Here is a 510,341-nt window from a genome sequence, read left to right as displayed (position 1 = left end):
AGTTATACTTTCCTTTTTTATACATTAAAAGTAGGCAATACTTTAACATATCAAAGGAACATACAGGGAAAGGGGCAGTGTCAGAAGTCAAACAAACAGGACAGGGGGGTGCCATTTGGCATCCTAAAATCTGTTTCAATTTTCTCTGGTTGAATGGGTGTGAGGAATCACAGGCTTTAGTTTGCACCTAAGACAGTGGTCTTAGGTGCGAACAGAAAACCTTTCCCACGCATAGTCACTGTCCTGACCTTTTGACTCGGTCTTCCACACGTAGCACAGGCGTAGGCACAGAATCGACAGGCGAAGGCGTAGTCGAGGGACTGGCAGGGGTCGGAGTCCGGGAAGGCGTAGAAGTTGCGTCGGTGTGGATTCAGAAGGCAGAGGTGTAAACGAAGAGACAGGCTGGGGTCAGGATCCGAGAAAGCGTAAAACAGGCGAAGGTACAAAATCGAGTGGCTAAAGCGGTAGTCGGAAAAGCGGGGTCGAGGTCCAGGGGAGAAGTCGTAGTAAGGCAAAGGTGTAGTTAGTACGTAAGCTCCGGGAGAGAATCTCAATCGTGAGCAATGACCGGGGGGCAGATGAGGGTTTAAGCAGAGGACTGATTGACACGTGCACGTTTGGTACGGGGAGAGCTCGTAGGAATGCGGGAGCGCTTGCCTGCGTGAGGGAGATTCGTGACAAAACCAACAGAATCAACCTGAACTCACAGAAAAACAAGAATGCCCCCGAGACACCTGCACCCCCCCGGACAACTCTGGTATCAACACCCCCAAACCCATCCATACCAGCTAACAAGACTCAGAATCGGTGCAACCCTCCAACCTGGACCAAGAGCAGGATGGGACAAGAACCTGCACCACACTACGCACCCCTCATCCAGACCAGCAGGACAGCCAGACCACAGACAGCACCATCATGTAACCCCCCTGTTCATTCCAACAGAAAAGCCGAACTGACCCCCACCAGCATGGCGACGCTGCAGCTCTGGTCACACCAGCAGGCCCAATGGGCTCAGAGCTGGGGGACATACAGATGCAGCCATTCAAAATGCGTGGGCGATACCGCATTATTTTCCGGTACGCTGTACGCAGTCTACCGCAAGTTACGGGTAAATACTGCGAGTTACCGGTAAATACCACTAGTTACCGTAAATTCTCCTATAATATGACAAGCAAAATAATAGTATCCGGAATTTCGGCAAGCTGGAGCTAATAAAGCTCAACCTCTCATGTTTGAGCTGTGGCCATCAAAGTCTTTAACGAAGATATTACTAATAGTATTAATAATGAATGACCTTGGACAAGCTGTAAGTGTAAACTCAAAGTATTGCCCTGGTCAACATTCTTTTTTTCATTGACCGTCTTTGCAATCACGCATTTGTTTCCAATCATGTAAATTACAGTAATTTTTGAGAATCGATTCACCATGCCTTTCACATGCTCATAAAAGAGATTGATTTAGGAACATAAACATATTACTGTATGAAAACTGTACTGTATACAGTATGTATATGCATATTTAATGTCTTAACTGTGCCCGTTTAAGTATTGAATATTCAAATCTAATTTTACCACTGAAGGGAAATCTTAGTAGCTGAGCATAAAAAGAATAGGAGCATACTGCAACGCGTGTGAAGGCCATAAACAATATTAATTTTGGAAGATAAACATACAGTATATGGCTGGTCTCGGTACTTTAAAGAAAACATACACGAAACATGGTTTCATTATGACCAGAATCGGTCTTGAGATATTTTTAACTTGATTTACAGTATTTGAGAGGTATGTCTTAACACCGATACTACAGTACGTAAATACTGCTCACGTATATGTTTCTAGGTTTATATTACGCATTTCATACGGTCAAATTACTTTTGAGCAACTAATAAGAAGTGCGAAACGGTATGCCCAGGGCGTCTAAGTTTCGTTTTACTGGGACTCTGCTTTAACAATGTCGCCGTGGATTAATTAGAGATATCAAGTACATACAAGTCATTTTTTAAATGTTGTAGTTCGTCTTGTAAAAATGTTACGAGTACATCATCTATCAACAATTACACAGGTTCTGTTTCCATATTGCGGATTTTGGTTACGTAATATTATTTTCTAAATTTCATGTTGTGAATATATGATTTGGGCAAACAGAGCCGCAAAGAAGTACACTATGGGTTGTTTTTTTTTTTGCAGTTTTATCTAGAACAAGCGATGCTTAAACCTTTGTCTGATTCTTGTGAAACTATCCACATGACAGTTGCAGTACCTAGGAGTTGACTTCAGTGATGTCACTGATGGGATGTTTCTAAAAATCCATCCTCTGTAAAACGTCTTCTCTAGTTGTCCTGCATATGTATTCGTTAATGAAGCTGTGTGTTCTGAGCCTGGATCTCTACATTTCTGTATGAACCAGCTTAGAGGGCTAAAGACAGCTTGTGTTTAAATTGAGTGTAAGGCAATTTATGCTTCTAAAGTCATGGTCAGCATTTATTATTGTACTGTGCTGTAAACTTGTTCTGTGCCTAGTCACATTATTTTATAGCGTTTTTATAGCGTTATCAAATCCGGTGGCGCTGTGTGTTAGTTTCCTGACTCCCATGTCACATGGTCTGTGATTGAAACCTGTGAAACCGGTTTAATTCGTCACAGCCAGCACTCAGGCAGAGAGGGGGTTGTACTCTTAAAGTAGAAGAAGGCGAGATTTCCAGCGAAAGACACCTCCCCCTAATAATACACCCTCATACGATTCAAATTGTATTACAGCATTGTAATTACACATTGTAATTGTATTACACATTGTACACATGCTTAAAAGAGAAGAGAGAAAACGCAAGCCTTCTTCAGGTGTGAGGGTCTTCTGCTCAGAATGAAACGCTAAAATGTAATGTAGGCTCTGAATGGGTTCAATTATGATTTGGGCTTGATTAAGGTCGCTGCCTTTCATCTAAAACCCTACTTGAATCCTTCTAAACTAAAAATCAGTGTTAGTGAGTTCTAAATAAAGAGGTATCCAGGTAACAGTGAAACGGGCAGACAGTCTGGGGAGATCGCCCGTTTTCCATGTAAATAGTTCCCTGGTTCCGCACCCCTTGGTGTTTCTCTCGCTCTCTCTCGGGTCACCTGATCATTAGCTCGAAAGATTTCAGTGCTTTGTGTATATTCTAATGGTAGTGGGGGCAGGGTGTGTGGGAACAGGTTTGGTTGAAATTGCATTGGAGATCTATGTTCTTCACACCTGAAACATTTTCTCTGAAAGCATTTTCTTCGCAGTTTAACCGATCTTGTTACAGCATGTTACAGTTTACTATTATTAACCATATTAATTTTAAGTGCTTAATGCCATTTTTTGACCAGGCACGAATATTCTTAAGTCCATATCTTCGCAAGGGAATCAGTGCGAATTGCAATACTAATTAAATTAAAACTACTAACTACTAACTAATACTAGCTAATTAAAACAAACCAGAAACGTGTTGTTCTGTCTAATGACATTACAAGTGGAAAGATTACAGATTTTAATCGTCTTTAATTTTGTTACGTTATACATTTTAGAAACGTTTCATCCATACAAACACCACAAAACTATTTTCGATTGTATTTCTGAATATTATGTTACACTTAGTTCACTGTTTTAAATACATCTAATTAAGAAAGTTAGGTGTTAGCATAAACTATTAGCAATCAATAATATTAAATTTAGCACTGTAATAAGCTGTTGCACTTTCCCCCGCATCTTGTAAAAATATATTTTCATTGTTCAAATATACATTAAGTCTGACTATCATATAATAAGTTAAATACAAAACTAAAGAAAAAATAGGGTTAAATATAATTCAAAATATTTTGCTAACAATGTTTACTGTTAATGAATAATAAAATGTATTAACTAAGGAGTAGGATGGCACAGTTGTTAGTATGTTTTTTGTTTTGTTTCTTTTTCATAAATACAACAGTAGTACCTGATGTCTCAGTGGCTTTCAAAATTAAATTATGCATGCAAACCTGTGAACTAGAAAGATAACTAAGATATCCATCCATTTATAATGGTGGCAAAGTGGTTAGCATTGCTATCTTGCAGCACTGGGGTCCTAGGTTCAATTCCTGCCATCCTGTGTGTGTGGGGTTTACATGTTCTCTCTGGGTTACATGTTTTTTCTCCATATGTGTGATATGACTCCCTCTCGCACTCCAAAACATACTGGTAAGTTAATTGGTTTATGGGAAAACTGGCCCTGGTGTGTGTGTTTGTGTCTGTCTGTCCTGTGATGGACTGGCGCTATGTCCAGGGTGTATTCTGCCTTGTGTCCGTTGCTTACTGGGATAGGCTCCAAATCCTCTGTACTGGATAAAGAGATTAGAAATGGATGGAAGTAAAGGCACTGTGTGGATGGAACTATACACAGTGTTAGAAACCCACTATGAAATGGCAGCATCTCACTGAGAATAAAATATCTTATAGTGCTGGGTTAAGGAAACAGCCTTTCCACCTCTCTTGCACATCAGTATCCATTACTAGTTATTTAAACAAATTGCCTCTAATTATAAACATCTTAATATGCTGGCTCTGTGGATCCGCATCAGCTATGTTTGCCCATTCCTTCAATTCATGTGCATCCAACACACAGTTCAATGCCAGCAAGTACACATAATCTAAAATACAATCCTTATTTCAGTATCTATGTAAACATATAGTCTGTTAACTTCATCTTCATCAAAAGTATGCCTAACCCCATTAGGAAGTGTTCCTGTTATAAGTGTATTCCTCAGCTTTCCCCAAATTATCTTCCTCTTGCCAACATCTCTAGTCTTTTATCCTGCAATAACTCAGCCAACACTTAAATCTCCATAAGCTGCTTGTGTTAATTTCTTTAACTCACAAATATCATGTGTAGATACTGGCCATGTAATACTCTGCATTGTGGAATAATAGTTTATTTTAAAGGGAACTAGAGAAACTAAGAACTAGAGAAATCAAGAAAGGCTTTTTTTCTAGAATTAATAAATGCACATCCTGTTCACTGGGGAAATTAAATCCACACTGAGCAATCTTCGATATGTTCAGAATATGACAGCAAGAATCCTATCAGGAATGCATTATACCTGTTTTCAAGTCCTTGCACTGGTTACCTATCAGATTTCGAGTCAACTTCAAAATCCTTATCCTCCTTATATACTGTCCTACAACTGTTATTATTGATGACCGAATTATTGTACTTGACATGACTTCATTCAGCCTTTCCTGAACGTCTATGACAGGCAGAGAGAGTGCTGTTTCTGGTGCGATCTTTTGCAGCTGACATTTCACTGTTTTAAACGAACAAGAAATTAGATTGCTCATAAATCAGTTATTCTATATAAACACAGTGTAATTGCCCTCCGAAAATCCTCTTTTTCTTGTTCGTTTTAGAGACCTTGATCGAAACTGATTTTAGATGTCAGAAAGGATTTATTTTCTCTGTATTTCCTACATTGCTTTGTCGAGATTTTAACTTTATATCTAACTTTATATCTAGGCTCAGATTTCAACTATAAATCGTACAGTAATTAATAGCAGTAAATACTGATGTTTTGCGCCCTCTTACCACAAAAATATGTTTTGTAGTTGGGATTAACTTTATTTCGTACGCGTAGCTACTCCGATTCGGATATCGAACAGTTAAAGATGGCGGCAAATCAGACACCCAGAGAGAGGGGGGGGCGTCTTCTCGCCTCCATAACTAAAATGCCAAATAGGAGTGGCTTAAGCGACATACACAGTCGTGTAACTGACAGTTTGAGGTAGCCTATCGTGTAAATTTCGCTTTGTTGTTGATAGGTTAAGCTTTCGAAACTCTGCCCCAAAGTCATGTGACTGATTTTTCGCCCTGTTTCGTTGGTTAAACGCAATGATCACAAGCACCACCATGGTAACTGGGATGTGTAGTTTTTAATTCCATTTGAATTATAACCGTACGTACTGTCTTCATATTTGGCCAGGGCTTTAAAGAGAAGGCGCGCCAAAAAATTTCGGTGCCGTCGTCTCCATTTTAAAGGTACCCCCGTGCTGGAAGAATTTGACCTCGGAACGTTTGCCCAGCGTAGTTATAGTGGACATAAAAACAAGAGTTCGCTGGCATTATATCCTAGAAGACACAGACCGGCGCCAGACCGGTAAATGCTTGATGAACTAGGGATTGGACAGTTTCCAAGTGCTTGTACAATCGATGGAAATGTTCAAATAAACGTGCAAAAGAAATAAACAAAATAATCATTTATTTCTTTATCATATTGGCTAGCTAATGTCCTCTCTTTGCTAGTTAGTGGCTGTGTTTCTGCGTTGGGTAGCAATGGGTGACTGTTCTCAGGCGGAAGATGTAAACAGCTTAATTTTTGTGTTAAATAATTTTAAAAAATTAAAATTCATTCTATACAGCAATCACATATTTGGGTACCGTTTCATAAAACTTTCATGCTTAAAATGTTTAGGGAGAAATGGAAGACTGGTGTGTATTTTTTCTTTAAACTATCAAGAGCAGCCATACACAGTACAGTTTATGTACATACAGTAATGTTTATGTTCCTAAATTAATATCGTTTATGACCTTCAGATGCGTTATGCTCCTCTTCTTTTTATGCTCAGCTACTAAAATTTCCCTTTAGTGGTAAAATTCCATATAAATATTCAAAACTAAGCGGATTGAAACGTGCACAGTAAAGACATTAAATGATTAAATCTTTTCACTACCAACCAATGCACCACGAGTGCCCCTGTCGGTCATTTTGGCCAGCCAATCACTTACCGCGGTGCCCTGCGGGTTGGTTACTGTACCGCTGGTTTTTAACGCTCATTTTTAACCGGGGTAAAGTTAGCTTGAAGTTCGAAAACGATTTTGGCACGCCTGTAGCGCTTTCACGAAATCTCTTAGAGTTACAAAAACACTTGCTTTGTGTATAAAATACATTGTGGATGATTTCTCAGCCTTTACTTTCTCGGTTTTATGACATTTTTTTGACCAAGCACGAATATTCTTTTGTCCATATCTCCGCAATGGAAGCACAGAACGCCTTCAAACCAAAAGCATTTTAAAGACCACGACTTGTGGATATTTCCACAGCCTTTACATCAAACTATCGGTGAGCTAATTATCTTTTTTTAAACCTCCGGTTTTTCATCGATGCGTAATTACGCACGAACTGGAACCCGGGGGACCGCTGTGTGCACACGTTCACAAAGCGAGAAATACTGTTCAATACGGCTTCATGCGAAAAACCCGTATATGACCATAGGAAGCAGAACAGCGCGGTCTCCAATTACCCAGACTGTAAGCACGGGAATGTTTGATTTCTGAAACTCTTCCTTTACGTCCTGTTTTCATTCAGGTAAGGGTCAACTATATTCACAATACTACTGACAGCAGGAAGATTAAAATATTCTTTACTCAGCAGCTTATTAAAAACAGCTCCCATGATGTTCATACCGACTTTTTACACAGAACACTGACACAGCTTTGCATTCTGAATCTCTTTTTCTCATGCTTTTATTTAATATGGCACAATGCACTGGGATAGGGGTATTCTGTTCACAAACCAATAGCATTTAAACCACAGCACCCACAATGCTGCAAGTGTTTTGCACACTAAGCAGGTCCTCTGACTATTCCCAGCTTTGTTTTGGGTTATGGAACCTTTCTTTTTTTATGATTTTCTGAAGATAACACTACAGGTGACACACTGGGGTAGGTGGGTCTTCTTCATGGCTCAATAGCATTTCAAATACAGCACCCACACTGCTGAAACCAAGTGTTTTACACACCAGACAGGCCCCCGAACCTCATACAACCTTGCTGTGGCTGTGGCCCCTTTCTCTATTTTGTAATGATTTTCTGAAGATAACACTACAGGTAATATAGTGCCATAGGTGGGTAGTCTTCATGGCTCAATAGCATTTCAAATACAACAACCACACTGCTGAAACCAAGTGTTTTACACACCACACAGGTCCCCTAAACTTATACAACCTTTCTGTGGTTGTGGCCCCTTTATTTATTTTTTTAATAAGAATTTTAGTTTTTCAATATGGCACCATTAGACAGGCGGTACATGGGGATTGGGGGGTGCTATTCATGAGTCAATAGCTCTTCAAGCACAACAGCCACAGTGCTGCAACCAGGTGTTTTACACCAGACATTTCCCCTAACCTTATACAACCTCGCTTTGAGTTGTGGAACATTTCTTTATTTTTTAATGTTTTTTTTTACTGTAATCAAGTGTTGTGCTCACTAGGCAGGCCTCCTGACCTTTCACAGTCATGCTTTGTTGTGTGCAACTTTAATTATCTTTTTAGGATTTTTTGAATATGGCAACTTCCACCGAGACGGGTGGGGGGTGTGGGGGTGCTCTTCAATAGCTTTTTCATCTATACACACAAACGGATGTAGCCAAGACACTCAGAACCTGTCACGCAGGGGCTGACTGCTGAGGATAGGGATCCAATGCGGTGCCCTTGGTAGGGTTGGCGCAAGACGCAGGCGTAGTCGGAGTAAACAGGCAGGGGCCTGAGTCCAGGAAGGCGTAGTACAGGCGTAGGCACAGAATCGACAGGCGAAGGCGTAGTCGAGGGACTGGCAGGGGTCGGAGTCCGGGAAGGCGTAGAAGTTGCGTCGGTAGGCAGGATCCGAGAAAGCATAAAACAGGTGAAGGTACAAAATCGAGTGGCTAAAGCGGTTGTCGGAAAAGCGGGGTCGAGGTCCAGGGGAGAAGTCATAGTAAGGCAAAGGCGTAGTTAGTAGGTAAGCTCCGGGAGAAAATCTCAATCATGAGCAATGACCGGGGGACAAATGAGGGTTTAAGTAGAGGACTGATTGACATGTGCACGTTTGGTATGGGGAGAGCTCGAGGGAATGCGGGAGCGCTTGCCTGCGTGAGGGAGATTCATGACAGAACCAACAGAATCAACCTGAACTCACAGAAAAACAAGAATGCCCCCGAGACACCTGCACCCCCCCGGACCACTCTGGTATCAACACCCCCAAACCCATCCATACCAGCTAACAAGACTCAGAATCGGTGCAACCCTCCAACCTGGACCAAGAGCAGGATGGGACAAGAACCTGCACCACACTACGTACACAGGTTTGTATTTTTGGCTGAAGATGAAAATGTCTAACATAGATTGTTTTGGTTCTAGCAAACAATAAAAATAGTTGTTAAAATCCAAACACACATAATGAGATCACTCTCTGTCAGTATGTGTAACATTCTGGGTCTGGGCTCCTCTGTATTTGGGCTAAAGAGAGTTCAACAACATTATTAAATGCACTGACATCCTAATCTGAAAATATCCATTGTTTAGGGGAGACTTGACCACCCACTGTCCCCCTGGTATCGTGAAGCTCATTGTCCTTTAGCTTTCCAAAACCAGAATCACTTGGGACTCCGGGGGGATCGGTGTATGCAAATATGAATTCCTTATGCAAGAAATTGTATATGGTCAATATAGCGATCATATCTTATCAGCAGATGGTAATCTCCAAGGAACAAGTAATAGGTTTATTCCACGCTGAAAAATGATCAAATGATTGATGAACCCAAGTGATTTGAAAGAAATGTTAAACAACTCAAAGCGAGGTTGTATAAGGTTAGGGGAGCTGTCTGGTGTGTAAAACACCTGGTTGCAGCACTGTGGCTGTTGTGCTTGAAGAGCTATTGACTCGTGAAGAGCACGATGTACTATCCCCATGTACCGCCTGTCTAATGGTGCCATATTGAAAAACTCATAAAAAAAATAAAGAAAGGGGCCACAACCACAGCAAGGTTGTATAAGGTTCTGGGGGCTGTCTGGTGTGTAAAACACTTGGTTTCAGCAGTGTGGCTGTTGTATTTGAAATGCTATTGAGCCATGAAGTCGACCCACCTGTCCCAGTGTATTACCTGTAGTGTAATCTTCAGAAAATCATAAAAAATTAAAGAAAGGGGCCACAGCCACAGCAAGGTTGTACGAGGTTCGGGGGCCTGTCTGGTGTGTAAAACACTTGGTTTCAGTAGAGTGGGTGCTGTATTTGAAATGCTATTGAGCCATGAAGACGACCCACCTGTCCCAGTGTATTACCTGTAGTGTAATCTTCAGAAAATCATAAAAAATTAAAGAAAGGGGCCACAGCCACAGCAAGGTTGTATGAGGTTTGGGGGCCTGTCTGGTGTGAAAAACACTTGGTTTCAGCAGTGTGGGTGCTGTATTTGAAATGCTATTGAGCCATGAAGACGACCCACCTGTCCCAGTGTATTACCTGTAGTGTTATCTTCAGAAACTCATTACAAAATAAAGAAAGGGGCCACAGCCACAGCAAGGTTGTACGAGGTCCGGGGGCCTGTCTGCTGTGTAAAACACTTGGTTTCAGCAGAGTGGGTGCTGTGTTTGAAATGCTATTGAGCCATGAAGACGACCCACCCGTCCCAGTGTATTACCTGTAGTGTTATCTTCAGAAACTCATTACAAAATAAAGAAAGGGGCCACAGCCACAGCAAGGTTGTACGAGGTCCGGGGGCCTGTCTGGTGTGTAAAACACTTGGTTTCAGCAGAGTGGGTGCTGTATTTGAAATGCTATTGAGCCATGAAGACGACCCACCCATCCCAGTGTGTTACCTGTAGTGTTATCTTCAGAAAATCATAAAAAAATAAAGGTTCCATAACCCAAAACAGAGCTGGGAATAGTCAGATGACCTGCTTAGTGTGCAAAACACTTACCTGCAGCATTGTGGGTGCTGTGGTTCAAATGCTATTGGTTTGTGAACAGAATACCCCTATCCCAGTGCATTGTGTCACATTAAATAAAAGCAAGAGAAAAAGAGATTCAGAACACAAAGCTGTGTCAGTGTTCTGTGTAAAAAATCGGTTTGAACATCATGGGAGCTGTTTTTAATAAGCTGCTGAGTAAAGAATATTTTAATCTTCCTGCTGTCAGTAGTATTTTCAATATAGTTGACCCTTACCTGAATGAAAACAGGGCGTAAAGGAAGGGTTTCAGAAATCAAACAAAGCTTTATTCCCGTGCTTACAGTCTGGGTAATGGGAGACTGCGCTGTTCTGCTTCCTATGGTCATATACGGGTTTTTCGCATGAAGCCGTATTGAACAGTATTTCTCGCTTTGTGAACGTGTGCACACAGCGGTCCCCCGGGTTCCAGTTCGTGCGTAATTACGCATCGATGAAAAACCGGAGGTTTTAAAAAAGATAATTAGCTCACTGATAGTTTGATGTAAAGGGTGTGGAAATATCCACAAGTCGTGGTCTTTAAAATGCATTTGGTTTGACGGCGTTCTGTGCTTCCATCGCGAAGATATGGACAAAAGAATATTCGTGCTTGGTCAAAAAAATGTCATAAAAACGACAAAGTAAAGGCTGAGAAAGCATCCACAATGTATTTTATACACAAAACAAGCATTCTCGCAACTCTAAGAGGTTTCGTGAAAGCGCTACAGGCGTGCCAAAATCGTTTTCGAACTTCGAGCTAACTTTACCCCGGTGAGCACACTATGGGGGATTTCCGGTTATGTGAAATACCAGCAGTTTAATAAATAACGCATCTGATTTTGGATCATAAGATTGTAGGTTCGACTTCTACCTGGCTCGTGTAAATTTTATTCAAGCTCCTCAGTAATAGATGTCTATTATGTAATGAACCGCACCTGAAAGCAAACATTGGGTCTGTTTCCTTTGTTTTTCAGCATAAAATAGCAAATCGTTACAAAAAGTACCTGCTAATGTCCAATAGCGTTTTTTTTTTTTTCAAATTACATTTTCAGGCTTCAGACACTTTTTAATAAAACAAAAGTGTCCGGAAACTCCCTAACTTTTAGGTTTGCTTGAACCTGTATTAAAATAAGTTATTTGAAACTTCCGGGATTCCATTCTCTGATGTAGCTGTCTCTAAAGACGGATGTGATGTTTCGCAGATGTGAACTGTGCCTTCTCTCTTGTGTTTAAGGGTATTCGCTGTGTGAGATCCTAACTGTATGTCCAGTAGGGCTCTATTTTGTTTAGATTATCTATGTGGTGTACAGATAGAACTCAACTACATGGTGTGAATTCTGTGTTTAGGACGAGCAGAACCTGAAAAACGAAAAGCAGACCTCAATGTAATTTGAACATGCAGCCTTCTGATCTGGAGTCAGATATGCTACCTTTGCGCCATGGCTATCAGCACCTTTGAATTTCCCAAAGGAGACAAATCAACTTCACAAAAAAAAATCTCCTGTGAAGAGCGCCGCTCTTCCGAAGAGAGTCTCTTCATCCCAGACCACATTTTATTCTTCCTGCACAGCTCTTGTGCAGGTGTTGTTCTCAATTACAGATCCAGGAACACTGATTTTTTTTCCCTATTTTTTTAACTTAAGTACCCCATGGTGCAACCGTAGCACGTCTGACTCTAAATCCCCAAGTTCATTTTCAAAGTATATCGGAGTCAACTGATACTGATCAGGTTCTGCTGCTACTGAACCCGCAGTCTTCACCTTAAAGCTCAATTCCCCAAGCCTTTTGACCTTATATGTCCATCCCTTCTCGTCAAAACTCATATTTTCACAGAGTACCCTTCAGAAATCGCAGTATAGAATGAAAAAACTCCAGTAGATCTCGGCCGCTGTTGGTGATTTTCCTTTAAAAATAAATGAATCTCTGGAAATTTTACGGAGTATCACTTTCACTGAGACCGAGAAGTGTTAAGCTGTACATGAGTCTTTGTGGTTCGGTTGTTAACCAAAAGGGTGGTGGTTTGAGCCCTCCCAGGGACACTATGAGCCTTTTAATGTACACACCCGTCTCACTTTATCTCCATGGCCGGTCTTGTACCGCAATCAAATACAGAGCCCGCAGGGGGCAGTAAGCTTGCATATATAGCTCACTGTGTATATAATGAAGAAGTAGAGGTTAGTTTCTCATCTGCGCATTACAGAGCCTTACGCAACTCGTACTGTACCAACAGTTAGGGTTTGATCCCTGCACGGGCTATTAGTTGAAAAGCCATTGTAAATGACGTGTAAGAGATTTATAGATACTGTAGATCAGTGGTTCTCAAACTGTGGTACGCGTACCGGCAGTGGTACGTGGAGTGCCACCAGGTGGTACGCCAAATGACCCTGGAACTGTGTAGTGTGCACTGAAAAATCGGGATGGGTTTTCATATTTTGTATTTTAATACGTGTCAAATACGCAGCCTACGTACTACGATACAGTATGCGCTAATACTTCAGTGGACACAAGAGATACTCTGTAATTCTATACCACTCTATAGGAATGCGTGCTACGGATGCAAGTGACCAATTGTATTTAAAAAAAGCTACTGCATCTCCAGCAAATAGGGAGAACGAAGAATGTGCGTGATTTTGGAACTATGCCAACGTTCTAAACACAGCAATGCATAGAAATATGTGCTACGAACACCGGTAATCTTGTGAGCACACGAAAGCGTGATAACAGAAAAATATTTAAGAACTGTTCGAATTTGAGAAAAATACACCGAGCGTCTCTGTGTTTCGCTCCCATGCGCATGAAATAAAAACTTTAAATAAATACAGAAATAAAAACAGAAACGCGGAAAAATGCAAGCTTTCGGATTGCTTAAGCAGGTAAGCTACACTATTTTTGAAGAACCTTATTTACTGTTGGCAAAAGAGCTGACACGTATTATGTGTGGAGAAAAAGCTGCTAAACAGCTCGACCTGCTGCCCCCCTCCCCCTGAAAGACACAGTCATTCATAGAATTATTGAAATGAAGGATTATATCAAAAGTACACTGATAGAGCGCGTTAAGATGAGCAGATGTTTTTCACTGCAATTAGATGAGTCTGTAGTCGATTTGGCCAATTTGCTTGTTTACGTTAGATACGAGTTTGAGGGTATGTCCCATGAAGACTTTCTGTTCTGTAAACCGCTACCAACAGGAACTACAGGAGAGCACATATTTCAGCTTCTGAATGAATTTATCGAAGAGAATGGCCTCGACTTGATAAAATGCGTCTGAGTTTGTACAGACAGTGCTAGAGCAATGACAAGCCGACATAACGGTGCAGTTGCACGAATTAGAGAGGTTGCTCCAGAAATTAATGTACGCATTACAACATCCACCGCGAGACCTTTGCCGTCAAGAAAATGCCTGACGATTTAATATCTATTAGACTCTGTTGTGAATTGTATCAAGGCTTGAAAAATTAATTCACATCTCCTTTGCTCAACTAAATAGGCTCACCCCTCTCACTGAAATGGTGCTTTTTTATTAGTTGTTGTTAATGTTTTTTTTCTGTAAAATACTTTGAGAAGCCACCTTTAAAGGCGCTATATCAAATAAAGTTCATTATTATAATATTTATTATATGTATGTGTGAGTATGTGCACGTACACTCATGTTGGTCATTGAGAATTTCTGGGGTTCCTATGAGATGATGACTTGTAGGTGGTACTTGGATGCTTTGGTTGGATTAGGGGTGGTACTTGGTCCAAAAAGTTTGAGAACCACTGCTGTAGATACTTTATTGATCCCATGAGGGAAATTAATAAAGCTTATCCAGCTGGCTTTTATGTTTCACACTAAATTGCGATCTTGAAACCAAAATAATTAGAAATATGGAACACAACCGTTGTTCTCCAAGAAGGAAAGCTGTTTAACGCTGACGTCACTCCTTTTTATTTAACCCAGATTGTGAAGACAACTCCACCCTATCAAAGGTAAATGTTGCACAAAAGTTGGAAAGCACACTCTGAATCCATCTGTACTGTATATTTGATTCCGCGATCCGTTCAAGGCTGCTTGGTGCTTTTGCAAGCAAGTCATTTCAGGGAAGAAACTCACTTTAGAGAACTACTGGTGCATTTTCACTCATTGAATTTGATCTTTGTACTCTCTTTTCATTCTCAGCTATAATATTTCAAAATTACAGTTCGGATTTGTTGGAAAACTTCACAGGCATTATTAAGTTAGGACTGTACAATTGTATTTTAATATCTTGGTATATTTACCTTCATTTTAATATGGATTTAACCATAAATGTTGTACTTTTGTTGTACATTTTAACTGAGGACGCACGACGACTATTATACCTTGTGATACAGATGCAGCCATTCAAAATGAGCGGTAAAAACTCGTGGTACAGTAACCAACCCGCAGGGCACCATAGGGCACCGCAGGGCAAGTGATTGGCTGGCCAAAATGACCGACAGGGGCACTCGTGGTGCATTGGTTGGTAGTGAAAAGATTTAATCATTTAATGTCTTTACTGTGCACATTTCAATCTGCTTAGTTTTGAATATTTATATGGAATTTTACCACTAAAGGGAAATTTTAGTAGCTGAGCATAAAAAGAAGAGGCGCATAACACATCTGAAGGTCATAAACAATATTAATTTAGGAACATAAACATTACTGTATGTACATAAACTGTACTGTGTATGGCTGCTCTTGATAGTTTAAAGAAAAAATACACACCAGTCTTCCATTTCTCCCTAAACATCTTAAGCATGAAAGTTTTATGAAACGGTACCCAAATATGTGATTGCTGTATAGAATGAATTTTAATTTTTAAAAATTATTTAACACGAAAATTAAGCTGTTTACATCTTCCGCCTGAGAACAGTCACCCATTGCTACCCAACGCAGAAACACAGCCACTAACTAGCAAAGAGAGGACATTAGCTAGCCAATATGATAAAGAAATAAATGATTATTTTGTTTATTTCTTTTGCACGTTTATTTGAACATTTCCATCGATTGTACAAGTACTTGGAAACTGTCCAATCCCTAGTTCATCAAGCATTTACCGGTCTGGCGCCGGTCTGTGTCTTCTAGGATATAATGCCAGCGAACTCTTGTTTTTATGTCCACTATAACTACGCTGGGCAAACGTTCCGAGGTCAAATTCTTCCAGCACGGGGGTACCTTTAAAATGGAGACGACGGCACCGAAATTTTTTGGCGCGCCTTCTCTTTAAAGCCCTGGCCAAATATGAAGACAGTACGTACAGTTATAATTCAAATGGAATTAAAAACTACACATCCCAGTTACCATGGTGGTGCTTGTGATCATTGCGTTTAACCAACGAAACAGGGCGAAAAATCAGTCACATGACTTTGGGGCAGAGTTTCGAAAGCTTAACCTATCAGCAACAAAGCGAAATTTACACGATAGGCTACCTCAAACTGTCAGTTACACGACTGTGTATGTCGCTTAAGCCACTCCTATTTGGCATTTTAGTTATGGAGGCGAGAAGACGCCCCCCCCCCCCCTCTCTGGGTATCTGATTTGCCGCCATCTTTAACTGTTCGGTGTCCGAATCGGAGTAGCTACGCGTACGAAATAAAGTTAATCCCAACTACAAAACATATATTTTTGTGGTAAGAGGGTGCAAAACATCAGTATTTACTGCTATTAATTACTGTACGATTAATAGTTGAAATCTGAGCCTAGATATAAAGTTAGGTATAAAGTTAAAATCTCGACAAAGCAATGTAGGAAATACAGAGAAAATAAATCCTTTCTGACATCTAAAATCAGTTTGGATCAAGGTCTCTAAAACGAACAAGAAAAAGAGGATTTTCGGAGGGCAATTACACTGTGTTTATATAGAATAACTGATTTATGAGCAATCTAATTTCTTGTTCGTTTAAAACAGTGAAATGTCAGCTGCAAAAGATCGCACCAGAAACAGCACTCTCTCTGCCTGTCATAGACGTTCAGGAAAGGCTGAATGAAGTCATGTCAAGTACAATAATTCGGTCATCAATTATTGGACAGTATATAAGGAGGATAAGGATTTTGAAGTTGACTCGAAATCTGATAGGTAACCAGTGCAAGGACTTGAAAACAGGTGTAATGCATTCCTGATAGGATTCTTGCTGTCATATTCTGAACATATTGAAGATTGCTCAGTGTGGATTTAATTTCCCCAGTGAACAGGATGTGCATTTATTAATTCTAGAAAAAAAGCCTTTCTTGATTTCTCTAGTTCTTAGTTTCTCTAGTTCCATTTAAAATAAACTATTATTCCACAATGCAGAGTATTACATGGCCAGTATTTACAAATGATATTTGTGATTTAAAGAAATTAACACAAGCAGCTTTTGGAGATTTAAGTGTTGGCTGAGTTATTGCAGGATAAAAGACTAGAGATGTTGGCAAGAAGAAGATAATTTGGGGAAAGCTGAGGAATACACTTATAACAAGAAGACTTCCTAATGGGGTTAGGCATACTTTTAATGAAGATGATGAAGTTAACAGACTATATGTTTACATAGATACTGAAATAAGGATTTGTATTTTAGATTATGTGTAGTTGCTGGCATTGAACTGTGTGTTGGATGTACATGAATTGAAGGAATGGGCAAACATAGCTGATGCGGATCCACAGAGCCAGCATTTTAAGATGTTTATAATTAGAGGCAATTTGTTTAAATAACTAGGTATGGATACTGATGTGCAAGAGAGGTGGAAAGGCTGTTTCCTTAAACCAGCACTATAAAATATTTTATTCTCAGTGAGATGCTGCCATTTCATAGTGGGTTTCTAACACTGTGTATAGTTCCATCCACACAGTGCCTTTACTTCCATTTCTAATCTCTTTATCCAGTACAGAGGATTTGGAGCCTATCCCAGTAAGCAACGGACACAAGGCAGAATACACTCTGGACATAGCGCCAGTCCATCACAGGACAGACAGACACAAACACACACACACCAGGGCCAGTTTTCCCATAAACCAATTAACTTACCAGTATGTTTTGGAGTGCGAGAGGGAGTCATATCACACATATGGAGAAAAACCATGTAACCCAGAGAGAACATGTAAACCCCACACACACAGGATGGCAGGAATTGAACCTAGGACCCCAGTGCTGCATGAAAGCAATGCTAACCACTTCGCCACCATTATAAATGGATGGATATCTTAGTTATCTTTCTAGTTCACAGGTTTGCATGCATAATTTAATTTTGAAAGCCACTGAGACATCAGGTACTACTGTTGTATTTATGAAAAAGAAACAAAACAAAAAACATACTAACAACTGTGCCATCCTACTCCTTAGTTAATACATTTTATTATTCATTAACAGTAAACATTGTTAGCAAAATATTTTGAATTATATTTAACCCTATTTTTTCTTTAGTTTTGTATTTAACTTATTATATGATAGTCAGACTTAATGTATATTTGAACAATGAAAATATATTTTTACAAGATTTTACATTAAGCACTTAAAATTAATATGGTTAACAATAGTAAACTGTAACATGCTGTAACAAGATCAGTTAAACTGCGAAGAAAATGCTTTCAGAGAAAATGTTTCAGGTGTGAAGAACATAGATCTCCAATGCAATTTCAACCAAACCTGTTCCCACACACCCTGCCCCCACTACCATTAGAATATACACAAGGCACTGAAATCTTTCGAGCTAATGATCAGGTGACCCAAGAGAGAGCGAGAGAAACACCAAGGGGTGCGGAACCAGGGAACTATTTACATGGAAAACGGGCGATCTCCCCAGACTGTCCGCCCGTTTCACTGTTACCTGGATACCTCTTTATTTAGAACTCACTAACACTGATTTTTAGTTTAGAAGGATTCAAGTAGGGTTTTAGATGAAAGGCAGCGACCTTAATCAAGCCCAAATCATAACTGAACCCATTCAGAGCCTACATTACATTTTAGCGTTTCATTCTGACCAGAAGACCCTCACACCTGAAGAAGGGGGAGGTGTCTTTCGCTGGAAATCTCGCCTGCTTCTACTTTACGAGTACAACTCCCTCTCTGCCGGAGTGCTGGCTGTGACGAATTATACCGGTTTCACAGGTTTCAATCACAGACCATGTGACATGGGAGTCAGGAAACTAACACACAGCGCCACCGGATTTGATAATGCTATAAAAACGCTATAAAATAATGCGACTAGGCACAGAACAAGTTTACAGCACAGTACAATAATAAATGCTGACCATGACTTTAGAAGCATAAATTGCCTTACACTCAATTTAAACACAAGCTGTCTTTAGCCCTCTAAGCTGGTTCATACAGAAATGTAGAGATCCAGGCTCAGAACACACAGCTTCATTAGCAAATACATATGCATAAAACATACATAAAACTAGAGAAGACGTTTTACAGAGGATGGATTTTTAGAAACATCCCATCAGTGGCATCACTGAAATCAACTCCTAGGTACTGTAACTGTCATGTGGATAGTTTCACAAGAATCAGACAAAGGTTTAAGCATCGCTTGTTCTAGATAAAACTGCAAAAAAAAACCAACAACCCATAATGTACTTCTTTGCGGGTCTGTTTGCCCAAATCATATATTCACAATGTGAAATCTAGAAAATAATATCACGTAACCAAAATCCGCAATATGGAAACAGAACCTGTGTAATTGTTGATAGATGATGTACTCGTAACATTTTTTCAAGACGAACTACAACATTTAAAAAATGACTTGTATGTACTTGATATCTCTAATCAATCCACGGGTCCCAGCACAAAACGAAAGTAAAACGCATACCATTTTGCGCTTCTTATTAGTTGCTCAAAAGTAATTTGACCGTATGAAATGCATAATATAAACCTAGAAACATATACGTGAGCAGTACTTAAGCACTGTAGTATCGGTGTTCAGACATACCTCTCAAATACTGTAAATCAAGTTAAAAATATCTCAAGACCGATTCTGGTCATAATGAAACCATGTTTCCTGTATGTTTTCTTTAAAGTACTGAGACCAACCATATACTGTATGTTTATGTTCCAAAATTAATATCGTTTATGGCCTTCACACGCGTTGCAGTATGCTCCTATTCTTTTTATGCTCAGCTACTAAGATTTCCCTTCAGTGATAAAATTAGATATGAATATTCAATACGTAAACGGGCACAGTTAAGACATTAAATATACATATACATACTGTATACAGTACAGTTTTCATACAGTAATATGTTTATGTTCCTAAATCAATCTCTTTTATGAGCATGTGAAAGGCATGGTGAATCGATTCTCAAAAATTACTGTACTTTGCATGATTGGAAACAAATGCGTGATTGCGAAATGCTGTGGTGTTACTTTTACAAAGACGGTCAATGAAAAAAAGAATGTTGACCAGGGCAATACTTTGAGTTTACACTTACAGCTTGTCCAAGGTCATTCATTATTAGTACTATTAGTAATATCTTCGTTAAAGACTTTGATGGCCACAGCTCAAACATGAGAGGTTGAGCTTTATTAGCTCCACCTTGCGGAAATTCCGGATACTATTATTTTGCTTGTCGTATTATAGGAGAATTTACGGTAACTCGCGGTATTTACCGGTAGCTTGCGGTAGACTGCGTACAGCGTACCGCAAAATAATGCGGTATCGCCCACACATTTTGAATGGCTGCATCTGTACATGCAAGACATCTGTAAACGAAGATGTAATTACAGTCAAATTGGCAATTAACAGAAAACCACAATTGTATAATATTATTTCTCTATGTCGATGATCAGTTGAAGGATTTGAAGAAACAGCAGCGATAGCAGGTGATTTTGGTTTTGAACCCATCTTTACACCTCAATAATCCATTTGTCCTCGAAAAAAGAAAAGACAGGCATGTTTTGAGTCTCATAATGATCATCTTCTCGATCCAAAGAAACATATAAATTTGATTCCTTCCGTAGTATTTTGGATTTTCTTACGAAGATCTCATGAAGTATTGCCAGGATCTATATTTAGCTTTCGGTAGCGATAACACTGCTGATATTGATTGAGTAGAAATCTATGATGTATTGACAACTTTATCTGAAGCGAGAAGTCCTAGAACGCTGCCTATGAAGTGTTAGGATTCATACCAAGATATACTTTTTGTTTTCAACCCAAAATGCTGCTATTGCATTACACATTATATGAACATTACCAGTTTTGGTAGCTTCTCTGCATGATTTTTCAAAACTGAAACTAATTACAAAATTATTTAAGATCAACCATGACAAAAAATTATAAATCAGGACTAATATTAATATCAACTGATGTTACTACAGAAAAAAAATATTTAACTGAAATATTAATAAGACTATGCAAGCCTAAAAAGTAGAACAATTAAATTTATATAACTTTTTTTTTTTGAGAAATGGGCTCACACACCGGAAGACACTAACGTTTCTCTTCGTTAGAGTATGTGAATAACAGTTTAACCCAAAATGTTTGGAGTCCAGAGGGAGGACTTGCTCGCTGAATGATCTCTCAAGAAATCCCTGGTGAGATTCAACAGGTGTTTTCTTCAACAGCCACTAAAAGTCTGATGACCTTCTCTGGATTTCCTGAATATGACGTTCAATTAGTTCAAATCATTTGGTAGTTAACAGAACGAAATGCTTTGGAGGTACATTTAAAACAGCAGAGCAAGACTGTAGCACTTCGTGTGTGACTGAATTTAATTGTGTAAACCTGGCTCTCTATGAACAGGAGCAAAGAGTTTTCACTCAACAGAAGATTGCGATGAGAGCACAATAACATAAGACATCTGGAGATGCCAGGGAGTGAACTCAGGACTTCATCCATGAAAAGCACGCACTTTACCACTAAGCTACATCCCCTACGGCACAGATGTGTGATCAGGTAACACATCTCCTGAAACTTTCATTCGAGATAGGAAGCGTGCTCTTAAACACCAAAACACTCAAAAAGGAAGAAGCAGATCTCTGTACACAAGACGGTAGTGCGATATTAGAATTTCTGAGTTCTTGACGGATTCAAGCTCCTTCTCAGAGGTCTTTGCTCCCCAAATAACTTTGTATCTGAGGAAGAGCACCACGGAAAAAACCCAACTCAACAAGAGAGCGCGTTGGTTGCTCTTGCTCTTAATGCAAGGAGCTGTTTTTTTTTTTTCCTCGCAATAAGCATTATTAACCAGAAACAGCAGCACAGGTAGGTCGCATTTGTGATTATGTCACTTCTCTGCTTCAGCAAGGTCAATAAAAGACTCTGAAAGTAGTAAAGCAAAACTGAACTCAAAATCATATTAGGAATTCTGAGTGATATCTCCATACAGGTAATCCAATAAGAACGTTGAAATATTTGAATATCATCTCTCTGTATATTGCGCTGCTTTTTACCCAGAGTAAAACTATTGGATTGAAAGAATGCTAACCGCTGGGTTAAAATGTATAGTTGTTATTTGGAGAAATCTGTAAACTCGTGATCTTATATGTTTTAAAAGACAGCACAGGAAAAAACACACACACACAGGTACTAATACACGAGGATACATTTATTAATACATAGAATATGCATATAAACCTAACAGATCTTATCGAGAGGGTTATCAGAATACAAAAGGTATATATTCAGTCAGTTACAAAGAGTTACATATATCAAGAGGACATACGTTCAGTATATAATTCATTTAGACCGTTTCGTAAATGCACTTGGTTATAACTTCTACATTGGATACTCAAAACAAGTACATAACTCTTAGGAATTAAATTGATATTAACTGGTTGGAATAACAATTGAATTCTCGAGTTGTAATGCATTGAAGTTGAATACTCATCCAATCTCTGGGGATTCAGATCTCCTGCGGGCACAAAAAAAATGTTGTAGGCTGTTGCTATCCAATCCGCGCTCTCTGGCTAGGTGCCAGACTGTGCTGTGCAGCTTGCGACGGTGCGCTGCTGATGCTCACTGACCGGCTAGTTAGTGTTGGCTTTAACTAGCAAAGTTTGTGCACAGGAGAAAAGATGACTGTGGATCCCAGCAAGTCAGGAAAAGGACCGGTTTGTTCCCGATGAAGAGCTAGTTCTGAATAGTGATTCAGCTGTCCACAGTTCTGACCTGTTCACGAGGCCTGCTGCTGGTGCTAACCTCGGGTGGATCCTCTGGTTACTCTCTGCCAACCTCCGCTCTAGACTCTTAGAACAAAGGAAAGTTCTGGCACTCGGACACACTGGCCGTTCGGTTGGTGTCCAGGCTGAGTCTCAGGATGGTCAGGAGGCGCGCTGCGAGAATGTCCTGCCCTTGGGAGCCTTCTGCTCCTGGGCCGTCCTGCCCTGGAATTCTCCTTTGAATTCCCTTTAGAAAAGTCCACAGAACCCTCCCCAGAATCTTCCTGAATCTCTCAGGCTCTCTGTGTTGCCTGTTTTTACCTGGAGGAACTTCAGCTCATTGATTGGCTGAAAGTTCCATGGGCATCAGAGTCCCATGTGGGTTACTCGGCCCTACCAGTCCCTGATTGGTTGATCAAGGTGAGATATGAGTCACATACTCCTGACACTTAGGAATGCAGTCCAGATGTCCATCTGGCACTCCCTAGACAGATAGGCGCCAATGGATGACCATTGATCATGATAGCCAGGCTTAGCTAAGTGCATCCCCCTTTGGGAGCTGTCCTAGGAAACCTTATCAAAGGAAACCTTAAATCAGCCTGCATGAATAGTTTCTCTGTGGCTGCACCACAGAGATGAACAGAGCGATGAGGCCTAATTTGGGAAAGCTCAGAAACACTTAATTCTGCCTTATTAATAAGCCTCGCCGCTACACCGAGCTAATTGATAAAGCCCACCCAGTGGATACTCTAGCAGAACGTCAAAGAACATTCACCTTTGTACCCAAAGAAACCACAGGAACAACATCAGGAAGCACAATCAATTGCCCTTTTAAATCTTTCCTGTAAGGTATGCTATGTGAATTCATGAAGTTAATCCTCTGATCTCTTTTGAGCACAAACAAAGTATTTCTGATGGAGCGCTATGTTCAAAGATTTAATAAGCTTTACCCCTGCCAACGATTCGGCGTGAAGAATTAAAAGTTTCACAGACAAAAGCAGCTCAACACCACAGCCAATATTACAGTAAATGTACTTGCCGGTATACTATCATGTGCACTGCCAGAAAAGTGATCTCGGCAGACGTTGTTCCCTACATAAAGCTGAACGTGCCAAAGAGAATTTCTGTAGAGAAAACAAAATATTTTTTCTGCCTTGATGTTAAGCTGACAGCCTGTCTTTTAGAAAGTCTATCTCTAAACACCTACGCAGCCTAACAAAAAGCACTTTTACTGATCGTATTGCAGGTCTTAAAACATTAACATTTGGCAGCAGTGGGATTCAAACCCACACCCCCAGAGAGACTGGAGCCTAAATCCAGCGCCTTAGACCGCTCGGCCACGCTACCTTCCCATGCTTAGCTTCCTCACATTGCTGGCTTGGGAAATGCCGGGGGCTTCAGCTCTTGTCGTTGGATCTAATGATATCATGTGGAAGTGACTGCACCTTTATCTTCCGAGATGCTTTCAATAGCACAAACGCTACTTTCACCGGCACAACCAGCAATAACGAAGGAGGTGGGTTTCATCCTTTGTGCTGTTTATAGGGGTGCAACTCTACAGTGATCTACTGACTTGAAGAGCAAAAATCAAAATCCTCTGCTACTACAGTTGCTTTTTTCATAGTTTCTTCAAATCCTTCATTTGAACGTAGATTTTGAAGGATATTGATGATAATACCACATAAATTGTGGTTTTCTTATGATTGCCAATTTTTTTTCAAATACCAGCCTTTTTTACAGTTCCTTGCGTGTTTCACAAGGTATAATAGCCCTCCTCGCATCCTCAGCTAACATATTTTAAAATTACAATAGATTATACAGCATGCATGTTTACATTTATATTAAAATTAAAGTAAATATACAAGAATACATACAGTGCTAACCCAATAATTCTTGTCAGGTTCTCCAACAAATCTGCGTTGTTATATTAACATGTTTCAGCTGAGGGTGCAACAGGAGTATAAATTAATTTTCCCGCCAGCCATTCAAAGACCAAATTCCATGAGTGAACATTATTTTCTCAGAAGTTGCCGGCATTGGACTTTGCCGGTGGTGTTGAATTATGTCCACAACTGTTGTAGTAGTTCCTTCTTGAAATTCGACACATGCAAAGCATTCGTAATATCATAGGTGTTAAAGTTCGCTGAGTCTATTCGAGTCATGGTGTGTATCCCTGCCTATCACTGGAAGACGGGTAGCTTTTTTACACTCAGATTCCAATCTTCAATGCTTTGTGTGAGAGCTTACATAACTTTCAGTTTCTCACATTTTCTGACGACTGTTCCAAAGGGGCACCCTGTCAATTCCGAATACTTTTCAAAAATCTGCCTACATGTTTGATTATTGTCATTTCATTTCGAAAAAGTTCAATATTGATCATAATTAAAGAAAATAATGATCACGAACAAAAAAGGGATAAAGATGCGAGTCGATCTTGAATCACAGCTGGGTGACACGGGCTTCTGTTCTGATATGGTTGTACGAGAAACAGGAGGAATCGCCAATCTCCTATAGAACATGAGTTGAATCAGGAGTGAGACATTTCGTATACTCGTGCATATGTCAACGCCTGACCTACATCGTAAAACTAACATTAAGTTGTCAGAGATGTTCATTTATATACAAACAAGAGACCAAGTAATAATTCTACATTAGTTCAGGTGGGTAAACCTGAACTAACTAATAAACCTATTAATAATTCTACATTAACGTGTCCTACACTGATCAGACTAATTGACATGGTCTAATTCTGAGCCTGTGCAGTTCATGCTAATTACAACGACAGTTCTGAACCCTCATCACCGACCTGAGCACAAGTTCAGCTGTTCTCCAGTTTTGTTACGCATGGTTTTTCATTGCAATTGAGTTCAGAGCTGGAGCTGATCTCCAGACAGTACAGTGTTTTGGGTAAGTTGTCGAAATTCGCATGAGGCTGCAGACAACTTACCCAAAGTGTTTTCTATAGCTTTCAGGTGCAGTTCATTTATATAAAAGAATGTAAGTGGTATAAACGCAACAAGCCAGACGGCAGGCCAACCTATAATTTTCTGACGCGAGGCCTGACGCGTTATTCATTACGCCACTGACCCTGCTATTGCAGTACTAAAAAAAACACATTTTCTACATTTATGTCTGTTTAAAAATCACTCTAAAAAAGACAAAGGGTTTGTGTGTCGCGCTAAAAATCCTTCGGCTGAGACGTAAAACCGAGGTTCTGACTCTCTGTGATCATTCAGGAGAATGGTGGTGGTGGAGGGGAATCCCCATTACCTGTAAAGCGCATTGAGTGGAGTATCCAGAACAGTGCTATATAAGTGTAAGTGATGATGATTATTATTATTATTATTATAATGTAAAATGCAATCAAAAATAAAAAAATATCAAACTTTGATTCAAAATAGATTAATGTAAAAACTGATAAAGCTAATGCTTTTTTCAGGGCTATATCTACTTTTTTTTTTTAAAGCGAAGTCTGTCGCGATTGTGGAAGTTAGAGAATGTGTACCAGCGGGTGCCTTCATATAGCGAGCGCCAGTCTCACCTGTAGCTGCGAGAAGGTTAAAAGCACACAAGTGATCTGTCTTTCGTCAAAGCAATTGCCGGAGCAGTAAGACGCAGAGCACCATCTAGCAGCTGTAGGCGATGTTCGGGGAAGAATTAATTCTGTTTTTAGCACAGGGAGTGAGAATGAGCTCAGTCCGGCTCCCAGCAGAATCCATCCTGGTTTGGTTACTGTCAGACTGTGTGTCTGATGCTCTTGGGATCGCAACTTGAAAAAAAGAACAAAAACAATTGCTCACATCGTGTGAATTCCACGAGAGGAAGGGAAGATATCACTTTAAAGATTGTGTTTCTGCAACATTTCGTGCACAATACGCCGTATTTTACAAGAAAACAATGAGCCCTTTACACGCAGCCTGGGGTATTTTCCACTTTTATATTTTTGCCACTTTAATGATAATGATAATGTTTCTTTATTAGCCCTATACAATTTCTTGCATTAGGAATTTGTCTTTTCGCATACCTCAGCTTTTCTCCATGGAGACACAGATGGGGAGAGAGGCTTGGGGTCAGAGCAAAAGTCTGCCATTGTACGGCACCCCTGGAGCAGTTAGGGTTAAGGGCCATGCTCAGGGGCCCAACGGAGTAGGATTCCTCTGCCGGCCACGGGATTTGAACCAGCAACCTTCCAGTCACAAGCGCAGATCCTGAGCCACAGAGCCACCACTCCGCCCCTGTGCCCCTTTATATCGAACCTGTTATACTCCCAAAAGTGAACAGTAGCTTGTACTTTAAAAAATGTACAATTCACCGCTGGTATAAACAGATGTGTGCCTTGTTTGCCTTTGTAAGCATTTGTTTAAAAAATAAGTTCACAATATGTTAAAAACACAAAAAGCACAAACTTAATAATACAACGATACAAAATCAAAACCAAATCTTAAAGCCAATTAAGTACCTATCCTTTAAAAACAGAGAACACCATTATATCTACAATACAAACATGACATTTGTATCAACTTTTGAATTACTGTACAAAGCAGACAGAGTAGTCCCTGAATTCAAAGATCAGATCTTGGCCAAAACAAGACAATCAGACGTGAGCTGAATTCGGAACAAGAGCCTCTGCTTCGTCGTTTACTGAGCTTTTGATCAACGTCTGGGTGAATAAGATTGGCTATTTTAACTGTTTGATTGAAGTACACAAAAAGCACCTTTTTTCGAGCCGGAGTCGAACCAGTGACCTAAGGATTCCCCACTGTTTCTATTACAGTCCTCTGCTCTAATAACTTATCTATCGAACTGATAGCAAGTGTGACTCTCTGGCACGTACTGCTGAATGTAGTGAAATGTTCCGGGTGATTTCAATTCCAGTTCGACATCAAGTTTCCATTTACTTTCTTTAGTCTTGTTTACCTTGAATTTAAACAACGAACCAGGATTCTACTGTATAAACTTCCGGGGATATTACAAAATGATGGGGCATCAATCATTCCAGGTGGAAATTGACTCCTTTTTTTTCTCGAGGGATCATATTAAACATTTCATTAGGATCGAGAGGAGGATCACTATGAGACACAAAACAAACAGTTTCTTTCTGTCTTTATTAGAAAGTAGCGTTTGTGCTACATTAATATATTTTCGGAAATATAGAAGTTGTAAATTTTAAAATTTATATTTGAATCGAAATGTGGTTTTGAGTTAAATATTAGCGTGTTCATGTAATTAGTTTGTTTGTCATTACTATATATATATTGCCATGTTACTAGAATTTGTAACTGAAGTTGATTAGTTGTGTTTTATATGATGATTAGCCATTTGTTGATTACAATATTGTATATAATGTATAATTTGAACTATATATTTTTCAGGTGTGAATAATTGTATATTTTCAGAATAAATTTCTAAAACAAATCATTGGCTTTATTTATTAGTTTCTACACCTATAAAATCTGTCTTTGTTGTATAACAGACCTTTAACTATATATATATGTGTAATAGTCCTCTAAATTTATCCGTATAATAGAATTCCAGCCATTTACGTATAATGAACATATAACCATAGACATATAATTGACGTATAACGATAGACTTATATTAGAATTTCATTCTAGAGCAGTTACGGAGCACATTTATACATCTAAGGTATGCGTTTAATAGTTGTATATTCTACATCTTTCGCCCACTGGGATGTGCCGATTTTAATTTAACAAGATGCACATTTTCTAATGCAGCCTTCATTACAAGACAGTTTATTTCTTGAAAGCATGTTATGTAAAAAAGAGAAAAACTAAAATAAATGGATGACAATATTTCAAAGCTGAAGATTTTACTTTTGAAAAATTGACGTTTTATGTATGCAGATGCATTCGCTGGTTTTAGAACTTTGCTGTGCTTCCTGAGTCGTTTTCAGTGTTATAAACTGGGTGTGGAAGTAGCGATCACTTTGTAGAGCAGTTGATAGACTGGAGCTGTTCAGACTACTCTTGTTATTTCTCAAATGCTTCCATCATTTTTCTTTCACGCTAGGACGCGAGTGTATAGATGTGTTTGGTTTTCGTTTCACTGATTCTCATTGAAGATTTGGGAATTAACGACGAAAGAATTAGTTGCCTCGAAAAGCAGAAGGTTTAGTTCACAACGATCTTGAAGACAAGCCCATGTAGAGTAGCGTGTGATGATTTGTACTATGAAAGACCAAGAGCTCAAAGTGACGTCTGGGTTTACCGTTTAGACTTTTCATCTCGGGTGCACTTTTAGAAAGTAAAGATAGAGCAGGTGTGTTGAATCTATGACAGTGGCGCAGCAGAAGCATGCTGGGTCCATAACCCAGAGGTTGATAGTTTGAAGCCATCTTCTGCTATGTGATTGCGACAAAACTGAAGTCATGCTTATTGGTACCCCCCATCAACTTTGTAAAGCCAGTACTGTAACCCTATGGCTCTCTACTTGAGCTTCAATCAAAATTGAAAAACCTTGGGGTTATATCCGATTCTGGCTTAACATTTGACCCACATATTCAGCATACTGTCAAAAACATATTTTTTTCACCTTAGAAATATCGCAAGACTACGCCCTATGCTATCATTAACTGTGGCTGAAAAGCTGATCAACATATTTGTATTCTCTCGAATTGACTACTGCAATGCTCTACTCGCTGGGGTATCTAAATCTACTCTGAACAAACTGCAGTATGTCCAAAATTCAGCAGCCAGAATCCTGACCAGGTCTAGTGCATGTGTTCACATTACTCCTATCCTGGAGTCCTTGGACTGGCTTCCGGTCAAATTCCGCGTAGATTTTAAAATCCTCATGCTCACCTATAAGGCTCTACTCGCCCTACTCACCACCTCGCAACCTCCGCTCTTCAAATTCTGCCCTCCTTACTGTCCCACAAGCCCGTCTACGTTGTATAGGTGACAGGGCCTTCTCCTGTTTTGCCCCCAAGCTCTGGAACTCTTTGCCCAAGGATATTAGAGAGTCACCTTCTCTAAACTCCTTCAAATCCAGACTCAAAACCTTATTCTTCAGAAAAGCCTTTACTTAACTGGTTCCATTCTCCACCCCTCTGCTCTACTTAGTACCACCTTCCACAGTCTCCTCTATTGTTATTGTTGTATTGTTGTAATTGTAATTGTGTCTTATCTTGTGTATTCTTCTTATTTATTGTTGTTTTCTTATTTATTGTTATTGTCATCCTGTAATGCGCTTTGCGAAGCCACTTTTAAATTCGCTATATAAAATAAAGTTTATTATTATATTATTATTATTATGTATATTTCACTTTTTTATATCAACAGTATCCCAGTTAATTTTTTAGCCTCGAAAAGATGTTCAGACACAATAATAATAATAATAATAATAATAATAATAATAATAATAATAATAATAATAATAATAATTGCTTACACTTATATAGCGCTTTTCTGGACATTCCACTCAAAGCGCTTTACAGGTAATGGGGTCTCCCCTCCACCAGGACCAATGTGGATTCCTTTCCCTGATCCTGCTGGTGGAACTCAAGAGATCCAGGGATCCAGTCACTGTCTGGGATCTTTGCCCATCAGTCAAACACACAAAATCACAGGTAATAATAATAATAAACGTTATTTTATATAGCGCTTTTTAAGGTGGCTTCTCAAAGCTCTTTACAGAATGACAACAACAATAAATAAGAAGAATACACAAGATAAAACACAATTACAATATATAGAGGAGACCATTGATGGTGGTACTAAGAAAAGCAGAGTGGTGAAGAATGGAACCAGTTAAGTAAAAGCTTTTCTAAAGAAGAGGGTTTTGAGTCTGGATTCGAAGGAGTTTAGAGAAGGTGACTCTCTGATATCCTTGGGGAGAGAGTTCCAGAGCTTGGGGGCATAACAGGAGAAGGCCCTGTCACCCATAAAGTGAAGATGGGCTTGGAGGACAGTTAGGAGACCAGAATTAGAAGAGTGAAGGTTGCGAGGTGGGGAGTAGGGCGATAATAGTTCAGACAGGTACTGAGGTGCCAAGCCATGCAGAGCCTTATACAATAGGTGAGCATGAGGATTTTAAACTCCTTTTATTTCTCGAGGGATCATAAACATTTCATTAGTATCGAGAGGAGGATCACCATGAGACACAAAACAAACAGTTTCTTTCGGTCTTTATTAGAAAGTAGCGTTTGTGCTACATTAATAATATTTTCGTGGAAATAAAGAAGTTGTAAATTTTAAAAATTTATATTTGAATCGAAATGTGGTTTTGAGTTAAATATTAGTGTGTTCATGTAATTAGTTAGTAATTAATTAGTTTGTGTTTGTCATTACTATATATATTGCCATGTTACTAGAATTTGTAACTGAAGTTTACTAGTTGTGTTTTTTATGATGATTAGATATTTCAATACAATATTGTATATAATGTATATTGTATTATGTACAATTATATTGTATATAATGTATAATTTGAACTACATATTGTTCAGGTGTGAATAATTGTATATTTTAAGAATACATTTCTAAAACAAATCATTGGCTTTATTTACTAGTTTCTACACCTATAAAAATCTTTCTTTGATGTATAATAGACATCAAAGAAAGATGTCTATTATACATCAAAGATGAGCAGTGTGTGTCGTGTTCACAGCTGATAACTAGAAGATGTCTGGAAGAGGCAAAGGCAGAAAGGGACTCGGGAAAGGAGGCGCTAAGCGTCACCATAAGGTTCTCCGTGACAACATCCAGGGAATCACCAAGCCCGCCATCCGCCACCTGGCTCGCCGTGGGGGAGTGAAGCGTATCTCTGGGCTGATCTACGAGGAGACCCGCGGGGTGCTGAAGGTGTTCCTGGAGAACGTCATCCGCGACGCCGTCACCTACACCGAGCATGCCAAGAGGAAGACCGTCACCGCCATGGACGTGGTGTACGCGCTGAAGCGCCAGGGCCGCACCCTGTACGGCTTCGGAGGCTAAACAGGAGCGGAGCTTCACTACCGGACCCCGACGTATAAACCCAAGTGACCCAGTGACATTTGTCACTGCTGAGGTTGCTTTATGGGTCTATTTTCTATACTGTGCTGATCAATTGGAAATCAAATTGCAAAAAAGACCCGTTCCCACACCTAAGGTCAAATATTAGGAATCAAAACTGCTCAAGTGTATGGAAGCACACAGCTTTATCAAGACTTCCAAGTGCAAGATCTTTTTATTCATAAAAGACCCTATTTATGTTGTATGATAAATATTAATATTAATACAGAATCTTTTTTCACCAAATAAATGGGCTTTCTGACTTCAGAAAGCCTTCTAGACAAATACTAAAAGAGCAAAAATTCCATTTGGTAAATGAAATGAAAGCACATACCCTACCAAACCTTGAGTACAGGCCATTCAGGATGATAATACAAAACCATTTATAATTCAACAAATAAAACCTGTCAACTGGTAATCACCACTTATCATAAAAAAATAAGTAGCAATACACAGTAGGGGACTCTTGGGTGCAAGTTAAATCCATGCAAGAAGGGGTTTAGTGTTATATTTCCAAATCAGATATGCAAATGAGAGATCTGGCCCAGCCAATCTCAAAGCTCCCTTGGTCTGGAATGGAGCTGCTCTCCTCTTCTAGTTATTCACACTGGAGTTAGGTTACATATTAGCACATTTCATCTAACAGTTGCTCCAGAAACAAAAAACGTAAACAAATGACCTGGAATGTGACCACACCTATGAGAATGTAGTTCAACAGATAACTTGTAAACCTTGTCATAAGATTTTTTTTGTTCTACAAAATATACTTTATTCTGCAAAAAAAACATTTCAAAAGGAACATCTCACACATATTAACACTCCATGTAATAAAAAACAACGGCGGAACGGAGATTGATTGTCCGTTAACAATCATTGCAAGTGGGGGCGGATTTGTGCAATTAAGAGAGTCCCTCCAAACCTACCACTCGCTATTGTCCTTTAATCCCTGTATAGGGCCCAAAGTCCTTTCCAGTGCTCCCTCGCCGTGGGGAAACCCCATTTGGCGACGTGGCGCTTCATCCTCCTCCTGAGGTCCACCAGGATCCTCTCCTGCATCTCCCTCTCTCCCCACTTTATGTTGTGCTGGATGAGAGTGTTCCTCGCCTTCCACAGTCCTTGTTTTGTGAGGGACAACAGCAGCCCCCGCAGGTCCTGTGTCCCCTTGTCCAGTCCGGTGGGTGCCAGCCCCCAGCAGAATGTACTGGTAACTGAGCACCGCACCCGTTCCCAGGAGTTGCATAATGTTGTCCATTCTGCCCCACACCGCCTTGGCAAAGGGGCAGCTCCAGAACACGTGTTCCTGAGTCTCCTCGACAAAACACGTGTACCGGGGGCAATGCGGATTCCTGGAGTGTCTGTAGAGGACCATTCTGGTAGCCAGTTTCTTGTGTACAGCCATCCAGTTGAGGTCCTTCAGTTGGTTGTCAAGTTCTTTGGGCTGTGTCCTTTCCCTGGGAACCTGCAGCCTTTCGTCAGCGACCAAATGCCCCCTCACCTCTTTGTACAGGGCTCTGTGGTTGGTGCAGAGCTCTGGCTGTCTCGTGGCCTCGTACCTCCTGCTCCACTTGACAGCGTGGGTGTAGAACTCCGGTCGCATCTCTGCCTTGGGCCCAGTGTTTGACCACTGGACCAAGTGCCTCATTGGGACGGAGAGCCACAGCCTGACAAAGTACTGGTACTTGTGGCCGATGGGCTCCCACAGCGCCCGACAGAGCTTGCAGTAGACGATGCAGTTGAGTTTCAGGGGGAAATGTGGGACAGCTCGACCCCCTTCCTCGACTGGCTGACACATCCGGTTTCTCGTGATGTACTCATACTTGCCGCCCCAGACGAAGCCAAAGATCATCCCTTGCAGCGCTCGTCTGAGTCTGGCTGGCAGCGTGTACACCACCGCCAGGTAAACCAAAGCCGGCAGGATGTCTGCTTTCAACACCATCACTTTCCCTGTGTAGGACAGCGACCGCGTTTTCCACAGACCCAGCTTCGCATTCACCTTGGCGATCCTCTTGGTCCAGTTGTTGGTCTCGTTGTCCTGGCTCTGGAAGGAAACCCCCAGTATTTTGAGGGGCTCCGTGCAGAGCTCGAGACCCTCCGGCGCCGTCGTCCTGTGCTTCCAGGGCCCAAATAACTTCAGTTTGCTCTTTCAGCGGTTGAGTTTCGACCCCGAGGCTCTGGAGTATTGCTCCATGACCTGCAGGGCCCTCCTCAACCCCCTGTCCGACCTCAGGAACAGCATCGTGTCGCCGGCGTACTGGGAGATCTTCAGGGTTTCCCCCGCGCCTCCCGGTATCTCCAGGGTCCCGTCTCACTGTCTCTGCTAAGGGCTCTTGAAGAGCAGGGAGATGATGCCCTCCCTCATGGTGTCTCCATTTCCCCCGGCGGAAGATCTCCTACGCCACTTCCACCAGATCTGCCGCCAGGGTGTCCCAGAAGCAGGTGTAGAATTCCTTGGGGAGTCCGTCCGGCCCTGGCACCTTGCCATTCTCCATGGACAAGAGCACCGCCTTCAGCTCCTCGGCCGCGATCGGACCCTCCAAGTCCTCCCTCACCTCCTCCGGTACTCGTGCCTTCAGCTCCTCCAGAAAAGCATCGCCTGCCTCCACCTCCGTCTGCTTTTCTGAAAAGAGCTCCGTGTAGAAAGCGGTGGCCGCTTCTACCTTGTCGCTCTCGTCCAGCACTTCCTCTCCATCTCCCCTCTTTTTCTGGGCTCCTCGGACCTGATTGAGTTTGCGGAACCTCTCCTTCAGGTCCCGTGCCCGGGCTGAATTGAAGGCTCCTCCCCCGTTAGCCGAGCTGTACTCCTCCTCGAGTTGTCTCTGGAGTCGTGCAGCTTCCTTCCTCTCCCTGGCCGCCTTCCGTCTGCAGTACGTCTGCGCCAGGGTTCGGGTTCTGTCTTTCACCGACTCCCACCATTCCACCATGGAGCTGTAGCCGTCTCTCAGATCAACCCAGCTCGCGTAGTCTTTACGGAACAGTGCCTTGAAGTCATCTTCCTCCAGTATCTCCCGGTTCAGCTTCCAGTACCCACGACCGAATGCCGGCAGGTTGGTGTTAGCCACCACCGTCAAGCGCTCGTGGTTGGAATACCACTCCGGGGACACCGTCGCCAACTCCAGGGAGCAGGTTGTGTGCAGAAAGATGTAGTCCAGGCGGCTACACACTCCCCGGGAGTTTTTCCATGTCGTTCCGGCGTCGTTAGGGCGGCACCGTCTGAAACCGTCTACCAGGGAGAACTGCTTGAGTAGCGACTCCAGCTCTGCCGAGCTAGCGTCGCTCCCCTTCTCCCGGTCGACGTTGAAGTCCCCGCCAAGCACCACCTGTCTGTTGGTGGTGCAGCAGCTGGCCAGGTCAGCAAACACTTCCTTCAGGATAGAGGGTTCTGTTGGAGCATAGACGTTAATTGCTCTCAACTTCTGCCCCCTCCAGTCGATGTCTGCGACCAGGATCCGGCCCTGCACCACCGAGAAGGAGGAAACCAGCGTCATCTCTGGGTTTCCGAGGAGGATTCCCACTCCGGAAGAGTGGACCCCTCCTACGCTCCAGCATGATTCTCCCTTCGTCCATTCCCTGGTGAATGTCAGCTTGTCGCTTTCATCCTTCAGGTGGACCTTCTGTAAGAAACAAACTGAGAAAGACTTTGAGGCCAGATCATGAAAGACTCCCCGTCTTTTCAACGGGTCTATTAGCCCTCTCACGTTAGTTGTTAGAAAGGTAAGTTTCACAATCATGATTAAACAAGTGAAAGTTGAACCTCCTCTCTTTGTGCTTACAGTGGAAAACTTGGGAGTCTACATCTGGGCACTGTTTAGCCTAGATGTAACTCCTCTCGTTCGAGTCCTGGGGGGAATATGCTGGGCTCCCTCCAGGTCTCGCTGGGGACTGAAAGGTAAACATGCTGGAAAGGTCCAGTCCTTCCATCAGTCCCGGCTCCAGGGCGGCTTCAAAGTAATCCTCGTCTTCCTTGAGGATACTCTCCACCACCGCTTCGGGAAGGCTTTTTTCTTCCCTTTCTCCAGGAGTTTCGGGGACCTCCAGTTGCTCCTGGGCCTTGGGGGAGGGGGGCTCCACTTCCTGGGCTGCCTCTTCGTGTTGTTCATGGGCCTCAGGGGAGGGACTTCCTGGGCTGCCTGTTCCTGTTGTCCCTGGGCCTCGGGGGAGGGGGTTACCTCTTCCTGGGCTGCCTCCTCCTGTTGTCCGTGGGACTCGGGGGAAGGGGGTTCTGTTTCCTGGGCTGTCACTTCCAGTCATCTTTGGGCCTCGGGGGGGAGGGTTTCCATTTCCTGGGCTGCCTCCTCCGGTTGTTCCTGGGCCTCGGGGGAAGAAAGTTCCATTTCCTCTAGGACTAGGAAACGGTTCTCCCTTACCACTCTTTTCTTTTGTCCTTCCGAAGGTGGATCCGCCCTGCATCTCTTCTCCCGCTTTCTCTTTCCCTTCTTGCTGGGAGTTATTAGGGCCCTTTCTCCGGTCAGCCATTTTGTCCATCGTCCTGGCAGCCATCTTGTGGCACTGGTTCGGCTGGGGGTGTGGCCTCCGCAGTTTCGGTTCTCTGCGGGGGAGGTGCGGGTTCTTTGTTCTCACCTCTCTCCCTTTGTCTTGAGACCGGTTTCTGCCGGCCGGCTTCCACCACCTGCGCAAACGAAGGTTTGTTTACCTTGCATTGGTGAAGGAGGTGTCCCTCGACTAAGATCCTGTCCAAAGCCCTTTTCCTGTGCCTACAAAATGTAGTGACCTCACTGGTAGGGAAAAAACAGAATTGTGGGATAGCAGAACACCTGACGAGCGACAACCTGGCCTTGTTGAGGGATGTCTGTCTGTACTCAGAGGATCGCTCCCTCCCTCTGTGCATTTTAGGTGTAGACCTAGAAAAGGCCTTTGACCACCTAAACCGGCAGTACTTAACATCAGTACTTGAGCACATGAAGTTTGGCCCCATCATGAGAAAGTGGATTAACCTGCTGTACACAGGTAGCAACAGCAGAGTAATGGTTAATGGCAATAGATCACGCCCCTTTGAAGTCTGTTCAGGGGTGAGGCAGGGCTGCCCATTATCCCCCTTGTTATTCGTTTTGGCTATGGAGCCCTTAGCCTGTGCCTTGCGCCAGGATCAGGCCATTAATGGGATACCAGTGCCTGGAAGTGGGGGAGGAGAGGTAAAGACATCTCTATACATGGATGACGTCACCCTGCTCCTCTCTGACAATGCCTCAATTAGCAGAGCTCTGCAGTGCTGTGATCGTTTCTCTTTGGCTTCCTCTGCAAAAATTAACAAATCTAAGAGTGAGATTTTTTATCAGAACTGGAGGGAGCCAAAAGAAGGGCATGATCTCAGGCTGCAAGAGAAGAGAATTAAGGTCCTGGGGGTGTATTTTGGAGAAGAGATGGGAACAGTAAATTGGCAGAACAAATTGCCAATCTTAAACAAAAAACTGATGCAATGGAAGGACCGAGACCTCACCATGACAGGGAAGGTGCTGGTCATCAAAGCCGAGCTCTTGCCTGTCTTGAATTTTCTGGCTTCTACCTTCCCAATCCCACACCGTGTTGCGGCGGTGCTGAGGAGATTGATGTTTCAATTTCTATGGGGTGGGAAGCAGGAAAGACTCAGAAGGGAAATAATGTACAGGCCGCTACTCTCTACTCAAAGTCTGTCCCAGATATTGCTAAGAAGCTGCTGTGCATTTTCCTGGCCTCTGTGCTGAGAGGCTTTGTAACAGCACCTGCAGCGCATACCGGGACTTATTTTTCCAGGCTCTGGGTAGGTAGGGAGGTGTTCAGAGTGTGGGGTGTCAGACCCAAGCTGGATGTGCCACTCTCTGACATATGCCCTGCAATTTATATACCCTCCGAGATGTCAGCGTCCAAAAACTGGAAGATTTCGTTGCACCCCAGAACAATAGGCAGACCCCTGTGGGCATTTTAACATCAGCCCAAACAAGGAAGGTGTGGAAACACACATTCTCTAAGTTTCTGTGCAACATTCACAGAGATTTAGCCTGGAGTGTCGTCCACCAGTGCATACCGGTACGAACTTTCTTGTACCGTAGGGGCCTCACCCCCAGCCCTCGCTGCGTTAGGGTGGGCTGTGGCGAGGAGGAGACTGTGACCCATCTCCTGTGGTCCTGCTTTTTTGCTAAGGCCTTCTGGGCACAGTTTGAAGATTGGTTGCAAGCTCTCTCGCCCCAATTTACCCTGACTGCTGCTTTCGTTATATATGGCATCTCTCCTGTCAAACTTCCTCCTGATGTGTTTGACAGGATTTGGGCCGTGGTGAACAGTGGGAAAGACGCCCTTTGGAGAGTGAGGAACATGGGGCTGTTCAAAGACATCGAGGTCCCAGTCAAGGCAGCAGGTAGCCTGGCCCTGTTCATCACCCGAGAGAACTATTACCTCAGAGATCTGTGGAGAGAAGGGAGGGAGGAAGCAGAAAATCTGTGGGAAATAGAGGGCATAGGTCAATATCTCAAGAAACTGTGAGAAAATTTGACATGTTTAACTAAGAATGTGATTTGCACCAGAAAAAAGAAATTGTTGCTATGTAACTGGTACCGTGTCAAAATGTAATAAGATGTGATCATATATACTGTTTTAAGTATGTATATTAATGTAAAGCATTTGTGATACCCTGTATTTTATTGTGAAAAGGAAATAAAAGTTCTTAAAAATCGAAATTGGTTCACCCAGAGCGAGGCTCGGCCATTTCCTCCCAAAGCCTACGGTACCAACGGTGACCCCTGCTGGCCGAGAGAGCAAGAGCTTGCAGCACCTGGTATTCCCAGGCAGTCTCCCATCCAAGTACTAACCAGGCCCAAATCTGCTTAGCTTTCAAGATCAGACAAGATCAGGCACATTCAGGGTGGTGTGGCCACAAGCAAAAACCATGGCGCCTGACTCGCTACTTGAAGCTGTGTGTGGATGGGGCTCCGTGCACCCCGAGCGGGACTGAAGGATCGTTCGTGTGCAACTCTTTGGAAAGGAGCTACTTTCCAAATCGCATTGCGTACCTGGATGTTGGCGAATGTGCTCCCTTGTGTTGGCTTGTCCCTCACTGGAGGAGAACAAACAAATTGCTCGGAGGAGCACAAGGCAAGTCTTCACAAGACAAAAACCTCCAGTGCACAGCACTCAAAACATTTCTGGGCTGTCGCGTGTTTATTTCAGCACATAAAGCGCACCAGTCCAACACGTCGGCCGGGCGTGCGGCGCCTCCGCCCTCTTGTGGTCTTGCGGCGTCAGAGCAAGAGGCTCCTTCTCGCTGCCTTTCCGCTGTGCTGCAGAGCCCCGAGAGGGAACCTGGAGCGCACACTTTGTGGGGGGCGGGGGACCGCGTTCGCGCTCTGCCCCCAGTCTCTTGCGCGAGTACTAAATCTCACGGTGCCAGCCAGCGGCCAAGAGACAAGTACAATATCGCGGGACAGGGGGGCCTCTTCATTGATTGTAACATATGAGACGGGGATCAGGAGGAGACCCCGACTGATTGGTAAAGGGGAACACTAACACCAGAGTGACACCCCCGGCGTCTCTTTTTGAGAGACGCCCTGGGATTTCTTAATGGCCAAGGAGGGTCGGGACCTCGGTTTTATGCCTCCCCCAAAGGACGGCGCCTGTTTGTGCAGTAGAGTGTCGCCATCAGGATGCTGGGGCAAAGAAAGCCACACAGACCGCAGGGTGAGCACTCCCTACTGGTCCCAGTCACACCTCTTGCAGGAGCAGCAGCAACCTGAGCTTTTCCGGGGGGAATCTCCCATCCGGGTGCCGGCTAGGCTCACACCTGCTGGGCTGCCGTGGGTGAGCCCAGTCGAGAGTCGCAGGGTGAGATCTAGTCACCGGGCAGAAACGATACAAGCGAAGGATTACTCAGCTCCCAGCACTTGAAAAGACCGACAAATGACTCGTTCCCACCGGAGCTGAATGTACCTGCATGTGTCATGTCGTCTACTTCCCCCGCCCCGCTGTGTTTGCTGTATTGTCTTTGAAGCCGGCCCCCGAGACGAGACGGGCTGTTCCTGTGCCCCAATTAACACTTTACAGGTGCCATTTCCCGGCATTGTGGCCATTGTCGGTGGTCACACGCGATAAGATAAGGTGGAGGAGAGCGGGGCATGCCCAGCGCCAGACATTCAAGGAGGGGGCTGTGCAAGGTGAGGTGAGATGTGATGTTTCGCAGATGTGCAGTGTGCCTTTACGCTTGGCATGTTCAAGACTATTCGTTGCGTGAGCTCCTCACTGCGTGTCCTGTACTGTATTGTGATTTCGTCTTATCTACGAGGAGTACAGCGACTAGAACGCCTTGAACTTTTTTTAGGTATATAAAAGAAAACGCTAAAGCACATACAAAGTAACTAACATTTCCTATATGTAGGTTTTCTGATTATATCTCTACTTCACTTAAATTCCTTAGTGACAGGCGATTTCTTTCCGATATTTGTTCTGGCGCGGTTATTGATCCCATACTAAAGATTATTTTTATAAAGAACATGTCACCTACAAACTGGTATCGGGAAAGTTTTATAATATTACTTTTTAAATTTATCATAACCTACATGATTTCTTACCAGCGTGGAGCTCGAATTCACAACCCTGATATCAAGTGTTTGGTACTAATTGCGCCACAGAAAATGGAAATCTCTTATTCATATTAAATACTGCGGCTCCTGACCTTTTCTTCTCGTCAGAAAAGAGGTCGGTCTGGTCTCCAGATTATCAACTATAAGATCAGACCGTGCTCCTTTGTAAAGCAGTGTTGGTTCACATTGCTTATATGGGGCAACACATCAACTCGATGATCGCTCGCTATACACGCATGCCCCCCTTCACTGAAATAACATAGACGAAGGAAACTCTCTTGTCTTGGGCTGCTGTCACCCGGATTCAAAGCGCGGGTATTGCGGTCACAGCACAAAGTACTGACCACTATACCATCGCGGCGAGCTGGGACAGACTATCGTTAATTTTATTCAAATGCTCACAGTGTCTTTAATCTGATGGATTCATATACCGTGCTCATGAGAAAGTCACAAACCTGTCATCTACACACTGTTCCCAGAGCTGGATAGGTTATTCCAGATTCTACAGCTCTCTAGCAATACTGGAAATCAGGCTACAGAAATGGAGAAAATCTCTTCAAAATGTGGAAATATATTCCCGAGACGAGTCCTTTCTCAAAGGTCAACTCTGCTTGCATCACCCCTCCCCACATCACGCAGTGTAGCGGTTATATAACCTTCTATTAACACACCAAAGGGCTTCAGTGAGAAAGCGGGCAGAAACAAAGCGATTCTTTCATTTTTACGTTTTGCACGTTTTGTTTTATGTTGCTCTTTTCTACACTGAACTGATCATCGGTACATCACCGGGGTAAAGTTAGCTTGAAGTTCGAAAACGATTTTGGCACGCCTGTAGCGCTTTCACGAAATCTTTTAGAGTTACAAAAACACTTGCTTTGTGTATAAAATACATTGTGAATGCTTTCTCAGCCTTCACTTGGTCGTTTTTATTACATTTTTTTAACACGCTCGAATATTCTTTTGTCCATCTCTTCGCAATGGAAGCACAGAACGCCTTCAAACCAAATGCATTTTAAAGACCACAACTTGTGGATATTTCCACAGCCTCTACATCAAACTATCAGTGAGCTAATTATCTTTTTTTAAACCTCCGGTTTTTCCTTGATGTGTAATTACGCACTAACTGGAACCTGGGGGACCGCTGTGTGCACAAGTTCACAACGAAGTTCATGCGAAAAACCCATATATGACCATAGGAAGCAGAACAGTGCAGTCTCCAATTACCCAGACTGTAAGCACTGGAAAAAAGCTTTGTTTGATTTCTGAAACCCTTCCTTTATGTCCTGTTTTCATTCAGGTAAGGGTCAACTATATTCACAATACCACTGGCAGCAGGAAGATTTAAATATTATTTACTCAGCAGCTTATTAAAAACAGCTCCCATGATGTTCAAACCGACTTTTTACACAGAAGACTGACACAGCTTTGTGTTCTGAATCTCTTTTTCTTGTGCTTTTATTGAATGTGGCACAATGCACTGGGATAGGGGTATTCTGTTCACAAATCAACAGCATTTAAACCACAGCACCCACAATGCTGCAAGTAAGTGTTTTGCACACTACGCAGGTCCTCTGACTTTTCCCAGCTTTGTTTTGGGTTGTGGAACCTTTACTTTTTTATGCTTTTTTGAAGATAACACTACAGGTAATACACTGAGATAGGTTGGTCTTCTTCGTGGCTCAATAGCATTTCAAGTACAACAGCCACACTGCTGAAACCAAGTGTTTTACACACAAGATAGCCCCCCTAACCTTATACAACCTTGCTGTGGCTGTGGCCCCTTTCTTAATTTTGTAATGATTTTCTGAAGATAACACTTCAGGTAATACACTTGGATAGGTGGGTCATCTTCATGGCTCAATAGCATTTCGAATACGGATTGGGGCAGAGTGGTGGTTCTGTGGCTAAAGATCTGCACCTACTGGCTGGAAGGTTGCTGTTTCAAATCCTGCAGCCAGCAGAGGAATCCTACTCTATTGGGCTCCTGAGCAAGGCCCTTAACCCCAACTGCTCAAGGGGTGCTGTATAAATGGCTGACCCTGTGCTCTGACCCCAGGTCTCTCCCTGTCTGTGTGTCTCACGGAGAGCAAGCTGGGGTATGTGAAAAGATAATTCTTAATGCAAGAAATTGTAAAAGGTTAATAAAGTGATGTTATTATCTACAGCTCTGAGCTCAACTGCAACAAGAAGTTGTGCTGAACAAAGTCAGAGCCCAGCTGAACGTGTGCTCAGTGTGGTGCTCAGGATTCAGGAACATTGTTGTGATTCTAATTAGCACGAACTGCAGGGGCTCTGAGTCAGGGCATTTCAATTTATCTGATCAGTAAATTAAAATGCAGGACATGGTAAAATAGGATTATTACTGTGTCTCTGTCTCTTTTGTATATAACCGAATGTCCCTCACAGTTTAAAAGACCAGTACGGACGCACAGCTACTAATGCGATACTTATTGCAAATAGTCCCAGAACAAGCACGTCCAGCAGCTGCCGGGTTGAAGGTGAACATGTATCGTATTCTAATGGCTTCTATTTCCATTGATGAATGAGACAGATTCAAGAGGAGATCCTTCACACGATTAAGGTGTGATGTAGTCTGATGTAGAGTCTACATCTGCGTCAACAATACTATTATTGTAAGTCTTATACATTTTCAGGGGCTGCATCTGTAGGGCTTCCTCTAAGAGGATTTATTTGTACTTTAGCACACGATTACATTCACCCACACAACATATACTCTGAATGCCCAATGGCTCAATAACTATGTTTTCCCCTGAGAACCACCAGTGTACAGTCCCATCCCCTTAAAAAATATAACAAATATATTCAATTAAGAAATATGTTTAATGAACTGTGTAACACAGAGCTGGAAAGGTGAACCCAGGATGGCTGAGCAATTGATTAATTGGAGTGATCTTTTTCTAGGGGGAATAATTGCAAATGTTTGAATCTGATCATATTGAAAAGTTAAACAACAGACAATCTGTTCAGAAATGAAACCCTGTAAAAGATGTGCAAGTGTAGGTGAGGATGGCAGCGTGATTAAGGTGTGGGACTTATGCTCCAGTGAACAAATGTCTATGTGGGTTCAGGCCTGATTCTTGTAACAGTTCTGAAGTGACAGAATACTTTGAAGATTTACACTCTATTTAAATATGAACTTACTAAATTTCAGTTCTTTTCACTCCCTGGGATAACTGAACTCTCACTATTGCATACTGAAAGTTTTATATATACTTCATACTGAAGGTTTTATATAAACTTCATTATTAATAAAAGTGGTGTGACAGGAAAGCAAATTAAATATTACAATGATATTCCAAGCAACTGATGCGTAAATTCATTATGTCGTGACAACATTACTATAGAGGGTAATATATTTTAATGTGATCCAGTGTTCTGCTTAGTCTGCTTCTGAGTTTCTTAACCCATGCGAAGGGGTGGTTTCAGTCAGTCCTCTATTTCAGTAACCTCTAGAGGGCGCAGGTTTGGGTTCCTTGAAGTTAGATAGGTTTAGTAAGGAACTGCAGGCTGATTTATACGGCCTAGTTTGTTGTAGTCATAAGTTCAAGAAGTCTTTGAATTTAAGAAAAAAGACAGGTATGTGTTGTGTCTCATAGTGATCCTCTTCTCGATCCAAATGAAAGGTATAATATGGTCCCTCTAGAAAAAAATAAGAGTCAATTTCCGCCTGGAATGATTGATGACCCATCAAACATTTTGTAATATCCCCGGATGTTCATACAGTAGAATCCTGGTTCATGGCTTAAATATAAGGTAAACAAGACTAAGGAAACGAGTTGGAAACTTGATGTCGAACTGGGATTTAAATCACCTGGAGCATTACACTACATAGGGCAGTATGTGCCAGAAAGCACCCCCTGATACCCCTTATCAGAGCAGAGGACTGTAGTGGAAACAGTTGGGAATCCTTAGGTGGCTGGTTTGACTCTGGCTCGAAGGAAAGTGCTTTTTGCGTACTGTAATCAAAGAGTTTGAATAACTTTTACAGACGTTGATCAGAAGCTCAATAAACGAGGAAGCAGAGGCTTCTGTTCCGAATTCCCCTCATGTCTGATGGTCTTGTTTTGACCAAGATCAATCTTAATCAGTACAAGGGATTTTAACAAATCAGGGATGAGTTTCCCGAATGCATTGTAGTGCTAAGAACATCGTAAACTCAATCTTAAGATCGATCGTTAATTTACGAGGGTTTCCCAAAACCTATCATAACTAAAGTAGCACGTTAAATCCTTCGTAATCTAGGTGCTCCCCAACCCACTCGTTAATCACCAAGTGCTTCTTAAACTGGCTACCTTCTGAACCAACCTTAGCGGCAGAGATCTCCAGACAGAAATTTGGAAGACTAAACTTAATATTTGACTAGATTATATCAGCATTGTCATGCTGAAATGCAGTACTGCTTTATTTACTTAAATCATTGTGCTGTAGCGGTGGCTTGTATCTTTAGCCTATAGAGGCTACAATAGCAGAGGGTTATTGTTATTTGTGATTTAAAGGCCTTTATTTATATTTAAATTTTGAATACTGTTTTATGTTCTGTCATGATTGTTGACAGTTATGCTTATACCTTTTTGCTTTTAAATTTGATTGTAGGTCCTGTATGTGTTGCAAGACCATCTAATTTGCCAGGGTTGCCAGGGTTAGTAGTTCATTTTCCCAGATGTCATGTTAATTTGACCAATTAAAATGTAGTTCCAATAAATCCAGTAACTATATAAACAGCAGTATATTCTCTTGAAACACTGTGAATCTTAACAATGGCAGCACGTCAAAGAATTATTGCTTTAAATCAAAGATGCCTTCCAGGATGCACACGACGACCGCGCAGTCAAGCTGTGCGAATTAATGCAGCGCTTCGAACAAACTTCAATCCACTTAATCATTCCAATGAGGAGGCAATAATTGAAAAATACAGGTTGCCAAAAGCAGAAATATTGGCACTTCTCAGTCTAGTGGAGGAAGATCTTTCCAGACCAACCCGCCGAAACTACGCTTTAACCCCTCTGGTGCAGCTCTGGTGCTACTGGAGGATTCCAGCAGACTGTCGGAGATGCTAACAGACTCAGCAAGGCATCTGTTTGTAGGTGTGTGCATAAAGTCACCAGACTGCTTCTACGCCATGCAAGAACCTGCATCACATTTCCCTGCACCTCTGAAGCGCTGCATGAAACTAACATCGGGTTCCACAGAATCGGCCACATCCCCCACGTTGTGGGAGCAGTGGATGGTACACTGATACCCACTCATACTCCCAGCCTCTTGGAGCCTAGTAACACCTGCTGTAAAGGGTTCTCTGCATTGAACATACAGGTGATTTGGTGGTGGTGGATGGCTACTGGGTGATAGCTGGTATCCCCTTCGTTCATACCTGTTGACACCTGTAAGTAACCCCTAGATGGCGGCCGAAGAACAGTACAACACAGCCCATCAGAGAACCCGCAGTGTGGTGGAACACAGTATAGGTATATGGAAAATGTGCTTCCGCTGTCTTTATAAATTGTCGGGTGGCATCAGATTTTCACCTCAGTGGTGCTGTGCTGTGATAGTTGTGTGTGCAATGCTGCACAACATTGCTGTTAAAGCACGCGCATCCCTGCCCAATGATGATGAGGAAGAAGTGATGGAGTTTGGAAATGTCCAAATTCCTGATCTTACAGCACACACTTACAGGGTGTATACGAGGCTGGTGTGGAGGCTAGGCAGGCTATCATCACTACTGTTTTCATTGTTTTTTTCCCCTCAGTTCAGTTTCAGTTTTTTCCCTCAGTTTCCCTGTATATTTGAGAAAAAAACACATTTTGCATAGTCTGAAGGAGTGTGGAAATTCTTTATAAATTGAACATATATACACATTGGTAACTTGTTTATACATTGCCTCCAGGCGGTGTCCGAGTGCATAAAAAGAAAGTAAAGCAATGTATACATTAGGTTGCAAATAGATATAGAGGGCCGGTCATACTGTTCCCTCAATACCATCACATCAAGTTTTCTCTTCTTGTGTTCCGTTAGCTCTGTGTGGTGCCTTTCTCGCTGCTCCAAAAGCTCACGTTGGAGTTTGAGCTTTTCTCTCTTTAGTTGGAGACTCTCCTGTTTCAAGAGCTACTAGCTCTTGACTACAGACACAGGCATTTACCGCTGTCTGTGGTTCAGGAGGTGGCCGTCGACAGGGGCCTGTCTGAGATGGCCCAGGGTGGAATGTTCACTGGAACAGGGGGATGAATGCTGGGGTGAGGAAGCGTGGGGTAGTGATGGTGGAAACTCATTCCCACAGACATCTGTCCGTCCAGAAATTCCATCTGCAGCATCAGGCCTGAGGATTGCCAGGGCTCTTTCCTCCTCTGGGGAAAGAGCAATGTTGTCATCTGCCTGCCTCCAGTCTTGGCCCCCTCTCTCCTCAATTTTTCCACTTCTCTGTTTTCAATTTCATCTAAAAGAAGAGCAAGTTCTTCCTTAGAAAAATGAGGCTTTTCCTTTACGCCGTGTATCTGTCGTTTTTTGGGGGCGTCTGTCCTAGAAACAATAGGTGTCAGATTTTGTGCCTTTTTATACACATTTGCTTAATTGGTAATTAAATTATGTCATGTTTAGTTTTTATTACTTTTCACAGCTTTATTTAATCGTACTGAAGGACCAAAACCAGGGTGAGACGACTACCCAGAGAGACTACTGAGGCATCTGCTGGGGAACTGGAGAGCACAGCAGAGCACAGCAGACACAGCACAGCAGAGTAGAGCACAACAGAGCAGAGCAGTGAAAAGACAATGAAAGTGAAAAGAACAATGAGACAATGAAAGTGAAAAGACAATGAGAGTGAAAAGTCAATGCTCCATTGAAGTGGGGATCTGGCTTTAAATAAAGAAGTCAAGTAGTTAACTAGGGAAATAGTTAACTAGTTTCAGATATTTCCACTTCCACTATGCCGCCTCCCGTAGGATTACACCACCTGAAACACCACTACACCGCTCTGTCTGGTCTTTTTTATGAGGACTGCCCTCTTTCCATGCTCCTCAAGTCCCTCTTTGGCAAGTTGTGACTCAACGGAGGAGATAATTCTTTAGTCTGAACATTAATCCGCTGGTCATAAAAAGAGGGCATCAGAGGAGAGGACCACGATGTCCCATTCTCAGCTCCCGTGGGAATGCTGATCCCCCCTTAATGTCCGCTGCTCCCAGGAATGTGCCATCGTTCTAGCCACAACCAGTGATCCTGCTAGTGCAACATTCTCTCTGAAGAGAAGATAGATTTCTCCTGCAAACCAAGCTGTGAGGCTCTTTTTTTCCCCACAAAAGACATAAATTAGTTCAAAGCAATCTCTTGCCAGCTAGATATCGATTAAAAAACCGGCGACAGCTACCTTAACCCTGCTTTCTCACAACGCCGATCCCCATTCCACTTTCTGTTCGACTGCTTAGGTCTTTTTCTCTCTAACATGATTCTATCTCGGCAGAAGCCATCTCACCTACTTCTCTCCCAGTTCCCGTTCCGCCCGTTCTGCCTTCTGCAATACAAACGGCTCCTTCTACTGCTCTGACCTCCCCAATGCTGTCTTCTCCTGCTGCACCGCTCATGAGCTCTCTGGCTGATATCATCTCTAAACAAACCACTCATCTCCTTCGACCCCTTTCTTGTTCACGTCTGCATAAGATTGAAAGATCTTTCCCTTCAGCTCCTCCGCCTCTGGCTACAGAGCCTACCGTCTCCGATCTGCGTCTCCCTGTTGCTATATCGCTTTCCACGCTACCCCATAGCGGTTGCCTCAGGCTCCCTCATATCTTTGCTTCTCATCCATACCGCCAGATCCTTGAAGGTAAACACGTCAATCTCCAGATAGCCACCTGGGAACTGTTTTTTATCTCCGCTGTTATGACCCCCGGTGCCTAGATATAGGGGTGTAACATTAAGGATGGGTTTGGATGCAGGTGGTTTTCTGGTGAGGGACTTTGGATGTGTGACAACAAAAGGCTGGTGCAAAAGTGATTTCTTTTTTAAAAAGTGAATAAGTGAAGTGGTACGTATAAAGGACATAACCTGTGTGGTGCCAAAGGAAAGAAAATAACAAAACCACACAGATCTAGGTAACACAGTGAGGACAACCTAACTAACCCTAACTAACCCAAACAAACAAAAATAAAAGGATCTTCGGCATCTGACAAACACTGACAAACCAGAACCCAAATACACAAGTGGCACATACCCCTAACCTAGTGTGTCTAGACAGAAATCAACCCTACAAGTGCACAATGTAACTCGACAACCTTACCTATACTTTTGCCCTGGTATACAACAAGTTCACAGTTAACACTAGCATGACACAAGTGAACCAATTGCACAATTATGGGAAAACAGGTAATACCGAAGAAAATACAGACAAGATAAAAATAGGGTAACAAACGAGCACAAGCAAGGTAAAAAGGAAAGTAATAATTGTGGGCAAACACAGGTAATCAAAACCATCAAACAAAAACGAAGGCGAAGCTAACAACGAACAAACATGCACACTAGCGAGCAAATGTGAACACGAGCTGAAGCTAACCGAAGTTGAGCCGAAAGCAAGTTAACGGAGTCGACACTTCTTCAGGTATTTGAACTCTGAGGTCTGGTTGCTGATTGGCCGGGAGTTGATTGATGATGATGTCACAGCTGCAGTGAGGGTGTAGCAATGGACCAATACCGGAAGCAAAAAAATAACAAAACAAAAACATGGACACGCACGTAACATCCGCTTAGCGGACTGGGGCGATCGTGCTGTTCCTCTGAAATCCCATGATCCATGCCTCTTCGAAATCTTAATCTCGTTTCCCCTAGACTGGCACTTAAGGGTTTGTTTTATTTTCCTTCCCCTCTGCTGGGTGGTCAGGCTTACACATCGCCTTCCTGGCTGTTTCCTTCTCCTGTCGGTCTCTTTAGTTGTTATGCATTGGCACACTCTTTTATTTGTCCTCCAGGGTGAGGGGACCGAGGGTGTTGAGCCCGTCCTTTGGGAAGCAAGTGAAACCCATATCCCTGATCTCAGCACCACCTTGACCTCTCTTGGGGGAGATTCTCACAGTGCGAGTCCATGGTGATCTTTTGACCATGTTGTTCTCCACACAATTCTCACTCACTGATTCTCCTCCTCTCTTCCCTCTGTCAGAGCTCCCAGTTGTGAGGCAACACCTTTCAACAGAACTCTCAATGAGTCAAGGAAATCCTTGCTTGTCATTCTCCACCCCTGCAGCAGCACCTCAAACTGAGCAGTAAAATCAGGGGTCTTTCTCTTTTCTGTTTCTCACATCTCTCACACATCGGAGAGATTCATTCCCCGTCAATAGGCAGTGCCAGGCGTTTAGTTTCTCTCGTTCCCCTGAGAGATATTGCAAGTACCGTGGAGTATCGCACCACCAACAGGAATAGCTTATCAATGCATCAGTGCCCTAACAGGACTGTAACAATCTTTTAATGCTGTCACAGGTTCTGAAAATTCTGATGATACCTAGGATAGGGTAGCTATCTTTTGTTCCGATTTAATCATAACTAAGCCCGCTCACAATAGTGCAGAGAATACCACCTTGAAGTAAAGTAACAAATATCCTGATCCAGAATCAATATTCCTGTAAATATAGACATGTTAGAGGTGAAAAAAGCATAAAGGCAGCTCTAAAGATTAAACTGTCTAAATGATTGACTGGATGATTGACTTTCACCCCAATTTACAGTGTAAACAAAGATCGCGCTGGTCATAATTGTTATTTAATTGTGGAACCTTGGAAAGGGGCCCCTCCAGATCACAACTTGCACATGCACTACTCCCAACACAAGCCTATTTTTCCATTTCAAACAAAAAATAAATTAATCATATAACAAGTTATAGCCGTGTAAGCAATTATTTTTAAGCTAGCAAGAGTAATAGTTGTACCATATATATATATATATGAATTGACTGGCACCAATTGTTGATCAGTTACTCAGGGAATACAATGACAGGAATTTAATCAGAGATAAAAAAGAAATTGACTATAACATTTCTGTTATGATCTACCTGATAAGTTAACTCAATCTAATATAATTTATCACATTTATCTTCATGTTTAGTAAACACTCATCTACTGTCATGGACTGAGCTTGATTATATGTTTGATATAAGTTTAACTCACTAGATTATAATGTGAATATCAAAATCTCTCATCAAAGACCCTCTGGCCAGGAGTTTCTTGTGTCAGTCTAATGGTCTTGGGTGGTTGGAGAGAGAGAGAGAGACGGCTGACTGGGATAGTCAGGTGATGTCCATCGTCGTACTGCTGCCCTCAGTTGGGGAGAGAGAGAGAACATTATTTAGCTTAGCTGCTGAAGTTGGTGTCTCAGTTAGGAAAATTACATTTCACAAGAATTCTGCATACGGTGTCTTAGAAATCTCAGTTCACCCTGGTAGTAACATTGTTACTGAGCACACTCTGACAGTCAGGCAGTCAACAAAAATGTCCAACTGTTTTTATTTAATTAATCAAGCACATTTTCCAATTCGTTCACGAGACAAGTTTCCCTTGTGCAGAAACCAAAAATCTTGCACAGGATTCTGTTTCCATATGGACCCACTCTCTCTCAGCCTGGCTTCCTGAACGGAAGTTTCATTTTCTGAATCAGATACTGGTTGTAGACAAATGGTTGACTGTGTTTTCAGATTCTAAGTTTGGCTGAGAGAGCTGCTCCTTTTAAACCTGGACATCACGGTGAGGTCATCTCTTTCTCCATCTTGCTGGTTCCGCATTGGTTGGCTGTCTTTTGAATGATTGACCCCTGACCTCTGCCGCAGGGTCTTAGTCAAGATTGTCGTCTTCAGTCCAGATTAGGAGACGATGATGAAGAGCTTTTATCTTTACCACCAGGGACTCCCTTTACAATGTCCTGCTTTGTATTAAACACTCGGGATGCTGCTCGCGATCAAACAGGCCCCTTTCATCTGGATTCCTATTAACTTCACACAACGTTTTAATTAAGTAATGTATAATAAAGTATAAAAAGTTTAATTCAGTAATTCTTCATGTAATAATACTGCTTGCTGCTGCATCTGTGAGAAACCAGCAGCAGAGGGTTTTTTTTTAGCAGAAAGAATTCTAGCATTTAAGTGCAAATTGGAAATAATGCAAATAATGCATAAAAACTGCATACAAAGGAAACATCTTAACACAGCTGTTAAAACATACAGCTTTTCACTATATCTTTGCAAAGAATGTGGGCACATACCTGTACATTCTTTACAGTACAGAGACAACATCACTATTTTCGACAAGTCAAAATCTTAGTACGCAAAATTGATTAACTGAGTATTTTGTTAAACACTCCTCTTGTATTTTAAGTTACTTCCTCGTTCTGTGGCAGTATGTGAATTAAAGCAGAAACAATTTTTAAAGCACAGTGAAAAACCCACACAATTCCAATGCAGGTTTCACAGCGGGATTAAGGCGAACAGAAATAAGCTTGTTGAAAAGGTCGTGATTTTTTTACACTGAATTTTCCAAGAGGGATGTGTTGCTTTTGCTTCAGCTGTGCTCTTGCTCTTCTGCACCTTGAAAAGCCAAAGGAAACACATTCAGTAAAATGAACATTATAAATTAAACTGCTGTACCTCAGTGCTCAGCCGTGGTTACAACTTTCAGCTCAGCTTTTTTATTACAGAAATTCCTCACTGGCTGAAGCAGAACTGGTCCAACTTGGCACATCCACACCATTCCCTTCATTGCTGTAGCTAATCTGTAATTCATGAGGTATAACCCCCTCAGTTGCAGGCCAACTCCTACTAATCCACTTTGGGGAGAGCCAACCCACTGGCAATAAGATGAGCAGGCAAGTTCCCCCAAAAAGAACAAAGAGGAACCCCAAATCACCCAAACAGAATCAGTAGTAGAAGATGTGGATCTGGAGATAAGCGAGTAGAGGTTCACAGAGACTGATGTAGGATTGTATTTTGAACATATCACACATGCAGTGCAGACAGAAAGTTCACCCCTCTTGGATATTTTTATTTTAATAGTTCAATCAAATACGAATAAAAGGAGCCAATGGAAAAAAAGTTATATCATAGAGCATGTTAACTCACCTGGCAGAAGAAATAACACATTCCCCCAAAACGATTCTAAAAAAAGTGATGCTGATTTGAAACCCCGAGAAAAGAGTAAGTCAGTTCATCTGCGGTTTTGCAGGAACCAATGATGGAATAAATGGGGAAACATTGACAGATGTTTGATCAGATAGATGTGATCAGGCTGTGTTTTGGAATAACACTCATGGTGAATGAAAAGGACATATGATGCAGGTGACAGGATGCAAGTCAGCCAACAGCACGCAACACTATCAGAAGTGGCTAGCTTGAAACTGGTCCTCTGGGGTGGACAGTGGAAGACACTGCTGCAACCTGGAAGAGTAGCTTGATGAGGAAATTGGAACAGACCTATTGCTTGGTAATATTTGCTCAAAAGAGAGATGAGAATATACAGTATTTCAAATTAAATCACAGAAAGAAGAAGAAATATCAACTACACTCATGGATGGAAGCTGTAGAAGGGGGATAAGTAATGAGCCAACACAGCACCAGTTTGACACCAACCACGGGAGGGGGCAAAGTGTGCAGACCCAGAGCCAGGCAAGAGAGAGGAATGAGTAAACCAATCTAAAAACTGAAAGAAAGGCCATCATGCTCATGAGGGAAACTGATCGGGGAGGTGGAGCAGTTCAAAAGCTAGTTTGAGAATATCAGTTGGGGTGGAGAGATGAAGCAGCAGTCATTTCTGGGCACGTGATGCAGGGTTTATAGCGAACGTTTGGAGGAGGCACATAGAGCGGGTCACAGCTTCACCACAGAAATCATAGAGATCTGGAAAGTTGTGAGAAAAGTTGGGGTAGCTAGTAGGCGTATGGTAGGTTGGATAAATGGGAATCTAAAAGCGGAACAGATGAGGAAGGGGGTGTGTGGGAAATGAGGACTCCTACCAAGCTACATTGGACACCAGTGGGACAGGAATGAGAGAAGATACCTGCTGACTGTGGCATCAGGGACATCTAGGACCAAAAACTGGATTATGGTCAGGATGGCACTGAATGCATTTGAACTGAGCCAGATGGGATGCTGGGGACAGGTATATAAGAATAACTGGAAGACAGTGGAGAAGGTATAGGATCTAGACCTGGGGCTTGAATATGGTGGAAGTTGATTATTTTGAGCAGAAAAAAAAGATTTACTGGTTTTGGGATACATGGAGGAGGCCATCAAGGCTAGATGGACACATGGAATTAGAGAAGAGAGGTTCATAGTGCATCTATAGGTTCACAATATAGCAGCATAGTTCATGATGTCATATGGATGTCCTGGAGGACCAGGGGTGGTTTATCGTGGGTTTTGTTTCAGTTTGTTGGAGTTTGGCTGAAGTCCAGTTGTTGATATCAGGAAAAGTAATGGAGCATAGAGCAGAAGCACTACAGGTGCTACAGTATATCTGTAATTGACAAGAGCCAGGATCTGCAGCAGAAAGCGATAGAGATTGTTCGGGATTGTTTTATTGCATTGTAGAAGAAGAAACAACAGCAGATCTTTGATATGACAGGGATGTTTGAGAAGATGGATCTGGTGAGAAAGGTGAAAGAGAAGCATGTGATGGGGGCTGTGAAATGTCAGAGGGAAAACATGCAGAAACAGTCATGTTGTGAAGAACTGGAGGTCATCATCTGGGCATCAGATGGTCCATGGAAAAAGTGAAAATGTTTTAAATTTCGGAAATGATGTCAAAAAAATTCTAAGATAAGGCAGCTGTAATCCCTCCTGAATCTTCGCTGTGAACTCAATTCACCAAAGTGAAGCACTTGGGTTAGTTCAGCAATTAAGTATTAATTCAGGACTGGAATGTGACTTTTAGAGGAATGGAAGTTCCATGCCAAGGATGATTACTCCTGGAAAATTAGAACAAGGTCTGAAACTGTTTTATACTAAGCTTAAACAGGAAATAAAACTGACTTCTTGAGTGATTTGAGAAACTGTAGCTATTTCCTAAGGGGTTACAGCTGCTCCCTGCTGGCCTTGCTCAACGTGGAAGATCTATATTTCAGCCAGCGTAACTCAGGGGAACTTTGTACCTAAGGATCCTGGAGGTTCCTGCTTCTATTTTTAAAATAAAACAAAACTCTAACCTTCTTCAGGCAAAAGGGAGCGAAACCACACTGTTTCCGCACGAGTGTGCAATCTAGAAATTCCAGCGTTACCTTTTTTCTTGGATTTCATTCTTGCAAAAGTGACGGCAAAGATCATCCCGCTCAGACCACACACCATGAGTGTGGCGTACACTGGGTAAAAAGGGGAAGCTCTTGTGGAAGTATTAGCTGTCCCTGTGGAAATTAAAATGGCCATTATTAATCAAAAAGCTGATGTTCATGGAATGACTGCTCTCCCTGTTCAATCAATGGCTGCTAGTTTTCCTGTCACTGTGGTTTCAATATCCTTAAATACTCTTTTATAAAATACAGTATCTTTACCTTAGTGGCCTCCAGCCCTGGTTACAGTGCAGTGAAAATCGTGCTGTTCAAAGCTAGAGTTTAGACTCGTGTTCGTATCTTGTTAGTGGACTCTGAGAGCAACGTTCCAAGCCGTTCCTTTCCTGGTAATGCTGGCACAACGGATCTATGTAAATCTGCCCTTCCTCTTAGGATAAGGGCTGTTCATGTTCTTCTTCTTCTTCTCGAGGAAATATAAAAGTTACAGTGACCAGACACAGAACAGATCGATCTCTTAAGGATGTGAATTTAAAACACTGATCAAGTCCGAGAGAAGACAGCCTGTCTTCCTGGAACAGGATGGGAACTAGTGAGGCAAGAAAGAGTTACTTCGAATAGGCTGGGAACCAGAAAACTCACAGATGGTCACCGAAACAGATACAGAACTTTGGTTTTATTTAGGATTATACTTAATATGAGAATTCTTACAAAGAGCACTGGAATTTGTTAAACAAAGGGATATATTTGTGAATGTTTGGACATATCACTTGTTTGATTTGACTTAATTGAAAGAGCAGTGCTAAAAACATATCAAAAACATCCTATATTTAAAATCTTTTTTTTTTTTCATTCTTGAGGACCAGACCACCAAGAGCTAAACACAGTCCCAGATGCCTTCAGCTCAGAGGTCTCTCTGACGACTGTTCTTGGAAGAGAGCAGTGATGTTACTGAGGGCTGTCAGCTCAGTGACTATGAAGGAGACCAGTGAGGAATAAAGAGTCCTCTGGATCATGTCCTGTGGTCAGGGCTGCTGTGTGACTGACAGATCTGCACAGTGAGCTCACCTTGGGTTTGCTTCTGAGGCTTTTCTTCCTGGTGTGATGGTGTGATGAGAGTGTGGTTTTTCTTGGGGCCTATCAAGACAAGTTTTATTATTCAAAACATTTCAAAATAGTAACGGTGCAATAAAATTTTCCCCTGGCCTTTACCAGTCATGGCCTCCTAATAATCCCCATCTCTGAACTGGCTTCATCACTCTGCTCTCCTCCCCAGTGATAGCTGATGTGTGGGGAGCGTTCTGGCGCACTATGGCTGCCGTGGCATCATCCAGGTGGGGCTGGACACTGGTGGTGGTGGAGGGGAGTCCCCATTACCTGTAAAGCACTTTGAGTGGAGTGTCCAGAGTGTAGAATATGTAAAATATACATCTAAATGTTAAAGCATATAAAACCTTACTAGGTCTTCCATAATACATTCAATAATTCATGATTTATTTTTTATTGTTAAAGCTGTTTTAGAACAATTAATTATTTTTAAAGAGAATTACTGAATTTAAAATAGGTTACTGAATGACTCCAAAAAGAGAATGACTGGGTTAACTGATTGTGTTCCTTAGCTCAGGGCTGCAGTGTCTCTGACTGTTTTACACCCTGAACAGCTGAGGCTGCTTTCCTGAGGGGCTGGAGTGCTACTGTCAGCTTCTTTTCTAGGACCTTCAAAGATTCATGATCATATACAAAATCAAACTCACAGAAAATAGTTTATACTTTTGTTTGGATATAAATTGCTAAGAATTCTTTTGAAAGCTCATGACGAGACAATCACTGCAGAGCTGCTCAAGAGGAAGGCAGCATCACTCTTCCCTCTGTACCTGAGCAGTCATTCTGACCCCAAGGGGAGGAGGGACACTGCCACAGGGTGGAGTCGTGTTTGCGACAAGAGACAAAGTCCAGCCATTTGGGATCAGGGCTCAGCCTGGAGTTTGTATCTCTGATGGTGCCCTTGTCTCCACAGCCCAGCTGTTTACAGATCACTGCAACTGTGGTGTCTGTCATGCCGTTGGCACAGATGCTGCCCCAGGTGCCATTGTAGTACACTTCTGCCTGTCCTGAACATCCTGCAGACAGTCTCAGGAGAGTGTGATCTGTCAAGACAAGAGGGAACCAAATCCTGATGTTTAACTCAGCACTGGTAAGAAATGGCAAGTAAATACGTAACAATTAGAGGTTTATTCCATGCTGAAAAGAAACAACTGTTCCTTTGCAGCCTATGCATGCTGATGCAGCTACCTATTTGAACTACTAGCAAGTAAATATGAGCAGAAAATAGTCAGCGTTACTGTGCTCTTCCAGTCATAAATGACTCAGGTACTGTAGGTGTAACGAGGTGTAAGAGCCCAGCAGTTTCAAACAAGATGACAGCCTTGTCTAGACTATGTTTCCCAGAAAGCTTTGGAGGATTGAGCTTCTGGTCTTGGTCACCTGACCTGGAGCTGGACGACAATCGGTAAGGTATAAAAACCATGAAGCACAGGCTGTCTGAGGCACAGGTCCTCTGTGTTTCACCTTGGCAGCAGCTCACGGTGCTTTTCCCTGCACTGTTAAATAAAGAGCATGATTTTTTTTAACCTTACAGCTATTTAGGGTGAGTTGTCATGAATCATACATTTGACATATAGGTGACAGGAGTATATAGGCATGTTTATGTTCCAACCTGGACAGCGCAACACAACAAGACCTGGATGAGAGTACTACAGACTTCAGGGTTGTGACATTGATTGAATTAAATTCAGATCCCATTATAGGATCATTCTTATTGTTCTTGGCCCTTCAGCAGTAGCAGAAAAAGTAAAAGCAGAACACATTCAAGGACATCCAACATCAAGTGATTCCACGGGATCTCGGATCTGACCAAAATGAAAACTTTGAGGCACAAACTGAGAAAGGCAAAGACCAAGACAAAACAGGCAACAGGCCTTGCCGATGTTGTCAGTTGACAGTTGACAGTTCGGTCTTAGACTTCACTGGAGGACTGAGATCATGAGCTGTCCACACCATATTCTCAGTCACTAGTGGAGGAGAATTTGAGAAGCCACTACCTTCAGTGCCAGCATTGCTTTATCTGTTTACTGTCTATACATTTATCAGACTTTGTATTTAACATCACCATTATACCTGAAATGTTAAGGTAGAGAGACAATTACTCCAGACAAACTGCAGTGTTCATGTAGATGTGTTTGCTGGAGATTCCACGGAGCCCTGACTGTTTGTGTTTGGGTGGCAGAGCAGGACAGTCTTGAAAACACAGAGCAGCAGTCTTTTCAGCCTAATTGGGGAGTCAAGTGAGTAACAGAGGCTTCAACACACACAACAGATATGAGCCGTAAGGATACAAAATGGGGGCCAGTTTATACCTGATATTACAAAGGAAGGAACCACTGAAGACGGAAAACCTGTAAACACAAAGAGAGAGAGACATAGGTGTGTGAATTATGTGTGAGTGAAGCAGTTTAACAGCAGTAATGAAGAAGCAGTCCTGTTTTAACTGCACTGTGACAAAGTAAGTCCTTATACCTGGGGCCATTACAACGTACCTTTTGCAGGTAGATCCTTGCTGCTTTTCGAGTCTGTAAAACAAAGAAAGAGCTCAGTACCGTCCGCAGGTGTAATGTTTCACAAGTGGTGTGTCAGGTATGTGTGTAAACAGGCCAGTTCTTCATACAGGATACATAGGTCAAGCACATTCTTATGTCTTTTAGCACTAACAGTGACCTGAATAAAGATTGAAAACTAATTTGTATTCCTTACTATGTTTGTCTACCCAACTGAAGAAAATTCTACAGTAATCTAATATATAATATTTGTTATATATGTTTAAAATTAATCATTAACTATCATTAACTGGCAGTATGTAGAACCGGCAGTGTGTAACAGAGCACGTATTCAGTCAGTCATGAAGACTGTCACGCCCTCTGCAGCCAGAGGGAGCTCCTTCTCTGTCCTGTCTCTCATTTCCGGTTCTTTACTGTCCTTCCGGTGTTTCTCTCTCTCTAGGGCTATATATTTCTGGGTCTTTCATTCTGCCTGTGCTCAGCATTGACGTTCGGATGTGTTGAAACCCGCCTAGCACCAGGTTGCCCCACGTCCACTACATGAGGGCAATGGTTTCTATACGGCATTTCCTGAACAGCTGAGCCCAGGCTAACCCCCATCTCGCCGCTAAGCACAGGGTCTTTTCGCTCTCCTGTCATTCTACGGTTTGTCCTTTCCGACATCCGTGACAAAGACAATGTGCTGCTGTGTGTAAGCACATGATTTTTAAACACGATTCTCACCAGAGCAGATGACTCCTGCATCCTGTCCATGAGAGCACACTGCTCTGCCCCATGAAGAGACAGTGCAGTGTGAGAGACGACTCTCATTGCCCCGGCACTCAAACACATCAGCCCATACTGGTCCACTGCCCTGTCCAAACCTGGCCTGTCCTGGAGCTGCTACAGCCTCCCCACAGTCCAGCTGCTGGCAGAGAACACTGGCATCTCTCAGGTCCCAGTACAGGTCACACACTGTCCCCCAGTCCCTGAAGAGCCACTGTAACTCCACTCGGCCAGAGCAGGAATCTGAGCCATTAACCAGCCTGAACCCTGTGTATCCTGCAGATAGGAGAGAACTTCACCAGCATGACACCACAGCAGGCCACAAGAAATACAACAAATTGAAGGATAAACACAGTGAACAAAACTGCAAAATCTAGCACATAGTGATTGAGAAGCCAACCGCAAGCTTAGACTAAGAAAATACATTTTTTCATTTTGAAATACACTACAATCATCTCCATGAAGGACAGAGATGTGACTCTCTTACCTGTACAAGTCAGATGCACAGCTCTGCTCTGGGAGCAGCTCTGCTCTGGCCTGGCTGCAGTGGGGCAGTGCTTTAGCTTGGACTCTTGTCCTGTACACTGGAACTGCTCTGACCCGATTGGACCCAGGCCCTGTCCAAAATGATCCCCACTGTGTATAACTGAAGGAGCCCCACAGTCCAGCTCACGACAGACAACCTCTGCACCCTGCCAGTCAAAGTCAGAGTCGCACACTGAGGTCCAGGTGTTCTTGAGATTCACCTCCACTCTCCCGGAGCAGAGACTGTGTCCATTCACCAGCCTCACAAAACCTGCAATAGAGAACTACAGGCTGTCAGCCTGAAAACTTAATATCACATACTACAGTTCTCACAACACTGGACAAGATCAGGACTGTCACAGCCTGGCACTTCTGGAGCAGAACTGTCTGACCTGGGCACTGACAGACACTCTGGACAAGACCAGGACTGGCACAGCCTGGCACTGCTGGAGCAGGACTGTCTGACCTGGGCACTGACACACACTCTGGACAAGACCAGGACTGGCACAGCCTGGCACTGCTGGAGCAGGACTGTCTGACCTGGGCACTGACACACACTCTGCACAAGACCAGGACTGCCACAGCCTGGCACTTCTGGAGCAGGACTGTCTGACCTGGCACTGACAGACACTCTGCTTCAAGACCAGGCCAGTGTTGTGATTCTCCACATGACAGCAGATCTCAGAAAACAAACACAGTCATATGGATCATCTGGAGTGGAGCTCCAGCTACACGTCTCCGGGTCTGCAGTCAGAGCCCAGCTACACAACATTGCAAGAAAGTGCAGGACCTTTAAAGGCTCTTTAAAATGGGACAATTCTTAAACTTTAATTCCACATCATGAATGCAATTTAAAATTGCATATTTCTTGAATGAGCGCAACAGAACTGCTCCCTTTGGAATTCTTTATAAGCCTATTGCAAAGCCACAGAAATGACACAAATGAGACGCTGAGCTGGGTCTTGGGGCTCTTCCAGGTTCATCTGAACCAGTGTGACAATCACCCCACCACAGAGACCTGCTGAGGGGGCAGCTCTGAGTAGAGAATCACCTCCTGGGCCAGCTGATACTGAGGCAAAACAAACAAAGCCAGAGGGCGCTCCTACTCTGTCCTGTCCCTAGTTTCCTGCCTGCTGCCCTTCCGGTCACTCCCTTTCCCTTGGGCTATATATCTCCGGGTCTTGCACTCTTCCCTCCCTCAGCATTGACGTTCGGATGTCCTGAGACCTGCCTAGCACAAGGTCGCCCCACGTCCGCTACCTGAGGGCATAGGTTTCTATACGGCACTCCTGAACTCTTTGCACTAACGAGCCCGGGCTTTTTTCCCGTTCTGCCGCTACGCATATGGGTCTTTTTCCACTCTCCTGCTCTCCACGGTTAGTCCCTTTGGATGTCCGTGACAGGAATGTATCCGTGACAGGAAAGCAGAGAGGACTCCACTGGCCTCATAATAATCCCCATCTCTGAACTGGCTTCATCTGTCTGCTCTTCTCCCCACTGAGACCTGGTGTGTCCTGAGCAGTCTGGCACATCATCCAGGTGGGGGCTGCACATTGGTGGCGGTAGTTGGATTCCCCATTACCTGTAAAGGGCTCTGAGTGGAGTGTCCAGAAAAACGCTATATGAGTATAAGGAATTATTATTACAGCATATCCGTTTATTTGTTTAAATCACTTCTTCCAATGCAGGGTCACAGGAGAGCCAGAGCCTATCCCAACAAGCAACAAGAGCAAAGCAGGATTCACCCTGGACAGGAAGCTAAGTCCATCACAGGACAGACACACTCACACAATGACCACTGTTCCCAGAAGCCAGTTAACCCATCAGTCTGTGTTTGGACTTCGGGAGGAAACCTGAGCAGCCATACAGAACCCACTCAAACACAGAGAGACCATGGAAACTCCACACAGACAGCACCCCAGGAATTGAACCTGAGGCAGCAATGTTAACCACAGCACCAGCGGGCTGCTTTCAATTACTTAACAGTGCCAATAAAATCAACAACAGCATTTAAAGAAATATTTGATAAAATACTGTATAACATTCCTATAATCACAACTATGAATGTCCACTGTGGGTATTTTTTACATGATTATTTCTTTATTTATTCTGTCATTGAAGCATATTTTATGTCATACTGAAGTGTCATAATCACTGAAAAAATATTGTTTTTCATTTAGAAAGTAAGACAATGACAAATCACTATGAATTGCATTTAGCCTTTTCTGATCTAGATTTTCTATATACTTTAACATGCCATGTTCAGAATGTTACAACTCAGAAATGCAACAGTGAAGTGTTGTAATTACAAATGTACATAGTGTCGGGACATTGAGATGTTTTGGTAATGAGGAAAGAGGGACATGCCATGTTCACAGGGTCATATTTAAAAAACGGTACAGTAAAATGTCTTGTACTTTGGGATTATGAGGGCCTGTTCCATTGTGTCTCACACCTCAGTATCATAATTTTGAGATGTTTTCATAATCAAGATGGAGGGCCATAGCAATACAGCAGAAAGTGGATTACCAATGCATTCTCTCATGCCATGTTCAGAGGGTCATATTTAAAAAATGGTACAGTAAAATTTCCTAAAGTTCAGGATTTTGATATTCTGTTCCATTGTCTTTCACATCTCAGTGTCAGAATTTTGAGATGTTTTTATTACAAGGGGGTAAGTTCATAGCAATAAGCAGAAAGTGTGATCACCTTTTGCTCATCCTTGGTTAACCACATATTCTCATATGCCATGTTCTAAATGTCCCATTTAATTAGGCTATATTAAAAGTTCTCGTAAAATGCAAGATTTTAAGACTTTTTGTGATCAGAAGGCAAGGTCGTGGTAAATATGAAGAAAGTGCCAGTGTACTTATGTTTTGCCTTTTTCTTATTTACTCATTTTGTTTGTGTTATTGTGAGTTTTGAAAATTGGTTTTCGATTTTCTGAAATGTGTTTCATACAAAATTGCAATTTGGATAGTCACTACTTACATATTCCTCTTTACTGAGGATATGTACAATAATCCGTCCCTATTAGTACTTTTAAAATGACTGTAGAGGGCCATCTACAGGCGAAAGGAGGCATAACATCACAGCAGCAGCATTTAAGGTGGAAGAAGGCGACAACTTCAGCCTCGTTAATGCAATAGCATTAGGTGAGGTGGAAAAATATTTCTTGCTCTGAATCCTAACATTTTTATAGGAAGTGTTCTAGTACTTCTTGCCTCAAATAAAACTGCTAATACATCACTTATTTCTACTCCATCAATAGCAGCATTGTTATCGATACTGAGCCCTAAATGTAGGTCTTGTCATCATATAAAAAGTCGAAAGTAACGACTGCATTCACCTGAGAAAATTTCATTTGATGACAGTTAAAATTTTATCCAAAATACATCAGAAACAAATTTGCACATTTTTAGGGGGATCCAGAAGAGCATCATCATGAGACTCAAAACAGACCTGTTTTCTCTTCTTTCCAGGAGGAAGGATTGTTCAGATGCAAACACAGGTCCAAAATCAATGTACTCTCCTATTGCTGTTGCTTCTTCAAATCCTTCAACTGAACGTCGATATTGAGGGATGATATTGTACAAATTATTTTAAAGCAAATTTTCTTAAAATATGACCCTCTGTTAAAGTTGTCTTGGAAGTTTCGCAAGATATAATAGACCCCCTTGAGCATAAATGAATTCTCCCGGCAGACATCTGAAGATCAAAGTCCATGGCTGAATACGATTTCCTTGAATGTTGGTCATTATTGGCCATTCCTAGTGATATTGAATTACATACTCAATTATTTAACAAAAACAATCACATTTCCTGCAAATATCAAGTGGGTTAAGGATTTGCTAATAAATCAAATTAAGTAGAGATGAGGTTTACATCACAATAATGAGAAGTGTGTTCCTAGGTGGGTTCGAACCACTAATCTTTCAATTAACAAAGACTCACATGTGTCCCTTTTCTCCATTTGCAAGCTTCTGGTTAAAAAAAGAAAATAATGCTTCTGTCTTGCCAGCCTGTGATATTTGTTTTGCACTGATAAGCAAGATTTGTATTTCATCTTTCGCAAGCTGTATGAATTTCATGAAAAGCAAGTTGTTCCAGAAAAAAAATGAAAACTTGCATTAAACAAATTCAAGCAGCACATGATCATCCATAGTGATACATTTTGTAAGACAAGACAGGAAGAAAGGCACCCCTGCCTACTCAGGATCTTCTATTTAATAGGAAAACATGTTAACCAAATCAGCCAAGGTGCTTTCAGAGTATTAACATCATGTCTGAGTCAGTGATTGCAACTGACTATCGCTAGAGGACAGTTTATCATGAACAAATCAGCCTGCAAAATGACAGGGAAGAAACCGGCCTCCGTGATGCAGTATCGAGTTACACTAACCTTCTGGCCTACTGTTCTATGCTGCATTCTACTCTAGCAGGTAAGTATTGGTTTCCATGCGTGTAAGGTTTTTTTTTGTCAAATATTTTCAAGCATATTTTTGCTGTTGAAAATAAGCCTTGTGGTTTTCAGTGTTGTGATCCTTTTCCCTAAGTGTCACCCAAATTGATACATTGTACTTTGGCAATTCTTCAAACTATAGAGTTTAGAGGAGCTCAGTCGAATTAGTTTGCGTAGATAAAGTATTTATTTTCCTTGTAATCCTTTAAAACATATTACATTTTCAATATCTCAGTATCTTTTTTCCTCCTAATTGTCATCATTTTTTTTTCTGGCTTAATCTTGTAATCAAAGATTTCAGAATATTCCTTAAAAACTAGTAAAAGAAGTGGGACAGATTTGTGCACATTAAAAAAATATGAAAGGGTAGCAGGACACAGTAACCACCAAACATTTTTTAGATTATGAATGTGCCTGAAATGTTTCAGTAATTTAGAGGGTTCTGCCATTTTCGATGTTATACTGTTCCTATCTGATTTGTCAAATGTGTCATTTAAATCTCCCGTCACTACTATATCAGTCTGAAGGCCTTGCAGTAAAGATTGCAATTCATCCAAAAATGCCATGTTTCTCACTGGTGATACACACAAGGAAATTAATGGACATTTTCCCCCCAAATCAACCAATTTAAAATCAAATACCTCCCTCATCTGCAGGTGGAGAGAATAATGTCCGAATAAATACAGGTTTAAAAGTCAGGAGCATTGATAGTCCTATTTTTATATTATGCTAAAATGCTCCCAATATATTAAAAAAAGTTCTGTAAAATGCAAAAATAATTAAAATATTAAAACAAGGTTAAAAGAAATGATACACAGTTATAAAGCTCAGGAATGATCAATTTGAAGTTACAATCCACTTACAAAATGCCAAAATTGCAAGAATATGTAAAACAGGTGTATAAAATTGAAAAAAAAAAATAAAACAAGTTAAAAATAAATACTAAATACTTTTAAAATTCAGGAATGTGGTTGGTCAGATGCTTACAATGAGTGTTTCTGGTGTTTCGTGTGATTTAGCGAATTGAAAAAAATATTCAATATAAAAACGGCAACAGCTCGCATGAAAAAAAAGTTCGTAATGTAAGTATCTTTGTTGTAACAGCTGCGCCAGAACTAGTGTATTCATATACATCAGAAAAGTACCTGAACTTGACTGGTTTATATTTAGTTATGTGCATTGGGAACAAAAGGGAAACACATGGATTTTAGTAGGTTTTGGGAATCAGAAAATGTATTTTTACACGTTTATGCCTACGAGCAGAAATAACTTCCTGCTTTCAACGCTTTTATTGTTTCTGCTTGTAACCTCGAACAGAGAAACCCAGTACCGACTCAAGAAACACCCCGGAGTTTCTGTTTTTCTGAGATTTAAGAGGGATGTATTAAGACAGTAAAGAGTTTTTTTCCCCGCTGTAGAAGGCGGTGTGACGAGTCCGGAGGGAGGAGACGCGCATTCCACACGGGGAGCGCAGACCAATGAGTTTCACCTGCAGCTCGCCGAGTCCTGTCCTATATAACCGCTGAGCCCGGACACACTCTAGTCAGTGTTGGAGATGCACTATGTCGATAGTTTTTTTTTTTAAAGCAGAAGCCAGGAATTTTTCGCTATTATTATTGTTAGTGGATTATTGGAGTTAGTGGTTACTGTGCTTGACCGGCGTGAATAGCGCTTCTGTTTCTTTTCTGTGCTCAGACATTGCTGGGCAAAGCTTAAATTAAAACCTTTTTCTAAAACATTGAGTGTGAGTGGTAACAGGTGGAGGTTAAAGCCCAAATGAAGGGTTGTTTTGGATGAAAGCAGTCGATTGGGTCTGATCGAGCTCGTTACTGACCTCACTCACGCAAACTCCATACGCGGTATTCGGGACTACGTGCGGTAAAGAGAGTGCCACCTTGTGATATATTAAGAATACACATAACTATGGAAGCCCGTCTTGCCAGGGAGTGAAAAACAAACCGTGCTATGGTATCTCATATTTGTAACTTGGAAATTATCCCCGTTTAACTGTCTGTCCTTCTCTTATTGTAAGCGATTTGAGTTCTAGGGCTTGTACCCCCACCACTCCCAGTCTAGTTCGTGCCTCACTGTATGGGCTCGAACCCAGGTCTTGCCCACTAAGCTAAAGACCTTCGAGTTAAAAAAAAAAATTGTACCAGAATTGTTTTGGATAGGTTTGTGAAATGTTATTGTTAAATACATAACTCACCAGAGCTGTTTTTTAAACAAAATAAATAAAAAAGCAATAGGGCACTGCTGGAGTTAATAGACTGTGATGCAAATACAGGAACAACTAAGAGAGGAGGGACTAGTTCAGGAGCACAACCGGCCCTCCCCTGCCCAATTTCACAGCAGGCTCTGTTGTACCCCAATGTGAAATTCAGTATCTTGGAGTTCAGCTTTTGATTTGTTATACGTCAATTATACATCTATGATTATATGTTCATTATATATAAATGGTTGGAGTTCTATTATACATCAAAGAGATTTTATAGGCATAAAAACTAGTAAATCAAGCCAATGATTTAGTTTAGGAATTTGTTAATTTTCAGAATAATCAAACACACCTGAAAAATATGTAGTTCAAATTATACATGATATACAATATTGTAATCAACAAAGGCTAATTATAAAAAGACACAACTAAACTTTAGCTACAAATTCTTGTAACATGGCAATATATATATAGTAAAGACAAACACAAACTAATTACCTGAACATGCTAATATTTAAGTCAAAAACACATTTCAATTCAAATGTAAATTTTGAAACGTATAACTTCTATATTTCCAAGAAAATATGATTACAATGTGAAGTTAAGACCAATTTTTACTGTTCACCATTTGCAAAGCCCTCTCTAATTGTCCTAACAGTTAGAACCAGCAACTTATCATTTTCAGTGTCCAGACTTCCAGGCCCCCTGCCTTGCGTACGCAATCTTCAAACAAAGCATTGTGTGCTCCTTTATTTCTTTTTCTGTTGTTGTTGGGTGGGACTTCAGCACTGCAGCTAGGAGAAAATTTTATAATATTAGTACTCAAATAAATGATGATTAATCTCTTTTTGAATATAATCTCAAGAAAGAACCATTAAGGTTTACTAAGCTCAAAGCTTAATCAATGTATTAAGTTTAGCTTGCATCATAATAATGGACCAATAGTCTGTCCTAATTAAAGAGTACCCAAAGTTTGAAAGTACAACATAGAATAAGAGTACCTTTAATTGCTCTATAAAGATTTGTGTCTCCCAGGCCCCTCTTTTGTCATTGATCTTTCCAGTTTATGCCAGCGAAGTTGAATTCCATCATCAGTTCATTTGTCATTTGTCTGAAAACCAAATTCTCACTGAGCTTAGATGTTTTTCAAGTGAGTTTCCAGTCAATGTTTTTTTTACTCAAATATTTAGGATCAAATGTACTACTGTAATCCTTATACTTTAAAAGACAGTTTTGCAGCCTTACACCTTGCAAATTCAGTGGTTAGCACATAGGTATCTATAAACTAAATTTTGTGCATATTTTAACTTGATCAAAGTAAAAATGTAATGTAAAAACATCTTAAAAATCAATAAGCAATACCTTGACAACACTGTGAACACACTCCCTCTGACATCACTGCCACCTACTCTCCAAAGTTGGTTTATTTGGAAATAATATATTTGAAATAATATTATAAGCTTTTTTACTACTGGATCTTCATTAATCAACCTATCAGACATACACATTACCCATGACTACTCAATGGAACAAAAACATTTTTACATATTAACTGCACTTTTCTGCAGTATTTGCTCAGTCTTAGAATACAAAGTGACCATATTTCAAAGTTAAATTGTAGTAATGTTTTAGAACATAGAACATTATGTAAAACACTTTATTTTGACATTAAAAGATAAGTAATATTATACATTATAAACTAAAAATAAGAAAGTATGCCAGAGATGGATCCTATTAATCAGATGTAGGCTGTCAAATTTTGACCCATCTGTAACCTAGAATACTAGTGAATATTTTCTACACCACAGAGAGAATATACAGTAATATCATACCAGCAGCAAGGACTCACTCGTATGTACAGAACTCATCCATTGTGCTCAGCCTCTTGATGTGAAACTGGGAGTCCAACGGTTCTGTACACCTTCCCACACACCTCAGTTCATCTCTGATCTCCATCAATTTATAATCTTACAAATTTTAAGTTCCCACATTTGTAGTTGATTTTACGTGATCTTCACCTTCAAACTATTTTATGTGCCATTTATTGCTTATTAAAATACTATTTTTAATCAAAATAATATTAAGTAAGACCTGTAAGTAGTATAAAGCGACACCTTTCGTCAAACTTTTTGACAGGTACCATGCCCCCTTTTTCAGCCAATGGGAGGCCGTGGTGGGCGGATGTCCAGCCCCCTTTTCAACCAATGGTGTGTTGTTATGGTTGGCTGTCCCGCCCTCCACCCGAGCCAATGGTGTGTCATTGTGGAGCGGATGTCCCGCCTTCCCCCACGGAGCAGTCCTGAGCCTCAAGGTCCAAATACCCGCCACCGCATTCCCCTCGATTTATAAATAAGTGTTTGAAAGCGTGTATTAGCGACGAGGGTTGGAAGGCGATCATGTCTGCCGCGGGGTTGAGCGCGCTCTATTATAACCCTAAGGAAGCGGGGAGTTACGGCAGCGTGGGGAGTCTGTTGAGGGCCGTGACTTCCCCAGGTGTGAGCGCCAGCCGCGGCGGGTGTCAGACTAGTTGTCTGGCCAGCTGGCTTATACGCTGCACAAACCGGCACGTGTGAGCTTTAAGAGAAACAGGACGCTGGTACCCGAAATGGACCGGCAGTGGCAGGCCAACTTGGTGAACATGAGAGACTACAGTGGGTTCAACGATGGTTTCTGTTACATCTTATCACGTATAGACATGTTGTCTAAATATGCCTGGGCCGTGCCACTGAAAAGTCTGGAGGGGGCGTGACAAGCGCTTTCAGAAATATATTTCAAGAGGGTCGTACTCCTAAAAAGCTACAAACGGACGAGGGAAAAGAATTTCTTAACAGGACCTTCCAAAATTTTCTGAAATGTGAGAATATTGAATACTTCATTATGGCCAGCGATGTGAAGGTTAGAGTGATAGAGAGGTTTAACAGAACTATTAAAACTTGGATTTTTCCACAGCACGTTTCATTTCATGCATGAGCTGATCGATGTTGCAGTCGTACCCTCCAGGTAAGGTACATGTTCATATAGTCTCATGTCGAACAGAAAATCTTCATCTTGATCAAACGTGTTTAGCGTATGCGGATAGTGCAGCTCGACCAGACCCACTTCCCAGCTCCCGTCCAGGTCAATCGCCTTTGCCAGATGCTCTGTGATGCACGCGCTGGTGTTCTTTGGAAACATCTTTGAGGATGAATTACTGGCCAGCGTCACATAGAAACCATTGGGGTTCATTTTTCAGCACCTCTATATTTCTCTGACCTCGGAAGCCTTTACCCAACTATTGAATTTATCGCTCTGTCTGCGCCACTTTACCAAAATCTGTTTGTTTTTCTTACGCCCTCTGGCTGCTTTAATCTTTTGGATGCGATAGACGCTCTCAGAATTGGGGTTTATCTTCTGTAGCTCTTCTGCGTAGAAAGAGCCCTTAATGTCATCGCCTGCGTAGTCCTGCAGTTTGTAATAGGGTCTCAGAGCCGAGCTCCGCTCTTTGACAATGAAAATTTCATCTGTGAAGGTCTGTTCATACCCCTTCTCAAACATTCCCTTTTATTTTGGACACCTGCACATGATCACCTACATTAAATGAAAACTGTGACGGTTTTCGCTTAAAGTGTTCGCCATAGACGGTTCTCCACATCTCAAGGGAGTTATTGGTCGTAACAGAAGCCGGGGTTCGTTTAATAGTCATGTGGTAACTATGATTATAAAAGTAAATAAGATCAGACAGATCGATATATCGAAAGGTGTTTTTGTGTGTCAGGTACCTCACATTTTTGTTTTAATAGTTCGGTTAAACCTCTCTATCACCCTACTGCTCGGTGGGGGAAGGCGGGACATCTGCCCTATAACAACACCATTGGTTAAAAAGGGGGCAGGACATGGGGTTTTAAAGTTTTGACAGACGCTGCACACCACAGTGGGGCAGACTTGATTTTTTCAAATAGCTCTCGGTTACCAGCGTTGGCTAGCAAGGTGCACGGTACATTGATTTCAGCCATTGCCCCTGTGAACACATCCCAACCTTTTAGCTTCTTACCGGCCGCAACTGATTGCTGTTGTGTGAGAGCCCTGACAAGATCAATCATGTGAGAGCCCTCAACGGGTGCCCCCTTGTACACAAAATTTCCTTTTTAATTCCAGGCTATTAACAGTTGATTGCGTGCCATAGTCTTTAACAATATCTCGGCATTTCTCTGGAATCACTGAGACCCGCTGTCTAAAATATACCCAAAGTCAGCGTCGGTCGATGACGGCTGTTGTGGTGATGCGTGTGATAGATCGGCGGGTGCATTTTCGGGTAGTACAACAGTTAAAATCCCCTTTTCAGAAAACTCCTGGCGTACTAATGTCAAATACCGTTGTAACACCTGATTATATAATTTCACTTTTTCATATTCAGGCAGATACGAGTTCTGAAAAAAGTCTCTCTTTTAGTCATCCAACCTGCTGGTTGTTATTTTTCTCACATCGCTTTCGTTGCCGGACTGCTCTCGGAGTCGATCGAGCTGTTTCTGAGGTACAGGTACATTGTTTTTGGTCCATTATCGGTGTTGTAGAAGCCCCCGTAATCAATGGTACCGCAATACTCAACAGGGTCCCGATAAAACTGCCGGACTGGTTCACCAAGAGTCTTTCTTTTAAGAGAAAGACCCTTTTTACTCAGTCTTTAAAAGCTTATGCTTTCTCTTCAGGGTCCCAAACTGCTAAGCAGATAACAGTATGTTCCCTTTCAAGGTGTTCAAGGTGATTTTAGCTATTGCCTGTACAAGATCACCTGAAGCCCCACAGAGAGTAGGTTTCCGCTGACTGGGGCTGGCTTTCACCAGAAAATGTAAGAGTCAGGTTTCGCTGAACTCGTGAAGACATGTCGACGGACCGAATGTGTTTTTTTTTTTTTACTGAGTCTATGGTTGCAAGATCACTGACTTTTAATTTTTTTTTTTAAAATACATAAGCCATGGGTACATCTGGGGGGGAAAGACTTGTTCGCAAGCGATAGTCTTCTGGGGTGTCAGCATTTAAATCCACCAACAGGTAACCGAAAGGTTTTTTAGTAGCGTCATCGAACGCTTCCAAAAAATATTTGGCTTTACCGGGGTACATCTGCTGGGAAAGGGTTGTAATCTGTAGTTTATCTCTAGGGTTTTTAAACAGCACCATGTACTTTGTATCTAACACTACGGTTCTACTTTTCCGGCTTTGACAAAACACATTTTGGATGATATACATGATGCTGATGTTTCGGTGGTGTACGCATTTGGTGAAAGCTTTTTCTATCTCATTATTTTCACACGCAGACTCCATCAAATCATCAACTATAATCAAATTTACTCTACCCTGCGGCAGTAGCTGGTCGCCGGAAAACGACGTCGGTAGTCTTTCTATAAACTGAATGTATCGAAATTTCACAAGCAACTCAGCGTATAGAGGTTGCCAGCAGCTGTAACACCAGACTATGTTTTCGGGTTTACGAGTCATAACGGTATCACCGTTCTCCAAGAGCTGTTTTATAAAATAACTTTTACCGCAATTCGAGGGTCCGGACAAAATGCATGAAAAAGGGTGTTTTAACCTGACATCCATCGTGTTAATATCCGTAGGGCAACAATGTCAAATTTTCTTGCAGCACCCGCTTGTCGTACATCACCTTCTGGGTTTTCTTTAAGGTCCAGGTCTCAATGCGCCAATCCTTTTTAACACGCACGATCATCGGCTGTTGAATAGAAATGTGTTTAAATTCCCGGCACTCTGCATAAGGGTTAACGCCATAGTCAAAAACCAAGTCCCGCAGACTCTCAATGTTAACTTTTTCACAGATGTTCACATTGAGCGTAATGCCTTTTACCTTTAAACAGGCTTTCCCTCCAGGAGGTTTGTACCCGTACGACTTGGGTCCTGTTGATACAAACTCGGTGATGTGTTGTCCAGCAGCGATTTCGCTGTTCAGCTCACCCAAGTAGTCACCCAGCCCCGGATTCCACTCACCCTCCCGGCTCACAAAGATAATGGAATCTGTGTCGTGGTACAGACAGCAGCCTTGCAAAGCATTTAGCAGATTGTATAACTCCAAGCGGGCATAGGCGGTTTTAAAGCTAGCGATGAAAATGTTAGTGTTTGAATGGCCTGTATAGTGGTGTTTAGTGTGTTTCCACGTAACACAGGCTGTGTTTTCATCGATAAACTCACAGGCTGACACCTCATGATATGGCGTAAATAAGTACCTGAATAATTCATCGGGCTTTCTCACAATGGTGGTCTGTGGTAAATTGTCTCTTTGCCCATACTTGCCCCACAATCTGTTCAAGGCAATTTTTGAAAGCTGTCTTTTGGCCGGATTCTTTTTAATGTTGCCGGGGTCCAGCCAGACACCCTCTTTTTCATAATATTCGCTGATATATCTTTGTTGTTTCCCGACATCTGTACACCACTCTGAAAACCCCGAAGCTTCCTGTTTCCCTTTCAAATGCAGTTTGTTGTAGTTGGAAAAAAGATCGTGGGAGGCCTTTTCGAAATGTCAAATTTAGTAAATTTTACACGCTCTATACCCCAGATCTAAGGCCATCTGTAATTCCGGGGTGCACCAGACACCAGTCAAGACGCGATCTTCATCACTGTGCTCGCAGGGGGTGGTCTGTTTTGTTTCAGCACACGTACGACACAGTGTGAAAAACAGTTTTTTGTCAATTTTGGTTGGAAGAACTGGAAAGTACAAACGTCTGGGTGGGTAAACTTTCACCTTCGCTAAACCGAAATACCGTTTTAAATCTCCAACCCTGAGTGGGGTTGAACCACCAGCTCTCTGTTTAATAGCTGCACAGGGACACATTTTCACCATTCATATGTTTGTAGTTAAAGAAAATAAAATACTGGCATTTTCCTGCCAGCCGGCAGTTTTTCTTCTGAACTGACGAAGATTAATAAAGAACTTTATTTCATCTTTCGCAGGCTGTAATTTCCAGAAAAGGAAGTGAATACTTGTATTAAGCTAAATCAAGCCGACGGAGATGCACTGCAATTGTTTTTCTCCACTTTTAAGTGGAGAAAGTGGATAAGCAAGATTTGTATTTTATCTTTCGGAAGTTGTATGAATTTCTTGAAGTTCAGAAATAGCTTGTTCCAGAAAGGAAATGAACACTTGCTTCAAAGTAAATCAAGATGTACTGTATGTCTCTCTCGCTCTGTCTGCTCTTATCTGTTCACCTCTCTCCTCTTCTCTCTATCAGTCTGTGTAGAGTATCTGAAGGGAATGTAACACCACTTGGCAAAGAAGAAAAATTCTCAGAGGCAGAATAAAAAATCAATATTCTCCTGGTTCTCCTCTGTGAACTGGGCTCAGGGCTCACTGATCTGGCAGCTGTGGGCTCTGTTCCAGGTCAGAAGCAAGAAGTTTCTATTAACCCTTTCCAGGACCTCCATCCCTTCAGTATTACTGTCTTTACTGTATGTCAGCCTCCAAACATGTTTTATAAATATTTTATAACACAAGTGAGTGTGGAATTATCTTAGTATTTATGTAATAAACACCAGCAGTGACACTGTGATCAGTATATTGATTATCAGTAGCCAATGGTCTAAAGGTCATGTCTACAATAGTGACCAGTTGACCAGTCTGTAGCTCTGAGCAGTGGGACTCAGATCACACAGAAGACCTGTCTGTGTGTGATTCCACACCAGCCCTGGGATTCAGCTGCTCTCAGAAGTGTCTCACAGACAGTCTTATAAATTTACAATTAGATTAAGGCTTGTAACAGTTATACAGTTAATTTAAATCATCAGACCACCTATAGAAGTGAGAGCTGGGTGGAAATAAAACCAGTATACACATTTTAACCTCCAGAATCAGGAGTCTGATCTTCCTGGCTCTTATACTCTGAAGATTCGTGTAAAACCCTTAAAAGCGCTCATTTCAGGGACTCGTGCCTGTTCTCTGCTGCTCCACACGGGAACGCTTTGTAACGCATTAATCTGCGAGGTAAACTATTTTTTTCCTTTTTAATGAATTTCATTCCTTGTTTTGTCGCTCTCCTCCTTCTCCAACTGTTATGATTCGCTTCTCTTCACAGCCCGGTGTGTTTTCATTTAGAGATGTTATATCTGTAAGAAAAGCCACCCCAGGCCCCAGACAGGAGTCTCCTCCAGCGGAGACGCGCTCTGCTCTGTCAGAAAGAGCGCTGTGACGTCACAGACACCAGCCAGAGCGCCGGGATCAGAGAGCGAGACCGCAGGAGGTGCGCTGAGCGCACAGAGGAGTGTTATTGATCACTTATCTATCGACAACCAATTAATTCAACTGAAGAACCGTAGAATAAATGATTAACTTCACCGATTGGTGAGTACTGATTCTTTTCCAGGTCTTGACCCTGTTTTAAATATCTAGAAAACAGTCAATAAAGACTGTATCGATCAATTACCATAGTGCGTTTAATGTTAATAATGTTCAATCTGAAATTAAACAATGATTATTCATATTATTATTTAGGTAACTGTATCCTAGAGCTTAGAAAATTATATTCCAAGTTGATAAATGTATGTAAGTAACAGTTTAAATGCATTTTTTCTAGTGTTTATAAATCATAAGTATGGTAACCACGGCGATAGGCGCCACGTCACTGTGCACGTCTAGGTGTCTCGCCTTCGTCACAAAGAACGATGTGACGTCATGGGTAGCAACTAATTCTAATACTAGTGTATTCATGTTAATATTAGAGAGTACAACTGGTAGTTTTCATGTTAGTGTTCATGTGAGTATTAATGATGATAGCGATACTGATAGTTTTAGTTTTAATGTTCATATTCATGTTAATATTAATTATAATTATAGTGTTACTGTTAGAGTATTAACAGTAGTAGTAGTGTTTGTTTTAATGATAGCTTAACTGTTATTATAAGTAGTTTGTGTCAATGTTATTGATATTGTTATATGTATGTCTTAGTGATAGTGTTACTGTTGTAATATGAGGAGTTATTTGTGTTAATGTTAGTTATCATGTATCTGTAGATACCTGTGTATGTGGTGTCTGTGCATGTGTGTCTGTAAGTGTGTGGTGTTTGTTAATGTGTAAGCACGTGGGGTCTCTGAGTGTGTGGTGTCTATAAGTGTGTCTGTGAGTATTTGTAGCGTTTCTTTGTTTCTGTGAATGCATGTCTGTGAAAGTGTTTGTATGGTGTGTGTCTGTGAGTGTGTGGTGTCTGTCAGTGTGTAGTTGTATATTTGTAAGTGTATGTGTGGGTATGTAATAATAAGAAATTATTAAGAAAGTCTTTGTCTTTTAACTTAAGCGTTCAGGATCCAAGCCCGTGTGCGAACGGTTGTGTTTCTTGAATCTCTTGTAATCATCAAAAGTCGTTGTTTAGTCCTTCAGTTTTTTCTCGAGTTGTCCAATGGATATTTTATACAATCCATACTTTTCATGCTCTTTTGAATTTTCCTTCACTTATGGAAAACGTTCAAGGTGTTCTTGTAGCTGTGCTCCACATCTAGACGAGAGCACTTGCAACAGTACAGGACACGCAGTGAGGAGTTCGTGCAGCTTTCAGCTCAGTGTGGAGTGTAGAAGGAGGACTCGCTCGCTGAATGATCTCTCAAGAAATCCCTGGTGAGATTCAACAGGTGGCTTCTTCAACAGCCACGACAAGTCTGAAGACTTTCTCTGAATTTCCTGAATATAACGTTAAATTAGTTCAAATAATTTAGTAGTTAACACAACTAAATGCTTTGGAGGTATATTTAAAACAGCAGAGCAAGGCTTCAGGCACTTCGAGTAGGCATGAAATTAATTGTGTAAACCTGGATCTGTATAATCAAGAGTTCTCTTGTTCATAATATATTTTTATATTTGTTAATTGAATATATCAATTGAGTATATCTGTTATATTTTTGAATGGGATGGGACTGTACACTGGTGGTTCCCAGGGGAAAAAGTGGGTATTGAGCCATTGGACATTCAGAGATTATATGTTGTGTGGGCGAATGTAACCGTGTGCGAAAGTAAAAAAATCCTCTTAGATGAAGTGCTACAGATGCAGCCCCTGAAAGTGTATTCGACTTACCTGTATAGTACTGCTGACACAAATGCTGCACGCTTGGGTTCGTAACACAAGAACCAACATAAATTCAACAGGGAGCTTCTGTAGCTGAAAACACAGATGAAACTGCTTGGTAGAACATCAGACTTTTAATCTGAGGGTCCAGCGTTCAAGTCCCTGTTCGGGCGGTTGTGCTTTCCTTAAATCTATTGTGAATGTCATTATAAATCGTCTTGTATCTTTCACTCATCTAGCTTTACTGTGGTTATTTTAAATGTTCATCACTTGCATTTTCTTTAGTGTTTCCTTTCACAAACCGAAAATGTTCAAGACGATCTTGTCACTGCACTCCACGGAGATAATCTAAATGAAATCACAGTAGAGTACAAGACATGCAGTGAGGAGCTCACGCAGTGAATACTCTTGAATACGACAAGAGGAAAGGCACACTACACATCTACAGAACATCACGTCCGAGTTTATATTGACATCAGAGATTGGAAGCAAAGCAGTTTTTTTTTTAACAAAGGTTCATGGGAACCTGAATATCTTTGCGAGAAGTATTCACAATCACAAGTACGATTTGCACAGATCTACAGTCTGCAATTAAAATACGGTTTGTGCCTTTTAAAAAATACGCTATTCAAAATGTTTCTAAAACTGGAGAGATATGTTTCGGAATGCGTCTTCCTGTAAAAATAAAATATCTGCATGTATCTACGCTATACGCAAAGTCTGAAGCCTGCCCCACAGAAGAACTATATTCAGAGGGCAAAAGAATTGAATATTTCACCAAGTGAGAGGAAGCATCTTAGAAAAAGGAGGTGCAGTCACTTCTACACATCATAACACCACATAGTCAGACTAAAACTGCTGAAAAACTACTCTCAAGGGTAACCCGGCCAAGCGCTATAAGGAGCTGGATTAAAGCTCCAGTCTCTTCGGGGGCGTGAGTTGGAATCCCACTGCTGCCCAGTATCTCCTTGTTAAGAATAACGGTTTTGTTGTTGTTGCTTCCATGTGATTCAATCAGTTTCAGTAGAATTAATTTGAACAATCATATAATAATCATATTTGTTTTACTCCTCCTATATTGCAATTTGTGCACAAAGATTTAATTTATTTATTTTAAAAACGTGTTAGCCTTGATGGGAAAAACAAGTGACATGGGAGGTGCGGTGGCCATGTGGTAAGGTGTTGGTCTTGTAAACAAAAGATCACGCGTTTGAATCCCCTCCGTTCCTGTTTTGTTTACCAAGACTTTCCTTTATCTAAATCGTCAATTGTCTTGCAATGTAGAAATCTCTGTAATAACAAGAAAAGAACTGTCAGTAGTAGTTAATAATCCTTCGACAAAACAACGGGCACATTCAACACTCCAGCCTCCACTGCTTGTCAGGATGGCCGAGTGGTCTTAGGTGGCAGACTCAAGGACTCAATCATGTGTAGTGACAGTTTTATATTATTCACAACACAGATTTCCCTTCATGTTCATTAAGATGTGTAATTTGTATGTTGGTTGTATAAGAACAGTTTCTTCAAAAGTCCTGTCAATTAACAGTGGAGAGCTAGCCGACGTACGTCTTCATGAAAACTCTCTTTAAGGCGATTACAAGTGTCTTGAGCAAATCTGCAAAATTTTAAAAATAGTTTAGCTCAAGATGCAACGGGAGTATAAACGAATTCTCCCGCCCTCCATTCCAAGATAAAACTCCATGTGTGATTCTTATTTTCCTTGAAGTTAATGATGTTGGTCATTATTGGCAATTGCCCGGTGATATCAACTCAGGTACTCGGTTGTTACGTGCTATAATTCGATACATGCAAAGTATTTGTATTCCCACCAAGTCTCAAGAAGGTCAATCCCAGTGGGCAAAAGATGTAGAATAAACGTCTATTAAACACATACCTTAGACGTATAAATGTGGTCCGTAATTAGTCTAGAATGAAATTCTAATATATGTATATTGTTATACACCAATTATACATCTATGATTATATGTCCATTATACATAAATTGTTGGAGTTCTATTATACGGATAACTTTAGAGGATTATAATACATATATGGTTAAAGGTCTATTATACATCAAATATAGGTTTTATAGGCATCGAAATTAGTAAATCAAGCCAATAATTTGGTTTCGAAATTTATTCTGAAAATATACAATCATTCACTCCTGAAAAATATTGAGTTCAAATTATACATTATATACAATATTGTAATCAACATATGGCTAATCATCAAAAATAAAAAAACACAACTAGTAAACTTCAGCTACAAATTCTTGTAACATGGCAATATATTTACAAACACAAACTAACTACGTGAACATGCTAATATTTAACTCAAAACCACATTTTGATTCAAATATAAGTTTCAAAATTTACAACTTGTATAACTCCAAGAAAATATTATTACAATGTGAAGTTAAGACGATTTTTACTGTTCACCATTTGCAAAGCCCTGTCCAATTGTCCTAACAGTTAGGACCAGCAACTTATCATTTTCAGTGTCCAGACTTCCAGGCCCACTGCCTTGCATACACATTCTTCAAATAACGCTTTGTGTGCTCCTTTATTTATTTTTCTGTTGCTGTTGGGTGGGGTTTCAGCACCACAGCTAGGAAAAATGTTATAATATTAGTACTCAGATAAATGATGATTAATCTCTTCTTGAACATAATCTAAAAAAAGAACCATTAAGGTTTACTAAGCTCAAAGCTTAATCAATGTATTAAGTTTAGCTTGCATCATAGTAATTGAGCAATAAAGTCTGTCCTAATTAAAGAGTACCCAAAGTTTGAAAGTACAACATAGAATAAGAGTACCTTTAATTGCTCTAAAAAGATTTGTGTCTCCCAGGCACCTCTTTTGTCTTTGATCTTTCTGGTTTGTGCCAGCAAAGTTGAATTCCACCATCAGTTCATTTGTCTTAAGTCTGAAAACCAAATTATGACTGAGCTTAGACATTTCTCAAGCGAGTTTTCACTCATTGTTTATTTACTCAAATATTTAGTATCAAATGTACTACTGTAATCCTTATATTTTAAGAGACAATTTAGCAGTTTTACACCTTGCAAATTCAGTGGTTAACAAGGTATCTTTAAGCTAAATTTTGTTTATATTTTAACTTGATCAAAGTAAAAATGTAATGTAAAAACATTTAAAAAATCTATAAGCAATACCTTGACAACACTGTGAACACACTCTCTCTGACATCACTGTTGCCTACTCTCCAAAGTTGGTTTATCTGGAAATAATATTATATTAGAAATAATATTAGAAGTTATTTTTACTACTGGATCTTCACTAATCAACTAGTCAGACATACCCATTACACATTTTCACATTTTAACTCCACTTTTCTGCAGTATTTGCTTAGTCCTAGAATACAAAGTGGCCATATTTCAAAGTTCAAAAGTTGTAGTAATTTTTTAGAACATGAGGCTTTTTATAAAACACTTTATTTTGGCATTAAAAGATTAGCAAGATTATACATTATAAACTAAAAATAAGAATGTATGCCAGAGATGGATCCTATTAATCAGATGTAAGCTGATATAATATAATAATGACCTATCTGTAACTTAGAATACTAGTAGTGAATATTTTCTACACCACAGAGATAATATAATATCATACCAGTAGGTTTTGATTGTCCATGTTGTCAAGGACTCACTTGTATGTACAGGACTCTTCCATTGTGCTCAGCCTCTTGAAGTAGAATTGTGAGTTCACCAGTTCTGTACACTTTCCCGCATGCCTCAGTTCATCTCTGATCTCTATCAGGAGACCCAATACCCGAAACTCTGAAATCATTCACATTTTGTATCAGCATTTGTAAGGAATTAGGTCAGGAGTTTTTAACACTATTGTTATATTAGCATTACTGTAGTGTTGCTAATGTGCTACATGCAATTTATAATCTTAAAAATGTAAAATTCCCACATTTGTAGTTGATTTTGTGTGATCTTCACCTTCACACTATTTTATATGCCATTTATTTCTTATTAACGTACTATTTTTAATCAAAATAATATTAAGACCTGTATGTATTCAAATAGTATTATCATTATTTATACTTGCGCATCAAAAGACGATTGCTGAGAAAAACATGACAGTATTTAACCTAAATGGCAAACAACAAATATCAGCAATGCATTGTGGTATATAACCGGAAAAGATGCTGTGTTAGATATGTTTTCAATTTCAATTATATATGCATTTATTAATGTTATCAATATTATTACGGTTGCAATTTAACCATGGTGAGAATCCCTGCCTGTCATACAGGAGAGTGGGGTTTGATTCCTGACAGGGAGCTAAGGAGCTTTTTCTATGACCTGTTTACAATTTAAACTTTAGTGTGAGACACCTTTCTTCTACAGAAATCTATTTTTTTAAAAAGGAGATGAATTAGTTATAACAACACAAAACATCAAAGTGAAGTTGCTTTTCAGCAACTCCTTGGTTACATAGGAATTTAGTTTTTTTGACAGCAGGGTCATTTGCAAAATTAAACAAGGAATTGATTCACTCCTGTGGAATACTGTATAAAATTGAAGATGGGTTTGATATGGAAACAACTACACACATTTTAGTTTTTTTTTTCCAATTGTACTCCCATCAAAGTGACATAAGAAAAGTCGTTGTCAGAAGTGGGATATGAAAACAAGCCACCAGGGGAGACCGATGTAATAACTTCACCAGAAATATATTGAAAACAAATGGGCTGTCACTAAGGAAATTCATAGAGAAATACAGGTCCCACCATAAAACACCATAAGGAGTGCAAAACATGTTAAGTTATTTCTGTACTTCATCAGTGTTGGTAAAAGAGGGACTCAAGGACACAAAGATTCTAGTTTGGGAATCAGGCTGATAAAGGGAAGTGTGACTTTGGACACAGGGCATTGCAGAGAGGAACAAATGGCGCAACGAAACAAAACACCAAAACCCCAGATTGAACCAGAAACCTTTAGAGCATCAGTCTAAGGCTTTCTCAGCTGAGCTATTTCAACCTCTGTGTATGATCCAACCTCTGCTGTCTGCAGTAGCCTCCCAAAGTTCCAGCATGGGTGCACGAAGAGGAGTGGTAGAGTGTTACTGCAACGTCATTTAGAAGGAAAGTGATCCAGCTCAGCTCTCTGATGTTTGGTAGATACATCTTCTTCATGAGTAATGTAGGATCAACTTCTTCAGGCTCGAGGAAGGGCTTGCATTTCGGCAGCAGTAACTGACTGAGTAGTGACTTCTAGGACCTGGTCTTATCAGGTTGCTTTGCCAAGTTTGTCAGTTCTGCTGAAATGACCTGTCTCTAGGAAATTTAGGAAGCAGAAGAATGACTATCTGAAAGGTGACATGATCTGCTGGCTGTTTGACTTGATCATGAATGACACAGGAAATGCGAATTCTTGCAATAAGACAAAACAAGATCCATAAAACACTGGCAGAAGTGCAAAATGTGAGAGGATAAAAAGACACCTGTTTCTGCCCGATTTCAAACAGGGGATCTTGTGCATGTGTGATGAACGTGATAATCACAATATTACAAAAATGACAGCAGCATTGAACATGGCGAGACGTAAAGATTGTTAATTCCCTTCAAATACTCACAGTGTGTTTATTCTGCTGTATTAATTTACTGTGCTCATCCGGCAGTAAAAAACCTGTTATCTACACACTGTTCCCAGAGCTGGATAGGTGACTCCACATTCTACAGCTCTCTAGCAATAGAGGAAGTCAGACTACAGAAATGGAGAAAATCTCCTCTTCAGAATGTGGAAATATATTCCTGAGAGAAGTCCTTTCTTGAAGTTCAACACTCTCTGCAAGTCACCCATTCCCACCTTGCGCAGTGTAGTGGTTATCACATTCTCTTAACACACCAAAGGGTTTCAGTTTGAAAGCGGGCGAAAACAAGTGATCACTTTTCGCACATTTGTCACTGCTGACGTTGCTTTATGAATCTATTTTCTATACTGTGCTGATCAATTGGAAACCAAAAGGCGAAAAAGACACGTTCCCTCACCTAAGGTTGAACCTACAGAACCACATCAAATTCCAGGAATCGAAACTGCTAGAGCGTACGGAAGCACACAGCTTTATAAAGATTTCCAAGTGCAAGAGCTTTTTATTCATAAAAGACCCTATTTATGTTGTGTGAGAAATATTAATACAGAATCTTTTTTCACCAAATAAATGGGCTTCCTGACTTCAGAAAGCCATCTAAAAAAATACTAAAAGAACAAAAATTCCATTTGCTAAATGAAATGAAAACACATACCCTACCAAACCTCGAGTACAGGCCATTCAGGGTGATAATACAAAACCATTTATAATTCAACAAATAAAACCTGTCAACTGGTAATCACCACTTATCATAAAAAAATAAGTAGCAATACACAGTAGGGGACTCTTGGGTGCAAGTTAAATCCATGCAAGAAGGGGTTTAGTGTTATATTTCCAAATCAGATATGCAAATGAGAGATCTGGCCCAGCCAATCTCAAAGCTCCCTTGGTCTGGAATGGAGCTGCTCCCCTCTTCTAGTTATTCACACTGGATTTAGGTTACATATTAGCACATTTCATCTAACAGTTGCTCCAGAAACAAAAACGTAAACAAATGACCTGGAATGTGACCACACCTATGAGAATGTAGTTCAACAGATAACTTGTAAACCTTGTCATAAGATTTTTTTTGTTCTACAAAATAGACTTTATTCCGCAAAAAAAACATCTCAAAAGGAACATCTCACACATATTAACACTCCATGTAATAAAAAACAACGGCGGAACGGAGATTGATTGTCCGTTATCAATTTTTGCAAGTGGGGGCAGATTTGCACAATTAAGAGAGTCCCTCCAAACCTACCACTTGCTATTGTCCTTTAATCCCTGTATATCCCGAAGTCCTTTCCAGCGCTCCCTCGCCGTGGGGAAACCCCATCTGGCGATGTGGCGCTTCGTCCTCCTCCTGAGGTCCACCAGGATCCTCTCCTCCAGCTCCCTCGCTCCCCACTTTATGTTGTGCCGGATCAGAGTGTTCGTCGCCTTCCACAGTCCTTGTTTTGTGAGGGACAGCAGCAGCCCCCGCAGGTCCTGTGTCCCCTTGTCCAGTCCGGTGGGTGCCAGCCCCCAGCAGAATGTACTGGTGACTGAGCACCGCACCCGTTCCCAGGAGTTGCATAATGTTGTCCATTCTGCCCCACACTGCCATGGCGAAGGGGCAGCTCCAGAACACGTGCTCCTGAGTCTCCTCAACAAAACACGTGTCCCAGGGGCAATGCGGATTCCTGGAGATCGAGTGTCTGTAGAGGACCTTTCTGGTAGCCAGTCTCTTGTGTACAGCCATCCAGTTGAGGTACTTCAGTTGGTTGTCAAGTTCTTTGGGCTGTGTCCTTTCCCAGACTTGTCTGGGAACCTGCAGCCTTTCGTCAGCGACCAAATGCCCCCTCACCTCTTTGTACAGGGCTCTGTGTTTGGTGCAGAGCTCTGGCTGTCTCGTGGCCTCGTACCTCCTGCTCCACTTGACAGCGTGGATGTAGAACTCCGGTTGCCTCTCTGCCTTGGGCCCAGTGTTTGACCACTGGACCAAGTGCCTTATTGGGACGGAGAGCCACAGCCTGACAAAGTACTGGTACTTGTGGCAGATGGGCTCCCGCAGCGCCCGACAGAGGTTGCAGTAGAAGATGCAGTCGAGTTTCAGGGGGAAATATGGACATCTCGACCCCCTTCCTCGACCAGCTGACACATCCGGTTTCTCATGATGTACTCGTACGAGCTGCCCCAGACGAAGCCGAAGATCATCCCTTGCAGCGCTCGTTTGAGTCTGGCCGGCAGCGGGTACACCACCGCCAGGTAAACCAAAGCCGGCAGGATGTCTGCTTTCAACACCATCACTTTCCCTGTGTAGGACAGCGACCACGTTTTCCACAGACCCAGCATCGCATTCACCTTGGCGATCCTCTCGGTCCAGTTGATGGTCTCGTTGTCCTGGCTCTGGAAGGAAACCCCCAGTATTTTGAGAGGCTCCGTGCAGAGCTCGAGACCCTCCGGCGCCGTCGTCCTGTGCTTCCAGGGCCCGAAGAACTTCAGTTTGCTCTTTCGGCGGTTGAGCTTTGACCCCAAGGCTCTGGAGTATTGCTCCATGACCTGCAGGGCTCTCTTCAGCCCCCTGTCCGACCTCAGGAACAGCGTCGTGTCGTCGGTGTACTGGAAGATCTTCAGGGTTTCCCCTGCACCTCCCGGTATCCAGCGTCATTTCTGTGTTTCCGAGAAGGATTCCCACTCCAGAAGAGTGGGCCCCCCCTACACTCCAGCATGATTCTCCCTTCGTCCATTCCCTGGTGAATGTCCGCTTGTCGCTTTCATCCTTCAGGTGGACTTCCTGTAAGAAACAAACTGAGAAAGACTTTGAGGTCAGATCATAAAAGTCTCCCTGTCTTTTCACGGGGTCTCTCACATTTGATGTCAGAAAGGTAAGTTTCACAGTCATGATTAAGCAAATGAAAGTTTAACTTCCTCTCTGTGTACTTACAGTGGAAACTGGGGAGTCTACATCTGGGTACTGTTTAGCCTAGATGTAACTCCTCTCATTCGGGTCCTGGGGGGAATATGCTGGGCTCCCTCCAGGTCTCATTGGGGACTGAAAATTATAGATGCTGGAAAGGTCCAGCCCTACCATCAGAACCTGGCTCCAGAGTGGCTTTGAAGTAGTCCTCGTCTTCCTCGAGAATACTCTCCGCCACCGCTTCGGGAGGGCTCTTTTCTTCCCTTTCTCCAGTTGTTTCGGGGACCTCCAGTTGCTCCTGGACCTCAGGTGAGGGGGTCCCCACTTCCTGGGCTGCCTCCTCCTGTTGCCCTTGGGCCTCTGGGGAGGGGGGTTCTGCTTCCTGGGCTGCCTCCTGCTGTTGTCCTTGGACCTCAGGGGGGAGGTTTTCCATTTCCTGGGCTGCCTTCTCCAGTTGTTCCTGGGCCTCAGGGGAGGGATGTTCCGTTTCCTATAGGACGAGGAAACGGTTCTCCCTCACCACTCTTTTTTTTTCTGTCCTTCTGGTGGATCCGCCCTACTTCGCTTCTTCCGCTTTCTCTATCCCTTCTTGGTGGGAGTTATCCAGGGCCCTCCGGTCGGCCATTTTGTCCGTCATCTTGTGGCTCCACTGCGGCTGGAGGTGTGGCCTCGGCAGTTTCGGTTCTTTGCGGGGGAGGTGCGGGTTCTTTGTTCTCACCTCCCTCCCTTTGTCTTGAGACCGGTTTCTGCCGGCCGGCTTCCACGACCTGCGCAAACGAAGGTTTGCTTACCTTACATTGGCGAAGGAGGTGTCCCTCGGCGCCACATCCATCACACATCTTGGCAGCCCGGCAGTTTTTTGCCAGGTGCCCATCTTTGTTGCAGTTGTGACATCTGACAATGTCACACGCGTTTTCCTTGCGGCCGGACTGTCTGCACTTTTTGCAGAAATCCGGCATCCTGGGGTAATAAAGGTACCCCCTGTCGGATCCGATGTTGAAACGGGCCAGGGGGTGCTGGAAACCGTCGACATCCTCTGGGTCCTCTCTCAGGAGGACTCGGAACTGGCGTTTGCCGTACCAGATGCCGAGACTGTCCCTTATCTCCGTCGGTTGGCCCGCCACAGTTACATACCTCCCTAGGAACGCTGTTATCAGTTCCGTTGGCACATAGGGATTGTATGTGTGGATTGTGATGGTCATCTGGTTTATCTTCCTCATCGGCTCCGGCCTGATATCAGAGAAACCAGTGTGCTTACCTTTCTCTCTGATTAGTTTTGTTGCCTTCTCGTATGAGGAGTCCGTGACCATATAGGCCTCCATGTATTTCTCTGCCTTGTTGTCTTGAAGGCAGTAGAGATCTCCAGCCACCAATTGCAGGATCCCTCTCAGGAAGGTCACGAAGAAGGTTTTTGCAGTTGGCATCGTCTCTCCTTTTTTGGTCCAGTGGAACCGGATCAGTTTCCTCTTGTCTGCCATCTTCTCTTTTTCCTGGAACAAAGAAGAAGGGAAAAAGGGAGAGAAAGAGAGAAAGCAAAGGCCCTGTGGGGAGGAGGGTTTAGCTGCTAAAGGAGCAGCAAGGGATCCCTGGCCTTTGTCCTTGTGGGCAAAGCCCAGCTAGGTGCAGGCACAGGAGGAGGCCTTCGCTGGTCTCGAGGAGGGAGACAGGTGCTTGTGGTGAGCTACACGTACTCGGTCCCGGCTGAGAGGCAGGAGAGGCAGAGAGAGAGGAGAGCTGAAAGTGCTCTCGAGGGTCTCAAGGAGAGACTGAGTGCCACGTGCAGGCCACGTACACCCACTCTCAGCCGAGAGGCCAAGGAGGCAGAGAGAGAGAGGGAGCGGATAGCGCTTCCGAGTCTCGAGGAGAAAGCAAGCACTGCGGGCAGGCCACGAGTACCTACTCCCAGCCAAGAGGCCAAGGAGGCAGAGAGAGAGAGAAGAGAGAGAGGAGAGAAAAGCGCTGGTTCCCACCCAGCTCACCTGCTGCTTGGCCTTAACCCCCTGGGCTCAACCCAGAGCGATACCAGCTCAAGCACTCTTCGGGGTTCCGGAGGGGGAGCAAGAGAAAAGTGGAGAGGAGAGAGAGCAGAGAGAGAAAACATTGCTGTTGGATCCCACCCAGCTCAGCTGCTGCTTGGCCTTAACCCCCTAGGCTCAACCTAGAGCGATACCAGCTCAAGCACTCTTCAGGATCTTCGATCTTCGCCTAGACTTTGGAAAGACAAGAACTGCGGGCATGCCACTTGAACTTGATCTTAGCCAAAAGGCCGAGAAGCGACCTTCTGGTCTAAACACCCTGGTCTTTACCCATCATGGTCCCCTAATAACCCCCCCTCTCTGAACTAGCTTCATCACTCTGCTCTCTTCCCCACTGAGATCTGCTGTGTGCTGAGCGGACTGGGGCTGCACACTGGTGGGGCTGGGGGGATCCCCATTAACCTGTAAAGCGCTTTGAGTGGAGTGTCCAGGAAAGCCCTATAAAAATGTAAGGGATTATTATTATTAAGCAGTAAAAGATGGCAACACACTTCAGGCATGCGGAACATGAATGCTGGCCATGAATATTAATAAGCTCTGCATTCAATGACAACACCACAGAGAAAGAACACGTTTGAGCTGAAAGATTTATGTTTCACATTGAAACTGCAGGAAGTCTGATTACAGTGTAATTATGTGGCGAATGTTTTTACCACCAGGGGGGGTGTTAAAGTGTTTTTTAAAACTCTGTTCACTTTTGGACATCCACGTTGTAGGAAGTGATTTAGCTCCAGTTTGCCTTTTATTTTATTTTTGAGTAAATAAACATAGAAATTGGCCTGTCTCATTATTGTCCAGTGCTTCAGATTAAGGAGCTAGAATTGCATTAAGGAGCCTCTGAGACTCCTTATTTGATATATATGGAGCACTTGGGTGACAGCTCTGTGGCTCAGTGGTTTTGCTTGGCTACCTCGTACTGCAGGTGCCCCGGGTTCAAGTCCAGACCCAGAGTGGTGTCGGTATGGAGTTTGCATGTTCTTCTGTGTGTGTGTGTGTCCGTTATTGGACTAGCAAGGTACGCCTCTATCCATCCTGGATGCATGCACATGACCTAGCAAAAGACTTGAACCTTGTGCTTCCATAGGATAACAGAGTAGCTACGAACACAATGATTACACAGTACCTAGTTTGGGCGATGTCTTACACCCATGAAAGTCCCCTGCAGTTTCATCCTCAGATATTGAGCAGATATATTCCAGATTTATTCAACCCTGACAGCCTCGATCCTCTCTTGACAGCCTTGTTAGGAGCAAAGCCAATTACTGCTGCGTTTAATTACTCTGGTGACCGACACCAAGCTGCATGGTCACTATAATCCAGTATTTATTCCCTACATGCCAGCGTGATTAAGTAGCACTATAACCCTGAGTATGCACAGATATATATAGTATGTCTCCTTCAAGAAGTTCCTTGAAGTATGTTCCTTTTAAATCATTAATACTACGCATTTTTATATAGATAAAATTAAATGGTCTGAGACCCATGTTTAAAAGTTTAAAACAGATGTAAGGGCGTTATCTACAATACAGTATTTCTAAATGTAAGAACGTGAAAGCTGTGTGGACCTGATCTTTTTTTTATCTTGTTTAGTTTTTTTTTTGTCAAGTGCAATTGTATTACAGATTGTAGCCCCTGAATGTGTTATTGGTGTTATATGTTATATGTATTATTGTTTGTACTGTATTAATTTTTGTTGTTGCAATAAAAAAAAACGAAAGTCGTGCATAGCAACGGTCACTAAGGAAGTGCGGCTTAACCAGGAATTCCGGTGTCCATGCAGTAGCGTCTGCGGCCACAAGAGGGAGACACACCCGTCCGCTCTCACAGTGGATCAGCTGTCACACTGCTCACATGGGGGTGGAGGGGATCCCCATTAACCTGTAAAGAGCTTTGAGTGGAGAGTCCACAAAAGCGCTATATAAGTGTAAGCAATTATTATTATTTATAACAAATCAAATTACTTAAGAACATATGAAAAGGTAATGATACCAATAGACAATTCAGCTTATTAGAGTTCTGTGTTTGTCCTGTACACATGTACTTACGATACATGGAATAATTTACAAAGATCCCACTGTGTCCCCCCGTGTAGAATAGATGTTCATAATCTGTTTAGTCTATTGTTAGTCTCTAAGCCGTCAACATTGAAAATCTGCCGTTTAATCATATTCCACTTACTGTAAGTCCACCTGTTCTGATCTGTGGCTTCAATGTCATCCACCATCAACCGACCAACCATTTTCATTCTCTTTAAAACTTTGAAACCCAACTTTTCAGCAGCTGGTCAGAAAGTCAAGTTACCCAGTAAGGTTTATCAAATGTTCCCTTCCAAACATACGCAAGAGAAAAAAACACCAAAGCAAACAATTCTCAAATAGTATTTCCTTGGACTTTAATAATACTACTACATTTAAATGTGATAATATATATATACATTCACTAAACAACTCTAAATGAATTTTCACTGTACTGAGACCAGACCTTCATGTTTAAGAATCACTTATAAAGAAAATATTAAAATACATATCCATATATATTGAACCTTAATATAAATGCTACGGTATTTGAAGTTTGATGTCGGTCTGTCGCCAGTGGCGTTTTGTGTAGACCAGTGTTTCACACTGCCCAGAGGAATCCTGTGCAGACTGATCTTCTGACACTCAGTCTCCCATGGGGTGGTACTGCCCTGCAGAGCAAACACATCACTGATGAACTACCCGGCTTTCAGAACACATGACGGCAAGGCTGTGCTGCTTAAGCATCTCACCGTCTTCCTCCTCATCTTTCGAGAACACCACGCCATTGTCCTCCTGGCTCCAGCACAGGCTGGTGTTTCTCAGCTCGGTGTGCTTGGACAGCTCTCTCGTCAGCTGCGGAGGGAACAGCATCACAGCGCCCGGGTCAGAAATCGGGCTCGGTATGTCTTCCTGAATGAGAGCTGCAGTCTTTTCGCGGTGGGGAGGAAGCAATCGCTGGGCGAAACAGGGAAGCAGCAGCAGACAGTGCCTGTGGCGGGTGATAGTGGTCTGTAGTGGAGGTGGAAGCTGGAGTGAGCACTCTGAAAACACGGGACATAGCAGGATTCGAAGTTGCAGAACAAAGCACGAAGGCAGCCAGAGAGGCGATGTCGAAAAAAGGCAAATCTCTGAGCCGATAGATACCCAAGCGAAGCAGCTAAGAGACAAAGTCGAAGCGAGAAATCTTCAATGCCAAGGAGCAAACACAAGTGCGATCCAAGAGCAAGGTTGAGGGAAACGGGGTCAAAGCATCGAGGAAAACTTGACTAAGGAATGCCAAGGCTAAAGCCTGAACTCCCTAAGACTGAGCGAGGAAGTGATGTCATGTGAGGGCTGATCGTCAATATACTTGGATAAGGAGGCAGGTGATGGCTAACTGTGAGCAGGTGGAACTGATCTTCCACCTGATTGCACTGTCATGGCAACTGGGTGATTGACAGGTGGCCACGTCGGTTGCTGTGGTTACTCGGGAGGGTCTTCGAGCAATCCGATGTGAGCAGGCATGACACAATAAAGCCAGCAAGGGAAACGTCAGCACTTCAATATAACCGCAAGCATGATCTCCAGTATTCTCTCTCTTACATTCCAGTTTAAAGCCCTTACTAACTCTGTAGCGGCGAGGCTTATTAAAATACAGGAATTAAGTTTTCTGTTCCCTTGCCAGTCCCTCTCTCCTTCACTTCAGTGGTGCTTGAGGCCACTCCATTTGGTTCACAATTAAGGTGTTTCCCTAGCTGATAGAGTGTCCTGATAAGGAACAGCTCCCCAATTCCTGAGATTCTCCAGCAACATTAGTAATCTCAATTCTGGCGCCTAAAAGTCTGAGATTCCAAGGTAAAGTGTTATTCAAAGTTGGTTTACGACTCTAAGGTCAGAGGGCATGGTTACTCATTATCAGCCAATCAGGAACTGGTAGGGCAGGTTAACCCCACGTGGGTCATGATGCCCATGAAACTTTAAACCAATGAACAACCTGCAGTTCCTCCAGGTAAAAACAGGCAACACAGACAGCCTGTAAACCGGTTCTCAGGGCAGAACAGTTAGGAAGCGCAGAACAGTTCGCAAGGAAACACAGTTCCCAAGCGCAGGACATTCTCGCAGTGCGCCTGCTGGACATTCAGCCTCAGGGTTCCACTTGAACATCCTTAGACTCAGCCCGGACCACCACATAACGGCCAGTGTGTCTGAGTGCAGGACTTTCCTTTGTTCTAAGAGTTGAGAACGGAGGTAGCTAGCGCGTAACCTCCACCCGAGGTTAGCATCAGCAGCAAGCCTCGTGAACAGGTTGGAGGCTTGCTGCTGATGCTATTCAGCTGAATCACTATTCAGAACTAGCGCTTCATCACGAACAAACCGGTCTTCTTCTTGACCTGCTGGGACCCGCAGTCATTTTTCTCCTGTGCACAAATTTTGCTAGTAAGCCAGAACTAACTAACTTCAGAGAGGCCACTGCTAGAGCATCACAGTAGAAATCTCTCTCACCACGTCGCAAACAGCACCACTGCCTGGCACCGAGCCAGAGAGCGCGGATTGGACAGCAACAAGCCGCCCTTTGCTTCTTTGTGTCTGCAGGAGATCTGACTCCACACAGATTGGATGAGTATACAACATTCTGCATTACAGCTCGAGAATTCAATTGTTACCTTAACCACAGTTGATATCAATTTAATTCCTTTGAGTGATGTACTTGTTTTGAGTATCTAGTGTAGAAGTTGTAACGAAGTTCACTTATGAAACGGTCTAAATGAATGATATACTGAACGTATGTCCTCTTGGTATTGGTAACTCTTCGTGATTGAATATATACCTGTTGTATTCTGCTAACTCTCGATAAGATCTGTTATGTTTATATGCACATTTTATGTATTAATAAATGTATTCTCGTATATTAGTACCTGTGTGTGTGCGTTGTTTGAGTTGGATTCTAATACCATGAAAATAATAATTTTGTGACTCACTGCTACAGTTAAGAATTATCCCAGTTAAGGCACAACCCCTACATTACTGGTGCCTCGTGAGAGGATACTACAACTCTATAACTCCACCCTATATCTTTGTGTCTATTCATATGCACCCTTAATGCAAAATGCCAAAAGGAAGATAATAGTAACTTCTTGTGTTTGTTTTGTATGGTGTTTATTAATCACTTCCACTCCCCAGTTTATAAATACTCCCAGTCTGTCCACAGCTCTGCGCTCAGCTTCTCTTGCTCCCCTCCCTCCACCCCAACTTCACCCTTTTGGCTGCCTCCCTGGCTCATTCTTCACAAATTATTTCCCCAGCCAGGTGAGGTAACACTAAAATAATAAGTACACTATCCCTTTTATATTCATCTGATTGTTTCCTCATTAGTCGATTTTGGAAGAAACTACTAAAATGCTTTTTTTCAACCAAAGAAAATCCCAAGTAATGACTCATATTGGTAGGAACCCACTGCGTGTAATGTGTGACAACCATTTTGATTGAGTGTATTTCTGATTTCTGTATAACGTAGCAATGTGTGGCTCCTTATGCATAGCATTGACTGGATTATCTTTTTTGTCTACTGCAGCTCCACCTATGCACACTGACACAGTCTAGCAGTCGATTTCCTATACCTGGACCAGAAGCCACTCCTCAACATCTGGGTCATTAGGATTCAGTCCCGAGTCCATTAATATCCTCACTCTCAGTACCACCCTCTTCCCTGCGGAGGAAATAATGAAATCAGCGTAGAAGACAATAAAAGAGGCAAACCCCATTCTGAAGGAGCATTAAGTGATTCAACCTGCCTGGTCTGAGGGACAGTTATATGGTCAAGGACGTCAAAACATCACTTACAATATTACAAAAGACTGGTGCTCCGGAGGTGGCTCCAGAGTCTATCCCAGCAAGCAACAGGTGCAAGGCAGGGCTCACCCTGTAAGTAATGCCAGTCCGTCACAGGGCACACACCACAGCTAATTTTGCCCAGGAGGTAATTCAAAACCTACCAGCATGTCTTTGGACTGCAGGAGGCAACCCATGCAAAAACAAGGAGAACATTCAAACTCCATGCAGACTGAACCCAGAGCTCAGGCAATACGAGGCAGCAATGCTAACCACTGCACCCAGTGCACCCTGGGACTGACTCTGGGCCACCACAAGCGCAAACTGGACAAGCAGTCGCGGAGAGCGAAGTGCCGGCGACGTTCCCCGCAAGTTTACCCCTATAAGGCTGTTGAAGTGGCCCCGCAATAACTTACCACTGTAGCAGAAGAACGCGTAGGTGGTATTGCAATAATAGTCATTCCAGGAGCCTCTCGCACTCCCCTGCAGATTCACAGCGCCACAGCTCTCAATGCCGCCATAATTGTTCGGCTCCCCCTCGTACCAGGGGCGGAAAGTGGAGAAGTCCCCATCGGACCACTTCCAGGGCTCGGTGAACAGCCCGATCCAGACTTCCCTGCCTCCGGCTGTGACTCTTACTAACTCATTCTCGCTCTGGCTCCTCACCCGGGTCAGGTGGGTGTAATGTTCTCTGCAAAACATCAGGGCTTCTGTCCAGTTCTTGGCCTCAGCCACCAGGAAGTATTGATCGGCTGCGCCTTCCCCCCCTGAAGAAGTGAACCCCAGTCAGTAGTCTGGTTGAGGGTCACGGAGCAGTGTTAGCAAGCAACAGGCAGGATACCACCTGGATGGGACGCCAGTCCACCGCACGCAGACACAAGCCCTAGGGTCAGACATTCCCAGCAGCCAATTCACCCACCAGAGCTTCGGACCATGGGGGACACTGGAGCACCTGGAGGAAACCTAGGGCCCTGGTGCAGGATTTGAACCTAGGGCCCTGGTGCCACGAACACGGGGAGAACATGCAAACTCCACCTCGCCACCCCAGGATTTGAACCTAGGGCCCTGGTGCCGCGAGGAAGTGACGCTAACTGCTCCTTATATAGCACTTTTCTGGACTCCACTCAAAGCGCTTTAACGGTAATGGGGACTCCCCTCCACCAACACCAATGTGCAGCCCCACCTGGATGATGCGACGGCAGCCATAGTGTGCCATAATGCTCCACACACATCAGCTATCAGTGGGGAGGAGAGCAGAGCAATGAAGCCAATTCATAGATGGGGATTATTAGGAGGCCATGATTGGTAGGGGCCAATGGGAAATTTGGCCAGGATGCTGGGGTTACACCCCTACTCTTTTCGAGAAATGCCCTGGGATTTTTAATGACCACAGAGAGTCAGGACCTCGGTTTTACATCTCATCCGAAGGACGGCACCTGTTTACAGTATAGTGTCCCCGTCACTAAACTGGGGCATCAGGACCCACATGGACCGCAGAGTGAGCGCCCCCTGTTGGCCCCACTAACACCTCTTCCAGCAGCAACCTTAGTTTTTCCCAGGAGGTCATCCAGGTACTGACCAGACTCACACCTGTTTAGCTTCAGTGGGTTGCCAGTTGTGAGTTGCAGGGTGATATGGCTGCATTATTATGACTACACATTCAGTATTCGTGCGAGAAAGACTGTAAAAGACTCATGGGACATTTACCTTGATAGCAAATGGAATACCTCGTGAAAGTGCAAGAGCGATCAGCCCACAACCCGCTGCTGATCATCGCCACGCAGTTCTCCTTGCCGCTGTAGTTGTTCGGTTCTCCCGCGTACCAGCTGGTGAAAGCAGACCTCCTGGCGCCATAGAGGTAGCCCCCCCCAAGGGACCACTGCCACAGGTCCCAGACGTAGTACAAGCTGATCCAGGCGAAGCCGGTGGCCGGCTCGGCGGTGGCGAGGAGCTGCTCCAGATCGGCTGGCCCGCTCACGGTAGCCATGTCCGTGTACTGGCCCCTGCAGTACGCCCGAGCCCCCGCCCATGTCCTACGCTTGCTAACAAAGTGGTAGCGGTGAGGTGAGGCCAACGCCCAGAGGCCTGAAATGCGGGAGGCAGGGTTGAGGCTTAGGAGCAGTGAGTGATCAGCTCGTGATGCCTGGCCAAGCCAGCCAATGATGGGCCAACGCATTGGAGAAGCAAATCCGGTCAGGAAATGGCCTGGCACTTCTCAACCTGACATTTGTGGCTGTCGTTTTGAGTGGTTTCATCTTCCCTGGGGGAGAATTTCAAATGGGTCTGCCCATGCACTGTGAAGTGGCACAGGGGCTAGAGCACTGCAGTTTCTCAGCGCTGGGACGCTGGGTTCAGCTCTGCTTCTGGTCTGGTTTGTATATTCGACACTGTGCTCACACTGGGTTTCCACTGGGTGCTCCAGTCTCCTCGCCAGTTGAAAGGCATGCTGGTATATTCACTGACGTCTGGGACAGTTAGTGCAGGTGTGAGTGTGTGTGCCCTGTGATGGAGTACCACTCCTTGTGCCTGCTGGAATAAGCTCTGGCTGTGCCACCACCCTGAACTGGATGAGGTGGAACAGGTGGGAGGATGGAATATTATATAATCAAGAGCACCTCTGATATAAATGTCGGGTGGAACGATAAATTGACACAAAGCAACAGCATCAACAAGACCAGATGATAATCGGTCTAAGGAGGTACAACCTCCAAGTTGATAGGCTGGTGGCCACAGGTTTCTTGATGAGCAATCGGCCCCTCAGTTATTTCTGTACTTCGCTCAGGTCCAGATGAGCGGACGAGTCCAGACGATCGCAGGCCATACAGAGGGATTAGCGGAGGCCGAGAAGCGGGCAGCAAATGAAATTCAAATGATTTAAACCAGAAACACCTGACAGATGACGTCTAACTGCAGGGTTCTGGCGTGCAGGCGGGGAAAACAAACTTTTGATGCAAAACTCAGGGAGGCGACTCAGGGAAAAGACTGAGGTGTTTATGCTGATGAGTCGTTTGCATCCTCAAAACAATGTGGGTGAGCCATAAGCCACAGGCACAAGGCAGGACAGATGAATGACTACGTTAACACAGGGACACCAGCCCATTGCAGGGCACAGATACGCCCACACTCACATCAGGGCCAATTTTCCCAAAAGCCAATTGACCCTCCAGCATGTCTCTGGACTGTGGGAGGAAACTGGGGCAAACCTATAAGAAACACACATGAACTAGAGGGACATACCACCTCCAGACAGCAGACAGCGGAACTGAACCCAGGGTTCAACCACTCCAGTCATTATACATCAAATGAAACCCAGTTAACTGATTGAAAAGGATCTATCCAGGTGAGCCAAGTGCTTAAGAGAGGTTAGCCATCTTGAACCTGCAGAAAGAGACTGTACCCCCAACAGAAAAAGTCTTGAACAGGTGTGCATGTGCAAAACTCTTTGCAGAAACTCCAAACTCTCCTCGCAAAGCACATAATCAAAGGACATATCAATGTCCTTTCCTGGACTCTTAATGGCTTGAATACACTCTTTATGTAATTAGACTCGATTGGCGCTGTTACAAGGCTCTCACTCATATAAATTTACTTGTCATGCTGCAGGACCAGGAGTAAATAACAGTGCTTTGATTAATTAATAAAGGCCTGGATCACCTTGACTACAATCAATTAAACAATTGGGCTGTTAAATTAAGTAACTGAGGAATCATTGGGAACAAACATAAATAAAACAGGTGATTCAGGGTGACCTATAAGATTCACTAGACCTGAGCTCTCCCTCGGTCAGGATCAGAGAGCCCTGTACTGACTGGACCAGAGTTACAGACCCCTGGACTGACTGGACCGAGGCGCTGGCCCTTTCAACACCGAAGTTCAGAGGTCTGAATAAATCTCTTTTTATCTTCCATCTCCGCCGGTCCAAATTGGAAAGGAGATTACAATACATGTACTGTTTATAATCAATTTTTTTAAACCAGCCATAAATGAACCTTGGCAAACTGTCTACAACTGTTCACCGTTTTTTTTTCCTCTACAACACTATATAAATTTGTGACCAATTCTAAATAAAGTAAACAAGTAGGAAGTAGCAAATGGTGTATTTGAATGAAGCTGAACACATATTTCTTTGCCTCTTTACTGGAGAATATCAAAAAGGTGCTCCAGGAAAATCCTAACAGGCCATCATGGACATCTCCCCTCTTTGACACGCTTGTGAGAATGAAGAGCACGTTCAGCAACAGACTGATCCAACCGCGGTGCAACAGGGGGCGCTACAGGAGGTCATTCGTGCCTTCTGCCACCAGACTGTACCACTCATCCACTGTGTGCCTGGGATGGGGCAGCACTGACTCTGACCTGGTTTTGGACTAAACAGTAAACTCTGTGCTTCCATCGGGTTTTTTCCCCGTTTACAATTGTTTTTTGTGCAATACATGCCAGGGACTTTTGCAATATATTTACATTGTGCAATACAACTTTTTTGTGTACTGTTCTGGCTTGCTCTTTGTATATTCTGGACTGTGAGCGACTCTTCTTAGTGCACTTCTCACTGACTGTACTGATTGGATTGTGTTGTTGTATTGTTGTATCATATCGTTACTCTGTCGCTGTGTTGACAGTGCTGCTGTCGCACTGCAATTTCCCTCACGGGATCAATAAAGTATCTGTCGATAAGTAACCGTCGTTGTGTTTCAGATAGTTACAGAGAGCTGGTGACACAGTTCTGTTCACATACTGGGGTTGCCCTCCCATCTATCCAGGACATTTATGACAGACGGTGCTTGAGGAACGCTCTAAGCATCATCAAAGATCCCACACACCCCGGCTACAAACTGTATGACCTTCTACCATCTGGAAAACGGTACCGGAGCATTCGGGCCCGGGCTACCAGACTCAGAGACAGTTTTTACCCCCGCACTATTAAACTATTAAACTCACAGCCTCTCTCACTCTCACCTCACCTCTCACCTATGATTTGAACCTCATAATGCCTTACCAAAAACTCAAACACACATTGAAATCTACCTCTACCTTACATGTCAAAAAGCTCACTCCCCATAATTTCTATCCTTTTATTTCATTCTGTTGATGCATGTTTTTACACATCTGACGTTGTTTTGCACATTACCTGTTACCTTTTGTTGTTTTGTACATTGCCTGTTGTTGTTTTTGCACACTGCCTGTTGTCTCTGTCTTTCTTTTATTATACAATTGTATTGTTGTTTTTTTGTATTACTTATCGTCTGAGAGCTAGCTAAATAGCTTTTCGTTCTACCATATACCTGTATACATGTATGAGTATAATGACAATGAACTTGAACTTGAATACTGTGCAGTAATGCAACATCATCCATCCAAACAGAGGTTCAGGGTTAGTAAACACAAATGAAAAAAGGACACACTAACCTGAGACGATCAAGGTGAGGCATGCCTTCTTAGCCATCACTGCGGGTCGGCGAGCTGCAATCAGAGAAACACTTAAGAGCTCCTTTCAGATTTCTTTGATTTTCATTTAGATGTAGTTTCCAATTAGCTTCTGGCCCTTAGTGGCCCAGATGGGAGCTTGGCTTTGCCGGACAAACGCAACATAATAAAGACATAATACATGATCAATTTACCAAGACCTGAGATGGAGTGGCGTCCTGTCCAGGGTGTAGCCTGCCTAGTGCCCTTTGCTTGCCAGAATAGGTCCTGTGGTCCTGAATTGATAAGATCAGATCACTTTTATTAGCCATATTCAATTTCTTGTATTAAGAATTTGTCTTTTCGCAGACCCCAGCTTGTTCTCCATGAGACACACAGACAGGGAGAGAGAAGCTGGGGGTCAGAGCGCAGGGTCAGCCATTTATACAGTGCCCATGGAGCAGCTGGGGTTCAGGGCCTTGCTCAGGGGCCCCAACGGAGTAGGATTCCTCTGCCAGCCGCTGGATTTGAATCGGCAAACCCTTCCAGCCACAGACACAGAGCCTTAGCCACAGAGACACCGATTTGTTTTTAAATGGATAAGCAGTTACTTAAAGCAAGGTGATGTCATGAAAATAAAGGAGAAGCTGATCATTTTTCATCTTTCTCATCAGGTTCTCCCTGGGTCAACATCACTTGACCGGTGCAGTTTCACTTAAGGCAGAGCCTGGCTTTGGAGTCGTCACTTACTTCAACAAAGCAACCGACCACTCCCTCTTCAAAACAGGTCGCATCACAGGCTACAGTGAAATAAACACTCTTTTTGAGCCCTGTCGGTACGCTGGGTACTCCAAAAAAAAAAACCCTACCCGCTTAAAAGTTCCCAGACTCTCAAATGAACAAGGCTTTCATTTCTTGCAGGTTTGGACATTGACAATCTTTTAAATGTCCTGAAATTTCCCTATAATCCTTAAACGCTCCCTCCACACTCTGAAACAATAAAATTGGGATTTCCAAATAGGTCACTCATTCTTACACCTCATTTCTGAAAATTTGCACTTTTTTGTGCATTTTTTTGTCGCTTTGCATGGCTCCTGGACATTTTTTTCCCCTTTAGTTTAGTCACCACTCACCGTTCTCCTCCCCTCTGGAAGCGGGGGGTGTCTCTGACCTGCCTGGGATGCTGGGTAGACGCGGACTGTTTCCAGGCCTGTACGGCCCTCGGTCTTAACTCAGGTCACCTAGCTGCGGTCCCCATGGAAACCATTTGGGCTTAGCGAGGTCCAATCTAATTGGTTCTCTGCAAGGCTTGGACAATATTCAAATCGGACTCCCCCCACCCCGTGCCAGGTGTCTAGGCAAATCAGTCTCTCTGCTTTACTTTGGAATCATTTAATTTTAATCCCTGGCAAATCAATTTCATTTGCACTCAAGGTTTGGATTTATATCCACTGGCGGGGGGATAAATGTGTTTTCTTACGGCTAGGGTCCAGCAAAAACATATACGACAAGACAAAACACTGTCAACAAAGAAGGTGGCGCAACAAAGTTTTAGCAGATTATTTCAGAAAATTAGTTTACACTGTTCAGAAGTCAGACGGTGGCACGGTTCTGGTACAGCGGTTAGCATCCTTTGACGGCCTGGCACCCTGTTCATCAAAGGTACACTGACAGGCTGAAAGAACTCTTTAGTCTGAAGGAACTGAGTCTCTTCAGTCTGAAGGGAGTGTCCCACACTGACAGGCAGGAGGAACAGAGTCTCTTTAGTCTGAAGGGAGTGTCCCACACTGACAGGCTGAAGGAACTGAGTCTCTTTAGTCTGAAGGGAGTGTCCCACACTGACAGCCAGGAGGAACTGAGTCTCTTTAGTCTGAAGGGAGTGTCCCACACTGACAGGTCTGAAGGAGCTCTTTAGTCTGAAGGGTAGTGTTCTACACTGACAGAATCTCTTGAGTCTTGAACATAGATCAAAGTGTCAGTGGATCCAAAATCCACTGACAAAGTCAACCCATCTGATTTCTTCGGAATGAACCGTGAAACTCCAACCACAAGTGGAAACTACCTGAAATTGAGAAGAGGCACCAACATTGTATGCACTATTCTAAATGAGATCCTCCTACTGTGCAATACAATCTTAACACAACATAGTTTCATCTCTGCTGGCAGCTTTTCCCATATACTGTATATTCTAATCTATTTACTTCAGTACCACTTCGCATGTGTCTGCAAATGTCTTGTTTAGCCAGCAAATACTCGTCTTTTTCAAAAACAGCTTCAACCTCAGTGGGTCCCCTTTTGTAATGGCATTTAGTACCAGCATGCAAAACAAACCTAGGTTGAAGGTGCAGGATCGTGGCCATAAGCCCTGCTATTTACTTTGCAAATTACAGCAGTGAAGTGGCGTTTCATTTCCTCTCGACCCGTGTGCCACAGGGTTAGATCAGCTTGTCCTGAGTGTAAAAGACTAAGCCCACTGGCAAAGAGGTGCTTAACCCACCCAAGAAAAGTTCAATTTCTTAAAAATAAGGGATTGGCGATAAAAAAGGCTGGATCTTGGGTTCCCCTGAAATTGTGCCTTTCTCGATCACATACATTACGTTGACATTATGCGACGCGTTCCTTCTGGTGCGATAGCACAATTCCCGGTTGCCATCTTATAGCACAGGAACTAGCCTTCAAGAGAGCAGCAAACACTGTACTGTACACTCACAGGCTGTGGGCCTGAACCTTTTTTTGAGCGCTGAAAACTCTGAAAACTACGAGGGAAGATTCTCCAAAGCACGGACAAAGTTAACCCAGTCGGGGGATGTAGCCAGATTTGGGGGGGCCTGGGGTGCCACATCAGCCGCCCGGCCACCATTTTAGGTGTTACCCCCAAACCCCCTACTGTCTTAAATGTACCAACACAAGCACAAGAAAATGTAGAAATGTTTCAACAATTGTGACGCGTCTTCATGGGGGAACTGCAGTCCCAATTTCTCATACCGGTGATTAAGCCCTAGTAACAAAATAAATCCATGGATGGTTTAGAAAAATTGGATAAATTCTGAATTAAGCACAAAATCATAAGCTTTGTGCAAGTGCCGTGACACACCGTGTTGTTGCAAATCCCTAGTCTCCCCACAGGCGAGGGCGAGAGTTCCCACAAAAAGAGCGTCATGATGTAGCCCTTCCTGCTCACTAGTTCACTGTGATGACTGATGTAATGCGATGGACGAGTGAACAAGTGCAGGTGGTGCAGCAGACATTTCACTCCAGAAATGTTCCAACACAGCCTGCAGGCAGAGTTAACAAGTCAGCTCCACGTATTGGCACAACAGCCTGGAGGTTGACAGCAATATTTCTGTTAGATCAAAAGACACGTATCCGCAAGCCTGCTTGTTTACAGTGTAATAAAGGCCGCTTCACCTCAGCCGAAGTCTTGTTTCCTCACTGAATCTATTTTGTGATGCAGATTGGAGCTTTTACAAGTTACTGTGTAAGTTTTACTTTTATTGTGGTTTGAAATGCGCTCATCAATGGCGATTCTCTCTAACCTATAAAAATAGCCGTGCAGCTCCCCTTTGTTTTAAGAGTGCACGTGCAGCCTATATCAGCATCTTGCAAATATGCAGCAGATCACTGCAGATCACATGAACAGAAACTGTCACCAGGACCTTGTGTTATATTGCAAATAGGGAGTTTTTATTTCGAAAGCTCTTGAACTGTATGACAAAATACAGTGACAAATTACGTGGCCCACACGTCTCTCCTCACACAGAACGCGGGTCCATTCCAGGAGGCATCCCTGGTTTTGCAACCCTGAATCGGATAAAGGGGTCGGAAAACGAAGGGATGGAATGAGATTAAAATGTGTGTGTGTTCCTGTAAGGTTGAACCGGCCTCACTTTCGGTCAGTACTGCTGGCTCAAATGCACATCCGGGAGGATCCACCGCAGCTGTCTAGTTATCCTGGACTTCGGCAAGGTTCTTCCGGACAGTGGAGAAGCGGATGACCCTGACCTCGTTCACACGCTGCTTCTGGTCGTCCCAGATGTACTCGGAAGAAAGCAGCTTGGTGGGCTTGTTGCATATCAGGTACTTGTTCAGGTGGCTCTCCTCCTGCCAGGCCGCCTCGATGTTGTTCCTCTTGTCCACCAGCAGGTTCTCCTGGCAGGTCTTGACCAGCCAGTACACGTCGTCGATGAGCCCCCCGAACACGGCCACCTGGAAGTAGAAGTCGCCTCGGTTGAAGGGGACGTAGGCGGTGGGGGCCGGCCGGCGCTCATAGGGGAACTGGTCCCGGTGACTGTAATAGAACCAGGCGCCCCCACGTGGTTCTGGAAGTGCATGTCCATGTAAATATAATGGGCTCCCCCCGGATCTGCTCCTTGTTGGTCTTCCGGATGATCTCCATCCTTCTCAGGGAGATCTCCTGCCAGCGGTCGAACTTGGGCACCCGGATGGCGGTGAGGTTTCTCCCGGGGGCCAGGGACACCTTCGGCACCTCCCCCGGCTGGTCAGTGAAGACGTAGTAGTGCACCCGGAACCCCACCAGGTAGTGCTTCTCCGCCGACTTGAGGAACCCCTTCAGGAAGCGCATGTACCTGGGAAAAGAGGGAGGATGGTTCGGGAACAGAGGGGACGTGGTGGTTAGTCTTTGCTTCCTCGCGGTGATGGGGCCCTGGGGTGCTATTTCGCATGATCTCACCCTGGGTTAGAGTGGGTTTCCTCTGGGTGCTCCGGCTTCCTCCAACAGTCCAAAGACGTGGTGGTGTGTAAATTGGTGTCTGGGGAAAATTGGCCCTGCTATGAGTGTGTGTGTGAGCGTCTGTCTATGCGTTTGCCATGAGATGGACTGGCGTCCCATCCAGGTTGTAACCTGCCATATTCCCACTGCTTGCCTGGAAACCCCACTCTTTTTTCTCTACCCCTCGGAAGAGATATTTTCCCTTTCCAGGGCCTTTTCAATAGCGGATCCTAACTTTCAGCCCTGCTAGAGATTTTTCCTGCCGACTCCTTTTTCCAGGCATTTTTGAGAGCTTGCCTATACGAAGTGAAATATATTCAAAAATCAACATCAAGAGTTTAGCCCCCCCCCCCCCCCCCAGAGCCAGTTAAATGTGCCAGCCTGAATTTGTGTTTTACTGAAATGGTTTACCCCTCAGCCAGTGGTTAAGGAATCCAGAAGTGAATTGCATCGACCTCTCTTGCCCTTGAGTGAACTTGTCTTGCACATAAAAAGCTCATGAACACGTAACATTTTCGACAATAATAATGCGGTACAACAACAATGCAATACCATAATACAAAACATTCAATGGCACCGCTCAATCAGAACTTCAGTACCATTAATAATAATAATAATAATAATAATAATTGCTTACACTTAAATAGCACTTTTCTGGACACTCCCTAACTCTTCACAGGTAATGGGGAATCCCAGTACCACCACCAATGTGCAGCCCCCACCTGGATGATGCAACGGCAGCCATAGTGCGCCAGAAAGCTCACCACACACCAGCTCTCAGTAGGGAGGAGAGCAGAGTGATGAAGCCAATTCACTGATGTGGATTATTAGGAAGCCATGATTGGTAAAGGCCAATGGGAAATTTGGCCAGGACACTGGGGTTACACTGCTACTCTTTTCGAGAAACGCCCTGGGATTGTTAATGACCACAGAGTCAGGACCTCAATTTTACGTCTCATCAGAAGGACGGTGCCTTTTTACTGTATAGTGTCCCCCGTCACTATACTGGGGCATGAGGACCCACATGGACAGCAGTGTGAGCGCCCCCTGCTGACCCCACTAACACCTCTCCCAGCAGCAACCTCAGCTTTCCCAGGAGTCTCTTCTCCAGGCTCTCACCTGCTGAGCTCCAGTGGGGTTGCCAGTTGTGAGCTGCAGAGCGATATGCCTGCTAGCATTAGATTTGAATCAAACAATTAGCTTGTGAAGAGTCTAAAAATGACAGTAGTAATAAGAGGCCAGCCTCTTTTTGTTTTAGTGTTCAACAATAGAACGCTTTTAGTTAGAAAGAAAGTAAATGTTCTCTTAGTCTTGATACAGGGGATCTGGAACAGTGCCTCCTCCCAGTGTAGGAGAGCACATTCTAAAAGAAGTCACGGATACAGAAGACATATTTCTGTTAAGTACTCTTTGTGATCAACACGTCTTACTTGCCGACCGCGAGGACAGTGGTTGCTATTGTGAGATTGAGGGGCTTGTTAATGCTGTCGATGATCAAGGGGTCAAAGGTCCCATCCCAGACGATAGGAGCCAGCCAGGGGGTGACGGTCAGCATGTCTCTCATCCTGGGACACGAGCGAGAGGCGATCAGAGATCTGGAGACCCCAGTTCCAGCTGGCGCCTCATTTTCACTTATAATCTCAGGGATTGAAAACCCGGAGGTGACGGTGTTATGACACAGATGGGATGGGAGACCTCCTGGGAAAAACTAAGGTTGCTGCTGGAAGAAGTGTTAGTGGGGCCAGCAGGGGGTGCTCACCCTGCAGTCCATGTGGGTCCTAATGCCCCAGTAAAGTGATGGGGACACTATACTGAAAACAGGCGCCGTCCTTCGGATGAGACGTAAAACCGAGGTCCTGACTCTGTGGTCATTAACAATCCCAGGGCGTTTCTCGAGAAGAGTAGCGGTGTAACCCCGGTGTCCTGGCCAAATATTCCATTGGCCCTTACCAATCATTGCCTCCTAATAATCCCTCTCTATGAATTGGCTACATTACTCTGCTCTCCTCCCCACTGAGAGCTGCTGTGTGCTGAGCAGACTGGAGAATCATCCAGGTGGATGTTGCACATTGGTGGTGGTTGTGGGATTCCCCATTACCTGTAAAGCGCTTTGAGTGGAGTGTCCAGAAAAGCGCTATATAAGTGTGAGCAATTATTATTATTATTACTGACCAACAGATGGAGCTGGGCATCGTTAAATCTGTGTGAGCTGGGATTGCATTCATCACACATTTAAGTCGTGCTGTTGTAGTGACAGGCAGGGCATGTTACTTCTCCTTGATCCAGCACAAAACGCTTGTCCAGTCTTGCTCCGTGACACTGTTAGGACATCAGGGAGGTAAATCTGTCTCGCTAACAACACCTCTCATCCGCTTCATGGGACTGTTATTAGGGAGCGGAGCACTGCTCCAGCTACAGCGTTCAGGGGAACGTTTCTGCAGGTCTTTCCTCCCGGCGGCTGTCAGGGTGTATAACGCTGCCCTAGGCTAGGACTGTTAGCCCTTCATCTGCTCATCTATGGACAGCATGTTACACTCATGCACTTTGTGACACTGCATCAATATACATAATTTATACATTTTATACATAATGTTTTCTGGACATTTTGCACATCTTTTATTGCTTTACAGTGTCTATAAACATATTTTGCACACACCAATTTTGTCAACTTTATTTATTTTATTTTGAATTCTACGTACTTATTTAATTATTCTAATGCTGTGGTTATTCTGATTTTAGCTTAGTCTGATCCTTGCTTTTCTTGGGCTGGGCTGCTGTAACGCCTCAATTTTCTCTTTGGGGGTCAATAATGTCGTGTCTTACTTTGAAAGATCTCCAGCAACAGCAATCGACAGTCATACGGTTGTCAGATATACAGTCCACACAATTATTGGGACATCGATGTCCAAAACATTTCCTCTTTACAAACAGGAAATGTGTATTTGTCATCTTTAGTGTGAGTGATATAGTAAGTAAACTGCTATATGTATTTTATTTTGGGGATAATTCCATTCGTGCAATAAGATGTCTGGACTACATTCCCCAGAATCCTCCGGGGGATGAAGGAGCTGCTGCTTTTTTTTTAACCTGGTTTTAGTCCCCTTGCCAATTGTCTTCCCAAAACTGGTCAGATGACTAAGGGCAGCACTTCCTTAACCTACAGATTAAGGAAGTGGGAAATGTGGTCCAAACTGGGCTGTGCTCTTACAGTACATCTAGTAGACATTTGGGTCCAGGCCAGTGATTATAAGTACTGGAGCTCTGGCATATCCCCCTTAACTGGTAGCATGGAGAGCCCACACAGACTACATTCCACCCTGGTGCTTAAAGATCGGCAAGCTACACAGTAACTAAGGCCCATGATATCAATAACTGATTCACTTAAGACATTACGTGCCCATTACCCAAAGACCACTATGGAACGCTATTCAAATCAGGGGATGGAATGCAACTGATGGAAAGAATACAATACAAAACTTTATAGCAGACATCACTTGAAATTCATTATTGACTGGAAGCCAGTGCGGGGATGCGAGGACTTGGGTTATTCTGAAGTAAGGTATAAGACAGCTCCAGAGATAATAAACAGAATCATTGTCGTAGAGAGGTACTTCAAGATATGTTTACCTACTTCCCAACTGGATTAAAAAGGGATAAATCTTAAGACAAGCGTTTTACGTAAGACATTGTCAAAATCTGTACTCTTATAGCATTAAGGGAGAGACTATACAACCATTTTGTCCCCATCTGGAACAACGCATAAACTACAGTTAACAGTTCACTTTTCATTTCCATAAGCAAACTATTTTTAAATGTTTCTCCAAGTACTGAAAATGCAAATGTTCTCCAATATCTTCGAAATACAACCATAAAGTTTGTTTTCACAACAGCACAACTTGTTTGCAAGAAACAAATCAATTGCATAATATTGACAACAGCACTTCAGACAGAAACTGCACCATGGGCGTATTATAAATCAAAATCAAAACATAACACCAATGTTATTTTCAACATCCCTTGGAAAAAAAGCACATTTCCAGAGTAAAAACTAACTTTACATGCTAAAGAAGCACACAATAAAAGTTTTTTTCAACTGGCTAAGGAGAAGGCTGATATAACAAGTAGAAATATTTATTTCACATATTTGGAAGGCAGAGAAAATCCTTCCAAGACCAGTCTTCATTAAAAAAAAATCACACACAGAATTCTTTAGATTTGTTCAATAATCTTGGTTATTTTTTCATCTAAGGCAGCAAACACACAAGAGAAGACCTGGAAAGATAAAATTATATCCTAGGTGTGCCACAACTTGCAAAACTGACTTTTGAAAAATGTTTTTCCCCCCGTTTTTGTTCTGGATATTTTTATCCGGTGTTTCTGGCTAGATGTCCAAGGGGGTCCCTTCAATTCAAGACCCTTGCCAGGCCTGTTCTGTGTATCCTTTCCAAGTCAAAGTTTGCTGGGCCTGAAATCCCATTTCTGAGGTTTTAAACAGTTCAAACTGAACTTGCTAATGCATTTTCATGTGTGTGTTTTCATTTGGTGCTTCCAAGTCAAATCATTCTAACAAGCTAGTTCACAAGATAACGTGGGGTTGAACTGATTTATTAAGGATTCTTTTATGATTTAAAGATGACTTGACTTTTACCACAAACTCACTGGAAATGTTTCTCAAATGGATGAAAGACAATACCTACCCCTCTGGACTGACATTAATCCCTGGAATGTTGTTCCAGTATTTCCTACTGTATTTGGGAGGGGCACTAAGAAAAATAGAACGGAGAAGAGCTGTTATTATCGAGAAGCCCTTAATAAAATGAGTTTAAAAGGCTTTCTTTTTAAATTCTCCCAGGCTTTGAAGTACAACCATGTGTGGAGCAGATCAGGTGCTGGGAAGTAAGTTTTTTTATGCAAAAGTATTCAACATAATTCCAAAGATTTGTATCTAAACCTGGGCAGCATGCTGGCACTGCTTCGGAGGGCTGAGGCTTTGAGTTCAGTTCCTGAAGCACTGTTTGCGTGGAGTTTGCATGTTCTCCCTACATTTCGAAGGCTTTCCTCCCACTGCCCAAAGACATAGCAGTAGGCCAACTGGCTTCTGGGAGAAGAGGTCCTGGTGCGAGTGTGTGTGCGCATGTTTGCGTGTGTGTGTGTTAATGTGTGCTCTGCAATAGACTGGCGGCCTTCTAGGGTGGATCCTACCTTGTGCCTGTTGCTTGCTGGGATAGGCTCTGGCTCTTCCATGACTCTCGAATGACCTAGACATATATGTCATGAATCTTAAAAGGTCTTGATAGGAGCATCGCTGAAGTATACTTACCACGCAATACAACTCAGAATCGCTGGAGGTTTAGTGCCTAAATATCTGTGGATGAAACAATATCAGATATTCATTACAAATGTGGGGATGAACCCTTTAACATCATGTTTTCTAAACCTTATAACTCCTGTTCCTGTATCTCCTGCTATATCACGTGGAGGAAGACCTCATACTGTACGCAGCAGCACGTGGTCACACTCATGAAGATAATCCAAATCATGCAAAGTGCCTTTCTGTTCAAGTTCCCATTCAACGCTCTGAGGATTTGCCTGTACAAACAGGCTCTTAACTGAACGTGGCAATGTCAATGCACATCCTTGGATCATGAAGTCATACTGTACTGTACACAGCAGTGTGTTCGGGAAAGATGGGGGTGTCGCAAACTCGCCTTCGAGTTCCCCGAAGAGTGATGTGATGCAGCCCTTCCTGCTCACTAGTCCCTGTGATGATTAAGGCAATGTGAGGTACGGAGGAATAAGTCCAGGTTGTGCAGCAGACATTACACCACAGAAATGTTCCAATGTGATCTGCATGCAAAGTTAACAAATACGCAGTATTTGTGGGCAAAACCGACTGCAAGTCGAAAGGAGTATTTCTACTGGATCAAAAAGAGACAGATCCACAAGCCTGCTTGTTTACAGTGTCACAGGGCCGCTCCTCCTCAACGGACATTTTGTTGCCTCGTTTTGAATCACAGAACATGGTGCTGGGCAGACCTGGAAATGTGATCTATTACTGTTACTGTGTTACTGTGCACATGTTTTTTTTTTCAATTTGAAATGCACTCATCCCTCATCCACGCTGAATATTTCTAACCCCAAACTATAAAAACAGCGTTGCCCGCTCCTCTTCAAAGGGATAACTGGGGCCAGGTGGGTCAATAAAACAACCTTTATAAAGCCATCGGGGCTGACTTAGCTCAGCCCTGCTGGATATAAAACTCACTTCAGCTCTCATCATCACCATGACCTTCCCAGCTCTATTGACTCTACCCTACAAACACAGACGCACTCAGAGGATAACACACATATCTTCACAACGAGCAGCTAACTTCTTCCCAGAACTACATAACACAGGGAAAATAAGCCAACGTCCCCCGAGAAGGAGCTGAACAACCATTGCCAATTTCCATTCTATGTCACGCCACACAGAATCCCATCATGCTTCACCCTTGTTCAGGCTATTCTGATCATTTGAATTTCTTTATGTACCCAATCACTAGGACTTTGACTCATGAGGTCTAGAGGTCTTTCCTTCCCTATTCTTCAGTCTGTTGCTTGAGTGTGATGCATTTTGGCTTAATCCCATCTCACGTGACCACGTGCAAGAATCTGAATAATTCAGTATATGCAAAACAAAACGTTTGAACGCTTTCAGTCTTGATTTTGATTCATCACCCATTTGTTTAGTGAGGCAGCTCATGCAGAATGGATTACTAAAGAATGCCTTTAGGGATTTTTATGCTTACTCTGGCACTACATAATCATTATTAATTGTTCTATTATCCTTATCTTATCACTTTCAGACACATTTTGTGTTAATGTGTCTGAAAGAATGAGGATTGGAAGGCAAAGCACTTCAAGCAACATTCCAGGGAAGCACTTCAGTCAGCCAACTCATAAGAGGCAACTCTAATCTCATTTTTCAAAATTCATTGAGAGAGAAAACACAGACAACTTCTTTAAAATGAAAAGTGAAACACTGAGCAGGGGACAAAAGTGCAAATTGCAAGGAAGAGCACTTGGGGACCGAGAACACGAGGCACTTCTTTACACAAAGGGTGGTGGAGGTGTGGAACAAGCTGCCCAGCCGCGTGGTTGAAGCCGATACCCTGGCTTCTCTCCAGACACAGCTGGGTGAGCTCCCTCCAGTCAGGACAGGAGGAATATTTTGCTCAAAGAAACGCCACTCAGGATGACCAAGAGGTGGATAGATTGTCTATGCCTTAGGTAAGAAAGAACAACCAGCACACCAATAGTCCCACCCACGGCACTCTCACTGACACTGCAACACACCATCCACATACCATAAACCACCGGGCGTTATCATTTGAGTAACTCAAGGTTACAAACACCCCCTCAGGGGGGTGGGGATCTGAGCACAAATGGAGAGCTGAAATACAGGAGAAAAACAGCCACGCAAAGGCAACATTCTGGCAACACTGTAAATAACTAAGTTATTTGTCTTAGCCTATTATTTGTTATTTGTCAACGCATTGCAAAACTGTAACTTTTGGGTTGCGCAAGCAGGTAAAAAAATATATGATTCAGTGGTGCAGTTGCTAGCATTGCAACCTTAAATCACTGGGCGCTCTGGGTTCACTTTGGGACCTGGGGTGCTGTCTGTGTGGCGTTTGCATGTTCTACCCGTGTCTGCATGGATTACCATGGGCAGCTACAGCTTCCTCCCCGAGTTCCTGGACTTGCTGGTAGGTCAATTGGAGTAATGTGTGAGTCAATATCGGTGTGTGTGTGTGTTGTAATAGACTGGTGTCCTGTCCAGGGTGAACCCTGCTGGTACAGACTGTAGCTCCCCAACGACCGAGAATTGAAAGAAGCAGCTAGAAAAATGCATGGATGTACTGTCTGTAAGCCCATAAAGACGAAGTGAAAGGTAAAGTGGTTATCTGTTAATGCCGCCAAAGCATGAGTATTCTTTGAAATTCTTTTGATAAAATAGACAGTTTTCTCAATCTGGCTGCATCAACCGCAGCCAAGCTGTAAAGCAAACTCTGAGCTGTACGTACCCGAATGTCACTATAACCCCCAGGACAAATCCTGCCAGGGCACACTGCAAATACTTGGAGGTGGTGGTGGCCATGTCTCCTGCACAAAGAAACAGAAAAATGACTAAAGACTATGACTAAAGGAGGGCTGAGACATCGGGTGTGATGTCACTGTGGCTCGGGTGTGATGTCAAGCCAGTGATGGACTGGCGTCACAGCAACCGGGTCTTTACCTGGCACGGCGCTTTACCTGCGGCCAACGGTGGGGGAAAAAAAAGGGGGAGACACACATCCATGGTCCAGGAGCTTTTTGAAGCCACTCCTTTCCGATCATTTGTGACAGAACGAGAAAGGCTCAGGTTTCGACTCAAGGGGTCAACATGGGGCGAGGTCACATCTGGCTCGCACGAAGCAGAATTTCTACCTGAACGCCGATATGCTGCGGCCTTGTACTGCGGGCCTCCAACAGAGTGAGCTGTATCTTCCAAAGGATTCAGGCCCCCCGTACACCGGCAGCACCGTGAAATGTGATGTCAAGCCACTGACCTTGCGGTGGACTGGCGTCACAGCAACTGGGTCGCCAATGATGTCATTGGCACGGTGCTTTACCTGCGGCAAATGGTGGGGGAAAAAAAAGGGGGGAGACACACATTCATGGTCCAAGAGCTTTTTGAAGCCACTGCTTTCCGATCATTTGTGACAGAACGAGAAAGGCTCAGGTTTCGACCCAAGGGGTCAATGTGGGGCGAGGTCACATCTGGCGAAGCAGGATTTCTACCTGAACGCAGATTTGCGGTCCCACACATTTTATTGACATTCATTTTGACTGATGATGCCGGTCTTCTTCCTTCATTATCTACTGTTGAATTCCACTGCCCCTCAAGTGTCGGACTGCGCTGTTACCCCCTGTTCTGCTGCCCCTCTTCACCCTACAGTATATAAGGGGGGGCACCCCAAACTTCCTTGCTCTCTTATGCCCTCTGGCCAGCTACAAGAGACTTGATTCAATTCACTAAGCCTTATTGACATGACCAATGAATAAGTCGGTGTTGCCAAAACATATACAATTAACATTAGATCTACAGACAAGAGACTCTCTCTCTGCCTGCAGTCTCTCTCCGTCCTTATGGCCAGCACCCATATCACCCTGCAGCTCCCCCAGCTGGCAGCCCCCCCCAGCCGGCAGCCCCCTCCACTGGAGCTCAGCAGGTGAGAACCTGGCCAGTCCCTGGAGGGGAGAGTCCTGGGAAAACACTGAGGCTGCTGCTGGGAGAGGGGATAGTGGGGACAGCGGGGGGGGCTCAAATCCACAGACTTTCAGGGCGTTGTGTGGCCAGCAGCTACTGGAGCTCAGCGGGTGGGAGCCTGGTCAGCACCTGGAGGGGAGACTCCTGGGAAAACTGAGGCTGCTGCTGGAAGAGCTGTTAGTGGGATGAGACGTAAAACTGAGGTCCTGACTCTCTGTGGTCATTAACAATCCCAGGGTGTTTCTGGAAAATAGTAGGGGTGTAACTCCGATGTCCTGACCAAATTCCCCCCCTGTCCTTTACCCATCATGGCCTCCTAACAACCCCCCTCTCTGAACTGGCTTCATCCCTCTGCTCTCCTCCCCACTGAGAGCTGCTGTGTGCTGAGCGGGCTGGAGCATCATCCAGGTGGGCTGCACACTGGTGGGGCTGGAGGGGATCCCCATGACCTGTGAAGAGCTTTGAGAGGAGCGTCCAGAAAAGCGCTGTAGAAGTGTCAACAATGATTAATTCTCTCTCCCTCTTGAATAGCACACTGTTGTAACTCAAAGGGCAATAAACCTCCAGCCTTCGGAGCCTGTATGACGTATCTGTGATGCATCCTCCTCATGGCTTTGAGGCCAAATCGCCACAGTGCCCTTGTCTGCATCCTTAAAGAAATCCCAGAAACCCCAGCACTGCTTGGGTGCTTAAATCTCCCTCAAGTCCGTTTAATGGGGGGGGAGGGCTCCGTCTCGTCTGACCTCTGACCCCAGAAAACCAGTGCGTTTGGGTGCTTTGCGTTCGGATTTCGTTATCCCCGCAGGAAGGACGTTCCAAAAGGAGTTCTGGCTTGTGCCATTTGTGGGGAAGACTCAAATGGAACAAGTTACTGTCGAAGTCCAGAGCAGTATTTCTACTGGATTAAAAAAGACGGATCCACAGGCCCTGTATGTTTACAGGGTCACAGGGCCGCTCCGCCTCACCGGGAGTTTTGTGGCCCTCGAATCGCAGAACCTGGTCTTTACCCATCCTGGCCTCCTAATCACCCCCCCTCTCTGAACTGGCTTCATCCCTCTGCTCTCCTCCCCACTGAGAGCTGCTGTGTGCTGAGCGGACTGGAGCATCATCCAGGTAGGGGCTGCACACTGGTGACGGTAGTGGGATCCCCATGACCTGTGAAGAGCTCTGAGTGGAGTGTCCAGAAAAGAGTTTTGTTGCTTTGTTCTGAATCGCAGAACACGCCGCTGCGCAGACCTGGAGATTCAGTCTGCTTTGGGATGTAAATGGGAGGTTTTCCAAGTTACTGTGTACATTTTGCTTTTATTGTGGTTGTCGATGCTGATTCACTCTAAGCCAGAAGCTAGCATTGTAGTCCCCCTTTAAACCAAAGACAGCTTTATCATGTATTAACAAACCTCCTGATAAAGGGGAAATCAACAGATCCCAGCGATAACTCTTACGCTTTTGCTTAGGTAGTAACATGTAGTGCGCGCAATGTGTACAAGATGAAAGGGGCAAAAACTGTGTATGTTGCATCGAAGATGAGACTAGATGGGTCTTGTATCGGCCGAGAGAGAACCCAGAGCCTGCACATCCATCGTGACTTCCACAGGACATCCGACCCAACCCTGAAGTTGAGAAGAGCTGGAGAACGAATGATGAATCTTCAGGACAGCCCCCGGGTCTGGCTTTTGACACCCAAATCTTTCTAATGAACAATCCAGTGGGAGTGCCGGTTGCAGTGTGCATATTGATTTCACTCTGTGTTCAGGACCTTGCTCACAAAGCCGAGAACAATGCTCTTTCTGAGAAACGCCCTGGGATTGTTAATGAGCACAGAGAGTCAGGACCTCGGTTTTACGACTCATTTGAAGGACAGCGCCTGTTTACAGTATAGTGTCCCCCGTCACTATACTGGGGCATCAGGACCCACACAGACCGCAGGGTGAGCGCACCCTGATGGCCCCACTAACACCAGTCTATCACAAACAGACTCACACCAGAGCCCAGTTTTCCCAGAAGTCAATTAACCGCACCATTCTGGTTCTGGACTGTGGGAGGAAACCGGACCACCTGAAGGAAACTCAGGCCAACAAAGGGAGAACATGCAAACTCCACACAGACAGCCCTCTGAGTCAGGACCTCGGTTTTACATCTCATCTGAAGGACGGCACCTGTTTACGGTATAGTGTCCCCCGTCACTATACTGGGGCATCAGGACCCACACAGACCGCCGGGTGAGTGCCCCCTGCTGGCCCCAATAACAGCTCTTCCAGCAGCAGCCTCAGCTTTCCCAGGAGTCTCCCCTCCAGGTACTGACCAGGCTCCCACCTGCTGAGCTCCAGTGGCTGCTGGCCATACAACGCCCTGAAAGTCTGTGGATTTGAACTCAGGCTCTCATCGAACACAAACCAGCGCACTACACTTCAAGCTACGGTGCCTGGTGGGCTTGAACCACCCATCTTTTAAGTAACAGCCGAAAGCGCTAACCAAGTGCGCCACAGAGGCCCAGACCAATACGCCCCCAACGGGATCAGGAACAGAGGCAGGAAGAGGAAACAAAAGGCTGGAGAGGCGAATCGTTACACCTGAATAAGGCAACGGGCTGAAACCAGAAATGATTGCTTTGGGGAGTGGAGAGGCAGAGTATCTGTGAGGGTTTTGGGGTGGATGTGCTTAATTTTCTGGATTTAGCTGGGATTTTCGTTGGGCAAGATGACAAGCCAAAAGGAATTCAGGGTTACAAGCACAGCGGGTCATCTGTCTGGCTCTTGGTCGGATGAGAGGGATAGCGACAGAAAGCACTCCCGCTTCTGACTGGGGAGAAATATCAAGGTTAGCTGCGAAAAGAGATCTTTGCAGGACACGTATGAAAAATCCACTAACAGCGGATAACAAGCCTTGACGTTCTAAATGCATGAAGCAGGCACTTGATAAAAACTGCCTAATGCGGGCAGTATTTCTAAGGTGGGGGAAAAATGCTGTCTTAATCACATCTTTCACATACAGTATCAGGAGACAAGAGAGGATCGAGTGCGAGTCACAGATTTCTGGCTACAGATATTGTCTGGCGGGCCTTTTACTTCTTAACGATCAACTTCGCCGCGCTTCAAGGGATATCAAACATCTTGGAGGTGTTTTAAACCTTGCTCCTGATCTGCTGCTTTATAAAACTAGCTCCTTCATTTTCATTATTGAATCTTTGCTTTGAAATTCACTACTACAATTTATTCTGAAATCATGAGAACCCCTAGTATTGCACACAGACGGGAGGCCACTTTCATGGTGTGGCTTGTGAAGATAATTTTGTGCACATAACTGAGGTATGCCAATACAAAGAGTTAGAATCATGTGCTTCTTTCATATGCTCTATTTATTTTTGGGGTTTTTACTTTGAATGCGTGGAGTGGGTTGTGGACACTACCTAAATATGAATTGCCGGTTCAAAGGCTTGTGGCTACAAGTAATGAAATGTGAAGAGCACTGCACACATCTTGTAAAATCCACTGAGCGTTGAATGTGCTCATGAGGCCCGAAGGAAATAGATTCTAAAAAGCGTCAAATACCTTTGCAGGGCTCTGTATATCAGACTCATCACAAGGAAAAACAGGAAGAATGATGTAGTTAATAATGGCAATAAAGTAACAAAACAGTAAAAACTAGCAACAAAGAAGCAAAAGGAAATTTTGCCCTGAATGTTACTGGTTTCTTTAAACAGAACCACAACACTATCCCATAAGTCCTCTGCCTCCTGCTAGCACTTTTGCTGGGGTTTTTTTTTGCAGTCTTGAGAAAAGCTGAAAAATGCACCCCCTTCTAGACCGAAAGCACTGATCCAACAACGTAAAAATGAATCCTAAACGGCTGTCCAGGAACGACCCACACAAACTGCCAAGAGAGCCACACAACTCACCTGATGATGGGACTGGAGGGGGCAGAATTGTGGAAGAGCGTCTCCGAGCCCCTAAACAAGAGCAGCTTTGGTTCCCTTATGAGCAAACAGACCAGGAACAAGAACAGGAATAGAGACCACAGCCCAGGAGCTGAAAAACGAAATCACAAGGGGGTTAATGGTTAACCCGCTAGGCAGGGGCTACGCCTCGTGTTGTGGCAACAAGTTAGGTTGCTCTGGAGATTCGTCATCTCAAGTGGAAAGCAGGGCAACAGTGGGTAGCGCTGCTGCCTTGAAGCGCCAAGCCCCCCCCCCCCAAGTTCAACCGGTTGTCTGTGTGGAGTTTGTGTATCCTCCCCATGCCCGGATGTCCTACACCGACAGGCTGGAGGAACCGAGTCCCTTTAGTCTGAAGGGAGTGTCCCACACTGACAGGCTGGAGGAACTGAGTCTCTTTAGTCTGAAGAGAGTGTCCCCCACTGACAGGCTGAAGGAACCGAGTCTCTTTAGTCTGATGGAACTGAGTCCCTTTAGTCTGAAGAGAGTGTCCCACACCGACAGGCTGAAGGAACTGAGTCCTTTTAGTCTGAAGGCAGTGTTTCACACTGCCAGGCTGAAGGAACCGAGTCTCTTTAGTCTGAAGAGAGTGTCCCACACTGACAGGATGGAGGAACTGAGTCCAGTGATAACAGGTTTCCCTGTCTGTCGGGGCAGTGAACAGTTTCTCAGACAGGTGCTGGTTACAGGATCTCTGAAATCGGCTCCGACCTACCATGTTGCCACGGCGACGGTGCGCCACCCAGTGAAAGTGGCAGCCTGTCCCTGGACTGGGGGTGGAAACTGGAGCGCCTGGAGGAAACCAGGGAGAGAACATGCAAACTCCACACAGACAGCACCCCACACCCCAGGTCCAGCACTGTGAAGCAGCAACGCCCGATGATGCAGAAGGGCTTTTCCAAATGAGTGTGCAACTCACACTGGTGCCCAGGAAGGCCTGCTACCGGAACGCAACCTCATTTTCTTAATGTAGTTTATTCGAAGCAGTTCGCAGGAGCTGGAGGTGAGGACTGAGTGGGGGTCCAGCATGCGAGAGTGACTGCTGATGTTGTGTGTGTGTGTGTGTGTGTGTGTGTGTGTGTGTGTGTCTGGATCGTTGGGAGGGCCGTCGGGTTTGTGTATTTGCTAAAACAAGAGGACGTGTCTGTGTGTGTGTTCGACTCTGTGAGGATGCAGTTCTAACTGTCTCTCTACAACGCATGAGTGGCTTAATCTGCCTCTGAGAAGCTGGCTTTTCAGAAGAAAATTCAATGAATTTTCTCTCTCTCCCGACGTATAATGCGTGTTACACACTGAGGGGAGAAGCTGGTGTCTTCAGCTGGAACCCAAATGCATCTTTGATTTATGATGTATTCAACGCAGACGGAGCCCTGTGATACTGTATCGTAGGAATCAGAGATGAAGGATAAGCCGTTTAAAGAAATCAGCTCAGGAGTTGCCGAGTGTGAGAGAGGTGGGGGTGCACATCACATTTGTGAACGGGTAAGGCTTGTGTGTTTTTATCCTGACTTATCTTTATCAAGCTCATTTGCGTGCGAGCGTGTGTGTGTGTTTGTGTGTGTGGAACTCTGTTCAGGCCTATGTTTGTAACCGTGTGGGTCTTCTGTGTAGGTGGGGGGGCTGAGCCTGTCTCTGAGAAGCTGGGTCTTCAGAAGAAAAATGAATTAAAATGCAAGGCCTCGCCCTCTTCTCTCACTCTTGATGTAGAACGCTTGTTTCACACTGAGGGATGAAGCTGGTGTCTTCAGCTGTAACCCTAGCTATTTATACAAACGGCTCTTTTATGAAAAGCAGCTCTAGGCCTAGACAAGAGGAACAGATAAAACAAATCTTGGATTTATGGCTTATTCAAAGCAGACTGAGTGCTGCTATACTGTATGTAGGAACCAGAGATGAAGAATGAGCTATTTAAGGAAAGCAGGAGTGTGAGAGAGGGAGTGTGTGTCCCCCCTCCCAACAGAGAAGGCTTGTGGTTCTTTCTGCTTTTCTGCGCAGGCTGCCAGCATGAGTGCGTGTTGGGTTCTTGGTTTGAACACTCAAATTGTCCGGCTGGAGTTTTTTGTTCCTATTGGAGGCCATATTTCTGCACAGGGTGCTTGCGGCTGTCTCTGTGTGGGTGTGCATTTGTAATGACGTGTGCGCGCCTCTGTTTCAGTATAAAAAAACGCATTTAAGACATTCAGCCTTTTCATGTTCCTAATATTCTTTCCTTGTTGACAGTAATAACTAAGGTGGCTGCTGGAAGAGGTGTTAGTGGGGCCAGCAGGGGGAGCTCACCCTGCGGTCTGTGTGGGTCCTGATGCCCCAGTATAGTGATGGGGACTACACTGTAAACAGGTTCCGTCCTTCAGATGAGACGTAAAACCGAGGTCCTGACTCTCTGTGATCATTAACAATCCCAGGGCGTTTCTCGAAAAGAGTAGGGGTGTGACCTCAGTGTCCTGGCCAAATTTCCCATTGGCCCTTATCAATCATGGCCTCCTAATAATCCCCATCTCTGAACTGGCTTCATCACTCTGCTCTCCTCCCCACTGAAAGCTGGTGTGTGGTGAGTGTTCTGGCGTACTATGGCTGCCGTCGCATCATCCAGGTGGGGGCTGCACATTGGTAGTGGGATTCCCCATTACCTGTAAAGCACTTTGAGTGGAGTGTCCAGAAAAGCTCTATATAAGTGTAAGCAATTATTATTATTATTATAAACAGCCGACCTGCGGCTCCTTTAGCTAATCGCCCGTAATGACTACATGGACATACAGTTTTCATTGTATTCAACATACTGCTCTACTTGGACATAATATATTGCATACACCATGGACTCATAGCAGCTCTATTCATATTGGGTTTTATTCAGTTTCTATTACATTATTATCTATTATCATGTAACCTTATTTTCATAACCTTAATTTTGTGTTTTGTAAAGACTCAGATCAGTGGATTAAAGATTACAAAACGACAAGCTCGGCTTGGACGGGACACCAGTCCATCACAGGACACACACACACAGCCCCTGGACAGGACACCAGCCAATCACGGTCAGATATCAGAGAGTCACCTTCTCTAAACTGCTTCAAATCCAGACTCAAAATCCTCTTCTTCAGAAAAGCCTTACTGAACTGGTTCCATTCTTCACCCCTCTGCTTCTCTTAGTACCACCATCCACGTCTCCTCTGTATATTGTAATTGTGTTTTATCTTGTGTATTCCTCTTATTTATTGTTGTCATCCTGTAAAGCGCTTTGAGAAGCCACCTTTAAAGGCGCTATATAAAATAAAGCTTATTATTATTATTACTGTATATCAGGACACACACACATGCACACCCCCTGGACAGGACACCAGTCCATCACAGGACATACACACACGCACAGACGCCAATAAACTTACCAATTTAACAGACTGTGCACCAGCCTATTGTTGGACTGCTGGGAGGAAACCAGAGCAGCTGAAGAGTAAGAACACGGAGAGAACATGCAAACTCCACCCAGACAGCTCCAAGGTCAGGAATTGAACCCAGAGCTGTGAGGCAGCTATGCTAACCACTCCACCAGTGTGCTGTCCACCACGTGTACCAAGTTTTGCCTTTTGCATTCGGTTAACCTGTTAGCCACGTGATCTAATTTACCAGTTCAAAAAAGGCACGGCAGCACAGAGACGGAACACACCGGCAACGATTTTGTGCTCACAGATCGGAGCTTCTGCCGTGATGAAGAGGACCGTACTCCGCCACCTGCTTTTAACAGGTCAGTGTCTTATCACATCGATCACCGGTAACCTGAACTCGTGCCTCCTTTATTCTGATCATTGTTTTGGGATCATTTGGATTATTTCACTGCACGATTGTTTGCCAAGTTCCTTCTCATCATACTTAACCGGACCTCGAATAGGTTGCACCACAGGCACAGAGCCGAGTAGCTGACGTGTTGCAGTAATTGTTCCATACACTCACATCCTTACACTTATATATAGCGCTGTTCTGGACACTCCACTCAGAGCTCTTTCGAGGTAAGGTGGAATCCCACTACTACCACTTGAATGATGTTCCAGTCCGTTTGTGGAGTGGAGAGGAGAGCAGAGGGATGAGGCCAGTTATTAGGAGGCCATGATGGGTAAAGGACATGGGGAAATTTGGCCACAACACTGGGGTAACCTGGGATTTTTACTAAGCACAGAGAGTCAGGACCTCGGTTTCATGCCTTAGCCAAAGAATGTCAACTTTTTACAGTATTCGGGCATTTGGACCCACACAGACCGCATGGTGAGATCACCCCCTGCTGCCCCCACTAACACCTCTCCCAGCAGCAACCTTAGTTTTTCCCCAGAGGTCTCCCCTCCAGGTACTGACCAGACTCACACCTGCTGAGCTTCAGTGGGGCTGCCAGCAGGGGGAGCTGCAGGGTGGGATGGCTGCTGGTGTAAAGGACCGTCTCTCGTCCAGGGCTGTGAGTGCTGACACCCCCCAGCCCCGGCCGCACCTTCCTCTTTGAACAGCCCCAAGACCTGGCCCGAAGCCCGGCGGTACTGCTGGGATGGGCGCGGCGACCTGGCCTCCGTCCTGGCCCGGCCGACACCCGGCGGCTCCTGGAGCTGGTCCGGGGTCCCACCTCGAGCTGGGCCTGGCTGGGACTGTATCGCGACGGCGGCAGCTGGCGGTGGTCGTAGGGCGAGGGGGAGGGGAACAGAAAAACTTTGTCTGCTACCAGCGTGAATATTCCCGCTCCAGAATGGGAGTGTTAATGCATAGCTTGGGAAAGGGCTCTGTAGCTTAACCAGTAGTTAACAATAATTGCTTACGCTTATATAGCGCTTTTCTGGACACTCCACTCAAAGCGCTTTACAGGTAATGGGGACTCCCCTCCACCACCACCAGTGTGCAGCATCCACCTGGATGATGCGACGGCAACCATAGTGTGCCAGAACGCTCACCACACAGCAGCTCTCAGTGGGGAGGAGATCAGAGTAATGATGCCATTTCATAGATGGGGATTATTAGGAGGCCAATGGAAAGTTACACCCCTACTCTTTTTGAGTATCATCCGATGGGCAGTGCCTTTTTACAGTCCAGTGTCCCCGTCACCTTACGGGGGCATTTGGACCCACACAGACCGCAGGGTGAGCCCCCCCCTGCTGGCCCCACTAACACCTCTCCCAGCAGGCCGGACGTGTTCTGTGATGGCGGTGTAGTGTGCCATGACATCATACCCCACAATCCTTTGCGTCGCCCCTCCTCACTGTCTGTAGGTCTTAAGGTGAACGCAATGCACATGCTTCATCTTAATGTATCTATGCACACCTGTAACCCTGAGTGGGAACCAAGGTGCTGGTGCAACGTTTAGAGTTAAGAGGCCAAATTTAGTGGGAGAGTAGCTGTGAAAACAGACTTCCACCATCAAGCTTAAAATCCATTTCCAAGAGGAATAAGGTACTTGTCTATTACTATTTACTGTTTTTAAGGGTTATGAGTACATTATACAGTGGCTGGTGCGTACTCCCGCCCGGAGATGAAAATGTATTCACCCCCCTGGACTTTTTCACATTTTAAGATGTTAACCCTTTACAATTTCTCATATTAGGAATTATCTTTTCACAGACCCCAGCTTGCTCTCCATGAGACACATGGACACACAGATAAGGAGAGAGCCTGGGGTCAGAGCCATTGTACAGCACCCCTGGAAGAGTTGGGGTTAAGGGCCTTGCTCAGGACCCCACCAGAGTAGGATTCCTCTGCCAGCTGTGGGATTTGAACTGGCAACCTTCCAGCCACAGGCACAGATCTTGAGCCACAGAGCCACTGCTCCACCCTGGGCCAGCTCACAAAACGAAATGTTTCTCACGGGTGGGTGTTTCCAGTGACCGGCGGTGGCGGCGGCGCTGCGCTCCAGTACACCCTGATCCAGGAACAGAAGAACTGGACCGATACACCAACCTGGCGGTCATAAAGAACCCAAGTGACAACGCTGCAGTCAACAAGCCAACACCAGCAGGCTGGGCATCTTGTGTGTTCCTGGTCTGAAGAACAGCATTACTAGACCCAGATACACAAGGCTTTAGATGCAAGCTATAATCTAGAATCCTATATCCATATTAATAGTTTCTCCTGCAAGACATGCAAGACGAGTTTATGCTCTTTTTCTTTATGGGATTTCTTTAAAATTGTGTAACCTAGTTTCCCACGCTTTAGTTGTATTATTAATTTGCAAAATTGTAATGACTATTTAATTGTTAATGTGTGATTGTTTCTAGAGACGCAAAGTTCCGAGTTGTGAAGGACAGGTGTTCTTCTTTCATAAGGTTAGGAGCTGGACTGTTACGGAACGTAGTCACTTCTATTATAAATCAGTGTCTCTTTTATCAGTATTCTGTGCTACACTGAGAAATTTTAGTACCACTCAAGATGATTTAGAATTTGTTTTCGTACACTGCCCAAGTGTGAGCCTTTAGAAAAATGAAAAATGTGACATAGCCTGGGCAACAGGGCCCTAGTTATCGAAACAGGTTACGCATTCTCAGAGCAATGTTTGAGTAATTTGCCAAAACCAGAGATCACAATAGTGTCGTGAATACTCACGACAAACACAACTACAAACTTGATCTGGACATTTGACTGAGACTCTTGAAATTTGCCATTTTAGTTTCATACTTGCACATGAGTCCTAACGATTTCAGCTGTTCATCTCATTTTAGCGCTAGGAAATAAAATATTTATTTTACGTACAGGTTTTATTTTCTAAAATAAATGTCATTATTTATATATTTATTATTTCATTATAAATCGTAAGTATTTTCATCATCTTTAACATGTCCATAAGGACTAGCATTCTGCCTTGTCACTGTGCACTGTCGCGATGAGCAGCATCTGACTCAGCTGGGATAATAAGGAGTGATAAACTGAGCTGTCAGACCCTTGCTAACAACTACAAGTGAAAGTAAATGGGAGGTCCTAAGTTCGTCTGATAACTTGTGTCTAAAAGTGTAATAAAGATGTTGACACAAAAGGCGTGATGCTAAGATGACAATCTAAATAGATACTTTATTGATCCCGTGAGGGAAATTGCAGTAGGGGTTGTGTGACTGTCTTAATGCTTAACAGTGTTTAACATAATAGCTCCCTGGCTGAAAACCTAGCACCTCTTCCTCCACCTCAACTTCACCCTTGTAGCTGTCTCCCTGGTTCATTCCTCATGAAGGAGGTGGGTTATGACAGTGCTGATCTTCGGCCAGTGCTCTCGGTTCCTCAGCCAGGCAAGCTAATGTCAAACACTGAAATATTAAGGAAGTATGCAAACCCCCAAACCCCCTATTGTCTTAAATGTACCAACACAAGCACAAAAAAATGTAGAAACGTATCAACAATTGTGACGCGTCTTCATGGGGGAACTGCAGTCCCAATTTCTCATACCGGTGATTAAGCCCCAGTAACAAAATAAATCCATGGACGGTTTAGAAAAATTGGATAAATTCTGAAATAAGCACAAAATCATAAGCTTTGTGCAAGTGCCGTGACGCACCGTGTTGTTGCAAATCCCTAGTCTCCCCACAGGCAAGGGCGAGAGTTCCCACAAAAAGAGCGTCATGATGTAGCCCTTCCTGCTCACTAGTTCACTGTGATGACTGATGTAATGCGATGGATGAGTGAACAAGTGCAGGTGGTGCAGAAGACATTTCACTCCAGAAATGTTCCAACACGACCTGCATGCAGAGTTAACAAGTCAGCTCCACGTATCGGCACAACAGCCTGGAGGTTGACAGCAATATTTCTGTTAGATCAAAAGACACGTATCCGCAAGCCTGCTTGTTTACAGTGTAATAAAGACCGCTTCACCTCAGCCGAAGTCTTGTTGCCTCACTGAATCTATTTTGTGAAGCAAATTGGAGGTTTTACAAGTTACTGTGTACATTTTACTTTTATTGTGGTTTGAAATGCACTCATCAATGATGATTCTCTCTAACCCAGACCTATAAAAATAGCCGTGCAGCTCCCCTTTGTTTTAAGAGTGCACGTGCAGCCTATATCAGCATCTTGCAAATATGCAGCAGATCACTGCAGATCACATGAACAGAAACTTTCACCAGGACCTTGTGTTATATTGCAGATAGGGAGTTTTTATTTCAAAAGCTCTTGAACTGTATGACAAAATACAGTGACAAATTACTCGTCCTGCACGTCTCTCCTCGCACAGAACGCGTGTCCAATTCCAGGAGGCATCCCTGGTTTTGCGTCCCTGAATCGGATAAAGGGGTCGGAAAACGGAGGGATGGAATGAGATTAAAACGTGTGTGTGTTCCTGTAAGGTTGAACCGGCTGCTGTTGACAGTTGGTGGGGGGGATGTCAGAGGTTGGTTAAGCCACTGTGGTATGTTCCCGTAACAGATTCAAACCCAAGACGCAAAGCCGTCTCTGGACGAATCGCTTGGACGTGGACGGTTGACTAAACCCGTCTGAACCGCTAACGTGACAAATCGTCTCCGGGAAAACGCCTCATAACCTGTGACAGGATGTGCCCATCACGCCTCACTTTCGGTCAGTACTGGCGGCTCAAATGCACATCCGGGAGGATCCGCTGCAGCTGTCTAGTTATCCCGGACTTCGGCGAGGTTCTTCCGGACAGTGGAGAAGCGGATGACCCTGACCTCATTCACACGCTGCTTCTGGTCGTCCCACATGTACTCGGAAGACAGCACCTTGGTGGGCTTGTTGCGGATCAGGTACTTGTTCAGGTGGCTCTCCTCCTGCCAGGCCGCCTCGATGTTGTTCCTCTTGTCCACCAGCAGGTTCTCCTCGCAGGTCTTGACCAGCCGGTACACGTTGTCGACGAGCCCCCCGAACACGGCCGCCTGGTAGTAGAAGTCGCCCTGTTTGAAGGGGACGTAGGCGGTGGAGGCCGGCCGGCGCTCGTAGGGGAACTGGTCCCGGTGACTGTAATAGAACCAGGCATGCACGGCGGCCACCAGCTCGCCCAGCACCTCCGCCCCCACGCGGTTCTGGAAGTGCATGTCCACGTCCAGGCAGTAAATATACTGGGCCTCCCGCCGGATCTGCTCCTCGATGGTCTTCCGGATGATCTCCATCCTCCTCAGGGAGATCTCCTGCCAGCGGTCGAACTTGGGCACCTGGATGGCAGTGAGGTTCCTCCCGGGGGCCAGGGACACCTTCAGCACCTCGCCCGGCTGGTCCGTGAAGACGTAGTAGTGCACCCGGAACCCCACCAGGTAGTGCTTCTCTGCCGACTCGAGGAACCCCTTCAGGAAGCGCATGTACCTGGGAAAAGAGGGGGGATGGTTCGGGAACAGAGGGGATGTGGTGGTTAGTCTTTGCTTCTTTGCAGTGATGGGGCCCTGGGGTGCTATTTCGCATGATCTCACCCTGGGTTAGAGTGGGTTTCCTCTGGGTGCTCCGGCTGCCTCCAACAGTCCAAAGATGTGCTGGTGGGTAAATTGGCGTCTGGGGAAAATTGGCCCTGCTGTGAGTGTGTGTGTGTGCGCGTCTGTCTATGCATTTGCCATGAGATGGACTGGAGTCCCATCCAAGGTGTACCCTGCCATATTCCCGCTGCTTTCCTGGACACTCCACTCTTTTTTCTCTACCCCTCGGAAGAGATATTTTCCCTTTCCAGGGCCTTTTCAATAGCGGATCCTAAATTTCAGCCCTGCTAGAGATTTTTCCTGTCGACTCCTTTTTCCAGGCATTTTCGAGATCTTGCCTATACGAAGTGAAATGTATTCAAAAATCAACACTAAGAGTTTAGTCCCCCCCCCCCAGAGCCAGTTAAATCTCCCAGCCTGAATTTGTGTTTTGCTAAAATGGTTTACCCCTCAACCAGGAATCCAGAAGTGAATTGCATCGACCTCTTTTGCCCTTGAGGGAACTTGTCTTGCACATCAAAAGCTCATGAACACGTAACATTTTCGACAATAATAATACGGTACAAGAACAGTGCAATACCATAATACAAAACATTCAACGGCACTGCTCAATCAGAACTCCAGTACCATTAATAATGTAACGCTTACGGCCGACAAGCAGTGTGTGTAAGAGCCGGCGTACCAGAGCGGGTGACGTCACCGCCCTTCCCTGTGATAGCAGGACCACAGCTACTGGGCTGTGGAGAGATCTCTCTTTAGCTCACGGGGCTAGGTCGCTGCAGAGAGACGCGGAAGTCCCGGGTTCGAGCCACCTATACTTTGGGCCGACCTAATGCGGCAAGGGCGCCCGCCTGAGCCCCCGTTGCGTTACATTGGTGTCAGAAGCGGGGCGGGATAGCCCTTCGCCGGGGACGGCGATTTAAGCGGGGGAGAGTGTAACGCTTACGGCCGACAAGCAGTGTGTAAGAGCCGGCGTACCAGAGCGGGTGACGTCACCGCCCTTCCCTGTGATAGCAGGACCACAGCTACTGGGCTGTGGAGAGATCTCTCTTTGGCTCACGGGGCTAGGTCGCTGCAGAGAGACGCGGAAGTCCCGGGTTCGAGCCTCCAGTCGGGATGGGGCCGACCAGATGCGGCAAGGGCGCCCGCCTGAGCCCCCGTTGCGTTACAATAATAATAATAATAATTGATGCAATAATTGATGATGCAATGGCAGCCATAGTGCGCCAGAAAGCTCCCCACACACCAGCTCTCAGTGGGGAGGAGAGCAGAGTGATGAAGCCAATTCATTAATGGGGATTATTAGGAAGCCATGATTGGTAAAGGCCAATGGGAAATTTGGCCAGGACACCAAATTTCGAGAAACGCCCTGGGATTGTTAATGACCACAGAGTCAGGACCTCAATTTTACGTCTCATCCGAAGGACGGCGCCTGTTTTCAGTATAGTGTCCCCATCACTATAATGGGGCATGAGGACCCACATGGACAGCAGTGTGAGCACCCCCTGCTGACCCCACTAACACCTCTCCCAGCAGCAGCCTCAGCTTTCCCAGGAGTCTCCCATCCAGGTACTGGCCAGACTCACACCTGCTGAGCTCCAGTGGGGTTGCCAGTTGTGAGTTGCAAAGCAATATGGCTGCTGGAATTAGATTTGAATCAAACAATTAGCTTGTAAAGAGTCCAAAAACAACAGTAGTGATAAGAGGCCAGCCTCTTTTTGTTTTAGTGTTCAACAATAGAATGCTTTTAGTTAGAAAGAAAGTAAATGCTCTCTTAGTCATGATACAGGGGATCTGGAACAGTGCCTCCTCCCAGTGTAGGAGAGCACATTCTAAAAGAAGTCACGGATACAGAAGACATATTTTTGTTAAGTACTCTTTGTGATCAACACGTCTTACTTGCCGACCGCGAAGACGGTGGTTGCTATGGTGGCATTGAGGGGTTTGTAGATGCTGTCGATGATCAAGGGGTCAAAGGTCCCATCCCAGACGATAGGAGCCATCCAGGGGGTGACGGTCAGCACGTCTCTCCTCCTGTGACACAAAATCAGAAATCAGAAATCTGGAGACCCCAGTTCCAGCTGGCGCCTCATTTTTACTTATGATCGCAGGGATTGAAACCCGGAGGTGACAGTGTTATGACACAGACCAGCCAGGAGAGGGCAGCAGCTCAGATGCATTGTCTTTATTTCCAGGCAAAGCCAACAGGAAGTGTCAAATTTCCTTTACTTATCAACTTTATTTCATTTAAGGGCTGTCAAAAGCATCTAGTTAAAAAAAGAAACGTTTCAGTTTGACCATGTTAACAGCAAGGCAGTCAGACTCAACATGAGAAATATGAGGATTTGAATACTCACAGGGGCTCCATGACTTTGGTCTGTTTGTAAACTAACCTGAAAGAAGGAAGACAAGGGTTTTCATTTGACATTTGTCAAGCAGATCATCGCTTGGACTTGGGCAACTACAGGATTAATTCTGATACTGAATTATCAAAGTATCATTAAGTATTATCCAGGTGGGACTGCACATTGGTGGCGGTAGTGGGATTCCCCATTACCTGTAAAGCGCTTTGAGTGGGGTGTCCAGAAAAGCACTATATAAGTTTAAGCAATTATTATTATTATTATTATTATTATTATTATTATTATTACTGACCAACAGATGGAGCTGGGCACTCTTAAATCTGTGTGAGCTGGGATTGCATTCATCACACATTTAAGTCGTGCTGTTGTAGTGACAGGCAGGGCATGTTACTTCTCCTTGATCCAGCACAAAACACTTGTCCAGTCGTGCTCCGTGACACTGTTAGGACATCAGGGAGGTGAATCTGTCTTGCTAATGACGCCTCTCATCCACTACATGGGACTGTTAGGCAGCAGAGCTCTTTTGGCAACAGACTGCTCCAGCTACAGTCTTCAGGGGAACGTTTCTGCAGGTCTTTCCTCCCGGCGGCTGTCAGGGTGTATAACGCTGCCCTAGGCTAGGACTGTTAGCCCTTCATCTGCTCATCTATGGACAGCATGTTACACTCATGCACTTTTTGAAACTGCATTAATATACCATTTATACAAAATGTTTTCTGGACATTTTGCACATCTTTTATTGCTTTACAGTGTCTATAAACATATTTTGCACACACCCATATTGTCAATTTTATTTATTTTATTTTGTATTCTACGTACTTATTTAATTATTCTAATGCTGTGGTTATTCTGGTTTTAGCTTAGTCTGATCCTTGCTTTTTTTGGGCTGGGCTGCTGTAACGCCTCAATTTTCTCTTTGGGGGTCAATAAAGTCGTATCTTACTTTGAAAGATCTCCAGCAACAGCAATCGACAGTCATACGGTTGTCAGATATACAGTCCACACAATTATTGGGACATCGATGTCCAAAACATTTCCTCTTTACAAACAAGAAATGTGTATTTGTCGTCTTTAGTGTGAGTGATATAGTAAGTAAACTGCTATATGTATTTTATTTTGGGGATAATTCCATTTGTGCAATAAGATGTCTGGACTACATTCCCCAGAATCCTCCGGGGGATGAAGGAGCTGCTGCTTTTTTTTAACCTGGTTTTAGTCCCCTTGCCAATTGTCTTCCCAAAACTGGTCAGATGACTAAGGGCAGCACTTCCTTAACCTACAGATTACTGGGAAATGTGGTCCAAACTGGGCTGTGCTCTTACAGTACATCTAGTAGACATTTGGGTCCAGGCCAGTGATTATAAGTACTGGAGCTCTGGCATATCCCCCGTAACTGGTAGCATGGAGAGCCCACACAGACTACATTCCACCCTGGTGATTAAAGATCAGCAAGCTACACAGTAACTAAGGCCCATGATATCAATAACTGATTCACTTAAGACATTACGTGCCCATTATCCAAAGACCACTATGGAACGCTATTCAAATCAGGGGATGGAATGCAACTGATGGAAAAAATACGATACAAAACTTTATAGCAGACATCACTTGAATTCATTATTGACTGGAAGCCAGTGCAGGGATGCGAGGACTTGGGTTATTCTGAAGTAAGGTATAAGACAGCTCCAGAGATAACAAACAGAATCATTGTCATAGAGAGGTACTTCAAGATATGTTCACTTACTTCCCGACTGGATTAAAAAGGGATAAATCTTAAGACAAGCGTTTTACGTAAGACATTGTCAAAATCTGTACTCTTATAGCATTAAGGGAGAGACTATACCGCCATTTTGTCCCCATCCGGACCAACGCATAAACTACAGTTAAGAGTTCACTTTTCATCTCCATAAGCAAACTATTTTTAAGCGTTTCTCCAAGTACTGCAAATGCAAATGTTCTCCAATATCTTCGAAATACAACCATAAAGTTTGTTTTCACAACAGCACAACTTGTTTGCAAGAAACAAATCAATTGCATAATATTGACAACAGCACTTCAGACAGAAACTGCACCATGGGCGTATTATAAATATTGTTCCCAGCAAAATCAAAACATAACACCAATGTTATTTTCAACATCCCTTGGGGAAAAAAAGCACATTTCCAGAGTTAAAACTAACTTTACATGCTAAAGAAGCACACAATAAAAGTTTTTTTCAACTGGCTAAAGAGAATGCTGATATAACAAGTAGAAATATTTATTTCACATATTTGGAAGGCAGAGAAAATCCTTCCAAAACCAGTCTTCATTAAAAAAAAAAATCACACACAAAATTCTTTTTTTTTCAATAATCTCTTATTTTTCATCTAAGGCAGCAAACACACAAGAGAAGACCTGGAAAGATAAAATTATATCCTAGGTGTGCCACAACTTGCAAAACAGACTTTTGAAAAATGTTTTTCCCCCTGTTTTTGTTCTGGATATTTTTATCCAGTGTTTCTGGCTAGATCTCCAAGGGGGTCCCTTCAATTCAAGACCCTCGCCAGGCCTGTTCTGTGTATCCTTCCCAAGTCAAAGTTTGCTGGGCCTGAAATCCCATTTCTGAGGTTTTAAACAATTTAAACTGAACTTGCTAATGCATTTTCATGTGTGTGTTTTCATTTGGTGCTTCCAAGTCAAATCATTCTAACAAGCTAGTTCACAAGATAACGTGGGGTTGAATTGATTAATTTAGGATTCTTTTAGGATTTAAAGATGACTTGACTTTTACCAGAAACTCACTGGAAATGTTTCTCAAACGGATGAAAGACAATACCTACCCCTCTGGACTGACATTAATCCCTGGAATGTTGTTCCAGTATTTCCTACTGTATTTGGGAGGGGCACTAAGAAAAATAGAACGGAGAAGAGCTGTTATTATCGAGAAGCCCTTAATAAAATGAGTTTAAAAGGCTTTCTTTTTAAATTCTCCCAGGCTTTGAAGTACAACCATGTGTGGAGCAGAACAGGTGCTGGGAAGTAAGTTTTTTTATGCAGAAGTATTCAACATAATTCCAAAGATTTGTATCTAAACCTGGGCAGCATGCTGGCACTACTTCAGAGGACTGGGGCCTTGAGTTCAGTTCCTGAAGCACTGTTTGCGTGGAGTTTGCATGTTCCCCCTACATTTCGAAGGCTTTCCTCCCACTGCCCAAAGACGTAGCAGTAGGCCAACTGGCTTCTGGGAGAAGAGGCCCTGGTGCGAGTGTGCACGTGAGCGTGCGCGTGTCTGTGTGTGCTCTGCAATAGACTGGCGGCCCATCTAGGGTAGATCCTACCTTGTGCCTGTTGCTTGCTGGGATAGGCTCTGGCTCTTCCATGACTCTTGACTGGATAAAGAGATTAGAAAATAGATGGATGATATATACAGTATATAACCTAGACATATATGTCATGAATCTTAAAAGGTCTTGATAGGAGCATCGCTGAAGTATACTTACCATGCAATGCGACTCAGAATCGCTGGAGGTTTAGTGCCTAAATATCTGTGGATGAAACAACACCAGATATTCATTACAAAAGTGGGGACAAACCCTTTTACATCATGTTTTCATAACCTTATAACTCCTGTTCCTGTATCTCCTGCTATATCACGTGGAGGAAGACCTCATACTTTACGCAGCAGCACGTGGTCTCACACGCTCATGAAGATAATCCAAATCATGCAAAGTGCCTTTCTGTTCAAGTTCCTATTCAATGCTCTGAGGATTTGCCTGTACAAACAGGCTCTTAACTGAATGTGGCAATGTCAGTGTACATCCTTGGATCATGGAGTCATACTGTACTGGACACAGCAGTGTGTTCGGGAGAGATGGGGGGGAAACCGATGAAGCAGGGGGTGTTCATGTTGTCGCAAACTCGCCTTCGAGTTCCCCCGAAGCGTGACGTGATGGAGCCCTTCCTGCTCACTAGTCCCTGTGATGATTAAGGCAATGTGAGGTATGGAGGAATAAGTCCAGGTTGTGCAGCAGACATTACACCACAGAAATGTTCCAATGTGATCTGCATGCAAAGTTAACAAATACGCAGTATTTGTGGGCAAAACCGACTGGAAGTTGAAAGGAGTATTTGTACTGGATCAAAAAGAGACAGATCCACAAGCCTGCTTGTTTACAGTGTCACAGGGCCGCTCCTCCTCACCGGACATTTTGTTGCCTCTTTTTGAATCACAGAACATGGTGCTGGGCAGACCTGGAAATGTGATCTATTACTGTTACTGTGTTACTGTGCACATGTTTTTTTTTTGCAATTTGAAATGCACTCATCCCTCATCCACGCTGGATCTTTCTAACCCCAAACTATAAAAACAGCGTTCCCCGCTCCTCTTCAAAGGGATAACTGGGGCCAGGTGGGTGAATGAAACAACCTTTATAAAGCCATCAGGCTGACTTAGCTCAGCCCTGCTGGATATAAAACTCACTTCAGCTCTCGTCTTCACCATGACCTTCCCAGCACTATTGACTCTACCCTACAAACACAGACGCACTCAGAGGATAACACACATATCTTCACAACGAGCAGCTAACTTCTTCCCAGAACTACATAACACAGGGAAAAAAAGCCAAGAAGGAGCTGAACAACCATTGCCAATTTCCATCCTATGTCACGCCACACAGAATCCCATCATGCTTAACCCTTGTTCAGGCCATTCTGATCATTTGAATTTCTTTATGTACCCAATCACTAGGACTTTGTCTCATGAGGTCTAGAGGTCTTTCCTTCCCTATTCTTTAGTCTATTGGAAAGCACAGCTTGAGTGTGATGCATTTTGGCTTAATCCCATTTCACGTGACCACGTGCAAGAATCTCAATAATTCGGTGTATGCAAAACAAAACGTTTGAACGCTTTCAGTCTTGATTTTGATTCATCACCCATTTGTTTAGTGAGGCAGCTCATGCAGAATGGATTACAAAAGAATGCCTTTAGGGATTTTTATGCTTACTCTGGCACTACATAATCATTATTAATTGTTCTATTATCCTTATCTTATCACTTTCAGACACATTTTGTGTTAATGTGTCTGAAAGAATGAGGATTGGAAGGCAAAGCACTTCAAGCAACATTCCAGGGAAGCACTTCAGTCAGCCAACTCATAAGAGGCAACTCTAATCTCATTTTTCAAAATTCATTGAGAGAGAAAACACAGACAACTTCTTTAAAATGAAAAGTGAAACACTGAGCAGGGGACAAAAGTGCAAATTGCAAGGAAGAGCACTTGGGGACCGAGAACACGAGGCACTTCTTTACACAAAGGGTGGTGGAGGTGTGGAACAAGCTGCCCAGCCGCGTGGTTGAAGCCGATACCCTGGCTTCTCTCCAGACACAGCTGGGTGAGCTCCCTCCAGTCAGGACAGGAGGAATATTTTGCTCAAAGAAACGCCACTCAGGATGACCAAGAGGTGGATGGATTGTCTATGCCTTAGGTAAGAAAGAACAACCAGCACACCAATAGTCCCACCCACGGCACTCTCACTGACACTGCAACACACCATCCACATACCATAAACCACCGGGCGTTATCATTTGAGTAACTCAAGGTTACAAACACCCCCTCAGGGGGGTGGGGATCTGAGCACAAATGGAGAGCTGAAATACAGGAGAAAAACAGCCACGCAAAGGCAACATTCTGGCAACACTGTAAATAACTAAGTTATTTGTCTTAGCCTATTATTTGTTATTTGTCAACGCATTGCAAAACTGTAACTTTTGGGTTGCGCAAGCAGGTTAAAAAAATATATGATTCAGTGGTGCAGTTGCTAGCATTGCAACCTTAAATCACTGGGCGCTCTGGGTTCACTTTGGGACCTGGGGTGCTGTCTGTGTGGCGTTTGCATGTTCTACCCGTGTCTGCATGGATTACCATGGGCAGCTCCAGCTTCCTCCCCGAGTTCCTGGACATGCTGGTAGGTCAATTGGAGTAATGTGTGTGTGTGTGTGTGTGTGTGTGTGTGTGTGTGTGTGTGTGTGTGTGTGTGTGTGTGTGTGTGTGTGTGTGTGTGTTGTAATAGACTGGTGTCCTGTCCAGGGTGAACCCTGCTGGTACAGACTGCAGCTCCCCAACGACCGAGATTTGAAAGAAGCAGCTAGAAAAATGCATGGATGTACTGTCTGTAAGCCCATAAATACGAAGTGAAATGTAAAGTGGTGATCTGTTAATACCGCCAAAGCATGAGTATTCTTTGAAATTCGTTTGACAAAATAGACAGTTTTCTCAATCTGGCCGCATCAACCACGGCCAAGCTATAAAGCAAACTCTGGGCTGTACGTACCCGAACGTCACTATAACCCCCAGGACAAATCCTGCCAGGGCACACTGCAAATACTTGGAGGTGGTGGTGGCCATGTCTCCTGCACAAAGAAACAGAAAAATGACTAAAGACTATGACTAAAGGAGGGCTGAGACATCGGGTGTGATGTCACTGTGGCTCGGGTGTGATGTCAAGCCAGTGATGGACTGGCGTCACAGCAACCGGGTCTTTACCTGGCACGGCGCTTTACCTGCGGCCAACGGTGGGGGAAAAAAAAGGGGGAGACACACATCCATGGTCCAGGAGCTTTTTGAAGCCACTCCTTTCCGATCATTTGTGACAGAACGAGAAAGGCTCAGGTTTCGACTCAAGGGGTCAACATGGGGCGAGGTCACATCTGGCTCGCACGAAGCAGAATTTCTACCTGAACGCCGATTTGCTGCGGCCTCGCACTGCGGGCCTCCGACAGAGTGAGCTGTATCTTCCAAAGGATTCAGGCCCCCCGTACACCGGCAGCACCGTGAAATGTGATGTCAAGCCAGTGACTTTGCGGTGGACTGGCGTCACAGCAACTGGGTCGCCAATGATGTCATTGGCACGGTGCTTTACCTGCGGCAAACGGTGGGGGAAAAAAAAGGGGGGAGACACACATTCATGGTCCAAGAGCTTTTTGAAGCCACTGCTTTCCGATCATTTGTGACAGAACGAGAAAGGCTCAGGTTTCGACCCAAGGGGTCAATGTGGGGCGAGGTCACATCTGGCGAAGCAGGATTTCTACCTGAACGCAGATTTGCGGTCCCACACATTTTATTGACATTCATTTTGACTGACGGTGCCGTTCTTCTTCCTTCATTACCTACTGTTGAATTCCACTGCCCCTCAAGTGCCGGACTGTGCTGTTACCCCCTGTTCTGCTCCCCCTCTTCACCCTACAGTATATAAGGAGGGGGCACCCCAAACTTCCTTGCTCTCTTATGCCCCCTGGCCAGCTACAAGAGACTTGATTCAATTCACGATGCCTTATTGGCATGACCAATGAATAAGTCAGTGTTGCCAAAACATATACAATTAACATAAGATCTACAGACAAGAGACTTCAAGAGACTCTCTCTCTGCCTGCAGTCTCTCTCCTTCCTTATGGCCAGCAGCCATATCACCCTGTAGCTCCCCCAGCTGGCTGCCCCCCACTCGAGCTCAGCAGGTGAGAGCCTGGCCAGTCCCTGGAGGGAAGACTCCTGGGAAAGCTGAGGCTGCTGCTGGGAGAGTGGTTAGTGGGGACAGCAGGGGGCGCTCTCCCTGCAGTCTGTGTGGGTCCTGATGCCCCAGTATAGTGAAGGATGAGACGTAAAACTGAGGTCCTGACTCTCTGTGCTCATTAACAATCCCAGGGTGTTTCTGGAAAAGAGTAGGGATTTTACCCCGGTGTCCTGACCAAATTCCCCCCCTGTCCTTTACCCATCATGGCCTCCTAATAACCCCCCTCTCTGAACTGGCTTCATTCCTCTGCTCTCCTCCCCACTGAGAGCTGCTGTGTGCTGAGCGGGCTGGAGCATCATCCAGGTGGGGCTGCACACTGGTGGGGTTGGAGGGGATCCCCATGACCTGTGAAGAGCTTTGAGTGGAGTGTCCAGAAAAGCGCTATATAAGTGTAAGCAATTAATAATTCTCTCTTCCTCTTGAATAGCACACTGCTGTAACTCAAAGGGCAATAAACCTCCAGCCTTCAGAGCCTGTATGACGTATCTGTGACGCCATCCTCCTCATGGCTTTGAGGCCGAATCACCACAGTGCCCTTGTCTGCATCCTTAAAGAAATCCCAGAAACCCCAGCACCGCTTGGGTGCTTAAATCTCCCTCATGTCCGTTAAATGGGGGGGGGGGGGGGGCTCCGTCTCGGCTGACCTCTGACCCCAGAAAACCAGTGCGTTTGGGTGTTTTGCATTCGGATTTCGATATCCCCGCAGGATTCCTGGCTTGTGCAACATTGATTTGTGGGGGGAACAAGTTACTGTTCGGATAAAAAAAAGTGTTACACTGGAATTTGAATAACACAGAAATGTCCCAACGTGATCTGCATGCAGGGTTAACAAGCAGTATTTGTGGGCAAAACCATCTCGATGTCCAGAGCAGTATTTCTACTGGATTAAAAGAGATGGATCCACAGACCTGTGTGTTTATGGTTTCACCTCACCGGGAGTTTTGTGGCCCTCGTTCTGAATCGCGGAACCTGGTCTTTACCCATCATGGCCTCCTAATAACCCCCTCTCTGAACTGGCTTCATCCCTCTGCTCTCCTCTCCACTGAGAGCTGCTGTGTGCTGTGTGGGGGGGGGCTGGAGCTGGAGCTGGAGCTGTCCCCGTGACCTGAAAAGCTCTGAATGGAGAGTCTAGAAATTGCCTTGTTCTAAATCGCAAAACACGGCGCTGTGCAGACCTGTAGATTCAGTCTGCTTTGTGATGTAAATGGGAAGTTTTACAAGTTACTGTGTACATTTTGCTTTTATTGTGGTCTAGACTTTCGATGCTGATTCTCTCTAAGCCAGAAACATAAAACTAGCATTGTAGTCCCCCTTTAAACCAAAGACAGCTTTATCATGTATTAACAAAGCTCCTGATACAGGGGAAATCAACAGATCCCAGCGATTACTTTAACGCCTTTGGTTAGGTAGTAACATGTAGTGCACGCAATGTGTACAAGATGAAAGGGGCAAAAACTGTGTATGTTGCATTAGAGATGAGACTAGATGGGTCTTGTATCGGCTGAGAGAGAACCCGGAGCCCACACATCCATCGTGACTTCCACAGCACATTCAACCCAACCCTGAAGTTGAGAAGAGCTGGAGAAGGAATGATGGTCGGGCTTTTGACACCCAAATCTTTCAAATGATTTCAGATTTCAGCTCTTTCAACTGCAGTCCCGTCTTATAATTATCTTATCTTATCTTCTGGCTCTGTCCTCCTGTATTTAAAGTCATGAGCCGGGTGTTTGCTCTGTCAAGATAATTTTGTGCACATAACTGAGGTATGCCAATACAAAGAGTTAGAATCATGTGTTTCTTTCATATGCTCTATTTATTTTTGGGGTTTTTACTTTGAATGTGTGGAGTGGGTTGTGGACACTACCTAAATATGAATTGCCGGTTCAAAGGCTTTTGGCTACAAGTGTATCTAACCAGTTGGTTTTTGAACTCCTTGACACCATTTAGGGGCCAGTGGGAGTGCCAGTTTGCATATTGATTTCACTCTGTGCTCAGGACCTTGCTCACAAAGCCAAGAACAATGAGCAGTTGTTTGACACAGGGGTTACACCCCTACTCTTTCCGAGAAACGCCCTGGGATTGTTAATGAGTACAGACAGTCAGGACCTCGGTTTTATGTCTCATCCGAAGGACGGCACCTTTTTACAGTATAGTGTCCCCCGTCACTATACTGGGGCATCAGGACCCACACAGACCGCAGGGTGAGCGCACCCTGCTGACCCCACTAACACCAGTCCATTACAAACAGACTCACACCAGAGCCCAGTTTTCCCAGAAGTCAATTAACCCCACCAGCCTGGCTCTGGACTGTGGGAGGAAACTGGACCACCTGGAGGAAACTCAGGCCAACAAAGGGAGAACATGCAAACTCCACACAGACAGCCCTCTGAGTCAGGACCTCGGTTTTACATCTCATCTGAAGGACAGCACCTGTTTACGGTATAGTGTCCCCAGTCACTATACTGGGGCATCAGGACCCACCCAGACCGCCGGGTGAGTGCCCCCTGCTGGCCCCACTAACACCTCTCCCAGCAGCAGCCTCAGCTTTCCCAGGAGTCTCCCCTCCAGGTACTGACCAGGCTCCCACCTGCTGAGCTCCAGTGGCTGCTGGCCATACAACGCCCTGAAAGTCTGTGGAATTGAACCCAGGCTCTCATCGACCACAAACCAGCGCGCTACACTACAAGCTACAGCGCCTGGTGGGCTTGAAATACCCATCTTTTAACTAACAGGCGAAAGCACTAACCAAGTGCGCCACAGAGGCCCAGACCAATACGCCCCCAACGGGATCAGGAACAGAGGCAGGAAGAGGAAACAAAAGGCTGGAGAGGAGAATCGTTACGCCTGAATAAGGCAACAGGCCGAAACCAGAAATGATTGCTTTGGGGAGTGGAGAGGCAGAGTATTTGTGAGGGTTTTGGAGTGGATGTGCTTAATTTTCTGGATCTAGCTAGGATCTTCGTTGGGCAAGATGACATGCCAAAAGGAATTCAGGGTTACAAGCACAGCGGGTCATCTGTCTGGCTCTTGGTCGGATGAGAGGGATAGCGACAGAAAGCACTCCCGCTTCTGACTGGGGAGAAATATCAAGGTTAGCTGCGAAAAGAGATCTTTGCAGGACACGTATGCAAAATCCACTAACAGCGGATAACAAGCCTTGACGTTCTAAATGCATGAAGCAGGCACTTGATAAAAACTGCCTAATGCGGGCAATATTTCTAAGGTGGGGGGAAAAATGCTGTCTTAATCACATCTTTCACATACAGTATCAGGAGACAAGAGAGGATCGAGTGCGAGTCACAGATTTCTGGCTACAGATATTGTCTGGCGGGCCTTTTACTTCTTAACGATCAACTTCGCCGCGCTTCAAGGGATATCAAACATCTTGGAGGTGTTTTAAACCTTGCTCCTGATCTGCTGCTTTATAAAACTAGCTCCTTCATTTTCATTATTGAATCTTTGCTTTGAAATTCACTACTACAATTTATTCTGAAATCATGAGAACCCCTAGTATTGCACACAGACGGGAGGCCACTTTCATGGCGTGGCTTGTGAAGATAATTTTGTGCACATAACTGAGGTATGCCAATACAAAGAGTTAGAATCATGTGTTTCTTTCATATGCTCTATTTATTTTTGGGGTTTTTACTTTGAATGTGTGGAGTGGGTTGTGGACACTACCTAAATATGAATTGCCGGTTCAAAGGCTTGTGGCTACAAGTAATGAAATGCAAAGAGCACTGCACACATCTTGTAAAATCCACTGAGCGTTGAATGTGCTCATGAGGCCCGAAGGAAATAGATTCTAAAAAAGCGTCAAATACCTTAGCAGGGCTCTGTATATCAGACTGATCACAAGGAAAAACAGGAAGAATGATGTAGTTAATAATGGCAATAAAGTAACAAAACAGTAAAAACTAGCAACAAAGAAGCAAAAGGAAATTTTGCCCTGAATGTTACTGGTTTCTTTAAACAGAACCACAACACTATCCCATAAGTCCTCTGCCTCCTGCTAGCACTTTTGCTGGGTTTTTTTTTGCAGTCTTGAGAAAAGCTGAAAAATGCACCCCTTTCTAGACCAATAGCACTGATCCAACAACGTAAAAATGAATCCTAAAAGGCTGTCCAGGAAGGATCCACACAAACCGCCAAGAGAGCCACACAACTCACCTGATGATGGGACTGGAGGGGACAGAATTGTGGAAGAGCGTCTCCAAGCCCCTAAACAACAGCAGCTTTGGTCCCCTTATGAGCAAACGGACCAGGAACAGGAACAGGAATAGAGACCACAGCCCAGGAGCTGAAAAACGAAATCACAAGGGGGTTAATGGTTAACCCGCTAGGCAGGGGCTACGCCTCGTGTTGTGGCAACAAGTCAGGTTGCTCTGAAGATTCGTCATCTCAAGTGGAAACCAGGGCAGCGCTGCTGCCTCGAAGCGCCAAGCCCCCCCCCCCCCCCCCCCCCCATGTGTGTCCTCCCCATGCCTGGCTGTCCTACACCGACAGGCTGGAGGAACCGAGTCCTTTTAGTCTGAAGGGAGTGTCCCACACCAACAGGCTGGAGGAACTGAGTCTCTTTAGTCTGAAGAGAGTGTCCCCCACTGACAGGCTGGAGGAACTGAGTCTCTTTAGTCTGAAGGCAGTGTTTCACACTGACAGGCTGAAGGAACTGAGTCACTTTAGTCTGAAGGGAGTGTCCGATAATGACAGGCTGGAGGAACAGAGTCTCTTTAATCTTATGGGACTGAGTCCCTTTAGTCTGAAGGGAGTGTCCCACACCGACAGGCTGAAGGAACTGAGTCCCTTTAGTCTGAAGGCAGTGTTTCACACTGCCAGGCTGAAGGAACTGAGTCTCTTTAGTCTAAAGGCAGTGTTTCACACTGCCAGGCTGAGGGAACAAAGTCTCTTTAGTCTGAAGAGAGTGTCCCACACTGACAGGCTGGAGGAACTGTGTCTCTTTACTCTGAAGGCAGTGTTTCACATTGACAGGCTGAAGGAACTGAGTCTCTTTAGTTTGAAGGGAGTGTCCCATAATGACAGGCTGGAGGAACTGTGTCTCTTTAGTCTGAAGGGAGTGTCCCATAATGACAGGCTGGAGGAACTGAGTCTCTTTAGTCTGAAGAGAGTGTCCCACACTGCCAGGATAGAGGAACTGAGTCCAGTGATAACAGGCTTCCCTGTCTGTCGGGGCAGTGAACAGTTTCTCAGACAGGTGCTGGTTACAGGATCTCTGAAATCGGCTCCGACCTACCATGCTGCCACAGCGACGGTGCGCCACCCAGTGAAAGTGGCGGCCTGTCCCTGGACTGGGGGCAGAAACTGGAGCGCCTGGAGGAAACCAGGGAGAGAACATGCAAACTCCACACAGAGAGCACCCCACACCCCAGGTCCAGCACTGTGAAGCAGCAACGCCCGACGATGCGGAAGGGCTTTTCCAAATGAGCGTGCAACTCACACTGGTGCCCAGGAAGGCCTGCTACCGGAACGCAACCTCATTTTCTTAATGTAGTTTATTCGAAGCAGTTCGCAGGAGCTGGAGGTGAGGACTGAGCGGGGGTCCAGCGTGCGAGAGTGATGTTGTGTGTGTGTGTGTGTGTGTGTGTGTGTGTCTGGATCGTTGGGAGTGCCGTCGGGTTTGTGTATTTGCTAAAACAAGAGGATGTGTCTGTGTGTGTGTTCGACTCTGTGAGGGTGCAGTTCTAACTGTCTCTCTACAAAGCATGAGGGGCTTAATCTGCCTCTGAGAAGCTGGCTTTTCAGAAGAAAATTCAATGAAAAGGCACAGCCTGGCCCTCTTCTCTCTCTCCCGACGTATAATGCGTGTTACACACTGAGGGGAGAAGCTGGTGTCTTCAGCTGGAACCCAAATGCATCTTTGATTTATGATGTATTCAACGCAGACGGAGCCCTGTGATACTGTATCGTAGGAATCAGAGATGAAGGATAAGCCGTTTAAAGAAATCAGCTCAGGAGTTGCCGAGTGTGAGAGAGGTGGGGGTGCACATCACATTTGTGAACGGGTAAGGCTTGTGTGTTTTTATCCTGACTTATCTTTATCAAGCTCGTTTGCGTGCGTGCGTGTGTGTGTGTGTTTGTGTGTGTGGAACTCTGTTCAGGCCTACGTTTGTAACCGTGTGGGTCTTCTGTGTAGGTGGGGAGGCTGAGCCTGTCTCTGAGAAGCTGGGTCTTCAGAAGAAAAATGAATTAAAATGCAAGGACTCGCCCTCTTCTCTCACTCTTGATGCAGAACGCTTGTTTCACACTGAGGGATGAAGCTGGTGTCTTCAGCTGTAACCCTAGCTATTTATACAAACGGCTCTTTTATGAAAAGCAGCTCTAGGCCTCTAGGTGCTCGCGGCTGTCTCTGTGCGGGTGTGTGTTTGTAATGACGTGTGCGCGCCTCTCTGTTTCAGTATAAAAAATGCATTTAAGACATTCAGCCTTTTTATGTTCCTTATATTCTTTCCTTGTTGACAGTAATAACTAAGGTGGCTGCTAGAAGAGGAGTTAGTGGGGCCAGCAGGGGGCGCTCACCCTGCGGTCTGTGTGGGTCCTGATGCCCCAGTATAGTAATGGGGACTACACTGTAAACAGGTGCCGTTCTTCAGATGAGACGTAAAACCGAGGTCCTGACTCTCTGTGGTCATTAAAAATCCCAGGGCTTTTCTCGAAAAGAGTAGGGGTGTGACCCCGGCGTCCTTGCCAAATTTCCCATTGGCCCTTACCAATCATGGCCTCCTAATAATCCCCATCTCTGAACTGGCTTCATCACTCTGCTCTCCTCCCCACTGAGAGCTGATGTGTGGTGAGCGTTCTGGCACACTATGGCTGCCGTCGCATCATCCAGGTGGGGCTGCACATTGGTTTTGGTGGAGGGGAGTCCCCATGTCCTGTAAAGTGCTTTGAGTGGAGTATCCAGAAAAGCGCTATATAAGTGTAAGCAATTATTATTAATTATAATGTAATAAGTCCATTATTTCTCATTTCACCACTCCATTGCAAGGCATACACAACACAAACACCAGGAACAATTATCCCAGAAGCCAGTTAACCTACCAGCATGTCTTTGGACTGTGGAAGGAAACCCAATTGAGCACAGGAGAACATGCACACTCCCCCCAGACAGCTCCCAAGAGTTGAACCCGGAAACCCCAGCAATACTAACCATCCCCAAGCTACTCCACAATCTGCATCCAGTCATGGCAAAAGACTCTTTCCTGTTACAATATTACCCTCAGTGGGTCTATATAACCCTGAGGAAAACCTTAGGACAACAGCTGGTTGGCCTCACAAGTTTCAGGAAGAGAGGGGACGTCATCAAGGAGCTCAGAAATAAGATCGGGAGGGACTGGAACTGTGGGATGGTAGAAACTTCAGTAAGGAAGTCAGAGTCGGTGTGCTCTTCAAGGACAAACTCAGACAGGAGAAATTGAGATCACTTCCCATATCACTTATTAATAACAGGCTGCCCGCAGGCTCGGTGATTCTCAGCATGCACATCGGCACCACTGTGCAGCCCCAGAAGCGCTTGAACTTCAGTTCAGGATCATGCAAGACTGCAATCAACGTAAGCATCCTTCACATCCTTCACAAACTAAGAAAGCCAAAAGCATCAGGGAGTGTGTGTCTCACACTTCTCCCATCTGGGAGACACCTCTGTGCCCCTCAGGTGTAAAACCAACAGACTCAGGAAATCTTTCATCCCCACTGCAGTCACTCTCTTAAACCAAGCAGAGTAACTACCCAGTCTCCTGTTTCTTATCTCCTGTAACACCACTGTATTCTCTTCCCTATTGATGATGTGTATTTGTCATTGTGTTGTGTTTGACTGTTTCCCCCAGGTGACACTAAAGCTTGAAATTGATGTTGTGAGCATTGCTCAGGACAGTCGTATTGGTCTCCAGGGACAACAATTGACTGTAGTATAACAAGGGTGGATGAAAACAACTTTGCATTTTTTAGAGATCACAGCAATGGATTCATGAATACCACATCAGCCAAATTAATTTACAAGAGTTCGTTTTGGCGCCTTGAGAGTCACTGGAGTCAGTGGGGAAATAGGGCGAGATCAGATGTCATATTTGAATGTATATCTCCAGTTATTTGAATGGACTGCCCTGGTCACAGGCGGCACAGAGAGTTTCCATACTGAAAGAGGGGGGTAATTTGAGGTACGTGGGCTTTAAGTTCATTCGCCAGTTCTAAATGCGGCCTGCACCAGCCTTTCTGAGCACAAACTCTCTGCTCTCTTCTGTTAACTTGAAGGTTGCAACAGATCTTGCAGATGAGGGCTGTGTTAAAAGAGCCTTGATCACACCCAGAAATTGTCTCATTGATGAATTAAGGTGGCAAAACGAACTTGTCTTCTGGATGTCGGCTTTGCTGATGACACAGCTGTGTAATGTGGTGTCAGCTAAGATACACACCGGCATGCACGCACTCAGACCAGGGCAATATAATACACGCTATACATAACGTAACAGTGTAATAATATAGTGTGTGATCTCCTGTACCAACCTGAGGAACAGACAGGGAGCCCGTCTCTCAGTAATAATAATAATACAGTGTGTGATCTCCTGTCCCAGCCTGAGGAACAGACAGTGAGTCTGTCTCTCAGTAATAACAATAATACAGTGTGTGATCTCCTGTCCCAGCCTGAGGAACAGACAGTGAGTCTGTCTCTCAATAATAACAATAATACAGTGTGTGATCTCCTGTCCCAGCACAAGGAACAGCATGCCTGTCTCATAACAACAATAATTCTGTATTATGTGTAGATTCTGCTTTTTAAACTCCAACCCTAGCTCTGCCTCATTTAACCAGCCTGTTCATAACAGCAATCGTCGGGTTATGTAGCCCAATGCAAAATCATAAGAATAATTAAAATCATTTGCACAGAATTCCTTTTGGAAATTCCTACCAGGAAATAATCCATGAGTGCCCAGTGGTGCAATGGATAGCACTTCTACACAGCACTGAGGCCCTGGGTTCAATTCTGAACTTGCGGTGCTGTCTGTGTGGAGTTTGTATGTTGGTAGGTTCATTAGCTTCTGAGAAACCTGGCCCTGGTGTAAGTGTGTCTGTATCTGTGTCTGTACGCATCCTGTCCAGGGTGTAATAATAATAATAATAACAACATCACTTTAGTAACCCTTTACAATTTCTTGTAATTCATTAGGAATGATCTTTTCACAGACCCCAGCTTGCTCACCATGAGACACACAGATAGGGAGAGAGCCTGGGTTCAGAGCACAGGGGCTGCCATTGTATGGTACCCCTGGAGCAGTTGGGGTTAAGGGCATTGCTCAGGAGCCCAACGGAGTACGATTCTTTTGATAGCTGCGGGATTTGAACTAGCAAACCCTTCCAGCCACAGGCGTAGATCCTTAGCCACAGAGCCACTGCTCCGCCCCAAAATGTGTGAGTGTGTGCATCTGTGTATGTCCTGTGATGGACTGGTGTCCTGTCCAGGGTGTGTGAGTGTGTGTGTGTCCTGTGATGGACTGTGTCCTGTCCAGGGTGTGTGAGTGTGTGTGTGTCCTGTGAAAGACTGGTGTCCTGTCCAGGGTGAACAGGCCTTGCGCCTGTTGCTTGTTGGGATAGACTCCAGCTGCCCACTGTGACCCTCTACTTGATAAAGCAGTAAGAAAATGGACAGTAATAACCCAGAAAATAAAAAAAACAATACTTCCCCATTCCCTGCTATTAGTGTAAGCTGCTCTCTTTGTGAGGATAAAGGAAGCAAACACAAATTTGCATTTTTTTGCCTTTCAGCACATTTTCCTAAGCAAACGTTCCTGCAGAGTATTTAGCGACGTTTAAAACGACACTATGTCTAAGAAAACAACCTACAAAGTGCTCGGGGAACAAAATCCCTTTGCCTGTCATGTTCATGAGGGGGAGGCACGCTGATTTGAATGGTCTCTCTGTGACGCATCAAGCTGGAGGGGGTCTGGGTGTCACCTTTGTTGAACAGCCACGGGATCCCAGGCTTGCTGGATCCCAGAGGCTCAGAGGGAACAGGAGCAGGGGGAAGGGGAAAGAAAACAGCCTTCATCCCAGAGCAACGGACTGCATTCCACAGACCAGCAGCCTTCACCATAGGAGGAAGGAGTTTAAACACCGACTGAGGTGCGGGCGAGAACCAGGCTGCCTGTGGATGAAGCAGAAACACAGGAGGGATAAGAGACAGGCAGGTAGGAGGTAGGAGGAAGGGGGATTTTGTATACTGTGCACATACCGTTTACAGATGTTCAGGCACATAGCTCAAAGGTGTTTCTCAAAATACGCTTGAGTGGAAAGCAATCCGGATCCAACCTTACTTACACCACTAAAGGAGGGCATTTTGCCTCTGGGCAATAAGACTGCTAAACAGCAGCACAGCAGCCATATCACCCTGCAACTCACAACTAGCAACCCACTAAAGCTAAGCAGGTTAAGCAGGTGTGAGCCTGGTCAGTACCTGGATGGGAGACCTCTGGGGAAAAACATTGGTTGCTGCTGGAAGAGGTGTCAGTGGGGCCAGCAGGGGGTGCTCACCCTGTGGTCCATGTGGGTCCTAATGCCCCAGTATAACGACGGGGACACTATACTGTAAACATGTGCTGTCCTTCGGATGAGATGTAAAACCAAGGTCTTGATGCTCTCTGGTCATTAAAAATCCCAGGGTGTTTCTTGAAAATAGTAGGGGTGTTATCCCAGTGTCCTGGCCAAATTTGCAAAATTGTAATGACTATTAAATTGTTAATGTGCGATTGTTTCTAGAGATGCAAAGTTCCAAGTCGTGAAGGACAGGTGTTCTTCTTTCATAAGGTTAGGAGCTGGACTGTTACGGAACGTAGTCACTTCTATTATAAATCAGTGTCTCTTTTATCAGTATTCTGTGCTACACTGAGAAATTCTAGTACCACTCAAGATGATCTAGAATTTGTTTCTGTACACTGTCCAAGTGTGAGCCTTTAGAAAACCGAAAAATGTAACATAGCCTGGGCAACAGGGCCCTAGTTATCGAAACAGGTTACGCATTCACAGAGCAATGTGTGAGTAATTTGCCAAAACCAGAGATCACAATAGTGTCGTGAATACTCAGGACAAACACAACTACAAACTCGATCTGGACATTTGACTGAGACTCTTGAAATTTGACATTTTAGTTTCATACTTGCACATGAGTCCTAACAATTTCAGCTGTTCATCTCATTTTAGCACTAAGAAATAAAATATTAATTTTATGTGCAGTTTCTATTTTCTAAAACAAATGGCATTATTTATATATTTATTATTAAATAATTTTCATTATTAATTCGGAAATATTCTTGCTTGTATTTTCATCTTAACATGTTCATATGGACTAGAGTTCTGCCTCGTCACACTAAGCAGCACCTGACAGCTGTCTGACCCTTGCTAACAACTACAACATGGTGGAAACTGAAAGTAAATCGGAGGTCCTAAGTTCATCTCATAACTTGGTTCTAAAAGTGTAATAAAGATGTTGACACAAAAGGCGTGATGCTAAGATGACAATCTAAATAGATACTTTATTGATCCCGTGAGGGAAATTGCAGTAGGGGTTGTGTGACTGTCTTAATGCTTAACAGTGTTTAACATAATAGCTCCCTGGCTGAAAACCTAGCACCTCTTCCTCCACCTCAACTTCACCCTTGTAGCTGTCTCCCTGGTTCATTCCTCATGAAGGAGGTGGGTTGGGACAGTGCTGATCTTCAGTCGGTGCTCTCAGTTCCTCAGCCAGGCAAGCTAATCTCAAACAATGAAATATTAAGGAAGTATGCAATATCACCTGAAGACTAAATTGACTTTATACCAATATGTATAGTGATGATAAATAAATGAAAATTATACTAACATTACAGTATTTATTCCTATATCAGCCTACTATATTCCCGGCCAACGCAAGTGTTTCTTTGGTGTTAGTGGGGCCAGTAGCGGGTGCTCACCCTGCGGTCTGTGTGGGTCGTAATGCCCCAGTACAGTGACGGGGACACTATACTGTAAACAGGCACCGTCCTTTGGATGAGACGTAAAACTGAGGTCCTGACTCTCTGTGGTCATTAACACTCACACGGCATTTCTCAAAAGAGTAGGGGTGTTACCCCGGCGTCCTGGCCAAATTTCCCATTGGCCCTTACCAATCATGGCCTCCTAATAATCCCCATCTATGAATTGGCGTCATTACTCTGGTCTCCTCCCCACTGATAGCTGGTATGTGGGGAGCGTTCTGGCGCACTATGGCTGCCGTCGTATCATCCAGGTGGATGCTGCACATTGGTGGTGGTGGAGGGGAGTCCCCATTACCTGTAAAGCGCCTTGAGTTGAGTGTCCAGAAAAGCGCTATATAAGTGTAAGAAATTATTATTATTATTACTCACTTGATACAAAAATCACGTTTGTTTTCACAGCAGTGAAACTGTTTTGGTCACAAACAAATCAAACCGATAGCTTTATGTCGACAACAGCACTTCAGACAGAAACCGCACAACAGGCGTATTATAAATATTTTGACCAGCAAACTCAAAACACGGCGCCACGGACTGCATATCGCAAGACACAAAACAACAGCATGTTTCATAACCGGATACAACCGCACATGAATATTTTATCAAAGGAACGCATTATTTAATGTTGCCGTTTCTCCTGCAAAATACTGTAATGCCCTCGCCTGGTGGTGAGGAGGAAGCGCCCCTAGGCGCTCGTAGTGCCGCTGGGCATGCTGGGAGTGGTAGCTGGGGAGAGTCTGAGGGTCAGCGGCTGACCCTACCTGTGTAAATAATGTCCTATGAATTCTAGTGCCCTGTGTAGTCCTGTAAAAGTGTAGTGTGTTGTTAGGTAATTACCACCCTAAATAGGTGTACGTGTTCCGTCAGTCTCCTCATGTGTGTGTAGATCCTGTGTTTGGTTTTGTGTGGCTGAAAACGAATAAAGCTAATGCTTGTTTGTTAATTGCGTCTCCACTCGTCCTTGTTCTGGAAAGAACCTGCAAACGCTACAATACAAACCGCAAAGGCACAGATGCACACAAATACATACAAGCCATTTTCCCCCTGTCATGGAAAAAAAAACGGATTTCCAAAGCAAAATTGATTCACAAATGCTAGGGAATTCAAGAGATTTAAAAATGGCTGCCGACCGTCCCATTCTCTTTTCAAGCCGACCTTACCCAACCAGCTGATCTCGTGGGTGGAAACAGCTGTCATTCAGCGAATTCCGACCAATCAGAGACTCGGGGCGGGTCTTAGCTGTTGCTTTTTTATTTTTTCAAATTTTCTTTCTTTAGGAAGCTTATTAACGCCACCGAGAAGAGAAAAACATTGTTTTTTTTAAAAAAGGAGAGAAAACGCAATGGTTAATTTGTGACTATACTTCTATATTAATACCTTGTATTAGCTCTGCAATAATATTGGCCCACACAAAGTCACATCGACTTTACCAACAGATACACTTTGCACAACCGAAAAAGGCTCCACGGCCGAAACGTTGCGTTTCCTTTCTTCTCCTTTCAGCACAGAATAAACCTATTACTTGTAACTATTATTATTAGTTCAGGTGGGGTAGCTGCGTCAGCATGCGTAGGCTGCAAAGGAACAAGTAATAGGTTTATTCCCTGCTGAAAAGAGAAGAAAGAAAACAAAGTTTCGCCCGTGGAGACTACTAGTAGTAGTACCCACATCTCCCGACTAGGAGGGCGCAGTGAATATCATCTCCCTTTGCTGACGCTCCTCTTGGCCAGACTCGTTGGTTGTTTTGAATCTGCTGATAAAAAAAAACGGGAGTTGCTGCAGATGTCGTTTCATTTAAGGGTTTTTTTTTTTTAATCGGTAAGTTGTGTCGTGGAATTTTATCGAAGAAGAGCCAGGAGAAGTATTCTCATTCACCCATTAAGGTCTTTATTCATATTGCAATATGGGAAAAAGCCATCACCCGTATGTGCAGAGAAGTAAAGGCTGATTCAAAAGCAAGCAGGGAGAGCCCTTGTTTTATATCTTTTTTAAGCTGATGCAACACTTCACGGACAGGCAAAGCAGTAATTTTCCATTCCTTATATGTTTTTGCTTTAAACAAAGAAGAGCAGTTAATAAAATAGTTTCTCATACTCCATTCTTCAAGCAGCAGAGATAAACATTATTAAAACATCCCGTGCCCTTGACGAGTTGGGTACTATCACACTTTGTTCTAAGTATCCAGCTGCTTCTGCAGCACAGCTCTGTCCGTAAACAACATTTTTAGGATAAAACACCTTTTCTCAGTAACTTTCCATTACAGGTGATAAATGATGTAGCCGTTTGGATGCGTGTTTCTCTTTAGATCCTCTATTCTCTTGCTTGTGCACGTTTGCCCTCGCTCTGTAAAGGACGTGGTTCTTGAACTGTTTTTAGAGCGGAGACCAACTTTCCCCTCTTCGACTTGTTTATATCGTTTTCAACGTGTTCAAACACGTTCAATCCCCCCCTTTTTTTTAGGCAAACAGAGGGTCTGGTCTGTTCGCGGTCATTTCTGGGATAATGCGACGGAAAGGTAGACATGTTACGAGCTTTGAATGTGGTCGAGCTGTGCATTTAACGGGGCTCGGTGTGTTACAGTGTCATTAAAATAAATCACGTCACGCCCCTCTGCAGTATGGGCGCAGTGCATTCTCAGCTTCACCTGGTATCTGCGTGAAAAAAAAATGTTGCATAGATCCCCGATCGCAGTGTTTCTGCAGAGCTGAAGGACAAGAGGCGGATTCACCGGGGTAAAGTTAGCTTGAAGTTCTAAAACGATTTTGGCACGCCTGTAGCGCTTTCACGAAATCTCTTAGAGTGACAAAAACACTTGCTTTGTGTATAAAATACATTGTGAATGCTTTCTCAGCCTTTACTTTTTCGTTTTTATGACATTTTTTTGACCAAGCACGAATATTCTTTTGTCCATATCTCCGCAATGGAAGCACAGAACGCCTTCAAACCAAATGCATTTTAAAGACCACGACTTGTGGATATTTCCACAGCCTTTACATCAAACTATCAGTGAGCTAATTATCTTTTTTTAAAACTCCGGTTTTTCATCGATGCGTAATGACGCACGAACTGGAACCCGGGGGACCGCTCTGTGCACACGTTCACAACGCGAGAAATACTGTTCAATACGGCTTCGTGCGAAAAACCCGTATATGACCATAGGAAGCAGAACAGCGCAGTCTCCAATTACCCAGACTGTAAGCACGGGAATAAAGCTTTGTCTGAATTCTGAAACCCTTCCTTTACGTCCTGTTTTCATTCAGGTAAGGGTCAACTATATTGACAATACTACTGACAGCAGGAAGATTAAAATATTCTTTACTCAGCAGCTTATTAAAAACAGCTCCCATGATGTTCAAACCGACTTTTTACACACAACACTGACACAGCTTTGTGTTCTGAATCTCTTTTTCTCGTGCTTTTATTTAATGTGGCACAATGCACTGGGATGGGGGTATTCTGTTCACAAACCAATAGCATTTAAACCACAGCACCCACAATGCTGCAGGTTAGTGTTTTGCACACTAAGGAGGTCCTCTGACTTTTCCCAGCTTTCTTTTGGGTTGTGGAACCTTTATTTTTTTTATGATTTTTTGAAGATAACACTACAGCTAATACACTGGGATAGGTGGGTCTTCTTCATGGCTCAATAGCATTTCAAATACAGCAGCCACACTGCTGTACCCAAGTGTTTTACACACCAGACAGGCCCCCTAACTTTATATAACCTTGCTGTGGCTGTGGCCCCTTTCTTTATTTTTTTATGATTTTCTGAAGATAACACTACAGGTAATACACTGGGACAGGTGGGTCATCTTCATGGCTCAATAGCATTTCAAATACAACAGCCACACTGCTGTACCCAAGTGTTTTACACACCAGACAGGCCCCCGAACCTCATCCAACCTTGCTGTGGCTGTGGCCCCTTTCTTTATTTTTTTTTATGATTTTTTCAATGTACCACCATTAGACAGGCGGTACATGGGGATTGGGGGGTGCTATTTACAAGTCAATAGCTCTTCAAGCACAACAGCCACAGTGCTGCAACCAGGTGTTTTACACCAGACAGCTCCCCTAACCTTATACAACCTTGCTTTGAGTTGTGGAACATTTCTTTATTTTTTAATGATTTTTTGACTGTAATCAAGTGTTGTGCTCACTAGGCAGGCCTCCTGACCTTTCATAGTCATGCTTTGTTGTGCGAAACATTAATTCTCTTTTTAGGATTTTTTGAACATGGCAACTTCCACCAAGATGGGTGGGGGGTGTGGGGGTGCTCTTCAATAGCTTTTTCATCTATACACACAAACGGATGTAACCAAGACACTCAGAACCTGTCACACAGGGGCTGACTGCTGAGGATAGGGATCCAATGCGGTGCCCTTGGTAGGGTTGGCGCGAGACCCAGGCGTAGTCGGAGTAAACAGGCAGGGGTCGGAGTCCGGGAAGGCGTAGAAGTTGCGTCGGTGTGGATTCAGAAGGCAGAGGCGTAAACAAAGAGACAGGCTGGGGTCAGGATCCGAGAAAGCGTAAAACAGGCGAAGGTACAAAATCGAGTTGCTAAAGCGGTAGTCGGAAAAGCGGGGTCGAGGTCCAGGGGAGAAGTCGTAGTAAGGCAAAGGCGTAGTTCGTAGGTAAGCTCCGGGAGAGAATCTCAGTCATGAGCAATGACCGGGGGACAGATGAGGCTTCAAGTAGAGAACTGATTGACGCGTGCACGTTTGGTAGGGGGAGAGATGTTTTTAATAAGCTGCTGAGTAAAGAATATTTTAATCTTCCTGCTGTCAGTAGTATTGTCAATATAGTTGACCCTTACCTGAATGAAAACAGGGCGTAAAGGAAGGGTTTCAGAAATCAAACAAAGCTTTATTCCCGTGCTTACAGAGTAATTGGAGACTGCGCTTTTCTGTTGCCTATGGTCATATACGGGTTTTTCGCACGAAGCCGTATTGAACAGTATTTCTTGCGTTGTGAAGTTGTGTACACAGCGGTCCCCCGGGTTCCAGTTAGTGCGTAATTACACATCGATGAGAAACCGGAGCTTTAAAAAAAGATAATTAGCTCACTGATAGCTTGATGTAGAGGTTGTGGAAATATCCACAAGTCGTGGTCTTTAAAATGCATTTGGTTTGAAGGAGTTCTGTGCTTCCATTGCGAAGATGTGGACAAAAGAACATTCGTGCTTGGTCAAAAAAATGTCATAAAAACAAAAAAATAAAGGCTGAGAAAGCATTCACAATGTATTTTATACACAAAGGATGTATTTTCGCAACTCTAAGAGGTTTCGTGTAAGCGCTACAGGCGTGCCAAAATGGTTTTCGAACTTCAAGCTAACTTTACCCCGGTGCGGATTCACGAGCGGAGTGATGACATCATTATCGGAGAATTCGAGTATCGTGTTTGTGCTCAGGGTGCACACTGGACACTGTGGGGGTCTCATTTTTCTTTGAAATCCAGCACGGCAATGACTGAACGACTCGCTTGATTAACTAACCAAAACAAAGGTCGCCTACTAAATTATTACAGCTCATCTGTATTCAAAACAGGCCTCCATGTCGACCGCTGTAATGAACAGCATACGGACATACCCTTTGGAGCCAAGCCAAATAATGATGAAACAGCACAGCTGCAGCGATGTCTGGGCAAAACGGTAAGAGATACCAGATCGCCTTTCATGTCTGTTGTGCTGTGTCCAGTTTGTACCGTGGAGAGTCATAGTTCATATTGTAGCACAAGATGGTGTGAGAGAAATCTAGCCCTGACACCAGCTTCCTATGCAAGCAAATAACTAATGCCCTAAAGTTGTGTGCCCATTTTTTCTCCAGCACGGCTCTGATGCAGTAAGCAGGCCCAGCTCTGAACTGAAGGACTATGAATTCACAATCGTTTTCACAGCTTTGTAATGGTTTTAGTAGTGTTCAATCCAAGGGTTTGAGAGTCCTGCTTGTTAATTCTTAAATGCTTCTTTAAACTATAGACTTCTTAACGCAATCTTAACGCTACAGAAATAAAGCTCTGATTTCTCTTCGAACGACTCTGTATTTTGAATCTGCTCCTACAAGAGAAAGCCGACTTATTCCCTAATTGATCAGAAGATCATCGGCTGTGGTCTCACAGAGATTAATCAGCTCTATGAGGACCATTCTGGTCATCACAGAGGACAGTCACCACCCCGGGCATGAGCTCTTCACCCCACTGCCCTCAGGCAAGAGACACAAGAGCATACTGACACTGACCACCAAATTCCTCAATAGCTTCTATCCGCAAGCAGTGCGATTGGCAAACAGATTTAGCCATGGCCCTTGGACCACACCTACACCATCTACCTCATTATGATTTCTTATTTATTGCACATCTCCAGTCACTGTTTACATGTCTGCATTGTTTACTTGTACATTGTCTACTGTTTGTTTGTATATTGTCTTGATGCACTGTCTGCACTTTGTGTTCTTACACTTGTTTTAAAAATCGAGAGACTTCCTGTCAGTAAGAATTCCATTGTACCAGTACATGTAACGGTCACATATGGCAATAAAGTTCAAGTTCCAGTTCCGGTTACTTGTCAGATATCCCATTATCTGATTGCTGATTACTCAAGACCAGGAAGAAGTTGGCAAGTGTGTGTTACAAGCTGTTAGCAGATGGGGGCACTGTTGGGTGATACATGTGAGTGGTGCGGTTCCACTGTGAAGAATTCCCATCTGGGACACAAAAGAGATCTGAGTTGGGGAGACTGCTCGTCCCCTTGGGAACCAGGACTCCAGTATCTGTCACCAGTTTGTGTCGGCACAGGGATGATTTGATCTTTCCGTGCAGATAAACGCCCGCGTGCATGATGATGAAGAGGGTGGTGATGATGACGATGGTGACCTGTGCAGAACTCTGGCTCTCTGCACTGCAGGTCCCCAGCCCGGATGAAGGAGGAGGAAGAGGAAGGTGGGGACCCGACCGAACCCAGGGCTTGTGTCCTCCACAGATACGATTACTGCTGCTGGTGCTGATCACAATCATGCGTTTCCTTATTAACATAAGACACAGAGGAGGCCTCTCAGCCCTCTAGCTGGTTTGGTAATTAGTAGGTGACTGAACCTTCACCCAGCTGTGTCTGGAGAGAAGCCAGGGTATCAGCTTCAACAACATGGCTGGGCAGCTTGTTCCCTCCTCCCACCCCTCTCTGTGTACAGTAGAGCCTCCTGTCCTGACTGGAAGAGCTCGTCCAGCTGTGTCTGGAGAGAAGCCAGGGTATCGGCTTAAACAACAGGGCTGGGCAGCTTGTTCCCTCCTCCCACCCCTCTCTGTGTACAGTAGAGCCTCCTGTCCTGACTGGAGGAGCTCATCCAGCTGTGTGGTAGTAGCTAACTGTTGTTTCTGTTTCTGGTTGATATTTTGTGATGACAGTGTGACAGTGTCCAGGGGTTTCAGTGGAAGTGATTGAAGAGCTGGAAAGGAGAAAAGAGAGCAGAAAGGTACTGTCAAAGTGGTTTCTAATCTGGGTGTTTTGTCATTTTTGTTATCAAATAATATTATTTAATGTTTTGTTCAGTTCAGAGGCAGAGAGGAATGGTAACACATGACAGTAACTCCTGGCCAATACCTGGAGGGGAGACTCCTGGGAAAAGCTGAGGCTGCTGCTGGGAGAGCGGTTAGTGGGGCCAGCAGGGGGCGCTCACCCTGAGTTCTGTGTGGGTCCTGATGCCCCAGTAAAGTGACGGGGGACAATGGACTGTAAAAAGGATGAGACGTATTGTAAAACCGAGGTCCTGACTCTCTGTGGTTATTAAAAATCCCAGGGCGTTCCTGGAAAAGAGTACCAATCATGGCCTCCTAATAACCCCCATCTCTGAACTGGCTTCATCACTCTGCTCTCCTCCCCACTGAGAGCAGGTTTGTTCTGAGCAGACTGGAGCATCATCCAGGTGGGGCTGCACACTGGTGGGGGTGGAGGGGATCCGCATGACCTATAAAGCTCTTTGAATGGAATGTCCACTTTTAAATTTAAGGAATTATTGTTATTGTTATTACAGGTCAACCACATGGATTCTGTTGCCGATTCTATCATCAGGTGAGGCAGCTTTTGGGGAGCCCTGGACTAACCGGACCAGAGGTCACAGACCCCTGGACTGACTGGACTGGGGTCCCAGACTACGTCTCGAACTGGATTGAGGTTCTTCAGGGCCAGGGTTGGAGACCCCTTATTTAGATGAGCCTCATCCCGTTTCTGTTGGTTGATGGGACAGTGCAAGTGTCCGTGAGCCCACCAGCTCCAGATTGGATGTACTGTTGGATATACTGGGTGCAGTGGTTAGTGGTGTCCCGGTTTCCTCTGACAAGCCCAGATGCATGCTGGTGGGTGGAATTGGCTTCTGGGTGTGAGTGTGTGTCCCAGCAGTGTGTGTCTGCCCCAGCGTGTGCCTGGCGTCCCATGTGGTCTGTACCCTGTTGCATGCTGGGATGGGCTCTGCTATCCCCCGCAACTCTGAATTGGAAATAGTGATTGAATTTATTCCAAAATTCCCTCACACGTCCTTGCTTTTTTTTCCCCCGTCGCCCAGTCTCCTCGGGACATGTCCCGGTGACGGCAAAATTCGTGGATTCGGTCACTCTGCTCTGCGATGGAGAACCCTACATCCTTGGGATCCCTGAAGACGCACTCCACGTTTTCTGAAAAACCTTGGATTACCTTGTCTACGTGTTCGTGGGTGGGAAGGGCTATCCTGACAACAGGTTCCAGAACAAAACCGAGATGTCCCGAGAGAAGATCAGCCAGGGGGATTTCTCTCTGACCGTCCACCACACCAACTTCTCTGATGGCCAGATCTACATGTGTTACCTCTGTAAGAGAAAACCGGTTCAGGGACGCCAAATATGTAACGTTGCCATAGCAAAATTAAATGTAGTGGCTCTCTGAAGGCACCAGTTCTTTAGGGTTTGGGCATTTACTGAGACAATTATTAATTGTAGCAGTAAATCACAAAGTTGATTCTTTTGATGGCTTTAGAATCCAATCATGCGACATAACTCAAACAACGCACACACACAGGTACTAATACACGAGGATACATTTATTAATACATAAAATATGCATATAAACCTAACAGATCTTATCGAGAGGGTTATCAGAATACAAAAGATATATATTCAATCAGTTACGAAGTGTTACACATCAAGAGGACATACGTTCAGTATATCATTCATTAAGACCGTTTCATAAATGAACTTGGTTATAACTTCTACATTAGATACTCAAAACAAGTACATAACTCTTAGGAATTAAATTGATATCATCTGGTTGGGATAACAATTGAATTCTCGAGCTGTAATGCATTGAAGTTGAATACTCATCCAATCTCTGGGGATTCATATCTCCTGCGGGCACAAACAATCAGCTGCAGGCTTGTTGCTGTCCAATCCGCGCTCTCTGGCTCCGTGCCAGGCTGTGCTGTGCGGCTTGCGACGGTGCGCTGCTGATGCTCACTGACCGGCTAGTTAGTGTTGGCTTTAACTAGCAAAGTTTGTGCACAGGAGAAAAGATGACTGTGGGTCCCAGCAAGTCAGGAAGAGGACCGGTTCATTCCTGATGAAGCGCTAGTTCTGAATAGTGATTCAGCTGTCCACAGTTCCGACCTGTTCACGAGGCCTGCTGCTGGTGTTAACCTCGGGTGGATCCTCTGGTTATTCTCTGGCAACCTCCGCTCTAGACTCTTAGAACAAAGGAAAGTTCTGGCACTCGGACACACTGGCCGTTCCGTGGTTGTCCGGGCTGAGTCTCAGGATGGTCAGGAGGCGCACTGCGAGAATGTCCTGCCCTTGGGAGCCTTCTGCTCCTGGGCTGTCCTGCCCTGGAATTCTCCTTTGAATTCCCTTTAGAACAGTCCACTGAATTCTCCTGAATCTTACTGAATCTGAATCTCCCAGGCTCTCTGTGTTGCCTGTTTTTACCTGGAGGAACTTCAGCTCGTCGATTGGCTGAAAGTTCCATGGGCATCAGAGTCCCACGTGGGTTACTCGGCCCTACCAGTCCCTGATTGGTTGATCAAGGTGAGATATGAGTCACTTACTCCTGACACTTAGTAATGCAGTCCAGATGTCCAACTGGCACTCCCTAGACAGATAGGCGCCAATGGATGACCATTGATCATGATAGCCAGGCTTAGCTAAGTGCATCCCCCTTTGGGAGCTGTCCTTATCAAAAGAAAACATCTTGCATGAATAGTTTCTCTGTGGCTGCACAACAGAGATGAACAGAGAAATGGGGCCTCATTTGGGAAGGCTCAGAACACTTAATTCTGCCTTATTATTAAGCCTCGCCGCTACACCTCATAGCCGATAAGGAGCACTTACTTCAGAGGGTGGACCTGGCTGTTCTAGGTATGTATGGGTCTCCTTTTGTTGTCCATAAGTAAATCATTTTGGAAATATCAGTGTTGTTTAGGCAAAAATTCTTCTGGTCCCAAAGAAGATTATAATCACCGATTATAATACTTTATTCCAGAGTCCTCTCCTCACAACAGCCACTGTCCTGTCTGAGCAGACAAAGACCGAAATTGTTTGTATCCCAGCATGTCCCTGGTTTGATCAGCTGATCACCAGAAACTCCATCCGGGATATGAACAGAGCAGTTTCTTCTTGTCTGCTACAATCTTCACTTACAGTATGATGCAATATTCTCTCTAGGATCGATATCTTGTTTGAAAGTTTTATTGAGGATTAGAACAAGTGCTGGGCGATAATTCGATAAAGATAATTATCGTGATATAATTTTAACAAAACTTCGATAAATGTTCGATATATATGTTTATGCTTTTCGCATGACATGCGCATGCACACAAAATACTGCGCGAGTGTGTGTGCGTGTTGCAGACCGGGCAGCTAACGTGGTGTTGTTTACCCACACGGTGGTGGCTGACAGGATTGTAGTTAGAGTGGAGAAATGAGTGACACTGAAGCAAATGTAGTGCTGCCAACGACCAGCTCGAAGGATGATGACATCGTCAACAGAAAAGGTCATTCAACTTCGGTAATTTGGAGATATTTTGGCTTTTTACGATCAGACATAAAACAGAGCACTTTAAACTTTGCAGTCTGTCAGAGCCATCTTCTATGTGTGTTTTATCACACTGCAGTTTTTAATTTTTCTATTTATTTATTTATATTTATTTTGTAAATTTTACTCATGCATATTTTGACATAAAAAAGACTTGAATACTTTCTACCTCAGATTTGTTGAATGTTTCTGCTGTTTGGCAAGTGTTGGTTGTGTTCTTAAAATAAAGAGTTGTTTAAATTACCAATTAACTGTCTGGTTTCTTCAACTTTCACTCAGGAGAAAAAATCTGCTTTTAAACTTGAAAGAAATAATGATTTGATTTTTATTATGATAATTATCGATATCGACTGATATGACAATTTTTAGCGTGATAATGTTTTTGGCCATATCGCCCAGCCCTAATTAGAACGGTCACCACAAGCATCACGTAGCAGCAATTATTGTTGACCAACAGTGCAGAACAAGACTGAGGCAACGTTTTTTGTGTGAAGTCTGATTTTCTAAAACGGAGAATGTATTGTCAGCTGGAATGAATGTATGTTTATCCTCCTTTTTAAACTTCCTGTCTTGTCCACTGCTGGGGTTTTTGCTTATAGGTATCAATTCTAGTAACTTTAATTTGTTGTGGAAACTACGTGGAAGTACATTTAACTAGTGGTCCCACACTGACATACTGAAGGTACCACTATACATACAAGCTGGAACAAAGACAAATGAACACTAATATTTAAAATCAAGAGCAGGAGGCTCTACACAGATAGGGGTGGGAGAGAGGAAAAAGCTGCCCAGCCATGTTGTTGAAGCCAATACCCTGGCTTCTCTCCAGACACAGCTGGATGAGCTCCTCCAGTCAGGACAGGAGGCTCTACTGTACACAGAGGGGGGTGGGGGTGTGGAACAAGCTGCCCAGCCCTGTTGTTGAGGCAGATACCCTGGCTTCTCTCTAGACACAGCTGGGTGAGCTCCTCCAGTCAGGACAGGAGGCTCTTCTGTACACAGAGGGGGGTGGGGGTGGGGTACAAGCTGCCCAGCCCTGTTGTTGAAGCCGATACCCTGGCTTCTCTCAAGACACAGCTGGGTGAATCATCCTCTGTCCTGATTGTCTTTCAGCTCACAGAGTCACTGTCACCCTGCAGCCTGGAGCCTCTCTGTCTGTCCCTCTGCTCACAGGAGAGCCAGTGGAGGTGCTGTTTGATCCTGCAGGAGCTGGAGACTCGACCTCAGTGTGTTCTGTCCAGAACAGCACAGCCAGCTGTGTCCCCCAGTATAGAGACAGAGTGTCAGTGCAGAACAGCTCTCTTACACTGTGCTCCCTCACTCCAGCTGATCAGGGCAGCTACACAGTGAGGGACCTTCAAGGAAACACTATCAGCACTGTGACAGTCAATGTGGGAGGTGAGTAAAATCTGGTATCCGAGAGTTTTTTCCAGAATGCAGCTGGGAAGCATGTGGAGTTTAGCTTGTGCCTGGCCTGAACCCTCTCCAAAGGCCGAACGATGTGCATCTGCAGCTCTGTCGGATAGTGCATTTGAAACAGAACTGTGCCCTCAATATGAACAGTGTGGGTGCAAAGCACTGTGGGAGCTGTAGTCCCCGCCAAATGGGGAAACACCCCTCAGGACTGTCATCTTATACATGTTCTAGAAGCGGTAGGAATCACTCTCGTTTCACACTGACATCAAAATTCTCCAGGCAAGGCACCAAAAGCCGGAAACGTAGGTGCTTCATGGATTATTTGTTTCTAGAAATGAAAAAAAACTGTGAAGATCAGAATTTGACATTCAAAATTCTTCTTCTTGTAGGCAGTGCTATTGACGTAGATTATGAATTGTTATGCCCCAGTGTCAAACATTTGAATTCTTAACACTGGTCAGTGGATCGAGGTGTGATCAAAAGGAGTTGGTGTCCCTATATCTATGTACTGTTTTTTTTTGTGAGCTATAGGTACATATATATACCCTTGTCTGGGCTGTATGTTGGGAATGAATCTCAACCTAATTATATATTACCTGTGGTCTTCATTCGAAACAGAAAAGCACCCAGCATCCAGCTAAACAAAAGTACAGCTAATTATATTATTTCTTATGGATACTGGTTCCTCTTTTTCTGTGAGGTGCATTATTTTGAACCTGAATTTATATCAGGACCCTCTGTCCTGTACGTGGTAGCTACAAGAGAAACACACTCAACAATGTTTACACTGTTTTTATGGGAGAAAATTCCCCTCTATAAGTCATTTCTCCTCCCCTCAGTTTAGAGTTGCTGTCTGAGCCCTGCAAGAGATGTTTTTCTTTCTCCCTCTGGTTAGACACCCTGCCCGTCTCCCTGTTTTGAAGCCACAGTGTGTGATTTGTGGGAGTGTGGTTTGTCTGCTCCTCTGCTCTGAGGTGGAGAATCAAACAGACTGGATATTTCTAATCTTTCAAGCCAGCAGCCACATCACCCTGCAGCTCCCACTGGAGCTCAGCAAGTGTGAGTCTGGTCAGTACCTGGAGGGGAGACCTCCTGGGGAAAAAGGTTGCTTCTGGAGGAGGTGTTAGTGGGGCCAGTAGGGGGCGCTCACCTTGCGGTCTGTGTGGGTCCTGATGCCCCAGTATAGTGATGGGGACACTGGACTGTAAACAGGCGCTGTCCTGCGGATGAGACGTCAAACCGAGGTCCTGACTCTCTGTGGTCATTAACAATCCCAGGGTGACTCTCGAGAAGAGTAGGGGTGTTACCCCGATGTCCTGGCCAAATTTCCCCCCTGGTCTTTACCCATCATGGATTCCTAATAACCCCCATCTCTGAACTGGCTTCATCCCTCTGCTCTCCTCCCCACTGAGAGCTGGTGTGTGCTGAGCGGACTGGAGCATCATCCAGGTGGGGCTGCACACTGGTGGACGTAGTGGGATCCCCATGACCTGTAAAGAGCTCCGAGTGGAGTGTCCAGGAAAGTGAATTATAATAAAAGAATTATTCATTTTTATCTTTCTCTTCTCCTCTGGTCTCACATGACCATCTCCTCCAGGGCGAGCTCATGTCCTCTCCTACAGTACCTCATCCCTGTCCTGACTGTCCTGTCTGCCCTGGGTGTCCTGGCTGGTCTGTACTATAAAAAGAAGGAGAGAGAATCAGGCGGGAGACAGGACTCTGCCGTCAGAGATGGCGACGATGGAGAGACGGGAGAGGAGGCACAGCCAGAGAGGGGAGACTCGGCGATGGCACTGACTCCCTCCCTTTCACACCCGGTATCTCAGAAGAGGGCCGGACTGGACGCTTGTCCTGTCCCCCGAGGGACAGAGTTTTGAAAAAGGGCAGCATTTTCCTTGTTAGAACTGGTGGTTTTGTAATAAATTAGGTCTTTAAAAGCACCGCGCTCATTCAGAGCCTTGAAACAAGGGGATTTCTTCTTCCTGCTGTGATGGAGGCTGCTGAGGAAAGATTTGGACAGATCTCATAGCTGGAGTCAGTATTTAGCTGTTGACATGATATTTGTATGTCGTGATATATGATCAGTTTATTGACCATATACAGTTTCTTGCATGAGGAATGTGTCTTTTTACAGACCCCAGCTTGCTCTCCATGAGAAACACAGACAGGGGGAGAGAAGCTGGGGGTCAGAGCACAGGGTCTGCAATTTATACGGCACCCCTGGAGGAGGGCAGCTTCTGGGGGGAGGGAGACGGGGAAACCGATCGTGAAGGAACAACTCGTGAGTAAATTCTGTGTCTGGAGAGAAGCCAGGGTATCGGCTTCAACAACAGGGCTGGGCAGCTTGTTCCCATCCCCCACCACCCTCTGTGTAAAAAAGAGCCTCCTGTCCCGACTGCAGGAGCTCACCTAGCTGTGTCTGGCTTTGAAAATATTTGCAAGCTTCTCTTCTTCCACTCAGAGGTATGAGATTTTGCTTCTTAAGCAGGGAAAAACATGACCTCCTACTGAACTGAAAACAACGAGCTCGGATTGAACCCCTATCATGCGGGTCCAGTGAGATCTGATTTCAGTTATTTAATTGAGGGGCTCGGGTGGAATTAAAAACAGCGTGTGTGTGTGTGTGTAGGGGGGTCCCCAGAACTCAAGTTGGGGGGACCCCTGCTCTATTTTACCGACGCCACCTCGCTGCCCGTTAATGTGACGGGTTGGGCAAGTGTTGAGAGAAACTTCGATAACGAAGCCGAAAACTGTGACGGCCGCCGAGGGCGGTCGAGGTCTGTGTTAATAAAAAACGCCCTGTCCCCTTATCTTAGGATGGATACTCAGGAATGTACTGTAGGTCATAGTCTGAAACAATGAGCTAAACAGTTACTGGCCCAGGAGAGTTGTTTTACAGACCTGAAAAACCAAGCGTAACCTGTTTATTATCCAGGATTCGGAGGCTATTACAGACTAGATGTGTTGATTATATCAGGAAATAAAAAAAAACGTGAAACGTTTCTAAACACAAGATTGGTGAGGTCGCTATCTAGGTGGCTACAAATAAACCCCTTTAAAGAAATATGGTTTTTATTTTATTTATAGCGAGCAAATAGCGCAAAGACAGGGTACACCCGGGACGGGACGCCAGTCCGTCGCTGGGCAGGCACACACACACACACTCACACCACTGGGGGAAGCCAACATTATCCACCAGCATGTCTTTGGACTGTGAGAGGGGGGAAAAAGCTGGGAGTCAGTTGGTTCTCAGAGACGGTGGGTTATTTTCTCCAAATAAACGCCGAAAAAAACCTCCCCCCCCCCAAATGGCGCTGAGTCGACCCCTGTATTCGACCCCCCTGAGTTCGGCAAGGCGGAATGGGATAAACACGCAGCGGCACAGTTAGTTTTTCTGGTGGCTCCGCCTTTGGCCTCGGCCTCGCCTTCCGCTTTGGGCGAAAGGGCTTGTTAGTTTGAGGGTCGTCGTTCTTGTTTGCGTCGTTTGGTTTCAAGGCCCCGTTCCTGTCCGGCTCTGCGTCTTGCGCTTCAATCACAGAATTAACCGAAGGGAACGTGTGTGTCTTCGCCTGAGCTCCGCCAAGTCACAGTATTGGGGGTTTTGTTTTTATTGTGTTTGGGTTTCATTCGGACACCCGCTGGCTTTTCGTGTAAAATAGGTCTGGCGGCGTTTTAGGAGGCTTTTCCTGTGGAAAGTCTGTTTCTTTTTTCTTTTTTCTTTCAGACCACTGAAACTGAACTATAATAATGTATTTGATCATTATTAACAATATTAATTTATTGATTACAAATAATAATTTAAAACTTTTTGTATTTTGTTCAGGGTCATTTTCTTTCTCCAGTTTTTATAACCTTCACTTTCTTATTGAAACGTCTGTTTATGAGACACAATGTATCAGATGTCAATAACTTTTGACCAAATAACACAGAGCCTTCAAGCTACAGTACAAGCATTTTAAATATTGCGATTTGTGAAACTTTTAGCAACTGTTATTTAAACATCATCTAGTACCTGGTTGCATTTTTAGAAACCTCAGTTTGAATAAAGCAGATCCACCTTAAGTGAGTTTATAACGAGACAATTACTATTCAAAAGCTACTGTATGTTTGCGAAACACCTGAACATATAAAGCAGAATAACACAAACTCGTTGGATTCAACCTCTCTTAAATTTGAGAAACTTTCTGTATTTTCTGTTTTTCCCCAAATAAGAATAAACTACTTATGAAATTCTTTTGACAGGAGGAAAGATGTTCTGTGCTCAATAACTTTTATCACCACAGCATGCATTATGCTACATTTTTTATGCATTAGTAAAAGTGTTCTGAAGTCTCTCAAAAACATAAAAAAATAATATTATAATAAAAATAAGAAACAATAATGTGTCCCTGCCTGAAACCGACATTGTATGACTATAGAAAACAGGTTTAGATAAACAACTTATTATGCACGAAAAGAGGGTAATTTTCATTCAGCTTAGAATCTGCGTGAAAGCTATGAAAATGAAAGCTACAGTACAGTCAGACAGATTTTAAATTCATTAAGCAAAATTAACTTTGTCAAAATCAGCTAATTTGCAAGCAGTACATGACTTCTCAAAAGATACCTTTTGTCTCTCATACAAACTCAACAAAGGTTTATTTTTTTTATAATTTCGAAACTTGGACTCATTCATAGTATAATCAAACGAATCTCCAGCTGTTCCACACACGCCAATCCCTTGAAGTCAGATACACAGATATACCGAAATGTTAGCGCACACGGCAATGAACGACAGTGTGATTGTATGTAAGTTATATATATATAACTGTAATACAGCATGATACTGTATGGTTTTAAAGCCACTACAGTACAGTATATGTGAAATATTTTTCATAATCATAATTTGAAGTTAATTGCTGATTTCTCATTGCTGAAATTTGAATTAAGACAAAATATAGTAAATGTAAAAATTACAGCCAAAAGGATTGCTCTGACAGGATCTTTTTATGAAGTATATAAACTTTATATAGTTAGAACAAGCACATCAACACTTTTCCAAAATAAACACCGCAAGTTACAGAGTAAATTTGATGCATAAAATATTTATGAAGACGGTGGAATACTGTGTATAATTTGTATTTTTCTATATTGAGCTACTGCTACCATCTACTGTATGTACAGGAGGTATGTATTACGTATGAGACTGTATGGCTTTTAAAGCTACTACAGTGCAGTATGTGTGAAATACATTATTATAAAAATGTAAAGTTAAATTGTTTCCTGATCACTTGTTGCTGAAATTTGCATTACATTAGGTATATATTATGTTATACTTTCTTATGTTCATCCACCAAAATTTCCCTTTAGTTGTACAATTCCATATTAATATTCCATATGAAGTGGATTTAAACATGCACAGTAGAGATACAGATTCAATGAAGCAGTCGTTTCACTAACATCTAATGCTCCACAAGTGCCACTTATTGATCATATTTAGCCAGCAAACTGCATACCTCAATGCACCGCACAACCTTTACTGTATTAGGAAGAAATACTGCGAGCTGCTGCACACAGAGATCAGGGGCTCGCTGTTACGCTGGGTGGATGGAGATCACAGTCACACCCACATGACACTGCCCTGTCCATCTGCTCCTCTAGCGTCTCTCAGGGGAGAGATGGGCTCATGATTCTCTGCAGCGGCTCACAGAGGGGGTCACTGCGCAGGAAGCCCTGGACGTACCCTGCTCGCCCACACGCTGCAGGGCAGAGCCAGGCAGCAGGCTGGGCTCACTGGCCTGGAGAGAGAGACACAACAGGCTGGACTGCTCGCAGTAAGAGTTCACACCTGGACAGTGAAATCCTCTGCACCATGTGGAGCTGTGACTGTGACACCCCTTTGTCAAAACACAGCTGGAGATGATCCTGGAGCCAAATAACTCCCAACAATTAAACAGCTGGATGGGCCAGCTGGCCTCCTCTTGTTTGTCACCATTATGCTCCAAGATTATAAAAAAAAATCTCTGTCAGCCCAAAATAACACTGTAAGTCACCTCTTCTACAACACCAAACCTTCCCCAAACAATAACCACCAAAGAAATAAAATTGCAGCTGGTTTATAACTGAAGCTCTAAACCACACCCTCTAACAACCCTAATCACACCCCCTAACAACCACAACCCTGCAGCTCAGATCAAGGAAGTTTCACTAGAAACAGACTCACTGCAGCTCCGTCTCTACTGCTCCTCTCTGTGCAGTTTTTACTTGTCAGAATAATGGCAGAAGGCAGTATTTTTCAGTTTCTCAGGACCAGTTCAGCTGCTCAGTGTGTCTTTATTTGCTGAAGGATCCAGTGACTCTGCTCTGTGGACACAGTTACTGTATGGGCTGTATTAAGAACCACTGGGATCAGGAAGATCAGACTGGGATCTACAGCTGCCCCCAGTGCAGACAGACCTTCACCGCAAGGCCTGATCTTGGCAGAAACACCATCCTGGCTGAAGTGGTAGAGAAATTGAAGGAGACAGGGTGCAGTGGTCCTTCTCCTGCTCACAGTCCTGCTGGCCCTGGAGACGTGCTGTCTGCACTGGGAGAAAGAGGGGAGCATCACGTCTGCACTGGGAGAAAGAGGGGAGCTGTGAAATCCTGTCTGGTGTGTCTGGCCTCTTACTGTCAGACTCACCTTCAGCCTCACTATGAAGCTGTTCCATTGAAGAGACACAAGCTAGCTGATGCCACAGGACAACTGCAGGAGAAGATCTGCTCCACTCATGACAAACTGCTGGAGGTCTACTGCCATACTGATGAGAAGTGTGTTTGTTATCTCTGTGCAATGGATGAACACAGAGGCCATGATACTGTCTCAGCTGCAGCAGGAAGGACTGAGAAACAGGTGAGGACTTTGAGTTTGTATTGAGTGTCTATACAAGATGTTAAAGTTTGTATCTGTATCTGTAATGCTGTATCTCTCCACTGCTGAGTCCTTCTCATGTACTCAGCTGTGATCCACACAGGTTATGTCTCTGAAGTGTCTCCTGTTCTTCTGTCTGTTGTTCATTATCTCCTCCTCCTCCTCACCTTCACTGTTTCTCTCTTTACTGTCCTCATGTAGCACCGATGAACCTGTACAACTACACAGCACACTGAACACCTCTAGAACAGACTGCACCCTCATTAATGCACAGCACACTGAACACCTCTAGAACAGATTGCACCCTCATTAATGCACAGCACACTCAACACCTCTAGAACAGACTGCACCCTTCATTAATGAAGTCCTACTTTAATTTCACCACAATAGTATTATTATTAATAAAAAAATATATTTTGATATGGAATCTTTACAATGGCTTCTCAAAGCACTTTACAGAACAGAGAGATGCACAGTGAGAGGAGATAGTAGACAGGGGTTTGATAAAACAGTAGAAAAGCAAAGGGGCAGAAACAGACCCAGTTAAATTAAAGCTCTTAATGAATAGAAGATTGTGAGTCTGAATTTAAAAGAGCTCAGGGAAGGTGAGTTATGATATCCACAGGGATAGAATTCCAGAGCTTTGGGGCGCAGCAGGAGAAGCCCTGTCACCCAGAATGCTGACTTTGGAGACAGACAGGAGACCATAATTAGAAGAGTGAAGGTTGTGAGGTGGGGAGTAGGATGTAGTAGCTCTGGCAGGTACTGAGGTGTCAAACCATGCAGAGGCTTTTAGGGGAGCATGAGGACTTTGAAGTCGACACAAAACCTGATAGGAAGCCAGTGCAGGGACTCCAGGACAGGAGTAATGGGATCACTTGCACTAGACCTGGTGAAGACTCTGGCTGCCAAATTCTGGACATACTGTAGTTTGTTCAGTGTGGGCTTAGATGCTCCACTGAGTGGAGCGTTACAGTAGTCAAAGCGTTACAACTATAGAGCGGTACAGTATTATCAACACAATTAGGAACTCCTGGCCTCACAAGTGCATGTCATTGGCGCTTCCCTACCATCCTAACACCCCTTCCATCCTCAGGACCATTAACGACAACTTCCCCATCCTACAGGATGATCCCTCCACTGGTACCCTTTTTCTGACCACCCCATGATCTCATCTCATATCACCAACCACCTAATCTGCATCACCTTTTTGTTCACAGCTCCCTTGACTGCCCTCAGCAACCATCCACACCAGGCACTTTCCCTTGCAACAGAGCTCGATTCATCACCTGCAAGTACATATCTAACACCACACTCATTCAAGGCCTCTCAGGACAATTCCAGATCACTCAGATGACGTCTTGTACCTCCAGTAATCTTATTTGGTGCCTCTCTTGCAGAAAATGCCCAGCCAGGTTGACTCGGAGACCGCATCAGAGAACATGTTAGGGCTTTGAGGATCAAAGATTTCTCCAAGCCCATAGTTTCTTATTTCACCTCTAATGGCCATGATCACACTAATCTCTGTATCCTCAAAGAAGGGTTTCTTAACTCCTATTGCAGAAAGACATTCAAAACCCAAATTATCCTGAAACTAGGATCACACCTTCCGAGATAAGGTTACTGGATTTCTGTGCCAATAAACTTGTCTTCTTGCAGTTTAAATGAAGGAAATTATGAGTCATACATGTGTTTATGTCCGAGAAGCAATTGGAGCAGAGACATGTCAGTGTCAGTTAAGTATGGACGTACTGTACTGTAGATTTGAGTATCATCAGAACTCATACATGATGAAGGGTAGGGGGCCCAGTGTCAACCCCTGAGGAAGACCAGACTTAATGAGTCCAATTTCCGAGCTACAATTGCCAAGAGACAAAGTGCAAGTAATCAGTGAGGTAAGACCGGAACCATTTAAGAACAGTGTCAGAAACTCCAAACACAGTCTCAAGACAAGAAAGTGTGATGTCATGGCTGACGGTGTCGAAAGCAGCACTGAGTTCAGTAAGAATGAGGATAGAAAGAGAATGAGAATCAGAAGCCATTAGAAGTTCGTTAGTGACTTTGAGCAGGCCAGTTTCTGTGCTGTGAAGTTGTCTGAAACCAGATTGGTGAGGTTAAAATAGGTTATTTAACTGAAATGTAACAGCTCGTTCTAAAAGATTTGCAAGAAAGGTTAACTTGGATATAGGGTGAAAGTTGTTCAGGCTGTCCAGAGCCATGATTCTTTTTCACACATAGGGGTAACAGCAGCAGTTGTGAAGGCCACTGGTTCCACATCAGTACTCAAGGATTCATTTATTATATTGAGGACTATGGGGGAGAAAGCAGTGAAACAGGATTGAAATAAAGTGCTGGGAAGGGGCTCCAATAGGCAGGTGGTGGATTTCATACACAAAAACCAGTTAACTGTGGTATAATACCTTCACCTGCTTTATTGAATACAAGACTCACACTGGGCTATGCTGGAGTCAGATCTGACACAGAACATGTTTCTAGGAAGCAGACAGGATGTGAGATGTGGTCGGACACATGGTCTGCCTGGCCCAGAACTTAAGCCAGTGGTCAAGCACGTCAGCCACAAACTAGTAGCACTCGGACTCATCAGCACTGCTGAAGTCCTCTGTTTTGTGGTGCAGAGAGAAGTCCAGACACTATATTTAGATGTCAGAATGAAAACTGAAGTCTCTAGATTGTGTTTCAGGTATACTTTCTGTGTTTTTAGATTTCACTTCACATACAGATGTGCAGACCCAGGTGTGAGGTGTAAAACTCGAGCAGAAGGTGGAGACTCGTGCTCTGCTGAGCTGCACATGCTGCCGGTGTAGATTAGACATGAAACAGGAGCATGTCAGACAGGACCAGGAAACACGTCTCATGTGGATAAGACATCAAGGGTACAGAGTGTGAATTTTCCAGGGTGACTCTAAGGGGTGTCTCTGTGATGCGAGTCTCTTACAGCAGAAATGTCCTGAGTGTCTCTGTTTCTCCACAGAAGCAGCTGGGGGCGACACAGACACAAACCCAGCAGAGAATCCAGGAGAGAGAGAAGGAGCTGCAGGAGCTGAGACAGGCTGTAGAGTCACTCAGAGTGGGTATTCACCAGAGGAGTGGACACACTGACAGATTTCCAAAGTTGGACACTGGACAGTACCCTTAGAAAACACAACATACAGCATAATGTAGTTTGAGTGTTTTTCTGTGTAATAATCCACTGTGTGTCTCCTCCCTCAGAGCTCTGCACACACAGCAGTACAGGACACTGACAGGATCTTTACTGAGCTGATCCAATCCATTAAGAGAACATGCTCTGAGGTCACAGAGCTGATCAGAGCTCAAGAGAGCGCTGCCGTGAGTCAGGCTGAAGGACTTCTAGAGCGACTGGAGAAGGAGATCACTGAGATGAAGAGGAGAGATGCTGAGCTGAACCAGCTCTCACACACAGAGGATCACATCCATTTCCTCCAGGTAACATCACTGCTCTGTGACTCTGCAGTACGGAAGGGTGTCTCTCACACAAAGCTCTCAAATGGAGCTGCTCCTGGTATCCCCCCTGGAATGTGTCTTTGAGCCCCTTGTGTTAGACTGGATACTCCTCTTTCTCTTCTCTGCTGCAGAATTTCCAGTCTGTCTGTGTCCCTCCTGGAGCTGGAGACTCACCCAGCATCCCTGTTTGTCCACACTTCTCTCCTGAGCCAGTGAGGAGAGCTGTCTCTGCACTGAAAGAGCGACTGGAGGACATCTGCAAGAAGGAATCAATAAAGATTTCCACGACAGGTTAGTGGAGAAACACACTGGTATCTTTCTGGATAGCCTGTTTTTCTCTTATATTGTTACTGGATTTTCTGTGCAGTGAATGTATTTATCAAAACAGTTTATCAGTCAATAATTTAATTTCTAAGTCAAATATCTCAAATATCTGGAAGCTTTCAGAGGGGCTACAGTCCCAATATAGTAGTTAAAATAGTGGCTACAGACCCAGTACAGCAGAACAGTCCTGTTACACTAGGAGCTACAGACCCAGTACAGTAGATCAGTTCTGTTACACTAGGAGATACAGTCCCAGTCTAGTAGAACATGTTATTCCCGTTCCTCTGTTACTGCAGCCCTGATGAGACATTTCTCTGTGTCTCCCCTGTGACTGAAGCCTGCATTCTGCAGACTCCAGAGCCCAGGTCCAGAGCAGATCTTTTCTACTGTGAGTCTACAACAGCTCCCCCCTGAAATATACCTGGAGCTCAAACACACAGCAGAAACAGTGATCCATAAACTGATGCACACTCTGACACACACACTGATTCGCACTCTGATACTTGCTGATACACGTCTGAATTCAGAAAGTCAAGCTTGCAGACAGTCGCTCTATGTGGATCAGAAAACACACAGGTGAACACAGACAGAAAGCCAAGTGAGTGTCATTTTTTTAAGAACATGCACTTTATTACAACGTCTACTGCACAACTCTTACAAAGAATACAATTCTAACAACAACACTTCAACAGAATTTAAAATGTCTTAAACAGAGTGATTGTCCATTATCAGTATTTCTATTTTGCAAGTGGTCAGTGAGGCTGGTTCACACAATAAGAGCCCCTCTAAGCCTCCTGGGTGTTACCACTGGCTGCAGTACTGGCTCTGAAACTGTGATTGTACATTTCTCAACAGAAGCACTATGGAACAGTTTTTCTGGGTTTTCTTCAGCCCCTTTATGGGGCCCTCAGACCTGTCCAGAGCTCTTTTGCTGTGATGAAATCCCACCAGGCTACATCGTGCTTCATTCTGCCTTTGAGGCTCATGAGGATCCTCTCCTCCACCTCTCCTGCCTTTCTCTCTGTGTGGTGCTGGACGAGCGTGTCACTATGGATGGAAGCTCATAACCATTCCCCCTCCCAGGAGTTCCACAGTGTTGTCCATTCTGTCCCACACTGCTCTGGTGAAGGTCCAGCTCTTGAACAAGTGCTCCTGCGTTTCCTCTATGAAACACGTGTCCCAGGGGTGTTGCGGTTTCCTGGTGAGCGAGTACCTGTGAAGGACCTCTCTGGTCACCAGCTCTGGTGCACAGTCATCCAGCTGAGGGCCTTCAGCATGTTGTCTAGTCCTTTGGGTTGAATCCTTACATTGGTGTCCTGTGGGATCGTCAGCCTCTCCCTGGTGACCAGTTCCTTCCTTCCCTTCCTTGTACAGGGCCCTTTATTGATACAGAGCTCTAATTGTCTTGAGGCCTTATACCTCCTGCTCCACTTGACGGTGTGGGTGTAGGTATCCGGTTGCTTCTCTGCTTTGGGCCCAGTGTTGGACCACTGAATCAGGTGCTTCACTGGGAGGGAGAACCACAGCCTGACCAATTACTGGTACTTGTGACCGATTGGGTCCAACCCCTAGTGACAGAGGTTGCAGAAGAAGATGCAGTGGAGTTTCAGGGGGAAATTCGGCACGTCTCTTGCCCCTTCCTCAACGGCTGGCACATCTGGTTCCTTGTGATGTACTCGTACCTGTTCTGCCATCCCTAGCAGCCCTCGTCTGAGTCTGGCTAACAGAGGGCACACTACGACCAGGTCAGCTAAAGCCAGCAGGGTGTCTGCCTTCAACACCCTCACTTTCCCCATGAGAGTCAGCAAGCGAGTCTTCCACAGGCCCAGTTACACGTTCACTTTGACGGTCCTCTCTGTCCAGTTTATGTACTTGTTGTCCCTGCTCTGGAATGAAACCACCAGTATCATTAGGGGCTCCATGCAAAGCTTGAAATTCTCTAGCGCCATTTCTCTGTCCCTCCAGGGTTCAAAAAGCTTGCCCTTGCTCTTTCTGTTTATCAGCCTCAAGTCTGAGGCCCTGCAGTACTGCTCCCTAAACTGCAGCCCACTCTGCAACCCCCTGTCTGAAATCAGGAACAGCGTCATGTGTACTGGGAGATCTTGAGGACCCCTGTGCCTCTGCCAATGGTTCCATAATGAGAACATAGAGAAGAGGTGAAACATGAAACATTTATCGTAATCCGGATTCCTGGGGGATGAAATTCCAAAGATGTCTGTTCACGTTGACCCCTTTGGCCAACTTCAGAGTACAGTATCTATCCAGCAGATGAAGCTTTCTCAGAATCTGAAGTGTTCCAGCGCTGTGAACAGATTGCTGTGGTTTACTCTGTTAAAGGTTTTCTCCTGGTCCAAGGCTCATCACGGGCCCGTTTCGGTTATTGTCACAGGGGAACTGGAGGTTCCAGCTGACAGATCACCCTTCCACACTTGATGATGTGGGGCAGGGAGGTCCTCAGTCTGCTGGGCACTGGCTTGTTCAGGATCTTGATGTCCACACAGAGCTATGTTACCAGCTTCCAGTTTTTGAGTTGCAGAGCAGGAAGATGAAACCTTCTCTCATCGTATTTCTGAGTTTTTCCCTGGCGGAAGAGTTCTTGCTCCACCTCCACCAGGTCTGCCACTGGGGTGTCCCAGAAGCAGGTGTAGAATTTCTTGGGAAGTTGCTTTGCTATTCTCCATCTGTCAGAATGTGACACTTGATTTGTTAATAACTGTGGAATATCAGGAGCAGAGCCAGTTTAACAATAACAACCCAGCCACACTGTACAATACTGGGGGGGAAAAATAATGGTAAAATGACAGTACTTTTCCCCTGCAGCTTCACAGACACACAGCCTCTTGTGAGAGGCAGCAGTGTGACTCTGTTACAGGGGCTCATCTGGGGTCTGTAGGCCTCTCTCTTGTCTGAGAACTGGCTGCTTCTCTTCACATGTCAACCAGGATGGGTCAGCAGGTAGGAACAGTCAGGACTTGTTCTGTCTGGACAAACAAAACAATAGAAAAACTCAACATCATTTTTCCATTCATATTAGGAGAGAAGGCATCTTTGTTGTGAGAGGGAAGGACTTACGATGATTTTCAACTCAGAATCACTGTGGTAGAATATATTCTGGTGTTTTCATGAGCACAATAGCTAGCTGATGACACAGACATATGTAAAGTTTTGTGGTTGTTTAGCCACAATAAACAGAGATCTTTGTTTGTCTACCCGCCTGTGTCCGGTTTTAATCAACTGCACTCTGTTGTAATTACAGGTAGTCCAGCTTCAGCTGTTTTTCTCTCTCTCTTGAATGTTTCATTGATGAAGTGTACATTGGTAGTATCTTTGACTCCATCCAACATTAATTTTGTTAACAGATTCATACAGATGCAGCCATTCAAAATGCGCGGGCGATACCGCATTATTTTCCGGTATGGTGTACACAGTCTACCGCAAGTTACCGGTAAATACCGCAAGTTACCGGTAAATACCGCTAGCAAAATAATAGTATCCGGAATTTCCGCAAGGTGGAGCTAATAAAGCTCAACCTCTCATGTTTGAGCTGTAGCCATCAAAGTCTTTAACGAAGATATTAATAATAGTATTAATAATAAATGACCTTGGACAAGCTGTAAGTGTAAACTCAAAGTATTGCCCTGGTCAACATTCTTTTTTTCATTGACCGTCTTTGTAAAAGTAACACCACAGCATTTCGCAATCACGCATTTTTTTCCAATCATGCAAAGTACAGTAATTTTTGAGAATCGATTCACCATGCCTTACACATGCTCATAAAAGAGATTGATTTAGGAACATAAACATATTACCGTATGCAAACTGTACTGTATACAGTATGTATATGTATATTTAATGTCTTAACTGTGCCCGTTTAAGTCTTGAATATTCATATCTAATTTTACCACTGAAGGGAAATCTTAGTAGCTGAGCATAAAAAGAATAGGAGCATACTGCAACGCGTGTGAAGGCCATAAACGATATTAATTTTGGAACATAAACATACGGTATATGGCTGGTCTCGGTACTTTAAAGAAAACATACACGAAACATGGTTTCATTATGACCAGAATCTGTCTTGAGATATTTTTAACTTGATTTACAGTATTTGAGAGGTATGTCTTAACACAGATACTACAGTGCTTAAGTACTACTCACGTATATGTTTCTAGGTTTATATTATGCATTTCATACGGTCAAATTACTTTTGAGCAACTAATAAGAAGCGCGAAACGGTATGCGTTTTAGTTTCGTTTCGTGCTGGGACCCGTGGATTGATTAGAGATATCAAGTACATACAAGTCATTTTTTAAATGTTGTAGTTCGTCTTGAAAAAATGTTACGAGTACATCATCTATCAACAATTACACAGGTTCTGTTTCCATATTGCGGATTTTGGTTACGTAATATTATGTTCTAGATTTCACGTTGTGAATATATGATTTGGGCAAACAGAGCCGCAAAGAAGTACATTATGGGTGGTTGTTTTTTTTTTGCAGTTTTATCTAGAACAAGCGATGCTTAAACCTTTGTCTGATTCTTGTGAAACTATCCACACGACAGTTACAGTACCTAGGAGTTGACTTCAGTGATGTCACTGATGGGATGTTTCTAAAAATCCATCCTCTGTAAAACGTCTTCTCTAGTTGTCCTGCATATGTATTCGCTAATGAAGCTGTGTGTTCTGAGCCTGGATCTCTACATTTGTGTATGAACCAGCTTAGAGGGCTAAAGACAGCTTGTGTTTAAATTGAGTGTAAGGCAATTTATGCTTCTAAAGTCATGGTCAGCATTTTTGTACTGTGCTGTAAACTTGTTCTGTGCCAAGTCACATTATTTTATAGCGTTTTTATAGCGTTATCAAATCCGGTGGCGCGGTGTTAGTTTCCTGACTCCCATGTCACATGGTCTGTGATTGAAACCTGTAATACCGGTTTAATTCGTCACAGCCAGCACTCCGGTTGTAAAGTAGAAGCAGGCGAGATTTCCAGCGAAAAACACCTCCCCCTTCTTCAGGTGTGAGGGTCTTCTGCTCAGAATGAAACGCTAAAATGTAATGTTGGCTCTGAATGGGTTCAATTGTGATTTGGGCTTGATTAAGGTCGCTGCCTTTCATCTAAAACCCTACTTGAATCCTTCTAAACTAAAAATCAGTGTTAGTGAGTTCTAAATAAAGAGGTATCCAGGTAACAGTGAAACAGGCGGACAGTCTGGGGAGATCGCCCGTTTTCCATGTAAATAGTTCCCTGGTTCCGCACCCCTTGGTGTTTCTCTCGCTCTCTCTCGGGTCACCTGATCATTAGCTCGAAAGATTTGAGTGCTTTGTGTATATTCTAATGGTAGTGGGGGCAGGGTGTGTGGGAACAGGTTTGGTTGAAATTGCATTGGAGATCTATGTTCTTCACACCTGAAACATTTTCTCTGAAAGCATTTTCTTCGCTGTTTAACCGATCTTGTTACAGCATGTTACAGTTTACTATTATTAACCATATTAATTTTAAGTGCTTAATGTAAAATCTTGTAAAAATATATTTTCATTGTTCAAATATACATTAAGTCTGACTATCATATAATAAGTTAAATACAAAACTAAAGAAAAAATAGGGTTAAATATAATTCAAAATATTTTGCTAACAATGTTAACTGTTTATGAATAATAAAATGTATTAGCTAAGGAGTAGGATGGCACAGTTGTTAGTATGTTTTTTGTTTTGTTTCTTTTTCATAAATACAACAGTAGTACCTGATGTCTCAGTGGCTTTCAAAATTAAATTATGCATGCAAACCTGTGAACTAGAAAGATAACTAAGATATCCATCCATTTATAATGGTGGCAAAGTGGTTAGCATTGCTATCTTGCAGCACTGGGGTCCTAGGTTCAATTCCTGCCATCCTGTGTGTGTGGGGTTTACATGTTCTCTCTGGGTTACATGGTTTTTCTCCATATGTGTGATATGACTCCCTCTCGCACTCCAAAACATACTGGTAAGTTAATTAGTTTATGGGAAACCTGGCCCTGGTCTGTGTGTGTTTGTGTCTGTCTGTCCTGTGATGGACTGGCGCTATGTCCAGGGTGTATTCTGCCTTGTGTCCGTTGCTTACTGGGATAGGCTCCAAATCCTCTGTGCTGGATAAAGAGATTAGAAATGGAAGTAAAGGCACTGTGTGGATGGAACTATACACAGTGTTAGAAACCCACTATGAAATGGCAGCATCTCACTGAGAATAAAATATTTTATACTGCTGGCTTAAGGAAACAGCCTTTCCACCTCTCTTGCACATCAGTATCCATACCTAGTTATTTAAACAAATTGCCTCTAATTATAAACATCTTAATATGCTGGCTCTGTGGATCCGCATCAGCTATGTTTGCCCATTCCTTCAATTCATGTGCATCCAACACACAGTTCAATGCCAGCAACTACACATAATCTAAAATACAATCCTTATTTCAGTATCTATGTAAACATATAGTCTGTTAACTTCATCATCTTCATCAAAAGTATGCCTAACCCCATTAGGAAGTGTTCTTGTTATAAGTGTATTCCTCAGCTTTCCCCAAACTATCTTCTTCTTGCCAACATCTCTAGTCTTTTATCCTGCAATAACTCAGCCAACACTTAAATCTCCAAAAGCTGCTTGTGTTAATTTCTTTAAATCACAAATATCATGTGTAAATACTGGCCATGTAATACTCTGCATTGTAGAATAATAGTTTATTTTAAAGGGAACTAGAGAAACTAAGAACTAGAGAAATCAAGAAAGGCTTTTTTTCTAGAATTAATAAATGCACATCCTGTTCACTGGGGAAATTAAATCCACACTGAGCAATCTTCAATATGTTCACAATATGACAGCAAGAATCCTATCAGGGATGCATTACACCTGTTTTCAAGTCCTTGCACTGGTTACCTATCAGATTTTGAGTCAACTTCAAAATCCTTATCCTCCTTATGTACTGTCCTACAACTGGTATTATTGATCTCCGAATTATTGTACTTGACATGACTTCATTCAGCCTTTCCTGAACGTCTATGACAGGCAGAGAGAATGCTGTTTCTGGTGCGATCTTTTACAGCTGACATTTCACTGTTTTAAACGAACAAGAAATTAGATTGCTCATAAATCACTTATTCTATATAAACACAGCGTAATTGCCCTCCGAAAATCTTCTTTTTCTTGTTCGTTTTAGAGACCTTGATCGAAACTGATTTTAGATGTCAGAAAGGATTTATTTTCTCTGTATTTCCTACATTGCTTTGTCGAGATTTTAACTTTATATCTAGGCTCAGATTTCAACTATAAATCGTACAGTAATTAATAGCAGTAAATACTGATGTTTATACATAAAAAAGTCATGCCTTGGAGTATAGACCCCCAAAGGAATGCCATAGACTCAAACTGCAAAATAAACACATACAGAAAGAAAGTATTTGTATTGTAATTGCAAATCCTGGTACTGTATGAGTGATTGGTATGACTTTCCTCATTACAAATCTCTTATTAGAATTTAAATTTCTCTGTAACTCCAGGTCAGAACAGAGAAAATGTAACTGCCTTAAGGAGTTTACGATTATGAAAAATAGAAGGATAAGCATGATACATATGTCTTCTGTCATTTTCTAAGTCATGTTACTGAGCACCAAATCTTATTGAGAATATGAATCCATTTAAGGTTTATACCATTAAAGTAACGGTTTATTCCATGCTGAAAATGTTTGTACCAGACTTTTTTGAGGCCTGTTTAATTGTGTCTGAAGTCTGATGTTGTAAATTTTATTGTTAAAAAGATCCATGAAAATGTCACTACTAAAGTTAGCTGGTACTGTTGGTACTGTAAGTGGCAAGTAGAGCTCATATTTTAGATTTTGTGTAGTTGCTAGCGTTGAACTGTGTGTTGGATGCACATGAATGAAGCGACGGACACAAGGCAGAATACACCCTGGACATAGCGCCAGTCCATCACAGGACAGACACAAACACACACACACCAGGGCCAGTTTAAATCTAACCTCAGAACCTTTCTTTTCAGAAGACTTAGTGTCTGTATCTGCTTCATTTTCTAATTTTGGTAGCACCTCTACCTGCTGGTCTTTCTTATATGCATTTACTTTGTAATCTGTGGTCCTTTTATCTGTTTTTACATCTACTGTATTGCTTTGAGATGCCACCTTTAATGGTGATATATCAAATAAAGTTTTTTATTATTGTTATAGGGAAACATGATCAGATTGTCCCTGGTTCAGAAAAAAAAGATCTAAAGTATACTAGTTTGTCACTCTTCTAATTCCCTTTGCTAAATGACTTTTCATACTAATCTGATCAATCTAACTGCCAGTTTTCTGTGCTTTCTCTATCCTGCTAGATTTGCAATTATTCTGAAAATTTTCATCTTGAAATAACTCATTTCTAAATACCTTTTTCACTGTTAACATCTTGCAGCAACTCTGCGACAAAATATACACTCTGACAGTTCATCCTGCTACCAACATTAAATAAAACAAATCTTAAGATTTCTATATTTATGTCTTTATTTAGTGGTTTCATTAGTGACAAAGGCTAAACTTTCTTGGAAAAATGTCTTTTATGTGTTGCGGAAAAAACTGACTTGCTTTAACAAAATATGTTTACAAATCCTTTCACCTGGCATTTTCGTAGTTAGAAATTATGGAACGCTCTATTAAAAGCAAGGGAGTTTTTATGTCCGTTGCAGTTCTTTTGCAACATGAATATAATTATATCGTTATTAATTTCTTGAGATACGCGATTCCATATTATATTCCCTTTTAATCAAATTCTAAAAGTATGCTTGTTGACTCCGGTATCGCGGTAGTTAAAGACTTCGATGCTTAAAATGTTTAGGGAGAAATGGAATACTGGTGTGTATGTTTTCTTTAAAGTACCGATACCAGCCATATACTGTATGTTTAAGTTCCAAAATTAATATCGTTTATGGACTTCACACGCGTTGCAGTATGCTCCTATTCTTTTTATGCTCAGGCACAAAGTAAAAGGGGATGCTTCATATTGCTTGACTAATTTTAAAAACTAAGTTAGAAATGCAGACGCTCCCTCGGTGCGCTGCTCTGGTGCGCCGGCTCTTACACAGTGCCTGTCTGCCGTAAGCGTTACAATATACATACCCAACACTGCTTGTACCCATCTGTCATGCAAATAAAACACCTTGAATTGAATTGAATTGAGGGGAGAGGGGGGGAATACTAAAGCCAATACTGGCTCAATACCCTCGATGGGCTTTGACGTGCTAATGCGTTGGTTTAAGAGTCCGGGTGTGGCAGGCTTCCAATGTCAACTCGACTCGATTGGAAGACAATGAACGTATTTTGTGATATTTAGAAATATAAATTTGTTTGGTGCGAGTGAGGTTTTATTTAATCTCTGACCAAGGGAAACGTTTCATTTTTTTCAAAGAAATGTTTGTTAAAAAATAAAGTCATAGTTCTATGGGATTCAATCACAGACCATGTGACATGGGAGTCACGAAACTACTGTAACACACAGCGCCACCAGATTTAATAACGCAATAAAAACGCTATAAAATAATGTGACTAGGCACAGAAAAGGTTTACAGCACAGTACGATAATAAATGCTGACCATGACTTTAGAAGCATAAATTACCTTACACTCAATTTAAACACAAGCTGTCTTTCTGTATGAACCTCTAAGCTGGTTCATACAGAAAATGTAGAAATGCATTAGCCTGATTATGATTAAAAAACACATAATTAAACACGCGTTTGCGATTTAAATCAGAACACGATTTAAATCAATATAAATGTTTATATTGTAACGCATACTGTCCAGCCTCCATTTCTCTATAAAAATTTACTCTGTTGCACACACACACACAATAGAAGGAGGAACCGCTGTCAGAAGGGAAGATATGTTCAAAATATCGCAAATATCGATCATGTTGCGATATTTTGAAATATAAAAGTCAATTGATTGTCCATAATATCGCTATTCTATTTTTTCGAAGAAATGTTTGTTAAAAGAAAAGTCCGGTACCAGCTGGATTTGAACACACAACCTACCAGTTGCTAGGCACGCACCTAGACCAGTCGGCTACAACACAGCTCGCATGAACAGGCAGGCGAAACAGCCCTACACAGCCCTGTCGCAGCATACGAATACCATTATTAAATTCCTTAGATACGCGATTCCATATTATATTCCCTTTTAATCAAATTCTAAAAGTATGCTTGTTGACTCCGGTATCACGTTAGTTAAAGACTTCAAAGCTTAAAATGTTTAGGGAGAAATGGAATACTGGTGTGTATTTTTTTCTTTAAAGTACCAAGACCAGCTATATACTGTATGTTTATGTTCCAAAATTAATATCGTTTATGGCCTTCACACGCGTTACAGTATGCTCCTATTCTTTTTATGCTCAGCTACTAAGATTTCCCTTCAGTGGTAAAATTCAATATCTACAACGGGCACAGCAAAGACGTTTACTGTAAGTCTTTCTACGACAGACCAACGAACCACGAGTGCCCCTGTTGGTCAACCAATCACTTACTGCGGTGCCACGCATCATCTTGCGTCATACTGAGCGACGTCACCTGCGGTACGTGTCTGTGACGCGCACTTTGAATGGCTGCATCTGTACCATGCTCATGAGAAAGTCACTCAGCTACCCACTGTTCCCAGAGCTGGATAGGTGATTCCAGATTCTACAGCTCTCTAGCAATAGAGGGAGTCAGACTACAGAAATGGCGAAAATCTCTTCAAAATGTGGAAATATATTCCAGAGACGAGTCCTTTTTTGAAGGTCAACACTCCTTGCAATTCACCCCTTCCCACGTCGCGCAGTGTAGTGGTTATCACCTTCTCTTAAAACACCAAAGGGCTTCAGTGCGAAAGTGGGCAGAAACAAAGCGATCTCTTTTATTATACGTTTTGCACGCCTGACAGGGTTTTACAGTGCTCTTTTCTACACTAAACTGATCATTTGGTCACCAAAAGGCAAGAGAGACACATTTCTATGTTATTAGGAAATCAGGAATCCTTTCCGCAAGAGCCCATAGAAAAAAAAAAAAGATAATATGGGACTATAAACACATTTTTTTTCTTTTTCGTAGCGCTTGAGCAAATTTTATAAAGAAATATATTTTATATTTCTGACACATGACTTAAAAGGCTGGTAGAGTATAGTTCATAGAAGAGTGCTGACCAACAATTTTCATCAACCGTACTGTAATGTTTTTTATAAAAGTAAGTTAAATGCATACATAGTAAATGTTTTTTTTTTCATATAAAAAAACTCATTCACGAATTTTAACTTTTTTACAATAACGTGTTTTATTCTGATCTTGTGCAGCAATATCACCAGACAGTTTAAGGGTCTGTCGTCCTTTTACTGTTCCGGGTTTTATTCTGTCTTCAGATGCACAAGATGTATTTTAAAAATACGTAAATAACAATTCTGGTGCAGCGAGGCATTCTGATTAATTCAGATTCACTCTTCACGTGTGTTATAGATATCATATAATGTTTTTGCATCCAAGCAAAACCTCGCTTGAATATGAAGTTGATAAACTTTACTTGTAACATATTTAACAAGGCACAGTGCCAAACTATTAAAATGCATCAGAAACATACCCGAACTCTTCTAATTTATGCATTTGAAACGAACAGATGGGGGACTTTAACATGGCTTTCAGGAAGCTGGAAATTCACTTTTAGGAGTTTTCGGAAGTCTGGACCCAGATGTGCTCGCTGTCACGACCACCAACCCGCCCAGACCACCCCCTAAGAGAACTAATCAGTACCAGCAGCAGGGCGATAATTACAAGCGCCGCTGCACGTGTTAAACTCAACATCAGACGCCCTACCGTGGGGCAGGGTGCAGTATTTAAGCCCCTCCAGCCCGCATCTGTTTTCTGGGTTAAGAGGGAAGAATAAATGTAGTAAATGGAGATGTTATTGCCGCTGGGGAGTAGGGAGGCGGTGGCGTGTGGAGGGAGGAGCAGAGCAATGAGTCGCACCTGCTGCGCCCTGAGTCCTGTCCTATTTAACCGCTGAGTCCAGATACACAGAGTCTCTACCCAGTGTTGGAGATGTGAAGGGTTAAACCCAGAAGTTGAGATACATTTGAGTTTGATACATTTGTAACGGCCATGGTGCCGTTACTTTTGCGCACGTTTGGTGTTATACAGAAAGAGTGGTGAGGGCTCGGCTCACTCGGGTGATATACACGGTTGGACTTTTCAAGGAACGTGTTAGGGATTAAGGAGTTGGATGTTAACTGTTTAATCACTTTGCAGAAGGGAATTGGTTTTGACATTGGTTTCAAGTTGGTGAAGTTACTGGAAGAGTTTTGGATAAAAGTAGAGAGAAAAAAGATGTGGGTCTGATTGGAATGTTTGAATGGCAGAAGCTGATGGATCTTTCTAATAGGACTGATTGTGACTGATTGTGATTGTTTGCATGTTTAATGAGATGGTGATGAAGGAAGATAGTGACATGGTTGTCTAAGTATTGTTTAGTGAAAGGTGAACCTCAGAAAGTCTGGGATGATGATGGCATCTGGAACTGTGCATGGAGAGTAAACTATGGCAGTTTTAAATGCATTCCTTCTTTGATTGGATTAGGTGGAAAATAGAGGTTTTGTGTTCTACCAAGCACAGACAAAACTGTGCAGGAGTTGTGGGGAGATGGGTCTCTTTGTGGATGCCTGCACAAATGTGGTGTGTGTGGTAAGTGCAAGGAAATTGGACATGCATATACTGAATGTACAAGCGTGAGAAAATGCAATCTATGTGAGTGTGAAGGTCATGTGTTTAAAGACTGTCCAAATTCCTTTGCAAATAGAACAAAACTGGGAAGACTGATGGAAAAACAGGAAGAGTTTGAAGAGGTATTTAGGGCTGGAGCAGTGGTTCTGGATCAGGAACTGGATGTGGTTGAGGTTTAAGAAATTAGTGAAAAGGAGAGTGAGGGTTCAGAATGGAGTGAAGGGGATAAGGGTGGGGTAGAAGAGAATGATAATGTTGCAAAAAGTGAGGTGGAATCTGAATTGATTGGTAGCATCTCTCCAAATCGCCTGCCACCTGTGGAGACTGAAAGCACTCAAATGGAATGTACAGAACAGAGGGTGCAGTCTAAAGGTCTGCTGAGACATTGGATTTAGAAAATGATTTAACTCTGAGTGGAAAAGTGAGGGAAGAATTTTCAGAGTCCTCAGATAGGTTCTCCCAGGGGTTTAGATATCTCAGATATGTGATCCTACTGACCAAGCTTTAGAACCAGAGACTCAAGAAGGGCAGGTGGAGAACCATCCTATGGAGTGTGGGGGTGGTGGAGGAGGAGACAAGAAAGCAAATGGTGGGGGGAGGCCTGTATAGTAGGTGTCACCGACTGAATGATAATAGCCAGAGCTTTGTCTACCCTGGTCCTACTATAAGTATGGCTCTTAATATCGTGTCCATAAAAGTGAGAAGCATTCGCTCCAAGTTAAGGGCAAGGACTATACTATCATTTGTGAGTAAGGTAAATTATATAAATGATATTGTGTTGTTACAGAAATGTGGGTTAACCTTTTAAAAACAGCTATAAGGATATGGAGGAACTGTGGACATTGTGCCTATCAATCTGGAGTAGGTCCAATGAGAATAAATCTGATGGTATAGCTGTTTTAATTTAAAATAAGATGGTAGAAGTACGTCCGCACCTTGTAGTGAAACCAGGGAGAGCACTGGTGGTGTATCTGGGTTTCATGAATTTTAACTTTTAAATGTGTATTGTCTGAGTTGCCCACATGACAAATATGTTCTAATTCAGGAATTGAGAGATTATTTATTGGGATGAGAAACAGTGGGTTTTAGCTGGGGATTTTAATTGCCTTTTAGAAAGAGGGCAGAATGAGGGGCAAGAGATGGGTCCAATTTGATAGATCATTAATATTATTGTAAACGGTATGAAAAGATTTTAAACTGAAAGATGCCCTCAAACTTCATAGTCAGGGGAGGGCAGGTTTCACATGGCACAAGTCTAATGGGACCCAAGCCTCAAGCATAGATTTTGTTTTGATACGTGATTTTACTTGCACAACCGCAGGCTTAACTCCTGTTTTTTTTCCTCTGACCATTGTTTACTGTCATGTACACTTTCTATTCCAACAGCTGTTACTGTGGGGAAGGGTGTGTGGAAGCTGAATATTTCACTTCTGGAAGGTGAGGAAGTGACGGGCAGGTTCAGGGAAAGATATAAGGAATGGCGGTCTTTGTACGACCTGTTTGACACAAGAGCACAGTGGTGAGAGGAGGTGAAGGAGCGTACATGTTACGTCCCAGTGTGTGGTCTGTGTGTTTTGTTGTTTGTTCCACACTTCTGACTTTGATTGTTCTCCAGAAGGAGACTAGGAGAATGCTTCAGAGAACATCTTTAACCTTCACAGCCCTAAGATATTTCCAAGTCTGTAGTTTCTCATTTCACCTCAAATGGCCATGATCACACTAAGCTCTCGGTCTCTGTTCTCAAAGAATGGTTTCTCAACTCCATAGCAGAAAGACAACAGAAACTAAACTCATCGTAAAACTAGGTTCACCCTTCTCTCAATGACCGACTTATTTTCATGTAATCTACACTAACCTCTTGCAGGTTTCGACTTCACACCTTTCTTCACCCTCTCCACTTTACACTTCCTGAGTGGCATCTCTGCCCCTCCTGCCTCCTTCCCTCTCCCAGCTTTTGTTCTTCTGTGCTGTTTAGTCTTTGCTTTCTTCCTCGTCTTTCTCGCACCTGAAAAAAAGTTGTATTTTCTATCTTCTCTTTTTAGCATGGAATAAACCTATTATTACTTGTTCCATTTCAGATTACACATGCTGATGCAGCTCCCCACCTGAATCAAACTACTTCAATATACATTTGTATATGTTAATTTAAAACTGTAAAAATAGTAAGATTGTAATTTCAGTTTAAAACTTTGCAAGCAGTAGACGCATGGCAGGATGCACCCAGGAAAGGACACCAGTCCATCACAGGGCAACGACACAAACACACTAACTCGAGGTCCAGATTTACCTGAAGCCAACTAATCTACCAGTATGTTTTTGGACTGTGGGAGGAAACTGGAGCTCCCAGATGAAACCCACTTGAACACAGGGAGAACAAAACTAAGTACTAAGAATTCAGACAGCTTCCTAAGACTCCTCTAAACAGACACAAAATTCCAGATAAAATCTTCTTCAAATGAAGAGCCACAGCATATATACGAGAGTCCCAAGCATCTGTGATCAGTCTTCAGCTGATGCCTCAAATTGAACCCAGGGCCCCAAGGCTGAGGCAGTAATACTGACCTCTGCACCACTGTGCAAGAGTGCTGCCAATAACCATATAGGCAGCACATATCAAGATCACAAATTGCACTTTTCAAGAAATCATTAACGCCCACAACACACAACAGGTCCATTAAATTCAAATACACCAAGCATGACAGCCAGATAGGCTTCCTAGACACCACCACACAAGGGTTTCTCCTTCAACAACAGACAAACAGGATTTTTATATAATGTTTTATAATATATATATATATTATTTTATATTTTATTTTTTTTACAAAGTATTTTTAAAAGATACAGACACACATGGCTTACTGCACAAGGATAGCTTCCACCCAAAGCATACTTTCAAAGGACTGGTAAAATCACAACTCCTACACTTCCACAAAATCTGTACACAACAACAAGACTTTGAGGAAGCCAAATACACACTCTTCCAAGCTCTACACCCGAGCGGATACACACAAAGTTTCCTCAAAAATGTGGCCCAAATATTTCTAAACAGAAAAACTCCAGATGACAGAAAAATCCCCCTCATCACATCATATTCACAACTCAGCATAAATACCAACCAAAAACTGAAGTCTACAATCACCATGATATTAGAAAACACAAAAGGGAGCACAAAATCATATCTGCATACAAAAAATACCAAAAAACTTCAGCTTTATTTAGTCCAAAGCAAGCTAAAACCTGTACAAAACAGATCATATACACCAAGAGCTGAACATTTCATAAACAGAAAACAATGATCCAAAACAACAAAACTAAAGAAATTTAAGTTTTGCAAGTTGCAACAGCATCCAGTGCAAAAAGTGCAGGGTGACTATATGGGGGAAACGGGTAACTCCATCTGAACCCGACTGGCACAACACAGGTACATCAGAAACCACGGGACTGGAAAGCAACCCCAACTGGATGGAGACAGAAAGAAAGAAAAAGGAAAGGATATTCAGAAGAAAAACAGTAAGAATGTTGCTAAGAGATTACTAGAAATAGGTCATTTTCATTTTAATACTTCTTTCAGTTGTACTTTTAATTTGAATACAAAAAAAAGTTTATGAGCATTAATCTCTCCCACAGATATAGACAGTTGCAGAGTCCAGAACCAAGTACGAAAGATTGCTGGAAGGTGTTGATGGTTGCAAAGAGAGATGTGTTGCACAGACTGGGCAAGACATCACCTTGCCTGAGCAGCTTCTTGTACTGTATTACCTGCAGGCCTTTCTCCAGCTGAAGCACCTGCAGCACCCAGGGGTGGTAAAGAACATGACAGTAAGGATACTTTCATACAACAAAAGTAATAAATTACATATATGGGATTTTTACAGTTTGGTGTATTCATTTTTATTTTCTCGCTATTACAGGTCTAGGAATGAATGTAAAGAAAGTGTCGTTTCAACAAGTGGGCACAAAAATGGTCATAATTGCTGTTAAAGAGCACAAAACCTCAAACAGCAGCTGGCTTCCTTTGCATTGAGTGAAGAAGAGGAACATGCAAGTTGATGGGTACATTAATATACCCCTCCACTCGATTCAGGGTTGTGGTGGAACTGGAACAATCCTGGCAAGCAGTGGGTGCAAAGCACTGTATCACCCATAATGTGACACCAGTCCATCACAGGACTCACTCACACCACAGCCAATTTCATAGAAGCCCATTAAAATCCATGTCAATACAGAGCAAAAGACCTCCACCTCCATAGCTTCCATCATGAACAGTATTTAAGAAAATCTGGAATGCGCCTTAATTGCATTTTATTTGTGTTTTATCAGATGTTTCATCTTTACTTCACTAAACTGCGCTGTAATGCCCAGGTCAGCAGCTGTGTAAGGAGACGGAGAAGTTTTTCAGTTCATCTGCGGGAGGGCCAATTCACAGTCCTTCCAACGACTTGAGAAGACTGCATGAGAAGTAAGCAGAATAATATATTACTTCAATTTCTGTGGGTTGGAAACAATCACAGATGCTTGCTTGTTTATTTTGTAGATGCCACCTGCCATTCATTACCAGCCCTGAGGTAGAGATGGCAGCAAAAAACGTGGGATGGATAGCCGCAAGACAGTGCATCCCTGGAGAAAACGGGCAGACCTTCATTCACAAGGAAAGGCACTGCAACAGCTCAAAGCAGATGAGCCTTGGGACATGGTGGCCTCATCAGAGGAAGAAGAATGCTGTGAAGAGCTGGGAGCTCAACCTAGAGTCACCTCTCAATAAGTAACAGGTGTAAGACATGCGTCCAAGACAGAATGTCAAGGGGAGATGGTGAGCCTGCTCCAAGACTTTCAGTCTGGGCAAAAAAGAGAGAGGAGGGATTGTTTGAAGACTATGTAAGTGTGTGTGTTTACATTTCTATCCGTCATTCTCAAAAGATGGTTTTGTTTTCTTTTCTTAATTGCTCTTGATTACTAGAGATTATTTGGCATGATACATTTGTGATTAATTTTTCATATATCTTTTATTTTTAGATAACATTTTCTTTGTGAATAGTCTTATTTTGATTTACATAATGTCAATGAGTTAGTACCTTAAAGAACAAGCAGTAAAAAAAAAGACATTTCAGGCAGTTTATTAGCTAAAGTTTTTATAAGTGAACTGAGATTCCTGTGCACTGCAGAGACCCATCTTTAATATGCTGCATGTGTTCGTGGTGGATTTGAAATTTGTTTGTCACGATGTAAAAGTATAGTAAATAGATAATATACTCTACTTATCAAGACTTGACTTTTTTAATTACATACTTCCATTGACTGCTTTGGAATACATTCCTCAGGTTTTCCTGAATAATCATTGTCCCACAGTGAAGACCTGGGTGACACTACAGGGATCAGGGCTGTGCTGACTGGAGGTTTGTGCAGACTGGCCATTGTCTATGTAAGACTGTGAGATCACTGGGGTTCCCCCCCGCCAACACCTGTAACACTGTCAAGTGGTATAATAACCTACAAAAGCTAAAGTTTCCTCCATTAAGGGATCACAATTTGTCACATTCTGGCTGAACAAGAGACAAGATAAACCAGTGGAACAAGTCTGGAGCAGCAGAACAGAGGTTTTTGTTTGTTTGTTGTAAAACAAGTCAGCCCTTGGGAATAAAAACTCTCCCTCCAGGCTGGTTGGTTGGTTGGTTGGTATCTCCTGTATTTGCCCCATATTCTCAGGGCTTCTCAGCTGAGTGATCAAAAGCTGAACTGCAAGGAGCTGAATTTCACACTAGGTTACAACAGACCCTACTGGGAGAATGGGCAGGGGAGGGGCGGTTGTGCTCCTGAACTAGTCCCCACCTTTCCTACTCTTATATTTGCATCACAGTCTATAAACTCCAGCCCTATTGCTTTTCTTTCAGTTCATTTTTTTTTAATACAGCTCGTGAGGTATGTATACTCTTGTGAAGTATCAAGAAAGCACTCATCTTTATTTCACGTATACAGCAGACTGTTTGGCAGAAAAAAATAAATAAAAGCCCTATTCCCAACAGTCTAGCACAGTAACCACAACTCCAATAACTTTAATTAGAGGAAGAAACCCAGCTTCTGCTCAAAAGAAAAATCATTGAAATCATGAAACTCCAACACTGGCTGGAGAGGCTGTGTGTGTCCGGCCTCTGCGGTTATATAGGACAAGACTCGGCGAGCTGCAGGTGCGGCTCATTGCTCTACGCTCCCCGTGCGGAATGCGCGTCTCCTCCTCCCAGACTCCTAACACCGGTGCATACATCCCTCTTAAATCCCAGAAACACAGAAACTCCGGGGTGTTTCTGTGAGTCAGTACTGGGTTTCTCTGTTCGAGGTTTCAAGCAAAAACAAAAACGGCACTGAAAGCAGGAAGTTATTTCTGCTTGTAGGCATAAACGTGTAAAAATAAATTTTCTGATTCCTAAAACCTAATAAAATCCATCTAAGTCTCCCTTTCGTTCCCAATGCACATAACTGAATATAAACCAGTCAAGTTCAGGTACTTTTCTGATGTATCTGAATAGTTCTGGCGCAGCTGTTACAACAAAGATACTTAAGAACTTTTTTTTCATACGAGATCTTGCCGTTTATAAATTGAATTTTTTTTTCAATTCGGTAAATCACACGAAACACCAACAGCACTTATCGTAAGCATCTGACCAATCACATTCCTGAATTTTAAACCCATTTAGAATGTATTTTTAATTTGTTTTATTTATTTTAATTTTACACACCTGTTTTAAGTATTCTTGCCATTTTTAGCATACTGTAAGTGGATTTTTTATTATTTTTGCATTTTACAGAGCTTTTTTCCAATATATTGTGAGCATTTTAGTGTCATTTTAAAATAGGACTATCAATGCTCCTGACTTTTAAACCTGTATTTATTCTGACATTATTCTCTCCACCTGCAGATGAGGGAGGTATTTGATTTTAATTTTTTTGATTTTGGGGGAAAATGTACATTCATTTCCTTGTATGTATCACCAGTGGAAAACTTGGCATTTTTGGATGAATTGCAATCCTTACTTCAAGGCCTTCAGACTGATATAGAAATGACTGGAGATTTAAGTGACACATTTGATAAATCAGACAGGAACAGCATAACGTCTAAAATGGTAGAACCCTCTAAAGTACTGATAAATTTCAGGCACATTCATAATAAATAAAATTTATTTAATTTAAAGCATAAAATTTGCTTTAAAAAGAAAAGCACAATTTGTATGATATTGTAACGCCCTCGCCTGGTGGTGAGGAGGAAGCGCCCCTAGGCGCTCGTAGAAACCGCTGGGGATGCTGGGAGTGGTAGCCGTGGAGAGTCTGAGGGTCAGCACGATGACCAGCGGCTGACCCTACCTGTGTAAATAATGTCCTAGTAGTTCTAGTGCCCTGTGTAGTCCTGTAAAAGTATAGTGTGTTGTTAGGTAATTACCACCCTAAATATGTGTACGTGTTCCGTCAGTCTCCTCATGTGTGTAGATCCTGTGTTTGGTTTGGTGTGGTTGTAAATGAATAAAGCTAATGCTTGTTTGTTAATTGCGTCTCCACTTGTCCTTGTTCTGAAAAGAACCTGCAAACGCTACATTGGTGTCAGAAGCGGGCAGAATGGACAACTCGTGGCAGACAGTACCCGATTCTATTAAGTGCCGGCTGACGCTGGAAGAAACAAAACCCATCGGCAGCGCACATAGGGAGCCTGAGCAACACCTGGGTGCGACAGGTGGCCACAGCCCTTACCAGGGGTATTCAATAGTGGTTCCGCAGGTAGAAGTGGGGCGACTGGCCGCTACTCCTGGTCAGCGAGCACCCCAGAGAGAGGATACTCTCCCTGCCGGAGCTGATCAGCGATTCCCACACCCATCGGCGCGGGTGAGACCAGGTCGCTACAATGGGGAAGCGCCGTGGGAAATCTACGAGGTGCAGTTCCAGCTCGCGGCCCGGACGAATGGCTGGAGCCGGGCGGAGATGGTCGGCCACCTGGCGGCGGCGCTGGAAGGAGCGGCCTGCCAGGCACTCCTGGATGTCCCGGAGGAGGACAGAGGCGAATACACGGCGCTGGCGGCGGCTCTCCAGCTGCGCTTCGGTGTGGAGGAGGCGCCGGACTTGATGCGGGAGAGGCTGGCCCTGCGGCGGCTCCAACCAGGAGAGCGACTGGGCCCGGTTGCTACTGATGTCGCTTTCCTCGCCCGCTGAGGATACCCAACTTTCCCCCGGGAGGCGCAGCGGGAGATGGCTCTCCAGGCCTTTCTCAAGGCCCTCTCACCCGAGGAGCTGCGGCGCCACGTGCAGCTGGCCGCGCCAACATGACTGGAGCAGGCCTTGGCCCTTGCTACACGGGCTAAGGCCGTGTTCGGGGTGACTGGAAGCGCCAGCAGACGCAGTGCGCCCTGCCGGCTGACCGAGGCGGCGATGGAGGAATCCAGCGAGGGGGAAGAGGAGCCAGCCCGGGCAGCGACCCCCGCGGAACAGCCCCGCACGCTGATTTGCAACCGCTGCGGGAAGAGAGGACACCGAGCCCGGTTCTGCCGGGCACCCGAACCTCTCACTCCTCGATCGGCGTAGGGAAACGGGAATGGGGCGACTCAGCTTGGGGAAGGCCGCCCCTCGAATACCTCAACCCCCGCTCCGGAGAGCGCTGTTAAGACCGGCGCCCCTCACGCCACCGTGGGGCGAGTCGGCTGTAGCCGGGGCCTGTACCTCCACTGCAAAATCGAGGACCAACCCTGCCTGGCCTTACTCGACACCGGTTCATCGGTAACCCTACTCCGGCCGGGCGTCCTCCCCAACACCGAGGGCACCAACCCCCCAGGATGGGAGGCCTCCGGCCTGCGGCTGAGGACCGTGACGGGACAGCTCGCTGCAGTCCGGGGGAAACAGGTGCTTGCCTTCCGTCTGGGTGCAGCGACGGTGCGCCACCCCTGCTACCTTGCATCCATCCAGGAGGACTGCATTCTGGGGCTGGACCTACTGCAGCGAGTGGGGGCCAGTTTGGACTTGAGCCGGCAGGAGTTGGTGCGGCAGGGGGAGCGACTTCACCTGGTGGAGGGCAGGCCCGGCGAAGGCCGAGGGACGCGGGCTTGCCGGAGACGGGAGAAAAAGAGGCAGTGGCGGTGGCGGCGGCAGCGGCGGCGGCGGCGGCGGCGGCAGTCGCCGGGGCAGACCAGGCCTGTGAGCCGGGGAGCGAGCGTGCTGGATCCTGCTCCCGAGTCAGCCGAGTCAGACAAGGCGGCGGCGGCGGGAGCCGAGCGTTGCGTGGAAGCGAGGCGCGCCGTTGAGGATCTCTACCAGCGGAGCTGCGAGGGCCTCGATCAGGACCAGCGGCAGCGGCTCCAGGAGCTACTCGCCCAGAACAAGGATCTCTTTGCGGTGAGAGATGAGGACTGCACCCGCACTGCCCTGGTCCAACACAAAATCAACACCGGCGACGCTCGGCCCATCCACATCCCACCGGGACGCATGGTTCACGCCAAGCGGACCGCCGCCGAGGAAAAGATCCGGGAGATGGCCGCAGCGGGGGTGATTGAGCCCTCCGCGAGCCCGTGGTCGGCGCCAGCTGTACTGGTCAAAAAAAAAGACGGCTCGTGGAGGTTCTGCGTCAACTACCGCAAGGTGAACGAGGTCACCCGGAAAGATTCCTACCCCCTGCCGAGGATAGATGACACCCTAGACTACATCACCGGGTCGACCTGGTTCAGCTCCCTGGACCTCCGCTGCGGCTACTGGCAGGTACCGCTTGCCCCCGTGCTGGCCTACCCCGACCCGCGGTTGCCGTATGTTCTCGATACCGACGCGAGTAACTCGGGGGTGGGTGCGGTGTTGGCGCAGGAGGGGCCGGATGGGGAGTGCGCAGTGGCTTACTATAGTTGGGCTTTGACTAGAGTTGAACGGAACTACTGCGTGACCCGTCGCGAGCTGCTGGCGGTGATGGCGGCGGTCCACCACTTCAGGCCGTATCTGTTCGGGACCCGGTTCCGGCTGAGGACCGACCATGCGTCCCTCACCTGGCTGCTCCACTTTAAGGAGCCGGAGGGGCAGATGGCGCGATGGATAGAGGTCCTGCAGGAGTACGACTTCACTGTCGAACACTGTGCGGGATCTCGCCATCTCAATGCGAGGCCGCGGACTGCTGCTACTGCGCCCAGCGGGAGCAGTGTGAGGGGGCCGCCTGCACCGTGGTGGAGTCGAGCGCCATGGCCACGGCCCGGGAGGGGCAGCTGGGGGTGGGCCTGCCAGACCTGACACAGCGTCAGGCAGCTGATCCTGACGTGGGGCCGGTGCTCCGCTGGAGGGCAGCAGGAGTGCGGCCTACACGAGACGAGCTCGCCCCGCAGCCAAAGTCCGTCAAGGCCCTCTGCGCCCTGTGGGAGGCCTTGAAGGTAAAGGACGGGGTGCTGCGCCAGGGGTGGCGGGTACCCTCCAGTGGCGAGGTACGGTGGCAGCTGGTAGTGCCTCGGTCGCTCCGCGGGGCGGTGCTCCGAGCGGTGCACGGCCAGCCGGGCGTGGGGCACTTCGGTGGTAAAAAAACCCTGCAGCGTCTCCGAGGCCATTTTTATTGGGGTCTTTGCCACCGGGACGTGGAGCGGTACTGCTGAACGTGTGCGGTGTGCGTGGTGCAGAAGGGTCCCCCCGAGCGCTCTCGGGCCCCCCTCCAACAACACCAGGTGGGGGCTCCTATGGAGCGGGTGGGGGTGGACGTTTTGGGCCCGTTTCCGCGCACTGAGGCCGGGAACCGCTACGTCTTGGTGGCCATGGATTATTTTACGAAGTGGCCAGAGGTCTACGCCCTCCCGGACCAGAGTGCCCCCACGGTGGCCGATGCACTGCTGGAGGGGATGTTTGCCAGGCTGGGGGTGCCGGAGGAGTTACACAGTGACCAGGGGCGTAACTTCGAGTCCCAGGTCTTTGCCAGAGTGTGCCAGCGCCTGGGGATCACTAAGACGCGGACCACACCGCTGCATCCCCAGAGCGACGGGTTGGTGGAGCGGTATAATCGGACGCTCGCCACCCAGCTGGCCACCCTGGTGTCCCGGCACCAACGGGACTGGGACTGGGACTGGGACTGGGACCGCCACCTCCCCCTTGCGCTCTGGGCGTATAGGTCCAGGAATCCACCGGGTGTATCCCGGCCTCGCTCATGCTGGGCCGGAAAATGCGAACACCGGTGGACCTGGTCTTCGGCCCGCCGCCCAGAGACGGGTCGGCACCACCGGCTGGACCGGACTACGAGTGGGACCTGCGGCAGCGGACCCACCTGACACAGGCGGGGGTCCGGCAGAAGCGGTACTACCACCTGCGCTGCAGGGGGCTTGCCTTCCAGCCCGGGGACTCGGTTTGGGTGTACAACCCGTGCCGCCGCAAAGGCCTCAGCCATAAGCTGGTGGTGGGTGAGGTCTGCACCGAGACCGCCTGGCCCCCTACCGAGGTACTCGGCGTGGTGGGTGAGGTCTGCTACCGTGTCCTGTTGCGAACACGGGGGAGAGTGGTGGTCCTGCACCGAGACCGCCTGGCCCCCTACCGGGCCCGGGAGGAGGAGCCGTGTGGGGAGGCTCCAGAGGAGCAGCCGGTGCCGGAGCCGGCCGATAGTGGGGCGTCCGTGGGTCGCCAGCCGTCACCGCGGCGCAGCGGCCGCTCACGCAGGGTTCTGCAGCAGTTGGCCAAGTACGAGTACAGCCTGAAGGGGGTGTTCGACGTCGGCGAGACGCCAGACGCTTCAGGTGGGGGCAGTGTAACGCCCTCGCCTGGTGGTGAGGAGGAAGCGCCCCTAGGCGCTCGTAGTACCGCTGGGCATGCTGGGAGTGGTAGCCGGGGAGAGTCTGAGGGTCAGCACGATGACCAGCGGCTGACCCTACCTGTGTAAATAATGTCCTAGTAATTCTAGTGCCCTGTGTAGTCCTGTAAAAGTGTAGTGTGTTGTTAGGTAATTACCACCCTAAATATGTGTACGTGTTCCGTCAGTCTCCACATGTGTGTGTAGATCCTGTTTAAGGTTTTGTGTGGTTGAAAATGACTAAAGCTAATGCTTATTTGTTAATTGCGTCTCCACTCGTCCTTGTTCTGAAAAGAACCTGCAAACGCTACAATATGTTAGCAGTCAAGAAGAACCTGTTGTGGTAATAGCTCTATACAGACTGGTAATTGGCTGCCAGACCTGGGACATGATAATATACAGGAATTCAGGCAGAGAGTCTTTGTCTATTTTAACAGAGCAGTGGTTTGCTATTGTGAAGACTGAGTCTGTCCAGAGACTATTATATCCATTGACACAGTAAAGCTCTGCGGTATCAGATGAATGTTCGACTAGCAACACTATAAAAACAATGCAGTGTCGACCATGAAAATGTCTGAACAGCCGAAATGTTGTTTCTCTTTCTCTCCCGTTCCTTTGCGGGATCAACATGCTGTAAACGAGTCTCATGTTCGCGGTGCTCCGGGATTTCCGTACGTCAGCTTGTTCATTTGATAAAGTTATTTTAGACACGTTCCACCCTTTTCTGAATACGAATACGCAAACAAATACACAATTAAAATTAGGAAAAGCCACTGACAGGACAAACCGTGATAAGTAAAACATTCTGATTACAGAACACGTAACGTAACGTAAAAGGCTAAAACCGACGCGAGACCTACTCGGGTAAATTACATTCACTCACTAAAACACAGTGAGTTCGGGGTTCCCAGTCCTGGTCCCTGGGTCACCTGGCTCTAGGTGAACTCTGTCCCAGGCTGATGGTTCAAGCTGTCTGTGCGCCCAGGTGTGTCGCCTGCTGTCACTCAGAGCTGTCTGTCCCGCGCGCACAGGTCTGAAATAACCCTGCCAAAGAGTATCAGTGCTTTATCAACAAACTGTAATAACTTTTATTTTATACAGTATCTTTCCTGGGGCCTCTCATGACACCAGTTTGTATAGAATTTCTCTATGTCGGATTTTTTACCAGTAAAAACAGTATCTGCGACACACACAAGCAAATACACAGGCTTTCTGAGCACCGCCCGCGTGTAAAACGAGTCTTAACAGGTTAAGTTAAGGCGGAGTGTCCAGTCGAAACCAAAAGTACTTGAGTGTTACAAAACACTGGCGTCCTCACCTGCACAATCACCTTCGCTTTGGTGTTTTAAGGGCTCTTTTTCTTTTTCTTTTTCTTTTTTAAGAGCTCGAATCAAACAGAGCAGGGGCATGATGATGCTGTTCGCGGTTCTGGTGGGTTTGGGTCTTCCAGGCTGGGTCGCTGGAGGTGAGTCCTGCTGGTGCGTTTCCAGATGCACGAGTAGTAAACTCGTGATAAGGGTTCGCTATGTTTGTTTATGTATCGCTAAAGCTATACTTTAATCATTATTTTATTGTCGTCACTTAGTTTGCATCTGTACATTTCGGTTACAGCCTTGGGGGTCATTAATTATGATAATTATGATACGCTTTCCGTAAACAACAACAAAAACATAATTTCCTCTTCACGTCTCAATTCCATAGATTTAACGAACTGTAACGCAACGGGGGCTCAGGCGGGTGCCCTTGCGGCATCTGTTCGGCCCCATCCCGACTGGAGGCTCGAACCCGGGACTTCCGCGTCTCTCTGCAGCGACCTAGCCCCGTGAGCTAAAGAGAGATCTCTCTACGGCCCAGTAGCTGTGGTCCTGCTATCACAGGGAAGGGCGGTGACGTCACCCGCTCTGGTACGCCGGCTCTTACACACAGTGCTTGTCGGCCGTAAGCGTTACAGTACAAACAGGCCTGTTGTCATGACTGAGTGATTTCTAGCAATTGGTGTCTTGCCAGACTCACCTAGCTGGGTAATTATATAAAGGTCCAAGGAAAGTGTGCTCATATTTGGAGCAAAAGTGTCTGCAGCGCTGAAAATTGACGGACCTGAAAAGCTGGGAGAGGCAGTGACAAAAAGGCTGTATTTATACACATGAACTGATTTATGTTAAATCAGCTGATTTGGTATGAAAAAAAAATGCAAACAAACCATCTCTCCAGGACCACTGTTAATATAATATAATATAATATAATATAATATTATATTATATTATATTATATTATATTATATAATACATTATATTATGTATTATATTATACATAATATAATGTATTATATTACATATAATACTGAATACACACCTGAAGAAGGCTCCACGGCCAAAACGTTGTGTTCTCTTTCTTCTTTTTTTTCAGCATGGAATAAACCTATTACTTGTTCCTTTGCAATATAATATAATGTTGAGTGTGTCTGTATTAACCTCTCTTAATGCAGTGTAATGTCCAGTCAGTGTGTCTGTATTAACCCCTCTCTCTCTCAGTGCAGTGTTCATGTACTGGAGTGTCCAGTCAGTGTGTCTGTATTAACCCCCCTCTCTCTCAGTGCAGTGTTCATGTACTGGAGTGTCCAGTCAGTGTGTCTGTATGAACCTCTCTCTCTCTCAGTGCAGTGTTCATGTACTGGAGTGTCCAGTCAGTGTGTCTGTATGAACCCCTCTCTCTCTCAGTGCAGTGTTAATGTACTGGAGTGTCCAGTCAGTGTGTCTGTATTAACCCCCCTCTCTCTCAGTGCAGTGTTCATGTACTGGAGTGTCCAGTCAGTGTGTCTGTATTAACCCCTCTCTCTCAGTGCAGTGTTAATGTACTGGAGTGTCCAGTCAGTGTGTCTGTATGAACCCCTCTCTCTCAGTGCAGTGTTAATGTACTGGAGTGTCCAGTCAGTGTGTCTGTATTAACCCCCCTCTCTCTCAGTGCAGTGTTAATGTACTGGAGTGTCCAGTCAGTTTGTCTGTATGAACCCCTCTCTCTCGGTGCAGTGTTAATGTACTGGAGTGTCCAGTCAGTGTGTCTGTATGAACCCCTCCCTCTCTCAGTGCAGTGTTAATGTACTGGAGTGTCCAGTCAGTGTGTCTGTATGAACCCCTCTCTCTCTCAGTGCAGTGTTAATGTACTGGAGTGTCCAGTCAGTGTGTCTGTATGAACCCCTCTCTCTCAGTGCAGTTTTAATGTACTGGAGTGTCCAGTCAGTGTGTCTGTATTAACCCCTCTCTCTCTCAGTGCAGTGTTCATGTACTGGAGTGTCCAGTCAGTGTGTCTGTATTAACCCCCTCCCTCTCAGTGCAGTGTTAATGTACTGGAGTGTCCAGGCAGTGGGTCTCATTAATCCATGTCTTTCAGTCTCTCCTCAGGTGTTTGTCTCTGCCAAGCAAATGGGATTCTTTCAGACTCTCTATCTCTCCTGTCTGGTCACTGGTTTCTACCCTGGAGACATAGTGGTCAGTCTGTCCAGGAATGGAGAGAACGAGACAGAGGAGGTGCAGTCTAGTGGGATCAGACCCAACGGTGACGCCACCTTCCAGCTGAGGAAGAGTGTGGAGATCAGAGCCAGTGAGAGAGAGGAGTACAGATGTACTGTTATTCACCGTGGCTCCAACTACAATGTTACATTGACATGGGGTACGTCACTGGAACTCTTCAGATTATATTGTACTAATTCTACACTGAAGCTCTCCAGTCTCCTATGCTATAGACATTGACACACTGTATAACTCTGTGCTGTGTGTGTTGTCAGGTGGATCCGAGTCCCAAGATCCCAGAGTTGCCATCAGTGTAGCTGCAACTGCAGTTTGCTTGGTACTTCTGGCATCAGGAGCTGTTTGCATTCTTCTCTGGAAGAGGAAGATGGGTAAGAGTTCATTGCCAGTTTACACATAGCAAGTACTGCACTGTCTCTTCACATTACAGTATCTGTCACTAATACTGTCAGTGCTGTCTCTCTGTATTCTGGATGTGTAGTTCAGTATTATAGAATGGTCTAGGGTCACACATGAGAAGTGCCTCTCTGTATGACAGTGATATTGGACTATATTAATATAGTACACAAATATGAATTTAGAGATTCAAAGTTAAAAAACTCCTGGTGACTGTGTTGTCTGCAGACTAAATAACATGACTTACTGCTTCATTCCCAGGGAGAGAGATGCTGAGTAAAAAAGTCTCAGTCCCCTCAGTGGACAGTGGAGACTCAGGTGTGACTCTGCCGAAAGGGGGAGGGTGATGGGAAGGGTCTGTGGGAGCGGTGATGGCCAGTGTGTGTCTGTATTTGTTGGTGGTCAGGAGCAGGTGGCTGTAGGAGCAACGATGTTCAGTGTGTGTCTGTTGTTGGTGGTGGTCAGTAGTCGGTGGCTGTGGGAGCAGTGATGGTCAGTGTGTCGGTTGTTGGTGGTGGTCAGTAGTCGGTGTCTGTGGGAGCAGTGATGGCCAGTGTGTCTGTTGTTGTTGTTCGGTAGTCAGAGTGTGTAAGCAGTGATGGCCAGTGTGTGTCTGTTATTGTTCAGTAGTCAGTGTGTGTGGGATCTGTGATGGCCGGTGTGTCTGTTGTTGTTGTTGGTCAGTAAACAATGGCTGTGGGAGCAGTGATGGTCAATGTATCTGTTGTTGTTGGTCAGTATTCAATGGCTGTGGGAGTGGTGATGGACAGTGTGTCTGTTGTTGGTGGTCAGTAGTCGATGGCTGTGGGAGCAGTGATGGTCAGTGTGTCTGTCGTTGTTGTTGGTCAGTAGTCAGTGTCTGTGGGAGTGGTGATGGTCATTGTGTCTGTTGTTGTTGTTGGTCAGTAGTCAGTGTCTGTGGGAGTTGCGATGGTCAGAGTGTCTGTTTTTTTTGGTCAGTAGTCGACGGCTGTGGGAGCAGTGATGGTCAGTGTGTCTGTTGTTGGTGGTCAGTAGTCAATGGCTGTGGGAGCAGTGATGGTCAGTGTATCTGTTGTTGTTGTTCAGTAGTCAGTGTGTGTGGGATCGGTGATGGCCAGTGTGTCTGTTCTTGTTGTTGGTCAGTAGTCAGTGTCTGTGGGAGTGGTGATGGTCAGTGTGTCTGGTGTTGTTGTTCAGTAGTCAGTGTGTGTGGGATCGGTGATGGCCAATGTGTCTGGTGTTGTTGTTGGTCAGTAGTCAGTGTGTGTGGGATCGGTGATGGCCAGTGTGTCTGGTGTTGTTGTTGGTCAGTAGTCAGTGTCTGTGGGAGTGGTGATGGTCAGTGTGTCTGTTGTTGTTGTTGGTTAGTAGTCAGTGGCTGTGGGAGCAGTGATGGCCAGTGTGTCTGTTGTTGTTGTTCGGTAGTCAGAGTGTGTAAGCAGTGATGGCCAGTGTGTGTCTGTTGTTGTTCAGTAGTCAGTGTGTGGGATCGGTAATGGCCGGTGTGTCTGTTGTTGTTGTTCAGTAGTCAGTGTCTGTGGGAGTGGTGATGGTCAGTGTGTCTGGTGTTGTTGTTCAGTAGTCAGTGTGTGTGGGATCGGTGATGGCCAGTGTGTCTGTTGTTGTTGTTGGTCAGTAGTCAGTGTCTGTGGGAGTGGTGATGGCCAGTGTGTCTGTTGTTGTTGTTGGTCAGTAGTCAGTGTCTGTGGGAGTGGTGATGGTCAGTGTGTCTGGTGTTGTTGTTCAGAAGTCAGTGTGTGTGGGATCGGTGATGGCCAGTGTGTCTGGTGTTGTTGTTGGTCAGTAGTCAGTGTTTGTGGGATTGTTGATGGGCAGTGTGTCTGTTGTTGTTGTTGGTCAGTAGTCAGTGTCTGTGGGAGTGGTGATGGCCAGTGTGTCTGTTGTTGTTGTTGTTGGTCAGTAGTCAGTGTCTGTGGGAGTGGTGATGGCCGGTGTTTCTGTTGTTGTTGTTCGGTAGTCAGAGTTTGTAAGCAGTGATGGCCAGTGTGTGTCTGTTATTGTTCAGTAGTCAGTGTATGTGGGATCGGTGATGGCCGGTGTGTCTGTTGTTGTTGGTCAGTAGTCGATGGCTGTGGGAGTGGTGATGGTCAGTGTGTCTGGTGTTGTTGTTCAGTAGTCGGTGGCTGTGTGAGTGGTGATGGCCAGTGTGTCTGTTGTTGTTCAGTAGTCGGTGGCTGTGGGAGTGGTGATGGTCATTGTGTCTGTTGTTGTTATTGGTCAATAGTCAGTGTCTGTGGGAGTGGTGATGGCCAGTGTGTCTGTTGTTGTTGTTCAGTAGTCAGTGGCTGTGGGAGCAGTGATGGTCAATGTGTCTGTTGTTGTTGGTCAGTATTCGATGGCTGTGGGAGTGGTGATGGACAGTGTGTCTGTCGTTGTAGGTCAGTAGTCGGTGTCTGTGGGAGTGGTGATAGCCTGTGTGTCTGTTGTTGTTCGTCAAAAGTCAGTGGCTGTGCTGTGGGAGTGGTGATGGTCAGTGTGTCTGTTATTGTTGGTCAGTTGTTGATGGCTGTGGGAGCAGTGATGGTCAATGTGTCTATTGTTGTTGGTCAGTAGTCGATGGCTGTGGGAGCAGTGATGGTCAGTGTGTCTGTTGTTGGTGGTCAGTAGTCAATGGCTGTGGGAGCATTGATGGTCATTGTGTCTGTTATTGTTGTTGGTCAGTAGTCAGTGTCTGTGGGAGCAGTGATGGCCAGTGTGTCTGTTGTTGTTGTTCAGTAGTCAGTGTGTGTGGGATCGGTGATGGCCAGTGTGTCTGTTCTTGTTGTTGGTCAGTAGTCAGTGTCTGTGTGAGTGGTGATGGTCAGTGTGTCTGATGTTGTTGTTCAGTAGTCAGTGTGTGTGGGATCGGTGATGGCCAGTGTGTCTGGTGTTGTTGTTGGTCAGTAGTCAGTGTCTGTGGGAGCAGTGATGGCCAGTGTGTCTGTTGTTGTTGTTCAGTACTCAGTGTGTGTGGGATCGGTGATGGCCAGTGTGTCTGTTGTTGTTGTTGGTCAGTAGTCAGTGTCTGTGGGATTGGTGATGGGCAGTGTGTCTGTTGTTGTTCTTGGTCAGTAGTCGGTGTCTGTGAGAGTGGTGATGGCCAGTATTTTTTGATGTTGTTGTTGGTGGTCAGTAGTCAGTGTCTGTGGGAGTGGTGATGGCTAGTGTGTCTGTTGTTGTTGTTTAGTAGTCTGTGGCTGTGGGAGCAGTGATGGTCAGAGTGTCTGTTGTTGGTGGTCAGTAGTCGATGGCTGTGGGAGCAGTGATGGCCAGTGTGTCTGTTGTTGTTGGTCAGTAGTTGTGGCTGTGGGAGCAGTGATGGCCAGTGTGTCTGTTGTTGTTGTTCAGTAGTCAGTGTGTGTGGGATCGGTGATGGCCAGTGTGTCTGTTCTTTTGTTGGTCAGTAGTCAGTGTCTGTGGGAGTGGTGATGGTCAGTGTGTCTGATGTTGTTGTTGGTCAGTAGTCAGTGTCTGTGGGAGTGGTGATGGTCAGTGTGTCTGGTGTTGTTGTTCAGTAGTCAGTGTGTGTGGGATCGGTGATGGCCAGTGTGTCTGGTGTTGTTGTTGGTCAGTAGTCAGTGTCTGTGGGATTGGTGATGGGCAGTGTGTCTGATGTTGTTGTTGGTCAATAGTCAGTGTCTGTGGGAGTGGTGATGGCCAGTGTGTCTGTTGTTGTTGTTGGTCAGTAGTCAGTGTCTGTGGGAGTGGTGATGGCCAGTGTGTCTGTTGTTGTTGTTGGTCAGTAGTCAGTGTCTGTGGGAGTGGTGATGGTCAGTGTGTCTGGTGTTGTTGTTCAGTAGTCGGTGGCTGTGGGAGCAGTGATGGCCAGTGTTTCTGTTGTTGTTGTTCGGTAGTCAGAGTTTGTAAGCAGTGATGGCCAGTGTGTGTCTGTTATTGTTCAGTAGTCAGTGTGTGTGGGATCGGTGATGGCCGGTGTGTCTGTTGTTGTTGGTCAGTAGTCGATGGCTGTGGGAGTGGTGATGGCCAGTGTGTTTGTTGTTGTTGTTCAGTAGTCAGTGGCTGTGGGAGCAGTGATGGTCAATGTGTCTGTTGTTGTTGGTCAGTATTCGATGGCTGTGGGAGTGGTGATGGACAGTGTGTCTGTCGTTGGTGGTCAGTAGTCGGTGTCTGTGGGAGTGGTGATAGCCAGTGTGTCTGTTGTTGTTGGTCAAAAGTCATTGGGTGTGCTGTGGGAGTGTTGATGGTCAGTGTGTCTGTTATTGTTGGTCAGTAGTCGATGGCTGTGGGAGCAGTGATGGTCAGTGTGTCTGTTGTTGGTGGTCAGTAGTCAATGGCTGTGGGAGCAGTGATGGTCATTGTGTCTGTTATTGTTGTTGTTCAGTAGTCAGTGTGTGTGGGATCGGTGATGGCCAGTGTGTCTGATGTTGTTGTTGGTCAGTAGTCAGTAACTGTGGGAGTGGTGATGGTCAGTGTGTCTGGTGTTGTTGTTCAGTAGTCAGTGTGTGTGGGATCGGTGATGGCCAGTGTGTCTGTTCTTGTTGTTGGTCAGTAGTCAGTGTCTGTGGGATTGGTGATGGGCAGTGTGTCTGTTGTTGTTGTTGGTCAGTAGTCAGTGTCTGTGAGAGTGGTGATGGCCAGTATTTTTTGTTGTTGTTGTTGGTGGACAGTAGTCAGTGTCTGTGGGAGTGGTGATGGCCAGTGTGTCTGTTGTTGTTGTTTAGTAGTTTGTGGCTGTGGGAGCAGTGATGGTCAGTGTGTCTGTTGTTGGTGGTCAGTAGTCGATGGCTGTGGGAGCAGTGATGGTCATTGTGTCTGTTGTTGTTGGTCAGTAGTCAGTGTCTGTGGGAGCAGTGATGGCCAGTGTGTCTGTTGTTGTTGGTCAGTAGTCGATGGCTGTGGGAGCAGTGATGGTCATTGTGTCTTTTGTTGTTGGTCAGTAGTCAGTGTCTGTGGGAGCAGTGATGGCCAGTGTGTCTGTTGTTGTTGGTCAGTAGTTGTGGCTGTGGGAGCAGTGATGGCCAGTGTGTCTGTTGTTGTTGTTCAGTAGTCAGTGTGTGTGGGATCGGTGATGGCCAGGGTGTCTGTTCTTGTTGTTGGTCAGTAGTCAGTGTCTGTGGGAGTGGTGATGGTCAGTGTGTCTGATGTTGTTGTTGGTCAGTAGTCAGTGTCTGTGGGAGTGGTGATGGTCAGTGTTTCTGGTGTTGTTGTTCAGAAGTCAGTGTGTGTGGGATCGGTGATGGCCAGTGTGTCTGTTCTTGTTGTTGGTCAGTAGTCAGTGTCTGTGGGAGTGGTGATGGTCAGTGTGTCTGATGTTGTTGTTGGTCAGTAGTCAGTGTCTGTGGGAGTGGTGATGGCCAGTGTGTCTGGTGTTGTTGTTGGTCAGTAGTCAGTGTCTGTGGGAGTGGTGATGGGCAGTGTGTCTGTCGTTGTTGTTGGTCAATAGTCAGTGTCTGTGGGAGTGGTGATGGCCAGTGTGTCTGTTGTTGTTGTTGGTCAGTAGTCAGTGTCTGTGGGAGTGGTGATGGCCAGTGTGTCTGTTGTTGTTGTTGGTCAGTAGTCAGTGTCTGTGGGAGTGGTGATGGTCAATGTGTCTGTTGTTGTTGGTCAGTATTCGATGGCTGTGGGAGTGGTGATGGACAGTGTGTCTGTCGTTGGTGGTCAGTAGTCGGTGTCTGTGGGAGTGGTGATAGCCAGTGTGTCTGTTGTTGTTGGTCAAAAGTCATTGGCTGTGCTGTGGGAGTGGTGATGGTCAGTGTGTCTGTTATTGTTGGTCAGTTGTCGATGGCTGTGGGAGCAGTGATGGTCAATGTGTCTATTGTTGTTGGTCAGTAGTCGATGGCTGTGGGAGCAGTGATGGTCAGTGTGTCTGTTGTTGGTGGTCAGTAGTCAATGGCTGTGGGAGCAGTGATGGTCATTGTGTCTGTTATTGTTGTTGGTCAGTAGTCAGTGTCTGTGGGAGCAGTGATGACCAGTGTGTCTGTTGTTGTTGTTCAGTAGTCAGTGTGTGTGGGATCGGTGATGGCCAGTGTGTCTGTTCTTGTTGTTGGTCAGTAGTCAGTGTCTGTGGGAGTGGTGATGGTCAGTGTGTCTGGTGTTGTTGTTCAGTAGTCAGTGTGTGTGGGATCGGTGATGGCCAGTGTGTCTGTTCTTGTTGTTGGTCAGTAGTCAGTGTCTGTGGGAGTGGTGATGGTCAGTGTGTCTGGTGTTGTTGTTGGTCAGTAGTCAGTGTCTGTGGGAGTGGTGATGGTCAGTATGTCTGGTGTTGTTGTTCAGTAGTCAGTGTGTGTGGGATCGGTGATGGCCAGTGTGTCTGGTGTTGTTGTTGGTCAGTAGTCAGTGTCTGTGAGAGTGGTGATGGCCAGTATTTTTTGTTGTTGTTGTTGGTGGACAGTAGTCAGTGTCTGTGGGAGTGGTGATGGCCAGTGTGTCTGTTGTTGGTGGTCAGTAGTCGATGGCTGTGGGAGCAGTGATGGTCATTGTGTCTGTTGTTGTTGGTCAGTAGTCAGTGTCTGTGGAAGCAGTGATGGCCAGTGTGTCTGTTGTTGTTGTTGGTCAGTAGTCAGTGTCTGTGGGAGTGGTGATGGTCAATGTGTCTGTTGTTGTTGGTCAGTATTCGATGGCTGTGGGAGTGGTGATGGACAGTGTGTCTGTCGTTGGTGGTCAGTAGTCGGTGTCTGTGGGAGTGGTGATAGCCAGTGTGTCTGTTGTTGTTGGTCAAAAGTCATTGGCTGTGCTGTGGGAGTGGTGATGGTCAGTGTGTCTGTTATTGTTGGTCAGTTGTCGATGGCTGTGGGAGCAGTGATGGTCAATGTGTCCATTGTTGTTGGTCAGTAGTCGATGGCTGTGGGAGCAGTGATGGTCAGTGTGTCTGTTGTTGGTGGTCAGTAGTCAATGGCTGTGGGAGCAGTGATGGTCATTGTGTCTGTTATTGTTGTTGGTCAGTAGTCAGTGTCTGTGGGAGCAGTGATGACCAGTGTGTCTGTTGTTGTTGTTCAGTAGTCAGTGTGTGTGGGATCGGTGATGGCCAGTGTGTCTGTTCTTGTTGTTGGTCAGTAGTCAGTGTCTGTGGGAGTGGTGATGGTCAGTGTGTCTGTTGTTGTTGTTGGTCAGTAGTCAGTGTCTGTGAGAGTGGTGATGGCCAGTATTTTTTGTTGTTGTTGTTGGTGGACAGTAGTCAGTGTCTGTGGGAGTGGTGATGGCCAGTGTGTCTGTTGTTGTTGTTTAGTAGTTTGTGGCTGTGGGAGCAGTGATGGTCAGTGTGTCTGTTGTTGGTGGTCAGTAGTCGATGGCTGTGGGAGCAGTGATGGTCATTGTGTCTGTTGTTGTTGTTGGTCAGTAGTCAGTGTCTGTGGGAGTGGTGATGGTCAATGTGTCTGTTGTTGTTGGTCAGTATTCGATGGCTGTGGGAGTGGTGATGGACAGTGTGTCTGTCATTGGTGGTCAAAAGTCATTGGCTGTGCTGTGGGAGTGGTGATGGTCAGTGTGTCTGTTATTGTTGGTCAGTTGTCGATGGCTGTGGGAGCAGTGATGGTCAATGTGTCTATTGTTGTTGGTCAGTAGTCGATGGCTGTGGGAGCAGTGATGGTCAATGTGTCTATTGTTGTTGGTCAGTAGTCGATGGCTGTGGGAGCAGTGATGGTCAGTGTGTCTGTTGTTGGTGGTCAGTAGTCAATGGCTGTGGGAGCAGTGATGGTCATTGTGTCTGTTATTGTTGTTGGTCAGTAGTCAGTGTCTGTGGGAGCAGTGATGACCAGTGTGTCTGTTGTTGTTGTTCAGTAGTCAGTGTGTGTGGGATCGGTGATGGCCAGTGTGTCTGTTCTTGTTGTTGGTCAGTAGTCAGTGTCTGTGGGAGTGGTGATGGTCAGTGTGTCTGGTGTTGTTGTTAAGTAGTCAGTGTGTGTGGGATCGGTGATGGCCAGTGTGTCTGTTCTTGTTGTTGGTCAGTAGTCAGTGTCTGTGGGAGTGGTGATGGTCAGTGTGTCTGGTGTTGTTGTTGGTCAGTAGTCAGTGTCTGTGGGAGTGGTGATGGTCAGTATGTCTGGTGTTGTTGTTCAGTAGTCAGTGTGTGTGGGATCGGTGATGGCCAGTGTGTCTGGTGTTGTTGTTGGTCAGTAGTCAGTGTCTGTGAGAGTGGTGATGGCCAGTATTTTTTGTTGTTGTTGTTGGTGGACAGTAGTCAGTGTCTGTGGGAGTGGTGATGGCCAGTGTGTCTGTTGTTGGTGGTCAGTAGTCGATGGCTGTGGGAGCAGTGATGGTCATTGTGTCTGTTGTTGTTGGTCAGTAGTCAGTGTCTGTGGGAGCAGTGATGGCCAGTGTGTCTGTTGTTGTTGTTGGTCAGTAGTCAGTGTCTGTGGGAGTGGTGATGGTCAATGTGTCTGTTGTTGTTGGTCAGTATTCGATGGCTGTGGGAGTGGTGATGGACAGTGTGTCTGTCGTTGGTGGTCAGTAGTCGGTGTCTGTGGGAGTGGTGATAGCCAGTGTGTCTGTTGTTGTTGGTCAAAAGTCATTGGCTGTGCTGTGGGAGTGGTGATGGTCAGTGTGTCTGTTATTGTTGGTCAGTTGTCGATGGCTGTGGGAGCAGTGATGGTCAATGTGTCTATTGTTGTTGGTCAGTAGTCGATGGCTGTGGGAGCAGTGATGGTCAGTGTGTCTGTTGTTGGTGGTCAGTAGTCAATGGCTGTGGGAGCAGTGATGGTCATTGTGTCTGTTATTGTTGTTGGTCAGTAGTCAGTGTCTGTGGGAGCAGTGATGACCAGTGTGTCTGTTGTTGTTGTTCAGTAGTCAGTGTGTGTGGGATCGGTGATGGCCAGTGTGTCTGTTCTTGTTGTTGGTCAGTAGTCAGTGTCTGTGGGAGTGGTGATGGTCAGTGTGTCTGTTGTTGTTGTTGGTCAGTAGTCAGTGTCTGTGAGAGTGGTGATGGCCAGTATTTTTTGTTGTTGTTGTTGGTGGACAGTAGTCAGTGTCTGTGGGAGTGGTGATGGCCAGTGTGTCTGTTGTTGTTGTTTAGTAGTTTGTGGCTGTGGGAGCAGTGATGGTCAGTGTGTCTGTTGTTGGTGGTCAGTAGTCGATGGCTGTGGGAGCAGTGATGGTCATTGTGTCTGTTGTTGTTGTTGGTCAGTAGTCAGTGTCTGTGGGAGTGGTGATGGTCAATGTGTCTGTTGTTGTTGGTCAGTATTCGATGGCTGTGGGAGTGGTGATGGACAGTGTGTCTGTCATTGGTGGTCAAAAGTCATTGGCTGTGCTGTGGGAGTGGTGATGGTCAGTGTGTCTGTTATTGTTGGTCAGTTGTCGATGGCTGTGGGAGCAGTGATGGTCAATGTGTCTATTGTTGTTGGTCAGTAGTCGATGGCTGTGGGAGCAGTGATGGTCAATGTGTCTATTGTTGTTGGTCAGTAGTCGATGGCTGTGGGAGCAGTGATGGTCAGTGTGTCTGTTGTTGGTGGTCAGTAGTCAATGGCTGTGGGAGCAGTGATGGTCATTGTGTCTGTTATTGTTGTTGGTCAGTAGTCAGTGTCTGTGGGAGCAGTGATGACCAGTGTGTCTGTTGTTGTTGTTCAGTAGTCAGTGTGTGTGGGATCGGTGATGGCCAGTGTGTCTGTTCTTGTTGTTGGTCAGTAGTCAGTGTCTGTGGGAGTGGTGATGGTCAGTGTGTCTGGTGTTGTTGTTCAGTAGTCAGTGTGTGTGGGATCGGTGATGGCCAGTGTGTCTGTTCTTGTTGTTGGTCAGTAGTCAGTGTCTGTGGGAGTGGTGATGGTCAGTGTGTCTGGTGTTGTTGTTGGTCAGTAGTCAGTGTCTGTGGGAGTGGTGATGGTCAGTATGTCTGGTGTTGTTGTTCAGTAGTCAGTGTGTGTGGGATCGGTGATGGCCAGTGTGTCTGGTGTTGTTGTTGGTCAGTAGTCAGTGTCTGTGAGAGTGGTGATGGCCAGTATTTTTTGTTGTTGTTGTTGGTGGACAGTAGTCAGTGTCTGTGGGAGTGGTGATGGCCAGTGTGTCTGTTGTTGGTGGTCAGTAGTCGATGGCTGTGGGAGCAGTGATGGTCATTGTGTCTGTTGTTGTTGGTCAGTAGTCAGTGTCTGTGGGAGCAGTGATGGCCAGTGTGTCTGTTGTTGTTGTTGGTCAGTAGTCAGTGTCTGTGGGAGTGGTGATGGTCAATGTGTCTGTTGTTGTTGGTCAGTATTCGATGGCTGTGGGAGTGGTGATGGACAGTGTGTCTGTCGTTGGTGGTCAGTAGTCGGTGTCTGTGGGAGTGGTGATAGCCAGTGTGTCTGTTGTTGTTGGTCAAAAGTCATTGGCTGTGCTGTGGGAGTGGTGATGGTCAGTGTGTCTGTTATTGTTGGTCAGTTGTCGATGGCTGTGGGAGCAGTGATGGTCAATGTGTCTATTGTTGTTGGTCAGTAGTCGATGGCTGTGGGAGCAGTGATGGTCAGTGTGTCTGTTGTTGGTGGTCAGTAGTCAATGGCTGTGGGAGCAGTGATGGTCATTGTGTCTGTTATTGTTGTTGGTCAGTAGTCAGTGTCTGTGGGAGCAGTGATGACCAGTGTGTCTGTTGTTGTTGTTCAGTAGTCAGTGTGTGTGGGATCGGTGATGGCCAGTGTGTCTGTTCTTGTTGTTGGTCAGTAGTCAGTGTCTGTGGGAGTGGTGATGGTCAGTGTGTCTGTTGTTGTTGTTGGTCAGTAGTCAGTGTCTGTGAGAGTGGTGATGGCCAGTATTTTTTGTTGTTGTTGTTGGTGGACAGTAGTCAGTGTCTGTGGGAGTGGTGATGGCCAGTGTGTCTGTTGTTGTTGTTTAGTAGTTTGTGGCTGTGGGAGCAGTGATGGTCAGTGTGTCTGTTGTTGGTGGTCAGTAGTCGATGGCTGTGGGAGCAGTGATGGTCATTGTGTCTGTTGTTGTTGTTGGTCAGTAGTCAGTGTCTGTGGGAGTGGTGATGGTCAATGTGTCTGTTGTTGTTGGTCAGTATTCGATGGCTGTGGGAGTGGTGATGGACAGTGTGTCTGTCGTTGGTGGTCAGTAGTCGGTGTCTGTGGGAGTGGTGATAGCCAGTGTGTCTGTTGTTGTTGGTCAAAAGTCATTGGCTGTGCTGTGGGAGTGGTGATGGTCAGTGTGTCTGTTATTGTTGGTCAGTTGTCGATGGCTGTGGGAGCAGTGATGGTCAATGTGTCTATTGTTGTTGGTCAGTAGTCGATGGCTGTGGGAGCAGTGATGGTCAGTGTGTCTGTTGTTGGTGGTCAGTAGTCAATGGCTGTGGGAGCAGTGATGGTCATTGTGTCTGTTATTGTTGTTGGTCAGTAGTCAGTGTCTGTGGGAGCAGTGATGACCAGTGTGTCTGTTGTTGTTGTTGTTCAGTAGTCAGTGTGTGTGGGATCGGTGATGGCCAGTGTGTCTGTTCTTGTTGTTGGTCAGTAGTCAGTGTCTGTGGGAGTGGTGATGGTCAGTGTGTCTGTTGTTGTTGTTGGTCAGTAGTCAGTGTCTGTGAGAGTGGTGATGGCCAGTATTTTTTGTTGTTGTTGTTGGTGGACAGTAGTCAGTGTCTGTGGGAGTGGTGATGGCCAGTGTGTCTGTTGTTGTTGTTTAGTAGTTTGTGGCTGTGGGAGCAGTGATGGTCAGTGTGTCTGTTGTTGGTGGTCAGTAGTCGATGGCTGTGGGAGCAGTGATGGTCATTGTGTCTGTTGTTGTTGTTGGTCAGTAGTCAGTGTCTGTGGGAGTGGTGATGGTCAATGTGTCTGTTGTTGTTGGTCAGTATTCGATGGCTGTGGGAGTGGTGATGGACAGTGTGTCTGTCATTGGTGGTCAAAAGTCATTGGCTGTGCTGTGGGAGTGGTGATGGTCAGTGTGTCTGTTATTGTTGGTCAGTTGTCGATGGCTGTGGGAGCAGTGATGGTCAATGTGTCTATTGTTGTTGGTCAGTAGTCGATGGCTGTGGGAGCAGTGATGGTCAGTGTGTCTGTTGTTGGTGGTCAGTAGTCAATGGCTGTGGGAGCAGTGATGGTCATTGTGTCTGTTGTTGTTGTTGGTCAGTAGTCAGTGTCTGTGGGAGCAGTGATGGCCAGTGTGTCTGTTGTTGTTGTTGGTCAGTAGTCAGTTTCTGTGGGAGCAGTGATGGCCAGTGTGTGTCTGTTGTTGTTGGTCAGTAGTTATGGCTGTGGGAGCAGTGATGGCCAGTGTGTCTGTTGTTGTTGTTGGTCAGTAGTCAGTGTCTGTGGGAGCAGTGATGGCTAGTGTGTCTGTTGTTGTTGGTCAGTAGTTGTGGCTGTGGGAGCAGTGATGGCCAGTGTGTCTGTTGTTGTTGTTCAGTAGTCAGTGTGTGTGGGATCGGTGATGGCCAGTGTGTCTGTTCTTGTTGTTGGTCAGTAGTCAGTGTCTGTGGGAGTGGTGATGGTCAGTGTGTCTGGTGTTGTTGTTGGTCAGTAGTCAGTGTGTGTGGGATCGGTGATGGCCAGTGTGTCTGGTGTTGTTGTTGGTCAGTAGTCAGTGTCTGTGGGACTGGTGATGGCCAGTGTTTTTTGTTGTTGTTGTTGGTGGTCAGTAGTCAGTGTCTGTGGGAGTGGTGATGGCCAGTGTGTCTGTTGTTGTTGGTCAGTAGTCAGTGTCTGTGGGAGCAGTGATGGCCAGTGTGTCTATTGTTGTTGGTCAGTAGTCGATGGCTGTGGGAGCAGTGATGGTCATTGTGTCTGTTGTTGTTGGTCAGTAGTCGATGGCTGTGGGAGCAGTGATGGTCATTGTGTCTGTTGTTGTTGGTCAGTAGTCAGTGTCTGTGGGAGCAGTGATGGCCAGTGTGTCTGTTGTTGTTGGTCAGTAGTTGTGGCTGTGGGAGCAGTGATGGCCAGTGTGTCTGTTGTTGTTGTTGGTCAGTAGTCAGTGTCTGTGGGAGTGGTGATGGTCAATGTGTGTGTTGTTGTTGTTGGTCAGTAGTTGTGGCTGTGGGAGCTGTGATGGCCAGTGTGTCTGTTGTTGTTGTTGGTCAGTAGTCAGTGTCTGTGGGAGTTGTGATGGTCAGTGTGTCTGGTGTTGTTGTTCAGTAGTCAGTGTGTGTGGGATCGGTGATGGTCAGTGTGTCTGGTGTTGTTGTTCAGTAGTCAGTGTGTGTGGGATCGGTGATGGCCAGTGCGTCTGGTGTTGTTGTTGGTTAGTAGTCAGTGTCTGTGGGATTGGTGATGGGCAGTGTGTCTGTCGTTGTTGTTGGTCAGTAGTCAGTGTCTGTGGGAGTGGTGATGGCCAGTGTGTCTGTTGTTGTTGTTGGTCAGTAGTCAGTGTCTGTGGGAGTGGTGATGGCCAGTGTGTCTGTTGTTGTTGTTTGTCAGTAGTCAGTGTCTGTGGGAGTGGTGATGGCCAGTGTGTCTGTTGTTGTTGTTTGTCAGTAGTCAGTGTCTGTGGGAGTGGTGATGGCCAGTGTGTCTGTTGTTGTTGTTGGTCAGTAGTCTGTGGGTGTGGGATCAGTGACGACCGGTGTGTCTGTTGTTATTGTTGTTGGCAGTGGTCAGGAGTCGGTGGCTGTGGGATTGGTGATGGCCAGTGTGTCTGTTGTTGTTGGCGGTCAGTAGTCGGTGGGTGTGGGATCAGTGACGACCGGTGTGTCTGTTGTTATTGTTGTTGGCAGTGGTCAGGAGTCGGTGGCTGTGGGAGTGGTGATGGTCAGTGTGTCTGGTGTTCTTGTTCAGTAGTCAGTGTGTTTGGGATTGGTGATGGCCAGTGTGTCTGTTGTTGGTGGTGGTCAGTAGTCGTTGGCTGTGGGAGCAGTGATGGTCAGTGTGTCTGATGTTGTTGTTGTTGGTCAGTAGTCTGTGGCTATGGGAGTGGTGATGGCCAGTGTGTCTGTTGTTGGTCTTTCAGGTGTTTCTTCACACATCAGTTCGGAGGGGAGTACCAGTTCCAGTGTGACAGATAGAGGAGCTTGCGATCAGGCTGAAGAATTTGACCCCATGCTGCAACCTAAAAGCCAGAAGCTAAACAGTGATGTTGAGACAAAGCAAATAATTCTGGAATATAATTTGTGACCCCTAGTTCACACAATATAATGTCACAAGTGTTTTATACACACTGACCTACACAGTTTCACCAGTGTCTTGACTGCAGCATCAAGAAGCAGTGAAACACAATGCTTAAACACACACTCAGCTCCTCCAGCACTGAGAGAAATGTGTGCCAGAGCAGAGAAGCAGGTTTAAAGTCAGCTGTGCCGAGACATTTTCACCAGTAATCTTTCATGCCCTCCTTCACTTATTCTGCTTGTTCTTTAATGTTTGTTTTTTTAGGCCTGTGATTGTATCTAGGTTTCTGGGTTGTATTGTATCTGGGTGACTGTCTCAATGAGATATGAAACTGGCATAGTTGCTTCAGGCTAATTATCCTGATATATCTGAGACACTGCGCTGTTCAGGGCTCTTCCTCTTGGAGGCACTGTTGTGACAGGAAGCGGTCAATAATCTGGGAACTGAGACAAGACAGGACTAGGGGAACAATCTCCCCGTCTTCCCTGCACCCCAAGAGGAGGATATGAGGATCAGAGGATTTACAAACCAGCCAACAGCTGATGATACTGGAATCCAGCTACAGTGAGACTTGAGTACTGGGACTTGGTCATTGTTGCACTACTGAAATTTGAATTTAAAATCAAAATATTAAATTTTCTCTTTTCTTTCTGGGTATTATTTGGAATACGTACTGTATTTGAACATGTTTGAAGATAATTTGCGATAAATTGACAATGGTATAGTGAGTGTAACATTGGAAAAACATGTTTGCACCTGGATATGCTTTTCATTTTATATTAATTAAATCACATTAAATGCACCAAATGCACATTAAATGCACCAAGAAGAGAATCTGAGAACTAAATGCATGTTTCTCAGCTCTAAAAAGCCTTTCTAGTCTGTCTGTTTGAGAATTTTGCAGGAATATGTTTTGAAACTTTTATTGTAATACTTTTTCTAACCAAGGTCTTCAATAAAATAAATCAGACTTTAATATTTGAGGCTTGCAAGCAATGCTACATGTTAATGACTGAGTAATGGTTTACTAGATGCTTCTCTACTTGCACTATGAACCTCAGGAGTGAAGACTTGATTTAAAGTGTTTGCTGTCGAAAGGGAACAGTTTAAAGTGAAGAGTGAACAGGGTGCACAGTGTTTTGTTTGATATGGCAGGTTGGTGATGGGAGAGAGGTGGAGGTGGGGCTGGACAGGAGATGTCAGAATGGCGGGAAGTTTGGGTGAGGCTGTGCAAGTACTGAGTGCCCTGTAAACAGATATCTGAGATAGCTACTGCCGTGGAATTTTATCAAAGAAGAGCCAGGATAGGTGTTCTCATTCACTCAGTAAGGTCTTTATTCATATTGCAATATGGGAAAAAGCAATCACTGGTCTGTGCAGAGAAGTGAAGGCTGATTCAAAAGCAAGCAAGGAGAACCCCTTGTTTTGTATCTTTTTTTTAAGCTGACGCAACACTTCAAGGACAGGCGAAGCAGTAATTTTCCATTCCTTATAGGTTTCTGCTTTAAGCAAAGAAGAGCAGTTAATAAAATAGTTTATCATAATCCCTTCTTCAAGCAACAGAGATAAACATTATTAAAACATCCAGTGCCCTTGATGAGTTTGGTGCTATCACACTTTGTTCTAAGTATCTAGCTCTCTGTCCCTAAACAACATTTTTAGGATAAAACACTTTTTCTCAGTAACCTTCCATTACACTACAGCATGCAACTGGGAGAGAGTCACTGTGCCAGGGCTCTGGGATTTAATACAGGTCTCAATCACATTTTACCAGGTGAGAGAGTCATTGTCTCAAGGTGAAACTGTCTTCGAGGGTAGTTGCATCCAAAATACAATGGAAACTATCACATTTAAGCTTTTTTTTTGGATCGAGAAGACGATCATGGTGAGACTCAAAATATACCTGTGTTTTCTTCTTTCGAGAATGAGTGGATTATTGAGGTGCAAAAGTATTGGTTCCGAATAAAAAATCCACTCCTGTCACTGTTTATCCTTTGATAGATTCTTCAAATCCTTCCTCTGAACGTTGATATTTAGTGATAATATCATACAAATTGTGGTTTTCTCTTATTCGCCAATTTTATTACAATAACAGCCTATTTTACAATTGTATTGGATGTTACAAAATATTGAATAGCATTTGTCTTTAGATTCACATTAAAATTAAGAAAAATATGCCAAAAGATTATAACAGAACTCTACAGTCCTAACCTAATGACACCGGCGATCTGTCGTTTTTACTTGTCAAGTTCTCTAACAAATCTGCGCTGTATTTTTAAAATATCTTAGCTGAGGAGTATAAATGAATTCTTCCGCCACCCACTCAATGAATATTTGCATTAAACTATGACCTATGTTGTCCATGATGATAAATTCTGTACAACAAGACAGAAAGAAAGGCACCACTGTGAGTGGAGTTTCACTTCATGACATCATAAGTAGGCAGTGAGTCAATAGAGGGGGAGTCATCCCACTGTTATCCTTATCCATGATCAAGAGTCTCACCCCCTGCTTTACGCTGCACCTAGTGATGATCTGTAGACAGTGTGTCTTCCACCTCACCCACCTCCTGAGGCAATAATCTTGAATAAACAGAGGGCTGGAGACCCAGCCCGGCTCCTGTCTCTCTCCCCTTGGAGCTGGGAGATTTTCTCAGAACCATGTTGAGGTGAAATGGGAGTGGGATGACGCAGGTGTCTTGGAGAGGTGAGTCGCCCCAGCCCCTGTGTACCTCAGTGTGATTCAAGCAAGGGGGAGGGGTTTAAGGTACTTACCAATCCCGCGTATGCACCCTCTGATTCAAAGTCAGGCAGGACTTCATTGTACAGCGCCGGGCAGTCCAGCTGGATAGATGATATCATGTTCTGAGCCCAGGTCCGCACCCGTATCTGTTACGATCCCTGCCTCCCGGCAACGGAGGAGGCAGAAGTAGGCGTAGCCCCTATCCATCAGTTCACCTATAAGTTTTCCCATTCACCACCACACCCCCGTCTCATCCTACTTAAACACCTGTCCTTCCCTACCTCGTTGCTCAGTATTGGTTTTCCCTTTCGAGCTTCCTGGTTGCGTTACTTCTACTCTGTGTTCGTCTTGGCTTTCGGTTTGCGGTTTTTCCCTTTGGACTTCGGCTTTTCGGATCTCAGCTTGGATTGGTTACTTTCGCTCTGTTTTGGATCACTGGCTACCCCTGGATTCTCGGATTGCTCTACGGACTACGACTTCGGATCTCGCTTCGGCTTCGGTATTCGTTCCCTTTCGGATATCTGGCTTCCCCTGGACTCTCGGCTCGTTCCTACGATTACGGTTTGCTTTCGGATTACGACTTGGTTTTGTTCGCTCCTGCAAGTGGGTTCACTCACTGGTTCGGTCCCTATTACCGTAACAGAATACTGAGCCATTTAACATGGACCCAGCGGAGCAAGAGGAGATTCGCTCGGCTTTGGATCAGCACGGACAAGCCTTACTCCAGCTCCAGGCTTCTGTCCAACAGATCTCTGCGCACCTGTCTGCAATGCCGCCCATCGGCAATCGAGGAAGCAACGCTGGAGCTGCCGCTTCGGCTCCGCCTCCGCCAGCTCCTACACCTGCCCCTCGACCTCTTCCACTAACTCCACCTGACAGGTTTGACGGCAACCCTACGAAATGTCGGGGCTTCTTAGCACAGTGTGCGCTGGTTCTCAGGCTTCACCCGGAGACTTTTTTTTCTCCTCAGGACAAGATCGCCTTCATAGTTTCACGGCTAACCGGCCGCGCTTTGGAATGGGCTACTGCTCTGCTTGATCGCGGGGCTCCTGAAATTCAGGATTATGATTTTTTTTAGGAAAATTTAAGGGGGTTTTTTGTCGTCCCATAGTTGGCCAAGACTCTGCCTTCCGCCTCTCCTCCATCCACCAAGGCCGCCGGTCTGTACATGATTATGCTATAGATTTTCAAGTAGCAGCAGCAGAGACTCACTGGGACGATGACGATGACCTTTGTGGTCGAAGTGGATGCTTCTGGCCATGGTGTGGGTGCTGTTTTCTCCCAACGTCATGGAGAAAAACAGATTCTTCATCCCTGTGCCTTCTTCTCTAAGAAGCTATCCCCTGCCCAAATGAACTACGACGTCGGTAACCGTGAGCTCTTGGCCATTAAGCTGGCATTGGAGGAAGGGAGGCACTGGTTAGAGGGTGCTCATCACCCTTTTTTAATTTACACTGATCATAAAAACCTGGAGTATCTGCAGTCGGCCAAACGTCTTTGTCCTCGCCAGGCTAGGTGGTCCCTTTTTTTTTCCAGATTTAATTTCTTGATCACCTACACTCCAGGTTCCAAGAACATCAAGGCAGACGCCCTTTCACGGATCCACGACCCCCCTGAGGCCGAATTGATTCCAGAACCCATCATCCCGTCTGGTAAGTTCCTGGCAGCGGTAAGATGGGACATTGAGGTAATTGGTAGGGCAGACGGTACCTCCTCAGTGCCCTCAGGACAAGTTATTTGTCTCTAATTCCGTCAGATCGGCAGTTTTACAATGGGGACACGACTCCCGCTTCGCCGGACACCCTGGATTCCACCGTACCTTGGATTTCATCTCCAGAGACTTCTGGTGGCCAACTATGGCCAAGGATGTCAAGGAATATGTCCAGGCCTGCTCTATCTGCTTCCAAATGAAGTCTTCCCGGATGAGGGCAGCAGGCCATCTTCAACCCTTACCCATCCCGGACCGTCCTTGGACCCACCTCTCAGTAGATTTTATTACTGACCTTCCACCCAGCCATGGACACACGACTATTATGGTGGTGGTAGACCGTTTTTCCAAATCTGCCCATTTTATTCCCCTACCATCTTTACCTACAGCTCGAGAACTAGCAGAATTGTTTGTACAACATATCTTCCGACTGCATGGCATCCCTAAGGATATCGTTTCTGATAGGGGCCCTCAGTTTGTCTCCCGATTTTGGAGGGCCTTCTGTAAGTCACTAGGCGCCTCAGTCTCACTTACCTCAGCTTATCACCCTCAGGTCAACGGTCAGACAGAACGAATGAATCAGGACCTGCTGACCTATTTACGGACTTATATCTCCTCTACCCATGATAATTGTGTGTCCTTGCTCCCATGGGCAGAGTATGCACACAATTCTTTGTATACCACATCTACTGGCATGTCTCCCTATAAGTGTGCTTTAGGTTATCAGCCTCCTCTTATCCCTGACTCCCATCCCAACACAGAGGTACCTTCGGTTCAGGACTACATCTCTAACCTGAAGACCTTCTGGAGGAAGGCCAAAGCCACCCTTCTTCGCACCTCAGCTCAGCAGAAGAGGGTGACTGATCGGCGCCGTCGTATCCCACCCAGACTTCGACGTGGTCAGTTTGTTTGGTTATCTACTCGTAACTTTCCTCTTAAGCAACCTTCTGGCAAGCTTGCTCCCAGGTACATTGGTCCTTTTCGTGTCCTCGCCCAGATCACCCCTGTAACTTACCGACTGGCCTTGCCTCCTACCCTTTGGATCCACCCTACTTTCCATGTTTCCCTCCTTAAACCCTTTCACAGATCCACCCTGTCTAAACCGCAAAAAAAAAACCACCGCCTCGAGTAATTGATGGACTCCCTGCTTACACGGTCAATAAAATCCTGGATTCCCGATGGTCTCGTGGATCCCTACAATATCTCGTCGATTGGGAAGGCTACGGTCTGGAGGAGCGCTCGTGGGTCTCGGAGAAGGATATTCTGGACCCCAACCTCATCCAAGACTTCCACCTTAACTTCCCGGATCGTCCCGTTAGGGCGTCAGGAGCCGCCCGTAGAGGGGGGGGTAATGTTACGATCCCTGCCTCCCGGCAACGGAGGAGGCAGAAGTAGGCGTAGCCCCTATCCATCAGTTCACCTATCAGTTTTTCCTATTCACCACCACACCCCCGTCTCATCCTACTTAAACACCTGTCCTTCCCTACCTCGTTGCTCAGTATTGGTTTTCCCTTTCCAGCTTCCTGGTTGCGCTACTTCTACTCTATGTTCGTCTTGGATTTCGGTTTGTGGTTTTTCCCTTTGGACTTCGGCTTTTCGGATCTCGGCTTGGATTGGTTACTTTCGCTCTGTTTTGGATCACTGGCTACCCCTGGATTCTCGGATTGCTCTACGGACTACGACTTCGGATCTCGCTTCGGCTTCGGTACTCGTTCCCTTTCGGATATCTGGCTTCCCCTGGACTCTCGGCTCGTTCCTACGATTACGGTTTGCTTTCGGATTACGACTTGGTTTTGTTCGCTCCTGCAAGTGGGTTCACTCACTGGTTCGGTCCCTATTACCGAAACCATAACAGTATCTCCTCCTCCTGGAGCAGCCCCTCCAGCTCGACCTGCAGGCCCTCCCTGAGCCGCCACAGGGCCGCTGGGGTCAGGCCCGGGTGAGCGGGTGTACCAGGGGGTGGGTGAGGGGGTGTGTGAGGGGGCGAGCAATGGGGTATGTGGGCTGCCAAGGAGGAGGTCCATGCCCTGTCCTTCTGCAGATCCCTCTCCGGGCCCTTAGGGTAGTTCCACAGCTGGGTCTCGGTCTCCTGCCTGGTGATTGGCTGGCTAGCCTGAGGGGACAGGGACACAGAGAGGGCATGAGGAGGACAGAGAGAAAACTGAGAGGGTCTTCTCCAGGAGGACCAGGCCCTACCCCTGGTCTCCCAGCAATCACAGTCATCATCATTGCAGCTGAAACCAAACTTTCGATAGATGTCACAGACATATCAGGCTCACAGACTTGCAGCTCTCGGCTGCCTGGGGTGAGACGCAGGGGGAGTCTGCTCCCTCTTCCTCTAACAGTCCTATCAGATGACAGTGGCAGACCTGATCCAACCCCACTTTCCCTTTCACACACAGCCACACACAGGCATGACTGTGTCACCATCATCACCACCTCCACCATCACAATCTCCACTATCTTCCATTACCATCATCATCACTTCCACCATCACAACCCCTACGATCTTCATCACCATCATCATCACCCCCACCATTACAATCTCCACTATCTTTGTCACCATCATCTTCATCACATTTCTAATAAATGATCTACACCATCTTCATTACCATATCCTTCTTCATCATTACAATCATCATGCCCACCATCATCATCAACACCTTTCCATCAACATCATTATCATAACCACCTTCATTATCTACACTATCATCTGCATCATCCTGAGCAGAACACATTGGTTGTCTTACAATGGAAGAATCTTTGCTCAGCGCCTCAGTATTAGACGACCCTCTATTGCCTTTCAGGGTCACGTCCGTCTCTGTCGAGACCTGTCAACAAGTTGACTGCTTTAGTCTCACCAGCAGAAGCCAACCAAGTTTGTGTCTCAGTACAGGTTTATTCTTAGTCTAACAGAATAAATACTTTGGGAAGAGCATTTAATAATGAGAGCAGGAGGCACTTCTTTACATAAAGGAGGGTGGGGGTGTGAAACAAGCTGTCTAGTCATGTTGTTGAAGCCGATACCCTGGCTTGTCTCAAGAGAGAGCTGGATGAGACCCTACAGTCAGGACAGGAGGCACTGCTGTACATAGAGGGTGGTGGGTGTGTGGAACAAGCTATCCAACCATGTTGTTGAACCCAATACTCACGTTCCTGTGAGATCTGCCCCAGGTCTCGGTGTGACGCCCTTCTCTCTGCTCGGCCATTCCTCTCTCAACTTGAGGGAGTTTCTCCCGGTGGCACTGGGGAGGAGAAAACAGTTACCAGACAGACAAACACACTGTCATCATCATCATGGGCCAAGATGACCCTACATGACAGTGACGTGTCATCCTCGATTCAGAAGCAGTGTCCAGCCCTCGTCTATACTGCTTCATGATCCCCAACATCCCTGCCGAGACCTCTTGATGGGCCAGTTCTGGTAGACCATGGGTCTCAAGCCTAATCAAAATCCCTGGAGGGCCAGGTGCATCTCCAGGCTTTCTTTCCAAAAGGGGCTAGCCAATTAAACAATTAAGCTAATTATTTTTATAAGAAGATGTGGAAATAATGTGTTTAATAATATATTTTGATGTCTCTCACTGTTGAAGACTCAAAATATTCAAGGCACAGTTGGATATTTAAGGTCTGAATAAAGGTACAGTATTAGAATATTTTTTGTTTCATTCAAAAATTAAATCAACATTGTAACCAAGACCTCTGGGCAGGAAACCAGATGATACACAGGACCCTCTAGGAATGGAGTTTGAGACATGCTCACCCTCTCTCACACACAACCTCACACACACTCACCCTCTCACTACTACTACTACTACTACTACTACTACTACTACTAATAATAATAATAATAATAATAATAATAATAATGCAGACTCACTGTACTTGGAGTCTTGGGTCTGGCTCCACAACCTGTGTTGGCTGAGTCTCCTGTTACCTCCTTCCTGATCTGGGGATGTCAGACACAGTTGTGTTACAGACATAGGCTGGACTAGACTCACAAGCACACACACCCACAGACACATACTCCCACACACTAACACACACGCAGATGCACACACTGTCAGGTAGAGTCTTTCTCTTCTTCAAGAGAGGACAATAGAGCCCTGCTACTGCGATGAGCTTTAATTTCAGGAGGAGGAAGAAGAGGAAGAATCACAATATGAAGAAGATTAGCAGTGGACTCACAGCTCTCTGGGTCTGGGGCCTGACTCTCAAACTTGTCTTCAGTCTCTGGTGGGTTTGGACATCTTCTCTGTTCATCTGTGGACAGGACAGTTCAGTTAGACAAACAAGTTCGACCAGACTTCACTCTCACAGTCAATCAATCAATCAATTTTTTCTTATATTTTACCTTCTAATCCAGAACATCAAAGCACTTTACAAAACATACCTGGAAAATAGAGTATAAATGTGTAATACTGTAGTTCCTGGAGTAAGTGCTTGGATAATCCAACTACCACTGTTGTTACTTCTGCTGCTACTACTATGACCATGACTACAAATTCTAATACTAATTCTGATATTAATACTACTACTGCTGTCATTACTAGTAATAGTGATAAAAACAGAGCACTCACAGCTCTCTGGACGTTGGTCGTGAATCTAGAAAGTGGTTCTTTTCTCAGGCGACTCTGGACCCCAACACCTGTTGATGGGTCACTTCTGTCAGACACACAAATGAAGCCAAGCCCACCTACACACACACTCACACACACTGACAGATATACACCCACACAATCACACACATTATCACACACCTACAGACACCCACCCACACATATTCACACACAGACATTACACACACACAGACACTCACACACACTCACAGACACACATTCTTACACTGACAGACACACACACATACACTACACACACTCACAGACACGATATACATTTATACACACAATCAGACACTCACACACATACTCACACACCTTCACAGACACACACATAGACTACAAATACTTATAGACACACACCAACACACACACACAGACAAAAACACACACACTCATAACTACAAATACAGTATAACTAACACTAACACAAATGCCACTAACATTAAAACAGTAACACTATCACTAAGAATTACACTATCATTATCACTGACACAAACTATTACTACACTACTAATACTAATAATAACAGTAATGCTATAACTAAAACTAACATGACTATTAGTCTAAATACTCTAACAGTAACACTATAATTATAACTAATATTAACATGAATACTGGCATCAAAACTCTCAGAAGCGCAATCACCATTAACACTGACATGAACACTAGCATTAATATTAAAGCTACAGATTGTTCTCTCACTAATATTAAATATGAATACACTCGCATTAGTATTAGTCCGTGACGTCAAACCACTCTTTGTGACGAAGGCGAGACACCTAGCTGGGCACAGTGACGTGGCACGTGTCGCCGTGGTTACCATACTTATAATTTGTAAACAGTGAAAAAATGCATTTAAACTGTTACCTACACAAATTTATCAACTTGGAATATAATTTTCAAGCTCTAGAATACAATTTCTAAACAATCATTTGAATAATCATTCTTTAATTTGGGATTGAACATTATGAACACTAAACGCACTGTGGTATTTGATCGATACAGTCTGTATTGACTGTTTTCTAGATATTTAAAGAATTTAAAGAAAGAAAAGAATCAGTACTCACCAATCGGTGAAGTTAATCGATTATTTTACAGTTCGTCAGTTGAATTAATTGGTTGTCGATAGATAAGTGATCAATATCTCTCCTCCGTGCTCTCAGTGCTCCTCCCGCGGTCTCGCTCTCTGATCCCGGCGCTCTGGCCGGTGTCTGTGACGTCACAGCGCTCTTTCTGACAGAGCAGAGCGCGTCTCCGCTGGAGGAGACTCCTGTCCGGAGCCCGGGGGGCTTTTCTTACAAATATAACATCTCCAAAAAAAAACACACCGGGCTGTGAAGAGAAGTGATTTACTGTATAACAGTTGGAGAAGGAGAGCGACAAACCGAGGAATTAAATTCATTTAACAGAAAAAATATATAGTTTACTTTACAGACTAATACGTTGTATAGCGTACTCCCGTAGAGCAGACGAGAAATAGCACAAGTGCCTGTAATCAGCGCTTTTAAGCATTTTACACGAATCTCCACAGAATATAATCCTAGAAGATCAGATCCTGGAAGTTCAAGTGCATCTCCTGGTTTTATTTCCATTCGAGCTCTCAGCTCCTCAGGCGGTTTGATGATTGAATTAACTATGTAACTGTTATCAGACTCTGTTTAACTGTGTATTTATAAGACTCTCTGTGAGAGACGTGTGGGAGATACTGAATTCCAGGGCTGGTCTGGAATCACACACAGACAGGTCTTCTGTGTGATCTGAGTCCCACTGCTCAGAGCTACAGACTGGTCAACTGGTCACTATTGTAGACTCGACCATCAGTCTGCTGCGGCTGAGAATCATAATACACTTATAACAGTGGCAATACTGCTGTTCATTAAATCAGTAAAAATAATAATAAAAGATAATCACATATTGCTCAATTGTCAGTCAAACACTTCTGACAGAGGATTGGAGGCTGACTTACAGTAAAGACAGTGAATCAGGACAGTAATACTGGAGGTCCTGGAAAGGGTTAAGAGAAGCTTCTTGCTTCTGCCCTGGAACAGATCCCACAGCTGCCAGATCAGTGACCTCTGAGCCCAGTTCACAGAGAGGAGAACCAGGAGCTCTTCTCTGTCTCTTAAGAGGGCTGGGAGGAAAGAGAAAAGGGGGAGATGTGACCTGAGTCCAGGCTGTTCTGTCTGATATTATTCATGTAGCAGCACTGATTGTCTCAATGTCCTCTGGTTCTGGATTATCAGGATAGAGAACAGTATGGAGATGAGCTTTTGTCTGTTCAAGAGGAAGGAGTCTGGGTAAAGTACTGAGGGACCCAGAGCTCTGTGTGTGAGTCTGAGCTGTGAATCTGACTGTGAAGAGTTTTTTTATTTATTTATTCTGCTTCTGAGAATTTTTTTTCTTTTGCCAAGTGATGTTACATCCCCTTCAGATACTCTGCACAGATTGTCAGAGTGAGAGAAGAGGAGAAAGAGAGATGGACAGATAAGAGCACACACAGTGAGAGAGACAGGAAGGTGGAGAGAGGGAGAAGGAGCAGAAAGTGCAGGTGTTCAACCACACTGTGACCACAGGAGACAGGAGGCTTTTCTCAGCTGCTGAGGAGCTCAGGGCTCATGGCCACTCAGGCTCAGAGGCTCTGGCAGCAGTCAGGTCTGAGAGCTTCTCCTCATATTGACACTGGAGCTCTGAGAGTCAGCCTCCATTCTGATAAGAACAGCCCGTCCTGTTCAGCCCTGAGAGACACTGAGACAGCTGTGTAGGGAGAAGACCTGTCACCCTGTAGTGCTCTGAACACTGGGATCCCCTGTGTGCCTCACTGTACAGTAATAGAGCTCTGACTGGAGTCCCTGTGTGTGTCTCTGTACAGCACTAGAGCTCTGAACACTGGACTCTCCTGTGTGTCTTCCTGTACAGTTCAGCTCTCAGCTGCCTCATCACACTGCACTGCACATCACAGAACAAACCACAGACTCACTGCAGAGTCTGACCTGCAGTTCCGGTAAAGCTCTGACGAAACAGGCCCATTTCCTAAAGACATGGAAGTGAAGAGATAGTGCAGTTTTACTGAAGATAATATGTCCCTTTCTAAAAATATGTTGTCATGTCATTGTAGGAATTGTTTTAATTGGTGCCTTAAATCACAGCTCCTACTATCGCTGCTACTGATACAAGTGCAACTAGTAATATTTTACTGCTACTACTAATGCTACTAAAGCTACTAGTACTACTGTTGCTACTGCTGCAGGTACTACTGTTACTGTTACTACTGCTGCCACTGCTACTTCTACTACTATTAATAAGGAGGAGGTGGGCTGTGTTCTCGCTGGGTGTTGTAACAAGGACTGATTTTTCATTTAGCTGTTTTTCCAACTTTGAAACTGTCTCCTACTCTTCTGCTGAAGCTGCAACACATACGCTATATTGTTGAACTAAAGAGTTAAAATATAGCATAACTACCAATACTACTACTGTTACTACTGCTAATGCTTCTACTACTGTTACTACAGCTACTACTAGTGCTGCCACTGATATTGCTGCTACCCACTATTACTATTAATACCTACTATTAATATTTTACTGCTCCTCCTACTGCTACTGCTTCTACTACCTATAAGAATAAGGAGGAGGAAGTGACCTGAGTCCTCACTCTGTTCAGCCTGGGGGTGTATCAGTATCAGTTCAGCTCCACTGTGCTGTTAGAGAGTCTCAGTCTCACAGTCAGCTCCACACAGAGAGACACTGGGGCCACAGCTGGAGTGGCTGGAACATCTGTGTGGACTGGAGATGCACAAAGACAGACTCAGGGTCTGAGGGACTCAACTGGAAGAGCTGCTATCCATCAGGCTCAGTACAGAGGGGACAATCACTGCTGGGCTTTTTTTTTCATTTAAATTATTGATCACAGTCACAGGACAGCCAGTTCTTAGTCAGTCCACCTTGTCTCTGTATTCCTGTGCTGACCTGAATGACCTCACTGCCACCTTGATCACAGGCTCTCCTCACACTGCCCTTGACCATGACCAGAAAACATTACTGTCTGGAGACACGACAACTCTGTGACTCACTGCAGGACACTAGTCACTGGACACTGCCTAACACAGACAGCAAGGCACACAGGACCATATTCAGGACACCAGTCACTGGACACTGCCTGACACAGACAGCAGGACAGGACCACATTCTGGACACCAGTCACTAGACACTTCCTGATACAGACAGCAAGAATTACAAGACCGTATATACATAATTAATTATCTTGATACTAATTTAAAAATATAATACTTGTCTACAATTTTTTTAGTTTAATATCTGATCTCTTCCTGGCCCTGCAGCACCTGCAGCCCTGCTGTCTGTATCTGTATCTGTGTTTCCTCCAGTGAGACACAGAGCTGCTCCTGTCTCTCCTCTCCTCCACGCTGCTGGGAGTGTCTTCAGGGAGAGGAAACAGTGATGTGTCTCTGATATATATGGAGAAGACTGAAAGGGCCCTGTGTGATTGGCGTCCCGCCTGTGTGAGAGGTTCCTGCTGTCAGTCTGAAAAGGCAGTGCTGTGTGTGATTGGCGGGGCGGGGGGCTGTGTTGTTACTGGGGCTCCAGGGTGCGGAGCAGCAGCTCAGTTGCCCTGTGGGCTCAGGGGTGAAGACAGCGCTCTGTCTTGATGAAAATGGAGAGCTGCCTGTCCATCTTCTCTCTCGCTGTCCTGGTGCTGCACAGCTCAGCCAGTAAGTGTTGAGTCTTCTTCTGTCTAGACACACAACAACTGAAATTAAAGTTTGGATGAAAAAAGGATAAAAAAGTATTTTGAAATGAGATTGGCTTGAAAAATATTTATGTTCTATTATAACTTCTTTAGAAAAATATAGGCTTAGATATGTTAATGTTTTATTTTAAATTCAGGTTTCTGGGTATTTGTCCAAATTTATTATAACTGCATTTTAGGGGTTCTATGAGTCAGGAAGAATTAATTGCTAGTGTTCAAAAGCTAATTCATTAATAATAATTTTATATCATCTGATTTTCTGACATAAAACAAAGTTTTAAATGAAAAACACAAATCTAAATTGAAAACGAGCTTGGGTTGAAAAATGTTAACATTCTTTTTAAAATTAAGCTTTCTGTGTAACAAAATTGTCATAATTGTTTATTTCTGAGTATGTGAATAATAAAAAATTGCCTGAACAATTTTCATTTTTTTCAAAAAGCAGTACTAATAAAATAATTCCTTATAGCTCACACTTCAGTTGATATCTACTGTATAATTGTCTGTAAACATTATTTTAAGATGTTGCCATCAGTGTTATAAACATTCCTAAGCTATTACACACCCTGAGGACAGGGTTAGGGATACAGGACTGGGTTCTGTTACTTACAAGTTATCAATCTATAGCAGAGGCTGGTTATCATCGGACTTTATTGATACTTTCTAAAATATTTGATATATAAAATATATATACTATCTATATAAGTATTTACAACTCCTAATCTGTCACCATAAAAAAAATGTAAGCTATTTCTTAGACATAGAAAAAAATGAAGACAAAAAAGTATCTATAATAATATAATATTGTGATTTGAAAATAACGAGCACAGTGATTTTATTTTAGTAAGTATTTTTATTGTTATTTTATTAATTAAAATCAATATTTATTATTTTGTTATTACAGACTAATGTATGAATAGAAATCAGTGTGTTATTAATGACTGAAGTATTATTGAGACTGACATTTTATTATTAGGGAATGGTGTATTCATAGAAATAATTAAAAGCCTGATGCATTAATAGAGGTAAGTGTATTGTTAAATACTAGTACATTTCTGAGACACAATTATTATTACAGTCTGATGTATTAATAGAATTGTGTTATTAAAGACTGGAATTTTATTGAGACTAATATTTTATTATTACAGAGTGATGTATTAATAGAAATATGTGTAATTATAGACCAAAGTATTATTGAGTCTGATAGACTGACAATTAATTGTTACATACTGATGTATTCATAGTGATAAGCGTGTTATTAACTAACAGGAGGATTATTGAGACACTGGTATTTTATTATTAAATACTAATGTATTAATAGGTATACAGTAAGTTTACACTGGATTTTTAATGGTGCCACTGTATCGCTTGTGTGTTCAGACAGTCCAGGTTTCTGTCATTAAGCCCTGCGAGACTCAGTTACAGTAAAACCATGTATTTAATTTTGGTGTTATAAGAAATGGTGTTCCATTATGATAGGTAATTATGGGTTACCTATCTGCATTTTAAAGAGATACAATTGGGTTCTGAAAATGTAAAACACTGAAGCCATAGGACAATTGGCTCTTGTAGTTTTTAAAGTGTTAAAATAAAATTGATGTTATCATTATCTGGTTCCTATAGACCAAGTTTGCTGTGTTTTGACATTGAGCAGGACAGGCCGATAATGGTTACATTCTGTATTGCTTTATCAAACAGAAAATGCAGAATTTAAGATCAATTGTGAGAATTATTATTATTATTATTATTATTGGGAAATATTGACTGAGGTGTAACAGCAATAATTTAACAGCTAAAGGACATTGTGACATTACAACAAGAATTTAAAAACTATAAGAAGTCGTGTTATGTTTATACAGGATTTGAGTGCTACTTCACAACCAAATTATTTCTTTTATGTTCTTAGTTGTTGTCTTAGTTACAAAATGATGGAATATTTTTTGTATATTGTGAAGGTTTAATAAGATGTTTATTGGTTTATTGGAGGTATATAATCAAATACACATATTTAAGTATGGGTAATACAAATTAAATTAATTATTACTTTATCACACAATAACACATAAACTAAGTCTTGAAATATTAAATAGGCAAGCACTTAGAGATTCATAACCCAGCAGTTGAGTTTTGAGCAGTTTCTCAGGACACCACAATAATATAATAAGTGTCAGTATCTGTGTCTGTGTTAAACCTATCCTGTATTTGTGAAAAATAATGTGCTTCAATATAATTTAATAAGTCAAACGTGTGTTAAATATATATGTTGACAGGTAAAGGCTAGAAAGAGACAATGAGAATATACCCTTAACATACTGTACATTTTAGAACAACATGTAAAGCACCTGTAAAACACCCACCACTGCAGTGACCCCAGACCTCTGATGTGTCAGTCATTCCAGGCATGATGCATTATAGTGGCCAGAGCTCCCAGAAACATATGTCCGAACCCTCTGAAGTCATGCAGTCATTGCAGTTACTTTCCTCTACAGTGAAAGTAGCTCCCAGAGTCCCAGTCATTAAAAACACTGTCCACTGTAGTGACCACAGCCTTCAGAAACACACAGACACAAATTACTTATCTGAAGTCATACACCCTCCACTGCAGTGACCATAGGTCCCAGAATCCCAGGAACAAAGTCATTGCAGACACTGACTACTTCTTGACCACTATACTGAATATTTTCATTTTAATTATTTTTCTTAAAAATAATCCATTTGTTTTGCACTTAAATATTTTTGATTACAAGATATTATTAAAGGTGATAAAAGGTCTGACATGATTTGTCTTGATTTCAGCCTTTACATCAACAAGATCTGAAATTTCAATAAGGGTGTATAGACTTTTGATATTCACTGTGCATGCAAGTCCAAGCCCTCTGAAGTCATACAGTCATTAAAGTCAGTAACCATCACAGTCACCACAGCACCTGGAAAATCAGAAATATAGTAAAGCTACTGTCCAATGTAGTAATGACACCTCTCAGAAACACGGGGAAACTGTCATTAACTTCCATGAACACAGTCATTACAGCCTCCACCAACAATAGTGACCAAAGCATCCAGAAACTTAGAACCACAGTCGTTGAAGCCACTAACTATTGTAATGACCATAGCTTTGAAAACACACACACAAGTCAAAGCCCTCTGAAGTCATGTAGTCTTTACAGTCAGTAGACAGTCTCTGCTGTAGACTGTGTGATCCACAGTGGAAAGTGAATGATCTACACTGAGAGTGAAGAGTGGGTAACCTCTGGTGTAGAGTGGGTGATCTACAATGTTGACTGAGTGCTATCCAGTAGATAGTGGTTGATCTCCAGTAAAAAGTGAGTGATCTACATCCAGTGGAAAGTGGATGAGTCTTTTCTATGGATGTTTCAGTCTCGTTTGACAGACTCATGTCTATTGTGTCAGAGTAGAGAGACTGTATTGCACTGATTCATAATTCAAGACTGCAGCTTCTCTTCTCTGTTCTAAATGACCTTTTCTCCATGTTGTCACTTTGTTTAATGATACTGTGTGCATGTTTGTTGTAAAGTGCAAAAAAAGAAAGAGTGAAAATTGCAAATTTCCTTTTGGATACCTTGAAGAGCTGTAAAAATAGGGAAAACTGGCTTTTTCTTGTCACATTGTAGTAATATTCTAGGTACTGATTTCTTCTAGATTCGGTGTTATTTAGTTTTTATTGATTGATTCATAAGTCGAACATTTTTCAAAAGGTGGGTATTGTTTTTTGTGAGGTGAAATGGGAATTTGAGAATGAATCTGACATTTACTGTAAGTAATCTGTAGGTACTGAATATATAAAGAAAAGCTTAGAAAATTATTTTCCTCTTTTTTTGGTTGAGTATGTTTTTTGACTGAGGAACTAATGTATTACTGAATGTATTATTGTATTAACTGTTCAACAAACATGGAGACTAGAGTTAAAACCCTCCCCTCTCTCTGCAGGCAGTGCTGATGTGAGGCTGGTGAATGGTGCCAGTCCCTGTGAGGGGAGAGTGGAGGTGTATCACGAGGGACAGTGGGGGACAGTGTGTGATGATCGCTGGAATTTGGATGCTGCTGCAGTGGTGTGCAGACAGCTGGGCTGTGGATCAGCTGTTTCAGCACCAGGAGGAGCTCACTTTGGAGCAGGGACTGGAAACATCTGGCATTTGAGCTGTAGAGGCTCAGAGGCTGCAGTGAAGGCCTGTGGCTCTCCAACATCAGCAAATTCAGCCTGTGGTCATTATGAAGATTCGGGCATCATTTGCTCAGGTATGGCAAGCTTATTTAACTTGACTTAAACTGTTTAAAATATGTATTTTCTCAAATATAATAAGATCAGTAAATAGAGGGTGCTATCATTCTGAAGATTCAGGAGTGATTTGCTCAGGTAGGATGAGCCATTTCCTGTTTACCTAAAATGTTTAAATAAATATGATAACATATATGATTACGAATTTCACAATTTCCTTCAATTAGTATCATAATTATCAACAGAGCACAATTGTGTTTACATGAAATATAACTGATACTTGTTTTAGTTGGGTTCTTAAACTTATAATGTCATTTTTACTGATAAATTGTGTTCAGTACACTAAAAAGAGGAAGAATGTAATCAATGACACTCAACGGTTTGGTTGCTGAATATCTTTTATACAGAATAATTTAACTAGAATAATAACAAATGTCAGTCCCCAGGTCAGACAGTCCTGCTCCAGCAGTGCCAGGCTGTAACAGTCCTGGTCTTGTCCAGAGTGTCTGTCAGTCCCCAGGTCAGACAGTCCTGCTCCAGCAGTGCTAGGCTGTAACAGTTCTGGTCTTGTCCAGAGTGTGTGTCAGTCCCCAGGTCAGACAGTCCTGCTCCAGCAGTTCCAGGCTGTGACAGTCCTTGTCTTGTCCAGAGTGTCTGTCAGTGCCCAGGTCAGACAGTCCTGCTCCAGCAGTGCCAGCATGTGACAGTCCTGGTCTTGTCCAGAGTGTGTGTCAGCCCCCAGGTCAGACAGTCCTGCTCCAGCAGTGCCAGGCTGTGACAGTCCTGGTCTTGTCCAGTGTATCTGTCAGTGCCCAGGTCAGACAGCTCTGCCCCAGTAGTGCCTGGTTGTGACAGTCCTGTTTAGAGTTTTTGTCAGGGGGCTGGTCAGGCACTACCTGGGTGTGTTAGGCTTGGTTTTCTATAACCTCTGCACCACTTTGGATGTGATGTCTAAAACAACTTTATTAAAAATAATTTACAATTTTTGAATCCAATTCCCTTTATTTTTTATATGTAAGTGTTCATTTCTGCTTTGGGGTAGAATGTGTTCTTCATCTTGGTTCAGGGTCTCAGATATCTGCAGGTCAATCACTTGTGTTTCACAACCAAAATTCCCACTTTGAAGCCCAGAGTTCTAGGATGTCAGCCCCTATGACACAGTGGGGTGTCCAGAGGTTCTGGTCATTTTAATTATTTTTCATTGATCTCTCAGTGTTTCTGTGACAGTGACTTGATCTGCAGTGAATGTGTGCTTGATAATTTACAGATTAATTTTTGGCTGACCAATTTCCCAAAATTCCAAAACAGTGTATAGTTTTAGTATTCTTTAGAATTCCTCACAATTTTGTTCAAATAATGAATACTCACTCTCTATTACTGCTCTCTTTTCCTATCTTTTCTTATATTCAAGCATATCGAGTGGTCAGGGACAGTGATCTCTGTTATTGTTCTGATATTCCAGATCATTGAGGGGTCAGACTGGTCAGGGGCAGTGATCTCTGTTATTATTCTGATATTCCACCTCATTGAGTTGTCAGAAAGGTCAGGGACAGTGATCTCTGTTATTGTTCTGAAATTCCAGCTCATCGAGGGGTCAGAGTGGTTGGAGGCAGTGATTTCTGCTCTGGGAGACTGGAAGTGCAGCACGGAGAGACCTGGGGCTCAGTGTGTGACTCTGACTTTGACTGGCAGGATGCAGAAGTTGTCTGTCGAGAGCTGGACTGTGGGGTTCCCTCACAGGTGCTGAAGGGGGCTCATTTCGGGAAGGGGGAGGGACAGGTCTGGACAGAGGAGCTCCAGTGCCAGGGAAGTGAATCGCACCTGTTCTTCTGTCCAAAGTCCTCCACAAAGACACAGAGCTGCACCCATGAGAACGATGTGGGACTGCAGTGTTTTGGTAAGAGGAGGATAATTTATTTCATTTTGTTTTTAATGGAGCTCAAAACTGAAGCTTAGAAGAGAAACAAATAAGTGTTGCTATAGCTCTGATTCAATACTGGGGATTGGTGTTTAACCATGAAAACTCAATACGATGATCTTCTGATCAACAGTAACTTAATTAAACCATAAATTACCAGACTTGCTGATGAATAAAGTATTTCAGATTGAATTGGATTGAACAGTAACATGTTAGTGAGATACTTATATGACAGTAATTTAAAGCTCAGTATTGTAAGTATACTTGAAGATGGCATTGAGGGTAATTGCTGGTTGTTATGTTGTGAAGCTGTGTCTCTGCTCTCTCCCCTGTCCTGTCTGCAGGATACACAGGGTTCAGGCTGGTGAATGGCTCTGACTCCTGCTCTGGCCGAGTGGAGTTACAGTGGCTCTTCAGGGACTGGGGGACAGTGTGTGACCTGTACTGGGACCTGAGAGATACCAGTGTTCTCTGCCAGCAGCTGGGCTGTGGGAAGGCTGTAGCAGCTCCAGGACAGGCCTGGTTTGGACAGGGCAGTGGACCAGTAAGGGCAGATGTGTTTGAGTGCCGGGGCAATGAGAGCCGTCTCTCACACTGTGCTGTCTCTACATGGGGGAGAGCAGGGTGCTCTCATGGACAGGACGCAGGAGTCATCTGCTCTGGTGAGAATCGTGTATTTAAAACACAGTGACACTCCCTCTGCTTACACACAGAAGCACACTGTTTTCATGATTGACTGAATATCTGCTCTGTTACACACTGCCAGTTATGTAAGAGATGCAAAGATGAAAACACACAACCTTAAAACATGAGTGTGTTTTTAACATGTCATATCTATCTCAAATATTCCCTCAAGGGGTTATTAGGTTGTCATTTTCTTTCTGATGGTTAGATACACAAATACACTGAGGACTAAAAATCAGTTTTATATTTATATTGATATCACTGATGGTCCTAAAAGATTAAAGAAAGTCCTGGACCTCTGTAATCTGTAATTAATATCGGACATGCTTAATTAGTTTAATTAATAGAGCCCAATTAAACAGGAGCCTGGAAAGAAAGTGAGTCTCAGAAAGTCAGGGTTTACAGATGTTATGTACAGCTGAGCCCCACACACAGCTGACACTCCACTTGTGAAACATTGCTTCTGTGGACAGAAATGAGCTCCTTCCTTCTCTTTTACAGACTCAAATATGACCAGAAATTCACCTGGAGCAGGTAAAAAGAGATTAAGGACTATTCAGTGCTGTTTTAATTGTAGTTTCGTTTCTGGTGCTAAATTGCTCCTCTCACACACAGCTCACAGTCTGATTTCTCTCTGTTTGTTTCACAGGTTTCCCTTCTTCAGCTGTTCCTTCTTCCAAAACACCAGGTATGAATTAGCCCCTGTTTTTTATCTCCAAGGTTCTCAGTGCGTGTTGATGTCTCTGTTGCTGAGCTCAATCCCAGATGCATCTGTGAGGCAGCATGTGTATGTGTGTGCAGTTTTGTCTGCATCTCACACACACAGTCTTGGATTTTGGGATCTACAGCAAACACATCTACCTGAATACTGGAGTTTATCACCTGTGGAGCTATTGTCTCTGTGCCAAACTGTGGTCACACACAACATTAACATATATGGTATAGTTCTGATGATCAACATGAAGTCTTTTAGGTAGTTAAAGTAGGTTAAATTATCCAAAAGTCAGGAAACACTGTAATTGTAATGTGTCTGCTGTCCCCAGTGGCCTGAGCTGATGTTCAGCTTTTAACAGCAGATTCTCTTCCTTTAGATGTCATCATTGTGGTCTCTTAGAACTGCACTGACCTCTAACTCTCTGCTCCTAGACCAGCTGTCCCTCAGGCTTGTTGGGACAGGAGGTGACTGTGCTGGGAGGCTGGAGGTTTATCACAATGGCTCCTGGGGGACAGTCTGCGATGACTCCTGGGACCTGGCAGACTCTCAGGTGGTGTGCAGGCAGCTCCAGTGTGGGACGGCCCTCAGTGCCCCAGTGCCAGCCTCCTTCAGCCAGGGAACTGGACACATCTGGCTGGACGAGGTGGGCTGTCTGGGGAACGAGTCGTCTCTGTGGGAGTGTCCCTCAGCAGGGTGGGGACAGCATGACTGTGGACACAAGGAGGATGTCGGAGTGGTGTGTTCAGGTACAGGACTCCAGTTACACCAGGACTGTGTTCTTATACTGCCAGGAGCAAGCACAGTATCCCCTGTTCAAGACAAGAAAATAAGTTTTACTGTAATAGTGCTTGACATAATAATCCAAATATTCTCAATCTGGATTGTAATTTACTGAATGTTGACATTGATTTTAAAAATGTCAAAATGTCATTACATTAATATGATTTGGGGAAAAAAGATAATGCAATTATCTAATGTCACAGTAGTTATCAGACACGCTGTTTCTATCTGAGGTCTTTAATCTAGAAGTCTGTGTCAGTTCAGAGCAGGGTTCTCTCAGTCTGTCCACTTGTGTGTCCCCAGAGTTCAAGGAGCTGAGACTGGCCGAGGGCTGTTCTGGTCAGCTGGAGGTTTTCTACAATGGCACCTGGGGCAACGTGTGCTGGAATAGCATGAGTGAGGACACAGTGAGTCTGATCTGTCAGGAGCTGAACTGTGGGAAGAGTGGGCGTGTTGTTGAATCTCGCCCCAGACGGTACTCCGCTCCTCACTGGCTCGATGAATTTAAATGCCGCCCTCACGACTCCACGCTGTGGCACTGCCCCTCCTCTGCCTGGAATCAGAACCAGTGCACAGACTCTGAAGTGGCTCTGATCACCTGCTCAGGTAAGGACTCTGTCTTCCACCTGTCTGAGGGTCGGCAGGGGCTGGATGTGTGTGTGTATGAAGAAGAGGGTGAAGGGGAAGGAGATCATAACTGATAAATGAAACAAACAGCCCAGAGTGTAGTTCAACATATTTGACCACAGTCTGTGTTGGACAGTAAGACACTGAAGGTCAGGATTATGATGGGATGGCCACAAGCTAATTTGACATAAATCTGTCTTCGGGTGGGGAAAACATTGATACCTAAACATGTCAATGATTGATTGGTTTCACAAACACTGCTCCTAGTAGCTTTTATTGCAATCTAAAAATGATGTTTGTGACTAACATGCTTGTCATTATTATCAAAACAAAAACAGGCAAAATACTTTGTGGTTCAAGAGAATTTTAAATTTCTTCATGGAAGAAAAAGGAATGCCAAAATGTTTGATCTGTACACAACAGGTACACAACAGGTAGCTGTTGCCAGAGAGCAATACCAGTACTTGGAAAAGTGATTGTCTTGCTGATTTTATATTGCTTATCCCTAGTAAATAATGTTCTGTATTTATGGTGTTTATCTTGAGTCACATAATGCCTGTTTAGCCTTGCCCATTACTGATTATTTCCCACTTCTGAGACTGAACAATCTGCTAATAAAAAATAAGGTGAGTCATCACTTATCAAAGGTGCTGAATGTTAGTTTTTTCAGACTTGTAAACTGAATTCCAGTATTTCTAATCCCTAATCCCAAAGTGCATGAAACTTTAAATCCAGCAGTTTACCAAAAGGTATGTATGCAAGTACCTCTTCAGACTTTCACACAGTGTTCATATTTTATTGCTCTTTATAAGCTGGCAATCACAGCATTTTCAAGTAGCAATTAATATTTGTTATATACACAATCCATCCAACACATTAAAAAAATGAAAGTAAATAAATATCTTATTTCAAAGATAAAAGGAGACATTATGACATTATGAGTACTCAAAACTGTCGCTAACATGCTGTGACATAATACACATTAATGTCATCATGCCCTGTATAATAATCTTAAATTAACAAGGTTTTTATTCTTTTAGCTGACGAGAAGAAGTCTGTGCCTCAAAGCCTCAAATCCTGTTTCACAGCCTCAGGCCAGGAAACATGTTCAAGTGAGTTTAAAAAATGTGTGCATATGTTGATAAATTAAATCAGTTTTAAATTGTGTTTCACAGGTGTGTGCCATATACACAGATACTGTGTACACTTTAAAAAAAACAAATAACAAATCCAGTCAGTGCACTGAACCAGACAGTAGCCTAGTTGTATTTTGCTTTGATGTTTATAAGATGTGTCAAACCGGGAAGGTGGAATATAGATTGGAGCACAGACTGGTGGGGTTTGTGTCTCTGTGTCTGTCAATCAGTGTTATTTTGTTCTATGGACTCCAGGTCCCTCAGGCTCATTGGGTTTGTGTCTGTTAATCAGTTTTATTTTGGTCTCTAGATTCTTGGCCCCTCAGGCTGGTCGGAGGAGGAGGTCACTGTTCTGGGAAGGTGGAGGTTTATCACAATGGCTCCTGGGGGACAGTCTGTGACGACTCCTGGGACCTGCAGGATGCCCAGGTGGTCTGCAGACAGCTGGGCTGTGGGGACGCAGTGAGCGCAGCAATAGAGGCCTCATTCGGACCAGGGAGTGGCACCATCTGGCTGGACGAGGTGAACTGCAGGGGCAGTGAGCTCCACCTGTGGGACTGCTGGCACCTTCCCCTGGGACAGAGCGACTGTCGGCACAAGGAGGATGCTGGGGTCACCTGTACAGGTGAGTCTGAGCAGCAGAAGAGCAGCTGGAGGTCCCAGGGTGTTCAGGGCTGCTCTCAATACAGGAATACTGATGTAAATAATAATGAAGAAGCCAACACAAGCTCTGCCTATTAGAAAAATAATTAAGATGAGTGCTTCTGGTCATTAAATACTCTTTATTGCTGCAGTATGTGATTCTCTGGGTCCATCATCACACTTTCCTGCTCTCTGAAACTCAACCCATCACTTTTATGTTTTTCAGGTTGGGGATCTCAAAACCATCCAGTGATGACAGGTAATACAGTTTGGCAGAAGAGGATAAGAGACATTTCAGTTTGTCTAAATGGTGCTGCTGATTCTCAGGAGTACTGCTGTCTATAAACCGTGGCCTCTCTGTGTTTCATTTTTGTCAAGAAGAATAGAAGAACTGCTGTGAATCTCCTCATCAAAACCATTTTATCTTGTGTTACAGCTCTTCCTGCTTCAACCAGCACTTCGTCTGTGAAAACAGGTAAATCCTCCAGTTTCTAATCTCTGTCCAGATGAGCTCACAGTAACTTTACTGTTGTCTAAGATGCTTCTTGCCACTATGTGGTTGAGAAAGAAGATCATTTCCTGATCTGTCTCCCTCTCCCTCAGGCAGCACCAGGACAACACCCCAGACACAGCTGCTCGAGGGCCTGTCCATCTCACCCCTGGCCCTCCTGCTGCTGGGGGCTCTGCTCTTCGTGGTGCTGGCCCTGTTCGTTGGGCAGCTGATCCAGAACAGGAAGCTGAGGAAAGGTAGGGAGGAACTAATCTCTAGTGGTCATTACTGTCACTGTCATAGAACTCAGATTTCTATACTGAACTTGAGGAAGAAATCAAAATTTAAAATCAAGGTGAACCTGTCTAATTTAAAGGTTTGCTGGATCTCAACATTATTAATAGGGTAGAGAAATCCAGCTGAAGCTTGAAAAAGATTATCAACAATTACAGATGGAGATATGAGGAGATTTGCCAATCAAGAATCATAACATTTATGTGCACAAATGTCCAAAGAAGGTTTAGCAGTGAATTATTGATCTTGTACTCCACTCCCTGCATGTTAACCCTGAGTGTCTGTTTCCTCACACAGCCCTATCTAAGGGAGCACTCGCCCCCTATCATGATGCCGTCTATGAGGAAATAGAGTACAAACTGGCCAGAGAGGGAACCTACAGGGCCCCCAGGAGAGGTGAGTGGAGAGAGTCTTCAGGTGTGATTAGTCTTCACACTTGAGGATGATATTGTTACAATGCGTTGGTCAGGATCCGGACATATGTGAAACAGACACTGGGAGGAGCCGATGAGAAACTGGGCAGGTTGACGAACAGTGGGGCGTGATGACTGTGCACTGGTCCTTGGGGAGGCGTGGTCCTGGCGTACAAGTCCAAGGGAGTCCAAAGGGAAATCCAGGGTGAAGTTCAAAAGTCCAGAGCCGGGTAATCCAACGAGACAAGACAAGACAAGGTTTAAGAACCGGAATTGGATCTGGTGGGGGGACAGGGAATAAAACAGGATCACGAGGCCAGGAACTCTGAGACCCAGACTCAGCTTGGTCAGGATGCCGATGGGAGGCCCATGCCCTCAAGCCGTGGGTGTAGGGCGACTTGGTGGTAGGTGGGCCTCCTGGCATCCGTCTTCCAATGCAGAACCCAGAATAGTGTGAGTATCTGGCTTATATAAGCGCCCTTAAGAGGAGGGATTACAATCTTGACAGATCTGAGTACTTACACTTGTAGAAAATCTCACCATACTGGTTTTAAACCTGTAGAGTTTTCTTTCTCAACTGCTGTCAAAGTAAGTGAAGAAAATGAGCATAAATTCTGTGTTTCTGTTGACACCCTGTCTCTCCCAGTAAGAGACAGTGCTGACTGACTGCAGGTATTACTGATCTGCCCTCCTGTTCACAGGAAGATTCCTCTCTGATGAGCTGCCCTCTGGATACGATGATGTGGAGGACAGTGAGGGAGACCCAGTACCAGGTGAGGGGAGGTGGAGTCAGGGGGCTCAGTGTAGGAGTGGGGGGTCTTCAGTCCAGTACTCACTCTCATCCCAAACCAGGCTGACATTTACAAAACTTGAGTAGAAAATCCTGAATCTTACAAATCTTACCAAATATGTTCTATTCCTTACAAACTCTTCTCTTCAGTGTTGCCTCACGCTAACCAGCAGATCACAGAGGCTGAGCAACACTTGACCTGGTCGATACTGGGGTGGTAGACAGGGTGCTGCTCTAATTGGTTTTCATAGAAAAGGAGATGGTGCCTCAGGTCCAGAATGATGACTGGGAAACAATATGCTGCAAAAACTACCTTTCACATCACATGTTAAATCAGGGACCCTACAGTCTTGGCTTAACTATACTTAACCACACAGCATTTAAAATCACATTTAGAATTAGACTTGACAATAACTTTGCAGCTCTGTGGTCAAAGTAACTCAGAGTCCTGAAGTGTAAATTCTCTGCTCTCTGTGTGGTTCAGAAGAGTCAATACCCTCTCTGAAAGAAGAGATCCCAGAGTACTATGATGATGCAGTAACTATACCTCAAAGCCCAGGTGCCTTGTCAGGTGAGTTACTTCAGTCCAGTCACATGGGGAAACCAATCTTAGTGAGTCTGATTATCTCTACTCTCTCTTTGATCTCAGCCTCTGAATATGGAGTCTAAGTTATTCTGCACCAGTCACATGGATCTGACTTAGTGATCTCAGCCCTGCATACCCAGTCTGGGTCACTGTGCTGCCAGTGTCCAGCTCCTCTTCAGTTTCTCACAGTGTCTACATCACCACTCTCTCTGCCCAAGTACAGCCAACCTTTCTCTGCCCTGTTGTCCTTCAATGTCTTATTTGAAAATCTAGGAATTGTTCTTACAGAAGTAAGTAGGACTAGAAATCAGGTTAATTGATTTTCTTTACTTAGAACCTGGAGTTTTATCCCCAGTGTAATGCTCAGTTAATCAGTGTGCTCTGATGAGCTCCAGCAGTCCTGTGCTCTAAATAACTCAGTGTTCTGACGAGTGACAGTGAAGCTGTGCTCTGTGTGCTTTAGGAGAGCTGATGTCCTCTGTGAAAGAAGTGACCCCTGAGTACTATGATGATGCTGTAACTATACCTCAGAGTCCAGATGCCTTGTCAGGTGGGTTATTTCAGTTCAGTCCCAAAGAGAAACCTTGCACCAGTCCCAGGGAGTCTGGCTCTCTCTCCTCTCTCTATGCACTACAGAGCATATCACACTGAGTCTGTTTACTCTGCTGCCATTGTCCAGCTCCACTTCAGATATTTCACAAGGATTCACAGCATTGCACTCTCTGTCCTGATACAGGCTGCACTGTTGTCATTCACCATCTCAATTAAAAAAAATGGAATGGGTTTGAAATGTATTATATAATCAGGTTGCCTGATCCCCTGTATTTTAAATCTGATGTTTAACAGTAAAATTGTCTCTGTGTGCTTCAGGAGAGCTGATGTCCTCTGTGAAAGAAGAGGCTCCAGAGTACTATGATGATGCTGAAACTGTGCCCCAGAGCCCAGACACTGTGTCAGGTGAGTTATTATAAATAAGACTCAGTCATTGGAAAAAAACACTACCTGGAAGAGAAGAGGTCTCTGACAGGCCAGTCTTTGTCAGAATGACAGAGCCATTACTGTCCTGCTCTTCTTTTCACAGGGAGACTCCTCTCTGATGAGGCACCCTCTGGATACAGTGATGTAGGCGACAGTGAGGGAGACCCCACTTCAGGTAAAGAGGGCTGCAGCCAGGGGTCTCAGTGTGAATGAGGTAGTTCAGGGATGGAGAAAACGACCCCCAGTAATCAATTTCTGTGCCACTTCATCCAAGACAAGAGGGCACCAGGTCTAAGTGGTGGCTCAAATTGTGCTTTATCCTGCAGGGATCAATAGTAGCTAATACAGATTGAGAGTCTTGTTTGCCACAAGATTTAAACTCTTAGATCAGGGTCTCAGCAAAACACAGCTACTGTCACATCCAGCCAATCGGATGCTTTCAGTATCGTTTTCTGGCTATAGTCCAGCCAATCCCTGACCAGGAGTCCTGAACTCTACATGTCAGCCTAGTGTTTCCCTGTCCTGTTCAGCCCTGCTAGAGGCCTGAGATCACCTACTAATCTGACCAGAGAGAGGTCTTCAGATACCCAAAGAGAATGACTAATTTTAGACAATACTGTCAAAGCTTTTCCGCACTCTGGTTTTATAACACTGGTACATTGTTGGTAAGTAAAATCTGAAGTAATCATCAATTTGTTCTAAAAGGTACATTTTTAATTTTAATTCAAATGAATTCCTATAAAAGCTTTGGATTATAATATACTTTCAATAACTTATTCATCTGACCAATCATATTCACATGTCTTAAGTATAACATTCTTTTTTGTAATCCTGTCTAATATTATTTGTTTATATAATTAATGGTTGTTAAAATCACAAATATACAACTTAAAAAAAACATGCTTAAAAATTCATGGGTCCAATTCTAAACCAAAAATATAATCTAAGAGAGTCATCCCCATCCATCAGCTGTCCACTGACTGTCTCTTAGTCTGTGTCTCTCTGTCAGGTTTCCTCCACCCTGGCCCTGGAGTGGACAGGGTCCTGCCCACACTGCCCTCTGAAGAAGGAGTCCCTGCCCCTGACAGGACTGACTACGATGATGTTGGGGACGAGTCTCAGGGAGAGGATGGGTGCTGTGAGGTTGACAGGGCTGTCTGGGAGAAGCTCCTCCTCCGGGTCTAGACACAGAAGAGCTTCACCAACAGAGTCACACAGTCTTAGAACAACTCTGAGCACTGAGACTGTCTGTGCCCTGAGTCCACTTCACTCCACTGTTTCCACACTGATACTGTCTGTGACCTGAGTCCGCTTCACTCCACTGTTTCCACAGTGATGCTGTCTGTGACCTGAGTCCACATCACTCCACTGTTTCCACACTGTCCTCAATGTCTGTATCTGCAGCTTGTGTTTTACAAAAGGAAGGCTTGAACATCCCATTTTTTCATCCTTTTCTTCTTTCTACAATTTGATGTTTCAGAAATAAGAAATTAAACCATTCATTGATGTAAATTCTGAATGTAACAGTTTTGATGGGAACAATTTTTTATACATTTTATTAAAGGTTTTTTTGCAACAAACTTTTTTTTATGTGCTTATAATTTCTAATGTATGATATTAAAACTATCAATTAAAAATGAAGGAGCTCTTCATATTTCAACTCACAATGAAAATATCAAATACACAAAGAGGAGTGGTGGAGTGTTACTGCAATATCATTCAGAAGGGATGTGATCCAGCTCAGCTCTCTGAGGTCTGTCAGATACATCTTCCTCACACGGATTCCAGCTCGGCATCTTCCGAGTGAAGTCCTGTGATGCATCCGTCTTTGGGCCCAGACATGCACCACATCATCCTCGCTGTGCCTGCTGGGCGATGAGTAATGTAGAGACAGCTTCTTCAGGCTGAAGGAGGGATTTGCATTTCGGCAGCAGGACCTACTTGAACAGCAACTTCAAGGACCTGCTCGCAGTCTCGCAGTTCAACTTTCCATTCAGACACTGAAATGGTTTGTCAGCTACTGGGTTGTCTTTTCAGCTTTGACATGAAATCACAGCACTCTGAAACAGTGTGGGCCAGGAAATAATTAACGTCTGTCTTGGCAAAACAGATCTCCAAATGACTAAGTAAGATCCTGCCACGGTATGAGGTCAGTGTGTTTGCTTTACTCAATTGTAAAGTGATTCCCCAAAAAGAAGCTCGTGATCAAGGTAGGAAGTACTTTTTTAATGCACTGAAAAACTGACTGACCACACGGTGTATCCTGAGGCTTCTTTACACAAAAGCAACACCAATACAAATGAAGAAAGTCTGCAAACACTTCCTCTCTTCTGCTCTTCCTTTATTACCGGATAAATTTATTGAAATGAAGAAATTATAAGGAAAAAAAAGTCACATTCAAACTTCGTGTCACTCTGAGCAAATGTATTGCCTATTTTTACATCGTTTTATACACCACCTCACATAGAACAAAAGCACTGCTTAAGAGTGTCCTGAGCCGATGGACAATTGTGCAATATTTACCGGCCTGTAAATATTGCAGGAGAATGTAAAGGAATGAAAGAGCTGTAACCAAAAGAATAACAACAACAAACAGATTGCTTTGTTATGTCATGTCCTTTCGAGACGAGCAATGTCAACGCACAAAGGCAAATGCTTGACTTCGTTAGAACCTGGACAAATATTTTTTATTGGGACTGTGAAAAGATTTAACAAGTTATTCCGACGCCGGTGAGAGGGAATAAAAGAGCAGACTCTTTATGAGACAAAAACAACACATTGTCATAACCAATGTTAATTAAAACAACTGCACAGTGGTTTACTGAACATTTGAATGATTAAATGCATTTTTTAGTAGGCGTTTTTCTCTACATATTTTCTCTACATCTCTACATCCCATCATATCACATCTTTAACAGAGAAAAGGGATTACAAAACACTTAAACAGCAAGTGTGTTAGTCGTTTAGTGAGTAATTTCAATTACATGAAGCTTTATGATTTTAATATGTAAATACATTAACTCGGTCAATTAAATAAAAACTGAATGAGTATTACACAAAATAACAAGCTTGCATCATAAGCGGTTTGGTACAATAATGGTGAACATAGCTGCCTTCCAAGCAGTGAATCCGGGTGTGGTTCCCACCTCACGCATCGATAAACCTTTTCCAATGAATATTTGACCGATATAAAAAACTCCTGAGGCATGTAGCCTAGGGAAGAAGCACTGTTTGAATGGACTGCGAAAATACGCTATCGGGCTGTGCAGCTCCAGTAGCGCAATCGGTCAGCGGTGGTACAACAGTTGGCAGCGGAGTCGTGCTGACGTTGTGAGATGAAGCTTCAGCTAGAGCGCCATGGCTGTGTTTTCAGCTACGGAAACGTCCTGTTGACTTTAAGTTGGTCTTTGTGTTGCTTTTTCTGCTCGAGCTATATTAATGCAGGCACACATGCTTCCACGGCAAGTTATTTTATTGCTGCTCACATACTGCAGACACCTCTGATACTGTCACTGCTTGTGGGCCAAGTGTTCCTGCTGTACTGAACTTCACAAGGATGGAATTCACACCCACGCGTGCAGAGCACAATGGATTAGTAGTCCATCACCGTAAACACCACCTCGTCACAGAAGTTAGCCTCCTGACATGAGTTAACGCTTGAGATGGTCGTCTTTCCTCTACTCAAAGATTATTTTCCTCTTCCACCTGCGATTTCACCATTTTCCTCGAAGATGTCGAACATAAAAAGCATATTGAGTTCCTTGGACTAGAAATTACCAGATAAAAGCCATTTCTCATCACTTGCTTGGTAAGCAGGCTCAGCGCACACAGAACGCAGGTGTCTCAGAGCGGTGTGTCCAAGCGGCTGTAAAAAGAAAGGGCTCTGCCGGCCCTGTGTTAACACGCATGTCTAGCAAATGCAGAATTTGTCGTTATGGACAGCAACAGGTGTCTGCCTTAAGTTTAATGGAAGTGTTCATTTCTGGAACAACTTGTTTTTAAAAAACATATTGCGATAGATTAAATACTAATCTTCCCTGTCGGTGCAGACAATGACAACGATTTTTTTTGTCTTTAGTCTAAAACCTGCGAATGTAGAACAAAAAATGACGTGTCAGTTTTTATGGCACCGTGAGCGTGTCCTTCAGTCAACCACAACATCGGTAATTCAAACACACCCAGAGACACACTTCGAATTAGCTTTGACCTAAATACTATCTCCTCTAAATGTGAGTGGGCTTCTTTCCACATTGTGATATATGCAGAGAATACAAGCTTTTGGCATGAGTGAATATAAATGTAAACATAAAAAATATTAAATATATTGCAATTTTGTTGTATTTAAAAAAAATATTTTAGCTGGGGATCCTCAAATCAGGAGTGTAGAAAAGAGCAACGCTAAACACCATCGGGAGTACAGAACATGTGATAAAAGTGTTCTTTAAACAAAAAGTGAAGATAGTGAATTTGTCTTTCACTTAGACTTTCATCGAAAGCTCAGTAAACGATAAAGTGGAGGCTCGTGTTCTGAATTCTCCTCGCATTTGATTGTCTTCCTTCGACCTTTAAATTGTGCACTGTGTAGACGTGTCACTCTTCCTAACACAATTAAAGAGCCACAGGCAAAAGCACCTCTCAGGAGCTTAGTTCAGTGGTAGGACTAGCATCGTGTGTATAAGCCTTTGTTTTCTATCGCCACTCTGGTTTTCTTTTTAAACACGATATCTTATCTGTGATTATCTTTCGTGTGACTTTCTCCGTGTGTGAATTTCAGCGCGACACATAAAACCGTTTGTCTGTTTTAAAGAGATGCTATTTTTAAAACAGACCAAATGAAAGACCTAGTAGCTAAATACAAGTAGAAAACACGTGATTCTAATTGAGAACATTTGGACCGGAGCGATGTATAGTATTACTAATAGCGGCACAAAGCTCACAGTGGTATTGTCTGGGTATCAGGACCAGTGGCGCAATATATAACAGGTCTGACTTTGGATCAGAAGATTGTAGGGTTGACTCCTACCTGGTGCGTAAAGTTTTTAAACCACACTTCTCAGCGTCTTTTACACAACCTTTCAATCGACTGGATGACTCTCCCGTTACGTTCTGCTTGTTTCACCACTGATATTGTTGGACCGCAGAATCGAGAAGAGATACGGTTCCGAGAAACTGTCTTTAATAATCACGTTGAAAAAGGTGACAAAGTTTTTTTTACTTTAACATAACCTTACATTTGCCTGTTCAGTTCAAGTTACTTTCTGTACCCGCAAATTCCACCATTTTTCTGATGTCTCCTGAGAAATACAAGTTTGTGTCAAATCACAAAAACTAATACAAAGAATCTATTCAGTTAACACCCAGATGTGACAGAACACATTTAAGACTTACACCCCCTTTAAATATGTATTTCCTTCATTTAGGTTTTTCTTCCCTCCCCAGGATACCTGCAAATTCACTATTGCATATCAAAGGCTGTACATGCATAACCTGTAATACACTAAAGGACCGAAGGACACCCTGACTGAGAAAGTGACACACATTGTGTTTTTTCTACATTCTACATTCACAGGTTTTTGGCTAAAGACAAAAAAAAAATTATCATTTTCTTGCCAGCTGTCAGTAATTCTGCATTTTATCTTTTTATGGATTTCTTGAATAACAAGTTGTGCCAAAAACGAAATGAACACCTCCATTAAACTTAATGCAGAAGAATGGTGCTATTTATAAAGATAAACTGCACAGCAGGACAAGCACCACTGGGATTTGAATCCAGGATTTCCTGTCAACAAGGCAGGCACTTTAACCAAGTGAGCCACAGCACCAACAGAGAAGTGTTTTTTTACGGCCACTTGGACACACCGCTCTGATACATCTGCGTTCGGTTTGTGTTCTGCCTGCTTGCCGAGCAAGTTGAGAAAGGATGGGAAATGGCTTTTATCTGGCAATTTCATGACCAAGGAGCTCAATATGCTTTTCATGATCTACAGGGTGTCCAGCACAGCCGGCACTGAAGTGCAACACAGGCTTGGTGGCTTGAAAAAAGTGTAGAAAAGAGCACTGTTAAACACCGTCGTGAGTGCAGAACATGTGATAACAGTGTTCTTTAAACAAAAAGTGAAAATAGTGAATTTGTCTTTCACTTAGATGTTCATCAAAAGCTCAGGAAATTATAAAGCAGAGGCTCGTGTTCTGAATTCTCCTCACATCTGATTGTCTTGCTTTGACCTTTAAATTGTACACTGTGTAGACGCTTCACTCAATACCTAACAGACTACAATCCCACTAGATAAGGTGTTTAGGATGACCTATATGTAGCAGCATCTAAACTGGACAGTTGCTTTCAGTAGCTAAAGACCTGCCCAGACTGACGTTGCACAAACACAGGGTGAAACAGGGTTTCGGCATGTTTTCCATCTACGCCTGGGGGGGAAGGGACAGTAAAATAGCAAGGAAAATACAAGGGAAGAAAGTTAAAAAACAGTGCTCACTGCAAAACAAAAAGAACATTAAAAGCATATCTGGGGAACAACAAAAACACAGAATCTAAGTGCTAGAGCTTTTTCAGGTTTTTGGTACTCCATCATGCTCCTCTCATCTAAGAAGATATCTCTCATCTATCTGTGCACAGGCCAGCTGGGGGTCCACAGCTGATGGTAATTTAAGTAAGTAGCTGTGTCAGCATGCGTGGGCTGCAAAGGAACGAGTAAAGGTTTATTCCATCCTGAATAACGTTTTGGCAGTGGAGCCTTCTTTGGGTGTGGTACAGAGTAAAACTTTACTTGTTTCATTTATGTTAATTTAGACCTGATCTCCAGCAAATACCTAAGAGCACCTAAACTCAGGAGTTGCTTTCAGTAGCTAAAGACACCGGCCACACTGGTCTAGGTGAGGCTCAAATTCACAACCTGGGCATGACTCCGCTGTGCACTGCTATATAAGTACCACATGCTGACCAGTTGCACCACTGGAGCTGCATGGTTTACATTCCTGTACATTGTACATTGTACAAGTTGCACAAACACAGGGTGAAACGTGGTTTCGGCATGTTTTCCGTCTCCGTGTGGGGGGAAAAGGACAGTAAAAGAGCAAGGAAAATACAAGGGAAGAAAATGAAAAAAATAGTGCTCACTGCAAAGGAGAGAGGAGGTCCCAGGTTTTTTTGCCTTCATTCGTGGACGTAGTGAAAGCAGACGCCCCTATTCTGCTGTGACCCGGATTAAAACCGGGGTTGTTGTGGCCACAATGCAAAGGTTTGGTCATTAGACACATGTCGGGTGTTATTCTGTTCTTGCTAATTGTTTCCTGCCTTTCTCAGCCTGAAATGCAAGCGAGACACCAGCAGCAGCCCCTGCAGGTTTCTGTAGTGTAGCGGTTATCACGTTTGCCTAACACACAAAAGGTCCCTGGTTCGAGACTGAGCAGAAACAGCCTCTTTCTGCAGACTCCTGTACTTCACAGAGGTCTTGAGCCACCGGTCATTTGTTCCCAATGTATTTCTGGTGCCTTCTTGCACTCTTGTACCAAACGCTAGTTACTTCTGTACGCGGAGCCGATCATTTGCAATTGGGCTGTGCCGACAGGCCAAGACGAGCTATTTCGGCTTAAAAGCAGCTCAGCACCTGCAAGAAAAACAGAAAGATTAGCATCCAGCGGGGGCTCTTAGTGAGCCCAAGATCTCATCAAGAATCGACTCCAGCAACAGGGCTGGGTGCATTGTTCCGTACTCCGACTACTCTCGGTGTAAACAGGTCCCTCCTGGTCTCTGCTTGAAATGCACTTTCCTGCGTTTGCTTTGGTGTAACTGGCTTCCCCTGCATGGGAGGATGTGAAGAAAATCCTTAGTAAGTCATTGAAGAAAACCGAGAAGAGGTCGGAGTGGCCTCTGTCGTTCATCAACGATCCAGTCAGGCAATACCCCTCTGTAAAGCACCGTTCGTTCACAGCGATTGGCTTTTTTTTGCAGTGATTCGTGCAAGTAGTAAAAGCGGAGAGAGAGCACGGTCCATCAGCGCACTCCAATAAAGGCACTGGAAGCAGCTGAATCGAATTGGCGAAGCTCAGCACTGGGCTGCTGGGCACAGTTTCCCACTGTTTCCGTAGTGTTGTGGTATCACATTCACCTCACACGCGAAAAGTCCCCAGTTACACCCTTGTGTAGCGGAAGACACTGATGTGTGTGACGACAAGCTGTCAAGTTCCGGCTGTCAGGGTGGAGAGGAAGTGGAGAGAAAGGGCGCTTTCAGAAGCTCCACGGTTTCAGCATATGTTGCAGCCGGGCCGAGAGTGTGTAAAATGCGCTGTCCCTTGGTCCCTAGGCTGTGTATGGGGATCACTTTTTTCCAGGCATCCAGCATGTTTCTGAGGTCAAGTGCAGCCCATTAAGTCTCAAGAAAGTCCAGGCAGCGAGTCCAGGGCACTGTAGGCTCGCCAGGTTAAAGAGAGGAATGGGGAAGGTGGTGACAGTGAGCTCCATCCTCGTCGCCAATGTTACACCGCGAAAGCCCTTTATGGTGCATAACTCGAAACTAACACAGAATGGCAAAAACCCGCCAAGGCACGTGAGTACCATTAAAAGGTAACCCCCAACCCAAGCACGACATCGTCGTAAACCCCAAACTGAGGCAGTGAGCGACACAACACACTCTTATTATCACAAAGCTTGAAATGAAAATCAAACATGATACGTGATGTAATTTGCTGGAGCAAGTGCGTTTTTCTATTGGCATTGTAATCTCTTCTGAATGTGTGCATTGATACTGTTGCTGGTTTATATATGACTGTAAAATGTCTCCTTTGTATTATTCTGAATTTATTTGTGAAAGAAGGCTTTAACAGGCAACTATGCGCTTCCACTTTGAAAAAGAGTAACAGTAACAGACGTTTTGCAAGGTACTTGAAGACCTAGATAAGGAACAGGACGATGAATGAAGAAAACACAGAGAGGGCTCAAACCCATGGTCTTCAGTTTACAAAACCAACGACTTCCCACTTGGCCAACACACGAACCAGGGACCTCTAGATCTTCAGTCTAACGCTCCCCCAAGTGACCTACTTCGGCTGTGCGCACAGCATACAGCCACCTGCTCCAGCCTTCCTGTGTTGCGGCATGAGCGCACCAAGAGTAGCGGGAGACTGTTGCAGGAACGTCACTCAGAAGGAAAGCCACCCAGCTGCGCCCTTTGAGCTCTGTCCAGCACATCTTCTTTGCATGGACTCCTGCCTGCGATGGGGAGGAAACAATTAGCAAGAACAGAACAAGACCCCACGGGTGTCTAATGACCACACCTTAGGTTGTGACACGTGCAGGTGTGAGGGGTTGCCAGTCAGGAAGAGTGGAACTACAAGTAAAGAATGTGTCCCTGTGCAGCTGTTAAACAAAGGGCTGGTGGGTCAAACGCACTCAGGGACGCGCTTCAGATTGAAATGATGTAAACATAATCTCCGCTAAAAATTGAAGGGATTTCTTCGCAAACCCTCTTGAATGTTGCAGGAAATCTTCATGTTTTACTCGTGTGGAACTACAACAAGTAAACAATTAAGTACCTAAGTCAATGTCCAAGAAAACCATCTTCACATGGGGAATTTTTCTTCAACTGGCTGTTGGGAGAATTCATTTATACACCCGTTGTATCCTTAGCAAAAATATTTTAAAATTAGAACACAGATTTGTTGGAGATCTTGACAGTCCTTGACAATTATTATTAAATAAGCATTATACAAATGTACGTTGCTATTTTAAATATGTACCTCAATTGTAATATATATAAACATAATTGCTTTGATATGGATGTTCATTTGAAGAATTTGAGGAAACTATCAAGGATCTCAGAACAACCAAAGATACATTTGGGCATCTGCTATTGGTAAAGATTAAAGAGTAACATAAGTGTGAAGCTTGCATACACACGAGAGAAAAAATTAGTTTTAATGCACTTCATTAAACGGATGGTGTGGTTATCAATCGTGCATAAAATGTTTATAACAGAGGATGGTTTCGATCCATCGACCTCTGGGTTATGGGCCCAGCACACGTCCATTGCACCACTCTGCCGACAGCTGTCTTATTATGATTCAACACAACTTTTCTATCTTTGCTTTCGAAAAGTGCGCCCAAGATGAAAAGTCTAAATGGTTAACGCAGACGTCACTTTGAGTACTTGGTCTTTTATAGTACGAATCATCACACGCTGCTCTACATGGGCATGTCTTCAAGATCGTTGTGAACCAAAGCTTCTGCCTAGGCAACTGATTCTTTCGTCGTTAATTCCCAAATCTTCAATGAGAAACAGTTAAACGAAAACCAAACACACTCGCTTCCTAGCATGAAAGAAAAATGATTGAAGCATTTGAGAAATAGCAAGAGTAGTCTGAACAGCTCCAGCCTATCAACTGCTCTACAAAGAGATCGCTCCCTCTACACCCAGTTTATAACACTGAAAATGATTCAGGAAGCACAGCAAAGTTCTAAAAGCAGAGGTTGAAAAGCGTCTGAAAAAAAATAAATAATAAATAAAAAATAAATAAATAAAAATAATAATAAAAAAGCGTCTGGATACATAAAATTTCAATTTATCTAAGTAACATCTTCAGCTTTGAAAGATTGTAATCCATATATTTTTGTTTCACTCTTTTTTACATACCAGGCTTTCGATAAATGAACTGTATTGTAATGAAGGCTGCATTAGAAAATGTGTATCTACTGTAGCATTGTTAAATAAAATCGGGACATGTGCCAGTCTCGAATTAATCACTCTTTGCAGGCACACTACGGAAACCTGCAGATGTTTGTTGGGAGAAGTGACTCCTGCAAAGAATGTTAATCGTCGAGAAAAGCACTCCTCTCGGGAATATATTTCCAATTTCTGAAGAGCCGATTTTCACGTTTTTTTCCCCGATATTTTTTTCCGGTGCGGTTATTGATCGCGTTCGAAAGATGATTTTCATAATAGACGTGTTACCTGCAAAGTCACAGTGAAACTGTTAATGGCGAAAAGATTCAGAATATTTTTTTTAGAATACCCATTTAATTTTTTAGCATTCTTACGAGCAAATTGTTTATGGAAATGCTAGTGTAAATTACAGTGTAAATAGACAGGAGCTATTACTATTTTAAACACTAGTTGTGATAGCTGTAGCTCTTATCACCGGGGTAAAGTTAGCTTGAAGTTCGAAAACAATTTTGGCACGCTTGTAGCGTTTACACGGAACCTCTTAGAGTTGCGAGAATATTTCCTTTGTGTAGAAAATATATTGTGAATGCTTTCTCAGCATTTACTTTTAGTTTTTATGACATTTTTTTGACCAAGCACGAATATTCTTTTGTCGATATCTTTGCAATGGAAGCACAGAACGCCTTCAAACCAAATGCATTTTAAAGACCACGACTTGTGGATATTTTCACAGCATTTACATCAAACTATTAGTGAGCTAATTATCTTTTTTAAAACCTCCGGTTTTTCATTGATGCTTAATTACGCACTAACTGGAACCTGGGGGACTGCTGTGTACAGACGTTCACAACGCGAGAAATACTGTTCAACATGGCTTTGTGCGAAAAACCCGTATATGACCTTAGGAAGCAGAACAGCCCTGTCTCCAATTACCCAGACTGTAAGCATGGGAATAAAGCTTTGTTTGATTTCTGAAACCCTTCCTTTACGCCCTGTTTTCATTCAGGTAAGGGTCAACTATATTGACAATACTACTGACAGCAGGAAGATGAAAATATTCTTTACTCAGCAGCTTATTAAAAACAGCTCCCATGATGTTCAAACCGATTTTTTACACAGAACACTGACACAGCTTTGCGTTCTGAATCTCTTTTTCTCGTGCTTTTATTTAATATGGCACAATGCACTGGGATAGGGGTATTCTGTTCAGAAACCATTAGCATTTAAACCACAGCACCCACAATGCTGCATGTAAGTGTTTTGCACACTAAGCAGGTCCTCTGACTTTTCCCAGCTTTGTTTTGGGTTGTGGAACATTTCTTTATTTTTTAATGATTTTTTGACTGTAATCAAGTGTTGTGCTCACTAGGCAGGCCTCCTGACCTTTCACAGTCATGCTTTGTTGTGTGCAACTTTAATTATCTTTATAGTATTTTTTTAACATGGCAACTTCCACCGAGATGGGTGGGGGGTGTGGGGGTGCTCTTCAATAGCTTTTTCATCTATACACACAAACGGATGTAACCAAGACACTCAGAACCTGTCACACAGAATCGACAGGCGAAGGTGTAGTCAAGGGACTGGCAGGGGTCGGAGTCTGGGAAGGCGTAGAAGTTGCGTCGGTGTGGATTCAGAAGGCAGAGGCGTAAACGAAGAGACAGGCTGGGGTCAGGATCCGAGAAAGCGTAAAACAGGCGAAGGTACAAAATCGAGTGGCTAAAGCGGTAGTCGGAAAAGCGGGGTCGAGGTCCAGGGGAGAAGTCATAGTAAGGCAAAGGCGTAGTTTGAAGGGTAGCTCCGGGAGAGAATCTCAATCGTGAGCAATGACCGGGGGACAGATGAGGGTTTAAGTAGAGGACTGATTGACGCGTGCACATTTGGTATGGGGAGAGCTCGAGGGAATGCGGGATCGCTTGCCTGCGTGAGGGAGATTCGTGACAGAACCAACAGAATCAACCTGAACAAAATTATTCATACTGGTATCGTGAAGCTCATTGTCCTTTAGCTTACCAAAACCAGAATCACTTGGGACTCCGGGGGGATCGGTGTATGCAAAACATGAATTCCTTATGCAAGAAATTGTATATGGTCAATATAGTGATCATACAGATGCAGCCATTCAAAGTGAGCGGTACAGACACGTACCGCAAGTATGATGACACGGGGTACCGCGGTGCGTGATTGGTTGACCGACAGGGGCACTCGTGGTCCGTTGGTCTGTCGTAGAAAGACTTACTGTAAACGTCTTTACTGTGCCCGTTGTAGATATTGAATTTTACCAAGGAAGGGAAATCTTGTAGCCTACTGGTCTAGGTGCGTGACTACCAACTGGCAGGTTGTGTGTTTGAATCCAGCTGGTGCTGGACTCTTATTTTAACAAACATTTCTTCGAAAAAATAGGTAAGCGATATTATGGACAATCAATTGACTTTTATATTTCAAAATATCGCAACATGATCGATATTTGCGATATTTTGAACATATCTTCCCTTCTGACAGCGGTTCCTGCTTCTATTGTGTGTGTGTGTGCAACAGTAAATTTTTATAGAGAAATGGAGGCTGGACAGTATGCGTTACAATATAAACATTTATATTGATTTAAATCGTGTTCTGATTCAAATCGCAAACGCGTGTTTAATTATGTGTTTTTTAATCATAATCAGGCTAATGCATTTCTACATTTTCTGTATGAACCAGCTTAGAGGTTCATACAGAAAGACAGCGTGTGTTTAAATTGAGTTTAAGGTAATTTATGCTTCTAAAGTCATGGTCAGTATTATTGTACTGTGCTGTACTGTGTCACATTATTTTATAGCGTTTTTATTGCGTTATTAAATCCGGTGGCGCTGTGTTAGTTTCCTGACTCACATTATTTAAACTGCGACACTGATCATTCATCTCTAAATAAACTTTATTTTATATAGCGTTTTAAGCGAATAGGTAATTAGATTGCTCATAAACCTAATCACTTTTTCTACATAAACACAGCGTGATTGCTCTCTGAAAATGCTTTTCCTTTATTTTTAAAGTAGGCTCAGATTTCAACTATAGATCGTATTATTATAAACTTTCTTGGAAAAATGTATTTTATGTAAACCATGTTTGCTATTAATTCATTTAGGGCTAAAATACGTTCATTGTCTTCCAATCGAGTTGAGTTGACATTGGAAGCCTGCCACACCCGGACTGTTAAACCAACGCATTAGCACGTCAAAGCCCATTGAGCCAGTATTGGCTTTAGTATTTAGTATTTAGTATATTGTAACGCTTACGGCAGACAGGCACTGTGTAGGAGCTGACGCACCAGAGCAGCGCATCGAGGGAGCGTCTGCATTTATAACTTAGTTTTTAAAATTAGTCAAGCAATACGAAGCATCTCCTTTTACTTAGTGCCTGAGCATACTGCAACGCGTGTGAAGCCCATAAACGATATTAATTTTGGAACTTAAACATACAGTATATGGCTGGTCTCGGTACTTTAAAGAAAACATACACACCAGTATTCCATTTCTCCCTAAACATTTTAAGCATCGAAGTCTTTAACTAACGCGATACCGGAGTCAACAAGCATACTTTTAGAATTTGATTAAAAGGGAATATAATATGGAATCGCGTATCTCAAGAATTTAAAGACCAGGCAATCGCAAACTCGTTTTCAATAAAATTATTTTATTCATTCAGCAGTTTGTGAGAGGGACATCCAGCAGGGAGAGACACACACACCGGTTTTCATTGACAAAATTGTTTTTTTTTTTCAATTCCTCTTGTCTAACAGGAATGTTTTGTTTGTGGACAGACTGTTAGACAAGAGGAAAAGACCGCCTCCTCCTACGAAGCATTTCGTTGATCCGATCACGAATTCTTTTCCAGTCGTACGCAGCAAGGGTTGAGAATCTCCGATTCACCATCGTTCTAGTGGTTTCCCGGAGATTGCAAGGCAAGGCACTTTTGCCTCTGGACCCATCGAAATTTACAGACGTGGTCCACCTCCAGTAAATTTCAAAAGTCACAAGATTTCGAAACACGAGGGCGGCGTAGCGGTCGGCTCTTGCTTTCCCGTCTATGCCAATGCACTGCAAGTACAACCCCCCCTCCATCTCCTGGGTGATGGGTAGCAGTTGGACATCTGGGAGAATTATTCGTCCCACTGGCATCTGTGAATTCCGCTGTGCTTCCTGGGGGGAGATAGCCGGCGGGGACAGCATCAACAGATTCCTGCGCAGTGGTGAACTGAGAGGCCGGGATGGAGTGTCCTGAGGCGGTGTGTGCTCTGCGGGGGGCAGAGCTTCCGCCAGGCATTGCAGCCTGCGCGGCGGGGAGAGGCACTTTTCGGGACACAGCTGCTCAACTGTTTGACTGCTGGAACTCTAGTCTCCCAATCCTCCCCAGTAATGCATCGTAATGCTCCCGCTGCTGCCGAAATGTCTCCATACAGGTGCTGCTTCTACAGGTTGGCACCCTAGCCAGTGGCCGAGAGCAGAGACCCACGGCCTGTGGCAAAATAACATAATTCATGTAAGAAATAAAGTCACACAGTGGTATTCATCAGTCGCGGAACAGAAGTCAAAATAAACTTTTCTTTTTTTCCGTCTTACCGCTTTCTTTTTTACTGTCCTGGTGGTAGATCGTTTCGCCCGTGCGGTGTTTTCTTGAAGAACAGGCTACAAAGAAATAATTATAATTGAATTTAAAATTCAAAACGGCAATAATACCTTGTAATATGCGCTGTAATCACATATTTCAGATGAAGTCTGCTGTATTTGCTTACCCTTCGCTCTTTGGAAGCTGGGGTGGCAGAAGCACCCCGTCTCTTCCCGTAAAACGCCTTGGTCTCCATACTGTACTATGGTCGCTGTAGTGCAGGTTCGCAGTTTTTTTTTTGTGATGGGAGCTCACCCAATCCCTTGGTGTCTTTTATGCGTCACACATACTGTATTTCAGCGCCATATATTTCATGGATATTATGGAATATAATGGATGGATATCTTAGTTATCTTTCTAGTTCACAGGTTTGCATGCATAATTTAATTTTGAAAGCCACTGAGACATCAGGTACTACTGTTGTATTTATGAAAAAGAAACAAAACAAAAAACATACTAACAACTGTGCCATCCTACTCCTTAGTTAATACATTTTATTATTCATAAACAGTTAACATTGTTAGCAAAATATTTTGAATTATATTTAACCCTATTTTTTCTTTAGTTTTGTATTTAACTTATTATATGATAGTCAGACTTAATGTATATTTGAACAATGAAAATATATTTTTACAAGATTTTACATTAAGCACTTAAAATTAATATGGTTAATAATAGTAAACTGTAACATGCTGTAACAAGATCGGTTAAACTGTGAAGAAAATGCTTTCAGAGAAAATGTTTCAGGTGTGAAGAACATAGATCTCCAATGCAATTTCAACCAAACCTGTTCCCACACACCCCGCCCCCACTACCATTAGAATATACACAAACATTTTAGCGTTTCATTCTGAGCAGAAGACCCTCACACCTGAAGAGTGCTGGCTGTGACGAATTAAACCGGTTTTACAGGTTTCAATCACAGACCATGTGACATGGGACTCAGTAAACTACAGTAACACCGTATTTGATAACGCTATAAAAACGCTATAAAATAATGTGACTTGGCACAGAACAAGTTTACAGCACAGTACAAAGATAAATGCTGACCATGACTTTAGAAGCATAAATTGCCTTACACTCAATTTAAACACAAGCTGTCTTTAGCCCTCTAAGCTGGTTCATACAGAAATGTAGAAATCCAGGCTCAGAACACACAGCTTTATTAGCGAATACATATGCAGGACAACTAGAGAAGACGTTTTACAGAGGATGGATTTTTAGAGACATCCCATCAGACATCCCATCATATTCACAACGTGAAATCTAGAAAATAATATTACGTAACCAAAATCCGCAATATGGAAACAGAACCTGTGTAATTGTTGATAGATGATGTACTCGTAACATTTTTTCAAGACGAACTACAACATTTAAAAAATGACTTGTATGTACTTGATATCTCTAATCAATCCACGGGTCCCAGCACAAAATGAAAGTAAAACACATACCGTTTCGCGCTTCTTATTAGTTGCTCAAAAGTAATTTGACCGTATGAAATGCATAATATAAACCTAGAAACATATACGTGAGCAGTACTTAAGCACTGTAGTATCGGTGTTAAGACATACCTCTCAAATACTGTAAATCAAGTTAAAAATATCTCAAGACCGATTCTGGTCGTAATGAAACCATGCAAGGGAGTTTTTATGTCCGTTGCAGTTCTTTTGCAACATGAATATAATTATATCGTTATTAATTTCTTGAGATACGCGATTCCATATTATATTCCCTTTTAATCAAATTCTAAAAGTATGCTTGTTGACTCCGGTATCACGTTAGTTAAAGACTTCGAAGCTTTCAATGTTTAGGGAGAAATGGAATACCGGTGTGTATTTTTTTCTTTAAAGTACCGAGACCAGCCATATACTGTATGTTTATGTTAAGATTTCCCTTCAGTGGTAAAATTGGATATGAATATTCAATACTTAAACGGGCACAGTTAAGACATTAAATATACATATACATATTGTATACAGTACAGTTTGCATACTGTAATATGTTTATGTTACGCGATTAAAAAATAAATAAATAAAACTGCAAGGTCCAGCACCACCATTATGTTTATATGGTTGTTTTTGTTGGTTGGTTGTTATTATGGTTATTAATAATACGATCTATAGTTGAAATCTGAGCCTAAATAAAAAGAAAAAGCAAGTGATGAGGTTTATGAGCAATCTAATTACTTATTCGTTTAAAACGCTATATAAAATAAAGTTTATTATTAATTTGCTGGACAGAGCGGTGAACATTATTATGCATAAGACAAAGATAACGATCCTGATCAGTTTAGAAATCTGTGTACGCTGTAAGGTTTTTACTTCTTAAACTTTTAAAATACACGTTTTGAATAGAAAGAAATCCTCTTCCTGGTACAGTATGTATAGCAAACCAGCACGTCTTTTTTCTCCAATCAGAGGGGTGTCAGATAGTGTCAGCCAATCACCATTCTGCGTTGGGTAGCAACGGGTGACTGTTCTCAGGCGGAAGATGTAAACAGCTTAATGTTCGTGTTAAACAATTTTTTTTTAAATTCAATTAAACGGGCACAGTTAAGACATTAAATATACATATACATACTGTATACAGTACAGTTTGCATACGGTAATATGTTTATGTTACGCGATTAAAAAATAAATAAATAAAAATGAAAAGTCCAGCACCAGCTGGATTCGAACACACAACCTGCCAGCTGGTAGTCACGCACCTAGACCAGTAGGCTACAAGACAGCTCGCATGATCAGGCAGGCGAAACAGCCCTACACAGCCCTGCCGCAGTACACGGATATAATCATACCGTTATTAAATTCTTTAGATTCGCGATTCCATATTATATTCCCTTTTAATCAAATTCTAAAAGTATGCTTGTTGACTCCGGTATCACGTTAGTTAAAGACTTCGAAGCTTACAATGTTTAGGGAGAAATGGAATACCGGTGTGTATTTTTCCTTGTGATATTTTAAGCTCTAGTTGAATGATAGGTGTCGCATTTTAAATCATTTTCGTAGCTAGAAATTATGAAATGCCCTGTTAAAAGCAAGGAAGTTTTTATGCCCGTTGAAGTAAAACAAAATGCCTGACAAAGTATGGCTTGGACAGATTCCAAGTGCTTGTACAAATGTGCTAAAGAAATTATACTTTGAGTATACAGCTTGTCCAAAGTCATCCATTATTAATACTATTAGTAATATCTTCAGTAAAGGCTTTGATGCATAAATATTTCTGATAAAGGTAGGTTGTGTACTTTTGTCCAACTGAGCAATCTTGCTTTCATAAAATATACCAACATTTTAATGACTGATGATTAACATGCTGTAATACACAGTTCAAAATTAAAGGCTCAAATGCTGTACATGAGAGGTTAAGCTCCCCCTGGCGGTTTTACAAGGCGACGCCGGATAGTTAGTCACGTGACACACGTGAAATGCGTGATACCGCGTGATACCGCGACACACCCACCGGGGTATGCCGAGAAATACCTCACCCATTTTGAATGGCTGCATCTGTATCTTATCAGCAGATGGTAATCTCCAAGGAACAATCTCTGGCCATCACAGAGAACAGTCACCACCCCGGGCATGAGCTCTTCACCCCACTGCCCTCAGGCAAGAGATATAAGAGCACACGGACACTTACCACTAGATTCTTCAATAGCTTCTATCCACAATCAGTGAGACTGGCGAACACATTTAGCCACCCCCTTCGGACCACACCTACACCATCTACCTCTTTATGATTTCTTATCTATTGCACATCTCCAGTCATTGTTTACACATCTGTATTGTTTACATTCAAACTGTCTACATTTTTACTTGCACATTGTCTATTGTTTGTTTGTACATTGTCTTGATGCACTGTTTGCACTTTGTTTTGTTTTTTACACTTGTTTTACAATCGAGAGACTTTCTGTAAGTAAGAATTCCATTGTACCAGTACCGGTTACATATGGCAATAAAGTTCAAGTTCAAGTTCAAGTTCACAAGTAATAGGTTTATTCCATGCTGAAAAATGATCAAATGATTGATGAACCCAAGTGATTTGAAAGAAATGTTCCACAACTCAAAGCAAGGTTGTATAAGGTTAGGGGACCTGTCTGGTGTGTAAAACACCTGGTTGCAGCACTGTGGCTGTTGTGCTTGAAGAGCTATTGACTCGTGAATAGCGCTCCCCTATCCCCATGTACCGCCTATCTAATGGTGCCATATTGAAAAACACTTGATTTCAGCAGAGTGGCTGTTGTATTTGAAATGCTATTGAGCCATGAAGACGACCCACCTGTCCCAGTGTATTACCTGTAGTAATATCTTCAAAAAATCATAAAACAATAAAGGCTCCACAACCCAAAACAAAGCTGGGAAAAGTCAGAGGACCTGCTTAGTGTGCAAAACACTTACCTGCAGCATTGTGGGTGGTGTGGTTTAAATGCTATTGGTTTGTGAACAGAATACCCCTATCCCAGTGCATTGTGCCATATTAAATAAAAGCACGAGAAAAAGAGATTCAGAACACAAAGCTGTGTCAGTGTGCTGTGTAAAAAGCCGGTTCGAACATCATGGGAGCTGTTTTTAATAAGCTGCTGAGTAAAGAATATTTTAATCTTCCTGCTGTCAGTGGTATTGTCAATATAGTTGACCCTTACCTGAATGAAAACAGGACGTAAAGGAAGGGTTTCAGAAATCAAACAAAGCTTTATTCCCGTGCTTACAGTCTGGGTAATTGGAGACTGCTCTGCTCTGCTTCCTATGGTCATATACACGTTTTTCGCATGAAGCCATATTGAACAGTATTTTTCACGTTGTGAACGTGAGCACACAGCGGTCCCCCGGGTTCCAGTTCGTGCGTAATTACGCATCGATGAAAAACCGGAGGTTTTAAAAAAGATAATTAGCACACTGATAGTTTGATGTAAAGGCTGTGGAAATATCCACAAGTCGTGGTCTTTAAAATGCATTTGGTTTGATGGCGTTCTGTGCTTCCATTGCGGAGATATGGACAAAAGAATATTCGTGCTTGGTAAAAAAAATGTCATAAAAATGAAAAAGTAAAGGCTGAGAAAGCATTCACAATGTATTTTATACACAAAGGAAGTATTCTCGCAACTCTTAGAGGTTTTGTGTAAACGCTACAGGCGTGCCAAAATCATTTTCGAACTTCAAGCTCACTTTACCCCGGTTCTTCTTCAACAGCCACGACACGTCTGAAGACCTCTGGATTTCCTGAATATGACATAAAATTAGTTCAAATCATTTGGTAGTTAACAGAGCTAAATGCTTTAGAGGTACATTTAAAACAGCAGAGCAACACCATAGCACTTCAAGTGTGCCTGAATTTAATTGTGTAAATCTGGCTCTCTATGAACATGAGCAAAGAGTTCACATTCAACAGAAGATTGCGATGTGAGCACAGTAATATAAAGCACCTGGAGATGCCGAGACCTCATACATGCAAAGCAGGCCTTCTATCACTGAGCTATATCCCCAACAGACCTATCAATGGAACTGACTTAGAGATGTGCTGATGCTCTCTGAACACAATCCACCACTCACAAAGAATGCCTACAGTTTCCCACTTCTGTGTTTCCTTTACTACAGAGTAAATTCATAGGAATGAAGAACTAAGGAAGGAAAAATAATTGCATTGAAACTTCCAGAGTCTGGGTAAAAATGAATCAGTTATTTTTATATCCAGTCACACGGGCGACGATGATTGATTTATCAATGGGGGAGTGCTTTTTTGCCTTCTCACTCAACTACCTTGATTAAACTACGCATAGAACAACAGCAGTACTGATGATTTTCATGGACTGACATGTTTTGTACAATTCGAGTGATAAAGCCGTGTCTGCAAATATTGTAGAAGAACAAAAAAGGGCGAAACAACGCTCCAACCACAGGAATGGTAACAGGAAGGATCATGTTATTTAATATGTCCTTTGGAGATGCCTTGTCAACGCACACAGGCGTTAGAGCTGGACAAATAATTTACAGTGGTGTTTGTAAACAATCATGGAACATGTTACTTCTAAACCAGGAAGAAAGGAGCAGACTTAAACTTTAAGAGACAGAAACGACACCTTATCACAGCTAACATTAATTAAAATGACATCACAACAAAAGAGCGGAGCCTTGAGTGAATCAAATTAGTTTTCATTGGACGTCTGTCTCTTCATAAATTTGTAGGTGAGAGGGAGGTGTAATGAACAGTTCTTTCCGGACCCTATGCGGACGGCACAATCCGACGAAGTGGGGGAACACTGGGGAAACGTCATGCAGGAAAACGGGGCTGAAGACAGGGGGGCGTGTCCAAGGTGCGCTGGTGCACGGGGGAGGTGTGGCCGAGGCGAACAATCCAAGAGTAATCCTTAGGGAATATCCAAAAACACACGAGTAAGTCCAAAACCAGAAGATCCATCAGAACAAGATAAAAACCACGAAGGCCGGGTCGGAACCGGCGGACGGGGAACAGGAACGGGAACCGAGGTTAAAACCTTAACGGGACCAGGCGCTTCCTGGTCCCGGACTCGCACGATATGGAAATCAGATGCAGAGCCCGGAAGAGCGTCAGCGCCTGGCTTTTAAGGTGGGCAGGGAATGGGAAACAGGTGCAGAGAATGAAGTCTTTAGTGAAAGGGCTGGAGCACCCTTAAGGAGGGGGGACTATAGTCGTGACAGGAGGATTGTGGAAATTCGCAGGTGTTTCTCAGAAGTGCGTTGGTGGTATAGGTGCCTTCTAAATAATTGAGCCGGGTTTGAATCCCGGTAAGTGCATCCCCAAATCTTTTCAAGAAAATCTGTGATCCGGTAACATCTTTTGAAACTAGCATTCAAGGTAGGATACGTGTTCTTAAACACCAAAACACTCAATAAGGAAGAAGCAGATCTCTGTACACAAAACGGCAGTGCGATCTTAGAATTCCTGTCTTCTTGACAGATTCAGACTCTTTCTTAGTGGTCATTGCTCGCCAAATAACTTTGCAGCTGAGGAAGAGCACCACGGAAAATACCCAACACAACCAGCGAGCGTGTTGGTTGCTCTAGCTCTTAATCCAAGGAGCTGTTTTTTTTTCCTCGCAATAATCATTATTAATCAGAAACAGCAGCACAACTGGTCGCATTTGTGATTGTGATAAAAGATCTAAATCGGGAATTGAATCTGTTTCTTGATGTTGTTCCTGTGGTTGCGTTGGTTACAAAGCTGAATGTTTTTCCATGTTCTGCTAGAGTATCCACTGGCTTGCCTTTATCAGCTGTCTTGGAAAGATAAGCTGTGCTTCATCAGTACTGTCATTTTATTCTGTGCGTATGGCCGTTATTTAAAGTATATAAAAATCATGAGTTCATAGATTTATCCAAATATCAACGGCATCTTGTAAACCTGTGGTAAGAATTCCTTCAATCTAATAGTTTCACTCCAGGGAAAAGGCAGGGAAACATAGAGAATTCTTATTTAAAGACAACATCCGTATTAGATTGCATGTCAGCAGGCATCACTCAGAATTCCTAATATGATTTTGAATTCAGTTTTGCAGTTCTTTAGTGTTTTACTACTTTCAGAGAGTCCTTTATTGACCTTGCTGAAGCAGAGAAGCGTCATAATCACAAATGTGACCAGTTTTTTTGCTGTTTCTGGTTAATAATGATTATTATTTTGTATTTTGATTAGTATTTTTCGTAGCGTTCTTCCTCAGCTTTTAAGTTATTTGGTGAGCAAGAACCACTGAGAACGAGTCTGAATCAATCAAGAACACATACAGTACTGCTGTCGTGTGTACAACTGCTTCGTCCTAATTGAGCTTTTCAGTGTTGAAGAAGACATTTCCAATTTCGATTGCTGGTTTCAGAGGATGTGCTACAAGATCACAGATTCATTTGAAAAGATTTGGAGATGCATTGGCTGGGATTCAAACCTGGCTCAATTGCATGAAGGCACCTATACTCAGCAACGTGAGGAAAGGAGAGGAGACCAGAGGTAGCGTGGCTGAATGGTCTAATATGCCGGATTTTAGGCTCCACTCTCTCAGGGGCGTGTGTTTAAATTCCACTACTACCCAATGTTTTAAGACCTTACTTCCTGTGATTTGTAATATGGTCAGTAAAAGCACTTTATGTAAGTATCTCTTATGTCAGCGCTACAAGTCACTTACTGCTCCACAGCTCCTGCGTTCAATCCCTGGCATCTCCAGGTGTTTTATATTACTGTACTCACATCGCAATCTTCTGTTGAGTGAGAACTCTTTGCTCGTGTTCATAGAGAGCCAGGTTTACCTTTTGAATCTCACCCGGGATTTCCTGAGAGATCATTCAGCGAGCGAGTCCTCCCTCTGGACTCTGCACTGAGCTGAAAGCTGCACGAATTCCTCACTGCGTGTCCTGTACTGTTACAGGTGGTCCAGTGTAAATGTGCAGCACAGTGACATGAACACCTTGAACTTTTTCTGTTTGTGAAGGAAAATGCAAAAGAGCATGAAAAGTATTGATCATATAAAATATCCATGGTACAACTCGAGGAAAAACTGAAGCCCAAAACAACGACTTTTGATGATTACAAGAGATTCAAGAAACACAACCGTCCGCAGATGGATTTGGATCCTGAACGCTTAAGTTAAAAGAACAAAAGCGAAGTAAACTCTCTTCATTGTCTTATAGTTTATCAAATAAAACAATTTCTTACTTTCTTAATAATTTCTTACTATAGATAGATGATTAATTGAATTTTAACAAAATCACAATTACAAACATTTGGGGTTAAACTGTTATTCACATTCTCTAATAAAGAGAAACATTAGTGTTTTCCAGTGTGTGAGTCAAAAAATGTGTCAAAAAATAACAAATAAAAGTTATATGAATTGAACTGTTCTACTTTTTAGCCTTGCATAGTCTTATTGATATTTCAGTTAAATCTTTTCTTCTGTAGTAATTTCAGTTGATATTATATTAATCCTGATTTACAATTTTTGGACATGGTTCATCTTAAATAATTTGTAATTAGTTTCAGTTTTGGAAAATTGCGCCCAGAAGCTACTAAAACTGGTAATGTTTGCATAATGTGTAATGTAATAGTAGCATTTGGGGTGGAAAACAAAGAGTATTTCTTGGTATGAATCCTAAAACTTCATAGGCAGCATTCTAGGACTTTTTGCTTCAGATAAAGCTGTCAATACATCATTGATTTCTACTCCATCAATATCAGCAGTGTTATCACTACCGAATGCTAAATATAGATCCTGGCAATACTTTGTGAGATCTTCGAAAGAAAATCCAAAATTCTACTGAAGCAATCAAATTTATAAGTTTCTTTTCGATCCAGAAGAGGATCGTTCCTCTCAAAACTCAAACATGCCTGTCTTTTCTTTTTTTCAAGGACAAATGGATTATTGAGGTGTAAAGATGGTTCAAAAACCAAAATCATCTGCGATTGCTGCTGTTTCTTTGATAGTTTCATCAAATCCTTCAACTGATAATCGATATCAAGGAATAATATCATACAAATTGTGGTTTTCTGTTAATTGCCAATTTTATTGTAATTACATCTTCATTTACAGATGTCTTGCATGTATCACAAGGTATAATAGTCGCCGTGCATCCTCAGCTAAAATGTTTTAAAAAGTGCGACAAACGTACAAAATAACAACATTTATGGTTACTTCTATATTAAAATGAAGGTAAATATACCAAGATATTAAAATACAATTGTACAGTCCTAACCTAATAATGCCTGTGAAGTTTTCCAACACATTTGAACTGTAATTCTGAAATATTATATCTGAGAATGCAAAGAGAGTACAAGTTCAAATTCAATCAGTGAAAATACAACAGTAGTTCACTAAACTAAGTTTCTTCCCTGAAATAATTTGTTTGCGAAGCACCAAGCACCCTTGAATGGATGACGGAAATCAAATATACAGATGGATTGAGAGTGTGCTTTCCAACTTTTGTGTAATATTTTCCTTTGTCTTCACAATCTGGATAATATTAAAAGGAGTAATGTCAGTGTAAAACAGCTTTCCTTCTTGGGGAACAACGGTTGTGTTCCATATTTCTAATTATTTTGGTTTCAAGATCGCAATTTAGTGTGAAACATAAAAGCCAGCTGGAAAATCTGTTACACGTCATTTATAATGGCCTTTCAACTAATAGCCCGTGCAGGGATCAAACCCCAGCTGTTGGTACGTGTTTCTTAAGGCTCTGCAACATGCAGATGAGAAACTAACCTCTGCTTCTGCATTATATACACAGCGAGCTATATTTGCGAGCTTACTGCCCCCTACAGGCTCTGTATTTGATTGCGGTACAAGACCGCCTGTGGAGAAATGAAGTGAGGAGGGTGTGTTCATTAAAAGGCTCAGCGTCCCTGGGAGGGCTCAAAACACCACCTTTTTGGTTAACAGCCGAGCCACAAAGACTCATGTACAGCTTAACACGTCTCGGTCTCAGTGCAAGTGATACACTCCGTAAAAGTTTCGGAGATTCATTTGTTTTTAAAGGAAAATCACCAACAGCGGCCGAAATTTATTGGAGTTTTTTCATTCTATACTGCGATTTCTGAAGGGTACCCTGTGAAAATACGAATTCTGACGAGAAGGGATGGACATATAAGGTCAGAAGGCTGGGGAATTGGACCTTATGGTGAAGGCTGCAGGTTCAGCAGCAGAACCTGTTCAGTATCAGTTGACTCCCATGTACTTAAAACACTCAGACGTGCTACCGTTGCACCATGGGGTACTTAATGGGAAAAAAAAAACAATCAGTGTTCCTGGATCTGTTGTCGAGAACAATACCTGCTCAAGAGCTCCCAGTGGGCATTGATTCGTCGAATATACGTATATTTACGGCGAAATTACGTCTATACGTATATATACGTCGCCTAGACGTATAATCAACGTCGAATTGCAACCGTAAAATCGACGACATGAATAAACGCATATATAACGTCGAAAACACATCTAACACAGTGCCTGAGGCTTTTTACTGTAAATTACGAAGTAAATTATTTTGGCAGTAATTAATTTACACGTGTATAATACATATAGTAAATATAATAAATTAATTACTGCCAAAATAATTTACTTCGTGCACTGTGCCGTATACTCCTAGTTGCGGCACACACGATACATACAGTAAAAAGCCTCAGGCACTGTGTTAGATGTGTTTTCGACGTTATATATGCGTTTATTCATTACGGTTGCAATTCGACGTTGATTATACGTCGAGGCGATGTATATATACGTATGGACGTAATTTCGCCGTGAATATACGTATATTCGACGAATCAATGCCCACAGCTTGGCATACAAGGGTTTTGCTGAGGGGGTCTTGCCACCTGCCTGAAAAAAAACAGTAAAATGTTTGAGTGCCTAAAGAGTTTCTATTTTTATTTTCTTGACAAAAGTTGATACCATTTCCTGGACACCCCGTCCCCCATCAGTGCGCGGTGCACGGGGAAAAATCTGTAGGGGGGCGTCTGAAATTCTGAGGGGGGAGTGATATTTCGGTTGAAACGGAGCTGTAAGGTGCAGCTACCCAAATGAAATCTCGCAGCTATGCCATTGATTAGTGCTTCATGATAGAAGATAACGACTAGCAATCTGGTATTTGCGATGAAGTTCAGTTTTACATTTTTCGTCACTCTCATGGTTTGTATTGCCTGGAGCGAAAAGTACCATAAGCGTTCATTTTTGCAGCTACATGGACGTTCTGAATCGTTAAGAAAAAAATGTTGTAAAACCAACAGAAAGCACAGACTGCAGACTGCTATAACTAGTCCTAGTTATATAACGATTTTAAGTATAATGATAAACTACTGCAAGGAATCGGTCCACCTGAGCAAACAGGATCGTAATGTTGACACTCAATAACGACACTGATATGTGCAGTTCCTGGACGGATAGCCCTCCTGCCCATCAAACAGACTGAGTGACTGTTCGTGTCATTTAGTGTTGTCTGACCATTGACAAAGTACAACTATTTTTTTAGGGCACAAATTAAGTTAGGTAAAACTTTTTGCCCAAAACTGAAGGGGCGACATTCCCCCCTCCCCCCGTGATGCCAGGCCTGTCCCCATCCTATTCCATAATGTCATTATATATAATACCATACAACAGTGACTGATCCTTACTAACTGCATGCGTTAAAATTGCACATCAGCTCATAGCAGGGGGCACATGGCCGCGATGTATTATCAATGTTAAATTTCAACCATAATATCGACAACATTAATAAACGCATACGTTGAGAAAATATCGAACCCAGCATATTTTCCGGTTATATACCACAATGCATTGCTAGTATTCGTTGGTCACCATTTTGGACACGTTTTTCAAACGTAGAAGTATATCTGCAAATATCTCAGCAATCCTCTTTTGACGAGTAAGTATGAACAATAATAATACTATCTGAATACATACAGATCTTTCTTAATATTATTTTGATTAAAATAGTATGTAAATAAGCAAAAAAATGGCACATAAAATAGTGTGAATGGGGAAGATGACACAAAACCGTTTTGCCGTTTCTCTTATTCTTATTCTATGTTGTACTTTCAAACTTTGGGTAATTAGGACAGACTTTATTGCTCAACTGCTATGATGCAAGCCAAATTTTATACATTTATTTCAGCTTTGAGCTTAGTAAACCGTTCATTTTTTAGATTATACTAAAGAAGATATTAATCATCATTTATTTGGGAAGTAATATTATATAATTTTCTCCTAGCTGCGGTGCTGAAGTCCCACCCTACATCAACAGAAAAAGAAATAAAGGAGCACGCAATGTGTTACTTGAAGAATGCATATGCAAGGCAGGGGGCCAGGAGATCTGGACTCTGAAAATAATAGGTTTTTGGTTCTAACTGTTAGGACAATTAGACAGGGTTTGCAAATAGTGGACAAAAATCGTCTTAACTTCCATTGTAATATTTGTACAAAGTTGTACATTTTAAAATGTATATTTGAATCAAAATGTGGTTTTGAGTTAGTGTGTTAATGTAATTAGTTTTGTGTTTGTCATTACTATACTGTATATTGCCATGTTACCAGAATTTGTAGCTGAAGTTTAAGACTAGTTGTGTTTTTTATGATTATTGCCCATGTGTTGATTGTTGATTGATTGTATACAATGTATAATTTGAAATACGTATGTTTCAGGTGTGGATGTGTATTTTCAGAATAAATTTCTAAACCTAATCATTGGCTTGGTTTACTTGTTTCTACACCTATAAAATCTATCTTTGATGTATAATAGACCTCTAATGTTATCCGTATAATAGACCTCTAACCATATACGTATAATAGACGTCTAAAGTTTTCCGTATAATAGACCTCTAACCATATACGTATAATAGACGTCTAAAGTTATACGTATAATAGACCTCTAACCATATACGTATAATAGACGTCTAAAGTTATACGTATAATAGACCTCTAACCATATACATATAATAGACGTCTAAAGTTATACGTATAATAGACCTCTAACCATATACTTATAATAGTCCTCTAAAGTTATCCGAATAATAGACCTCTAAAGTTATCCGGAACTCCAACCATATATGTATAATAGTCCTCTAAATTTATCCGTATAATAGAACTCCAACCATTTATGTATAATGAACGTCTAAACATAGACGTATAATTGACGTATAACTTTAGACGTATATTAGAATTTCATTCTAGACGAATTGTAGACCACATTTAGACGTCTAAGGTATACGTTTAATAGACGTATATTATACGTCTTTTGCCCACTGGGCTGCGCAGCAAGAATAAAATGTGGTCTGGGAAGAAGAGACTCATTTTGGAAGAGCGGCGCTCCTCACAAGAGGAAAAGAAAATTTGCGACGCTGATGGGGGGCTTAAAAGTAGCCCCCGTGATCTCGTGGCGCAACGGAAGCGCGTCTCACTTCATATCAAAAGGCTGCGTGTTCAAATCACGTCGAGGTTTTTCAAGTTCTGCGTGTGCTGAACACAGAATTCACACCATGTAGTTGAGTTCTATCTGTACACCACATAGATAATCTAAACAAAATAGAGTAATATAGATCACGCATTTAGGAGCTCACGCAGCGAATACCCTTGAATACAAGATGTGAACACAACTCACATCTGCTAAACATTACCTCCGTCTTTAGGGACAGCTACATCAGAGATTGGAATCCTGGAGGTTTCAGATCTCCTCTGTTTTATTACAGAGTAAAACAAACCTGAAAGTTGGAGATTTTAAGGACACTTGTGTTTTATTAAAAAGTGTCTTAAACCTGAAAATGTAATTTGAAAAAAAAAACGCTATTGGACATTAGCTGGTGCTTTTTGTAACGATTTGCTATTTCATGCTGGAAAACAAAGAAAACAGACCCAACGTTCGCTTTCAGGTCCGGTTCATTAAATAATCTATTACTGAAGAGCCTGATTAAAATTTACACGAACCAGCTAGAAGTCGAACCTACAATCTTATGATCCGAAATCAGATGCGTTATTTATTAAAACTCTAGTATATCACATAACCTGAATTCCCCCGTAGTGTGCTCAGCGCCGCTACTAGTAATACACCGCTCCGTCTAAAATTTCAAAGTGAGAAACGTGTTTTCTGAATTTTTATGAGTTTTAAAATATAATCTCTTTAAATCAGACAAAGGGTTTATGTTTTGCACTGAAATTCCGATTGATTGAGAATTCAAAGAAAGACTGTTTTCTTCCACAATACCGTGAAATTATCACATCCACCAGACTCTCCAAGTTCTCCAGACCTTGCTGGGTGAGCATTTGCTCCGGTAAATAAGGTCACCTATCGTGTTAAATCATTTCTTCTCAACACAACAGTTCCTGGTGCACGTTTTCTCTATGAAAAAATACATTTTTCCCCTTGCACGATTTCTCGTTTTTTTTATCAAAGCGTAAAGAAAGAAGATAAAAGTAGAAACAGTGTCGCAACAGAACTCTGTCGCTGTTGGGATATGTCAAACGCATTGAACATGAAACATGCTAGATAAAAGCCATTTTCTCTTCGTTTTTCAGTGTCGGGGCTGCTACAGTAGATCAGGAAAATAAAGTATATGCTCAATAGAGGGGTTGTCATATTTTGTCTGTTATCAAACATAAACAACAATTATGGACAATGGACAAATTCAAACATGAAATATGAAATAGAAATCCTGCTTATCAGTGCAGAAGAAATACTGCCAGTTGGCAAGAAACGACAGCATTTTTTTTCTTTAACCAAAAACCTGCATAGGGAGATCAAAATCCACTTGAAAAAATCCACTTGAGACGTTTTCGTTGGGGAGGAGGGTTGTGGAAGGGCAAAAAAATAAATTTGTTCCGTCACGAACGGCAAAGGTCGCAGGTGATTCACTCCTCTTGACTAGGTGGCGCTAGGAGGTGCAGAGAAGTTTATATCCTGTTAAAGAAACTCCTCTTTCTCAGCTCTGCTTCTCGATTGTTTTGAAGCTGCGGCCGCGCAAACGAATGACGTCATTATACTGCGCGACCCTGCATGTATTTCACCCACGTGTGGGCTGACTGAATCATTTTATTTAGATAAAGGAAGTTGTTGTTTTTCTTTAAAATAACTTCAGGTTCTGAATACGTAACGTCTTGTCGACTGTGTTTATGCTTGAACAGAGCACAGCCCTGACAAAAGGATCTGTGAAGAATAAAAAATAAGTTGTTCTGTTTAAACTCCGGAAGTCAGCCTTTGTTTCTGACCGACTCTGAATAAGGATGGCGGAGTGCTTGTTAAATCTGCAAACCCAGCTTGACTCTTTCATGCACGTTTTGCTCAAATCGATCGTGAATGAAGTGTCAGAAGTTTTTGGAAACAGGATGTCTGACTCCGAGAACGAGTTTCAAGACAAACTCCGCAGCGTCTCCCAGATCCTGGTGAGACGGCCCGTGTTTAAAATCACACAGTGTGTGGAGGACAGTGTCGGGAGTGAAATGGCGCAACTGAAGAAGGAAAACGAGAGCCTGAAGTGGAGATTGCAGCTGTGGGAGAAGGAGTTGGGAGGAGGAAGAGATCAGGGTACCCAGACGCTTCCCTGTGAAGTGACTGCAGGAATAAAAGAAGAAATGGACATGAAACGATTGTCAGGTCAGTGTGGTGACTTGTATGAAGTCAGAGTGTGTGTGTGTTAAAAACCAGTGTCTATAACTAACTCACTGCTGAGATTTTTTAAATAACAAACTTTATTTTAAAGAAAACATCTCACAATAGTAAACATTCTCATTATCAGTACGCGTTCTAACAAAGTATCAAACTGTCATCAAATAAACTTTCCGAAAGAGGTGAGAATATAGTGGAGAGATGCAGAGTGACGTGGGAAAGACATGTGTGTGCAATGGGATTCTTTATTGGAAACTGAACTGTTTTGTCCGGTTACTGTGCTGAAAACACCTTGTTCAGATTCAACAGTTGTTTCACTGAATCAATTTGTACTCCAACGTCATTAGGAAACAACATTTATTAATATTGTATTTACATTGTATTGGTCTAGATTTTTATATGTCTACTAATGATTGTGTATATAAAAATATTTTAATTAGTTTAAGTATTACAGTCCTCCAGGGTCTGTGTCTGAAATATTAATCCAGTATGTCTGTATTAACCCCCCTCTCTCTCAGTGCAGTGTTAATGTACTGGAGTGTCCAGTCAGTGTGTCTGTATGAACCCCTCTGTCTCTCAGTGCAGTGTTCATGTACTGGAGTGTCCAGTCAGTGTGTCTGTATGAACCCCTCTCTCTCAGTGCAGTGTTCATGTACTGGAGTGTCCAGTCAGTGTGTCTGTATGAACCCCTCTCTCTCTCAGTGCAGTGTTCATGTACTGGAGTGTCCAGTCAGTGTGTCTGTATGAACCCCTCTCTCTCTCAGTGCAGTGTTCATGTACTGGAGTGTCCAGTCATTGTGTCTGTTTTAACCCCCTTCTATCAGTGCAGTGTTGATGTACTGTAGTGTCCAGTCAGTGTGTCTATATCAACCCCTCTCTCTCTCAGTGCAAAGTACTGTTAAAGTACTGTAGTGTCCAGGCAGTCTGTCTGTATTCACCCCTCTCTCTCAGTGTAGTGTTAATGTACTGTAGTGTCCAGTCAGTGTTAACACCTATCTCTCAGTGCAGTGTTGATGTACTGTAGTGTCCAGTCAGTGTGTCTATATTAACCCCTCTCTCTCTCAGTGCAATGTTCAAGTACTGTAGTGTCCAGTCAGTTTGTCTGTATTAACCCCTCTCTCTGTGCAGAATTAATGTACTGTAGTGTCCAGTCAGTGTGTCTATATTAACCCCTCTCTCTCTCAGTGCAAAGTACTGTTAAAGTACTGTTATGTCCAGTCAGTGTGTCTGTATTAACCACTCTCTTTCTATCTGCAGTGTTAATGTAAATGTAATGTAATTATGATATTATTACAGTAGACTTACTTTTTACATGGTAGTTAGGTTTCTGACAAAGCTAAATCAGAACACCCCCTTATACCAACTTATTCCGCTATGTTTAAACAACCCAAATTGATTGTGGGTGTACTAGTATGAGTGTGTAGTTTAAAGTTTTTAAGATCACATGGCCTCAGTTATCACTACTATGCTGATGATACTCAAATATAAATCCATACCAAACCTGACGTTGATGTGGATGTATTTAGTTGTATCTCCGATATAAAATCTTGGATGATTCAAAATGTCCTTCATCTTAACTGTGACAAGACTGAAGTCATGCTTATTGGCACCACCCATCAACTTTATAAAACCAGTGCTGTAACCCTATCTGTAGATGGTCTTGTACTTGAGCTTCAGTCTATATTGGAAACACTTGAGGATGATATTTGATGTTCGACCCACATGATCAGCATGTTGTCTGAACATCTTTCATTCCCCTCAGAAATATTGCTTGACTATGCCCTATGTTATCACTAACTGTGGCTGAAAAGTGTTGTCTAATCTTGAATCGAATACTGTAAAGCTCTACTCTCTTCTAAATCCACATTGAACAAACTCCAGTATGTCCAAAATTTGGCAGCCAGAATCCTGACCAGGTCTAGTGCAAGTGTTCAGATTACTCCTATTCTGGAGTCCTTGCACTGGCTTCCTGTCAAGTTTCTTATCGACTGAACAATCCTCCTGCTCGCCTATAAGGCTCTCCATGGCTTGACACCTCAGTACCTGTCTGAGTTATCGCCCTACTCCCCACCTCCCAACCTTCGCTCTTCTAATTGTGTACAACTATTTGTCCCCCAGTCCTTCTACACCCTATGGGTGACATGGCCTTCTCCTGTTATGCCCCCAAGCTCTGGAACTCTCTCCCTAAGGATATCGGAGAGTCATCTTCTCTAAACTTCTTCAAATCCAGACTCAAAACCTTCTTCTTCAGAAGAGCCTTTATTTAACTGTCCTTTACCCTTCTGCTCCTACTGGACTTAGTACCACCATCTACTGTTTCCTTTAACTGTGCATTCTCACCGTGCTTATATTGTGTATTTTTTGTTGTTGGCCTTTTTTAAAGTGCTTTGAGAAGCCACCTTTAAAAGTGCTATATAAAATAAAGTTTATTATTATAAAGGTCTCGTCCTCTTGTCCTGTGCTTACAGGCTCAGAGGCCAGTGCTCTCTCTGACGCTGGGGACAGGGCTCCTCTTGAACAGCAGCGCAGTGAGGAGGAGTGGGTCTCCATTCTGATACAGGAGACAGAGCTCACTGCTGCAGAAGGGAAAGAGACAGTAAGTGAGCAGCACACAGAGAGAAGACAGAGTGTCAATGATCTGGACTCTGTGCCCATGATGAAGACAGAGCCTGAGAGTGAGACATCTGGGCTCTTAGTATGTGATAATTTTACAGAGAAGATTAATAATCTGGACACGAACAATATTACACAAGGTTGTAATGAACTGGGCTGTGTCTCTGTACAAGAGCACAGTAAAGAACTGGATGTTTTAAATCTCACAGAACAGGACACAGAGCCCCAGTTGATTGACCCTGAAGAGCAGCAGACTGATGTACCTGGTGAAGAGAACAGTACTGAGTCACAGCACACAGAGAAGAGTCAGTACAGGGAGGAGCAACAGCAGCTCCTACAGGGCTTGATAATTAGGCATTGTTCTGTTCAAGTGGAGAGACTGTCATTGCAGAGTCTCAAACAATCATATGATCCCTTTGTATCTAATGACTTTACACACAGGTTTAATAATCTGATTACTGAGAAAATTGTTGAAAGTTTTAATGAACTGGAGACTATGTCTGTTCTTGGGCAAAGAGAGGAACAACTGAATGAACTGGACGGTTTAAGTTTCAGAGAGCTGAAGAAGGAGCCCCAGATGATTCACACTGCTGAGAAGCACACTGAGGGACATGGTGGAGAAAACAGATCTCAGTTTCAGCACAAAGAGCAAGACCATTCCATGGAGCATTGGCAGAATAAGAGTCCCCAGCATGATCAGGGGATGAGGAAGAATCAGTCAAGGCCTTGCTCAGATGGAGTGGATAAACTGCCATTATGGCACAGGGAGAAGCAGCGTTTCTGTCATTCTAGTATTTCAAAACCCTACCAGCACATTCACACAGGAGCGAGACCATTCAGCTGCAGTCAGTGTGAGAAGAGTTTTATTCAGTCAAGTGACTTAAAAAGACACCAGCGTATTCACACGGGATAGAGACCATTCAGCTGCAGTCAGTGTGGGAGGAGTTTTAGTTGGTCAAGTAGCTTAATAGCCCACCAGCGCATTCACAGAGGAGAGAGACCGTTCAGCTGCAGTCAGTGTGGGAAGAGTTTTAGTCAGTCAAGTACCTTAATAGCCCACCAGCGCATTCACACAGGAGAGAGACCATTCAGCTGCAGCCAGTGTGGGAAGAGTTTTAGTCACTCACACCTCTTAAAACTACATCAGCGCATTCACACAAGAGAGAGACCATTCAACTACAGTCAGTGTGGGAAGAGTTTTATCCAGTTAGGTGACTTAAAAACATCAATTTAGTCACCAGGTTTTTTATTTAATCATAGTCTTAGTCAAGTCAAGGTAGATATGTAGGTAGATGCGTCAGCATGTGACATCCGAAGAAGGCTTCACAGCCGAAACGTTTAATTTCTTCCCTTTTCAGCATGGAACAAAACTTTACTTGTTCCCAAAATGTCTATTAGTCATAGTCACTTTGAAGTCACCCACTTTTGAGTTCATCTGGTCAGTTAAATTTTGACTATACTCTTATTTACAGTTGACTAAAACAGAAATAGTTCTTGTCATGGAGTTTAATTTATGTGGATAAGAGAGGATATATATCAAATACAATAAATATTTATGCAATAAAGGGTAAATAATAAAGAATTAGATACTGTATGAATCTCTTTTAATAGGAAAATCTATTTTGGCACCATTTGTAATAATTCCATATATATATATTTTTTTCCAATGCAACTGTTTTTTTAAACAAGACAGGACAAGCAATATATACAGTGCCTTCAGAAAGTATTCATGCCCCATTGTTTATTTCTCCTTCTGCTGTGTTGCAAAGTCAAATTATTTAAATGTTTTTTTCCACTCCTGTAGAAGCAATTCTCTATAATGTTAAAATGAAATTAAGTATTTATAATTCTGAAGACATATTTAAAATAAAAATGGAAAATTACTTAATTGATAAGTATTCACCCCCTTTGTTTTAACAACCTAATTTGGGTCAATTATCTTGAGAGATCACACTAAATACGTTGACAAGGTACACCTGTGTTCATTTCAAATTCACCAGTGTTCAATTGCTTGATTGCACAGTAAATATCACTGTCAGGTCTCGCAACTGAAACAGCAGATCAGATCAGTCCTGCTGTCATGAAGACTGAGGAGCTGCCTTTGGAACTTTGAGATGAAGTTGTTAGGATGAAAAAACCTGGAGAAGGTTATAAAAAGATTGGCAAAGTTTTGAACCTTCCTAGAAGCACCGTTAAAAACCCATTGTAACAAAATAGGAAAAACATGGCACAACCCAGACACTACTAAGATCAGGCCCTCCTACCAAATTGAGCAACCGGACAAGAATGGTGATTGTCAGAAAAGTGACCAAGAGTCACTGATAGTTGCAGAGCTCTTTGGCTGAAATGGGAGAAACTGTGCAGACATGAAAAATCTCTTCAGCAGTTTACAGATTCGGTCTCTTTGGGAGAGTGGCTAGAAGGAAGCCGCTTCTGAAAAGGCCAACATTAAGTCATGCTTTGAGTTTGCTAGAAGCCATGTGACAAAAGCTGAAAGATATACTTGTATTTTAATAAAATAAATATGAATCAGGAAAGCAGTTTTTCTGTTTTTCTCCTCCTGTCACTGTCAGCGAGCACAAGAAGACTGGAACAACGTAAGACAGGGAAAAAAATGCTTGTGGTTGGAGGGGGATTTGAGCTCCTTTTAGAGACCAGAACACCTAAATGAGCTGGAAAGACACAAGTCCTTGAGTCTGGCGCCATTGAGCACTTGGCCAGCTGCATGAGTGATACAGGGAGCTGTGCTGAATACACCAGTAAACTGAACTAAACTGAGGTTCCTCCCTGAAACACATTGCTGGAGAAGCACCAAGTTGCCTATTGTATCCTACACGGATCACAGAAATCAAATATATGGACCATTCGGAGTGTGTTTCCCAACTTTAGCATAATATTTTCCTTCGCTGATGCCTTGGAGGAACAGAAACAACAGATTGTCTTCACAACCTTGGTTTCCTAATAAGGAATGAGGTCAGTGTAAGACAGTTTTTCTCTTTGGGGAACTGAGGTTGTGTTCCAGTTTTCTAATTGTTTAATTTCAAGATGGTCTGTGATGTGATGTGTAAAATATTAAAGTATAAAAAGAATAAAAAATAAAAGCATAAAAAGGCTAAATTTGTTGAAACAATACTGTTTCTTACTTTGATAAGTTACGTTTTTTTAACTAACTTTATTGTAAAGACTATTATTAAAATAATTTTAAAAAGCTCAAATTCGCATACTGGTATCTAGAAAGTGCAAAGCAGTCTAGCCCTTATACAACTTTCTGTGCTCACTGAATAGATCTTGAAACAATATAGTGGGTAGTCTATTATATTGTGGCAATAATAACCCTGTTTTGAAACCAGGTCTTGACAACATAAATTTCACGGAATTGATCTGCTGCCACATGTAATCGACTTTACAGTTTACACAGATGAGCACTACCCGAGCTTATTGGGACCGACATATTTCAAGCCAAAACGTAAAGGTCAGGGACTGTAGTATTTAATTTGAAGCGGAAATGTCAGTTTTCTTTTGGGGGACTGGCTTGAGACTTTTACTCATTGTGCTGTTCGGGTGTTCTTATTTAAAGTCGTATCCTTTACATCCTTGAATATTTGGCACCACAATGGTACCTTGAAGAACATGATAATGAACGTATTTGATTAAAATGAATTTCTTTCCTTTTTTGCGTAGATAATCCCAAGAGTGCATTCAACATATTCACACCATTCACTAGGACTTAGAAAAACCCAGAGCCAATCTTCCCACATTATAAGTTGTTATTGCAAGAGAATACAGATTGATCAGTTCAAAACTGTTATTATTATTATTATTCATAGCGTCAAAGACTTCTTTATTAGCATTTTTTCTATACCAAAAAAAAATTCAAGGTGTTCTTCTCGTTGTACTCCACCTAGATAATCTAAACAAAATCGAATGTCATAGTACAGGCTCGCACAGTGAGAATTCTTGAAGAATAAAACCACATTGCACATCTTCGGAACATCATGTCCAAGTTTAGTAACCGCAACATCAGAGATTTTAAGCTAAGAAATTTCAAATAGCTTTTTTATTAAAGTTTCAAGCAAACTTGAATAACTTTGCAAGAAACATTTCAAAATCTCAATTAAATCCAGTACGATCCCAATGGATTAATCTGGACTTTCTTCCTGCGATCCCGACAAGTTGGGAAACAATCTTATGGTTCTTATGGTAAGAAATATAACACGAGACCACACAGATTCTTAAATGCATCATATTGTTATTGACTAGGACACCGATGTGAATATGTGTTTGGGTTTTGATTTGCCGATTCTTGTTCAGATTTGGTGATTCACGATTAAAGTATCAGTAGCGTCGGAAAGCAGGAGCTCTGTTTCTCAGCGATCTTGAGATCTACCATGTAAAGCACAGTGTGAAGATCTGTACTAAAAAACACCAAGTGCTTAAGGTGACATCTTTTACCGTTGCAACTTTTCATCTCAGGTGTGCTTTTAGGAGGCATAGAAAGAACGGCTGTGTTAACACCTTCATCACACAGCAGAGTGGTGCAGCTGAAGTGTGCTGGGCTCATAACCTAGAATTTGATGCACCAAAACCATCCTCTGCTATGAATGTTTTATGGAAGACTGAAACACACCATTGGGTCAATGAAGTATAAGAAAAAAAACCTAGCCAAAGTCTCTTTGTTTAAGTCCCGTTCTAAGTTTCTTGCTTTTGTGAGCCAACTTACCCAGATCTGCAATATTTTAAAATATATGTAATAATTAATTGGAAATTGACAATATCCAGTTATATACTTGGACAGACAAAAAAAGTAACAATTATGATATTACATATACCCATATACCTCATAACCTACATATTAACACACTGACCAGAATAATTGAAAAGCTTTGAATCAGAGCTCCTGCAGTTAGTGTTAATTAGAAAAACAACAATGCTGAAACCTGAGCACAAGTTCAGCTGCTCTCCAGCTTTGTTCCGCAGAGTTTTTCGTTGCAATTGAGCTCAGAGCTGGAGATGATCTCAAGATATAATCGTGTTATCTAGTCTCCAGCTGTGTGCTCCTTTTGAAAGTTTGTTGCAATTGACCCAAAGTATGTTTTATAGCTGTCAGGTGCAGTTCACTTACATAAAGGACATTTATTACTGAGGAGCTCGATAGTTTTAAAAGCAATATGAGTCAGACAGGAGATGAACCTACAATCTTTTGATCTGCGTTATCCATTGCATTACTGCCTTTCCTCACATTGCAGAACTGCACCAGAGTGAGCTCAGCGCCGTCGTACTATCTAAGGTATATGGGGTTGTGTGGTGGCTGTGCCTGTGGTTGGAAGGTTGTCAGCTCGTGTCTCGTGGCCATCAGAGAAATCCTCTTCTGTTGGGTTTCTGAACAAGGCCCTTAAACCCAAGTGCTCCAGGGACACTGTATAAATGGTTCACCCTGTGCTATGAGAGCAAGTTGTGGGTTTTTTTAAAAGACAAAATCCTAATACCTGAAATTGTATATGGCCAATAAAGTGGTCTTATATGTGTGTTATTTTATCTATATATATTATTATAATAGTTCAGGTGGGTAGCTGCGTCAGCATGTGTAGGCTGCAAAAGAAGTAGTAATAGGTTTATTCCATGCTGAAAAAAAGGGAGAAAGAAAACACAACGTTTCAGCCATGAAGCCCTCTTCAGGTGTGAGAAAGACAAGGCAGTAAGCAAAGGTAATGTAGCAGGAGAACAAAGGCATGGAGAGAGGAGGAGCGAGAGGCGGGAGCAGGGGACAGAAAGAGAGGCCAGTCAAGAGGTGTGAAGTCAGAATAGCTGTAGAGAGGTGTGAAATGAAACATTTCAATGAATGGAGAAAATTTAGAAGAAGAGTAGTCTGTTGTTAAGAGAAGGGGGAAGGTGTGATCAAAGCTGCAGGATAATTTTGGTTTCGGTAGTCTTTCTGATGTTTGAGTTCGGAAAACCATCTTTGAAAACACAGACGGAGAAATTAGTGTGGTCATGGCCGTCAGAGGTGAAATGAGAAACAATGGGCTTGGAGAGATCTTTAATCTTCACATCCCTAACACGTTCTCTGAAGCAATCTCTGAGTTGCCTTCCTGTTTCCACAATGTGGACAGCATGTCCTGTACTGCTCTGTTATTTCATTTAGATGTGTACAGATAAAGCTCAACTGCATGGGGAGCCTTTCAGGTTCAGCAGCAGCAACACCTGAAAACACACTAGCTAACCTCAACATGACTTGAACACTCAACTTTCAGATCCAGGGTCAGACACGCTACCATGGTGCCATGAGGTCAGTCACTCCAAGTGCTTTTAATTCCCCAAAGAGAAAAATTAGCGTCACTGAAAAATATATTTTTTAATTCTCTCCTGTGAGGAGCGCTGCCGAAGAGGGTCTCTTCTTCCCAGACCACAGATTATTCTTCATGCCTGGCTCTCACACAGAGAGCAGACACAGCGTCTCCACTTATGTGTTTACTACATCTATAGATCTGACCCCCTACACAAGGGGTGCACAAAAATTAAATCTTTGTGCACAAATTGCAATGGTAGGAGAAATAAAACAAATATGATTATGATATAATTGTTCAAATTAATTCTACTGAAACTGATTAAATCACATGGAAGCAACAACAACAGAACCGTGATTCTTAACAAGGAGATATGGGGCAGCAGCGGGATACCAACTCATGCCCCCGAAGAGACTGGAGCTTTAATCCAGCTCCTTAGAGCGCTCAGCCGGGTTACCCTTGAGTGGCTTTTCAGCACTTGTAGTCTGACTTTGTGGTGTTGTGATGCGTGGAAGCAACTACACCTACTTTTTCTGAGATGCTTCCTCTCACTTGGTGAAATATTCAATTCTTTGGCCCTCTGAATATAGTTCTTCTGTTAAGCAGGCTTTAGACTCTGCTTATAGCGCCCGTGTAGAGATTTTATTTTTACAGGAAGATGCATTCCAAAACGTATCTCTGTAGTTTTAGAAAAACTTTGAACGGCGGATTTATACAACGCACAAACAGTATTCTAACTGCAGACTGCAGATCTGTGCAGCAATCGTACTCGATTTGACTGTGATTCTGAAATACTTTAGCAAACATATTCAGGTTTCCTTGAACCTTTAATAAAAAAAAAACGACATCGTTTCCAATCTCCAATGTCACTGTAAACTCAGAGGTGATGTTCTGCAGATGTGCAGTGTGCCTTTCCTCTTGTTGTATTCAAGAGTACTCACTGCGTGTCCTGTACGCTACTGTGATTTCATTTAGATTATCTACGTGGAGTAGAGTGACAAATCACTTTGAACACTTTCGGTTTGTTAAATGAAACACCAAAGAAAATACAAGTGATGAACATTTGAAATAACCACTGACAGCTAGAAGAGTGAAAGATAAAAGACAATTTATAATGACATTCACAATAGATTTAAGCAAAGGACAACCACCCAGACAGGCATTTGAACCCTGGACCCTCAGATTAAAAGTCAGGTGCTCTACCAACTGAGCTATCTGGGCTCTGGAAGAATGGAGACACTGTCAGGGTAATAGCAAGTCACATGTCTGTTCTTGTGCCGAAGCGCAGTCATACCTGACCTGTCTGGAATGACCACTGACAGACTTTATCCAGAAGCGACGGCACCACTCCCACTAGAATGAGAGAGAAATACAGCATGACATGGAGGGTCAAGGGGCTCCTACAATCCATCTTTCCTCACATTACTGATTTTTTCACTAACATGTTGTTACTTTTCACAGTCAGATTTTTTCAAATTTAATAAGATCTTTTAATCAACAATATTTAAGAAAAAAAAACAAATGGAATATTTTTTGGAACAATAATTAAAAAAAAAACTTTCCATGCCTTGGTTGTATTAGTGTGCACACCCTTATAAAGGAGGTTGTATCTGTGCTGAAATTTAACCAGTCACATTCCAGATCATGTACAAAGGTTATTTGCCTTCGCCAGACATCAATTGTATTGATTCTGATTAGTCCTAATTTATATCAGCTTATCTTATATAACCACCCAATCTGGGAGAACAAACGTTCAAACTGCACATGAAGAGAAATCCATTTGCTGATTGTAACCAAAGAATGTCGTTACAAATTATCCGCCGAGCTGTTTTACGTATCCGGTCACCTCTTTCCTTCCTAGTTTGCAGTGAGCACAATTCTTTCAGTTTCTTATCTAGTATTTTCCTTGCTATTTTACTGTCCCTTTCCACCAAGTGGAGATGGATCCACAACCGAAACCCTGTTTTCGCCCTGTGTTTCTGCAGCTCAAGTCTGTATGAGGAGAGGTAGTTACACAGCTCCAGTGGCGCAATTGGTCTGCTTCTACAGCAGAGTCATGCTGAGGGTGTGAGTTTAAATCTCACCTGAAGTAGTGTAGCCTGTGTCTTAAACTACTGAAAGCAACTGACGAGTTTAGGTGCTCTTAGGTATTTGCTGGAGATTGGGTCTAAATTAACATGAAATAAACAAGTAAAGGTTTATTCTGTATCACACCCAAAGAAGGCTCCACAGCCAAACTGCTGTGTTTTCTTCTCGTTTCAACATGGAATAAACATTTTCTCGTTCCTTTGCAGCCCATGCATGCTGACACAGCTACTTACTTAAATTACCATCAGCTGTGGACCTCCAACTGACCTGAGAGATATCTACTTAGACGAGAGGAGCACGATGGAGTACCGAAAACTTGAAAAAGCTCTCGCACTTAGATTCTGTGTTTTTGTTGTTCCCCCGATATTTTTTAATGTTCTTTTTCTTTATGTTTTGAAGTTGTTTCATTTGTTTATTTGTTTTTATAGTTGTTAGACCACTACAGGGATTTTCCTATGTTCCCAGAAGACTTCTCCTTTTGTGGTTGTTGTGTTTTCGGGTTATTTTTTTTTTCTATTGATAGGACCCCACGCATTACTGTTGGACTAGTTAACTTTAGTTCTTACATTCTACCTGAAATTACCTCAATAACTACAACTCTTTTTTCTATATTTAACTACAGTTGCTTTCCAGACACCACAACTATTCACGATGAATCTTATGAATACACGTCTTTATGAATGATAGTATTATTTATTAATAATTAACTTTAATGTTATTTAATGTAATGCATGTACAGCCTTTAATATGTGATAGTGAATTTGCAGGTATCTTGGGGAGGGAAGAGAACTGAAATTAAGGAAATACATATTTAAAGGGGGTGCAAGTTACCTCTGTCACATCTGGGTGTTAACTGAATAGATTTGTGGTATTATTTATTGTGTTTTAACTCTATACTTGTGTTTCTCAGGAGACAGCAGAAAAAGCGGCTACAGAAAATAGTGTGAACTTTATAGGCAAATGTAAGGTTACGTTAAAGAAAAAAAACATATTGTCACCTTTTTCAATTTGATTATTTAAGACAGTTGTTCAGAACAGTACCTCTTCTCGTATCTGTGGCCGTGGTCCAACAATAACAGTGGTGAAACAGGCGGAATGTGTGGAATGAACTGGAACAGAAAACTCATCCAGTCGATAGTAAGGTTGTGTAGGACTGCACACACTAGGTGACAGTGTTGAATAGCATGGTCTCAAAGCTTCACGAGCCAGGCAGGAATCGAACCTACAATCTTCTGATCTGAAGTCAGACACGTTATCCACCACTGGCCCTACTAGCACCTTGCTCAACTGCGCTATAGTGAGCTCAGAGCCGCTACTAGAAATTCATCGCCCCGGTCCACATGTTCTCAATTAGATTCACGTGTTTTGTACGTGTCTATAATTACCTCGTCTTTCATTTTGTCTGGTTTAAAAAAATGTCTCTTTTGTCTCTTCAGACAAAGGGTTTATGTGTCTCCCTGAAATTCACACACGAGGGAAGTCCTAAGAGGTAGGAAAGATATCACGTTTAAAAAGAAGTGGAGACGCCAGCGATTGAAAACGAAGCTTCATAGAGTACATGCGCGCTACCACTGAACTAAACTCCTGATAGCGAGTCTTTTCCGCAGGTCTTTAATTGTGTTAGGAAGAGTGAACCGTCAACAGTGCACATTTTAAAGGTCAAAGCAAGACAATCAGATGTGAGGATAGATCAGAACAGGAGCCTCTGCTTCTCTGTTTGCTGAGCTTTCGGTGAACGTAAAAGTGAAAGACAAATTCGCTATTTTCACTTTTTAATTTTTAAGGAACAAGAAAACACCATCCTTCGAGCGGGATTCAAAACAGTAACATAACAATCACCCGCTGCTTTTTGAAACAGTTTTACGCTATAGCAACTGAGCTATGGAAAGGTAAACTCAAAATGCATACGTTTTGTCATACGCGTAGCCCAATGTAGTGTAGTGTTTCTATCTATTTAAATCCCAGTTCAACATCAAAATACTCACTCCCATAGTCTCTTTTAGTAGAAGAAATGGACCAGGATTCTACTGTATATTCTACCAGAGATCTTACAAAACGTTTGAAGGGATATCAGTGCAGGCAGAAATTGACTCTTTTTCTAGTGGGATCAGGATCATACAAAATCTTTCTTTTGGATTGAGAAGAGGATCATGGTGACACTCAAAACATCCCTGCCTTTGCTTCTTTCGAGGACTAATGGATTATTGAGGTGCAAACATCGGTTCAAATCAAAACTCTGCTACTGCAGTTGCTTCTTGGAGAGTTTCTTCAAATCTTTCAACTGAACATCGATATCTTGGTATATTAAAGATAATATCATACAGATTGTGGTTTTATTTTGATCGAAAATTTTATTAAAATATGAGCCTCTTTTACCTTTTCTTGGATGTTTCACAAGGTATAATACTTTCCCATGCATCCTCAGATAAACTTTCTAAATACCACAAAGTTACAATATATGGAATAGCATTTATTTTTACATATATTTTAAATTTTACTCTTATTTAAAGCTACATTTAGTGCTAGGTAAAGATAACATTGCTAATACTGATGTAGTAGAAATTTAAGATGAATTGATAGTTGTATCTGAGCTAAAAAAGTCCTATAACACCTCCTGTAACAGGTAAGGACTCATAGTAAGATTCAAATCCAAACGTTGCTATTGCATTGCGCATTATGTAAACACAACCTGTTTCAGCTTCTGGTGAGTGCAATTTTTCCAAATTGAAATTAACAAGAACATTTTTCAAGATGCACCATGTCCCTAAATCGTTCATCAGGACTACTATTAATGTCAGGTGAAAGCAGTACAAAACATAAATATAACCTAAATATTAAGAGACTATTGTCTGTCCCCTACTGCTGTAAGCCATGTTCAGCCAACGCTAGAAATATTACTGCTCTACTACAGTAGCAAAAATACACAAACCCGACTTAGAAATGGATCACAAGTCAAAAGCTCACAACGATGAGGATGGGATTCAAACCCACACGTGCAGTCCATCGCCTTAACCACTCGGCCACCTCAACAAGAAAGCCCGCCCCTTCGGTTGTGAGTTGGCACACTCAAGATCATCTTAATTTCTTCATTCTTGATGGTCATTTTCCTCTTCCACCTGCCATTTCACTATTTTGTTGAGTGATGTCAATCCACCAGGCGTGTCCTGTGCTTCAGTGGCGATATAGAGGACACCCTGTTGTACACGGAAAGCACATTGATCTCCTTGGATATGAAAAGTGCCAGATAAAAGCCATTTCTCATCCTGTCTCTTAGTATCAGGGCTGCTAGTGCATGAAAAGGAGGCAACTTGCTCAGCGAGCAGGCTCAGCGCACACTGAACGCAGATGTCTCAGAGCATTGTGTCCAAGCGGCTGTAAGAATAGCGCTCTGCCGGCGCCATGGTTTAGCTGCATAAAGCACCTGTTTAATAAAGAGGAAGTCCTGCATTCAAGTTCTAGCTGTACCTTTCTTCCTGTCTTGTTTTACAGAACAGATCATTCGGGACACTCACAGAGGGCTTGATTTGGTTTAATGCATGTATTAATTTCCTTTGTGGAACTTTTTAAAATCATATATCTTACGAAAGATGAAATGTGAGCGATTTTTTTGTTCACCAAAAGTATGTAAATGGAAAAAAAGCGCCGTGTAAGCGTTTCTGTGGTGCATTTGGTTAGCATGTTCGATTCTTAACCCAAAGGTGGGTGTTTTGAGCCCACCCAGGGACGCATTTCCTCCCATAGTAAACATCATCACCACAGATATTTAATTTGTCCGCAAAACCTTAACTATTTTGATATTTGCAGTAGTAAACAACTGAGGGTTGGTCAGAGGTAAAGACTGCGGTAGAGTCAACATTACCGGGAATTTCCAATAATTACCGACAAGGGCAACTTCCAAGCAGATAGTATTCACCCATGGAAATGTATGTTCCAATGGGTGGCGGGAGAATTCACTTATACTCCTGTTGCATCCTCAGCTAAAATAATTAAAAATACAATGCAAAATTATCTGAGAACTTGACAAGCATAAACGACAGATCGCCGGAGTTGTATTTTAATATTTTCGTATATTTACTTTAATTTGAATTCTAAATGTTAACCTAGTGCTGTTCAATATAATGTAATTTTGTTGTACTTTTAAAATATTTTAGCTGAGGATGCGAGGGAGGATATTACACCTTGCCAAACATCTAAAATAACAGTAAAAGAGGCTGGCATTTTAATAAAACAGGCGATCAAAAGAAAGCTACAAATAATACGGTATTATGCTCAATATCCCTCGATATTGAAGGTCAGATGAAGAACTTGAAGAAACTCTCAAAGAATCAACGGCAATAGCAGAGGATGTTGATTTTGAACCATGTTTGCACCTCAATTATCCAGCAGTCTTTGCTTGACAGACTTCCTCAAGATATTCGGTGTTCTATACAGAAAATCGAAAATTAAAGTGCTAATGTGCCAAGAGGGGTGGTCTGAGGCAAAGACTGCGGTAGAGGAAGAATAAGCTCCGCATGATAACGCGTGTCTAATACTCGGCCCCTGAAAGGCATCATATTCGTTCAACTGCCTGCCAGCTCTGACTCTTGCACAAATTTCGCGGTACGTGTGTACGAGCTTATAATTCAGGAATATCAATGGTCAGACGTTTATGGTGGGTTTGTGTTTTGTATTATTTAGTGAATGGAAAAAAACATTTTCAAAACTACAGCTCGAATGAAATAATAAAAAATGTTTATTTGCCTGTTTGTTGTAAGAGCTGTCCCAAAAATATTCATCTACATCAGAATAGTACCTGAACGTGACTGGACCTTCTTGGATTTTAGGAAATTTATTTTTGCACATCTTGGCCTACGATCAGGAATACCTTCCTGATTTCCCCGTGTTTATTGTTTCTACCTGTGATCTCGGAAAGAAAGACCCACTACCTGTGAAATAGGTAAAACTGAAATATTCCGGGAATTAGCTGTGGTTTGAGAGGAGTGTATGAAGGTATTAAAGGAGAGAAGAGACGCGCATTCCGCACGGGGAGCGCAGAACCATGAACCGTGCCTGTGTCTTTTCTTATATAACCGCTGAGCCCGGACACAGTGTCTCAAGCCAGTGAAATACAGGAGAAACTGAAAGGAAAACAGTGTTTCTTTTAATAAGTCTTCAGGTTTTATATTTCGGTCTTTCACATTTGAATGCATACTTTGCAGTTAATCTTTCCTCGATTACAGGCAGCCCAAAGAGTTCTTAAGGCAAAAATCGGAGCCTATTTGACTTTCTGCTAATCACATAAGTGTTCAAGAAGTATTTCCCTGCCCATCATGTGCCCCCAAGCTGGTTTCTGTTTTCCTCTTCCTGTCGTTGTCAGCGAGCACAAGAAGACAGGAAAAACGCAAGGCAGGGAAAAGACGGCAGCTTTTAGAAGCAATGGAAAAACATGAGCCCTTAAATCTGACACATGAGACCACCCGGCCATCCTGACAAGCTACAGATGGTGGTGGGTTGGAAGCACAAGTAATTCACAAAACTGAGAAATGGTTTGCTGGAGAGGCACCAAGTTGCCTGTTGTAGCCTAAACGGATCGCGGATATCAAATATTCAGATAAATTCAGTGTGCTTTACAGCCTTCGTGTAATACTTTGATCTGCTAGGGTGCAGTCGTCTTCACAATCTGGATTATCTCATAAAGAGCGACGTCAGTGTAAAACAGCTATCATTTTTAAGAACAGACGTTGTATTGCATATTAATAATTGATTTATTTTCCTGATTACAATACAGTATATTTTCCTGATTGCAATGTATTGTGAAGCATAAAAGCCAGCTGCATCAATCTCTATTACGCGTCATTTATGAAGGCGTTTCAAATAGCAGCCAGTGCAGTATTAACGCTTTTGGAGCATGTATTATATTGTAAATAGTCTTATTTAAATAGTTCAGGTGGATAGCTGCGTCAGCATGCGTAGGCTGCAAAGGAACAAGTAATAGGTTTATTCCATGCTGAAAAAAAGAAGAAAGAGAACACAACGTTTCGGCCGTGGAGCCTTCTTCAGGTGTGGCTCCACGGCCGAAACGTTGTGTTCTCTTTCTTCTTTTTTTCAGCATGGAATAAACCTATTACTTGTTCCTTATTTAAATAAGTTTAAATTGGCACACTGTTATTTAGACAGTGCCAACCAGTCTGACCTCCTACAACCTGTGCCCGCTGAGTAGATCTTAAAGCAGCTGCAGCCAGAGTAGCCGTAATGGCAACAGTGTTTGGAGTTCGGCTTATTTCTTCTGCAGAACCACCGGTATCGGAATATACTGATCCGCAAAAGAAGCGCTTTCGGTTTCTGATCGTTTTAATTGAGTGCTGCTCTAAACTTTACATTTGCTCGTACTAGTTTCCTCCATGAAAAAAAATACGTTTCCCTCATTACTTGATTTCACTTTTTTCGTATCAAATAAATAAAGGCAGGAAGGCTCGTTGTCTAAAGCGTTGCATTCAGTTAGCAGTTTCTCCTGGAGACGTTTGTTCAAATCCCACTTCTGATGAAAAGCTTTTCTCGTTAGAGTAGAAACGATAGAAGCCTTAAGTGGGAAAAAAATCACAACATCTCGCATTTCACCTGTTTAATGTTGTCTCAGTGATTGATAGCTCTTCTCCCTTGCAGGGTGACGGCAAACTTCTTCAGAAAGGGAGTCTCCCAGGTACGGCTTTTCTTCGTCAAGAGACAACAGAAACAGACTTCAAACTGACATGAATTACTTCATGAGCGTTTATGACCGTCTTTAAAAAGCTGAGAGAAGGCGAAAACGTCATTGGAAATGAGGAAATGTCTGCTGACTGTAAACAGGGCTCACGCTCAGCTGCGAATAAGCGCTTCTCTTTAGTACAGTGTTGAGTACCTACGCTTGTTGCGCGGGAGACCGGGGTACTTTTCTGTGACAGGGTGCTGGTTGGTTTAATTTTTTAACAACCTGAAAGTGTGTACTGTGTACTAACTTTCGAACTACTTAGTGCGGTAGAATATGGAGATCATCTCTAGCTCTGAGCTCAACTGCAAGAAGAAGTCATGCTGAACAAAGTCAGAGCCCAGCTGAACGTGTGTTCAGTGTGGTGCTCAGGACACGGGAGCATTGTTGTGGTTCTAATTAGCACGAACTGCAGGGGCTCTGAATCAGAACGTTTCAATTTATCTGTTCAGTAAATTAAAATGCAGGACACGTTAAAAGCAGATTATGACTATATAACCGAATGTCCCTCACAGTTTAAAAGATACCAGTAAGGACACACAATTACTAATGCGACACGTATTGGAAATAGTCCCAAAACAAGCACGTATCGCAGTTGGTAGACCCCTGTAATAATTTTGCAGTGACAGAACACTTTGAAGATTTGCAATCTATTTAAATATGAATTTTCTAAATTTCAGTTCTCTTTACTCCCTGGCATAACTGAACTCTCACCTTCACATACTAAAGGCATTACATGCATTAGCTGTGATAATGCTTCTAAGAAACACAGAATGACATTTAGTTTTGTTCCTCATTTCCCCCAAGAAAAAAAAAGGAGTCAATTTCCGCCTGGAATGATTGATGCCCCATCAAACATGTTTTAATATCCACGGAAGTTTATACAGTAGAATCCCGGTTTGTGGCTTAAATTCAAGGTAAAAAAGACTGAGGAAACGAGTTGGAAACAATGTCGATCTGGGATTTTACTCATCCGGAACATTTCACTACATTGGGCAGTATGTGCCAGAGAGCAGCTCCTGATATCCCTTCGATAGCTCAGTTGGTAGAGTGGGGAACTGTAATAAAAACACTTGGGAATCCTTAGGTTGTTGGTTCAACTCTGGCTTGAAGGAAGGTGCTTCTTGTGTATTTTAATCAAAGAGTTAAAATAGTGAATCTGTTTAATTCAGTCGTTGATCAAAAGCTCAATAAACGACGAAGCAGAGGCTCCTGTTCCGAATTCAGCTCCTGTCTGATTGTCTTGTTTTGGCCAAGATCTGATCTATGAATTAAAGGACTACTCTGTCTGCTTTGTAATTCAAAAATACATTTTGTAATGCAAATGTCAAGTTTTTTGTAGATATAAAGGTGTTCTCTGTTTTCAAAGGATAGCTACTTAATTGGCTTTATGATTTGGTATTGATTTTGTATCGTTGTATTATCAACTTTGTGCTTTCTGTGTTTTTATCGTATTGTGGACTTATTTTTTAAACAAATGCTTACAAAGGCAGACACAGCACACATCTGTTTATACCAGCGGTGAATTGTACATTTTTATTAAGTACAATCTACTGTGCATTTTTGGGAGTATAACAGGTTCGATATAAAGTGGCAAAAATCTAAAAGGGGAAAATACCCCAGACGGCGTGTAAAGCCCTTGTTGTGGCTGTTGTTTTATTTTTAGATAAAAATGGCGTAGTGTGCACGAAATGTTGCAGAAACACAATCTAATATTTTAATAACTGTTATTTTAATAATTTGATAAGTATGAGGCCCCAGATCCAAATCTTCGGTTCTGATTTTTTAAACATGATATCTTCCCTTCCTCTCGATGTGAGCAATTGTTTTTTTTTCACGTTGCGATCCAAAGAGCCTCAGACGCACAGTCTAACAGTAACCAAACCAGAATGGATTCTTCTGGGAGCCGGACTGAGCTCATTCTCACTCCCTGTGTTGAAAACAGAATTAGCTCTTCCCCAAACATCGTCTACAGATCACTTGTGTGCTTTTAACCTTCTCGCAGCTACAGGCGAGACTGAAGCTGGAGATGTGAAGGCAACCGCTGGTGCATCTTCTCCAAATTTCACTTCTCTTTTTTTTAAAAAGTAGATATAGCCCTGAAAAAAGCCTTAGCTTTATCAGTTTTTACATGAATCGATTTTGAAACAAATATTATATTTTTATTGCAATTTACATAATAATAATAATTATTATTATCATCACTTACACTTATATAGCGCTTTTCTGGACACTCCACTCAAAGCGCTTTACAGGTAATGGGGAATCCCACTACCGCCACCAATGTGCAGCCCCACCTGGATGATGCAACGGCAGCCATACTGTGCCAAAATGCTCACCACACATCAACAATCAGTGGGGAGGAGAGCAGAGTAATGAAGCCAGTTCATAGATGGGGATTATTAGGAGGCCATTACTGGTAAGGACCATTGGAAAATTGGGCCAGGATGCTGGGGTTACACCCCTACTCTTTCAAGAGACGACCTGGGATTTTTAAAGGCCAGAGAGAGTCAGGACCTCAGTTTTACTTCTCAGCCGACGGACGGCACCTGTTTACAGTTTAGTGTCCCCGTCATTATACTGGGGCATTAGGACCCACATGGACCACAGGGTGAGCGCCCAGCGACAGAAACCAGATGGTACCGTGTGTCGGGCTCGGCTGTGAGCAGGACAATGATGTCACGGGGACAAAGTAGAAAAAATCAAAACGGTTCTGTAAAAGACCTGTGTCAGCTGTCGGTTCGCATTCTGGACTCTAAATCCATCGATCTGATTTCAAATCTCTCTAACACCTGAGCTGTGGCTTCTTTTGAGTAGTTATTCAGGAGAACATTATGTTAATCGTATAGATGAAACGTTTAATATATTCAGGTGGATAGCTACTTCAGCATGCATATCTGCAAAGAAACAAGAAATATTGTAGGTTTAATCCATGCTGAAAAGAGAAGAGAGAAAACAAACCTGAAGAAGTTTTCATAGCTGAAACATTGTGTTTTCTCTCTTCTCTTTTCAGCATGAAATAAACCTATTACTTGTTCCTTTAATATATTGTTTGGTTGAATTCAAAATGCTTTACTACTACAAGAGAGGATTATAGTATGGAGGATGAGACAAATTTATGATTTCTTGGAAGAAAATGGTTTTACTTTGCATTCGAAATGAATCAAAACTTTTCCGTGACACACAAACCCTTTGTCTTTTTTAAAGATATCATATTTTTAAACAGACAAGTATAGTTGTCTTACTTAGTATAGTTTTTTACTTAGAAATTTTGGATGGGGGTGATGCATTACTAGTAGTGGCACTGAGGTCACTATGGTGCTGTTGAGCACCATAAGGTTAGGGCCAGTGGTGTAATGTATAATGCATCTGACTTTGGATCAGAAGATTGTAGGTTTGACTCCTGTCTGACTCATGTTGCTTTTAAACCAGTAGTAGATTTTCTTTATGTAAATTAACTGCAGCTGAAAGCTATAGAAAACACATTGGGTAAATTGCAATGAACTGTCGAACTGTTTTGCACGAAGCTGCAGACTACTTAACACGGTACTGTCTGAAGATCAGCTCCTGCTCTGAGCTCAATAGCAATGCAAAACTGTGCGTAACAAAGCTGGCGAGCAGCTGAACTTGTGCTAAGTAGTCAGTTCGGTGATGAGGGTTCAGTACTGGCGTTGTTCTAATTAGCACGAACTGCACAGGCTGAATCAGACCATTTCAAATAGTCTGATCAGTGTAGGACAAGTTAATGAAGAATTATTACTTAGTCTGTCTCTTGTTTGTATATAAATGAATGTCTCTGACAACTTAATGTTAGTTTTTAATTTAGTTTTAGTTTTACGATGTAGATCAGGCGTTGACATATGCACAAGCACACGAAATGTCTCACTCCTGATTCAGCTCATGCTCCATACGAGTGAAGCGATTCCTCCTGCTTCTCGTACAACCATATCAGAACAGAAGCCCGTGTCACCCCGCTCTGATTCAAGAGCGACTCACATCTTGACAGGATGCCTGACATGAAAGGGGGGGGGGGGTACTGTCACGCCCTCTGCAGCCAGAGGGCGCTCCTTCTCTGTCCTGTCCCTAGTTTCCAGCCTGCTGTCCTTCCTGTCCCTCTCTTTCCCTTGGGCTATATATTTCCGGGTCTTGCACTCTGTCCTCGCTCAGCATTGACGTTCGGATGTCCTGAGACCCGCCTAGCACCAGGGCGCCCCACGTCCGCTCCCTGAGGGCACAGGTTTCTTTACGGCATTCCTGAACTCTTTGCACTAATGAGCCTTTTTCCAGTCTCGCCTCTACGCATATGGGTCTTTTTCCGCTCTCCTACTCCCCATGGTTAGTCCCTTTGGACGTCCGTGACAGGTGCCCCTTTGGAATAGTTGTCAGAAAATGTGAGAAAAGGAAAGTTACAGTGCCTTGCGAAAGTATTCGGCCCCCTTGAACTTTTCAACCTTTTGCCACATTTCAGGCTTCAAACATAAAGATATAAATTTTTTATTTTATGTGAAGAATCACCAACAAGTTGGACACAATTGTGAAGTGGAACGAAATCTATTGGATTTTTGAAACTTTTTTAACTAATAAAAAAATGAAAAGTGGGGCGTGCAAAATTATTCGGCCCCCTTGCGTTAATACTTTGTAGAGCCACCTTTTGCTGCGATTACAGCTGCAAGTCGCTTGGGGTATGTCTCTATCAGTTTTGCACATCGAGAGACTGAAATTCTTGCCCATTCTTCCTTGCAAAACAGCTCGAGCTCAGTGAGGTTGGATGGAGAGCGTTTGTGAACAGCAGTTTTCAGCTCTTTCCACAGATTCTCGATTGGATTCAGGTCTGGACTTTGACTTGGCCATTCAAACACCTGGATACGTTTATTTGTGAACCATTCCTTTGTAGATTTTGCTGTATGTTTGGGATCATTGTCTTGTTGGAAGATAAATCTCCCTCCCAGTTTCAGGTCTTTTGCAGACTCCAACAGGTTTTCATCCAGAATGGTCCTGTATTTGGCTGCATCCATCTTCCCCTCAATTTTAACCATCTTCCCTGTCCCTGCTGAAGAAAAGCAGGCCCAAACCATGATGCTGCCACCACCATGTTTGACAGTGGGGATGGTGTGTTGAGGGTGATGAGCTGTGTTGCTTTTACGCCAAACATATCGTTTTGCATTGTGGCCAAAAAGTTCGATTTTGGTTTCATCTGACCAGAGCACCTTCTTCCACATGTTTGGGGTGTCTCCCAGGTGGCTTGTGGCAAACTTTAGACGAGACTTTTTATGGATATCTTTGAGAAATGGCTTTCTTCTTGCCACTCTTCCATAAAGGCCAGATTTGTGCAGTGTAAGACTGATTGTTGTCCTATGGACAGACTCTCCCACCTCAGCTGTAGTTCTCTGCAGTTCATCCAGAGTGATCATGGGCCTCTTGGCTGCATCTCTGATCAGTCTTCTCCTTGTCTGAGCTGAAAGTTTAGAGGGACAGCCAGGACTTGGTAGATTTGCAGTGGTCTGATACTCCTTCCATTTCAAGATGATCGCTTGCACAGTGCTCCTTGGGATGTTTGAAGCTTGGGAAATCTTTTTGTATCCAAATCCGGCTTTAAACTTCTCCACAACAGTATTACGGACCTGCCTGGTGTGTTCCTTGGTCTTCATGATGCTCTCTGCGCTTTCAACAGAACCTTGAGACTATCACAGAGCAGGTGCATTTATACAGAGACTTGATTACACACAGGTGGATTCTATTTATCACCATCAGTCATTTAGGACAACATTGGATCATTCAGAGATCCTCGCTGAACTTCTGGAGTGAGTTTGCTGCACTGAAAGTAAAGGGGCCGAATAATTTTGCACGCCCCACTTTTCATTTTTTTATTAGTTAAAAAAGTTTCAAAAATCCAATAGATTTCGTTCCACTTCACAATTGTGTCCCACTTGTTGGTGATTCTTCACATAAAATAAAAAATTTATATCTTTATGTTTGAAGCCTGAAATGTGGCAAAAGGTTGAAAAGTTCAAGGGGGCCGAATACTTTCGCAAGGCACTGTATGTACAGTAAGCTCTCACACACAGCTCTCAAACACAGCATTAGAGATTGGAATCTGTAAAAAAAAACTACCCGTCTCCCCTGCATTTAACGGTGCTGTTGTTTTTATTTTACATATTGTTAGCATTTTAATGAATTGTTAAAAGATTTATACACAAATAGCTAAATACGAAACGTAAAAAACCCAACTGTAAGCAATTGACCATTCATATTCCTGAATTTTAAATCCCTGTGTTTATCTGTGTCCAAGTGCCTGGTGCAGCTATTTTGAAAGCATACCTCAAGGTGGACTTTACACGCAGTCTGGGGGTATTTTCTCCTTTTACATTTTTGCGATTTTATATCGAACCTGGTATACTCCCAAAAGTGCACAGTAGCTTGTACTGTGTGCCCTGTTTGCCTTTGTAAGCATTTGTTTAAAAAATAAGTTCACAATACGATAAAACAGAGAAAGCACAAACTTAATAATATAATGATTCAAAATCAAAACCAAATCATAAAGTCAATTAAGTACCTAACTTTTGAAAACAGACAACACTTTATCTACAAAAAACTTGACATTTGTATCTATTTTTGAATTACAAAGCAGACAGAGCAGTCCCTGAAAGACCAGAAAGACCAGATTTGTTAAAATCCCTTGTACCAATTTAGATTGATCTTGATCAGAACACGACCATCAGACGTGAGGAGGAATTCGGAACAGGAGCCTCTGCTTCATCGTTTATTGAGCTTCTGATCAACGTCTGAGTGAAAGTTATTTATTGTCTTTGATTAAAGTACGCAAAAGGCACCTGCGTACAACTTTTAGCTCATAAATTCATCGTACATTTATATCCCATCAATATTAGCAATGTTATCTTTACCTAGCACTAAATGTAGCTCTAAATAAATGCAAATTTTAAAAAACATGTAAAAATAAATGCTATTCCGTATATTGTAACTTTGTGGTATTTAGAATTTTTATCTGAGGATGCAGGGGAAAGTATTATACAACTGTGAAAGAATCTCGAATTTTAATACAATTTCGATAAAAAGAAAACCAAAATCCGTAACATGGAGAGATTTGATTTGAACCGATGTTCGCAGCTCAATAATCCATTCGTCCTCGAAAGAAGCAAAGGTTAGTATGTTTTGAGTGTCACCATGATCCTCTTCTCAATCCAAACGAAAGGTTTTATGTGATCCTGATCCCACTAGAAAAAGAGTCAATTTCCGCCTGCAATGACATCCTTCAAATGTTTTATGAGAACTCTGGACGTGTATAGAGTAGAAGCCTGGTCCATTTCTTCTACTAAACGAGACTATGGGAGTGAGTATTTTGATGTCGAACTGGGATTTAAATAAAGAGGAACACTACACTACATTGGGCTACGCGTGTGACAAAACGTTTATTTTCCGACCTCTCGATAGCTCAGTTGCTAGCTCTTAAGACTGTAGAAAAAAACAGCGAGTATTTCTTATTTCCCTGGCCTGAATCCAGTTTGAAGGATGGTGTTTTCTTGTTCCTTAATCAAAAAGTGAAAATTGCGAATTTGTCTTTCATTTTGACGTTCACCCGAAAGCTCAGTATACAAAGAAGTAGAGGCTCCTGTTCTGAATAATCCTCATGTCTGATTGTTTTGCTTAGACCTTTAAAATGTACACTGTGGTGTTTGCTCTTTCTAACACAATTAAAAAGCCGCCGACAAACTTACCGATCAGGAATTTAGTTCAGTGACAGCGCGCACTTAAGACGCTCCGTTTTCTATCGCCGGCATCTCTGTATTCTTTTTAAACGCGATATCTTTTATTCTTTGTGTGTGAATTTCAGGGAGACTCGTAAACCCTTTCTGTTTTAAAGATACATTATTTTAAACCAGCCATAATGAAAGACGTTGTAACTAGACACACGTACAAAACACATGAATAGTAACGGCTTTGAATGCAATACAAACGCCAATGGCACAATGGATAACGTGTCTGATTACGAATCAGAAAACTTTAGGTTTCTACTCCTTCCTGGTTCGTGAAGAAGCTTTTAAACCACACTACTCAACACTGACATCGTAGTGTGTCATCTTGCCTGTGGTACTTAGAGCAGCGCTCAATAAAAATGATCAGAAACCGAAAGCGCTTCTTATGCGGATCAGTATATTCCGATTCCACTGGTTCTGCAAAAGAAATAAGAAAAGCCGAACTCAAAGCACTGTGTTGCCATTACGGGTACTCTGTCTGCTGCTGCTTTAAGATCTACTCACACCGTGTTGCCATTAAGGCTACCTAGTTAAAAAAAAAACTTATCGTCACCTTTTTGAACGTGATTATTAGACACCCGTTAAATCTCAACCGAGGTTTCTTGAGAGATTTTCAGCGAGCGAGTATTAAAAAACTACGTCGCTTCCAACCTCTGCTGTCACTGTAAACTCGGACGTGATGTTCTGCAGAGTTGCAGTGTGCCTTTCCTCTTGTCGTATTCAAGAGTACTCACTGTGTGAGCTCCTCACTGCGTGTTCTGTACTCTACTGTGATTTAATTTAGATGATTACGTGGAGTAGAGTGACAAGATCTACTTGAACACTTTCAGTTTGTGAAATGAAACACTAAATACACTACTGTAAATACAAGTAATGGACATTTAAAATAACCACAGTACAGCTAGAACAGTGAAAGATTAAAGACTATTTAGAATGACATTCACAATAGACTTAAGAACAGCACATCCGCCCGAACAGGGACTTGAACCCTGGGCCCTCAGATTAAAAGTCTGATGCTCTACCGACTGAGCTATCCGGGCTCTGAAAGAAAATCGACACTGTCGGGATCCTCGCAAGTCACATGTCTCTTGTTCCGAAGAGCAGTCATACCTGACCCGTCTGGAATGACCACTGACAGACTTTATCATGAAGCGACGGCACCACTACCAGTAGAATGAGTGAGAAATACAGCATGACATGGGTAGTTAAGGGGCTCCCACAATCCATCTTTCCTCACATTACTGATTTTTTTCAATAGCATTTGGACCTTTTTTCACATTCAGATTTTTTTCTCATTTAATAAAATCTTTTAATCAACAACATTAAAAAGAAAACAAATGGAACGTTTTTTGGAACCATAATTAAAAAACTATTTCAATGCCTTGGTTGTATACGTGTGCACACCCTTTATAAAGGGAGTTGCAACAGTGCTGAAATTTAAAGAGCATTTCTGTAGAGAAAACAGCCTTGATGTTAAGCTTAGGGAGCCTGTCTTTTCGAAATTCTATTTCTTGACACCTTGCACAGCCTCCCGACAGACTAACAAATATTTGTTGGAGAAATTGGCTCACACACCGGAAGACACTAACGTTTATTTACGTTAGAGTATGTGAATAACAGTTTAACCGAAAAAGTTTGTAATTGTGATTTTGTTAAAATTCAATAAATCGTCTATCAACAGTTAGAATTTATTAAGAAATTGTTTTATTTCATAAACTATAAGACAATTCAGAGAGTTTATAGGTCATATCCGTCGCTTATGTTCTTTTAACTCTAGAGTTCAGGATCCAAACCCAGCTGCGGACGATTGTGTTTCTTGGATCTCTTGTAATCATCAAAAGTCGATGTGTAATCCTTCAGTACTTTCTCGAGTTGTGCCATGGATATTTTATACGTTCAATACTTGTCATGCTGTTTTGCATTTTCCTTAACAAACGGAAAAAGTTCAAAGTGTGTTTATGGCAGTGTTTCACATCTACACGAAAGCACTTGTAACAGTACAGGACACGCAGTGAGGAGTTCGTGAAGCTTTCAGTTTAGTGCGGAGTTTAGAAGGAGGATTCACTTGCTGAATGATCTCTCATGAAATCCTGGGCGAGATTCAACAGGTGTTTTCTGCAACAGCCATGACAAGTGTGACGCAATCTCAGGATTTCCTGAATTTGAACTAAATTATTAGTTCAAATAATTTAGGATTTAACAGAACTAAATGAGGTACATTTAAAACAGCAGCGCAACTCTGCAGCACGTCGAGTGTGCCTGCATTTAATTGTGTAAACCTGGCTCTCTCTGAACACAAGCAAAGAGTTCTCACTCAACAGAAGATTGCGATGTGAGTACTGTAATATAAAGCACCTGGAGATGCCAGGGATTGAACCCGGGACCTCATACATGCGAAGCATGCGCTCTACCACTGAGCTACATCCCCGATGGAAAAGGTAATGGAACAGACTTGTCCAGATGCTCACTGATCACAATCCACCACTCACGAGGAATGCCTGCAGTTTCCCACTTTCGCGTTTCCTCTACTACAGAGTAAATGCATGGGAATGAAGAAATAAGGAAGGAAAAATAATCGCATTGAAGCTTCAAGAGACTGGGCACAAATTAATCTATTATTTTTGTATCCAGTCACACGTGCGACGGTGGTTAATTCCCAGACGCGGGAGTGCTTTTTTCTACCTCCTTACTCGACTGTCTTTCAATTCTGTTTTATTTGAAAGCTTTTTGCATCTTTTAAGTGCTCTTGATTAAACTATGCATAGAAAAATAGCACTACTGATTATTTTCATGGGCCGATGCACACTTGTTCTGTACAACTCGAGTGATAAAGCCCTGTCTGCAAATATTGTAGAAGAACATAAAAGGGTGAAACAACGCCCCAACCACAGGAATGGTAACAGGCAGGATCGTGTTCTTATTTGATAAGTCCTTTTGAGATGTCTTGTCAATGCACACAGGCGTTAGAGCTGAATAATTTACTTTTAGTGGTGTTTTTAAACAAAGATGGAACATGTTATTTCTATACCAGGAAGAAAGGAGCAGACTTTAAGAGGCAAAAACGACACCTTATCAAAGCTAATATCAATTAAAATGACATCACAACAAAAAGTGGAGCCTTGAGTGAATAAAATTAGTTTTCATTGGACGTATGTGTCTCTATAACTTTGTTGGTGAGAGAGAGGATTGTGATAATTTGCAGGTGCTTCTCGGAAGTGCGTTGGTGGTACAGGCGCCTTCCAAATAATTGAGTCGGGTTTGAATCCGCCAGTACAAACCCAAATCTTTTCAAGATAATTTGTGGTCCGCTAACACATCTTTTGAAACACTACAACAGGTAACACCCCGTGTGAAACATCATGAACATCTGTTAAAGCCTGAGTTTTACATACTCTAATGTAAATAAACGTTAGTGTCTTCCGGTGTGTGAGCCAATTTCTACAAAAAATATTCGTTAGTCTGTCGGGAGGCTGTGCAAGGTGTTAAGAAATAGAATTTCTAAAAGACAGGCTCCCTAAGCTTAACATCAAGGCAGAAAAAATGCTGTTTTCTCTACAGAAATGCTCTTTAAATTTCAGCACTGTTGCAACTCCCTTTATAAAGGGTGTGCACACGTATACAACCAAGGCATTGAAAGTTTTTTTTTAATAATTGTTCCAAAAAAATGTTCCATTTGTTTTCTTTTTAATGTTGTTGATTAAAAGATTTTATTAAATGTGAAAAAAATCTGAATGTGAAAAAAGGTCAAAATGCTATTGAAAAAAATCAGTAATGTGAGGAAAGATGGATTGTAGGAGCCGCTTAACTACTCATGTCATGCTGTATTTCTCACTCATTCTACTGGGAGTGGTGCCGTCGCTTCTGGATAAAGTCTGTCAGTGGTCATTCCAGACGGGTCAGGTATGACTGCTCTTCGGCACAAGAGACACGTGACTTGCCAGGATCCCGACAGTGTCGGTTTTTTTTCAGAGCCCGGATAGCTCAGTCGGTAGAGCATCAGACTTTTAATTTGAGGGCCCAGGGTTCAAGTCCCTGTTCGGGCGGCTGTGCCGTTCTTAAGTCTATTGTGAATGTCATTCTAAGTAGTCTTTTATCTTTCACTCTTCTAGCTGTACTGTGGTTATTTTAAATGTCCATTACTTGTATTTACAGTAGTGTATTTAGTGTTTCATTTCACAAACTGAAAATGTTCAAGTAGATCTTGTCACTCTACTCCACGTAATCATCTAAATTAAATCACAGTAGAGTACAGAACACGCAGCGAGGAGCTCACACAGTGAGTACTCTTGAATACGACAAGAGGAAAGGCACACTGCACATCTGCAGAACATCACGTCCGAGTTTACAGTGACAGCAGAGGTTGGAAGCAAAGTAGTTTTTTTATTACTCGCTCGCTGAACGATCTCTCAAGAAACCTCGGTGGAGATTTAACGGATGTCTAATAATCACGTTCAAAAAGGTGACGATAAGTTTTTTTTTTTTAACTAGGTAGCCTTAATGGCAACACGGTGTGAGTAGATCTTAAGTCAGCAGCAGACAGAGTACCCATAATGGCACCGCAGTGCTTTGAGTTCGGCTTTTCTTATTTCTTCTGCAGAACCAGTGGTATCGGAATATACTGATCCGCATAAGAAGCGCTTTTGGGTTCTGATCATTTTTATTGAGCGCTACTCTAAACTTTACATTTGCTCGGGCTAGTTTTCCCCATGAAAAAAAGACATATCCCTAATTACATAATTTCACTTTTTTCTTATCAACGAGTAGAAAGAAATAAAATATATACTTCATTATAAGTACTGTATCTGGGAACAGTGTGTAGATGACAGGTTTGTGACTTTCTCATGAGCACGGTATATGAATCCTTCAGATTAAAGGCACTGTGAGTTTGAATAAAATTAAGGATAGTCTGTCCCAGCTCGCCGCGATGGTATAGTGGTCAGTACTTTGTGCTGTGACCGCAATACCCGCGCTTTGAATCCGGGTGACAGCAGCCCAAGACAAGAGAGCTTCCTTCGTCTATGTTATTTCAGTGAAGGGGGGGCATGCGTGTACAGCGAGCGGTCATCGAGTTGATGTGTTGCCCCACATAAGCAATGTGAACCAACACTGCTTTACAAAGGAGCACTACCTGAGCTTATCGTTGGTAAACTGGAGACCAGACCGACCTCTTCTCTGACGAGAAGAAAAGGACAGGAGCCACAGTATTTAATATAAATAAGAGATTTCAATTTTCTGTGGCGCAACTAGTACCAAACACTTAATCTCGGGGTTGTGAATTCGAGCTCCACGCTGGTAAGAAATCATATAGGTTATGATAAATTTACTTTTTTTAAATAAAAAGTAATATTATAAAACTTTCCCGATACCAGTTTGCAGGTGACATTTTCTTTATAAAAGTAATCTTTAGTATGGGATCAATAACCGCGCCAGAACAAATATCGGAAAGAAATCGCCTGTCACTAATGAATTTAAGGAAAGTAGAGACATAGTCAGAAAACCTACATATAGGAAATGTTAGTTACTTTGTATGTGCTTTAGCGTTTTCTTTTATATACCGAAAAAAATTTCAAGGCGTTCTAGTCGCTGTACTCCTCGTAGATAAGACGAAATCACAATACAGTACAGGACATGCAGTGAGGAGCTCACGCAACGAATAGTCTTGAACATGCCAAGCGTAAAGGCACACTGCACATCTGCGAAACATCACATCCTAGTTTAGTTACAGTGAGATTATAGACTGGAAGCTAGGAAGTCTCAGATCACTTTTTTATTAAAAGTTCAAGCAGACACAAATACCTTTGTAAGAGACATTTCAGAATCCCAGTCAAATCCAGTACGATTGCTGGATCCCTCGAATTCGGCAATATCACAGATCTGCAGTCCACGATTAGAATACTTTAGGTGCGTTGTGTAAGACATACCGCCCAGAGCATTTCTAAGACAGGAAATACATTTTCGTTACGAAATGAGATATACTGTACGTAGAGTGAAATGGTCTGGTACGAGTCCTAAGTTTGAATAGTTCAAAAAAGACGAAAAGGGTTAATTACAGACTCTTTTGAAATATAAGAACATTAAAGCTGCGCGGACCTTATCTTCATTTACCTAGTTTAATCGTTTTCAGAAAGTATAATTATATTATTTTATGTACTCCTGACGATTCTACTGATGTTATAAGTGCTCTTGTTTATATTGAATCTATTTTGTTGTTCAAATAAAAAGTAAAAAAAAACTTTCCAGATGCGGCTGCTGTAAAAATAAAATGATATTAAAGGCGTTGTACGTAGAGTTCTGAAGCCTGTTCCACAGAAGAACTAGCTGAGATGAAAAGTTCGATATTCTACTAACAGGGCTATTATCGTCAACTCAGTTTCTTTCTGAAACAACATTTTTCGGGAAAAACTTACACAAAAATTTCACAATTTGAAATAAAATGCTTGCTTAAAAGTGCAGATTATTTTTTACCCAAAAACTGGGTAAAACCGACCCGTTGGAGTCTCTGTGGTACCATTGGTCAGTGCAGGCAGGTCGGTACTAAAATGATAGTAAGGTGTTGGTTCAAGCACATCTAGGCACGCCTTTCTCACTGTTCCATCGTGAACATCATCTAGAGAAAAAGTGGCATGTACTGTTTAGTACATTATTGACCTTAATAATTAATAATTTGAGGGAATACAAGTGCTTTGCATGTATCGAATTACAGCACGTAACAACTGACTACCTGAGTCGATATCACCGGGCAATTTCCAATAACGACCAACATCAGAAACTTCAAGAAAAATAAGATTCCATATCTTGGAATGTAGGGCGGGAGAATTCATTTATAATCCTGTTGCATCTTGAGCTAAACTCAAGAGGGCACAAGCCCTAGAACCCGAATCCGTTACAATAACAAAAGGACAGACATTGAAATATGGGCTATTTCGAAGTAGCAAATGTGAGATATAAAGTCGGAATTCTGAGTTGCTAAGTCGCAATTCTGAGATACCATAGCGGTTTTTTTTTTACTCCCTGGCGGAAACGGGCTTCCATAGAAATCCGGGTTGTAAATAACAACTGTCACTACACACGATTGAGTTCTTGAGGCTGGCACCTAAGACCACTCAGCCATCCTGACAAGCAGTGGAGGATGCCCGTTACTTTGTCAAAGGATTATTAACTACTTTTCTTTTCTTATTATTACAGAGATTTCTACATTGCAAGACAATTGACGATTTAGATAAAGGTATATCGTGGCACGCAAACCAGGCACGGAGAGGGTTTGAACCCGCGCTCTTCAGTTTACGAAACCGATGCCTTACCACTTGGCCACCGCACAGACAGTTTAGTTTTTTTTCCCATCAAGGCTAATACATTTTGAAAAAAAAAAATCTGTGCGCAAATTGCAATGGCAGGAGAAGTAAAGAATATAGTTCTTCTGTGGAGCTGGCTTCAGACTCTGCTTATAGCGCCCGTCAAATAAAATAGATATTTTATTTTTACAGGAAGACGCATTCCGAAATGTATCTCTGCAGTTTTAGAAAAGTTTTGAATGGTATATTTTATACAACGCACAAACCGTATTCTAATTGCAGACTGCAGATCTGTGCAGCAATCCTACTACATTTCACTGTGATTCTGAAATACTTCTAGCAAACATATTCAGGTTTCCTTGAACTTTAATAAAAAACTACTTCGCTTTCAATCTCTGGTGTTACTGTAAACTCGGACGTGATGTTCCGCAGATGTGCAGTGTGCCTTGTCTTATTCAAGTTTACTGGATTTGTGAAACGAAAATACAAACTGGACAGTTTCAGACACATGAAGACTCATAAATGTCACTACAAATGACAAATTTGTAGTGTAAATCTGCCGGGCTGATTTACGTGTCTGACCATCTCTCTCCTCCCTCTTCGGCAGTGAGCACTATTTTTTCATTTTCTTCCCTTGTAGTTTCCTCGCTCTTTTACTGTCCCTTTCTCCCACGGAGAGACGGAAAACATGCCGAAATCGTTTTCACCCTGTGTTTGTGCAACGTCAGTGTGTGAAGGGAAAGGGATCTATGTGGCTCCAGTGGCGCACGGTACTTATACAGCAGTGCACAGCGGAGTCATGCCGAGGTTGTGAGTTCGAGCCTCACCTGGAGCAGTGTGGCCTGTCTTTAGCTACCGAAAGCAACCGTCCACTTTAGATACTGTTACTTATAGGTCGTCCTTAACACCTTATCTAACGGGATTGTAGCCTGTTAGGTGTTTGCTGGAGATCCAGTCTAAATTAACATCAAAGGAACAGGTAAAGGTTTATTCCACGTCACACCCGAAGAAGGGTCCACGTTGTGTTTCCTTCTCCTTTCAGCATGGAATAAACCTATACTTTTTCCTTTGCAGCTGACGCAGGTCACTACTTAAATTCCCATCAGCTGTGGACCCCCAGCTGATCTCTACACAGACAGATGAGAGATATCTCATCTTCTTAGATGAGAGGTCTACTGGGACTAAGGGAGCACGATGGTGTACCGAAGACTTGAAAAAGCTCTCGCATTAGATTCTGTTTTTGTTGTTTCCCAGATTTGTTTTTAATGTTCTTTTTGTTTTGAAGTTGTTCCTTTAAGTATTTTTTTATTTTATTTTCTGTAGTCGTTAGACTACTACAGTGATTTACCTAGGTTCCCGGAAGGCTTCTCGCATCGTGGTTGTTGTGTTTTTGGGTTACAAGTATTTTTTTTCTATTGATAGGACCCCACGCATTACTGTGGGACTAGTTAACTTAAGTTCTTACATTGTACCTGAAATTACCACATAAACTACTACTCTGTTTTTCTTTTTTTTAAATAAAGGCACAAATGATGTTTTTTTTTCTTGCAGCTGATTGGCAATGACCCTACAACGGGTCATTGCAACGAACGTGGCTGCTGAAATTTGTCAGCAGCTCCATACTAAACCTGTTCTCAATTGCAACAAACCTAAAATAACATATGCTGCCCATTAGATGTTACCGATGTAGGAGACTAACTTAAACCACCTCTTCACAGGGTTTATGTAGTTCAGTAGAGGAACAGTCGATCGCATTTGAACTGTTCTGAATGTAGTGGAAATAATATAGTCACAAAGTAACGAACATACGCACCACTCGCTTGAAATATTTACTGTAGCTAAAATTGTTTTCTAGACACCACAACTATTCACAATGAATTTGATGAATACATGTCTTTATTAATAAAAGTGTAATTTATTAATAATTAAGATTAATGTATATCTTTATTAGTAGCTGTATTACCGGTAATGCATGTACAGTCCTTAATATGGGATAGTGAACTTTCAGGTATCCTTTGGAGGTAAGAAAACTGATATGAAGGAAATACATATTTAAAGGGGGTGTAAGTCTTAAATGTGTTCTGTTACATCTGGGTGTTAACTGAATAGATTGTATTACTTATTGTGATTTGACACATGTCTCTCTCAGGAGACAGCAGAAAAATTGGGGAATTTGCAGGTACAGAAAATAACTTGAACTGAACAGGCAAATGTAAGGTTATGTTAAAGAAAAATAAACTTTGTCACCTTTTTCAACATGATTATTTAAGACAGTTTATCGGAACCGTATCTCTCCTCGATTCTGTGACTGTGGTCCAACAGTAACGGTGGTGAAACAAGCAGAATGTGCGGAAAGAATTGGAGATGTAACGGGAGACTCATCCAGTCGATAGAAGGGTTGTGTACGCTGAGAAGTGTAGTTTAAAAGCTTAACGAGCCAGGGAGGAGCCAAACCTGCAATCTTCTGAGCCAAAGTCAAACACATTATCCATTGCACCACTGGCTCTGATACCCTAAAGCCACCACTGTGAGCTTTGTGCTGCTATTAGTAATACTGTAGCACTCCGGTGTTCACAACAGCCCCCCACCACCAGGAACTCAAACCCAGGCCTCCTGCATCACTCAACAGGGACCTAGCCTGTTGAGCTAAAGAGCAATCTCCCTCAGTCCTGCGGCTGTGGCCCTGCTATTACAGGGAAGGGCAGTGACATCACCGCTCTGGTAAGCCGGCTCTTACACACTCAATGGTGGCCGTATGCGTTACACTCTCCCCCGCTTAACTCACCAACCTCAGCAAAGGGCTATCCCATTCCACTGCTGACACCAATGTAACGCTCCAGGGTTCACATGGGCATCCTCGCCACTGCCACATCAGGTCAGTCCCCCACCGTCAGGGACTCAAACCCAGACCTCTGGCATCACTCAACAGGGACCCAGCCTGTTGAACTAAAGGGAGACCGTCCTTAAGCTCAAGCGGTTGGGTCCCTGTTGAGCTATGGTGGCGGTCGCAGGTTTGAGTCCCTGACGGTGGGGGGCTAACTTAAGTGGCAATGGCAAGGGTGCCCGCCTGAACCCCCAACCATTACAATACTATACATCGCTCCAGTCCAAATTTTCTCAATTAGATTCACGTGTTTTCTACTTGTATTTAGCTACTAGGTCTTTCGTTTGGTCTGTTTTAAAAATAGCATCTCAAACGATTTTATGTGTCATGCTGAAATTCACACACGGGGGACGTCACATGAAACACAATCACAGATAAGATGTTGCATTTAAAAAGAAATCCAGAGTGGCAGTAGAAAACAAAGCCTTATACACGAGATGCAAGTGCTCTACCACTGAACTAAACTGACAGGCACTTTTGCCTGCAGCTCTTTAATTGAGTTAGGGAGAGTGAAGGGTCTACACAGTGTACAATTTAAAGGTCGAAGCAAGACAATCTGATGCGAGGAGAATTCACAAAACGAGCCTCTGCTTTATCGTTTACTGAGCATTCAATGAACGTCTAAGTGAAAGACAAATTCACTATTTTCACTTTTTGTTTAAAGAACACTTTTATCACGTTCTGCACTCCCGGTGTTTAACGGTGTTCTTTTCTACACTCCTGATTTGAGGATCCCCAGCTAAAATATTTTTTAAATACAACAAAATTCCGATATATTGAATAGTATTTATGTTTACATTTATATTCACTCGTGCCAAAAGCTTGTGTTCTCTGCATATATCAGGATGTGGAAAGAGGCCCAATCACATCTGGAGTAGATAGTATTTAGGTCAAAGCTAATTCAAAGTGCATCTCTGGGTGTGTTTGAATTACCTACGTGTTTGACTGAAGGACAAGCTCACGGTGCCATAAAAATTGACACTCGTCATCTTTTCTTCTACATTCACAGGTTTTACGCTAAAGACAAAAAAATTTTTTTTGTCGTTTTCATGCCAGCTGGCACTAATTATTCTGCACTGACAGGGAAGATTAGTATTTTATCTATCACAATATGTGTGGAATTTGTTTTTAAAAAAGTTGTTCCAGAAATGAACACTTCCATTAAAGTTAAGGCAGACACCTGTTGCTGTCCACAACGACCAACTCTGCATGGCAAGAGAGGAAGAAAAGCACTGTGGTGATTTGAACCCAGAAGCTTATTTACTAGACATGCACGTTAACCAGCTAAGCCACAGCACCAACAGAGCACTATCCTTTTACAGCCTCTTAGACACACCGCTCTGAGATACCTGCGTTCTGTGTGCGCTGAGCCTGCTCGCTGAGCAAGTGATGAGAAATGGCTTTTATCTGGTAATTTCAAGTCCAAGGAGCTCAATATGCTTTTTATGTTTGACATCTTCAAGGAAAATGGTGAAATCGCAGGTGGAAGAGGAAAATGATCCTTGAGTAGAGGAAAGACGACCATCTTGAGTACTAACTCATGTCAGGAGGCTAACTTCTGGGATGAGGTGGTGGAGTGGTAAGGTGATGGACTACTAATCCATTGTGCTCTGCACATGTGGGTGTGAATCCCATCCTTGTGAAGTTCAGTAGTTGACAAATGTGCCTTTTTAAACTGGGTGTGCTTTCGTTTCGTCTTTCGCTCCTGTACTACAGCAGTAATATTTCTAGATGTGCATGAACATGGTATAGTAGGCTGACGGCAGGAACACGGGGTTCACAAGCAGTGACAGTATCAGAGGTGTCTGCGGTGTGTTGGTTTGTGAGCACTAATAAAATAACTTGCCGTGGAAGCACGTGTGCCTGCATTAATACAGCTCCATTGAGCAGAAAAAGCAACACAAACACCGACTTGTCAACAGGAAGTTTCCGTAGCTGAAAACACAGCCATTGTGCTCCAGGTGAAGCTTGTGTCGCAGGATGTGGGTCATTGAGGCAGTCACGGGCTGGGATTGATTGGGTTATGTTGATTTGTGTTACAGGGTGTGGGTCATTGAGGCAGAAACAGGCTGTGATTGATTAGGTTATGTTGAATTCCAGGATGGTGTCAATGTTGCCTCTCACTCAAGGGGGTGACTGCAGTTGTCCCAATTAATACAGGAACAGTCAGTAAAAACACTCAAACCCAAGTCGTTCAGGGAGCAATTAGGTATCGAGACTTGGAGGTGTGAGGAGTCGCTGAGCCAGTTTTAGCCAGACCAAGGGGTGAACTGATAAGGTTCCATGACACCTAGCTCAGCACTCCCACACCCCTCAAACAACACAAGCTTCCTCCTGGAAAAATACTGGGCAGACCTGATTCTGACAGGGACAGTGGAAACCCCCCTGAAAGGGATTGGCTAAGGAGAGGGATAAAAAAGACCTGAGACAGAACAGAGGGGGCTCCCGATTCCCACTGGATCCTGGAGACGACACAGGCAGCACAAGGAAGCTGCAGGGTGCAAGACCCCGCTGCAGAGTGCAAGACCCCGGAGGAACTCTGCAGAGACTTCTAATACCTGGAGGCAAGGATCTACTGGTTCAGTAACTGACGACAACGAGAGACATTGGCATTGGAACAGAGGTACTGTACAGAGACTTTTAACACCTGAAGGTGAGGAACAAGGAAACTGGCACAGTTAGCCGATTCAAACTGAGAGGAATGTAATATAGTCGCAGAGGATTTCTATTGTTACCTGAACAGAGACTGGGGAAATAGGACTGGGCGATACCCCTCTCCTCAAAGTGGGCCATCAGAGACTACAGGTACTAAGTAGAGACGATCGAGTAACCTCTCTTATGTATTTTACAGAAAAGACTGCTGCCCCTCTGTATTCATTTTGACCCTGGGAAGGACCTTTTGCTGCTGTGAATTCTGTTTTCGTTGTGTTTTTGGGTGACAGTGAATGTGAATGTAGTTGGAAAATAAAAAGGGCACTTATACAATACAAATGCTTGTCGCTGGTCTGTGTGTGCATTGGTGATTCTGGGAGACAAACAGAGCCTGTGGTAGAGGGGCCCTAGCACCCCGTTTGTATTGCTAGGTGGTGTAGATGTACACGAAGCAGGAACATCCCTCGCCCTTGGGTTCACCTTACTGTGACACCTTCTTCATCTATGTTTTTTGAGTGCACTGCAAATGATCTTAGTATCGAAATGCCGTCCCACATAACCGATCCAAACAAGCTGCTTTACAGAGGAGCACTGCCGGAGCTTATCGTTGGCAAACTGAAGACCAGGCCGACCTCTTCTGTGACTCTTGAACACTAAATCTCAAGGTTGTGAATTCAAGCTCCACGCTGGCGGGAAATTCCATAGGTAATGATCACATTTTCTTGCATGCTAATCAAAAGAAATATTAAGAAACTTTTCCCGATACCAGTTTTTTAGAAAAGTAAAGGCACACGGCACATGTGTGCCACATCACGTCCGAGTTTAGTGAGAACTACCTCAGAGATTGTAAGCTGGGTAGTTTCAGATTAGATCACTTTTTTTTATCAAAGGTTCAAGCAAACCTGAATACTTTTGCAAGTGACATTTCAGAATCCTAGTCAAATCCAGTACGATTGCTGGATCCTTCGAATTCGACTGAACTATAGCACAGATCTGCAGTCCACCATTAGAATACTGTGGGTGTGTTGTATAAGCCATACCGCCCAAAATAGTTCTAAAAGGGGAGATGCATCCTCATTTAGGAATGTGGTATAAAGTGAAATGGTCTGGGAAGAGTCCTACGTTTGAACAGTTCAAAATAGACGTAAAGGGGTATATACGGACTCTTTCGAAATGTAAGAACAAGCTGTGCGGACCTTATCTTTATTAACGTCGTGTAAACGTTTTTCATAGAGTGTAATTGTATTATAGCATGTGCCCCTGAAGATTTTCTTGATACGTTATATGTGCTCTTGTTTGTATTGTACGTAGTTTTGTTGTTCAAATAAAACGTAAAAGACACAACTTTCCGGATGCGGCTGCTGTAAAAATAAAATGACATCAAGGGTGCTGTACGCAGAGGTCTGAAGCCTGTTTCATTTAAGAACTATATCCAGAGGTGTTAAAGAAGTCTAGATCTCACTACGAGAATGGCAGCATCTCAAAAAAAGCAGGTGCAGTTCGTTACACAGTCGTAATGCCACTAAGTCGGACCAGAAGAGCGAAAGCCACCTGGCTTTCTCTGAGCAAGTAATGTGACAAAGAGACACAGTACAGTGGTAACCGACCCTCTTCCAACTGACTTCAAAGGGGAGGGAGCTGCTTTTTTGCAGTCTCTCGAGAAACTAAGCAAAGTGTTTAAAGATACTTTGTCAGCTTGACATCAAGGCAGAAAACAAAAACTTTCTTGCGTCCACTCAAACCAAATGCGGTTTGCCACCTTTTGCATTATGCAGGGAATGACGTCTGCTGAGATCACTTTTGAGTCAATGCAAATTGTAGTGTGCCCTCCATTTTAATGTTGGTTGTGCTGGCGTGCTGCTTCTGTCTGTGAAACTTTATGCAATCAAGGCATTTAATGTTTTTTTTAATAATTGGAAAAAAATGTACTATTTTTTTTCTTAAATATTGATGGTTTAAAAACTTATTTAATGTGAAACGGTCATTGTGATTGTAAAACGGTCAAAATGTTAGTGAAGAAATCAGTAATGTGAGGAAAGGTGAATTGTGGGAGCCTCTTGACTCCCCGTGTCGTGCTGTGTTTCTCTCTCATTCTACTTGGAGTGGTGCCGTCGCTTCTGGATAAAGTCTGTCTTGGGTCATTCCGGACAAGTCAGGTATGACTGTGCTTCACCACAAGAAGAGACACCTCACTTGCGAGGATCCCAACAGTATATTTCCCCTTTCAGAGCCCATGGGAGTGAATTTCATACACAATTAAAAAAGCCTAATTTTATTTAGAGGCTTCAGACACTTTTTTAATTAAAAAAGTGAACTGAAACGCCTTAGCTTTCAGGTTTGCTAGAACCTGTAATAATAAAGTGGTCTCAAACTTTCATTGTCTGATGTAGCTGTCTCTAAAGTTGGCCATGATGTTTTGGAGATGCTGAGATATTGAGAAGAACTCAACTACATGGTGAGAAGTCTGGGTTCAGCACCAGCAGATGGTGAAAAACTCTTAGCTGACCCCAACCTAATTTGAACGCGCAACTTTCTGAGCTAGAATCAACTACACTACCACTGTGCCACACCCTATAGTCTTCTTTAGCTCCCCAAAGGAGAAAAATCAGTGTCCCAAAAAAAGTGCTTCCCGAAATGTCTTTAACAGAAAGGAAAATTTAGACAGGCTTCCATTTCTGCATTAAGAACTGTTTGTGCTGTCCTGTAATTGAGGAAATATACCACCTAAATCAGCAAAGAGTTCTACGTTTGAATAGTTCTAAATAGACGTAAATGGATATTTACAGACTCTTTCGAAATGTAGGAACATGAAAGCTGTGTGGACCTTGTTTTTATTTACTTTGTTTAACTTTTTTTTCCATAAAGTCTGATTGTATTATTTATGTGCCCCTCACGAGTCTATTAATACGTTATATGTGCTCTTGTTTATATTGAATCTATTTTGTTGTTCAAATAAAAAGTAAAACAAAAACAAATTCCGGATGGGTGCTGCTATAGAAATAAAACAACATCAAGGGTGCTGTACGCAGAGGTCTGTAGCCTGCTCCACAGAAGAACTTTATCCAGAGGTGTTTAAGAATTCGAGATCTCACCATGAGAGGGGAAGCATCTCAGAAAAAGCAGGTGCAGTCGGTTCCGTAGTCATAACGCCACTGTCGGACAAGAGCAAAAGCCACCCGGCTTCCTCCGGGCAAGTAATGAGACAAAGAGACAGGACACAGTGGTTAGTGTGGCTGAGTGGTCTAAGGTACTGGATTAAGGCTCCAGTCTTGTTGGAGGTGTGTGTTTGAATCCCACTGCTGCTAAGAGTTTTTGTGTTACAACCACCAAGTGGAGCAATGTGTTAAAAGCTACTTTATCAGCTTAACATCAAAGCAGGGAGAAAAAAGTGTTTCTTCTTCTCAACACAAATTCTTTTTTCCACCTTCAGCAGGGAAGTTTGTCTACCAAGATCACTTTTGAGTCAGTGCAAATCACAATGCGCCCTCAATTTTAATGTCGGTTGTGCTCCTTTTATCTGTGAAACGTTAATGTTCTGCATTTTCAAGTCGAGTCATCCTCAGGGGTAGAGCTGATTAAGTCTTTCCGCATAGCGCTCCATCAGAAATAACTTGTCTAAGTTCCAAAGAGATTGTGGGTTTCACTTCAAGCAATCATAAAGCATACCTCACATGTCAGATATAAATGGGGAATTTGTTGGTTACAAAGCTGAACGTTTTTCCATGTTCTGCTAGAGTATCCACTGGCTTGACTTTATCAGCTGTCTTGGAAAGATAAGCTGTGCTTCGTCTCAGGAAAAATCATTAGTACTGTCATTTTATTCTGTGCATATGGCCGATATTTAAAGTATATAAAAATCACGAGTTCATAGATTTATCCAAATATCAACGGCACCTTGTAAACCTGTGATAAGAATTCCTTCAATCCAATAGTTTCACTCCAGGGAAAAGGCAGAGAAACATAGAGAATTCTTATTTAAAGACAACATCCGTATTGGATTGCATGTCAGCAGGCATCACTCAGAATTCCTAATATGATTTTGAATTCAGTTTTGCAGTTCTTCAGTGTTTTACTACTTTCAGAGAGTCCTTTATTGACCTTGCTGAAGCAGAGAAGCGACATAATCACAGATGTGACCAGTTTTTCTGCTGTTTCTGGTTAATAATGATTATTATTTTGTATTTTGATTAGTATTTTTCGTAGCGTTCTTCCTCAGCTTTTAAGTTATTTGGTGAGCAAGAACCACTGAGAACGAGTCTGAATCAATCAAGAACATATACGGTACTGCTGTCCTGTGTACAACTGCTTCGTCCTAATTGAGCTTTTCAGTGTTGAAAAAGACGTTTCCAATTTCGATTGCTTGTTTCAGAGGATGTGCTATAAGATCACAGATTCATTTGAAAAGATTTGGAGATGTATTGGCTGGGATTCAAAACTGGCTCAATTGCATGAAGGCACCTATACTCAGCAACGAGAGGAAAGGAGAAGGGGCCAGAGGTAGTGTGGCTGAATTGTCTAATATGCTGGATTTTAGGCTCCACTCTCTCAGGGGCGTGGGTTTAAATCCCACTACTGCCCAATGTTTTAAGACCTTACTTCCTGTGATTTGTAATATGGTCAGTAAAAGCACTTTATGTAAGTATTTCTTATGTCAGCGTTACAAGTCACTTACTGCTCCACAGGTCCGGGGTTCAATCCCTGGCATCTTCAGGTGTTTTATATTACTGTACTCACATCGCAATCTTCTGTTGAGTGAGAACTCTTTGCTCGTGTTCATAGAGAGCCAGGTTTACCTTTTGAATCTCACCCGGGATTTCCTGAGAGATCATTCAGCGAGCGAGCCCTCCCTCTGGACTCCGCACTGAGCTGAAAGCTGCACGAATTCCTCACTGCATGTCCTCTACTGTTACAGGTGGTCCAGCGTAAATGTGCAGCACAGTGATATGAACAACTTGAACTTTTTCTGTATGTGAAGAAAAATGCAAAAGAGCATGTAAAGTATTGATCATATAAAATATCCATGGTACAACTCGAGAAAAAACTGAAGCACAAAACAACGACTTTTGATGATTACAAGAGATTCAAGAAACACAACCGTCCACAGATGGGTTCGGATCCTGAACGCATAAGTCAAAAGAAAAAAAGCGAAGTAAACTCTCTTCATTGTCTTATAGTTTATGTAATAAAACATTTTTTTTCTTTCTTTATAATTTCTTACTGTTGATAGACGATTTATTGAATTTTAACAGAATCACAACTACAAACATTTGGGGTTAAACTGTTATTCACATACTCTAACAAAGAGAAACGTTAGTCTCTTCCAGTGTGTGAGCCAATTTCTAAAAAAAATAGAAATTGAATTGTTCTACTTTTTAGGCTTGCATAGTCTTATTCATATTTCAGTTAAGCCTTTTCTTCTGTAGTAATTTCATTTGATATTAAAATTAGTCCTGATTTACAAGAATTTTGTAATAAGTTTCAATTTAGAAAAATCGTGACCAGAAGCTACCAAAACTGGTAATGTTCACATAATGTGTAATGCCAAAGCAGCAGTTGGGGTGGGAAACAAAAGGCATTTCTTGGTATGAATCCTAAAACTTCATAGATGGCGTTCTAGGACTTCTCGCTTCAGATAAAGCTGTTAATACATCATAAATTTCTACTCAATCAATATCTGCAGTGTTATCACTACCAAACGCTAAATATAGATCCTGGCAATAATTAATGAGTTGTTCGTTAGAAAATTGTTTATGTTTTTTTTTAACATATTTTCAATACCAGACAAAAAGTCGAAAGTTTCAATTTCATGCAACTGATGAAATCTCTCTTCGATGGAAGTTATAAGTACAGTACATCCAAAATACTGCGGAATCAATCAGATTTACATGTTTCTTGTGGATCCAGAAGATCATTTTGAGATTTAAAACATGCCTGTCTTTTCTTTTTTTGAGGACGAAGAAGTAGCAGCAGTAGTAGAAGTTATGGCAAGAACGTGTTTAGAGTTCAGCACTTCTCATTTCTAATGCAGAGCCATCGAAAAGCACCGCCAGTGATAAAAGAAATTGCGGAATTGGTCTGTTCATGGTGCCTACACGCTTTGAATTGCTGGCATTTTCTGCAAGCGTTCCTTTTTGAGGGTTCATGAAATTCCTCACATTTGAGCCAACACTAAAATATTTCATTCGGGGTCGCCTAATTCATAGTGCAAACCGAATCTACAGGGGAATGCTGTGGCACATGAAGCCGTTTGTTATTCTGTTGTGAGGTGTGAGGGGCGGAATGCAAATCGAGTTGGTGAATAGAAAATGAAACAGGAGTCACTTCTTGAGCTACGAATTCCAAAAAGTATGAAAACCTGTGCATTTTAACAGTGCAGAATACTCACAAATTGCACTGAGTTGCTTGCTTTCTTCTGCTGCTTTTATATTTCAGTCATTCACTGTCAGCTAGCACTGGAACAATTCAAGAGAGGTAAAAACGGAAGCTGTCAGGAGTGGGATTTGAACCCACATCTCCATTTGGAGACCAGAACACCCAAGCCAGCTGGAAAGACACATCTCCTTGAGTCTGGTGCCTTAGACCACTCGGCCACCCTGACAAGCAAAAGCAAGTGATGTGCTGAATGCACCAGTAGTTGACTAAACTGAGTTTCTTCCCTGAAATTATTTGCTTGCGAAGTCCCAAGTTGCCTTGAATGGATCTTGGAAATCAAAGATACGGATGGATTGTTATTCGGTTGTGAGTTTTGAGGGGCGTATTATAAATTGAGTTGGTGAAAAGGCGCTTTTTGCTAGTCTGTCGGGAGGCTGCACAAGGTGTTTAGAGGGAGAACTTCTAAAAGGCAGGCTCTCTATGTTTAACATCAAGAAAGATTTTTTTTCTCAATGGAAATGCTCTTTGGCGTTTTCAGCTTTACGTAGGGAACAACGTCTGCCGAGACCACTTTTGAGCCAGTGCAAATGGTAATGTGCCACCAAGTACATTTAATATTGCCTGTGGTAGCAAGCTGCTTTTGTTTGTGAAGCTTTTACTTCTTTAAGCTGAATCATCGGCAGGAGTAGCTTATTAAATCTTTGCTCATTGCGCTCCATCAGAAATACCTTGTCCATGTTCAAAAGAGATCAGGGGATTTACTTCATGCTTTCACATGGCATACCTTACACGAAAGATTTAAATGGGGAATTGATTGTGCTTCTTGATGTTGTTCCTGTGGTTGCCTTGGTTACAATGGTGAACGTTCTTCCACGTTCTGCTAGAGTATCCACTGGGTGGGCTTTATCAATTGGCTTGGATAGGTCATCAGTGCTCCGTCTCCAGAAAAATAATCAGCACTGTCTTTTTTCTGTGCGCATGACCGTCTTTTAAAACATATAAAATCACGAGTTCATTGATTTCTCCAAATAACACCAATACATTTTAACCCTTCAATCCAATAGTTTTACTCCAAGTAAAAAGCAGCGCAATATATAGAGAGATGACATTCAAAGATTTCAACGTTCTTATTGGATTGCCTGTATGCAGATATCGCTCAGAATTGCTAATATGATTTTAAATCAGTTTTTCTCTACTACTTTCAGAGTCTTTTATTGACCTTGCTGAAGCAGAGAAGTGACATAATCACAAATGCAACCAGTTGTGCAGCTGTTTCTGGTTAATAATGATTAATGCGAAAAAAAAAAACAGCTCCTTGCATTAAGAGTCCTCCCTCTGGATTCCTCTGAAAGCTGCGCGAATTACTCACTGCGTGTCCTGTACTGTGTAGCACAGTGACAAGAACGCCTTGAGTTTTTTTTCCGTATGTGAAGGAAAATGCAAAAGAGCATGAAAAGTATTGATGGTATAAAATATCCATGGTACAACTCGAGAAAGAACTGAAGGACAAAACAATGACATTTGATGATTACAAGAGAAACACAACCGTCCGAACATGGGCTTGGATCCTGACCGCTTGCGTTAAAAGACAAAGCAAAGGATATAACCTGTAAATGTCTTCATGTCTTACAGTTTATGAAATAAGACAATTTCTTACTTTCTTGATAATTTCTTACTATTGATAGATGCTTTTTTAATTTTAACAGAATCACAATTACAAACAAATGGGGTTAAACTGTTATTCACATACTCTAACGAAGAGAAACGTTAGTGTCTTCCGGTGTGTGAGCCCATCTCTCAAAAAATAAAAAAATAAGTTCTATAAATTGAATTGTTCTATTTTTCAGGCTTGCATAGTCTTATTCATATTTCAGTTAAGCCTTTTCCGTAAAAAAGACTAAGTCCCACGGGTGACCAGGCCACCTTAAAAGCCGATCGTAAAAAAGACTAAGTCCCCCGGGTGACCAGGCCCCTTAAAAGCCGATCGTAAAAAAGACTAAGTCCCCCGGGTGACCAGGCCACCTTAAAAGCCGATCGTAAAAAAGACTAAGTCCCCCGGGTGACCAGGCCCCTATAAAGCCGGTCGTAAAAAAGACTAAGTCCCACGGGTGACCAGGCCCCTTAAAAGCCGATCGTAAAAAAGACTAAGTCCCCCGGGTGACCAGGCCACCTTAAAAGCCGATCGTAAAAAGAGACTAAGTCCCACGGGTGACCAGGCCCCTATAAAGCCGATCGTAAAAAAGACTAAGTCCCACGGGTGACCAGGCCTCTATAAAGTGTCACGGGTGACCAGGTGGCCGGTCCGCTGGACGGCGCTGAATGGGTCTGAATAATCGGAAGGGGGCTTAAGTCTGCAGCAGGGGGCATGTCCGGAGTCCATCCCCAGGCAGGGGGCATATTTCCCGGGCAGGGAGGCCCGGATCCCCCTGTCTGAACCGAAAGCACTGCTTGCGGCCGAACCCGGAGCCGGAGGCCCTAGACGCCGCTGCTGTGGTGCTTCTCCCCTTTTCACAAGCCTGGAGGCTTGGCCCAGGCCTAGCAGGAGGCATGCAACCGGCTGAGAGCGCTCCCGGGGTCAAAAAAAGACTTTTTCGTTTTCATGGAGCTTTTAAGGGGATGAATCCACCCTGCTCAAGCCCAGGCAGAGCTCCACAGGCTGGGCTTGGATTCCAGGTTCGCTCCCTTGCAGGCACCGGGTACGGAAGTTGCGGTGGCGTATCTCCGGGTATGTGGGAGTACCGAAAGTCGAGTGGTGTGTCTGCGGGACTGTAGGATCACCGATTTCGGAGTGGTGTGGTCCAGTGTAAGTGGCAGGGCCGAAACTCGGGTGGCTTGATCCCAGGTACGTGGGCAGGCCGAGTCAGCGTTGGCGTGGTCCTGGGTACGAGGGAGAGGCCGAAACAGGGGTGGCCTCTCCCCAGGCATGTCAGAGGACGGCCAGCCTCGCAGGTGTGCGGGGGGCGCCCTCAGCACCCCGGCCTGTCCCAGGGCAGGCAGGGGAGCCCGACGGAGGGCGGCCAGCCCCGCAAAATTAAAAAATTAAAAATTAAAATTAGTCCTGATTTACAATTTTGGACATGGTTCATCTTAAAGAATTTTGTAATAAGTTTCAGTTTAGGAAAATCGTGCCCAGAAGCTACCAAAACTGGTAATGTTCACATAATGTGTAATGCAAAAGCAGCAGTTGGGGTGGGAAACAAAAGGCATTTCTTGGTATGAATCCTTAAACTTCATAGATGGCGTTCTAGGACTTCTCGCTTCAGATAAAGCTGTCAATACATCATAGATTTCTACTCAATCAATATCAGCAGTGTTATCACTACCGAACGCTAAATATAGATCCTGGCAATAATTCATGAGTTGTTTGTTAGAAAATTGTTTATGTTTTTTTTTAAAACAGGACGAAGGAGTAGCAGCAGGAGTAGCAGCTAAATGTATTGGCGCTACATAAACCTACAGTAGTTTCCAGTTTTGCAGAGAAGTGACATAATCACAAATGTGACCAGTTGTGCAGCTGTTTCTGGATAATAATGATGAATGTGAAATAAAAAACAGCTCCTTGCATTAAGAGCAAGAGCAACCAATGCGCTCGCTTGTTGAGTTGGGTATTTTCCGAGCTACTCTTCCTTAGCTGTGTACAGGTTTGATGGGTTTACTGAGACAATTATTCATGTAGCAGTAATCACGAGGTGGTTCGCTGTGGTTTTTAGAAAATCAATCGTCAGAACAACTAACAACGCACACACACATGTTCAATACACGAGATACAGTTATTAATATAAATTGTGCACCAAACATATACCAGTCTGCCTGGATACAAGCGGCAGACCTTACTGTGAGGATTATCAATATACAAGGTATATAATCTCGAAGAGATGCAAACACAAAGAGATACACAACAGAGAATATATGTCAATATATATCGTTCGGTTACCAAATCGCTAATCAGCGTTATTACCCACTGTTACTCTAAACTCGGAAGTAAATGCAATACTCGTGAATTAAATTGATAACAACTTGTGTTGAGGTACAATTGAATTCTCGAGACGCAATGTAGGACATGGGGTTTACTTATCCACTGTGTATGGATTTGGAATTTCCCGGCACGAACACCAAACCAGCTGACAGGCTCTGTTGCAGACTTGGTTCCAGTGGTTGTCCAATGGGCGTTGTCCCGGCGTCCTCTGGCTACCGGCCAACCAGTAGAGGTGCAGCTCGGAGTTGGACGGGCGGAGGAATCTAACTGCGACGCGCAGGGCAGTCGTTGCTCCGAGGGGATCTACCAGCAGTCCAGCTGGCTAGTAGAAAGTATCTATGCACAGAGTGTGACCGCGAGTCCGCACAAGTCACTCTTTTGCCCGGGAAGAAGCTGGTTCGTTCCCGGACCAGCGCTGCTACTGAATAAGCTATTCAGGTTGTCGACGAGGGTCCAACTGTAGGCTGCCGTTGATCAAGCGGAGCATTCACGTTGGTAGAATTCTGAGTACGTATGGGATCCTCGGCCTCGCGCTTAGAACAAAGTCCAAGTCCCAGTGCAGACAACAGCAGTTATCATGTGATTGTCTCTGAGGATGCGCGAAAATGGCCAAGGAGAGCCCCGATCTGAGCTTGCGCTCCCTTTTTAACCAAGACACAGATGTGTGCTGATTGGTTGAGATTTTGGCGGGCATTGGAGACCCACGTGGTGTTACCACGCCCTGCAAATCCCTGATTGGTTGATCAAGGTGAGATACGAGTCACTTACTCCTGACACTTAGGAATGCAGTCCAGATGTCCATTTGGCACTCCCTAGACAGATAGGCGCCAATGGATGACCATTGATCATGATAGCCAGGCTTAGCTAAATGCATCCCTGTTTGGGAGCTGTCCCTTATCAAAAGAAAATATCTTAAATCAGCCTGCATGAATACTTTCTCTGTGGCTGCACCACAGAGATGGAGAGTGAGATGGGGCCTCATTTAGGAAAGCACAGCAACGCTTAATTCTGTCTTATTACAAAGTATTGCTGCTACAACTGCTTAAATTCAAACTAAACAGGACTATGGGAATGAGATTTGATTTCGAACTGGGATTTAAATAAATAGGACCACTGCACTACATTGTGCTTTATGTAAGACAAAAGGTGGGCTTCCTGTGTTTTCGATAACTCAGTTGTAAGAGCGGAGGAATATAGTGGAAACAGCTGGGAACTCTTTGCTCTCTGGTTTGAATCTGGCTGGAAGAAAGGTGTTTTTTATGTTCTTTAATCAAAAAGTGAAAATGTATCTTTCACTTAGTTGTCTTATTTTCTAGGCTTGTAGACTCCTCACTCTTCCTAAAAGAAAGTGCTGCAGATAAAGATACAGTAGTTGTCAGAAGTTTAGTTCAGTGGTAGAGCACATACAGGCTGTATGTGGTTGTTTTCAATCACCGGCGTCTGCACTCTGGATTTCTTCCTAAGCGCGATATCTTTCCTTACTTGTGTGTGAATTTCATGCGCGACACATAAACCCTTTGTCTGTTTTATAAAGATGATATTTTAAATCAGTTAAAACAAAAAAAGTACCAATTACATACATGTAGAAAACACATGTATCTAATTTGAAAATTTGGGCAATGTATTACTAGTAGTGGAGCTGAGCTCACAGAAGAGCAGTTGATATTGTTAAACCACATATTTTTTTAAATGACGCTACTAAGCACTGGCATCGTGTTTGTGCAGTCCTACCCAAGCTTTCTATCGACTGGATGAGTCTCCTGTTCCATCTCCAATTCTTTCCGCACATTTCACCTGTTTCACCACCGTTATCATTAGACTATAGCCACTAATACGAGAATACTGTTCTGAAAGACTGTCTTAAATAATAATGTTGAAAAGGTTAATGATAAGAGTTTTTTTCATTAAGGTAACCATACATTTGCCTGTATAGTACAACTTATTATCTGTATCCGCAAATCCCCGATATTAATGCTGTCTCCTGAGAAACAGAAGTGTAGAGTCAAATAATATTACAACAAATCTATTCAATTAACACCCCTATGTGAACGAACACATTTAAGACTTACACCCCTTTTAAATATGTATTTCCTTCATTTCAGTTCTCTCCCCGGGATACCTGAAAATTCATTATAGTATAATAAAGTCTGTGCATGCATTACCTGTAATACAGCTACTAATATAGATAACATTAAACTTCATTATTAAGATATTACACTTTTATTAATAAAATATGTATTGATAAAATTCCTTGTGAATAATTGTAGTGTCTGGAAAGCAATTGTTCATTACTTAATGACGATATTATTTCCACTACATTCAGGACAGTTCCAATGTAATCTATTGTTCCACTTCGTCTGCTTAGTCTCCTACTTTAGTAACATCTAATGGGGAGCAGCTGTTATTTTAGGTTTGTTGCAATTGAGAACAGGTTTGCTACAGAGCTGCTGACAAATTTCAGCAGCCAGTTTGTTGCAACTGACCCGTTGTAGCTACCAATCAGAAGCAAGGAGAAACAAACATTAGGTTTGCCTTTTTTAAAAAAAAAAAGGAAAACAGAGTACAGTAGTAGTTTATGTGGTAATTTCAGGTACAATGTATGAACTAAAGTTAACTAGTCCCACAGTAATGCATGGGGTCCTATCAATAGAAAAAAAAAATTGTTGTAACCCGAAAACACAACAAACACAAAACGAGAAGTCTTACGGGAACCTAGGTAAATCCCTGTAGTTGTCTAGCAACTATAAAAAAACAACCAAACACAACAACTTCAAAAGAAAAAGAACATTAAAACAAATCTGGGGAACAACATAAACACATAATCTAATGCGAGAGCTTTATCAAGTCTTCAGTGCTCCTCTCGTCTCAGTAGACCCCTCTCATATATTTGTGTACAGGTCAACTGGAGGTATACAGCTGATAGTAATTTAAGTAGGGAGCTGCATCACAGCATGCGTGGGCTGCAAATGGAAAAGTATAGGTTTATTCCATGCTGAAAATAGAGGTAAACACAACGTTTCAGCTGTGGAGCCTTCTTTGATTGTGACTCGAAATAAACCGTTACTTGTTCGTTTGATGTTAATTTATCTCCATCAAATACCTAAGAGTATCTAAACTCGACAGTTGCGCTCAGTAGAGAAAGACACTGCTCCAGGTGAGGCTTGAACTCACAACCTCGGCATAACTCTGCTGTGCACTGCTGTATAAGTACCGCGCGCTGACCGATTGCGCCACTGGAGCTGTGCAACTTCTGTTCTTCATACAGACTGACGGTGCAGAAACACAGGGTGAAAACGGTTTCGGTTGTGGATCCATCTCCACCTGGGGAAAAGGAACAATAAAATAGCAAGGAAAATACAAGAAAAGAAACTGAAAGAATTGTGCTAACAGCAAAGGGGGACGGAGGGAGGTGGTCGGACAAGTAAATCAGCCTGGCAGATTATTTGTATCGACATGTTTTGAGTCAATCAGCAAACAGATTTCTCTTCATGTGCCTTAAACCGTGCAGTTTGTATCTTCATTGTAGATAGGTTTCTTCAGAAGTCCAGTAAACTGACAATAATGGAGAACTAGCTGACGCACCCCATCGTGAAGACCCTCTGTAAGGTGATTACACGTTTCATTTTCAAGTCGCCTCCTTTACACGCAATTGCAGCCCGGACACTGAGAGAAAGCATGAGAAATGGCTTCAATTTCAATGTGAAAGCGCAGTACAGGTTCGATGGCTTCACATCTGCCATCAGTCAAATAAAATTGCAGTAAAGCGATCTAAATATGACTCTGAAGTACTGGGAAAGATGATTATTTTGAGCGTGCCTCCCAGGGTCTGCTACGAGGCTTAAGTTGGCTTCTTATTCGCCAGCTTCTTATGCGTGTTTTTCGTTCCACCTTAAATGGTGCTGCTGTGATGTTATGTCGCCTTTCGCCTGTAGATGGCTCTCTTCGATCAGTACTAATCCGGCTGGAATACTGCAGACATCTTCACTGAAAGGGAATATCCAAATAAATAGCGACTGTCCAAATTATATTTTTGTATGGAATATATTTCAGAAAATCGCAAACCAATTTTAAAAACTCACCACAACACGGATTTACACTGAGAAAAGGTGAATGCACTTTCTGCTTATTGCTACGGCCTTCCCCCCGATTATGAAAATGTCTCACAGTTCTGACACCGACGTGTGAAAGACAATGTAACAGACTATCAAAATCCTGAAGTCCAAGAAATTTTAAGGCACCAGTTTTTTAAATATGATCCTGGCATGTCAGAATACATTTAGAAAAAGTATGGCATGAATTGCACGAATTGCAATGGCACAAATTGTTGAGAATATCACTGACCTTGCCGATATTTGCAGGGGATACGAATGTTTTGCACATGTTGAACTACAACAAGTAAAAATTGAGCTCCTTAATCAATATCACCGGGAATGTCCAATAATGACGAACATCAGTAGCTTCAAGGAAACTTAGACTCGCACATGGAGTTTTATCTTCGAATGGAGGGTGGGAGAATTCATTTATACTCTCGTTGCTCATTAGCTAAACTATTTTAAAAATATGACACGGATTTGTTCGACTGCACCAGCTAGCTCTCCTCTGTCAATTGACAGGACTTTAGAAGAACATGTTCTCATACAACCAACATACAAATTACACATCTTAAGGAACATGAAGAGAAATCGTGTACTAAATAACATAAAACTGTCGCTGCAAATTATCACCAAGCTGTTTTATGTGTCTGACCACCTCTTTCCTACTTTGCAGCGAGCACAAATCTTTCTGTTTCTTCATCCAATTTTACTGTCTCTTTCCCCCATGTGGAGATGGATCCACAGCCGAAACTTTAGGTCAGTTCCTGTTACTCTGTCCGATTAAAAGAGCTGTATTAAAGGCACTCCCATCTCTGCAGGAACGTTATTGCTGCTCTCAACACAATATACTGCAGCCAAATGTGATAGCGATACTGTCACTGCCTGTGGGCCACGTGTTCCTGCTGTCAACCTATTATGTCATGTTCATCCACACCCAGAAACATTACTGCTGTAGCACAAGAGTTATATAGGCGCAGTCCATAGAGCAAGAATCTCTTAATCTCAGAACTGTGGGTTCAGCCCCCACATTGGGTCCCTCTGTGTCAATTTGATCCCCCAATCCTCCTAGCATGACCTGATGGCGTAACAGTGATACCCAGTACCCAGCATAATTCAGCTTTCTTTCCACTTGATTCAGATTTTGATATGAAATCATCGGCCGAACAAGAGTTTGTCTAAATCGAGGGAGATCTGCTCACAAGCAAGTATTAAACACTTCAGCATTTTCTGTTCGAATACCACACTTTGTCAAAACACTGCCGCTTCTTAAGCACGCATTGTATTGTTAATGCTTATATTAAAAAAGCATAAATTCACATAATGGAATTTGGACTGAACAAAGTAGTCCAGCCCCTTTACAACATTACATACCCACTGATTAATGCTTAAAACTACAGCAGCAGGAGTAACAATAATGGCAACAACATGTTTGGAGTTCGGCATTTTATTTATTCTGCGGAAACATCGTATCGGAATGAACTGCCCGAGATAAAAGAGTAATTGCGGCTCCAGATCGTTTTTACAGAGCATTGCATTGTTCTGTTCATGCTGACTACACGCTTTAAATTTGTCATTTACTGCAAGCGTTGCTTTTCCGGGTTTTTCTGAAATTCCTCGCATTTGAGCCAGCACTAAAATATTTAATTCCCGTCGCTGAATACATCGTGGAACCGGTATTTGCAACGGAATGCTGTCACACATGAAACCTTTTTGTTATTCGGTTCTGAAGTTTGAAAATGAAAATAAAACGGGGGTCACTTCATAAGCTTGAAAGAAGTCCAAGCAGCATAAAAACCTGCGAATTCTCACAAAGGCTGCACCTTTCTTCTGCTGCTGTTATAAATCTGCCTTAAACGTTTGAATGCATACCTTACTGCTGCTAACCACATTCACGAGTTTACGAAGCTTTTTTCTGTCCGTGTTTTTGCTAAGCAGTTTCTCCGTTTTCCTCGTACTGTGATTGTCAGTGAGCACAATAAGACTGAAACAGTGTAAAGGCAGGTAAAAAAAGACAGGGTAAAACGCCTGACTGTCGGAAGTGGGATTTGAACCCGTGCCTCTATTTGGAGAGTGAAACACAAAGCTTAAAAGACACGAAGCTGTGAATTTGCTGTTTTAAACCGCTCGACTATCCTGAAAAAATGTGTGCTGATTGCACCAGTCGCATACGATTTTCCGTAACTTTAGGACGATTGATACGACTGGACGAACACAATTTGTGGCGTTTAGCATGACATGGAAAACGGTAGCGGAGCATTCGGGTCCGGACTACCAGACTCAGAAACAGTTTTTACCCCCGCACTATCAAACTATTAAACTCCCAGCCTCTCTCACTCTCTCCTCACCTCTCACCTATGATCTGAAACTCACAGTGCCTTCTTTCTTACCAAAAACTCAAACACACATTGAAAATCTACCTCTACCATACATGTCAAAAGCTCACTCCCCATCATTTCTATCCCTTTATTTCATTCTTTTGATGCATGTTTTTGCACATAACCTGTTACCTTTTTGTTGTTTTGCATACTGCCTGTTGTTGTTTTATGCACATCGGCTGTTGTCTTTCTTCTGTTATATAATTGTATTGTTGCTGTGTTTTTTTCTTTGTACTACTTATGTCCGAGAGCTAGCTAAATAGCATTTCGTTATACCATATACCTGTGTATGAGTATAATGACAATAAACTTGGACTTGAACTTGAACTTGACATAGTCTTGCAGGCAGTATATTATTTTCTCGTTTACTCGTATAAAAAAGCATGGTCTTCTCGTTCCTAAATCAGATTTTAAGTGCTTACGAACGTAACTTCCAACCTGGACTGACAGCTCACCCGATCTGTTTGTGATCAGACCGTGGAGTCGGGGGCTGTACAAAGCGCACGTTCCTTCCCAATGCTGAGGCGATCATTCAGAAGATGGGTGTGAAGAGAAACAAGCTTTGTCGACTAAAAAACAAGGCAGGATATGCAAGAATACTAATCACTGGCGACAGTTATGTTCTCTTACTATTGAGATCCCTACATTGCGAGTCTTTTAAGACTTTGAAACTGAAGGAAAGCGGTGACAAATCAAACAGGCACGGGTGGGGTTTGAACCCACGCTCTTCGGTTTACGAGACCGACGCCTTACCACTTGGCCACCGCGCCTTCGAGTAAGCATGGGGATAAGGTTGTTCAAATTATTTTTTTCTGAATCTGGTTTACATCGCCAAATGTAAACTGGAGGCAGCAACAACAATAAAAGGGATACTTGTCCTTAAACTCGGACGTGATGTTCTGCAGACTTGTGCACAATGTCCTGTTTTCTTGCAGTGTAGACATTTTGCTGTTCACGCTCCGCATTCATCTGCTTTGTGCGTTGTTAGTCCGCACCTGTAACATGTAATGCCAGCCGTCCCCTGTTCTTCTATTTCTCTAGCATGACTGCGTCCTGCTGCTTGGCTTTTGTTTGTAAATTTTGAGCGAGCGCCCCGTTCAGTGTCACTTTGTGACTGTGGTCAGAAAGCATTCTTGATTCTGCTTGAGCTGCTTCATGAATTCTAGCGACTGTAAGAGCTCTTTCTAAAGTCAGCCCTTCCTCCTGCAGCAATTTATAGTCTCTTAGGTGCACATTTTTCCACAAGTTGATCTCTTAACATGTCAGTTTCCAATACTCCAAAGTCACAAGATTTAGCCAGTTCTCTTAGTGCAGTCACAAAAGCATCAACAGATTCGTCCTGAGACTAAGTTCTCTGCCTAAATTTATGCCGTTCCAAAACCACTTTTCTCCGCGGTGTAAAGTAAGCGTCTAAGGCAGCTACAGTCTGTTAATGTGTACCTTTTTCTCCAGGGAGGTTGGCGAAAATCCGCTGCACGGGAGCCCCGATACTAAAATCTGCAGTGTTCTGCTCGCTTTGAGTCCGTCAAGCACTCATCTCTCGTCGCCATAAATGTTGTGTATCTAAATTTAGAGACGTTTTTATATTATTTTAACTATTTTATTAACTACACAGATCACGCCCTTACACCATATATTCCCGCCTTCTACTCTCTCGTTCTGTTGTCTGGCGATGTCTACTCACTATACTACATTTAGCATGACTTCTTGTTGCAGTTGAGCTCAAAGCTGGAGATGATCTCCATATTCTACCGCACTATCTAGTCCGAAACGTAGTACACAGTACATACTTTTTTAAGTGAACTCAGGTTGTTAAAAAATTAAACCAGCGCCCTGTCACAGAAACGTACCCCAGTCTCCAGCGCAACAAGAGGGGGTACTCAGCACTGTACTAACGAGGAGCGCTTGTCTGCAGCTGAGCGTCAGCTCTGTTTACTGTCAGCAGTCATTGCCTCATTTCCAAGGACTTTTTCACCTGCTCTCAGCTTTTAAAGACAGTCATAAACGCTCAAGAAGTAATTCATGTCAGTTGGAAGTCTGTTTCTGTTGTCTCAGCTCTTGATAAAGAAAAGCCATGCGTGGGAGACTCCCTCTCTGAAGAAGTTTGCCGTCACCTTGCGAGGGAGAAGAGCCATCAATCACCGAGGCAACCACTGAGACAGTTAACATTAAACACGTGAAATGCGAGATGTTGTGATTTGTTTCCCGCTTAAGGCTTCTATCGTTTCTACTCTAACGAGAAAGACCTCTTTATTAGAAGTGAGATTTTAACAAACGTCTCCAGGGTTAACTGCGACCTGAACGCAACGCCTTAGACCACCAGTCATCTTGCCTGTGGTACTTAGAGCAGCGCTCAATAAAAATGATCAGAAACCGAAAGCGCTTCTTATGCGGATCAGTATATTCCGATTCCACTGGTTCTGCAGAAGAAATAAGAAAAGCCGAACTCAAAGCACTGTGTTGCCATTACGGGTACTCTGCAGCTGCTTTAAGATCTACTCACACCGTGTTGCCATTAAGGCTACCTAGTTAAAAAAAAAAAACTTATCGTCATCTTTTTGAACGTGATTATTAGACACCCGTTAAATCTCCACCGAGGTTTCTTGAGAGATCGTTCAGCGAGCGAGTATTAAAAAACTACGTCGCTTCCAACCTCTGCTGTCACTGTAAACTCGGACGTGATGTTCTGCAGATGTACAGTGTGCCTTTCCTCTTGTCGTATTCAAGAGTACTCACTGTGTGAGCTCCTCACTGCGTGTTCTGTACTCTACTGTGATTTAATTTAGATGATTACGTGAGTAGAGTGACAAGATCTACTTGAACATTTTCGGTTTGTGAAATGAAACACTAAATACACTACTGTAAATACAAGTAATGGACATTTAAAATAACCACAGTACAGCTAGAAGAGTGAAAGATAAAAGACTATTTAGAATGACATTCACAATAGACTTAAGAATGGCACAACTGCCCGAACCTGGACTTGAACCCTGGGCCCTCAGATTAAAAGTCTGATGTTCTACCGACTGAGCTATCCAGGCTCTGAAAGAAGGTCGACACTGTCGGGATCCTCGCAAGTCACCTGTCTCTTGTTCCGAAGAGCAGTCATACCTGACCCGTCTGGAATGACCACTGACAGACTTTATCATGAAGCGACGGCACCACTCCCAGTAGAATGAGTGAGAAATACAGCATGACATGGGGAGGTAAGGGGCTCCTAAAATCCATCTTTCCTCACATTACTGATTTTTTTCAATAGCATTTTGACCTTTTTTCACATTCAGATTTTTTTCTCATTTAATAAAATCTTTTAATCAACAACATTAAAAAGAAAACAAATGGAACGTTTTTTGGAACAATAATTAAAAAAAATATTTCAATGACTTGGTTGTATACGTGTGCACACCCTTTATAAAGGGAGTTGCAACAGTGCTGAAATTTAAAGAGCATTTCTGTAGAGAAAACAGCCTTGATGTTAAGCTTAGGGAGCCTGTCTTTTCGAAATTCTATTTCTTAACACCTTGCACAGCCTGACAGACTAACAAATATTTGTTGGAGAAATTGGCTCACACACCGGAAGACACTAACGTTTATTTATGTTAGAGTATGTGAATAACAGTTTAACCGAAAAAGTTTGTAATTGTGATTTTGTTAAAATTCAATAAATCGTCTATCAACAGTTAGAATTTATTAAGAAATTGTTTTATTTCATAAACTATAAGGCAATTCAGAGAGTTTATTGGTCATATCCTTTGCTTATGTTCTTTTAACTCTAGAGTTCAGGATCCAAACCCAGCTGCGGACGATTGTGTTTCTTGAATCTCTTGTAATCATCAAAAGTCGATGTGTAGTCCTACGGTACTTTCTCGAGTTGTGCCATGGATATTTTATACGATCAATACTTGTCATGCTCTTTTGCATTTTCCTTAACAAATGGAAAAAGTTCAAAGTGTGTTTATGGAGTGTTTCACATCTACACGAAAGCACTTGTAACAGTACAGGACACGCAGTGAGGAATTCGTGAAGCTTTCAGTTTAGTGCGGAGTTCAGAAGGAGGATTCGCTCGCTGAATGATCTCTCAGGAAATCCCGGGTGAGATTCAACAGGTGTTTTCTGCAACAGCCACGACAAGTGTGAAGCAATCTCTGGATTTCCTGAATTTGAACTAAATTATTAGTTCAAATAATTTAAGATTTAACAGAACTAAATGAGGTACATTTAAAACAGCAGCGCAGCTCTGCAGCACGTCGAGTGTGCCTGCATTTAATTGTGTAAACCTGGCTCTCTCTGAACACGAGCAAAGAGTTCTCACTCAACAGAAGATTGCGATGTGAATATAAAGCACCTGGAGATACCAGGGATTGAACCAGGGACCTCATCCATGCAAAGCATGCACTCTACCGCTGAGCTACATCCCCAATGGAAAAGGTAATGGAACAGACTTGTCCAGATGCTCACTGATCACAATCCACCACTCACGAAGAATGCCTGCAGTTTCCCACTTTCGCGTTTCCTCTACTACAGAGTAAATGCATGGGAATGAAGAAATAAGGAAGGAAAAATAATCGCATTGAAGCTTCAAGAGACTGGGAACAAATTAATCTGTTATTTTTGTATCCAGTCACACGTGCGACGGTGGTTAATTCCCAGACGGGGAAGTGCTTTTTTTCTACCTCCTTACTCGACTGTCTTTCAATTCTGTTTTATTTGAAACTTTTTGCATCTTTTAAGTGCTCTTGATTCAACTATGCATGTTTGCAGTGCGCCGAGACCTGAGAATGTTGCACTTTTGCGCTCATTCTTAGGAACTTGTGGATTTTTGATGAAATTTATTCCTAATTATGCAGACATATCAGAACCTCTTAGAAAACTAACGAGGAAAAGACAGAAGTGGGAATGGACATCGGAAACTGAGAAAGCCATTGCCGAGTTGAAAAGAGCACTTGTAACTGAACCATGTCTGGCATACTTCAAACTAGATGCACCACCAGTAGTGATCAGTGACGCGAATCCTTTAGGACTTGGAGCAGTATTGCTACAAAGACAGGAAAATAGACAGAACAAACCAGTGGCATATGCAAGTCGCTCACTTACCCCAACAGAAAGGCATTACTCACAAATAGAGCGTGAAGCCTTGGGTTGTGTTTGGGCAGTGGAACATTTTAGGACATATTTATGGGGAGGCAAGTTCACACTTCAAATGGATCATAAACCCCTCATTTATATGTTCAATCCCAAAAAGGCAACATTGTTACCACCCAGGATACAAAGACTTGGATTGAGATTATGGCCTTATGATTACAAAATTGAACACATAGTAGGGAAAACCAATGTCGCAGACTCATTGTCACGTCTTCCTTTACCAGACACAGAAGACACTGGTTATGAAGACACCTATGTTGATAGAGTGCTTTCAATCAGCACTTATGAACTGCATGCACTGACACTTGAGGAACTTAAACAAGCAACAAACGAAGATGACACATTGAAATTGTTGATGTCCATAGTGGAAAAAGGACAATGGCCTAATCCAATTCCAGACGAACTGCAGCCATACCACAGGTGTAGGTTGGAGTTATCTACATATGATGGACTGCTTTTAAGAAGACAGAGGATTGTGTTACTGAAAACAAAAATCAGAAAAGCACTGAAAATAGCACATGAGACTCATCACAGTGTAGCTCGTACAAAACAGTACCTGAGAAGCAACTTTTACTGGCCCAACATGAACAGTGATGTTGAAAGACTAATCAGGAATTGTTCCACTTGTGTGTTGAATCAGCCATTGCAGGAGGATCAACCTCTCCAACCACTTGAATTACCACCAAGGCCTTGGACAAAATTGGGCATTGCCCTGGTAGGTCCCATTCAGAATGAATACATATTGACTGTCATAGACTATTATACTTCTAAACCTGAGGCGGTTGTTGTATCAGACATATCTTCAGCCACAGTTATTAGAGAGCTGATGAACATCTTTGCACGATTTGGTTATCCACTAGAGGTAGTAACAGATAATGGCAGGCAATTCATAGGACAGTTGTTTGAATCATTTCTGACTATTGTGGAATTAAACTTGTGGAATTAATCGTGGAATTAAACACATCCGTGCATCACCTTACTATCCGAGATGTAATGGCAAAATTGAAAGATTTCAAAGATACCTGAAAAAAGCTTTAAGAGCAGCTGTGACAGAAGGAAAAAAGAGAGAGAGGAACTCCCTAAGATTCTGCTGACTTATAGATCAACACCACACAGGGCATCTGGAGAAACCCCAGCTAATCTTATCTTTGGGCGTGATATCCGGACTAAACTACCAAACGTGGAAAAGAAGAGCCAAGGGACATTCAAAAGACAAAAGATATCCATAGACATCATGAGGAGTATGCACACAAAATGAAATTATATGCAGACCAGACACGGATCATAACTTCAAGGTCGGTGACGTAGTGTTTGTGGCTGGCCTAGACACCGGTAAATTGGATGCCAAGTTCAAAGACACTCGCTATGTGTTATTGAGAAACACCTCTTGTAACTCCTTTGAGTTAGTGAATGTGGAAGATGGCTCAAAAATAATGAGAAATGTAAAACATCTTTGAACGCTCCTCCATTGGATCTTGATTTTGAATCTGCAGAAACACAAAATGCTGAGAATACAGGACTTTCTGACTTGCAAGAAGTGCCGAGTCCTCAGACAGTGGAGAGTACATCCGTAGGAGAGCCAGTAACTTTACCCAGTAGTAAAGTAACAACCATTAGTGGCAGGGTTATCAGGAAACTGGCTCATTACAGAGACATTTAAAAATACAGGACTTGCATAGCTCTCCAAATGTTAAATTGCCCTATTTTGTTTGTGTTATCTATGTAGATGTTGCTTAGACTGCTAGAAATGAGGTGATATTTAGAAGTGACTTAAGTAGAAATTGAACTAAAATTTGAGTTGGTACGTATAGAAATTGTTGTAAAAAAGATGAATGTATTGAATAGAAATGAAAGGGTTTATATACATTTTGTTGTAATAGTTAATAACCGTTTACTGTGTGTTGATATAAAATTGTTACAATTGTATGATAAAGTTATAGACTTTAAAAATAACAAAGGAAGGGATGTAGTATAGTGAATAGACATCGCGAGACAACAGAACGAGATAAGCTACTGGACACAACCGCCCCTCCTCACACAGACCGTGGAAAAGCCCCCGAGTGGGAGGGCTCTCTCTTCCTCCCAGGAGCTCTTGGACACGACGCACAGACAAGGCGCTGTGCAGCTTTTCATTGCTCTTGCTTTCCTTTTCCTGATGGTAGCGGTTTACAGAACAGAAAGTCCTCATGGGACATACCCTCAAACTCATATCTAACATAAACGAGTGAATTGGCCAAATCGATTACAGACTCACCTAATTGCAATGAAAAGCATCTGCTCATCTTAACGGCTCTACCAGTGTACTTTTGAAACCATCCGCCATTTCAATAATTCTATGAGTGACTGTGTCTTTCAGAGGGGGCAGCAGGTCGAGCTGTTTAGCAGCTTTTTTTCACACATAATACGTGTCAGCTCTTTTGTTAACAGTAAATAAGGGTGTTCAAAAAAAGTGTCTGTTTATTAGGTGTAAAAATTCCTTAACATCTTTGATGCTGTCATCAAAGATAAACTGCAATCAGCAAAGATAAAAGGATAATAATCTTTGCATACTGCCCTGTCTTTCTCACACCTGAAGAAGGCTCCACAGCCGAAACGGTGTGATTCTTTTCTTCTCTTTTCAACATGGAATAATCCTTTACTTGTTCCTTTACAGCCTACGCATGCTGACGCAGCTACCCACCTGATATATAACATTCCTATAATCACAACTATGAATTTCCACTGTGGGTATTACATGTCACAACGCAGAAATGCAACAGTGACGTGTCGTAATTACAAATGTACATGATAAGTGATTTTGTCTCTCCTACCTTAGTGTCGGAATATTAAGATGTTCTGGTGACAAGGAAGGAGGGAAAAAGTAAATCAGCAGAAGGGGTGCTATTTTGTTAACTGTTAATCCTTACATGTTCAGAAGGTCATATTTAAAAAATGGTACAGTACATTTTCTTATACTTAATGATTTTCATAATTTGTCACATTACCACATTAGTGGCAGAATTGTGAGACAATTTTATAATCAGGAGGGAGGGTCATAGCAATAAGCAGAAAGTGCCATCACCCTTTGCTCATCTTCGGTTAACCATATTCTCACATGCCATGTTCTAAATGTCCCATTGTAGACTGCTATATTAACATTTCTTGCAAAATGCAAGATTTTGAGACTTTTAACAATCAGAAGGCAAGGTCGTGGTAAATATGCAGAAAATGCCAGTGAATGAATGGTTTGCTTTTGTCTTATTTACTTGTCGTCTAACATGCCAGTTTGTGTTATTGTGAGTTTTGAAAATTGGTTTTCGATTTTCTTAAATGTGTTTCATACAAAAATGCAATTTGGATAATCATTATGTACATATTCCCCTTTACTGAGGCTATGTCCAGTAATCCACTCGGATTAGTATTTTTAAAAATAACTATAGAGAGCCATCTACAGGCGAAAGGCGGCATAACATCACAGCACCTAATAAGGTGGAACGAAAAACGCGAATAAGAAGCCAACTTCAGCTTCGTTAATGCAGCAGGATTGGGTGAGGTGAGGTGGAAAAATATTTCTTCCTCTGCATCCTAACATTTTTGTAGTTGTTCCAGGACTTCTCGCCCCAGATAAAGCTGCCAATACATCACTTGTTTCTACTCCATCATGATCAGCAGTGTTATCGGTACTAAGCTCCACAGCCGAAACATTGTGTTTCCTTTCTTCTCTCCGTGAAGGTTGATTCGATTTGTCAGCGAAACCGAAACTTAACCCTTTTTATAATTGCAGGAAATGCGAGTGTTTAACATGTGTCAGAATCACCAGGAATGTCCAATAATGACGAACATTGCAACCCCCCAGAAAACCATATTCACCCATGAAAAATGATCGTCGAATGGCTGGCGGGAGACATCATTTATACTCCCGTTGCATTGTGTGACGGGGGCTCCGTGTCCCCTGAGCAGAACTGGAGGATCGTTTATTTGCAATTCTTTGGAAAGGAGCTTCTTTCGAAATCAATGCGTGCCTGGATGTTCGCGAACGTGCTCCCTTGTGTTGGCTTGTCCCGCACTGGAGGAGCACAAGGCAAGTCTTCACAAGACAAAAACCTCCAGTGCACAGCACTCTGAAAACAATTCTTGGCTGGCGCGTTTTATTTCAAAACAGAAACATTTGAACAAATCGGCCAGACGCACATCGCCTCCGGGGCGGCGAGGAGGAAGCGCCGGGACGCTATGTTGCAGAGCCCTGAGAGGGAACCAGGAGCGCACACTTAGAGGGGGGCGGGGGGCTGCCTTCGCGCTCTGCCCCCAGTCTCTTGCGCGAGTACTAAATCTCACGGAGCCAGCCAGGCGAGGAGCTAGCCTAGGCTGCGCGATTAGTGCTGAGGGTGTGGGCCGCTTGCAGGGGCTTGTACAACACATACTTACCTGGCAGGGGAGATACCTTGATCAAGAAGGAGGTTCACCCAGGGCGAGTCTCAGCCATTGCACTCCGGCTGTGCTGACCCCTGCGAATTCCCCAAATGTGGGAATCTCGACTGCATAATTTCTGGTAGTGGGGGACTGCGTTAGGGCTCTCCCCTGATGTGCTTGGTCCAATATCAGATACGGAAGAGTTACGACACCACGAGCTGCGATAGGATCCCAGTTCGAAAGGAGTCGATGCCACTGCTGGTTCCCGGTTTCTTTTAGTTAGAGGTCCGGAGAAGCATTTCAAGCTGGTTAGACTACTCCTTCCGGACATTCATTCCCTTTTCAAAGTCAGTCGTTTTGCTGTAGTCTGCATTATTTGGCTGATTATTGAGGATAGCCTTTATTTGGTCATGGGGGCCTCGGTGCTGTATGCTAATTCTAAAGACAGTTTCACCCATTTTCTGATTGCTAGGTTCTGTACCAGTGCAGATATGTCAAACAGTGAATGGCTGAACCTCTATTGTATCCGTGCTCAATGAATGAAATCAGTAATAAATGAATATATGTATAGTTATACGAAAAACAAGTGGTTTATCGACTCATCTTTATTTGCAGATTTAGAGGCAGCTTCAATATTCGTTTTACAAACGGTTTTTTTTTTTATATGGGTCACACACATTCCATAGCAACAAAACATCTCTAGAGATGAGGCTATAGATCACCTTTCCATCCTCCAGGTTTTCTTCCCAAATCCTACGGCACCAACGGCGACCCCTGCTGGCCGAGAGAGCAAAAGCTTGCAGCACCTGGTATTCCCAGGAAGTCTCCCATCCAAGTACTATTCAGGCCCGACCCTGCTTAGCTTCCAAAACCAGACCAAATCAGGCACGTTCAGGGTGGTGAGGCCACAAGTGAAAGCAGAGGTGCCTGACTCGCTACTTGAAGCTGTGTGTGGCTGGGGCTCCGTGCCCCCTGAGCGGGACTGAAGGATCGTTCGTGTGCAACTCTTTGGAAAGGAGCCTCTTTCCAAATCGCATTGCGTACCTCGATGTTGGCGAATGTGCTCCTTTGTGTTGGCTTGTCCCGCACTGGAGGAGAACAAACAAACTGCATGGAGGAGCACAAGGCAAGTCTTCACAAGACAAAAACCTACAGTGCACAGCACTCAAAACATTTCTGGGCTGTCGCGTGTTTATTTCAGCACATAAAGCTCAGCAGTCCTCTGCTGGCCTTGCGGCGTCAGAGCAAGAGGCTCCTTCTCGCTGCCTTTCCGCTGTCTTGCAGAGCCCCGAGAGGGAACCTGGAACACACACTTTGTGGGGGGCGGGGGACCGCGTTTGCGCTCTGCCCCCGGTCTCTTGCGCGAGTACTAAATCTCACGGCGCCAGCCAGTGGCCAGGAGACGAGTACAATATCGCGGGACAGGGGGGCCTCGTCATTGATTGTTACATATGAGACGGGGATTAGGAGGAGAACCCGACTGATTGGTAAAGGGGAACACTAACACCAGAGTGACACCCCCGGCGTCTCTTTTTGAGAGACGCCCTGGGATTTCATAATGGCCAAGGAGGGTTGGGACCTCGGTTTTACGCCTCCCCCGAAGGACGGCGCCTGTTTGTGCAGCAGAGTGTCGCCATCAGGATGCTGGGGCATAAGAAAGCCACACAGACCGCAGGGTGAGCGCTCCCTTCTTGTCCCAGTCACACCTCTTGCAGGAGCAGCAGCAACCTGAGCTTTTCCGGGGGGAATCGCCCATCCAGGTGCCGGCTAGGCTCACACCTGCTGGGCTGCCGTGGGTGAGCCCAGTCGAGAGTTGCAGGGTGAGATCTAGTCACCGGGGAGAAACGATACAAGCGACGGATTACTCGGCTCCCAGCACTTGAAAAGACCGACAAATGACTCGTTCCCGCCGGAGCTGAATGTACCTGCATGTGTCGTGTCGTCTACTTCCCCCGCCCCGCTGTGTTTGCTGTATTGTCTTTGAAGCCGGCCCCCGAGATGAGACGGGCTGTTCCTGTGCCCCAATTAACACTTTACAGGTGCCATTCCCCGGCATTGTGGCCAATGTCGGTGGTCACACGCGATAAGATAAGGTGGAGGAGAGCGGGGTATGCCCAGCGCCAGACATTCAAGGAGGGGGCTGTGCGAGGTGAGGTGAGGTGTGACACGCCGGAGCCCCGCCGCTGCTAATGCGGAGCACTTGTTGAACTGGCATTGAAAGGACGTGTGCACACGGAGCGAGCCTTCCCTGCGGCGGAGCGTGGAAACTTTCTCCCCGCGCTGCAGGAGTTGTGTGCGCTGCAGCGGTGCCGAGAGAACAGCACAGAAGAGAGCGGGTAAGAGACGGAGCCTTGTGGGCAGGCGAGCAGGCCCGTTTTTTGGAAATTGCTGAAAAGGCTCCGGTGTTTGTTCGGTGTGTGGCAGGCGCACGACACGAGCTTGCGTAGCGATCTGCTGGGCTGGTGTTATGAAAATGAGGCCGAATTGCGTCCCGGGACATGCTGCGAATGTGTAGGAAACGGCGCGCTCGTTTTCTCGTTTTGCCCACCCTTTTGAGTGTTAGTGTGGCGTGTGAGTGTGCGAAAGAGTGGGCCCAGCAGGAGGCGGTGGTGTGCGGGGCGAGGAGCTGGCCTAGGCTGCGCGCTTTGTGCTGTGGGTGCGAGCCGCTTGCAGGGGTTTGTACAGCTCATACTTACCTGGCAGGGGAGATACCTTGATCAGCCTGTAGGTGGAGTAGTTGGATTGTTTTCTTGTTTTGTGGAAGCAGTGTTTGTTTTGCAGTTCACGAAATGGCAACTTTTGGATCCCGCAAGAATGCTGTGAGTTTTGAGCTTTTGGATGACCTCTTCATGGATTGCATGCAGTTCAGCAGAAAAGTGTTGCAGAAGGAACTTGGCTTTGAACCTCGGCACTTGGATTTCATCTTCGCTCTCCCAGGTCAGAAAGCTTCTGAGGTTGTTTTTGCTACCTATTCTCTGTTTGAACAATGTGTGGATGTGTTTGAGGCAAAAAGAGGGAAAGTTCCTGCCCTTGAGAAGATCGACTTGCAGCCTCTGACACAGAGAGAGAGGAAAACGGTGCATGTTGTTATGTTCTCGGAACTGGCAAAGACAGAGGACATTCACACCTGGCTTAACCAGTACTGCACCGTCCACCATGGAACTGAGGTTAGAGATGTTGACAGTATAAAAACAGGAGCAAGGAAATTCGAGGTTCGCTTGCTACCGGACAATGTAAATGGAGGCTTAAGGCACCTGCTCTCTACAATCTGGCTGGGCGCCTGCAATGGCTATGTTTTTTATGTGGGACAACCAAAGGTGTGTTGGCGCTGTGGTGCTGTGGGACACCTGGCATCGTCCTGCACTGTGAAATGCTGCAAGACCTGTGGCAAACATTGACATTTAGCCTCTGACTGTTCAATGCTGCCAAAGTGCAATTTATGTGACTCGGAAGGACACGTTTTTAAGAACTGCCCTCACGCCTACGCCAATAAACTCAAAATGAGAAAGGATGAGGCAGTGCTTGTTTCAGCCAAACCGGCCTGAAAAGCCAAAGCAAACAACAAGTTAAACAAAGAACCCTTGTTGGATAAAGACTCTCAGCCTCCAGCCAGGATAAGTCCTGCTGTGGCTCCGGGGCCGGTGGAAGAGAAATCCACTACGCCCCCACAACCGCAGACTGCACCAGACAAGCACGAGGGTTTGAAAACCCCTGAGAACAGTGGGGACCCCTCCCCCACTCCTGCTCCTCAGAACGAAGGCCAGTGTGGGGCCCCCCGGTGGAGCGGGTCCAGCGAGGATACCCAGGATTCATCGGAGCTGCTTTTCTCATACTCTGCAAGTGCTACAGATGCCCTCCTCTCCTCCATCCAGTCCATCACGGAGGATCTGCAGCAGCTGGTGGGTGAGGGGGAAGAGGAGACTGGTGCATCGGCTGCACCCCTTTCCCCTCAGTGCTCCCAGGAGCTGGACTTGAGGAAAAGGAAAAATGACTCTGTTTTCTCCCTGAGCGAGGAGGAAGGAGAGCATGGCGATGGGGACAGCTGGAACCCCTCCACCCCTCCCTCTACCCCCTTCCTTGAAATGGACTCCGTGAACGCTTTTAATGCTGCCACCCTGATGAAGGCTCATTCAGAGGATGGCTGGCAGGAAATTGGTAAGAAGAAAAAGAAGAAGGTAACAGGTGAGACCGAAGAGAAATGTGTTTTGTAAAGACTGGTTCCACTTTCTTATGTAATATGGCTCTAAACATAATTTCTCTTAACACCAGAGGTATCAATGACAGAATTAAATGCCAGTCTGTCTTTGATTACCTCCAGCAGAGAGAGGGAGATGTGTTGATGTTGCAGGAGTGTGCTTTAGCCTATCAAGAGAGGTATAAAAGCTTTGAAGATAGGTGGGATAAAGGGCCTTCTGTTTGGTCAGGGGACAATAACAACAGAGCCTCTGGCGTGGCCATTCTTTTCAAAGGATGGGCTTTCAAACTGAAAAGTATTCAGAGGGTCATAGATGGCAGGTTGCTGTGTGTGGATGTGGAATATGGGACCGTTAACCTGCAGCTAATCAATGTGTATTGTCCTACTGACGTGGGAGGAAGGGTGGAGCTACTCAAGGCACTCTCCCCCCTATTGTTATGTAGCACAGACGTGATAGTGGGAGGGGATTTTAATTGTATCTTAGAGCACACAGACAGGCAGTCTAGCTCTCCGATAAAATTGGATTCCAGCTCACTGGCCCTGCAAAACTTAGTTCAAGACTTTAAACTCTCAGACACATATAGATGTATATATCCCACAACAGCAGGATATACATGGTCAGGGAGGAATAGCAGTTCCAGAATTGACTATTGCTTTGTCTCAGAGAGAGTGAAAGTTGTTGGGGTCACTCTTCAGCCTGTCTTCTTCTCAGATCATCAGGCTTTAGGGTGTAGAGTGGAACTCCAGGGCGGGACTGTCTTTGGCCCAGGCCTCTGGAAACTCAACACAAAGCTGCTAGAGAACGAGGGGGTAGTATCCCGCTACAAGGAGAAACCATCACAGTGGCTATCCTTGTAGTGTGTGTACAGGTCAGTCGGAGAGTGGTGGGAGGAGGTGAAGGTGAGGACAAAGGCCTTTTTCATGGCTGAAGGAAGGAAGGCTGCTGCCAGACGGAGAGGAGTGCTAGCCAGGAAACAGAGGCAGCTGCACACGATGCTGCACAGTGGCTTCGATGTGCTCGAGGATATCACCCTTTTAAAAAAGGATATCCGGAGCATATACGAAGAAAGTAGTCGAGGAGTGCTGTTAAGAAGCAGAGTGCAGTTCTTGGAAGAAAATGAGAAGTGTACTCGCTTCTTTTTCAGGAAAGTGGTAGGCTCCAAGTCTGTCATGGAAAGTGTAGTTGATGAGGAGGGACGAGAGAGAACAGAGCCGAGTGCTATCCTCTCCTGCACCGAGGCCTTCTACTCAAGACTGTACAGCTCTACAGAGGTAAAGGATGAAGAAATTCATTTTTTTACCTCAAAGCTAGAAAACGTTTTGAGTGAAGAAGAAAGGGAAGTACTTGAGAGGGATTTGACAGTAGAAGAGCTGAGACAGGCTATGGAGAGCTTACAGAAGGGGAAAACTCCGGGTGCTGACGGGCTCCCTAAGGAATTTTATTGCACCTTTTGGGATCTGCTTCAGGATCCGCTACTGCTCCTATTCGAGGAAAGCTATAAGACAGAATTGCTGCCTGACTCCTTAAGAGAAGGCACTATCTCTCTCTTGTTTAAGAAAGGAGCAAAGAATGACATAAAGAACTGGAGACCCCTCAGTCTGTTAGGTGTGGACACTAAGATCCTGTCCAAAGCCCTTTTCCTGCGCCTACAAAATGTAGTGGCCTAACTGGTAGGAAAAGAACAGACTTGTGGGATAGCAGGACGCCTGATGAGCGACAACCTGGCCTTGTTGAGGGATGTCTGTCTGTACTCGGAGGATCGCTCCCTCCCTCTGTGCATTTTAGGTGTAGACCTAGAAAAGGCCTTTGACCGCATAAACCGGCAGTACTTAACATCGGTACTTGAGCACATGAAGTTTGGCCCCATCATGAGAAAGTGGATTAACCTGCTGTAAACAGGTAGCAACAGCAGAGTAATGGTGAATGGCAATAGATCACGCCCCTTTGAAGTCTGTTCAGGGGTGAGGCAGGGCTGCCCATTATCCTCCTTGTTATTCGTTTTGGCTATGGAGCCCTTAGCCTGTGCCTTGCGCCAGGATCAGGCCATTAATGGGATACCAGTGCCTGGAAGTGGGAGAGGAGAGGTAAAGACATCTCTATACATGGATGACGTCACCCTGCTCCTCTCTGACAATGCCTCAATTAGCAGAGCTCTGCAGTGCTGTGATCGTTTCTCTTTGGCTTCCTCTGCAAAAATTAACAAATCTAAGAGTGAGATTTTTTATCAGAACTGGAGGGAGCCAAAAGAAGGAAATGATCTCAGGCTGCAAGAGAAGAGAATTAAGGTCCCGGGGGTGTATTTTGGAGAAGAGATGGGAACAGTAAATTGGCAGAACAAATTTCCAATCTTAAACAAAAAACTGATGCAATGGAAGGACCGAGACCTCACCATGACAGGGAAGGTGCTGGTCATCAAAGCCAAGCTCTTGCCTGTCTTGAATTTTCTGGCTTCTACCTTCCCAATCCCACACCGTGTTGCGGCGGTGCTGAGAAGATTGATGTTTCAATTTCTATGGGGTGGGAAGCAGGAAAGACTCAGAAGGGAAATAATGTACAGGCCGCTACCCTCAGGGGGGAAGTCTGTCCCAGATATTGCTACGAAGCTGCTGTGCATTTTTCTGGCCTCTGTGCTGAGAGGCTTTGCAACAGCACCTGCAGCGCGTACCTGGACTTATTTTTCCAGGCTCTGGGTAGGTAGGGAGGTGTTCAGAGTGTGGGGTGTCAGACCCAAGCTGGATGTCCCACTCTCTGACACATGCCCTGCAATTTATGGGACAGTTAAAAGTTTTCTAAGATCTCACCCAATTGGCCATATTCCCCTCCGAGATGTCAGCCTCCAAAACCTGGAAGATTTCATTGCACCCCAGAAGAATAGGCAGACCCATGTGATCATTTTAACAATCAGCCCAAACAAGGAAGGTGTGGAAACACACATCCTCTAAGTTTCTGTGCAACATTCACAGAGACGTAGCCTGAAATGTCATCCACCAGTGCTTAGCGGTGCGAACTTTCTTGTACCGTAGGGCCTCACCCCCAGCCCTCGCTGCGTTAGGGTGGGCTGCGGTGAGGAGGAGACTGTGACCCATCTCCTGTGGTCCTGCTTTTTTGCTAAGACCTTCTGGGCCCAGTTTGAACACTGGTTGCAAGCTCTCTCGCCCCAATTTTCCCTGACCGCTGCTTTCGTTATATACGGCATCTCTCCTGACAAACTTCCTCCTGACATGTTTGACAGGATCTGGGCCGTGGTGAACAGTGGGAAAGACGCTCTGTGGAGAGTGAGGAACATGGGGGTGTTCAAAGGCATCGAGGTCCCAGTCAAGGCAGCAGGTAGCCTGGCCCTGTTCATCACCCGAGAGAACTATTACCTCAGAGATCTGTGGAAAGAAGGGAGGGAGGAAGCAGAAAATCTGTGGGAAATAGAGGGCATAGGACAGTATCTCAAGATGCTTGTGGTAGTGGGGGACTGCGTTCGCGCTCTCCCCTGATGTGCTTGGTCCAATATCAGATACAGAAGATTTCCGACACCATGAATCATGTGCTTGCTATAGGGTCCCAGTTTGAAAGGAATCGATGACGCTACTAGTTCTATATAGTTCTATTCTATTATTTACTTATAGGTCCAGAGAACCAATTCAAGCTGGTTACACTACTCCTTCCGGACATTCATTCCCTTTTCAAAGTGAGTCTTTTTGCTGTAGTTTGCATTACTTAGGATGATTATCGAGGTTAGCCTTTATTTGGTCATGGGGGGCCTCGGTACTGTATGCTTATTCTAAAGACAGTTTCACCCATTTTCTGATTGCTAGGATCTGTACCAGTGCAGACATGTCAAACAGTGAATGGCTGTACCTCTATTGCATCCGTGCTCAATGAATGAAATCAGTAATAAGTGAATATATGTATAGTTATGTAGCGCCGAGGCTTATTAATAAGGCAGAATTAAGTGTTTCTGAGCTTTCCCAAATGAGGCCCCATTTCTCTGTTCATCTCTGTGGTGCAGCCACAGAGAAACTATTCATGCAGGCTGATTTAAGGTTCCTTTGATAAGGACAGCTCCCAAAGGGGGATGCACTTAGCTAACCTTGGCTATCATGATCAATGGTCATCCATTGGCGCCTATCTGTCTAGGGAGTGCCAGATGGACATCTGGACTGCATTCCTAAGTGTCAGGATTAAGTGACTCATATTTCACCTTGATCAACCAATCAGGGACTGGTAGGGCCGAGTAACCCACGTGGGACTCTGATGCCCATGGAACTTTCAGCCAATCAACGAGCTGAAGTTCCTCCAGGTAAAAACAGGCAACACAGAGAGCCTGAGAGATTCAGTAAGATTCAGAGAGATTCAATGGAGAATTCTGTGGACTTTCCTAAAGGGAATTCAAAGGAGAATTCCAGGGCAGGACGGCCCAGGAGCAGAAGGCTCCCAAGGGCAGGACATTCTCGCAGCGCGCCTCCTGACCATCCTGAGACTCAGCCCGGACAACCATGGAACGGCCAGTGTGTCCGAGTGCCAGAACTTTCCCTTGTTCTAAGAGTCTAGAGCGGAGGTTGCCAGAGAGTAACCAGAGGATCCAACCGAGGTTAGCACCAGCAGCAGGCCTCGTGAACACGTCGGAACTGTGGACAGCTGAATCACTATTCAGAACTAGCTCTTCATCTGGAACGAACCGGTCCTCTTCCTGACTTGCTGGGACCCACAGTCATCTTTTCTCCTGTGCACAAACTTTGCTAGTTAAAGCCAACACTAACTAGCCGGTCAGTGAGCAACAGCAGTGCACCGTCGCAAGCCGCACAGCAACAAGCCTGCAACTGTTTCTTTGTGCCCGCAGGAGATCTGAATCCCCAGAGATTGGATGATAATAATAATAATAATAATTGCTTACACTTATATAGCACTTTTCTGGACACTCCACTCAAAGCGCTTTACAGGTAATGGGGTCTCCCCTCCACCACCACCAATGTGCAGCATCCACCTGGATGATGCGACGGCAGCCATAGTGCGCCAGAACGCTCACCACACATCAGCTATCAGTGGGGAGGAGAGCAGAGTAATGTAGCCAATTCATAGAGGGGGATTATTAGGAGGCCATGATGGGGTAAAGGCCAGGATGAGTATTCAACTTCAATGCATTACAGCTCGAGAATTCAATTGTTATCCCAACCAGTTGATATCAATTTAATTCCTAAGAGTTATGTACTTGTTTTGAGTATCTAATGTAGAAGTTATAACCAAGTTCATTTACGAAACGGTCTAAATGAATGATATACTGAACGTATGTCCTCTTGATATGTGTAACACTTTGTAACTGATTGAATATATATCTTTTGTATTCTGATAACCCTCTCGATAAGATATGTTAGGTTTATATGCATATTTTATGTATTAATAAATGTATCCTCGTGTATTAGTACCTGTGTGTGTGCGTTGTTTGAGTTATGTCGCATGGTTGGATTCTAAAGCCATCAAAAGAATCAACTTTGTGATTTACTGCTACAATTGATAATTGTTCCAGTAAATGCCCAAACCCTACAGAACTGGTGCCTTCAGAGAGCCACTACATTTAATTTTGCTATGGCAACGTTACATATTTGGTGTCCCTGAACGGCTATGAATGATTACAGTTATATGAAAAACAAGTGGTTTATTGATTGATCTTCATTTGCAGATTTAGAGGCAGCTTCGATATTCGTTTTACAAACGGGTTTTTTTATATGTATGAGTCACACACATGCCATAGCAACAAAACATCTCTAGAAATGAGGCTATATATCACTTTTCTTAGAAGTGTTAAATGTCCCTACTTCCGGCTTTCCTCCCAAAGCCTACGGCACCAGTGGCGACCTCTGCTGGCTGAGAGAGCAAGAGCTTACAGCACCTGGTATTCCCAGGCGGTCTCCCATCCAAGTACTAACCAGACCTGACCCTGCTTAGCTTCCAAGATCAGATATGTTCAGGGCGGTATGGCCATAAGCTAAAGCGAAGGCACCTGACAAGCTACTTGAAGCTGTTTGGCGGGGTTTCTGTGTCCCCTGAGCGGGACTAAAGGATCGTTCATTTGCAATTCTTTGGAAAGGAGCTTCTTTCGAAATCAATGCGTGGCTGGATGTTCGCAAATGTGCTCCCTTGTGTTGGCTTGTCCTGCACTCGATAAGGACAAACAGGTATCAGCTTGTTCCCTCCTCCCACGCGCCTCTGTGTACAGTAGAGCCTCCTGTCCTGACTTGAGGAGCTCACCCAGCTGTGCCTGAAGAGAAGCCAGGGTATTGGCTTGTTCACCTCTCCCATCCCTCTCTGTGTACAGTAGAGCTTCCTGTCCTGCTTGGAGGATCTCATCCAGCTGTGTCTGGAGAGATGCCAGGGTATCAGCTTGTTACCCCCTCCCACCCCTCTGCGTACAGTAGAGCCTCCTTTCCTGACTGGAGGAGCTCACCCAGCTGTGTCTAAAGAAAAGCCAGGGTATCGGCTTCAACAACCGGGCTGGGCAGCTTGTTCCCTTCTCCCACCCCCCTCTGTGTATAGTTGAGCCTCCTGTCTTTACTGGAGGACCTCATCCAGCTGTGTCGGGAGAGATGCCAGGGTATCGGCTTGTTCCACACCACCACCCCTCTCTGTGTACAGTAGAGCCTCCTGTCCTGACTGGAGGAGCCCACCCAGCTGTGCCTGGAGAGACAGCAGGGTATCAGCTTGTTCCCCTCTCCCACCCCCCTCTGTGTACAGTAGCGCCTCCTGTCCTGACTGGAGAAGCTGATCCAGCTGTGTCTGGAGAGGAGCCAGAGTATCAGCTTGTTCCACACCCCCACAGCTCTCTGTGTACAGTAGAGCCTTCTGTCCTGACTGGAGGAGCTCATCCAGCTCTGTCTGTAGAGAAGCCAGAGTATCAGCTTGTTCCATACCCCCATCTCTCTCTGTGTACAGTAGTGCCTCCTGTCCTGACTGGAGGAGCTCATCCAGCTGTGTTTGGTGAGAAGCCAGGGTATCAACTTGTTCCCCCCTCCCATCCCTCTCTGTGTACAGAAGAGGTTCCTGTCCTTACTGGAGGAGCTCACCCAGCTGTGTCTGGAGAGAAGCCAGGGTATCGGCTTAATCCACACCCCCACCCCTCTCTGTGTACAGTAGAGCCTACTGTCCTGACTGGAGGAGCTTGAAGGCATCCTCTCACGAGGCACCAATAAATATAGGTGTCTTGTGCATTTAACAGGACAATTATTAATTGTAGCAGTAAGTCACAAAATGATTCTTTGATGGTTATTAGAAGACCGACCCAGCAGGATAACTCAGCAACGCACACACACATGGATACTAATACACGAGAATACATTTATTATTACATAAAATGTGCATATCAACATAACAGATCTTATAGTGAGGGTTAGCAGAATACAAAAGGTATATATTCAATCACAAAGAGTTACAAACCAAGAGGGACATACATTCTGTATATCATTCATTTAGACCGTTTTGTAAATGAACTTTGTTAAAACTTGTACATTAGATACTCAAAAGCAAGTACGTGACTCATAGGAATTAAATTGATATCAACTCAGGTTGAGGTAACAATTGAATTCTCGAGCTGTAATGCAGAATGTTGAATACTCATCCGCTCTGTGGGGATCCAGATCTCCCACGGACGCAAAGAAGCAGTGGCAGGCTGTTGCTGCATGCAATCGGTGCTCTCTGGCCCTCTCTGGCTCTGCTGGTGCCAGGCAGTGCTGGTTCAACGTGAGAGAAGAAGAGAGATTTCTGCTGCGGTGCGCGGCTGATGCTCTCTGAAGACCGACTAGTCAGTGTTGGCTTAAACTAATGAGAGATTGCACACAGAAAAATGACTACAGATCCGAGCAAGTCACACTCTTTAGACAGGAAGAAGACCGGTTCGTTCTTGATGTAGTGCGAGTCCTGAATACTGATATTCAGCTGTCCACAGCTCCGACCGTAGTTCACTTGTTGATCAGGTGAGCGTTCGCGGTGGGTTCATGAGGCTTGCTGCTGGGCTAACCTCAGGTGGACCCTTTGGTTACGCTGGCAACCTCCGTTCTCGACTCTTAGAACAAGGAAAAGTCCTGGCACTCGGACACATTGGCCGTTACGTGACTGTCTGAGCTGAGTCTGAGGATGTCCAGGAGGAGCTGGAGTTTCACCTGGAGGAACTACGGTCGCTCATTGGTTGAAAGTTCCATGGACATTCGAGAATCATTTTGTGACTTACTGCTACAATTAACAATTGGCCCAGTAAATGCACAAGTCCCTACTGTTATTGGTGCCTCGTGAGAGGATGATTAACCATGAACTCTGACCTTGGGGTTGTAAACCACTTGGGATGAGACTCTCCCTTGGAATCTCCCAGACAGTGAGGCACCAGAGATGACCATTAATTAGGGTGGCTGATGTGTCTCAGCTTTGGGAGTTGTTCCTTATCAGAACACTCTTTCAGCTAGAAAAACACCTTAAATGTGAACCACACGGAATGGCCTCTCTGTATCAAGCACCACTTGAGATGAGGGAGAGAGAGACTGGCAAGGGAGCAGCAAACTTAATTCCTGTATTTTAATAAACCCTGCCGCTACAATGGTCTCTCTCCTGTGTGAATGCACTGGTGGGTTTTTAAGTCACTTGACCGAATAAAACTCTTCCCACACTGACTGCAGCTGAACGGTCTCTCTCCTGTGTGAATGCGCTGGTGAGTTACTAAGTTACTTGACCGACTAAAACTCTTCCCACACTGACTGCAGCTGAATGGTCTCTCTCCTGTGTGACTGTGCTGGTGTGATTGTAAGGAGTTTTTTTGACTAAAACTCTTTCCACACTGACTGCAGCTGAATGGTCTCTCTCCTGTGTGAATGTGCTGGTGCCTTTTTAAGTGACTTGACTTACTAAAACTCTTCCCACACTGACTGCAGCTGAATGGTCCCTCTCCTGTGTGAATGTGCTGGTGGGCTATTAAGCTACTCGACCGACTAAAACTCTTCCCACACTGACTACAGCTGAATGGTCTCTCTCCTGTGTGAATGTGCTGGTGGGCTATTAAGCTACTCGACCGACTAAAACTCTTCCCACACTGACTACAGCTAAACAGTCTCTCTCCTGTGTGAAAGTGCTGGTAGGGTTTTGAAGTGCTAGAATGACAGAAACGCTGCTTCTCCCTTTGCCATAATGGCAGTTTGTCCACTCCATCTGAGCAAGGCCATCTGCTGGGGTCTCTTATTCTGCAAATGCTCCATGGAATGGTCTTGCTCTGTGTGCTGAAACTGAGATTTGTTTTCTCCATCGTGTCCTTCAGTGTGCTGCTCAGAAGTGTGAATCATCTGGGACTCCATCCCCAGCTCTCTGAGACTAAAACCACCCAGTTCATTCAGCTGTTCCTCTCTTTGCCCAAGAACAGACATACTCTCCAGTTCATTAAAACCTTCAACAATTTTCTCAGTAACCAGATTATTAAACCTGTGTGTAAAGTCATCAGATACTAAGGGATCATATGATTGTTTTAGACTCTGCAGTGACAGTCTCTCCACTTGAATAGAACAAGGCCTAATTATTATCGAGCACTGTAGGAGCTGCTGCTGCTCCTCCCTGTACTGACTCTCCTCTCGGCGCTGTAACTCAGTACAGTTCTCTTCACCAGGGACATCAGTCTGCTGCTCTGCAGGGTCAATCAACTTGGGATCCATATCCTGCTCTGTAAGATTTAAAAACATCCAGTTCTTCACTGTGCTCTTGTACAGAGACACAGCCCAGTTCATTACAACTTTGTTTAATATTGATTGTGTCCAGATTATTCATCTTCTCTGTAAAATCATCACATACTAAGAGCCCAGGTGTCTCACTCTCAGGCTCCGTCTTCATCATGGGCACAGAGTCCAGATACTTGACACTCTGTTTGCTGTGTGTGGTGCTCACTAAGTGCCTCTTTCCCTTCTGCGGCAGTGAGCTCTGTCTCCTGCATCAGACTGGAGCCCCACTCCTCCTCACTGTGCTGCTGTTCAAGAGGAGCCCTTTCCCCAGCGTCAGAGAGAACACTGGCCTCTGAGCCTGTAAACACAGGACAAGAAGACACGACCATTATAAGAATAAACTATTTTATAGTTTTATACCTTTAGAGGTGGCTTCTCAAAGCATTTTACAGAATGCCAATTACAAAAAATACACAAAATTAGCACGATGAGAATACACAGTTAGAAGAGACAGTAGACAGTGGTACTAAGTACAGTAGGAACAGAGGGGTACAGAACAGTTAAATAAAGGCTCTTCTGAAGAAAAAGTTTTTGAGTTTGGATTTGGAGTTTAGAGAAGGTGACTCTCTGATATCCTTGGGGAGAGAGTTCCAGAGCTTGGGGCAAAACAGGAGAAGGCCATGTAACCCATAGAGTGTAGACAGACTGGGGGACAGATAGATGAACGCAAATAGAAGAGCGAAAACTGCAAGGTAGGGAGTTGGGTGATAATATCAGACCAGTATGGAGGTGCCAAGCCAAGACATGGAGAGTCTTATAGGTGAGCAGGAGGATTTTTAAGTCGATATGAAACTTGACAGGAAGCCAGTGCTAGGACTCCAGGATAGGAGTAATGTGATAATTTGTACTAGACGTGGTCAGGGTTCTGGCTGCTGAATTTTGGACATACGTGAGTTTGTTCAATGTGGATTTAGAAACCCCAGAGAGTAGAGCATTACAGTAGTCGATTCAAGATTAGACAACAATTTTCAGCCACAGTTAGTGATAACATAGGGCGTAGTTGAGCAATATTTATGAGTTGAATGAAAGATGTTCTGACAACATGCTGCACATGTGGTTCGAACATCAAATATCATCCCCAAGTTTTTCAATTTAGACTGAAGCTCAAGTACAAGACCATCTACAGATAGAGTTACACATATTGGTTGTACAAAGTTGATGGGTGGTGCCAATAAGCATGACTTCAGTCTTGTCAAAGATAAATGAAGGAAATTTTGAGTCACCCAAGTTTTTATATCGGGGATGCAAATAAATAGAATAGAGACAGCCACATCAGCGTCAGGTTTGGTATGGATGTATATCTGAGTATCATCAGCATAGTAGTGATAGCTGAGGCCATGTGATCTTAAAAGCTTTAAACTACACACACGCATACAAGTACACTCACAATCAATTTGGGTTGTTTAAACATAGCGGAATATGTGGGTATAAGGGCATGTTCTGATTTAGCTTCGTCAGAAACCTAACTACCGTCTAAAAAGTAAGACTACTGTAATAATATCACTATTACATTACATTTACATTGACACTGCACTGAGAGACAGAGGGTTAATACAGACACATTGACTGGACACTAAAGCACATTAACACTGCACTGAGAGAGAGAGGGGTTAATGCAGACACACTGACTGACTGGACATTCCAGTACATTAACACTGCAATCAGAGAAAGGGTTAATACACACACACACACTGACTGGACACTCCAGTGCATTAACACTGCACTGAAAGAGGGATTAATACAGACACACTGACTAGACATAACAGTAAATTAACAGTGCACTGAGAGAGAGAGGGGTTAATACAGACATGGACAAACTGGAACTTAGAGCATATTACCACTGCACTGAGAGAGGGGTTAATACAGACACATTGACTGCACAACACAGTACATTAACACTGCATTGAGAGAAAGGGGTTAATAGACACACACTGACTGCACATTACATTACTTTAAAACTGCACAGAGAGAGGCAGGTTAATACAGACACTGACTGGACACTGCAGGACATAAAGACTGCACTGAGAGAGGGGTTAATACAGACACATTGAATGGACATAACAGCACATAAACACTGCACTGAGAGAGAGGGGTTAATAGATACATACAGACTGGACACTACAGTTCATTAACACTGCACTGAGAGAGGGGTTAACACAGACTGACTGGACACTATAGGACATTAACACTGCAATCAAAGAAAGGGGTTAATACAGACACACTGACTGCACACTACAGGTCATTAACACTGCACTGAGTGAGAGGTTAATACAGACACTTTCTGGACACTACACTAACACTGCATTGAGAAAGAGAGGGGTTAATATAGACACACTGGATTAATATTCAAGGACTCAATACAGATACAGACCCTGGACGACAGTAATACTTAAACCAATTAAATAATGTTTATATACACAATCATTAGTATACTTAGTAAAAATTTAGACCAATACAACGTAAATACAATATTTATAAATGTTCATGTGGATAGCTGCGTCAGCATGCGTAAGCTGCAAAGGAACAAGTAATAGGTTTATTCCATGCTGGAAAAAAAGAAGAGAGAAAAAACAAAACGTTTCGGCCGTGGAGCCGTGTTTTTTTCTCTCTTCTTTTTTTCAGCATGGAATAAACCTATTACTTGTTCATTTATAAATGTTGTTTCCTAATGACGTTGGAGTACAAATTAATTCAGTGAAACAATTGTTGAATGTGAACTAGGTGTTTTCAGCACCGTAACCGGACAAAACAGTTCAGTTTCCAATAAAGAATCCCGTTGCTACATCACACAAGTCTTTCCCATGTCACTCTGCATCTCTCCACTATATTCTCACCACTGAGGAAAGTTTTTTTATGACACTTTGATAGTTTGTTAGATAACTAGAATGTTTACTCTTGCGAGATGTTTTCTTTAAAATAAAATTTGTTATTTAAAAAAATCTCACCAGTGAGAAAGTTATAGACACTGGTTTTAAACACACTGACACCACACTGACCTGAGAGCTGCAGTTCCGTGTCCATTTCTTCTTTTATTTCTGCAGTGACTTCACAGGGAAGCGTGTGTCCAACACGATCTGTCTGTTCCTGATCTCCTCCTGCTACCGACTCCTTCTCCATCAGCTGCAATCTCCACTTCAGGCTCTCGTTTTCCTTCTTCAGCTGCGCCATTTCACTCCCGACACTGTCCTCCACACACTGCGTGATTATAAACACGGCCCGTCTCACCAGGATCTGGGAGACGCTGCGGAGTTTGTCTTGAAACTCGTCCTCAGAGTCAGACATCCAGTTTCGGAAAACTTCTGACACTTCATACACGACCGATTTGAGCAAAACCTGCATGAAAGAGTCAAGCTGGGTTTGCAGATTTAACAAGCACTCCGCCATCCTTCTTCAGAGTCGGTCAGAAACAAAGGCTGAGTTGCGATTTAAGCAGAACAACTTCTTTATTTTTATTATAATAATAATAATTAATAATTGCTTACACTTATATAGCGCTTTTTCTGGACACTCCACTCAAAGCGCTTTACAGGTAATGGGGACTCCCCTCCGCCACCACCACCAATCTATTCTTCACAGATTCTGTTGTCAGGTCTGTGCTCTGTTCAAGCATAAACAACCAACAAGACGCTATGTTTTCAGAAACTGAAGTTATTAAAAAAACAACTTCCTTCTTTACCTAAAGAAAATGATTAAATCACCTACACGTGGGTGAAATATATGCAGTGTAGCGCAGTTTGAAGACGTCATTCGTTAGCGTGGCGGCGATTTCAAGACAATCGAGAAGCGGAGCTGAGAAAGAGGAGTCTCTGCAGCCGGATATAAACTTCACTGCACCTCCTATCGCCACCTAGTGAAGAGGAGTGAATCACCTGCGACTTGCGCCGTTCGTAACTGAATTTTGTGAAACGCAACAGATTCTTTTTGCCCTTCCGCAACCCTCCTCCCCAACGAAAACGTCTCAAGCGGATTTTTGTTCTACATCTCCCTGTGCAGGTTTTTGGTTAAAGAAAAAAAATCCATCATTTTCTTGCCAGCTGGCAGTATTTCTTCTGCACCAATAAGCAAGTTTTGTATTTCATATTTCGCAAATTGTATGAATGTTGTTGAAAAACAAGTTATTCCAAGAAAGGAAGTAAATACTTGCATGAAACTAAATCAAGCCCTATGTGATTGTCCTTAATTATACTGTAACGCTAACAGCCACCATTGAGTGTGAAAGCCGGCTTACCAGAGTGGTGATGTCACCGCCCTCCCCTGTGATAGCAGGGGCTGCAGCCACTGGGCTGAAGGGAGATCTCTCTTTAGCTCAACTGGCTGGGTCCCTGTTGAGTGACGCCAGAGTCCCGGGTTCAAGTCCCCAACGGTTGGGGGCCGACCTAATGTGGTGGCAGCATAGGAGCCCACATGAACCCTGTAGTGTTACAATACATTCTGTATGACAAGACAGGAAGAAAGGCACCTCGTTCCATTATTGGTAAATATTCATTTAACCCTATTTTCTTTATTTTAGCTCTTCCCCACAGCTCTGCCAGGGAACAAAGTGCATTTAATTATATCAGCTTAATCCCTTCTCTGTAATTGTTTTAGAAGTGGGATTCTCTTGTCTAAACTGTCTTTGTGTGAAGTGTAATTATAGAGGTGGATTTTAGTTTAGTTCAGTGCAACAGTAGTTTTTTACCTTATACATGCGTATAGCAAAGGAGATGACCTAGAACTGCTAGAAGTGTTAGATATGTTCTTTAATGAGTGACTTTAGGCAGTTGCATAGTAGCTTGAAAAGGCAAAAAATAAAATAAAATGGATAATAAAAGCTAAAAACTGAAATGAAGCACATTTGTCAGGAGCTAGAATGGACAGCTGGTCTTTTAATTCTGGGAAGACGTAAAGACTGGAAGGCCAGAGGAGAGTCTGGTAGCCTGAGTGCAGGTAGAGGAGTCACTGGCCTCTGAACCTGCAGTACAGGAAGTTAGTAAATGGATAGAGGTGTGTGAGCCTCGGCTCCAGTATTCCTCCACATTCAAGGACACTGGCTCCAGTATTTCCCTGAATCCTTGGACATTGGCTCCAGTATTCCTCAGAATTCCCAGACATCAGCTCCTTTATTCCTTCAAATTGCCAGACATCGGCTCTAATATTCCTTGGAATCCGGCCAGGAAGTTGTGAATTCAGCAGCTCCAGTCTGAGCTCTTCTGTGTTTGTACTGCAGTGCCAACATGAGACGATTGACTCTGATTAAGGTCGTACCAGCATCACTCCTAGTAGCCCAGCATTGCTGGAGAAACCAAATCCTGCTCTGGTGCTGGACAGACCTGACCCTCCTGCCTGGTGTTGACCTTCTTGAGGGAGCAGTTGATGCACTCTTAATACTCTGATGGCACCTTGGCTGATTTGGTTAATGTGCTTGCCTATTAAACAGGAAATCCGGACTTCAAATCCTAGTGGTGCCTTTCTTCCTGTCTTTTCTTATAGAATATATCACTATGGATGAGCACGTGCGACTTAATTCATTTCCTTTCTGTAACAACTTGCTTTTCAAGAAATTCATACAGAAATATTCAGAAATACAAATCTTGCTTATCAGTGTAAAAGAAATATCGTAGGCTGGAATTTTTTTCTTTTTTTTTAACCAAAAGCCCGCAAATGGAGAAAAAGAACACACGTTAGTCTCTTGGTGCTGTTAATTGAAATGTTAGTGAATTGAACCCACCCAGGGATGTAAACCTCATCTCTACTTAATTGGTTTTCTTAGCAAAACCTTAACCCACTTAATATTTGCAGGAAATGCAGTTGTTTTGTGTGTCCAACTACAACAAGTATGCAATTGAGCACATAAGTCAATATCACTGGGAATAGCCAATTATTACAAACATTCAAGGAAATTGTATTCAGCCATGGACTTTGATCTTTGAATGGCTGGCCGGAGAATTCATTTATACTCCGTTAAGTAAAATATTTAGTATTACAACACAGATTTGTTGGAGAATGTGACAAGCAAAAAAGACAAATGGACAGCATGAGTATGTCAGGACTGTATATTTGTATTTTAATACTTTTGTATATCTACCTTAATTTTAATATACATGTAACAATAAATGCTGTTCAATATATTTATATAAATTTTGTTGTATTTTTGAAGATTTTAGCTGAGGGTGCAAAGGGAACTATTATACCTTGAGAAACATACAAGACAACTGTAATAGAGGCTCATATTTTAATAAAATTTGCTTTAAAAAGAAAACCACTATTCGTACGATATCATCCCTCAATATCGGCATTCAGTTGATGGATTTGAAGAAGCAACAGCGATAAGAGAGTACATTAATTTTGGACCGATGTTTGCATCTGAATAATCCTTCCACCTGGAAAGAAGAAAAAAAAACAGGTATGTTTTGAGTCTCATGATGATGCTCTTCTGGATCCGAAAAAAAAAATGTGCAAATTTGTTTCGGATGTACTTTTCAGTTTTATCGAATTTTATCAGTTGAATGCAGTTGAAACTTTCGACTTTTTGTATATGACAGGACCTACATTTAGCACTCAGTACCAATAACACTGACGCTATTGATGGAGTAGAAATAACTGATGTATTGGCAGTTTTATCTGAGGCGAGAAGTCCTAGAATACCTCCTATAAAAATGTTAGGATTCAGAGCAAGAAATATTTTTCCACTTCACCTCACCTAATGAGCTCCTTGGACATGAAAACTGCCAGATGGTTAAAACTTCTCTCAGTAAACAGGAAATCCTGTGTCCAAAATCCCAAGGTCCCTTTCTTCCTGTCTTGTCATACAGAATGTATTGTAACACTACAGGATTCATGTAGGTGCCCTCGCCGCCACCGCATCAGCTCGGCCCCCAACTGTCGGGGACTCAAACCCAGGACTCTGGCGTCACTCAACAGGGACCCAGCCAGTTGAGCTAAAGAGAGATCTCCCTTCAGCCCAGTGGCTGCAGCCCCTGCTATCACAGGGGAGGGCGGTGACATCACCACTCTGGTAAGCCGGCTTTCACACTCAATGGTGGCTGTTAGCGTTACAGTATAATTAAGGACAATCACATAGGGCTTGATTTAGTTTCATGCAAGTATTTACTTCCTTTCTTGGAATAACTTGTTTTTCAACAACATTCATACAATTTGCGAAATATGAAATACAAATCTTGCTTATTGGTGCAGAAGAAATTCTGCCAGATGGCAAGAAAATGATGGATTTTTTTTTCTTTAACCAAAAACCTGCACAGGGAGATGTGGAACAAAAATCCGCTTGAGACGTTTTCGTTGGGGAAGAGAGTTGTGGAAGGGCAAAAAAATGAATCTGTTCCGTTTCACAAAATTCACAGTTACGAACGGCGCAAGTCGCAGGTGATTCACTCCTCTTCACTAGGTGGCGATAGGAGGTGCAGTGACGTTTATATCCGGCTGAAGAAATTCCTCTTTCTCAGCTCCGCTTCTCGATTGTCTTGAAATCGCCGCCACGCTAACGAATGACGTCTTCAAACTGCGCGACACTGCATATATTTCACCCACGTGGGGGTGAGTGAATCATTTTCTTTAGATAAAGAAGGAAGTTGTTTTTTTTAATAACTTCAGTTCCTGAAAACGTAGCGTCTTGTCGATTGTGTTTATGCTTGAACAGAGCACAGACCTGACAACAGAATCTGTGAAGAATAAAAATAAAGAAGTTGTTCTGTTTAAATCGCAAGTCAGCCTTTGTTTCTGACCGACTCTTGAAGAAGGATGGCGGAGTGCTTGTTAAATCTGCAAACCCAGCTTGACTCGTTCATGCACGTTTTGCTCAAATCGATCGTGTATGAAGTGTCAGAAGTTTTTGGAAACAGAATTTCGGACTCTGAGGACGAGTTTCAAGACAAACTCCGCAGCGTCTCCCAGATCCTGGTGAGACGGGCCGTGTTTAAAATCACGCAGTGTGTGGAGGACAGTGTCGGGAGTGAAATGGCGCAGCTGAAGAAGGAAAACGAGAGCCTGAAGTGGAGATTGCAGCTGAGGGAGAAGGAGTCGGGAGCAGGAGGAGATCAGGAACAGACAGATCGTGTTGGACACACGCTTCCCTGTGAAGTCACTGCAGAAATAAAAGAAGAAATGGACACGGAACTGCAGCTCTCAGGTCAGTGTGGTGACTTGTATGAAGTCAGAGTGTGTGTGTTAAAAAACAATGTCTATAATTAACTCAATGGTGAGATTGTTTTAAACAACAAACTTTATTTTTGTCATTATCAGTACGCGTTCTAACAAAGTATCAAACCGTCATCAAACTTTCCGAAAGAGGTGAGAGTATAGTGGAGAGATGCAGAGTGATGTGGGACAGACATGTGTGATGTAGCAACGGGATTCTTTATTGGAAACTGAATTGTTTTGTCCGGTTACGGTGCTGAAAACACCTCGTTCACATTCAACAATTGTTTCACTGAATCAATTTGTACTCCAACGTCATTAGGAAACAACATTTATAAATATTGTATTTACGTTGTATTGGTCTAGATTTTATAAGTATACTAATGATTGTGTATATAAACATTTAATTGGTTTAAGTATTACTGTCGTCCAGGGTCTGTGTCTGTATTGACTCCTCTGGAATATTAATCCAGTGTCTGTATTAACCCCTCTCTCTCAGTGCAGTGTTAAAGTATTGTAGTGTCCAGTCAGTGTGTCTGTATGAACCCCTCTCTCTCAGTGCAGTGTTAATGTACTGTTATGTCCAGTCAGTGTGTCTGTATTAACCCCTCTCTCTCAGTACAGTGTTAATGCACTGTAGCATCCAGTCAGTCATAGTGTCTGTATTAACCCCTCTTTCAGTGCAGTGTTAATGCACTGAAGTGTCCAGTCAGTCAGTGTGTGTGTATTAACCCCTTTCTCTGATTGCAGTGTTAATGTACTTAGTGTCCAGAAAGTGTCTGTATTAACCTCTGTTTCGGTTCAGTGTTAATGTCCTGTAGTGTGAAGTCAATGTGTCTGTATTAACCCCTTTCTCTCTCAGTGCACATTAATGTAAATGTAATGTAATTGTGATATTATTAAAGTAGACTTACTTTTTACATGGTAGTTAGGTTTCTGACGAAGCTAAATCAGAACACGCCCTTATACCCACTTATTCCACTATGTTTAAACAACCCAAATTGATTGTGAGTGTACTAGTATACGTGTGTGTAGTTTAAGGCTTTTAAGATCACATGGCCTCAGCTATCACTACTATGCTGGTAATACTCAAATATACATCCATACCAAACCTGACGATGATGTGGCTGTCTCTATTCTATTTATTTGCATCCCCGATATAAAAACTTGGGTGACTCAAAAATTCTTTAACTGTGACAAGACTGAAGTCATGCTTATTGGCACCACCCATCAACTTTGTACAACCAATGTGTAACTCTCTGTAGATGGTCTTGTACTTGAGCTTCAGTGTAAATTGAAAAACATGGGGATGATATTTGACTTTCGACCCACATGTGCAGCATTTTGTCAGAACATCTTTCATTCACCTCATAAATATTGCTCGACTACGCCCTATGTTATCACTAACTGTGACTGAAAAATGTTGTCTTCTCCCAAATCGACTACTGTAATGCTCTACTCTGTGGGGTTTCTAAATCCACATTGAACAAACACCAGTATGTCCAAAATTCAGCAGCCAGAACCCTGACCAGGTCTAGTACAAATGATCACATTACTCCTATCCTGGAGTCCTTGCACTGGCTTCCTGTCAAGTTTCATATCGACTTAAAAATCCTCCTAGCTCACCTGTAAGACTCTCCATGTCTTGGCTTGGCACCTCCATACTGGTCTGATATTATCACCCAACTCCCTACCTTGCAGTTTTCGCTCTTCTAATTGTGTTCAACTATTTGTCCCCCAGTCTGTCTACACTCTATGGGTGACATGGCCTTCTCCTGTTTTGCCCCAAGCTCTGTAACTCTCTCCCCAAGGATATCAGAGAGTCCCCTTCTCTAAACTCCTTCAAATCCAGACTTCAAACTTTCTTCTTCAGAAGAGCCTTCATTTAACTGTTCTGTACCCCTCTGCTCCTACTGTACTTAGTACCACTGTCTCCTCTAACTGTGTATTCTCATCATGCTTATATTGTGTATTTTTTGTTGTTTGCCTTCTGTAAAGTGCTTAGAGAAGCCACCTCTAAAGGTATAAAACTATAAAATAAAGTCTATTCTTATAAAGGTGGTGTCTTCTTGTCCTGTGTTTACAGGCTCAGAGGCCAGTGTTCTCTCTGACGCTGGGGAAAGGGCTCCTCTTGAACAGCAGCACAGTGAGGAGGAGTGGGGCTCCAGTCTGATGCAGGAGACAGAGCTCACTGCCGCAGAAGGGAAAGAGGCACTTAGTGAGCAGCACACAGACAGCAGACAGAGTGTCAAGGATCTGGATTCTGTGCCCATGATGAAGACAGAGCCTGAGAGTGAGACACCTGGGCTCTTAGTATGTGATGATTTTACAGAGAAGATGAATAATCTGGACACAATCAATATTACACAAGGTTGTAATGAACTGGGCTGCATCTCTGTACAAGAGCACGGTGAAAAACTGGATGTTTTAAATCTTACAGAGCAGGATATGGATCCCAAGTCAATTGACCCTGCAGAGCAGCAGAGTGATGTACCTGGTGAAGAGAACAGTACTGAGTCACAGTACTCAGAGAAGAGTCAGTACAGGGAGGAGCAACAACAGCTCCTGCAGGGCTTGATAATAATTAGGCCTTGTTCTGTTCAAGTAGAGAGACTGTCATTGCAGAGTCTAAAACAATCATATGATCCCTTAGATTCTGTTTACTTTACACACAGGTTTAATAATCTGGTTACTGAGAAAAATTTTGAAAGTTTTAATGAACTGGAGAGTATGTCTGTTCTTGGGCAAAGAGAGGAACAACTGAATGAACTGGACGGTTTAAGTCTCAGAGAGCCCCAGATGATTCACTCTGCTGAGCAGCACACTGGGGGACATAATGAAGAAAACAAATCTCAGTTTCATCACATAGAGCAAGGCCATTCCATGGAGCATTTGCAGAATAAGAGACCCCAGCACGAGCAGAGGATGAGGAAGAATCACTCAAGGCCTTGCTCAGATGGAGTGGACAAACTGCAATTATGGCACGGGGAGAAGCAGCGTTTCTGTCAGTCTAGCATTTCAAAGCCCTACCAGCACCTTCACACAGGAGAGAGACCTTTCAGCTGCAGTCAGTGTGAGAAGAGTTTTAGTCGGTCAAGTAGCTTAATAGCCCACCAGCGCATTCACACAGGAGAGAGACCGTTCAGCTGCAGTCAGTGTGGGAAGAGTTTTAGTAAGTCAAGTAACTTAAAAACCCACCAGCGCATTCACACAGGAGAGAGACCATTCAGCTGCAGTCAGTGTGGGAAGAGTTTTAGTCAGTCAGGTGACTTAAAAACCCACCAGCGCATTCACACAGGAGAGAGACCGTTCAGCTGCAGTCAGTGTGGGAAGAGTTTTGGTAAGTCAAGTCACTTAAAAACCCACCAGCGCATTCACGCAGGAGAGAGACCGTTCAGCTGCAGTCAGTGTAGGAAGAGTTTCAGTCGCTTGGACCATCTAAAAACCCACCAGTTTATTCACACAGGAGAGAAACCTTTCAGCTGCAGTCAGTGTGGGAAGAGTTTTAGTCAGTCAAGTAGCTTAATTATCCACCAGCGCAGTCACACAGGAGAGAGACCGTTCAGCTGCAGTCAGTGTGGGAAGCGTTTTAGTCAGTCAAGTAGCTTAATTATCCACCAGCGCATTCACACAGGAGAGAAACCGTTGAAGCGGCAAAGTTTATTAAAATACAGGAATTAAGCTTGCTGCTCCTTTGCCAGTCTCTCTCTCCCTCATCTCAAGTGGTGCTTGATACAGAGAGGTCATTCCATTTGGTTCACATTTAAGGTGTTTTTCTAGCTGATAGAGTGTTCTGATAAGGAACAACTCCCAATGCTGAGACACATCAACCACCCTAACAAATGGTCATCTCTGGTGCCTCACTGTCTGGGAGATTCCAAGGGAGAGTCTCATCCCAAATGGTTTACAACCCCAAGGTCAGAGTTCATGGTTAATCATCCTCACACGGGGCACCAATAAATGTAGGCATCCTCTCACAAGGCATCAATAAATGTAGTGGTTTGTGCATTTAATGGGACAATTGTTAATTGTTGCAGTAAGTCACAAAATGATTCTCGAATGCCCATGGATCTTTCAACCAATAAGCGACCGTAGTTCCTCCAGTCTTTTTCCTGTCTAAAGATTGTGACTTTTCTGTGTGCAAACTCTGTTAGTTTCAGCCAACGCTAACTTGCCGGTCTTCAGAGAGCATCAGCAGCGCACCGCAGCAGAAATCTCTCTACTCCTTCTCCTTCTCCTTCTCTCACGTCGAACCAGCACTGCCTTGCACCGGGCCAGAGAGCGCCGATTGGACACAGCAACAGCCTGCCACTGTTTCTTTGCATCCATGGGAGATCTGAATCTCCACAGAGGGGATGAGTATTCAACATTCTGCATTACAGCTCGAGAATTCAATTGTTACCTCAACGCCAGTTGATATAAATTTAATTCCTATGAGTCATGTACTTGCTTTTGAGTATCACATGTACAAGTTGTGACAAAGTTCATTTACAAAACGGTCTAAATGAATGATATACAGAATGTATGTCCCTCTTGGTTTGTAACTCTTCGTGATTGAATATATACCTTTTGTATTCTGCTAACCCTCACTATAAGATCTGTTATGTTGATATGCACATTTTATGTAATAATAAATGTATTCTCATGTATTAGTATCAATGTGTGTGTGCGTTGCTGAGCTATCCCGCTGGGTCGGTCTTTTAATAACCATCAAAGAATCATTTTGTGACTGACTGCTCGTGAGAGGATGTCTACAAGCTCCTCCAATTAGGACAGGTTGCTCTACTGTACACAGAGAGGGGTGGGAGAAGGGAACAAGCTGATACCTGTTTGTCCTTATCCAGCTCGGGACAAGCGAACAGAATGGAGCACATTCGCGAAAAATCCAGGCACGCATTGATTTAGAAAGAAACTCCTTTCCAAAGAATTGCAAATGAACGATCCTTCAGTCCCGCTCGGGGGGCACGGAGCCCCAGCCACACACAGCTTCAAGTAGCGAGTCAGGCGCCATGGCTTTCGCTTGTGGCCACACCACCCTGAATGTGAATGATCTCATCTGATCTTGGAAGCTAAGCAGGGTTGGGCCTGGTTAGTACTTGGATGGGAGACCGCCTGGGAATACCAGGCGCTGCAAGCTTTTGCTCTCTTGGCCAGCAGAGGTCGCCGTTGGTGCCGTAGGCTTTGGGAGGAAAACCTGGAGGATGGAAAGGTGATCTATAGCCTCATCTCTAGAGACGTTTTGTTGCTATGGCATGTGTGTGACTCATATAAAAAATCCTGTTTGTAAAACGAATATCGAAGCTGCCTCTAAATCTGCAAATGAAGATCAGTCAATAAACCACTTGTTTTTCGTATAACTAGACATATATTCACTTATTCAAGACAGGCAAGAGCTCGGCTTTGATGACCAGCACCTTCCCTGTCATGGTGAGGTCTCGGTCCTTCCATTGCATCAGTTTTTTGTTTAAGATTGGCAATTTGTTCTGCCAATTTACTGTTCCCATCTCTTCTCCAAAATACACCCCCAGGACCTTGATTCTCTTCTCTTGCAGCCTGAGGTCATGTCCTTCTTTTGGCTCCCTCCAGTTCTGACAAAAAATCTCACTCTTTGATTTGTTAATTTTTGCAGAGGAAGCCAAAGAGAAACGATCACAGTACTGCAGAGCTCTGCTAATTGAGGCATTGTCAGAGAGGAGCAGGGTGACATCATCCATGTATAGAGATGTCTTTACCTCTCCTCCCCTACTTCCAGGCACTGGTATCCCATTAATGGCCTGATCCTGGCGCAAGGCACAGGCTAAGGGCTCCATAGCCAAAACGAATAACAAGGGGGATAATGGACAGCCCTGCCTCACCCCTGAACAGACTTCAAAGGGGCGTGATCTATTGCCATTAACCATTACTCTGCTGTTGCTACCTGTGTACAGCAGGTTAATCACTTTCTCATGATGGGGCCAAACTTCATGTGCTCAAGTACCGATGTTAAGTACTGCCGGTTTAGGCGGTCAAAGGTCTTTTCTAGGTCTACACCTAAAATGCACAGAGGGAGGGAGCGATCCTCTGAGTACAGACAGACATCCCTCAACAAGGCCAGGTTGTCACTCATCAGGCGTCCTGCTATCCCACAAGTCTGTTCTTTCCCTACCAGTGAGGCCACTACATTTTGTAGGCGCAGGAAAAGGGCTTTGGACAGGATCTTAGTGTCCACGCCTAACAGAATGAGGGCTCTCCAGTTCTTTATGTCATTCTTTGCTCCTTTCTTAAACAAGAGAGAGATAGTGCCTTCTCTTAAGGAGTCAGGCAGCAATTCTGTCTTATAGCTTTCCTCGAATAGGAGCAGTAGCGGATCCTGAAGCAGATCCCAAAAGGTGCAATAAAATTCTTTAGGGAGCCCGTCAGCACCCGGAGTTTTCCCCTTCTGTAAGCTCTCCATAGCCTGTCTCAGCTCTTCTACTGTCAAATCCCTCTCAAGTACTTCCCTATCTTCTTCACTCAAAACGTTTTCTAGCTTTGAGGTAAAAAAATGAATTTCTTCATCCTTTACCTCTGTAGAGCTGTACAGTCTTGAGTAGAAGGCCTCGGTGCAGGAGAGGATAGCACTCGGCTCTGTTCTCTCTCGTCCCTCCTCATCAACTACACTTTCCATGACAGACTTGGAGCCTACCACTTTCCTGAAAAAGAAGCGAGTACACTTCTCATTTTCTTCCAAGAACTGCACTCAGCTTCTTAACAGCACTCCTCGACTACTTTTTTCGGCTATGCTCCGGATGTCCTTTTTTAAAAGGTTGATATCCTCAAGCACATCGAAGCCACTGTGCAGCATCGTGTAGTGACGCTGCAGCTGCCTCTGTTTCCTGGCTAGCACTCCTCTCCGTCTGGCAGCAGCCTTCCTTCCCTCAGCCATGAAAAAGGCCTTTGTCCTCACCTTCACCTCCTCCCACCACTCTCCTACTGACCCGTACAGACACTGCAAGGACAGCCACTGTGATAGTTTCTCCTTGTAGCGGGATACTACCCCCTCGTTCTCTAGCAGCTTTGTGTTGAGTTTCCAGAGGCCTGGGCCAAAGACAGTCCCGCCCTGGAGTTCCACTCTACACCCTAAAGCCTGATGATCTGAGAAGAAGACAGGCTGAAGAGTGACCCCAACAACTTTCACTCTCGCTGAGACAAAGCAATAGTCAATTCTGGAGCTGCTATTCCTCCCTGACCATGTATATCCTGCTGTTGTGGGATATATACATCTAAATGTGTCTGAGAGTTTAAAGTCTTGAACTAAGTTTTGCAGGGCCAGTGAGCTGGAATCCAATTTTATCGGCGAGCTAGACTGCCTGTCCGTGTGCTCTAAGATACAATTAAAATCCCCTCCCACTATCACGTCTGTGCTACATAACAATAGGGGGGAGAGTGCCTTGAGTAGCTCCACCCTTCCTCCCACGTCAGTAGGGCAATACACATTGATTAGCCGCAGGTTAACGGTCCCCCATTCCACATCCACACACAGCAACCTGCCATCTATGACCCTCTGAATACTTTTCAATTTGAATGCCCGTCCTTTGAAAAGAATGGCCACGCCAGAGGCTCTGTTGTTATTGTCCCCTGACCAAACAGAAGGCCCTTTATCCCACCTATCTTCAAAGCTTTTATACCTCTCTTGATAGGCTAAAGCACACTCCTGCAACATCAACACATCTCCCTCTCTCTGCTGGAGGTAATCAAAGACAGACTGGCATTTAACTCTGTCATTGATACCTCTGGTGTTAAGAGAAATTATGTTCAGAACCATATTACATAAGAAAGTGGAACCAGTCTTTACAAAACACATTTCTCTTCTGTCTCACCTGTTACCTTCTTCTTTTTCTTCTTACCAATTTCCTGCCAGCCATCCTCTGAATGAGCCTTCATCAGGGTGGCAGCAGTAAAAGCGTTCACGGAGTCCATTTCAAGGAAGGGGGTAGAGGGAGGGGTGGAGGGGTTCCAGCTGTCCCCATCGCCATGCTCTCCTTCCTCCTCGCTCAGGGAGAAAACAGAGTCATTTTTCCTTTTCCTCAAGTCCAGCTCCTGGGAGCACTGAGGGGAAAGGGGTGCAGCTGATGCACCAGTCTCCTCTTCCCCCTCACCCACCAGCTGCTGCAGATCCTCCGTGATGGACTGGATGGAAGAGAGGAGGGCATCTGTAGCACTTGCAGAGTCTGAGAAAAGCAGCTCCGCTGAATCCTGGGTATCCTCGCTGGACCCGCTCCACCGGGGGGCCCCACACTGGCCCTCGTTCTGAGGAGCAGAAGTGGGGGAGGGGTCCTCGCTGTTCTCGGGGGTTTTCAAACCCTCGTGCTTGTCTGGTGCAGACTGCGGTTGTGGGGGCGTAGTGGATTTCTCTTAGGACTGATCCTGGCTGGAGGCAAGGAGTCTTTGTCCAACAAGGGTTCTTTGTTTGACTTGTTGTTTGCTTTGGATTTTCGGGCCGGTTTGGCTGAAACAAGCACTGCCTCATCCTTTCTCATTTTGAGTCTATTGGCGTAGGTGTGAGGGCAGTTCTTAAAAACGTGTCCTTCCGAGCCACATAAATTGCACTTTGGCTGCATTGAACAGTCAGAGGCTAAATGTCCCTGTTTGCCACAGGTCTTGCAGCATTTCACAGTGCAGGACGATGCCAGGTGTCCCACAGCACCACAGCGCCGACACACCTTTGGTTGTCCCACATAAAAAACATAGCCATTGCAGGCGCCCAGCCGGATTGTAGAGGGCAGGTGCCTTAAGCCTCCATTTACATTGTCCAGTAGCAAGCGAACCTCGAATTTCCTTGCTCCTGTTTTTATACCGTCAACATCTCTAACCTCAGTTCCATGGTGGACAGTGCAGTACTGGTTAAGCCAGGTGTGAATGTCCTCCGTCTTTGCCAGTTCCAAGAACATAACAACATGCACCGTTTTCCTCTCTCTCTGTGTCAGAGGCTGCAAGTCGATCTTCTCAAGGGCAGGAACTTTCCCTCTTTTTGCCTCAAACACATCCACACATTGTTCAAACAGAGGATAGGTAGCAAAAACAACCTCAAATGCTTTCTGACCTGGGAGAGCGAAGATGAAATCCAAGTGCCGAGGTTCAAAGCCAAGTTCCTTCTGCAACACTTTTCTGCTGAACTGCATACGATCCATGAAGAGGTCATCCAAAAGCTCAAAACGCACAGCATTCTTGCGGGATCCAAAAGTTGCCATTTCGTGAACTGCTAAACAAACACTGCTTCCACAAAACAAGGAAAACAATCCAACTACTCCACCTACAGGCTGATCAAGGTATCTCCCCTGCCAAGTAAGTATGAGCTGTACAAGCCCCTGCAAGCGGCCCGCACCCACAGCACAAAGCGCGCAGCCTAGGCCAGCTCAACGCCTCGCACGTCACTGCCTCCTGCTGGGCCCACTCTTTCGCACACTCTCACGCCACACTAACACTCAAAAGGCTGGGCAAAACGAGAAAACGAGCGCGCCGTTTCCTACACAACTACAGTCGCCATTGCGCATTCGCAGCATGTCCCGGGATGCAATTCGGCCTCATTTGCATAACACCAGACCGGCAGATCGCTACGCAAGCTCGCGTCGTGCGCCTGCCACACACCGAACAAACACCGGAGCCTTTTCAGCAATTTCCAAAAAACGGGCCTGCTCGCCTGCCCACAAGGCTCGGTCTCTTACCCGCTCTCCAGAGCCTGCTGCCTTCTGTGCTGTTCTCTCGGCACCGCTGCAGCGCACACAACTCCTGCAGCGCGGGGAGAAAGTTTCCACGCTCCGCCGCAGGGAAGGCTCGCTCCGTGCGCACACGTCCTTTCAATGCCAGTTCAACAAGTGCTCCGCATTAGCAGCGTCGGGACTCCGGTGTGTCGCACCTCACCTCACCTCGACATACGACATACGACACTGCTTTACACAGAGAGTGGCGGGATTGGGATGTCAGGGCCTGACAATACTACTTTACGCAGTTAGTGGTGGGGGTGGGATGTCAGGACCATACGACAGTTTTTTACGTAGAGAGTGGCGGGGGTGGGATGTCAGGGCGATACAACAGTGCTTTACATAGAGAGTGTTGGGGGTGGGATGTTAGGGCCATATGACACTGCTTTACACAGAGAGTGGTGGGGGTAGGATGTCAGGGCTATACGACAGTGCTTTACGCAGAGAGTGGTGGGGGTGTGATGTCAGGGCCATATGACAGTGCTTTACACAGAGAGTGGCGGGGGAGGGATGTCAGGGCTTGACGACACTGCTTTATGCAGAGAGTGGAGGGGAGGGTTTCAGGGCCATAAGACACTGCTTTATGCAGAGAATGGAGGGATTGGTGTCAGGGCCATATGACACTGCTTTACACAGAGAGTGGCGGGGGTGGGATGTCAGGGCCTGACAACACAGCTTAACGCAGAGAGTGGAGGGGTGGGTGTCAGGGCCATACGACACTTCTTTACGTAGAGAGTGGCGGCGGTGGGATGTCAGGGCTTGTCGTTACTGCTTAATGCAAAGAATGGAGGGATGGGTGACAGGGCTATATGACTGTGCTTTCCGCAGAGAGTGGTGGGGGTTTGATGTCAGGGCCATACAACAGTGCTTTACACAGAGAGTGGCGGGGGAGGGATTTCAGGGCCTGACAACACAGCTTAACGCAGAGAGTGGAGGGCTGGGTGTCAGGGCCATACGACACTGCTTTACGTAGAGAGTGGCGGGGGTGGGATATCAGGGCTTGATGACACTGCTTTATGCGGAGAGTGGAGGGGTGGGTGTCAGGGCTATATGACTGTGCTTTCCGCAGAGAGTGGTGGGGGTGTGATGTCAGGGCCATACAACAGTGCTTTACACAGAGAGTGGCGGGGGAGGGATGTCAGGGCCTGACAACACAGCTTAACGCAGAGAGTGGAGGGGTGGGTGTCAGGGCCAGACGACACTTCTTTACGTAGAGAGTGGCGGGGGTGGGATGTCAGGGCTTGATGACACTGCTTTATGCGGAGAGTGGAGGGATGGGTGTCAGGGCTATATGACTGTGCTTTCCGCAGAGAGTGGTGGGGGTGTGATGTCAGGGCCATACAACAGTGCTTTACACAGAGAGTGGCGGGGGAGGGATGTCAGGGCCTGACAACACAGCTTAACGCAGAGAGTGGAGGGGTGGGTGTCAGGGCCATACGACACTTCTTTACGTAGAGAGTGGCGGGGGTGGGATGTCAGGGTTTGACGACACTGCTTTCTGCAGATAGTAGAGGGGTGGGTGTCAGGGCTATACGACAGTGCTTTCCGCAGAGAGTGGTGGGGGTGTGATGTCAGAGCCATACGACACTTCTTTACGCAGGGAGTGGCAGGGGTGGGATGTCAGGGCCTGACGATACTGCTTTACGAAGATAGTGGCGGGGGTGGGATGTCAGGGCCATACGACAGTGCTTTACGCAGAGAGTGGAGGGGGTGGAATGTCAGGGCTTGACGTCACTGCTTTAAGCACAGGGTGGACGGGTGGGTGTCAGGGCCATACGACACTTCTTTGCGTAGAGAGTGGCGGGAGTTGGATGTCAGGGCCTGACGATACTACTTTACGCAGTTAGTGGTGGAGGTGGGATGTCAGGGCCATACGACACTTCTTTACGTAGAGATTGGCGGGGGTGGGATGTCAGGGCTTGATGACACTGCTTTATGCAAAGAATGGAGGGGTGGGTGTCAGGGCTATATGACTGTGCTTTCCGCAGAGAGTGGAGGGGTGGGTGTCAGGGCCATACGACACTTCTTTACGTAGACAGTGGCGGGGGTGGGATGTCAGGGCTTGATGACACTGCTTTATTCAAAGAGAGGAGGGGTGGGTGTCAGGGCTTTATGACAGTGCTTTCCGCAGAGAGTTGTGGGGGTCGGATGTCAGGGCCATATGACACTGTTTACACAGAGAATGGCGGAGGTGGGGTGTCAGGGCCTGACAACACAGCTTTACGCAGAGAGTGGAGGGGTGGGTGTCAGGGCCATACGACACTTTTTTACATAGAGAGTGGCGGGGGTGGGATGTCAGGGCTTGACGACACTGCATTATGCAGAGAGTGGAGGGGTGGGTGTCAGGGCTATACGACAGTGCTTGACATAGAGAGTGGTGGGGGTGTGATGTCAGGGCCATACGAAATTTCTTTATGCAGGGAGTGGCAGGGGTGGGATGTCAGGGCCTGACGATACTACTTTACGCAGTTAGTGGCGGGGGTGGGATGTCGGGGCTTGACGACACTGCTTTATTCAATGATTGGAGGGGTGGGTGTCAGGGTTATACGACAGTGCTTTACACAGAGAGTGGTGGGGGTGGGATGTCAGGGCCATATGACACTGCTTTACACAGAGAGTGGCGGGGTTGGGATGTCAGGGCCTGACAACATAGCTTAACGCAGAGAGTGGAGGGGTGGGTGTCAGGGCCATACGACACTTCTTTAGGCAGAGAGTGACAGGAGTGGGATGTCAGGGCCTGACGATTCTGCTTTATGCAGAGAGTGGCAGGAGTGGTATGTCAGGGCCTGACGAGACTGCATTCTGCAGAGAGTTGAGGGGAAGGTGTCACTTCTTTATGCAGAGAGTGGCAGGGGTGGGTTGTCAGGGCCTGACGATACTGCTTTATACAGAGAGTGGCGAGGGTGGGATGTCAGGGCCTGACAAAACAGCTTAACGCAGAGAGTTGAGGGGTGGGTGTCAGGGCCATACGACACTTCTTTAGGCAGAGAGTGGCAGGGGTGGGATGTCAGGGCCTGACGAGACTGCATTCTGCAGAGAGTTGAGGGGAAGGTGTCACTTCTTTATGCAGAGAGTGGCAGGGGTGGGATGTCAGGGCCGTAAGACACTGCTTTATGCTGAGAGTGGCGGGGGTGGGATGTCAGGGCCAAACAACATTGCTTTACACAGCGAGTGGGGGGGGTGGGATGTCAGGGCCTGAAGGTACTGCTTTACGCAGATAGTGGCGGGGGTGGGATGTAAGGGCTTGACGACACTACTTTATGCAGAGAGAGGAGGGGTGGGTGTCAGGGCCATACGACACTTCATTAGGCAGAGAGTGGCAGGGGTGGGATGTCAGGGCCTGACGAGACTGCATTCTGCAGAGAGTTGAGGGGAAGGTGTGACTTCTTTATGCAGAGAGTGGCAGGGGTGGGATGTCAGGGCCGTAAGACACTGCTTTATGCTGAGAGTGGCGGGGGTGGGATGTCAGGGCCAAACGACATTGCTTTACACAGCGAGTGGCGGGGGTGGGATGTCAGGGCCTGAAGATACTGCTTTTCGCAGAGAGCGGTGGAGGTGGGATGTCATGGTTATACGACAGTGCTTTCCACTGAGAGTGGTGGGGGTGGGATGTCATGGCCATAAGACACTGCTTTATGCAGAGAGTTGAGGGATTGATGTCAGGGCCATACAACAGTGCTCCAATCAGGCCTCTGCTTGAATTTGTACTCCTCCTCTCTCTCCCTACCTCTACCTCTCCCTCTTTCTACCTCTCTCCCTACCTCTCCCTTTTCCCCTCCCTACCTCTCTTCCTACCTCTACCTCTCCCTCTCTGTGGGGCCAGCAGGGGGTGCTCACCCTGCGGTCTGTGTGGGTCCTATTGCCCCAGTATAGTGATTGGGGACACGATCTGGCCCACCAGCGACGAGCAGGTTACCAGATCTAGACAAAGGGGGCGACTCTTAGTCGTATGAGCTTAGTCACACATCGCAGCGATTAAAAAAACAAAACAAACATATTATGTCTGTTACTAATGACTTTTTTTTCCTACATTGAAAGTCTCTTTCCCTGGTGATTTTCTAGCGCGACTGGGCCTCTTCATTTCTCCTCGGTGTCTCGTCGCGGGCGGATTTGAAACAGACCACAGAACCTGCCGCTGCAGTGCTCTCAGTTAGGGGCTCTCATCCTGCATCACCAATCTTCCACAGCAGGGACGGAGCTGGATTTCTGTCTGGAAAATAAACTCCAGAGTGAGAGTGAGAGAGAGAGAGCAGAGAGGGGTAGGGAGAGGTAGAGAGAGGAGGTGGAGAGAGAGGGATGTCAGGGCTTGACGACACTGCTTTCTGTCGTATGGCCGCACCAACCCCGGTTCGAATCCGGGTCATGGCAGAATAGGGGCATCTGCTATTACTGCTTTTACTGCTTGCACTAATGAAGGCAAAAAAAAGCCAATCGATGTGAACGAACGGCGCTTTACAGAGGAGTACTGCCTGAATGGATCATTGATGAACGACAGAGGCCACTCCGACCTCTTCTCGGTTTTCATCTATGACTTACTAAGGATCTTCTTCACATTTGCCCATGCAGGGGAAGCCAGTTACACCAAAGCAAACGCAGGAAAGTGCATTTCAAGCAGAGACCAGGAGGGACTTGTTTACACCGAGAGTGGGCGGAGAATGGAACAATGCGCCCAGCCCTGTTGCTGGAGCCGATTCTTGATGAGATCTTGGGCTCACTAAGAGGCCCCCGCTGGATGCTAATCTTTCTGTTGTTCTTGCAGGTCCTGCGCTGCTTTTGAGCTGACAGAGCTCGTCCTGGTCTGTCGGCACAGCCCAATTGCAAATGATCGGCTCCGCGTACAGAAGGAACGTGCGTTTGGTACAAGACTGCATGAAGGCACCGGAAATACATTGGCAACAAATGACCGGTCGCTCAAGACCTCTGTGAAGTACAGGAGCGTGCAAAACAAGGCTGTTTCTGCCCAGTCTCGAACCAGGGACTTTTCAGGTGTTAGGCTGATGTGACAGCCGCTACGCTACGGAAACCTGCAGGGACTGCTTCTCATGTCTCACTTGTGTTTCAGGCTGAGAAAGGGAAGCGTCACTTTAGGAAGGGGGAGCTGCAGAGAGGAACAGAGGGCGCGATGAAACAAAACGCTGAAACCCGGGATTGAACCAGGGACCTTTAACACTCTCCACACCCACCTGCTCCAGCCTTCCTGTGTTGCGGCAAGAGCGCACCAAGAGGAGCGGGAGAGTGTTGCACGAACGTCACTCAGAAGGAAAGCCACCCAGGTGCGCCCTCTGAGCTCTGTCCAGCGCATCTTCCTCGCATGGACTCCTGCCTGCGACGGGCAGGAAACAATTAGCAAGAACAGAACAACACCCCACGGGTGTCTCATGACCACACCTTAGGTTGTGAAAGGTGCAGGTGTGAGGGGTTGCCGGGCTACTTTGGAGCAGAGCTTGGGCGGAGGGGGGGCGGGAAAGCAGACAAAGAGGTGACACCTCAAGGTCTGCACAATCACAGCTCTCCGCCGCCCCAGGCTCTCCTGTGCAGAGACCTGAGCTGTTGTTGCTGTGGATGCTGTCTTTTCTGTTCTCGGGGTAGGACATCAGGAAGCACATTGAAGCGCTGCGACATGCACTGTACAGATCCCGCCACTACTGGGCTCGATTTCCGTTGTGTTCTCTTTCTTCTTTTTTTCAGCATGGAATAAACCTATTACTTGTATTGTGCATATAGTTGACTCTTACCTGAATGAAAATAGGACGCAAAGGAAGGGTTTCAGAATTCAGACAAAGCTTTATTCCCGTGCTTACAGTCTGGGTAATTGGAGACTGCGGTGTTATGCTTCCTATGGTCATATACGGGTTTTTCGCATGAAACCGTATTGAACAGTATTTCTCGCGTTGTGAACTTGTGTATCCATCAGTCCCCCGGGTTCCAGTTAGTGCGTAATTACGCATCGATGAAAAACCGAAGGTTTAAAAAAAGATAATTAGCTCACTGATACTTTGATGTAGAGGCTGTGGAAATATCCACGTCGTGGTCTTTAAAATGCATTTGGTTTGAAGGCGTTCTGTGCTTCCGTTGCGAAGATATGGACAAAAGAATATTCGTGCTTGGTCCAAAAAATGTAATATAAACGAAAAAGTAAAGGCTGAGAAAGCATTCACAATGTATTTTATGCACAAAGCAAGTATTCTCGCGATTCTAAGAGGTTTCGTGTAAACGCTACAGGCGTGGCAAAATCGTTTTCGAACTTCAAGCTAACTTTACCCCGGTAAAAAAAGCAGCGTCGTAAAAGAGGTGACGGAGCTGTCCTCTCAATAAGAAGGGTGCCAGCGATCCTTTCTCTCGCTTACGGCCACACCCCCTTGAGCACGCCTGATCTCGTCTGATCTCGGAAGCTAAACAGGGATGGGCCTGGTTAGTACTTGGATGGGAGACCGCCTGGGAATACCAGGTGCTGTAAGCTTTTAAGCGCAGGAGGCGCCCTATCCCCGCTCGCTCACTCATTCCCCTGTTCACACGTGCAGTGCGGCTTGTCCGTCTGTTTATTTGTCAGCTTTGGCGAGACACGGGTGCTTGTGTATTAGCGTGAGCGTTTTTTATTCTGATCATGAACAGTTTTACAAGTCCGCAAAGGATCGAGGAAAGGTTTATCGCCAGCTGAAAAGAGACACAGCGCTTCGGCTGTGGAGACTTATTCGGCTGGCGTTCGGAGAGTCGCGTTTTTCAGAATTGTATTGAGATCATTTTCCACAGAGCTCAGATGTCAAAGCACAGCAGCAGCTCTCCACAGCGATCCTCTATAGCGCCCTTTCTCCCGCAGCTCCGTCCTATTTGGAAGGAAGCAAGAGTGAAAGGCTGAAGTGAAATAGAGCGGGGACGAAGGCAGTGAAGAGAGAGAACGTGGGAAGAAGAGAAAAACGCAAGGGAAAAAAAGCAGCGTCGTAACAGAGGTGACGGAGCTGTCCTCTCAATAAGAAGGGTGCCAGCGAGCCTTGCTCTCGCTGACGGCCACACCCCCTTGAGCACGCCTGATCTCGTCTGATCTCGGAAGTTAAACAGGGATGGGCCTGGTTAGTACTTGGATGGGAGACCGCCTGGGAATACCAGGTGCTGTAAGCTTTTAAGCGCAGGAGGCGCCCTATCCCCGCTCGCTCGCTCATTCCCCTGTTCACACGTGCAGTGCGGCTTGTCCGTCTGTTTATTTGTCAGCTTTGGCGAGACACGGGTGCTTGTGTATTAGCGTGAGCGTTTTTTATTCTGATCAGGAGAAGTTTTACAGGTCCGCAAAGGATCGAGGAAAAGTTTATCGCCAGCTGAAAAGAGACACAGCGCTTCGGCTGTGGAGACTTGTTCGGCTGGCGTTCGGAGAGTCGCGTTTTTCAGAATTGTATTGAGATCGTTTTCCACAGAGCTCAGATGTCAAAGCACAGCAGCAGCTCTCCACAGCGATCCTCTATAGCGCTCTTTCTCCCACAGCTCCGTCCTCATTGGAAGGAAGCAAGAGTGAAAGGCTGAAGTGAAATAGAGCGGGGACGAAGGCAGTGAAGAGAGAGAACGTGGGAAGAAGAGAAAAACGCAAGGGAAAAAAAGCAGCGTCGTAAAAGAGGTGACAGAGCTGTCCTCTCAATAAGAAGGGTGCCAGCGAGCCTTGCTCTCGCTTACGGCCACACCCCCTTCAGCACGCCTGATCTCGTCTGATCTCGGAAACTTAACAGGGATGGGCCTGGTTAGTACTTGGATGGGAGACCGCCTGGGAATACCAGGTGCTGTAAGCTTTTAAGCGCAGGAGGCGCCCTATCCCTGCTGGCTCGCTCATTCCCCTGTTCACACGTGCAGTGCGGCTTGTCCGTCTGTTTATTTGTCAGCTTTGGCGAGACACGGGTGCTTGTGTATTAGCGTGAGCGTTTTTTATTCTGATCAGGAGAAGTTTTACAGGTCCGCAAAGGATCGAGGAAAGGTTTATCGCCAGCTGAAAAGAGACACAGCGCTTCGGCTGTGGAGACTTGTTCGGCTGGCGTTCGGAGAGTCGCGTTTTTCAGAATTGTATTGAGATCGTTTTCCACAGAGCTCAGATGTCAAAGCACAGCAGCAGCTCTCCACAGCGATCCTCTATAGCGCCCTTTCTCCCACAGCTCCGTCCTCATTGGAAGGAAGCAAGAGTGAAAGGCTGAAGTGAAATAGAGCGGGGACGAAGGCAGTGAAGAGAGAGAACGTGGGAAGAAGAGAAAAACGCAAGGGAAAAAAAGCAGCGTTGTAAAAGAGGTGACAGAGCTGTCCTCTCAATAAGAAGGGTGTCAGCGAGCCTTGCTCTCGCTTACGGCCACACCCCCTTGAGCACGCCTGATCTCGTCGGATCTTGGAAGTTAAACAGGGATGGGCCTGGTTAGTACTTGGATGGGAGACCGCCTGGGAATACCAGGTGCTGTAAGCTTTTAAGCGCAGGAGGCGCCCTATCCCCGCTCGCTCGCTCATTCCCCTGTTCACACGTGCAGTGCGGCTTGTCCGTCTGTTTATTTGTCAGCTTTGGCGAGACACGGCTGCTTGTGTATTAGCGTGAGCGTTTTTTATTCTGATCAGGAACAGTTTTACAAGTCCGCAAAGGATCGAAGAAAGGTTTATCGCCAGCTGAAAAGAGACATAGCGCTTCGACTGTGGAGACTTTATTAATAAGGCCCCTCAGTAGTTGAGATCTCTGTTATACCCATCTAGAAACATGCAATCAGCATGTTATTGCTGAAGCAATAGTCACAACATTATTCCACACCTGGGTGAGAGGCGGGTTATGATGACAGTCATGCTTTCTACACCTTATACTGAGCTCAGAAATGGACCAAGCGGACATCTCACGAGCAGATCCCTCCGCGTATAAGAAAGGCAACTTGTCTCAGCAAAAATACCACGGATTCACATCCCAAATATGATAAAAAGGCAAAAACTTCACACTTGGAATGCAAACGTACCCTAAAAAGGAAACACGGTTTTAAAACCAACTTGATTTTCCCCTGGAGAAACCTTTTTATGGACACACATCGCATCTATTACACATGTAGAACTAAATATAAAGATAAAACTTAATATAAGAAGTCATGACATATCACACATGACGAAGTCTGGTCCAGAATAAACAGTTTACACTGACCCACCTTTATTTACCCTGGTCACTCACTTCTATTAACTGTTTAACTAGGTAACAAATTAAAATTTGTTTCAATTTGGGATCTACACCTGGGAGCCCTGAAATGTTGGCCAGAAGGGAGAAGCTGATATTCAGACGTGAGAATATATTAAAAAAAAGGATCTGATGTTGTTTTTTACCTGTCTAATCAAAGCTTGTTCAAAAATTATCTGATTATAGGACACACGAGTTTATAATCATACTCATTCCACTTTTTAACCCCGTATATATGCACAATATGAAACGTATATACACTAAATCTCACGTGTGACTCCCATAATATACATTTCTTTACGAAAATTAGGAACACTTACTACAATTATCAACCCCCCATGACGAGGCAATATTTCATACCTTTGTTTCTTTGTGGGTTCAAAGTTCTGTCCTGTCGTTTCACACGTAATGTTTTGGTAGTTATCTCAATTTTCCTTTGCAATTATCTCCAAGATCATCATCAACTTTTTGTAAAACGCTATGCACAACTGATATTTAAAGAAAGTCCTGTACCAAAACGTCTTCGTAGGGAAAGACAACTTTTTTTTCCTTACGTTAGTCGCTACACGGTTACTCAGAAAATCCATTCACCGCCATTCACCCAATTCTGAGGGACCCCAAATAAAATTCACTTGCCGGTATAAAGACGCCGGCGAGGATAAGACAGGTATCGAGCCACCTGCGTATCTAGCGGACGTTTAAAATAAAAAAAATGGCGTGTAATGTTGCGAAGGGCTACTGTTTTTTTATAGTTTGTCGATTGTAAGGGACGTGGGCCGCGACAGAAATACTGGACGGGGTGGGAAAAGGTTTATTGTACCGCAACGGTCACAATTGACTCACCACCAAAGATGGCGCCGAGGCCACATCGACTCCCTCCCGCCCTGCCTCGCACCGAAGCTCGAGCTGCGGAGCGCGACGCCAAACCGCCGGTCCACGGTCGCGGGCGCCGGACATAGACGTCATAAACCCTTCTGAGGCGCAGGAATTAAAGATCACTGTAGTTTCTTCTGGACCCGGGTTAGGGACAGTGTGCCCTCCGTGAGAGTCTTCTGAGGAAGCCAGTGTCTCATGGGTGTCCAGGCTTGGTACCATCTGTCCATCACAGGACACACAGACACACACACTCACACACCCTGGACAGGACACCAGTCCATCACAGGACACACACACACTCACTCACACACCCTGGACAGGACACCAGTCCATCACAGGACATACACACACCCTAGATAGGACACCAGTCCATCACAGGACACACACACACTCACACACCCTGGACAGGACACCAGTCACTCACAGGACACACACACACACTCACACACCCTGGACAGGACACCAGTCCATCACAGGACATACACACACCCTAGATAGGACACCAGTCCATCACAGGACACACACACACTCACTCACACACCCTGGACAGGACACCAGTCCATCACAGGACATACACACACCCTAGATAGGACACCAGTCCATCACAGGACACACACACACTCACACACCCTGGACAGGACACCAGTCACTCACAGGACACACACACACACTCACACACCCTGAACAGGACAACAGTCCTTCACAGGACACACACACACAACCTGGATAGGACACCAGTCCCTCACAGGACACTCAGACACACACACTCACACACCCTGGACAGGAACCAGTCCATCACATGACAAACACACACTCACTCACACACCCTGGACAGGACAGCACTCCATCACAGGACACACACACACCAGGGCCAGTTTTCCCAGAAGCCAATTAGCCCAAAAGCCTTTCTCCAGACACAGCTGGGTGAGCTCCTCCAGTCAGTACAGTGGGCTCTACTGTACACAGAGGGTGGCGGGGGTGTGGAACAACTCCTTTGTTCGGGGCCTTGGGGCATTCTTGTTGTGAAAGGCGCTATATAGAAAAAACTGAATTGAAATTGAATCTTACAGCTTGGGGTTTTTTCGGAGATCTTGTCAGAGATCTTGTCTGACGTGCCATTTCAAAAACGTAACGACACTCCGAGCGCCGCCGGTTTGTGACGTAACGTATGCTTACACAACCATGACGGTTTCATCATGGACAGCACGAAAGCCCGAAAAGTGGTTGACGTTTTAATTTGGCAACGCCATGATGGATCCCAGTTTTTTTTTTATTTTGGAGGCCAAAGAGGACAAAAAAGGAAACGTCTGGAGGTGGATCGATGGTCATCTCTGCGGTTGTTCTGATGTTCTGGAAAAAACGAAACAAAAAAAAAACGGCTCGCTTGCCCGGTCGTGTAGTGTTTCCACACCCCACGCAAATCAACTTCTCTTCGCCCCCGGGGGCTTGTCGCCCGCCGCACCCCTCTCACGTAATAGGGGCTTCCCCCGGCTGTGACGTACTTACCCTACCCCCTTTTCCGCCAACGTCATACCGAAGGTCGCGCTTCGGGCCGCGGCGATGTTGACGGACTGTCTTGTAGTGTGAGAAGGGTTTAAATTTCGACTTAAGGAGTTGGCCATCGTTATATTTCGCGAGGTATCATATGGGGGGAAAAAGAACATTTATATTTATCAACCTACTAGTAATACTGGGTGGATGTCACGTTCCCCGAAGTTCAGTGCCTCTCTCTAATAAAGTAGAAACGCGACATTAAACTCCGTTCGAAACGGGAGAAATCAACAGGACACGATACAACTGACGTCCGGAAAAGAAAAAAAGAACTCCTATTCCCATTTGTAATGACCCCGTCGTGTTTTTCCCGGTGTGCGCTTATCTTTCGGAGACCGTTTCTCTCTGGTGTTGTTTTGCTGTTGGAATAAATGCAGAGGTGACCCTTCTGTGTGGAGTCTGCGTGTTCTCTCCAGCGGGTCGTTTCCTCCACCGCCGGGGCTGGTTGAACCGGGGTCTCCCAATCGTCACAGAAGTGTGTGTCGTTTTGGGTGGTGGTGGGGGGGTGCATCGGGGATACTGTGCCCCGAGGGGGTGACCTCTCACCTTACTCCGGACGAAGGGAGAAGACCTGTACCTTCACGAGTCCGGGTTGTGAAAACTTCTTCTGGCAGTTCAAAACGTTTCGAAGGGACTACAGCGCTACCCTGTTTTCCATTTGTATCGTGTATTATTAGACAGTCATAAGTATCTGTCCTGATCACAGAGTCCCCCTCTCACTGCCAGGACTGAAGCCCAGTGCAGCACGAATAATAATAATAATTAATAAGTCTGGACCCTCCCCTCAGAGGTCTTCCAAGGTCAGGGTGATCCCCTCCAGCCCCCCCAGTGTGCAGCCCCCACCTGGATGATGCTCCAGTCTGCTCAGCACACAGCAGCTCTCAGTGGGGAGGAGAGCAGAAGGATGGAGCCAGTTCAGAGAGGGGGGGTGATAAGGAGGCCATGATGGGTCAAGACCAGGGGGGGAATCAGGCCTGGACACTGGGGTAACACCCCTACTCTTCTCCAGAGACACCCCGGGATTGTTAATGAGCACAGAGAGTCAGGACCTCGGTTTGACGTCTCATCCGAAGGACAGCGCCTGTTTACAGTCCAGTGTCCCCCTTCACTATACTGGGGCATCAGGACCCACACAGACTGCAGGGTGAGAGCGCCCCCTGCTGGCCCCACTCACACCTCTCCCAGCAGCAACCTTGGGGGGGGAGGGAAAAAACCAAAAGCTAAACAGATGTTTTTTAAAAACATTTTATTGATGCTTTACAAAAGTCCAGTCCAGTCTGGTGTCCCTCAGCTCCAGTCCAATCCAGTCTGGTGTCCCTCAGCTCCAGTCCAGTCCAGTCTGGGGCCCCTCAGCTCCAGTCCAGTCTGGTGTCCCTCAGCTCCAGTGCAGTCCAGACTGGGGTCCCTCAGCTTCGGTCCAGCACAGTCTCGGGTCCCTCAGGTTCAGTCCAGCACAGACTGGGGTCCCTCAGCTTCGGTCCAGACTGGGGTCCCTCAGCTTCGGTCCAGCACAGTCTGGGGTCCCTCAGCTTCAGTCCAGTCCAGACTGGGGCCCCTCAGCTCCAGTGCAGTCCAGGCTGGGGCCCCTCAGCTCCAGTCCAGTCCAGTCTGGTGTCCCTCAGCTTCGGTCCAGTCCAGTCTGGGGTCCCTCAGCTTCGGTCCAGCACAGTCTGGGGTCCCTCAGCTTCGGTCCAGCATAGTCTGGGGTCCCTCAGCTTCAGTCCAGACTGGGGTCCCTCAGCTTCGGTCCAGCACAGTCTGGGGTCCCTCAGCTCCAGTCCAGTCCAGTCTGGTGTCTCTCAGCTCCGGTCCAGTCCAGCCTATTGTCCCTAGGCTCCAGTCCAGTCGTCTGGTGTCCCTCAGCTCCGGTCCAGTCCAGTCCAGTCCAGTCCAGATCTTAGCAGGCACAGAACCAGGAAAGAAACCTGGAAAGAATATTGTTATTGCAGGTGTGAGGGACATAGACACAGACGTCACCATGACATCAAACAACAAGAGGAGACTCCTCCTTGAATCACAGACACGACCGGGCGGCGCCCCCCTGTCTGCTCACCTGCACCTCCTCTTCCTCTTCTTGTCCTTCCCGGCAGCCTGCTCCTCCTCTCCCTCGCTCTTCCTCTCCTGAGCTACGGTCTCCGGCGCCTCCATCGGCTCGTCCTGATCTTCTGTCTCAACTGACATACAGCTCAAGGACTTCAAAAAGACGCAACAGCGCTTCTGAAGCAGAGACAGGAGAGTCACGTTAAGAGTCGGACTGGACACTCCAGGACATGAACACTGCACTGAGAGAGAGAGGGGTTCATACAAACACACTGACTAGACACTCCAGGACATGAACACTGCACTGAGAGAGAGACAGGTTCATACAGACACACTGACTGGACACTCCAGTACATGAACACTGCACTGAGAGAGAGAGGGGTTCACACAGACACCCTGACTGACTGGACACTCCAGTACATGAACACTGCACTGAGAGAGAGAGGGGTTCATACAGACACACTGACTGGACACTCCAGTACATGAACACTGCACTGAGAGAGAGAGGGGTTCATACAGACACCCTGACTGGACACTGACTGGACACTGGACAGGAGTAAAGAGAGGATCAGAGCATTACCCACCTTCTTTTTCTTCTGTCTCACAGGAGGTGGTGATTGGACCTCCTCCAGCTGGAGTCCGAGGAGGGAGAGGGGGCAGGAGAGAGACAGCACAGGGAGAGAAAGAGAGAGACAGGTGAGTCAAGTGTCCCAAGAGTACAGAGACTCTGCTGAGATCACACTCGCAGTGAGTGACACCGACACTAACCAGCCTCAGGACAGCACTGCTAGAGCACCACAACCCAGACTCAACCACATCACAGCACAGATCAAACAGCAATATCTCACACACTGGGACACACACACACAAACACAACATAAACTGGAATGCTACAGAACCTTAAACAGACAATACACACTAGCTGAATATTTGACCAAAATAAAAAATAAACAGAAACAGACCCTAACGAAGTACAGGCTCAGTGACCACAACCTGGCCATAGAAACTGGGCGACACAGGCAGACCTGGCTGCCCAGAGAGGACAGGCTGTGCTCCGACTGCCAGCGGGGAGAAATAGAGACAGAGGTGCACTTCCTACTGCACTGTGACAGATACTCTGGGATTAGAGAAACATTCTTCCCGAAATTCAGAAATCTAATCCCAGAGTTCCCACACCTGCCAGAATCACAATGGGTCCCAATCCTACTGGGAGAGGGAGGAGGGAACTCAGTTGATCTGGCAGCCCAGTATGTGATCTCCTGTCACAGCCTGAGGAACAGTGAGTCTGTCTCCCAATAATGCTCCAGCCGCCTACAGTATATGTCAATATTTTATAATATGTCTTTGTTGTAAATGTCTGTAACATGTCTGCTTTACGCAGAGAGTGGCGGGGGTTGGATGTCAAGGCCTGACGATACCGCATTACGCAGAGAGTGGAGGGGTGGGATGTCAGCGCCTGACAACACTGCTTTATGCAGAGAATGGAGGGGTGGGTGTCAGGGCCATACGACACTTCTTTATTCAGAGAGTGGAGGGGGTGGGATGTCAGGGCTAGATGACACTGCTTTACACAGAGAGTGGAGAGGTGGGTGTCAAGGCTATACGACAGTGCTTTCCGCAGAGAGTGGTAGGGGTGTGATGTCAGGGCCATACGACAGTGCTTTACACAGAGAGTGGTGGGGGTGGGATGTCAAGGCCATATGACACTGCTTTACACAGAGAGTGGTGGGGATGGGATGTCAGGGCTTGACGACACTGCTTTATGCAGAGAGTGGAGGGGTGGGATGTCAGGGCCTGACGATACTACTTTACACAGTTAGTGGTGGGGGTGGGATGTCAGGGCCATACGACACTTCTTTACGCAGAGAGTGGCAGGGCTTGACGACACTGCTTTATGCAAAAAATGGAGGGGTGGGTGTCAGGGCTATATGACAGTGCTTTCCGCAGAGAGTGGTGGGGGTGTGATGTCAGGGCCATACAGCAGTGCTTTATACAGAGAGTGGCGAGGGTGGGATGTCAGGGCCTGACAACACAGCTTAACGCAGAGAGTGGAGGGGTGGGTCTCAGGGCTATACGGAAGTGCCATACGACACTTCTTTACGCAGGGAGTGGCAGGGGTGGGATGTCAGGGCTTGACGACACTGCTTTATGCAGAGAGTGGAGGGGTGGGTGTCAGGGCTATATGACAGTGCTTTCCGCAGAGAGTGGTGGGGGTGTGATGTCAGGGCCATACAGCAGTGCTTTACACAGAGAGTGGCGGGGGAGGGATGTCAGGGCTTGACAACACTGCTTTATGTAGAGAGTGGAGGGGAGGGTTTCAGGGCCATAAGACAATGCTTTATGCAGAGAGTGGAGGGATTGGTGTCAGGGCCATATGACACTACTTTACACAGAGAGTGGCGGGGGTGGGATGTCAGGGCCTGACGACACTGCTTTATTCAAAGAGTGGAGGGGTGGGTGTCAGGGCTATACGACAGTGCTTAATGCAGAGAGTGGAGGGTTGGGTGTCAGGGCTATACGACAGTGCTTTCCGCAGAGAGTGGTGGGGGTGTGATGTCAGGGCCATACGACACTTCTTTACGCAGGGAGTGGCAGGGGTGGGATGTCAGGGCCTGAAGATACTGCTTTTCGCAGAGAGCGGAGGAGGTGGGATACGACCTCTCAGTGGGGCCAGCAGGGGGCACTCACCCTGCTGTCTGTGTGGGTCTTAGTGCCCCAGTGTAGTGACGGGGGACACGATCTGGCCCACCAGCGACGAGCAGGTTACCAGATCTAGACAAAGGGGGCAACTCTTAGTCGTATGAGCTTAGTCACACATCGCAGCGATTAAAAAAACAAAACAAACATATTATGTCTGTTACTAACGACTTTTTTTTCCTACATTGAAAGTCTCTTTCCCTGGTGATTTTCTAGCGCGACTGGGGCTCTTCATTTCTCCTCGGTGTCTCATCGCGGGCGGATTTGAAACAGACCACAGAAGGTGGTCACACACTATATTATTATTGAGAGACAGGCTCACTGTACCTCAGGCTGGGACAGTAGATCACACTGTATTATTATTCTTAATATTATTGAGAGTCTGGCTCACTGTTCCCCAGGCTGGGACAGGAGATCCCACACTGTATTATTATTATTGAGAGACAGGCTTACTCTCTGTTCCTCAAGTTGAGACAGGACATCACATACTGTATTATTATTGATTGACAGGCTCACTGTACCTCAGGCTGGGACAGTAGATCACACTGTATTATTATTCTTAATATTATTGAGAGTCTGGCTCACTGTTCCCCAGGCTGGGACAGGAGATCCCACACTGTATTATTATTATTGAGAGACAGGCTTACTCTCTGTTCCTCAAGTTGAGACAGGACATCACATACTGTATTATTATTGATTGACAGGCTCACTGTTCCTCAGGCTGGGACAGGAGATCACACACTGTATTATTATTATTGAGAGACAAACTCACTGTCTGTTCCTCAGGCTGGGACAGTAGATCACACTGTATTATTATTATTTAGAGTCAGACTCACTATCTTTTTCTCGGTCTGGGACAGATGGTCACACACTGTATTATTATTGAGACAGGCTCACTGTCTGTTCCTCAATCTGGGACAGTAGATCACATTGTATTATTATTTTTATTAATATTATTGAGAGTCTGGCACACTGTTCCCCAGGCTGGGACAGGAGATCCCACACTGTATTATTATTATTTTGAGACAAGCTCACTGTTCCTCAGGCTGGGACAGGAGATGACACACTGTATTATTATTATTGATTGACAGGCTCACTGTTCCTCAGGCTGGGACAGGAGATCACACACTGTATTATTATTATTGAGAGACAGTCTCACTGTCTGTTCCTCAGGCTGGGACAGAGGATCACACACTGTATTATTATTATTTAGAGACAGGCTCACTGTCTGTTCCTCAGAGTTGGACAGGAGATCCCACACTGAATTATTATTATAGAGAGACAGGCTCACTGTATGTTCCCCAGGCTGAGTCAGGAGCTCACGCAGTATTATTATAATTATTGAGAGACAGTCACACTGTCTGTTCCTCAGTCTGGGACAGGAGATCACACACTGTATTATTATTATTGAGAGACAGGCTCACTGTCTGTTCCCCAGGCTGGGACAGGAGATCACACACTGTATTATTATTATTGAGAGACAGGCTCACTGTCTGTACCCCAGGCTGGGACAGGAGATAACACTGTATTATTATTGAGAGACAAACTCACTGTCTGTTCCTCAGGCTGGGACAGTAGATCACACTGTATTATTATTATTGAGAGTCTGGCTCACTGTTCCCCAGGCTGGGACAAGAGATCCCACACTGTATTATTATTATTTTGAGACAGGCTCACTGTTTGTTCCTCTGGCTGGGACAGGAGATCACACACTGTATTATTATTATTGAGAGAGAGGCTCACTGTCTGTTCATCAGACTGGGACAGGAGATCCCACACTGAATTATTATTGATTGACAGGCTCATTGTTCCTCAGGCTGGGACAAGAGATCAGACACTGTATTATTATTATTTTGAGACAGGCTCACTGTTTGTTCCTCAGGCTGGGACAGGAGATCACACACTGTATTATTATTATTGAGAGAGAGGCTCACTGTCTGTTCATCAGACTGGGACAGGAGATCCCACACTGAATAATTATTATTGAGAGACAGGCTTACTCTTTGTTCCTCAGGCGAAGACAGGACATCACATACTGTATTATTATTGATTGACAGGCTCATTGTTCCTCAGGCTGGGACAGGAGATCAGACACTGTATTATTATTATAGTGAGACAGGCTCACTGTATATTCCCCAGGCTGGGACAGGAGGTCATACATTATATTATTATTATAGAGAGACAGGCTCACTGTATGTTCCACAAGCTGAGATGGGAATTCACACTGTATTATTATTATTGAGAGACAGGCTCACTGTCTGTTCCTCAGGCTGGGACAGAGGATCACACACTGTATTATTATTGAGAGACAGGCTCACTCTCTGTTCCTCAGGCTGGGACAGGAGATCACACATTGGCTTGTTATTGAGAGGCAGGCTCACTGTCTGTTCCTCAGGCTGGGACAGGAGATCACACGCTGTATTATTATTATTGAGAGACAGGCTCACTGTCTGTTTCTCAGGCTGGGACAGGAGATCACATACTGTATTATTATTATTGACAGATAGGCTGACTGTCTGTTCCTCAGAATGGGACAGGAGATCAAACACTGTATTACTATTATTGACAGATAGGCTCACTGTCTGTTCCTCAGGCTAGGGTAGGATATCACACACTGTATTATTAGTATTGAGAGAAAGCCTCAGTGTTCCCCAGGCCGGGAAAGGAGATAACACAATGTATTATTATTATTTTGAGACAGGCTCACTGTTTGTTCCTCAGGCTGGGACAGGAGATCACACGCTGTATTATTATTATTGAGAGACAGGCTCACTGTCTGTTTCTCAGGCTGGGACAGGAGATCACATACTGTATTATTATTATTGACAGATAGGCTGACTGTCTGTTCCTCAGAATGGGACAGGAGATCAAACACTGTATTACTATTATTGACAGATAGGCTCACTGTCTGTTCCTCAGGCTAGGGTAGGATATCACACACTGTATTATTAGTATTGAGAGAAAGCCTCAGTGTTCCCCAGGCCGGGAAAGGAGATAACACAATGTATTATTATTATTTTGAGACAGGCTCACTGTTTGTTCCTCAGGCTGGGACAGGAAATCACACACTGTATTATTATTATTGAGAGACAGGCTCACTGTCTGTTCCTCAGGCTGGGGCAGGATATCACACACTGTATTATTAGTATTGAGAGACAGCCTCAGTGTTCCCCAGGCTTGGACAGGAGATCACACACTGTATTATTAGTATTGAGATACAGACTCACTGTCTGTTCCTCCTGCTGGGACTGGAGATCACACACTGTTCTATTATTACTGAGGGACATGCTCACTGTTTGTCCTTCAGACTGGGACAGGACATTCCACACTAGGTTATCATTATTGAGAGACAGGCTCGCTGTCTGTTCCTCAGGCTAGTACAGGAGATCACGCACTGTATTATTATTATTTAGATACAGGCTCACTGTGTGTTCCTCAGGCTGGGACAGTAGATCACACTGTATTATAATTATTGAGAGGCTGACTGTTTCCCAGGCTGGGACAGGAGATCACACACTGTATTATTATTGAGAGACAGGCTCACTGTCTGTTCCTCTGGCTGGGGCAGGGAATCACACACTGTATTATTAGTATTATTAAGAGACAGGCTCGCTGTCTGCTCTTCAGGCTGAGACAGGATATCACACACTGTTGTAGTGTTCTCTCACGAAGCACCAGTTCTGTAGGGGTTTGGGCATTTACTGGGACAATTATTTTTGTGGCAGTAAATCACAAAATTGATTATTTTAATGGTCTTAGAATCCAACCATGCGACATAACTCAAACAACGCACACACAGGTACTAATACACGAGGATACATTTGTTAATATATAGAATATGCATGCAAACCTAACAGATCTTATCGTAAGGGTTATCAGAATTCATTCAGTTACAAAGAGTTACACATATCAAGAGGACATAAGTTCGGTATATCATTCATTTAGACCGTTTCGTAATTGAACTTGTTTACAACTTCTACATGAGATACTCAAAACAAGTACATAAGCCTTAGGAATTAAATTGATATCAACTGGTTGGGAGCAGTAATGCAATAAGCTTGAATACTCCCTGCTGGTGGGCCCCTTTTCTCACCGTTTCCGTAGTGCAGCGGTTATCACGTTTGCCTCACACGCGAAAAATCCCCGGTTCGAAACCGGACGGGAACAGCCTCTTTTTGTACGCTCCTGTACTTCACAGAGGTCTTGAGCGACCGGTCACATGTTCCTTTCCTTCTGAGTGACGTTCCTGCAACACTCTCCCGCTCCTCTTGGTGCGCTCATGCCGCAACACAGGAAGGCTGGAGCAGGTGGCTGTGGGCTTTGCGCACCACCGAAATAGCTCAGTTGGGAGAGCGTTAGACTGAAGATCTAAAGGTCCCTGGTTTGATCCTGGGTTTCATCATTTTGTTTCATCGCGCCCTTTGTTCCTCTCTCCAGCGCCCCCTGCCTAAAGTGACGCGTCCCTTTCTTAGCCCGAAACGCAAGCGAGACACCAGCAGCGGTTCCTGCAGGTTTCCGTAGTGTAGCGGCTATCACGTTCGCCTAACACGCGAAAGGTCCCTGGTTCGAGACCGGGAGGAAACAGCCTCGTTTTGCACGCTCCTGTACTTCACAGACGTCTTGAGCGACCGGTCATTTGTTCCCAATGTATTTCCGGTGCCTTCGTGCACTCTTGTACCAAACGCACGTTCCTTCTGTACGCGGAGCCGATCATTTGCAATTGGGCTGTGCCGACAGACCAGGACGAGCTCTGTCGGCTCAAAAGCAGCGCAGGACCTGCAAGAACAACAGAAAGATTAGCATCCAGCGGGGTTCTCTTAGTGAGCCCAAGAGCTCATCAAGAATCGGCTCCAGCAACAGGGCTGGGCGCATTGTTCCATTCTCCGCCCACTCTCGGTGTAAACAAGTCCCTCCTGGTCTCTGCTTGAAATGCACTTTCCTGCGTTTGCTTTGGTGTAACTGGCTTCCCCTGCATGGGCGAATGTGAAGAAGATCCTTAGTAAGTCATTGAAGAAAACCGAGAAGAGGTCGGAGTGGCCTCTGTCGTTCATCAACAATCCAGTCAGGCAGTACTCCTCTGTAAAGCGCCGTTCGTTCACCGGGGTTGTTGCGGCCACAACGCAAAGTACTGACCACTATACGATCACAGCGAGTTACCGAGACACACGCAGCAGGGCGGAAAGGGCTGTGCTCTCTTCGTGTGACATAATTCGGAAAAGTCCTGGCGTTGCATTTCAACTGAGCCCCAGTATACATCGACCCTTCGACACTCTGAGTGACAACTCTCTTGCGTGTTTTCTCATATTTATGTAGTTTGCTTGGTGGCGCAGTCGTCGTGCACAAAGAACGCTTTGAAAAGCGTCAAAAGCAAGTCATTCCAAGTTAGTCGTTTGTGTTTTCCGTTCAGACGCGAAATGCTGAAATAATCTCTCGGCTCCTCGGTTGTCATTTCTGCTACATAGAGGAATCACAGCACGCGTGTTAAAAGAAGACTGTGATATTCGGAGCGTCTTGGATTAGACGAGATTAAAGAGTGAGTAGTTTTGTTTTTCTGTGATGTAATGGGACCAATGAAGAATGTGGCATTCAGACTAATGTGGAGTATTTGTTTCCTTAGGGAAATTGCCACTACCATATACTGGGGCATTAGGACCCATATGGACCGCAGGGTGAGCGCCCAGCGACAGAAACCAGACGGTACCGTGTGTCGGGCTCGGCCGCGTGCAGGACAATGACTTCACTTAAATGTTTAACTGATAAAACCCAAATGAACCAAACCTGTATAAATTAGTGGTGGAAAGGAGTCTTCTTATATAGCAAAAGGTCTCTGATCCTTTGGTAAGAACGATGGGTATATAACCCATTGTCCTCAATATTAGAAATGAATCCTTGAGCACTGCTGTTGTACCAACGGTCCATAAAAGCCTAACATTACCCTTTCTTGCATAAATTGTAGAACATGCCGTCACATTTCAGTTGCACCTCAGTAGCAGTTTGATCTATTATCACCCTACTCCCCACCTCAGAACCTTCGCTCTTCTTATTCTGGTCTCCTAACTGTCCCCCAAGCCCATCTACACTGTATGAGTGACAAGGCCTTCTCCTGTTATCCCCCCAAGCTCTGGAACTCTCTCCCCAAGGATACCAGAGTCACCTTCCCTAAACTCCTTCAAATTCAGACTCAACACCTTGTTCTGTAGAAGAGCCTTTACTGAACTGGTTCCATTCTTTACCACTCTGCTTCTACTTTTCTTAGTACCACCATCCATGGTCTCCTCTGTCTATTGGAATTGTTTTATCCTGTGTATTCTAATTGTAATTATTTCAAGTGCTTTGCAAAGCCACCTTTGGAACCATTATATAAAATAGTTTAGCCTAAATCCTTGAAACTTTAATAGGGCATTGCAGTAGGGCTAAAACTTAACAGTGTTAGTGGGCCAGCAGGATTTGTGCAAATTATAGGTAGTCACAACGGGAGACCAGGATTCACTTGAAATTCATGACATGGGACACTGAAACAGGGGAGAGGCTTTGTGTAGTAAGCGTTCAGTCTCAATCTACACAGTCTGTGCTGCTGGTAGAGGAGGTTGTGAACACTTGTCTTCCCAGTTAAGTACTGGGATCTTCAATTTCAATCCTAATACTTCCCGTGACTGTCCAATACTGTGAAACCAACACCCATAAGACAAGACCTCCAAGATTCTAACTGTACCTTTATTCACTGATGTTTGGGCACCAGAATTGTTCCTCTGCTAAGGAAGGGAAGGCCTACTTTACACCAAGCCCCTGTTGACAATCCCTTCCTTGTGTTTCTTTTAGTCAGTTTGTGCAGCCTAGAATAGGACATCAGATCTCACTCTTACTGGGCACTACAGTAGCAACTGACACTCCATAAGCACTACCCCTCTAGGAAACAGGAGGACTGCCAGTATATTGAACACCTCTGTCTCTCCCCCAGTAAAAAAGTCACAATGACCTGCCCAAGGAATAGTGCGGCCATCTTCCCCCAGTACAACGCTTTATTACTCCAGCCATTTTCAGTCCTCATTGGCAGCAATATGGGAAGCATTCTTGAAAGGGGAACCCCCACAAATACTTCCCTTGAATTCCTCCACCCCATTCAAACCTATAAACCATAAAGAAACAAGGGCAGGCAGAAGGGTCTTTCACAGCTTTATTGAGATGTTGCCATTACAAGGCAAGTGGAGGCAGGAGAGTCACAAGGGCCAGGCTGGAGCCTTCATTCAGGCACCTGGGGAGGAAGGAGAACAATCCAGCTACACTGCAGGACACCACCCCTACAGGAGCTCCTCCTGCCAGACCCTACCTGTCCACTGGCCAACATCTCCAAAGTCCTCTGCTCCCTCCACATCCTCACTGGTGCTCTCAGCATCTTCACTGGAGCTCTGAGGGTCTCCTTCCTCATCCTCAGTCCAGTCAGCTCCCACATCCAGAGGAGCTTCTACTGGTGCCACAGCCACCCGACTACTGGTCACCAGGCTCCTGGTACCTGTGGACAAGCAGCACCCAGGAGTGAGGGATCTGCTATACCCAGAGACCCACAGTCTACTCATCTAAACAGTCCCTTTGTCCAGCACGGGATCATTCCTCAGTTGTCCAAGCATGGTTGTCTCTTGGGCAGAGATGCATCCACAAGGGATAGAGAACCAGACCCACCTTCATTCCAACTGCCAGCACACCTGGACTCACAGCAGGCACAGACCTCATGGTCACCATACAGCTCCTCCCACCTGGAGGAGAGGAGGAGGACAGGTGAGGCCTAAACCTGGCATGTCCCAGGGCACCCTCAGCAGGCTCCTTGCAGAAGTACCTCTTAGCCTCCCTGTTGTAGGTGCAGGACTTGGTCCCTGGTGTTGCTTTAGCAGGAGCCACAGCCATGACACAGTGCATGTACAGCTCAGTCACTTCATGCTGCAAGAGGGAAGGTCACAGCATTAAGGGATCAAGGCCAATAGAGGGACAGAGAAAGACCTTCTGCCATCAGTGAAGGCAAGCTGGCAGCTCTAGGCACTAGAGCTGCCACAGTCTGGTTCACATCTAGATCATGGATGAAAAAGCAGACAATGGATCAGTAGAGCAAGAAGGCTGAGCAGCCTTTGAGAGCAGTACCTTCCTGGACAGCTTCTTCTGGAAGAGGAAGGCATCAATTGTGAAGCGGAGCACATCCTTCTGCTTGGAGGGGACAAACCTGGACAGGCAGCCATCTGCCTTGCTGTCCACCATGCACCTGGGGACAAGGACAAGGATGAACCCCTGCAGGCTCTCGGGGCTCCTGCCCACCTCCCCTCCCAGAAGGGGCCGTACCCCAAGTTGTCGATCACGGGGAAACGGGGCTGGGAGTGCTGGTCTGGTTTCTCCTTTACGTAACACGAGTGGATGTACAGCCTCTGCTCCGCTGTGGCAAAGTAGGCAGTGGCCTGGAAGTACATGGGCTGACCCAGGAAGTACTCATCCTTGGGAGAGAGCCGGACCCAGTGGGCTGGAGAGAGAGGCAGCATTACACCTGCACACAGCACCCCCTGCAGGCAGGTGGAGCCACTCGCTCAAGGAGCTTACAGTTGGTGGTGAGCAGGACAAAGCTGTGCTTGTTCTTCAGGTCCTTGAAGAAGGTCCTTCTCCTGGCCCACGTGGGGACATAGCCAACCTTGTAGGAGTAGTGGAACCTGCAGGACAGAGGGGATGAGGGGCTTCTGGACACTTTCCCAGCGGCTTCTCAGCAGCAGCAGAGCCCTGCCTACCTGTTGTAGGAGCACTTGACAGGCACAGAGAAGGGAATGAAGCGATGCACAGGTGCACTGGAGGAGGGCGGGGCATAGCGGAGAGTGTTGGAGTACACCAGGCGGCCCTGGACAACCTGCAGGGTCACAGAGGAAGGGATATTCCCAGGAAAGGCAACCCCGATACTGGCCCTACAGCTCACATCGATACACTGCCTGTAGATGAAGACCCGCTTACCGATCGCTCGGTGCCGCACTCGTGAAGCCCGTAGATGAAGTAGAAGTAACTGCGTGTGGTTCGGCTGACGCTGCAGTTGCCCAAGGTCACCTCCGATGGCCGACAGCTGAAGCCGAACAGGAGCCGACTGACCCTCACGTACATCCTGCTGGAGTCGCACCACACAGCCACTCCTCGGGTGCCCCCGATGGCCGGGCGAGCCGGCTGCCGCCCTCGCTGGGGAGGAAACAGGACGCTCTTGATGTAGGTGGGTAAGGGGCGGCTGCCGGCTTCGGGCTTCATCTTCTCCTTGTCGAAGTAGGGCGAGTACGCGTCTCTGGACACGGGAAGGCGGCGAAAGTCGGGAGCCAAGGACTGCGAGTCGTTCTCGCTTGCAGACAGGTCTTCGGAGGGCGCATCTGCCAGGTTCAAATCCTCCGACTGGGCTGCGTCTTCAGGAGCCGGGAGGTCGGCCTGGAGCGCTAATTCCCGAGAGTCCCAGCCAGCCGGTCCGGCGGAGATCAGTGCGGGGAGCCCGGCCCCTGCGCACAGGCACAGCACAAAGAGAAACGAGCGCATCGCCAAATTGACATCCCGCTAAACTGCTACAGAAGTAAGACACATAAACCACCAAACTGTGTTGAAGCAAGAGAACATAAAGTGTGAACGCGGTGACTAGGTTTTTATACTAGCAGGACTATGCTACCACACACACCGGGGTAAAGTTAGCTCGAAGTTCGAAAACGATTTTGGCACGCCTGTAGCGCTTTCACGAAACCTCTTAGAGTTGCGAGAATGCTTGTTTTGTGTATAAAATACATTGTGGATGCTTTCTCAGCCTTTACTTTTTCGTTTTTATGACATTTTTTTGACCAAGCACGAATATTCTTTTGTCCATATCTTCGCAATGGAAGCACAGAACGCCGTCAAACCAAATGCATTTTAAAGACCACGACTTGTGGATATTTCCACACCCTTTACATCAAACTATCAGTGAGCTAATTATCTTTTTTTAAACCTCCGGTTTTTCATCGATGCGTAATTACGCACGAACTGGAACCCGGGGGACCGCTGTGTGCACACGTTCACAACGCGAGAAATACTGTTCAATACGGCTTCATGCGAAAAACCCGTATATGACCATAGGAAGCAGAACAGCGCAGTCTCCCATTACCCAGACTGTAAGCACGGGAATAAAGCTTTGTTTGATTTCTGAAACCCTTCCTTTACGCCCTGTTTTAATTCAGGTAAGGGTCAACTATATTGAAAATACTACTGACAGCAGGAAGATTAAAATATTCTTTACTCAGCAGCTTATTAAAAACAGCTCCCATGATGTTCAAACCGATTTTTTACACAGAACACTGACACAGCTTTGCATTCTGAATCTCTTTTTCTTATGCTTTTATTTAATATGGCACAATGCACTGGGATAGGGGTATTCTGTTCACAAACCAATAGCATTTAAACCACAGCACCCACAATGCTGCAAGTGTTTTGCACACTAAGCAGGTCCTCTGACTATTCCCAGCTTTGTTTTGGGTTATGGAACCTTTATTTTTTTAGGATTTTCTGAAGATAACACTACAGGTAACACACTGGGACGGGTGGGTCGTCTTCATGGCTCAATAGCATTTCAAATACAGCACCCACACTGCTGAAACCAAGTTTTTTACACACCAGACAGGCCCCCTAACTTTATATAACCTTGCTGTGGCTGTGGCCCCTTTCTTTATTTTTTTATGATTTTCTGAAGATAACACTACAGGTAATATAGTGCCATAGGCGGGTCGACTTCATGGCTCAATAGCATTTCAAATACAACAGCCACACTGCTGAAACCAAGTGTTTTACACACCAGACAACCCCCAGAACCTTATACAACCTTGCTGTGGTTGTGGCCCCTTTCTTTATTTTTTTATGAGTTTTTCAATATGGCACCATTAGACAGGCGGTACATGGGGATAGTACATCGTGCTCTTCACGAGTCAATAGCTCTTCAAGCACAACAGCCACAGTGCTGAAACCAGGTGTTTTACACCAGACATTTCCCTAACCTTATACAACCTCGCTTTGAGTTGTGGAACATTTCTTTATTTTTTAATGTTTTTTTTTACTGTAATCAAGTGTTGTGCTCACTAGGCAGGCCTCCTGACCTTTCACAGTCATGCTTTGTTGTGTGCAACTTTAATTATCTTTTTAGGATTTTTTGAACATGGCAACTTCCACCGAGACGGGTGGGGGGTGTGGGGGTGCTCTTCAATAGCTTTTTCATCTATACACACAAACGGATGTAACCAAGACACTCAGAACCTGTCACGCAGGGGCTGACTGCTGAGGATAGGGATCCAATGCGGTGCCCTTGGTAGGGTTGGCGCGAGACGCAGGCGTAGTCGGAGTAAACAGGCAGGGGCCCGAGTCCGGGAAGGCGTAGTACAGGCGTAGGCACAGAATCGACAGGCGAAGGCGTAGTCGAGGGACTGGCAGGGGTCGGAGTCCGGGAAGGCGTAGAAGTTGCGTCGGTTGACAGAGGCGTAAACGAAGAGACAGGCTGGGGTCAGGATCCGAGAAAGCGTAAAACAGGCGAAGGTACAAAATCGAGTGGCTAAAGCGGTTGTCGGAAAAGCGGGGTCGAGGTCCAGGGGAGAAGTCATAGTAAGGCAAAGGCGTAGTTAGTAGGTAAGCTCCGGGAGAGAATCTCAATCATGAGCAATGACCGGGGGACAGATGAGGGTTTAAGTAGAGGACTGATTGACATCGCACGTTTGGTATGGGGAGAGCTCGAGGGAATGCGGGAGCGCTTGCCTGCATGAGGGAGATTCATGACAGAACCAACAGAATCAACCTGAACTCATAGAAAAACAAGAATGCCCCCGAGACACCTGAATCCCCCTCCTGGACCACTCTGGTATCAACACCCCCAAACCCATCCATACCAGCTAACAAGACTCAGAATCGGTGCAACCCTCCAACCTGGACCAAGAGCAGGATGGGACAAGAACCTGCACCACACTACGTACACAGGTTTGTATTTTTGGCTGAAGATGAAAATGTCTAACATAGATTGTTTTGGTTCTAGCAAACAATAAAAATAGTTGTTAAAATCCAAACACACATAATGAGATCACTCTCTGTCAGTATGTGTAACATTCTGGGTCTGGGCTCCTCTGTATTTGGGCTAAAGAGAGTTCAACAACATTATTAAATGCACTGACATCATAATCTGACAAGATCCATTGTTTAGGGGAGACTTGACCACCCACTGTCCCCCTGGTATCGTGAAGCTCATTGTCCTTTAGCTTTCCAAAACCAGAATCACTTGGGACTCCGGGGGGATCGGTGTATGCAAAATATGAATTCCTTATGCAAGAAATTGTATATGGTCAATATAGCGATCATATCTTATCAGCAGATGGTAATCTCCAAGGAACAAGTAATAGGTTTATTCCACGCTGAAAAATGATCAAATGATTGATGAACCCAAGTGATTTGAAAGAAATGTTAAACAACTCAAAGCGAGGTTGTACAAGGTTAGGGGAGCTGTCTGGTGTGTAAAACACCTGGTTTCAGCACTGTGGCTGTTGTGCTTGAAGAGCTATTGACTCGTGAAGAGCACAATGTACTATCCCCATGTACCGCCTGTCTAATGGTGCCATATTGAAAAACTCATAAAAAAATAAAGAAAGGGGCCACAACCACAGCAAGGTTGTATAAGGTTCTGGGGGTTGTCTGGTGTGTAAAACACTTGGTTTCAGCAGTGTGGCTGTTGTATTTGAAATGCTATTGAGCCATGAAGTCGACCCGCCTAAGGCACTATATTACCTGTAGTGTTATCTTCAGAAAATCATTACAAAATAAAGAAAGGGGCCACAGCCACAGCAAGGTTATATAAAGTTAGGGGGCCTGTCTGGTGGGTAAAACACTTGGTTTCAGCAGTGTGGGTGCTGTATTTGAAATGCTATTGAGCCATGAAGACGACCCACCTGTCCCAGTGTATTACCTGTAGTGTTATCTTCAGAAAATCCTAAAAAATATAAAGAAAGGTTCCACAACCCAAAACAAAGCTGGGAAAAGTCAGAGGACCTGCTTAGTGTGCAAAACACTTGCAGCATTGTGGGTGCTGTGGTTTAAATGCTATTGGTTTGTGAACAGAATCCCCCTATCCCAGTGCATTGTGCCATATTAAATAAAAGCATGAGAAAAAGAGATTCAGAATGCAAAGCTGTGTCAGTGTTCTGTGTAAAAAATCGGTTTGAACATCATGGGAGCTGTTTTTAATAAGCTGCTGAGTAAAGAATTTATTTTCCTGCTGTCAGTAGTATTTTCAAAATAGTTGACCCTTACCTGAATGAAAACAGGGCGTAAAGGAAGGGTTTCAGAAATCAAACAAAGCTTTATTCCCGTGCTTCCAGTCTGGGTAATGGGAGACTGCGCTGTTCTGCTTCCTATGGTCATATACGGGTTTTTCGCACGAAGCCGTATTGAACAGTATTTCTCGTGTTGTGAACGTGTGCACACAGCGGTCCCCCGGGTTCCAGTTCTTGCGTAATTATGCATCGATGAAAAACCGGAGGTTTAAAAAAAGATAATTAGCTCACTGACACTTTGATGTAGAGGCTGTGGAAATATCCACATGTTGTGGTCTTTAAAATGCATTTGGTTTGAAGGCGTTCTGTGCTTCCATTGCGAAGATATGGACAAAAGAATATTCGTGCTTGGTCAAAAAAATGTCATAAAAATGAAAAAGTAAAGGCTGAGAAAGCATTCACAATGTATTTTATACACAAAGCAAGTATTCTCGCGATTCTAAGAGGTTTCGTGTAAACGCTACAGGCGTGCTAAAATCGTTTTCGAACTTCAAGCTAACTTTACCCCGGTCTTCTCGGAATCATCTGTCCGGTTTCGGAAAACTTCCGAAACTTCGTGCACGATCGATTTAAGCACAATCTCCATGAAAGAGTACGCCTCAGTTTCCAGATTAAGCAACAAATTCTCCATTTTTTTCAGAGTTGATCTGAAAAACAAAAAAAATTCCTGCAGCTGCAGTGGCTGTAAACACGTGGGTTTGAACACAGAAAGCGAAACGTGGTCAAACAGAGGATTTCCGGGTTATCAGATGAACTTCCTTAGTGACCGTTGCTATGAACCACAAAAATATTAGTCGAATAATAATAATCTGAAAAAAAATAGTCCAGAATAGATGTTTGCGTTATATTATAGTGTAACGTATACGGCCGACATTTTTTATTATTTTTATTAAATGTGTAAATAATTAACAAATACAACTACAGGAGCAGAAATGGATAAAAGAAATAAAAACACGAACAGAAAAAAAAAATAACTGCCAGAGGTAAAGTAAGTAAATTATATTTTTTACATATATCAAATGTTTTCCTTGCTTTAGCATTTTTTTTTTCATTTTTATAGAATTTAAATAATATTTCAACTCAATCTGAAAAGTACTAAAAAGGGGAGTATTACTGGACCATTTTGATTTTATGAATGTAAAATTTACTAAGAATGACTAATAAATTTGCTATAAATAAATGCTTTTTTAAAAAAGGTATCTTACACAGTACAATATCAAAGTCCTTAAACCTAAAAAAAACACCTTTAAATGCCTACAAACAAAATTCTGCAAGTCCGTCCAAAACAACTTCACAAACACACACCTTACAACTAAATGTACCAAAGGTTCCCTTTCAGCTCGACAAAAAATGCACAAATCATCCTGCTCATGCTTAAATAAGTACTTTAGAGAGTACTTATTTAACTGGATAAAACCTATGAACAATTTTAAATGATATCTTTTTAACTTTATTTGTAATACAATATCCAACAGGAGTTGTCCAAACTAACTTCCAATTTATATTTTCAAATGGTGCAATCCAAAAAGATCAACTTGACGCACATGCCTTTCCTGTATAAAGTAAAAATCATCTCTCATTTTTTTACAAAACAAATCGCTTTTCTTTTTGCAACATTTCGAATACCGTTAATTTCATAGAAACATCTACCTCAATTTCTTATTTATTCCGCACGTCTGCAGTCACTGTTTACATGTCTGCATTGTTTACTTGTACGTTGTCTACTGTTTGTACAGTATATTGTCTTGATGCACTGTCTGTACTTTGTGTAAAGTATCTATATCTAGATATCTAGATATATCTATATCTATGCTCTCGCAGTCTCCTTCCTCACCGCTCCTGCTCGCTTGACACTCAGTCTCTATGCCTGGGCTCGTTGAATCTCTGTCCAAGTCTTTTGGATCTTAATGACTATATGACCAAAAAATAATTTCAGGTTTACAAATTTGACACCTACTCAATTCAGAGTGCACATGTTTCTTGTTACAGAGGGGAAAAAATGCACATGAAATTTCTCATGCTCACCTATAAGGCTCTGCATGGCTTGGCACCTCATTACCTGTCTGAACTATTATCGCCCTACTCCCCACCTCGCAACCTTCTCTCTTCTAATTCTGCTCTCCTAACTGTTCCCCAAGCCCCTCTACACTCTGTGGGTGACAGGGCTTTCTCCTGTTATGCCCCAAGCCCTGGAACTCACTCCCCAAGGATATCACAGAGTCACCTTCTGTAAACTACTTCAAATCCAGACTCAAAACCCTCTTCTTTAGAAAAGCCTTTACTGAACTGGTTCCATTCTTCACCCCTCTGCTTTTCTTAGTACCACCATCTACGGTCTCCTCTATATATTGTAATTGTGTTTTATCTTGTGTATTTTTATTTATTGTTGTTGTCATTCTGTAAAGAGCTTTGAGAAGCCACCTTTTAAGGCGCTATCCCCGTGTACCCCATGTATTAAGAAGACCCCCCTATTCCAGTATATTACCTGTAGTGTTATATTAAAAAAAATCATAAAAAAGAAAGAACACTTTCACAACCCAAAGCAAGGTTGTATAAGGTGAGGGGAGCTGTATGGTGTGTAAAACACTTGGTTGTAGCATTGTGAATGTTGTGCTTCAAATGCTATTGAGTCATGAAGAGGACCTCCCTATCCCAGTGTATTGCGTGTCTAATAGGTGCCGTATTGAAAAAATCATAACAAAAACTGAAAGAGGTTTCACAACCCAAAGCAAGGCTGGGAAAGGTCAGAGGACCTGCTTAGTGTGTAAAACACTTACTTGCAGCATTGTGGGTGCTGTGGTTTAAATGCTATTGGCTTGTGAACAGCATCCCCCTATCCTAGTGCACAGTGCCACATTCAATAAAACCATGAGAAAAAGAGATTCACAACCCAAAGCTCTGCCAGTCTTCTGTGTAAACAATCATGGACATCATGATTTGCACATCATGGGTGCTGTTTTTAAAAAGCTGTTGAGTAAAGAATAGGAATTTTCCTGCAGAATGAAAACAGGAAATAAAGAAAGGGTTTCAGAAATAAAACAAAGCTTTATTCCCGTGCTGACAGTCTGGGTAATTGGAAACTGCTGTTCTGCTTCCTATGGTCATATATGGGTTTTTCGCATGAAACTCTATTGAGCAGTATTTCTGCGTTGTGAATGTATGTATGTATACAGCGGTCCCCCAGTGTTCCAATCAAAACCCCGACTGTCAGAAAAGGATAATTAGCTCACTGATATGTTTATGGAGGGGTTGTGAAAATTTTCAAAGTCGTGGTCTTTAAAATGCATTTGGTTTGAAGGCGTTCTGTGTTATATAATATGTGATATGGACACAAGAATATTGCGTGGGATAAAAAGACAAACTGAAGGCTGTGAGAATATTCACAATGTACTTTATACACAGAGCAGTTGTATATACAAAGCAATTGTTTCATAAAAACGCTACAGGCGTGCCAAAATCGTTTTCGAACTTCAAGCTAACTTTACCCAAAAGTGATGAAGACACAGACATTCAATGAAAACGAATTTGATTCACTCAAGGCTCCGCTCTTTTGTTGTGATGTCATTTTAATTAATGTTAGCTGTGATTAGGTGTCGTTTTTGTCTCTTTTAACTTAAGAGTTAAAGAGTTTAAGAGTCTGCTCCTTTCGTCCTGGTATAGAAATAACATGTTCCATGTTTACAACCACCACTATACATTATTTGTTCAGCTCTAACGCCTGTCTGCGTTGACAAGGCATCTCAAAATGACATATTAAATAAGAACACGATCCTTCCGGTTACCATTCCTGTGGTTGGAGCGTTGTTTCGCCCTTTTTCGTTCTTCTACAATATTTACAGACAGGGCTTTATCACTGGAGTTGTACAGAAGAAGTGTGCATCGGTCCATGAAAATCATCAGTACTGCTGTTGTTCTATGCGTAGTTTAACCGAGAGCACTTAAAAGATGCAAAAAGCTTTCAAAGAAAACAGAATTGAAAGACAGTAGAGTAAGGAGGTAAAAAAGCACTCCCCCGTTGAGGAATTAACCACCGTCGCCCGTGTGACTGGATATAAAAATAACTGATTCGTTTTTGCCCAGTCTCTGGAAGCTTCAGTGCAATTATTTTTTCTTCCTTATTTCTTCATTCCCATGAATTTACTCTGTAGTAGAGGAAACACGAAAGTGGGAAATTGCAGGCATTCTCCATGAGCACACACCGCTGGGGATGTAGCTCAGTGGTAGAGCGCATGCTTCGCATGTTTGAGGTCCCGGGTTCAATCCCTGGCATCTCCACGTGTTTTATATTATTGTGCTCACATCGCAATCTTCTGTTGAGTGAGAAATCTTTGTCGGTGTTCATAGAGAGACAGGTTTACACAATTAAGTTCAGTCACACACGAAGTGCTACAGTGTTGCTCTGCTGTTTTAGATGTACCTCCAAAGCATTTAGTTCTGTTAACTACAACAAATGATTTGAACAAATTTAACGTCATATTCAGGAAATCCAGAGAACGTCTCCACACTTGTCGTGGCTGTTGAAGAAATCACCTGTTAAATCTCACCTTGGATTTCTTGAGAGATCATTCAGCGAGCGAGTCCTCCCTCTGGACTCCGCACTAAACTGAAAGCTGTGCGAACTCCTCACTGCGTGTCCTGTACTGTTACAGGTGCTCTCGTGTAGATGTGGAGCACAGCCATAAGGACACTTTGAACTTTTTCCGTATGTGAAGGAAAATTCAAAAGAGCATGAAAAGTATGGACTGTATAAAATATCCATTGGACAACTCGAGAAAGTACTGAAGGACTAAACAACGACTTTTGATGATTACAAGAGATTCAAGAAACACAACCGTCTGCACACGGGCTTGGATCCTGAACGCTTAAGTTAAGACAAAGCGAAGGATACGAACTGTAAACTCTCTTACAGTTTGTGAAATAAAACAATTTCTTACTTTCTTAATAATTTCTTACTGCTGATAGACGATTTATTGGATTTTAACAACACACACTCTAACGAAGATAAACGTTAGTGTCTTCGGGTGTGTGAGCCCATTTCTAATAAGAATAAAAAATAAGTTATATCAATTGAATTGTTCTACTTTTTATACTTACATAGTCTTATTAATATTTCAGTTAAATATTTTCTTCTGTAGTAATACTAGTCTCGATTTACAATTTTTGGACATGGTAAATGTCCAAATAACTTGTGCATCTTAAATAACTTTGTTATTAGTTTCGGTTTTGGAAAATCGCGCCCAGAAGCTACCAAAACTGGTAATGCAATAGCAGCCTTCTGGGTGGAAAACAAAAAGTATTTCTTGGTATGAATCCTAGCTCATTTATAGGCGGCATTCTAGGACTTCTCGCTTCAGAAATCCTGTCAACGCATCGTACGTTTCTACTCCATCAATATCAGGAGTGTTATCACTACCAAACGCTAAGAATAGATCCTGGCAATACAAGATCTTCGTTGGAAAATTGTTTATTTTATTTTTAAAAAATATTTTCAATACCATCCAAAAAGTCAAGTTTCAATTGTATGCAACTGATGAGATCTCTCTTCGATGGAAGTTATAAGTACATCCAAAACACATTTCTTGTGGATCCAGAAGAGGATCATTATGAGGCTCAAAACATGCCTGTCTCTTCTCTTTGATATCAATGGCTATTAGTGGGCTAACAGTTATAGTATACAGAATAGATGTAACAATATTGTACTCAAAAGCGTTTAATAGGTTTTTTTAATTAAATTGTATCTTTTTGGAAGAATTGATGATTCAGTGTAGAATTAACTTATACTTATGAAGTATCAATGCTCTAAAACCACAGTGAGGAAGACCTAATAATTTCTGAGCCTAGTAATTCTCTCTGCAGTCAGAGAACAGAATTCCTGGTCTTGGGGAATCTAAAGCTGCTGATCAATTTAAATTAATTTAAATCTGATTGGCTAGGTGTGTGAGTAGGTGGGTTTCAGTGACACTGTGATCTTTGTGATCTAACTTTGTACAATTCAGGTCACTCAGTCTTTATTGGCTGTTATTGATCCTTGTAGGACATGATAGAGTGAAGCTACTGCTACTGCAAAATGCCTGATTCCCCCCTGTCTTGGATGACAGTGCAACAGAGATGGATTACTGGAGGTTATCTTTCCCATCCCTGAACTACCTAACCCACACTGAGCCCCCTGGCTGTACTTTTACCTGAAGTGGGGTCTTCCTCACTGCTGAACACATCACTGTACCCAGAGGGTGTCTCATCAGAGAGGAGTCTCCCTGTGAACAGAAGAGAAGGTCAGTAATGGCTCTGTCATTCTGACACAGACTGGCCTGTCAGAGACCTCTTCTCTTCTAGGTAGTGTTTATTTGAAGATATGAAATTAGGTTGAGACTAATTTCTAATGACAAAGGCTACTGTGGGCTGGTACTGGGGGTACTCCTTAGTCTTATTTATAATAACTCACCTGACACAGTGTCTGGATTCTGGGGCACAGTGATGGCATCATCATAGTACTCAGGGGCCTCTTCTTTCACAGAGGACATCAGCTTTCCTAAAGCACACAGAGCACAGCTTCACTGTCACACATCAGCACACTGAGTTATCTAGAGCACAGGACTGCTGGAGCTCATCAGAACACACTGATTAACTGAACATCACACAGGATCTAAAACTCCAGGCTCTAAGTACAGGAGATCAGGGGGAACCTGATTTCCAGTCCTATTCACAACTGTAATAAATGTAAAACAATTCCTAGATTTTCAAATAAGATGTTGAAGGAAAACAGGGCAGAGAAAGTTTGGCTGTATTTGGACAGAGAGGGTGGTGATGTGAACCCTATGAGATACTGAAGAGGAGCCGGACACTGTCAGCAGTGACCCAGATTGAGTGTGCAGGGCTGAGATCACAGAGAGAGAGTCAGATTCATGTAACTGGTACAGAATAGTACAGACTCCGTATTCAGAGGCTGAGATCCAAGAAAGAGTAGAGAGATTCAGACTCTGTGGGAGTCCAGACTGGAGTTTAGTCTTTGAACCTCATAAAGAGAACTTGCCTTTCTGTTGTTTTTAGAAACTTTTATTTCTTTTTTATATAATCCCTTAGTAAAAAAGTGCCTCTCCTGGCTAGTGGGAGCATCTTTAGAACAGGGAGATAGGTTCCCATTTATTTTGTAGCAATTGGGTTCACAAAGAGAGAGATTTAACTGTAGGTTGTAATGTCTTTGGTTTAGAAGGTTTGGTTTATCTCTTTCTTTTATGTAGGTGTTCTGTAAAAGCTGAATACTTGGTAGCAGTTTGAGGATTTTCTGGGTGTTTAGGATGTAGGTGTCTAAAACACCTTGTTAGCAAATTTGTAATTGCGTGCTGTATGTTTATGTTGTGTGTATTGGTGCAGAGTTTCCCCATGTGATTGGACTGAAATAACCCACCTGACAAGGCATCTGGACTCTGAGGTACAGTTACAGCATCATCATAGTACTCTGGGATCTCTTCTTTCAGAGAGGTAATCGAGTCTCCTGAACCACACAGAGAGACAGAGAATTTACACTTCAGGACTCAGACTTACTTTGACCATAGAGCTGCAAAGTAATTGGAAAGTGTGATTTTAAATGTTTTGTGGTGTATAGTTAAGCCAAAACTCTAGGGTCGCTGATTAATCTGATCTGAAAGGCCATTTTTACAGCATGCTGTTCCGCAGTCTCCTTTTCTATCAAAACCAATGAGAGCACCCCAGTATTGACCAGGTCTAGTTTTGCTCGGCATCTATGATTTGCTGATGTAGCGGCAATGCTAGTTAATAAGACAGAATTAAGCGTTGGTATGCTCCTAAAGTAGGCCCCATCTCACCCTCCATCTCTGTGGTGCAGCCACAGAGAAATAATTCATGCAGGCTGATTTAAGATGTTTTCTTTTGATAAGAAACAAGCTCCCAGACGGGGATGCAATTAGCTAAGCCTGGCTATCATGATCAATGGTCAACCATTGGCGCCTATCAGTCTAGGGAGTGCCGAATGGACATCTGGACTGCATTCCTAAGTGTCAAGAGTAAGTGACTTATATCTCACCTTGACCAACCAATCAGGGACTGGCAGGGCGTGGTAATACCACGTGGGTCTCCAATGCCCGCCAAACTCTCAACCAATCAGCACACATCTGGGTCTTGATCAAAAAGGGAGCGCAAGCTCAGATCGGAGCTCTCCTTGGCCATTTTCGCGCATCCTCAGAGACAATCACGTGACAACTGCTGTTGTCTGCAAAAGGACTTGGACTTTGTTCTAAGCGCGAGGCCGAGGATCCCGTACGTACTCAGAATTCTACCAATGTGAATGCTGCGCTTGATCAACGGCAGCCTACAGTTGGACCCTCGTCGACAACCTGAATAGCTTATTCAGAAGCAGCGCTGGACCGGGAACGAACCAGCTTCTTCCCAGGCAAAAGAGTGACTTGTGAGGACTCGTAGTCACACTCTGTGCATAGAGACTTTCTACTAGCCAGCTGGACTGCTGGTAGATCCCCTCGGAGCAACGACTGCCCTGCGCGCCGCAGTCAGATTCCTCCGCCCGTCCTACTCCGAGCTGCACCTTGAGTGGTTGGCCGGTAGCCAGAGGACGCCGACACAACGCCCATTGGACAACCGCTGGAACAGAGGCTGCAACAGAGCCTGTCAGCTGGTTTGGTGTTCGTGCCGGGAATTCCAAATCCATACACAGTGGATAAGTAAACCCCATGTTCTACATTGCATCTCGAGAATTCAATTGTACCTCAACACAAGTTGTTATCAATTTAATTCATGAGTAATGTATTTACTTCCGAGTTTAGAGTAACAGTGGGTAATAACACTGATTAGCGATTTGGTAACCGAACGATATATATTGACATATATTCTCTGTTGCGTATCTCTTTGTGTTTGCATCTCTTCGAGATTATATACCTTGTATATTGATAACCCTCACAGTAAGGTCTGCCGCTCGTATCCAGGCAGACTAGTATATGTTTGGTGCACAGTTTATATTAAGAAATGTATCCCGTGTATTGAACCCGTGTGTGTGCGTTGTTAGTTGTTCTGACGATTGATTTTCTAAAAGCCCCAACGAACAACCTCGTGATTACTGCTACAATTAATATTTGTCTCAGTAAACCCATCAAACCACTACACTGAGATAAGGCTAGTGTGAGGCAACACTGAAGAAACACGTGTGGTTATATTTATATAATTCAGGATTTTCTACATAAGTTCTCTAAACGTCAGCCTGGTTTGAGGTGAGAGTGAGTACTGGACTGAAGACCTCCTCACTCCCACACTGAGCCCCTTGACTCCATCTCCCCTCACCTGGTACTGGGTCTCCCTCACTGTCCTCCACATCATCGTATCCAGAGGGCAGCTCGTCAGAGAGGAATCTCCCTGTGAACAGGAGGACAGATCAATATTACCTGCAGTCAGACAGCAGACTCATTGTCTTCCACTGGCTGTGGAAGAAGGCAGGGTGTGAACAGTATCTCAGAGTTTGTGTGTATAAGGCAGATCAGGAACTGTGAACTGTGGTGTCAGTTACTTTGACACCAGTTGAGAAAAAACAATCCTACAGTCAGTCAGCACTGTCTCTTACTGGGAGAGAAGCCAGGTTGTCAACAGAAACACAGTTTATGATGCTTTTCTTCACTTACTTTGACAGCAGTTGAGAAAGAAAACTCTACAGATTTAAAACCAGTATGGTGAGATTTTCTACAAGTGTTAAGTCCTCAGATCTTCCTCAGAAGATGGAGACTAATCACTCCTGAAGACTCTCTCCACTCACCTCTCCTGGGGGCGCTGTAGGTTCCCTCTCTGGCCAGTTTGTGCTCTATTTCCTCGTAAACGGCATCATGATAGGGTGCGAGTGCTCCCTTAGATAGGGCTGTGTGAGAAAATAGACACTCAGGGTTAACATGCAGGGAGAGGAGTACAAGATCAAACATTGACTACTAAACCTTCTTTGGACATTACAGCACATAAATGTTATGCTTCTGGATTTGCAAATTTCCTGATATCTCCATCTGTAATTGTTGATAATCTTTTTTAAACTTTAAATGTTTTTCTCTACCAGGTCTCTACCAGGGCACAGCCGGTGCCCCTCAAGGCTGTGTGCTCAGCCCACTGCTTTACTCCCTGTTCACCCACGACTGTACTGCTAAGTTCAGCACAAACACCATCACCAAGTATGCTGACAATACCACAGTCGTGGGCCTGATCACTGACAACGATGAGGCTGCCTACAGAGAGGAGATAAAACAACTCGCAGACTGGTGCCGAACCAACAACCTATGTCTCAACATCAGCAAAACCAAAGAACTGATTGTTGACTTCAGAAGACAAGGAAAAGTTCACTCCCCCATCTACATAGAAGGGTCTGCGGTGGAGATGGTGAATAACTTCAAATTCCTAGGCGTTCACATCTCCTTACATGGACACTGAACACCTCCAGTCTCATCAAGAAGGCACAACAGCGGCTGTACTTCCTGAGAAGGCTGAAGAAAATACACCTACATCCACAGATCCTCACCAACTTCTACAGATGTACGGTGGAGAGCATACTGACCAGCTGCATCACAGTCTGGTACGGCAACTGCACCGCATCCGACCGTAAGGCACTACAGCGGGTGGTCAAAACTGCCCAACACATCGTTGGCAGTGCCTTACCATCCATCCAGGAAATATACAACACCAGGAGTCTGAAAAAAGCCACCAAAATTATGTCTGACCCCACTCATCCCGGTCATAACTTGTTTGTTCCCCTACCATCTGGCAGAAGGGTTCCGGTCACTCCAGTCGCACACAACTAGACTCCAAAATAGCTTCTTCCCCAGAGCTGTCAAGTTGGTGACGCCCCCACTCCCTTCCACCTTATTATGATCTCTCCTAACATCCTCTTGTACCCACAACCACTGTACTCCTACACCACCACACACACGTAAGCCAAAATTGTACTGTCCCCTCGATAGCCTGGTAAAATTGTAACAGGCATAATAATATTCAATATTAATTAACCACACTACTTTTACCCACACTGTTTTTTTGCACTGTTCCAAGAATTACCTTGCACTGTTTTTGTCCTGTTACATTTTCTCTGCGGAATTTTGCACAGTTTTCGATTACTTGATTACATGTTATTTATGTTATGTTATTACATGTTACTATTATTGCTATTGTGTAACTGTCTTATTGTGTAACTGTCTATTGTCTCATCTTCTGTCCTATTTATATACTGCACCTGAGTGACTAATGAGAAACACTTTTCATTATACTATGCACCTGTGTAAGTTTAATGACAATAAAGTTGAATTGAATTGAATTGAATTATTCCTCAAGGTAATTATATAAATATCAGTTCCATGTGAGTGACAGAACTGACCACTAGAGGTCACTATGTGGATGGAGAGTTCCCTCCCTACCTTTCCTCAGATTCCTGTTCTGGATCAGCTGCCCCACTAACAGGGCCAGCACCACGAAGAGCAGAGCCCCCAGCAGCAGGAGGACCAGGGGCGAGGCAGACAGGCCTCCCAGTGGCTGTGTCTGGGGTGTTGTCCTGGTTCTGCCTGAGAGAGGGGGAGACAATGGATGAACAGGGATCAGGAGAGGTGCTCTTGGGCTCATATACACTTCGACACATGTCCTGTTCTCCTCCTGTTCCGATATGTGGCTCTCATGGCTTCAGGGTGAACCCAAGATCAATGAAGAACAGTTAAGGATTCCCAATCTAACCCATCAGGACTGTCACTAAATCAGTGTGGAAAGAGAGGACACTAGCACAAGATCTACACTGGAAATCTGAAAACACTGATCTTATCTCTGAGAGAGGAGAGGAGACACTACAACAACACTGGGAATCTGAAGAGACACTGATCTTCAGACTCAAGGAGGAGAGGAGACACTACAGCTACACTGGGAATCTGAAGAGACACTGATCTTCACTCTGAGAGAGGAGAGGAGACACTACAACAACACTGGGAATCTGAAGAGACACTGATCTTCACACTCAAGGAGGAGAGGAGACACTACAACAACACTGGGAATCTGAAGAGACACTGATCTTCACCATGAGGGGGGAGAGGAGACACTACAGCTACACTGGGAATCTGAAGAGACAGAAAGACAGGAGTTATCAATGACAAGGAAGATTTCTGTTCACCTTTAGCTGTTGCTGGACTGGCTGTTGTCTCTGACAAACCTGTAAAAGAGATAGGAGAACTGTCATTATTTTGTCTTTGGTTTTAAAGCAAGTTGAATCCAGAGTGGTCTTAATAAAAAAAAATCTTTACATTTGTTCCTTGAGGTCAAATCTAGGATTGCTGGATGAATGGTGTCTTGTTCAGAGTTAAAGCCTAGTGCTGTTCACACACACATGATTACAAAACATCCAAATCTTGTGACTGATGATCTTAGTTGGTTCAGTTAGATATTAAGCAGTGATAGAGTATGGGTGACATCAGTCTAACTTCTCCATTGATCTGCTACCTTGTTTATCTACAGTTCTAAGACTATCCTCACCTGTACAGGTAACCCCTGCATCCTCCTTGTGTCGACAGTCACCCTGATTCAGTCCAGAGTGACAGCAGTCCCACAGGTGAAGCTCACTGCCTGTGCAGTTCACCTCGTCCAGCCAGATGGCACCACTCCCTGGTCCGAATGAGGCCTCTATTGCTGCACTTACTGCGTCCCCACAGCCCAGCTGTCTGCAGACCACCTGGGCATCCTGCATGTCCCAGGAGTCGTCACAGACTGTCCCCCAGGAGCCCTCGTACCGCAGCTCCACCCGGCCAGAGCAGTTAGTGCCTCCAGCAAGGCGCAGAGCCAGTGCGACTGAAAGTCAACAGAAAGGTTATCAAGTGTCATTAGATCTGTGACTGTAGACGAGAGCAGAGAGCTTACTGAGTGTCTTCAGCTCAGTGACTGTAGTAGAGGTCAGTGAGGTATTGAGTGGCTCTAGAAGAGAGCTGTATGGTTACTGTTCCTCAGCTCAGGGCTGCAGTGTCTCTGACTGTTTTACACACTGAACTCACCTGGGCAGTACTGCTGTGGCTGCTCTTCCTGAGGGGCTGGAGTGCTTCTGTCAGCTTCTTTTCTAGGACCTTCAAAGATTAATAATAATTATTTCATTTTATACATGTTTGGAGATAAATTAATAAGAATTCAGTTTAAAGCTTTTGTCTGTTCTAAAAATGGCAAAACACTAATTCACAGAGCATTACTCTTCCCTCTGTACCTGAGCAGGTAACTGACTCACGTAATGAAACAAGGACAGCTGTACAATAACATAGTTGACATGAAGGTGACAGGACTGTGTGGTTCTGTTCATTCAGAACCTGGACAGTGCATCACACAGAGCTTTAAAATCCCATTACATGATCAGGTTCTGACCCAAAATGTAATTCTGATCAGCTTGGCTTTTCAGCAGCAGCACAACTAAGAGACTGAGGCATGAAAGTAGAATGCGTGGCTCAGGGTGAGCAGTGCAGCGCTGTGAGTGGAGAAAACGAGGCTCAGGGTGACATTTAACACCAAGTGGTTCATCAGGATCTGACCAGAAGCCATTCTTGGAACAAATCAAAATGAAACATTTGAAGCAGAAAATCATGAAAGATCATGGCCAAGACAAATACACCCAAACAGACAACAGGTCTTATTGATGTGAGAAGTTTAAAGTTTGGACCCTAGATTTTACTGGAGGACTGAGATTAATATATCCCCATTAAAGTGGAGGGGAATTTATCTTGAGTTTCTTTCTCTCTTTATTTATTTTTGCTGGGATGTGCATTCACAACTGTATCATAAATATAAATATTTATTTTAAAATTAATTCTGCATACAGCTCAGTCTTTTCCTCAACAAGATATATTTAAGCACTCCAGATGCAAACCATATCCACAATGTGGAATTTAAGACTGGATTATTTTACTTAACTAACTTACTGAACACAAGATTCTCACATCCTCACAAGTCAAACATATCTAGGCACTCTAGATGTAAGCCATATCCACAATGTGGGATTAAATTATCTGAATCATTGTAATTTTAATTATCTCCCCTACCTGAACACAGGATTCTCACATCCTCCTTGTGTCCACAGTCGTGCTGTCCCCACCATGCTGAGGGACACTCCCCCAGGGACGACTCATTCCCCAGACAGCCCACCTCGTCCAGCCAGATGGGACCAGTTCCCTGGCTAAAGGAGGCCGGCACTGGGGCACTGAGGGCCGTCCCACACTGGAGCTGCCTGCACACCACCTCAGAGTCTGCCAGGTCCCAGGAGTCATCACACACTGTCCCCCAGGAGCCATTGTGATAAACCTCCAGCCTCCCAGCACAATCATCTCCTCTCCCAACCAGCCTAAGGGATAGCTGATCTAGGACCAGAAAATTAGAGGTCAGGGGTCAGAGATCAGGAGTTCTAAGAGATCACCATGACCTCCTGTTACAAGTTGAAGATTATCTCGGCCCACTAGGCACAGCAGATACAGTTCAAGTACAGTGTTTCTTGACTTTTGATTAATTTAATATATACACTTATTGTAACAGATTGTTCATAAGCAGTATATATGTATATATATTATTCTATTATATATATATTTAATATATACAGTAAGTTTAACATATTACACATTGTTCATAAACAGTATACCAGATAAGTTATTTTTTCTGACCCACTGTTGGGCATAGAGACAATAGCTCCACCAGTGTCAAATTGCAGTATTCAGATAGATGTGTTTGCTGTAGATCCCAAAGACCCGAGTGTGTTTGTGACACAGAAAAAACTGCACACACACAGCTGTTGCCTCACTGACTTATCTGGGATTCCACTGAGCAACAGAGACATCAGCACACACTGAGAGTCCTGGAGATACAGAACAGGGGCTAATTCATACCTGGTGTTTTGGAAGAGGGAAGAGCTGAAGAAGGGACGTCTGTGAAACAAACAGAGAGAGAGAAATCAGACTGTTAACCTTGTGTGAGAGGAGCAATTTAACACCAGAAATGAAACTACAAATAAAACAGCACTGATGTGATTAAGACAGTCCTCATTCTCTCTTTACCTGCTCCAGGTGAATCTCTGGTCATATTTGAGTCTGTAAAAGAGAAGAAAGGAGCTCATTTCTGTCCACAGGAGTGATGTTTCACCAGTGGAATGTCAGCTGTGTGTGGGGCTCAACTGCACATAACATCTGTAAACCTTGACTTTCTGAGACTCACTTTCTTTTCAGGCTCCTGTTTTATTGGGCTCTATTAATTAAACCAATTAAGCAGGTCAGATGTTAATTACGGGATACTGAGGTACAGAACTTTCTTTAATCTTTTAGAGCATTGATATCAACATAAATATACAACTGAGCTTTAGTCCTCAGTGTATTTGTGCATCTATCCATCAGAAAGAAAATAACACCTTGAGGGAATATTTGAGATAGATATGACATGTTAAAAACACACTCACGTTTTAAGGAATATGTGTTTTCATTTTTGCATCTCTTACATAACTGGGAGTGTGTAACAGAGCAGATATTCAATCATGAAAACAGTGTGCTTCTGTGTGTAAGCAGAGGGAGTGTCACTGTGTTTTAAATACACGATTCTCACCAGAGCAGATGACTCCTGCGTCCTGTCCATGAGAGCACCCTGCTCTCCCCCATGAAGAGACAGCACAGTGTGAGAGACGGCTCTCATTGCCCTGGCACTCAAACACATCAGCCCATACTGGTCCACTGCCCTGTCCAAACCAGGCCTGTCCTGGCGCTGCTACAGCCTCCCCACAGCCCAGCTGCTGGCAGAGAACACTGGCATCTCTCAGGTCCCAGTACTGGTCACACACTGTCCCCCAGTCCCTGAAGAGCCACTGCAACTCCACTCGGCCAGAGCAGGAGTCAGAGCCATTCACCAGCCTGAACCCTGTGTATCCTGCAGATAGGAGAGAACTTCACCAGCATGACACCACAGCAGGCTACAAGAAATACAACAAATTAAAGTACCAATACAGTGAAAAAAACTATAAGATTCAGCACATAGTGATTGAAAAACCAATAGCAGGCATAGAATAAGAACAGATATTGTGATGCCATAAGTGATTGTTTCCTCAAAGGGTGCTACTTTCCCTGGGGACTCAATTTTCCAAGTTTTCCCCATACGTAAGATAACGATGTGCAGCTCATAGGAGACAATTAGCACCCTGCTCTAGGCCACATAAAACCAGGAAGGACTTGGAGGAGACAGAAAAATTCCCCAATAATTGCCTAAGCCTGGCACATATTGAAATAAAGTATTAATAAACCGTCCCCAAGATGAAGGTTTTCACTTATATTTTTATCTCTACAATTCCAGTCTTAGGCCTGAAGAATAGCGTTGATATTTCTGTAACAGTCCTTGCCATCACACTGGCTGTTTACCTTACTTTTCCTAGCTTCATTGGTGAGGAGCTTTGTTACAATTGAAAAATCTACCTACTACCTGCTAACTGTACTTTTTTTCCCACACAGTCTGAGGGCTGAAGGGTATGCTGCTGCTATTAAAACAGGCTTTGGCACAGCCTAGGCTGATTCGTTTTCCCAGCCTCAAGGCTGAAGGGCAGTTTTCGCCATTGCACAGGCTGTAGATACACGTTTCACAAAACAGCCCAGGCAGAAAGCACCATCCCCTCAGTTGTTACACTAAACCACCTGTGTTATTTTCTTCCCCTAGCAGTTTCCACACCGGGCGCTGATGGGAACACCGACACAGCCACAGGGACTGTCCTACGGTCACTCACACTCCCCTCTGCTACACCCTGGTTATCCGCAAAAATGACAACATCCTCAAAAACAACAAGCTCCTATGTCTAGTGTGCCCGTTCCAGGTCATATACTGTAAATTCCAGCTAACAAATCATGTTTTAAATTAAGTCTGGTGTGTGGGGTGTGTGCTTGGGACCCTGCCTAGAACCTGCCGATTGCATGCTGCCCCACTCGGCACTCCTCACCCACTCTCCCCTGAAGATCACTCAGTCTACATCAGAGATCACCCAATCAAAATATGAATCATTTATGACTCTATAACGATTGTTTCCATGAAGGACAATGATGTGACTCTCTTACCTGTACAAGTCAGACTCACAGCTCTACTCTGGGAGCAGCTCTGCTCTTGCCTGGCTGCAGTGGGGCAGTGCTGTAGTTTGGACTCTTGTCCTCTACACTGGAACTGCTTTGACCTGACTGCACCCTGGCCCTGTCCGTAATGAGCGCCTCTGTGTATCACTGCAGGAGCCCCACATTCCAGGTCACGACAGACAACCTCTGCATCCTGCCAGTCAAAGTCAGAGTCGCACACTGAGGTCCAGGTGTTCTTGATATTCACCTCCACTCTCCCAGAGCAGAGACTGTGTCCGTTCACCAGCCTCAGGAAACCTGCAATAGAGAACTACAGGCTGTCAGTCTGAGCAGGTAATCTCTCATAGTGCAGCTCATTGCTCACTGTCACTGAACCTGGTGCCTGTGAGAATTAAACTTACTACCCTATGAAAATAAACCAACTTCATGTGAAAAAATAAATATAATAGATTCTCAATTTAAATCTTGACTTCTTATTGTTCCATTCATAAACAGATTTACACCTACAATTTGGCGTAGAAAATTACATTTTATAAATGCATATACTATTACAATCAATTGTACAATAATGCAAAGTGCTTTCAATAAGAATATAGATAATAGGATATAAAAATTAAATGAAAGAGAGGAGTGTTGGAAGAAAATCTGAAAGGTCAACGTCAAATAGTTAAACCAAAAAATATTTTGTGGCTGAATGTTTTAACTGAATGTAAAATTGATTAATTTCTTCCAGAAATAATGTAGATATATGTTAATCAAATAATTTTAGATGTATATTAAGATCTCTAAAATGTGTCTCTGAAGAAACTCAGTGCATTATTAGCTGTACACTGGGGCAAATAAAACTCACAGACACCAAATTGATCAGTCTGTGGAACATTACAAAGTACCCAAATTATCACTATCATTCCAGCTGCTCAACATGCCCATAACTATTACTACAGCGCTGACAGTAGTGCTACATGTTGCACACAGACTGCTGTGAAATCAATCAAAACAGAAACTGATAACAAATCCATCCATGAATTCTGCTTCTTCCAATTCAGTGGAGCCAGAGGTATGAAATTAATAACTACAGAAGAAATGGATGATCATTATCATCTAATTCACAAAAGAAGAGCAGCGTTACTCCAGACGTTATAAACCCAAGGAACAGAGATCTCACATCCTGGCACTGCTGGAGCAGGACAGTCTGACCTGGGCACTGACAGATACTCTGGAGATGACCAGGACTGTCACAGCCTGGCACTGCTGGAGCAGGACTGTCTGACCTGGGCACTGACACACACTCTGGACAAGACCAGGACTGTCACAGCCTGGCATTGGTGGAGCAGGACTGTCTGACCTGGGCACTGACAGATACTCTGGACAAGACCAGGACTGTCATAGCCTGGCACTGCTGGAGCAGGACTGTCTGACCTGGGCACTGACACACACTCTGGACAAGACCAGGACTGTCACAGCCTGGCACTGCTGGAGCAGGACTGTCTGACCTGGGCACTGACACACACACTGGGCAAGACCAGGACTGTCACAGCCTGGCATTACTAGAGCAGGACTGTCTGACCTGGGCACTGACAGACACTTAGGACAAGACCAGGACTGTCACAGCCTGGCACTGCTGGAGCAGGACTGTCTGACCTGGGCACTGACAGACACTCTGGACAAGACCAGGACTGTCACAGCCAGGCACTGCTGGAGCAGGACTGTCTGACCTGGGCACTGACATTTTTTATTATTCTAGTTAAATTATTCTGTATAAAAGATATTCAGCAACCAAACCGTTGAGAGTTATATATCACATTCTTCCTCTTTTTAGTGTACTGAACACAATCTATCAGTAAAAATGACATTAAAAGTTTAAGAACCCAGCAAATGTAAAGTCTCAGTTATATTGCATGTAAACACAATTGTGATCTATTGATAATTATGATACTAATTAAAGGAAATTGTAAAATTCTTAATCATATCTGTTATCATATTTATTTACGCATTTTGGGTAAACATGAAATGGCTCATCCTACCTGAGCAAATACCCACTGAATCTTCAGAATGATAGCACCCTCTATTTACTGATCTTATTATATTTGAGAAAATACATATTTTAAACAGTTTAAGTCAAGTTAAATTAGCTTGCCATACCTGAACAAATGATGCCCGAATCTTCATTATGACCACAGGCTGAATTTGCTGATGTTGGAGAGCCACAGAACTTCATTGCAGCCTCTGAGCCTCTACAGCTCAAATGCCAGATGTTTCCAGACCCTGCTCCAAAGTGAGCTTTTCCTGGTGCTGAAACAGCTGATCCACAGCCCAGCTGTCTGCACACCACTGCAGCATCATCAAGATCCCATTCATCATCACACACTGTCCCCCACTGTCCCTCGTGATACACCTCCACTCTCCCCTCACAGGCACTGGCATCATTCACCAGCCTCACATCAGCACTGCCTGCAGAGAGAGGGGAGGGGTTTAACTCTAGTCTCCATGTTTGTTTAACAATTCACAATAATACATTCAGTAAAACATTAGTTCCTCAGTCAACAAACATACTCAACCAAAATAAGAGGAAAATAATTTTCTATGCTTTTCTTTATATATTCAATACTATAACACAATCAGATACATTACCAAAACATAAATTACAGATTAATTCTCAAATTCCCATCTCATCTCACAAAAAAAAAATACCCACCTTTTGAAAAATGTTCGACTAATGAATCAATCAATAAAAACTAAATAACACCGGGTCTTGAAGAAATCAGTACCTAGAATATTGCTACAATGTGACTAGAAAGAGCTTGTTTTCTCTATTTTTACAGCTCTTCAAGGTGTCCAAAAGGAAATTTGCAATTTTCACTCTTTCTTTTTTTGCACTTTACAACAAACATGCACACAGTATCATTAAACAAAGTGTCCAACTCAGAGAAAAGGTCATTTAGAACAGAGAAGAGAAGCTGCAGTCTTGAATTGTGAATCAGTGCAATACAGTCTCTCTACTCTGACACAATAGACATGAGTCTGTCAAACCAGACTGAAAGAGCCATAGGAAAGATTCATTCACTTTCCACTGGAATAGATCACTCACTTTTCACTGGAGATCAACCACTGTCCACTGGAGATCACTCAGTCTCCACTAGAGATAACCCACTCTATTTCACAAAGCGGTCACACAAACATCGACACCCTGATGTTCACACCTGTATGTGTCAGGCCTATCCTGGATACTACCTTGAGAACTGCAGTCACTTAAGTGATCTGTGACTTAAATGACTTTATGACTTCAATAGACTGGTACTTGTGTTTCTGTATTTTTCTGGGATATGTGGTCATGACAGTGGACAGTGGCTGTAAAGACTGCATGACTTCAGAGGGCTTGGACTTGTATGCACACACTGAATATCAAAAGTCTATACACCCTTATTGAAATTTCAGCTTTTGTTAATGTAAAGGCTGAAATCAAGACAAATCATGTCAGACCTTTTATCACCTTTAATAAGATCTTGTAATAAAAATATTTAAGTGCAAGGCAAATGGATTCTTTTTAGGAAAAATAATTAAAATTAAACTATTCAGTATAGTGATCAAGACAGTGGTCAGTGTCTGCAATGACTTTGTCCCTGGGATTCTGGGACATATGGTCACTGCAGTGGAGGGTGTATGACTTCAGATAAGCAATTTGTGTCTGTGTGTTTCCGAAAGCTGTGGTCACTACAGTGGACAGTGTTTTTAATGACTGGGACTCTGTGAGCTGCCTTCACTGTAGAGGAAAGTAACTGCAATGACTGCATGACTTCAGAGGGTTCGAACATGTGTTTCTGGGAGCTGTGGCCACTATAGTGCATCGTGCCTGGAATGACTGACACGTCAGACGTCTGGGATCACTACAGTGGTCAGTGGTTTACAGGTGCTTCACATGTTGTTCTAAAATGTACAGTATGTTAAGGGTATATTCTCATTGTCTCTTTCTAGCCTTTACCTGTCAATATATATATTTAACACATGCTTGACTAATTAAATTATATTGAAGCACATTATTTTTCACAAATACAGGATAGGTTTAACACAGACACAGATACTGACACTTATTGTATTATTGTGGTGTCCTGAGAAACTGCTCAAAACTCAACTGCTGGGTTATGAATCTCTAAGTGCTTGCCTATTTAATATTTCAAGGCTTAGTTTATGTGTTATTGTGTGATAAAGTAATGATTAATTTAATTTGTATTATCCATACTTAAATATGTGTATTTGATTATATACCTCCAATAAACAAATAAACATATTATTAAACCTTCACAATATACAAACAAATATTCCATCATTTTGTAACTAAGACAACAACTAAGAACATAAAACAAATAATTTAGTTGTGAAGTAGCACTCAAATCCTGTATAAACATAACACAACTTCCTATAGTTTTTAAATTCTTGTTGTAATGTCACAATGTCCTTTAGCTGTTAAATTATTGCTGTTACACCTCAGTCAATATTTCCCAATAATAATAATAATAATAATAATAATAATAATAATAATAATTCTCACAATTGATCTTAAATTCTGCATTTTCTGTTTGATAAAGCAATACAGAATGTAACCATTATCAGCCTGTCCTGCTCAATGTCAAACACAGCAAACTTGGTCTATAGGAACCAGATAATGATAACATCAATTTTATTTTAACACTTTAAAAACTACAAGAGCCAATTGTCCTATGGCTTCAGTGTTTTACATTTTCAGAACCCAATTGTATATCTTTAAACTGCAGATGGGTAACCCATAATTACCTATCATAATGGAACAACATTTCTTATAACACCAAAATTAAATACATGGGTTTTACGGTAACTGAATCTCGCAGGGCTTAATGACAGAAACCTGGACTGTCTGAACACACAAGCGATACATTGGCACCATTAAAAATCCAGTGTAAACTTACTGTATACCTATTAATACATTAGTATTTAATAATAAAATACCAGTGTCTCAATAATCCTCCTGTTAGTTAATAACACGCTTATCACTATGAATATATCAGTATGTAATAATAAATTATCAGTCTATCAGACTCAATAATACTTTGGTCTATAATTACACATATTTCTATTAATACATCACTCTGTAATATTAAAATATTATTTTAATATTAAAATCTCAATAAAATTCCAGTCTTTAATTACACAATGCAATTAATACATCAGACTGTAATAATAATATATGTCTCAGAAATGTACTAGTATTTAACAATACACTTACCTCTATTAATGCATCAGGCTTTTAATTATTTCTATGAAAACACCATTCCCTAATAATAAAATGTCAGTCTTAATGATACTTCAGTCATTAATAACACACTGATTTCTATTCATACATTAGTCTGTAATAATAAAATAATAAATATTGATTTTAATTAATAAAATAACAATAAAAATACTAAAAATCACAGTGTTCGTTATTTCCAAATCACAATATTATACTATTATAGATACTTTTTTGTCTTCATTTTTTTCTATGTCTAAGAAATAGCTTAGATATTTTTATTTTTATGGTGACAGATTAGGAGTTGTAAATACTTTATATAGATAGTATATATATTTTATATATCAAATATTTTAGAAAGTATCAATAAAGTCCGATGATAACCAGCCTCTGCTGTAGATTGATAACTTGTAAGTAACAGAACCCCATCCTGTATCCCCAGCCCTGTCCTCATTAATGTTTATAACACTGATGGCAACATCTTAAAATAATGTTTACAGACAATTATACAGTAGATATCAACTGAAGTGTGAGCTATAAGGAATTATTTTATTAGTACTGCTTTTTTATTATTCACATACTCAGAAATAAACAATTATGACAATTTTGTTACACAGAAAGCTTAATTTTAAAAAGAATGTTAACATTTTTCAACCCAAGCTCATTTTCAATTTAGATTTGTGTTTTTCCACTTAAAACTTTAGTTTTATGTCAGCAAATCAGATGAGGTAAAATTATTATTCATGAATTAGCTTTTCAACACTAGCAATTAATTCTTCCTGACTCATAGAACCCCTAAAATGCAGTTATAATAAATTTGGACAAATACCCAGAAACCTGAATTTAAAATAAAACATTAACATATCTAAGCCCATATTTTTCTATAGAAGTTATAATAGAACATTAATATTTTTCAAGGCAATCTCATTTCAAAATACTTTTTATCCTTTTTTCATCCAAACTTTAATTTCAGTTGTTGTGTGTCTGAACAGAAGAAGACTCAACACTTACTGGCTGAGCTGTGCAGCACCAGGACAGCGAGAGAGAAGATGGACAGGCAGCTCTCCATTGTCATCAGGACAGAGCGCAGCTGAGACCCCTGTCTTCACCCCTGAGCCCACAGGGCAACTGAGCTGCTGCTCCGCACCCCGGACCCCCAGTAACAACACAGCCCCCCGCCCCGCCAATCACACACAGCACTGCCTTTTCAGACTAACAGCAGGAACCTCTCACACAGGCGGGACGCCAATCACACAGGGCCCTTTCAGTCTTCTCCATATATATCAGAGACACATCACTGTTTCCTCTCCCTGAAGACACTCCCAGCAGTGCGGAGGAGAGGAGAGACAGGAGCAGCTCTGTGTCTCACTGGAGGAAACACAGATACAGATACAGACAGCAGGGCTGCAGGTGCTGCAGGGGCAGGAAGAGATCAGATATTAAACTAAAAAAAATTGTAGACAAGTATTATATTTTTAAATCAGTATCAAGATAATCAATTATGTATATATGGTCCTGTAATTCTTGCAGTCTGTATCAGGAAGTGTCTAGAACGAGGTCCTGTCTTTTTGTCTGTGTAAGGCAGTGTCCAGTGACTGGTGTCCTGCAGTGAGTCACAGAGTTGTTGTGTCTCCAGACAGTAATGTCTTCTGGTCCTGGTCAAGGGCAGTGTGAGGAGAGCCTGTGCTCAAGGTGGCAGTGAGGTCATTCAGGTCAGCACAGGAATACGGAGACAAGGTGGACTGAATAAGAACTGGCTGTCCTGTGACTGTGATCAATAATTTAAATGAAAAAGAAAGAAAAGCTCAGCAGTGATTGTCCCTTATGTACTGAGCCTGTTGGACAGCAGCTCTTCCAGTTGACTCCCTCAGACCCTGAGTCTGTCCCTGCGCAGCTCCAGTCCACACAGATGTTCCAACCCCTCCAGCTGTGGCCCCAGTGTCTCTCTGTGTGGAGCCGACTGCATGACTGAGACTCTCTAACAGCACAGTGGAGCTGAACTGATACTGATACACTGATACACCCCCAGTCTGAACAGTGTGAGGGCACAGCTCACATCCTCTTCCTTATTATTATAGGTAGTAGGAGCAGCACTAGGAGCAGCAGTAAAGTATTAGTAGTAGCAGTAGTATCAGTGGCAGCAGCAGTTGTGGTAGCAGTAGTAGTATTAGCAGTTATGCTGTATTTAAACTCTCCTGTTCAATATAGCAGAGTTCTTGTGTTACAGCTTCACCATAATAGCTGCAGCAGCAGGAGCCACAGAGCAGGAGTCAGTTTCAAATTAGAAAAAGCAACAAAATAATAAAAAAAAGTTCAGTCCTTGTTAATACAACGGTGATTTAAGGCAGAGCTTCACTGGAGCCTCAGGTCAGACTCTGCAGTGAGTCTGTGGTTTTTGCTCCTCCGAGCTCTTCCAGCACAGGAAACCAGGCTGTACTGTGAGGCTGTGGGTGTCAGTGTGATGAGGCAGCTGAGAGCTGAGCTGTACAGGGAGACACACGGGGAGCCTAGTGTTCATAGCTCTAGTGCTGCACAAGGAGACACAGGAGAGCCTAGTGTTCAGAGCTCTAGTGCTGCACAGGGAGACACAGGAGAGTCCAATGTTCAGAGCTCTACAGGGTGACAGGTCCTCTCCCCACACAGCTCTCTCAGTGTGTCTCTCAGGTCTGAACAGGACGGGCTGTTCCTGTCAGAATGGAGACTGACTCTCAGAGCTCCAGTGTCAGTATGAGGAGACGCTCTCAGACCTTACTGCTGCAAGAGCCTCTGAGCCTGAATGGCCATGAGTACTGAGCTCCTCAGCAGCTGAGAAAAGCCTCCTGTCTCCTGTGGTCACAGTGTGGTTGAACACCTGCACTGTCTTCCTGCTCCTTCTCATCTCTCTCCCCATTTCTGTCTCTCTCGCAGTGTGTGCTCTTATCTGTCCATCTCTCTCTCTCCTCTCTGCTTACTCTGACAGTCTGTGCAGAGTATCTGAAGGGGATGGAACATTGCTTGGCAAAGGAAAAGACTTCTCAGAGGCAGAATAAAACAAAAATATTTTTCTCCTCTCAGTCAGATTCACAGCTCAGACACACACAGAGCTCTGGGTCACTCAGTACTTTTCCCAAATTCCTACCTAAAAAACAAACAGAAGCTCATCTCCATCCTTCTCTTTATCCTGACAATCCAGAACCAGAGGACATTCAGACAATCAGTGCTGCTACATGAATAATATCAGACAGAACAGCCTGGACTCAGGTCACATCTCCCCCTTTTCTCCTTCCTCACAGCCTCTTAGAGACAGAGAAGAGCTCCTGGTTCTCCTCTCTGTGAACTGGGCTCAAGGGTCACTAATCTGGCCGCTGTGGGCTCTGTTCCAGATCAGAATCAAGAAGCTTCTATTAACCCTTTCCAGAACCTCCAGCCCCTCAGTATTACTGCCCTGATTCATTGTCTTTACTGTAAGTCAGCCTCCATCCCTCTGTCAGAAGTGTTTGACTGAAAATTGAGCAATATGTGTTTATCTCTTATTATTATTTTTACTAATTTAATGAACAGCAGTATTGCTACTCTTATAAGTGTAATATGATTATCAGCAGCAGCAGACCGATGGTCTTGTCTACAATAGTGACCAGTTGAACAGTCTGTACCTCTGAGCAGTGGGACTCAAATCACACAGAAGACCTGTCTGTGTGTGATTCCACACCAGCCCTGGGATACAGCGTCTCCCACACGTCTCTCACGGAGTCTTATACAGTTAATTAAATCACCAAACTGGCTGAGGAACTGAGAGCTCGAGTGGAAATAAAACCAGGAGATACTCTTCAACCTCCAGGATCAGGAGTCTGATCCTCCTGGCTTCTGTTCTGTGGAGATTCGTGTAAAACGCTTAAAAGCGCTTTTTACAGGGATTTGTGCCCTTTCTGTTCTGCTCTACGGGAGTATGCTATACAACGCATTAATCTGTGAAGTAAACTAATTTTTTGTTTAATAAATTGTATTCCTCGGTTTGTCGGTCTCCTTCTCCAGATGTTATGAATCGCCTCTCTTCACAGCCTGGTGTTTTTTCTTTTGGAGATGTTACAGTATATCTGTAAGAAAAGCCCCCCGGGCTCCGGACAGCGGAGACTCGCTATGCTCTGTCAGAAAGAACGCTGTGACGTCACAGACACCAGCCAGAGCGCCGGGATCAGAGAGCGAGACCGCGGGAGGAGCGCGGAGCGCACTAAGGAGAGATATTGATCACTTATCTATCGACAACCAATTAATTCAACTAAAAAACCTTAGAATCATCGATTAACTTCACCGATTGGTGAGTACTGATTCTTTTCTTTCTTTAAATTATTTAAATATCTATAAAACAGTCAATACAGCCTGTATCGATCAAATACCATAGTGCGTTTAGTGTTCATAATGTTCAATCCCAAATTAAAGAATGATTATTCAAATGATTGTTTAGAAATTGTATTCTAGAGCTTGAAAATTATATTCCAAGTTGATAAATTTGTGTAGGTAACAGTTTAAATGCATTTTTCCACTGTTTACAAATTATAAGTATGGTAACCACGGCGACACGTGCCACATCACAGTGTCCGGCTAGGTGTCTCGCCTTCGTCACAAAGAGTGGTTTGACGTCACGGACTAATACTAATGCGAGTGTATTCATATTTAATATTAGTGAGAGTACAATCGGTAGCTTTAATATTAATGCTAGTGTTCATGTCAGTATTAATAGTGATTGCGCTTCTGATAGTTTTGATGCTAGTCATTCATGTTAATATTAGTTATAATTATAGAGTTAGTGTTAGAGTATTTACACCAGTAGTCATGTTAGTTTTAGTGATAGTATTATTATTAGTATTAGTAGTGTATTAGTAGTTTGTGTCAGTGATAATGATAGTGTAACTCTTAGTGATAGTGTTACTGTTTTAATGTTAGTGGCATTTGTGTTAGTGTTAGTTATACTGTATTTGTAGTTATGAGTGTGTGTGTGTCTATAAGTATTTGTAGTCTATGTGTGTGTCTGTGAATGTGTGCGAGTAGGTGTGTGAGTCTCTGATTGTGTGTATAAATGTATGTTGTGTCTGTGAGTGTGTGTTGTGTCTGTGTGTGTGTCTGTGAATGTGTGTCTGTGAGTGGGTGTAGTGTATGTGTGTGTGTCTGTCAGTGTAAGAATGTGTCTGTGAGTGTGTGTGAGTGTCTGTGTGTGTGTGTAATGTCTGTGTGTGAATATGTGTGGGTGGGTGTCTGTCAGTGTGTGATAATGTGTGTGATTGTGTGGGTGTATATCTGTCAGTGTGTGTGAGTGTGTGTGTAGGTGGGCTTGGGCTCCACTCGTGTGTCTGACAGAAGTGACCCATCAACAGGTGTTTGTCACAGAACCGATACGTGGAATAGAAGGATCCTTGTGCGTGACCGGAATCCCACAGGACACAGAGTAGCAAAGGGACAAACCAAAAGACGAAATCCAAAGGCTGGGTCGATAAGGGAGGCAGAGGGTCCGGTAACGAGAGAAATCCAAAACAATTCAAAGGCAAAATCCAGAAGGCGAGGTCAAGAGGCAGAAGCAGAAGATTCGTAACAGGAGATCAGTCAAAAGGTTTGGAACCACGCACTGGAGAATACTAAGAAAGGCTTCTCAATAGTGAGCGTGGGAAGGTGTGTGAAGGTGGTTTAAATACTGAAAGGAAAGGGGTGTGATTGGATGATTGGTTAGGGAGTGAGAATTTGAGGAATCTGATGCATGTGAGAATGTGCTGGGTTCAATCAGGGATGAGATTGGGAAGCAGAGGTTCCGGGAATGTAACGTCGTTTGCGAGGGAGAGTGTGGGGCGTGACAGTGTTGAGGTCCAGAGTCGCCTGAGAATGGAACCACTTTCTAGATTCCAGACCAACGTCCAGAGAGCTGTGAGTGCTCTGTTTTTATCACTATTACTAGTAATGACAGCAGTAGTAGTATTAATATCAGAATTAGTATTAGAATTTGTAGTCATGGTCATAGTAGTAGCAGCAGAAGTAACAACAGTGGTAGTTGAATTATCCAAGCACTTACTCCAGGAACTACAGTATTACACATTTATACTCTATTTTCCAGGTATGTTTTGTAAAGTGCTTTGATGTTCTGGATTAAAAGGCAAAATATAAGAAAAAAATTGATTGATTGATTGATTGACTATGAGAGTGAAGTCTGGTCGAACTTGTTTGTCTAAATGAACTGTCCTGTCCACAGATGTCTACAGAGGTGAACAGAGATGTCCAAATCCACCAGAGACTGGAGACAAGTTTGAGAGTCAGGCCCCAGACCCAGAGAGCTGTGAGTCCACTGATGGTCTTCTTCATATTGTGATTCTTCCTCTTCTTCCTCCTCCTGAAATTAAAGCTCATCGCAGCAGCAGGGCTCTGTCGTCTTCTCTTGAGGAGGAGAAAGACTCTACCTGACAGTGTGTGCATCTGCGTGTGTGTTAGTGTGTGGGAGTGTGTGTCTGTGGGTGTTTGTGCTTGTGAGTCTAGTCCAGCCCGTGTCTGTAACAGAACTGTGTCTGACATCCCCAGATCAGGAAGGAGGTAACAGGAGACTCAGCCAAAACAGGAGCCAGACCCAAGACCCCAAGAAAAGCAAGTCTGCATTATTATTATTATTATTATTATTATTATTATTATTATTAGTAGTAGTAGTAGTAGTAGTAGTAGTAGTAGTAGTAGTGGTAGTAGTATTTGTAGTGAGAGGGTGAGTGTGTGTGAGGTTGTGTGTGAGAGAGGGTGAGCATGTCTCAAACTCCATTCCTAGAGGGTCTGGTGCATCATCTGGTTTCCTGCCCAGAGGTCTTGGTTACAAAGTTGATCTAATTTTTTAATTAAACAAAAAATATTCTAATACTGTACCTTTATCCAGACCTTAAATATCCAACTATGCCTTGAATATTTTGAGTCTTCAACAGTGAGAGACATCAAAATATATTATTAAACACATTATTTCCACATCTTCTTATGAAAATAATTAGATTAATTGTTTAATTGGCTAGCCCTGTTTGGAAAGAAAACCTGGAGATGCACCTGGCTCTCCAGGGATTGTGATTGGGCTTGAGACCCCTGCTCTAGCAGAACTGGCCCCTCAACAGGTCTCGACAGGGATGTTGGGGATCATGAAGCTGGATAGCTGAGGGCTGGACACTGCTTCTGGATCGAGGACGACAGGCCACTGTCATGTAGGGTCATCTTGGCCCACGATGATGATGTGTGTTTGTGTGACTGGCTGGTAACTCTGTTTTCTCCTCCCCAGCACCGCCTGGAGAAACTCGCTCAAGTCGAGAGAGGAATGGCCGAGCAGAGAGAAGGGTGTCACACCGAGACCTGGGGCAGATCCCACAGGAACGTGAGTATTGGCTTCAGCAACATGGCTAGACAGCTTGTTCCACACCCCCACCCTCCTCTATGTAAAGAAAGGTGTTGATGATGATGATGGTGGACATGATGATTGTCATGATGAAGAAGGATATGGTGATGAAGATGGTGGAGATCATTTATTAGAAATGTGATGAAGATGATGGTGACGAAGATAGTGGAGATTATAATGGTGGAGGTGTTGATGATGGTGACACAGGCATGCCTGTGTGTGGCTGTGTGTGAAAGGAAAGGTGGGGTTGGATCGGGTCTGCCGCTGTCATCTGATAGGACTGTCAGAGGAAGAGGGAACAGACTCCCCCTGCGTCTCACCCTGGGCAGCCGAGAGCTGCAAGTCTGTGAGCCTGATATGTCTGTGACATCTGTCGAAAGTTTGGTTTCAGCTGCAATGATGGTGACTGTGATTGCTGGGAGACCAGGGGCAGGGCTTGGTCCTCCTAAAGAAGACCCTCTCAGTTTCCACTCTGTCCTCCTCATGCCCTCTCTGTGCCCCTGTCCCCTCAGGCTAGCCAGCCAATCACCAGGCAGGAGACCGAGACCCAGCTGTGGAACTACCCTAAGGGCCCGGAGAGGGATCTTCAGAAGGACAGGGCATGGACCTCCTCCTTGGCAGCCCACATACCCCATTGCTCGCCCTCTCACCCACCCCCTGGTACACCCGCTCAACCGGGCCTGACCCCAGTGGCCCTGTGGCGGCTCAGGGAGGGCCTGCAGGTCGAGCTGGAGGGGCTGCTCCAGGAGGAGGAGATACGGGTGCGGACCTGGGCTCAGAACATGATATCATCTATCCAGCTGGACTGCCTGGCGCTGTACAATGAAGTCCTGCCTGACTTTGAATCAGAGGGTGCATACGCGGGATTGGTAAGTCCCTTAAACCCCTCCCCCTTGCTTGAATCACACTGAGGTACACAGGGGCGACTCACCTCTACAAGACACCTGCGTCATCCCACTCCCATTTCACCTCAACATGGTTCAGAGAAAATCTCCCGTCCCCAAGGGGAGAGAGACAGGAGCCGGGCTGGGCCTCCAGCCCTCTGTTTATTCAAGATTATTGCCTCAGGAGGTGGGTGAGGTGGAAGACACACTGTCTACAGATCACCACTAGGGACAGCGTAAAGCAGGGGGTGAGACTCTTGATCATGGATAAGGATAACAGTGGGATGACTCCCCCTCTCTTGACTCACTGCCTACTGATGATGTTATGTCACTCCAGCTCCTCCTCATGGTGGTGTCTGCAGTCAGGCAATTTGGAGAATTGTTGAGGGATGATGATGAATATTCACCTTTCTTGTTCTCCCAGGGCACAGGAATCATGAAGCAGGACAACTATGAGGAGGTGAAAGAGGCGCTGAAATCCTACTTCGAAAATACAATGGCCAGGTGTGACTTTTCTGAGGTGGACAAGTGCTTCCGCCAGGCTAAAGCTGAGCTTGACCTTATCCTGCAGAAGTACCTGGGAGATGTTGTGGCCGAGGTCTGTGAATAGCAGGTTTATTTTGATAAAAGACATTTCTCATCCCCTTCTATTGTTGGTGTCTATTTCATGTAAAGGATTTGACTTGAAAATTAAATGTTTAATCGACTTACAGGGAGTCTTCTTTAAGATGTGTATCGGATAGCTCTCCACTGTCACTTTACTGGACTTTTGAAGTAACCAATCTACAATGAAAACATATACTGCACATCTTAAGGAACATGAAGAGAAATCCGTGTGCTGATTGTCACCAAAAATGTCACAAATTAACCGCCAAACTGTTTAACATGTCCAGCCATCTCTTCCTATTTTGCAGTGATTATAATTCTTTCAGTTTCTTCTCTTGTATTTTCCTTACTGTTTCACTGTCCCCTTTCCCCATGTGGAGATTGATCCACAGACGAAACCCTGTTTCACCATTTGTTTGTTCAAAGTCTTTGGACTGACTTGCGACTTGCGAAGCCCCAGTGGCACAATCAGTCAGTGTGCACAGCAGAGTCATGGCGATGTTGTGTGTTCACACCTCACCTGGAGCAATGGCACCTACAGATCATATACAGCTTAACATCTCATATACAGCGTTTGAGCTGTCACCAGAAAACGCCTGGTTTCGAATCCCAGTCACTGCTGAGGGACAGTCTTTTTACAAGAATTTAAATTGCATACTCTTTAGATTTTTAATAACTTGAAACTGTGTATTACAGAATGTCAATCATTAAACATTAAAAAGTAGGTATATTTTATAAAAGAAAGATTGCTCTTGTGGACAAAAGTACACAACCTTCCACCTTCATCATAAATATTTTAATTATGCATAAATATTTTATGCATCAAAGTCTTTAACTTGGTAACTAACATGGGTTCTGGTTTTAACATGCTTGTTCTAACATTATTAAGCTTATATTCTGTAATTCATAAAAAGTTATAACGTTTTATACTTTTCTAAGAATTCGTAGTAAAAACACCACTTGCTGTTATTGTAAAAAAATACATGTTGTAGTGATTTAACATCACTTGATAGTTATATTAATATGGGATTGTGTAACTAAGCAGCTAAAGTATCACAAGTGGACGTTTTGGAAACATTTTGATATTCGTTTCTTTAAAAAAAAACTTCTATTGTCATTGTAGTGGTAATGAGCACTGTAATTGTCACGAAAGCTTTCTTTCCAGACCCTATGCGGATGACACAATCCGGGGTTGAGTGAGGAAACACAGGGAAAAAGTCATGCAGGATACGGGAATAAAAACAGGGGGGCGTGTCCATGGAGTGCTGGTGGTCGGGGAAGGTGTAGCGAGGCAAACAATCCGGGGACGAGTCCAAAGAGAAGTCCACAAACAAGGCAAAAGTCCATGGCCAGGAGATCCATCCAAGACAGGAGATTAAAAACCAGAACCGGGTCGGGACCGGCAAGGGGAACAGGAACAGAAACTTAAAACTATGACGGAGCCAGACACATCCAGGACCCGGGCTCGCATGATACAGGAACCAATGCAGAGCCCAGATTGGCGTCTGCGTCTGGCTTATAAGGGGGAACTAAAAAGGGGCTGGAACAAGGGACAGGTGTGTCTGGCAAAATTGGCTCCTGCGTGTGAATTTGGATTAATTATTATACATAATGGTTTTGTTTTTAAGCATTTCTTAATGGAAATCTTTAAGTTAATCAAGGGAGGGTGGAATGGTTATTTTGTTTTACAATTGCCAGTAATTGGATCAACCAATTATCAACCAGATGGCCAAACGATTTATTTATTTTTTAAATTAAATAAAAAATAAGATACAATGACGTGTCCCTGCCTAACATCGCATGACTTTAAAATCTGTAAAAAACTGGTTTAGTTAAAAACCACTTTTTATGCGCAACAAAATTGGGTGATTTTCATCTTCGTGATCAACTTTGAACCTTTGTGTTAGCTTTAAGATTTTTACTTTTTAATTAAATGTTTAAAATACTCGAATTTCATAAACGTAACACACTTTTCATACAGAAAAAAAAATCACATTCTCTTCTCTTCCTGTTATGTAGGACACATCAGCTGGTCTTTTTTCCCCAGTCAGAGGCTGTGAAAATACTGCGCCCCATCAAAGACGGGGGGAGAAGCAGCACAGCCTGAGCTTTCGCAGTGCAAATGGCACCAATCGCGTCTACATTTATTATTTAGTTTTTAAAATTAAACAACATCAATCATTGTCTTTGTCTTCTAAGTTCCTGAATTAACTTTAAGCATAGCTTTCTCACCATTTAGATTTATTTTTCATACCATCGTTAATCAAAGCAAGAGCCTATTGTACTTCACACACGTGGAAAGATTAGATTGTAATCTGTTGTCATAACAATCAGAAATAAAATAGTATGTGATATTTGTGTAGATGAAATGTTTCTAAAATTTATTTTTTTACTTAAAAATGATTAAAATGTATAATCTTTCCATGTGTAATGTCATTAGAAAGTACAATAAGCCCCTGTTTTGTTTAACGATCGTTTAAAAAATAAAACGAACTGGTGAGAAAGCTATGTTTAATAATAAAATATTTCAAGTTAAAATAAATTATTTACATTCTATTTTTAAGTTTTAAAGGCAGGCGCACTCAGAGCCATAAACACTGGGCTGCAGAATGGTGTCCTTACGGCACCCTCCTTTTCTCTGAGCTCAGTGGGTGCACTGTTTTCTCAATCTCCTGCTAATTCATTTCACACCACGGGAAAACAGGAGAATGTGATTGTTCTGGATCTGTAAGAAATTTGTGTTGAGTTTACAATATTAAAGTCTTTAATTAAAAAAAATGTTTAATTAAAAAGTTTAAAAAATGTACAGCTTGCACAAAGATTCTAAGCTGATCACACAAAATATTTTTTTTTTCGTATTTTTTTCCTAAACCAGTATTTATGGGTTTTAAAACCATGCAATGTCTATTTGAGACATACACTTTAATGTTTCCTATTTTTGATTTTCTTAAAAATTAAAAGAATCGGTTGCCCATCGTGCCACACAATATTATGTTACATTTTTAGGTTTTTGAGAGACTTCAGCATGCTTCAAGTGATGCATAAAAAATATACCATAATGTCTTCTCGCGTTATCACTTGCACCTGGTATCCGCTTTATTCAAACTAGGATTTCTAAACTGCAAGCAGGTACTAGATATTGTTTAAATTAAAGCTGTGAAATTTTTCACAAATCACAATCTTTAAAACTGTAGGTTGCAGGCTCTGTCATTTTTTCACAAAATTATCGACATCTGAAACATTGTGTCTCCTACACACGAGTATATTAATAAGTATTTAATAAGTATTTAATAAGCGAAACTTATGAAAACTGAAAACTGAAAACTGAAGAAAAAAATGAAAAAAATGACTCTGAAAAAGATACAAGAAGCTTGAAATTATTATTATTAAATTAATACTGTTAATAATGACCAGACACATATATAGTTTCAGTGGTATTTTTAATTTGTTATTCTCGATTCTAATTACAATATATACAACTTTGTTTTTGTTTTAAGGCTTGAGGCATCTGTTAAACTGCCCAACTGAATAAAGTGTTTTGAATCAAATCGGTTGAACAGTTGACAGTATTCCCGTTTGATAATTCACGTTTTTATTTCATTATTAATATTAATTAACATTGAATATGTTATGATGAATATATATTTATAAATATGATAATATAGTGTACATAATACTTACTATTTTATTTTTTTAAGTATTTTTTAAGTATTTGTTAGAAGAAAAACTTGTCCCGTAAGCAGGTATTGAACTTGGATTGTGAAGGGCTGCTCGAAAACACAGCTGAGACGAACAGTTTTAAAATGTTTTGAAAGTAATCATGCGCGATTGAGTCAAATTAAAAATAAACCATGTTTACAAAGAATGTGGATTACAGTAAATTAATATCATTATTAATTTCTTTAGATAAGCGATTCCATCGATAACGAGTGCAAGTTTTCATAGGAAAGGTTAATCACTTAACTCAGTTAACTTTGAATGTGTTTTGATATTTATAAATACCAACAAATTCAATATAGTGTCAATAATATTTACTTTTGTAGTTTTTCAAATACATTTTTATTTGTTAAAAGAAAACTCATGGCAAGAGCTGGGTTTAATCCCCCAACTTCCAGCGTGCAAGTTAGATGCCTAAGCCATTATACCACCACACCGCTTGATAGTTTAAGCTATAACTGAATGAGGGGTTTTCAAGGGGATTAATGAGTCAAACTGATGAAGCTGTTTACAAAGAAAGTCTACTACTGTAATAATTTGAGCTGTATGAATAGAATTATATCGTTATTAATTTATTTAGATACACGATTCCAGATTATATTCCCTATTAATCAAATTATAAAAAGTATGTGTTTTTTAACTGTGATAACGAGAGCAATTATTCATAGAAAAGGTTAAACTTTTTATGAGGTATATAAACTTAATACAGTCAGAAGTATGTAAAAACGTCTCCAAAATAACCACAGTATGTAACGGAATGAAAGATTTTGATGCTTAAAATTTTTATGAAGAAAGTGGAATACTGGTTTCACACAATCATTTCACTAACAACCAATGCATCACGAGTGCTGCCTGTCGGTCATTTTGGCTAGCCAATCACTTACTGCGGTACAACGCTGTGATCTGTAGATACTTTCACGCAGTACAGGGTTGTACTGTACATTTTAAATGCATGTATCTGTATATATAAAAATAATAAAAGCCAACCACTTTATCATAATATTCTCACTGAGAGGAAGGAATTAGTGTAAATAGTTTAAACACTATTACAAATGATAATAAGTGCAGCTTTATGATAACCCTAAGAAAATACTATTATATTGCATATACCTAGAATACAAAATTAAGGAAAAGTAAAAGTATCACTTAAAAGAAAAAATGAGAAAATCATTAGTTAATGAACTATTAGAATACAATATATATAATATTTCTGAGTACATGATTATGTAAAGCTAAAAACTACTTATTATGTTGAAAGAACTGCAAAAACACAATGATATGCATACAATGCATGGGATAGTAAAAAAATAAAACTTTTCTGACCTTTGGAATTGAAATTATACAACAACTAAAAATTTGAGGTATATTTACTATAGCTGGAACAAACTTTATATCGTAAAGATAAGAGGCAGGTGAGTTTATAAAGAACAACATGAAAGTGAAGCTCCCAGGATTCATAGGAAGGCATACAGCAACTTAAACCCTTTATCAAACTAGGTGAAGCCTAGACAAAGAAGAACCAAAGCCATGAAATAAGACTTTTGTCATGGTCTAACACAACGTAAGAATAAATTTAGACTAAATATTTACTATTTTACAGGAGAATTATACTGTAATACTATTTCTCAAGAAACCGAAGAGAATTCACGTGCAGTATCATTTTGCTTAAAGTTGAACTGAGTAAAAACAATACAGTTGCATTGTAAACTTGCATGTACAATACACTATTTCAAGTCTGAACTATAGTACAACTCACTGCTCTGTGACTCCTTGCATCTCTACACTATAACTTCCATCGAAAATATATTTTATCAGCAGCATGCAATTGATACTTACAATATTTTGTTTAATACTGTAATGGGGATGTAAGAACTACATTTAGCGATAACACTGCTGATATTGATGGAGTTGAAATGTATGATGTATTTATTGACAGCTATATCTGAGCCGATAATGAATAAAATACCTCCTGTAAAGTGTTAGGATTCATAGCAAGCCATATTTCTCCCCCCTGTTGTAACAGAAGAAATAAGGTTCTTGATCCCGAGATGAAGTAAAACAGATGAGTTTATTGCATGCAAGGAACAATAAAGCCGAAGTCTTGTTTCCCGCAAGAAACAACAAAACCGAAGTATTGTTCCCCGTACTGGTACAAACTTTTGGGTTATATAGTGTTTTCTTCTCCGTTTCTGACCTCACTCGGTCTGATGGTAAAGAGGGGGGTTCATGGTATTTGGCCAGTTTACGATGTTCTGGACAAATGGTCAGTTTAAGATTACACCCAGGGGGGTTCCTAGCTTGCATCTGCAATCCTTATCAGTTAACCCCCTTTTCTGCCATAAACCCCAGCTTGTGACTTAGAAGTCTAAACCCCCTACAGAAAGGATTAAATTCAAACCACCGTCTTCTTTAGTAAATCTTTCCATGACCGACCAACGGACCACGAGTGCCCCTGTCAGTCAACCAATCACGTACCGCTGTATTTTGCGTCATCGCGCGTCACTTTGAATGGCTGCATCTGTACACCTACACACTCACACACATTTACACCCACAGACACTACACACACTCACAGACACAACACACATTATACACCCAATCAGACACTCACACACTCACAGATACACACCCACACACTTACTCACACACATTCACAGACACACAAATAAACACTATATACACACATAGACACCGCATACACTCTTAGGTACAGATGCACTATAACTAATACTAATGCAATAGTGCTAATATTACAACAGCAACACTAACACAGTAACACAATAACACCAAAACTTACACTATCATTGTTACTAACACTAACACTGACAAAAACTACTACTAGACTAATAATACTTATAATTACAGTAATACTGTCATGAAAACTAACATGATGATGATACTCTGACACTAACAGTATAATTATCACTAATATTAACATGAATACTAGCATTAAAACTAAAATTAAAAGTATCTATCATCACAATCTCTCACATGTTTACTTATATTATTAGTAAAACTACCAGATACACTCTCACTAATATTAATATGAATACTTGCATTCATACTAAAACTATCAGTAATGCTATCATCATTTATACTCACATAGACACATAGACACTACACACACTGACAGACATACCCACACATACACTTACAAATATAAAACTACATACTGACAGACACCACACATTCACAGACACACACCATACAAACACATTCACAGGCATGCATTCACACACAGATACCACAAACACACTTATCTACAGATACAAGATGACTAACACAAATAGAAATACTACTAATATTACAACAGTAAGACTATCACTAACACTGACACAAACTACTAATAATAACAGTAATGATATTACTAAAACTAACATTACTACTAGTGTTAATACTCTAACAGTAACACTATAATTATAATTAATATTAACATGAATATGAACATTAAAACTAAAACGATCAGTAGCACTATCATCATTAATACTCACATGAACACTAGCATTAAAACTACCAGTTGTACTCTGACTAATATTAACATGAAGACACTGGTATTAGTATTAGTTGCTGCCCGTGACATCACACCGTTCTCTGTGACAAATGCGAGACACCTAGACACGCGCAGTGACGGGGCGCCTGTCGCCGTGGTTACCATTCTTATGATTTTTAAACACTGGAAAAATGCATTTAAACTGTTACTTACATTCATTTATCAACTTGGAATATATTTTTCCTGCTCTGGGATACAGTAACCTAAATAATAATATTTCTGTATGAACCTCTAAGCTGGTTCATACAGAAAATGTAGAAATGCATTAGCCTGATTATGATTAAAAAACACATAATTAAACACGCGTTTGCGATTTAAATCAGAACACGATTTAAATCAATATAAATGTTTATATTGTAACGCATACTGTCCAGCCTCCATTTCTCTATAAAAATTTACTCTGTTGCACACACACACACACAATAGAAGCAGGAACCGCTGTCAGAAGGGAAGAAGGTGACTATTCATTGTTATCAAAAATGACTTAGAATCGATCATGTTGCGATATTTTGAAATATAAAAGTCAATTGATTGTCCATAATATCGCTATTCTATTTTTTCGAAGAAATGTCTGTTATGTTAAATCCACTAGATGGTGCTGCCTCTTAGCTTGCGGTGTATCTTACTTCCTGTCAGTTGAGTTCAGCGTTTTGCGCATGGGCAGAAGGGACTAGGAAGTAGTGAGTTACTGTTAAAAAGAACCCTGAATTTCTGCAGAGAGTTGTAACAGTGAATACTGTGTTGTTTCCCTATTTACACCCTAAATAAGGTCTCAAATCAAAATTATTAACAAGTATAAAGGGGTATTTCATAGGATTGAGACAAGATTAGAAAGATGGATATTAGATTTTAACTGAGTGCACTGAGGCCGTAGCCAGTTTCTAGACATCTACTCGGGTTAGGAATATCTGTTAACTGAATTGTTAGTAATGTGTTTCACAGGTTCCTTGTATTTTATGTTCCTTTATTCTTTACAGAGACTTATGTTTAGCTGTGAAATGGGTATAGCACCGTTTGTTAAGTGTATGCAATTGTAAGTATTGTAACGCTTACGGCCGACAGGCACTGTGTAAGAGCCGGCGTACCAGGGCAGGTGACGTCATTGCCCTTCCCTGTGATAGCAGGACTACAGCTACTGGGCTGTGGGGAGATCTCTATTCAGCTCACAGGGCTGGGTCACTGCAGAGAGATGTGGGAGTCCCGGGTTCGAGCACATTTTTTTTCTGAAACTCCACCAGTCACCCATAGAAGGAACCGATTTTCTTCCTCCACAAATCTTCTTCCTCCATAAAAAGGCATGTGGCACCTGGATCAGTGGTTAAAACTGATCCTATTTCCAGATCAGTGATAAAAGTTCCTCATATGGTTGCATGGTGTTCAATCCAAATATCATTCTCTCAACCACCCTCTAAAAATACTCTCATTATTACAGTGTACACTATGTGAATGAGTCTCCATGAACACTCTATGGACACAGTGTATAATCACAGTATAGAAACTCTCTGGAGAGGAAAGTGCAGTTCTCTAATCCACAAGGTCACTAAGATATTTGACAATATGAATAAAACATACTGTAGGCTAATGTTTTTTTTAAGATGTGTTCTATTGTGTGTGCAGAAACCCTACATTTTTCATACATATATATTGTGTATTATCCATTAGCCATTCAAAAGTATCAGTGTCAGATGATCTGCTATACAATGTCAGATGGTGCACTCTGCCTGCAACCATCATTTGTAGCCAGTAAAGTGACTCACTGATTCCAGGTAAAAGATGTACTCTGCAGAGAGCTGTCTGAGTTCTGTTCTCAGACTGACTCTTCCAGCTGGGAAGTGTTACACTTTGGCAAAGTGGAAGAAATCCTAAAGCCTATTGAGTAATGAGAGAATTCATACATGAGATAAAGACTAGTTTATTGAAAAGAGGCATTAACACGAGCAAAGAGTTGATGTACCTGAAAGGATGAGGTCTCATGGAAACATCTGAAGCCAAGGCAAGCAATGATGGAAGATTCCGAGGAGGATCTGCAATAATGGACAGGAGCAGTGGGAGTGGTCCAGGCAGGTGACGGTGCAGCACAGCAGGACTGGACAGGATAATCAGGAACAAGACTGGAAATGACCAAAAGTGCACAGACCACCAGGTAAGCAGGAACTGGACCAGGAACAGAAGAAGAAGTGTGCAGGATCGCCAGAAAGCAAGATGAGACTAAAACATGGAAAATAACAGATCAAGACAGAGTGCAGAAACAACATTCAATAAAGAAAGTTATATATTTTTGGCTAAAATCAACATACTAATTATTATAGAAAATGCGAGTTCATTCCTGACCTTTATACCATGTTAAGAGAAACATTATCCAGTTTCAAACTGGAAATCAGTTAAAAGCAGATTCATATCAGCAGGGTAACAATCCATACCCTGAGTGAACACTCCTGGACATTGGTATCACTCTACTTGCTCCAAGAGGAAATACCGTAGAAGGACTGGACTGCTGAATTTCGTAGGCCTCTTTATGGGAAGTAGTTTCAAGGGTGTTTCTCAATAGTGCAGTTATAAAAGAAAGGAAGCTTGTAGTGTTTGAGCAGCACGACATTGATTTTATCTTTGGCTTTGACAGTACTGAAGCTCTAATAGGCCACATACATTTTAATTTTAAAAGAATCTTCAAAAGTTCAGTCAACGATCTATAATCTAGAATCTGTCATCCCAGCCATCCTACTATTTCAGATCTGTCATCAAGTCTCTGACTGCCTGAGTCGGTGTGAACAGGCCCCTCAACAGATATTTTGCTTTGCCAGTTGTAGTTAATAAGACCACGATTCCAGGAAGTGCAAATATATTTCTATTGTTGCAGACTTCGCTAGGTTCATTTTTAGAATGCCACTCATTGAAAATATGATATGCTTTGTTTGATGACCTGCTTAAAAAACTTTTATCTTATCTCCACAGAGCCATGATATCAATAAATATATACAGCCTCATTTTGAAAGTGAAAGGGTAGCTGTATCCGAGTTTGGGGGCATTGTGAAGTTGAAATTTCATTGTAACACGAGGTTCTTGAGTGGTGAGAGCAAAACTACTATTCCCATACTTTCTGTTCTTCTACAAAGTGCTTGTTGTGAAGAGGTCATGTTCATTCTCTTAATGGCTAAGGTCATGGGCTGTGAAAGCCAAGTCGGCCCAGCAAACAGTAACGAGAAGAGATGAGCCATTGATGATTGCTTCTTTATTACCCCCTCTCACACTATGAAAACTGGTACAAACAAAATAGTAGTTTCACTATGACAGGTTAGAACACAAACAAAACATTGCTCTCTATCAAAGTCACCTGGAGATCTCCTCTCTTGTATTCATCAAAAACTCAAATATCACCAAATGTCAGAGTCATTTTTTTACATTTATGTATAATGAATGAACAGTGCCTGCACACATGCTTTAAAGAACTCAAAATCAGGTTTTGACATATATCATCATATGTTGAAAATGGGTGTTGAGCAACATTCTTGTCTGAACACTGAAGAGGCAGGAGAAGGACATGAAGTAGTAAGAAAAGAAACACACACAGTCAGTGCTAAAAATATCTCCTTGGGAATAAGCTACCTGGTGCAGATCATGAGGTCAACAGCCAGCAGATTCATATCAGCACGGTAACAATCCATACCCTGAGTGAACACTCCTGGACATTGGTTATTATCACTCTACTTGCTCCAAGAGGAAATACTGTAGAAGGACTGGAGTGCTGAATTTCTTAAGCCTCTTTATAGGCAGTTTCACAGGCATTTCTTATGAGTGCAGTTGTAATAGACAGGAAGCTTGTAGTGTTTGACAGCAGAACGTTGATTTTATCTTTGGCCTTGACAGTACTGAAGCTCTAATAGGCCACATACATTTTAATTTTAAAAAAAGTGACTTCAAAAGTTCAGTCAACGATCTATAACCTAGAATCTGGCATCACAGCCATCCTTCTATTCCAGATCTGTCATCAAGTCTCTGACTGCCTGAGCTTGTGTGAACAGGCCCCTCAACAGATATTTTGCTTTGCCAGTTGTAGTTAATAAGACCACGATCCCAGGAAGTTCAAATATATTTCTATTGTTGCAGATTTCGTTAGGTTCATTTTCAGAGTGCCTCTCATTGAAGATATGATATGCTTTGTTTGATGACTTGCTTAAAAAAACTCTTATCTTATCTCCACAGAGCCATGATATTGTAACGCTTACGGCCGACAGGCACTGTGTAAGAGCCGGCGTACCAGAGCGGGTGACGTCACCGCCCTTCCCTGTAATAGCAGGACCACAGCTATTGGGCTGTAGAGAGATCTCTCTTTGGCTCACGGGGCTAGGTCGCTGCAGAGAGACGCGGAAGTCCCGGGTTTGAGCCCCAGAGGGTGCAGGGGCCGACCAGATGCGGCAAGGGCGCCCGCCTGAGCCCCCGTTGCGTTACAATATCAATAAATACATACAGCCTCATTTTGAAAGTGAAAGGGTAGCTGTATCTGAGCTTGGGGGCATTCTGAAGTTGAAACTTCATTGTAACACGAGGTTCCTGGGTGGTGAGAGCAAAACTACTGTTCTCAAACTGTCTGTTTTTCTACACAGTGCTTGTTGTGAAGAAGTCAAGCTCATTCTCTTAATGACTAAGGTCATGGATTGTGACAGCCACGTTGGCCCAGAAAACAGTAACAAGAAGAGATGAGCCAGGGCTGATTGCTTCTTTATTACCCCCTCTCAGACTATGAAAACTAGTACAAACAAAATAGTAGCATCACTATGACAGGTTAGAACACAAACACAGCATTGTTCTCTATCAAAGTTACCTGGAGTTCTTTTCTCTTGTATTCATCTAAAACTCAAATGTCACCAAACGTCAGAGTCATTTTTTTTACGTTTATGTATAATGAATGAACAGTGCCTGCACACATGCTTTAAAGAACTCAAAATCAGGTTTTGACATATATCCTCATGTGTTGAAAATGGGTGTTGAGCAACATTCTTGTCTGAACACTGAAGAGGCAGGAGAAGGACATGAAGTAGTAAGAAAAGAAACACACAGAGACAGTGCTAAAAATATCAGGGTTGATTTTCCTCTTTCTCTTTCTTGAGGCGATCCTTGACATGAACGATTTTGCTCAGAGCACTTGAGCACACAGGATTCGGTTCTCTAGGACAGGTGGAAAGGAACCTTCAATAAAGAAAGTAATTCATGAGTCAAGGGGAAGAGTTTTATATTTTGTGCTGATATCAACATGCTAAATAATGTAGAAAACGTGAGTTCATTCCTGAACTTTATACCATGTTAAGAGGGGAAAGATCCAGTTTCAAAACTGAAGTCAGATAAAAGGATGATAGTTTTTTTGGGGGAAACCTGCATTTCCATTAATCAAGGTAATAAATACTGATGGGTTCAAGAGCTGTCAAGCGACCGTCCAAATATCTGAAACAGAAGAGTAAATTTGAACATACACACTAAGTACAGAGACACAATATTTACACTTCTATGTCTGCCTGTGCTCAGTCTAACCAGAGAAAAGCTCCTCAAGCAAGTGTTCAGTAGTTCTGGGGCTGTCCTTAAACACCTGCTTACTGTTTAGCTTTATTAAACACCGGAACAGAGTTTCTGTTAATTCCTGTTTCATTCAGAGAATCTTTTTTAAAAAATTGCTGGTGATCTTAGTTTTGCATCGGTTTTGGGTCTGTAGTAGAAGTAGTTTTACAAGAGTTAACATAATCATGTTCGAGACGGATCTGTTCCCCGCCCCACCAATTCCCACCAGCCCAAGTCTAGGCAGCCACCTTCCTTCCAACCAGTCCCCCAGGATTCAGTCATCATGAATTTGGAGGAGATAAAAGGGGGCTGCCCCAAACTTTACATTCACAGTCAGTCAGCACCCTCTTGCCGAGGACCTCTGTGCACTGTCCCATCACTGTCCTCAGGCGCAGGCTGATAGTCTCCCATCCTGAGGGTCCGGCTGTCTTGATGCCCAGCCCTCAGTGAGGCAGGAAAGGAACCCCACAATGGCAGGCGGGGTCTAGCACTCCTCCGGGTTTTCCTGCCCCCTTTAGGTTGTTCTTCTCCTGTTTCCCGACAGCTTCTGGCTCTGGCGCCCAACACCTCCTGGGCGATGTCCACAGTGGTAAGTAGGTGACCTGTCTTCGCTGCTCTACTGGTGTAACACCGGTGGCCATCTCCTCCTCCCCACCCGATTCCTCTGATGTGGCCCCTGTTGCCCAGCAGGGAGCACCCTTCTGAACGTGCCCACCGGTCTCCTCAAACACAGCATTGACCATGTAGCTGTATTGCTGGTCAGCAAAGCCTGTCAGACCTTCCCCTCCTGGGCCATGGCAAGGTGGCCTGCCATCTCCCCCTGGGACCAGCCGTTCTCCCAGGCCACCCACCGAAACTGATACTGAAACTGATACGGGAAATAGTCCCCTCTCTGTTGGGCACAAGCCAACTGTACATATCATATACAGATCCTATGCATCTGCGTCTGCATAGGATCCTTACACTGATACTTTTATTCCATATTCTCAAAGGACATTGATCACCAGTGGAGACACTGATCCACTGAAACCCAGTGGATTTCTTTAGTATGAACAGTGGAAACTACATGGATTTAAAACTAAAAACTGGAGGCACTACTTTACTCATAGGGTGATGGAAAGGTGGAACAAACTACCCAGCCATGTTGTTAAAACTGATACCCTGCTTCCTTTCAAGACACAGCTGGATGAGATCATCTGATGCATTAATTACTACCAAATGGGCTAGATGGGTCTCTAACTCTTCTTTTGTTCTTATGACCAACCACTGGGAGAATTTGCAGAGATGGTTTTGGATAGATTTTATGTTGAAATCAGTTTAGAGAGCAGGGAGTGGGAGTGATGGAGATTCTGGTTTTATTACAGCAAGCAGAAGAATAAGAGGAGCCTGGTCTAGATTATTTAGGTCTTCCTCGGGTCAGAACAGGAACCAAATGTGCTCACTCAGTCCACCTAGATTTAATTTCTAACAGTGGCTGCACCGGTGGAGCCATTCTAGCTCTTGGCACTTAAGGGTGGGACACCTGCTGGGGGAACTGGCGCATCTCTGAGTCCAACAGGTGCTGTAACGAATTTGGGTTCTCGGGCTTGTGCCCCCGCCGCTCCCAGTTCCTCTCTCTACCACATGGGCGCAAACCATCACTCAACAGGGGTCTTGCAGTCTTCCTCAGCCCGGGCAGCCAACATCCGTGTTATGCGCAGGGGCATATTTATTACAGTATCTTTTATTTATAAGCGCCTGCGAATTAAGGTTTTCTAAACAGGGAAAGCAGGGAAAATATATATATTTTTTCCTGTTATGAAATTTGAATGTAAACGATGCAGGACGGAACCATTAGATTGAGGATTACATTATTGTATAACAAATTCAGGCAATCCAAAAACCACAAACTGTCCTAGCCTGATTATTTTAACACTGCTGAAAATCCAAACTTTCTGTTAAATACGTATTTCAGGCAAAGAGCGGGTATAATGTAGTGTAACAGGGTTCAGGCGGGCGCCCTTGCTTGAACCCAGGACTCCGCCGTCACTCAACAGGGACCCAGCCCGGTGACCTAAAGAGAGATCTCTCCCTAGCTTAGCAGCTGTGGTCCAGCTATTACAGGGAAGGGCGGTGGCGTCACCGCTCTGGTAAGCCGGCTTTTACACAGTGCCTGTCGGCCGTATGCGTTACAGTAATTTATTTTTTGAGAATGCAATCTTCGATTAAACGACTTATACAATATGTAAGAAGTTGTCAAATATTTAATATAATTTTCACAGCAATGTATAAAAGTTTTTTAAGCAACAGTACATTAACCCTTGCAACGCTAAGTCTATTAGTCTTACCCTGAAGGCATGAGATGAGTCTGAATGTGACATTATGAAGAAATCAAAATATTAATTCCGCTCTCTTTCACAACTAGAAACATGCAAACGTAGCTTAAATCGCTCTCACATCCTCTCCTCCGTCTTTTAAGGAAACTATAACAAAAGTAAGAAAAAAAAACGACTGATCGTATAAGGGTACTAAAACTTGAGGTAGGAACTTCAAGCGCTCGACGGAAAGATCGTTTATCAGGCATTGCTGTTGCAGATCTCGATATTATTTTATGCATCAGAGCATGTAGATCAGTCTAGTTCTGTCAATCACTACTTTGTTTTAAATGGCTAGTTTATTTTAAACCGCCGGTAGTTTAAAGGAAAGCGTGGCTGCAGCTCTTGGTGTAACTGTTGATCGCGAACTTGAACTCACCTGGGACATGCCTGCAGGTCTGTACAGAATCCACTGATATCCGCTCTTCTTCTCTGCGGCAATGGACTATGCTATGGCTATAAGAAACGGAAACCTGCTTCAGAGAAGTAAAGTAAGCTGTTTGTATATTTATAAAAAAATGCTATTGATAACTAGAATATTATTATTATTATTATTATTATTATTATTATTATTATTATTATTATTATTATTACAAATGCTGGACCTCCTTAGCTTTCCAGTATAGAAATATTGATTTGGCATAAAACGTGCAGTAAGTTTCTTATACACAACATGTGCCGGGAGTGGATATTTTTCAAGACTAGTAAAAAATTTGAAACTGCAACAGGATATCTAACCATCGCGATAACGCTAGGCTATGTGCCGTGAAGACCTTCGGTTAAGACCCAGACGTCCCGATCAAAACGTAGGCAGAGACATCGATAACCACCTAACCTACCGCTTTGCTCTCTTGCTGACACACCCGCTCCTCTCAATGCATTTAAGCGCCGCTCATCCTCCTCGCTTAGTATTGCGTTTGACTTTTGATCTTCCCTTACTGTTGGGTGTTCATTTAGAGTGACTTCTTGTTTTCGGACCCCTTTTAGTATTTTTATTTCGTTTCTCGGATTGCGGCTTTGTGTAACATTCGAACTTGTCTGTTTTTTCCGTTTTTGAGCAAATCTTTCGGATTGCGAAATCACTACCGAGGAAGTTCCTGGTTATTGTTCTGTCTACTGAACCCACATAGGATCCAATCTTCTGTTTAGGAAGACTGACCGTAACACCTTCTTTAAAAATATATATATATTTCCTTGAGTGGAGACAAAATCAGTGACTATGTTTTTCATGCGTCTGTTGCCGTTCTTGGGAGTTCTAGTGATATTCAATGCAATAGGCTCTAGCCAGAGTTTTCCCAAACGTTTCCGTGAAAGCATTGCCGTTCTTGAAGTGAATTCTATCATAGACTCAAATCCCACCAGCATCTACGAATCCTTCTCTGCTCTGCAGTACACAACCCCGTATTTCCGAGCTTCGGCCCGGGTACTGGTGCCGCCCATCGCTGCTAAGGAGACCTGGACCGTGGGCTGGATTCAAGCGTGCAACCACATGCAGTTTTACAATGAATACGGGGATGAAGGAACGTAAGTACCGCGTTAGCAAGCGCGCTGATGTTCACATTATATATACTGTATATACAATGGCTTATTGGGGCTATCTACTAGACTTCAGTAAGAAATATGTATAGCCCTATAAAAACACGTTTCTATGTAACCTCTAAGAAATGCTTTACCGCATAAAAACACAAAACTGAAAATGCTCAGCACAACCTGCTACAATATACAGTATCTACAGAAACGTTTCAGAATCTTTTGACTTCCTACAGCCTGTATAAATTGGTGAACAGACGCAAGTCTGATAACATTATTCTATAGTTCAGGTGGGTAGCTGCGTCAGCATGCATAAGGTGCAAAGGGACAAGTAATACTTTTATTCCATGCTGAAAAAAGAAATTAAACGCAACGTTTCGGCTTTACAAAACGAAGAAACCAAACCGGTTGAACACAGCAAACCCAATCTGTTTTCACAAGTTGCTTGCACTTCTAGCCGCGGGCGAAATAAAAGCTGCTGAGCTAAATAAGGAAAGCTGTAACTATTACGACTGCTCACTGTTCCTCAGGCTGTGACAGGAGATCACACATTGTATTATTATTATTGAGAGACAGGCTCACTGTCTGTTCCTCAGGCTAGAACATGAGATCACACACTGGATTATTATTATTGAGAGACAGGCTCACTGTCTGTTCATCAGGCTGGGACAGGAGGTCACACACTGGATTATTATTATTATTATTATTATTATTATTATTATTATTATTATTATTATTGAGAGACAGGCTCACTGTCTGTTCCTCAGGCTGGGACAGGAGATCACACACTGGATTATTATTATTGAGAAACAGGCTCACTGTCTGTTCCTCAGGCTGGGACAGGAGATCACACACTGGATTATTATTATTGAGAGACAGGCTCACGTTGTGTTTTCTGTCTTTTCCATTATTCTTTTCAGCATGTAATAAATGTATTACTTGTTCCTTAACATTAGTCTGTGCCTTATATTGATTGAATGTAGACAGTAAGGGGTGAATTAAACAGGCAGTTATGCTTTACCATACTTCAAACCCCTCTTACCCACTTTTGAAACTCCATGTGGGTCCGAATGCCTCAGTATAGTGACGGGGACACTGTACTGTAAGCAGGTGCTGTCCTTCGGATGAGATGTAAAACCGAGGTCCTGACTCTCTGTGGTCATTAAAAATCCCAGGGTGCTTCTTGAAAAGAGATTAGGGGTGTAACCCCGGTGTCCTGGTCAAATTTCCCATTTGCCCTTACCAATCATGGCCTCCTAATAATCCCCATCCATGAATTGGCTTCATTACTGTGCTCTCCTCCTCACTGATTGCTGATGTGTGGTGAGCGTTCTGGCGCACTATGGCTGCCGTCGCATCACCCAGGTGGATGCGGTACATTGGTGGTTGCAGAGGGGAGTCCCCATTACCTGTAAAGCGCTTTGAGTGGAGTGTCCAGAAAAGCGTTATATAAGTGTAAGCAATTATTATATTTATTATTATTATTCAACTTATAAGAAATACAGCAAAATACATTATTCTTTTTTCCTTCTTGTAATTTGCCTGTGCAGGCAGAAATTTTCAAACAAGGCCTATGTACAAAAAATTACACCCAAGTATTTGGTCATCCAAGAGCTGCTTTCCTCCTTTGAGGTAGATCATTAATTGGTGGCTGTGTGGTAGAAAAAGAGTATAATGTACAGGAAGGTTCTGTTAAGTAGCAAGGGAAAAGTAACCAGGCATTTAGAATGTTTACTTTACAATTGTAATATAAATTGTACACAGAAATAAAGCAGAGTGATCAAATCCAGGGCAGCATGGTGGACTCCATTGTCTAAGGTTCAGTTCCTGGGGTGCTGTCTGCGTGGAGTTTGTATGTTCTCCCCATGTTCACATGGGTTTACTCCCACAGTCCAAAGTCATGCTGGTTGATAAATTGGCCTCTGGGAAATTGGCCCTGGTGTGTGTGTGTGTGTGTGTGTGTGTGTGTGTGTGTGTGTGTGTGTGTGTGTGTGTGTGTGTGTGTGTGTGTGTTGTGATGGATTGGCGTCCTGTCCGGGGCGTGTCCTGCCTTGCACTCTCTGCACTGTGTCCCCCACTTCCCTGAATTCTACGTCTAGTGGATAGTATTTGCAGCCCTGTATTTAGTCTTAACTGTGAGGTTAATGTTAACATGGCTCAGTATGGAAGAGCCCAGCTTCACTGTTTGTATAACCTTCTTCCAAACTTCCAGCATGGCACAGCACAGCGCCCCTAGAACCCCAAGCTGGCAGTGCTACTTGAGTTATTGCAGTGTTCTTGTGTTATCGGCTAATTCACAAGTGGTGCAGATTTCTTTTACTGAGTCCTAAATTAAAAAGTTTCATGTGTCAAGACAGCAAAGTTTTTGGTTTCACTTTTAGATTTAGTGTAACTATCAGTATGATCAGCTTAAATAAAAGTGAAGTTAATTAGCATTTAGCATGTTCATACTATGCAATATTTATACATACAGTTTATATAATAGAAGTATAGAGTTACATTCTAATATATTTTTACACATCTTAAGAAATAAAATGGCTGGATTTATTTGTATCTGTTTTTATTTTTGAAAGCTTTCCTCAGTAACTTCCAGTACCTCTTGCTTTGCTGAAGAGTATGAGATTATCAGGTATTTTATATCCTCAGTGAACTGTCTAAGGGATCACTAACAGGTAGTATATTAATCCTACGTGTGCTGTTATTTTCATAACTGCTGTTATGAAATGGTGCTCTGCTTTCACCATTCATAGTTGCCTGTGAATGTTTGCCTTTATTTCAATCATGATCTTTAGCCAGGAACTACTGTAGCTACATGGCTGGAACATGTTCTGGTTGTATTTGAAGGTAAAATAACTGAACTCTAATGACTGTGAAGTGGACCTATCAAAACATGTTCAAAACTGGTATTATTTAGGGGGGGAAAAATTAATGTATCATTTGATGTTTAGTTTCTTAATCAAAACTAATTGCATTCGTCCTACGCCATGGTCAGCTAGATTGAGATGTTTGCAAACTGCTCTAATGAGCTCAGCAATGGTTTCTGGATTAGTACCAAATTAAGAGAATTGCTGTGGAGAAAGTGACAAGGTCTATATTAAAACGCCTGAAACAGTGGCACAAGTCAAGATGTGAATATTCTCAGAAATTTCACATTTCCCAGCAGAGTACTTGTTAACATGGTTCTTAATAGATTCAGCACCAGTAGCCTGGACTCAAATTTCCCTCTGGAGAAACCCTTTTGTGTCTCTGAAATGAAGAGTGACAGGGAAGGGATTGAGAGAAATGAGAAAGAAGAAGACGCAAATACGAAAAGACACATATTTAATCTTTTGTTTTTATGTACCTGTAATAAAAAAGGAAATGCTGCTACAGTACATATTCAATCAGTGCTTACTGTAAAGATGTACACAAATGTGTTCTGCCGTACAGTAATCTTTTTATTACCATGTTGCAGCTTAACCTTCTCTAAATAGTCATATGCAATGTCACTACTACTAGTGACACTGTGCACACTACACGTTGCATTTATAGGATTTGCTGACACTCTCATCTTGGTATACTGTATAAGGAGCTTCTTGTATTCAATGTCCAAGTCCAGGGAACAAATTATTGTCAAAACAGCACTTACCCAGTCCTGCAGTGATTTGATGCCAGTAAAGATAGGACGGTTTGTCCAAGAGCATGGACAGTGTTAGTTTCAGTGTGGGTGAGCCACTTATCTGACTGACCAGGACAAAGACACTTGTCCAGTTTTCTGTGGTTTGTTTGTTTGTTTGTTGAATTTCAAATCAGTGTATTTTCAGCTCAGTGCTCAGCAGTGACCCTGTGACTTGTCTGTAAACATCCAGTATCTCAATCAACGTTTCTCAAATGCACAACAATACAGTGTGCAGCAGTACATGCCGGCAATGCAATTCCTTTTCTACGAGGGGGGGGTCATAAAAATGACTAAATTAAGTAACATAGAATATGAATAAGATGAACTACAACAAAACTCAATATAAATAGAGCTGTTATGTGTCCAGGGTGTATGCAATACATTATGTCCAAGTAGTGCAGTACACCAAATACAAAGAAATACAATGAAAACTGTACAGTATGTCCATGCAGCCATTACAGTGATTTGCTGAAGCTGCAGGTTGGCTATTTAGCAGTCTTGAATGCTTCGATACTAGGATGACTGGGGTCTTGAGAATGGATCTGGACTTCTTAAGACATCTAGCTGAGAAGATATCATGGATGTCTGGTACCTTACAGCCGGTAATGAGCTGCGCTGACTTCACCACCCTCTGTGGTACTTGGTGCAGTGCGATTTCAGGTGGAGCAGTTTCCATACCAGGCAGTGATGCAGCCAATCAGGATGCTCTCAATAGTGCACCTGCAGAAGCTGGCCTGGATATGTGATGGCATTCTGAACATCTTTAGCCTTCGGACAAAGAACAGGCGCTGCCGTGCTGTTTTGAACACGATGTTGGTGTGGTGGGTCCAGGTAAAGTCCTCTGAGATGTTAACTCCCAGGAACTTAAAACTGCTGACCCTCTCCACTGCAGTCCCATTGATATAAATAGGTATGTGATCTCCCTATTGGTTCCTATAATCCACAATAATTTCCTTAGTCTTACTGATGTTCAGAGAGAGGTTGTTCTCCTGGCACCATGCTGCCAGGGTTTCAACCTCCTACCTGTACGCAGACCCTTCACCATCTGTGATCAGGCCGATGGCTGTTGTATCATCCGTAAACTTGATGATGGAGTTGAGTTACGCCTGACGACACAATCATGAGTAAATAAGGAGTAGAGGAGAGGGCTAAGCACACAGCCATGGGGGGGCTCCAGTTTTTAGAGTCTGGGTAGAGCATAGAAAGTTTGTGAACCCTTTAGAATTTTCTGAATTTCTACATACATTTGTAAATTTATGTAAAGCATAAGTTCACATACTTTTTCTGACAGACATTTCATGTTGGATCATTTTGATCAATAAATGAATGAAAAAGTATATCCTTTTGTGTGTTATTTGTTTTATTGGGTTCTCTTTGTATATTTCTATGACTTAGATGAAGATCTCATCACATTTTAGGTCAGAATTATGCAGAAATTCAGAAAATTCTAAAGGGTTCACAAACTTTCTAGCACCACTGTATGTTGGTGCCCACCCTCACCACCTGCGGACATCAAGAAGTCCAGGATCCAGTAACGGAGGGAGATGTTCAGTCCCAGGTCCTGGACCTTGATGACGAGCTTTGAGGGCACTATGGTATTGAATGCTGAGCTGTAATCAACAAACAGCATTCTCACATATGTTCCTTTCTTATCCCCTTGTGAGAGGGCAGTATGGAGGGCAGTGGCTATAGCATCCTCTGTTGACCTGTTCTGGCGATACGCAAATACTAATGGGTCAAGTGTATCAGGCAGTGAGGAGGTGATGAATGCTTTGACCAACCACTCGAAGCACTTGATAATTGATGTAAGTGCAACGGGGCAGTAGTCATTTAGACACCTGACTCTGTTTCTTAGGAACGGGGACAATGGTGCCTTTCTTAAAGCAGGAAGGAACTATGTACTGAGCTAGAGAAAGATTGAGTATGTCTGAGAAGACATCTGCCAACTTGTCTGCACATGACTTCAGAACATGGCCATTGCCAGGAGCCTTGTGTGGATTGGTCTTTTTATAAACTTTTTATAAAACTTTTTATAAACTCTATAGTTGTATTTAGCTCTTTTGATGGCTTTCTTGAGGTCGTATCTGGATTATTTTATAATTATTTATATAATATATTATTATATAAAACTAAATAAACAAGGACGAATGGATGCTCGCAGGACACTTGCAGGACGCCAGCCTTCACTGTCAGCGCCATCTTACTCGCCATTTTACATCTTACTTGTCAGATGCACTAATTTATGTCGTAATGAGCCATATCCATTGGCTAGGTCCAGCCATAGTACTGTTAGTTCCCTATTCCTTTTTTTGCCTCCTTTCTGCACTAATATATCCATGTACTTGTTAAGCAGCATGTAGTCAGTAAGTCATCTTGCCACAATTGCCAGAAAGATCTTTCCTTCCACATTCAGCAAAGATATAGTTCTAAACTGTCCTATGCCCTGGGCATTCTCCCGCTTTGGTATGAAACATACCTCCACTACATGCCAATCTGCCTCTTCTCAATACAACCCTTAAAAGCCTCCATAGCACTCTTGTTACTTTTAGACAGTATTTGCACACTTGACCCAGGTACTGAGGATGATCTTGCTTTCCTGATGATGCTGGTCATTTCCTTCAGTCTCCTGCATATCAAAAACATCCATTGGATCATCAGATTTCAATCTGTCAGCAGCTGTGAGAGCCGTGTCAGTCCCCCAGGCAGTGGTGACTCCATTGGTATCTGTGGGGCCTGTGAAGTGAAAAATAGCAGATAACTCTGACAAGCACAGGTTCCTGCAAGGTTGCTGGGTTATATCTTTCCTGTGCTGGTTTTAGGAGCTGCTGTAAATGCAGGCCTGTTAAACTATGGAGAATCTAAATTGGATGAGGGGGGGATTTAAAAGAAAATAATTGACAATTTTTATTTTTTTTTGTGGGGGGGGGGAATTACAGAATGTGCAACAACTTCTAAGTGGCACAGTGGTTAGCATTACACCATCTCTGAGTTCAATTCTTAGGGTGTATATAGAGTTGTATCTTCTAATGAATATAGGGAGGGTTTTTTCCCAAAGTCCAAAGACATACAGGTGGATTAGTTGCCTTCTGGGGAAAATTGGCCCTTGTGTGTGTGTGTGTGTGTGTGTGTGTGAGGGACTGGTGTCCCATCTAAGGTGTATCCTGCCTTGTGCATTTTGCTTACCAGGATAGGCTCCCCTGCTATTCTGAATTGGATGAAGCAGTTATAATATGTGTGGATAGATGATGGATTTACTTTTCAAAAAAGTTCATGGGCATATCTGAACAAATCTTGCCACATCTGAATCACTGGTACTGCAGAGTTATCCAAAGAGGATGCAGGACTTGTGTGATACCAGTGCGATCCTATGTTTATTTTTAAAAAAAACAGATGCATGGGATATTAAGAATGAGTATGACTTCTGTCAGTTAAAGCCAATACAGGTCAAACAGGTGTATATACAGTGGTGTGAAAAAGTGTTTGCCCCCTTCCTGATTTCTTATTTTTTTGCATGTTTGTCACACTGAAATGTTTCAGATCATCAAACAAATTGAAATATTAGACAAAGATAACGCAAGTAAACACAAAATGCAGTTTTTAAATGAAGGTTTTTATTATTAAGGGAAAAAAAAAATCAAAACCTACATGGCCCTGTGTGAAAAAGTGATTGCCCCCCCCCCGTTAAAACATATATCAACTGTGGTTTATCACATCTTTGGAAAGCTGAGTTCAATTTCTCTAGCCACACCCAGGCCTGATTACTGCCACACCTGTTCTCAATCAAGAAATCACTTAAATAGGACCTGCCTGACAAAGTGAAGTAGACCAAAAGATCATCAAAAGCTAGACATCATGCTGCGATCCAAACAAATTCAGGAACAAATGAGAAAAAGGGTAATTGAGATTTATCAGTCTGGAAAAGGTTATAAAGCCATTTCTAAAGCTTTGCGACTCCAGTGAACCACAGTGAGAGCCATTATCCACAAATGGCAAAAACATGGAACAGTGGTGAACCTTCCCAGGAGTGGCCGGCGGACCAAAATTACCCCAAGAGCGCAGCGACGACTCATCCAAGAGGTCACAAAAAACCCCACAACAACATCCAAAGAACTGCAGGCTTCACTTGCCTCAGTTAAGGTCAGTGTTCATGACTCCACCATAAGAAAGAGACTGGACAAAAATGGCCTGCATGGCAGAGTTCCAAGACGAAAACCACTGCTGAGCAAAAAGAACATAAAGGCTCGTCTCAGTTTTGCCAGAAAACATCTTGATGATCCCCAAGACTTTTGGGAAAATACTCTGTGGACTGACGAGACAAAAGTTGAACATTTTGGAAGGTGTGTGTCCCATTACATCTGGCGTAAAAGTAACACAGCATTTCAGAAAAGGAACATCATACCAACAGTAAAATATGGTGGTGGTAGTGTGATAGTCTGGGGCTGTTTTGCTGCTTCAGGACCTGGAAGACTTGCTGTGGTAAATGGAACCATGAATTCTGCTGTCTACCAAAAAATCCTGAAGGAGAATGTCCGGCCATCTGTTCATGACCTCAAGCTGAAGCGCACTTGGGTTCTGCAGCAGGACAATGATCCAAAACACACCAGCAAATCCACCTCTGAATGGCTTAAGAAAAACAAAATGAAGACTTTGGAGTGGCCTAGTCAAAGTCCTGACCTGAATCCGATTGAGATGTTGTGGTAGGACCTTAAAAAAGCGGTTAAGGCTCGAAAACCCTCCAATGTGGCTGAATTACAATAATTCTGCAAAGATGAGTGGGCCAAAATTCCTCCACAGCGCTGTAAAAGACTCATTGCCAGTTATCGCAAACGCTTGATTGCAGTTGTTGCTGTTAAGGGTGGCCCAACCAGTTATTAGGTTTAGGGGCAATCACGTTTGCACACAGGGCCATGTAGGTTTGGATTTTTTTTTTCCCTTAATAATAAAAACCTTCATTTAAAAACTGCATTTTGTGTTTACTTGTGTTATCTTTGTCTAATATTTCAATTTGTTTGATGATCTGAAACATTTCAGTGTGACAAACATGCAAAAAAATAAGAAATCAGGAAGGGGGCAAACACTTTTTCAAACCACTGTATATATATATATTTTCTTGTTAGATGGGAACACATTTTCCTGCTGGAAAATTCTTCCTTAGTTCTTGCTGTGCAAAAGCCTTGGATATTTTAGGCAAATTCAGGAAGTACCATATGTTATGAGCATCATCAATTGGTACAAGCCACCATTAATGTTTTCAACTACTCTAATCATTTTGACTATTTTTCCTACAGTTCAGTTTGTGTGAGTTTTTGATCCATAAGTGATCAGAATCTTCAACAATATGATCTCAGGAACTCAAAGTAATGATGACCCAATTAGAAACACTATAGTAGCTAATCAATCCAGCCACCATAGACTTGTGTGTTACTATAAAGGGGGAAAGTGTCAAACTTGCACTGTTGCTGTGTTACATGTTGATGTGCTGATCTATTAATTGGTGTGTTTTGTTTTAGGTCTAGCTGGGAGATCCCTGATTTAAGGGATGGTAAAATTCAAGCAATAAGTGACTCTGATGGGGTGAACTACCCCTGGTATGGCAATAAGAAAGAGATCTACATTTTCACCAGCCCCACCATGAAGGACACAGAGTTCAACGTCACCATGGACGACAATTTCAACCCCAGTGTGTCCTGGGGCGTGCCCGTGAGCAACAGCAACCAGTCCCAGCTGACCAATATCCGCAGGGACCAGAGCTTCATCACCTGGCTGGTGGCCATCAACCAGGCCAGCAGGGAGCACTTCATCCTGAAGACCATCAAGTGGAGGATGCAGCTGCAGATCGAGATCGACCCCGGCAAACCCCTGGGCCAGCGTGCCAAGCTGCTGGAGCCCACCGCCCAGGAGCAGCCCCAGATCCTGGCCAGGAACGAGCCCATTCCGCCCAACGCCATGGTGAAGCCCAATGCCAACGACGCGCAGGTCCTGATGTGGAGGCCAGAAACTGGGAAGCCTGTGGTTGTTATACCACCAAAACTATAGGGTAGTATATTGAAGAAAGGAACCCCCCCCCGACCTTTTTTTTACATCAGAAACAAAAATATAACAAGATGCCCCAAGTGGCAAAGCTATGAATGTCTCCTGGACTTAACAACTGCAACCATTCTACCTTTAGCACAGTGATACTCGGCCCAGTTTAAATTAAATCGTTGCAAAAATGGCTAGTATTATTTTTTGCAAGGCATTATTTTAACATTATATGAGAATATATACAGTAGGTGTGTGTGTATCTACAAATTTGCACATCTTGTTTCCTGGGATAGGAAGGGTGGGAGAATTGTTTTTTCAAACAGGAAAAAAATAATAAAGAAGGTAGTCCCCTAATTGAGTAGTCACATTAGAAGCTCAAAAAAAAACTATGATCTGAGTATTTATACTATGCAGTAATTTTGTACCTAAAAGAACCTGAAACTCCAACTGTACTGTTGTAGAGAAAAGAGGCACAGTGCAGTTCAGTGAAGGATTGAAAGAGGTTTATTAATAATGAAGAGGCCTCCCCAAGATCAGACTGTCAGAGTAATCCTATCTGATTTGCTTGCCATTGTTCAAAAGCACCCTTTTATACCGTTATAATCATCTCCTCTATGTACCTAACATGGTATTGGAGAAGCACATATTTTATGATCAATATGTTAAGGACTAACCGCTGATCCATGCTACAGACTTTCATATATGCAACACAACAGTCTGCTTGTTCAGCGTATGTGTCAGATTCTTTTTTTGCAACAACAGGTGTTTGTACACTGTGTCCTTCGCACAAGCATCTGTTAACTGTATGCAGAAGTGTGCTTTTCTGGTCACAATAAATCCCCATATATATAGGTTTCTTTGTCAGACATGATATACCATTGACAGCAGTGACACCCGAAGAATGCTCCACAGCTGAAATTTGCTTCCTTTCTTCTCTTTTCAGCATGGAATAAACCTATTACTTGTGATACACCATTGCGTGGCTGACATTTGTATTGCTTGTGAGGTTCCCAACAGGGATGCAATTCTAGAAATAAATTTAGAATTGTTATATAAAGGCTGTAAAGTATTACAACTGCTTATAATATAACGGTGAGTTTCAGGACAGCAATCAGTTGTAGTAAGCAGTGTCATGCTTTCTGTTTACTATAGATCTTCTCTTACCACGAGTCATTACTTGATCTTTATATGGAATCTAATATGGAATATATCTTTATATGGAATCACGCAAACTCTCAAAATCCCTTACTTTCTTGTATCTATGCTTATGTGATACTTGTGGAAACACTAAGAAAAATGGAACTGTAATAGTGTCACCTCATGTAGTGGGTTTTGTTGTAATTCTGTCAAGTTAATTCATTTTTGTCAGTGAACCATTGTAAGCCTAACTTTTTAAGCATTTCCAATAGTGTATTTAGGACTACTCCTAATCTGATATCCAATAATTCACTTTTGACTACATTTAATAGATCTCTAGCAAAATTTTCACATGAATAATTGTGTTTTTCACTATACCTTGACCTAATGTATTCACTATTTCTACTAAAGCTTTACAGCATGCAAAAAATAATTTTCTCCATTATCTGCTAAACCCAGACCTTGCAATGCCTGCTGAGCATATGCCTAGTTAGCACATGCTTCTGTATTTGCAATTTTCCAAGAAATTAGAGCCAAATTTGAACTTCCAAAGAGACCTCCAATATCTCCAAACAAACTTTTTTTTTCCCCGAGCACTTCTTGGTGCAATTTAAGTTTGATATAATTGGGTCATCTATAATTAGTGTGGATATTGCTACACTTTGTTTAAACGAAAGACAAAAGATGGACCGTATGCGGGAGATGAGAAAACAAGAAGCCGAAAACCAGGATGCCATAATCCGTAGTCAAAAAGTATCAAGTTAAAAAAACCAGGAAGTCAATCCAAAAGACCAATCCGAAAACAAGATCCAAAACCGAAGTCGAGTCGGCAAACTAGAAGTCTAGAATAACCAAGAAGCAATCAAGATAGCAAAAGGCTCTGAATTGTATCACGAGAAGTTCAAGCAAATACTGAGCAGGGAGATGAGAGTGAAGCAGGTTAAAGTACCCAAGAGTAGGGGTGTGTCTGATTACTGATTTCGCACTGTAATGCGAAGAGGTGTGTCAGGTCCTCATTGGGCAAGTTGTAACAGATATGCTTTGTTGCAGCCATTGTAAAGTACTGGTTTTGTTTCTACAATTGATTACATTTTTTATATTGCAATACAACATTAGCTAAAACATAAGTTACCTCTAAAGTAATGATTTTAACATGCAACATTGCTTCCCTAAGAAGTCCATCTGTTGGTGGTGTCATCAATGTTGGACATATTGTTAGCATTTTATAGCCACAGGCTGTTGGATTGAAACATTGTTTATATTCACAGTGTTTCCTCTGGATAACATTGATACATTTAATTGAATAATATTGTCCATCGAGTCCATTTGTCCATAAAAAAGGTTTCAAATTAGTCCATCTGGATGTAATTAAAATCAGTACTAATTCATACTCTGGGTCCTGGGATGCTCCTAGTATATGTTGTGATGCACATAATGAGTCCAGTTTCATTTCTATAAAGAGCGGTTATTAGCCAACTGTCATAAGTTTCATTGTGTATTCTGAGTTTGGATAAATTGGATGATAATCTTTTCGGATATGGTCTATATTCCCACCATGTTATACATTGTCGTGCTTTACTTGGATTCAAACTGGATTTAACTTGTACGGCATTCCTGGTTTTTCCAGCTTCACTTGAATCATATTTTTACCTGGTGAACAGACCTTCTCCACTCACCATCTGCCCTCCCTATTAAGTGTATATATTGGCCATTGTTAATGTACTAACTCTTCGAGGTCTGTCCCATGGTAATCTGTAAAATCTAAGTATGTTATATCATGGATCCTGGTATATTGGAACACCATTTCCTGTCCTGTTAATAGAAATAAAAGAAAAATGATTAGTATTCATTGTTTAGTATTATCTTTGTCTTGATTTCCATTCAGAAAAGGTTTCACTTGCATCCAATAGAACCATTGTGCATTACCTTTTCCTGAAACTGATACACTTGTATCCCTTTTTCTTGTGGTTTTATTGAATGTGGCACTGCTGCAAGTAAGTGTTTTACACACTAAGCAGGCATTCTGACCTTTCCAAGCCTTACTTTGGGTTTCGTGAAGGAGGTTTCGTGAAAATGCTACAGGCGTGCCAAAATCATTTTCGAACTTGAAGCTAACTTTACCCCGGTATGAAAATCGTCCTATGTTATATGTGTATCTGTTACTGTGTGAAAGAATAAAGTGCTTTTGATTTCAACCATTAATTTCAATGGCTACTGACATTTGCTCTGCATTGAATAATCAACACACCACACCGTGATAGGCACTGGACTCCTGGTCACCACATACAGTGCCTTGCGAAAGTATTCGGCCCCCTTGAACTTTTCAACCTTTTGCCACATTTCAGGCTTCAAACATAAAGATATAAATTTTTTATTTTATGTGAAGAATCACCAACAAGTGGGACACAATTGTGAAGTGGAACGAAATCTATTGGATTTTTGAAACTTTTTTAACTAATAAAAAAATGAAAAGTGGGGCGTGCAAAATTATTCGGCCCCTTTACTTTCAGTGCAGCAAACTCACTCCAGAAGTTCAGCGAGGATCTCTGAATGATCCAATGTTGTCCTAAATGACTGATGGTGATAAATAGAATCCACCTGTGTGTAATCAAGTCTCTGTATAAATGCACCTGCTCTGTGATAGTCTCAAGGTTCTGTTGAAAGCGCAGAGAGCATCATGAAGACCAAGGAACACACCAGGCAGGTCCGTAATACTGTTGTGGAGAAGTTTAAAGCCGGATTTGGATACAAAAAGATTTCCCAAGCTTCAAACATCCCAAGGAGCACTGTGCAAGCGATCATCTTGAAATGGAAGGAGTATCAGACCACTGCAAATCTACCAAGACCTGGCCGTCCCTCTAAACTTTCAGCTCAGACAAGGAGAAGACTGATCAGAGATGCAGCCAAGAGGCCCATGATCACTGTGGATGAACTGCAGAGAACTACAGCTGAGGTGGGAGAGTCTGTCCATAGGACAACAATCAGTCTTACACTGCACAAATCTGGCCTTTATGGAAGAGTGGCAAGAAGAAAGCCATTTCTCAAAGATATCCATAAAAAGTCTCGTCTAAAGTTTGCCACAAGCCACCTGGGAGACACCCCAAACATGTGGAAGAAGGTGCTCTGGTCAGATGAAACCAAAATCGAACTTTTTGGCCACAATGCAAAACGATATGTTTGGCGTAAAAGGAACACAGCTCATCACCCTCAACACACCATCCCCACTGTCAAACATGGGGGTGGCAGCATCATGGTTTGGGCCTGCTTTTCTTCAGCAGGGACAGGGAAGATGGTTAAAATTGAGGGGAAGATGGATGCAGCCAAATACAGGACCATTCTGGATGAAAACCTGTTGGAGTCTGCAAAAGACCTGAAACTGGGACGGAGATTTATCTTCCAACAAGACAATGATCCCAAACATACAGCAAAATCTACAAAGGAATGGTTCACAAATAAACGTATCCAGGTGTTTGAATGGCCAAGTCAAAGTCCAGACCTGAATCCAATCGAGAATCTGTGGAAAGAGCTGAAAACTGCTGTTCACAAACGCTCTCCATCCAACCTCACTGAGCTCGAGCTGTTTTGCAAGGAAGAATGGGCAAGAATTTCAGTCTCTCGATGTGCAAAACTGATAGAGACATACCCCAAGCGACTTGCAGCTGTAATCGCAGCAAAAGGTGGCTCTACAAAGTATTAACGCAAGGGGGCCGAATAATTTTGCACGCCCCACTTTTCATTTTTTTATTAGTTAAAAAAGTTTCAAAAATCCAATAGATTTCGTTCCACTTCACAATTGTGTCCCACTTGTTGGTGATTCTTCACATAAAATAAAAAATTTATATCTTTATGTTTGAAGCCTGAAATGTGGCAAAAGGTTGAAAAGTTCAAGGGGGCCGAATACTTTCGCAAGGCACTGTAATTATAAGCCAGCTACCTCTTCAAATTGACGACAGCAGGTCTATTTGGCATCTGTGCCCGACTTGCTTAGTCAGTAAAGCATGAGACTCTTAATCTGAGGGTCGTAGGTTCAAGCCCAATGTTAGGTGCAGTGTATGTCATTATCTTACAGAAGGTTAATTACCTTAATGGTACCTAGCACTTTACACCTTAATGGTACCTAGCACTAAATGGGAATGCATATATTTGGTCCAGTTAAAGATTATCAAGAAGCAAATTTCTTTCCTTGCTTGAGTAAATGAATCAAGGACTCTGCTTTAAATGTATTTTCATTGGACACTAGGACACAGATAAACGCAGTGAATATCATGCCACATTATAGTCTGAAACTGCATGATCAAAACACTGCTCATTATTGCAACCATTATTGGTATCTTAGCTCCTCTCTATTTTTTATACAGTAGAGTTTCTTTAAAAAACACATGCCTGTCAGAAGGCCAAGAAATTGCATGGCGAATAAGAGGATTTACTAGTATTCTAATAAAATAAATATTGTGAAACCTTTGCTTTCATACAAAAATTCATGTGTAAAAGTGTCACTTTGACTTTACAGGTAACACGTTCAATATGTAAACCAGCCAGCAGCCATATCACCCTGCAACTCACAACTGGCAACCCATGGAAGCTAAGCAAGTGTGAGCCTGGTCAGTACCTGGATGGGGGACCTCCTGGGAAAAAACTATTGTAAGAGGTGTTAGTGGGGCCAGCAGGGGGCGTGCTGACCTTGAGGCTCATGTGGGTCCTAATGCCCCAGTATAGTGACGGGGACACTGTACTGTAAACAGGCGCTGTCCTTCGGATGAGATATAAAAGTGAGATCCTGACTCTCTGCAGTCAGTAAAAATCCCAGTGTGCTTCCTGAAAAGAGTAGGGGTGTAAATTTCCCATTGGCCTTTACCAATTATGGCCTCCTAATAATCCCCCTCTATCAATTGGCTATATTGCTCTGCTTTCTGGTGCACTATGGCTTCTGTCACATCATCCAGGTGGATGCTGCACAGTGGTGGTGGAGGGGAGTGTCCAGAAAAGCACTATAATATAAGTGTAAGCAATTAATTAAAACAATGATAAATAACCGCACTGGAAAATATCGGAAAACAATGGCTTATCTCACTATTCGCACCAGGCGCTCGGACACAGACATGGCCGTTCACTAAGGAAATTAATGAAGAAGAGGAGTGATATCGCTGCTGGCTGTTTAGTTTAATAATTATTCACGAGGACAACATGGGTCCGTGCAATAACTCCACAAGCAGTTTGAAAGAGCGAAAACAGGGACGTTTCGCGTGTGAGGTGAACGTGATAACCACCGCGCTACGGCAACGACAGTACACCCTACCCCCAGAGCAGGATAGGAGACTCCACATTCTACAGCTCTCTAGCATTAGAGGAGTTCCGACTAGAGAAATGGGGACAATCTTCTCTTCAGGATGTGGAAATATTTTCCCGAGAGTCCTTTTTTCGAAGGTCAACACTCTTTGCCAGTCACACCTCCCCACCACGCGCAATGTATCTCTCTTAACACACTAAGACGATCGTTATTATACTTTTTTTTGCACTCCGCATGCTGCTCTTCGGGGCTTTTATCTGTACTGAGCTGCTCATTTGAGATCCAGAAGGCAACACAGATGCGCTCCTATACTAAGCGTCGAACCCGGACCGCCTGGGTGAAAACCAGGAGACCTAAGCACTAAACCGTACTGACAGCTTTTGAAAAGGAGCTCTGTATTATTCACAAATACTAAGACAAAGTATAAATACTCCATAGGTTTAAAATTCAGGAATATGAATGGTCAATTGTTTACAATAGGAGTTTTTATGTTTCGTATGATTTAGCGACTTTTTTACAATACGTAAAAAACAGCACACCTAAATGACAAAGCCTTAGAGCCACAGAGAAAAACAAATTGCGTTTAAAGTCATTTTAAAGGCTCGAGATGACATTGCATTATAAACGCAAATGTTTGTCTTCTTTGTGGCTTACTTTTTGTTGCTTTAGCGAATTTCATGCAGTTTATTTCTGACACAAGACATAACAAGCTTGTGTATTTATGACAAAAAAGCAGGGCAACAATTTTTATCGACCTTGGAATCGAAATTGTTAAAAAAAGAAATTAAATGCACATATAGTAAATATATTTTCTCATATAATAGTGTGTTTTTTTGTCTAAAAAATCCTTCATGAATGGTTTAACAGACACTTTGCATAATTAAAAAATATATATTTACGAATTTTAATGTTTTATACAAATACGTTTTATTGAGAACATGAGCCCTGTTTATCGATATCACCAATACAGTTCTGGATTTTATTCTGCCTTCCTATGCACATATGAATTTTCTTTTCTTTTCTCCATGTGTGGTAGCTTATTAGCGCCAGGGAGAAAAAGTAATGTTGTTGGCTTTTAAATGAGGTAGCATTGCGTTTAAATGAGGAACATTTGCGCTTAAATCAGAAACCATTTGCGTTTATACAAAATCACAATGCGTTGTCCCAGACATTGGGACACCCTCTGTTTAAACACCTGTCGTTTTCGCCGTTTCTGTGAAAAGAAGGAATACGGCTTTCCAAGCTCATGTTGCTCTACGTGTCAAACTGCAGAAAATGCAGAAGAACTTTTCTTGCTTTCCTGAACATGACGTGAAATTAGTCAAAATCATTTGAATGTTAACAAAGCTTAATGCATTAACACAGGGGTGCCCAACCAATCGTTCGCGGAGTGCTTGCCAGTCGATCGTTTGTAAGAATGGCAAAAAACAAATGGGCTATTTGAGTATTTACTTTTTTTTTCCAACAGCCTAAACATTCATTCAGATCTGTGCATGTGATGTCATACATTTTACTGCCCTTGTGTGTTTAACCCTTGTCGAACGGGTTGTAAAAGTATCTTCCCTGAGTGCTGGCTCACTGAAAAAAAGGCTACAGGAGCTCCGTAAATAAGTTGTTGTGTGTGTGCTGCCCAAGAACTTTCTCTTGGTTATTGCCTCACGAACCCCACGTTCGCTACAGCGCATCGTGGAGCAAAACAGACTGGCTGTGATAAATTAGCCAACAGTTTGATACGTTTGCCTATTTGATAGTTGTAGTGTTTGAGCGAAAAGGATTAAGCAAAGAGACCGAAAACTTACCGTTATCACAAGAAATGGGAGCATGACTATTTTTTGTACTTTCGCATTCAAATCTGCAATGCTAGCGCCTACGCGAAAAAGGAAAATATAGAACCACATTTATAAATTGCACACAAAACGTATGATGTGGACTTTCCTGCTAAAAGTCAGTGACAGAAAAGAAAAGTTGAAATAAATTAAATTACAAATTCAACTAGCAGCAGTCGGGTTTCACGAGGTCTAGTACAAGAGGTAAAGCAAGCAATCATCGCGTCGTCCCGTGTGAGCCGCGTCCTGGCTAAACAGAAAAACTCAGCCAGGAAGAAATTTAAAAAGCGTTTATCGAGGCTGTTGACTGGCTGTTTGGAGATTTCAAAAACAAACATTTTTGGAGAGGTTCAGACAGCTGTTACCTGAAATCAAGGAAATCCTCAAGTCGTCCAAACATGGTGAATATGCCCAATTATAGGATGACCAGTAGCTTCTGGAATTAGTATTCCTCACAGACTTGACTGAACTGCTGAATGAGCTGAATGTTGAGCTGCAGAGACAAACTAAAAATGGCATCGACATGATTAGCAGTGTCAACACGTTCAAAAAAATATTACAAGTGTTCTCAAGTAAGCTTCTCGGTGCCAATGTTAACATTAAGGTAGGATATTCTTTTTTCTAAAATGGGGAAAATTAATTGTTCACTGTAGCATGAGTCACTTGCTTTTATTTGCTGTCATTTTAGTGATGGGTATCGTTATTGTACCGATGTGCCCACAGTCTGTTTTTCCTATATTAGAGCTTCAGATTCACACTGGTACAGTAGATCGCGCTGGACTGGCAAATGAAGAAGTAGATTAAAAAAAGTTGGGCACCCCTGCATTAAAAGACACGTTAAAACAGCACAGCAACATTATAGCACTTCAAAAGTATCGGGATTTAACTATATAAACTGGGCTATGAAAACAAGCGAAGAGTTCTCACTCGACAGGATATAAAGCACCTAAACATACCGGGGATTGAACCGGGATCTCTTACATGCGCTCTAGCACTGAGCAAAGTCGCGCTTCTGCGGAGCTATTTAAGCAGTCAACAGCCTTGTGCGAATTTTAGTTCACTGCAATTTACCCAACGTGTTTTTTAGAGCTTTCAGCTGCAGTTCATTAATATACAGAAATGTAAATGGTTTAAACACGAGCCAAGCCCAGTCGAAACTACACTCTTCTGACCTGAAGTCAGACGCGTTATCCATTACGTCACTGGCCCGGGTCTGACAGTGCTCAATTGCACCATAGTGACCTCAGCGCCACTACTAGTGATACATCGGCCTGGTCCAAAATTTCTAGGTGAAAAAACAACAACACGTTTTCTATATTTGTCATTTTAAAAAAATAACCTCTTAAAAAAAAAACAAAGGGTTTGTGTGTCGTGCTATTTTCGATTCATTTCGAATGCAAAGAAAAGCCGTTTTCTTCCAAGAAATCATAAATTTGCCGCATCCTCCATACTATACTTCTCTCTTGTAGTAGTAAAGCATTTTGATTTAAACCGAACAATATATTGTAACGCCGTCGCCTGGTGGTGAGGAGGAAGCGCCCCTAGGCGCTCGTAGTACCGCTGGGCATGCTGGGAGTGGTAGCCGGGAAGAGTCTGAGGTTCAGCACGATGACCAGCGACTGACCCTACCTGTGTAAATAATGTCCTAGTAATTCTAGTGCCCTGTGTAGTCCTGTAAAAGTAGAGTGTGTTGTTAGGTAATTACCACCCTAAATGTGTATACGTGTTCGTCAGTCTCCTCATGTGTGTGTATATCCTGCGTTTGGTTTTGTGTTAATGCTTGTTTGTTAATCGCGTCTTCACTCGTCCTTTGTTCTGAAAAGAACCTGCAAATGCTACAGTATTTACTTTATAAACACCAGTATTGACACTTTGATCAGTATATTTATTATTAGTAGCCAGTCTTATAAATTTACAATTTAGATTAAGTCTGGTAACAGTTTTACAGTTAATTTAAATCATCAGACCACTAATGGAACTGAGAGCTGGGTGGAAATAAAACCAGGATACACATTTTAACCTCCAGGATCAGGAGTCTGATCCTCCTGGCTTCTTTACTCTGAAGATTCGTGTAAAACTCTTAAAAGAGCTTATTTCAGGGACTCGTGCTTGTCCTCTACTGCTCCACACGGGTATGCTTTGTAACGCAATAATCTGCGATGTAAACTTTTTTTTTCTGTTTAATGAATTTTATTCCTAGGTTTGTCGCTCTCCTTCTCCAACTGTGATGATTCGCTTCTCTTCACAGTCCGGTGTGTTTTTTTTTGGGGGGGGGAGATTTTATATCTGTAAGAAAAGCCCCCCGGGCTCCGGACAGGAGTCTCCTCCAGCTCTGCTTTGTCAGAAAGACCGCTGTGACGTCACAGACACCAGCCAGAGCGCCGGGATCAGAGAGCGAGAACGTGGAAGGCGCGAGGAGCGCACGGAGGAGAATTATTGATCACTTATGTATCGACAACCAATTTATTCAACTGAAGGACCATAGAATAATCGATTAACTTCACTGATTGGTGAGTACTGATTCTTTTCTTGACCCTGTTTAAATATCTAGAAAACAGTCAATAAAGACTGTATCGATCAATTACCATAGTGCGTTTAGTGTTAATAATGTTCAATCCGAAATTAAACAATGATTATTCATATTATTATTTAGGTAACTCTATCCTAGAGCTAGAAAATTATATTCCAAGTTGATAAATGTATGTAAGTAACAGTTTAAATGCATTTTTTCCAGTGTTTATAAATCATAAGTATGGTAACCACGGCAACAGCCGGCACGTCACTGTATGTGTCTAGGTGTCTCGCATTCGTCACAGAGAGTGTATGTGACGTCACGGGCAGCAACTAATACTACTACTAGTGTATTCATTTTAACATTAGTGAGAGTACAACTGGTAGTTTTAATGGTAGTGTTCATAAAGTGTGAGTATTAATAACAAAGCGCTTGTTTGTTAATCGCGTCTCCACTTGTCCTTTGTTCTGAAAAGAACCTGTAAATGCCACAATATTCTTTACTCAGCAGCTTATTAAAAACAGCTCCCGTGATGTTCAAACCGATTTTTTACACAGAACACTGACACAGCTTTGCGTTCTGAATCTCTTTTTCTCGTGCGTTTATTTAATGTGGCACAATGCACTGGGATAAGGGTATTCTGTTCACAAACCAATAGCATTTAAACCACAGCACCCACAATGCTGTAAGTAAGTGTTTTGCACACTAAGCAGAGAGCGATGTCTTCCTCGTTAGTATAGTGGCGAGTATCCCCACCTGTCACGCGGGAGACCGGGGTACATCAGGACGGCCACAACGCAAAGTACTGACCCCTATACGATCACGGCGAGTTACCGATACACACGTGACAGGGCGGAAAAGGCTGTGCTCTCTTCGTGTGACATAATTCGGAAAAGTCCTGATGTTGCATTTCAACTGAGCCCCAGTATACATCGACCCCTCGACACTCTGAGTGACAACTCTCTTGCGTGTTTTCTCATATTTATGTAGTTTGCTTGCATGATGCCCAGAACAGCGGGGTTGTGTGCTCCCATATGGTCTAGCGGTTAGGATTCCTGGTTTTCATCCAGGCGGCCCAGGTTGAAAACTCCATACTCCCGGTATGGGAATGTGTCAGTTTTGCCTCCTGCTTTCCAAAAGATCAACACCATACGAAGGAGCCGCATTAAAACCACTCGAATGTGCAAAACGCGCGAGAAGAGGGGGAGCTTGTTTCCAACCGAAGACTTCTCGCATGTGAGACGAGCTGATCATCGCTGCAGGAGGAGGGAGGGTTACTCTGGTAGACAGGGCTGACCTTCGGCAATAGGATTTATACTCTCCAAGATGATATTTGCACTTTCTGGAGAGACGATTTTCTCCACTTCAGTAGCCCGATTTTGTCGTATGCGTGGAGAAGGCTGTAGAATGTGGCGCCGCCTTTCCTGCTCCGTCCATGACAGGCGTGCTGGTCTCTGGAGAGAGAGCACGGTCAATCAGCGCACTCCAATAAAGGCACTGGAAGCAGCTGAATCGCATTGACGAAGCTCAGCGCTGGGCCGCTGGGCACGTCTTACCATCGTTACCGTAGTGTAGTGGTTATCACATTCGCCTCACACGCGAAAGGTTCCCAGTTCGAAATCGGGCGGAAACAGCCTTCTTTTGTCGCCACGCACAAAAGGGGATTGGGGATTCGCCTAGCGTTGTGATCGAACAGACCCACTCACCTCTTAGTGTGGCGGGATCTGCACAGTGCATGTCGCAGCGCATCCTGCTTTCACTTCAATGCGCGTCCTGATGTACCCCGGTCTCCCGCGTGACAGGTGGGGACAGGTGACAGGTCCTATACTAACGAGGAAGACATCGCTCTCTCCGACCCCCGGCATCGTGTCCCGACCCACCGTGCTGGAAGCCAACGCGTGCTGTGATTCCTTTACGGAGCAGAAATGACAACCGAGGAGCCGAGAGATCATTTCAGCATTTCGCGTCTGATCGGAAAACACAGACGACCAACTCGGAATGACTTGCCTTTGACGCTTATCAAAGCGTTCTTTGTGCATCGAACAGACCCACTCACCTCTTAGTGTGGCGGGATCTGCACAGTGCATGTCGCAGCGCTTCCTGCTTTCACTTCAATGTGCTTCCAGATGTCGAGTCGTGTGCCGTGCGGAGGCTCTGAAAGCGAGAGCAATGAAAAGGTGCACGACGCTGTGAAAGAAAACAGAGAAGTGAAAGGCAGTCCTTTCTCTAAGGAGGTGAAAGAAAACCCCGGTCTCCCGCGTGACAGGCGGGGATACTTGCCACTATACTAACGTGGAAGACATCGCTCTCTCCGACCCCCGGCATTGTGTCCCGACCCACCGTGCTGGAAGCCGACGCGTCCTCTGATTCCTTTACGGAGCAGAAATGACAACCGAGGAGCCGAGAGATCATTTCAGCATTTCGCGTCTGAACGGAAAACACAGACGACCAACTCGGAATGACTTGCCTTTGACGCTTTTCAAAGCCTTCTTTGTGGACGACGACTGCACCGCCTAGCAGATACAAATGGGTTGTACAACTTTGAACTAGCAAATGGAAGAGGGCTAAGCCCCCTCTCTTTTAGCCCAGGTTCGATCTGTCTCCCAGAATCACCAGGGCGAACGCACACACACACACACCCGTGCCGTTGAAGTGCTCTGCTTCATTTCTAAGGGCAACTCAACATTCACTCCTACCCCGAGTGCAGAAAAGACAGCGCCCGCAGCAACAACAGCTCAGGTCTCTGCACAGGAGCTAAGCTGCCCCCATCTCCTCTGCTCTGCGGCTCCTGCGGAGTGGAGTCCTTCCTGGAGCCGTGTTTGCAGGCGGCGGCTCCCCGCGCCCTGTCTGTGCGTCGTGTCCAAGAGCTCCTTGGAGGAAGAGAGAGCGCTCCCACTCGGGGGCTTTTCCACGGTCTGTGTGAGGAGGGGCGGGTGTGTCAAGTAGCTTATCGAGCGGAAGCCTGGGGCGGCGGAGAGCTGTGATCGTGCAGACCTTGAGGTGTCACCTCTTTGTCTGCTTTCCTGCCCCCCCTCCGCCCAAGCTCTGCTCCAAAGTAGCCCGGCAACCCCTCACACCTGCACGTGTCACAACCTAAGGTGTGGTCATGAGACACCCATGGGGTGTCGTTCTGTTCTTGCTAATTGTTTCCTGCCAGTCGCAGGCAGGAGTCCATGCGAGGAAGATGCGCTGGACAGAGCTCAGAGGGCGCACCTGGGTGGCTTTCCTTCAGAGTGACGTTCCTGCAACACTCTCCCGCTACTCTTGGTGCGCTCATGCCGCAACACAGGAAGGCTGGAGCAGGTGGCTGTGGGCTCTGCGCACCGCCAAAATAGCTCAGTTGGGAGAGCGTTAGACTGAAGATCTAAAGGTCCCTGGTTTGATCCCGGGTTTTGGTATTTTGTTTCATCGCGCCCTTTGTTCCTCTCTCCAGCGCACCCTGCCTAAAGTGACGCGTCCCTTTCTCAGCCCGAAATGCAAGCAAGACACCAGCAGCGGTCCCTGCAGGTTTCCATAGTGTAGCGGCTATCACGTTCGCCTAACACGCGAAAGGTCCCTGGTTCGAGACCGGGTGGAAGCAGACTCGTTTTGCACGCTCCTGTACTTCACAGAGGTCTTGAACGACCGGTCATTTGTTCCCAATGTATTTCCGGTGCCTTCGTGCACTCTTGTACCAAACGCACGTTCCTTCTGTACGTGGAGCCGATCATTTGCAATTGGGCTGTGCCGACAGACCAGGACGAGCTCTGTCGGCTCAAAAGCAGCGCAGGACCTGCAAGAACAACAGAAAGATTAGCATCCAGCGGGGGCCTCTTAGTGAGCCCAAGATCTCATCAAGAATCGGCTCCAGCAACAGGGCTGGGCGCATTGTTCCATTCTCCGACCACTCTCGGTGTAAACAAGTCCCTCCTGGTCTCTGCTTGAAATGCACTTTCCTGCGTTTGCTTTGGTGTAACTGGCTTCCCCTGCATGGGCGAATGTGAAGAAGATCCTTAGTAAGTCATTGAAGAAAACCAAGAAGAGGTCGGAGTGGCCTCTGTCGTTCATCAACGATCCAGTCAGGCAGTACTCCTCCTATTCTGCCAGTATGTGGATTCGAACCGGGGTTGTTGCGGCCACAACACAAATTCTGAGCACTATACGATCACAGCGAGTTACCGAGACATACACAGCCAGTAGGAAAGGATGTACTCTCTTTGTGTGACACTAGTCGGAAAAGTCCTGACGCTGCATTTCAACTGAGCCCCTAGTATACATCAACCCTTCGACACTCTGAGTGCCAACTCTCTTGTGTGTTTTCTCCATCAAGCAGGTCATGAAGGCAGCAATTACAGTTTGCTTACATGACGCACTCACAACATGGCTGTATGCTCCCATATGGTCTAGCGGTTACGATACCTGATCTTCACCCAGGTGGCCTGGTTTCAGCTCCTTGTATGAGAACGTGTCAGTTTTGCCTCCTGCTTTCCAAAGATCAGCACCATGTTTTATGCCTCCCCCGAATATCGAAGCTGCCTCTAAATCTGCAAATGAAGATGAGTCAATAAACCACTTGTTTTTCGTATACAGTGCCTTGCGAAAGTATTCGGCCCCCTTGAACTTTTCAACCTTTTGCCACATTTCAGGCTTCAAACATAAAGATATAAATTTTTTATTTTATGTGAAGAATCACCAACAAGTGGGACACAATTGTGAAGTGGAACGAAATCTATTGGATTTTTGAAACTTTTTTAACTAATAAAAAAATGAAAAGTGGGGCGTGCAAAATTATTCGGCCCCTTTACTTTCAGTGCAGCAAACTCACTCCAGAAGTTCAGCGAGGATCTCTGAATGATCCAATGTTGTCCTAAATGACTGATGGTGATAAATAGAATCCACCTGTGTGTAATCAAGTCTCTGTATAAATGCACCTGCTCTGTGATAGTCTCAAGGTTCTGTTGAAAGCGCAGAGAGCATCATGAAGACCAAGGAACACACCAGGCAGGTCCGTAATACTGTTGTGGAGAAGTTTAAAGCCGGATTTGGATACAAAAAGATTTCCCAAGCTTCAAACATCCCAAGGATCACTGTGCAAGCGATCATCTTGAAATGGAAGGAGTATCAGACCACTGCAAATCTACCAAGACCTGGCCGTCCCTCTAAACTTTCAGCTCAGACAAGGAGAAGACTGATCAGAGATGCAGCCAAGAGGCCCATGATCACTCTGGATGAACTGCAGAGAACTACAGCTGAGGTGGGAGAGTCTGTCCATAGGACAACAATCAGTCTTACACTGCACAAATCTGGCCTTTATGGAAGAGTGGCAAGAAGAAAGCCATTTCTCAAAGATATCCATAAAAAGTCTCGTCTAAAGTTTGCCACAAGCCACCTGGGAGACACCCCAAACATGTGGAAGAAGGTGCTCTGGTCAGATGAAACCAAAATCGAACTTTTTGGCCACAATGCAAAACGATATGTTTGGCGTAAAAGCAACACAGCTCATCACCCTCAACACACCATCCCCACTGTCAAACATGGGGGTGGCAGCATCATGGTTTGGGCCTGCTTTTCTTCAGCAGGGACAGGGAAGATGGTTAAAATTGAGGGGAAGATGGATGCAGCCAAATACAGGACCATTCTGGATGAAAACCTGTTGGAGTCTGCAAAAGACCTGAAACTGGGACGGAGATTTATCTTCCAACAAGACAATGATCCCAAACATACAGCAAAATCTACAAAGGAATGGTTCACAAATAAACGTATCCAGGTGTTTGAATGGCCAAGTCAAAGTCCAGACCTGAATCCAATCGAGAATCTGTGGAAAGAGCTGAAAACTGCTGTTCACAAACGCTCTCCATCCAACCTCACTGAGCTCGAGCTGTTTTGTAAGGAAGAATGGGCAAGAATTTCAGTCTCTCAATGTGCAAAACTGATAGAGACATACCCCAAGCGACTTGCAGCTGTAATCGCAGCAAAAGGTGGCTCTACAAAGTATTAACGCAAGGGGGCCGAATAATTTTGCACGGCCCACTTTTCATTTTTTTATTAGTTAAAAAAGTTTCAAAAATCCAATAGATTTCGTTCCACTTCACAATTGTGTCCCACTTGTTGGTGATTCTTCACATAAAATAAAAAATTTATAACTTTATGTTTGAAGCCTGAAATGTGGCAAAAGGTTGAAAAGTTCAAGGGGGCCGAATACTTTCGCAAGGCACTGTATGTGGTGACCAGGAGTCCAGTGCCTATCACGGTGTGGTGTGTTGATTATTCAATGCAGAGCAAATGTCAGTAGCCATTGAAATTAATGGTTGAAATCAAAAGCACTTTATTCTTTCACACCCCTTTGAGCACGCCTGATCTCGTCTGATCTCGGAAGCTAAACAGGGATGGGCCTGGTTAGTACTTGGATGGGAGACCGCCTGGGAATACCAGGTGCTGTAAGCTTTTAAGCGCAGGAGGCGCCCTATCCCCGCTCGCTGGCTCATTCCCCTGTTCACACGTGCAGTGCGGCTTGTCCGTCTGTTTATTTGTCAGCTTTGGCGAGACACGGGTGCTTGTGTATTAGCGTGAGCGTTTTTTATTCTGATCAGGAACAGTTTAACAAGTCCGCAAAGGATCGAGGAAAGGTTTATCGCCAGCTGAAAAGAGACACAGCGCTTCGGCTGTGGAGACTTGTTCGGCTGGCGTTCGGAGAGTCGCGTTTTTCAGAATTGTATTGAGATCGTTTTCCACAGAGCTCAGATGTCAAAGCACAGCAGCAGCTCTCCACAGCGATCCTCTATAGCGCCCTTTCTCCCGCAGCTCCGTCCTCATTGGAAGGAAGCAAGAGTGAAAGGCTGAAGTGAAATAGAGCGGGGACGAAGGCAGTGAAGAGAGAGAACGTGGGAAGAAGAGAAAAACGCAAGGGAAAAAAAGCAGCGTCGTAAAAGAGGTGACGGAGCTGTCCTCTCAATAAGAAGGGTGCCAGCGAGCCTTGCTCTCGCTTACGGCCACACCCCCTTGAGCACGCCTGATCTCGTCTGATCTCGGAAGCTAAACAGGGATGGGCCTGGTTAGTACTTGGATGGGAGACCGCCTGGGAATACCAGGTGCTGTAAGCTTTTAAGCGCAGGAGGCGCCCTATCCCCGCTCGCTCGCTCATTCCCCTGTTCACACGTGCAGTGCGGCTTGTCCGTCTGTTTATTTGTCAGCTTTGGCGAGACACGGGTGCTTGTGTATTAGCGTGAGCGTTTTTTATTCTGATCAGGAACAGTTTAACAAGTCCGCAAAGGATCGAGGAAAGGTTTATCGCCAGCTGAAAAGAGACACAGCGCTTCGGCTGTGGAGACTTGTTCGGCTGGCGTTCGGGGAATCGCGTTTTTCAGAATTGTATTGAGATCGTTTTCCACAGAGCTCAGATGTCAAAGCACAGCAGCAGCTCTCCACAGCGATCCTCTATAGCGCCCTTTCTCCCGCAGCTCCGTCCTCATTGGAAGGAAGCAAGAGTGAAAGGCTGAAGTGAAATAGAGCGGGGACGAAGGCAGTGAAGAGAGAGAACGTGGAAAGAAGAGAAAAACGCAAGGGAAAAAAGCAGCGTCGTAAAAGAGGTGACGGAGCTGTCCTCTCAATAAGAAGGGTGCCAACGAGCCTTGCTCTCGCTTACGGCCACACCCTCTTGAGCACGCCTGATCTCGTCTGATCTCGGAAGCTAAATAGGGATGGGCCTGGTTAGTACTTGGATGGGAGACCGCCTGGGAATACCAGGTGCTGTAAGCTTTTAAGCGCAGGAGGCGCCCTATCCCCGCTCGCTCGCTCATTCCCCTGTTCACACGTGCAGTGCCGCTTGTCCGTCTGTTTATTTGTCAGCTTTGGCGAGACACGGGTGCTTGTGTATTAGCGTGAGCGTTTTTTATTCTGATCAGGAACAGTTTAACAAGTCCGCAAAGGATCGAGGAAAGGTTTATCGCCAGCTGAAAAGAGACACAGCGCTTCGGCTGTGGAGACTTGTTCGGCTGGCGTTCGGGGAATCGCGTTTTTCAGAATTGTATTGAGATCGTTTTCCACAGAGCTCAGATGTCAAAGCACAGCAGCAGCTCTCCACAGCGATCCTCTATAGCGCCCTTTCTCCCGCAGCTCCGTCCTCATTGGAAGGAAGCAAGAGTGAAAGGCTGAAGTGAAATAGAGCGGGGACGAAGGCAGTGAAGAGAGAGAACGTGGGAAGAAGAGAAAAACGCAAGGGAAAAAAAGCAGCGTCGTAAAAGAGGTGACGGAGCTGTCCTCTCAATAAGAAGGGTGCCAGCGAGCCTTGCTCTCGCTTACGGCCACACCCCCTTGAGCACGCCTGATCTCGTCTGATCTCGGAAGCTAAACAGGGATGGGCCTGGTTAGCACTTGGATGGGAGACCGCCTGGGAATACCAGGTGCTGTAAGCTTTTAAGCGCAGGAGGCGCCCTATCCCCGCTCGCTCGCTCATTCCCCTGTTCACACGTGCAGTGCGGCTTGTCCGTCTGTTTATTTGTCAGCTTTGGCGAGACACGGGTGCTTGTGTATTAGCGTGAGCGTTTTTTATTCTGATCAGGAACAGTTTAACAAGTCCGCAAAGGATCGAGGAAAGGTTTATCGCCAGCTGAAAAGAGACACAGCGCTTCGGCTGTGGAGACTTGTTCGGCTGGCGTTCGGAGAGTCGCGTTTTTCAGAATTGTATTGAGATCGTTTTCCACAGAGCTCAGATATCAAAGCATAGCAGCAGCTCTCCACAGCGATCCTCTATAGCGCCCTTTCTCCCGCAGCTCCGTCCTCATTGGAAGGAAGCAAGAGTGAAAGGCTGAAGTGAAATAGAGCGGGGACGAAGGCAGTGAAGAGAGAGAACGTGGGAAGAAGAGAAAAACGCAAGGGAAAAAAAGCAGCGTCGTAAAAGAGGTGACGGAGCTGTCCTCTCAATAAGAAGGGTGCCAGCGAGCCTTGCTCTCGCTTACGGCCACACCCCTTTGAGCACGCCTGATCTCGTCTGATCTCGGAAGCTAAACAGGGATGGGCCTGGTTAGTACTTGGATGGGAGACCGCCTGGGAATACCAGGTGCTGTAAGCTTTTAAGCGCAGGAGGCGCCCTATCCCCGCTCGCTCGCTCATTCCCCTGTTCACACGTGCAGTGCGGCTTGTCCGTCTGTTTATTTGTCAGCTTTGGCGAGACACGGGTGCTTGTGTATTAGCGTGAGCGTTTTTTATTCTGATCAGGAACAGTTTTACAAGTCCGCAAAGGATCGAGGAAAGGTTTATCGCCAGCTGAAAAGAGACACAGCGCTTCGGCTGTGGAGACTTGTTCGGCTGGCGTTCGGAGAGTCGCGTTTTTCAGAATTGTATTGAGATCGTTTTCCACAGAGCTCAGATGTCAAAGCACAGCAGCAGCTCTCCACAGCGATCCTCTATAGCGCCCTTTCTCCCGCAGCTCCGTCCTCATTGGAAGGAAGCAAGAGTGAAAGGCTGAAGTGAAATAGAGCGGGGACGAAGGCAGTGAAGAGAGAGAACGTGGGAAGAAGAGAAAAACGCAAGGGAAAAAAAGCAGCGTCGTAAAAGAGGTGACGGAGCTGTCCTCTCAATAAGAAGGGTGCCAGCGAGCCTTGCTCTCGCTTACGGCCACACCCCCTTGAGCACGCCTGATCTCATCTGATCTCGGAAGCTAAACAGGGATGGGCCTGGTTAGTACTTGGATGGGAGACCGCCTGGGAATACCAGGTGCTGTAAGCTTTTAAGCGCAGGAGGCGCCCTATCCCCGCTCGCTCGCTCATTCCCCTGTTCACACGTGCAGTGCGGCTTGTCCGTCTGTTTATTTGTCAGCTTTGGCGAGACACGGGTGCTTGTGTATTAGCGTGAGCGTTTTTTATTCTGATCAGGAACAGTTTTACAAGTCCGCAAAGGATCGAGGAAAGGTTTATCGCCAGCTGAAAAGAGACACAGCGCTTCGGCTGTGGAGACTTGTTCGGCTGGCGTTCGGAGAGTCGCGTTTTTCAGAATTGTATTGAGATCGTTTTCCACAGAGCTCAGATGTCAAAGCACAGCAGCAGCTCTCCACAGCGATCCTCTATAGCGCCCTTTCTCCCGCAGCTCCGTCCTCATTGGAAGGAAGCAAGAGTGAAAGGCTGAAGTGAAATAGAGCGGGGACGAAGGCAGTGAAGAGAGAGAACGTGGGAAGAAGAGAAAAACGCAAGGGAAAAAAAGCAGCGTCGTAAAAGAGGTGACGGAGCTGTCCTCTCAATAAGAAGGGTGCCAGCGAGCCTTGCTCTCGCTTACGGCCACACCCCCTTGAGCACGCCTGATCTCATCTGATCTCGGAAGCTAAACAGGGATGGGCCTGGTTAGTACTTGGATGGGAGACCGCCTGGGAATACCAGGTGCTGTAAGCTTTTAAGCGCAGGAGGCGCCCTATCCCCGCTCGCTGGCTCATTCCCCTGTTCACACGTGCAGTGCGGCTTGTCCGTCTGTTTATTTGTCAGCTTTGGCGAGACACGGGTGCTTGTGTATTAGCGTGAGCGTTTTTTATTCTGATCAGGAACAGTTTAACAAGTCCGCAAAGGATCGAGGAAAGGTTTATCGCCAGCTGAAAAGAGACACAGCGCTTCGGCTGTGGAGACTTGTTCGGCTGGCGTTCGGAGAGTCGCGTTTTTCAGAATTGTATTGAGATCGTTTTCCACAGAGCTCAGATGTCAAAGCACAGCAGCAGCTCTCCACAGCGATCCTCTATAGCGCCCTTTCTCCCGCAGCTCCGTCCTCATTGGAAGGAAGCAAGAGTGAAAGGCTGAAGTGAAATAGAGCGGGGACGAAGGCAGTGAAGAGAGAGAACGTGGAAAGAAGAGAAAAACGCAAGGGAAAAAAGCAGCGTCGTAAAAGAGGTGACGGAGCTGTCCTCTCAATAAGAAGGGTGCCAGCGAGCCTTGCTCTCGCTTACGGCCACACCCCCTTGAGCACGCCTGATCTCGTCTGATCTCGGAAGCTAAACAGGGATGGGCCTGGTTAGTACTTGGATGGGAGACCGCCTGGGAATACCAGGTGCTGTAAGCTTTTAAGCGCAGGAGGCGCCCTATCCCCGCTCGCTCGCTCATTCCCCTGTTCACACGTGCAGTGCGGCTTGTCCGTCTGTTTATTTGTCAGCTTTGGCGAGACACGGGTGCTTGTGTATTAGCGTGAGCGTTTTTTATTCTGATCAGGAACAGTTTTACAAGTCCGCAAAGGATCGAGGAAAGGTTTATCGCCAGCTGAAAAGAGACACAGCGCTTCGGCTGTGGAGACTTGTTCGGCTGGCGTTCGGAGAGTCGCGTTTTTCAGAATTGTATTGAGATCGTTTTCCACAGAGCTCAGATGTCAAAGCACAGCAGCAGCTCTCCACAGCGATCCTCTATAGCGCCCTTTCTCCCGCAGCTCCGTCCTCATTGGAAGGAAGCAAGAGTGAAAGGCTGAAGTGAAATAGAGCGGGGACGAAGGCAGTGAAGAGAGAGAACGTGGAAAGAAGAGAAAAACGCAAGGGAAAAAAGCAGCGTCGTAAAAGAGGTGACGGAGCTGTCCTCTCAATAAGAAGGGTGCCAGCGAGCCTTGCTCTCGCTTACGGCCACACCCCCTTGAGCACGCCTGATCTCGTCTGATCTCGGAAGCTAAACAGGGATGGGCCTGGTTAGTACTTGGATGGGAGACCGCCTGGGAATACCAGGTGCTGTAAGCTTTTAAGCGCAGGAGGCGCCCTATCCCCGCTCGCTGGCTCATTCCCCTGTTCACACGTGCAGTGCGGCTTGTCCGTCTGTTTATTTGTCAGCTTTGGCGAGACACGGGTGCTTGTGTATTAGCGTGAGCGTTTTTTATTCTGATCAGGAACAGTTTAACAAGTCCGCAAAGGATCGAGGAAAGGTTTATCGCCAGCTGAAAAGAGACACAGCGCTTCGGCTGTGGAGACTTGTTCGGCTGGCGTTCGGAGAGTCGCGTTTTTCAGAATTGTATTGATATCGTTTTCCACAGAGCTCAGATGTCAAAGCACAGCAGCAGCTCTCCACAGCGATCCTCTATAGCGCCCTTTCTCCCGCAGCTCCGTCCTCATTGGAAGGAAGCAAGAGTGAAAGGCTGAAGTGAAATAGAGCGGGGACGAAGGCAGTGAAGAGAGAGAACGTGGGAAGAAGAGAAAAACGCAAGGGAAAAAAAGCAGCGTCGTAAAAGAGGTGACGGGGCTGTCCTCTCAATAAGAAGGGTGCCAGCGAACCTTGCTCTCGCTTACGGCCACACCCCCTTGAGCACACCTGATCTCGTCTGATCTCGGAAGCTAAACAGGGATGGGCCTGGTTAGTACTTGGACGGGAGACCGCCTGGGAATACCAGGTGCTGTAAGCTTTTAAGCGCAGGAGGCGCCCTATCCCCGCTCGCTCGCTCATTCCCCTGTTCACACGTGCAGTGCGGCTTGTCCGTCTGTTTATTTGTCAGCTTTGGCGAGACACGGGTGCTTGTGTATTAGCGTGAGCGTTTTTTATTCTGATCAGGAACAGTTTTACCAGTCCGCAAAGGATCGAGGAAAGGTTTATCTCCAGCTGAAAAGAGACACAGCGCTTCGGCTGTGGAGACTTGTTCGGCTGGCGTTCGGAGAGTCGCGTTTTTCAGAATTGTATTGAGATCGTTTTCCACAGAGCTCAGATGTCAAAGCACAGCAGCAGCTCTCCACAGCGATCCTCTATAGCGCCCTTTCTCCCGCAGCTCCGTCCTCATTGGAAGGAAGCAAGAGTGAAAGGCTGAAGTGAAATAGAGCGGGGACGAAGGCAGTGAAGAGAGAGAACGTGGGAAGAAGAGAAAAACGCAAGGGAAAAAGAGCAGCGTCGTAAAAGAGGTGACGGAGCTGTCCTCTCAATAAGAAGGGTGCCAGCGAGCTTTGGTCTAGCTTACGGCCACACCCCCTTGAGCACGACTGATCTCGTCTGATCTCGGAAGCTAAACAGGGATGGGCCTGGTTAGTACTTGGATGGGAGACCGCCTGGGAATACCAGGTGCTGTAAGCTTTTAAGCGCAGGAGGCGCCCTATCCCCGCTCGCTCGCTCATTCCCCTGTTCACACGTGCAGTGCGGCTTGTCCGTCTGTTTATTTGTCAGCTTTGGCGAGACACGGGTGCTTGTGTATTAGCGTGAGCGTTTTTTATTCTGATCAGGAACAGTTTTACAAGTCCGCAAAGGATCGAGGAAAGGTTTATCGCCAGCTGAAAAGAGACACAGCGCTTCGGCTGTGGAGACTTGTTCGGCTGGCGTTCGGAGAGTCGCGTTTTTCAGAATTGTATTGAGATCGTTTTCCACAGAGCTCAGATGTCAAAGCACAGCAGCAGCTCTCCACAGCGATCCTCTATAGCGCCCTTTCTCCCGCAGCTCCGTCCTCATTGGAAGGAAGCAAGAGTGAAAGGCTGAAGTGAAATAGAGCGGGGACGAAGGCAGTGAAGAGAGAGAACGTAGGAAGAAGAGAAAAACGCAAGGGAAAAAAAGCAGCGTCGTAAAAGAGGTGACGGAGCTGTCCTCTCAATAAGAAGGGTGCCAGCGAGCCTTGCTCTCGCTTACGGCCACACCCCCTTGAGCACGCCTGATCTCGTCTGATCTCGGAAGCTAAACAGGGATGGGCCTGGTTAGTACTTGGATGGGAGACCGCCTGGGAATACCAGGTGCTGTAAGCTTTTAAGCGCAGGAGGCGCCCTATCCCCGCTCGCTCGCTCATTCCCCTGTTCACACGTGCAGTGCGGCTTGTCCGTCTGTTTATTTGTCAGCTTTGGCGAGACACGGGTGCTTGTGTATTAGCGTGAGCGTTTTTTATTCTGATCAGGAACAGTTTTACAAGTCCGCAAAGGATCGAGGAAAGGTTTATCGCCAGCTGAAAAGAGACACAGCGCTTCGGCTGTGGAGACTTGTTCGGCTGGCGTTCGGAGAGTCGCGTTTTTCAGAATTGTATTGAGATCGTTTTCCACAGAGCTCAGATGTCAAAGCACAGCAGCAGCTCTCCACAGCGATCCTCTATAGCGCCCTTTCTCCCGCAGCTCCGTCCTCATTGGAAGGAAGCAAGAGTGAAAGGCTGAAGTGAAATAGAGCGGGGACGAAGGCAGTGAAGAGAGAGAACGTAGGAAGAAGAGAAAAACGCAAGGGAAAAAAGCAGCGTCGTAAAAGAGGTGAAGGAGCTTTCCTCTCAATAAGAAGGGTGCCAGCGAGCCTTGCTCTCGCTTACGGCCACACCCCCTTGAGCACGCCTGATCTCGTCTGATCTCGGAAGCTAAACAGGGATGGGCCTGGTTAGTACTTGGATGGGAGACCGCCTGGGAATACCAGGTGCTGTAAGCTTTTAAGCGCAGGAGGCGCCCTATCCCCGCTCGCTCGCTCATTCCCCTGTTCACACGTGCAGTGCGGCTTGTCCGTCTGTTTATTTGTCAGCTTTGGCGAGACACGGGTGCTTGTGTATTAGCGTGAGCGTTTTTTATTCTGATCAGGAACAGTTTTACAAGTCCGCAAAGGATCGAGGAAAGGTTTATCGCCAGCTGAAAAGAGACACAGCGCTTCGGCTGTGGAGACTTGTTCGGCTGGCGTTCGGAGAGTCGCGTTTTTCAGAATTGTATTGAGATCGTTTTCCACAGAGCTCAGATGTCAAAGCACAGCAGCAGCTCTCCACAGCGATCCTCTATAGCGCCCTTTCTCCCGCAGCTCCGTCCTCATTGGAAGGAAGCAAGAGTGAAAGGCTGAAGTGAAATAGAGCGGGGACGAAGGCAGTGAAGAGAGAGAACGTAGGAAGAAGAGAAAAACGCAAGGGAAAAAAAGCAGCGTCGTAAAAGAGGTGACGGAGCTGTCCTCTCAATAAGAAGGGTGCCAGCGAGCCTTGCTCTCGCTTACGGCTACACCCCCTTGAGCACGCCTGATCTCGTCTGATCTCGGAAGCTAAACAGGAATGGGCCTGGTTAGTACTTGGATGGGAGACCGCCTGGGAATACCAGGTGCTGTAAGCTTTTAAGCGCAGGAGGCGCCCTATCCCCGCTCGCTCGCTCATTCCCCTGTTCACACGTGCAGTGCGGCTTGTCCGTCTGTTTATTTGTCAGCTTTGGCGAGACACGGGTGCTTGTGTATTAGCGTGAGCGTTTTTTATTCTGATCAGGAACAGTTTTACAAGTCCGCAAAGGATCGAGGAAAGGTTTATCGCCAGCTGAAAAGAGACACAGCGCTTCGGCTGTGGAGACTTGTTCGGCTGGCGTTCGGAGAGTCGCGTTTTTCAGAATTGTATTGAGATCGTTTTCCACAGAGCTCAGATGTCAAAGCACAGCAGCAGCTCTCCACAGCGATTTTCTATAGCGCCCTTTCTCCCGCAGCTCCGTCCTCATTGGAAGGAAGCAAGAGTGAAAGGCTGAAGTGAAATAGAGCGGAGACGAAGGCAGTGAAGAGAGAGAACGTGGGAAGAAGAGAAAAACGCAAGGGAAAAAAAGCAGCGTCGTAAAAGAGGTGACGGAGCTGTCCTCTCAATAAGAAGGGTGCCAGCGAACCTTGCTCTCGCTTACGGCCACACCCCCTTGAGCACGCCTGATCTCGTCTGATCTCGGAAACTAAACAGGGATGGGCCTGGTTAGTACTTGGATGGGAGACCGCCTGGGAATACCAGGTGCTGTAAGCTTTTAAGCGCAGGAGGCGCCCTATCCCCGCTCGCTCGCTCATTCCCCTGTTCACACGTGCAGTGCGGCTTGTCCGTCTGTTTATTTGTCAGCTTTGGTGAGACACGGGTGCTTGTGTATTAGCGTGAGCGTTTTTTATTCTGATCAGGAACAGTTTTACAAGTCCGCAAAGGATCGAGGAAAGGTTTATCGCCAGCTGAAAAGAGACACAGCGCTTCGGCTGTGGAGACTTGTTCGGCTGGCGTTCGGAGAGTCGCGTTTTTCAGAATTGTATTGAGATCGTTTTCCACAGAGCTCAGATTTCAAAGCACAGCAGCAGCTCTCCACAGCGATCCTCTATAGCGCCCTTTCTCCTGCAGCTCCGTCCTCATTGGAAGGAAGCAAGAGTGAAAGGCTGAAGTGAAATAGAGCGGGGACGAAGGCAGTGAAGAGAGAGAACGTGGGAAGAAGAGAAAAACGCAAGGGAAAAAAAGCAGCGTCGTAAAAGAGGTGACGGAGCTGTCCTCTCAATAAGAAGGGTGCCAGCGAGCCTTGCTCTTGCTTACGGCCACACCCCCTTGAGCACGCCTGATCTCGTCTGATCTCGGAAGCTAAACAGGGATGGGCCTGGTTAGTACTTGGATGGGAGACCGCCTGGGAATACCAGGTGCTGTAAGCTTTTAAGCGCAGGAGGCGCCCTATCCCCGCTCGCTCGCTCATTCCCCTGTTCACACGTGCAGTGCGGCTTGTCCGTCTGTTTATTTGTCAGCTTTGGCGAGACACGGGTGCTTGTGTATTAGCGTGAGCGTTTTTTATTCTGATCAGGAACAGTTTTACAAGTCCGCAAAGGATCGAGGAAAGGTTTATCGCCAGCTGAAAAGAGACACAGCGCTTCGGCTGTGGAGACTTGTTCGGCTGGCGTTCGGAGAGTCGCGTTTTTCAGAATTGTATTGAGATCGTTTTCCACAGAGCTCAGATGTCAAAGCACAGCAGCAGCTCTCCACAGCGATCCTCTATAGCGCCCTTTCTCCCGCAGCTCCGTCCTCATTGGAAGGAAGCAAGAGTGAAAGGCTGAAGTGAAATAGAGCGGGGACGAAGGCAGTGAAGAGAGAGAACGTGGGAAGAAGAGAAAAACGCAAGGGAAAAAAAGCAGCGTCGTAAAAGAGGTGACGGAGCTGTCCTCTCAATAAGAAGGGTGCCAGCGAGCCTTCCTGTCGCTTACGGCCACACCCCCTTGAGCACGCCTGATCTCGTCTGATCTCGGAAGCTAAACAGGGATGGGCCTGGTTAGTACTTGGATGGGAGACCGCCTGGGAATGCCAGGTGCTGTAAGCCTTTAAGTGCAGGAGGCGCCCTATCCCCGCGCGCTCTCTCATTCCCCTGTTCACACGTGCAGTGCGGCTTGTCCGTCTGTTTATTTGTCAGCTTTGGCGAGACACGGGTGCTTGTGTATTAGCGTGAGCGTTTTTTATTCTGATCATGAACAGTTTAACAAGTCCGCAAAGGATCGAGGAAAGGTTTATCGCCAGCTGAAAAGAGACACAGCGCTTCGGCTGTGGAGACTTTATTAATAAGGCCCCTCAGTAGTTGAGATCTCTGTTATTCCCATCTAGAAACATGCAATCAGCATGTTATTGCTGAAGCAATAGTCACAACATTATTCCACACCTGGGTGAGATGCGGGTTATGATGACAGTCATGCTTTCTACACCTTATACTGAGCTCAGAAATGGACCAAGCGGACATCTCACGAGCAGATCCCTCCGCGTATAAGAAAGGCAACTTGTCTCAGCAAAAATACAAAAAGGCAAAAACCCCACACTTGGAATGCAAACCTACCCTAAAAAGGAAACACGGTTTTAAAACGAACTTGATTTTCCCCTGGAGAAACCTTTTTATGGACACACATCGCATCTATTACACATGTAGAACTAAATATAAAGATAAAACTTAATATAAGAAGTCATGACATATCACACATGACGAAGTCTGGTCCAGAATAAACAGTTTACACTGACCCACCTTTATTTACCCTGGTCACTCACTTCTATTAACTGTTTAACTGGGTAACAAATTAATATTTGTTTCAATTTGGGATCTACACCTGGGAGCCCTGAAATGTTGGCCAGAGGGGAGAAGCTGATATTCAGACGTGAGAATATATTAAAATAAAGGATCTGATGTTGTTTTTCACCTGTCTAATCAAAGCTTGTTCAAAAATTATCTGATTATAGGACACACGAGTTTATAATCATACTCATTCCACTTTTTAACCCCGTATATATGCACAATATGAAACGTATATACACTAAATCTCACGTGTGACTCCCATAATATACATTTCTTTACGAAAATTAGGAACACTTACTACAATTATCAACCCCCCATGACGAGGCAATATTTCATACCTTTGTTTCTTTGTGGGTTCACAGTTCTGTCCTGTCGTTTCACACGTAATGTTTTGGTAGTTATCTCAATTTTCCTTTGCAATTATCTCCAAGATCATCATCAACTTTTTGTAAAACGCTATGCACAACTGATATTTAAAGAAAGTCCTGTACCAAAACGTCTTCGTAGGGAAAGACAACTTTTTTTCCTTACGTTAGTCGCTACACGGTTACTCAAAAAATCCATTCACCGCCTTTAAAAAAAAAGTTTCGTTTTTTATTGTGGTTCACTGACATTTCTGTCACAATTCTGAGGGACGCCAAATAAAATTCACTTGCCGGTATAAAGACGCCGGCGAGGATAAGACAGGTATCGAACCACCTGCGTATCTAGCGGACGTTTAAAATAAAAAAAATGGCGTGTAATGTTGCGAAGGGCTACTGTTTTTTTATAGTTTGTCGATTGTAAGGGACGTGGGCCGCGACAGAAATACTGGACGGGGTGGGAAAAGGTTTATTGATGGTTTATTGTACCACAACGGTCACAATTGACTCACCAGCAAAGATGGCGCCGAGGCCACATCGGCTCCCTCCCGCCCTGCCTCGCACCGAAGCTCGAGCTGCGGAGCGCGACGCCAAACCGCCAGTCCACGGGCGCGGGCGCCGGACATAGTCGTCATAAACCCTTCCGAGGCGCAGGAATTATAGATCACTGCAGTTTCTTCTGGACCCGGGTTAGGGACAGTGTGCCCTCCGTGAGAGTCTTCTGAGGAAGCCAGTGTCTCATGGGTGTCCAGGCTTGGTACCATCTGTCCATCACAGGACACACAGACACACACACTCACACACCCTGGACAGGACACCAGTCCATCACAGGACACACACACACTCACTCACACACCCTGGACAGGACACCAGTCCATCACAGGACATACACACACCCTAGATAGGACTCCAGTCCATCACAGGACACACACACTCACACACCCTGGACAGGACACCAGTCACTCACAGGATACACACACACACTCACACACCCTGAACAGGACACCAGTCCCTCACAGGACACACACACACAACCTGGATAGGACACCAGTCCCTCACAGGACACTCAGACACACACACTCACACACCCTGGACAGGAACCAGTCCATCACATGACAAACACACATTCACTCACACACCCTGGACAGGACAGCACTCCATCATAGGACACACACACACCAGGGCCAGTTTTCCCAGAAACCAATTAGCCCAAAAGCCTGTCTTTGGACCCGAAGAACACAGGGAGAACATGCAGACTCCACACAGACAGCCCCCCCCCCCCCCCGGGTCCAGACCCGAGCCCGGAGCCCCCCCGCTCTGAACCCCTCCGTACAGACGGCCGCACACAGCTCCGTTGTTCCCGATTCCCGAGTTGATCTGTTAAAAGAAGCCGGTGTGTTGCCTCCAGGTGACATTTCCTACTGGAGTCAGGACAGGAGGGTCTTCTGTACACAGAAGGGGATGGGGGTGGGGAACAAGCCGCCCAGCCCTGTGGTTGAAGCCGATACCCCGGCTTCTCTCCAGACACAGCTGGGTGAGCTCCTCCAGTCAGTACAGGGGGCTCTACTGTACACAGAGGGTGGCGGGGGTGTGGAACAACTCCTTTTTTCGGGGCCTTGGGGCATTCTTGTTGTGAAAGGCACTATATAAAAAAAACTGAATTGAAATTGAATCTTACAGGTTTGGGTTTTTCAGAGATCTTGTCAGAGATCTTGTCTGACGTGCCCGTTTCAAAAACGTAACGACACTCCTCACGTCCGAGCGCCGCCGGTCTGTGACGTAACGTATCCTTACACAACCATGACGGTTTCATCATGGACAGCACGAAAGCCCGAAAAGTGGTTGACGTTTTAATTTGGCAACGCCACGATGGATCCCAGTTTTTTTTTTATTTTGGAGGCCAAAAAGGACAAAAAAGGAAACGTCCGGAGTGGATCGATGGTCATCTCTGCGGTTGTTCTGATGTTCTGAAAAAACAAAACAAAAAAAAAACGGCTCGCTTGCCCGGTCGTGTAGTGTTTCCACACCCCACGCAAATCAACTTCTCTTCGCCCCCGGGGGCTCGTCACCCCCCGCACCCCTCTCACGTGATAGGGGCTTCCCCCGGCTGTGACGCAATTACCCTACCCCCTTCCGCCAACGTCATACCGAAGGTCGCGCTTCGGGCCGCGGCGATGTTGACGGACTGTCTTGTAGCGTGAGAAGGGTTTAAATTTCGACTTAAGGAGTTGGCCATCGTTATATTTCGCGAGGTATCATACGGGGGGAAAAAGAACATTTATATTTATCAACCTACTAGTAATACTGGGTGGATGTCACGTTCCCCAAAGTTCAGTGCCTCTCTCTAATAAAGTAGAAACGTGACATTAAACTCCGTTCGAAACGGGAGAAATCACCAGGACACGATACAACTGACGTCCGGAAAAGAAAAAAAGAACTCCTATTCCCATTTGTAATGACCCCGTAGTGTTTTTCCCGGTGTGCGCTCATCTTTCGGAGACCCGTTTCTCTCTGGTGTTTTGCTGTTGGAATAAATGCCGAGGTGACCCTTCTGTGTGGAGTCTGCGTGTTCTCTCCAGCGGGTCGTTTCCTACACCGCAGGGGCTGATCGAACCGGGGTCTCCCAATCGTCACAGAAGTGTGTGTCATTTTGGGTGGTGGTGGGGGGGTGCATCGGGGATACTGCGCCCCGAGGGGATAACCTCTCACCTTACTCCGGACGAAGGGAGAAGACCTGTACCTTCACGAGTCCGGGTTGTGAAAACTTCTTCTGGCAGTTCAAAACGTTTCGAAGAGACTACAGCGCTACCCTGTTTTCCATTTCTATCGTGTATTATTATACAGTCATAAGTATCTGTACTGATCACAGATCCCCCTCTCACTACCAGGACTGAAGCCCAGTGCAGCACGAATAATAATAATAATAATTAATCCGTCTGGACTCTCCACTCAGAGCTCTTCCCAGGTCAGGGGGATCCCCTCCAGCCCCCCCAGTGTGCAGCCCCCACGTGGATGATGCTCCAGTCCGCTCAGCACACAGCAGCTCTCAGTGGGGAGGAGAGCAGAGGGATGGAGCCAGTTCAGAGAGGGGGGGTGATAAGGAGGCCATGATGGGTCAAGACCAGGGGGGGAATCAGGCCAGGACACTGGGGTAACACCCCTACTCCTCTCCAGAAACACCCCGGGATTGTTAATGAGCACAGAGAGTCAGGACCTCGGTTTGACGTCTTATCCGAAGGACGGCGCCTGTTTACAGTCCAGTGTCCCCCGTCACTATACTGGGGCATCAGGACCCACACAGACCGCAGGGTGAAAGCGCCCCCTGCTGGCCCCACTCACACCTCTCCCAGCAGCAACCTCAGTTTTTCCCAGGAGTCTCCCCTCCAGGTACTGACCAGGCTTCTACCTGCTGGGCTCCAGTGGGGAGGGGGCTGCTAGCTGGGAGCTGCAGGGTGAGATGGCTGCTGGGCAAACGATGGCTAAAGAGCTTCCTAGGACACCCTGGAGTTCGTGGTCAACTTCCTTCTCTTCAGACGGAGGTGGCTTGAAATCTGTCTCGTTTCAAGGAGTATTGGACACGATGCCCCCCCTGCTTTAGCCCCGCTAACTGGTGGCACGCCGACAACGAGGGCTCTCGGCCTCAATCCATCAACCACAAACTCTCCGGGATGAAAGAGAAAGACAGACTCTGTTCGTTCGTTTCGGGGGGGGAGGGAAAAAACCAAAAGCTTTTTTTAAAAAACATTTTAATGATGCTTAACAAAAGAACAAAAATTACAATACAGATTAATGTCAAGGGACACACCCCCCCCCCCCCCCCATCTTACGATCATCACAGGACCTTAAAATAATACTTAATAATACAAGGTCATGCAGACGATCTGAGGACTCAGGTGGAGATAATGTGAAAGTTTTCCACAGTCCAGTCTGGGGTCCCTCAGCTTCAGTCCAGACTGGGGTCTGGGGTCCCTCAGCTTCAGTCCAGACTGGGGTCCCTCAGCTTCAGTCCAGACTGGGATCTGGGGTCCCTCAGCTCCGGTCCAGTCCAGTCTGGGGCCCCTCAGCTCTGGTCCAGTCCAGTATGGGGCCCCTCAGCTCCAGTGCAGTCCAGTCCAGTCTGGTGTCCCTCAGCTCCAGTGCAGCCCAGTCTGGGGTCCCTCAGCTTCGGTCCAGCACAGTCTGGGGTCCCTCAGCTTCGGTCCAGCACAGACTGGGGTCCCTCAGCTTCGGTCCAGCACAGTCTGGGGTCCCTCAGCTTCAGTCCAGACTGGTGTCCCTCAGCTTCGGCCCAGCACAGACTGGGGTCCCTCAGCTTCGGTCCAGACTGGGGTCCCTCAGCTCCAGTGCAGTCCAGACTGGGGTCCCTCAGCTTCGGTCCAGCACAGACTGGGGTCTCTCAGCTTCGGTCCAGACTGGGGTCCCTCAGCTTCAGTCCAGCACAGTCTGGGGTCCCTTAGCTTTGGTCCAGTCCAGTCTGGGGTCCCTCAGCTTCGGTCCAGCACAGCCTGGGGCCCCTCAGCTCCAGTCCAGTCTGGGGCCCCTCAGCTTTGGTCCAGCACAGTCTGGAGTCCCTCAGCTTCGGTCCAGCACAGACTGGGGTCCCTCAGCTTTGGCCCAGCACAGACTGGGGTCCCTCAGCTTCGGTCCAGCACAGACTGGGGTCCCTCAGCTTCGGTCCAGCACAGTCTGGGGTCCCTCAGCTCCAGTCCAGTCCAGTCCAGTCCAGTCCTTGGTGGGGAAGGCGACTCCGATCTTAGCTGGCACAGAACCAGGAAAGGAACCTGGAAAGAATATTGTTATTGCAGGTGTGAGGGACACAGACACGGACATCACCATGACATCAAACAGCAAGAGGAGACTCCTTCTTGAATCACAGACACGACCGGGCGGCGTCCCCCTGTCTGCTCACCTGCACCTCCTCTTCTTCTTCTTGTCCTTCCCGGCAGCCTGCTCCTCCTCTCCCTCGCTCTTCCTCTCCTGACACACGGTCTCCGCCGCCTCCATCGGCTCGTCCTTATCATCTGTCTCCACCGACATGCAGCTCAGGGACTTTAAAAAGACGCACCAGCACTTCTGAAGCAGAGACAGGAGAGTCACGTTAAGAGTCGGACTGGACACTCCAGGACATGAACACTGCACTGAGAGAGAGAGGGGTTCATACACACACACTGACTGGACACTCCAGTACATGAACACTGCACTGAGAGAGAGAGGGGTTCATACACACACACTGACTGGACACTGGACAGGAGTAAAGAGAGAATCAGAGCATTACCCACTTTCTTTTTCTTCTGTCTCACAGGAGGTGGTGATTGGACCTCCTCCAGCTGGAGTCCGAGTAGGGAGAGAGGGGGCAGGAGAGGGACAGCACTTGGAGAGAAAGAGAGAGACAGGTGAGTCAAGTGTCCCAAGAGTACAGAGACTCTGCTGAGATCACACTCGCAGTGAGTGAGCCTGGGTGTAGCCCACTAATACTGACCCACTGTACACCATAGGACAGAGAAGAGGAGGAGAGAGACACACTGACTGGACACCACAGCACAGAGAGGAGGAGGAGAGAGACAGTGACAGACAGAGCTGACAAGACAGACAAGATGGCGAAACTCCACCACAGACAGGACAGGAGGCAGGGTGGGACCAGCACTGACCTTCTTCCTCTCTCCTGCCGGAGGAGCTGTCTCCACCTCCTCTTCCTCCTGCAAGTCAAGAGACAGGCTGAGAGAGAGACGGGCTGGTGGGACATCGGCGAACAGAGCTGAAGGCAGAGAGCCGGGGAGACAGGCCCAGCTGGGACAACGCAGGACAGACAGAGAGACAGACAGAAAGGAAGGAGAGAGAGACACAAAGATGAAGGCACAGAAAGACAGCAGGCAAAGAGAAAGATTGAGATTGAGGGACAAACAAACCGAGAGAGAGAGCGGAAGGAGAGAGAGAGAGGAAGGAGAGAGAAGGACAGACAGACTGACAGACGGGGCTGAAAGAGAGAGAGACAGAGAGGCAGGGACAGACAGACAGCAGGACGAGAGAGAGACAGAGATCGAGGGACAATAATTTGGTTTCGAAATTTATTCTGAAAATATACAATCATTCACTCCTAAAAAATATCGAGTTCAAATTATACATTATGTACAATATTGTAATCAACATATGGCTAATCATCAAAAATAAAAAAAACTGTACTGGGGGACACAGCTGGCTGTGCTGTTCTGGACAGAACACACTGAGGTCCAGTTTCCACCTCCTGCAGGATCAAACAGCACCTCCACTGGCTCTCCAGTGAACAGAGGGACAGACAGAGAGGCTTCAGGCTGCAGGGTGACATTGTCTCTGTGAGCTGAAAGACAATCAGGACAGAGGATGATATAAGAACACACTCTGTCAAGAATATAGAGCCCTCTAGTGATCCTACTGTAGACCTGCTCACCACCCACAGTGACGATCACAGTGCTGATACTGCTTCCATTAAGGTCCCTCACTGTGTAGTTGCCCTGATCAGCTGGAGTGAGGGAGCGGAGTGTCAGAGAGCTGTTCTGCACTGACACTCACTGTTCGTACCTGGGGCCAGGGAGCCCTGCGCTGCTCAGTAAGACTATACGATTCCGGACAGATCGTGCAGGATCAAACAGCACCTCCACTGGACCAGCAGTGTGGAGGGGGGAGACAGAGAGGCACCAGGCTGCAGGCTGTGGACTTCTGAGTGAGCTGAAAAGGGACAGGTAGAAACATGTTGAATATTTAGTTTTACAACAATACCTTGAGTTTGGACTGCGATCAGCTTCATTTTGTATTTCAGCTGTGAAAATGCAATTTCAAAAATGCACGCCACAGTCATGTTAGGTTCAAGTTACAGTTGCATCACAACTCAATACATTTGCAATTCACTTCTGAGATAATTGTTCCTGGTGTTTGTGTTGTGTATGCCTTGCAATGGAGGGGTGAGAAATAATGGACTTATTACATTATAATGAATAATAATTGCTTACACTTATATAGTGCTTTTCTGGACACTCCACTCAAAGCGCTTTGCAGGACATGGGGACTCCCCTCCACCACCACAAATGTGCAGCATCCACCTGGATGATGGGACGGCAGCCATAGTGCACCAGAACGCTCCCCACACACCAGCTATGAGTGGGGAGGAGAGCAGAGTAATGAAGCCAATTCATAAATGGGGGTTATTAGGAGGCCATGATTGGTAAGGGTCAATGGGAAATTTGGCCAGGACACTGGGGTAAAACCCCTACTCTTTTCGAGAAACACCCCGGGATTTTTAATGACCACAGAGAGTCAGGACCTCGGTTTTACGTCTCATCTGAAGGACGGCACCTGTTTACAGTTTTTCCAGTGTCCCCGTCACTATACTGGGGCATTAGGACCCACATGGGCCACAGGGTGAGAGTTCCCCCTGCTGGCCCCACTAACACCTCTTCCAGCAGCAACCTTAGTTATTATTGTGAAGAATGAAAGAATATTAGGAACATGAAAAGGTTGAATGTTTTAAATGCGTTTTTTTACTGAAACATCCGCTACAGAGATGCGCACACACGTCATTACAAACGCACACCTGCACAGAGACGTCCTCAAGCGCCTTGTTCACAATTATGGGCTCCAATAGGAACAAAAAACGCCAGCCTGACAACTCGAGCATTCAAACCAAGAACCCAACACGTACTTATGTTGGCAGCCTGTGCAGAAAAGCAGAAAGAACCACAAGCCTTCTCTATTGGGAGGAAAAACACACAGTCCCTCTCTCACACTCCTGATTTCCTTAAATAGCTCATTCTTCATCTCTGGCTCCTACATACAGTATAGCAGCGCTCAGTCTGCTTTGAATAAGCCATAAATCTAAGATTTGTTTTATCTGTTCCTCTTGTCTAGGCCTAGAGCTGCTTTTCATAAAAGAGCTGTTTGCATAAATAGCTAGGGTTACAGCTGAAGACACCAGCTTCATCCCCCAGTGTGTTATACATCGGGAGCAAGAGAAGAGGGCCAGGCCGTGCCTTTTCATAGATTTTTCTTCTGAAAAGTCAGTTTCTCAGAGGCAGATTTAGCCCCTCATGCAGTGTAGAGAGATAGACACGCCCGCGCGCGAACAGTTAGAGCTGCACCCTCACACAGAGTCAGACCCGCACAGACACGTCCTCTTGTTTAAACAAATACACAAACCTGACGGCGCTCACAATGATCCAGACACACACACACACACACACACACACACACGTGACATCAGCAGTCACTCTCGCACACTGGACCCCAGCTCAGTCCTCACCTCCAGCTCCTGCGAACCGCTTCGAACAAACTGTATTAAGAAAATTAGGTTGCGTTCCGGTAGCAGGCCATCCTGGGCACCAGTGTGAGTTACACACTCATTTGTAAAAGCCCTTCTGCATCGTCGGGCATGCTTCACAGTTCTGGACCTGGGGTGTGGGTGCTGTCTGTGTGGAGTTTGCATGTTCTCTCCCTTGTCTGTGGGGGTTTCCTCCAGGTGCTCCAGTTTCCACCCACAGTCCAGGGACAGGCTGCCACTTTCACTGGGCAGTGCACCGTCGCCGTGGCAGCATGGTGGGTCGGATCTGATTTCAGTCTTTATTTCCTTTTTTAGAGATCCTGTAACCAGGACCTGTTCACTGCCACGACGGACAGGGAAGCACGTCATCACTGGACATCCTCTTACCTCCTGTGGCAAAGGGCAGCTGATGAAGCTTTGTGCTCGCCAGATCATGGCAATCGCCACTCCACCCAGATCCTGGCTCAGCACAGGGCACCTGGGTTCACTCCCTTCAGACTAAAGAGACTCAGTTCCTCCGGCCTGTCAGACTAAAGAGACTCAGTTTCTTCAATCTGTCAGTGTGGGACGCCTACACCAGCTTCGAACGCCTGTACACAATACCGCGGACCGCCTGCCAGACCAAATTCTGGGCTTACAGCAAACCACCCATTACATACACCGGTGTCTTCCCCGGGCCACAGGAATTCAGGAACTCACGTTTACTCCGTCATCTCAGGTGATTCTCGTCGGCACAGCCCAATTGCAAATGATCGGCTCCGCGTACAGAAGGAACGTGCGTTTGGTACAAGAGTGCACGAAGGCACCGGAAATACATTGGGAACAAATGACCGGTCGCTCAAGACCTCTGTGAAGTACAGGAGCGTGCAAAACGAGGCTGTTTCCGCCCGGTCTCGAACCGGGGACCTTTCGCGTGTTAGGCGAACGTGATAGCCGTTACACTACAGAAACCTGCAGGGACCGCTGCTGGTGTCTCGCTTGCGTTTCGGGCTGAGAAAGGGACGCGTCACTTTAGGCAGGGGGCGCTGGAGAAAGGAACAAAGGGCGCGATGAAACAAGATGCCGAAACCCGGGATCGAACCAGGGACCTTTAGATCTTCAGTCTAACGCTCTCCCAACTGAGCTACTTCGGCTGTGCGCAAAGCCCACAGCCACCTGCTCCAGCCTTCCTGTGTTGTGGCATGAGCGCACCAAGAGTAGCGGGAGAGTGTTGCAGGAACGTCACTCAGAAGGAAAGCCACCCAGCTGCGCCCTCTGAGCTCTGTCCAGCGCATCTTCCTCGCATGGACTCCTGCCTGCGACGGGCAGGAAACAATTAGCAAGAACAGAACAACACCCCATGGGTGTCTCATGACCACACCTTAGGTTGTGACACGTGCAGGTGTGAGGGGTTGCCGGGCTACTTTGGAGCAGAGCTTGGGCGGAGGGGGGGCGGGAAAGCAGACAAAGAGGTGACACCTCAAGGTCTGCACGATCACAGCTCTCCGCCGCCCCAGGCTTCCGCTCGATAAGCTACTGGACACACCCGCCCCTCCTCACACAGACCATGGAAAAGCCCCCGAGTGGGAGGGCTCTCTCTTCCTTCCAGGAGCTCTTGGACACGATGCACAGACAGGGCGCGGGGAGCTGCCGCCTGCAAACACGGCTCCAGGCAGGACTCCACTCCGCAGGAGCCGCAGAGCAGAGGAGATGGGGGCAGCTTAGCTCCTGTGCAGAGACCTGAGCTGTTGTTGCTGCGGACGCTGTCTTTTCTGCACTCGGGGTAGGAGTGAATGTTGAGTTGCCCTTAGAAATGAAGCAGAGCACTTCAACGGCACGGGTGTGTGTGTGTGCGTGTGCCCTGGTGATTCTGGGAGACAGATCGAACCTGGGCTAAAAGAGAGGGGGCTTAGCCCTCTTCCATTTGCTAGTTCAAAGTTGTACAACCCATTTGTATCTGCTAAGCGGCGCAGTCGTCGTGCACAAAGAACGCTTTGAAAAGCGTCCAAAGCAAGTCATTCCGAGTTGGTCGTTTGTGTTTTCCGTTCAGACGCGAAATGCTGAAATGATCTCTCGGCTCCTCGGTTGTCATTTCTGCTCCGTAAAGGGATCACAGCACGCGTCGGCTTCCAGCACGCTGGGTCGGGACATGATGCCGGGGGTCGGTGCGTGTGATGTCTTCCTCGTTAGTATAGTGGCAAGTATCCCCGCCTGTCACGCGGGAGACTGGGGTTTGATTCCCCGACAGGGAGTAGCTTTTCTTTCACCTCCTTAAAAAAAGGACTGCCTTTCACTTCTCTGTTTTCTTTCACAGCGTCTTGCACCTTTTCATTGCTCTCGCTTTCAGAGCCTCTGCACGGCACACGACTCGACATCAGGAAGCACATTGAAGTGAAAGCAGGAAGCGCTGCGACATGCACTGTGCAGATCCCGCCACACTAAGAGGTGAGTGGGTCTGTTCGATGCACAAAGAATGCTTTGATAAGCGTCAAAGGCAAGTCATTCCGAGTTGGTCGTTTGTGTTTTCCGTTCAGACGCGAAATGCTGAAATGATCTCTCGGCTCCTCGGTTGTCATTTCTGCTCCGTAAAGGAATCACAGCACGCGTCGGCTTCCAGCACGGTGGGTCGGGACACGATGCCGGGGGTCGGAGAGAGCGATGTCTTCCTCGTTAGTATAGAACCTGTCACCTGTCCCCACCTGTCACGCGGGAGACCGGGGTACATCAGGACGCACATTGAAGTGAAAGCAGGATGCGCTGCGACATGCACTGTGCAGATCCCGCCACACTAAGAGGTGAGTGGGTCTGTTCGATCACAGCGCTAGGCGAATCCCCAATCCCCTTTTGTGCCTGGCGACAAACGAAGTCTGTTTCCGCCCGCTTTCGAACCGGTGACTTTTCGCGTGTGAGTCGAACGTGATAACCACTACACTTCGGAAACGGTGGTAAGACGTGCCCAGCGGCCCAGCGCTGAGCTTCGCCAATGCGATTTAGCTGCTTCCAGTGCCTTTATTGGAGTACGCTGATGGACCGTGCTCTCTCTCCAGAGACCAGCACGCCTGTCATGGACGGAGCAGGAAAGGCGGCGCCACATTCTACAGCCCTCTCCACGCAATCGACGAAATCGGGCTACTGAAGTGGAGAAAATCGCCTCTCCAGAAAGTGCAAATATCATCTTGGAGAGTATAAATCCTATTGCTGAAGGTCAGTCCTGTCTACCAGAGTAACCCTCCCACCTCCTGCAGCGATGATCAGCTCGTCTCACACGCGAGAAGTTTCGTCTGGAAACAAGCGCCCCCTCTTCTCGCACGTTTTGCACGTTCGAGTAGTTTTAATGCGGCTCCTTCGTACACGGTGCTGATCTTTTGGAAAGCAGGAGGCAAAACTGACACGTTCCCATACCGGGAGTCGAACCCGGGCCGCCTGGGTGAAAACCAGGAATCCTAACCGCTAGACCATATGGGAGCACACAACCCTGCTGTTCCCGGCATCATGCAAGCAAACTACATAAATATGAGAAAACAAGCAAGAGAGTTGTCACTCAGTGTCGAAGGGTCGATGTATACTGGGGCTCAGTTGAAATGCAACGTCAGGACTTTTCCGAATTATATCACACGAAGAGAGCACAGCCCTTTCCGCCCTGCCACGTGTGTATCGGTAGCTCGCCGTGATCGTATAGTGGTCAGTACTTTGCGTTGTGGCCGCAACAACCCCGGTTTGAATCCGGGTCACGGCAGAATAGGGGCGTCTGCTTTTACTACTTGCACGAATGAAGGCAAAAAAAAGCCAATCGGTGTGAACGAACGGCGCTTTACAGAGGAGTACTGCCTGACTGGATCGTTGATGAATGACAGAGGCCACTCCGACCTCTTCTCGGTTTTCTTCAATGACTTACTAAGGATCTTCTTCACATTCGCCCATGCAGGGGAAGCCAGTTACACCAAAGCAAACGCAGGAAAGTGCATTTCAAGCAGAGACCAGGAGGGACTTGTTTACACCGAGAGTGGTCAGAGAATGGAACAATGCGCCCAGCCCTGTTGCTGGAGCCGATTCTTGATGAGATCTTGGGCTCACTAAGAGGCCCCCGCTGGATGCTAATCTTTCTGTTGTTCTTGCAGGTCCTGCGCTGCTTTTGAGCCGACAGAGCTCGTCCTGGTCTGTCGGCACAGCCCAATTGCAAATGATCGGCTCCACGTACAGAAGGAACGTGCGTTTGGTACAAGAGTGCACGAAGGCACCGGAAATACATTTGGAACAAATGACCGGTCGTTCAAGACCTCTGTGAAGTACAGGAGCGTGCAGAACGAGGCTGCTTCCACCCGGTCTCGAACCGGGGACCTTTCGCGTGTTAGGCGAACGTGATAGCCGCTACACTACGGAAACCTGCAGGGACCGCTGCTGGTGTCTTGCTTGTGTTTCGGGCTGAGAAAGGGACGCGTCACTTTAGGCAGGGGGCGCTGGAGAGAGGAACAAAGGGCGCGATGAAACAAAATGCCGAAACCCGGGATCAAACCAGGGACCTGTAGATCTTCAGTCTAACGCTCTCCCAACTGAGCTATTTTGGCGGTGCGGAGAGCCCACAGCCACCTGCTCCAGCCTTCCTGTGTTGCGGCATGAGCGCACCAAGAGTAGCGGGAGAGTGTTGCAGGAACGTCACTCTGAAGGAAAGCCACCCAGGTGCGCCCTCTGAGCTCTGTCCAGCGCATCTTCCTCGCATGGACTCCTGCCTGCGACGGGCAGGAAACAATTAGCAAGAACAGAACGACACCCCATGGGTGTCTCATGACCGCACCTTAGGTTGTGACACGTGCAGGTGTGAGGGGTTGCCGGGCTACTTTGGAGCAGAGCTTGGGCGGAGGGGGGGCGGGAAAGCAGACAAAGAGGTGACACCTCAAGGTCTGCACGATCACAGCTCTCCGCCGCCCCAGGCTTCTGCTCGATAAGCTACTGGACACACCCGCCCCTCCTCACACAGACCGTGGAAAAGCCCCCGAGTGGGAGGGCTCTCTCTTCCTCCCAGGAGCTCTTGGACACGACGCACAGACAGAGCGCGGGGAGCCGCCGCCTGCAAACACGGCTCCAGGCAGGACTCCACTCCGCAGGAGCCGCAGAGCAGAGGAGATGGGGGCAGCTTAGATCCAGTGCAGAGACCTGATCTGTTGTTGCTGTGTACGCTGTCCTTTCTGTTCTCGGGGTAGGACATCAGGAAGCACATTGAAGCGCTGCGACATGCACTGTACAGATCCCGCCACTACTGGGCCCGATTTCCCCGGATCGAAACCGGGCGGAAACAGGCCCGTTTCGTTTGTTGCCACGCACACTGTTTGGGGATTCGCCTAGCGCTGTGATCGAACAGACCCACTCACCTCTTAGTGTGGCGGGGTCTGCACAGTGGATGTCGCAGCGCATCCTGCTTTCACTTCAATGCATGTCCTGATGTACCCTGGTCTCCCGCGTGACAGGTGGGGATATTTGCCACTATACTAACGAGGAAGACATCGCTCTCTGCTTAGTGTGTAAAACACTTACTTGCAGCATTGTGGGTGCTGTGGTTTAAATGCTATTGGTTTGTGAACAGAATACCCCTATCCAAGTACATTGTGCCACATTAAATAAACACACGAGAAAAAGAGATTCAGAACGCAAAGCTGTGTCAGTGTTCTGTGTAAAAAATCGGTTTGAACATCATGGGAGCTGTTTTTAATAAGCTGCTGAGTAAAGAATATTTTAATCTTCCTGCTGTCAGTAGTATTGTGAATATAGTTGACTCTTACCCGAATGAAAACAGAACGTAAAGGAAGGGTTTCAGAATTCAGACAAAGCTTTATTCCCGTGCTTACACTCTGAGTAATTGGAGACTGCGCTATTCTGTTGCCTATGGTCATATACGGGTTTTTCACATGAAGCCATATTGAACAGTATTTCTCGCGTTGTGAACTTGTGCACACAGCGGTCCCCCGGGTTCCAGTTAGTGCGTAATTACGCATCGATGAAAAACCGGAGGTTTAAAAAAAGATAATTAGCTCACTGATACTTTGATGTAGAGGCTGTGGAAATATCCACATGTCGTGGTCTTTTAAATGCATTTGGTTTGAAGGCGTTCTGTGCTTCCGTTGCGAAGATATGGACAAAAGAATATTCGTGCTTGGTCAAACAAATGTCATATAAACGAAAAAGTAAAGGCTGAGAAAGCATTCACAATGTATTTTATACACAAAGCAAGTATTCTCGCGATTCTAAGAGGTATCGTGTAAACGCTACAGGCGTGCCAAAATCGTTTTCGAACTTCAAGCTAACTTTTCCCCGGTTCTGGAGACCAGACCTCTTCTCTGACGAGAAGAAAAGGTCAGGAGCCGCAGTATTTAATGTAAATAAGAGATTTCATTTTTTTTCTGTGGCGCAGCTAGTACCAAACACTTAATCTCGGGGTTGTGAATTCGAGCTCCACGCTGGTAAGAAATCATATAGGTTATGATAAATGTACTTTTTTAAATAAAAAGTAATATTATAAAACTTTCTCGATACCAGTTTGCAGGTGACATGTTCTTTATAAAAATAATCTTTAGTATGGGATCAATAACCGCGCCTGAACAAATATCGGAAAGAATCGCCTGTCACTAAGGTATTTAAGTAAAGTAGAGATATAATCAGAAAACCTACATATAGGAAATGTTAGTTACTTTGTATGTGCTTTAGCGTTTTCTTTTATATACCGAAAAAAAGGTTCAAGGCGTTCTAGTCGCTGTACTCCTCGTAGATAATCTCAACGAAATCACAATACAGTACAGGAGGAGCTCACACAACGAATAGTATTGAACATACCAAGCGTAAAGGCACACTGCACATCTGCGAAACATCACATCCTAGTTTAGTTACAGTGAGATTATAGACTGGAAGCTAGGAAGTCTCAGATCACTTTTTTATTAAATGTTCAAGCAAACCCAAATACCTTTGCAAGAGACATTTCAGAATCCCAGTCAAATCCAGTATGATTGCTGGATCCCTCGAATTCGACAATATCACAGATCTGCAGTCCACGTTGTGCAAGACATACCGCCCAGAGCATTTCTAAGACAGGAAATACATTTTCGTTACGAAAAGAGATATACTGTACGTAGAGTGAAATGGTCTGGTACGAGTCCTAAGTTTGAATAGCTCAAAATAGACGAAAAAGGGTAATTACAGACTCTTTCGAAATGTAAGAACATTAAAGCTGTGCGGACCTTATCTTGATTTACCTAGTTTAATCGTTTTCAGAAAGTGTAATTGTATTATTTTATGTACCCTTGACGATTCTACTGATGTTATAAGTGCTCTTGTTTATATTGAATTTATTTTGTTGTTCAAATAAAAAGTAAAAAAAAAAACATTCCGGATGCGTCTGCTGTAGAAATAAAATGACATCAAAGGCGTTGTACTGTACGTAGAGTTCTGAAGCCTGTTCCACAGAAGAACTAGCTGAGATGAAAAGTTCGATATTCTACTGGCAGGGCTATTCCCATCAACTCAGTTTCTTTCTGAAACAACGTTTTCCAAGAAAAACTTACACTTTGCAAAATTTGAAATAAAATACTCGCTTAAAAGTGCAGATTATCTTTTTCCCAAAAACTGTAAAAGGAGAAAACCGACCCGTTGGAGTCTCTGTCGTACCATTGCTCAGTGCGGTCAGGTCGGGACTAAAACGATAGTAAGGTGCTGGTTCAAGCACATCTAGGCACGCCTTTCTCACTGTTCCACCGTGAACATCATCTGGAGAAAAAGTGGCATGTAATGTTTAATACATTATTGGCCTTATTAATAATTTGAGGGAATATAAATGCTTTGCATGTATCGAATTACAGCACGTAACAACTGAGTACCTGAGTCGATATCACCGGGCAATTTCCAATAACGACCAACATCAGACACTTCAAGAAAAATAAGATTCCATATCTTGGAATGTAGGGCGGAAGAATTCATTTATACTGCTGTTGCATCTTGAGTTAAACTTTTTTAAAAAAATATGACGCAGATTTGCTCAAAATACTTGTAATCGCCTTAAAGAGAGTTTTCATGAAAACGTACATCGGCTAGCTCTCCACTGTTAATTGACAGAACTTTTGAAGAAACTGTTCTTATATAAGCAACATACAAATTAAACATCTTAATGAACATGAAGGGAAATCTATGGAAGCCCGTTTCCGTCAGGGAGTAAAAAAAAAACGCGCTATGGTATCTCATTGTATGTCCTTTTTTACTTAAAAAGGTCTTCTTTAGCTCAGCTAGCAAGACCTGGGTTCGAGCCAATGCAGTGAGGCACGAACAAGGGTGGGAGCTGCGAGGGCACAAGCCCTAGAACCCGAATCCGTTACAATAACAAAAGGACAGACATTGAAATATGGGCTATTTCGAAGTCGCAAATGTGAGATATAAAGTAGGAATTCTGAGTTAATAAGTCGCAATTCTGAGTTGCTAAGTCGGAATTCTGAGATACCATAGCGGTTTTTTTTTTTTTTTACTCCCTGGCGGAAACGGGCTTCCATAGAAATCCGGGTTGTGAATAACAACTGTCACTACACACGATTGAGTTCTTGAGGCTGGCACCTAAGACCACTCAGCCATCCTGACAAGCAGTGGAGGATGCCCGTTGCTTTGTCAAAGGATTATTAACTACTTTTCTTTTCTTATTATTACAGAGATTTCTACATTGCAAGACAATTGACGATTTAGATAAAGGTATATCGTGGTACGCAAACCAGGCACGGACAGGGTTTGAACCCGCGCTCTTCGGTTTACGAGACCGATGCCTTACCACTTGGCCACCGCGCATACAGTTTAATTTTTTTTCCCATCAAGGCTAATACATTTTGAAAAAAAAATCTGTGGGCAAATTGCAATGGCAGGAGAAGTAAAGAATATAGTTCTTCTGTGGAGCTGGCTTCAGACTCTGCTTATAGCGCCCGTCAAATAAAATAGATATTTTATTTTTACAGGAAGACGCATTCCGAAATGTATCTCTGCAGTTTTAGAAAAGTTTTGAATGGTATATTTTATACAACGCAAAAACCGTATTCTAATTGCAGACTGCAGATCTGTGCAGCAATCGTACTACATTTCACTGTGATTCTGAAATACTTCTAGCAAACATATTCAGGTTTCCTTGAACTTTAATAAAAAACTACTTCGCTTTCAATCTCTGGTGTTACTGTAAACTCGGACGTGATGTTCCGCAGATGTGCAGTGTGCCTTCTTGTCTTATTCAAGTTTACTGGATTTGTGAAACGAAAATACAAACTGGACAGTTTCAGACACATGAAGACTCATAAATGTCACTACAAATGACAAATTTGTAGTGTAAATCCGCCAGGCTGATTTACGTGTCTGACAATCTCTCTCCTCCCTCTTCTGCAGTGAGCACTATTTTTTCATTTTCTTCCCTTGTAGTTTCCTTGCTCTTTTACTGTCCCTTTCTCCCACGGAGAGACGGAAAACATGCCGAAATCGTTTTCACCCTGTGTTTGTGCAACGTCAGTGTGTGAAGGGAAAGTAATCTACGCGGCTCCAGTGGCGCAATCGGTCAGCGCGCGGTACTTATACAGCAGTGCACAGCGGAGTCATGCCGAGGTTGTGAGTTCGAGCCTCACCTGGAGCAGTATGGCCTGTCTTTAGCTACCGAAAGCAACCGTCCACTTTAGATACTGTTACTTATAGGTCGTCCTTAACACCTTATCTAACGGGATTGTAGCCTGTTAGGTGTTTGCTGGAGATCCAGTCTAAATTAACATCATAGGAACAGGTAAAGGTTTATTCCACGTCACACCCGAAGAAGGGTCCACGTTGTGTTTCCTTCTCCTTTCAGCATGGAATAAACCTATACTTTTTCCTTTGCAGCTGACGCAGGTCACTACTTAAATTCCCATCAGCTGTGGACCCCCAGCTGATCTCTACACAGATAGATGAGAGATATCTTCTTAGACGAGAGGTCTACTGGGACTAAGGGAGCACGATGGGGTACCGAAGACTTGAAAAAGCTCTCGCATTAAATTCTGTTTTTGTTGTTTCCCAGATTTGTTTTTAATGTTCTTTTTGTTTTGAAGTTGTTCCTTTAAGTATTTTTTTTATTTTATTTTCTGTAGTCGTTAGACTACTACAGTGATTTACCTAGGTTCCCGGAAGGCTTTCTCGCATCGTGGTTGTTGTGTTTTTGGGTTACAAGTATTTTTGTTCTATTGATAGGACCCCACGCATTACTGTGGGACTAGTTAACTTAAGTTCTTACATTGTACCTGAAATTACCACATAAACTACTACTCTGTTTTTCTTTTTTTTTAATAAAGGCACAAATTATGTTTTTTTTTTCTTGCAGCTGATTGGCAATGACCCTACAACGGGTCATTGCATCGAACGTGGCTGCTGAAATTTGTCAGCAGCTCCATACTAAACCTGTTCTCAATTGCAACAAACCTAAAATAACATATGCTGCCCATTAGATGTTACCGATGTAGGAGACTAACTTAAACCTCCTCTTCACAGGGTTTATGTAGTTCAGTAGAGGAACAGTCGATCGCATTTGAACTGTTCTGAATGTAGTGGAAATAATATAGTCACAAAGTAACGAACATACGCACCACTCGCTTGAAATATTTACTGTAGCTAAAATTGTTTTCTAGACACCACAACTATTCACAATGAATTTGATGAATACATGTCTTTATTAATAAAAGTGTAATTTATTAATAATTAAGATTAATGTATATCTTTATTAGTAGCTGTATTACCGGTAATGCATGTACAGTCCTTAATATGGGATAGTGAACTTTCAGGTATCCTGGGGAGGTAAGAAAACTGAAATGAAGGAAATACATATTTAAAGGGGGTGTAAGTCTTAAATGTGTTCTGTTACATCTGGGTGTTAACTGAATAGATTGTATTACTTATTGTGATTTGACACATGTCTGTCTCAGGAGACAGCAGAAAAATTGGGGAATTTGCAGGTACAGAAAATAACTTGAACTGAACAGGCAAATGTAAGGTTATGTTAAAGAAAAATAAACTTTGTCACCTTTTTAAACATGATTATTTAAGACAGTTTATCGGAACCGTATCTCTCCTCGATTCTGTGGCTGTGGTCCAACAGTAACGGTGGTGAAACAAGCAGAATGTGCGGAAAGAATTGGAGACGTAACGGGAGACTCATCCAGTCGATAGAAGGGTTGTGTACGCTGAGAAGTGTAGTTTAAAAGCTTAACGAGCCAGGGAGGAGTCAAACCTGCAATCTTCTGAGCCAAAGTCAAACACATTATCCATTGCACCACTGGCTCTGATACCCTAAAGCCACCACTGTGAGCTTTGTGCTGCTATTAGTAATACTGTAGCACTCCGGTGTTCACAACAGCCCCCCACCACCAGGAACTCAAACCCAGGCCTCCTGCATCACTCAACAGGGACCTAGCCTGTTGAGCTAAAGAGCAATCTCCCTTCAGTCCTGCGGCTGTGGCCCTGCTATTACATTGAAGGGCAGTGACATCACCGCTCTGGTAAGCCGGCTCTTACACACTCAATGGTGGCCGTATGCGTTACACTCTCCCCCGCTTAACTCACCAACCTCAGCAAAGGGCTATCCCATCCCACTGCTGACACCAATGTAACGCTCCAGGGTTCACATGGGCATCCTCGCCACTGCCACATCAGGTCAGTCCCCCACCATCAGGGACTCAAACCCAGACCTCTGGCATCACTCAACAGGGACCCAGCCTGTTGAACTAAAGGGAGACCGTCCTTAAGCTCAAGCGGCTGGGTCCCTGTTGAGCTATGGTGGCGGTCGCAGGTTTGAGTCCCCGACGGTGGGGGGCTGACTTAAGTGGCAATGGCAAGGGTGCCCACCTGAACCCCCAACCATTACAATACTATACATCGCTCCAGTCCAAATTTTCTCAATTAGATTCACGTGTTTTCTACTTGTATTTAGCTACTAGGTCTTTCGTTTGGTCTGTTTTAAAAATAGCATCTCAAACGATTTTATGTGTCATGCTGAAATTCACACACGGGGGATGTCACATGAAAGACAATCACAGATAAGATGTTGCATTTAAAAAGAAATCCAGAGTGGCAGTAGAAAACAAAGCCTTATACACAAGATGCAAGTGCTCTACCACTGAACTAAACTGATAGGCACTTTTGGCTGCAGCTCTTTAATTGAGTTAGGGAGAGTGAAGGGTCTACATAGTGTACAATTTAAAGGTCGAAGCAAGACAATCTGATGCGAGGAGAATTCACAAAACGAGCCTCTGCTTTATCGTTTACTGAGCATTCAATGAACGTCTAAGTGAAAGACAAATTTACTATTTTCACCTTTTGTTTAAAGAACACTTTTATCACGTTCTGCACTCCCGGTGTTTAACCGTGTTCTTTTCTACACTCCTGATTTGAGGATCCCCAGCTAAAATATTTTTTAAATACAACAAAATTCGATATATTGAATAGTATTTATGTTTACATTTATATTCACTCGTGCCAAAAGCTTGTGTTCTCTGCATATATCAGGATGTGGAAAGAGGCCCAATCACATCTGGAGTAGATAGTATTTAGGTCAAAGCTAATTCAAAGTGCATCTCTGGGTGTGTTTGAATTACCTACGTGTTTGACTGAAGGACAAGCTCACGGTGCCATAAAAATTGACACTCGTCATCTTTTCTTCTACATTCACAGGTTTTACGCTAAAGACAAAAAAATTTTTTTTGTCGTTTTCATGCCAGCTGGCACTAATTATTCTGCACTGACAGGGAAGATTAGTATTTTATCTATCACAATATGTGTGGAATTTGTTTTTAAAAAAGTTGTTCCAGAAATGAACACTTCCATTAAAGTTAAGGCAGACACCTGTTGCTGTCCACAACGACCAACTCTGCATGGCGAGAGAGGAAGAAAAGCACTGTGGTGATTTGAACCCAGAAACTTATTTACTAGACATGCATGTTAACCAGCTAAGCCACAGCACCAACAGAACACTATCCTTTTACAGCCTCTTAGACACACCGCTCTGAGATACCTGCGTTCTGTGTGCACTGAGCCTGCTCGCTGAGCAAGTGATGAGAAATGGCTTTTATCTGGTAATTTCAAGTCCAAGGAGCTCAATATGCTTTTTATGTTTGACATCTTCAAGGAAAATGGTGAAATCGCAGGTGGAAGAGGAAAATGATCCTTGAGTAGAGGAAAGACGACCATCTTGAGCACTAACTCATGTCAGGAGGCTAACTTCTGGGATGAGGTGGTGGAGTGGTAAGGCGATGGACTACTAATCCATTGTGCTCTGCACATGTGGGTGTGAATCCCATCCTTGTGAAGTTCAGCGGTTGACAGATGTGCCTTTTCTAAACTGGGTGTGCTTTCGTTTTGTCTTTCGCTCCTGTACTACAGCAGTAATATTTCTAGATGTGCATGAACATGGTATAGTAGGCTGACGGCAGGAACACGTGGCCCACAAGCAGTGACAGTATCAGAGGTGTCTGCAGTGTGTTGGTTTGTGAGCACTTATAAAATAACTTGCCGTGGAAGCACGTGTGCCTGCATTAATACAGCTCCATTGAGCATAAAAAGCAACACAAACACCGACTTGTCAACAGGAAGTTTCCGTAGCTGAAAACACAGCCATTGTGCTCCAGGTGAAGCCTGTGTCGCAGGATGTGGGTCATTGAAGCAGTCACAGGCTGGGATTGATTGGGTTATGCTGATTTACAGGATGGTGTCAATGTTGCCTCTCACTCAAGGGGGTGACTGCAGTTGTCCCAATTAATACAGGAACAGTCAGTAAAAACAGTCAAACCCAAGTCGTTCAGGGAGCAATTAGGTATCGAGACTTGGAGGTGTGAGGAGTCGCTGAGCCAGTTTTAGCCAGACCAGGGGGTGAACTGATAAGGTTCCATGACACCTAGCTCAGCACTCCCACACCCCTCAAACAACACAAGCTTCCTCCTGGAAAAATACTGGGCAGCCCTGATTCTGACAGGGACAGTGGAAACCCCCCTGAAAGGGATTGGCTAAGGAGAGGGATAAAAAAGACCTGAGACAGAACAGAGGGGGCTCCCGATTCCCACTGGATCCTGGAGACGACACAGGCAGCACAAGGAAGCTGCAGAGTGCAAGACCCCGGAGGAACTCTGCAGAGACTTCTAATACCTGGAGGCAAGGATCTACTGGTTCAGTAACTGACGACAACGAGAGACATTGGCATTGAAACAGAGGTACTGTACAGAGACTTTTAACACCTGAAGGTGAGGAACAAGGAAACTGGCACAGTTAGCCGATTCAAACTGAGAGGAATGTAATATAGTCGCAGAGGATTTCTATTGTTACCTGAACAGAGACTGGGGAAATAGGACTGGGCGATACCCCTCTTCTCAAAGTGGGCCATCAGAGACTACAGGTACTAAGTAGAGACGATCGAGTAACCTCTCTTATGTATTTTACAGAAAAGACTGCTGCCCCTCTGTATTCATTTTGACCCTGGGAAGGACCTTTTGCTGCTGTGAATTCTGTTTTCGTTGTGTTTTTGGGTGACAGTGAATGTGAATGTAGTTGGAAAATAAAAAGGGCACTTATACAATACAAATGCTTGTCGCTGGTCTGTGTGTGCATTGGTGATTCTGGGAGACAAACAGAGCCTGTGGTAATGTAGAGGGGCCCTAGCACCCCGTTTGTATTGCTAGGTGGTGTAGATGTACACGAAGCAGGAACATCCCTCGCCCTTGGGTTCACCTTACTGTGACACCTTCTTCATCTATGTTTTTTGAGTGCACTGCAAATGATCTTAGTATCGAAATGCCGTCCCACATAACCGATCCAAACAAGCTGCTTTACAGAGGAGCACTGCCGGAGCTTATCGTTGGCAAACTGAAGAGCAGGCCGACCTCTTCTGTGACTCTTGAACACTAAATCTCAAGGTTGTGAATTCAAGCTCCACGCTGGCGGGAAATTCCATAAGTAATGATCACATTTTCTTGCATGCTAATCAAAAGAAATATTAAGAAACTTTTCCCGATACCAGTTTTTTAGAAAAGTAAAGGCACACGGCACATGTGTGCCACATCACGTCCGAGTTTAGTGACAACTACCTCAGAGATTGTAAGCTGGGTAGTTTCAGATTAGATCACTTTTTTTTATCAAAGGTTCAAGCAAACCCGAATACTTTTGCAAGTGACATTTCAGAATCCTAGTCAAATCCAGTACGATTGCTGGATCCTTCGAATTCGACTGAACTATAGCACAGATCTGCAGTCCACCATTAGAATACTGTGGGTGTGTTGTATAAGCCATACTGCCCAAAATAGTTCTAAAACGGGGCATGCATCCTCATTTAGGAATGTGGTATAAAGTGAAATGGTCTGGGAAGAGTCCTACGTTTGAACAGTTCAAAATAGACTTAAAGGGGTATTTACGGACTCTTTCGAAATGTAAGAACAAGCTGTGCGGACCTTATCTTTATTAACGTCGTGTAAACGTTTTTCATAGAGTGTAATTGTATTATAGCATGTGCCCCTGACGATTTTCTTGATACGTTATATGTGCTCTTGTTTGTATTGTATGTAGTTTTGTTGTTCAAATAAAACGTAAAAGACACAACTTTCCGGATGCGGCTGCTGTAAAAATAAAATGACATCAAGGGCACGCAGAGGTCTGAAGCCTGTTTCATTTAAGAACTATATCCAGAGGTGTTAAAGAAGTCGAGATCTCACTACGAGAATGGCAGCATCTCAAAAAAAGCAGGTGCAGTTCGTTACACAGTCGTAATGCCACTAAGTCGGACCAGAAGAGCGAAAGCCACCTGGCTTTCTCTGAGCAAGTAATGTGACAAAGAGACACAGTACAGTGGTAACCGACCCTCTTCCAACTGACTTCAAAAGGGAGGGAGCTGCTTTTTGGCAGTCTCTCGAGAAACTAAGCAAAGTGTTTAAAGATACTTTGTCAGCTTGACATCAAGGCAGAAAACAAAAACTTTCTTGCGTCCACTCAAACCAAATGCGGTTTGCCACCTTTTGCGTTATGCAGGGAATGACGTCAGCCGAGATCACTTTTGAGTCAATGCAAATCGTAGTGTGCCCTCCATTATAATGTTGGTTGTGCTGGCGTGCTGCTTCTGTCTGTGAAACTTTATGCAATCAAGGCATTTAATGTTTTTTTTTAATAATTGAAAAAAAATGTACTATTTCTTTTCTTAAATTTTAATGGTTTAAAAACGTATTTAATGTGAAACGGTCATTGTGACTGTAAAACGGTCAAAATGTTAGTGAAGAAATCAGTCATGTGAGGAAAGGTGAATTGTGGGAGCCTCTTGACTCCCCGTGTCGTGCTGTGTTTCTCTCTCTTTCTACTTGGAGTGGTGCCGTCGCTTCTGGATAAAGTCTGTCGTGGGTCATTCCGGACAAGTCAGGTATGACTGTGCTTCACCACAAGAAGAGACACCTCACTTGCGAGGATCCCAACAGTATATTTCCCCTTTCAGAGCCCATGGGAGTGAATTTCATACACAATTAAAAAAGCCTAATTTTATTTAGAGGCTTCAGACACTTTTTTAATTAAAAAAGTGACCTGAAAAGCTTTAGCTTTCAGGTTTGCTAGAACCTGTAATAATAAAGTGGTCTCAAACTTTCATTGTCTGATGTAGCTGTCTCTAAAGTTGGACATGATGTTTTGGAGATGCTGAGATATTGAGAAGAACTCAACTACATGGTGAGAAGTCTGGGTTCAGCACCAGCAGATGGTGAAAAACTCTTAGCTGACCCCAACCTAATTTGAACGCACAACTTCCTGAGCTAGAATCAACTACACTACCACTGTGCCACACCCTATAGTCTTCTTTAGCTCCCCAAAGGAGAAAAATCAGTGTCCCAAAAAAAGTGCTTCCCGAAATGTCTTTAACAGAAAGGAAAATTTAGACAGGCTTCCATTTCTGCATTAAGAACTGTTTGTGCTGTCCTGTAATTGAGGAAATATACCACCTAAATCAGCAAAGAGTTCTACGTTTGAATAGTTCTAAATAGACATAAATGGATATTTACAGACTCTTTCGAAATGTAGGAACATGAAAGCTGTGTGGACCTTGTTTTTATTTACTTTGTTTAACCTTTTTTTCCATAAAGTCTGATTGTATTATTTATGTGCCCCTCACGAGTCTATTAATACGTTATATGTGCTCTTGTTTATATTGAATCTATTTTGTTGTTCAAATAAAAAGTAAAACAAAAACAAATTCCGGATGGGTGCTGCTATAGAAATAAAACAACATCAAGGGTGCTGTACGCAGAGGTCTGTAGCCTGCTCCACAGAAGAACTTTATCCAGAGGTGTTTAAGAATTCGAGATC

At 43.9% G+C, this 510,341-nt stretch overlaps 12 protein-coding genes, 2 long non-coding RNA genes, 30 other non-coding genes and 14 pseudogenes across 47 annotated transcripts; 36 read left to right on the top strand and 22 right to left on the bottom strand.

Annotated features, from left to right (window-relative positions):
- Positions 1–24,065: 24,065 nt before the first annotated feature.
- On the bottom strand, positions 24,066–24,147 carry trnal-uag (transfer RNA leucine (anticodon UAG)). The gene has a single exon. It is a non-coding gene; the product is annotated as a tRNA-Leu (tRNA).
- A 7,295-nt stretch (positions 24,148–31,442) lies between these two features.
- Positions 31,443–31,754, top strand: LOC148666804 (histone H4-like). The gene has a single exon (XM_088632656.1). The coding sequence runs from the start codon at positions 31,443–31,445 to the stop codon at positions 31,752–31,754; it is 312 nt and encodes a 103-aa protein (XP_088488782.1).
- Positions 31,755–32,060: 306 nt separating this feature from the next.
- Positions 32,061–32,118, bottom strand: LOC148666803 (U7 small nuclear RNA). The gene has a single exon (XR_015938882.1). It is a non-coding gene; the product is annotated as a U7 small nuclear RNA (small nuclear RNA).
- Positions 32,119–38,562: 6,444 nt separating this feature from the next.
- Positions 38,563–38,681, bottom strand: LOC148666802 (5S ribosomal RNA; annotated as a pseudogene).
- Positions 38,682–51,046: 12,365 nt separating this feature from the next.
- LOC148666801 (uncharacterized) lies at positions 51,047–55,786 on the bottom strand. Its single transcript, XR_015936978.1, has 3 exons — positions 55,697–55,786; positions 54,623–54,745; positions 51,047–51,938 (listed from the first exon to the last, which is right to left on the bottom strand). It is a non-coding gene; the product is annotated as an uncharacterized LOC148666801 (long non-coding RNA).
- A 681-nt stretch (positions 55,787–56,467) lies between these two features.
- Positions 56,468–417,873, bottom strand: LOC148666772 (scavenger receptor cysteine-rich type 1 protein M130-like). Its single transcript, XM_088630981.1, has 6 exons — positions 417,602–417,873; positions 415,448–415,756; positions 413,961–414,278; positions 58,225–58,257; positions 58,045–58,083; positions 56,468–56,775 (listed from the first exon to the last, which is right to left on the bottom strand). The coding sequence occupies exons 1-6, from the start codon at positions 417,675–417,677 to the stop codon at positions 56,468–56,470; spliced, it is 1,083 nt and encodes a 360-aa protein (XP_088487107.1). The 5' UTR covers positions 417,678–417,873.
- On the bottom strand, positions 82,433–82,490 carry LOC148666800 (U7 small nuclear RNA). The gene has a single exon (XR_015939071.1). It is a non-coding gene; the product is annotated as a U7 small nuclear RNA (small nuclear RNA).
- LOC148666799 (macrophage mannose receptor 1-like) lies at positions 89,467–98,047 on the bottom strand. The gene is made up of 5 exons (XM_088632555.1): positions 98,011–98,047; positions 94,312–94,689; positions 93,021–93,371; positions 92,394–92,482; positions 89,467–89,649 (listed from the first exon to the last, which is right to left on the bottom strand). The coding sequence occupies exons 1-5, from the start codon at positions 98,045–98,047 to the stop codon at positions 89,482–89,484; spliced, it is 1,023 nt and encodes a 340-aa protein (XP_088488681.1). The 3' UTR covers positions 89,467–89,481.
- Positions 101,665–121,147, bottom strand: LOC148666798 (globoside alpha-1,3-N-acetylgalactosaminyltransferase 1-like; annotated as a pseudogene).
- LOC148666797 (globoside alpha-1,3-N-acetylgalactosaminyltransferase 1-like) lies at positions 124,033–127,706 on the bottom strand. Its single transcript, XM_088632566.1, has 3 exons — positions 127,676–127,706; positions 127,218–127,352; positions 124,033–125,214 (listed from the first exon to the last, which is right to left on the bottom strand). The coding sequence occupies exons 1-3, from the start codon at positions 127,684–127,686 to the stop codon at positions 124,527–124,529; spliced, it is 834 nt and encodes a 277-aa protein (XP_088488692.1). The 5' UTR covers positions 127,687–127,706; the 3' UTR covers positions 124,033–124,526.
- Positions 161,278–172,093, top strand: LOC148666796 (E3 ubiquitin/ISG15 ligase TRIM25-like). The gene is made up of 6 exons (XM_088632926.1): positions 161,278–161,514; positions 165,894–166,568; positions 169,579–169,674; positions 169,818–170,051; positions 170,201–170,360; positions 171,966–172,093. The coding sequence occupies exons 1-6, from the start codon at positions 161,278–161,280 to the stop codon at positions 172,091–172,093; spliced, it is 1,530 nt and encodes a 509-aa protein (XP_088489052.1).
- LOC148666795 (uncharacterized) lies at positions 189,368–195,958 on the top strand (annotated as a pseudogene).
- LOC148666794 (uncharacterized) lies at positions 196,203–213,421 on the top strand. The gene is made up of 5 exons (XM_088632602.1): positions 196,203–196,381; positions 198,304–198,582; positions 198,698–198,811; positions 199,098–199,154; positions 212,607–213,421. The coding sequence occupies exons 1-5, from the start codon at positions 196,324–196,326 to the stop codon at positions 212,768–212,770; spliced, it is 672 nt and encodes a 223-aa protein (XP_088488728.1). The 5' UTR covers positions 196,203–196,323; the 3' UTR covers positions 212,771–213,421.
- Positions 214,076–223,018, bottom strand: LOC148666793 (uncharacterized). The gene is made up of 6 exons (XM_088632625.1): positions 222,904–223,018; positions 221,795–221,862; positions 221,403–221,477; positions 221,095–221,163; positions 220,367–220,459; positions 214,076–219,327 (listed from the first exon to the last, which is right to left on the bottom strand). The coding sequence occupies exons 3-6, from the start codon at positions 221,475–221,477 to the stop codon at positions 219,052–219,054; spliced, it is 513 nt and encodes a 170-aa protein (XP_088488751.1). The 5' UTR covers positions 221,795–221,862; positions 222,904–223,018; the 3' UTR covers positions 214,076–219,051.
- On the top strand, positions 226,503–242,468 carry LOC148666792 (antigen WC1.1-like). Its single transcript, XM_088632924.1, has 19 exons — positions 226,503–226,560; positions 230,547–230,855; positions 232,418–232,732; positions 233,098–233,415; positions 233,939–233,971; positions 234,087–234,125; positions 234,584–234,898; positions 235,236–235,538; positions 236,600–236,671; positions 237,006–237,320; positions 237,564–237,596; positions 237,774–237,812; positions 237,941–238,084; positions 238,419–238,517; positions 239,236–239,307; positions 240,374–240,460; positions 240,781–240,867; positions 240,992–241,063; positions 241,898–242,468. The coding sequence occupies exons 1-19, from the start codon at positions 226,503–226,505 to the stop codon at positions 242,071–242,073; spliced, it is 2,886 nt and encodes a 961-aa protein (XP_088489050.1). The 3' UTR covers positions 242,074–242,468.
- LOC148666791 (uncharacterized) lies at positions 271,679–288,019 on the top strand. 2 transcript variants are annotated; one of them, XR_015936956.1, is made up of 3 exons: positions 271,679–272,281; positions 274,762–277,879; positions 283,485–288,019. It is a non-coding gene; the product is annotated as an uncharacterized LOC148666791 (long non-coding RNA). The 2 variants fall into 2 exon arrangements; XR_015936955.1 differs by lacking the exon at positions 283,485–288,019 and having other exon boundaries at positions 274,762–278,023.
- Positions 298,742–298,814, bottom strand: trnak-uuu (transfer RNA lysine (anticodon UUU)). The gene has a single exon. It is a non-coding gene; the product is annotated as a tRNA-Lys (tRNA).
- On the bottom strand, positions 300,131–300,202 carry trnaa-cgc (transfer RNA alanine (anticodon CGC)). The gene has a single exon. It is a non-coding gene; the product is annotated as a tRNA-Ala (tRNA).
- trnak-uuu (transfer RNA lysine (anticodon UUU)) lies at positions 301,745–301,817 on the top strand. The gene has a single exon. It is a non-coding gene; the product is annotated as a tRNA-Lys (tRNA).
- Positions 317,088–317,200, bottom strand: trnal-caa (transfer RNA leucine (anticodon CAA)). Its single transcript has 2 exons — positions 317,163–317,200; positions 317,088–317,133 (listed from the first exon to the last, which is right to left on the bottom strand). It is a non-coding gene; the product is annotated as a tRNA-Leu (tRNA).
- trnai-uau (transfer RNA isoleucine (anticodon UAU)) lies at positions 324,097–324,190 on the bottom strand. Its single transcript has 2 exons — positions 324,153–324,190; positions 324,097–324,132 (listed from the first exon to the last, which is right to left on the bottom strand). It is a non-coding gene; the product is annotated as a tRNA-Ile (tRNA).
- On the bottom strand, positions 328,118–328,189 carry trnat-cgu (transfer RNA threonine (anticodon CGU)). Its single transcript has one exon. It is a non-coding gene; the product is annotated as a tRNA-Thr (tRNA).
- trnaa-ugc (transfer RNA alanine (anticodon UGC)) lies at positions 331,766–331,837 on the bottom strand. The gene has a single exon. It is a non-coding gene; the product is annotated as a tRNA-Ala (tRNA).
- Positions 336,958–337,121, top strand: LOC148666783 (U1 spliceosomal RNA). The gene has a single exon (XR_015938131.1). It is a non-coding gene; the product is annotated as a U1 spliceosomal RNA (small nuclear RNA).
- LOC148666782 (5S ribosomal RNA) lies at positions 337,745–337,863 on the bottom strand (annotated as a pseudogene).
- LOC148666781 (5S ribosomal RNA) lies at positions 347,013–347,121 on the bottom strand (annotated as a pseudogene).
- LOC148666780 (uncharacterized) lies at positions 361,102–363,645 on the top strand. Its single transcript, XM_088632488.1, has one exon. It carries the CDS (start codon positions 361,180–361,182, stop codon positions 362,686–362,688), a length of 1,509 nt encoding a protein of 502 aa, XP_088488614.1. The 5' UTR covers positions 361,102–361,179; the 3' UTR covers positions 362,689–363,645.
- LOC148666779 (5S ribosomal RNA) lies at positions 364,026–364,144 on the top strand (annotated as a pseudogene).
- On the top strand, positions 375,068–375,186 carry LOC148666778 (5S ribosomal RNA). The gene has a single exon (XR_015937332.1). It is a non-coding gene; the product is annotated as a 5S ribosomal RNA (ribosomal RNA).
- On the top strand, positions 375,724–375,842 carry LOC148666777 (5S ribosomal RNA). Its single transcript, XR_015938373.1, has one exon. It is a non-coding gene; the product is annotated as a 5S ribosomal RNA (ribosomal RNA).
- Positions 376,380–376,498, top strand: LOC148666776 (5S ribosomal RNA; annotated as a pseudogene).
- On the top strand, positions 377,036–377,154 carry LOC148666775 (5S ribosomal RNA; annotated as a pseudogene).
- LOC148666774 (zona pellucida sperm-binding protein 3-like) lies at positions 392,217–394,602 on the bottom strand. Of its 2 annotated transcripts, XM_088632493.1 has the most exons (9): positions 394,033–394,602; positions 393,816–393,931; positions 393,634–393,740; positions 393,382–393,556; positions 393,187–393,304; positions 392,888–392,988; positions 392,734–392,807; positions 392,384–392,566; positions 392,217–392,308 (listed from the first exon to the last, which is right to left on the bottom strand). In XM_088632493.1, exons 1-9 carry the CDS (start codon positions 394,588–394,590, stop codon positions 392,301–392,303), a joined length of 1,440 nt encoding a protein of 479 aa, XP_088488619.1. In that variant the 5' UTR covers positions 394,591–394,602; the 3' UTR covers positions 392,217–392,300. The 2 variants fall into 2 exon arrangements, with proteins under 2 accessions (XP_088488619.1, XP_088488618.1); XM_088632492.1 differs by having other exon boundaries at positions 392,217–392,566.
- On the top strand, positions 402,582–402,653 carry trnaa-cgc (transfer RNA alanine (anticodon CGC)). The gene has a single exon. It is a non-coding gene; the product is annotated as a tRNA-Ala (tRNA).
- A 7,825-nt stretch (positions 417,874–425,698) lies between the features above and the next one.
- Positions 425,699–429,623, top strand: LOC148666771 (uncharacterized). Of its 2 annotated transcripts, none has more exons than XM_088632551.1 (6): positions 425,699–426,300; positions 426,931–427,014; positions 427,254–427,316; positions 427,981–428,073; positions 428,607–428,963; positions 429,403–429,623. In XM_088632551.1, the coding sequence occupies exons 2-6, from the start codon at positions 426,931–426,933 to the stop codon at positions 429,586–429,588; spliced, it is 783 nt and encodes a 260-aa protein (XP_088488677.1). In that variant the 5' UTR covers positions 425,699–426,300; the 3' UTR covers positions 429,589–429,623. The 2 variants fall into 2 exon arrangements, with proteins under 2 accessions (XP_088488677.1, XP_088488676.1); XM_088632550.1 differs by lacking the exon at positions 425,699–426,300 and adding an exon at positions 426,350–426,608.
- A 16,087-nt stretch (positions 429,624–445,710) lies between these two features.
- Positions 445,711–455,976, top strand: LOC148666770 (protein FAM78A-like). The gene is made up of 2 exons (XM_088632570.1): positions 445,711–446,276; positions 455,451–455,976. The coding sequence occupies exons 1-2, from the start codon at positions 445,972–445,974 to the stop codon at positions 455,974–455,976; spliced, it is 831 nt and encodes a 276-aa protein (XP_088488696.1). The 5' UTR covers positions 445,711–445,971.
- Positions 455,977–470,233: 14,257 nt separating this feature from the next.
- Positions 470,234–470,306, top strand: trnav-aac (transfer RNA valine (anticodon AAC)). Its single transcript has one exon. It is a non-coding gene; the product is annotated as a tRNA-Val (tRNA).
- A 2,724-nt stretch (positions 470,307–473,030) lies between these two features.
- LOC148666768 (5S ribosomal RNA) lies at positions 473,031–473,149 on the top strand (annotated as a pseudogene).
- Positions 473,150–473,686: 537 nt separating this feature from the next.
- LOC148666767 (5S ribosomal RNA) lies at positions 473,687–473,805 on the top strand. The gene has a single exon (XR_015937331.1). It is a non-coding gene; the product is annotated as a 5S ribosomal RNA (ribosomal RNA).
- A 536-nt stretch (positions 473,806–474,341) lies between these two features.
- On the top strand, positions 474,342–474,460 carry LOC148666766 (5S ribosomal RNA; annotated as a pseudogene).
- Positions 474,461–474,997: 537 nt separating this feature from the next.
- On the top strand, positions 474,998–475,116 carry LOC148666765 (5S ribosomal RNA; annotated as a pseudogene).
- Positions 475,117–475,653: 537 nt separating this feature from the next.
- On the top strand, positions 475,654–475,772 carry LOC148666764 (5S ribosomal RNA). Its single transcript, XR_015938425.1, has one exon. It is a non-coding gene; the product is annotated as a 5S ribosomal RNA (ribosomal RNA).
- A 537-nt stretch (positions 475,773–476,309) lies between these two features.
- On the top strand, positions 476,310–476,428 carry LOC148666763 (5S ribosomal RNA). Its single transcript, XR_015939053.1, has one exon. It is a non-coding gene; the product is annotated as a 5S ribosomal RNA (ribosomal RNA).
- A 537-nt stretch (positions 476,429–476,965) lies between these two features.
- LOC148666762 (5S ribosomal RNA) lies at positions 476,966–477,084 on the top strand. The gene has a single exon (XR_015939042.1). It is a non-coding gene; the product is annotated as a 5S ribosomal RNA (ribosomal RNA).
- A 536-nt stretch (positions 477,085–477,620) lies between these two features.
- LOC148666761 (5S ribosomal RNA) lies at positions 477,621–477,739 on the top strand. Its single transcript, XR_015937329.1, has one exon. It is a non-coding gene; the product is annotated as a 5S ribosomal RNA (ribosomal RNA).
- A 536-nt stretch (positions 477,740–478,275) lies between these two features.
- LOC148666760 (5S ribosomal RNA) lies at positions 478,276–478,394 on the top strand. Its single transcript, XR_015937328.1, has one exon. It is a non-coding gene; the product is annotated as a 5S ribosomal RNA (ribosomal RNA).
- Positions 478,395–478,931: 537 nt separating this feature from the next.
- LOC148666759 (5S ribosomal RNA) lies at positions 478,932–479,050 on the top strand. The gene has a single exon (XR_015938072.1). It is a non-coding gene; the product is annotated as a 5S ribosomal RNA (ribosomal RNA).
- Positions 479,051–479,587: 537 nt separating this feature from the next.
- LOC148666758 (5S ribosomal RNA) lies at positions 479,588–479,706 on the top strand (annotated as a pseudogene).
- A 537-nt stretch (positions 479,707–480,243) lies between these two features.
- Positions 480,244–480,362, top strand: LOC148666757 (5S ribosomal RNA). Its single transcript, XR_015937327.1, has one exon. It is a non-coding gene; the product is annotated as a 5S ribosomal RNA (ribosomal RNA).
- A 536-nt stretch (positions 480,363–480,898) lies between these two features.
- Positions 480,899–481,017, top strand: LOC148666756 (5S ribosomal RNA). The gene has a single exon (XR_015937326.1). It is a non-coding gene; the product is annotated as a 5S ribosomal RNA (ribosomal RNA).
- A 537-nt stretch (positions 481,018–481,554) lies between these two features.
- Positions 481,555–481,673, top strand: LOC148666755 (5S ribosomal RNA; annotated as a pseudogene).
- A 537-nt stretch (positions 481,674–482,210) lies between these two features.
- On the top strand, positions 482,211–482,329 carry LOC148666754 (5S ribosomal RNA; annotated as a pseudogene).
- A 537-nt stretch (positions 482,330–482,866) lies between these two features.
- On the top strand, positions 482,867–482,985 carry LOC148666753 (5S ribosomal RNA). Its single transcript, XR_015937325.1, has one exon. It is a non-coding gene; the product is annotated as a 5S ribosomal RNA (ribosomal RNA).
- A 537-nt stretch (positions 482,986–483,522) lies between these two features.
- LOC148666752 (5S ribosomal RNA) lies at positions 483,523–483,641 on the top strand. Its single transcript, XR_015938422.1, has one exon. It is a non-coding gene; the product is annotated as a 5S ribosomal RNA (ribosomal RNA).
- Positions 483,642–494,085: 10,444 nt separating this feature from the next.
- trnaf-gaa (transfer RNA phenylalanine (anticodon GAA)) lies at positions 494,086–494,158 on the bottom strand. The gene has a single exon. It is a non-coding gene; the product is annotated as a tRNA-Phe (tRNA).
- A 2,239-nt stretch (positions 494,159–496,397) lies between these two features.
- On the bottom strand, positions 496,398–496,469 carry trnae-uuc (transfer RNA glutamic acid (anticodon UUC)). Its single transcript has one exon. It is a non-coding gene; the product is annotated as a tRNA-Glu (tRNA).
- Positions 496,470–501,740: 5,271 nt separating this feature from the next.
- Positions 501,741–501,812, bottom strand: trnat-cgu (transfer RNA threonine (anticodon CGU)). Its single transcript has one exon. It is a non-coding gene; the product is annotated as a tRNA-Thr (tRNA).
- Positions 501,813–502,541: 729 nt separating this feature from the next.
- trnai-uau (transfer RNA isoleucine (anticodon UAU)) lies at positions 502,542–502,635 on the top strand. Its single transcript has 2 exons — positions 502,542–502,579; positions 502,600–502,635. It is a non-coding gene; the product is annotated as a tRNA-Ile (tRNA).
- Positions 502,636–510,341: the final 7,706 nt, after the last annotated feature.

The sequence above is a fragment of the Lepisosteus platostomus genome, chromosome 5, assembly GCF_059453375.1.
Source record: "Lepisosteus platostomus isolate fLepPlt1 chromosome 5, fLepPlt1.hap1, whole genome shotgun sequence".
NCBI classification, from domain to species: Eukaryota; Metazoa; Chordata; class Actinopteri; order Semionotiformes; family Lepisosteidae; genus Lepisosteus; species Lepisosteus platostomus.
The sequence above is the reverse complement of the archived record's forward strand: the minus strand, read 5'-3'. Positions and strand labels throughout refer to the sequence as shown.

Excerpts from the sequence above, each read along its gene's own strand:
- LOC148666804 (XM_088632656.1), top strand. The coding sequence starts at position 31,443 with ATGTCTGGAAGAGGCAAAGGCAGAAAGGGACTCGGGAAAGGAGGCGCT.
- LOC148666799 (XM_088632555.1), bottom strand. The coding sequence starts at position 98,047 with ATGGCTAAGAAGGCATGCCTCACCTTGATCGTCTCAG. Across the intron at positions 93,372-94,311 it reads GTATTCCATTTGCTATCAAG|GGGGGGAAGGCGCAGCCGAT; the intron begins GTAAATGTCCCA and ends TCACTTCTTCAG. Across the intron at positions 89,650-92,393 it reads AGGAGTGGCTTCTGGTCCAG|CTGACGAGAGAGCTGTCCAA; the intron begins GTATAGGAAATC and ends TTCCCTCCGCAG.
- LOC148666797 (XM_088632566.1), bottom strand. Across the intron at positions 125,215-127,217 it reads ACCGTCTTCGCGGTCGGCAA|GTACATGCGCTTCCTGAAGG; the intron begins GTAAGACGTGTT and ends CTCTTTTCCCAG.
- LOC148666796 (XM_088632926.1), top strand. The coding sequence starts at position 161,278 with ATGACCATCTCCTCCAGGGCGAGCTCATGTCCTCTCCTACAGTACCTC. Across the intron at positions 169,675-169,817 it reads AGGCTGTAGAGTCACTCAGA|AGCTCTGCACACACAGCAGT; the intron begins GTGGGTATTCAC and ends CTCCTCCCTCAG. Across the intron at positions 170,361-171,965 it reads AATAAAGATTTCCACGACAG|TGACAGAGGTTGCAGAAGAA; the intron begins GTTAGTGGAGAA and ends TCCAACCCCTAG.
- LOC148666794 (XM_088632602.1), top strand. The coding sequence starts at position 196,324 with ATGATGATGCTGTTCGCGGTTCTGGTGGGTTTGGGTCTTCCAGGCTGG. Across the intron at positions 196,382-198,303 it reads TCCAGGCTGGGTCGCTGGAG|TCTCTCCTCAGGTGTTTGTC; the intron begins GTGAGTCCTGCT and ends CATGTCTTTCAG. Across the intron at positions 198,812-199,097 it reads TCTCTGGAAGAGGAAGATGG|GGAGAGAGATGCTGAGTAAA; the intron begins GTAAGAGTTCAT and ends CTTCATTCCCAG.
- LOC148666793 (XM_088632625.1), bottom strand. The coding sequence starts at position 221,477 with ATGAACAGAGAAGATGTCCAAACCCACCAGAGACTGAAGACAAGTTTG. Across the intron at positions 221,164-221,402 it reads GGCCCCAGACCCAGAGAGCT|ATCAGGAAGGAGGTAACAGG; the intron begins GTGAGTCCACTG and ends TGACATCCCCAG. Across the intron at positions 220,460-221,094 it reads GACCCAAGACTCCAAGTACA|TGCCACCGGGAGAAACTCCC; the intron begins GTGAGTCTGCAT and ends TCTCCTCCCCAG.
- LOC148666792 (XM_088632924.1), top strand. The coding sequence starts at position 226,503 with ATGGAGAGCTGCCTGTCCATCTTCTCTCTCGCTGTCCTGGTGCTGCAC. Across the intron at positions 234,899-235,235 it reads TGTCGGAGTGGTGTGTTCAG|AGTTCAAGGAGCTGAGACTG; the intron begins GTACAGGACTCC and ends GTGTGTCCCCAG. Across the intron at positions 237,813-237,940 it reads CACTTCGTCTGTGAAAACAG|GCAGCACCAGGACAACACCC; the intron begins GTAAATCCTCCA and ends CCTCTCCCTCAG.
- LOC148666780 (XM_088632488.1), top strand. The coding sequence starts at position 361,180 with ATGCAGGAGACAGAGCTCACTGCCGCAGAAGGGAAAGAGGCACTTAGT.
- LOC148666774 (XM_088632492.1), bottom strand. The coding sequence starts at position 394,590 with ATGCGCTCGTTTCTCTTTGTGCTGTGCCTGTGCGCAGGGGCCGGGCTC. Across the intron at positions 392,989-393,186 it reads AGAAGAAGCTGTCCAGGAAG|CATGAAGTGACTGAGCTGTA; the intron begins GTACTGCTCTCA and ends TCCCTCTTGCAG. Across the intron at positions 392,567-392,733 it reads TGCTGGCAGTTGGAATGAAG|GTACCAGGAGCCTGGTGACC; the intron begins GTGGGTCTGGTT and ends GCTTGTCCACAG.
- LOC148666772 (XM_088630981.1), bottom strand. The coding sequence starts at position 417,677 with ATGAAGTTCTGTGGCTCTCCAACATCAGCAAATTCAGCCTGTGGTCAT. Across the intron at positions 414,279-415,447 it reads TGTGAGTCTGACTTGTACAG|GATACACAGGGTTCAGGCTG; the intron begins GTAAGAGAGTCA and ends TCCTATCTGCAG. Across the intron at positions 58,084-58,224 it reads CAAGGATCTACCTGCAAAAG|GTTTTCCGTCTTCAGTGGTT; the intron begins GTACGTTGTAAT and ends TTGTGTTTACAG.
- LOC148666771 (XM_088632550.1), top strand. The coding sequence starts at position 426,441 with ATGCATGTGAGAATGTGCTGGGTTCAATCAGGGATGAGATTGGGAAGC. Across the intron at positions 427,317-427,980 it reads GACCCAAGACCCCAAGAAAA|CACCGCCTGGAGAAACTCGC; the intron begins GCAAGTCTGCAT and ends TCTCCTCCCCAG. Across the intron at positions 428,074-428,606 it reads GGGGCAGATCCCACAGGAAC|GCTAGCCAGCCAATCACCAG; the intron begins GTGAGTATTGGC and ends CTGTCCCCTCAG.
- LOC148666770 (XM_088632570.1), top strand. The coding sequence starts at position 445,972 with ATGTTTTTCATGCGTCTGTTGCCGTTCTTGGGAGTTCTAGTGATATTC. Across the intron at positions 446,277-455,450 it reads GAATACGGGGATGAAGGAAC|GTCTAGCTGGGAGATCCCTG; the intron begins GTAAGTACCGCG and ends GTTTTGTTTTAG.